Source organism: Carassius gibelio, chromosome A23 (genome assembly GCF_023724105.1).
Source record: "Carassius gibelio isolate Cgi1373 ecotype wild population from Czech Republic chromosome A23, carGib1.2-hapl.c, whole genome shotgun sequence".
Lineage (NCBI taxonomy): Eukaryota > Metazoa > Chordata > Actinopteri > Cypriniformes > Cyprinidae > Carassius > Carassius gibelio.
In genome coordinates this window covers 15,060,389-15,637,104 of record NC_068393.1, presented here as the reverse complement: position 1 = coordinate 15,637,104, position 576,716 = coordinate 15,060,389, and the positions used below count along the sequence as shown (strand labels likewise).

The window sequence follows — 576,716 nt, the reverse complement described above, 5'->3', positions numbered from 1 at the left end:
TGTCAAAAAACACGGAAATAATAATAAACAAAAGCCATCTCATTCTAAAGTACTGTATGTTCAAAACTATTTTAATAGTCTAACATCACAAATAGTTTAATAAAATAAAATCTTACCATTATATTTTCCTCAATGATTTCTAGGTCATCACAAACCGACTCAATGAAAAATACCTGGACATAAAACATTTTTATGAAAGGAAATAGTTTTATAAATTATTAAATGACAGCAATTTAAGTGATTTCAAAATGATTTTTTTTTCAATGCATCACAAAATACTAAATTGCTGTTGTTACCCTGTAGCCAAGCACATTGACACAATCAGTTCGATATCTCAATCAAACTCTGAATCTTGGAGCACAACAATCTCTTCTAGTACTTACAATATGTTTGATAAAATAACTTGGAAAGTTATAGTCTTAAAAAAAAACATCCCATCAATCATCACATCGATACATAAAGCAGTCTGTTGAATAAGCAAAAACCTGCACCTGCCTTATAGCCCCTCTCCTTGGCAAAACTGATAATGACTCCTCTTCTCTCCCTTGTAGTATTGGTGGCATCAAATACCTGTGAAGTGTATTTGTCAGAGACTGATTTGCCTCAATGATTGGTTGACTCCTCAATAAGAATGCTGGGAGTCCCAGACTAAACTGGTAAATTCTCAGTTGTATTGGATGTAAAGTCAGGTTCAGATTCATATAGTATCTTGACTATTTTAATTCATAGCTTGGACAAACAAGAAGAATTGTTATTCATTACATTCTTGACTCACTGCAACTTGTCCCTGCTCCTTAGTGAAGTAATTGGCAATGTCCTTAAGAGCATTTGTGGCACAGGCTCTGAACACATAATACACATATGCACTGAACAAATTACACAATACATAGATATGCACACGAGACAGGTTTCATAATCAAATAACAGTTTATTTAGAAGGTATATACAATCATTCTTAATGTATTGTACCTGCGGATTTTCATGGCCTCTTCATTGTCAGGACGAAAAAATTCATAGTTCTTATAAGTCTGCACAACTTCCCTTCGATACTGACCCAAATTAAAGACTTTACATGAATAAAAACAAAACGCACACACAAAAAATTTGTTAGCAGATATTTCTACATATATTTCCACACTAAATGTATAGAGTTTTATTTAAAATTAAATAATGCTGAAAAAATGTATAGGTTTGTTTTATACATACACACATGCACATACAGTATTTATGCATATATACCACAAACATAAACAAATCCAAATACTTGCTGATCATTAATTTCACATACACTCACCTTGAGTTGGGACTCCAATCCAATTTAGATATCGGGTTAACTTTTTGGAGATGTAGGTTTTTCCCCTGGCTGGCAGACCAACCATCACAATCATTGTGGGACAGTTTGTAAACTGGGGTCGTGAGGCTGTGGACCAGTAGAAAACATTGACATTAAAGTTTGAACAATGTTTAATCACTTGAAGATGTTGGAGTAGGAGATTATATATTCATTCACAAAATAATGCCTATGCAAAATTAATCTGATAGTCTGTTACATTTGAGAGAATTGAGGAAAAACTAAGCGGTACAAGGCGGTGGCTGCCGGATTAACTTCTAAGAACATACAGGACTTCTTCACTGAAAACAGCACATCTTCATCATCAGTTTATAAATTCTATACTGATTTGTAATGAGACAGCAGGGTTACTCAAATGGCTTGGATTCCACAGAGTATGAAAACTACTGAAAGACCATCCCACAGTAACCAAGGAATCACATGAGTCTTGAAGCCAGCTCAAGTACTTAATATTCTTGATCATCCCGTTGCCACAACAGAAGAAACAATACTCTCAAAAACACAAATTGGTGCAACTTCAAGAGGCAATGAAATGTAGACAAAAGAAGCAGGCAGGTCTGAAGTTCACAACACCCATGTTGATCGTCTACAAGAGATTAACCCTCATAGTGCCCAAGAATTTTAGAGGAGAGGGAATAAGCAAATATAGATAGGAAATGCAGGTGAATTAAGTTAGACCCTCACTTACAGCCTCTCCTCTGGCCTAGAGAACTGCCCATCCCTGGCACCCATATCTTGAGCAGTGGTGTCTGTGTGAGCTCCTTCTGCTCCGTGGACATGTCTTTAGGACCTGCACAGCTGATTGTGTGTTTAGGAACTGAGAACACATGGCTGGGATCCCATCAACCCTGTTCCTGCTCAGGTCACCTGACTGAGGCGGGAAGAGTTGGGAGGAGAGACAGGGTTGGTGGAGAGACAGAATCCTGGCTGCCAATGGGTAATTTACTTAGTTAACCCTTTGGAGGATTTGAGCTTCATTGTGGCTTCATGACAAAAAATATAAAATTTCTTAAACAAAAAGAAACATTTAAAACATTATGTACAAATATTTTACTTCATGTATATATTTTAGACCAGCAGCGTCCTAATTTGAATGTATGCACTGTGTTTAGTTGCAAATTTGTAAAATACAATGAAATTATATATTTTTTTTTTAATTGGCCTATATATTTTATAGCCTATATAATTATACGTATTTACTATATAACTATATAAAATAGTTAAGTCCAATTGACTCTTAAGACTAAGAACAACAGACGCATATACATGCAGACATGCAAAATGCATATACAATAAACAATAAACAGAATGTTGATGCTAAAAGTTATTATTTATGCACTGAAATTTTTTGTTTAGGAATAATTTTCACAAATAAGCTAATTAAAATTAAACAGCAAAATAACTTTGAATTAAACATGAAATTTTGAATTAGAAAAACTGAAACCGTATTTTCTTGTAAATAAAACATTGTCCTATGCATGCCAGGCACTAGTTGGCGATGTCACTATGTAAAGGAACACTGTAGTCTACAAATGTATAAACATAAGCTGCGTCCAAAAGCCTAGTCAGCTGCCTCGCTTTGTAGGCAGCTTTTTTTGTACTAAGGCACCTCATGAAAGTGATTTCGGACAGGCTTCTGAGGCAGCGTAATGGTTTAATTATATCTACAACAAAATAGAACGAGTTTTGGTGATAACTAAACAAATATTTAATTACTATAATATTGATTTCTCGCTAGAAATAAGTGCAAAAGCTGTCAGAAATATACATTTCAGAGGCCATCTTTATTGTTTAGCTCAACAATCACGGAATGGAACGCACAGGATTGTGGGATATCAAAGGCAGCGAAGTATATCTAGGGTTGGAGACCCTATACAGTAAATAAACTGTCAGATTATCTTCAGATTAAAAGGGGAAAGAACCAATATAGCTGTTCATGACCCATTTATCATCCCACAGCTGTGAAGTAGAGCACAATGAGGCCAGGTACAGAAGCAGCTTGATCAGGACTGTAAATAAGATTAGCAAGTCTGCAGACAGACTTACGTACTGTCTGATTCTGCATGTGCCTGATTTCAGATTGCTCCCTGATCCAGGTGTCCTTTGATATCACGGCCTTAATAATGTAACATATCCTCTGTAGAAGGCCTGTGCTGTACAGTTGCTAGAGGGGAATAGTGCACATGATTTAAGATAGAGTGCTGTGATGTGGTGATACCATAATTCGGTAAGCGTGCACAATATATGTTGCAGGGCTGCCAGCTGCAAGCATTCAGCTTGAGACACTCAACTGACACCATTCTAACACCACATGTCCATTTTCTCATACATTGGAAAGTACCTTTGAGCGACAGCCAGAGCACCCACAGTTTAATCTGATATTTTGCCAACCTCTCCAGTGTGTAGAAGTGTTTGCACTCTGGAGAGCATCAAAGTGTCTATTTACAACATGTTTTTGTATACAGCGTTGAGCAAAGTAGCCAATCACAGACACATTTGTTGATTTCTTGAAAACTTCTGATTGGTTATTGTCTTCAAGATAGTTGGAATTTAGTCAAAGCTCACACGCCTTTTTCTGCACGCTTGCAAATCCTCTTATTAATATTAGAATTTTTATATCAAAATGCTTTTGCAATTATTTAGATAAATAATTCTCTCACTGTGCATTGCAATAATAACATACAAAAAAAATTTAGTTAAATAGTTCTATTTTCTGATGTATCATCTGCAGTTTATGCTACTTTAATTACTGTACTGTATTATTGTGAATTATTGTGCTAAGAGTTATGAAAATGTACACCTTATTTGTGAAATTAGTACCAAAGTGAATAAAAAAATAAGAATTCCAAGTTTAACTCAAAATCAAACCAAGCGAAATTGACCGTGGATCATTCAAAACTCTCCATGGGAAATTGCCCTTTGTAAAAACAACTGCTCTGACAAGATATCTATCTATACAGCAGTGTGTGTGACCACATTCATCCACGCAGACAAGCACAGACGAAGCACAACCAAAACTTTGCTCTTTCGCGAGACGCATGCACTTTCATTTCTAAGCGCTAGCGGGTTAGTTAAACTTAATGTCACCAAAAAAAGACTCACAAAAATGTCTCACTCAAAAAAAAACATTATTCCATGATACAGATTAAAGATTGTGAAACATCTGCAAACTAATAATTCTTTAACCTTTCTCAGAATTTATTTTTTAAGCATCTCAGTTCCCAAGTTCCCAGTTCTCAAGTTCACACAGTCAAAGATATATTGTAAAGTAACCACTCTGTAGAGGTGAACACCATTTATATCTTAACGTTGAACAATATATCTGTTGTTGTGTCATTCAAATGTTTATTTTTTTTATGAAGTGTACTTTGAAGTTTTCAAGTGTTTATATTTATTTGTAGAACAATTAAGGGTCTTCATGTTCTGGTTTGTGTGTTTCCTGTTAACAATAGTTCACAGTAATCAGGAAGCTGTCGTACAAGCAAGCAGGTGTAGTGTGCACTCACTGCTGTTCCCCTTTGAGTGTGATGTCCGACACCTTCGCCCTGAGACTTCCTGGATGTCACACACAACGCCCATGACCACATGTGTTGCGTGTGCTCCTTATTAGCTCAAATAAACAAGTTACTCATTTTTTTTTACTGGTTCTAGCTCTACGTAGCAAACTGTTCAACCAAATGTCACTAATACACCGGCCAAAATACAAATTATCAACATAAAAAAGCTTTGCCTTATTCTGACAGCTTATGCGGTGTGTAAACTTTATCAGTTCTATCTAGCCTATCTGTTGCCTGTTTCACACTCATCCATCAGTTGTTGTCACCAGGGTTTGAAATTAACACCTGCAAACCCGCAAAATTAGGGTAAAAATCAGCTGTGGCCGGAAACGCTGTCAAATAACTAGTCAATGTGGCGTGTTACTTCTCGTAAATTATGTTCACTCATTAATTTCTTGGGGAAGTTCATGTTAAGTGAATTGACATACAGCCAAGTATGGTGACCCAAACTCAGAATTTGTGCTCTGCATTTAAGCCATCCAAAGTGCACACACACAGCAGTGAACACACACACACACACTGTGAACACACACCCGGAGAAGTGGTTAGCCATTTATGCTGCGGCGCCCGGGGAGCAGTTGGAGGATCGGTGCCTTGCTCAAGCAAGGACACCTTAGTCATGGTATTGCCAGTCTGACACTCAAACCCACAACGCTAGGGTTAGGAGTCAAAGTAAGCCAAATCAGCCAAGAATTAGCGCAAATACTGAACTTGTGAGACATTGTGACATTATCGAGTAACGTTAGGCCTATATTACAAAACCCAAACCAAACACCTACAGAGTGCATGCATCTTTCACTGTAAGATTCAGTCTATTATGCATTATAAGAATGCTCACTTAATTCAAGATAAATTATATATTTAAGTTATATCGTTTCATAAAGTAAATCAATATCACACGAAGAGTGCCATTTTTTCTTTAAATCAGCATGGTTACAAATGTAATATTGATTTTATACAACAATAAACAATAAGTGTATATCAAGAGACTTTTCTTAGACACCATATTAGCTGTTTTTGCCAAAAAATAATAATAATTCCAAACACAGTCACAATGCTGCTTGCATCTCTAAGGAACATGATGATGTTTAGTTCCTGAATTAATTAAACGAGTTAATTTATCTTGAGGCCACGAGTTAACTTATCTTGAGGCCACGAGTTAACTATAATCTTGAGGCCACGAGTTAACTAATCTTGAGGCCACGAGTTAACTAATCTTTAGGCCACGAGTTAACTAATCTTGAGGCCACGAGTTAACTAATCTTGAGGCCACGAGTTAACTAATCTTGAGGCCACGAGTTAACTAATCTTGAGGCCACGAGTTAACTAATCTTGAGGCCACGAGTTAACTAATCTTTAGGCCACGAGTTAACTAATCTTGAGGCCACGAGTTAACTAATCTTGAGGCCACGAGTTAACTAATCTTGAGGCCACGAGTTAACTAATCTTGAGGCCACGAGTTAACTAATCTTGAGGCCACTAGTTAACTAATCTTGAGGCCACGATATAACTAATCTTGAGGCCACGAGTTAGTTGTATATTTTTTTTTTGACAAAATGGGACCAGAGGGGCTCCGTACCTGACTGCTCAAAAACAGTGTTAATTTAATTAAGGACGTTATTACTGATGAACATGTTCATCAGGTGAAGGCTTTTTTTGTGTCAACGATGACAAAGCAGGGCTGCTAACTCTCACATTTTTTGCGTGAGACAAACATGCATTGATTATCACGCCGAAGACAAACATGCAGATCAACCGTTTTTGTTATGAATTGTATCCCATTTTCCGTTATTATGTATAGCCTAATACAATTAGTGTAGTACCGAAGGTTAAATGGAGAAAAGGGTTTTAAATTCAATGCAAAGAGGCGTATTAATTAATGCAAGAAAATACTGAATTTAACCCAAGAAAAGTAAGTACAGTAGGCCTATTCATGTGAATTGATAGTGAATCAAGACATCGAAATTGATTAATGGTCATCAGCATCGTATCAAATTCTTTCTATTTTTTACCCTCTTGTAGAAACACTATTGTGACAAAACATATATTTAATGTAGTCTCTCATTCACCACTATAGAAGTTTACCCAACTATGACAACTTCCGCTAGAAAATATGAAAGGGTATGTAACTATGTAAAATATGTACCTACTTTCAAGATAAATTAGTTTTTTAATGAAATAAAATGCATACATGAGTATATAGTAAAGTATATATTTTTTTATTTAATTTTACATATAGTAAAAAGAACATGTTCTGAAACACACAAAAAGTAAATTAAATTCACAAGTAAAGTAAATTAAATTATATTATTATGAAATAAATAAATATATATATATATTAGTTTTTTTGATGATTTTTGATGATTTAAAATGATTTTTGAATGGTCACTTTGTTAAATCCAGCATAGACAGCCTCAAGCAGCTGGTTTATTTCCGGGTTTAACATGTTGTTGTTTTTTGGCTAATATAAGTTATGAATGGCCAGTAACTTAAAATGTATGAGCCAAATTGGCTGGTGAGTGAAAAAGTTAGTTTCAATCTCTGGTTGTCACACTTTGAACTCACCGGCACTGTCACAACGCGTTCGTCTGTGGAACTCCTTCGCAAATGTGTCCATCTTTAGGGAAAACTCGCAGATAACCGTAAATATCAATCCCTAACTTGTGCGGTGTGATGTATTTCAGATGCTCATTTTAATGTAGCTAACTAAACAGGAGAAGCTTGTGCGTTCTCTTCCCTATCATCCCCCACCCTGATGACACATAGACATATGATCTGTGCCGCCTGGCCCTGTCCTTTAATGTCTGCCAGACCAAGAGTTGACATTCTCAGCAAGCACAGGCTACTCACAACAGCAGCAAAGGTTATGTTTCTGACCTTTAACCTTTATGTTTTCCACAGACCATTTACCACTTTATATAACCACAGGCATTTAGGTTTCATGCATTATCAACCACTAGTTTATGTCAATTTCATGTTTAAGTTTGTCAATATAAGATATTGTTAGGTTTGATCATGTGGAGTTATTTTAATAAGAAAGATAAGTTCTACAGCATGACAATAGTATCTGCTAGAATATTTTTATTGATGCACCATTTCAACCCTCTGAAGCAAGAGGTAATGACATTCATGAACATCACTGAGGACTGTTATAATTGTTTCTCCATAAGTAAACAACAACAGTGACAGCAATGAGCATTTCCTCAGTATTTATTGCTTTGACAATAAACTTGATCTTAGATTATCAATGATCCATGTTTTTTTTTTAAAAAAGAATATAAACAAAAAATGTACAAAACATAACCTATATTTACAATCTGTGTTAAAATAATTGGCATAATAAAGAACTTCTTTTTTTCAGAGTGCAGTTTTTTTATGTTGGACGTGGGGACAACACAATACCAAAATTGACAATCATACAAAGGTACATTTTCTTTAAAATTGTGTATAATATGTACATTTTGTTGGCGAGAACCAATATTTTTAGATTTAATATATATTTACCTTGCATGGTTTTGTTCATGTGTTTGGATGCAAGTCTATCTATCAATCAATCTATCTAACTTGTCAGAGTTGAGGAAATTTCAGATCTTTCAGTTTTGCTTTTACTTTACCACATGGCAGTCATATTTGCTGTGTGTCATATCTTAATGTGGATATTATAACACTGTTCATCTGCACTGGCCTATGTAATAAAAACTCAAAATAGGTCCCTTTGTGTTTGTTTCAGTAGCAACATGCTGCTTAGAAACCTAGAGCATTACTGTGATTGATGAATGTACATGACAAAAATCACTTTTGAAGTTCTTCTGAATTTAGGCTATACATAAAGAAATGTGTGCAAACATAAAAGCAAAAATGCATTTTCAATCATTCAATGTGTAAAAAAAGCATTGCAAGACACCACATTAAATGACCTTTCTTTTAAAGCGGAACCAAAATTAAAACAAAATCAGTTCTGTTTCTCAGAATAAAGTGCAAGCACATCCTGTGACAAAAGCAAGGCCCCAAATAACCACATTACATTATGATGATCTAGATAAGAATCGTTTCATTCAGTGTACATAATCTCGATGAACAGATATGTTTTCGGGTTGATAAGTGGGCAAAACATAACAAAGAAACTCCATTCATCTCTATTTCTTGACCATGCTGTCGGGAGTTTTCTTCCGTAAGTCAGAGTCATCCTCAAAAGAGACGGCAGCAGACTGACGGCCTCGTCCGCACTTTATAAAGCACTTCATCAGCAAATCATCACTGTTAAAGAAGTAAACCAGTGGGTTGATCGCACTATTCATGCATGCCAATCCATTACCAACTTGGTTTGCGATGTACATAGAGTTATACCATTTCTGACACGCGCCGTCCAGTTTGGAGATACGAGTTACCAGGTTTAGATTCCTAAAAATGTGGTAAGGGATGAAACAAACAGAGAAGAGCAGGGTCAGGATGACAACCAGTCTGATACACCTCAGCTTCAAGATGACATCGATGTCTTTCTTTGTCATCAGAATAAACGCCACATGCCCATAACAGCATAACATTATTAACAACGGGATCCCAAATCCAAGAACCGTCTTTCCGATGCTGTACTTCAGGTATTCCCTGATGTATATGTCCGAAGTTGTGTCATAACATGATGTTTTGTTTTTGAAGAAGGTTTTGTCAAAGAACATATCCGGGAGAGACTGAAGGAAAACTAAAAACCAAACCAGCGTAACAATCAGCATGGAGAGTCTCGCTGTAATTCTGCCTTTAACCCTCAATGTGTGCACGATGCCGAGATACCTGTAAACACTGATGCATGTGAGGAAACCAATGCTGCCGTACAGGTTGATGCAGAAACACAATCTTAAAATCTTGCAAAAAACATTTCCATATTTCCAGTGGCTTTTGGAAGCGTAGTAAACCACCAAAAAGGGCAGGGTTAAAATATATAAAATGTCCGCCAGGCAAAGGTTGAGCACAAAGATATTTACATTACCAATTTTCCTCCAGTTATTATACATAGATTTCAGCCCCAAACAGTTGCCAATTGCTCCTAGAATGAAAACAGTCACGTAGACCGAGGGCAAAAACTTTTGAGTAAAACCAAAATCGACTGATTTGCAGGTTGAATTGTACGCCATCGTTCATTAAAAACGATCATCAGACTTTCTTGCTAGAGGATGGAGATGCTTGACATTCTCGCACATGAATATGTTACAGGAAGTGTGAGCACGTTAAGATGTCTTGACTGAGAAAGGCACATGTGCGTAAAAAAAAAACGTTGAACTCTGCACTTTGAGTTTGAACTAATTTGTAAAAAAAAAAAAAAAAGCTTTTATAAATTATATATACATAATAATAATTATAATTATTATAATAATTTATTATTATAATTATAATAACTAATATAATTAGGCATAATAACTAAATGTGGAATCCCCTTGTTTTGTGTGAACCTTTGGTATTTCTAACTAACTCAATCCTAATGACCTGGGTGGTCTCTTAGGTTTATATTCAGTGAATATGTCTGCTTTGTATTTAATTATAAAGTTATTATATAATTAGGCTATATATCGTAATTAGCCTATATATGGTTATTTAGTTATACCCGGGATCGATGTAATAAAACAATCTCTCACTTATTATCATTCCACTGAATATCCTCTTTATTTCTGTTGTATTTTCCATTCTTGTACATACAGTAATACCTTACAAAATGGAACAAATTCTACCGAGAGCAAACTAGAGCATCTTTCTTGCTTGCCTTTCCTCGTAAAAACAAGAGAGGGCAGCGTTACACTTCTGAATCACTGTTAGGCAGGTTCATTTATACACAGCAGCACATTTCATACATAATGGTAATTCAAAGTGCGCTACATAAAAGAAAAGAAAACAATAAGAACAGAAATCACAACAATGAAACAAGGAATTGAAATACTTCGAAAATGATTTAAGAGTTTTAAAATTAGTTTAAAACAGTGAAGAACAGATAATGAATTTAAACATAAATTATAGTGCAATTAGTTCGGTCAATGCACAGTGCTCATTCAATAAATGCACAACTAAACAGATGAGTTTTAAACCTGGATTTAAATTGTTTTGGCACATCTAATCTCTTCTGGAAGCTGATTCCAACTGCGGAAGGCATATTAACTAAATGTGGAATCCCCTTGTTTTGTGTGAACCCTTGGTATTTCTAACTAACTCAATCCTAATGACCTGAGTGGTCTCTTAGTTTTATATTCAGTGAATATGTCTGTTATGTATTTAGGTCCTAGGCCATTGAGTGATTTATAAATGAGTAAAAGTACTTTAAAATCAATCCTAAATGTAACTGGGAGCCAGCGTAAGGACCTGAGGACTGGTGTGATGTGCTCAGATTTTCTGGCATTCTGGATGAGCTGCAGCTGTCTAGTGGTCTTTTTGGGAAGGCCTGTGAGGAGACTATTACAATAGTCCACCCTGCTGGTGATAAAGGCATGAACAAGTTTCTCCAAGTCTTGACTGGAAACAAAACATCTTATTCTTGCAATGTTTTTTATATGATAGTTTGCTGATTTAGTTTCTGCTTTGACATGACTTACTGAAACTAAACTGTAGAGTGAGAGACTCGTGGTGGGAATTCAGTATAGAGCTACTAGACCCCAATAAAAGGAGACAGGCACACAGCACAAAACATTTATTACTGAGAATTTATGATGAGATTAAAAAAAAAATAGTTTTCTTAAGGTCTGAAAACGCTGTTAACTTTTGACTGCAAGGTTGTGAGGTGGCAATTGACAGTGCAATGAAACTTAAAATTCGCTAAATGAACACAAATATTAAAGGTTCTAGTATTAATGAAAGGAACATACAGACATAAACAAGTATTTACATATATATACAGTCAATCCTTTTGCAAGAAATTAGTAAACACTAAAGTATGGCTAGTGTCAGTCTTCAAATAAAAGCCTGCAGTAAATACAAGTGAAGAGGCCACAATTAACTAAGTAGGGATAACTGCAGGCGGAAGCAGTGGGTGTGGCCAAAGATGAAAGGTAAGGTGTGGATAAAAGGTTTTCTAATTGTTTAGAGTTATTGGTGGTTAGAGGGATTAGTTGCTGATGTAGAATTCAACTTTCAGCATGCCACCTTTTGCCACTCACATTGCTTCGACCTGCGGCTACCCCTGTCTCCATTTAACTGTAAACAAAAAAATTGTCTAAATTTCGCGTGGCATCTAAACATTGCTTCTTCTATGTGCAATGTTATTTCAGTTAAATTTCAAATCTAAGACTAAAGTTTCTTTGCTTAAATCCTGTTTCTTGACCAGGAGAAAACATTTTATCTCATTTACATAATTTTATTTTTTTTCTAAAACAACTGTCATTTCAGGCACATCTTAAGCTCATAACCTATTTGAATTCCACCACACGTCATGAAAAAAAAAAACAGTCACATCTCAAATGGCTTATGTGCTCTTCAGTGCTTTAAGTCGAACAGGGTTTTTGTCAGTCAGTAAAATGAAACTTCAAATCTTGAGTTGGGTCCGTGTAACTAACACGCAAAAAGACATGTAAAACACAGAGCGTCCAATATGAATCTACTAGACCCAAAGTCAGCCTATAAGAGAGTGAGTGTCTATCCCAAGAAGGGAGACCCTCTATATGCCCCTCCAGATGAATAGGGGCAGTTGTAATGGCAGATGCAGGAGCTGATGGTCATGACAGCATGATTAAGCAGTCTTCCTCCAGGGCAGCGGAAAGTGACCAGTGCTGTGCCAGTGTGGTAAGGAGTGCAACAACGGTTGTCTTTACATGTGCCACAATAACGGGGCCTGTAGAACTGTGTACTATAGCAGCTCTGGTGGAAAAGCCGCACCGGGGTCGCTGACCTGTAGGTGGGTTGACATTTCCTCCTGGGCCACTGAAACATAGAAGTTAGTTAGAGAATGTTTTGACTGGTCAAAACCGAAGCATCCTATGGTAGATAGGAGACATACCTGTGGGTTTCTTTGGAGAACAGGCTGACAGGGTCGGATCATACACAAGCGCATCTGCATCTCCAGGCGACAGGCCAGGTTTTGATTGGAAACCCGTGTAGATATTCCAGGCCCGCAGGTGTGTGAGCAAGCACTCCACTCTGAGCTCTGGTCTATGCAGTTTGAACCAGGTCTGGTTTGGTATGCAGAGTCTGCAGGCAATTTCTGGTCACTCCCTGAAGCTGCCATCCCAAAAACAAATCCCTTGTTATGCTATATTAATACCAAATATTGGGTTCTGTTCTGTTTTTGAGTGAACATTGCCGAAATTATCCACAAATAATTATTTGTATAATTTTTTCATTCAAAAACTGAAGTGAGGAAGCTAAGATCAATGAGCCATTTGACCAATCAGTTCCAAAAATAAATATAAAACCTATGCTAATTGAAAGAAAACATGTAAAAAAAAAAAAAAAAAAAATGATTCCAATATTTGGTGATAATATAGCATAATGACAGATTTACAAGGACAAGATTTTTTAAAAGGACAAGGGTTAAAATAACACACAGAACTGTCGTGAAATGTGTATTTAGAAAGAAAAGTACATAGTATCAATTCTGATTTCATGTTGAACTTAAATATTAATTCTTATCTCAGTAAACCTTATCGAGTTGTATTATTTTGTAACCAGCTCTTACCATCTGACAGTAATTGTTATGAGAATCCCAAATAAGCAATACCAAATACTTCTATCCCTACGAGATGATAATCAGCCATTTATTGGCAGTGTTTTGTGCACATGGATCTGTTAACGTCCTCACTGTAAACACATTCTGAACAAAATGTACCATTCCAGCTGATTTAACTTGGGTGGCATTGCCTTTGAACACCTTCCATGCTCTGTTTGGCTTTTTTGGAGTTTAATTGTTAAACTACACAGACATGAGTCTTGTTATGAATCATGGAAAGTTGGCTTCGGGTAGAAGCTAGAATTTGTGCTTTTGGGTTCCATCTTGGCAAGACATTTTCAATTAAATGGTCAAAATCCCACAGACGGGAATGTAATTCAGAGTTCTCAGAGATTCGAATAAGAAACATGTAAAAAGATTTATGCAAAATCCCAAAGAAGAGAGACGGTTTTCATTTCAGCTCATGGAGTAAGCCAACTATTACATCAACAACAGCCTTTGTGTATGTTTTATGTCTTGATTTGTTTGCTGGACACATAAACAGTTAATAAAGTACCTATATGAGCGTCCTGAAGCACTGTGTTGTCCATATTTTCACACACCCACACTTTACAGCATTTTCCTGGTTGTTGAACCCTTCGAGGATGAGGGCAGTCTGGGGTGGGCAAGAGAACATCTTCACTGCACCGGGGCACACAGGTCACCCCTCCACCTGAACAACGACACTGAAGAGCACAGGAGGGCTGAAATACCTGGCCTTCCTGGTAAGAGACTCCATTATGTTCACAGCCCAGCTCCTCCTGACCTAAAAACAAAGGTTCAAAAGATTACACTGATGACACGATATGCAATACAGAAAGTCTAAATGTCCTGGAGTTCTCATAAAGGTTTATTGTGAAAGGTTTAGCACAGAAGCTGTAAGTTCTGCTTCCTAAACAGGCCTTACTGGCTTTGTATTTCATGTTCCCTCTCTGTAAAAAAATATATTCACTTAAACTTTGTTTAGAGTTGAACTCATTCATTTTATTATTTTAAATGAATGTCAGGTTAAAATTTTAGATTGTCATTGCTTTTACCCTGTCATAATTCTATCGCTTTTTTTTTGTTTAGGTTTTATTGAAGTTTTTCCCCATTAAATTTTTAAATTACAATTATTAATGATGGCATAATAAATCAAATTCTCTAAATAACTGCTCAAATGCTTAATCAAAACACAAATACAATTGTACTCATAAACTATAAAAAATATATAATTATTATTTTACATTATATTATTATATTTAGAATTTAGAAAACTTTTTTTTTACATTTGAGATTCAGTACAACCCTGGCATAATTAAAACTATTATTTAATACTCAAATGATGAAATACTCAAAGGACATCTCAAAAGATAAATCAAATGCTCAGACCAACATTACAAATGATGAATAATATGTGCCATCCCAAAATTATGATAGTAACTGACCTTGTCATGTTAGTCAAGAGCTATGAGTGGAGCTTATGGTTGTAACCATAATGTTAATGCAGTGTATTAGGTGGTGGAAACTCACTGACACACTCTCCTGGGTCTCCAGGGAAGCTGGCGCTATAGTCACATTGCAAGCCGCGCTGAATGTCACATGGAAACAGCTCACTGCAGGCCTCACCCTGCTGCCGCGCACACACCTGACAGCACTGGCACCCATCGAGAATGAGAGGAACGCCTTCCTGGCAGTCTGGTAGAGAGCTTTGGCACTGACATGGGCTGCCACACTGCTGACAGCACACCTAAGACAGGATACAGGAAGACTTGTTATGTAATGAATGCAACAGAGCATCAGTGTATGGGTAAAATCTACACAATCTGTACATGTGCTCAATAATACCATGTGTCCAATGCTTGAATGCAGTTTCAATAATCAAGCATTACTGTAATATACACTGTATTTCTTTCAAGTTTCCATTAATGCTTTATTTTTCATGAATGCCTCTAATAATATCACTGCTGGTTTTTAAAACATGCAGCTTTGTTAAAAAAAAAATCATAGCATAAGGAGAAGCAAAAGGGAAAGAAAAAAAATCCCTCATGCGAATCACTGACGGTAAATATTCCCAGGCTTTGAACACAAAAAACATGCTTTCAATTATAAGCTAGTGTTAGAGCCAATAAGCTTAAGATGAAAATCATCCATTTGTACAGAACAATGACACTTTAATTAAGCTTTAATTTCCCATTTCATTCAGTTTGTACTGGAAAACCCTGTTTATTAATGAACTCTCTGAGGCGAAATGTCCCTCAATAAGTCCCTGATAAAGAAACATTAAAGTAAGCTCTTCCTCTTGACTCTGAGCATAACAGTTTACAAAACCGTAACCAGATCTAATCTCACATCTGTTGCACAAAAAAAAAAGCTGAACACACACATCAGAAATATTTTCACTGCCAAAATGCATACATGCAACTAGATTCTCACCTGTGAGCCTAGGTAAAACAGCAGTGCCCATGCCATCAGACTGTTTCGGTCTCTCTGTAGCTTGTCCATCATTTTCTGCTATAGGTTCCAGCACAATGAGATTTTCTACTTGTGTTACTGTTTTCTCACTGCCTGGCTCTGTGCACATGCTCTTTTATAAAGTCCTTGCTCTGATGTCATAGCCTGACTGCAGGGTAAACAGTGGCTGGACCTGGATCAGAAATGTTTCAAATTCCACATCTCCATTGCCCATTTCCACAACCAGGAATTATTTTCTCCCTCTGCTCGTCTGCTCTGGTGTGCAGAGGTGAAACATTGACTTTTGGAAGAGAAGACAGCATATTGTGGTTTGCTCTTGACCACATCCAAGTTTTCTGTTTTCATCGAAAGTCTAATAGCTGTTGTTTATTAAATGGCTACATTATATATATTTAAATAAAAAAACAGACTGATAAGCATGGTTGGGAATAAAACATTGCACGTTAATTCAGGAAAACAGTTTATATTGCATAACTTACATATTAGACACAATTGCCACTAACTTTGTGTATTTTTATCCACCAATAATTCCACATGAAGTAAAAATAGAATTTAATAAAATAGAAAACTGAAAGCTTGCCTTGACTGTTTCCTTGTACCTTCATCTTTGTGTGATTATCACAACCAGTTGTATAACACTATTTTTTTGAATACATTTTTTTTTTCTTGCCTATTATCTAGTAATATACAGTAGCCCTAAGGGCAAGTTTTTTTTTTTCATTGACTCAGATGTGAATCATTAACCTACATTATTTTACTGTTATTGGATTAATGAAAAAAAAAATCAGTGTACAAAGTGTCATTGAAAATCTCCATTACTAATAGACACTGACATTAAACATTAAAAGCCTCAGTGATCAGAATTTTTTGAAAGCTTGCTCAGTCACCAAGTTCGAGGACTGGAACTAATTGTTCTTTGAATTGTAATAGCATTTAAAATAGAGAATGTGCTTCCATTTAAACTGCGGGTGGCTCTGAAAAAGAGTTTTTAGCTTTTCAAAAAGGCGTTATAAATTTTTTTCATGTCAAGTGCTCAGACAAAACAATCCTAATGAAATGCAGGATGACCCACTGGGAATGACGGTTTAAATATAGACCTAGACGGGAAATTCACTTTTACAAATACCACAGCTCTTGATAATTCAGCTGGAACACATGTGGCCTGCCAGATACAGCAAAAGTCAAGTGGATATTAGTTCTGTCTAAAAATTCTGTCCAGCCACTCTTATATTTATTTTGACATCCTTACCAAAAATCACAAATGATTGGAATGTACAATATCACCGTAAAGGGTACAGGGCACACATCTCTTCATGCAAAACACAGTATAGTATTCAGAATGAAAAATATTGTCTTATTCTTGAATGATTTTGATTCAGTTTAACAGTGGAGGATGGAGTAATCTAAATATTATTATCCTATAAATGGTATTAAATAAACATTCAAAGTCCAGTGGAAACATGTTATAGGGTGTCAGGAATGTGTAAATTTGTTCTGGAAGGATGATCCACAAAAATATTGTTTAAATATTTAGAGATTAACTGAGCAAGAAAAGCAGATGTGGGACAAAGACTCCCTCTTTCATGTCTAAAATACAGCCAGTTGTGGTTAAAAACTAGTCCAATAATGCCTCATGGAAAAGTTTTCTCTTAAAATGAAGTACACACATTGAACTTACTTGAGTTACCAGGAATACAGGATATTGGAAAGGCAGCCTCATATTTATACACTAAGCTGTGGGCAGTGCTTTCATTTAACACCTGCTGTGGCACAGCAGAGTAAAACCCTAAATACTAAATGACAGTGCAGTGGAATTCTAGAATCAATGTACAACAGCCCTAAAAGGTAACTTCTTTCAGTGTGGTGTAATTGGTTTCATTTAAGAAATATTCTGTGGAATTCATTATGCTTTTGGTATTGGAAATAGGTTGTCTTTTAGTTAACTCCTTTATTCACATCGATTCCCGTGCAATGCATGTGATATTCAGTGCACATGTGATTTTGTCTCTGTTAGCTCCTTAGTTACTGCACACGCTGCAATAAAAAAATACTTGATGAATCAACATGCTTGACCAGACAGACCAAACATAATTCCCACATTCATTCTAACAATATTTCATGTTAAAAAGTCTTTGGTTTGCCTTTGAGGTTTGAAGACTTTGGCCCCAACTGCAATGTGTCATAGTTAAGCAGTTTGAGTCATAGATAATAATTTGAAAACCGAAAACCTTTTTTCCTTTGTATCCCATGACGATATTAGATTTCCTTTCATATGAATCTTAAATCTAACCTGACACTGAGACCAAAACATTTAAAAACATCTGAATAATAGGGATAATGTACAGCCAGCCAGACAATGCTAAAAATCATAGAGGCAGAGCTGATATTTACAGGGCTTTTCACAAAATAAATAAATATATGAAATATTTATATTAGAGGAAATTAATGTATAATTTTATTTGTATAGTGTATTAACACTACCACTAAAATCACTGATTGGTAGGATTGAATAATCAGAACAAATGATTTTTGAGAGCTGTCTAACAAATTATTAATTTGTCAGGACAGACTGACTTATCATTTTTATATTCTCTAGATTGATGTTATCAGTGCTTTGTTTGTTCACCATCAAAATTGTAGCATGCAAAGTAAAAAATGAAAGTTTCCAGGTTGCTTTTTTTCTTAACTGTTATTTGAACCGACCTCTTACACATTAATTGCAGCTGCAGCCCAGATGTGCAGCGATGTAGATGAATCAGCCTCTAAAAAGAAGAACCTGAATCTGACTAACTGTTTTTGAGGGGAGGAAATGATACTGTACCTAAGTTCCAAGAATTCTAACTAGATGTGAAACTGCACAAGTCGAAACAGGAAAGCCTATGATTTCTGATAAGCAAGGGTCAAGTAATGATGTTTGAGAGAAAGCAAATCTGACAGTCACAGGAAAGATTGCAGACAACACACACAACCACATGCAGTAACAGCTTTATGGGAAGAGCCCAGTAACCATCTGGAAGGGAATATTAAAAATAATTCAACTGAATCTGTGAAATCTTTTAATGTAAACTTCAGAAGTCATATTGAAATTTACAGCATGAGAGGTTAGGTATTCTGCAGAACAGTGATGTGCACTGAAATTACATTCTGAGTGCTGGTGAGACCTCCCTCCCTCAAATCATGTTCGGCACTCAAAAAATAAATAAAAAAGTGTTCTTTTAAACACTGATGACAGAAAGGTTGTTTGGAGATCCCAAAATATTTTTTCTAAGGCATCTAAAAAAAAAAAGAAAATCTATTGGAACCTTTATTTTTAATATAGTATCTTTCACAAAACACAAAACATCCCATTCCTTAAATATATAAGTCAATTTCACACTGCATTCAGCTGTCAGTGAACACATTTAACCAATTACATTACACAAATACTGATCAATGCATATGTGATAATGATTTTCATCTTACTATCACAGCTTGTGTAAATGAACAAGTAATTATTTGGAAATTTTGGAGTTACCTCATCAAAATTTGAATGATATAATATTATGAAACAATACCAGATCAGGATCACACCATTGGCCAGGTTACTGGAAGCTGAATTAAAAAAAAAAAAAAAAAGTCCATGCCTTTAAATGAGCAAGAACAAATAAATACAGGACAAAGGATAGATTCACTGCGGTTACTTCTTCCTAACATGTGGTCAGCAGAGTCAATATTTTTTACGGATATTCTGCTCTTTAGCTAGGACAAGATCTCCACAACCTCTAACATTCTAACAGAATCTATCAGTGTCTTGATCAAACAACATGTGTAAACCATATTTGGTCAGCATATCTGTCATATCTGATAACAGTTTAGAGTGGTAATGGTTAGCTTAAAAAGACGTCACAGATGCTTGAACAATAAACAGTTGTGCTTTATTCTGTTACACAGGGGTGTCATGTAAGGAGCCACAAATTACAGGAAAGAGACGCAAATAAATGGTAAATGGAAAAAAGGCATGTTTTTACATCTGCTCAAAAGCTTTACATCTCTATTCATGTCTTAATAGCATAAAAGGGGTTTATAGACAGTGTGGTGCTACCACACTCCTAAGCCGTGTTCCAGCAGACTTATGTATGACACATTTAATGGGATGTTTTTGCTGAAACAGAATAAGGTCCATGTGGCTTCACGGCAGGGTTAGAGTTGTAGGATTAGGCCAAGTTAAATAAGAGTTGTTGTTTAGGAACTGCTCTAACAGCAGTGGTTTAGAAAGAACTTTGTTAATGTGTAATGTTTTAGGCATGCTGTAAAAGTTATGTTGCCTACTATTTGCAATATTTGTCTCTTATTCAGCAAGTCATTTTGTACATGGTTTATGATGTGCTCTATTTAAGAACAAACACAAAACAAGAAAATTCTGTGCATTCAAATATTCAACAAAGATAAACACACAAACAGTCTTAATTTGATGAGAGAGGTGCATATGCAATTGCTATTTGCTAAAAAATAATATACCAGACGTGTAAAAAAAAATAATAATAATTAATATAATAATAATTTTAATTATATAAAAAAAGATATATATATATATATATATATATATATATATATATATATACCACCACAACCAATTATTTCCTAATCACATAATGCATATTTCGGCATACAGGTGTGGCCCCCTCCGGTCGCTGTGATTTTGCACAGACATGCTCCTGGATCAACATCTTTTGTTGATCCTGGATCAACAGTATTGTTCAAAAATATAGACTTAACCCAATCCCTGTCCCAAAACCTAACCCTACACATTATTTATTTCTAAAATCAGTGTGAAATGATGTTAAATAACAAGGTTGTAGAAGCACCTAACCCCCATCATAAGTCTAAACAGATATTTTCTGAAATGTTTCCCTCAATTCTGATTGGTTGATTGGAATGTGGTTCCGTCAAGGATCATGTTCCTCCACCTCCACCAAACACAGAAATGAATACACTTGTGACGTTCTGATGACATCTAGTGGTCAACTACTGTAAGCTACGCAGTTTACATATCTAGAATTTCCAAGTATGGAAATAAATAATCTTTAACAACAAATCACAGTCATAGAAAACAGTTCGTAAATAAAACCACGGTTCTGAATCCAAAATATCCTAAATGTTTGTCTGTTTTGAAGTAGGCTTATTAAACTGTGTTGATCCATATTTTCAAGAAACTAGTTTAAAAACATTTGTATGTCAATTATGTCATCAAGTGGGGCATTGTCGTTTGGCATGATTTAAAAGTATTATTTTGAAGGATTGATGTTATTTAATTTACTAGTTCAGTTTGTTGCAGCTAGGCATGATTCATTTAATATTCCATTCACGTAGCCTATATTGTTGGCAAAACTGCCACTTTTTGTTTCCACCTTCTTCAAAATAGCGTTTACGTTTAGCAGAAGGAGGAAACTCATTTAGGTTTAAAACAGCTTTTGAGTGAGTAGGCTTAACTGCCGAAATACATAATAAATGATTGTTTATGTGGCCAAGGGTGTTGTACAGTGATCCACAACCGTTGGGTGAAGCGGTCATAGATGTGCTGTGTCGTGAATAAAACACCGCTGCTGTCCAATCAGAATCAAGGAATGGAACTGTTTAATAACTGAAAATAAAACATTGTTTTATTTTATTTGTATATTACCTGTATTTGTAATGTGTATATTTGTTCTCATAAAAAAAAAAAAAAAAGATTAAATAACAAAGATTTTTATCTTCACTCACTTTGGCTTAAATATCAACATAACAAGATTCGTGATAAAATCATGATATATCATAGTCTATACTTCTAAAAAATAAAATAAAATAAAAGATTTGTGACATTTTTGCCATAGCCTATCACCCCTAGCAGAGGGTGAACAAACCCACGCTGAACACAAAAGATGATATTTTGAAGAATCTGGATAACCAAACAGTTGCTGGTCCACATTGACTTTGACAGCAAAAAAAAAATACTAAAGTGACTGTGGACCAGCACTTGTTTGATTTTTCACCTTCTTCAAAATAGTGTTTACGTTTAGCAGAAGAAAGAAACTCATTCAGGTTTAAAATAACTTTTGAGTGAGTACATGGAGGTATACAAAATAAAACATTAACCTATTTAATTTTGGGGCGAATTATTCCTTTAATGTTAATCAAACCAAACACAAAGGGAAAATTCACCCAATACTCCCAGTAGAGGTAATATACAATTGCTTTAAAGGGATACTTCATCACAAAATATAAATTTTGTCATTAATCACTTACTCCCATGTTGTTCCAAACCTACAAAGCTTTGTTCATCTTCGGAAGACAATTTAAGATATTTTGGATGAAAACTGGGAGGCTTAAGACATAGACTGCCAAGTAAGTTACACTGTCAAGTACAGAAAAATATGAAATACTTTGTCAGAATAGTCCATCTGCCATCACTAGTTCAACCGTTATGTTATGAAGCGACGAGAATACTTTTTGTACTTGAATAAAACTAAAATAACAAATTTATTCTACAATTCCTTTGTCAACAGTCTTCTCTTTCCATATCACTCAGACTGCCTACGTTCTTTTGAATCAGCCGCACCACAAGGATGCACTGTTTTCTTTCAAATCAAAGCATAAATACATGTTTCATAACATTACAGTTGAACTAGTGATGGCAGATGGACTACTCTGATGATGCTTTTCATACTTTTCTTGACCTTGTCAGTGTAACTTACTTATGGGACAGTCTCTAGCCTCCCGGTTTTCATCCAAAATATCTTAAATTGTGTTCCGAAGATGAACAAAGCTTGTACAGGTTTGGAACGACATGGGGGTAAGAGATTAATGACAAAAATGTTTGCATTAGATAATATAAAATTCCATATATTATCTAATGCACATTCCTTATTATCATTGTCAGATATAAAACCATTTGCTCTTACCTCTGGGACCTGGATATGTGACGAAAAGATTTGGACTCCACACCGACACCCACACCTGCTCAGCTAGGTCGAGCCTCTTGAAGTTTAGTAGGGCTATTCAGTTCCAGAAATATATGTTACTAATAAATAAATTACTCAGAGACTCTTTTAATAAAAGTTTAATGCATCACCACTTGTAATGGCCTCGCTTTATTAATAGACAATAACTCATAAACAATAAAAAATATGAAAGTAACAGCGAGTAGCCCTAGGTCTTCACCACGGCCTTGAACATCACACTCTTGAGTCTTTCATAGCTTTTGCATATCATTTTTATTAACCCCCCTGCATCACTCCTTATTTGGTAATTACATGTATTCATACACACACATTATACATGACCTTTATCATAGTCCATACAGAGTGTCAGGGGTAGTTAGGAGTTTGACTCTTAACCCTAAGGTTGTGGGTTTGAGTCTCGGGCCGACAATACCATGACTGAGGTGCACTTGAGCAAGGCACCGAACCCCCAACAGCTCCCCGGGCACTCAGCATAAATGGCCGCCCACTACTCCGGGTGTGTGTTCATGGTGTGTGTGTGTTCATTGCTCTGTGTGTGCACTTTGGATGGGTTAAATGCAGAGAACAAATTCTGAGTATGGGTCACCACTTGGCTGTATATCACGTCACTTTCAAGCATATCTGCAAGTATGCCCTGTGTTAACCACAAAGGTCACACCTGCATGCTAGTAAAAATAGCACAACTAGGGTAGAGGTTCCATTTTGCAAGTTTGTTGCAAGATGCATCCCCTACCTTTTCTACCTGCTGAATAGGCAGAGCACACAGCAACTCAAACCACAGAGGTTAACACCTATAAACATGGGGTACATCAAAAACATTTTGACTGGAGCTTTCATTTTTGACAATTCTAGGTTACCCGTTAACCCTTGCAGCCCCAGATTAATCCTGTTAATAGTCAGCCATCTATTTTATCAGCTTCATTATTCTTTTATTCAAAGATTCCTGCTTCCGCATCAATTTTATTACAGTTCTCAATTTTAAATTCATATTGTGCTAGTATTCCAGGTTTCTTCTTTGTTCGGCGACGCTTCTCCACTTTCCTTGCTTTTTGGTTTGTCGGCTTTCTTTCACTTGCAGCCCTTGAATGACGTTTGAATGATATATATTTTTAATTGCTTCATAGTTCCCTATAGAAATTGTCCCAGCCGGGCAATGACCTGAAAATCGCATAAGCTATTTGCATTATTAACGGAGAATTCAACAATTTCTTCATAAAATACCTTTATTTCTTAACAGAAATATTAGTCTGGAATGTTTGAAGCCATAACTATCTGGCACAGTAACAGTGTTACAAATTAAAAAAAGACTACATGCAGATGATTTATCTGAAATGGTTATTTAATGACAGATTATAGCATTATACACTTTAGATTACAGAACAATGTTTGTGGTGTTCTTGCATTGCTTTGACCAACAGATGTCGCTAGCGTGCCGTCACTCTTGTGTTGCGCATGTGTCATTGAGATTTTTTTTTTTTTTTTTTTTTTTTTTGTGGATATTCATTATTTCGAGAAGGTTTCTCATTATTATGAGAACGTTTCTCATCGAAAAGGTTTCTCATTACGAGAAACTAAGTCATTAGTAGAAATTATTACAAGATTATTAAAATTATTACGTTAGGCTATTACAAGAAATGTTCTCACTATTATGAGAAACTGTCAATATTACGAGAAAATGTCTAATTATAACGAGAAAGTTTCTCAATATAACGAGATAATAAGTCAATATTGTGAGAAAGTTTCTCATTATTATGAGAAAGTTTATCAATTTAATGAGATACTAAGTCATAATTATCAGAAAGTTTCTAATTATTATGACTTACAGAATCATATTTTTCTGAATTGTGGCGGGAACGGGCTTCCATAGCTTTGAGACAGATTCACGCCGTTGTCGTTATGCACTTGTGTTTGTGCTGGAAAAAGCAACCAAGGAAAAATACATAAATTAATTAATTTGAGCACTTGCAGTGAAGGATTCGAGAATTTGTAACTATTGTGTTTGTGGAAGAGGGGAAAAAATACTAGTTTGCAACTTTTGTCTGTAAATTCAAATGTACTGGTACACGTGTGGGGCTATTCTCTACAATTACAAATTCCACTGTCACAGACGCTCAGTTGTTTTGCACCAAAAATATCTACTGGTTCAGTGTGACTTTGATAGCAGGGAAGTGATAGACGATAGATAGTGATAGTTTTATAGATATGGAAGTCCCTGTGGACCAGCCTGTTTGGTTAATTAATTACAAATAATTCATGATGGATATTTAGGCCAAAGTGGGTGAAGATAAAAATATGTTTCAGAAAATACCCACTTTGGCCTAAATATCCGTCATACTTTTTCATATTTTGTTACATGGAAAGGCTTGGTCTTTATAATAGAGAAGTTTGAGTGTATTGCACAAATATCTTGCAAAATAGAAAAATCAACATGACAAAGATTCGTGATAAAATCATGATATTTACAACAACAACAAAAAAAAAACTTTTTGCCACCCACCCCTCATCATTTTTTTATCACCCACCCCTAGCCGGCGGTCTGTGCACGCCTCTGCACACACACACACACAAATAACAGGGTATCTGAACATTAATTTTTTCACGGATTTTTTGGTCCTGATGAAGTATTTGCTTAGGCCAAAGTGGGTGAAGATATAAAATATGTTTAATAAAATAATGATACCCACTTTGGCCTAAATATCCGTCATACTTTTTCATATTTTGTTACCTGGAAAGGCTTGGTCTTTATAATAGAGAAGTTTGAGTGTATTGCACAAATATCTTGAAAAATAGAAAAATCAACATGACAAAGATTCGTGATAAAATCATGATATTAAAAAAAAAAAAAAAAAAAAAAAAAACCTTTTTGCCATATCACCCACCCCTAGCACACACACACACACACACACACACACACACACACACAAATAACAGGGTATCTCAACATTATTTTTTTAACGGATTTTTTGGTCCTGATGAAGTAGCCTATTTAACTTTGTTTTCAAACAGGATGCATGCATGAGTTTTAAAACCTTTTAAAAAGTAACTCCCGGTAGTTGTTATTTAAGAAACAGAAACTGCAAGTCGTGAAACTAACCAGACTCTTGTTAAATCACAAACTGACATAAACGAACCGTAGGCCGAAAATCTTGTAGTTAACAGAAAGTAAACCTTTTTAAAAGTAAACTTTTGCCTAAATCTATGTACAAAGCGCGACGCGACGCAAAAATCTCGCGTCTCATCTTGTAACCTAGTGTAGATGTGATACTACTGTTTCTAAAAAGCTTCTAATAGGATTCCGGTTTAATCTCTTCGCATGGAGTAGATCAGCTTGTCAGTTCAGTTTGTTAGGTTAATGTTGTCACTGTTTTCAGTTTATTGGACGCTGATGTTGAGGCGGAGTTCGTCGGTGATACAGTATCTGTTCATAATAAGGCGTGTTCTTTGTCCAAGCCTGGGCTGGAGTGTATAATAGTAACGCGCATATCAAGAAGCTGAACTTCACTGCTTGAGCTGACAGGTTCCGGAGAGCGCGTGTTCAACTTGTATCACGACAGAGATACACTTTCAAGTCAGGAAAATGGCAGAAAAGAGTGGAAAACCAGAATTTGATCAACCTAAGGTTAGTAGTGTTGTTGTTGTTCTTCTTCTTCTTAACATACAGGAATACATTACGGTGAAATGCTTTTTTTAATAAACTGATAATACAGTATACTCAGTCAGCACATATTAAATTACATGATTAATGTAGATATATAGGCTTAAGATCCAAGACCTTAATTCTGATGCTTAATAAGGAGGAAGAGACTTAAAAAAAATTAAGTAGAAGAATCACAATCATTATCATAATATAGCTGAAATATAAAAAATAAGATATAAGATATTTATTATAAAGACATTTTGTAACTGATGCATCAGTATTCTAACAGTGATTCAAATGGTACATGTTGATTTATGTTACTTGTTAACTTATGGCACATAATGCGCTGACCCCATACAGTGATGAAGGAGAGAACACTCCGGGATAATATTAATACTTCTTGGTCTTGCAGGGAGATACAGGGCATTGCATCTGCCCTTTGGAGTTATTATACTGACTCAGCGAGCAGAAGTCAGCCAGAAGAACTGATACTAGAAAAATGATTGATAAGCAAATAATTTGTGGAAGTGTCTATAACCAATATAAGAGTCGACACTGTCTGTCCTGTACTCCTCTTGTTTTACACTTACCATGTGCAGGTGGAGGACTGACACCAGCATCACTGAAACTAGCATTCAGCTTATTCTTACTTATGCAATGCCCTTCTCAAATTTCTTTCAAAATTGAATAATAATTACAGTGTGAATCTACACCATTGTTAGCAGCAGCATAGTGTGAGAGGCTTCCCTGACGGTGCATCATTCTCTTTGGGTTCCTCATTGTAAACACACATTCAAAAGGGCTTACTCTGCTGTTTAATTTGTGTTTAAGAAGGCAAATTAGTGGTGTATTTGTAATAGACCTAATAAAGAGCTACAATCATTGTAGGCAGTAAACAATTTACCATTCCTTGACTAAATCACACCCTTCATAAAATTTGCTATATCAGAAATTCAATAGATTAAGTGATACTTAACAGACAGTAACTTCCATATTTTATCAGCTGCCCAGGACTTTGTTTCACATCTCACGATAACATGATATTCACAGTGAAACCATACAGAAAGGTCACATATCTTGTTGTTTGATCGCCGACTGACAATCCGTTAAAACAAGTTTTAGGATACACCTTCAGATGTAATGCTAGAACAACAGTGGATCACATTCATTACACAAAACACACCTCAACAGCAAGGCAGTATTTTCATAACAAACTTTATAGCTTTTTTGATTCCATAATGTAAGCAGTTACAATCAAGTCAAAATAATTAATATTTAATTGACATTTATATTCACCCGCATGCTCTTACCCAATGACATTAATATTAAACCAACTACAGTAGTTGTTCGTAATTCACATACTGTACGAACCTATTCAGGTATGAAGAGGATGGCAGCATAGGCTAGTACAGACAAGACAGTTTTGCCACTTGATATATATATATGCGCACAACGACATGCATGATGGCAGGAAAAACAACGCTTGTAGCAGCATACATGCATAATTTTCAGAACTTTATATTCAGTGAGTTGTTTAATTTAGTAATTGAATAGACTGCAAGAAGACCCATGCAGAGAGTGCTTGAGGACATTAGTGTCGTCGGGCCTCATGCTCTGCTAACCTGATCCGAGTAACTGAGCCAAAGACCAATGAATTGAAAGCACTAGAGGTGACATCATCTTTGTTTACTTCTGCCAAAGACAGTGTCTTGCCACTTGAAAATGGATTCTTCATTAATGTTGATATAAAATAGTTTACAAGCATTAGATATTTTTATTTTAAACGTTACTAGACCCCAAAGCATTACTTTAGTCTTTTAATGAGATGAGAGAGTGCTTCACATTTGGTTTTACTGCAAAAGAATGTAAAAAGAATAGTTTTATTTGTCCCGTATCAATGCCGGTTTGCTTTGAGTGCTTTGTGATTATGTAGATTTACCAGGCGCCTCAAGTAAAGCCTTTACAAAGCAAGCACATTTCCGTCATTGAACTGTGCTGAAGGGACTGATATCATTTGATATAAAAGACCGCGTGCACACCACATTTTCCTCTGGGGGTGGGGGAAGGGACTTAATACTCTGCAGTGTCCTTTCTCGTGTCTGGCTCGTCCCTGGCGATCACACTGCATAATCAGTGTTGACTTCTTTCAGTATCTGGTTTCTATCTTACTCATGAGGGTCAGTTCTGTTTGAAAGTGTCTTTATCTTCTGTGTTAACTGTATGTGAGCGCTGAGAGGAAATACGATCCACTGAACAACCATTAACTTAGGTTTTATCAAAGATGTACAGCTGTTAGTACACGTGCACAGTGATCCTGTAACGCCTTTTTTTTCCTAAGAATTTCCTGTGAACTCACCAAAATTGGTCTCCGGTTTCATCTCCATTACAGTTGATGAAGCACTCTTCGGTTAACAAACATTTTCAGCAAGATTGAAGTGAAGAGCTAATGATGATGACATAGTTTTCATATATTTGTATATGAAATGACATAGTTGATGACATAGTTTTCATATATTTGTATGCTCACACGTTATCTTGTGATATTGTATGGTGGAAACAAGTCATTTTAGTACTTACAATTTTGTGAAGTCAATGGGCTTTTTAAATAGATTTTTGGTTTGGTTAAGTTTAATGATTGATACAAACTCAATATATTTTTACATTTTATTCTACAACTTAAACTACATCAGCCATACCTACTTGTGATTTTTTTTTAACATTTTACTTGAAAAATGCAATTCCTAACAAGTGGCTAAACAGGACTAATAAGGTTGATGGAGACCTCAAATATCTTCACGCCAAACAAGAAATCTTATCTACTCACTAGTACACAGTGTTTATAATCATGCTCTTGCTATCTATTCTAAGTCAAAGTTTCATGTCAGAAATATGCAAGGGCATAAAAAGAAGTTCATATAAACAAACCAAAATAAATCACAACTTTGTCACCATATAAAGGCAATAAAATATTTATGAATCAAGATAAGTTGGCAGCGTTTCTATGCATTCTTCTAACTTTATTGGTAGAAGAGTACATTACTCACGGTGGTATGATGGCGAGCAAATGTACAACTCTTGTACCTGAATAAAACAATGTGGAAAAGAAGGCACAAGCCAAATTCTTTTGTCACTGATTAAACATACTATTAGAGCAGTTGACGCCACATGGAGGGTTTTTAGATTCTCCAACAGACAAGGTTTCTCTTTGTGGTTTGTCTCTGTCCTCCCAGCTGCTGGTGAAGTTGGGTCACAGTTTAATCTGGTCATCTGTCAGGACATCTCTCAGTACATCTCAGTAGACTGAGGCCATTAAATTCACTTCTCTCACAGCCCTCCCTGGCATTCCTAGCCTGTCCACTGAACTTGTTTCACCCAGTCGTGCATTCTGCATTCTAGATGCGCTCCACAAGGAGCATTTACATGGGAAGGAGACTCTATCTGAATACAACAGGCTGAAAGCTAAGCTCAGAGTTTTGATGGATGTGGTTCTGCTCTGTGCCATCAACAAGTATCTCTTTCAGCATTTGTCACGTGGCTAAATGGTCTGCAAATGTGTGCGTTGACATACAGATTCACTTTATTGCTGCTCTTTTATCTTTGCAGATTGAGCTACACGTGCATCTTGATGGTGCTATTCGAATAAAGACGATAATAGAAGTAGCAAAGTAAGTGACATATATTCCAGTTACATACCATGAGAAATATATACTTTCTATATTTTCTGTGGAAAAGATTATTATTTTAATAATTATATACTTAGTAATTATTTATATTAACATTTATAATATTGAGTAAAGGTATTGTTTGTATTTTTAATTTAATTTTTATAGCACTTGTGTGGTCTATTTCAAACGTTCTGAGGCCAAAGGAACAATCCAAAATCTAAAACGATTTTAAATCCTAAGCTCATCTTCACTGCAGCTTTAAAATCAAATATAATATACCGTAACTATTATAAATGATATCACTATAACTACTTAAAATGATTTGATAGATTTATACAATTATTTATTTTTTTAATCTTGATAGCCAATGCTCAGTAATAATGTTGTGATCTGCTTTAGGCTGTTTTTGGCTGAGAATTAAATATGTTGGAATGCTTAGGCTATTCCAAGTTATCAGATATGCATCAAATTTTTTTTTTATAATAAATCAACAGCACCATATGTTCTTAGGTAAATAGATAAGATCTAATTCTGTCAGGTTTCCATAATAACTTTCAAAGCTCTAACCACTGACCTCTGTGTAACTGTGTCTCAGGAGGCGGGGAATCACTCTACGTGCAAGCAGCGAGGATGAAATGAGAGAGATGTGCATAATGCATGGGCCGGGCACACTCACAGAATTCCTTGGCAAGTTCGATCACTACATGCATGCCATTGCGTAAGTAGTTGTGCTGAGAAAAGATCTGCTGGCTCTAAATAAATTGTGTTGCTGATTTGCTTGAAGATTGCATGGAAGCTTTGTCATTGAAACTGCATGAAGAAAACAAAATATGTTTTTCTAATGGTTTTATGACATATAACAATTTTTTGGTTTTATTACAATTTTCCATGAAGATTTTACACCAACAATAGTTACATTTTAGTTCCTCAGGACTGTTCTTCCCTAACAGACAAAAAATGCTTCTGAACAGCAAAGAAATTGTGCACGATCATCACAAAGCTGCTGATTTTCAGATTGGGGAGGTTTTGCAACAGTGTTGCAAATTTGTACAATCTCATTTTTACCTTTTCATGAAATCTGCCATTGACCATTGGGTTCATCTTGTGTATTGTTTTTCTAAAAATCATATGTTTTTGTAGGAATGGTATGGTATGAATTCATACTAAGTTGTCACCTCCTAACACTGTAACCTTTTTCCAGGAGAGGAGTTTTAAAAGTTACACTACAAAAAAAAAAAAAAAGTTTCAAAAGTTTCAATGGAACAGTACCCTTTCAAATATTTTATACTAAAATGTACCATTTAGGTACTAATACATACAATTTAGGAAATAATATGTACCTTTAAGGTGCTATTATGCACCTCTTAGGGTTAAATAAGATACTAAGTTTACCTTTTAAAAGATACTGCCCAGTGACAGCTTTTTTTAACTGTTATAAACTTTTTCTGAAAGTTTATGATTTCATTGTATATTAAACCCTTTAGATCTGGGGAAATTTGATTTCTAATGAATCAAATAATCAAATCAAATGAATTTCCTTTAGCCTCACTGTATCGCTAGTGGTGGATACACCGTCAAAGGCACAGCTGCCTTTCTCACGTCCTGCATCAGACATCTTTACATGCAGCTCATGTCACACTTTCACTACGTGTCACTATAGTAACGGACATATAAACCTCAGCAGAGGCTTTTTCTTTTGTCTTGCACTTAGTCCTCTGAACAAGAGTCAGAGAATGTGGCAGTTTCTGCATGTTTCCACTCAGATTCACGAACATGAGAGGTAGATGCTTTGACATGTAGACATGAAAAGCAGTGCAACCGGTAGTTTTGTGGGCCGGCAGCTGACATGCTTCATTGAAAATGAACCTCTAGTCCTCAGAGGCTTTAAAAGGGCCTTGTTTACAGCATGCGCCTCCCCCAAAACAACATGGGAACTTGCTGGCTGTTTTTGGCACCCACTGGGCACCCATTGTCCAGTGCTGTAGACAGGCTCAATGCATGTCATGTGGTATAACCTGAAAACATGCTTTGTTACTGCAATCAAACAGCCTTTTTATTTAGCACTTTCAAGTATAATATGATTCAGAGATTGAATTAAAAAAATACAATAACTGTTCAAGTGAGCTGTTTAAAATAAGCATCATAAGTGTAACTGAGTTGTAAAAATGATTATAGCCTTCGGTATCTTGCTCCAGTTGTGGGCGTTCTTGGAAAAGCGTATGCTTATGCAATAAAGATGGATTTTATGAATGTGTTAGTGAAAGTAACATCTAGTTCATTCAGTTAATTCAATCATTCACATAAGATATCTCTGAAGATGTGCTATCTATAAATGAAGAAGTCATAAATGCTATAATTTTTTGACATCATAAAACTGTAGCATTTATACTTCAGATGAAGTTGTAATTTGAGATATATAAATATATATATATATAAATATATATATAATTTATGTATGTGTAAAAACATACATAAAAGCACTTCTGTTTGCAGATTTCTTGCATATTTTCCTACATAACACATTAAAATACTATCTTCTAATTAGTAACACATGAGTAAATTAATTTCTTTTTTAGGAACAGAAATGCTTTAATGTAATTTGTTTTTACACACACACATACAAATGTGTATATACATTAAATTAGTTGTCTGATAATTTATTTTTTAAAAAGCAACTTATAGTGACAAAATTCTAAGGCAGCGATTCAGATGAAGCAACAACATGCAATACAACATTTCTTAGAAAATTACAAGCTATAATATATATATATATATATATAGCCATGGCCAAAAGTTTTGGCAGTGCCATAAATTTTGTGTTCTGCAAAGTTTGCAGCTTAAGCCGTTGTGGTGTTCAATCACATCATTTCTGGATTATTGTGTAGAGTAATCAGATGCAATTGCTAAAAACTTCATTGGCCAATAAATTAACTTTTCTTGTGAAAGTGTGAATGATGACTAGTCAGGTAACATCACTATCATACTATTTAGCAGAAACTATTTAGACTCTGTAGAAGAAACAGAGTCTGTATATTAGATGCATGCAGGTCTTAAAGGGACAGTAGGCTACATGCTATCGACTGTAATTAAAGGGATAGTTTACCCTAAAATTTTATTTCTGTCATTGTTTATTCACTCACATTGTCCCAAACCTATATCTTTCTTGTACTGAACACTAAAGAAGATATTTTGGGGGGGGATTACTATGGAAGTCACTGTGGACCAGCATCTGTCTGGTGTTCCACCTTCTTCAAAATAGCATTTACATTTAGCAGAAGAAGGAAACTCATTCAGGTTTAAAACAACTTTTGAGTGAGTACATGAAGATATGAAAAATAAAACACTAATCTATTTAAATTTTTGGCTAAATTATTCCTTTAATGTTAATTTAAAAAAATTACTCAATACGCTTGACTGAAAACTTTAATACAGTTGCTTTAATAGGAATCATTGTATATAGTGTTTTATTTTTATATTTGTTCATTCAGTTTGTTGAATGCTCATACTAAATACACAGATTTTGTGTATTTGTAATGTGTATCTTTGTTCTCATTTTTTAATAACTGATAAAATAATGACATTTTTATCTTCACCAACTGTGGCCTAAATATCCATCATACTTTTTCATATTTTGACCGTAAAAGGCTTTGTCTTTATAATAGGGAAGTTTGACTGTATTGCTCAAACAGCTTGCAAAATAGAAAAGCCAACATGACAAAGATTTGTGATAAAATCATGATATTTAAAAACAAACAAAACAAAAAAAGTGACATTTTTGCAATCCACCCAATGTTCCCTCTAAGCTGCACGCAACCTCGTAGAAAAAAATCATGTGCCGTGCACACAAATAATTGAGTTGGGAAAGCCATTTGTGAAAGCGAATGAATTGCAATGCTTGGGTAAACCGCTATAGAGTTGATAACTGGTGAATGCGGTTTACAGGTTTTATAGAAAGAGAATGATGTGCACGGCAGTACATGATTGCAATTTCTAATATTGGTTTCCCTTTTTTAATATACTCTAAAATATAATTTATTCCTGTGAAGCAAAGCTGAGTTTTCAACATTATTCCTCCAGTCTTCAGTGTCATATAAAATTTTATTAGATTTTCTTTTTAAGAAAGAATTACTGACCACAAAATTTTGAATAGTAGTGCATATTGTAACACAAAATGTATATTTTAAATAAACACTGTTCTTTTTAACATTTTAGTTATCAAAGAATCATGAAAAAATATCACGTCCCAAAAAATATCGCAGAACAGCAGAAATAGCAGAACAGTCTCCAGCACTGATAATAATTCAGCATATTAGAATGATTTCTGAAGATCATGTGACACTGAAGACTGGAGAAATGATGATAAAAGTTCAGCTTTGCTTCACAGGAATACATTATATTTTAAAGTATATTAAAATAGAAAACTTTTATTTTAAATTGCAATAATATTTCACAATATTATTTTGTGAAATAATATTCTTTATTTTTATCAAATAGATATAGCCTTTATAAGCATAAGAAACTGCTTTAATAAACATTATTGATCCCAAACTTTTGAATGGCAGTGCATTATACTGTAATAAAAAAATAAATAGAAAGCTCTTAGGCAACCTAAAATATACATCATTTTGTCAAAGGTCAAATTAAATACAAGCATATTAAAGTTACACATTTAATACAAATAGCACATTAAAGTTAAAAGTTGTACTGGTCTGGTACAGCATGAAGAATGTTTTTGCTCAGGTGGACGAAATGTCTGCTCTATAGAAAAAAGTTTTGCTTAGCAAGAAAAATTTAGGGAAAATTAGAGGGAACATTGCACCCGTCCATGGCCAAGAGTGAACAAACCCATACAATCTATTAAGCAGCCAACTTCAAAACACAAAATGTTGTGTCACTGCCAAAACTTTGGCCATGACTGTACTATATACAGTATTACACACACACAAACATGTTTCTTGAAGGTAGCGAGGGATGATGACTCTGTAGGCCTTGAAGCTAGCGAGGGGCTGGGGTTATCATGGTATCTTATCGGTTTCATTTTCCATCTGCAGAGGGGACAGAGAGGCCATCAAGAGAATAGCTTATGAGTTTGTAGAGACAAAGGCCAAAGAGGGAGTGATCTATGTTGAAGCCAGATACAGCCCTCATCTGCTGGCCAACAAGGGAGTGGATCCTCTACCTTGGAACCAAGAACCGTATGTGTACCATATTTGCTCTAATCCAAAGCTGTTTAATGCCATGTATTGTTTATTGTTCTTATATGTTACATAATGCTGGTTTACATTTTCTCTTGCACAATAACCCTGTTCTTGTTTTTGTTCTTGCCTGTCCTCCCCTCTTCCTCCCAGAGGAGACATCACTCCTGATGATGTGGTGGACCTGGTGAACAAGGGGTTCAGAGAGGGAGAGAAGGCCTTCAAAATCAAAGTCAGGTCCATTCTGTGCTGCATGCGTCACATGCCAAGTAATGCACTCTCACCTCCTCCCCACCCAGCGTTCTGTGTGTTTGAGAGACGTTTTCTAACTGTCATCCTTCATTAATCACAGCACTGCCCGAAACCGCCTGCGGATTGGCTCAGATTTTTTTCCCCCTCAAGATGGACTGTTTCGAAATGCTCTAGTGAATTAGAAAGCCTTGGTGATTCATGCGCACTGTGTTTTGTAAATAGATACACAATTCATGTAACACTTGAAACTGAAGAGATTTGTCTTCTACACTGCTGTTTAAAAATTTGGGGTTGTAAGATTTGTTGTTTTTGAAAGAAGTAGCTTTTTTACATTAAGGATGCATTTATTTAGTCAAAATATTAATATATTTTGAAATATTACAATTAAAAATAACCATTTTACATTTTGAATGAATTTTAATTTGTAAATTATTTCTATGACAGCTGAATTCTCAAGAAATTTCTCTCTCTCTCTATACATATAGATGCATTTATTAAGATGCATTTATGTGCACACTATAAATCTATAATATTCTATGGAATTAATGCATCATCCAAACCATGTAATTATCAGCTTATATGCAGCATTTATGAGGAAATGATAACACAACCAAATCATGGACTGTTATAATCTGATGCTTATTACTGCTGTAGATTGGTCTATGGACGTGGTCGAGCTGTGCAAGAAGTATGGTAAAGATGGAGTTGTGGCAATAGACCTAGCAGGAGATGAATCCATGGAGTGTAAGGCATACTCAGGACACAGGAACGCATTTGAGGTAAGAAACCACACATCCTCCATAAGAGCTGCAAGAAACCTGATAAACGTCTCCGGCTGCATTTTTCTCAGCAGATCATCTAGTGAGAGATTAAACTCATCTTTATGAGGTCTGTTACGAAACTGCCTGCACAGGATTCTCAGAATTTGACAGAACATAAATGATAACCATATGTCTTATCCACATACCATTTTGTCAAGGTCTTCTTTTTCCTTGAGTTCCCTTTCTAGCTAAAACGAATCACTTTGCACACAATTTGAAGTGCTTTACATGAACAAGTCTAACATCACAGTAAAACTTTGATTAGTTGATGCATTTATAACTTTTAAGAGATTTACATTTATATTGTTGGCTTGTAAACTCTTATATAAATCATCATTTAGATAACACAGAGACATCTGTTTAGACCATTCACATGCTAAAAGCCACAGCTGAGATGTTCAGGAAACGAAACAAGTTCCCTATCATCCGTTGATCTAAGCTTCAGCTTACAAACACTGTTTGACAGTTATAAATTTTGTTTAATTAGGCAAGAATAACAGAGTGCATGTTACAGATGCTGTGTTTGGAGACTGCTTGGTGCTTTTATCCCATCTGCAGACAAACGGTTATTGCTGGTATTGTTCTGTGAATTCACGGTTTTGTTTTTGATAGGAAGCTGTCAGAAGTGAGGTGCACAGAACTGTGCATGCAGGAGAAGTGGGCCCTGCCAGTGTGGTGAGGGAGGTATGAGTTTCCTCTTTTGCTCAGCATTTATTATAATCTATTCAGCAGCAATGCAGTAACCACTCAAAATGTGCTTCTCACAAAAACAGAACGATTCCCCATCTGCTATCTGCTATTGTACAGATGGAAAATTGTGTAAACAGTGCTGAGGCTGTTCTTAACTATCAGCTTTACAGTTATTCTGTGAGGAACTTCTGTCTGAGTAGTACATTTCCTTCCCAAGTACTAAATCAAAAAAGACAGATATTTCAGAAAAAAACACTACCACTCAGCTCCTTTTTCTAAATATCACTACACAAGAAAACACCTTCGGATCTGAAACTATGTGCCAACTCTTCCCATAATGTGTTTACACCCTGCAGGCTGTTGAAGTCCTGAAAGCAGAGCGCATTGGACATGGATACCACACGCTTGAAGACCAAGCGCTGTATAAACAACTGCTCCAACAAAACATGCATTTTGAGGTAAGACTAGATGGTAGCTTCCTGACAGTTACAGAAATCACTTTGACATATACACCAACATACATTCATATCATTAGTCTGATAAAAATGCTGTTATTATGCATAAGTTGACAATGCTTCATGTTTATCTTCATGTTGCACCAGACTCTTTGATCATTCTTGATCAAAGTGCTCACATACAGTACCAACCCAATATTATGGGCAATAAAAAAAATGTGCATCTGCAAACAATGATAAAGCTTTTATCAGAACTAATTTCAGTTATCGGAGTCATTTTTAATGGATTTTAACCAACTTTTGTCCCAAGATGTTATTTAGTCAATGAAAGAAGATTAAAAAATATTTAAAATAGTAAGTAAAATACTGTTTATATATATATATATATATATATATATATATATATATATATATATATATATATATCCACACACACGTTTGTTTTTGTGAAAAGTGGGGACATCCCATAGGCGTAAAGGTTTTTATACTGTGCAAACTGTATATTCTATGGCCCTACACCAACCCTACACCTAACCCTAACCCTCACAAGAAACTCTGTGCATTTTTACTTTCTGAAAAAGAACCTAATTCTGTATGGTTTATAAGCGTTTTGAAAAATGGGGACATGGGTTATGTCCTCATAAGTCACCCTCTCCTTGTAATTCCTGTGTCATACCCATGTCATTATAGACCCCTTAAAAGTTTATAAACATTGCAATGTCTCTGGGTGGGCGGGGCTTAGCTGGAGGCAAAAAGAGGCTTGGACGCAATGTTGACAAGCGTAAACTAGCACGTTTTAGGAGGGATTTATTCAACATTGATGCAGAAGAAGGTTCGGAACTGTCCGAATATGTACAGTCACTGACTCTGCGGGACCGTGACAGCAATTTTGTAAATTAACTCTCGTGGATGGAAGCAGGCTACCTGACCCGTGTGCCATAAGGCCATATCAATTACTTTTGGGTGGTTTGGGGAATTTTGTCAAGGCTTATTTTCTAATGTAACCTATCGCTGGGCTAACTATGATTAGCAATGTGTATTATTTTAAGAGACCATTCAAAGGATGGCACACACATCTATCGCTGTATGTTTGTTTAACATACAAACTAGCTAGTACGCTTAAGGTTGGCGACTTTTCACCTATAAAACAGAAACTTGCTGATTTACTAGATAAAACCAACACACCAGTTCATATGCATAGATTATTTTACCTGATATGAAGTGTGCACTGCAAACACGAGCATTATTTATGTTCATCTCCGTCCAGTCTGTATGCCGTATTGCATTCAACCAAAGCTATACAAAGTTGTCCTGATATGTCACTAAAACAAGAGCACACACACACACACTTAGAGACATTATCTTAAAAAAAAAAAAAATTAATTAATTAACTGATAACCAGAGCTTATTACATACATTGTGAGTTCTTACTTTACTGATATCTTTCTTATGTAACGGCTCGTTAGTTCATTAAGAGTGTGCTCCATGACCTGAGTGCAGGTGAGTGCAGTACCGCTGCTCCCTATACACAGAGTACGCAGTCTGCGTAGGGTACCAACTCCCGGGGGAGGGGGACCACTCGCACCTCATGTTTGCTGCTTAATGTTCATAATTGATGGATGGAGATCTATGTCCTGTTAAAAAACGTCAGCAATCCGGCACAGAGAAAAGAAAACAAAAGAAACAAACAAACAAACATAGGCATAAAGTTAGCTTGACATTGGACATTTGATATTCGCAAATTTAGGGTCTCTAAAGTTACATGCGATACACATTTCTAACGTCTAAAGCATTTGAGGAGAATGACTTACAGTCATAAAAACAACTGTAATTGTTCATCTAGGTGTCAACTATAATGCACACCTTTTACATTTTTGATATTTATTAAAATAAACTGTAGATCATATGTAAATGATGCTACTTTTCCACAATTTATTGGGCTCAAACGCAAATTTGCCAAAGGCCAGGCGATTGCTGCTGTTACACTTATAGGACGATCAAATTCTTGTTTAGGCTATTATACAAAAATGTAATTCAAATATCATCTTTTTGTTATCGATGACACATCCTTTATAATTTCTTCAACAAAAAAAAAACATGTGGCTATCACAACCCTTACAAAAAATAAAACATGGTTTTATCATAGTAAAACTACTTAATTTTCTTTTGGATGATTCTGAATGCTTGAGACTACAAAAAAAATTAGAGTCATAATGAAGTTATAGCCATAGGTAAATGTCGAGAGCTACAATTGAGAAAGGGGGCACAACAATACAATCCTGCTTAGGACACCCATTTGGCCAGCAGTGGCCCTGTGTGTGTGTCAGAATGAGAATGAAATTTTTTTAAGCCAGAAACGAGACTGAGAAACTGGGTTTTATAAAATGTAATATTACACTGCCCTCTAGGGGACATTATTTAAATATCTCTTTATAAATGGAGTCGCCGGACACTCTCAGTGTAATAATATTTAGATTTTTGTTACCAGAATATTTCTCAGGTGTTTAAAGATGGTTATTAATCTACATTTGTCCCTATGATCCTGATGTTGTGTGTGTTTCTCTAGATTTGTCCCGTCTCTAGCAGACTGACAGGAGCCTGTGACCCAGACTTCACCAAACATCCTCTCATCACGTGAGAATAGGTTTATTTGCTCTAATGTTTACTTTTTTTAATGCACGTTCCTGGTCATATTGTGAACTATTTGTTGGTACATGTTATCCCACCTTTTCAGTAACAATAGTTAGGCTATTAGATAATGTTAACACATCTCCAAATAGTTATTTTAGCACTGCTTTAGCAAACTCTCATTCTGACTCAATTTCTGTTGCATTTCACCATCTAATGCATTAGGTATGGTTTTGTACCTAGCATGTTTCACTCAGAAATATGGTGTGTTACAGAATTAAACTGGACGATTCATGCTGGGCTTTTCACACTGCACTTAACCCCGGGTTATCATTGGTCTAAACCTCAGTTTTATCCGCCTAAGAAATGTTTCACATTTGTTCATTAGGTTAGCACCACTTTGCACATGTTGTTATGAAAGCCTACTGCAGAGCATGGGTAGTGCCTCGTTTGAGGTGCCAGACTTAGCATCATATTTGTGTGCTTTGGACGGTCAACTAAACGCCATGGTAGTTTAAGGGGAAAAAGTCAAATGTTGACAGAAAACACATGAATTAGAGTGAATTGGATTCTTACCTTGATATTCTGAAAAGTCCATTCATGAAAAAACAAAACAATATATATGAGAACGCGCATGCAGCATTTGTCCAATCAGTGACACTGGCAAAACAATGCGATTATGTAAAAAGAACAGGTTTTGGCAATGTACAGTTTGAAACGTGAGTTCATGTATACCCAGGATTAATGGTTAACTTTGGTAGCAGTGTTGTTTCTGGCCATTTTGGCAGTATAGGTGGCCAAAGTCATATAAACTAGGATTCAGTTTACCCGGGGTTTAAAATGAGCCAGAGTTAACTAGTTCAAGTTTGAAATGTCTTGTTCTGTATTTCAGATTCAAGAAGGATAAAGCGAACTACTCCTTAAACACAGATGACCCCACCATCTTTGACTCCACCTTGAACTCGGACTATCAGGTGGTGCAGCAGTATATGGACTTCACTGAAGAGGAATTCAAGAGACTGGTAAGACACAATTTGCCAAAACAGGCTCTCGAATGGACTCTGATATAACCAAATCATTGCAAAAAAGTGACTGAGTATTTTCCTGTCCGCTTCTGTTTTTGCAGAATATAAATGCAGCTAAGTCCTGCTTTCTTCCCGCAAAGGAGAAAGAGGAGCTTCTTGAACAACTCTATAAGGCTTATGGCATGCAGGAAAGCACAGGCTTTTGAAGCCAGCACAACAAGAGTGCAGCGGGCACAGCCTTTCAGGACATTTGCCTTTCCATTGTGGATCCTGATTCCATGAAACTGGAGAACTCGTAAACTCAGCAAAATATTATTTACACAAAAATAATAAAGCTCATACGTCAACATCTTCAAAAAAAAAAGATTCAGCTTTAGAAGTTAACATGCCATTTATGTTACAAATGTAATTTATTGTCATTTCATTAACCGCCGTTACAGCATACTGGTTTTGACCAAACGATGTTGCCTTTCATCTACATCATTTTTATTACAAATATTGTAATAATCATATAACATTAAATATTGGTCTTATTTCATATTTACTCAAGCCACTATACGTTATGCTATTCTCAGTATATGCACAGAATATGACCATAATGTCAAGTCTTCGTATGAAGGATGTTAAGCTGTGTAACGTGAATGGTGCTATGAGAAAGAAATTAAATAGTACCTCAGCTGTATTCTACAATTTTACAATGGCAATAATGTATAAATCCAAAACATTAAACCAGAATATGATCTTATGTATGGTTTTTATCTAATGTATATTTTATATGCAATATACAAACCTATTGATATTAAAGTTATTAGATGTTTTATGATGAAATGTTGTGCAAAAACCCTTTTAATTTTCTTTCCTTTGTTCTAACACCAGAGGGCACTTACCAAAAGACTATTCAAGTAACTCAGGTATGGAGTTTATCAGCCTAGTGAAAAATAATTGTCAGATTTTACGTTTTGTGTATAATGTGAACTGCAGAGGAAAACATACGGACTATAAATATGGGAAGGAAGGGTCTGAGAGCTTTGTCACTGTATAAACGATCAATACAAATAAATTTGCATCTGAATGGTTGTGTGGTTCCTTATGGTTGGCTATTTATCCCTTGTATCATAATTTTCCTAAATTTGAGAAATGGAAAGACAATGCAAATAGACTTTTCATTTAAATACATCAACACCCAACTTAAAAATAAATACACAAATAAGACACTGAAAGCAATCATGTCATTCCGGTTTATTTCGAGGTACTTCTATTTATAGGTCACGATATAAATGCAGTGTTTCAACGAGTGTTTCTGAGAATCTGACAAAACACACAAAACAGTGCCAGAGGCAGAAAACAGTAACTCAGATACTACACAAACATTGTTAATTATGTTACATTTGTGTAATAGTATATAATGAAGTTTCTGACCTCAGGTAATATCTGGGAATTCTGTTGTATAATCAGACATCCTTCAACTGTAGTGGTCATTGTTTAAAAAAAAAGAATAATAATAATTGTTTAACTGAGCCATCGTTCTCATAAGCTGTAACAAAAAGGCTATATTTGGTAATTTATAGTTTACAGTAGCTCTGAGTATTTGTTTAACCAGTAACTCAACAGGATTGAACTGCTTAGTTTAAGTTTAGGTTGGAAAAATATCAAAATGCCTGTGCTTCTGTTCGACCTCTGTTACAAAAAACTATCTTTTCCCTCACTCAGTGCTGTGAATGAATACAGTCCTCGACAGATTCGTCCCATTTAGTGGTGTTTGCAAAGGCAGTGTCTTCTCCATCTGTCTTTTAGGCACTCGACAGCATGCAATGGGTGGACGTCCACCTTAATGGCAGTCTATGAAAGAGACTCTTCACTGCTGCCTGGTGAGCAAAGATGAGGAGAATTTTAATGAGAAAAGGAGAGAACTCCCCAGCTTTCCTCTCTCCTCCAGGTCATTCTTGATCTTTATGACGGTCCCTCTGTCCCCTGTTTATCCTGGCTCCCAGATGCCTCTGCTTCAGGGGCTGGAGATCCGGAAGCATCTCCCTCTAGAAGACACAGATATGGCAAACCTTTTTGCCACATTAAATGCGCACATGCCCCGGTATATTCTCCAGCTAAACATTCTTAACCGAGTCCTCATGGTCATGGGAAAGTCTCAGGTTATTTCAGAGCTAAAACAGTGCCAAGAATGTGAACTAAGGAAACTGGGTCAAATAGAGACAGATGCTGCTCTTATTTCAGCAGGAAAAAGTTGAAAAGTTCCCATACGAATAGGAAACGGTCAAGGAAGCAGTTATTGGTGAGAGTGCAGATAATAAATCTTTGCCAGCACCGACAGACTCCATTCAACCGCATCAAACCTCTTTGTGTTCAAAGTGGACACTGTGACCTTACAGAGCAGTGTCCTGGATAAAGTAAGGGTCAGTGAAAGTCTTTGGTTCACATCCTACACTTGTAATGTGTTCATGTATCACCGTCTTACTGTATGCACAAATCAAGTCATTACAGTGGCCAAACTGATGCAGTGTTGCATAATAAATATGACCTGATAGACCACTGATGATCTGCAGAATTAATCATGTGAATTACTGCTGTCAGAATACAAATAAAGTACTAAATGAAATACCAGTGCATGCATGTTTGCAGTTTTAGATAAGGTTATATTTCATTGCATTTTTATAGATTAAACTTGTATGTTTTTTCTTGTTCACATGATGTCTTTTGAGTGTTAAAAGGTATAGATGATCTAAAAGATAAAATAAAGACCATTTGCAACTCCTTATGCAAATAAATGCAAGACAGATGATGCCATTTCTGTTTGTTAAATACATAGTTCTGAAGAGTGAATATTCTAACAAAAAGTTTCTCAACTTCTATCGTATATTTATTTGAAGTATAACATTAGTGCAAAACCCCAAATTAATAGTCTACCAAAGTCTAAAATTATTCACAAAATGTTTTAAAGGGGGGGTGAAATGCTATTTCATGCATACTGAGTTTTTTACACTGTTAAAGAGTTGGATTCCCATGCTAAACATGGACAAAGTTTCAAAAATTAACCTTCCGGTTTGTCACAAGTTTCAGAAAGTTTTTTTCGAGAATGGCTCTGTGTGACATTAGATGGAGCGGAATTTCCTTATATGGGTCCTGAGGGCACGTCTGCCGGAAGAGCGCGCGCTCCCGTAGAGCAGAACACTGAGAGGCTGAGCACGGACAATCACTGATCAGAGCGAGAGCGTCGCGAAATGTCACAAAAGGAGTGTGTTTTTGGTTGCCAGGGCAAGACAACCCTGCACAGATTACCAAAGAAAAAACAGCATTAAGGGACCAGAGGATGGAGTTTATTTTTACAGAGCATCAACGGAGCTGTGCAAGTGTTTGTGTTTGTTCCCTACATTTCGAAGATGCTTGTTTTACAAACAAAGCCCAGTTTGACGACGGATTTGCGTATCGTTTATTTCTTAAGGATGATGCAATCCCAACGAAAAAGGGTCACGATCGTGTGTTGGAACCACAGGCGGTGAGTAAAACTGCTTAAAATATCTCCGCCTCCTTGTTAGTGCGTCCGCCTCCCATCGGAGACCCGGGTTCGAGCCCCGCTCGGAGCGAGTCGTTGCTGCTGCTGCTCTCATTCAGTTTCAGCCTCGGGATCTGATTCTGGATCATAAATAAACGGCTGAATCTGACTGTAAGCCATGGTTTGTTTTGGATGATGGTTTTTCCCTCACGGTAATGTCACAGCTTCCACATGCTCTCAACGCAAAAGCCTGCTCGCGCTCGTGATTCTTTAGCTCCGCCCACACGTCACGCCTCCAGCCGGTCATGTTTTTCTGGGAAAAATCGGTACAAACTATCTTTCTCTTATGAATATAATAAAACTAAAAACTTTTTGGAGTTATGAAGGATGCAGTACTGCTCTATAGGTACTCAAGATTAACAGGATATTGAGTGAAAACGAGCATTTCACCCCCCCTTTAAGGAGTTTTTGAAGGTGGAGGAAAAGAGAGGAGGAGGGACAAGGAGGAGGAGGAGGAGAAGATGGGGGAAAAAATAAAGGGGAAGTTGGAGAATGAGATGACAGAGGAGGAAGAGAAGCAGAAGAAGAGCATGTTGGAGAAATATCAATATAAGTGCTGGCTTGCAAGCAGAAGTGGAAAGCGGTGTGTGATGTACCTGCAGCTTTCAGGTCCATCTGAGCCAGGTCTTTGGTTAGTTCACTGGTGCCCTTCACTACTGCCTCTCCTTGAATGTCTGGCACTGCGTTCCTGCGACCTGTACGATCACAGTTTATGAACTCTGTATATGACGTCTCAACGTCCATCATCTGCTCACAAACTGCCCTCTCATTCCACCTGAAACAAACAAAAGAAGAGAGCATTTACTCTGTTAAGAAAGAAACCAAGCCAACAGTTTGACTAAAATCTCTTTAGAAAAACGCCATATAATGAGCTCCAAAAAAAAAAAAATCCTTACACACAGAAAACACACTGTGAATCTCTGTTCAAGTAATGCCCATGACAGAACACGCCGTCTGATGAATTGGAGTAATCATTACTTCAGGGGCTCTATTTCAACGCTAAAGTTAATAGATTCAGCTGCTGAACTCATTTCATGGCCTAATTATATAAGAGGGCCTCACGCATTCATCCAACTCTGGATGCATTCGCCGTTCTTTTCATGCTTGTTTACACTCAGGGTTTCTTATGAGTATCAGTGCAAGCTTGCAAATGGAGTCGTTTTGGCATGGAAACAAGAGATAAAACCCAAAGCGATCGATTAGACACTTTTTGGAGCTCATCAAACTGCTTTCAGGAAGGAGAGTCATGGGTAGACATTATACTGAGAGAGGAATCCTCCCAGAGAATTGGTCCAAAACACATTAGCTGCTCAACTCAAGAAGTGTCTCCTTAATCAACAAGATAACCCCACGGACTTTAACCAATGCTGGTGATAACGTCTCAAGTAACACGCTCGTATTGCTTCTTACACCATAATACCCTGAATACTTTTCAAATAACTACTTAAAAATATTACTATAAAGATAACTCTTTACTATTTGAATATATTTTAAAATGTAATTTATTCCTGGGTCTTCAGTGCCACATGATCCTTTAGAAATGTTTTTGCTTTGGTGGTCAAGAAACATTTCTTATTATTACCAGTGTTGAAAACGGAGTTGTGCTGCATGGTGTTTTTGTAGAAAATGTGAACAGAAAGTTATTACCGTATTTTCCGGACTATAAGTCGCACTTTTTTACATAGTTTGGCTGGTCCTGCGACTTATAGTCAGGTGCGACTTATTTATCAAAATTAATTTGACATGAACCAAGAGAAATGAACTAAGAGATTTATTTTATTTAGAACCAAGAACCAAGAGAAAACATTACCGTCTACAGCCACCAGAGGGCCCACTATGCTGCTCTATGCTCCTGTAGCCTACACTGAGCAGCATAGAGCGCCCTCTTGCGGCTGTACACTGTAATGTCTTGGTGCTTTGGTTCTAAATAAATGCGACTTATAGTCCAGTGCGACTTATATGTTTTTTTCCCTCATCATGACGTATTTTTGGACTGATGCGACTTATACTCAGGTGTGACTTATAGTCCGAAAAATACGGTATATATGTTATATACCGTATTTTCCACAATATAAGGCGCACTTAAAAGCCTTTAATTTTCTCAAAAAACAACCTATAAGTGCGCCTTATAATCCGGAGCCCCTTATATATGGATCAAGGCGTCTTTATCTGACTGTTTTGTTGACATTCCCTTTTTTCCATCTAGTGGACGCATAACGCAATCCCAATTAAACGTTTGCCTGCAGAATCTTCTATTCTATGCGCCTTATAATCCGGTGCACCCGATATATGAAAACAGTTCTAAAATAGGCCATTTATTGAAGGTGCGATTTATAATCCATTGCGCCTTATAGTGCGGAAAATACGGTATATAATAAAAATTATACTGACACTAAACTTTTGAACAGTACAGATTATATAAAAATAATTATATATTAAAAATAAAGAAGTATAAATGTCTAAAGCAGAGACTAGTGGAAAAAAAGTAATGCAATGTTGCAATACTTTAAAACAGATTTCTTAAGTAACAGGGCTCAGTTTTATTTTTTTAGTGCATACTACCCAGTCTTTCCTAAAATATTACCAATTCATTCTATCACTGAAATGTCTTTTATTTCCACCTGATATCACCAATGCAATAATTTCATGATGGATAAAATCAAGTTCCATCTCTCATTTTCATCTTAATGCTAAAATGTGATGCATGTAGAGATGCATCACATTCAGTGGTGGACGAAGTACACAAATCAAGTACTTGAGTAAAAGTACAGATACATATGGTAAAATATTACTCCAGTAAAAGTAAAAGTACTCCTTTTTCAATTTTACTCAAGTGAAAGTACAAAAGTACTCGAGTTTTTATGTACTTAAGTAAAAAAGTACTGCAAGATAGATGTTTGCAATTTTATATAGGCTACTTAATTTAATTTTATATTAGCACATATTCTTTTTATAATCCTACTGCTCAAAATACCTTGGATTTTTTCAAAATAACCACTATATGGAGTCAAGATATATTTTTGTTGTTGATATGGACTACGCTGATGAGAGTAATGTTCACTGTGAAGCTTACACTGTGATGTACCTGAGAGAAAACAGAGATGACCATCTGATCTTTACCAGTAAGAACAAAGTATTTTAAAGTTAGTTGTTTTACAGAATATCAAAGTTACAGTACAGACCAAAAGTTTGGACACACCTTCTCATACAAAGAGTTTTCTTTATTTTCATGACTATGAAAATTGTAGAGTCTCACTCAAGGCATCAAGTGCTATTTGACCTAGAAGGAGAGTGATGGGGGGCTGCGCCAGATGACCTGGCCTCCACAGTCACCGGACCTGAACCCAATCGGGATGGTTTAGGGTGAGCTGGACCGCAGACTGAAGGCAAAAGAACCAACAAGTGCTAAACATCTCTCGGGGAACTCCTTCAAGACTGTTGAAGACCATTTCAGGTGACTACCTCTTGAAGCTCATCAAGAGAAGGCCAAGAGTGTGCAAAGCAGTAATCAAAGCAAAAGGTGGCTTTTTTGAAGAACCTGCAATATGACATATTTTCAGTTGTTTCACACTTTTTTGAAATGTATATAATTCCATATATAATTCCACATGTGTTAATTCATAGTTTTGATGCCTTCAGTGTGAATCTACAATTTTCATAGTCATGAAAATAAAGAAAACTCTTTAAATGAGAAGGTGTGTCCAAACTTTTGGTCTGTACTGTATATATGACATGATAATAAGGCCTGAAGTTAGGAAGAACATTTTACGAAAAAAAAAAAAAAAAATGTAAATCAAGATAATGATTTTTTCCTTCTCAAATCTTGTCTGTGGTTTAAAAACACCCCTGGCCAAACGGGGTGCATCTCTTCCCACTGATAATTACTGTAGTTAGCATGTTCTGAACATCACATCCTTTCTTTTCTAACCAGATGTAAACTATATTATATATATATAGGTGGCTGAATAAAAATATTTGGACATTATTTATAAAAATTACATCAATTTAGCACCAACAAGCTTGTTAGCTAGACAGTTAGCATCAGCTAACAATATTTACTTATTTTCAGTACGATGAACATTCATGTCTGTCTACTCGTCTAGTTAATCCAAACAATATACATATGTATAACGTTACTGTCGATAAACAATATAAAAACAGACGTAACATAGGACATTTTAATAAAACTGTTAACATTACGGCAGCGGGGAATTTGAACGTGCACGAGTTATTGTACTTAATCTGTGTTATTTTATGGGTTTTTTGTTGTTGTTGTTTTTTAACTAGAATTGATGTGTCTGCATCGTCTGCACTCGAGCATTTGAGTGGGCTTAAATAGATCACTCTTTACAACGGATTTAGTTTCCAAACAACTGACAGTTTTGACCTAAATATGATTTTCAGTTACAATAATTAATCCAAAATTTCGACATTAATAACTTACTTTTAGCAACGTCAGACGCACGCGCGCTCACAAGATCTCCCGGTTCTTACTTCTGGAGACTCGCACTAAACGGTTCATTTGAATCAGTGAGTGGTCGACTCCAGAACAGCTGCAATCGGATCATTCTAATTCGTAAACGAATCGTTTGGTGTGATTCGCGATCCGATTTAAAAGTTTATTTTGAAAAGATTCAGTTCGTTCATGATGAATCAGACACCGCTTCTGCGTGTCGGAGCACGTGATATTATAGGGAGTAACGATATGTTTTATGAAATGTAGTGAAGTAAAAAGTAGGATTTTATGCTTTGGAATGTAGTGAAGTAAAAGTAAAAGTTGCTCAAAATAAAACTACTCCAGTAAAGTACAGATACTTGAAAAATGTACTTAAGTACAGTAACGAAGTAAAGCTACTCCGTTACTGTCCACCACTGATCACATTGGGTTATAAATACAAGTGTTGACTTTATGCGAGCTGTGAATCTTAAATGCCACTCTGAATATGTTCAGCTGGACCATCTGAAGAGAAGAAGAAGGGATATTCCAGAGGGATGTGAGAGGTCAAGGAAACGAAGGCAAACACAAATAAATGTGATGCTATGTGTTGGAAGCAGAGGGGGAGGTAGTGAGGGAGAAAATTACAGGGTATAAATCATAGTGCTGGTCTTCACTGCTCATCCCTCCTTTCTGCATCTCTCCTTCCACTCGTATCACCTTTCTTCATCCCTTTATTTATCTTTCCTCCTTACAACCCTCCTCTTATTTTTCTCCTCCTTTTTATAGTTCTCTCTTCTTTTCTATTATTTTCAAACGCTCCAGTAGTGCGGAACAAATCAAGGGTGTAAGAACAATCTGGAAAGTGAGAGGGACATTAGACTTGGAAAAAGCACTCATTATCTCCCAAAATGTGGACTGAGATTTCTGCAAACAATCTCCAGGAGCAATAGATGCCAATGTTAGAATGTGTTCAGGTTGATTTTGGACACAACACTCTTGTGAATCAAGTGGTCAAAGTTTGGCTGATTAAATAAGCCCATGGCGTGCTAGATTGTGTAGTTACTTGTGTGTCTTTTTTAATCAAATAAACACTGTCATTGAGAGCAAAACTTATTAAATTTTAATTTAAAAAGTAAATGATTGCACAGAAAAAGAGGCAGTTTTAATAGCAAAAATAAATTGATAAAACTGAAATGCTAGCAAATCTTTGTTTTTCTTTGTGCTGTTTATCACATACAGAGAAATGTAATTTATTTTTGTAGTTAAAACCACCTTAAGACGGTTATACATAAATTTAATTTGTTTTGCTTTCAAACACAGTATGTACTACTCCATAGTACATGATGTAACTACATTATCTGGTTCCAAAAAAGTATTCCTCTGTATTTCTCCACTGAAATTCATTCAAAAGTAACCATGTATTCTGATGTAGGACTGCACAACATATTGAAATAAAATCAATAATGCGATATTGCTTAGTGTGAAATCTCAAATCATGCACTCTTTTCTGCTACCCATCATTCAGTTAAGTTTAAAGCTGCACTTAATTTCATATTTGAAGGAAACCGGTCAAAATAAGGGCCTGATGGTTTACTGTTTGAAAATAGGAAATTATTATTATTATTATTATTATTTCTGCAAAATTACAATGTAATTTTTTTATACAGAATGATGCAAAGAAAGAAAGGAAAAAGGAATGCATCATGCACGAATGACTAGAGATATTTCAAGTCATCTAGTGAAAATTCCTGTATTTTTTCATATTATATGTAGCTGAAAAACAACATATCACAATGTCAGCTGATTCAGATATGCAGCCCTATTCTGATGCATTTAGAAATTTAGTGTAAACCCCAAGGCACTCAGCAACATTCAAGGAAGCTCCACATGGCACTGGTTTACAGTACATTATTTAGCATCATGCTGAAGTGGATCTGCAGTACTTGCCTCAGCTGTTAACTATCATCTCACAGCCTTGCACATTCAACACTGGCCACTGTGTTTTATCAGGCTGTATTTATTACACATTACGTCTGCCGGCAGCAGCATGTCAGTTACCCGATATGCCCAACCTCATCGTCAGCCAGGACCTTGAGAAGTGTGAGCCAATTTCACTTACATGCGAACTTTGCTGACTTGTTCTCCAAATATCAACCTGTTTCCGCAGAATCTAATGACTAGTACTCCAGCAAACATCAGGCTCAGGTCCCAGAAGCTGATGAAGATTTGGAAAAGTGGCCTGTGGAGAGCTCATCTTCCCAGAGTTGACACAAAGTGTCATACAAGACTTTTCAGAGACTCTTCCGCCAAAAAAAAACTCAAGCTGCACTCTATTGAAAAGTGCATATACTGTCTTGCGTTCACAAAAAATTTAAAAGCTTAACATCCCAAGCTGAATTCTGACAACGCCGTGTTTAACTGCTGTGCTACGGATGTTTTTTCAACATTTCAATAAATTGTGCAATAACAAGAAATTTTTTTAGCACCAAATCAGCATATTAGACCATGTGACATGGATTATGTGACACTGAAGACTGGAGTAAAGGCTGCTGAAAATTATGCTTTGCTTCACAGGAACAAATTTCATTTTACAATATTTAAAGATGGAAACCAGTTTCTTTATAGTAATGTTCTGCAATTTTGCTGTATTTCATTGCTTAGTGGCACGCTGTGGGATTTTTTACTTATCAAAACTGTGCTGTTGCTAAAATAAATTTGAAAAAACAAACAAAACAAAAAAACAAGTTTCTATATTTAGTGAGTTTATCTTAGGCAACAGGGGGCTGTTGCTTTGCTTGGCTCAAATGTACAGTGTTCAGTTACTTTCCATTTACTCTCCCAAACTTCATTACAATAAAGTTACACTATGAATCACTAAAGGTTATATGACATAGGAGGAAAGAGGAGTCAACAGCAGCTGTAGGCAGTGTCAAAAGACAAACGACACAGGTGTGCGCACAACATCATCAAAACATCTCACATACCAGAGGGAAAACAGCCTAGCTCCCCTTAGCCTGCAGTCCTCATGGGATCAAGAGAGAGAGCCTTACAAAAACACCAACATGAGGACTGACGTATTCATCATTTGCATCTGTTCTGCTTCGCCAGCAGACCTAAACAAATGACAAACTCAGGTTTAACCTTCATTTACATTAAAAAACAAAACAGCAAACCTGCTTCCACTCTCACTAGATGTTTGGATATGTCCAGTGTCTAAACAGTCGCACAGCCCACTGGGTACATGTCCATATATGGACAAATCTTGAGATATTAGGCCCCGTCATGAGAATGAAGGCCAGCCGACTAGATCTTCACTCAAAATGAGAGTCAGTCACTGATCTATTGACAATTAAGGGATAATTCCCTCAAAAATGAAAATTCTGTCATTATTAACTCAACCACACGTGCAAAATTCATGTTAATGTTTATGAATTTATGATGAATATCTTGGTCTCCTTTTTCCATATAATAAAGATGAATGAGCACTGGAGGATGTCAAACTCTGAAATAACAAGAAGCACCACTAAAATATATATTTTTTTATTTTATTTTATTTTTTTATTTTTTTATTTTTTTAATGAGAAGTATCATCAATATTTTTTACATTCTTGACAACTACACTTGCTCTTTGTCACATTAATGGGAATTCATGAGGGAAATAAAAATGAATTGTATTATCTGTAAATTATCTGTATTAAGCGACTTCTTGTTTTGTCAATGCACAATTACTCCAGTACATGGAAGGTGAAGGTTTGCCCAGTCTAATTATCATCAAATAATTTGCAAAAGTGCCAAACCACACCTGAAAGAGTCAAATATGGTCCCTTTACCAGCAATTCTGTAAAGGTGCTTCAGAAATGATCTTACTTCCTTCAGTTTATGAAGCCTGCAACAGACCGCCTTGTTCCTAGAAAACACCATATATGATCCTTAGGTAAAATTATCGGTCTTAAATATCAACGTTACGGCTGTGATGGACAGATATTCTAGACCACAAATGGCACAATTCACCAACCTCAGGACATGAAGACACTTCCATGAAAAGGAAAGTGCTCAGACAGAGAGACAGCGGTGCAGCTCAGGAATGCACACTCAAAAGGAAATAAAATGGCTCTGAGGTTAATATCATTACAGCACACCTCAAGCTAATACATTCTACAGACAAATATGCTCATCTCCAATATGCCTGTGGCTTCCAAGAAACAAACCAACACGAATACATATTGAGTTAGTCTCCAGAACTCCAGTCCATCAAACCTGGTCACAGGGCTGCCTAAGGCCAAGCAATTACATGCACGGTTTAAATACTGATTGCTCATAACTGCTTGACTATCCCCATCAGTCCCTGGATTGAAAGTGCATGTGGCCACTCTAAGCAAATAACTTTTCAGTCAATAAAGAGCTTCTTCTGTATGGACCGGATAAGAAGCCCTTATTCCTCTGACCTCAGCACCAGGAGATGAACCGTAAAAGCAAGAGACTCAAAGTTCACTCTAGACACTTGATCTTCATCCAGATCAGCTGTGGACTGAAAGGCCATCAATGGATCTCATTTTCATCTATCGCATCAAACTAATCTCATTAAACCTGCTGTAACATGAGCACGGTCAATAACGGTTTTAGAGAGGATGAAAATGTTTCTTTGTTCTCTTTGTCAATGTGATGCTCTAATCATATAATGGCATGGTGCAGTTGTGGGAGCTTATTATTGTGGCCATGAATGCAGTGTGAATCAGTACACCTGCAAAGCAAACAGGTTTCATTTATAGTCCTCCATCCTTGAGGCTGTGGAACGATGAATGGGGGATCTTCTCAACAGAGTGTAATGAGAGTGCTTACTGATATTATGAACAAATGCCCGACGGCCCAGCGATGGATATAAGTCTACTGCTACAATTCTACTGGACCCTCAGTGCCTCGGAGCATAATGAAAACATATGATCTGGTTGCAATATGCCCAAACTTACAGTGAGTGGCCTTAATGAAGTAATTTAATTTACTAAAGGAATAAAGCTGCATAAAAAACAGCAGAATCTGCCAATAGGCCCATCATAAGCACAAATGAATGTCATTATTTGTTTAGCTTACTAATTTAAGTTACATTTTAAACCTTGAAGTTGAAACCATCAAAAGGTTTTCGATGTGAGCTCAGACTATTTGACCCTACAGTGTACATAAACTAACAAAAACACACATTTAGATTATGGATCAGCAAATAAGATAATAAATGTATGAACCAAAACAAACAAACAAAAATATCTATAAATCTATAAATGTCAATGTGATCTCCATTGTTGAAATTAGCACTTTTGTCAGGCAAATAAATAAATGAACATTAATAAACTAAAAAATAAAGTAATAAACTACTAAATGTACCAACAAGCAAATGAACAAAGTAACAGATTAAAAATTTTATAAAAAAAAAAAAAAAAAAAAAAAAAATAGAAAAAAGAACATGAAAGATTTTAAATGAAAAAACAAATAAATAAAAGAAAACAAACAATTTAATAAACCAATGACCTTAGAAATGAATAAACAAATAAACTAATAATGAATGAATGAATAGAGCTACGAAGTAAACAAAAACAAACAATCTCACATGAATAAAGTACTGAATAAACAAATGAACAAAGGAAAGCACAAATAAATGATCAAACAAGTTGTTTAAAAAAAATTTGAATAAGTTAAATTCACAAATGAAAGTACAAAAAAATAACAAACAACAGAAGAAATCAATAATGAAACAAACAAACAAAAGCTTTTCCTTGACACCCTGTTGAATAAAATGCCAACATAGGACCACCACGACAACCAGACTGAAATATTGCTGCTAGCATTTGTTTATTTATTATGTGTAAAAAATGCCCAAGGAACACCCAAATGGGACAAGCTTATGCATAGAAATGACACACACAACCTGCTTTTCATACTTCCAGTCAACAGACATACACACTCTGCTGACTGCAGGAATTTCAGGCCTTTTAAAAGGGAATTTAAGATGAAGGAGTCTGCTGACACTACATTTAAAGCTCCAGTTTTGGGCAAGAGAACACAATTTATATAATGGCTCCTAAGAAATGAAGTTTCAAGCTTGAAAAATGCTCCATATTTTGTCTTTATCAGGAATACACTTCTGGACACAGTGAAGCTGCATCTAATCAAGTTGATCAGACTCCAGCTTGTCTAAAGAAGAAAGCACATTTAGCTGCTCTTTAGATAAGTGCTCCAGCTCCAGCCATACCCTATTTGCTCAGATGAGCCACAGCTTGTTCACATGACATAAGTGACTGGTCGTTCATGAAGGGGAAAAAAACACCCAAATGACCATCAAGCAGGCATTGTTTTTTTTGGCACTGGTTAAAAAAAAAAGATATCTCACAATTCAAAGTGCGTTTGCTGTCGTCCTACATATCCTTCCTCCTTTTGAAGAGCCGTGCTTTGTGTATCCACATCTACTTTTCTCAAGCAACATCAAAAGAGCCACTGCCTGAATTTCCACACTGGTGATATTATTCAGGACCAAAAATCTACCAACCAAGCATATAGTGATATCATGATTTAAATGCCAACTTTACGGTCCCCAAGCACTTCAGCTGCACTTTTCACAGCCTCTTATCAACATATCTCAAGGCCCACATTCAGCATCTTCTGGAAAAGGTTATAAGCCCACCGCAAGGGAACTTTGCTGATACATTACACATCCACAGCACCTGAAATATGAAAAAGGATCTTTGATCACATTCCAAATAAAATTACTTTCAAATCGTCTAACAACACTAAACCAAAATAATGGTAGGCTAATCATGAACAAACAATCAAGAACAAAAAGACGATTTGAGCTTAAAATTACATAATTAATGACAAAAAAATATTTCAATGAGTTATGTTAATGAGCTTTTTGCAGTTGTCGTTTCATTTCAACAGTTCTTATGATGTGACAAAAAAATTTTTTTTAAGGACAATTATAGATTCTCCTAATAATGAGAGATTATGAATATTACATGCACCATAATTGTAATACACAGGATATAGTTTATAATGGTTTAGCATGTCACACACCAGAACAAGTTATTCTGACTCATTCATAATTTGAATCACACATGCAAGAATAAATACAAATACATAAACATTTTACTTATTTTATGCTTTTTAAATGTTGAAAATATCTCTGTGAAAGCATCCCACCACATTATCATTACAAATCTGAATAATAGTATAAGATAAACTCACTTTTCCCAACTCTCAAACATTCAAAATGTCTTTTTTAATTCCTGTTGGGGCCTTTATTAGCAACATTTTCAAGGATCCACAAGAGATCATTCATTTACTCATTGACTCAAAAACTGATGACAAAATATATATATTTGGGCAATATATAATTTCTTCCATTTTTAAATAGACCCAATGAGAAAATGCCCATATATAAATCTAAAACGTCTAGTAAAATCTAAATGTGAAGAAAAACTGGGCTTCTACTCATATAATTCAAATATTATAAGAGATATATGGATCCCTTTTTTAAATCTGTTGACATAGATCAGATGTCCAAAATCCTAGAAGCACCTTTTTAATCTGTCAGGCCTGCAGTCATACTACTTGTGGACGAGTGACTCACTCTGTCATTCAGGACCGGCGCCACTCCATCCACGAGGATTTTACGGAGGATCAACATGAGAATTGCTAAGCTAATGCAGTCCGTTTGCGGTCAGGCGAAAGAGGAAGTTTTTCTCATGTCATTGAGATCCTTACAGCTCCCTGGGTGCTGAGCTGCTACTTTACAATCGAAGGATTTTCAAAGCCACTAAGAAGCAATTAACTGAAGATTTGGTGAATCGAGATTAAAGCCATTTTCTCGCACTGATGTCGGAAGGCTTTTATTGCACAGGGCAGGTAATTTGGTGTTATTTCATGAAACAAAGTGTTAGCATTTAAAAAGGCTCGGGGAGATGAAGGTGTGCGACCGCCGCCTCTTTACTAATGCAGGAGTTGATGAGCTTCATTTCCCAGCCCTTTTGATATCAGAGCAAATATTAAATAATAATGAGGACACTGCAGTGAGACCGAGTCAAATGTTAGGGCAGTTCGAGCCCGCTGAACTTCAGAGCTTACACATGAAGACACATATCCATCTTTAATAATTCCACAACACCAACATCCAACACGGACTCAACATTATTTGCCTGGCACCAGGTGGAAGCCTCATCGTACTTGCCTCATTATTTGAAAGAAACACCAAACTCGGCAGCTTAGAATTCATAATGATAAAGAGCAAAGAGCTTGTGTTTGCCTTCCTTTCCACTTCAAATACAATTAATATCTATAATAAGCAGAAATGCCAACTTGAACTCATCTGAAAACGCAGAAGGTTAAAAAGAAGAGATCTTTTTTCCCTAATGAAACAAAAAAAAAAAAGAGTTTTACTTTGAAATGTTCTCAAAGAGGAAGCAAAACTCCTGTGTCACTGCAAGATGGCTTTTTTTTCTACAGTTATGATGACATGTAAGCCCACAAGATGCAGTTTGCAATCACCCTTCACATTCAATCATTCGGCCAGAAAACGAGTGTTTGCTGAGAGAGTTCAAATATCCGTCTGAGCCAAGAGTATCAGATGTCTGAATCAATCCATTGTTTATTTGGAGGCATAATTACCACTTATTGTTTTTATGTGGCGCTTTCCCCAATTAAATTCACAGCATGGAGGCGAAAGAGATGGAGTGTGCTAAAAGAGTTTAGGATTTCCCCATGCATCACACATCATACTATGACAACAGTGACTGAAGGGAGGGATCTCTGCTGAGACTTGAACAGGTGGTGTCGTTCAGATGAGGACAGCGGGAGGTTATTTGACTGAGAATGTTAGAAAAGGATAAAAAATTAAAAGCTCTCCCCAAAAATATTTCATTATTTACTCATTCTCATGTCAATTAAATCTCTTTCTTCTGTGAAAAATAAATTAAGGAAAACTGAAGTATAGTTCAAGCTCCAAAAAAATATCATAAAAGTGACTCAGGTGTTATATTTAAATTTTTCTGAAAGCATTGTGAATTAAATAATGTATATTTAGTCATATACCAATTACACTAGGTTTAAGCTCAGAGTATTTTTTATTTTTTTTTTACATGATTTATTACCTTTATTTAACCAGGAAAAAGACTCTGAGATTAAACATCTCTGTTACAGAAGCATCCTGGCCAAGATAGGCAGTTGAGTTTGCATATAAAAATAAACAAGAGTTACCTGTAAATTATATGTTTTTGTGTCAGTTTTAGAATTGTATGTTAATAACCAACTAAAAACAATTACACACACCATTAATTCTCTCTCATACTAAAGTTTTAAAATAATTACAAGACACCAAGTTTTGTAACCGAGTAGATTCCAATCTGAATAGTTTAAAGAAGTTTTACCAAGCTCAGTTCTGACAAGGGGCACAAACATTATAATCTGATTGAGAACCTAATGAGTAATTGCCAGATTAAATCTTCTGAATTAAACAGCAGAGATAAAATGGCAAATAACTCAATATGGCTTTATATATCAGCATATATATAGCATTTCATTATATAGCATTTCAGCATGCATTTTGTTTTTTCAAGATTCAAAACAAGCTTCATTGTTTTTATGAATTTCCTGACCAATTGCGATGTCACAAATTGGAATATTCATGCATATTCAAACTTTAAATGTATTTAAATGAGTAAAATGTTATTGCTGTAGCAGAGTTTCAGTGTCTTAATATCAGTCTGCTTGTTTCAAGCAGTGCTACAGCACGCCTGGAATATAGTGCAGTGGTCCCAAAAAATTTAATGATCAGAGGTTTACACCATTTTATGCATATGCAAACTCTTTGCCTTCAGTCAAAAGGTCACATGCCTCCAGAAAAATAAATCGCACTGCTAGGAAAAAGAATGGTTTGCACAAAAATTACACAATTTGCTCACCATCATCTGCTCCCTTCTGTTACATACTTTACAAACAATGGCATGCAGACAATGTAAATGATAAACCTAATCCGCAAAAGTAAAGAAACAAACAAATCATTTTTCTAGCAAGACCAAAGTTGTGAGAAAGTGGATCAGGAAAGTTAAGAGTTCACACAAAAATCTATGTTCTGCCACTATTTACTTACCAACATGTTAACAACCAACATATTCATTTCCAATAAAATAATGAGAGCAATAAAGACATAAACTGTTCAATGAATTTACACAGTCCCTTTCAATATACTGAACACTATAAATGCAACATAAACATGCTCTATGATCTCTGAACATTATTTCGCTCTCGAAGTCTTGAAATATAATATAGCTTTGCTTGAGGAACAGTCTAAAATAAAAGTCACTGAAAATCTTTTCTTCTGTAGCTCTCAAAATAAAAAAGTGTTTGACGTCATAAAATCTTACGTCAAGCATCTTCAAATTTCAATGAAATGTTACTTTAATGAAAGTATCTGTGAAAATATTTTAAAACACTCATAATATATGACAGAAAGTTCATTTTTGAACTATCTGAACTATCCCTCTAAATGGAAGAATATTGTCTCTATGACAAGACCTTGTTACACACATCCAGTTTGCTCTTGCATTAAACCACACATGGCCTTAACAGGAAGCAGGTGGAGCATCTGTCCTTGTCGTTTATGTCCTTATGAGAGAGAGAGAGGATGCACAAAACCAGAAACACTGTACCAGTGAGCATCTGGTGTGCAGGCAGACTAAAACAGAATACAGACATATTTATGATGCTTAAAGTGAAAGTTCTCCCAAAAAAAAAAAAAACCTTCTTCTAAATATCTTCTATTGTTTTTCACACAGGATAGAAGGTCCTATGCTTTTGGACTGACATGAGGGTGAGTAAATGACAACCTTTTTGAGTGAACTCTCTCTCTAAAATCCATCTACAGAACTCTACAGTTTTTGAACGAGAACTTGACACATAACTTAATAGCTCCTGAATTTCACTGACACAAGCGTTCATTGAATGCTCAACCTCATGGTTTGTGGGAGGTGTTTTCCTCAGTGACAGCTTGAATAACATATGGAGCCAGAAAATACCCTTTAAACAAAGTACAGCTGTATGGCAAAACTGTATGTAGGCCCAACAAAATAATAGGAGACTTAAGCAAGATAGAATTAACATCTTTGTGGTAATAACACCTTTAATCTATATTAATCTATGACAGTTTTATTAATCTATAACAGTTTTCTGATTTAGTCACATGTAGGCGAGATCTTCCACCCAGTTCCCACAGCCACCAAACCCAGACAGCAATTAAAATAGAAATGTCCTGGACAAGCAAATGAAGCTGAACAGCTGTTAAGTCTTAAAGACCACCTGTCACTGTACGTTTCCTCTTTTTGCTGCACCATGCTTAACCCTTTTCTCGCTTGCATTAATCAATACTTCAAGCTAACAACCATTATCCAAACTTACAGTCACAGTTTCAATTACTTACCAAACGCACTTCAAACGCTAATGACATGGTGCTACAAAGCTCTCCGAGGACCTGAATAAAGACAGTTTTATTTTAGTCCACACAAGAAACAAAAAAGCGGCGTCCTCTGATCCTAGCGTTTATGAGAGATCCTCCTCTCATTCGCTCTCTTTCTCCTTCCCGTCTCTCTAGCTCTCTCTCTCCACAGCAAACAGATCCCACACAGCTGCAGCACGCCTCTCTCCCACAGATCAGGGAGGATGTGGGCGTAAAGAGAGAAAAACAAACCTAACATATCCTGAGAGAAGCTTTCAAATCTTGAATGACAGCCTGAATGAATCTGACCAATGGCTTTAGCCGTAACCCACATAAGGGCATGAAAGCCACACTGACCATGTTAACATGGACGTGAAAATTCAGAATAATATCAGATTGTTGTCATTATGTCAATGATGCAAGTGCCATATAAACAGCAAATATTGTTAATCAGCAAATATTCCAGTCAGAACCACCATGTAAGTATTTGAATAAAGTGGAATGTAACTTGACTAAATAAATAAATAAGCTTATAATAATAATAATAATAATGATAATAATAATAATAATAATAATAATAACAACAACTACTATTATTATTTATTATTATTATTTATTATTTTTATTATTATTATAACAACAAGTATTATTTTTGTTATTATTTTTGCAAGCATATGAATAAAAGACTGATTATTTTATTCAAACATTAAAATAAATGAATAAATATACAGGTAAAACAAATTTGGTAAGAGTCTCATCACCATCATTTTGCAATTCAATACGCTCTTCTGTGCTGTTGTCAAGGACATGAATGAGAATGAATGAGTTTAAATTTTCATCTTATTTGTACTAATTCTAATTATATATATATATATATATATATATATATATATATATATATATATATATATATATATATATATATATATATATATAAGCGCTTTTCGTTGTTTCCTGTAGAAATATATTCAGTATATTCTGAATAAATTAAATTACATGCATGCTCTTTTCTCATTATTGACTGTGCAGAATTATATATATATATATATATATATATATATATATATATATATATATATATATATATATATATATATTAGGGCTGCACGATTCTGGATAAATTGAGAATCACGATTTTTTTATCTCATATAGAGATCACGATTCTCCTACGATTCTTTATTATTATTATTACTATTAACATTATCATTATCACAAGTATATAAATTAATTATTTTATTTTGCAAGGATTCTTTAAATTGATCAAGTGTGACAAAGACATTTATAACAAAATATTTCTATTACACACAATTATTGTTCTTCTGAACTTTCTATCAAAGAAACCTGAAAAAAATCTACTCATCTGTTTTCAACATAATAATAATAATAATAATAATAATTTTTTTTTGAATGGCAAAACAGCATATTAGAATGATTTCTGAAGATCATGTGACACTGAAGACTGGAGTAATGATGCTGAAAATACAGCTGCACACCACAGAAATAAATTACATTTTAAAATACATTCAAGTGAAAGCAGTTATTTTAAATGGTAAATATTTCAAAACTTTACCGTTTTTGCTGTACTTTGGATCAGATAAATATAGTTTGGTGAGCAGAAGAGACTTTAAAAAAACATTACACATCTTATGGTTCAAAAACTTTTGACTGGTAGTGTATATATAATATATTTAAAACCCCAGTTTTTTTAATATTAGAATGATGAAAAAGTTGTTTAGATCACTGATTCAACGACTCACTCATAAACCTACTACACTTGTTTCATTTCTGGATGAATCAGCGTTTTTGAACGATTCTCTTGAATGAAAAATTAATTCATTGACAAATAAATTAAGACACTTGTCGCCACCTATTGGTGAAACAATGCAATCGACACAAAAGTTATTTAAAGCGCAGTACTTTCAAAAGGGGATTTGTTATATTTTGATCGCTGCCATATAGACATCAATGTTTATCAGGCACGTGCACAGGTAGGGCTCAACCTGTGCAGAGCACATGCCCTTTTTGCCCTTACACCCCGAAGTGCCCTTTTTGTTTGGTGGGTTTTTTTTTTTTTTTTTTTTTAATCAATGCTACTGGGCTTGTGTAAATCTTATTCGATCCTCAAGCTGTCAGTAAGCTGATAACTCCGCCCCCTCTATATTCATTAAATCAACTGAAGTTCCACAGCAGCCGCACAGTAGACAACAGCTGAGCTGAACAAAGTTTTGCGAAGGGTAAATAAATATCTTGTTGTTTTAATAAGTACTACTAAACACTATGTCTATAAAGGCTCATATTTTATTTATTTGATGTCTGACTGACTCACTGACTGAGACATGTGGGACGTCGCCTGAGAGACAGGGCTAGCATTTGCCATCTAGTCATAGCCAACACTTAAATAGCCTGTGCATACAGTTGCATTTCATATTTTATAAAATGCTATTTTGGCCAAATGCATTTTACCACAGGAAAACTGAGCGCTCCGTCTATATAGCTACAAAAACTAGTTTGTAACCTGTAACGTTAGATAAAAATGTAATGTGATGCCGGCAGGGGCTGGCGCCGTCGCCGTTTTAATGACGGACAAAAAAATAAAAATCACATTTGCTGGCCAAAAACAATATATTGATAAGTAATACAACAACATATAATTTGTTTTTACCATCGGAAAATCATAACAGGTGCGCACCCGCGCTGTTTCGTACTGGAACTTACACAAAGCGACGAGTGATCCTCGTCACCTACATAACTATATTTCTAAGAAATTTCTTCTATGATTTATGATTGCTGATACGCTTAATTTATTAACACTTAGGCTAATCACGTGATGGTATACTCTCCGCTCGTCCTCACATGTATAAAATGTTGTAAAACATGGTTTTACTACAGTAATGTAGTAGTAACTAAAAAAAAATTACAGAAGATCACTGTGAAATCGTTATATTTTATCATGCAGAATGTAATTCGTGATTCATTCCAAGGGTTCATTTATTTGATCCATAATACAGCAAAATCAGTAATATTGTGTAATATTTTTACAATTTTAAATAACTGTTTTCTATTTGAATATATTTTAAAATGTGATTTTATTTTTGTGATCAAAGCTGAATTTTCAACATCTTTACTCCAGTTCAGTACTCTTCAGTGTCACGTGATCCTTCAGAAATGCTTTTCACTGCAACTGTAGTTTTCACACTATTTTTATTTATTTTTTTATTGCTGGCTTATTTTAGGGAAAGTGTAGTGAATAAGAGACCTTCAAGAAGAGACCAACATCCCTGGTCCACCACATTGTCAAATTTTTGCCAGGTACATGGCTCACAGAAGGTTGATGTTGTAATTAGGGTTAAAGAAGCCCTTAAAACCCTGTTTATCTATATTATCTAATTATCTAATATTATTATTATGGTTGTTATTAATCGTGAATAAATCTAAAGCTTTTGAGACTATTATTTTGTGTTATTGAATTTGTCATGAAGATGTGACCATTTCTTCCTTTTATGCAGGCTTACTTAATAATTTTGATATAAAAAAGGGAGGGGGGTGCCCTTTTTCAGTTTCAGCACATGCCCCTCAAAAGGTCTGTGCACGGCCCTGATGTTTATATTTAAACTATAAACTTTATCCCAGTATTTCTGTGATAATATAAATGACTGTAAGACAGATATAATACTGTGTAGTTGAAAAGACTGTTTGTGAAGATGTTTCTTAACCAAACATGGTAAGAGCTCTCTCTGTGTCAGCGGCAGTGCGCGCACGGATTTGAATGATCCGGTAAGACTTTGTCAAAGGTTTAACAGACTCGGGGAATCGTTGTCTTTTAGAAATGAGATCGAGAGGGTGTCTGAATCGAGATCGCGATCTTTTAACGATTAATCGTGCAGCTCTAATATATATATATATACACACACACACACACACACACACACACACACACACACTTTTACTAATAAAGAGCTACTTCCAAAAATGAAACAACTTTAATAGTATATAAATAATACTAAAATAAGACTGAGAAGGACCTCAAGTGAAAAATTATTTAGTGTGGAAAATATACCAAAAGGTTGGTATATTCCTGTGGATAGGCCTATAGATTTTTTTAAAAAGACAAAAGAAAAAAAAAATTCTTAATATGAGAAAATGTCAAACCCTGATTAACTCAGCAACTGCTGTGTAAATTCCTGCAAGATGTACTGTGTGGTACATATGCAATTATATTGATACTATAAAGCTATAAATATCATGTGCAATAATAATAATAATCTGAACAGCTCCCAGCAGGCTATAGTGGAGTGAAGAATTGCTTCCCTGCTATATCATTACAATATCAACAGCTATGTTGATGAGGCCCTCAAGACACTATAGCACTGAAACTCTGTCAAAGCATTTGTGCACACAAATTTATTTTGGGACAACAAATATGATTTTGTGAAGCTTACAGGTCAAAAGCTCCCAGCTTACCACTCAGTGAGAGACCCCACAAATAGCCTCTCCTTTGAGCAGAATGCCTTATAAATTTACATTCATGCATTAATGAAATATGAGACTGTTAAGTAGCCTATTCACTGCACCAACTAGCAAAACCTTTATAAAAATAGAGAGGAAAACAAATCGAAACAAAAACAACCACCAAAGCCCTCAATGGATACTGTGGTTTGATAATGGTTCAAGCACTGATGCAAAACTCTGGATGTGTCATGCAAATGAACTTTTCACTTAGAGCAAAGTGCCTGAGAGCACTTACCAAAGCAATTGCTGCCAGCAGAGGATAAAGCTTCTGCTACATCTCGAATATAAATGATAATAGTCACAGTACATCATTGAGTACCACTACCTGCCATTTCATCAACTTACTCTAGCAGAAGAAGCCAAGTGCATGATGACTTGCGGGAATAATATCTTTTGACTCAGAGGTCCAAAACAGTAGCTGATAGAGAAGTTGTTGGGCCATAGATAGAAAGTAGGGCAAAAGAGCTCCTGAGAGCAAAAGACACCAGCTGTGCAGAACAAACTGACAGTTTAAGTCACACATCATAAAAGTTCATTACAACACCAATCAATCTAATATCAATTGTAACATCAAATATTAACATCCACTCTACAGAATTAGCTTCGGACGCATAGTCTAGATTTACACAGCTCACGTGACTATGAAAAATTAAAAAGCCGATGACAATGAACTGATTGTTCGAGATCATTTCGCTTCTTCGGATTGTTCATTGTTGATGTGCAACTCATCAAAACACTTCAGTGAATCAAGTCCATCATGTCTTTGAGCTCAAGGGTCCCATGAATGTAGTGACCTAAACAACTGACTCCTCACAAGTAAAAGAACTAAAAACAGACCATGTTGTATATTAAATACGCATATCGGAGCAAACAGGTCTCCCGCACGCACACACTAAAAGTGACTACATTTGATGTCTACATGTCTTTGGCATCTTCAGGAGTGTTTTTTACAAACATTTAAGTTATAGTTCGGAGCAAAAAAACATTTCCAAAACCTTTTTTTTTTTTTTGATATATTTTTTATATCCCCTCTCTATTTTTTTTACCCTTCCATTAAGAAATGGACCAAAATTTGCAAACTTCAAAATGTACAAATAGACATTAGAAATTCATATGAATCTAGCAGTTTAATCAAAGTGTTAGATGAATAGATTTAATTTAGACTTTTATTCAGGTATAAACACTGATCAGCACATACACATCAAACAGCCATTGGAAGCTCAAAAGTGTTAGATGAGAACATTTTGGTTGAATGGTCTTTCAGTGGATAGATAAAATTGATGAGAGAACAGTAAATATATAAGTATGAATAGCAAATAAGAGACTACAGGTGCTGGTCATATAATTAGAATATCATCGAAATGTCTATTTCATTAATTCCATTCAAAAAGTTTAACTTTTATATTATATTCATTCATTACACACAGACTGATATATTTCAGATGTTTTTTTTATTTAAAATTTAATGATTATAACTGACAATTAAGGAAAATCCCAAATTCAGTATCTCAGAAAATTAGAAACAATACAAAGAAAGGATTTTTAGAAGTCTTGGCCAACTGAAAAGTATGAACATGAAAAGTATTAGCATGGTCCTTAAACCAGGTACTGGTAGCTTTGGCACTGTGTGCAGGGGCCAAGTCCTGTCGGAAAATGAAATCTGCATCATTGTGTAGTGGTTCTTGAAGCATTGACTCCAGCTGCAGTCCACTCTTTGTGAATCTACCCCACCTTTATGAATGGGTTTTGTTTCACAATCCTCTCCAGGGTGCAGTTAACCCTATTGCTTGTACACTTTTTTCTACCACATCTCTTCCTTCCCTTCGCCTCTCTATTAATGTGCTTGGACCTTTTGTTTCTTGCCGCCCTTTGTGCAAGGTGTCAAAAGTTGTCTTTTGGACTCTCAAGTCAGCAGTCTTCCCCATGACTGTGTAGCCTACAGAACTAGAGTGAGAGACCATTTAAAGCCTTTGCAGGTGTTTTGAGTTAATTAACTGATTAGAGTGTGGCACTAGGTGTCTTCAATATTGAACCTTTTCACAATATTCTAATTTTCTGACATACTGAATTTGGGATTTTCCTTAGTTGTCAGTTACTGTATAAACATCAAAATTAAAAGAAATAAACATTTGAAATATATCAGTCTGTGTATAATGAATAAATATACAAGTTTCATTTTTTAATGGAATTAGTTAAATAAATAAACTTTTCTAATTATATGACCAGCACCTGTATATGAAGATCATAAAGTGTCTGTTAAAAATATAAATCCTGTCATTGTTCACGGATCTTCACGTTGTCAGGCAGAAGGACAATTACAGTCACCATTCACATGCACTATATAAAAAAGGAGTCATTAAACGGTCGACTGAGTTTGTCCATTCCTTACATTTCACCAAACATCTCCTTTCGTGATCCACAGAATAAAGTCAAACAGGGCTGGAACAAAAAGAGGATAGCTTAATTTTAATTAGAGGGCGAACTGTCCCTTTTAACGTTGGGAAATCAACTAAACAGTCGCCAAGTTAGGATAAACAAGCCAGACCATTTTATAAAACCAATTCCAACTACATATTTAGATTGGGGAATTTAAACTTATTTTGAATATTTTGCAGACATACAATAGCATGAATAAAACAAAACAAACCCTTACATCATTACTACTCCTCAAAGTCTAATACAAAGAAACGTCACGAATCATCGTGTAAAAATGTAACCACAATCTCTATGCATATTTTCAGCATGAAAAGTAACGCGACAATGTGTTTCGTTACATTTGTATATAATACTATATATACCATATCGGCTGTGATCAACCATGATCACTGTGACAAGCACTAACCTTAATCCGCTTCACTTTCTTCCACTTGTTACAATGCCATACGCCGTTCACTCTTTGTCGGGATTCCCCTTCATTTCCAAAAGCTTTTCCCGCATTCCACACACAGACTCAATGGATTTTAATTGATCTGTTGAAAGATTCCTGGTAAATCCCAAACGCTCCCCTGACTGTGTATTGAACACAACGAAAATGAGCCAAGAGGGATAAGGCATTGAACAGCTGTTTCCAAAATGGAGTGATCCCACAGCCAATCACACTCCGCCTGTTCTCTCACCAATAACAGCACTTCGCTTTGTTCACGCGGAGCTCCTCGCCTGATAAACCCGAACGCTGAACAGTAACTTTAAACAAATGACATCTTGAAATGTTTGTTTTAAGGGAGATTTATGGAAAGGAAAGCAAGTTTCCAGGCTGGAGTATGTAGGTGAGTGCTGAATACCCTTCCAAAATTACCATGGCAACCACAGTTTTCGCCAAAATTCCAACCTAGAGTGATTGTTTCTGTTATGAAACTGTGGTAAACTTGGCCACCATTGTCAGCAAAAATAAGCAAATCAAGCATGACGATTTCTGAAAGCTTTATGTTTTGAAGAAGATATTATTTGTATTGGCTGTAAGTAGGGATTTTATGTTTTCGTGGATGGTGCTTGTGAACACACTATGAACTGATTCCTTTTTCCAGATGTAGGAGGACAGGAAGGAAGTGTGCTTGTGGAGTTTCTGTCAGATGGTGTATGTCTCCATCTTCTGGTGAACTTCATACCACACAGCGCTTCTTCAGCCAACCACAAACAACAGAATCTTTCCACTTAAAAAAAAAATTATAATCTTTATCGATTTGTTCTCAAACAGAAATAATAAAGTAGGCTATTTAAATAATAAGATATGGCTACAATACTGACATATGGTCTGACATTAACATAAGACTTGAAAATTAAGGAATAAATGTACTCAGTAAGACAAAAATTAAATTACATCCCTTGCTTAATGAAGCATTATGCTTAAGATAAGAAACCAGTTATGTATACAAGATGTATAGGTTAACGTCCATCTCATGTATTTTGGCAAATGACAATATACAAACACAAATCGTGAACTTTATGTTGTCCACTTAACTTTAAAAGTAGTATGTAGTCCAGACATAAATTATACTGAGCTAACTCACCTCAGCGTAATATGCTGAAAATGTACCACTACTTGATGTCAAACAATTTCTAAAGCTTATCATGTAACTAACAATGACAAAGGTATTGTGTGTACAAAAATGTAACACACTTGCGAAAAGTCAAAGACATAAATAAGGAAAACAAAATATGTTAGAGATGTTCTGTAGACAAATCAGAAAGAAACATGGTCATTATTTTATACAGGATAAAATAAGCCTCTTCAATAAACAAATATCCAGCATCTAAATGGCTGTCTGTACTTCATATTTTAAACAGTCAGACTCATCCGGTGATCTGTGAATACATACTGTAGGTAGTCATAGATGTAGATGTCTTAAGGAGTCTTCTCTATGTGCGCCTGCTTGCTCTCCCTCAAACAGCATGGAATCTGGCAGAATGACGCCCTCCAGAGGATCAGGCTGACAGAACTCCACCACAAACTCTTCCTCAGCCTCCAGCGGCGTTCTGGACCAGGCAGACATGTCAAGTCTTCCAGCCACTCCTCCATACTCTTGCGGCAGTACAGATTGAGGAATGACTCGATGGAGAGAAGCCAAAACTGAGCCATGCAGGACATACTGTTGGGAGGAGACAGACTTGTATCAAATATTATTGTGTTAGAAATGTCTATGCGTAAATACCAGGATAAGTAGCTAGTTATTTGCCCTCTCTGCCATTTTCTCTTTCAGAAATGGCTTGATTATTGCAAAAATACCCTTGAAGATACGCGGCTCATTTATAATGTTTACAGCCTTTATTCTGATTTGGAAGCCTTCCTGAAACACAAAAGCAACGGTCAGTCAGTACTAAAAATCAACGACTTCATCGTAACGAATCACTGGGCTACTTTTGCATGGTCTTACCTGAAAAATACAGACAACTTTCTTTGCCAAAAGCGGTCCTGGATTAGAGGCTTGAGAGAGGCCAACTCTTGTATAATCCACCAGGAAAACAATTCCATTCACTTGGGTTTCCTCAAGCTGAATAAGCTTCTCTAATGTCAAACAGATAGCCCGAATGTTGACCACAAATGGGTAATCATTAGGCCATTTACCTTAGAAAACAAAAGACATAATTTTTTTATTTTCTTTATTGTTAACAGTATCACTGGGATAATATAGATATCAAAGCAGCAAGAAAGAGAAACTGTGATCATCTTTTCGTCTCAAACGAAAACCCAGATCTAGGACGTGCTTCACTGTGGAGGGCTTCAGGCCTTGAAACACCTCTGGCCAGGCTTTCCGGCTGGCATGATAATTGCTAGTGTGAATATCAATGTTTTGTTGGAAAAATGTAGATATTGCCAATACCATGTTCATATTTTATTTTATACAATGACAATGTCCAACTTCCTGGTGACTATTAAATGAAACTAATGATGATATTATTTTATACAGCATTTCCTACATACAGCAAGATCTTTTATGAAGAACAACTGTAAAAGGACTCCTGGTGGTACTTTGGTGTTCATGAAATACTTTAATTAAATTATGAAGCCAGGCATGGTACTTTAAAATGCTGAATGATTTTTAAACGTGTAAAAGTTGATGCCCTTTATGTAAAACTGAACAGAAATCAAAAGAAATAAACAACCTGCCATCAGTTCCTTGTGCAGTGAAAACAAGCCGTTCTACCATTGGTTACTCTTTGTTATGTGATGTATGACGCTAGATGTTTAATCAGCCTGTTTCCCTCAAAGCTGAAGTGTGTAATTTTTTCTAAAGAAAAATAAATATGCAGGTGCATTTATAAATAAGAAAACTGTAGTCTGATTTACCGTAAAATGTATACACTTTGGCCCTATGATCATACCAAAACATTGACAGATCAACATTGGCTCAACCAATGGCATAGGTTTGGGGGCGGGATTATGCGGTTTTTCGGCCAATTGCAGCAGACACCATGAGTGTTTGGGGGAACCTATTTACAAACGCATTACAGGACAGGTAAGAAGTTATTTTTACATTAATTGAAAGAGGCATTGGTTTTGGTTATAAAAATCGACTTTTACTTTCCAAAGGCTGTTAACAGGCTACACTTTGTTACTTTCTGTCCCATGACCATAGGTATTCGAAACCGTTATGAAATATAAATATATATTAAAGTAACGTTATATCTTGAATGCGACTTGACACCATGTTTATTGAATTGGAGATGTGATTAACAAATCATTCAAAAACTGGCAATACTGGTTAGGCCTATATAATTCCCTGACAGATTTCTTAAGAGAAACTATCAGTTAGGCGCCTGCTTTATGAATTGTTTTATTGCCTGTTATCAGTGTTGAGAAGCACACACCTCCAGCACTAAAAAATCCTTGACCATTCTTTGCCACGTACACTCACTTTTATCATCTTGTTTTGATGCAGGTTTTACGGCTGGTGATGATTACGAGAAAAGTAGCCTGATCCAATACATGCCTGAAACTTGTCCAAATTCAAAACAAAAAAAAACATTTAAGACTGGTTTAAGTTGGATTTAGGAGAGTATATAACAACTGTATCTCCCAAATAAAAAGGCTTATTGAACCTACTGAAATTATGGTGGATTCTGTCTAAAAATGCACAAATGATAACTATAGATATATGAATGGAAATAAACAACGGAACACTTTTATGTAAAAATATAGCCTTGACATTTAATATCAGTTCATATTGCAAGTTTGAAATAACCCTTCTCCTAGAATAACCCTTCTCCTAGGCAGTGAATGACCAATATGTAAAACTACATACGAGTGTGACATTCTCTTACTGTATGCATACATACACATCACTATCTAGTTACAAGGGGTTGAACAGGAAACACTTTTTTTATTATTATCCTAAAATCATGAATTAGAATAGACTAAATCCATTCATGAAAAAAAGGAAATCGTTATATTTACAATTTAAGTATGGCACATACAGAAAAATATGAAATTCACATATTCTTAGCATACATAAAATAATTACCAGCATTTTGGTAAATAACAATATTTCAAAGGCACAAAATGTTATGTATTCTATCAGGATATCATAAAAGTACTATAAGAGCCAGTGGCAAGCTGTTAAAATACTGTACACTAAAACAAACATCTGATCATAGTCAGGCCTGTTGTCAGGCCACTCAGATGGCTTCTTGTTTAGTGATGGTTGGTTGATGGATGGAGCTTAGTTGCTTGGGCACTGTGGCTATAACACCCTGAGCCATTTTGTAATGATCAGAACCTGAGGCCGTCGGGGGAGATGGGATTGGAGTTTCCGGAGTGGCTGTTTGTAAAAAGAGCAAGAAGATACATTAGTTCAAGGGTCCACATAGGGGTATTATGGAACCTTAAATAAACATAATTTGCATAGCAAAAACATGCGAAAGAAACCATTGGTTGACATGAAGTAAGCACGCTTATGAAATTTCTGAAGGCATTAGGGTAGAAAAGCATTACAGTAGCCTGCTTTGACAAAATAAGCCTGATTAGTTTCTACGATTCTGGCAGGGATTACTCCAACACGTCTGTTTGTCCCTGACTACCTGGCTTTCTCATTTGAAGGACCTATATTTTCTGTTCAGTTCTCCATTATAACAAATTTTCAATCACGCAGTTCAAGAAGATAGTTTTACTTACACATCTGGCCATTGTGAATTGGAGTGGCCATGCTTGTGGTGACTATGACATTGTTACTGAGGTGCTCCTGGACCAGATGTGGGTGTAGAGAATGATGGGCATGAGGAGCTTCATTAGCTGAACCTGACAGAAAAAGAGTCATTAAATCTGTGATTTGGAAGATGGAACTTGTTTTTCCGTCTATATGATCTATGTAGGGTTTTTAAGAAAGTGGAGTGCCTTTTTTTTTATCTCAGTCTTCAAGATTATGACAAGCTGTTCCTAGATTTTTTATCATGCATCTCAAGTATTGAACCTTTTGACAGCCATCCAAAGTTAAGGGTTATTTACATACAGTGCTGTCTAATAACCATGACTTTGCACTTGTCTACAAAGTTTCACTTCATTAACAGAAATCAGTTACCTCCTAGAAGCATCTCTTGTAGCAGGTTGTCTATCTTCGCCATTCCGAACAATTTAACAAACTGGATTTGCTCGATCATTTGCCAGGTGATGCTCTGCAGCGTCGGCAACAGAAGAAGTAGCTCGCCGAACCGCCCCCGCGAGTCGAATTGCCGGTCATTGATGTAGTCCTCTAAACTAACTTGAATTTGGTATCGCATACGTTTGATCTTGCTTGGGTCGCTTAAACCTTTGGCATCTATGTGAGAAAGACCATCACATTAGATCTGTTTGAAAACTCACTTGACATTCTGCGCTGTTTTGTCTCAGTTTTAGCGCAATTTATCTACCTGGATCGAAAAATACAATGGCCTTCAAGCAGGCATATTCATTGTCATCGATCTGGAGATCCTGGAAGGGAAGCACTAACTCGTCAAGGATCCTTATAGACACGCGGCTCACCTCCAATTCGGGACAGTTTCGTGGAATTATGTGATCATTACCTGCAAGAAACATGGAAAATTGTGAAGTAAAACATTAGTAAAAGAGCTTGAGTCCAGATGACTGTCATATCCACATTTCCAATGTGCTTTTAAACTCACCTAATTGTAAAATGTCCTTATACAGCATTGAACGTTTGGCAGCTCCTAGTAGCAGATGTTCTCCAGCATGAGCTCGCAGTAAAGCAACCTGAGACAGATAAACATGCATAGGTTTGGTTAGAGTTATTTTAATAATCATATTAGCTGATTTTTTTTTCACCATAAAATCAGGTCTGTGTTCATGCTTGTATGTGCATGTGTGTATTCACGTGCATGTGTGTGTGAGAAGATGCAGTTTGAGGCGCTCTCATGCACAGCTAAATCACTGATCAGTTATCATGCCTCGGTGCTCAGCATGTTAATGATTCTGAATGTCTCAAGAAGAGATTTCAAACCAGCTCATCATATTCTAACCTGAACCATCTAAATACATTAACCACCCAAACTGAAGATCTCTGAACTTTTTTTCCAACTGAGACAAAAATCTGGGCCAACTGATGCAAATATCTATGAAATGTACATAGAGGGAGTTTTTTCAGCTAAATAAGAGGTGCTTATCTTACCTGATCATCCAGGGGAAGGTCACAGAATGCTGGGATGTATTTAGCCCATTCAACCAGCACCAGGAGCTGCTGTTTCATAGACTCGCACACATCGGTTATAGTGGCTATCTTCTTCGTTCTGATGTCACCATTCAAGATAGAACTGGGTGATGAGATCTGCATAGTAGGATATGGGAGAATTGTATTATTTTATTAAATTATTTATTATGTGTAGTGTACACCTCCTAAATATGGTTATACATGCATAAACACACACATATGTATAGTAATGATTTAAATGTATAATCATGTTATAAATATAAATCATGCATTATATTTTAAAGGTAAATTTTGTAATTTCTGTGCCACTAGCTAAACCTAGTAAAATTGGAGAAGTGTTGACTGTTTCCGAACAGGTTTCCAAAACTGCCACTGCTCAGATAGTCATGCACAAACCAATTCCAATGGTTAAATGCACAAAATGTAAGAACAGTGTTATATATTTTGCAGACTTGTGTACTTATAATATCCCAAATGTTTCGAAGAATGTTTAAATCCAGAGAAATAAGCAATTTTAACAAGTGACATGGACTGTGTCCACAGTGTCATTGTGTCGCCTGCCAATGATGTCATAACCCCTCAATTTCCGGTTTTGTTTTGTAGAAAACATATGGTAACACCAAAGACGCTTTAAAATGTTTTAACAGTTCTGATGACGACTGCACAGAGTAGCATTATAACAGAACTTTCAAACGTATCTAGTATAATAAACAACAAACTACGCTACCCGATCGTTGTTTATTTTGAATATGCGCCCTCTATTGGTGAAAAATTACATATTGTGCCTTTAAGCGTGTGTTGCAGTGTGGTTCTAATTGGGTTGCTCAAACAAATAGGGCAGTGTGTTGCTAGCTGTGCCAAAGTGTTCAGAGGAACCAATCTAAGTCTGAGAATCAATTATGTTTTATTGTCTCTACATATTGAACTGGGGTAAGAGGACATATTTTAGAGATATTTTTTGAGACCATGTCACAATTCACCTTGTGGTTTGAACCTATATTTGAATCACACTGTTTACCTGTCTAGAAAGGACATCAGCTTGAATGAGTGCGTTTATGGAGGGTAAACTGCTGTCTTCATAGCTGGATCTTCTGGTGCTAATCCTGTCTCTCTCATTCTGCACAGCTGAGAATGAGAGGAACACCTTTAATTAGCAAATTAACATTACATTTATTACAAATACACATAGAAGATTCATTTTGACCAATACAGACAAAAACAGCTCTGAGTAATCCACTGAAACATACTCTTTCATTATCAGTAGCAGTGAATGTCATCCAGTTCTGACAACCAATTGAGATAGCAGAGATGAGGTATATTAGCTGACTTTGTGAGAGGGGGGGAGTCCTCAAGGTTGTGCTTTTTTATCAGTGCGGAGTTATGATGGCTCTAAACTGTTTGTTCAGCATAAACCAGACATAGACCTCAGTGCATTGTTGAGTGAACATTAACAAAATGTCTCTTGCTAACTCTCTCCCTGCTGTTGCAACATCTCCCATTTGCGCCACCTCATCCCCTAATCTCCCAAACAGGGCAGGGAGTTTTAGTGTCTATTTTTTTTACTTCTTTAATATTATTATATGAATGAAATCTCACAGCATGAGCAAGTACCTTCCTTCTTCATCCCAGCTCGAAAACATTTCTTTAGTCTGCAGTACCGGCACTGATTTCTCTTGTCTTTGTCCACTATGCACTGTCTGTTAAATCTGTATGGAAGCATAAAGAAGTCAGAGATTTACTTTGACGGTCGATGGAAACATGCTCTTTTATGCAGAATTATTGCATTAGGTCTACATTGTTAGGCAAGGAGGTGTTTTTTTCTGACCTGCAGGAATACATGTGGTTTTTGCGTACGCTGCGTCTGAAGAACCCCTTGCATCCATCACAGCTGGAGGCTCCATAGTGCTTTCCTGTGGCCCGGTCCCCACAGATGGCACATAGGGTGCCGGCCCCTAAATGGTTGACAGCATTCATGTTGGCACTCTCAGCTGACGAGGAGTCTGAAATCATAAGGGATCTTGAATGTATTGTCACAAGTGTTTTATTTTATTTATTCATTTTTTTAACTATTCTTTTTTTAAGCAAAAAAAAAAAAGCATAAGAAATAAGAGCTGCTTAAAATCAATAAATTAAGTATACTGTATGTGATGCTGTGAAGTACTACTTCTTTTTATGAATGATACTTAAATATCTGGGTTGCAGATCGAACCAGTTAGATTCCTGATTCCAGACCAGTAGGGGAAATGTCATGGGGTGAAAAATACTCAAAAAAAGACATATTTACAGCGAAATCAATTGGCAATGAATCATCATCATGAACATGTGCTGGAAGGGCTGTTTGCTAAGTAATCAAGAAATGATTAGTATTAAACCTGTACAAAAGATACAACAATATCATCTTAGATTATATGAACTCTAATTAGTGCTCTTGATGCCCTTCTTAACAATTTTCACACAATTATTTTTTTTTACAGTAACATATATGATTAATATGAGTCAGTTTGATTTGATTTTATGTTGACAATTTCACAAAAGATGTGAGAGTTGTTAAATGTTCATTATTCGTAAGAGCTAATCAAAGATAATTACATTAAAAGCCAAGCAATGATCAAAGGCAACAGTTTTTAAATGGCTCATCGGTGTGAGCGATTATGTGGTGATCATCTAAATGGAAAATAATACAACTGTTGTGCTTATATGTGGTTTAAACATTTTATAATTTAAAATATTGGTTGTAATACTTCATAGTTACAAAAATTATAATAATTTAAATATAATATATATTATTCTCAATCTAACTAAAATGTAAAAACACTTACTGCTTTACCTAAATATAACTTTACCCTACATATTAGATTACTTTGTCAGGTTGATACTGGTTGGATATCAATTTGTTGCACAAAACCTAGACATGGGAGACTTAGCTGCGAAACATTTACATGACACCCTCTTTGCTCAGTAATCATTCATCCTGGTGTCAAACTTCTCTTGAAATACTATCCAAACAAGTCATTTTATCCCAAGCCACCTGTATGAGAACAAGCAAGAGGAAACGAATGAACATCTTCTTCTTGTCGAGTACCATGTCTGCAGGACAAAGCCTGCTGTGCTTCTTATCTTCTCCTAAAAAAATATTTTGTATTGGTTTTTACAATCATTATTGGGTGTTCTGTGCAAAAGGTTACGAACTTGCCAATTGGCACTTAACTATAAGCCTATCAACCCTGTTAAACATCTGCCTCCCACGCTTGACCATATACACCAGCCTATATAAGTCACCAAAGGACTCAAAGTTCACTGCAGGTCTGAGCAGATGACTCACCTGTGCTCATCGCAAGCACTTGCATGTTCTCAAACTCCAGGGTGGTGTAGGCTGGGTCCAAGGCCTCGCTATAGTCTGCCATCTCCATGTCTACTAGTGGTCTGGACAAACGCATTCTCAGCTACCTGATGCTGGGGTGAAAGACTTGTCCTCTCCACAACGTTTGGACACCCCTTCATAGGCCAAGCCCCTCCTCTTGGAGGGGTAGACACCTTTGAGTGACAGGGGCCATGTCCTTAAGCGCAAAGATGAGGCTTGCTGTGATTGACAGTCTGGGCCTCCTCCCAGAGCACGGCCCCATTCTGAAGTGGGATGGCTCTCATGTTAATGATTAAAGTGCTAAATCAGAGTTGTTGTTTTTTTTTTCAGAGACTAAGACAAACAGGGTTTTACTGTCTTATTTTTTGTCTCAATGCCCTAAATTTATTACTTAAAAATATATCCAGTCTCAACACCATGCTTCCTATCTCAGTTCCCAAACAATGGCTTAACGGGTCATCATGAAAGATGACTGTCTGGGTCACTGTCTTGACACATATGAGACAGTATGGAAAATGACTCATATTTGACTCTAATATATAAGATAGAAAGTAAGTGGTCCACATTTCAACATGCAAAGTACGCGTTTGCTAAATCTCTGTTAATTCTAGCACAATAAGCAACAGCAATAACTCACACAGAGTAAAATTTGTGGCCTTTATGTAAAAGAGCTCATTGTTCTGTTGAACATTCTGCATGTGCACGCAATGCACAACTAGGTTACAGCTGTACAGAAGAGATTGTTTACTTCTCATCAAAACTAACATTTGGAAGGCAGTAAAATATCTGAATTCATAATTAACAAGGGCAGCTGTGTTTGCCAGAAGTTTACTGTAAAAAAAAAAAAAAAAAAAAATATGACATATAATATAATATGTCTACAAAAATGAGTAGTTAGTAAATTGTTTGGTTAACAGTCAGTAAATACTTTTTTTTAACATTACTTTGTTACATTACATATTATTTTATTCCTTCTCCATTAAAATGTCTAACATTTGTACAGTTTGGTGACCTTTTATTGTCTACACACACTGGCATTCAAGACTTGGAATTCAAACTACATTCTTAAGAATAGAGTTTCTTTATTGGCATCTATGGTTCCATTAGGAACTTTAACATTCATGGTTCCTTTCCTTTGCACAAAAGATTATTTTCTTTTTCACACTCAGAAAAAAATTGTTCTCTGAAGAAGTATTTACCAAAACGGTTCTTCTGTGGCATCATTGTGAAACCCCCTTTTGCAAACTTAAATGTTTGAGAGTGTGATTCTGCAAAGATAGTTTCTAAATGACCTTGAGAAAAGGAAAAAACTGAGGTGATCATCTGTGTACATAATGCTGAATTTGTACAACAATCTATGTTTTCCTAACTCTTTTTGTAGAGGATAAAACTATTTGTTACTCAAACAGGAAAATTTGATGTTACAGTTAAGCAAATACCAACTTTAGGTACCTACGAATCAGGGCCAGGGCAAACAGACAAAATATATTTGAAGAGTAGAAAGCAACAGAACAAACCATGGGTCATCGTTCCTTAGTTCAGACCTGCCATGAGCCTGTAATATCTCAATCTCATGTCTACCTGAACTTCTGTAGCTATACTGTCAGAGTGAACAACCTAATTATCATTTTGTGTGCTGTGCATTACAAAGCATACATAAATACACTGCAAAAAAACCTAAATCTTAATCTGTATTTAGTATGTTTTTGTACATTTAAAAAAAAAATGACTAGAAAACAATTGTGTTGTTTTCATAGAGTAGAAATTTGAGAAACAAGAAATTATTGCCGGTGAGATATTAAACACTGTTTAATATCTGTATGGTACATCCCACCTGACCATCTCTGTGGACTAAAAGTGCTGAGCTGGTTTTAAACCGGCTGGAAAAAACCTAAACTTACAAGAAAGCTGGTTTTGAATACATTAGACACTTGCATATTTATAGAGTTATTAAAAAATAAAAAGGCAAGAGTGAATTATGTTCACAAGAAGAAATGTTAGCAACATGTTAGCTCTAACAGGATGATGTTTAACTGGTAGATCTCAAAATAAATCTACAAGATGTTGCAGACTTTGTAGCCTATAGATCAGGAGCGCTTATTAGTCTTCCTTATGTCTGTGTGAGATGACTTCACTTCTCTATCAGTTAACCTGAGTAATGACAATCAGTGTACAGGAATGACTCACAATGAACAAATCTTATCGGAGTCACCAATAAATTCCTTATTGCAGCACACATCTCCATGTTTCTGTTAACTAAGTAATGACCTCTATAAAGTGTAATCTGTAAAGTTATGGCCCTTTCTCACATACACCTCAGCGATCAGAGCAGGCAGCCGTAGATAACTACATTAGATCATTGCCTCACATGACCAAAAGCCTCTTGTTGAACAGACCTATTTAACAGATATGCATCTGTAAAATGTGATGATGTGGAATAAGAAGACAGTTAGTTTATCGATTTATTCATCAAGTGGTATTTGTATGCCACTCATGTACTTCTATTAACATGGCAGGCCATGGGTGTAAATTAATTATTTGATTTGAAATCAGTATATTTAGAATTTTGAGTATAATATGTATGATTGATTTTAAGCTTTATAGTGTAGTAGAGTTTAATGTAAGTTAAATGACCGCATATTAATTGACAGACTGAACTGAATATGTCCTTTTGTAAAAGTTACTTGAACGTTCCCTCTTGTGTAATTACATTTCATTTCTATTTCATTATTAATTATAATTTTTTATAGTATTAATCTTCATGTTGATTTAATAAAATCTGTTATGCACCAACAGATATGCGCAGTGAATCATCCAACACTGTCCTTACTGTTGTTTTTAATCGATAACATTCAACTCACCTGTAATACTTTTGCATACAGTATGTAATGTTTTTACACACTCCTACCACTCATTTCTCCTCCCCTTAAGCACCTGCTTCTAACTGTATCAGTGATGGCACAGAGACTGAACCCTTAGACCAGGCTAATACAACAAACTCAAAGCAACTCTCTCACTATCTGAAAATAACCTGCATCAAACTGTCTAAATTTTCCACCGTTATCTGATCAGCGTTTACACGCACACTGCAGCGTGGTGCAATCGTACTTTGAGTCTCATCACAGAAGACAACATGACACATGAGCACATGTCCTGCTCTGATCGTCTTCTCTGAGTGATATGAGGCAGCAATGTCATGTCCTATAATCAGTCACCCATACCGCCTGCCTGGGGCTAAAAGTCAGAGGGTTGATGTAACTCCTCTGCCTATTTTCCCCTTTGAAACTTCAAACTCCAGTTTGTGAACAAAGTCCTGTCTATCTCCACAATAAGGATCTCCGACCACTGACCAAACTCCATTTGTAACCACTGCCTATTTGTACTTTCTCTCCAATGACTCTTTTTCATTTCACCTGTCTGACCAAATGGGAATAACAAGTAGCACTCCAAAGGTGGATGTGAAATACACATGTTGTGGGAACCGGTGGCCTACATGGAGTAACACGCTCTTGGAGTACTCGGGGATATGTGCTTTACATGGGAATATGAGTGTTTTGCTTTCTTTTGATTTTGAATATTTAATAAGAATGGGAGAAGATAGCAGGAATATGCTTACTAAAGCAAATTCAAGGCCAGCAGAAAAGCCTCTGTGGACTGACTGGAATAGATGGCACAGATATGTGAGTATGGTGACATAGTGAACACACAAGGGATTGTCAACAGATTGGTTGCAACCTGCAGACCACGCAGCTCATGCCCTTTGGGGGAAAAATATTTACTTTTGCTTAATAGAAATGACATTTTTTGCATATATTGGGCATTTATTTGTAGTTTAAAACTATTGTATTTTTAATATTGCCTCATATATGACTGCTGAAATGTATCTGTCCATGTTGAAGTGTGAAGGGGCTGGATAATGCCCCTCCCCTCTGTCTAAGTTTTTTTTGTGTGTGTGTGTGTGTGTGTGGTCTCATAAGGCTGTGGTGCTTTTAAAAGGCCAATCGAGTGTAAATCAATGGTCAGATGCTACATATTTCAAGCAGTTAGGGCATTTTCATTCTGTTTTGTCTTTGATAGTTTATATTCAACTTTAATTCAAACATTTTAGTCAGCTGATGATAATAACAAAACTCATCCTGAATAAATCAGAAAGTATTTAAGTATTTGCCAATCAAACTCTTTCAGCACCAGGAAGCTGAGAAACATGCCATGTGATCTGTTGCTTTGACAAAAAATGTAAAAAAAAAATGTTTTTAATACATATCTCAGGTGCAAAAGAAAAATCTGTGATATCTGCCAAGATGCAATTTATGATGTTGTTAGTGGTTTTATGATGGATACTTAAGTTAAAACCTAAAGCCTTATGAGCAGTGAACAGATTTTCAGAACAACTAGGATTTCACTTTCTTGTAACCTCATTTAAATTGCATTTTAAATTGAAGATTTCTATTAATATTTACTTCGTTATTAATAAAATCTTTTTTTAAATTTTAATTTCCAATTTCAATTTAAGTTTTAGACTTGTCTTTTTAGCAGTGTGTTCTATTTTAAAAGAGATACTATAGAACTCAAAGCAAAGCCATTTTCTTAAGGGGCACCAGAGACAAAACCATCCTCCTCCGTAACGATTAACAGAGACAGTTATCTATGAAGTTCCCATAGTCCTCACCCATCACGGTATTTGTAGTCTAGGTAATCATAAACCCCTAGGGCCTAATATTGCACAGCCTCCATAAAGTGGTTTAAAACACAAAATCATTGGGTAATAATATGTTTGACAAAAAAGAGTCACATTTAGCCAACCTTTGCTGTAACTTTCTGCTTATCTCTGTCTATGTCATGCTTTTCATCAGAAACATGATAGAGTCACTGATAGGATTTTGTCCTGATGGTTTGCCTGCTTGTTTATAAAATGGACACAGCTTTATGGGATTACATACTATATGACAAATTGCGCTACTGAAATGATCAAGCTTCTTTGTTACTTTAATCACGTTGCAAAAGCTCAAGTAGCTGCGTGCACATCACGCAAGTAAACAATTGCATCAGTAAACATTTAGAGCAATGCTCTTTGTAAATCAATCACATCTTCTGATAAGACAGTTTCAATGATTAACTGTTTTTCTGCCTGATGACCCAATCATATTTGCAGGCTGAGTGATGCTGCGTGCATGGACAGTTATCACTCACTTGTTATCATAAATCAATTACATTTTCATCACAGTGTACAGATCACAAGAACATTTTACCCAAACAAGTTTAACTTTACCCCAGTTTATCAAAGCTAAAGAGTCATATGGCTAATTCATTTTTAATAATAAGTTAACGTTCTGGGCTTGTTGTACTTTTACTCATTTGTGCTGTTTGGAGTCATTTTCCTGCCGTCTTAATATATATTGATTGTAATGTTTTAGTGGTGTAATCATTATTTAACCACTTTAATGATACTATGGAAATTCAGTACAAGAAATCTATGGAAGCCTTTTTTTCCATGTTGTATAATAATCTTTGATGATGCTATTATTTCTGTGTTGATATATCACATTTAGACAGTTGGATCATTTATTTTCATATTAGTATACTGTATATAAAAAAAGTTTTATTTTTTTACATACATTCAGAGTCAGATATTATGGACATATAGAGTAAGTTCCAAATGAATGAATATTTGAAAATCTTGGTTTGTATGTAAATAAAGAACAATTAAGAATTTAGCAAAATGTAAAACAAATGATGATGTAAAAATGATGTAAAAAATTTTGTTCACTAATCAAATAAAGAATTCTTTATATTCATATTTTCAGTTTTCATTTTAATTTGAATGTTTTAGTAATTTTGTTGTATTTTGTCAATTTTAATTAGTTTTTGTTTTTTAAATCTATAGCTATAGAGAGAGAGAGAGAGAGAGAGAGAGAGAGAGAGAGAGAGAGAGAGAAAGAGAGAGAAAGAGAGAGAAAGATGTCCCAATATTGTTAGTGTGCACAGTTACCGTCAAGTATACTATTACTATTCTTCAGCTCCTCTTTGTGGACAAAGCTTGCAGTTACATCAGCAAGGTTCCCACAGCCTTGGGCCTTATTGTGCAGAACCACACAGGCTTCATCAATTGTCGATTGAAATCCCCCCAAAATATCAGGTCAGCAGTGATTTAAATAAGCAGTCTGTTTTAATATACAACCATAACAGCAATTGTGACATAAAGAACTAAACTGAAACCTTTTTTTTTTTTTGTACTCTCTGACCATAAACCTCTAGATCTGAACGAGTCAAATATTCTGCACATGACCACTTTGAGGACATCTGAACAACTTTTAACTTTAAATTGTTTTATAATGATCCAGTATGTCATCTTCATTGTTCTAATAGGTGTAATATCTGCCCAAATTATGCCTGTATTATTTGTAAACTCCTTTGCACTATATGTTTTATCTTGTCAAATAGAAGTCACGCATATTTTTGGTGAATGTGCACTCTAATTAGGATGTAAGCTAATTTTCATAATCTACTTCACAAACCTTCAGCCACAACTGTAATAAAAGAGGCAGTGAATCTGCGGTCCCTGTACCTGGTGTGCTGCTGAAGTGGCCCGTGCCATGTCCTTCATACATCCTGCACTGGTCTGTGGTCCTGAGAGCTAGCAGGGACCCCCGCTCCTCAACCTCCTCCACACAATGACCTATCCATTCAGTCCTCAGTGTCTCTGTGAGTGTGTGAGGGAGCCAGTGTTCTCACACACGCTGACCGGCAGCTTGACCTAATCCCTTAATGCCTGTCACAATGTGATTTGATTGGGGCTTGAGCGCATGGCCTAATAGTGTCAAGTGTAGAACTAATAATTCATATCTGGCACTTCTATTTCCCGAGGCCCCTGGATTCTCCCTCAAATGGATAGGAAACATTAGGCTGTCATTTTGATGAGTGTGACACCAGTGTTTAATCAGTGAAGATGCTTCTCAATTGAATAGCTTTCTGTTGCTGAGGAAAGAATTGTACTGAGACATCATTCAAGAGACATCACTTAAAGCGTTAATTCAGCCAAAAATGAAAATTAAGCCATACATTATTCACCCTTAAGTCATCCTGGGTTTATGCCTAAAAGACTTTCTTCCTTCAGACGAATTTAGTTGTAGTTATTAAAAAAAATGTCTTTGATCTTTCAAGCCGTTTGATGCTACTCGGCAGGTGTTGCCCTCCATCGGTCCATGAGAAGTTTCATTTAAAGAGCATCTAATGAAAAGAAGTGTATCACATGGCTCCGGGGGGTTGACAAAGGCCTTCTGTAGCAAATCGAAGTGTTTTTGTGAGAAAAATATCCATATTCAAAACATAATAATCATTTTAATTTAGCTTGCACTCACAGTTGTAAAACGGAAGCATATCCGGGGGTATGACATCCGGGGGTATGGTCAGCTTTCCGGAGCCGTGTGAAACACTTTTTTTCAGTGGATGCGCTTTATATTAAACGTATCATGGACCGATGGAGTGCAACACCCGCTAATTGCAATGGCTCCTATAACAAGCTCGAGAAATTAAAGCGGCAGACGCACATGCGCTTAGAATAAACAGATGATATTGTTCGCTGGAGTGGAAGCTAATATCGTTATCTTTATAGTTATCGTTCTTGGTGTGAACGGGGCTTTACAGTAACAGTATGAACTGTTGGAGAGTGATAGTATCCAAATAGCTTTTTAGCAGACTTGTTTGGGTGCCAGTCTTGTAGATACCATTCAAAGGTACAGGCTTGGTAAGGTTTTTAGAATGTTTTTGAAAGAAGTCACCTTTAAGGCTCAACATTTCTTTGTATTCCAGAATACATTTCAGGCAGTAAAATTATAAAATATTATTTCAATTCAGTTCAATTTCAGTTCTTTATATTAATATATGTTTTTTTTTTCAGTATTTATTCCAATCTTCAGTCTCTCATGATCCTTCAGGAATTATTCTGATATGCTGATTTACTGCTCCAGACAATTTTATACAGTCTCTGATATTCTGATTGTTATCAGTGTTGAAAACAGTATTAAGAATCTTGACCCCCATTCACTACCTTTATAAAGTTTGGGAGAGCCAGGACATTTTTTACTATAACTCTGATTGTATTCATCTGAAAGGAGAATGTCATATACACCAATAGGATGGCTTGAGGGTGTGAAAATGATGAGGTAATTAAACATTTTTGGGCGAACTGTTTCTTTAAATGTGGATTCAGATGCTTAATTCCAGCTTTGAAAGCCTCTAGAAACTCTGCTGCGTGCTGATCAGAGATGAGTTCTGTGATCAAGAGAAAGAAATGATTCTGGAGTGACAAACATATCCAGACGTGGCAGAGAGTCTTTGTGGGTTTTCTACTTTTAGCAATATTCCAAACACTTTGTGCCGTTGTGGCTTGTTGACTCTGGTGGCTGCTTGTTCTGGCCTTGAACAGTCTGAGCTGACAGCTGCACTGCTGCAGCCGCGGGACCTCCACCATAAAGTCACTCAACATTTCATGGCAAACAGAGTTCCTCGCTCAAAAGGTGTTCAGCAGCACTTCTTGTGTTTAATTTTAGATGGCAATCCTGCAAAATGTGTTGGTTTACTATTCGTGCAAGTTGTAAAAGGCAAACAAACACAAACAAAAACAAAAACAAACAAACTCATCTACATTTTTTATGGCCTGGGGAAATTTTCAACAAATTTTCATTTTTTGGTGATTTTTTTATTTAATATATGAATACACTATTGTTAATTGCTTATACTAGTTCATAATGCTTGCACTCTTACACATATATATCAGTTTTACTATTAAAAATGTATTTGTATATATGTAGAAATTAGCATTTTTTTTCATGTTTAGTTCATGTTAAGTATTGTGTTAGTTTATGTTAAATATAGACTAATATGTTTAAACCTCCTTCTACATGATGTTGCGTCAGCAGCATTTCACACTAGGATTTACAGCACTGCTTTGTGCATTCTTTGTGTTCACAAAAAAACACATTACAACCGCTCTGAAATTATCTGGACCACAAAGCTGCTTATTCGTAGTTGCCAGGAAAATGCAAAAATAATGTAAACATTTCCTTATATGCTAGAGCCCTACTAAGACAAATGTGTGGCCATTAATAAAACCACTGCAACTACTGCAATTGTTGACATATACAGTATGATTGTAAGATACTAAGAGATGTTCACTTAAAGACATAGATCTTTAGATTACATAGAATGCAAAAATAATTTTTATAAGGTGTTTGAACACTGAAAGTTGTGTGAACACAGTGTGTGAAAACAACCAGCCATAAATGGTAAAAATCCACTCTCTTATTGTTTTATATTTCCAAACAATCATAAACAGTCTCACCACACAAGCAGTTCCAGACTATGATGACACAGTCGCCCATTTGTGACATTCTCTGCCCTATTAGCATATAGACAGCCCTGAGTGAGAAGCAGCAGTCCACCATTACTGTTCTCTTGCTGTCGTGCTGGAGATACAATACTGGACTACTGCCTCACAAACGAGGGTCAGTTCAGAGCTGGAGTTGTGCAAAGATTGCTTCTGAAATAAGGATTGATACCAACGCTTCGTGCGCAAACGTCCAGACTCCAGACGAAGTAAGCAACACGCATCATATTTTGTTTTCCAAAAGAGCCTCTTGGCTCTCTGCAAGGCTAATGTTGCTAAAGCTACCATTGTGTCTGCCTGTTTTCAATAATGCTGCCTTCACGTGCTACAAGAATGATCGTGAATAGGAATGTGGTAGTTAAAAATTGCGTTTGGGATATAGACTGTATAAAAACATGGACGTAGTGTCTGTGACGTCACCCATAGGTTTCCAAAGAGCATTTTTGAAGCCAAAAGTAGGCAGAGCCGGCCGTCGCCATCTTGGCAGCGCATCACCGAGCGTAATCGAAAATGGTCAGAAAGGCAGGAGATGGTTGCTGAAACCATGCCAACCTAGCTCAACGGTGGTGAGAAGAGCAGCAATCCACCTGTCACTCAAGTGGCCACGCCCTTAATTATGCAGAACTTTAAGGCTTTAAGGCTAGAGTTAGGGTTAGGGTTAGGGTTAATCCACATGGGGAGTCTATGGGATTGACTTCCTTTTGCAGCAAGTTTTTAGCGGCCAGTCGATGAATTACAGTTTAAGTCACTTTTGTATGGGCTTCACGAGAGAGAGTGGGAGCTTGCCGCTTGGTTTGGAAGCAATGTGTGAGATTAGTAACACAGGCACATTAGCTCCTGAAGCTCTGCACTCTTCGGAGAAGGGAGAAGGGTTGCCAGGTTATTGCAACAAAACCCTCCCGCAGAAGCAACCCGCTTTGTTCATCAAAACATTACATTATTAAGTGTGACAGTAAAGATATTTATAATATTCCAAGCTTTTAAATGGCAGTGTTTATTATTTAAATCTTCTACTCATTAGATTTAAATAACTATATCTAAATAACTTTTTATTCAAAAAAGTCAAAGATAAACTGACATTGTTTTGCTATATAATGTGTATAATGATGTGTATGGTTTTGCTGTGTGCCTATTTTTTTTTAAGCTGCACTTTAAACTAAATCTTTAATTTGGTCTGAAGTTTAAAGCCTTTTATTTTTTCGAGGTCTTTTATAATGCTCACTTTGTTCCAGCATTCTGTCCAGAGTACTTTGAGTCATTCCGTCCCAGCAAGAAAAGAGGAACTTCAGCCATTCTATCCACACTATTCATCTTCTCCTGCAAATAGGCCCTATTTACCAGTCAGTGTGGATATGCCACACCTCCCAAATTACAGTCGTGCACCACAAGCTCCCATGAATGGCGGTTATAGCTACCATTCTGGATGAAATGTCAAGAAACATGCCCATTTAACAACACCTTCCACCACAATCACCAACGCACCCATCATGTTTTTCTTGAAGGCAACCGAAAGAGACTGAGCACTTACCAAACGGTGGATCCATATGGGTGCTGGCCTGAGCATTCACGTTGACCATGCTGTCTTTTCTGCTCCCCACTTGTGTTTTACTGTTTTTTTTCTCTCTATTAAGAGTGAAAGATGATGAAGCATTAACCCATACAAGTTTTGCACAGTCCTCTGTGTTTTTGGTGAAGGTGTTGTTGGCGCAAGGTAAGGCCGGTACTCCTGTTATCTTATTGATTTTCCTAATCTGGGCAAATGTGGGTGGAGAGGTTAAACAGTAACCAGGCTTGTATAGAGGCCAATCCATATGACAGCTGTAGCTATGACAACAGGATGACAGAAACTCAAATAGACAAGTTTGTTATAATTTTTCTCAGTTTCTCAAAGTCTGCATCTTTTTAAACTCATGCCATATTCAGGATTGAATCATTAGGGTAGGAAGATTTCTGTTCAGTCAGGCATGAGGACACTGAAGGTTGTGAGAAATGAAAAGAAGTGGAGGGTTTACACAGACTCATTTAGCTATTCTGATTTGTTTGATTCCCATTACTTTGATAAGAAATAATCAGAATGTACTGTTTGACAACATGCTTCATATCAGCTTTCATTTCCGCTACTAATTATTTGTCTTTAAACAGACTGAAGGGGGTTGTAACTGTTTCATCTTTACCTTGGCGTAGAAGCTTAGTTTCTTAACCATTAGACCAGTGCCATCCAATTTCAATCTTAAACAGCTTGAGTATAGACATACATATGGGGCCAGATACTATGTTCGTTTCACCAGCTTTTCCCATGAATATAGAGTGATTCTTTCTGACAGAAGTGTAGCATCACACAAGTCTACTGTTGCTTTCACTTTTAGATAGCTTTGTGGGAAAGTCAGTGTTCTGAAACTTTAGATTTTCCCTATGTTTGTCACAACTAAGCTCTAAGTTCTCCATTATGTATGTGTCCATTTGCCTTATAATATTTATATACAATAGACTACTGTCAGTTAAAAAAAATAAAATAAAAAAAAAACATTGAAATTTCAAATAACTGTTTTCCTTTTTAATATATTAAAAATGTTCAGTAGCCATTACGCTAGTCTTCATTGTAACATGATTCTTCATTTGTCCTTCAAATCATTCTTATATGCTGATTTGGCAAAACATTTAGTAAAAGTAAAATATTATGATCAATGTACTTAAACTTTAAACCATTAAAAAAGTAGTATTTGTTCTTATTCAGTTGAATGATTTCAGTTACTGCCAAAGGATTCCCAGGCACATTAGATTAGAGCAGTGGTCCGCTCTTCATTTATGGCTTTAAAAACCTTTTAGCTGTGGTTTACAGCAGATGTGTCTCTTTTAGAAGGATTGAACACATTAATGAGGTGATAAAATATGGTTTCATATTGCTTCTCAATACTGATCCTTGACCAGCTGCTCACAAACACTTTTTTAAAATGAATTGCCTCTAATATATTTTTGAAAAATATTTATAATTTTTTTGCTTGGTGTATTTATTTATTTATAACTTTTTTGGCTATGTGCCTGCTGGAAAGGTGTTCGCTGTCAGAACAGTCTGTCTGTGTTATAAGAGAAAATGTAAATAAAAGGTCAGTTTTTATGAGGACAAATGTGCTTCCAGTTCAGTCATGTCTCCTGTGTGCATGGGCGTGCAGTGGGGGGAAGAGTGGACCTGACTACCCAGGGCCCCGTCTAGGGAGAGGGCCCTTTGAAATCCCATCAATTATTATTATTTTTTTTGTAATTTTTTTTTTTTTTTTTTTTTGTAGCCTAATTCGAATTAATTGGGCCCTTCATTTGATGTCCTTATTCATTTCAAAATATATTTATAACAACTGAGAGAATGAACTCAGTGCCAGACACTCTGGACCCCCCCCCCTCCCCCACCATTGGCATGTGTAGGGGGGCCCACTGACATTGAGAGTATACAGTGTGACAGACATTTCATAAAGATAGTAACTTAGATACCACCGAAAATACAACTTTTCCTAATCTAAAGAAAATGCATTACCTGTACAAAAGAACAAAATAATAATGAAATTGCTTTATCCCCAGTGTGAATTGTCACTGCGATACAACTTAGTACAAACAAATTATAGGTAAAACAGTGCAAACAGTCCTATAGCATTGAAAAACAACAAATTATAAACATTAAAAAGCTTAATAAAGTAATTTAAAACTTACAAAATTGACACCTATGGGTTGGTAACATGCTTTTCAATTTAACATTTACACTTTTGATTAATTGGACATTTTACAGCACTGAAATGGTGTTCAGTTTTTTAAAATGACCATGAAAAAATCTGCATTGTGAAATTTGTTTTAGTGGTTTCTATTATGTAAATGTATTTATTTATTTTATTTCTTGTTATTTATAATCATACTTTCTTTTACTTTCTTTTTTAGCCTCTGAAACTTGCATTTCTTCTGGATTTTGATCTGGAGTCACACTGGTTTGTATTGCATGATCCTCCGTAACTTGAGGGACACGCAGAGCATGGTTTTCCTGTCTTATATGGAGCCTCTCCAACCCAGTTCCCCCTAACAGAAGAAGAAATATGCACAAGTTTGATTATTTTCCCTTTCGTTAGCTTTTCAAATAAAATTGCTTCATAAAAAAATTGCTTCATTTTTTAAAGTGATTGTATTGATACAGTAAGAAATAATTCTTACTTGATAGAATAGTTGCAAACCAGTAAGGTGGCCTGTTTCCGCATACTTCCAAAAACATACATGTTTGAACATCTTCTGATAGCACACCCGATCTAATTGCTGGTTGCCCACACCATCTGAATCAAAATGTAATTAAAAAAAATAATATATATATATATTTCTCAATGTGCTCAAAAAGTAATTATTAATTAATTATTAATCTAAAAAATTATAATAAAAAGTACTTTGTTATTATAAATGATCTATATACTCAGGGGCGTGTCTAGGGGGAGGCTGGGGGAGGCAGTGCCTTCCCCAAGAAACAGACTGTCCCTCTGATGATATTTAAAAGTTGATTGTTTTGTGCATATTTTTCCAACAGTAGCAGATGAGTCAGACTCAACAAAAATCCAGTGTGGCGCTGTTTGACAGTGCGCGCGCGCTTCAGGCTTACGGGCTCAGAAAAAGTGCATCATGTGAGAATAGAACGCCAATGAAATGTTTACCTGGCAGAGCCTTAGAGCAGTGGCGTGTCCACAAGGGTGGCACAAATGAGCTTTGCCACTCCAGTTGCCACCCCAAAACAGCGTATGGGATCGAAGTGCATTGAGAGCGGAACATCGTGATTTTGACTGAAACAGGGTCTGCCCCCTGTCCTCAATTTCTGCCGAGGGTAGTATATTAATATATTTGGTTGTGGACGATAAAAATGTCTCCACGATCTGCTTTTGAAGAAATATTGTTGCATTGTGCCGCAGCGCACATTCTATCAGCTGCAGTTCTGGCGCCACGGAATTATTATAATACATTAAACATAAGTGTTAACTCAGCGGTAGAGTTACTCAAACAGGATAGGCTACTGCACTTATTCACATTTTTTTTTTTTTTTTTTTTTTTTTTTTTTTTTGCATCTGCTTTAAATCCTTACTGCTTATTTAAAAGTTTCATTCGTGTGCTTTTCTGACGTTCGGTTCTTCTAAGCACAATCATAGTGCGGCACGAAAACGAAAAAGCCCTTCAAACTGTGCCTGATTTCTTAGTTATGTTCTGTGCTAATACTGTCGAAACACAAGGTTTATGTATAGACTAAGTTGGATATGTCTAAAATGAAAGTAAACAACTGAAAGAGGGTGCATGTCTGTATGCATGCAGGTCTTAAAGGGACAGTAGGCAGTACATTCTGCCGTGTGAATTAAAGGGATAGTTCACCCTAAAATTTAATTTCTGTCATTGTTTATACAATCACATGTTGTCCAAAACCTATATTAACTTCTTTCTTGTGCTGAACACAAAAGAAGATATTTTGTAGAATCTGTGTAACCAAACGGTTTCTGGTTCACATTGACTTTGATAGTAGTAAAACATACTCTGGAAGTCACTGTGAACCAGCAACTCTTTGGTTTTCTTCAAAATAATGCTTATGTTTAGCAGAAGAAAGAAACTCATTCAGGTTTTTTTTCTTCACTATTAAAATTTTTGGGTGAATTATTCCTTTAATGTTAATAAAACACCAAACCCACAGAGAAAAATCACTCAATACTCTTGACTGAAAAAAAAAATAATAATAATACAGTTGCCTTAATAGGAATCAGTGTATATATTATTTTATTTTTATATTTGTTCATTAATTTTTTTTTAATGCTCCTGCTAAATACATCTCTTGTACCTGAAAATAAAACACTTTATTTGTATAATATCTGTATTTTTAATGTGTATCTTTGTTCTCATTTTTTAATAACAAAGATAAAATAATTACAAAGATTTTTATCTTCACCCATGCACTTTGGCCTAAATATCCGCCATACTTTTTCATATTTTGTTACCTTAAAATGCTTTATAATAGGGAAATTAGTTTGGCTGTGATGTTCAAACAGCTTGCAAAATAGAAAAACCAACATGACAAAGAATCAGGATAAAATCATGATTTCTAAAAAACAAACAAAAAAAAACACAGACTTATTAGATTTTTATTATATCACCCACCCCCTGAGGGAGAACAAACCCATACAGACTCCACACCCCTGTAAAATAATAATAACATTTGCCTATGTCAAGCACCACTAATAATAAATAAAATTAAATAAACAAATAAAATAAAAATAAAACCATATTTAAAAATAGTTATGTTGCCTCTGCTAATGAGATCATAAATTAAATTCTTATAGTTTCACAAAAATATATTTTATTTCAACTCTCTAAGTCTCCTTACCCCCCTGTAGCCTAATATGTTCCCTTTTATCTAGGCCTACATGTTTACATTTATTCATTTAGCAGACACTTTTATCCAAAGCCACTTACAACCAGAGAATACCATTTAAATACTGTTCTCATACTGTTCAAATGAGCATTTGCATTTTTTTTTTTTTACCTGGGGCCGCATTCACAAAGAAACTTAGAGGCTAACTGGCGAATGTATGGTAGCACCTACGTCTGGAACAGCTTAGAAGAAAGAAATTAATTTACCTCTTGTCTATACAAACGTGACTTCAGATTCATTTTAAAAAAGCCTACTCGTGTAGCAAGTCTTCTCACAAGCAAACACCTGTCACTCATCATCAGGCAATCACCGTGATCTGTTCTATATATGAATCTGTGAATAATAATAATAATATCATCATCATATTATTATTAATGTTGACCGGGTTTAACTAACTTTTATGTGACAGCCCTATAGTCTAATAGGGGCCCTGTACCTATCTGTGGGTTCCTGGCTTAGAAAAAGATATGCACTAAAACAGATTGTGTGTAGTAGGCTATAGATTATTTTGCGCCGATTTTTTCAGTTGTTTATGTTGCCCCCCCAAAAAAGCCAAATGCACCCCCAAACATGACATCCTGGTAACCCCTCTGTATATACTGGAGACCCACCTGAGTGTAGTGAGTGCAGACAAAGCCACTGCATCTGCTGGGGTAGGAGAAATGGTGCCTTTCATCATTCCAGGATCTTACCAGGTCAGTGATTGATCTGTATCTGCAAAATGAAATATTTAGAAAATCATAGTCAGAATATGTAGACTGTGATTTGATCCAGAACTGACATGGTTTTCAGATATTAATTCATGCTGATATCATGACTGCTCCCATATATAGTATGTTGTTGTAAGGGTCTGTACCTTCCAGAGATGATGGACAGGTTCTGTCCAATGTGTCGCAAATCATGAGACGGCCCATGATCCCATATACACTGAGCGGCCCAGGACTCTGCAGATTTAGCCAGTCTCTCATCCCACACCTCACAAAGGAGAGTGAGGATAGGTGAACAAATTATAACAAAATAAAATAAAATAAATAGTTCACCCAAAAGACCCATGCAATGACAGTGCCTAGGAAATGAAGATGTCAGGCAACAAACAGGAAGACTTGAAAATAGGAAGATTTTCTGTAATATATTCAGATATACTGTGGAGCAATATATCATGGATTTTGTGAGGAAAATCAATTTAAAATATCAATGGGGGGTGGGGGGTAATGTGACACAAGTCAGTAAAATATATAACGCGGTTCTGGTGTTTTTTGGATATTTAAATAAAAAAAAAACCTACATATTGTGCTTTTAACTTAAGCCCTTGCGAACTGAATCGTGAGCAACGATTCTTTTGAATCAGATATTTCAACGGAATAGTTGATTCAATTCATGAAACTGATCTGAATGATTCGTTCACAAATCAGCCTCGGGTTCAACTGATTCGCTTGCCCTGAACAAGTTAACTTGAGGTGAAGATTTTTAAATATAGGCCTATTATATAAATGTGACATCACATAATGTAAAAAGAAACATTTTTTATCACTATATTTGACATCTTTAAAACATTAGTAGCCTAATGCAACAAACAAACAAAATTAGTAGACTAAAGCTAATAAAAATGTCCTACCATATATTCCATGTTTGCTGCGGGTGGGAAGACCTGTGAACGCACGCGGTTGTGATAGTCCAAAATTGCCGTCATATCTTCGCTTGAGATGAAGCGTTTGCGCCGCTCTTGAGGCGCGCTGCTGTGGCTGCTGTTCCTCAGTACGGCCACCAGGGAAACCTCGCTCAGATGAAGCACCTCTGCAGCGCTGCTCGTCGTCTCTGCTGCTGTCATACACGGCAGTATCCACAGGGTGGCAGCAAAGAGCAGCTGAGCGCAGGCCAAACTCATGTTTCTGCCTTCTGTCTGGTTGGCTACAGGTGATTTATTTGTGGAAAGAGGATTCAGAGTCAACAATCTCTCACTGTACTAGCCAGTAAAATAAGCTCAGGAACGGTACAGTCCCTACTCAAGTGCAAGTACAGTTTAATCCTGAAATTCCTGTAGACCATTTTAATCCATAATAACAGAATAACATCAGCATATTGATATAATAAGCAGATAACTTGCTGTGTTACCCACACTTTTATGGTTACCCAAAAATTAGTATAAAATAAGGTGAAAATAGTGATAAAATCGAAAATGTAAATTTTTTTGTGAAGTGTCTCTTTAAATATATATTTTTCTTTATCAAAATTTATAGAAATAGTCAAATCAGTCAGATATATATATATATATTTACACATAATTACAAGTCACAGCTATAGTTAAAATTCAATTTACTCTATCGATTATATATAATTGTCCTCATTTGTAAGTCACTTTGGATAAAAGCGTCTGCTAAATGACTAAATGTAAATGTAAAATATACACACACACACATATATATATACTTAACAAAGTGATGTGGTTGACTGAGTAATTCATAGTGTTACATTGCAAAAACTCATGGTTTTAAACAAAATGATCAACTTTACACCAAAATGCCCTCACTAGTCTTTAGACACATGTAAACTTTGGAAAATGCATCAGTGCATCAATAACAAGTTTCTATTATATCCATTTAAAAATCAATGTGAACACATAATGGTTATAGAAGAGTAAATTGTGGCATATACTTATAAATGTAGTCCTGCAGTCTGAAGAGAGCGGGGGTCTTCAGCTGGAGTGGTCTTCACAGCACATACCTTCAGCAGTGGTTCCAGCACTTTAGCACAGTCTGAAGAAGAGCAGCTGAAAAGATCTCCACTTAAACTCTGGCCTTTGCAAACAACGTCTCTGACATGTGTGGCAGCGAACTTTAACTGGGCCAACTCTCTAAACCCATTTGACGTAAAAGAAAAGCTCTTGTCTCTTTTTCTCCCCCCACAGCGATGTTCCTGAGGTTCAGGAAACAATTTAATGGAATGTTTTGTTTTTTCAGCACACAGTATGGAAGCTACAAGCAGTCAGGCTCTCTAATGGGATTTAAGGTTGATGACGTTTCAACAGTTATAGCTCTTCCTTTCCATTGCCTGTGATTTTTCAAATGTTGTTTAACAGCTTTTTGGGCAACTTCCACCTCTGATTTCATCATTTATCTTCATCATACTTGTAGTAACTAAAATAGCATTTAGTGCATGCAAAGTAATATGAAAAAAAAATTGTCTATGCTTGTTTATAGTGGCTACATTGGGTTCTTGTTCCTTTAAATCTAAATCTGTTTCTGTACTATGCTTATACTGGACATTTTATAATCTTTTTGTGAGCATTAGTTGGAGCTGCACTTAGCCATTCTGGCAAAATATTTCAATAAACACAGGCAAGGATTTTATAAAAGGAAGGGAGTTCTGTGAATTAAAAGCCAGATTTTTAAATCATAGCCCAGTCAGCACATTGCCCCAGCTGTCTAGGATTCCAGGAAGGACACGCCATGTGTAATATCTCCAGTCTCTGGGCAGTGCCAATATACACTGCACAACTTTAACTGCAGGCTGCAGCAACTACTGGACAGGTCATCAAGAGCATCGAGTTACAGAGTCCGACTTATTAATGATTCGGGCAATAACTTGGAAAATAGCAGACTTGGCATAAAATAGATGTCACTGCAAGATTAATACCAGGACTTTTTTTCAGCCAAAGACCAAGTATTGTTAAAAAGTAAAAGAACAGAAATTCTAAATGGCAATGCTTCAGAATTCTTTGTTTTATTTTTTATTATTATAAGCAAAATATAGTAAAAATCTAATTCAGCATTATTTAGAAAAGTAATAAAAGCTTAATCTTAGCTTTTAAACTTTTCATTCAGTAGCACTTGTATAGAAAGGCTTGGAATCCTCAAAGGTTAACAGTCATCCACAAACTGTCATGGTCGGCGGGGTCAAAGTTCATCTCCAGGCCTGTTGGAAGACTTTCTGGTCAAGAAAGCCAAGACTTGTTCTCTATACAAACGTATCATGTCACATCTTAACATACATAATGTTGCGACCTTTATGGCTTTGTCTTTGTAGACAAAATACATAAGCTTAGTCATACCACTGATGAGACATATGTAAACGTTCTTCCCCTGGTCAAATGTTTGACAGTTTTATGTGCTAATATGATGAATACAGAATGCTACAGTGAGTCCTTGTGGAGTGTAGTGTTTAAAAATAGCTACAGGCATGTCTCTGTCAATTCTATCACATACTTAATAGTGCTGTTCTCACACATCAAAGGAGGTGATGAATGTTGAGCAGAAAACTCAAATGATTCATTCAATATGTAAGCAGTCCTAAGAAAACGTTATAGGTGTAACCAGTTATAGCTTATGTTAAGCTTAATTCATGCAAATAATGGTTACCTTGACTACATCTCATTCATGCTTCCTGCACAATGCTGAAGGGCCCTTGTGCATTGTGGAATTGAACAAGAGAGAAAAGGTGACTTAAAAAGGTGCACAGCTGCGCCATTATCTCCTCCACAGCAATGGAAAGGGCAGTCGGGTCTTTCTGTGTATGAATCACGTCATTTAGCATAAATCCAGGACTTCTCATTCCCTGCTGCTGCTCCATTTCTCATGTCAGCAGTCCAAACTTTGTTTTGGCAGCCCCGAAAACAAATTTACTAAGTGATGTAAGCTGTTCAGGGTGATGGATGGTTTTGAAGAGAATATAGACAATGGGTCTGTTCTGACCATCGGTTACTGGAATTAAAGGAATCACACCACACGTTTTCTCATTACACACTGATTAACCACTAACATATTTACAGCAGAGGAACTAACTACTCATACGCAGATACAAGCTTATATTGCCAGACATATTAAAGCGATGCATTTTCTCAGTATTCACTTGGAATCAAATCCAGGACCCTAGACTTGCCGGCATCATTTGCTGCTGATTTTGCATTTAATTTAAAGAATTAATATATTGACAATTTAAAACCTGTGAACAAACAACACTGATAAAAGGAAAATATCACTAAATTAACATCAAATAATTTTGTCCACAAATCATTAAAGGCACAGTTCGCCCTAAAGACTTTACCGTATATTGAACAGTTACATCTGTCTCATATGTGGGGATCTGAAAAGTTCCATTTAATGAAGCACTTATGATATCAAGCTATAATATTTCAGATTTACTGTCAGGAATGGTCTGAGGACGAGCAGACGAAGCCATTACTCACTGCGTCCCCATTCTGTGAGACAAGGTAAAATGGGTCAAGCATGGGTGGAACATCTCTAGACAATCAGGCCACAAACTATCCGACTTCCTCTAATTTGACATCATCTTGTGCAGACGTGTACCAAAGTGTGGTATCTAAAGAGAATACTGACCACTTCTGCCCATTCAGCTCACAGATCCCTAGTTCATCAAAATCATATTACATTTATTCTCTTGTTGATTCTTGTCTGAATCCGGGAGTGTCCAAACTTGATACAATGATTAAAATAAATGCACCTGTACTGTTTCCTGTTCTAACTGCTTAAGCGATTTCCAAATGATTTTTAAATCCATGGAAAGTATTTAAACATTAAGCAGAGTGAGTGGATGCAGAATGGAGAGGCAACATAGCCAAATGACACACACTCTCAATAGAATAAATACACTCTTGCGAATATAGAGTGCAACAAGAGCAAGCCTATGGAACTTTCTAAGTTTTTTTTTTTTTAATTAATACTAATCATATTGTTTCTTAAAAAATCAACACGATTTTTTAATTAATAATTGCACACTGAACATTGAACATCTGTTCTCTCAAGTGTATAGGCTATCTGTAGGATTTTGTGCTTTGAAAACAGTGGTTTTCAGCAAATGTGTTCTAAAATCGATCAAATTGGAATGAGATTCTGGTTCTTAGGTTAATTAAAAAAAAATCACTATCGTTTCTACTATCGTTTCGTGACTATATTATAGTGCCACCTATTGGACAGTGAAAGCGACCTGTTTTAAAGCAAAACTGTTCTTTAGGGGAATCTCTATTACTTACCAATTCTACATTATACTATGTTTTTTCATGTAATATATTTGTATGTTTTTTTTTAAATAACTACATTTGTAAGAACTTTTAAATTCTTATTTAACCAACCAGCATCTTTTTTGCCGCCTTTTTTCTTGTTCTGATGTTATAATCTCTCACATAACAATTAAAGATTTTACTTTAGTGATAATGTTTGATGAGCCGACTGAGCATCAACTCTCCCGATTCCAGGTTGCGAAATTACGATTCCTACTGGAGCGAAGGTTTTGCTTATGCATATTCAGACGGTGCCAACGTGATATAGTAACCTTCCTATGGCGAACGTCCTATTCTTGAATATTAATTAGCTAATGGCGACGTTGGATAGTAGTTCTCCAGTGGCGAAGGCTTGCTCATGAATATTAATCGACAACCCGTCACCGTAGATTCGTAGCGGCATGACGGTTTCTGTTTCTGCAGTCAAACACAACACACACAGAACGACATGGCAGCAGTAAGCAGCTTAGTAAACAGTTTGACTTGTCTTTGGAGTCAACCATGTACCCGTGCTTATTTACCGCATTTGTTATTTTGTGTTTCGTTTATAGGATCGGTTTTGAAAACGACGGGCCTTGTTCCGGAGAGCTACTTCAGTAACAGCAGAAATATTTTAAATCTGTAAGTACATTCAAGTCTATAGTAGCAACCTTACCATGATAAAACTCATTAAAACACTGTAAAACGAAATTAATTTATTGGAAATTTGTTCGTGTTTAGAAAACAATTATTATATGCAATATAAAATTAATAGACTTTAAGCAGCAGTTTTAAAAAGCAACTGTCAACTTACTATGACGTTGATTTTTGGCTCCAAAGTCATTTAATCATTTTCTTTAAATTTTTCTACTTTCAGATATTTTGTGAAAGTTTCGTGGGCATGGACCATTGCATTACTTCTGCCTTTCATCCGTTACTCCAACATTTACAACAGAACCCACACATTTGTGTTGAGGCGGCTGACTTCATTACTGGTGGCCACATTCATTTGGTACACCTGCACTGAGACTTTTTCCTACATTGAAGACATTACCGGTTCATGCTATGAATCAGACACCATGCAAGTCATCCACAGTGACATTATTGCCACAAAGGCGGCGTGCAAGGAGGCCGGATTCATCTGGGATGGTTTTGACATATCAGGACACTCCTTCATCTTGGCTTACTCTAGCCTTGTGATCGTTGAGGAAATGGTGCCCATGTTAAACATACCGCAAAGTGACAGAAACATTCCTCTTGATTGCCTTTATATAGCACTCAATGCTATTGTGGCCATCTGGATATGGATGTTCGGATGCACTTCTGTGTATTTTCATGATATTATTGACAAGACTATAGGGACGTTGTGTGGGATATTGGGATGGTACGTGACTTATGGTGTTTGGTACCCGATGTCCTTTTCTCCATGTCTCCCTCCACAGCAGAAACAACATGCTTAGTGTGGGAACGAAATGCTACGAGTTCACTACAAGAAGCTTGACATATCAATACTGTTTATGTTTAGTGAGATCCATGAGAGGTTAGCCTTCCAGGTGAGGCATTAGGCAGCTGGTGATCCTAAAATGTCGATCTGTAATCTGAGAGGTCACATCTGAACCCTATTGTTGCATTCAAATGTTTTGTGGCTTCACACAGAGCTGAAATATTAAAACTTGACAAAAAATGTATTTTTTTGGCAGTCTGCTGCTTCCGGTAATCAACCTGTAACCATCAGCTGAGCTGCCTTTTAACAGCTAATATATAAAGTTTTAATATTTGGAATATTTATAATTGGGCTATTTATTTATTCTTAACAAAAAATCGATACATTGGAGGTCAGAGAATTATAGTGCAATGTATTTGTGTAAGTTTTATATTTGCAGTGTGTTTTTAATGGGGCTGTTTTATGTGTTCTTTCTAAAGGCCAACCATTCATATGTGCCATTGTTAGATTAGTTGTTTGCAGTTGTTGTCAATCCTCATGCCACTGTCTGATCAGTTTATCACAGGAAATGGACACCACCTGTGCTTAGAAACTTAGAAAATAATCTAAAACGTACTGTTTGTAATATTATAAAACTATCTGTGGATTGGATTGATGTTTGAATGAACATTTGGCTGGTTATAAGTATTTCTAACAGGTGCGAGGAGCAATGCAAATTAGATGTAAATTAATTCTAAAATACAAATGATGGGGCATGCAGGTTATTGAGGGCACATCCATTAGTCATTTCATGTGTGTCAGTTAAACATGATTTTAAACAATTATCACTGCAATTATGCTTGTTGTCATACATCAGTATTCCAAAGAAAGCAAGCCGCAACAAGTTATTATGTTGAGTTATTGTACTGTATCCGTTTTATCTGTGATGACAGAGTTCTTGTTAGTATAACACATCACTGAGGTGTGTATTTATTTATTTCATTATGGTGTTTAATAGAATAAATAGCTTTGAATTGAAGACGTCTAGTAGATGTTTTGATTTAGTTGTCTCAATGTTAGACTCCGTAAACTAAATTAAAATTAATAGTTCCCCCAAAAATGAAAATGTACTCACTCGCAGGTCATCCAATGTAGATGAGTTTGTTTCTTGATTTCTCAACAAATTTGAAGAAATTTAGCATTACATCTCTTGCTCACCAACTGAATCTCTGCGGTGAATGGGTGCCGTCAGAATGAGAGTCCAAACAGCTGATAAAAGTATCACAATAGTCCATAAGTAATCCACACAAGTGTGTGTTTGTTATAGTCCACTGCTTGGTATAAACAAAACCATGCATTAGACAATTTCAGCTTCACCATTGCTTCCAAACCGAGTCCTCTATACATAATACTGCTTTGTCAGTAAAAATGTCATCTCGTCTGAATAAGGACAGAAATATTCACAGATCAAGCACGTTTAAGTGAGAACAGTCCAAATCATTTGTAAAACATTTATTCATATATGGATTTTAATGTAAGGCGATGGAGGAGGCAATATTATGGATTATGGGTTTGTATTTTAGCCATCAGTGATGCCTTAATGATGGATTTGTTTTCATTTCATACAATGTTAATTGATGGACTGGAGTCATGTGAATTATTGTGATGTTTTTATCAGATGTGTGACTCTCATTCTGACCCATTCACTGCAGAGGATTCATTGGTGAGCTATACTTCTCCAAAATCTGTTCAGATGAAGAAACTATTTTCAGCTAACTTTAATTTTTAGGTCACCTATTCTTTTATATATATCATCATATATACTCTACTGTCTTTCATTGCTCTTTCGATTCTCCCTGTTTTGGTGCTGTGGAAAAATTCTGGATCTCTCTGGACAAATGTTGCAGAAGTGATACGCAGTAAAATGTGTGTCATGGGGAAATGCTGCTCCCCTTTTGTGCCAGCTTGATTGGTACAGTCCAAGCCTCGGTCAATGGTGTTTAAAAACCTCGATGTTGCTAGAATGTGCCTTTTAGAGTGAGGGAGGGGGTTTGTGCTCACAGAGCTGTGGTTCATTACAGCAGTACAGCATCATCACCATCTGTGTGCAGCATCCAAGCCAGGTGCGAAGAGTACAGACTAAAGCTCTGAGATAGACACAACGACTTTTTTAAGTAAGCTAAATTAGATTCAAAGCTGAGACCATGACTCAGGGAAAGGTAAGCATTTTTATTCTTTACTGTTATGAGATTTTATCATTTGTCTTTAATTGCTGGTTATTAATCAAATGCAATGAGGTTATTTTGTCTGTGAATTCAGTGGACTGAATGGCTGTAATTTCTTTTATGTGCTAGTCTGTTTGACTCAGCACTGTTCTGGTTTCATCTGTCCCCCGTGATGATTAATAATGATCCCGTGACCCTAAAATAAGCTTTGTCATGTCTTGGATTTGAGCCTTATGTTTTTGGACTGAATCTAATATGGAAAAAATTCTGTAGATTTACATTATACTCTGCACTATTTATAGATAATCGGATATACAGAAATTACTACAAAATTATACCATATCCTTAGTAGCAAATAAATTCAGCACAATATATACAAATTGAACATTTTATCTTATTTAAACATTCTTAGAAGTTCATTCATTGGCTTTTAAGACAAAAATATTATATGACATAATTTAACATAACAATGTGCAAAGCACCATTAAAAAGTGGTTATAGTGTGGAAGACTTTTTTGCCCATCCCGGAAGCTCTACACTGTTTACAAGCAGAGGAAAAGGGACACGGTATGCAAGACTCATTCTATTTAAGTCTTGTTTTTTTTTTTTTATGGTGCTTTTTTAAATAAAATAAAAAGCATTACGATGCTCTCATTAACACTTGTAGGATAGATATTTTGAGATTAAAAAATACATTTTTATTTTATTTTTTATTGCACAAAAAGGACTTATGTTGCTTCTTAAAACTGATGTTAAGCCACTGGATTCACATACTTTAATGATTTCTTTATACCTTTCTGAACCTTGAAAGTGGTAGTTGCATAGACTGTCAATAGGGGGAAAGAAAGCACTCAGATTTCATTCAAATGATCTTCATTAGTGTTCCAAAACGGAACGAATGTCTTGCAGGTTTGGAACAAGAGTTCTGATTTAATTTTTTGGTTGATCTAACCCTTTAAGGTACAGTAAGTTACTAACCTCTAATTCATGCTAAATAATCTTAGTGTTAAATTTCAATTGGCATGTTAACAATGTTTGTTCAGAGCTTCTAGAATTAAATAGATCTGGGAATTCAGAAGGAAAACGTCTTTTAAGGTGGCTTATAATATAATTTATCAGCAGCAAACTCTCCTACAGAGAACCAGTCATTGAAAATTAATGGTCAGATCTGTTACCCGCTCTCTCTCTCTCATTCTCAGTTACGTATAATACACATGTTGGATGGCATTATGTACAACAATTCACTGATCCATGCACAGTGTAGAAGTATATAATAAAAAAAATTGTTCTGACATGTAATAAATTACATTAAATAACTGGTTCTGTAACAATACAGGTTCCTTTTAAGAATCATTCTATAATGAATGAGTGCACATATATACAGAATAACAAATAAAGTCTAATATGTTTACAGGTTTCAGTAGCAAGCAAGTCAAACAATGACTCAGATCCTCAGCCGATGGCTCCAGTTCCTCCAAGTTATGAGGAAGCAACTGCTGGTATATACCTTATTTTCCTTGGTGCATTTACTTTTTAAACTAATCTGTACTTTAAATGTATTGTTAATTTAGATAGTCCACCTAAAAATACTAATTCTGTAAAAATAAAAATTCTGTAGGGGGAGTAAATGATTTTTCATTGTTGGTGGACTGTCCCTTAAACTCAATGAATGCAAATGTATTTTGGTCACTATTCACTAATAAAGAACACTGAAAACATTGAGAAACAACATGTTTCATATTTCCTTCTGGTATTGAAAGGTGGAAGCCCTTGTTATAGTGGAGCTTATACTGGAGATGGTGAGATGCTCACAGAATTCAGCTGGGATGACCAAAACATCAGGAGGATATTCATCCGCAAGGTACTGTTGCCTTCTGTTGCGCTTCTAAACTGCTGTAGAAAATATAGAGTGAACTAATGTAATATTATTCATTTGTAGGTGTACAGCATCCTTATGATACAGCTATCTGTCACAATTGCCTTTGTGGCTCTTTTTGTTTTCTGGTGAGTGTGTGTGCTGAACAAACTTTCATAATGCATTTTTCCTTTTTTTAAGCTTGTTTAACAATGTTTTGTTTAACTTGTAGTGAACCCGTGAAATATTACATACAGACCAACCCTGGCTGGTATTGGGCATCATAGTGAGTACATTTCATGACTTTGGGTTGACACTGTAAATGCAAATCTTAAAATTCAGACAGCATATAATACATTAATTCAGTAGTAGTGCATGTTTTTTCCTTTATGCGTTGCTATGCCGTAAATGTATAATGGCTAATTTATCTTTTTCTCCTAACAGTGGGGTGTTTTTTGTCACATATCTGACTCTATCCTGCTGCCGTGGACCCCGGTGAGTGCATTTGCAGAGACACAGATGTACCGTATATAATTTCTTTTAGCAATTAGCTTTAACTAAATTGACACATTGTATAATATGCATTCATCTTTTATTCTTACAGGAGGCAGTTCCCATGGAATCTGATTCTGCTCATTATCTTTGTGAGTATTAAAGCAACCTAAATTACAAGTCTTTGGTCATTAAACTAACTATTATTTGACAAATACTAATATTGATCAAGAACAAGCCTAAAAGAAAGTCTTCCTCTATTTAAACATGAAATCTCTTTTCTTCTTTTCCAGACTCTGTCTCTTTCTTACATGACAGGAATGTTGTCCAGGTACAGTCTCATATATGTGTATCGTCTTTTTTTTTAAATACATGTTAAATATGTTCTGTATAATTCATGATTTGATATTCATATTTTCACTTGGTCATACTTGCACAGTATATTGTTTAATGTCACAAAACGATTTAAAGTTAAATAATTTTGTATGTAGCAAGATGTCAGGCTTTTATAGACCCATTTCTTATTTAAATATTCCACCTCTGGTTTCATCTCTCTAGCTACTACAATACTAAATCTGTCATCATCTGCCTGGGTATTACTGCCTTGGTGTGTCTTGCTATTACTATTTTTAGCTTCCAAACCAAGGTTAGTATTATTATAAGCAACACATATTTTCATTTGTCTTGAATGCAATAATTTTCAACTCTGGAGTGTGTTTATTCAGATCATATACTTGTGATTTTTCAGATTGATATTACTTCATACCAAGGTGTGCTGCTAGTCTTCTGCACAGTATTGTTTATCTGTGGACTTGTCCTGGCATTCACTCTGCCCTTTGGATATGTAAGTACCAATGTCAGCAGTTGACTGGTAGATTTATCATTTCTTGGCAGATTTTAAGATTCACAGAAATTAGAATGTTCTTTCATCAATTATTTCTCTCTTCTCTTTACAGGTTCCATGGTTGCACGCTGTGTACGCTGTACTGGGAGCAATACTGTTTTGCATGGTAAATAATTATAAGTATTTTTAGATCAGATTTTAATTCGGATTAATCATGTAAAGCCTAACATATGAAATAATATTCGTTGTGTGTTTGTAATTATTAGCATCTCTCTTTTGTCTTATAGTTCCTGGCATTTGACACACAGATGCTGATGGGGAAGAAGCAATATACCATTAGTCCTGAGGAATACATCTTTGCCACTCTAAGCTTATACCTGGACATTGTTTATATCTTCTCTTTCATTCTCCAGTTGTTTGGAACCCCAAACCGGGAGTGAATATGCTGTTAACCTGAAGCTCTAACGGCTCTCCTGAGTGTTTTTTGTTTCTCTGATCTGAGCGATCCTGTCTTTCCAGCATGATTTGGATCTTCAGGGCACATTGTTGTGTTTGAGCCCCTCACCTCAGGTTTTATGATGTGCCATGCATTTATCCTGTAGCATTTAGGAGGTCTTGCATATTCATTGCATATGTACACTGGTAAAACTTTAACAACATTCAGCCAGTTTTACAAATGGTGTTACAGAAAACAAAACAGAACATATTAAATGCACTGGTGCTGTGAAACCTATATGATGTCATTAGCAGTGAAAGTGCATGAACTAGAGCAAAAACAGCATCAAACTGAGGTGAACCTGTTTAGTAGGATTTATCCATCAGTGTCCACCACATTCATCTTTGTGTCTGACCCTGCAAAAGATTCATATGTGATATCACAGCATGAGGACATTTTAACAAATCATTCTGAAAAAATAGATATTGTGGTTTTAGGTTTGCACATAAAGTATGAATCAATGCAACATTTACCTTTCTGAGTTCATTTGTACAAATTCTATTGAAATAATCAGTGTTTCAATTTGAATTTACCATAATATTTCATATTCTAGGAATGTTCTATTTGGTGATTTTCACTGCCATTGTAAAGTCATTGACTTGATTGAGATATGCTTTTTGAGCATTAATTATATTGCGAAGACCTTTATGGGTTATTAAATATTTTACAAAAAAATTCATTCCATAGAGTTTTAATGTATTATCATTAGCACAGATCTATTTTTGAAGACAGTCAGTTGTGAATGATTTTGGATGTGTACATAGCTTTACAGTGTTCACTAAAAGAGTGCAGCTGGATTTAAACAGTATGCAGTGCTACATATTAGGTATTTTCCCCTGTTTGTAGCCTTTACAGTAGAGATTGTGTAATATAATTTATTAAAATGTATTGAATATGAAATTATTAAATGTCAATGTATGTTCCAGTTGCAAATTAAAAGGATGCATTTCCTCAGTCAGAGTTAATAATTGTCACTGTTCTTGACTTTCTCTGAAAACACAAATATAATTACCTATATCTTTTTGTGCAGGAATGTTATCATAGTAATGTTATAGATTATCAACACAATTATCTATATTTTTAATAAAACAAGCTTACACCTCGGGAGGGGTCTTAAAATTTAATTCTACATCAAAGAGGAAAACAGGATTAATAGACCAGTTTTGTGTCAATTATTTTTGTTTGTTTAAAACTCTTTCTTAGATCCTTTAATACATTTGTAGACATGTAATTAAAAAAGACAGAAAGACTCGGTTGAATTAATGATTCAATGACTCGCTTATAAAACACAAACCTTCATTAAAGGGTTAGTTCATCCAAAAATGAAAATTATGTCATTAATAATTCACCCTTATGCTGTTCCAAACATGTAAGACCTCCTTTTATCTTCGGAACACAGTTTAAGATATTTTAGATTTAGTCCGAGAGCTCTCAGTCCCTCCATTGAAACTGTGTGTACGGTATACTGTCCATGTCCAGAAAGGTAAGAAAAACATCATCAAAGTAGTCCATGTGACATCAGAGGGTCCGTTGGAATTTTTTGAAGCATCGAAAATATATTTTGGTCCAAAAATAGCAAAAACTTTTGGTGATTGATTCTGAACTGATTCTGTGCTAGTGTAATCAGCGCGGGTAAACCGAAGGCTTGAATCAAGAGCAATCATCGCAAATGACGCCATTAAGTCGATCGCAAAAGAACTAGTGAACGGTTTTCTTCAACCGGTTTATTGAATCGAACTGTCCGAAAGAACTACTGGTGATCCGAAAACCTATGCAACCGGTTCTTCTCTCGTGAACGAGTCAGTCTATTGTTCGTTATCTGGCTCGGCTCGGTGTTCATCTTCACAGCAGTTCAGTCAGTGTACTGTTTTGAGTGCATGCATTACTCCGAGATATTGGTTTGTTTGAACTCAGAGGGAGTGTCAGCCACATTAAAAAAGTGAACAGCTTAAGTCATTTGTGGATTAATGCGTATTAGAGATGCGAATCGTTTAAAATGATTCAGTTTGATTTGGTGAACTGAATGATTCGTTCGCGAACCGGATATCCAGCTGCTTTGATTTGAACTCTCTCTCACACAACAGACACGGAAGAGAAGACAATGCTGAATAAACTCATCGTTTTTGCCATTTTTGGACCAAAATTTATTTTCGATGCTTCAAAAAATTCCAACGGACCCTCTGATGTCACATAGACTACTTTGATGATGTTTTTCTTACCTTTCTAGACATGGACAGTATACCGTACACACAGTTTCAATGGAGGGACTGAGAGCTCTCGGACTAAATCTAAAATATCTTAAACTGTGTTTCGAAGATAAAAGGAGGTCCTACATGTTTGGAACAGCATAAGGGTGAGTTATTAATGACATAATTTCCATTTTTGGATGAACTAACCCATTAATCGCCACCTACTGGTATAACGATATTACCTGCTTAAAGAGCCAAATGAACTAAACGATTCAAAATATTCAAGTCACTAAAATTAATAAATCCCATATATAATTAAGACATATCTTTCTTTTTCCCAAAGATACATTTAGCACAAGTTGAAAAGCATAGCGCGGATGATCCCACCATTCCACTTTGAAAAAACTGCGCACCGATGACGCACTTGATGATGCTCATCCAATGGGAAAGCGCGGTTTTAACATGTGGGCATCGGCCATATTCTGCTTTTAAATAAGGAAGAAGCGGGAGGCGTTAATTTAACTTCGTGTACTCAATATCTTATTCACAGAATACCTCAAGGGTTCTGAGAAATTCAAGTCAGTTAGGAAAAAATATTCACAACAGATACTAACACACACGGGTAACTATATGGACCTCGCTTAACCTGAAGAGGTAAATATTGTTGGGCTGGTCTCTCACATGTTAGCAGCTGGTTAGCTGGCTGAGCTAAAGATCAGCGGTGAGGATTTATCTGAACTAGTTTAGTCGTGTTTAAGTGAAGGATTCAGTTACTTTTATCGAACTAAGCTGGTTAGCAGTGGCATGCAGATGAAGGGCAGAGGGAGCCCGCGTTTGGGACTGCGCTGACAGCCCTAACGATTTATCCTGCTACAATCGAGGCTTTCAGTCCTTCATCATGTTTAATAAGTTTTACGAATGGATCGGAACCGGAATCGCCAGTCTGCGAAATGGAGCATCAGCTGCTGCGGATCACACCGGTCCCGTGAGAGTGGATCAGGACGGGACATCACGGAGAAAGAGACCACTAGACTGGTAAGAGGATTGTTTATATGTGCAAAGAACTACGAGCGGATCGCTTACAAGTGTAAAAGTGCAAGGACTGTTATTGTATTTATTATTTGGTCTTATAATAAAAGTTTAGGTCTTTAAACTGTTTTTTGAGTCAAAATATTTGATTTTGACATTCGGTCATTGTTTTGATGGGATGAAGTTAGAAGCACGTGCCTGTCCGGAGTTTCTGAAAAACTATTCATTTTCTTATTTATTTTTCGTCTATTTCGTTGTTTAATCTAATATGTGTTTTTTTAATTAAAGATGATATTATGCTGTTCCATTCTCTTTTTTTTATGAATGTATGTTTATATATAAGTATTATAATTATAAACCATTCGATACAAATTTTCTTTAATATTTGTTACATATTATTTTCCTAAATATTTGTTACCTGTTCTTTTCTTAAATATTTGTTTTGTGTTCTTAAATATTTGTTACATGCGCATAACTTTCTCAATTTTGTGTTTTCATACAGTTTGGAAGATGGAGATGCAGTTGATCAGGAGGAGAAAGTGGTGAAGAAATTCAGAATGGGTAAATAAACAGTAATCTGAATACATGATAAAACTGATTTATGCCAGTTACAAGAACATTTTGTTGTTTGTTGTTCTTTAGGAGATATTATGGATACAGTGAAGAATGCAGCTGAGGGAGTGAAGACACATGGCTCGAGTGTTGCTTTTTGGATGAAGAACAGTGTCAGACCTAATCCAAGGAACATGTTGCCGACATCTGCGGGTCCCCCTCAAACAGGAATACCATCAGAACCCGCAGCCAATTCCGCTGCATCAGCATCTTTATGGGCGGAAAACAAGGTACTTTTTTGCTTCTCAAGATCTTAGTGGGTTTACTTGATTTCTTTGAGATCAGGTGTCACAGAAGAGCAAAGCTTTCATGCAATCTAATTCATTTTATGTATGCTATATATTTTGGCATGTTTACTTCTGTTTTGCTTTTTCTTAAAGTTTGGGGATCGGTCACATGATATACTTGAGGACACATTTGTAGCTCCATCTAGTTCAGTTCAATGGAGGACTGTCACAAAAACTGGTAATGGTAAATTGGTCATGTTTTCTGTGTGTCGTTATTTTATTTTCTATCTGCAAGTTACATATATTGTCTTTTTTCTGTTGTGACAGATTCCTTACAGACTGAACAGTCTGTCACCATATCAAAAGCAAGCAGAAGACAAGTTTGTATGGACCATCCACCCCAAGAGACACACAAAGCTAACGGACACTCTGTTAATTTACCCTCTGCCTCCTTGTCAAAACCATCCCCCTCTCCCCGCTTGGGCAGATCCCTGTACCACCGACCACACAGGTTGAATTAAACATAGAATAAATGTGTTAGATCATGACATTCATGTTAGAAAGAATCATAATTAAATAATTGAATTTGTTTTTTTGTTAAATGTTTTGTCGTTCGATATTATTGCTTCGGTTTGAAAGAGTGTAATTAAATGCAAAGATATGAAATTGAAAGGACTTTTTTTCTGTGTTGTAGTATTTCATCATCTCCCGAGACCAGTTCAGGACAAGCCAATTATACCAGCCTATATGAGAAGACCTTTCCCATCCGAGTGGTCCAGAGTCCTTCACACGGCAGCTCTAACCGTCTCTTCCAGAGGAGAGCCCGCTGTACAGCACAGGAGGTCCGACACTTGTTGTACTGGTTTGTTTAATAAACCAAATATTTCATGACAACATAAATGGTAAAATTATACGAAGGACTACACAATGAGAGAGAAACTGAATTATCAAATAACAAGGGCTGTGATTTATATAGTGTGCAGCCTGTTTCAGATTGAAGAACGGTTTTCATTTACATGTTCAGCTCAAGATATTTTTATTTAGTAGTAGTAATAATAATGTTTATTATTATTATCGTTGTGTAGCCAAATTGATATTTAATTGCAATTTGGGCCAAATTCTGTAGCTAAACAAACAAGTACAGCAAATCAGGAGATTGTTGTTATTTTATTTAATCAGAAAAAATGTGATTATATTTTTCCCCAGACAGTGTAGCTCTAATTAGACTTTGCTCTTGCTGTTTTTTTATAGTCCGTGCGTGTGGAAGAAAAGGAGGTTTATAGGCAGCTTCTAGCCATGGTGTCTGGTGGCCAGTCGACCTTCCTTCACGATGAAAGTTCTCACTCCAGCATTCGCTTGCATCGAGATTTGTGAGTATCTGTGTCACGGTACTTCAAAACCTGTATTCTTCATGTCTGTGACTAAACCTGAGCTCTTTAAAGGGATAGTTTATCCGAAATTGAACATTCTATCATTCTGTTGCTCAACTTGCTCAATCATTCCAAACATGGTTACTTTTTATTAGGGATGTAACAATGCACCTCGAGCCTGTTGAAAATCGATACAAACATATAACTATTCAAATTGGAAAATTATAAATTCAGTATCTCAAAACATTTGAATATTTCCTAAAATTTACAAAACGGAAATGTTCAAGATCTCCAAAGCAGGTTTAATTATGCGCTCAATACTTGGTTGGGGCTCCTTTTGCACAAATTACTGCTTCAATACAGTGTGGCATGGAGGCGATCAGTCTGTGGCACTGCTGAGGTCTTATTGAAGCCCAGGTTGTTTTGAAATAGGCCTTCAGCTCCTCTGTATTGTTTGTCAGATGTTACTTATCTTCCTCTTCACAATGCCCCATAGATTCTCTGTGAGGTTCAGGTCAGTAGAGTTGTTTGGCAAATCAAGCACAGTAATATCATGGTCAGCAAACCACTTGAAAGTGGTTTTGACACTGTGGGCAGGTGCTAAAGTCCTGCTGGAAAAGGAAATAAAGCTTGTCAGCAGATGGAAGCATAATGTGCTCCTAAATCTCCTGGTAAATTGACCTTGGACTAAATAAAACACAATGGAGCAACACCAGCAGACTTCGCGCTCCCCAAATCATCTCTGACTTCGAAAACTTCACACTGGACTTCAAGCAGCTTGGATTCTGTGCCTCTCCAGTCTTCCTCCAGATTCCAGACCTTGATTTTCAAATGAAATGATAAATTTACTTTCATCTGAAAAGAGGACTTTGGACCACTGAGCAAAAGTCCAGTTCTTTTTCTCCTTACCCCAGGTGAAATGCTTCTGACATTATTTTTCTGGTTCAGGAGTGGCTTGATTCTAGGAATGTGACCACTGCAGCCCTTTACCTGAAGACGTCTGAGTGTGTTGACTCTTGATGCGCTGACTCCGGCTTCAGTCTACTCCTTGTTAAGCTCTCCCAAGTTTTTTAATCTTCTCAAGGTTGTGGTCATCCCACCTTTTCCTACCACACTTTTCCTTCCTGTCAACTTTCTATGAATATATTTTGATACATCACTCTGTGAACAGCCAGCTCTTTCAGCAATGACCTTTCTTAAGGAGGGTGTTGATGATTGTCTTCTGGACATTTGTCAAGTCAGCAGTCACATAATTGTGAGTACATGTTCTAAACTAGCCGAAGAGGTACCCAGTATTTATACCCAAAATTAATCAAACTAATCAAGCTCAAAATGGAATATTCAAATTTTGAGATACTGAAGTTTTAATTTTCTGAGATTTAAGCGTAACAATGAGAATTAAAACAAAAAAACTCTTGAAATATTTCAGTTTGTGTGCAATGAATCTAATAGAAGAAAGTTCGTTATTTTTTTTAAATTAAATTACAAAAAATAAAGACCTAGATATTCACATTTTTTGAGATGCACTGGATATGAAGACAAAACTAAGTATCAAGACTACAACTGTATTGTGATTCACTTAACATCTCAACCAATTTGAATCGTTACATATTTGCATAGATTTTCAATCCGGCTCGCGGTGCATCGTCACATACCTATTTGTGCTGTTTATTTATTCGATTTGGGATTTGTTTTTAAACTTCAGTTTAGTTTTAGTTTTGTTATTTGTCATTTATATCTTCTCATCTCAATTTTTTTGTAAGAAAATCATATTGTGAAATCAGTATCGTGAATCACATCCTGATTTGAGTAAATCGTAGGGGTGTGCCGATTTCAGAATTGGTGATGACGGTTATGACGTGAGTCAAATGTGACGGTTCATAACACGGGGGGGGGGGGGGCGGATAGCGTGTTTCATTTTGTTTCATATTGTCTCGCCACCATGCTAGTAGATCTGCCGTAGAGTCAATTGGTTGATCTTGGAGATAGCAGGTTAACTCCGTTTCAGCGCGCGCTCTGATCGGTAAAGGGGCAGAGATTTCAGACCTCCGTTTATTAAGGAGATCTGTCACAAAACTCATCATCCGCGCCAAAGTTTTTTGAGCAAATTTCAAAGCCGCACCCGCCCGCCATCCGCTGATTGTTTTGCGGTCTATGCTTTGCTGATGCGAGCCGCAAAAAAAAAAAAAAAAAAAAGCCATTGTCTGTTCTGGAAAGGATGCAGCAAAAATATTTAATGCTAGAGTATGAGGCATAGGCATACGCTGAGTTTCATTTACAATGAGATGCGCTCTAGTTCACAGTGCAGTGCAAGTGAACGCGGCGCGCTGGTGCTTCCATGTCACGGTTATCATTGTCTGCTATATTTGCTTTTTATTTATTAAAATACATGCAATTGGTTGATGAAACATCTATTAAAATTAAGATAAAATTTGTTCAAAACGAAATTCGTTTTTAAGAAAGGTTTTCTACAAAGCAAAATTTAATGAAGTGGTAAATATCATGTCTGACGATTTACAAAACTTCATTAAGTGGTAAAAACCATGTCTCCCGATATATTGCGCATCTGATGATCCTATCTAAAAAATGAAAATAATTTTTGATAAAAAATGTTTGTAAAAAATATTTTAGTGACACGGTTTTGGCGGTTATAAAGTTCTAATGACGGTGTTCAACTATAACCGCCGGTCTCACGGTTATATACTAACCGTCACACCCCTAGTAAATCGTAACGTCCCTACTTTATGTTATTTAATTTAAGCTTTGTTCACATAAAAATGTTAATCAGCACATATGCATAGAGTTTATCAAATATAGTAAACACAGAAACTCAGCTGTGCTTACTTGATATGCAAAAACAAATCTCATTGGTTCTTCCGAAGCACAAACATGCTTGCAACACATCAGTACAAACCTCATTTGTTGTTGCTATTCAAGCCTACAGGTTTGATCTTTTGTTTATCATATTAATCACTCGATTCATATGGATTGTTAACGGTGTCTTCAAGAACTTTCTGAAGTTTTTGGTGGGCTTCAAATGATTGGGCATGTATTCTTCAGAGACTATTCCTTTAGGATGATTTTTGATGGTTTCTCTTACTTACAGCGAAACATTTGGTCTCATTTCAGCTCCAGCTTCCTGTCGTCCAGTCGAAGTCCTCTTCATTGTGCCTCTCCAACAGGCTCTGGTGCTGGAGTGTCATCCTATGGGTTATCCAGTCCGCCTCCCAGCCCCCGGCCTGGGTCCAGCCAGACTTCCAGTGCCCTTCCCAGTCCTGGTGCGTCCTCTAGCATTCCAGAGCCTCAGCTGTGGACCCATGACCTTGAGCCCAGCACTAAAGGATCAGCTGTTCCCTCACCAGCAGCCCTTCAGGATACCTCCTCTCAGGACACGCAGTCCTCAGGTAAGTCCTGTTTTTTCTTTCTTTTTAATGTTTGTAATGTAATCCTGGCTTAAAGACTGACTTTATGCCCTGTGTCACTTTCTTAAGCTCATGATGGAGATTCGGTCATTTTTGTGATGGAGCAGCAGGGGAAGAAGCATGAAAGCTCAAGGTAGCATAACATTTTTAGTCTATCTTTTCACCCATTTCTTTTTTTTTTCTTTACGTAACACTTTCTTACCTTTTCTAGTGTGCCATGCTTCCAGGCTGAACTGTGGATCAAAGAACTGTGAGTACTTGTTATGTCTTGTCTGACGTGTACAAGGATCGGTGCATTTAGCTCATGGAAGTGAATAGCTTGTGATATCGGCCATATTTGTTGTGTATTTTCAGGACTAGCCTCTATGACTCTCGAGCTCGGGAGCGACGGAGGTTGATTGAAGAACAGGAGGCTCTGGCCTCTCAGCTTCTGCGCCAGGTGAGTAAGTTTCCCCTCTTTTTATGCTACACTTGCATTTTATGTGACTAAAGCACTCATGCTCTCATTTGTATCATAAGCGCCTCTCAGGAGAGGGTCGAGCCACCCCAGCAAGTGTTGAGCTAAAGGTTCGAGTCCCTCTAGAGAGGGAGGTTCCTGTTGCAGCTGTTATCCCAACGCCTCAGCCTATCAAAGAGGAGCCAGAGTTCCCAGAGTTAACAGAAGTAAATGCTTCTATTAGTGAAAAGATTGCATTTGTCTTTCTGCAATACCTGAAAATCCAAATGTTATCCAGCATGGTTTATCACAAACCTATTTTTATTGTTAGTTTCTTATAGCATTGACTTGGTCTTGTGCAAAGTCAAGTTATTATTATTGAAATTTTTCATTATACTTCATAACATTTAATTTGTTTGAACAGTTGTTTGATCCCTGCAGTAGTTGACTTTATTAACTGAATGTATCATTATAGTTCTGTGCTGTAATGTCAATGTGGTCAGACTTAAGATGCATTTCAGTAGAATTCCAAACTTTTTATAACTTAAAATATTCACTTTAAGTACCCCCTGAAATGTTCTTTCTATTTACTTATTTTAAATAATTTAACAGTACATTTGAACAATTTATGTTCGCAGTTCTTGTTGGTTATTGGTCACATTTGCGTTCTTTTATTAGTATGCGTTTTATTTTGTACTTGAATGGTGTGTTTCCTGCTTGTGGTTCTCACAGGACATGGAGAAGGAGGTGAGCAGAGCTCTGAGAGGCAGTAATCTGGATGAGGTTCTCAGCGAGGGCTTCCGCCTCACCATCACCAGAAAAGACCTCCAGACGCTCAACCACCTTAACTGGCTCAACGATGAGGTCAGAACTTTATATCGTCATTCAGGTTTCTGTACAAGACTGTCAGTAAATGGATTCTGTTAAGAGTCCCTTCTTAATCATTTTGTCTTGAGGTGTTGCCATAATTATCATTTTGTCAGTGATTTGAGTGTCTGACTGATATATTTCCTCCATTGCAGGTTATTAATTTCTACATGAACCTGCTGGTGGAGCGCAGTAAACGGCCCAACCTGCCCTCGGCTTACACTTTCAACACCTTCTTCTTTCCCAAGCTGCGGAGCTCCGGTTACTCTGCGGTCCGCCGCTGGACCAAGAAAGTGGACATCTTTTCTGTAGACATCATTCTGGTGCCTGTCCACCTGGGGGTGCACTGGTGCCTGTCTGTAAGTAGCTAACCAGCAGCAAGGTCACATTGAGGACATGTGCATGTGGACTGATGCTTGCTTTTTTGACATTCACAAGTAATTCAGAATAGTATTATACTCTCATACTGGTAAAAAAAAAAAAAAAAAGTAAAGTCTGAATGCACTGTAAGTCGCTTTGGATAAAAGAATCTGCTAAATACATAAATATAAATGTAGCATTATGATGCATTTCAATCAGTTTAATAATTGAAGAATACAAATAGGTTTGCTGTAAAGTCAGGATTGGCACATCTCACCCCTTTTTTCCCTTTTGAAAGGTGGTGGATTTTCGTAAGAAGAGCATCACTTACTTTGATTCAATGGGAGGAAACAACGACGAGGCCTGCAGGATTTTATTGTGAGTGCTGCTTGAGGATTAGATGATGAAACGGGTCTGCAAGAAGTGCCTTTTCAAAATGAGTCCCGTGATAACCCGTTAAGAAATGGACAGAATAAATAATGTATGACTAGACAGTTGTCAAATGTGTCTTAATTGTGTCTCTGTACAACAGAAAATATCTGAAACAAGAAAGTGAAGAAAAGAAGGGGCAGAACTTTGATACCTCAGAATGGACTCTAAAAAGTAAAAGACGCAATGTGAGTTTACCTACGTAAGCATAATTTAGGGCTTAAAGGGTTAGTTCACCCAAAAATTCAAATTCATCCATGTTCAACTCCGCTTCGAAGCATCCTAGGTGTATGTGGCTTTCTTCTTTCAGAATAATATAATTGGAGTTGAATAAAAAAATTGTCCTTGCTCTTCCACGCCTTTCAGTGGGGGTAAGCGGGTGTTTGTTGTCAACAGTTCAGAAGACGTGAAATAAAGTGCGCGCATCTGTAAAAAACGTCCCTAACACAGCTCTGGGGGATGAATAAAGGCCCCCTGCAGCGAATCCGTGCATTTTTGTAAGATAAATATCCAGATTTCAACCGTAATAAACCCTTTTTTTTTTCTAACATCTGCTGACTGGTATGCGGAAGATGTATGTGTCGCACGTGCGCCTATGGGAAATGTAGGATCAACGGAAACAAAGTGTCCTTACTTTAGCAAAAGAAAAAGTCTCCTCTTGGCTTATTTTGAAATATTCTGAAGTTTTTCTTTGCAAATCCTCATTTTGTGCTTCTAATTCATGAGGAGTATTTTGTTTTGGTCTTTCTCTCCACGCTCGTCACTAACCACGCAGCTCAGGAATCTGCCTGCACGTCTTCGGTTCCAAACAGTCACCAAAAGTGAGAAAAAATTTATTACGGTTGAAATCTGAATATTTATCTTCTAAAAACAAATGGATTCACTACAGGTGGCCTTTATTCACCACCTGGAGCTGTGTGAGGGATGTTTTATTGCAGATAAGTGCTATTTATTTCACGTCTACTGAACTGTTGACAACACACATCCACTTACCCCCATTGAAAGACTTGGAAGAGCAAGGACAATTTTTTATATAACTCCGATTGGATTACCGTATTTTTCGGCTATAAATCGCTCCTGAGTAGAAGTCTCATCAGTCCAAAAATACGTCATGATGAGGAAAAAAACATAGGTCGCACTGGACTATGAGTCACATTTATTTAGAACCAAGAACAAAGAGAAAACATTGTTTTCAGAACAGAATGTTTTCTCTTGATTAATTTCTCTTGGTTCATGTCAAATTAATTTTGATAAGTCACACCCGACTATAAGTTGCAGGACCAGCCAAACTATGAAAAAAAGTGTGACTTATAGTCTGGAAAATACGGTATTCTGAAAGAAGAAAGTCACATACACCTAGGATGCTTCGATGGTGAGTAGAAGATGGACGAATTTTCATTCTCTGATGAATTAACCCTTTAAATTGACAAAAAAGCTTGAGACTCATCTCAAAGATTTTGTCTTCTGAATCCTTAGGAGATTCCTCAGCAAATGAATGGAAGTGATTGTGGAATGTTCACGTGCAAATATGCTGAATACATCACCAAAGACCGGCCAATCACCTTCACACAGGTGAGCGTCAGTTGGATAGAGTTTGAAATAAATTATTGGCTGGTCACACTTGTATATGAATTTTTCATTTTTTCCTTTTGTCATTTTTCAAACAGAAACACATGCCTTATTTCAGAAGACGAATGGTATGGGAGATCCTGAACCAGAAACTTTTGTGATTGGATGATTCTTTTGTATAGAACATATTTTGATATGTCATATGGATACAAGGGCTCCTGTGCACTTCAGGAGCTCTGAGACAAATATGGGCTGCCCATAATCACCGGTCATTTCTTTGCTGTCTAACTGAAACTCGGGAAGTCCTTATGGACATAGTCTCAGCTTTTAAGAGTAGGGGCAATGGATTTACGTCCCTTGATAGTTCCCTATAACTTGACATGCTTTTGCTTTGCCAGCGAATGTTGTTTGACTGACAATGGAAGGACGTTATTGTCAATCTTTTCTTGTACTGCCATTCTTTTGCAATAGCTGTCAATAAATGGCCTGTCTTAAGATTACTTCAAATAATAATTTGTGTTAATTGACATGGAGTGTGCTTGATCTCAAATCATCTGAAGTCCTAATTGTTACAGCTAAATAGAATTAGGGAGTTTTACACCGATGTTTTTACTCTAGGACTAGTAAAATATCTGGAATTGACAATCACAGACTCAGTGGTTTTCTACTGAAAACAGCAGTTTACTTAATATTTGTGACATTTGATACCAGTATGTTTTATACAGATGCTGTCAAGGTAATTAACCGTGAAATTTATTTTATTTTAAATAAGTAATTAAGACTCGGTTAGAGTCATCTTTTTGGAGGGTTTTGTGGTTCTTTTTTCCCCTAGAGGTGATAAAGCTCTTGTGCTGCAATGCTTTTGACTTCAGTATGTTTTGGGATGGAGTTCTGCCATCACAGGGATGTTTATTTTTATCAGTATTTGGTGGCTTTTTGATAACTTGGGAGTCTTCTGATCATTTTGGTCAACTCAGACAGACTGCACTTACATTTATTTGCTTTTTCAAAGCCCAACAGTGTCATACAACTCCTCTGTTCTTCTTTTTATGTAAGAGAAAACTATTTTTGGCAATTGTTTCTAGATTTTTTTTTTTCTGCAGGATATTGACAATTCTTGTATATACAGTGACTATACAGTAAAGCTGAAGACATATTTAATACTCATTTTGTAACTTTTATTATCTGTTTTTGTATGTGGAAGAGATCTTATTGGAAGTAAATTCCTGAGGTTATATGTATCAGAGGATAAATGAGATTTCAAATGAATTCTTGTTCGAGTCTCGTCTCTCAAGCTCATGTTTCACTGTTTTAGAAATGAAATTGTAAAGACTATTCCATGACAAAAATATCATTTGTGTATATTTTAATTGTTTTATTTGCATTTGAAATTAGTTCTGGTAAAATTGTAAACAATACCGTATAGACTGATTCAAATATACATTGGGTATATATGAATTTTTTTTCTCCTGATAAGGCTGTAAATAATACAATGCAGAGTTATTCAAAACGATAACTATTTAGTTTTAACTTTTCATTTCACAAATACACTACGGTGTTTGCGCATAGATTGTTTGCACTGTACGTTTTTGATTGCTTAAGTGGAACTGCGTGAATCGTTCGTGATCTTGAATCGGACTACACTGGTCGTGAAACACGTGATGACAACTCACGAGGACGACGACGTTTCAGGTCATTATTTCGAGGTAAATGATAAGTTTATTGCGTCACATACGAACTCATTAACAACTGAGGTAAAAAGGATTTATTTTGCCGTGACGCTGAAGATTCCTCCGCTGTTGAATGTACGTTGCAGGTACTGAAAAGCCAATTTTTTTTTATTTTTTTTACTCTGTAGCCTCCATTACTAAATATTATACTTAAAACAGCGGTGCTGTTTCATTTTAACAATCGTAAGAAATACAACTTTTCACTGAGTAAATTTGGGAGAAGCTAAGTTGGCTTCTTTAGAAACTCAAAAGATTATAAAATATGAAATGATGTTGGGTATATATTTCTTGAAAATCTTAACTCAAACGTGTGAATGTGAAATGTAAATATTGTATGCCCACTAAGTCATATTTTTAATGAGACCGCTTAATCCGTTTAACCTAATATATTTTGAATTAAGAAGTACTCGATGGCGCCGCGCATGGCTGCTTCAGTGCTTGGCTTTCCAGTGTTTGTACTGTTTTTGTTCGTTTTTCCTGTTTTTTGTTTAACAAACACTATCAGTTTCACCAGGGATGAACTGTTGAACATTCGGCAGAACACACCACAAGATCTTTTACCGGATTTAAATTATTCAGACGTTTTAGTGAACGTTGTTATCGGAGGAGCGGCGGCGCTGATCAAGCGCTTCAGGACGCGCAGACGGGGGAAGCGAGCGGGAGCGCTCGTCAGACTCAGGAAGCACGGATTTCGAACGCCGTTGCCTAGCATCCATCTGGCAAATCTCCGCTCTCTACCTAACAAAACAGACGAACTCCTTCTGCTCTCTCGGACAAATAAGGATTTCTCTCACTCTGCTGCTCTGTGTTTCACGGAAACCTGGCTGAATGACGCCATACCGGACAGCGCGCTCCATCTGCCGGGCTTTCAGCTGTTCAGAGCGGATCGCGAATCAGAATCTACTGGGAAATCGCGTGGCGGCGGCACATGCTTTTACATCAATGAACGGTGGTGTAGAGATGTAACTGTGTTAAAGAAGATGTGCTGTCCTGATCTAGAAATGCAGTTTGTCAACTGCAAGCCGTTCTATTCGCCGCGGGAGTTTCACTCGTTCATTCTGGTTAGTGTTTACATCCATCCGCAAGCGCACGTGAGCTCAGCTTTACAGAAACTCGCTGATCAGATCACAGAGACAGAACAACAACACCCGGACTCTGTTTTAATCATTCTTGGGGACTTTAATAAAGCCAATCTCTCCCGTTAACTGCCAAAATACAGACAGCATGTTACATGTCCCACCAGAGACAGTAATATATTGGATCACTGTTACACCACAATAAAGGATGCATATCACTCTGTTCCACGAGCAGCTTTGGGAAATTCTGATCACTGTCTGATTCATCTTATACCATCCTACAAGCAGAAACTTAAATCTGCTAAACCTGTAGTAAGGACTGTGAAGAGATGGACCAGCGAAACAGAGCAGGATTTACAATCTTGTTTTGACCTCACTGATTGGAGTGTTTTTGAAGCTGCTACCACCGATCTGGACGAACTCACAGAGACTGTAACATCCTATATTAGTTTCTGTGAGGATGTTTGCATTCCTACCAGGACTTATTTAACTTTCAACAACGATAAGCCATGGTTTACAGTAAAACTCAGACATCTTCGTCAGGCTAAAGAGGATGCCTATAGAAATGGGGACAGGGTCTTGTACAATCAGGCCAGGAACACACTGAACAAAGAGATCAGAGCGGCTAAAAAGACCTACGCTAAAAAGTTGGAAGACCAGTTTTCTTCCAACGACTCAACTTCAGTTTGGAGAGGACTGAGGGCCATCACAAACTACAAGACACCATCCCCTTGCACTGAGGCTAATCAACGGCTTGCTAACGACCTGAACGAGTTTTATTGCAGATTTGAAACCCCCAACACCCATTCTGACTATCTCCCTGCACAACCATTAACACCTCCTGCAATCCCCCGTTCCACACCTACTGCTCTTCAAATCTGTGAAGATGATGTGCGCCAGGTCTTCAAGAAGAACAAAAGAAGAAAAGCACCAGGCCCAGATGGCGTTACACCAGCCTGTCTGAAAATCTGTGCTGACCAGCTGGCCCCCATCTTTTCACAGATCTTCAACAGATCCCTGGAGTTGTGTGAAGTACCTTCCTGCTTCAAACGCTCCACCATCATCCCCATCCCAAAGAAACCCAAGATAACAGGACTTAACGACTACAGGCCTGTGGCTCTAACATCTGTCGTCATGAAGTCGTTTGAAAAACTGGTTCTAGGTTATCTGAAGGACATCACTGGACCCTTACTGGACCCCCTGCAGTTTGCTTACCGAGCAAACAGGTCCGTGGATGATGCAATCAACATAGGATTGCACTTCATCCTGCAACATCTGGACAAAACAGGGACTTATGTGAGGATCCTGTTTGTGGACTTTAGTTCGGCTTTCAACACCATCATCCCAACAACCCTCCAGACCAAACTGACCCAGCTCTCTGTTCCTAGCTCTATCTGTCGGTGGATCACCAGCTTTCTGACAGATAGGCAACAGTTAGTGAGACTGGGGAAATTCACATCAAACAGCTGCTCCACCAACACTGGCGCCCCTCAGGGATGTGTTCTCTCCCCTCTGCTCTTCTCCCTTTACACCAACGACTGCACCTCTAAAGACCCCTCTGTCAAGCTCCTGAAGTTTGCAGATGACACTACAGTCATCGGCCTCATCCAGGACGGTGATGAGTCTGCTTACAGACAAGAGGTTGAGCAGCTGGCTGTCTGGTGCAGTCTTAACAACCTGGAGCTGAACACGCTCAAAACAGTGGAGATGATCGTGGACTTCAGGAGAAACCCCCCTGCACTTTCCCCACTCACCATCATGAACAGCACTGTGACTGCAGTGGAGTCATTCAGATTCCTGGGAACCACCATCTCTCAGGACCTGAAGTGGGACAATCACATTGACTCCATTGTAAAAAAGGCCCAACAAAGGTTGTACTTCCTTCGCCAGCTGAGGAAGTTTAACTTGCCACAGGAGCTGCTGAAACAGTTCTACTCAGCCGTCATTGAGTCTGTACTGTGTACTTCAATAACTGTCTGGTTTGGTTCAGCAACAAAATCAGACATCAGAAGACTACAGAGAACTGTTCGGACTGCTGAAAGGATTATTGGTGCTCCCCTGACCACCCTTCAAGAACTGTATACATCCAGAGTGAGGAAAAGGGCTCATAAAATCACTCTGGATCCCTCACATCCAAGTCACCCCATTTTTGAACTTTTGCCATCTGGCCGGCGTCTCAGAGCCGCAAATACCAGAACAGCAAGGCACAAAAACAGTTTCTTCCCCCAGGCAATCTACCTCATGAACAGTTAAATGTTCCCCACTTATGCTTATGCAAACAAAAGTGCAACATCCTTATATTTATTTGTTACCCCTCCATCCTAGTACATCCCTACATCTTTTTCAATCCTATCCCATTATCATTTATAGCACAATTGTTTATACACTTATTTATTTGGCTACATTTTTTTTTTTTGTCTGTGTGTTGGTGTCTCTGTGTACTGGAAGCTTATGCCACTAAAACAAATTCCTTGTATGTGCAAACATACTTGGCAATAAAGCTCTTTCTGATTTCTGATTATAGTAATATATCTGATTTTGTACATAACTGAATGGATTGTGCTGTTCAGTGGATTGAAAGGGGTCATATTATGCTTTTTTTAAAGCTGCTTCAACACTTATTGCAACCACACCTTCTCTCTTTGTGTGAACATTTGGGTGTGCAAATTTCCCACATAGTGTTGTAGACACGTGGGGGCGTGTTTGAATGAGCCGTTTTAGGGGCAGAGTCTGAACTTTGATAAAAGAATATCTCTTTGGATTTGAGACATTAGTCTTTGCAACTTTACAGATCTTCTTCCTGCATCAAGAGCTTGTAAAATTCCAAAGAGAAAGAAAAAATTGAAATCACATCATATGACCCTTTTAAATGTATAATTCAGCATCTTGGATTTATATTTATGCACAGAGCACAACACAAATAATCACTATTCCAGACTCAGAATCTGTAACTAAGGAAGGAAGGAAAGAAACTGAAGGAGTGTTCCACCAATAACGGAAGAACTCGCTTGGTTTTCATTATATTGCCATTTTTATATCTCAGGGGACACATCCCAAAAAACACTCCTCACTATTAAAGTTCACCAAAGCAAGAAAAATTAATTTACAGGCCTACATTACAACATTGGAGGTGCAATCCTTACAATGCATAAAATAAAAGACATAACCCATATGCATGAAGAGGCAAGACAGGACTATTGTCATGAAAACAAAGCCATAAAAAAGTTTTATCATCCAAATAGCTTCTGTTTGAAATTTCCTTTAAAAAAATTATCTTCAAATACAAAAATAAATTTCAACATTTAAACGTAACCTAACTTACAAGATAAAGCAGCATTTTGGAAGGGAAAAAGTACCTTTTTTTTCTTTTTGAGGGTATATGAGGTCTCTGTTTCAGAATTCAGTCTCATCTTGCTAGACACAATCTTGCTTGAAACAATGAGTGCATTTACAACGCTCTTCGATACAGCACATTTTTCTGTAGATCTATCAAAATGAGTTAGCTGCTGGTTTCAGCAGGTTCATCAGGATTTCCTTAAATCAATATTCAAGAAAAATGCTGCAAGAACTTTTCAAAAACAGTTTTTTTATGTACAAAATTCCTCCTTTTGCAGCAGACAGTTCAAAAGCAGTCAACAAAATCTTGGAAGAATTTTACAAAAACATTAAATCAAATTAAAATGGTGTTGTAACGTGGTTGTTTCATTCTGGCTTTGCAGAACATTTTAGAAAATAAAGTTGCAGAAAAATATTTCTCAAAGTGTGTTGGGAGTGTGTGTGTGCATGTATGTGAGTCTTTGTGTTAAAAAGCTTACTCCGCTTTCTGTGAACTTTTATGACATAGCAGTCATAGCTTTCTCCATCCAAGTCTTCCACTTACTTTCATTATCGGTTGGTCCTCTCCAAGAAAAAAAAAGTTGCAAAAATGTCTGCTTTCTTTCATTGGAAAGAGACACGCTTCTCTGTTCCTTTTTGCAATGTCCATTTGTTTTTATGTCAAGAGAAGAGGTTCAGTATCCAAAGTCCTCCGTCACTCATATGAATGTACTAAAATAAGAGAAGGAGAGATATTAGAGTCAGACAGGAAGCTTATAAAAACATAAACAACTTGAGTTACTAATGACAAAATGAGATGCTAATACAACATCATGACAAAATTTTCTTGTGGATAAACATGTTTTCACTCTCTCTTTCCATTACAGACCACAACATTTCCAAAGGAACAAGAAGTAGCCCACCTCCTCTTCACTTGCCATGCTGGTAGGAGTACGTTGTGTGGTCTGTGGGTGTCTCTATTGCAACCTGCTGCTGTTGGACACTATTTTCCTGTAGTGGCATGAGGTCAACATTACTGACAATACATCACAGTGAATCAGGCTTTGAAACACTTGGAATAATACAGCATGCAGAGATGTCATACCTCGGCTATAATGCTTGAAGGAGGCACTTGGGCGTATTGTGGTATGTAGGTCCCTTGCATAGCTGCGTTTGCAGGCATGTACTGAGGACATTGACAAATGTGTGATATACACAGATAGTACACATTAGAGGAATATTTTAAGCGGATGAACTTCTTGTCCATCGTGGTTATGTAGAATTCTTATAATTTCGTACATTGCCGTGATGCAACATTTCTAGAGCTACATGGTATTGGAGAGAAAAAATGTCAATGGGATATTTTGTTTTTCTGTGATGTATTGCACTATTAAAAAAAAAAAAAATTATATATATATATATATATATATATATATATATATATTTTTTTTTTTTTTTTTTTTAATTTTTTTTTTTAATAGTATATATATATTGATTGGAATTATTCATTCAAGATTAGCATTATAAAAAAGGCTATAAAATACAAATACTTTAAAAGCTGAAAAATTCCTTTTTTAATTTGGGACTTTGAGAATTGTTTGAGTATGAATCATCCCTTTAGGGCTGAGCAATTTGGGGAAAACTTGTTATAAAATGTTATAAATTTAATATAGTCAATTTAGTGAGAGAGAAGAAAAGATCTATTCTGTCTTCGTTGGAATTTAATAGTCCCCATTACCACTGTCTTTGACCCATGCAATTTGACCATAAAATATGATTTTTTTTAATGTGATTATTTTTTACATTTTGTAAAACTATATTGCAATAATACTACTGTACTATACAATAAATTGAATATTTAATAAAAGTATTACAAATATTTTAATAGTACGCTGTAAAATTACAATACTATAATTTTTGTGAATTTCTTCATTTTCAAATCTTAATCTGTCAAACTTTCAAAGACAAGTAGAAAATAAGAATATAAACAAATTTACTGCCAATCATAAAAAATTAGACCAATATATATACGTTTTTTTTTTTTTTTCTCAAGACATTTGTAATAAATTCTCTGTGGGCATCTGTGGGGGACGTACCGTGCCTGTGCTGCCCAGGGTTAGATGGCTGAGCTGCTGTGTGAGAGGCCCTATTATGGCAGTGGGCTGAAGGGTCATGGTGTGGTCCATTGTGGGTGTGAGGACTGTACCCTGCGTCCAAAAGAGAAAGAAAGTTATACAGGCAGAGGTGCTTTAGGAAATAGAGCAGCACTTTAACTGCAACTTACTGTGGGCTGCATGAGGTATGACTGGTGATGTATCCAGGAGGGATTGTGTACCTGATATTAAAAGGAGACACATTTTAATCTCAGATTTGGGTCATTATTCTTTATAATTCAGACCTATAACAATTTAGACCTAATAAGCTAGGGAGTATGTAAAGTCTTTTCTGTAAACAACAACTTAGATTCCAAATATATAATGACTGTAGAGCTTCAAAAGACTAGAGCATGATAAATCATGAGTCGTGAAGAGTAATATGGCTTTTGCTAAACAAATGGCTCCTCCAAACCTGGTAGGTGGATACAGGTGAGTGCATGTAGGGAGAGATGGGAGTCTGAGCAATAATTCTGTTAGGAGCAATGCTGTAGGAAGGAGAGTAAAACCTGCAGGGGGCGACAAACACATCTTTTTTTTAAGAGCATTTCTTTTAAAGAACATTTTTAAAGAGCTGTTGCCATGGAGTGTCAATAATTAAAAGCACAAATTACAACATTTATTGAGTAATAATTTCTGAACCCACCCATTTTGTAATGCCGGAGTAGGGTCATATGTTAGCGTCATCCCACCCTGTGTGTGTGTGAGAATGAGAGAGAGAGAGAGAGAGAGAGAGAGAGAGTTGAATTCAGACTTGGACCAGAGAATAATTAAAATCTATGTGAAAAAAGAAGAGAAAAGCAGCTCTCTTACAGTCTCGCCCTCTCTTGGCCACTGCCGCCCATTCTGGAGATATTTCCCCTGATTCTGACGTTTCTTCTGTCCCCCATCCGCAAATTTACACAGCAAGGGTTCTGTAGGCACTTAATGAAAACATAGCTCTCATTCGTTACCTGTCATAACCATCTTGTCAGCACAAAACTCAATCCAAAAACGTAGTACCTGCTACTCCAGGAGGAGTCTTGATGTATTTGCCATTGAAATGTTGAATGATGGCCTCACACTTTTCAGTCGATTCCATCCTAACATAGAGTAATTGCAAATGCATTATTAATGGAATATTAATGATGATAATGTCATGTGATACGTATGAGAGCTGGTCAGGCGCACCTGGCGAAACCAACTCCACGACTGGTGCCGTTTGCATCACGTAAGATGCGTGTGGAGATGACCTGGCTGAAGGGTTTGAGCATGCTTTCTAACTCCTGCTCGTCCATAGACAGAGGCAGATTAGAGATGTACAGATTGGTGGGGTCCTGCTCTTGTTGCTGTAGAGGTGATCAAGAAGAGAGAAAGAAATGTGGGAAAGATTGAACAGGAAATCATCTCTAAGAAATATTGTAAACTACAACTATTAACAGTAATTTTCGGTAATTGAAATAAAAGCGGAAATTAAAATCAAAATATTTACTTAATAAAAAACTTGAAAATGAAAAGTGTTGCCAAAAAAAAGTGTTAAAAAAGTGTTATATATATATATATGCCAAGGCAACACTTTTCATTTTCATTGCATCAAGTTTTTTAATCTATGACATAGATTAAAAAAATATTTTAAATATGTATAATAAATACTGTAATTCTAATAATACTAAAAAACATGGACATGACTAGGTTAAAATAATATTTTGGGTTATTTTATACACAAAGCCATCTTATTGCAATGTCTAAGATGTAAGATGAAAAACTTTTACCTTTTGCTGCATTTATATAATGCAGTGTCATTTCTGCTAAAGACCCCAGTAAGCATGATTAGTCAAAATGGTCCAAAAAGTTTTGTTTTAGGTGGAGAGACTGGTTATGTGTTACAAACATAATTCCTGTAGGTTGATATCCTCAATGCCCTGCTGTTTACCTGAAGGACTGATCAGCCTTATATGTTCAATAAGTTTAGTATGATGGGTTGGTGAGGTTAGGGCCTTGTCAGGCATAAAGCAAAGCATCATCAAACTCTGAGCACTTTATGAAGAGTTATGTCACCTCCTTTCCATGTCCCTTCCTGGGTTTTGTTAAAATCGGCATAATGCCACTAGGGGTGACCCCGAACATGACAAACAACAATGCAGAATATTAATAACTATGACTGGGACTGTCAAATGAGAACACCATTATAATAAAATGCTGTGAATTTTTAGAGTTTAGCTGCCATGTTTCTGCATGTTGATGCGTAAAAAATGTTCGTGCATCCGGGCCCTTTTTGCAGATAACCTATAAATCGTAATTACTGTATGACTATCGAATGCCTGACTTGACTCAATGTATTTTGCACTGACCCCAAAATTATGATTCAATTATCAGCAATCCTTATCTTTAGTCGGGGACACCACTAAATGGCACATGTGACAAATACTACATGCAGATATTAAGTTGGAAATTACCTTAATATTCTTGTAACGATACATTCCACCTTAAAAATATACTGGAAATCAAAAGGAAGATAGTGAAGGAGTTTACAGGTAGGACAAACTGCTGAGCCAGCAGCCATGTGCATGGATGCACTTGTTTGAGATCGGAGAGATAATAGCAGTTCTGCTTCTGCCAAATGCTGCATGAGTTCAACTATGAAATATGGATCTTGTTAAAAGTTGTTTCTTTTCCAAAAAAAAAAAAAAAAAATTTGTTATGATTATGATTGTTTTATTATGATTTTAAAATACAATTTTTCTATTTCAATATATTTTAAAATGTAATTTATTCCTGTGATTATTCCTGTCTACAGTGTCGGAAATCATTCTAACATGCTGATTTCGTTATTATTATTATCAATATTAAAAACTGTGTGATACAGTTTTTCCAGATTCTTCAATGAATATGAACGATTTCATGCATCTAATGATTTCTGAAGGATCATGTGACACTGAAGACTGGAGTAATGATGCTGAAAATTCAGCTTTGTTACCACAGGAATAAATTACATTTCAAAATATATTAAAATAAAAAAAAATAGTTACTTCATAATGATATTTCACAATATTACTGATTTTACATAATGTTTTATTAAATAAATGCAGCCTTGATGAGCATGAGAGACTTCTTTCAAAACATTAAAAACTGTTTTTATCTCCATATTTTATTATAGCCATATTTATCTCTTACCTTTGCATAATTATGCATTATGAGTTTTAGATATCAACAGGTTTTTTAGTAAAAAGTGTCAAAACGACTGTTTTCAAGGCCAGTACTGAGTCAGCTCATTACCATATAAACACCTAATTAGCTTCATTTGAAGCTGCAGGCATGACAGCAAATATGCATAAAGTACAAACTGACACCATTCTAACCTCAAATTAACACATACACAAAACATGTGCTTGCATGTCTTCTACAGATTACCCACTTCCTGCGTGAGCTGGAGCTTTTATCTTAGGATCTCAAAACCCCTTAATCATATTATGCGACTCAAAATAATTTTGTTCATTATCACTGAAGCAAGAGTTGTGTGTTATTGTCTAAACAAATCAGAAACACAGTAAAGATAGCTGCAAGATAGCAAACCTCCAATTCACCCGCTGCTGATTTGCATATTCATTGCTTTGGTGTGCAGATGAGATTAAAATGTGAACTGTAAATGTATTACCAGTTCATCTCACCACCATGAATAATTAATGTATAATTGCAGTGACCTGCGATGAAGGTGATTTTTGTACTGATCTAATCCTGCTGTGAGACGAGTGCAATGTTCCACAGAGTGAATGGGAGGAGAAAAATCCACTGCCATTGTCTCAACAGACTCTTAAATAGGTCAGGTCACTGAAAGACTCTAAAACGGCTGTAATTAAGACGGGTGCTTGGTGATGTTCTTGTGTGAAGAGGTTGCCCTTTCACACTGATCTACAGATTTAAATAGGTGATCCTTTCAAGAATATGTTTAGGTCACATTTTACACCAAAATTAAAATAGAAATAACTATATTTGGTAAGGAGACTAAACTCTGTTTTTTGTTGCATAGTGTATCGTGATAATTTTTTTGCACAATTAAGCACACCCTCCCTCATTTCTTATTACAATAAAAAATATCAATGTTATTACTGTAATGGAAAGAAATTAATATATAAAGTAACATGCTAATTCTGTAGTCCCTTTAATTTATGATGTTTTAAATAAAAAACTTGAAAAAAGCTACTGACCATTTTTAAAAATGTAATATATATATATATATATATATATATGTTCTTAATTTTTTTATGGTAATTATATATATATATATATATATATATATATATATATATATATATATATATATATATATATATATATATATATATATATACACATACAGTATTTTTTTAAATGATACTTATTTACACAGTATAATGGCGATTATGAATGTATTTTGTGACATTAACTGCATTTCAGTAATGATAATTGTTCAATCGAATACATTTGTTGTCATTGAAATATAAACATATATAAAATATAAATAAATAAAATGTGTACTCAAAATAATTATTAATAAAAAATAAAATGTTGTCTTTATACAGAGTTCTGGCATGAAACTCTGATGGAGAAGTCCGATAGGTCTGACATAATCTGACGTATTGACATCATTATCACATGACACAGCTGATTAGTTCTCTCCTAAATTGGTAGCCAATGAGCGCGCTGCTCAACATTCAAGTATATGGCTAGAGCTTGCCGTAGCAGTGCAGTTTGCTTCATAAACCCTTCAACTTCCCCAGCTCCACCTGTATAGATCTGCTATGAGGTGATTTATGTATGCTATGGTGTTATTTAATGCATGTTATATTTGCAGCAGCAATATTCGTACATGCTCACAGCAGCATGTTGTGGATATATTGGGGGTAGAAAGTCTCAGTACTCGCTCTGCAGCAGCAGCAGCAGCGTAGCAGATCTATTGTCTGCCAAAACCAGATACATTAACATTATCATGTACATTACAATGCCAATCCCTCTGAGAGTTGTCAAGACAGAAATGTATTTATTTTGCTGCGAAATATGATCTGGACATTTTTTTCTTGAGATTCAGATGTTCTACAATAACTAAATAATAAGATTCCTTAAAAAGATGTGAAATCAGTGAGAAGGCTGTGTGAGTGGTTGGCCAGGGTAGGAGCACAGCTGGCCTGCAGGGCCACGGTCCTGTACAGAGGGTGTGCAGCACTACCAGCCAAGCTGCTCAGACAGTGACTCAGCCATGGGTGAGAGGAAGAACACACAACCTCTTTGTAGAGCTGGAGCACCACGCAGGAGCAGAAACGGGACAAATACTCCTCAAGCACTTACTCTGAACTGCTCTCAGTGGCAGACCTGCATGAGCCTAATGGGGACACCAGCTCCATTTTCATGGCTTAACACCCACAGACAGGCCCAGTGTGTTAAAGTGTGGAATCATGCCGTCCTACACTAAAGTGAATTATCTTTCAAATGATACAAAAGGTTTGAATTTCAAATAAATGTTCTTCTTTTGAACTTTGAAATAATAAAACAATCCGGAAACATGGTTTCCACAACAAATATGTGACCCTGGACCACAAAACCAGTCTTTTTTCAAAATTGAGATTGAGACATCATATGAAAGCTGAATTAATGATCTTTCAATTGATGCATGGTTTATTAGGATCAGACAATATTTTGCCGATATACAACTATTTGAAAATCTGGAATCTGAGGGTACCAAAAAAAAATCTGAATCCTGAGAAAATCACCTTGTCAAAATGAATTCTTAGCCATGTATATTACTAACCAAAATTAAGTTTTGATATATTTATGCTAGAAAATTTACAAAATATCTTCAACATGATCTTTACTTAATATCTTTATGATTTTTGGCATTAAAAAATAAAAATCTATTTTGTGGTCCAGGGTCACATATTCAAAGTGCCATAAAAGGTTTACAGCAATAAGAGCAGTTAGGAAACAGGGTGTTTAGTTCCACTGTCTCTTACCTTTGCCATCTGAGCCTGAACTCCACTGGCCTTTAGCGCCGTCATCGCTTTCTGTGCAGAGGCCGAGCTGTCGAAATCCACAAAGCCATAGCCTGAACACACACACACACACACACACAAACACAGGATCAGTGATCACTGCTTAGAGTTTAGTTGTTAAGCCAATAGCGTTCCCTATCACTCCTCTGCACCTTAGCTCACATTGGTTATCTCTCTGCCCCACATGAGAAAAGAGCTATTAGACAGAGTTAACTATACACTCTCTCTTTCTCTCTCTCTCTCTCTCTCTCTCTCTCTCTTACACACACACACACACACACATACACTAACGTAATACTATTGGTCCACTTGACAGATGTAGGGTTACCAGTCTCATACCTGTTACATCAGCACACAATTGCTATAGAGATCAAATCGATGAAGTATATTTAAAGAGTGATCTTGAGTTAAAAGGAACAGTTCTTTCAAAATGTCTTTCAAAACATGTATGACTTTCTTTCATACGTGGAACGCGAAGACAGGTGTTTAGAAAAAAAGTCCAAGATGTTCTTCTAAATACAAAAATGGCCATTGCAGTAATGTGAATTTTAATAGGAAAATCATTTTATTATGTTTTAAAATAAAGATTAATATTTAATATTAACGTAAAACAATATGAAATAAAATAGGATAATTTAATTCATACTTATAGAATTAATATTTAATATAAAAAATAAAGTACTGTTTTATTGAAATGTTCAAACTCAAATGTTTTGTTTATGAATAATTAATTTTCATTAAAACAGTATTACTATCTCCAACAAAGTAATAATAAAATAATAATTTTGAAATGGTTTTAAAAAGGAGATGTTTAGAAGAATATCCAAGCTGCTCTTTTCCCTTCAATAAATGTGAATGGTGACCACAGCTTTCAAGGAAGATTTTCTGTAAGTGTTGATTAAATTTCAGTAATCTTGTCACACAAAAATATATTTTTCAGAGGCCGTTTACAGGTTTTTGTTTTTTTTGAGAGTTTGACGGCTCTCATGTCAAGTAACAGAACATCTCATTATGCAAAGTTTTTCTTTTTGTGAACAAAAATCATGCAGGATTGTAACAACATGAGAGAGTTCTTTCATTTTTGGGTGAACTATTCCTTTAAAGATGAAATTATACAGTACATCTTACCTTTACATTTGTTGGTGGTCTTGTCCAGAATGGCCTTCGTAGACACTATTTTTCCATAGCTGTGCAATACAAAACAAGAACAAAAAGAAACATTTGGTTTAGGTGAATGGATAAACACCTTAAACAGCCTTTTAACAGCTTAATAATAATAATAATAATAAATTCATCCAAAATCATAAGACTTGCTGATGTGTATCTGATATTTTATAAGGTCAAATGCAGTTAGGAAGAGCCAAATAAATATAAGCCGGTAACAAAAAAACCATAAATGCAGGGTACCGGTGCCACTCAATTCACAACGTGCTGCTTAAAATGAGCCCCCATATACAGAAATAATTTGCATTAAATCTTCATGAGGGTGCCAGAGTGGTGGAGAAGCCCTGATCAAATGGTAATGCTCTTTGAATAATGGATTCCATGCCATGTTCATGCTGCTTTGCATATCGTGGGAAAAGGCATTTGCGCAGTATGATACAGGTAAATAGCTGTAGGTTTGTGTACACGTCTGTGGATTACTAGAGGCTTGTGGGTGTTTGAGGGATGGGGAGGGGAATGGGGGGAGGTGTTCTCTCTCCAGGCATGTGCTTGTGTGTAACCTGAGAGTTCTCCTTGTCTGCCCTGCACAGCTCTGGCTAAGATCCACAACAATCAACCTGCAATGCCCTCCACTGCACTCATCTGGGTCCTACTGCCTGCGCTGAACCTCACGCTGATGTTCATGACTGAACTAAATGTATATAATGTACTTGTCATATAAAGGAAAGAATTATGGGAAAGTGGCAGGAGTAGTTTCAGTTTTTTATTTATTATTTGAATGAAAGGGTCGTTCATGTTGGACATAGAATGAACAAAACACAGGTGTTTTGACAACCTTTTAAAAGGTTTGATTTTTGAAAGACTTCTTTAATCATTAAATTTCTGTCTAGCATATGTTTTACATATATATATACACACACATATATACAGCACACATGGCACATGATATATTAATACATAATACCATGAGCCAACAATCTGTCAAATTATGAACATGACACAGATGGAATAAACAATTTGATTAGTGATGCACCAAAGTTTAGGCAACCAGAAATATTCAGCCAAAACAGCAAACAAATAACAATCACTGTTTTCAGCTGAAATCATTGACATTTTTTAATAGTTTTGAATTTCACAAGACATCTTCTATCATTAAATCGAATGTCAAGCAAATGTTTTCATGTATTTATTGTTTTAAAAAGCATAAATGGATGTAAATGCCAACCTAATGCACTGCCAAACTAGTTTATTGTACAAATGTTAAAATAAAATTATTGAAAACACGCATGGAATTTAAACATAATACCATGGACATCTTAGGCCCAACAATTTGTAAAACGATCAACATGACAATTTGATTATTAGTGATGAAATCATTTTAAACTAAAATATTCGGCCATTTTGCTTTTGGAGGGCTAAAAGAGTTGACTACAATAGTAGAACTTGTCTGATTTTCACTGTGTCAGCGGCAGTTTTGTGCACACAAGCAAGCCAAAAGCCTATTTACAGTATTTTGCCATCCAAAATATGCATGACTGTACGGTTAATTGCATTTTATTATTTGCATTTAGTTTTGTTTTTTTCCCTGATGTCATTATCAGTACAGCCCAGGGATGAAGGGACAGTTAGTCATGTGTGAGATCCAACCAAAAGTCATGGCCAAGCAAGCACTATGAGATGGCATTTAGCATTGTTTTAGCATTGGTAGGGCAGTTAGCACTAAAATTAGAGTCAAGGAACGGCTTTACTTCTATAATGCTTCAGTGACTCTGATTCATTCAGCAACAAAACACAATGAACCATTCAAAACAATGATTCATTCAGGAACCAAACAAGTGACTATTTTCATAAGGGAGTCAACAAATCATTCACTCAACTGATTTGGTCAGAAACACTTAATCATTAAGGAATGACACTAATGTGTGTCAGAGCCACATTTATTTTGCTTTGGTTCCATTTGGAACTATTTTCACTGGCAGGTTAAAAACAGACAAAGTAACTGGCAATACTGTTTAAAATGTAAGTTACTCAGTTTTCATTTCTTGTATATTGAAGAAATATCAAATATCAATATCTGCACAGCTGATATTCAGAACAACAGCACTCTTGCTCATGATAATGCTTAAATATATCAGAAATATAAATGTAGCTATCGTTTTATCACTGTTCTTTCCTGTGATATCAACAGCATTCACTTTGTAAAACAAGCTGTAGTGTTCTGAAACCATTCAGTTTTTTATCTGCTCTCTCACTTTCTATAAAAGTAACAGGAATTACTTGACAAAACATCCTTTCCTCTAACAGTTTCTTTGCTAAGAAACACCTGATATATTTGACTAGCTCTTATCTCTCTTTCTCACACTCCCCCCAAATCTCTCTTTCTCTCTCACAGCTCCTCCCCACCCCCATTAGCAACAACTTTTCGTCTCCTCTCCCTCCCAGCTGTTGCCCTTGTTTGTCTTTCCCTTTCCCCCTGGGCTCAGAGTTTCCTGTAGGGCTGGGCAGCCTCATCTCAGCCGTTTTTTCCAGAGAAGGCCTCGGTCTCCAGTGATATACTTCTCAAATCTGTTCACCATCTTAAATATATGAGTAGTTTTTCCTAAAATGGAATATATACTTCTAGAAGGCATAAGAAAAATACATCATATTTTTATTGGCCAAACAACTTACATCAAACTGGTAATTAAAAATGTTATGTTGTTCACTTTTGCTTTGGAAATGTAATATAAAAATAAAAAAGAAAGAAAGATGGAATTGTCTCATGATAAGCTAAGCTAATACATTTAGATTTGCAATTAGTGTTATTTATATAATATTATAGAATGTATTCGTATTTTGAATTAGCTTTTATTTTTATATTTCCATTTTAATTTTAATTTAAGCTTTAGATATTAAGCACTTTTCTTTATTAATCTACGTGGGAGAAACTGAAGACAAAATCTCTCGTCAAACACTTTCATCAACCCTAGCATACTTTTATCAACCCTTAAAGGAAGTGAAGTGCGGACAGGGAAAGAGTCAAAGAGGGGGAACCATCATGCCTAGCTGTTGGAAACACTGCAGTTGGTTAACAAAAAGGAGTTGAATTTATGTCATTACATTCCACCAAAACGTCTTTTAACATGAAAGCACAGATCTTATGATGACAAAGTGATATGAGATTTATTTCAAAAGATGAATTCCCTATGTACCTACATAGGGCTGCAACAAATGATTCTTTTGGTAATTGATTAATGTATTATTTGAACAATTGATCGATTTATCATCAATTATTTTGCGGATTAATCAGTAGACATTTTTGCAATTCTTAAAATATTGAGCTATACATATACTTACAAATAAATTGAGGTAATCACTTCAGCTTTCGAAAATCATTATTTAATTAAAGTTATATAATTAATTTATACAAACAAATATTCTGGCCCACAAAATGAGATGAAAATGAGAAACTCTTATTCACCATTTAATTAGCTATATGAGAAAGTAGCTAAATGTCATTGTTGTCACAGTCATGGACTTTCTGTTCCTTTTGTTATCCCTATTTGGCCCTGCTCAAGAGGATATCTCCAGAGCCCACCACAGCCGCAGAGCCCGAGCCGGCCATAATAAAGAAGACAATCATTGTCCCAGAGCTAGGACTCGAGAGCGCGACTGACCAGGTGTGTGAGCCGGCGGAGATCACTGGTGGAGATCGAAGGCGTGGAGGAAAAGCCCTCCCACACTCCTGCGACTGAGGGTGAGCTGCAATTGGTTTCTGGAAATTATATGAAGGAATTAATAGACATTTTTCAAATGGACCTTATAGGCTGGTTTGGGGAGGTAATTCCTAATTCTCCTGTCTCTCCACTGGTTCCACCCAGCCCTGAAACTCCTGTATCTCCGCTGGTTCTGTCCAGCCCTGATCCTCCTGTGTTCCCTCCCAGCCTCCCTCTCCCGAGATAAATAGTAAGGAGATTTATTTATGAATTATTTACAAATATATAGTGTTTTCTGAGTGTCGCAAGGATGAATTTGCTGATCCTGCTTCTCCCATCTCCTCATTAGACGCGCTTTAAGAGAGAAGTGCATCTTTATTGATTATAATTACAATGAAAGAGTTTTTGTTTTTGATCTGTTTTATTTAGTTAAGTAGTCATTTAAAGTGTTCTATAGATATATTTATCATGTCTGTGTGGCATGTATTCTTTGAGTTTCAGTTCATTTTTGTGAAGGCGAGACGGCAGAAAGTGCATCATGTATGTTTTCTTTAGTTTATAAAAGCACAACATTTTATTGATATTGTCAGTGCACACAAATAAAAGTACATCCTTTACAGTTCCTAATGATGTATTACTCTTACCTTTATGAGCAAAAATGATGGCGCATCCAGTCCCCTGAGAAATATGCAAGTAATCGTGCTGACGCCTTTATGTCCTGCAAAGCGCGCTCTTGCATTCTCTGCACAAACTATTGGATATAGCGCACATTTATCTAGTTTTAACATTTAAACATTATTATATGCTTGAACTGTTTTATATAGATAGATTTTATTTAAGGCAAGTTGTAATGATTTGAAAAGGCTAAATTAATCAAACATAGGCTCACTGTCTGCCGCTGACCGCTTGGTCGTTACTGTAAAAAAACAAAACGTATTATTATTATTGGGAAACACTGCAATAGGTCATATGAGATCAAACTACTACTCGACAACAAAAATATTTGTTGACAATTTTTTTATTGTCAACATTGTCAATAATGACAACTAATCGTTTCACCCCTATACCTACAAAAACACATGGAATGAGAACCAGTACCAAGATGAAGAATGAGCACCCCTCAGGCGTTGCACCAAAAAGTTAGAAAGTATCAAAAACATTTCATGAATAGAAATGTGTGATTTACACAAAGTCTACTAGATCAAGATGCTGAATTGGATTATTTAAAACCACTTCATGTTGAAATGATTGCGAAAGATCTGCCAGCAGTGCATTTCTAACCTCCTCATAAAGGGTCAAATCAGGACGCTCAGAGTCTGAGATTTTCTCTCCCACACACACCTTCTGTTTTTAAATGCATTTTCTGCTCTTTTTATACATCTGAGTTCCTCACCAACTACTGATTCTGAACCTGACCTTACTTGCCTCCACCACTAATCCTAAATTAAAGCTGCAGTAGGTAACTTTTGTAAAAATATATTTTTTTACATATTTATTAAACCTGTCATTATGTCCTGACAGTAGAATATGAGACAGATAATCTGTGAAAAAAATCAAGCTCCTTTGGCTCCTCCCAGTTGTCCTATTGCCATTTGCAGAAATACATCGCTCCCGTTAAGAAACAACCAATCAGAGATGCGGTCCATAACTTTGTTTGTGTTCAAAATGTAGAAAAATGTATATAATAAGCGAGTACACCATGAATCCATTTTCCAAACCGTGTTTTTAGCTTGTCCTGAATCACTAGGTTGCACCTATAATAAGTGTTTATATTCTGACTATTTTAGATTGCTTCGGGGGTACCGCGACGGAGTAACCCAGTACCTTTGTGATTCTTCATAGACATAAACAGAGAGAAGTAGTTCCGGCTACGATGTTCTTCCGCAAGACGCAAGCAGTTCTGTTTATTAACCGCTAGAGCGTCAAAAAGTTACCAACTGCAGCTTTAACTTCCATATGAAACAGGGATTGTTAAAGGACACTTACGGTTGACAGAGTTTAATTAGGTCTTGGTCAGTGGTTCCTGGATGGAGACCACGGATGTACAAGTTGGTTTTGCTCAGCTGGTCCCCACCACTGTTGCTTCCATTACTGCTGGTGGTGGTGTTGGGACTGGGCAGTGCCATCTGCTGGGTGGAGGATGCATACGCCTGCTGTGAAAACAGATAAGACAAGAGACAATAAAACGCTATTAGATTAAAATTCCAAAATGCTTTCCTTTAAAATTTGCCATTATTTTTGCATTAGAGGGTATTGTGCTGACCATTAATAAAAATACTGAAATATTGAAATGATGCTATAATAACAGGCATATTTCCAAACATAATTAACCTTAAAATTCTGTAATTATTACTAAATTACTAAAAATTATGTAATTGTGTAATCCCATATGCTGTTTTTTTCCATGGAACACAAATGGAAATTTCCATGCAACAACAGTTCACAGTGACAAAAAAGTATTATTGATGCCATGCAAAAGCTTTGTGTGAAAAACTGAAAGTAATTTATCATTCTCTGTTAATTTCCCTTCAGTGAACTCAGAAGTCATGTTGACTGGATCACTGAATCAGTGAGTTGAACTGTAGAATCAGATCAGTCTGATTCACAAACTGGTTCAATCAGTTCATTAAAAGTAACCGTCTGTGTCCAAAATCACATACTTTCTTAGTAGGTACTTTTTTTGAATAAATAATGTTTACTTTGTAACATTTTTACTCATGTTTTCATTATCATGTGACCTACCAGCATTAGTTGTGTCGATTCTCTGCCATTAACTCTTTCTTGTCCTGTAGCATCATGGGACAGTAAAGTGTCCATCTGATGCACACTTTGCTGGAAGTAGCAGGTCATCTGGATACTTTTTTTTAAAAATCTGGATTTACTTCAAACACTTGACTGATTTTATCAAATTGACTATTTCCATCTATGTCATGTTGATAATTTTACATATTGTTGGGCCTGATGTTCATGGTATTATGTTTAAATTTCTTGTGTGTTTTTAAGAATTTTATTGTAACATTTGTATGATAAACTATTTTGTCAGTGCATTGGGTGGGCATTTACATGTGCTGTTTAAAACAGTATCGTAAAAACATGTTTACGATTTCAGATCAAACATTTACTACACAGAGCTGTAATTCACTGAGAAGCTACGCAAACAGCTTTCATAATCGCTAGTACGGCTAGTAAATGCTGCTCCGTCTGTAAGCACATGATGAAGATTTAATACTGATTACAGAACCGGCTTTATGACAAGATGCACATGACAATCGCAATCAATTAATCATGCAGCCCTACTGGTTTATGAATATTGTGAATTTGGACATACTATCCTTTTCACATACTGGTTAAAAACAACATAAGTGTGTGTAAATAATAAGAGAATTCTCAGTTTTGGTTGAACTGTCCCTTTAAAAATGTTTAAAAATTGGTTTACAAAAACAAGATGCCTCTGTGTTGTTGTTGTTGTGTCCAAAGCCTGGAGCTTTCCCTCTTCTGAGAGGTTCTGTTAGTTTTCTAATTAACTCCTCATCAGTCAGAAGGGCAGGCAAGGATGAAGTATTTCATTAGTCAAGCCTGTGAAATCAAATCTCAGGCAGGGAACAATGGGCCAGTTTAATACATGCCACAAGTTCACTGGTTTGGCTGAGATTGTTGGAAAAAGGGAAGAGGGACAAAACCAGAAGTGCCTGCCCAAATGCTATGCCATATATAGGACTTTTGTCTTTTGCTCTCCTCTTGATCTGGTTGAACTTAGATATAGAAGCCTGATTAATTGAGATCTGAGCTTGTTAGCATTGAGCGCTAATCCCTGTCATGTGCTGGGTGCAGTCAGAAAGCACTGTCTCATTAGGACTGCTCTACTCGACTAACTCTGCCTCTGCATGGGAAAACAGATGACTGAACCACTGCCCCCCACTAAGCCCATCTGCCCTGCAATGCTGTTCAAGGTTGAGCAGAGCCGCACACCTACCAACACCAGTCTTCACCATACAAACACTACATGCTAAAAATAACAACTGAACCCCCGAATGACATCAATACAAATTGTTCAAATCAAGCCATACTGTTTTTTCTTATCTATAAAAAATCAGGTTACTTTAAAAGCATATGTGCATTTTAAATCTTTATATAATTTAGCTTTTTAGCATTTTTGAGAAATCATGTTTATAATGTATAATAAGCAGCACAACTGTTTTTAAAATCAATAATGAGAATCATATGATATTAAAAACTGGAGCAATGACTGCTTAAAATTCAGCTGTCATCACAGGAATAAATTACCTTACAAAATATATTTAAATAGAAAAGTTATTTTAAATGGTAATAATATTTCACAATATTTTTGATCAAATAAATGCAGCCTTGGGGAGCACAAGATACTTTCTTTCAAAAACATTAATAAACCCTTATCAACCCCAAACATTTGAAAAGGTAGTGTATTAATATTATTATTAACATTTTAGCAAGGTTTTGTCATGTTTAGCTCAGTTCTGCAGAAAACTGTGTTCCCAAACTATGCTGTTATAAAGTATTTTTTATAGTGGTAAATAAAACAAAGATTTTTTAATTATTCTTTTTTTACAAGAAAATAACAAATGTTCAGTCTTTCTACTTAAAAAATTCATTATTAATCAAATGTGTTACTTGCCACTTCTTTTTAATTATTGGTCAAATTTACTAGCAGTTTCAGAGTGGAAATTGTTTAAACTGCATTTTTTTCCCGTGTACAAAATATGTGTGTGATTCGGTAATTTAAAGCTTGCATTCTCGGGAGAAAAAGTTAGCTATGCATTTTAGTTCTCTTTAACTAAGATTCCATGCCTTGTATTGTTCTCATGACTTCTCATGACCCATATGGACTCTACACAAATAGATCCCATTCAAGTACATCTGTTAAACCTACAACTTTAATTCTTGTTCATGCAAAGCATGTGATATATTAGGTGAAGACATTCCTCAGAGTCCTCAACCGTGCTGACAGTGATTCACGCATCGCGACCATCCTCACATGCTCCATCTGCTGCAACTGCTCTGTTTACTTAAGATTGCACTCAATGTATCTGAATGCAGAACAAATCCTTGTCAACAACTAATCAATACCAGCAAACCTGCCCTTGAACATCTCAGTTGCACTGTAATGAAACCCGAGAGTCTTCCCTTATTTCCATTTGAGTACAGCGCTGACGTGGAACCGTCAATAAGGCCTTCATTTCCATAGATATGCGCAGTGTGGTAATGAGAGTATGGCGGGGTTTGCATGTTTCTTGATTACTCCATTGCAGTGTCACTAGGGCAGACTCTTGGGAAGGCTTGCAGAAATGGAGGTCACAGGAGGTAGTAAGCAGTTCTGAAGGGTTAGCAGGGGATGTGGCTCTAAAGGGCTGGTACCAGGTGTGACTGTGGATGGAAATAAATGGTCTGTCTGCCGCTCCAACCTAGGTTACAGTATTGTGATGCGTGCTTTGGATTTTGCCGGGGAATATGGACATTTAATGACCTACCAACACACATCGAGGCATAATGCAGTCTTCCATTCCAAGTGAAAAGAACTTGCATGCATTATATATACGGTTACTGTTGGAAAAGAGGTATATGTACAATGGCAATCCAATGATTGTACTTTTAATAATTTTGACAAGTAATGAATTAAGACAGAGGAAAAGTTATGTTTATTATTTTTTTTTTATTTCTTAAAATACATAATATATATAATAAAATACAACATTGTATATAGATGTCTTGGTCCGAATGCAATCATTTTGTGATTCTTTATTTTTCAAGTCAAATTACAATGCAGTTTGTGAAATTATATTAGAATCTGGATTTTGAAGGTTTTAATTTTTTAATAATATTTAACAATACATTTATATTGTATGAATATTATTTTTAAAACAGTATTTAATGTTATTTTTTGTATAAAAAGCATTGTTTATATTTTGTTATGTCAAATGATTGCAACTTGATTTAAGAATTTTGATGTAATGAATAAGATAAAAAGAAAAAAAAAATCAATTTCTAAAAAGACATAATATACAATATCATACATGAATATCTAGGTCACAATGCAATAAATTGTGAATTTTTTTTATGTGTAGTTAGTCAAATTACTCTGTAGTTTGAGAAATAGATTAGATTTATGTTTTTATTTAAGATTTAAGTCAGATTTAAGAGTCATATTATCTTGAATAGAAATACTCAAAACTGTGTTGGCCTAAAAATATAATAATGCAAATATTTGTTTAAAAAATAATGTGACAGTGTAATATTATTAAGTAAATTATACTTCATTTATTCAAATTTTTGTCTCTCACTCTTATTTCTCCAGAGAAATTGATAGTGCTAAATCACATATATGGTGATTCTTGTGAAATGTGTTATTTTCACCCCAACATAGTTCATTGGATTAAGGAGGAGGAGGGGCTGGAACAGCAGGGAAAAAAAATGCATCAGTCGTTCATTTCTCCACCTTTTTCAAGTTACACTCACAAATCAGCATTTCATATTGTCAGGCATTTTCTCAGCCTCTCTGTCTATATATATTTTGGCTAATCAAAAAAAAGTCAAACTATCACTTAGTAGAAATTAAAAAAACTAAAAACCTTTAGCCACAGCCCCTAACCCAGGGTCCATGCACAATGTTTGAGATGGGAATTCCAGGAATTCCAAGTCATTTATCTCAGAGTAATCTGCATCCCTGCCAAGAGTGCTGGAAGGAAGGGAACGACTCTCCTTCTAGGCTGCTTGGTTTTCAAAACTGTGTCTTTCAGCAGTGATCCACCCCGTGAAGGAGAATTTCAAATTAAGTGCGTATGTGAAGTTGTGAACACACATTTTTGCATCACAACTCAAACTCACAACACAAGTCTTTTTGCATCCACAGCAGGCTCTCATTGTCCCTCACTATACTGTGCTGTTCAAGACACATCTCAAAGCTCTCAACTACATTCAAAACTGAGTGATTCGCATAAAAAGGGTGTTTCATTACCTAAAAGGTCACAGAATATTTGGTAGACTGTAATGAGCATCAAATATTCATACTGTGTAAAGTGATTTGCAACATTTTGTCGCCCCACAGAGTGACATTCTCCAGTGGATTTCATTCCGCCAGAGCTGACAACAGTTGGGTGAGTCAGTGCAGCAGTGCTTAGCAGACCTGCAGGGCTTAGGAAGCGTATCTAACTTTGGGGCACTTGAGGAGGAAATTATGGCACTTTTCCACGTACGGCACGGTTCAACTGAACTCGGCTCGGTTTGCGTTTCCACAGCAGTTTAGCACCACTTTAGACTGGGCGGGATTATTCACAGTCATTATTGTTGCGGTGCCTCTACTGCAGCAACTCGCGAAAAACTTTTATTTTAAAAAAAAAAAAGCTATTTTGGGGTTTTTAAAAAGGGGCAGTCATTTAAAAAGGTTGAGAATTTTCTGCGGGGCTTATTTACATCAAGAAGAAGAAAAATATTATCATATATGTTTTTGCATTAAAGCATGTGAAGTTGCATTGAATTATTGTCTTGAATTTAACTCTTGTATTATGTTGAAAATCAGGGTCAGGGTAACTGATAATGAGCAACACCTGCCTTATCTCAAGTCCCACGGAAGAGTTACGGAAGGAGTGATGACAGGTTATGTTGTTGTTTTGCTATGTTTTATAAGGCAGTGGTCCATAAGGGGCTGGTTCTTTTACTTTCGTTTTGTGTTTGTTCATTTGTTTATTAAAGTTCTATGTTTAAATGTTAGCCGGTTTCCGCCTCCTTTTTCCCAATCTGCGAAAGTTGTTACAATAGTATTGCAACTATTTTTAAAAAACATTTTGTCATTTTAAACCGAAGAAGTGTGTGCTTTCCTGAAGCTCAAACAGCATGTGGCACTTTCCAGCAAACTGAGCATTGCATACATTGATAATAATGTACACTTTGGATAAAAGTGTCTGACAAATGCACAAATGTAAATATAAATAGCCTAAGAAGCAGAGAAACTGACGTGACAAAATTCAAAACTATTTTTTTATTTCAGTTCTGTGTAGCTGCCTTTAAAGATTAAATATATAGTGTCAAAGTGACATGCAAACATAATAATCATAATAGAAATGATGTACATACACACTCTACAACGCATTGTATGGTCGACACTTTGCTGACACGTTCATGACCCTAAATGAGGAAAAGTCCCAAAATGTCAAAAATAAAATCCATTTGGTTAAGCAGTATTTCGAAACAATTAAAAAAATCATAACGAGTTAGGGGTGCGCGATAAATATCGTCCGATAATTAATGCGCATCTCATCTCGTTTATTTGCGCAGCTTCTCAGTTAATAACAGCTCTGTGTAGTAACAGCCGCTCTATGTGAAATCACACAGCTGATGGAATTTACCGCTGATTAGAGAACCGGCTTTACTGATGAGATGCACATTAATTATCGGACGATATTTATCGCGCACCCCTATAACGAGTCAAAATGATCTGCAATATAAGCATTAGAATGAGAGTGCTTTTGGTTGGTTTCTCATTCCTTTCTTGGTATAAACAGACCTTTAACCTCACAACTAGTAGGTTAATCTTCCTGTTGGCCCACACTTAATGATAGCTGCAGTATCTCTGAAGAAATACTGTTTGGTGATTTTACCCATACCTGACATTCTCCCTCTGCATTTTTACATAGCTACAACAACTAAACATTGATATAGAGGGCTTCCTCAGATTCAGAATACACTATGGCCAGGACTCATCCAACATATTCCAAAGTGGAACCTGAAATTGTTGTCCAAACTGTACTTGTCATTCTCCTTTTGGGCTTCTATTGGCAGCAACAACAGCCATCCTTACTCAACAGATAAGACCACCTCTAGGCTTTTGGCTACTAGCCCCAACTCAAATCCGCTGAATGCCGTTCCATCCAGCCCATTCCAGCAGGTGAATTGCAACCTGACATCACCAGTTTTTTTTTTTTTTATTAAAAACAAATGCCCTAAATTCAATTCTGCCCAAAACTACTTTCAAAAGCACCGTCTACCATCTTCACCGGCATCCCTGGGGTGATACATGGCATAATATGTCCATTCCATGGCAATATACAACCTTTCAGTGACAAACATGTCCTCTTTATGGCCGAGGGACATGATGCCCACCTGCCCAACACAGCTTACTTCCTTTCACGCTATTACCTACACTTCCTCCCCCAGCACTCACCCCGCTGTGCGAGCTATTGAGAAAAGATACACCATGGGCTCGGACACCTGCCTGCTCAGCGGCCGAGCGTGTGGCAGCTCTGCTATCAGACATTTAAATGCTCCTAGAGCAACACCTTTAAGTAAAGTGTAGGTTTTGTAAAAATCCCTTACACGGTTAGCTCTGATAACAAAAGGACAATGAGGTCAGTGAATGTGGTTAAACATGTAACTAACTGTGAATCTCAATGATGTGGTCTTCTCTTATTTCTTCATAAACTGTAAAGTAAGATGAAATCAGCGACCCAGTCTGACAACTGTTTGCATCTATGCGTTGTTTTTGGATTATTTCCTGAGCATGGGCGTTTAGCTGAAATAACATTTAGAGAGCCAAGCTGGATCAGATCATAGGGTGTATGCTTATGAATCTGTTAATGAGTAGACGGACCATCATACCCAATGTCAGAGTCAGAAACTCCTCCCCCTTTACCTATTCTATAAGTTATCAGGTATGGACGCGTTAGTCTTTCTTTGATTTGCACTGGCCTATTTATTTATGATGATGACCTTGAATATTGCAGATGATAAAGATGGAGTGTTATAAAACGCACTTGATACACACCATGTTACAAATATATGGTTGACAAATTGAAGTGCATATATAAATGAACTAGCTTGCACAGAATCACTGCACAGTATTAATGTCATATCAGGTAGAGACTGATAAAACAATAGTAGTACACAATAACGCCATTGTATCACTTCTGGGTTCAACAGGAAACAGCAGTGCTTTAATAGTGCTTTTTATAAAAATGTTTTAATTGCATGTTACTCTTAGAAGATTAATTTGTATCACAAAAAAATTAAATACAAATCGTTTCTGAATGTAGGCTAAGTTATAATATCGGTAGTAGGCCTAATATATTTAGTAGTACCATATCTGTCATATAAAAAATTAAACATGATAATATTAGTGTATCTATACTGAATAATTCACTGCATGTAACCAACATAATTTAGCCTATGTCGGATTTAAAGCGTTCGTTATTATAAATGAACTGCGCCATTAGCATGTTATAAAAGCACATTTTATATAATTGTGACCTTTGTCTCTCCGAAAATAAAAGCCTATAATTCAAGTCACCCTATGTCGTATTAACTGAATTTCTGTCTCTGCAAAGTCAATCCGAAACCGAAATGCTTCCCCTCATAGTAGTGGGATTTATAGGGGTGGGGCGACTGGCTCAACGTAAAACTTGGTTAAACTCATTTTCTTTTTTTTCCCCAATCAAGCAATTTTCCTCAAGAATCGCAAATAGGCTAATAGTCCTCTACGCTGGTTTACTGCAACGAATACACGAGCATCGAGTGCCTATAAATAAGTATCTCTCCGTGAACATATCCGACCGCAAGTTCCGTGCTGTCTGTTACTTCTCCGCCAGCAGAATCTAGATTAATATACCCACTTTTTAATACACGCTGACTTTAGTATCACACTCCACAGCGCTGGATTAACCGGCACGATCGCGCGATGATGCACTTCAGTATTTTCACGGTCCCACTTTCAAGGACACTGCAGCTCATACAGCAATTACACAGACAACAGAGATAAGCGACATAAATGAGCGTCTTCCGCCTGCCCGATCAGATGACGCCACCGCATATGAAGAGGGCTTTACCTTTTTACTGGTTCTGCTGGGATAGCCGTTGTATGGGTTGATTCCTGTCCTTGGCGGCACAGAGAGCAGCATTTTTACAGCAGCAGCAGCAGCAGCACCAGCACCAGCGCTGTGTCCGGAGCGCCTAGTACAGCCAAAACAGTCAGCTGACGTCACCGGGGACATTCAGCCTGGAGTCTGTGGAAGAGATTGAGTCGCTTACACACACACACACACACACTGCTGTTCATTAGCACACAGGAAGAAAACAGCAATGGTGTATTATATTCTGCTCTAAGTGGTACTGAAATCTATACCCTCTTATAAGAATGAAAGAGTTTTGATTTTATGTTAACTTTTTTTTTCTTTTTTTAACCAAGGATCGTATTTGAGGAAATCAACCCAAAGACCAATTCCTGAACTTTCTGGAAATCTAAGCCGAATTTTCCCAGCTGTGCAAACACTGGTTATATATGCACCTCTGGGAAGCTGGACATTTACAAATTCAGATGTATTCTGTATTGTGATGCTCGGTGAAAGCACTAGCAAATGTAAGTGACTGCTCCACCACAACTAGGGTGTAGTAAACTACACAAATGAATAATATTGTGATTTAAAAGTATTCTTTTCTATCAGAATTATTTTATAATGTAATTATTTCTGTGATGGCAAAGCTGAATTTTCAGCAGCCATTACTCCAGTCGCATGATCCTTGATATTATTCATATATGCTGATTTAGTGCTCATTATTCCAGACTTTTGAATGTTATGCGCAAATTATGTATATTATCAAATATGCAGCCACTGAAATGACTCCAATAATCCCCAAACAATATCAACATATTTTGAGTATATTCTTACAACAACACCTGCCATTTAGTTACTTTTCTTATTACAGTGTAGGCAAGGAACACCATGTTGCCAGCAAAGCCCAAAAGTCACTTGGGATCATGAATCAGCCCACAGCAGAACCCAGTCATACACCACTAAGTCATCTCCTCCAGCATCACAGCAACAGCTGAGTAGCCGCCAGTGTTTATCTGAAGTCAGATGAGTGGCTAATGTAGGAGGATAGTTGTTTAAAACTCTGTTTTCTTTGTTTGGACACTGCAGACGAAATCTCTTTGCTTCCAGTGCTCTGTCTACAGGTCTCTGGCATTTTGCTTGTTTATGTTTAGATAAGAGCTACATGCTACATTCATATGGTGTTGGTACAGTGTTTAATATGTAAAGACATATTTACACTTTCTGTATATTTTAATGATTAAAACCTTGATGGGTGTTCTCAAAGAGTCAAAACAGGATTGGAAATGTATATCCATATTTGAAAATGGTTTATGATTTGCCACAAATTTAGTTCAGTTTAGTCTTGCAGTTCCTTTGATTTATGACATTTCAGCAATATCAGGGAATTTGGTTTTAAACAGAATAATAAGAGTTTCCAAGCCAGTTAGCTGTCCTGGACAAATGAAGGTCACTGAGCTATTGATTTGCAAATGTACACAAGATAAACAGTTTGGCCTTCCACAGTGCAAAATCGAACACTATAGATTCTTACAAACACCCTTTACAATTATATATATATATATATAATTTTTTTTTTTTTTTTTTTTTTTTTTTCAGGATTCTTTGTTGTTTAAAAGAGTAGCATTATGAAAGAAAATAAATAAATGTTTTGTATATCTGTTGTTATAAATGTGTTTGAAGATCAATTGAATGCATCCCTCCTGAAAAAAAATATATTGGCTGAAAAATATATAAATAAAACTTGTAATGACTCCCAAATTTTGCATGGTATGTATAATAATATTTTTATATAATTTTAATAATATATTTAAAAAAAAAATTATTGTATATAAATAACAATAACAATAATAAAACATTATATTCATTAACATTTTATCTAATTCCTCAGTTTGTCTCTTTCCATTAAATATTTTTTCTGGGCAACTGTATTAGCCAAAGTAGTACAAAACACGTCTGTACATATATAAATATTATATGCATTTAAATAAAATTGACAATGGCATAATAAATGATGGCAGCACTCACATGCTTTTTTTACATGCCAAAAGCAAATAAGTTTGAAATCTTAATCAGACACTGAAAGAGGGAGAATGAAGTCTCGATGGGGGCTGGGAATATCTTTGGTGTGTGCGCATACCTTGAATTCCTCAGGTGTTGTCAGCATGGCCCTTGCCATAATTATCATCCTGTGGAAGCCTGACTCACTTCCCTACCTGCTATTTAGAATGTCTTCCTTTGAAGGAAATACCTTTTTTGGACTGAAAGATCATTTATTGTTACCTCTAGGATGCCCACGTTCAACTTTTGTTGTGAACTTTCAACATTTCCATAATTTTTTTTGCAAATTTAACACAAATGGGACACTGCAACGATATCTTTCCACTGTCGCCATTGGAAAATGCAATCACAATCTGAGTTCGGCGACATCTGCAGTGCAGGGCTGGGAGATTCACAGGCCTGATTTATGCAACTATCCATCTTCGCTCAAGGCTGAGGTCCAGAGGAGTAATGTTGGCCTAGCAGACATCCCACAGTCCAAGATGTGTGATGTCATTCACCCAATGTTCACACGCATACACAAACACAAACGCACACTAGAGAAAAGGTCTCAATTGCTGCCAATTATTCATAGCACTCTCACACATTATGTTGATGCTCAAAGGTAACAGAAGCGTATCCCAATGCAGCAATGCAATATGAGCTATAACTGAGCCATCATGTATTTTCCAGCTAGAAACTCATTTCATAAACATACATAAAGCAAACTAGATGCATGTATGCAAAATAGCTTGAGAACCAAACCATCAGGGAGGGATTCAATTCAATGAATCTTTACATGGACCATTTAGAATTCCATCTCCCGTACTCCTGACTGTCTGTAGCAGGTTGGTAGAGTCTGGGAACACCGTTCATTCCTCTCCCTCCCCCCATTGTAACCAGCTCAGTCTCCAGCGCTGTGGATGGTAAAGGCAGGGGATTGTGTGCAGATGTGCTTGGAGAGTAGCCAGGCGCTTTGCCCTGAGAGAACATGTGGTCTGGGACTGTTTACGCTGGCACTGTCTCAAATCAACCCCCACACAACATGCTAGGCCTCACAGGACATCACACACACACACACACACACACACACACACACACACACACACACACACACACACACACACACACACACATCTCTTTCCCTTGCTGCTGCTCAGGAGCCGTTCTGCTAACTGAGCGACATCAGTCTTCATGTCAATTGTTAAACGTGAGGTGCATTCATTCACAGAAATAAAGCAAATATATTTTAAGTGATGATTTAATTTTTCTTAAACTTGGCATGAAGTGAAAATTAACCTTATTTTCTAAATTTATGTTATAGATCAATAGTCAAACGTTTTTATCAATATATCATAACTGGATGTTCTCTGTGGTGAAATATGCAGGATTTCTCCAATCAAATTCAGTCCACTTAAACCCTGCCCATTTTTAAACTGAAAATCGATCATATCAAAATCCAATCAACAACTGATGGATAATACCAAGTCCCTGCCCAACATTTTTTATTTTTCAGTGATCTTTTACACTAAGATGTATGTCACAATACGGAAATATATGTTGCCACTTTGGTTTCAGTGTGACTTTAAAGCAAAAATTATAATTCTGGCATCACGGACTCAAAAAACCCTTTGATTTACTTTATTCTGTGAAACGCAAAAGAAGTTGTTTAGCAGAATGTTCATGCTGCTCTTTTCCCTTCTATAAAAGGGGATGGTGTTGGACCACAGTTGGTCACGTACCAAAATGAAAAAAAATTCACAATAAAATTTGTACATTTATTCATGGTTGCCTTTTCGATTGCTGAATTTCTTAAATCTCATTCACATACGCATATTACATATTTTCAAATATGTCACATTAGAATGTAACTTTCCAGATTTGACGTCAGTGATTACATATTTTATAGGTTCAATGACTTGATAACAATACAGTTTGACACATTTTAATATGCGCATATTCAAATTGCACCAAGGTTTCAGAGATGCGTAATTAAAACACTTACATTTCTGTTCCAAATTGAGTTTGGAAAACATCAGGGTTCAGCATTATTTTTGTGTGAACTATCCTCTTAATGAAACTCTTGGATGAGACCAGATGTTTTGATGTAGGATGGCATAATAACCGTCAGATTCATAAGGCTCAAGACAACTTAATCTAATGGCTCACTTGAAACGGAAAAAAAAAGAGACTGCTTTACCCAAATTGGTGGCCAAATATTGCGCTGGGTGCATTTCAGAGACAGTTGAATGCACAGATTGTCACAGATGCCTAGGGCAGAGGAGGTCATTAAGCATGCATGGTTGTCATGCTGTGTCAGACGATGAGCTTGTTGGATTTATACCCCAATGTACAATGAGCTTTATCACCACCTCCAAGCCTTTCTCCCAGTGAAGCATTGGGGAATGAGGGCAGATACATGCTCAGGCACATGGGCGGCCAGACATCCCTGCAACGCTACTCCCAGATGCTCCACACTGTCGGAATTCTGTTCTTTTCTACAACATCTGCCGGCTGCACATTCTCCCAAAAGACATGACAGCAATGTATGTCCCCACATCACAGACTGGGTTTCTTGTCTTGACCTCTCTATGGATTACAAATGTCATTCAGATGAAGATTCTTCTTTTTTTTCAGTAGGATTTTTTAAAAGGGTTTCGCTTCTCCAGTGTTAAAAGACTCCAAAGTTATTTAACCAAGATTAAAAATGTTAGTTTAAAGTACACTGTGCACTAAATAAAACAAGGAAATTATTTGAAAAAAATGAAAAAAAAACATGGCAAATTTAGCAGTGATTACGCACATTCATTAAGCACTGAGTCATATGTGTTCCATGACATCATTTGATCTATTAGATCATTTAAATAGGTCCTCATTGAAGAGAAGTCTAGGCGGTATTCCATGAATCATTGCGCTTATATTACGCTTGGGTGGAGCTGTAAAATCTTCAAAAACTGTGTGGTATCTTGTTCACTATAACAGTGGGATTTATTAGACAGGCTGGAGGAGCAAACTCTGAACAAAAGCACTGAAATTAGAAAATGTGCACTAGCTGGAGAGAAGAGAGTAAACGGGCTGGTAGTGCCACCCAGAGGACAGCACAATTTTTATGCATTGGTATTTTATGTATTAAAGGGGTCATATGATGCTTTTTTTAAGGATCATTATTTTGTGTATATGTTGACATGCTTTAATGTTCAAAAATCACATTATTTTTCAAATACTGTACTTTATTGTAGGTCCTCTATGCCCCGTCTCTCTCAAACACATCGTTTTCTACAAAAACCCTCCTCCAGACAAGGGCAGTCTGCTCTGATTGGCCAACTGACCCAGAGCATTGTGATTGGCCGAACACCACAAAGCACTCGTAGGAAATATAATGCCCCTTTTCATAATCGCGAGATTCTTCTTTCAAAATAAATGTAAATACAGTTAATAATGTCCTTAGCTTTACCATCAGTTCAATCCCAAAATGGGAACAGAGTCACATGAAAGACACAAGCCACAGACGATTAATACAGCTGACTCCACTGTGTGACCCTGTCTCTCTCTCACTCTCTCTCTCTCTCTCTCTCTCTCTCTCTCTCTCTCTCTCTCTCTCTCTCTCTCTCACACACACACACACACACACATGCGACACGCAAAACTCTGCATTTGAACAGTCAGTAGCAGATACTTAAACTAATAACAAAACATACTTTCAGTAGCTAATTCAGAAGCTCTCCAAGGTTCAAGAAACGGTTATCTATAAAATTTGTTGCTGTTCTGTTGTATGTAATCTTAAAGATTCCTAAATACATCTACTTTCAGAAGGCCAAATAAAATGCTTTTGCTTTGGCCTAGATACACACAGCATCTGCCTGACTTGACTGCTTCAGCACTAACTGCGGTTACTGAAACCACGCTGCCTTTCTTTGCGTGACATTTGGGCGGCATTACACAAATTTTCCACATAGTGACATAGACATGTGGGGGCAGGTTTAAACAAGCCATTTTAGGGGGGCGTGAAAGAGTCTTAACTTTGATAAAAAAATGTCTCTTTGGATCTGAGACTTTTGTCTTTGCAACTTTACAGATCTTCTTCATGCACCAAGAGCTTGTAACACTCAAAAGAGAAAGAAAAAATTTGAAATTGCATCATATGACCCCTTTAACTTTTACTGGACTGTTGAGAGCAGAGCTATTGAAGAAATATTTATACATTTGTATTATATATTATAGTATTTACAAATATTTTTAATTAGTTTTTATTTAAAAAAAATGTTTTTCATTTGTTTTTCATTGTTTTAATTACGTTTTAAATTTTGTGTACTTGTCATATTCTATTACTGTTTTATTTGACTATTTTATACTTTTGTATATTAAATTTTTCAGCTTTATTTCGATGAATGAAAACTATTTTGAATAGTTTCAGTTTTAGTTAACAATAACAACATTTGATTTAAAGAGTATCGGAAAAGTTATCTTTGAAAGGAACAATTTTAAAGGACAAAATTTGTAATTTAAAAAAAAAGAAAAATGTCAAAAATGACTAAATGTGAATGTGTTGTGGCATTAGAAAATATCTCAGTTTGACTTAAACCTTACTTGACTGATTCAAGAGCTTGCTATTTGTGTTTCCACTCTGTCCATATCAGGTAAGACACTTTTATCATAACCATAGGTTTAGATGTTGTATTTTCCATTGATTAGATGTTCTGTCACAAGCATCTACCATGAAGAAATGATCTCTTTTTAATCACTCTCTTCATGGTTGGTGAATGCATAAAAGAGTGCAAAATATATAAGAAAATGGTACATTCAGAGATGTATTATCTGAGCTGTCTGTCTGGACTTGTTTGGAACAAAAGTAAATGTCACTTTCATGCTGTTATTGAGAAGGATTATCCAAGCTTCAGGTAATTCCACGCTGTCCAGAGATATGTTTAGCTGCGCCTTGGACTGTGACATCCAATAAACTTCCTCCAGAAAAAAAAAAAAACATGTGGATTTAAGGCAGAAAAATGCACAAAAAGAAAATCCCCACTTACCATCATGATTAGTGTTGTTTGAACTCATTTTACAAATGCTAATTTTCTTAGAATGAGAATTTTTCACCTATTGAGTCTTTAACAACCAGGCAAATGAGAACTAACTCCATTCGTGCAATAACCATTATTTACCTCTAGATGGAACCATGTCACCAGGGTTTAAGACAACGGACAATAGAAAACAAATCTTAAAATGAACAAAAGGAGAAATAGAGAGGGAAGAACAAATAGCTAACCCTAATAATAATAACTACACCACTACTCTCTGTATCAACTAATCCATTTCAGATTAGTGTGATTTGATAATTGATCAATAACTTTAGTTTTGAAAAAAATAAAAAAAACAGTGCATTGAAATGTATAGGGAATCCTTACCACCTAAACTTACTTCAAAGGTGTCCATGACTAACAACATCAATAATAATAATAATAATAATAATTTGTTTTAGAATTGTTTATTATTAGATTTTTGCAGTATTATTGTTTGTTTTTTTTTCATCCATATTATCATACTGACGCTGAAGAAATAAAAACTACAGTAATAAGACTGTATGTATCACAAGACCAGAATTGTAAAAGTTCATAATTTATTTCAAACAATTATCTTGCCAAAAGCTTTACATAAATATAGAGCCAAAATGGCTGCGCGTCGGGGTCAGTTTCCACCGAATGAGGAGCGAAACAAATGGTCAGCCGTAAACTGAGTCGCGCATGCGCAGGAGCCCAGTGACGCGTAGGGCTTACAGTTTTTTGTACTCCAGTCCAGGTTGGTGACGTCATGCAGCAGTCCAGTAGAGGCTCCACTTTCTCCCCCTCACTCAAATTGCAACCACCAGCATCAGAAGCGGTGGGGCTCTGAAAGAGGAGCCTTTTTTTATTTTAATTGTTTTGCAGCGAGGACCGCCACCAGACGATCTTGCATTTTTACTATACTGATTTTGCAAAAGGAATAATTTGATCACAGAGAAGACCGCTTTGATTTTTTTAAGGATTCTTTTTAGATAAGACACCACATACCTCTGTTTGCATGCTGTTATTCAGTAAGCAACATACATGACCGTGCCATTGTACACCACCTCCCCTTTTTTAGGCTGGAAAAGCCTTTTTATGTCTAGATTTTAATGACACATTGTCTGCTGTGCATTATTGTCTGCTCAGCTACGTTTGCTAGCGTGTCGGAGGGCACAAAAAACAACGGCGGACAATTGTGAGGCTCGGATGAGGTGTTTGAATCCAGCCTTACGTGAACAATTGTGATATTTCCATAGGCAATGCCATTTTGCAATGCAAATATGTTGACCGTTGGATCGCTTTACCTGGGTTTAGTTCTTGCAATACAGATAGCAGATCCCATCAGAGCCATTGAAGGTGAGTAACCACGATTAAACGTGTTATTTTGTCTATGCATGCATTTAGGAGACAGTCTGTAAAGTTTTCCAGACATGGCCTGGTGATAGTGACCAAGCTACGTGTGGGCTGCTGCTTTCGACACCCAATATGGGCTGCAGTGTGATCAGGTTTTCAGGATTGATTTGGAATAAATAAATACGCCGAGGAGGGTATTTGCGCAGTTTTGCTATCACCTGTGCCGTGATTGCTACATCTGTCATTGTTATCCTCATCCAGACTCGCGCTAGTGAAACATTCGCATTATCAGCATTTGTACACAGATCCACAAATCGCCCGTTTTTTTTTTTACGCGTTTGTGCCTTATGGGGACAGATTGGAGATGTGGGAATTGAGTTATTTCGTAAAAGCTCCACAGGCCTGTGCATTCGCCGGAGTCGTGTAGAAATTCAAATGTCTGTCAAATGTTATTCTCCTGCTTGCATGGATTGTTACAGCTCGCCACAGGTCTATTTGCATGCAGTGGACACGCTCCATATTCCCGCATTCTTAGCGGTTTATTCAAGTGCACGGATAGGCACATCCTCTGCTAGTGTTTCTTCGTGCTCGCCCACAAAAGAGTCCTGTCGGTTCTTTAGCATTTGTTTTGCGTGACGTAAACGTCGTTATCTGAGATATTCAGGGCAACTGCTCTTATTTACTCCAAAAACTGTTGCATGTTTATCAATACTTAGGCCAAGTTTGCTCAGTTAGTTTGGATAGAAGTCATTTGAGTGTGCACACTTGATGCTCGTCGACTAGTTTTACTTCAAGTGTCAGATTTTTACATTGTAAATCAAGTGGAGCATTTGTTTTTATAAAAAAATGTTAAAAAAAAAAAATATATATATATATTTATGTATATATATTTATGTATGTGTGTATATGTATGTATGTATATGTTTTATGCATTTTAAGTATGGTTGTCATTGTATGACATTATGCAGTTTTAAGGTATAAGACATGCTGAATCTTTTAAAACACTAAAGAGCTTGACCTAGTTATTCCTTGTATATAGTACTTGTTTTGAAGTTATGCTAAAAATAACAATTCAATTAAATGAAAGGAAAATGGTGCTTACTGAGCATACCGGATGCCTTTTGAATAAATACTCCAGAAAGTTTTCTGTGATATCTGTATAAATTATTCAACAGTCCTTTTTAGTATGGCTCAGAAAACTGTCCTGCAAATGGCTCACATTTTGAATTATGCAGATCCAAATGTAATGCTCATGCCCAAGAAATAAATGCATAATGAAGGCGTGATCAAGAGAAGTTCAAAGATTGTGATTAACTTTTGTTATTTAGTCATTCAGTAGTCTGTGCATTGCACATTGACTGTAAAGCATATGTTGTTGTGTTGTTTAAAAGGTAAAGTTTAGCCAAAAATGAAATTTCTGGTATCCATTTATTCACCCTCTTGTCATTTAGGGATGACTATCCCTTTAAATCCTTCAAATGATCAGTAATCATCAGTTCTTTCAGGAAACTGTTAGGTTATGTAATTTATATGACTGTTGATGCAGTACTGAAATATGAGTAGTGTAGCAAGTTATGTGATTGAGTCATTGGCTACTTGTTGCCACCTCAGACGGTCTGTCAGATGATTTTGACTGGCACAGCTGAGTCACTTCTCTTGAGCTCTGATAATAGGTTTAGTTGAGACCACAAAAAAAAAAGAATCCAAGTAAACCTCAGCAGACCTCAGATGAACCTTTATCTTGTCTAGACAGGATTCGGGGCCTGGTGGATGTGGGTTATTTGTTATTCTGGGAAGTTAAGATAACGGTCATAAACAAATATTCTATATTTGAACAAACCTCATCTAAATATACAAAAATATATATATATATTTATTCCTGGCATGATATGAGAATGAGAATGGTTTTGTGATATGCAGATGATCTATGGGTTTGTGTCTTCTGTGGAAAAGAGGAGGAAATGGTCTGGTGGATGGAGGCAGGGTTTAAGTTCCTGTGCTGTATTGTCTTGCTCCACCTAAACCCTCTCTGGAACCCTATCTGGATGTAGGAGAATCGTTAGCCTAGACATTATATGGGGAGGAATAGGAAAGCAGACCATTAGTGATCGGCCTTGGCTTAAAGGAGTGGGAGTATGTGTCTGCAGAGGCATTGCCTCACATTTTGGTATTTGATGCTAGGCACTGATTTAATGTAGATGTTAGCATTTGGCTTGATGGAATGCAGAGTGACCCTTGCAGTGGTTCAGGCGGAGGTGGTGAGTGGGCCCAAGCTGGAATCCCACTGCTGTCAGTGACTACAGCAGGAGCTTGTGGCTTTGTGTTGGATCACTGTTGGAGCAGGAGAACTGATGTCGTTTTGTTTATCGGAGTAGACCAGTTTTACTAATACCATGTCTGTTAATACATTTTTTCAGTTTCATTTTTGTGGTGTCCACAATTTTTAATTGTTGAATAATTTTTGAAATTTTTTAGGAATAGATATTTGTATTAGGGCTGCCTGATTAATTGTGATCAGTAAAGCCGGTTCTCCGTAGCCGTAGTTCTCTGACAAGCTATGCAAAATCACGTTCGTAATTGCAGACGATATAATCGTAGGATTACGAAATCGACAAAATCGTTCACGATAATGACAGCTTTATTTTTTCAGTTTGCGTAGCTTCTCAGTGATCTACGGCTCTGTGTGGTAAATGCTGCTCCATCTGGTAGCACCATATAAACCATATAGCCATAGTCGTGTGTTTATTAGTCACGTTGAATCAATTAAAGCAGGTAAATCTTCTGTTTAATCAGCTGCATGATTTGCATTTCCTAGATTTCTTCTTCTGCGCGTATTTGGATTTTAGCGTTCAGCATTAGAGCACCCTCTGGCCTTTGGATGGAGATTTACTACTCATCACAGAACCTTGCCTTTCTGAAATATATGCATGACAATCGCATCTTCTGCCTAATCGCGATTTATTGCCTTTATTATTTAATGTTGATTAATTGTGCAGTCCTACTTTGTATATTATTATTCTATACTAGTATTTTATTATTTACTAACAGTTTGAATCGGTTATTTTGGGATTTCCTTTCATTTCATTTTGGTATGCCTATGAAGTCTAATTAGTAAGTAATCAAATTTGACTTTATTTTTTATATTTAGCTTATATTTAGTTATTTCAATTTTACTTCAACTTTTTTCCATTTAATATTTATTTGTAATCTTTTTTTTTTTTTTTTTTTTTGTTGTTAACAATAACCACTGATTTTAGGACTGCCAAAGTTATTGTGCAAACTGGTATAATTTAAAAACGTATTAAAACATGTTACATTTCTCAGCACAGTCTAGTGTTATTGGTATATAGTGGCATTTTTGCGTTTAATAAAGACTGTACGAAAAACCAAGGTCTTTTCGGAGTCATGTTAATGTATTTTCAGTTTTTAATTGTAGTTATAATTTTTTATTTAACTTTGTATTTTTATCAAATTTTCTCTAATAATATTAGCACTGATAATTACCAGTCTTTTTTAACCTTTGCTTTGATTAGTGCTTCATCTTATGTAGGCTACACATCAGTCTTTGTGGCTCAGATATTTTAGAGGTTTCTACAATCCTCTTATAGCCTGAAATAAGTCCACGAATCCTCCTACATTCATACATTAATACATCTACTCATACATTCAGTGTTCATTCAACCAGTCGTTTCTCCCACACCATCTTTGCTCTATCTGATGAATGAATAGAGCTACATTATAAACCTCTTGGTAACATTCTCATTCAGACTGGGATTTATTTTGTTGTTGTTATTAGTTGAAGAGCAATGCAAAGGCAAAAGTCTGTTACGTAACCTTTATTCGATGTAAAACGCTGCACAGCAGATATTCAAATGTGGAAAATACTCAAAGGAATGATGCATCTTTCACACACTGTCAGTGCTGTTTGATGTGCTGATTGTGACATCTCAGAATGATGAATGATTTGCTCATGAATATTAAGTAGGTTATGCGCAAGTATGTAACATTATCTTTTAATGTTTCTATAAATAGTGTTGAAGGTATGAAGATATGGAGTATTTGCTAATTTCCAAGTCAATACTGATATGTGAACGTCAGCCTCATTATTAGAAAAAAATAAACAATGATAAAATATAAAAAACGTGAAGTTTATTTTTAACAATTTTTAAAGTACATTTTCACTTAGTTTAACATGTTGTACTAAAATAACTAAAACTGACATAAATAAAAATGAAAACATGGACATATATATATAAAAAAAACTTTTATTATAGTAAAATAAAAAAGTTGTAATTATAGTTGCTCAATGATACTAAAATACCACTGCTTTTAATGGAAGTCTATGGGGCACAGCAGATTTTAAAAAGTTTAGTCAGGACTAAGTGTGAATTAATTGCTTCACAAAACTTCCAAGCTTAATTTACATCATTTTTTGAAATAATAAATTAATATGAGTGCTTATAAAAAAAAAAAAAAAAACTTTCATACTTCTGCTTTTAGACTTTCAATAGCATAGTAACAGCCAACTTGTGTCTTAAACGTGACTCTCTGGGTTTGGCCGTAGATTGGCTTGTAAAGAACCCGGAACGTTCTGTTTTAAGATTATTCACGCTTTTGATGGAAAATCTGTTTATTTTTGTCGCCGCACAAGAATTGTCTCTTGAAATAAGAAAAGCACAATGTAATCGCATTAGATTGCTCAGCTGGAGCTGGAGGAGGCTCTAATCTCCCTTTTTCAACCTCACCTCTCCCTGGGATACACGCTAGACTCCTCTGCGACTGAGGGATTTGCGTAACTGACCAGATATGGCATGGATCCTCCTTGTGTGAGAGGCTGAGAGCTGTGGATGAAAGGATATTGTTGATGGTAGTGAGTTTAATGTGCTGTAATTGCTGTTTTTAGTATGCAACATTGGTGTTTACCCTATTTAACTGCTACACCCAGGAAGACATTGCTGCATGTAGCAAACTGAAGTGGATGGGTGCTGTTGACGTGCCAGTGACAGGAAACATAAGTGAGCGGTTTATCAAGTGCTATTATTCTGTCAACTACTAGGACGTAGGACGCAGACATGAGTGTAATGTTGGCCGTTTCTTTAGAGTCTGATGATCTGATGTTTTTGAAGGTTGTAATCGATTGCCGCCTTCCTTCCTCACATTAGGCACAAACATGTCTGCTCAAATGTTGAGGACAGTTGTCATGATCCCACACTAATGTGCTAGACCTCTTTCATATATTTCTGTCTTTTTATGTGTTTTCGGTTCTGTTTTCACTGTTTTATATAAGTGTAACCGTGTAGTTTGTAATTTTAATTTTTGTGATGGCAAATCATTCTAATCTGCTGATTTAGTGCTCAAGTAACATTTGTTTTTATTATCAGCATTGGAAACAATTCTGGTGCTTAATATTTTTTGTGGAAACCATGATGCATTTTTTTTTACAGGATTCTTTGATAAAGAGAGTGTAACTAAAGAACAGTATTTGAAATATAAACTTTTTTTAAACATTATGCTTTTTTACTGCCACTTTCGGTCAATTTAATGTTAATCTTGATAAATATTTTTCTTTAAAAAAAAAAATCTCAAACTTTTGAACAGTAGTGTTTTACTCTCAATACCTAGTGTACTGTCAGCGAGTAGGACTCTTTTGTTGCAGGGTAAAACAAAACAAAACCAAAAATGATATTTCTGTCATCATTTATTCACCCTTAAGATTTTGCAAATTCTTTTTCCCCATGAAATATGAGTTATTGTCCAGAATGTTTTGGCTGCACTTTCTCACACAGTGAACAGGGTCTATATTCAAGATGACAAATGACATCATAAACCATTAAAAGTGACAGGTATGATGTGCGTGCTATATTTTCCAAGTGTGAAGCCAATTTAAATATTATTTCCTTTTCTGGAGCTCATCAGTTCTTTTGCCCGTTCACTTTTATACACAAACACAAACACACACACACACACACACACACAAGCTTCCATTATGTTTAGCTGATAAAATAAAAGCACATTGATTTGGAAGGTACATGAGTTCAGTAAATAATGACAGAACTTTTATTTTTGTGTGACCTGTCCCTCCACTTATTGGTATATTCCAGATGAGCTTGGTCCATTAAAGCTTTTGTCTAGTGTTTTAACACTCGTCATCGTCTCTCACATCTGCCTGTCAGAGTCTGCTCATGTGTGAAAGCAATTCAGATCCAAATCATCTTTTGTGCTGTGACTAAAGACTGTCTGCATCACAACCCAGAGCCGTTAAAATGCTCAGCTCTAAAGTTACAGGTACTTAGCCTGGAGGTGAATGGACGTTTACTAGAATTGACGATCATGAAAATGACCTGGGGCCTTCTTTGTACTCAAGACTGACTTGTAATCAGCCGTTGTGTTGTTTATATAAAAGGACTGGTATTAAGAAAGAAACAGGTGTTGTGTGGACATCATAACCGCCCTTCATTAGTTTCAAAAGTAGTTTACGCCTGGGAACATGTCTTGGCAGCTCCTCGGACGGTCTTGGTAAATCCTGTCTATTGCTCTGTTTGTCACAAATAAAGTGTCATTAACTCTTTAGCTAAAATTAAAGTAAAATTAACCAAACAAATAAATACATCACACTGCCTGTAGCTCACAAGTGAATTATATCCGTTAGTCTTGGGTAGCTACATTTTCTGTACTGCAAGATAGACATCAGGGTGGGTTATGATAAGGGAACGTCAAATCTGAGATTATTTCTCAAGTCAAATGACCATCCGACAAGTGGTTACATGGCTGACAAAGCTTGCGCTATTTTCTTATCACTGATATGTAACTGATATATGTTTGTCTCGTCTAGACCTCTTACACAATCTGGTATCTGAAAGCCATCTTTAAGCTCTTGGTATGTGCTCACGTATTTTATAAAAAAACTGGCCATTTAAGGCCTTTTATGTTCTCATTAGAGAATATAACTCATTGGGATTGGATATAGTGGCCTAGGTAACTGAAGGATGATACATGTCCTCTTTAAGAGACAGGAATGGAATTCATGTGCAGTAAATCCTAGGTTAACTTTGCAAACATGGGTTCAAATTTACCTTTGTGTGTTTGTTCAAATGAAGGAGTTATAAATAGGATTCACCTTTTTTTTCAGGTTATCATCATAAAACACACCCAAACTAACTAGTTTATTCTTATTGAGTTAATTGGCTTTCTTGAGTTCAGTTCATGGTGCCCTGGTATTCACTGAACAGTTCTATTGGACTGTATTGTCCTGTTGTTTGTGTCTTCATGCTTGAGTGTGTATTAAGTACAATCAGTGTGTTTTCAAAGTCACTTTTTCTAAGTTTGAAATGAGGTGGATGTCCAAGCTCGGTGTGATGTTTCTCAGATGGGTCGCTGGACTGTATTTGACACTGTGTCCCAACACAGAAATAGAGCTGTGTGAGCAGAGAATGTAACCTGATTGGTCTCACTTTACCACGTTAACCCATATCCCTTCCTATGGGTCCCGCACTGTTGTGCTGAATAGGCAGCCAAATGCAGTGATAAGAACTGCTTTGTTGCAGAACTTTTTCCCCCTGACAGTGATTTAATTGGATGTTGCTTAGTTGATGCAGTTTTGGTTGTAGTATAGGCAACCTCAATGCTGGTTGTCCTAATATTATTGGTGGAGTTTTGAAAACCTGATTGCGTATAGGCAGTAAAAAAAATAAAAAGTTACTTTTAACAATGTCTTTTTTTTTTTTTTTGGAAAGATTAACAATGATTGTCAAATACAGGAATCAAATTAGTATTTTTAATAATTTTTTTCCATGTTTAAAAATACTTGTAAGGTTGCCTTTATTTGATAAAAAATATTATTTGCAAAATATTTTTACAATTTGAAATGTTTTCTATTTTGAACTGCTGTTTTATTCCTTTCATGGCATAGCTACATTCTTCAGTGTCACATGATCCTTCAGAAATCATTCTAATGCTGATTTGCTGTATTTTAAAACTATTAAAAACTGTTGTTCTACTTATTATTGTTTTAGAAACTGTAATACATTTTTTTCTGTATTCTTTGAATATGGAGTAGGGTTGTGCGATATTTTAGATACAAATGACATTTTACAATTCTCGATTTCAATTTCATCCCAAAACCTGCTAGCCTGACAATTATAAAGTTCAATCAAGTGAACAGTCAGTAAACAAATTACAAGCAATAACACCATAGAACATATAGAACAAAGAGACAAATGAAATGATTTAGGATTTATGTTTGTAGATGCTCACATACAGAAATTTAATAGTCATGTATAAAATAACATTTCCATATTCTTTACTGTGTTACCTTGATTTTTCATAGCCATTTGAAATAAGTGGTAACCACTGCATTTTAATCATTAATTGATAAAAAAAGATCATTTCAAAATTTTCTAAAAAAAAAGAAGATTTAAATTAGACTGTATAATTTCAAAATTTGATTTGCAAGATTTTAGCTTCGTGAAATTATGCCACATAAAAGACCTGCATGATACAGAAACAGCAGAAGGGCTGAATGAGTCGCAGATTCACTCTCTGACAGCAGGTGGTGTTTATGGAACAGCAGTGTTTACTTTGTTACTGCTGTACACAAAGCAGCACTGCATATAAGCACTACTTTAAATGCATTAAACCAAGCCAAGATAATAATAATAATAAAAAAACCTTTCCAGTCAGCTACACAACATGATAAACTTTTTGTGACAACGTGGCAGCGGCCTGATTGGGCCAGTGACAAATCCATCAACTGTCACGAGAGCAGTCCTTTTTGTCGAGACCTGAATCAGTAAATGACTTTAAATATGAAATATAACTTAAACATGCTTTACGCTACCAGTCACCGTCAGTGAAAATGCACCCTGATTGTTGCTTTCAGATGTCAGTTTACTCCTTTGAAAAGTTTCTGAGCTTGATTTTATATTGAAATTGGACTTCAGTGGTGTAATGTGGAGGAGGCCGGTGGACATTCCTAAAGATGTATCTACAACTTGTAATTACAAACAGGACCTTCAGGAATTTTCCTGAGAATGCATAACATTGAGTTATGTAGCAACGTTTCTGAAACTCAAGTCTTTTACAAGCCCATATCCTCACAGAGGACGAGGCTGCAGATGAAATCAATTAAAAGGTGCTGGAATGTGTGGCCGAGGCCTGGAGTTGATTTGGAGGGGCGGTGCGCTGTGAGGGGGAAGTGGAGACTGAGGGGCTGAAAGTGGGTCATGCTTCTCACAGCTGGCCTCACTGCCGCCATCACATAGAAAGGTAACAGCAGCTGGCTTGGATTGGGAACCCCAGATGAGACGAGCCCAGGAGGTCTTTTTCCCTTTTCCTGTCTGCATCCACTGTTTTTTCCCTCCCTTTTATCACTCGCCACCCACAACTCAATCTCGTCTTCCTCTCATTTCAGCTTAAATCAACTTTAAAGTGAATTTTTTATTTGGAATGTGCAAAATGTTTCACAACCAGCTGGTTGATGGGTTTCCTGAAAATTATATGACTAATTGTCTTAGAGGGATAGTTTACCCAAAAATGAGCGTAATTTGCTCACTCTCATCACTTTTGTTAGGTTCCTATTGTTCTTTAAAAAATATTCTCTGTTGTTCCACTGTAAAAAATAAGTCAGAATTGTCAAGTTTGGGTGGATCAGCCCTTTCAGTAAAGTCTGAATATTTAGACTGATAGTGGGTTTGTGCTACCTATAATGGATGTATTTTTTTGTGCCGTTTAAATAATATTAATTCTTTCTTTGAAAATTAGCTGAACTAAGAACAGTTACATTTAATTTATTTACATCATTAATTTTTTTAATTTTTTTTAATGTTTTATAACTTAACATGGTTTCTCAACAATGTAGTGCTTGTGACGGGTCAGTGGGGTTTTTAAAAGATAAATCAAATATTTTATTTATAAAATAAAATAAAATATATTATATAAATATAAAATATACATATATTATAATTTAAGACAATAAAAAAATAAAAGAAATGAGAAAAATCTAGATAAATTATTAACTGTAATGTAACTAGTTTTTGTTGGTCCAATTTTACCCTAACTTTTGATAAAGTTTTTAATATCTATTTTTCTTTCTTTCTTTCTTTCTTTTTTTTTACTTTTGTAATCACCAAGTGATCTGTTTTCAGAAGATTACTCAAATTGAGATTAATTTAGGCAATTAACATATCTTTTTTTTATATATAAACAGCTATTTTGGATGGTTATACTTTTAGACTTAGTTTTAGTTATAAATCATGGCAGAAATCCAATGTAATTGCCTCTGGTGCCCACTGTTTTGGATTTTGTCCAATGGCACAAAAAAATAAAAATAACTTGAGGTTTCAGACAAAACACGATAAGATAAGAAAATAAAGATAAAGGGTTAGTCATTCCGTGTTTTTTCATTCCCTGATGATCCAGAGGTTGTAGATAATATTTTCCAAAATGATAATGCTTTCCAACAGACAAGTCTCACATTCCAGATATTCAATAGTCAAATGATAAATGCAGCAATTAAATGCATTTGCACATTTTGGTGTAAATGCCCCAAAATGACCATTACCAAAATGTAAAAAGGCAACAAAAGTCCAAGTGAAGACAACAGAGATAAACAATGAGATGATTCTTGGCTTGAAGATCCCTGAAGTAGGGTGTGCCGCAGTTTCTTTCTTGAGTGCTGTAGCTGTAGCATGTTCACAATAGTTTGAAATTGTGATTACAGCCCCAAAGCAGCAATACATGTGGACATGGGGTACATGTTGCTATTTGATAAAACATGGTGGTTCCTTTTCCACTTTCATTCAGTGTTTTTCCCCACTATGCTGTCTGTGAAGCAGATACGTTCTTAGTAGTTGTGGAACATAACAGTCATCCTGGAGGGTACAGGGAAAAATTGAAGGACGGTGATGTATGGATGATTGGTTTTTAGCCCGGTTTCTTTTTGAATTTCACCTCATTAGAAACTGGCCCCATTCTGGAGCGCCAAACTCATTTCAGATTTGCCCTAGAAAATTAACATCAGAGGACAAACTTGTAAATTGGTCAAACTGCCTCGGCCAGAATTCAGATAAAATATTAATGTATTTTAATCTTTAAAGGTGCCTGGATGTAAAACAGTCCTGTTTTTTTTTTTTAAGCCCAAGAAAAAAGCGCAAATGAATGAGACGGAAGTGTTTTCCGCCTTGGTCCTCTGGCCGGCTCCCAGCCCTTGTGTGGAAACAGCATTTTTTTATAACGGGATTGTGGTATTTCAAATGACTGCAGCGTGATTTTGGGTTGCTTAGCTTGAGGAGTCCTGGCCGATGCACCTTTTTGGGATGCTCCTGATGTTTGCAGTTGGGTGCAGGCCCAGAAGGACAAATAAAGGCCTTCTTGATTCCTCACCATAGACTCGGATGCTTGGATGATTAACAGTCCCCCTTGATTTGCACATTCAAAAACTTGTGAGTAGTTTGGCTGTGTGTTTGAAAAAAAAACAGGTCTGAATTAACAATCAACATCTCTGTCTGAAATATTTGTGTGCTTTGAATGAAGGCAAGCTCTGTGGGAAAAGTTGCCTGTGTACTCGGTTCCCCCCAATGACCCCAAAACCTCCAATTAGAGTCACAGACTCTCCTCTTTGTGGTTGCTCGCTGCTGCTGTGTGATCTTGTGTTAAGTTTAGATGCTGCATGTGTTTACTGTCATGTTTTATGTACAGTCGGTGGCCTGAGTGCTGAGAATGCCCTAGTCTGGTTGAAAGTTTAGAACTCAGGAATGCAGAGTGTTCAACATGTTGTCTTCTAACACTCTTCTCTTAATGAATACTGTTGATTGTTCAGGGCTCCAGACTGCGACCAAATGGTTGCATTTTGCAAAAAAAATTTCTGCCGGTGCAACTAATTTTTGTGAGCGGTCGCACTGGCATAACCACCACGTTGACCAACTCATAGGTTCTTCCATTTCTGTTGCATTTCTGAGCCAAAGTTGATTTTGCGATACTGTTACTGCACAGATGCAGCAGTGCTGCGAGATCCAGTTGTCTTCTCTTCTGTGTCTGTTGTGAGCACGTTCACGATGCTGCTGACGTATGATGCTGTTGGCGTGTTTTCTGATGCACCCAATAAAAAAGATAACACGTCAGCAGCGTCACTGCAGTGTTGTGATCGCGCTCACAACAGACCCGGAAGAGAAGACAATGCTGAATAAAGTCATAATTTTTGTAATTTTTAGATCAAAATGTATTTTCGATGCTTCAACAAATTCTAACTGACCCTCTGTTGCACATGGACTACTTTGATGATGTTTTTATTACCTTTCTGTTTTTTTTGGCCATAATTGTTGGTGATTGGTGATTTTATGTATAATCTACAGGATCTACATGTCTTCTTCACCAACTGTTCTCCATATTTTCGAAGCTCTCTCTCCTGAATGTCTATTTGGGGCTTGTAAAGTTTTATATGCACTTTCCACTTTGTATCCATCATCTTCCTAATACTGCTGACCGGATATCTGATAGCTTAACTGGTGCACTGGAACAAAGCCTAGTTCTGCAAGTTTGTTTGGGAAGAGATGAAAAATCCTGGATGTCGACATGCATTGTGTTTATTGGATCCTGGGAGCGGTCCTGAAGGAGAACTCACAGCAAGGCCTTAAGTGCTTGTTTTGAGTGTGGTATAGCTAGTCTCATTGGAGATCTGTTTTTATTGGCCAGATTATAAGGGGTTATTCACAGAGGACGCTTTCTTGTGTCCATTTGTACATTTTTTTAATTTTATGTGAGGATTAGCTAGACTGATGTTAAATGTTTCCTTTAGCCATACTTTGTACTCCCTATAGCTAGGGCTGTCATGATTATGAAATTTTGACTTCAACGCTAGATTTAGCAACTTTCAGAAGCTTTTAGCAGCTTTTTTCCTTAGAATATATATGTGATCCTGGAATTTTTTTTAAAATTGAGATTTATACATCATCTGAAAGCTGATGTGTCTGTTCTGTGCAGTGAGCGGCAGAGAAGCATCTCTTTCAGCTGGCTGTACCGCAGTCCAAACCAAGGACTGGTTGCTTACTGACTGTTTGGAATTATAAATATGAGCATATTTTGTCTTTTAATATTATGCACTTTTTGTTTGTTGTTGTTTAATATATAAAAAGTAATATAGCCGAAACCATCGCATAGTTGCCTCATCATAGAGAAAAACTACATTTGAATACAAATATATAAGTTGTGAAATTAAACTAGCTGACTGTATAATTAAGCAGCAAAAACAATATCTTGAAAAAAATCTTTGTTGCACATTATATAATGTAAACATGTTGTTTGTTAACTATTTGTATTCTTACTAAATACATATATGAAAATAAGATAGAAATCTTGAGGAAAAAGAAAGTCTTCTAATAATCTTTCTGTGTGCAAAACTTTGATAATGTGTAACGCTTCAAACATAGTGTCACAACGCTCTTATGCACATCCAGGGTGCAGAATGGTGCACTTGAAGCAACAAGGAGTCCCAGTGCTTATGCGCATCTCGAGTGCAGAATGATGTGCTTGAAGCAACATAAGTCATTGCACACAGATGAGAAATTAAAGCGCAATGAACTGAATTTTAATTTTTGGGTGAACTAACCCTTTAATTCTCGTGACAGGCCTACATAGAGCTGTACTTGAATGCTAGAAAGTGTCTTCTGTGAATGCCCATCCAAGATGGCCGACAAGTCAAAAGAAATATGATGTATAGTTTTTTTATGTAGTACTGAAAATAATTGGTAAAAAATGTTCATTTCAATTGAAATTAGGCAATTGGCCCCACTTTATATTGAGTGGCCTTAACTACTATGCACTTACATCAAAAAATAAGTACACTGTACTTATTGTGTTCATATTGTATTGCAAAACACTTTTGCTGCTATTGAGTTGGAATATGGGTAAGGTTAGGGACAGGTTTGGTGTTATTGGGTAGGTTTAAGATGTAAGGGATGGGTCAGCAATCTACAAAAAATGTCCAAATTAGTTCCTTCCATTTGAATTAGGAAGCTGCTTTAGAGGGCAACTCAGTATGTTTTGGAACAAATCTTAAGACAACAATACTCCGATATCGACATTTCTCTAGAGCCTTCATAATATAACCCACTTTGTCTCTATTATGCTCCGTCATGTCTATGGGGATATCATCTTCCATCAAACGACAGTACTTGGAGAAAGTTTGGGAAGTGATGGTGTGAGAATGGAGGCAGTGGCCCAGCTTCCTCAACACTTTCAATAATGTACAGAAACATGACTATGCACATCTCCCTTCTTTCTTGTGATTGCAGTCACATCCTCTCCCCCTTGCAGTTTTTCTCTGGTTCCCTTTCCCAAAACACCTCTCCTCCTGCCAAGTGTGCAGAGAGGTAAGTGTTAGAGAGGGAAAGTCCTGCGGAGAATCACAATCAGTCCTCTTCTGTACTTAACTTCTACTTGAGAGAAAGCGTACAACCACTACAGTCTTTGTACTGTTTTGGCAAAACAATGACTGATTAAAATTATTAAGATCAAAAAGTATGCCTTTAAGCCATGATATCCCACTGTATGGTCACCTGTGTTGTGTTTGGTCTTTTTGTTTTGTTGATTTAACCCTCTGGAGTCTAAGGGTATTTTTGGGGCCTGGAGAAGTTTTGTCAAGTCCTGATATTTGTGCTTTTTTCAGTTTCTTATAAATATCTAAATGGGTAATGTCTAATATCACTGTAATCAGCACAAACTGGGCTATAATAATAGTCACACAACTTTTTGAATATCCCATATTTTAATATGATTTTATTTTTGACCATTTTGTTTCCTCTTATGTCTTTGTGTGGAGTTTTTCATGGGTTAAAATGTTTAAGTAATAAACACATACTCACATATTTAGTATTAGGCATGCTCTTATTGACCATTTAACCGTTAACCAAAAGTAAAGATTTAGACTGATTAATACTGAATAATAAAGTTGCAGTTGTCATATATATATATTTGTTTGTATTTTTATTTAATACTATTTTATAATTTTAATACGAGTAGCAGTTGTCAATCAGAAAAATGAACCGAGTGAGCATCCCTATTCAGTATGCGTCAATATTTTGCTAAATATAAATGAAAATGTTTGGAAGAGATACAGTAATTTTTATTTAAATGCGTCAAATCTAGACAGTTTATAGATTTTTATTATGTTTTAGGTGAATAATATATAAATAAATAAATAAATATATATATATATATTTTTTTTTTTTATCTCAACAATCTTATCAGACTGACTTAGCAAAGATACTCCCCTGATTGCCGGGCTCCCCGGAGTTTGAATGAACTGACGCATAATTCGCCCTACCGCCGGTAATGAGAAGCCCTCTATCCAAAACATCTCTCAGGTTATAAAGGGCAAAAGAAAACCACTTTTTGTGGGTAGCACTTGAGAAATAAACAAACATAACAGCACCTATGCTGAAATAAGTGGGTTAATATTACAGCAGAATGAGTTGTCTTGGAATATAAAGCACAGTTGTGAACTTAGCATGACCCAGATGTGTTTCTGAGTTGAAACCAGAATCTTTGGAATGAGGAATGGTAGTTTCAGCAAAGTCTGTGGCCACATCCACAAAGTTTTTCTTCTAAAAGTTTTGTCTTGTCAAAGTTGCCGGTCACTGAGGTATTTGCTTATTTCATAAGTGGTACATCTAGATGTCCCCTTTAACAAAAATGTGATATATTATTGCTGAAGCATTTAGTGGTTGACCAATAAGGGTCGTTCAGTGGCTGATATCTAGACAGGATGCTGGATGATGACTGATTTTGCTAGTTTTCTTTATAGTACAATATAAAGCACAAAAGTCTGAGACTACTTGTAAACATGTTTATATTTTGCAACTTTCCTTATGTTTAAGATCATATTTGGGGTATTGCTTATTTATTTTGTCAAAGCATTTCTTAGTTTTTGAAAAAATCTAGGTTTAAAGTGGATTGTGAACTATTTCTAAAATTAAATCATTTTACGTAGTTTTACTCAAAATCTTTCGGCAAGTGGAAAGTAAAAGCATCAGACTGACCAAATGTTGTTAAATTAATTGATCTGAGGGATGCATTTCACACTTACAGTTTATTTCTCTTTTCCAGCTCCAAAGACATGCAGTCCGAAGCAGTTTGTGTGTAAAGATCAGGTGACCTGCATCTCCAAAGGCTGGCGCTGTGATGGAGAGAAAGACTGTCCCGACGGCTCTGATGAAGCCACAGATATCTGTGAGTAAACCATTTTTATCCATCTCATCAGATACCTATGAAATGAAATGTTAAAATGTTTTGACTGTATAAATTGAAGCCAGATAAAGTGTAAGGAATGTATTTGTGCATGTGTACAAGTTAAAAATAGCTTAAAAATGTATCTCATGACTGTGACTGTGACTGTGTGATCTGTTGCATTGAGTGGAGTAGCACATGGGGGTTAAAGACTCTGTGTCTCTTCTGAGCGATGGCACTAATTAAACTGCTCTGTTTAGTCTGGCTGACTGCACACAGTCCTGTCCAGGCAAGTGATCTGTGTGTGTGAGCTGACCTCAAACTCAAAAAAACAGGAGCTGGGTCTTTTTATTTAACACTGACCGGCTCCTAAATGTTTCCGTACATGCAGACGACCTAATGAACCCAGTTGTACCATACCTCACTTTACATCTGTCACACAATCCAGACACCCTCACAGCTGGTGGCCATGATGGTTCTACCATAAGCATTTGGGAAGTCCTTTACTGTCCAGCAGGAGAACAGACAGAGCTTGTAAAGTGTTTACATATGACCTTCTGAGTTGTAATTGCAGAGCCTTTTCATCCTTTCAAACTGCAAACATCCTTTCTTTGCTGAGTATGCTAGTCTGTGTTTACATCTAATGGTTTTTCTTCATTTACCCTTTCTATATTACACTCATTTATTGTAATTGTAAGCTACTCTTTCTTGATGCTTTTTATTTAGCTTTGATGTTTGGCTTTTCATGTCCCTCCGCGCTCCTTACAAAAAGTACTTTGGCTGACACACTGTTATATGTTATGGTAATACTGTTTTAAATTTGTTTAAATGTATGCTTTAAAAATAGGGTAGTAATAACAGGTTTCATCCATAGTTTGTCTGTTTACACATCTGCATCTATTACTATGATGTCCAAAAATCCATGGTAATACCATGGTACTTTTTTTTTTGTAAGCACCATTCAGTAAAATGAATAACAGAATACCAGCTCCCCTTGCAAAAAATAATAAAAAAAATTACTGTGGTAATACCATGGTACATTCAATCGTACAATCTGGTTTTAATACCATGGTGCTTGAGGACACAGTGTTCTGTGTTGTCAAATGATTAACATATTCATATACCATGGTTCCTTTTGGTAAGTTTCATCAAGCCTCTGCCAAAATAATTATGTGAAATGTCCAGCTGTAGTTTATGGACTATGAAGAAAAATTTCACATGGGACTCCTTAAAATAACTGGCCTGTCATTTGGACATCTTACATAGCTCCTGGGCATTTGAGAACAAGGTGCTCAAAGCATGTAAACATCAAAGAGTTTTCTGCCCACAAATAAACTTTCTGCTTCCATCCCACCATCTGTCGCTCAAAGAGCACCACTAATATCATCTCAATGCCACTAATGCAGTTTGGCTGAACACACAAAGGGGCTTTTCATTAGATGGAAACTCTGACCTTCTGAATTCATCATTATCTGTTTCTACCAATTACACACATTACACACTTAATCCTCTTTCTTAAAGCCATTTTCAACACTTTAACTTCAAGAGAAAGGCCAGTGCCGGCTGTCAGCATTTCAAACGAGAATGCCAGTAAATCGCACAGTGAGTATCACGTCTAATCCTGGTCTTAACTGTTGATTTGTTTTTAGAGGCTTTGTGAAGTCACTAGGCGGGGTCTGCCGGATGTAACGCCATTGAAGAGATATAATGAGATGGGTTGCAGAAACCTGTTTATCAATTCTTCTGGTTTTGAAACGCAAACACACTCATTCAGACCTAAGTCTGGTGGCTGTTGCTCAGGGTTCAGTTGAGACTTGTCTTGTTGTGCTACGAAGGTGTGCTGTGTGTTTGAAGGTCGTTCTCTAGTTCAGGTTCATTTCTAATTAACAGACTGAGTTTCCAAAAGTGCCATGCTGCCAGAGCAAATAAATCTTGCACTCCTTTCTGCTCCTTCACTCTTTTGTTTCCTTTCTCTTTGGGTGTAAATCAGAGATTTCAACGAACCTGGAGCCCAGCGTAGGGCTTGTTTATATCTTTAAGTAGGTCAGTATTTTATTGGAAAAGCACTGAAATAAGATACAAGAGCACTAAGGAACTCCGTTTCACTTGTTCTCTCTCTCTTTCAATAAAGAGAGAAGATTGAGAAGGGTTTGGGGACGTCATCAATCACAATTTCTAATGCACCTGTTGTAAAAGTTTATTGTTGCATGCATCTCTAAATGTGAAGGTAACGCTTGTTTATGGAACTGATGCATTAGAGATGAATATTGAGGTTGGTCATTTTGTCTGCTCAATTACTAGACACTGTTAAAATGTGTTTTTTATATATATTAATAATATATGTAGTATTAGTAATAGTTATTATTTATCACAATTTTAATTACAGTTAATTTTACCAACATGCTTGTTATTATTGCTAATAGTATCTGAGTATAGACTAACGGTCAAAAGTTTGGAATAATTTCAGTCTTTAAAAATGTATTTTGCTCTAAAGTAAAAAGGTAATATTGTGAAATATTATTAATTTTCTATTTTAATATATTTTTAAAAAAGAAATGTATACCTATAATGGCAAAGCTGAATTTTCAGTAGTCATTACTCCAGTCTTCATAGTCATGGGATCCTTCTGAAATAATTATATGCTGATTTGGTGCTCAGTAATTATCAGTTGTTAATAATGGTGCTTTATTATTACTAGCATTGTTGAAGACAATTTTTTTCTGCTAAATATACAAAAATATTTCTGTTTTCAGCACTGATGATAAAATATATATATATATATATATATATATATATATATATATATATATATATATATATATATATATATATATATATATATTTGTTTTAAGCACCAAATCAGCATATTAGAATGATTTATGTAGTGTCGTGTAACATTTTTGTGACCATATTTTAAAATATATTCAAGTATAAACTAGGTATTTTAAATTGTATTATTTTTAAATGCCCAAAAGTTGGTGGTTCCACAATTAGTTCTGGTACTATGAAAAGGTTCCGGCGGTGCAAAAAGCCTTTATGTGTTTAGTTGTTTTATGTTATTTTATTAGTGTGAAATTAAACATTTTTATAAACTGGTCTTGTTTGATAATTGGCATTTCTATATGTGGCTGCTGGTGCCCGTCCTTAGTATGTGGAAGCACTGAGCCAGCATTAGAAGTATATCAAAGTGAGTCGTGCAGCGTTTTCATTTAGACTCGTGTCTTAATTGCATGACTGTTCCCAGGTGTCTTACCTAAGCTGCAGTTACCCTAGGTAAAGACACTCTCACAGTCTGGCTATGTCTGGTCATCACGTTGCACGTCCGTGGAGCTCAGCAGACTCATCTTTCCCAGGCGTTCTCAAATACGCAAAATTAGATATCAAATTCTCTTTGTGACTTTTTGTTCTTTTCTCCTCTCTCATTTGTGGCTTCTTTGCCTTTAATTTTAAATTTCAACTGTGTTCCAAACCCTTGTGAGTCATCTTCCCAGACAGCGTGCATTAATCCATTGAAATGTTATCTGCAGCGAAAGAGAATTCATTTGTTCTAAATGTTTCTGAGGCTGTCAGAGAAGCGCATACATACGAAGACAATGCTCATAGAGCTCAAGACTCTTGAACAGAGATTGTTTTTGCCGGTTAAATACAAATAAATTAAATACATGTGGTTCAATACATGTCAAATTCCCGTCTTCACAAGTATCGTTGTAATCACAGTAATTTAGGTATAAAGTGAAAGCAAACAGCGGAGATAGAAAACAGATCTGTAACAGATATATGATATGTAAAAATTGATAGCCTGAATGCACTGTAAGTCGCTTTGGATAAAAGCGTTTGATAAATGCATAAATTAAAAAAAATGTTTTTACATTTTTTAACAGTATATTTGATCCAGGCCCGGGACTTCAAAGAACTAGCGGCCATGAAAGCCGATGGTGGTGTCACCTCGCATCGGCTGCATCGGACCGAAAAGCTGCACTCGAACACACTGCACAGACTACAGCCAATGGCAAACTAACACGTGCATGCTGCGCATGCATGAGAGCAACGAGCAGTTCATATCAGCAGCTATCAATAGTATATATTCATTATTCAAAAGGAGAAAACTAAACAAAGATACACGAGGTAAACGCAGATGTACGAAACGTAAACAAAGTAGTGCTTGCATGCAAAATTTCGAAAGTAACTTTGATAACGTCAGTAATTTTAAGCATCTCATGTTGTTATGAAAACATTCGCGTATAAGAATGATTGGGAAAGATCACGTAACATTTAAACAGCCTTCTGTCTGTACCGCCTTCATCACTTTCGCTTTAATTCTCAGACACTGACTAATGCGCTAAACTGAACATACTTCTCACTCTCGGTGACCCAACATGTTGAATTGGATCAAGCTGCCGCCGATGAGAGTCGACGAATGGAACACCCCAAACAAACTAGCCACCACTGGCTTGGTGTGTCCCTGCCTTAAAGTGACAGCAGTCTAATATTTTTGCTGTCTGTCATGTTAATCAAACAACAAAAGAGAGAAAATCTTTCACAGCTATTGACTAGATCACTTTTGTTACTTTAGTAAGAATAGACATATATTTAATTTACACAGTGAAGAATATGCATGTTTTTTATACATTTTATTACTATACAATGTATATAGCATTTCTTCTTTATTTGTTCTACTGTGTCTTTTTGTCTTATTGCTTGTAATTAGTATCTTTTTCTTATTTAGTCTCCGTTTACTAGGGATGTAACAATTAACCGCGAGATTACCAATTTTATGACAAGTGGGGTGGGACTGAGAGCCATGGGAGCCAAGCCTCGCTTCCATGATCACACCCCACTCATCACAATTATAATTATATACAACTTTCTTCCATTAACAGTACATTCATTCAGACCTTAATAGATAAGTGCTAGTTAGCAACAGTACACTGGCATGTAATACTGTAGTTACCAAAAAGACTCATGTAATTAGTCAAACAACATGCAGTATCTATAGTCATTAAGTTTTAATGTTCATCCTTAACCTAACCACAGGCTCTACTCTTCACCACAGTGGTAATACTACAGAACCAACGTAACAGAAAGCTATGTTAATCCTAACATAACACAACATTTAAGTACTAACTCAAGTCTCGCTATGTTAATCTTGTGTAAAAACACACAAAATAACACTTAATCTTTACATTTATTTTCCTTATATCTGATGCAAAGCATGCTGGGAACTAGAAAACACAATCATTTTAAGTTCAGCTTATTACAAAAACATTTTGAGACAACATTACAGAACTTATTTCAGTTAAGCCCAATTAACTTTCATTATTATTTGAGTGAAATTAACTAATTTCATTTAATTTCACCAAGTTGTGGTTGGTTTTACAGTGTGTAAATGTTACTTTTACTGTCAATTATAAGAAGAATTGTTCTTATAGTTCTTTTTGACAAAATCTGTACATTTAATAGTGAAGTAGTCCTAGTATAACACTATTACGGTTTTTGACCGTATAGATTAAGAGAACTTACTGTAAACCAAATAACAGATTTTTACTATAGCATTTTTACAGTGTATGGTTATTTTTGAACAACATGCATCACAAAATGTTGTAGGATTGTTACTCGGGCACTAAATAGGTTACACATTACAAGATCTTTTAGCTAATCATTTTGCAATCCGCGGGAGGATACGGTTTTCATTAGAAATGTCTGTTTTTTATTTATGTAATTCCATCTACAATAAGAATGCTGTTTTTTTTGTGTGTGTGTGTGTGTGTGTGTACAATATCACAGAATGCTTTTATGGCCAGCATGACTGTGGTCAGAGCAGAAAACAGGACCAGATGTACACAAAAATGCTTTAGATGAAAATCTTTCATCTGCGTGGGGCAGGTTTAGTCCATGGAAGAAATGTTCGTGTGTGTGTGTGTGTGTGTTTGTGTTTTTCTTTTTTTTAATTATTATGAAGGAGACGCCAACTGAACCATTTATTGGTTGTATAATGGTATTGGTTGTATAATGTATTGATAAATCAGCAGTCTTGTTCCAGAAAGCTCTGGGGAAATGAGAACGCTCAGCGTGGGGCCACATGCATTTGAGTATGTAAATGCTGTCTTTTTACATTCAGATGCTGTTTTAGACTCTTTGATTGAATGGGTGAGGAGGAGTGATTATTCTGTGTAATTTGCACTTGTGTAAGGCTGTTACCACCCACAGCCGCCTCTGAGGAGACTGATATCTGTCCGTGTCATTTACAACGATTGATAGGATTGAGAGAAGGTCATCAAGACATGTGACCTGCAGAGAAAAGCGAAAGATGGATAACTAGTTTTGTCCCTCACGAGATTTGTCGGTAGACTGATTGAGTCAAGGCTTTTGATTCAGCTAAAGATTAGTTTGTTTATTTCTGCATATTGAAGTGCTATATAAAATGCTAAGCTTTGTTATAATGTTACTACGAACCATGCAATCTAATAATTATTAAATCAAATATGATGGCATGTCACATTTCCAAATTCTTTTATTCTTACCATTCTTAAGAAATTCTTGCCAGAAAGGAATACAGTGAAGTGTATGTGGACATTTTGTTAATAAATATTTTATGTTTGTATGCTCTTGAACTTCTGGAAAACAAAGAGGACATTGTAAAGCACAATAAAAACATTATTATAGCTTCTTTATTGCCAAACTTGAACATTTATCTTGCCTATGAATCATAAAATCGTAACATTTTATATTGTTTTATCATTTATGTTATCTTTAAGATTATCTTACTATGCCCACAGGTCTGGTGTCTTAACCAAGGTCTATTTGCATAAATGTGTTTCAGTTCCAATAAATATATATTGATTTTATCCGTAAATATTTATTCATTTATTCTTCTTACAGTGGAGTCACATGAGCGAAATTGCAGCAAAATTTCTGTAGCAAAAGGTACATTGTCTCTTCTTAATAGAAAATGAAAAATGACACAATATTTGGAAATACCTTTTAATGTTTTATAAAAATCCATAAATATACATTTTTGTGTATGTCGCTGTTTGATAGAACACACAAAAAACAGATTACAACAAAGGAGACGAAACCTGTTAAATAAACCACTACCCAACCAGAACCTCTCCCAATCCCACACCCACCCCATCGTACCCCAGGACCCCGATAACCACAAAACCCCAAAACTGTATTTCCAATAAAGAATGAATCCAGTGCTTAGCAGAAAGGTCATGAGGGTGTAGAGATTTAAGTTTTTACTCCGCCTGAAATTCATGAATGAAGAAGGAACAGTGTAACAGTAGATTGTGTAGGAATGAACTATTTGAGGTTGGTTGAGGAATGATCTTGGTAGCTTATGGGTATAATGAGTATTCTGGACAGCAGAAACTGCGATCAGCGGTTCATTTCATCACCTGACCCGATTCATTTGTTATTGGGAATAGAGAACAGAAGGTTAAGGACACTGGGTTAATGTCATGTCGCCGCTGACCCTGGATCAACTGGTCACAGACTGCTTAAAATTAAGTGTCAAAAAAAGGAGCTCCACTGTGGCAATGAAGATAACAGGAGATCAAAGATAATTTGTTAAAATACCATTTTGTTCTGCCATTGAGCTTTTTGGTGAGCATGCAGAACAAGAATCGTCAGTCATTGGATGAATAAATAATTCCGATCATTTATTGCTCAGTAAGGTTGTTTTGTAATGCAGTTAGTCCTTAGACCATAATTTATGTATTTTAAAAGAATAGGCCTACATAAACACATTTATTGGATCTTGTAGCGTGTATTTTACATAATGTGAGAAATGCTTGTAATATGCGCAGGGGCAAAGAAGCGTTGGACGTTACAACTTGGGCCAATGTAGGCAGACATTATTATGTGCTTGTTCATCAGAGCTGAAAGTAGCATGAATGAGACTGAGAGACAGAAACAGACCTTTCAAGTGGGGAGAGGCAACGGTGCATCTTACACACACAATTAACAAAAGCACAACAGGGAAGCCAAATGGGTGGTCATTATGTAACTAGGGTAAAGGATAGGATAAGCGGAGTTTAGACGCATACATACAGACTCCTCACATAGTGTTTAGACTCCCTGTGGCTCCGCTCAAGTGCTTAAGTTCATCTTGACAGCATGAACCCAGGTTCACTCAAAGCCATCTTCCCCATCCACGAGAATTGTTTGTTCTTAAAATATAAGCCCGTTACCATATTTTTATAATTATTTATGGATATTATTTAGCCTACTTATTAACTTTAGTTAATTTAGAAATATTACTATTTATTATTTATTTAAATATTTATTTAATTATTTGTTAGTTAATTTACTTTTTAAGATATAGTACCTTTTAAAACACTAGTATAAATGTATATTTATTTATTTTTCATTTTAATGTGTATATTGTAACATCTTTTCCTCCTTTTTAAATACAGCATTATGATTTTTTTTATCATTTACATTATTTTCTGTTAATTAGTAAAACCTTTGTAAGTCCTTTCTCATTGCTTTAATTCATCTGGAACTAATACTTTCTTTCCTTTTTTTTTTTTACATGAACATTATTGTGATAAAGCACTATAATGTAGCTAATTGTGTTGTTAATATAAGCATAAGTGAATTTTTTAACAAAGGAACATATTAATAACACACAAAATGAATAATGTCGCAATGAAAAAATAATTATCCTAGTGCTGACTGTTTGACCCAAAATTTATATCAAGTTTTTTTTCAAAATTATGCCGGTTTTCCGGTTTATAATCAGGTGTAGAATGCATTTTCTGCTGGTTGATATTCCAAGACGTGCTTGCGGCTAAGGTGCTGGAGCAAATTGCTCATGTTGCGGCCTTGAATGTTAGCCCGACAGCACTTGCATAAAATGGATGCTTGGTCGACGTCTGATTTTTGGAAACCATTCAGTCTGCAGCACGGACTCATTCTTCACACAGGACATTTAGTCCACCAACACAACATTTGTTCATTGTTTTGATTTGTGAATTTTAAACCTGGCCAGAAACCTATGTGTTGCATGTGAAACACAGAAGGCTTTAATTAGTATACATTTATTGTGAAATGACTGCATTTCTGTGTCAATCCACGTTAATTTTTCCCGCGAACAATGGGCTATCACTTTAATTCAGTGCCTGCAGCACAGCAAAAATAGACTCGGTACGTAAACAATCAGTGAACTGCTACAGACGCACCGCTCCTGGAACACACTGACGGACCACAACCTCGTTAATCCGTTAATACGCACTGCAGACAGACTATGTGTGAAACAGGCGTTATAACGTAACACCAGAGCACTGCTGTGTGTACCCTCACCACGCCTCGCAGTCGCTGCTTAGAAGTGCAACATTGTAAAGGGTCTGTCTGAAACAGTGTCGTGCAGCATAACGTTGGTTCCGAACGTTGAGTAATTAAATATGACGGTATATTAAAAATTAATATCGTCATGAAAATATACACTGGTTTTCGGTATGAACCGGTATACCGCCCAGCACTAAATTATACTAAATATCCTGTTCCTTTTCTTGAAGCAAAATATTTGGTTTGGTTTGAAAAACTACTTGGACCTGTTCATGAGATGGTTAGATTAGTTGTTTAAAGTGTTTGTTTTCTTTAATCATAGCTTTATATTTGTTTATCTGTGGATGGGCACTCTGTTTCCCCTTCTCCTCTCACTTTTCCCCCGTCTCTCTCTGTTGTGTTTAGTGCATGTGCTTCGGGGTGTCGGTGACAGTGCAGGAAGGAAGCAGTCACTGCCCGTATAAGACAGCTGCTGTTAGCAAAGGCCAACGACTTCCTAGTTCACTCAAAGATCACAGAGATCTGCCCCCTATTCACTTACTTGCATTCATTATGTCTGTCTGCTCCCTTGTGTGTTTTCCTCATCCTCAAAACTGCTTTTTGCATGCCAGCATCACCCCTTAATGTTCTCTTTTCCATTTCATTCCACTTTTTGGGGACATTTTAAAAGATGTTAGGAGTTTGTTGTATTTAAGAAGAATTGGGATTAGTTGGTGAGTTTTTTTCAGATGGCCTCTTGTTCTCCACACTAGTCACAGAATCGTTTTGGTTAGTATTTCAGATGGGTAGCAATGGCTGAAGAGACGTTTGAACTCGAAGATCTGGATTTAGGCTTTGCTTGAATTGTAACCCTGCCAGCAAACCCTGAGAGGGAAGGTTCTCGAAGCTTCAATAGAAAACACAGAGGTGAAGAGAGGGTCATAAAAAGAGCCTGTGGATTTTATTAGGTGTTTCAAAGAAGTCTCTTATGCTCACTAAGGCTGCATTTATTTAGCCAAACATACAGTAACTTTTCTAGAAATCATTCTAATATGCTGATTTGGTGATTATTATAATATTTAAATGGAAACCACGATAAAAAAAAATTCATAATAGAAAATTCAGGAAAATTTTTAAATAGGTTTTTTTGTAGCAATGTAAACTTGTGCATCTGAGCGGCACGGTATGACCCACTGGATACTTGTGTAACAGTATACTTTGGCTTCCATTCACTTCACATAATTAATTCCATTCACATAGCTAACTAAGTAAAACAGACTGTTTAACCATGAGGAAGAATTAGAGGAACAACCAGATACAATGACTTTGACTTTCCTGCAGTAAATATACATTTAATAAATAGAATTTGAAATGAATTTCTTTCAGTTTCCCAGGTTGCTGACCTCTGGTCTATGTAAAACTCCTTAGGATCTCTGTTACTGGTTTCCTTCCCATCATATCAGATGATAGATGGATGCTGTCATGTGATATGAATCAGAACCATTATAAATATGAAGCTGGAGAAAGAGTAAAAGAGGAAGTTACACAATGTTCCTTCCTGAATTTAGTGGAACAGCTGAAATTAAACGGCCCAGTTTGGAAAGATGGGGGCTGTTTGGATCAGGTATGTGTTGGTGTTGCTGGAAGGCTTCATTACAGTAATGTATTCATTGTGATCTTTGGAGTTACATAAGTACATAATCATTTTGTAATTATGGATAGATATTCCTTAAAGGGGTCATATAATGCTATATGCACTTTTACAAGTTGTTTGAACTGAAATGTGTGTTGGCATTGTGTGTACACAACCACCCTATAATGATAAAAATCCACCAAGTTTTTTATTATTATAATTTTTTTGTAATCTCGTTAAATGTTTTCCCCTTTCTCAAATCGAGCCATCTGACCGTGTGACGTCACACGGTCAGAGGCCCCTCCCACGATTGGTTGATTGATGGCAGCGTTTCAGCACAGACTGGACTTGTGTCTTACCTCAGACTGAGTGAGCCGTGATGTTACGTTTGTTTAATTATATTTTTATTAAGTATTTATTTATTTGTGAAAAATACTTTGTCATCTAAAGTAGAAGTATGTTTATTTTATACATTTATTTTTTAATCCATTATTAAATGATTTCCAATTTCTTAAAAAAACATTATATACATATACAAAAATATGTATATCGGTTATCGGCTGTCAAAAAAAAAAAAAAAAAATTTGGTCGACCACTAAATATTACATTACATGAGTTTATGGTTTGCAAGTGCTGTTTACTGTTGTCTTTGATAGTTAAATAAAAATATTTTCATTCAGCTTTTATGCCATTGCTTGAGAATAGATTTTGAAATAAAATGGAAGTCAATTTATAGGTGTGTTCCAAAAACTGGTGAGCTGCCCACATAGGCATTTGCCTTCTATGGCAGTATTCTAGCAGAGATAGAACCTTGGAATTGATTTTGAACATTCAACATATAAATAAACTGCTTCCTACATTGGCAGCTCACTAGATTTTGGAACCGAGCTATAATGTTGCCCTTGGTATAAAATTCAAGCTCTGTTGGGGCCTCCCACAGAAACATTTTCCAGTCTGTTTTTGCCAAGCTTTAATGAACCAAATAAGCACGTTGGCCTCTTAATTTCAGTCCCAGAAGATACTCACACATGTGCTATTAAGTGAGCAGAAAAACCTAATGGACCTTCAGAAGCAGCCATGTGGGGCAATGTGAGTGGCTAAAAAACTGTTTCACTTTTGTATAGGAGGTGAATTCCCCCTTTTCTTGTGTTTTTCTAAAATGGGTCAGCAGATGTTATGAGTAGAGGTGGAGGGAAAGAAAGAAATAAAGAAAGAGAAAGAAAAATATCCAAGACAAACAATTTGCTTTGCCATGTGGGCTGCATGGAGAGAAAACGACTCCGGCGAATAGCGATGCTCTGAATGGTTTAGGTTGACTTTTTTTATTTATTTTTTCTAAACCGAGAGAGCATGTTATAGTCTTAAAAATAAGATTTTTAAACAGAAGACAGTTTTTTTTGTTGTTCTAGTTTTCAATTCTAACTTTTGATGCTGTGTGTTTTTTCTCCATTCTGGAGACACGGGGTTTGTAGTGTCTTAGTTTACTTTTTGTTTGACCTGATGTTGACTTGCTCTCCTAACTTCTGGAATAAGTTACTGAGACAAGATATGTGCAAGCAGACTAAGACATGTATATTCTTTTAATTTAATAGTCAATGGACATTCAGAATGGTGTTAATATAATGAAATAAAACTATTGAAATGATTGTTTTTATTGAAATAAAGCTGTAAAGCTAAATAAAATATAATATTAAACCTAAAAAAGTTGAAGTCACAGAAGAATATAACAAAATGACTAAAACTAAAGTCCAAACTGAAAATATAAAAATAAAAGCTTATTCTAAACAAAAGCTAGTATAAAAAATAATTTCTAAATAATACTAACATAGCTAATACTAATACTAAATGAATAATATTATAATAGTATTATAATACATAATTAATACTAAGATAATTTGAAACCATTTGCACCAATCGGAAATATAATTTTATAGCTGGTGAAAACTGTAATAAGGTTGCTATAGACATTTAAACCAAATGGTTTAAAACTCAAATGCACATGCTTTCACACTCTAACACATTATCTATTATAGAGTCTATTGTCACTGTATTGTGGAAAATAATCATGCATTGCATCCCTCAGGTGTTAACTTTGAGGTGTTTAACATTCTTAAAAGAAATCGACATGGCTAGCAGTTGAATGGAGCTGCATCTCTTTGTATAGTTGCAATGTGTTAACTTGTGGTTGTTTGCTGTGATCTTGCAGGCCATCACACCCAGGTGTCACAGTGCCCTCCCAACGAGTTTGAGTGTCGAGGAACAGATGTGTGCATTCACCTGAGCAAGCTGTGCGATGGCGTCCCAGACTGCACGGATGGGCGTGACGAGGGACCACATTGTCGAGGTAACATGTCCAAAACACAGTCTGATCATGAACCAAATACATCTTTATTAATTTTCAAGGCACTTTCAACTTAATCAGTGCCATATCTGACACCAATATATCATATATTTGGCACAGATGAGATTTTGTCAAAATCTTTGTGACTTGAGTGGCTTAACGCTGAAATACACTAGATGACTACGAACAAAACACTAGGAATCATGCACTTGGTGACTTTGTATATGCTACAGAGGAAAAACTAAGCTTCATATATTAATTGTCCTGCTTCATACATTAATCATCCTACTGGATACGATCATAGTCCAATAATAACCCATCATACACTATGCAAATTTCGGTCAACTACAACTGTTGAAAATCTTCAGACTAGCTCTGAATTTGGGAAACTAGTGTTGACTTCCTCAGACTATACATCTGGGCAGAAGTTACGTAGTGTATTCCAGCCTTTAAGTCATTCTGGAAGAATTATTCACAATATGGTAAATATTATATAATAATATATAATTATATTATTATTTAAAATTACATGTAATTATATAATCTATTGTCTTCCATTATTTTCCAGTGTGAAATAGTATTTTCTATTTTAATAAATTTCTAAATATAATTTATTCCGGTGAAATCCAGTTTTCAGTGCTACATCATTCTAATGATTCAAATATGAAGCTTTCCTGCTCAAGAAACATTTTTTATTATTATCTATGTAAAATATTTGAACCTGAATTTTTTTTAACTGTAGTGTATATGCACCGTATATATAGTGTTCAAATATAAATTCGAGAAACTGTTGTGCTAAAATTATTGTAGGATCAATAATTGTCATTGCAAGTAAAATCTTTTCCAGCTGAAGATATCCATATTGTGAACTCATAATTATTGGCAGTCATGTCAAGATCTGTGTGTGAAAGCCCTGTGTCCCCAAAGGCTTGGCTCCTGAGCCTAGTTATCATCCTCACATGAGTTATCAGGAACTAATCTTGTTTGTGTCCAAAGTCCTGAGATATGCAGTCTCATCCGGCTGACCTATATCTTTAGTATTGAACCGGCCACTTAGCATGTAATTGAAAGAAATCAGAATGACAGATAATCTAATTTTAAAAGGAAGGTTTAGATTGTGGGGTCAAATAAATCCCTGTAATGTAAGTCCCAGGTCTATCCACCGCCATAATTTCATACTGCTGGAATGTAAGCATGGCAGACTTGGTTTTAAAGGCTGAATAATAAATAATGTACCTTCCTGACCTGGCCTCTGTCCAGCGCTTTGAGCCTAGACACACACACACACTTCACTTTTCCTCCAGCTCAAATGCCGACCCTTTGAACCCAGAGGTAAACACTCACCCAGTCTTCCACATGAACCCATTGCACTCAGATGCACATAATGCACACAAATATATGCTCACATGTCTTTCCTGTTGGATGTTTGCTTCCCTGGAACGGACATGGAGATTGTGCAAGAAACTCAGCTCAAGTCTTTTCAAAACACACATCGTCATACTATATTTCTATGTTATTATCACAGATTTGTTGACAAGTTGGACAGAAGGGAGAGAGTCAGGTGTTTATTTCTGTTGGTGATGCATCTGGCTGCTATGCTGCTAATAATGTAGTGGGTCTGCATCAAAAAATCAGTGGGAACTGCTGACCTCTGATATCAGCCGTGCTCGTGCTAGTCTGGTTCGTCTTATCCTGGGCTTTGTAAATTTAACCCCTCACTGAGCTGGGCATGGGTTTGATCGTCTCTTCCCTTCTGGCAGATTTAATTGGCTCCCCGCAGTCTTGATTTAATCATTTTGTACTTAAGCCTCTCAGAGATGTTTCAAGGTCTGTTCAGTTTCTCCTGCTCTGAAGGCACAGGTCAGAAACTGTCAGCCCTCTCCAAAAGGGAACTTGAGATTTATAGATTTCAAACTTTAAGCAATGCTGAAAAAGTTTTACAAAAATGTCTCTGGTCAGCTCATTACACATTTCCTAAATTTTTGTTGACTCCTCAGACTGGATTATTTCACAACAGAGTGAAGGAACATTTTTATTGCAGTGTGTTTCCCAACTTCTTAACTCATTTTACTGGCAGAGATGTTAAAGATAATACAGGAAATCTGGTGACGTTTTATAGCTTTTCAAGGAAGGTAGAGCCTTGAGTAGTGTTTAATTACTTTGATAGCTTTTGTAGGAATCTGTGTGTATTTGCATGCTTACAAATGTAGAATTACATTTACATTTAATAGTTGAAGTAACTAACTACACTACTACCAATGTTTCACTAAATATAGAGTAGCTTTTTTTAAGCAGTTAGCTATTTTAATTAGCAATAAAAGTCTTCCAAATTAGTTATGTTGTTTGATTAGTTTCAGCAAAGCTGGTCATTTTGTCATTTAAAATGGGGTTTGTACTTGAATTTACATTATTAGCATCATTAATCATCCGCCCTTTTATGAAAGTTAGTTACTATTGTCAGCATTATTTAGTTTCTTGATCAACAATCTTTAGTATTATTGTCCCCTTATTTTGTTGCAGTTGTACTTAGCTTTATAGGTTTCATTATTAGCATTATTTACATTTATTGCTCCTTAAGTTAGTTTAATATACACTACTGTTCAAACGTTTGGGTCAGATTGAAAAAAAAAAATTATACTTTTATTCGGCAAGAAAGCATTGCATTCATCAAAAGTAACATTTATGATGTTGCAAAACATGCTGTTCTTTTGAACTCTTTATAAAAAAAAAAATCCTGATAAAAAATCACAGTTTCCATAAAAAATATTAAGCAACACAACTATTTTTCACCACTGATGATAAGAAATGTTTCTTGATCTGCAAATTAGCATAATAATGATTTCTTAAGGATCATGTAGCACTGAAGACTTGAGTAATGATGCTGAAAACTCTTTAAAATATATTTAAGTAGTAAGAAAGCTGTGATCATATTTAACAATATTACTGTTTTATTGTATTTTTGATCAAATACATGCAGCTTTGTTGAGCTTAAGTAACTCAACTATAATAAAAAAAACCTTACTAAACCCAAACATTAGAATAATAATGTACTTAACAAATTTTTGTTAGTAGCTTGTAGCTGGCTATTTTAAATGCTTAGCTTGATTTGACTTTTACCTACTTAAGCTACTCATAATTCAGTAATGAATCAGCGTGAAATTAAAATGACTATTTATTTTCTTAATGCAAGTTCCTTTGTGTGCACGATAAATCAGTTCATGTTTTGTTTGTTCTCATAATCTTTCACCCAAATGTAACGGCTTACTCTTCCTCTAAAATTCCGTCTTAATAAATCATCACCTCCAATCTGACTACTATTGACTATTGTGCAGTCCTATTTTTCATAATTGAATATCCTGTTTCTTTTAGAAATATGGCATATTACAGATTACATGGTTTGGGAATGCAGTTTTGTTGACTTTATCTGCTAATGTTGCCATGGTTCCTGTGTTTATCTTGTGTTATGCCTCTGTTAGCCTCGTATTAGCCGCCCGTTATACTGTTTGCTCATATTTAGCTGACCTATTCACATAAAAGGCTCTGCGCGCACACACAGCCAAATACGCAGCACTTACAAAGAACGATTAGCCCTTTAAAAAAGAACTTTGCACTGCTATTGGCAAACTCAACTGTGCCTTTCAGCTTTGGCAACAGCATATCATTCTGGGCAGTGGCTTATCCATTTGTTTCTATTCCGCTATTGGGCTTCACAATGTTTTCACTGCACTGATGGATGAGTTTGGCTCAGATCTCAGCGTATTATTGTGACAGCACAGGGAGGGAGATCAGGAGTATTGATTGGACCGGGTACTGCTCAGATAAATAGAATAATGAATGTCTTTTTTTTTTCTTTTTTTTTGCCATTTGAGTTCATCTTGAGGACACTCTCACATCAAACACAACGAGAGTTTTTGTCTAGTTTGAAGTCAGTGAACTTCGAACTTGGTTTGTTTGTGTGTGCGTTTCCCAAAACTGATTTTTTGCTGAAAGGTTTGCTTTCAGGTTTTTTGCAGCAGGGTGGCATGATAGTAATTTTTGCCACTAGGACTAAATGCAATCCAAAATGCTTTTTTGGACCACATGCAGTTTTGCTATAAATTTAAATACAATTTAACTATAATTCAAAAGTTTGGGATCAGTAAGATTATTTTAATTAATGCTTTTATTCAGCAAGGATGCATTAAATTGATTCAATGTGACAGGAAAGACATTTTCTAACGTTACAGATCATTTCTATTTCAAATGAATGCTGTTGTACTTTTTTCAACATTCAATTCATCAAAGAATCCTGAAACAATTGTCAAACTGATTATAATTATCAGGTTAAGTAATTAACTGAAAAAGAGCAGGATTTATCGGAGTATAAATTAGGTTGACAACATAAATCTTAATATTTATGTGTTTAGTATTATGTGTATTTAGCTAACAGTTCACCACGCAGAAGACTGTAAGATAGTACACAATGAGTGGGAGGAAAACAAGCGAGTTATCATTCAGATTAATCACTTTTAACCAGTACGTTTAAACAATGTGGTCGCAATTAGCTGACTCACTGAAATGAATGATTTTGACTTCCCAAAGCTGTTTGAGAGTTTAGGAAAGTGTTTTTTCAGTTCCTCAGTTTACTGTTGATAGGCTATGTGAGTAAATGTGACAAATGTAGTGTTTTGTAATGCTTCAACGCTATAAACTAGCTTTTACTGGAATAGCTGTGCTTGCTGCTGGCACGCTACTGAAAAAAAGTTCATTTAGTAGCAACTCTGCGATAATAATTAGTTATCCAAAATTCACCAACTAGAATATTATTGGAAATCACAAGTGCCTAAATATGAAGCATGACATTTTCAGCCATTTCCTGTTATCCTTATGAAGCATGCAGAATGTGTGTCCTGATTCACTATGTGTGCTTGAGAACAAGAAAGCTGGATGATACATGATATGTTCCTGAGGTTCTCCTGCTCCAGATATAAAGATCAGAGCTGATCCCAGATCTGCTGTTAATAGTAATGTTGTAACAGGTTGAGCGGATCTCATGTGGTGCGGTTGAACACTGATTTTAGGTCTGGCTGCCAGTGTTTTTGTAGCTGTCGTCTTTGAGAGATTCTGTGGTGTGGTATTAAGCCCTCCAGCCTTCTCGGTCTCACTCGTTATTTCTCTCGCTCTCTGGTTGTTTTTTTTTCTTCCCAGCACTTCACTGTTAATTATAATGGCATGTTGGCTGCAATCTTACAGTTACTTGAAATGATCCTCGAAAAAATCATTTTCGTTACCTCAATAAACCACAAACATGTGGGTTGCATACCAATCTAAATACCCGCAAGGCAAGGCATGGCTGTGGGAATTAGAAACTGCACTTGCTCATCGGAGGTAAATTCATTCTTAAAGGAATATTCCCAGGGTTCAAGTGGGTATGGAAAACATGGAGCTGTCAGTGATTTTAAAATAGTGCTTTGGAAAAATCAGCAAATTTGTTTACATTGCTATTTTGTGCAATATCTTTCAAAAGATAATTTTCCAGTGATATGTTACAATGATGGGAATTCATTGGATTTAATTGGTCAAAAGCAGTTCTCAAGCTTTTTGACGTCAAAGCCTCACATTGTCTCCCCAAGACTTTTTACAGTTCTGGTTCTTTTTTTTTTGGCATATTGTAATGGTTTTCTTTATTATAAATAATTGTATGTCACCTTGTAGCTCCTTGGAAGTTATATCCCCTAGAGGACGACGGCCCCCTGGTTTAGAAACACTGGTCTAAAGTTGTGTTCATGTTCAAATTAATGTCTTCTGACCACATTTGAGGTATACCTCCAAACGGTTTCACCTTGTACCTCAATTTGTAAAATTAAATTAAAAAAATAAAACCCAGTGTTGATAGAAATTGACTTTCAATAGATACCAATGGCTGAATCATTGTACATTGGTCTATAAATTTCTTTTTTAAGTCCTTAACTGTTAGCACATTTGTTTTTACAAACAGGGCTGTTGATCTTGTATTTAACCAGTAACATTCCTTAAATGAAATGACACGACTAGGTCCATGTCAAATCAGTGTCTGCAGAAAGTTCTGCAGATGTTATTGTCACACTTTGCATGTTCAGAATAATTTTTTTTTTTATATATTCCATAACACTCTCAGCTACTCAGAAAAGTGTAGTACACACATTTTACCATACTTAAAGGAATAGTTTACACAAAAATAAAACATTCTGTGATCAATTACTCGCCTTCAAGTTGTTCCATCCCTGTACACATTTGTTCGTCTGTTCAATTTATTTATTTTTTTTGAAGAATATGGGTAACTAGTAAATTACTATGGAATTCAGTAGGGACCAGAAACCGTTTGCTTACTATCATTCTTCAAAATATATCTACTTTTGTATTTAGCTGAAAAAAGAAATTCATACAGGTTTTGAAACAATTTGAGGCTAATTACAATAAAACATATTTGGGTAAACAATCCCTTTAACTTCATTCTGCACAACTATCCCTCAAAATCAGTGTAGAAGATACAGAAAAGTCTGCAGTTTATGACCAACAGTGTTTTTTGGGTAGGCAACGTTACGCCCCGAATGCCTTCTGCTCTGTTTGGAGTAGTTTGTGGCTGTGAGGTCAGTGAATGAGCTGTGGTTGGATGGTATGGGGGAATTGATTCGATACAGACCATAGTGTTTTGCCTGCACATCTTCCTCTACACATTCCACAAAAGCCCCATTGTACCCCTCAGTGCCACAGGCTTTTGTGTGAGGAGGACTCTCATTGTCCCTGTGCGTAAATTTGGGTGGTTGAGTCTCTGTAGGAGAAAGAAAGGAGAGAGGAGGAGACCGTTGCAGTGCATCGTGGGCCGATTGGACTTATCATAACTGACCGAATGCCTTATGGTGGCATTGTCTCATGTAGTTTTGGCGTTTATGATCCTGTGGCACTGAATACTGGAGTAATTCATTTCTTTCTATTTTCTTGTTTTGTAAAATGGTTTTTATTTTGAAGTTTAAAACTTTTTTTTTAGACCTGCTGTAATTTGAGCAGTTGGATCATGGTGCTCTGTCAGCGTATGATCAGATCAAATGAGACAGATGTACCTGGAATAAAAATCCTGTGGGTTTATAAAGGAGTTCCTTATGTAAATATTACCATTGTGATCTTTGTACTTCCCTGAACCGTTCCCACATTAACATATCAGACGAAATCACTGTTTTGATGGATGTGGTTTTCCCAGACCTGTGTGTATCCGGTGGGCACGTGGAGACTTGTTTTTTGTCTGAGCAAAGCTGCAGTCGGAGTTCACACAGAGGCTGGTGGAAAGAGATGCCGTGTTTGGCAGCACAGCAATACCCACAGTATAAAACCAAGTGCACTCATCTGTGTCCAGTAAAACCTTTTAATCATACACCCTGTGTGTCAGTGAAGCCCCCGTTGCATTTTTATATTTTGCCAAGATGTCCTAAAGGCATCTCGAAGAGTATCAAAGGCTTTTCACTATTTCACAAAATATCACAAGGATCAAGTACCAAGTACCAAGTATCATGTTTTGCACGTACAGACACTCTTAACGGACTAATCAATTGTATTGTATTGTATTATCTTTTTGCCTGTTTGTCCTGTCCTGCTTGCAAGTTTCTATAATCTCTTCTGAATAATATTTATTTTGGATGTGGATGTTTCTCTGCTGACTGACTGTCTATTCTCTCTGTTTCCTATGCTGTAGAGTATGCTCATAACTGCACCATCATGGGCTGCCAGTACAACTGTTCAGTGACAATGTCAGGTCCAAAGTGCTACTGCAGGAGCGGCTATGAGGTGGGAGAAGATGGAAAGCAATGCAAAGGTGAGCTCTGAATGACTTTATGATTTTAATGAAGTGATGAGTGTAGAAGTACATTAAAATGTTGACCTTGTGGCATTCTCTGTGTCAGACTTTAATGAGTGTGCAGTGTACGGGACTTGCAGTCAGACGTGCACAAACACAGATGGCTCCTACACCTGCAGCTGTGTGGAGGGCTACTTGCCTCAACCGGACAACCGTTCCTGCAAGGCCAAGAACGGTAGGAAGCGAACATGGTTTCTGATGATCCTTTGATCTTTTTGTCTTGCTGGCTGTGGTCAAATCCTTTTTGTTTTGGAAGGACAAGGCCTCAATGGGTTTTTTTCATCTATGTTTAAGATCCTGTAGATCGGCATCCATACCTCCTCATAGCCAACTCGCAAAACATCCAAGCCACCTCTCTGAGCGGAGCCAATCCCATCTCCATCAACACCAAGCAGACCACCGCTATGGACTTTATTTACGCCCAGGAGACCGTGTGCTGGATCCACATGGGTGACTCACCTGCTGCCACCCAACTCAAGTGTGCCAAATTCCCCAACGCCAAGAGCTTCACGGAGGAGAAGACCATCAACATCTCGCTCAGCCTGCACCGTCAGTACCATGTTCTTAATTGTGTGTTTTACATGAATGTCAGGTGTTTGTTTAAGCAAAATAATCCAAAAAAGCATGAACTTAAAGTTATTTGTTAAGGCCTTCATTGTTTACAGCAGGGATGGGCAAATGGTGTCCGGTGGGTCTTTTAGTGCAGCCCAATGGATCAAAAGATATACAAAAGATGCTAAATAAAAAGAAAAAAGGCAACTACAAAATGTAACACTTTAACATTAGCAAAATTAAAAAATTTACAATGAAAATCTTCCAGTCAATATAAAAAGAAATCGATATTTTTTTGTATTTTCTGTCCTCTTAGGACTCTGTACAATTGATTGTTGTAAATTTATAGACAATGTTATTGAGATGTTTACATAATGCTTGTCAATTGACAACAAAGTTTCCCAACTGAATTGGCATAATTGAATTTTAAATATGATAAAATCTCTAAAAACAAATTACATTAAGTATACTTTGCTTTCCTTCAGTAAAAAGAAAATTGAGTGAGACAGTGTAAAAGCCTGGCCCCTTGGTATAAAGAAGAAGGAGTGCTGGCCCTCGACAATATCAAAGTTGCCCCATCCCTGGTTTACAAGAAATAGTCTGAGCTTCCTTTTTTGGGTTGTATCTGTGGTTACAGATTTTTGCTGCCAAAGGAAAAGTTTATCCATAAACAGAAGTAACCAAAGTCTTAATTTCAGACCCATATGACTTGCACTACCATTCAAAAGTTTGGGGTGCATGTGAGAATATATATATATATATGAAAGGAACACTCTTACTCAACAAGGCTGCATTTATTTGATCAAAAATAAAATAAATCATTATTAAAATTATTATTACTGTTTTCTATTTAAATATATCTTAAAATGGAATTTATTCCTGTGATGGAAAAGCTGAATTTTCAGTAGCCATTACTCTTTAGTGTCTTTAGTGTCTCACGTTTTTTTTTAGCGTTATCCAGTGCTTCTTAATTTCTTTGTGGGTTCTTTAATGAATGGAAAGTTCTAAAGAACAGCGTTCATTTGAAATATACATCTGTCATAACGATAGTCTTTACTGTCACTTTCAATTTAACGCATGCTAATCAAAAGTGGTAGTATCACAAAAGCAGCTCATTTGACTTTTGTGTTGTATACCAAGTGTTTGTGTGAGGAACAGACCAAAATGGTGAACCAGTCCCAGTCTGATTAATGAATGAATCATTCAAACTGGTTTTGTCACCTGAATTAAGCAATTCTTTGACAAGATCTGACTCAAAAGAACAATTTGTTTATGAATTGAGCATCATTATTTCTCTCATGAACTGTGGGGTGGATGTCAAGATTTGATGAGCAGAATAGAGTCTACTTTTAGGCTACTTTTATGGTGTTATTTTGTTAATATCCCCACTTCTCATTCACTAACCCAAAGAGTGCCCACATAATTTTTTTTATGTAACTCTTCCATTGCTTTGACGAAAGGCGTTCACATTGTTTTGTACAATTGATGCGTTTTTGACCCCGGTTTCCCATCTGCAGTGACAGTGAAAGGACTGGAAAGGATATTTATGTCAGTATTTATCACTTTTGACTCAGCTCAGTCTATGATTAGACTTAATGTTTGACTGGAAAACATATAATTAATGTCTGATGACATGCTCTTTGCGTTGATATACCGACAGTGACATGGTTGTTCTAGATTGTATAACACAATAACCATGTTTTAGGATACATAGTTTACTGCCCAAACCATTGCAGCAATTGCTATGACACCTTTCAACCATTACATCAACTGTTGCATCACCTAGACATTCCTGGCCTGTAGGGAGTTTCTGTATTATTAGTTCTGTCTTATTTGCCACCTGGTCTGGTTTTGTTCCTACTGGACTGTAGATATGTTTGCTGGGATCAGTATGTATAGAAAGCATCTCAGACTAAATATTGGCTGCTCTCTGATGAAACACAGAGGGATAATGGATACAGAGAGACAGAGGTCTGAGATGCAACCCTTCCTTCTCTATGTATCTATTTGTGTGTGTGTGTGTGTGTGTGTGTGTGTGTGTGTGTGTGTGTGTGTGTGTGTGTGTGTGTGTGTGTGATGTTGGGGTGCCAGGGAAAGCCAGTCGCCAGCACACCAAGGAAGCAGTTTCACAGGAAGGGTGAGCAGGGTGGGACGGCGAGTTACCGCACAGTAGTTTATTGTTGCTAGAAATAATCCAGCCCTGTTTTCTCTTTAGGACTGATGATTTAGTTCCCAGTGTCCCAGTGTTTCAAACTTCACATGCAGAGCACTGTTAGCATGATTCAAGTTTCTGCCTATCTTGAGGATTCCAGATTTCTCACTTTATGAGGTTTCATGATGATGATGATAATAGTCATGATCTTAATATTTTAAAAACTGATGATAATCATAGTTATGATGATGATGATGATGATAGTTATTATTATTATTAGTAGTATCATTATAGCAACTTGACATAAATGTAAATAAACGTGTAAGGATAGAAATGTAAATGTTAATAAAAACAACTGATAAATATTTAAAATATTATGTAAATTAAATATTGTTGTTAATATTAATAATAAATTAATAATCATCAGTCAGCCTGCCAATTTGACTATTATTGTTGTCATTATATGCTGAATAATGATTATGTATTTGTATTTGTATATAATAACAAATACATATTTACGTATAATATTATTATTATTATTATTATTATTGTTTTAGTAATTTAACACAGGTAAATGTTAATTACATTTAAAAGTATACAACCTATTTAAATGTACAAAAAAAGTTTAGATAAAAAATATTATTCTTTATTTAATAACAATAAAAATCAAAGTTTTATAAATTTGTCTGATGATTTATTATTATTAACAGTGATTGAACCTCATTATTATTTCTCTTCCTATGTAGACAGTATGGAAGATCACAAGGTTGTAGAACAGAGCTTCAGTGTCTCAGAATAGTTTTCCAGGAAGTCTGGACCCTGGCCATCACCGTCCCTGTGGTTTCAGACTCCGCTACATGCAAGACAGACAAGAGGAAAAACTGTGTCACAAACTGTGTCTGTAAAAGTGTTGAGTTTGCCTTGCAGAACTGTGGTATAGGTACTGGGTACAGCTGGAGTGTCAGAGTTACTCAGAAACCATGTCCTCTCTTGGTATAGTTGGGAAATTTCGGGACTGTGTTATGATTAGAGAACTGATCAGGTCCGTTCGCGTAATCTAGCTGCTAGCAGTTCACTGAAGGGGGAACATCAGCAGAACATAACTAAAATGTATTTTTCTCACACAAATCAGTTGTGTGGCTTTAGAAAAACGATGCTAAACAGTGGTCATTTGCATACAGAATCTTAAAAGTATGGATAGGGCTGGGCGATAAAATCAAAAAAATAATTATCATAATATAATTTTGTTAAAACAATAACAAAAGTTCAATATTATGTTTATACACCAAAAGTGCAATGAATTATTAAAACTAGTTTAAAGTCAGATAAAACAGCGCTGACAAACAGCAGAAACACTGTGAGCAACGATACAGTCAAAGCTTTTCAATCTACAAATCTACCATCATTTACCATAGTTTTACTGTATTACACTAACTGCACCATGGTATTGTGGCAGAAATGTGGAATATTAATTTAAATTGTTATTATATTATTAATGTAGACATCAAGGTACTACTACTGTCAACTCAAGTTTCTGACAAATGTTTTATTTTTTATTTTTATATTATTATTAATATTGCAGCCTGCACTGCAAACTGTGCTGAACATAAGCATCGTCAAAGTCAGGCAACACAAACCTGTTTCATGATTTGAAACAATATCACTCATAAGAGCATGTAAGAATTGAGGGAAAATGACTGGAAAAGTCTGAAGAACTCAAAAACATGAAGTGTTTTTCAATCTCTGACCATAAAGAGAAGTTTGAAACCACAGTTAACAGTCTGGTTTCTACATCTTTCTACAGCAAGAAATAAAGATTTTATCAGGATAATTATCGATATTGTCTGAAAAGTTGTCCAATACGGCCCCAGACATTAACTCTTTTGACATTGATCTTGGATGTTCTCAAAGACAGCCGATCTCTTCTGTTCTGCTTCACTGTAGGTGTAATGCTCTGAGCACCTATGCCATCAATTAAGTTGCTTCCCAGGCCTTTTACAAAAGCAGCCACAAAACTTGCTCAAAGAGGTTATAAATCAGAGCTTGCTCATTCAATTACACAGTGTCCAGAGGCCCTACGCCACCAGTGCTGAGATAATTATATGTTATCAAAGTTCTGTTCTCCCTCTAACTGGACCTATAAATCAACAGCCCCCTGTTCTTTGGTGTGTATAGGACAACTGTTATTACAGCCGCATCATTAATGACTCTGGGTGGCCATTCTGCTGGAAAGGCTGGAGGAATGGAAGGACAGTAGATGGATGAGTCTTTTTAATGAGTGTATATGCTGCAGATATTCTGTGATGCAGAAGGTTTAGTAATTTCCCGAGTGATTTATAACTGTAGCATACTGGGCAGATGAGCACTCCAGATGTGCCCCGTGACCGCTCTCCCCCGTAAAAAGCCCGAAAACAGAGTAGGATGCATTGCACACACAAACTCATAATCAGTGTGTGAGGAGGGGGTGGTGGGTGAGTGGGCGTCCACACTGTGGCTGATGAACCTGGGTAGAGCATATCTGCTTGAGGGTGTCACGACACTTCATTGGCTTGGCTCAGGACGTCCTTGCCGCTGGTTGGGTAATAGCTGTCCTGCCATTTTAAGAATGGCCCACATCTAGTCCAGATGGATTTGAGCTCTAGAGTCTGCTGGTGTCTTCATGAAGTGTGACTGATGCATCTTCCCGACCATACATATTCTGGAGTTTTCGCTTGCTTTCACTGAGACTTAGTATTCCCCCGAATTACCATTTCAAACTCTTTTCCCAGAATGGAGGATATCTGTATGGCCAAGTCCAGCCTCCCCGTGCAGGGAAAAGGTGCAGTAATGGAGAACGAGCGTCTGTGTCAGGTTTTTTAGATTGTGTGGAGACGGTTGAGACACTTTAGCATGGAGTCTCACCTAGCGTGTTTGTAGAGTTTCTGCAATCAGGTTTTTTGCTTTGCTGTCTTTTTAATTGCGTTGATGCATAAAAGTGGGAACAACACTCTCTGAGTGAATAATAGTCTTGTGACAGTGAGTCAGAGAGTTGGGCTGATCTGCACGCACACTCACACACACGCATACATATGCAGAGACATGCATAAAACCCATTGGGCCTTATTCATAAAACACAAGCAGAACGAGTTTCTGCAAACATCATTCATAGCAGTTCTTATGTAACGGCTGCATTTAATTCAATCTGACATTTTATGTCAGAATGGATTAATGATTGATTAGAGACATTTCTTCTGCTTGAGTTTCGTGTGGGCACATTATGTTTTTTTTTATAAAACACAGCTTGTACTGTCAGATCATTGTCAGATCAAGCTTTGTATAATTTAGGGCTTTTATTTGGTCGATCCATATTTACACTGCCATCCAAAAGTTTTTACATTTTTTAAAGAAATTAACACTCTTATTTTAAGGATGCATTTAATTTATCAAAAGTGACAGTAAATACATATGGTAAATATTTTTTTTTCTGTATCATAGTATCCACAAAAGTAGCACAATTGTTTTCAACATTGGTAATATTAAGAAATGTTTCTTGAGCGTCAAATCAGCATATTGAAATCATTTTTGAAGGATCATGTGACACTGAAGATTGGGATGACACATTATTCACAAAATGTTTGCATTATTCCAACTTTTAAAATAAATTTGCAACTTGGATGGAAACATATCTAACAATTAGTCATAATTGTCTGTCTTCACTGAAAGTGGAAAAAATTGTTTGTTAAAAACTGAATTTAGCATTAACTGATTGTTAATGCTGAATTATGAATAGCACAATTTCAAAGCACAGTAATGACCGCAGTGGGGTTTGGTCTTGGTTAATTGGTTCTCCTCGGATAGTTGTCTGATAATGGGACTATGTTAAGTACACCAATCCTCCAAGTTTTGCATTCCAACACGGTGCAGGATCTTTCTGCTGAGTCAGACAGAAGCTGCAGTTATGACTGACTAAAAATAAAGCAAACACTGAAAACATCTCTTCTTCTCTCCCCCCATATTCCTCCTGACTCTCTTCCTGTCTTGCTTCTCTTTCACAAATTTAGATGTGGAGCAGATGGCTATTGACTGGCTGACAGGAAACTTCTACTTTGTGGATGATGTGGACGACCGCATTTTTGTGTGCAGTAAAGATGGCTTGACTTGTGTCATCCTGCTGGACCTGGAGCTCTATAACCCTAAAGGAATCGCACTGGACCCAGTCATGGGGTGAGACCCCCGAGTCCATTATTCCTTAATCCTTAATCCTTGTCTGGACCAGCAAAGTCCAGCATCACTCATGCCACTTGGTTTTCTCTGCAGATAAAAAAAAAGCAATAGAAAATAAACAGAAAAAGAAAAAAAAGCATATTTTACCTTTTTTATAAAAGTACTTTCTTGACAATTAAGTGCATTTATCCATCATATTAAATACTATAATATGGATTTTTTTAATTAATTTTGTTGCAAATAAAGCATAAAAAATAAATATTATTTAATTGTAAAGTAATTATATGTCTGGGTAGTATTTGTTGTACATCCCTTAAATTATTAATTTCTTTATGATTCAATTGAAATATTATTAAATACTGAATCTGGAATGAATAAATAAATATAATCATCTACAATAAAGAAAGCAATAGGGGTGTAAATAACAATTATTTTGGTAATCAAGTAATCAGTCGATAATTCTGACAATTAATCGAGTAATCAGATACATTTTTTTGTGGTAATGAAAATAGACCTAAGGGAATAGACTTAGGTCTATTATACCAACAATAATTGGTTTAAATATAATATCAGAATCAAATATGGTTTTATTGAACAAAACAATTAAAAATACAATTTAATAAAACAATATACTTATAAATCTGATCAGAATGGTGCACATTGTTCCCAGATGAATGTTTTAAATGACCAAGACTCACAGCATATGCAAAGATTAATTTTGAGACGGTCCACGCATGTTAATGAGTACTGTTTGTGTGGAGCAGCGTTTACTGTGAATGGAGCCGATCTGAGATGCACTTATATAAATAAAGTGCATATTAAACCTGCAGCGCTTATATTTATTTAATTGAATCGCAGCTTTTGTGTACTCACAATAACACCTTTTTGATTTTTAATAACATGCTTTTATGATTTTAAATGGTTTTAATATTTCGTACAGCCTTAGAAAAAAAGTCTAATAATGCTTTTTAATGGGTTCTCATCCATGGAATGCGTCAGTTTTGCTGGTTAATCGACACAAGCAAAATGCAATCAATTTTTATAATTGAGTACTCCAATTTAATTGCGGAATCATGACAGCCCTAATATTTTGAACATCTCCTTTTCTTCTTTTCCAGGAAAGTGTTCTTCACAGACTATGGCCAAATCCCAAAGGTTGAACGCTGTGATATGGATGGCCAGAACCGCACCAAACTGGTAGACACAAAAATCGTCTTTCCCCATGGCATCACTCTGGACCTGGTCAGCAAGTTGGTGTACTGGGCTGACGCTTACTTAGATTACATTGAAGTGGTGGACTACGAAGGCAAGAACCGGCACACCATCATTCAGGGATTACTGGTATGTGTGAAGTCACATGCGCTTAGAGATTTGTTTGTTTGGAGCCATGAACTTGATCTAAGGATGTCACTTGCATTGATGTCATCACTCATGAGTTTCTAGAAATGAGAACATCACATGATCAGCAGAATGGAAAGATCAGCATTAGCTCATTTATAACCTGCGACAGCAGTGCAAACTGAGCATTGTGCAACAGTGTCATACTTTTTTTTTTGTTTTTAAACCCTTTTTTTTTATGTCCATTAGTTTACATTCATCGTATTGCAAAAAATCTACTTGAAAATCTAATAGTCCTAATATAAATTTATATGTGATGTTTCAGGACTTTTGCATAGGAATGCACATTATATAACAGTAGCATCAGTTAAGTTAATCTTCAAAATTAATTACAATGACACTCAAAATTATCTCAAAATGAATCTACATTTTCACTGTACATTTAAATTGTTGTGATGCCTAAATTCATTTGCAGCATTTAAAATAATTGATTTTTATTAATTTATTTACAGAAAATAGTATAAGTCATTGGTTCTCAACCAGCCATCTTTCAAAGGGAACTTAAAATGACTTAAAAGTCACATCTGTATTTTCAGTTATCTCTGGGACCATGCCAGAGTCCAGAATCTCTTAAACATTTTATTGTGCTATTTTATTAAAGGAGACAGACTTTGAAAACTGGGATATATTAGGAAGCTTCATTTGTTTTTTTTTTTGTTTTTTTTTTTGTTTTTGTTTTTTTAGAACTGTAAAAGTCATGTTACTTAATACCAAGGGCATTTTTATAGTTAGTGTGTATATAAATATATATATGCTCTATTTTTTATGCTTTTTTGTTTGTTTTGGCAGATTGAACATCTCTATGGTCTAACAGTGTTTGAAAACTATCTGTATGCCACCAACTCTGACAACGCCAACATGCAGCCCAAAACCAGTGTGATCAGAGTCAACCGATTCAACAGCTCTGACTTCCAGGTGGTCACACGCGTGGACAAGGGCGGCGCACTTCACGTTTACCACCAGAGACGTCAGCCTGCAGGTATGACGGGGATATTAGATACAATTTGTAAAATATTTCTAAATGTAAAGTTCAGCAAGTGCTCAAGCATTTTCAGACAGAACGCTTTTTTTTGCAGTGAGAGGTGCCTTTTTTAAATAGTTTTCTATTGGCAGTAAGCTCACGCTATAATCTTTAATTAGACTGACAAGTGCACTTCTCTTTTCTAAACAAAAAAAAAGTTTGAAAACGCACCACACATTTTAAAACCTGAAAAACATGTTCTGTCTGATCGGGGCCTAAGGCAGCATAAATCAATCTCTTTTGGGACGGGTACATTTACATCCTACCTGTCTGACTCAGTACTATTCATTGTGGTTCCCCACTGGCCCCTTATATTAAAATTAGTCTTTTGTGTTCGTCCTCTCAGTCCGTAGTCATGCATGTGCTCCTGATCAGTTTGGGAAGCCAGGCGGCTGCTCCGATATCTGCCTACTGGGCAACAGTCACAAGAGCCGAACCTGCCGCTGCCGTTCAGGTTTCAGCCTGGGCAGTGACGGAAAGTCCTGCAAGAGTGAGTGAAATCTCAATTCAATTCTCAATTCAGTTTCAAACAGTCATACATAACAGCATTCCCCATTATAGGGCTTTTTTGGATATAATCAATTCTGTTTTTCTTCTCAGAACCAGAGCATGAGCTCTTCCTGCTGTACGGGAAAGGCCGGCCTGGTGTTATTCGTGGTATGGACATGCATGCCAAAGTGTATGATGAGCACATCATCCCCATTGAGAACCTGAATAACCCAAGAGCACTGGACTTCCACGCTGAGACCGAGTTCATCTATTTTGCTGATGCCACCAGCTACATCATCGGCCGCCAGAAGATTGATGGCACTGAGAGAGACATCATAGTGAAGGATGGTGAGTGCAGAATGATACTGGGATGGTTTTTGTTGGAGTGACATTGAAGGTGGATGAATTACATGGACAACTCCTCCATATCTCACTCTCTTCTCCATCCCATTCATTTTGTCTCTCAATTCCACAGGTATTCACACAGTAGAAGGAATCGCTGTGGACTGGATGGGGCAAAACCTGTATTGGACTGATGATGGACCCAAAAAGACGATCAGTGTGGCCAAACTGGAGAAAGCCTCTCAGACCCGCAAAACTCTTCTTGAGGGCAAAATGACCCATCCTAGAGCCATAGTAGTAGACCCTTCTCATGGGTAAATCAATTAATTCCACAAAAAAAAAATATATAGATAGATAGATAGATAGATAGATAGATAGATATTAGCATTTTTATGCATTTTATTTAGTCACAATACACACATAATTCTGATTGGTTTTTAGAGACCATGTTACCCTACCAACCAGATTACATGTTCCCTACATACAGATAAACCATTTAGAGTTGCACTAGAGTTGTTTAAATCTACACTGTAGTGTATAAATCCATGCTGTTTACAGAATGATGTACTGGAGTGACTGGGAGGAGGAGCCTAAAGAGACCAATCGTGGCAGTATAAAGAAGGCCTGGATGGACGGTTCAAATGCCGGTATCCTGCTTACTTCTAAAACTGTGCTCTGGCCCAATGGCCTCAGTCTGGACACCCAGCAGGGCATCTTGTACTGGGTGGATGCATACTACGACCGCATCGAAATGGTGCTTCTCAACACCACAGAACGCAGGGTGAGGAAACACATATATATATATATATTGCTCCGAAAAAATGTGATTGGATGCAACTGAAATAAAACAAAATATGACTTTCCGACTTGAATTTGTATTAAAAAAAACACTTTTCTGTTCATCCAGACAGTATATGAAGCACATGAGCTGAGCCATCCCTTTGGCCTGTGCCACTATAAGAACTTTCTGTTCTGGAATGAGTACCGCAGTGGAGCAATCTACAAACTGGACCAGAACACCAAAAAGGCCACGTTGCTACGCAGTGAACGACCCCCAATCTATGAGATCCGCACCTATGATGCACAACAACAGCAAAGTACTGAACACCCTGAGCATTTCTTTTAGAAAATGTGTCATTAATGAGTCATATGTAAAGCGCATGCTGACAGATCAAACAAGGACTTAATTGTGTTGTTTTGTATGTTAACATGTCTGAACAGCCACATTATTTATACGGTGTTAGCGGGAACAAACTAATGAGATCAGAGTTTCAGTGGTTTTACTGTGTGTTTTATTGGGATCTGCTAAGGGTGTTTTTGTTGTGTGTAGTCACAGGCTCCAACGTGTGCCGTGCCAACAATGGTGGCTGTAGCAGTCTGTGTCTGCTGACGCCCACTGGACGCTCCTGCGCCTGTGCCGACGATCAGATACTAGATACTGACAACAAGACCTGTACAGGTGCCTATTTTGTGCCTTTGTGGCCTGAAGTATAAATGTTCCCGTGAATAACCTCAAAGAATTTTGAAAGGTATAATACATTTTGAAATAATAATTGTTCTTTTTTTTTTCTCAACAGCAAACCCTTCCTACGTGCCTCCTCCTCAGTGCCAGCCTGGAGAATTTGCCTGTAAGAATAATCGCTGTATTCAAGACCGCTGGAAGTGTGACGGGGACAATGACTGTCTGGACAACAGCGATGAGGCCCCCGAGTTGTGCCGTCAGTGCCCTTTTGTCTCATATTTTCAGATATACAAATAACAAAACCACTCCTCATTATCACATGATCCTTAAGAAATCATTCTAATGCACTGATTTGGTGATCACAAACATCTCTTATTATTATCAATGTTGAAAACATGTCTTGACCCTTAATATTTTTTTTTCTTTGGAAACCAGGATATATTTTTTAAGATTCTTTGACCAGTTCAAAAGAACAGCATTTATTTAAAATGGAAATCTTATGTAACATTACAAATGGCTTTATAATTCTTTTTATCGGATTCTTTCACTCACAGAATAAGATAATCAGGTCTTAATCGTGGCATTAGTAACTGTTAATATTTGTGATTCATACATCCATACCACTAGGTGTCAGTATAAATCAGGCTGTTATATCAGCCATGAAAAGAAACATTATGGAGTGCACATTTAAATGAGCCTATTTGTCCTGTTTCAGACCAGCACACCTGTCCTGCTGACCGCTTTAAGTGCCAGAATAACCGCTGTATCCCCCTGCGCTGGCTTTGTGATGGAGACAATGACTGTGGGAATGATGAAGATGAATCTAACAGCACTTGCTTGGGTATTGTAAACTAATTGTTAATAGGACTATTAAGCATTTTTTTCTGATAATTGTCAAAGTACTTTGTGGTGTACACCAGCCTTTATGTGCTTTGTTAATTGATCAGGATTTATTTTCTCTCCCAGCCCGCACGTGTCCTTCTAATCAGTACCCATGTGCCAGTGGCCGTTGTATTCCTATCTCCTGGACATGTGACTTAGATGATGATTGTGGAGATCGCTCAGATGAACCACCATCTTGTGGTAACTTAATTTGAGTCTCTTTTCCTTTTGTCATCATGCCATGCTGACACTTCAAGAATGTTAACTGTTTTTCCTATCTCATCCTCTCTCTTGTCTCTCTCTCTCTCTCTCGCCAGCATATCCCACCTGTTTCCCACTCACTCAATTCACCTGTGCCAATGGACGCTGCATCAATGTCAACTGGCGTTGTGATAATGGTGGAGTTTCTAATGCTGTCTATAAAAGTGTGTTTGTTGCATCCTGACTTAGAATGTCTAATAACTGCAAGTCCTCATTATCTGTCCTCAGATAATGACTGCGGGGATAACAGTGATGAAGCCGGCTGCAGTCACTCGTGCTCCAGTGTGCAGTTTAAATGCAACAGCGGCCGCTGTATACCAGAGTACTGGACCTGTGATGGAGACAACGACTGTGGAGATTACAGTGATGAGACTCATGCAAACTGTACCAATCAGGGTGAGTTGGGAAAAGTATAATTTTTAATAATAATAAAAAAAAAAAAGTTCTCGTTCCAAAAAGTTTTCTTACTTTTTTTGTAAGTTTACCACAGATATATTTTCACTCGCGAACACTCTCTGATGCAGTGCTTCAGAGTTCCTCTCTCCGTCAAGAAATCTTTACTATTTTTCATTTCATCTCAGTGAATGCGCAGCGCACCTATGTTTGCTGTACAGTAAACTCTAGTGTGAAGGCGCACGACTCTCCGCCGCTTTCTCTCACACGTGCAAAGTGAGAGAGAGAGAGAGAGTGTCTTACGTAACGCGTGTTAATTGACGCACCACATGTAAACGATATTCTTTGTTGTTGTTTTCTTTGTTGAGTTCCCTTGGATTTGTTTTTTCAGTTTTTAAGAACTGCCGGGTTTTCCTGTAGTTGGCGAAACTAATGCGCAAACGTCAATCTCATTGGCTGGTGCTCACCGCTATTTTGATTTCGGCAAATCAATTCAACGAATGCACAAAACCTGATTAATATTCATGGATCCAGCAGCTCATTAGTCTTTAGTGCATTTTTACTGTTCTTATTAGTAGAATTCATATTATTATTATTATTATCATCATCATCGTCGTTTTTTTTTTTTTTTTTATACAGAAACAAAGCATCACCACCAGTCCTAAATTCAGTTAAAATGTCTATGCATTCATACATGGTTACCAAGTTTTAATTATAATTACTAAAGTTCTATCATTAAATAATACTTGATTATTGTAAATACTATGGCTTTCTGTTTTCGTGAGGGGGTTTGGCGGCATGTCATCTTTGTTTCCAGACTGAACATTAAAGAACACCACACACACGTCTCCTGGAAATCCTGTATAATAAAAAAAATCTGATGACTTCTTCGAAACTCTTGAAGTGTTTCCACTTTTGTGTCCCGTTTGCGTCAAACGTTTAACAAACGGTCTGTGGGCGCGACGTCTGAGGCTGAGACTAGTCACAAACCAACATCTAATCCCAAACCAATTACTCTACTGAATTCTTACTATTTATGTATTTGTTGGTTGGTTTGTTCGTTGTTTGTTTATGATTATTTATTATTATATTGTTATCTATTCATTTATTTTATATATTTATTTTGTTATTTTTATTTTAAAGTAATTTAAATGTTATATATTGTGTAAAAATTACATTACATTTCTGAAATTAAAAAATATATATTTTAAATACAACAAATTGCTAAGTGAATTAGTAACAATATGAACAAAGATAAAACAAAAAAAATAATTTCAACACTAATTAACAATAAATGTGAATTTCATTATTTTTGTTATTTTATATTTGTTAGTGTATTTTCATTGTTCAAATGTATTTTTCTTGTTTAATAATTTTTTGAAAATAACTAAATTGTCAGATTGCAGTTTTTTGATGTCAAAATTGACAACACCAGAACCCTTCATATATTTAGTTTGACCTCCTGAGGTTGATGATCAGTATTTTCTCAAGATGCAGCGATATATATATATTTTTAATAAGGTTAGGTTCTTTTTTTTTTTTTTACACTGTTTGTATTATGTAAATGATCAGTTTATTATCTGAAGCTATATTAATGGTGTGGGCCTTCTGAAGTGTATCTAGATTTTGAGCAAAACCACAATGACTAATGCAACTGAGGCCCTTATTAACTGGAGTAAATCATGATTTCACAAACTGGGCTGTCATCCTTTTTTTTGTGGTCTGTGGTGAAACACTTAAACCACAAAGTCTTGAAGTCCCTGTGCAGAGCAGTGTTAATGACTGCTCTGGGACCTGCTGTCTAGAGGGGTTACACATGCACTGAAGTGCCAGGACGCTTGATGCATGAGCCGCTGGAGTATGCACACCTGCAATTTGTACATATGTATCTCCTCATCTGTCCATCTCCACATGTCCAATTCATGTGGCTTTATAACTGTTAATTGTTCAGTGGTTGGCTTGGCCCTGCGTGGGACAGGAATAGTGGGTTAGATTCTGTTTTCGGGGTCTCTTCTCTTCTCTTCTCTTCTCTTCTCTTCTCTTTTTTCCCTTCTCTAATGGCATGCTGGTGCTTAATAGACTCACAGAATCAATGCAGCAGAACCAAGCCAGAGGCCTAATTAGAGTGCTGGGTCTTCTGAGAGTTTGTGCCTGTGTAAAGATGTTGAACTGAGTGAGGTCATGCTAACACGAGTTGTGAAGTTTGGAGTTGGGATATTAAAAGTCAATTTAAAAGTAAAACATGTAATGGTACCAGTTTTTCAAGTTATAATAAAGTTGTAAGTTAATATTTATATAAAAAAAAAAATAGAGGACTGCAGCATTTTAATTTCCTATTAGAATTTATTATTTTTCTGCATTTATTATATAATTACTCTATTTAACTATTTGAGTATATTTGATTACTTTTATATATGTCTTATTTTTACATTTTGGAATTAGAAATATTTGAAAGGTACAAGCCATTTGATCTAAATATTAACATTAAAATGTGTTGAGCAGTATATAGATTTTTGCTACATTATTTACAAAAAAAAATATTTTCTGCCTTTACTACATAAATTGTTTATTAATGCTATGTAACTGTTAACTTTTTTATACTTTATTTTTGAATTCGTAAAGGAAGCAAACAAAAAAAAGGGGATTTTTTAAGTTGTCAAAATTAATGTTAAGATTTTTTACATATAGAAGGGTGTTAAGTAGCATATACTATACACATTTGCTAAAATATTAGATATTGACAGAGAAATGTAATATTCCAGTCAGATTTCAATATTGATATCTACTACTTAGTCTTAGTGTGTGTGTGTGTGTGTGTGTGTACGGGTGAGAGAGAGAAAGAGAGAAACAGTGGATTCTTGCAGCTCGAGCAGTATGATGTCATTGGGGTCAGTTCACCCCAGCAGTTCCCTGTTCTAGGACACACTTCTCTGTTTACGGACGAGATCTGGTTTTCCACATTCCCCTTTTTAGACTCTGCCAGATTCTATCCTTTACCATGAGGGAAAGCCTTTATGACTGATGCCTAATGATGGCCCTCACGGTGGCAGCCCTGGACCGCTGTTCATGAGAAAGTTTGATTTGGATCAGCTCATTGTAGTTGTGCCTCACACTGGTCACAGTCTCCATCCCCTGGGAACTGATTTTTGACGTCAGGAAGCCAAGCTCTCATTACAATTAAATAATAAGATATGTGTCTGTGCCTTTGTGTGACTGTTCACACAGCTGCATTTTAATTGGGTGTCCCATTTCTGTCTTTGTCTGCAGCCACACGGCCTCCCGGCGGTTGCCACATAGATGAGTTCCAGTGCCGAATGGATGGCTTGTGTATTCCGATGCGATGGCGCTGTGACGGAGACACAGACTGCATGGACTTGAGTGACGAGAAGAATTGCGAGGGTGTCACGCATATGTGCAACCCTGCCGTCAAATTTACCTGCAAAGACTCGGGTTAGTGCACGCTTTGGCTATCCTGAATGTTCTCACTCGTGTTTCAGGCAGCCACGAAAAAACAATGTCATGATAAATCTAAATATCACTACCTAAAGGCCCAAATTCAAAAGTTTTGTCACTTTTAGTATATGTTAGCTTTAATTGAATTGCAGCATTTTTCAATTGTGGGTCAAATTCTTTTTTTGTTTCTTTTTTTGTGTGTTTTAGGTCGCTGTATCAGTAAGGCCTGGGTGTGTGACCGGGACAGTGATTGTGAGGATAACTCCGATGAAGAAAACTGCGAGGCTCTGGAGTGCAAGCTCTCTCACCGTGTTTGTGCCAGCAACGACTCCATCTGCCTGCCTCCTGAGAAACTGTGTGACGGCAAGGACGACTGCCCCGATGGCTCGGACGAGAAGCTTTGCAGTAATGCAAACACACACAAAAACAAATACACTCAAGTTAAAGGAATATTTCATGCAAATGTTGTCATGTTTCAGCCACAGTCATATCACTCTGTACCCTAAGACCCCCTGGGAAAACTAGCTGGGAGAGGTGTTAGTTAGGGGTGTGTGGGTCCTAATGTCCCATTGTAGTGATGGTGACACTATACTGTAAAAAGCTCCGTCCTTCAGATGCGACGTTAAAAAGAGGTCCTGACTCTCTGTGGTCACTAAAAATTCCATGGCAATTCTCGTAAAGAGTAGGGGTCCTGGCCAAATTCCCTCCGCTGGCCCTTGTCAATAATCGGCTCCTTATAATTCCCATCCACTGAGTTGACTCTATCTAGATTGACCTAAAGATAGATCTAGTAAAGATTTTTTTTTATCTATATTTTTTGTGTTCCATGGATGAATTCCTTAAGCGCGATTGAATAATGACAGAATTTTCATTATTGTGTGAACTATTCCTTTAAATCTTTCACGGTTGCACAGAGCATGCCAACTCAACTTGTGTTTCCCATGAGCATGACAGAAATTTCAGGCTTGAATTCTTATAAAATAAGCACATTCTCTCCAACACATTCTCTTTTTTATATATATATAGACTTGCAGCAAGTAACTCACAAACACACTTTTCAATCCCACCTGCTTCTTTCTTGTCTGTTTTGGTTCTAGATCTTTGCACGATGGATAACGGAGGCTGCAGCCACAACTGTTCCATCGCTCCTGGTGAGGGCATCCTGTGCTCCTGCCCAGCTGGCATGGAGCTGGGTACCGACAACAAGACCTGCCAGATTCAGAGCTTCTGCGCCAAGCATCTCAAGTGCAGCCAGCGCTGCGTGCAGGAGAAGGCCACTGTTAAGTGCGAGTGCTATGAAGGCTGGGCTCTCGGGCCAGACGGCGAGAGCTGCAAGAGCACTGGTGAGTGTACTTAATGAAATGTACGCTACACTGTTGTATATAAAAACAGTGGCACTATGAAATAAATTGGCCCATATTATATTCATTATATTATATAATTTATTATCTAGTGTCTTTATAAGCCGATATAAAGGATTAGCAGTGGGATGTCCTAATGTGCCATGTCCATGTTCTTTAGATCCATTCAAGCCCTTCATCATTTTCTCCAACCGGCACGAGATCCGTCGGATCGACTTGTACAAGGGCGAGTTCAGCGTGCTGGTGCCTGGCCTGCGGAACACCATTGCCCTGGATTTCCACCTCAACCAGAGTTCCCTCTACTGGACTGATGTGGTGGAAGACAAGATCTATCGGGGAAAGCTGTCGGAAAACGGAGGTAAATTAATGTCTTAGTCCTATGATAAGTTGTGAAGAATTAACTATTTATTCTTATACATATAAATACAGTTTACACTTGCACGCTGTTGATTACAAGACAAAACATTATAAGAGGCCTGTCATGCTATCGACAGAGCTTAAACTCCATTTAACCTAGAATTATATTTAAATTAATTTATACGAAACACTTCTTTAGTATGACTCATATACTTTCCTTATACACACACACACACACACACACATATATATATTTATTTGTGTGTGTGTGTATTTGGGTTAGGGTTATAATCACAAACATTATTTTTAGTTGATAACTTTATTAGATAATTTCATAATGGCTTTGGGAGCTTCAATCACATTCTTTTGTTTTAAAGGCTTGTTTAAAGTTCTGAGTTGCCTTTTTTTGTCTAAATGTGTTTTCCCACATTGTTCTGTCCTTTTCAGCATACCAAGTTAGTCCATAATTGTTACACTATTTTCGGTTCACGAAACCACAGCATGCATCTAAGTGAGTCTGTGTGTGAACGTAGCACAGGAATTTGCAGGGCTCTGTCTTTACCCATTTGACTCATTCCTAGTTTGCGTGACTGCAGCCAGAGTAAAAGCAAAGTGTCGGAAGCACCATGTTGCTTTGAAACATGTGCACACACACCTCCCTCCTTTTATGGACAGCTCTTTCCAGAGATGCGATATACTTTCCAACTTTTGAATCCTTGCTGTTGTCTTTGATGGAGTTAAAATATGACTGATGTTGCTGCCAAGACTGAAACAAAGTACAGTTTCTCAACCCTATTGGAGAGACTGCGCTGTGAGAGCCATTCTGGACCTGTAATTACTGCACTGTATGAGAGTCTCCCTCACAGATCAGAGAGCAGCGTGCCTTGATTGGGAATGATTATTTTCTCTTCCCCATGGCTGTAGCTCAGAGTGAGGGAATATTTATTGCAGCATTGACTTAAATGGCTTTCAGGTTGGAAGCCATCAAATGATTTTTTGGCCAATATATACAGTCTTAAACCATTGGTAAAAAAAAAAATGCTTCCACTTGCTTTTTTTATTTTAATACAAATGTTTCATTATAAAATGTATTATATGTATCACAATTTGATGAAAAGATGAACTGAGAAGTTTCATATTGTCTCAGAATTTGGTTGGTCATTCTTTTGCAGAACTTGAGCTGCATGAACTCCACAAGTTTTTGTGAAAAGAGATGATCATGTTCTCCCGTTTGATTTGAAACATTGATCATTTTGAGATTCAAAGGAAGCAAGAACATCTTTCCGTCTGCACAAAAAGTCACATGATCAGTGTCACAAGTTTTCTTATTCATTTAATGACCTAAAAATAGTGCAGAGTCTTAAAAAATTCTTAAGGGATGCACAGTATATCAGCACTGTATTGATTGCTGGCCAATATTAGAGTTTTTTATTTTTATTTATTTATTGGTATTGGTTGATCTTAGATATGTAATTGTGCCTTTTTATTTCTGTTTATTTTTACATTTAAATTACCTTTAAATCATCTTAAGGTCACTTAGAGTTAATCTTTAAAAACACATATTATTTAATAATTAATTACAAAATACATACATAAATAACACTGTTAAATATAATCTTCAGCAAATCTCAAAATAAATGCCAATAGTGATGAACTTACATTATAGAATAGTGTTGAAAATGATTCATTAAATCATTTTTAGTAGTGTTTTTTATTTTTAATAGAAAGAAAAGGATAGCTGTTATTACATGTTATTGAAATGTTTATGAATTATCAGTTTTGGCCAGAATTATAGTATTGGATCCATAATTTATGGTGCATTTTTTTCAGCCTCCTAAAGCTTTTATTTCTAGGTTTAACTTGGATTCCTATTTCTATTTCAGCTCTCACCAGTTTTGAGGTGGTGATTCAGTATGGTTTGGCCACTCCGGAGGGTCTAGCTGTGGACTGGATCGCAGGAAACATCTACTGGGTGGAAAGTAACCTGGATCAGATTGAGGTGGCCAAGCTGGATGGTACCATGCGTACAACGCTACTGGCTGGAGAGGTGGAGCATCCCCGCGCCATTGCGCTTGACCCAAGAGATGGGTAAAACATGTTATACTTGGACAGTCCTGTTATTTTTCAGTGATATTAACTTAAGTTGTTTCAAGCATTGTCTCTTCCCCCCGCCCCCCAGTATTCTGTTCTGGACAGACTGGGACGCCAGCTCCCCCAGGATAGAGGCTGCATCTATGAGTGGGGAGGGCCGTCGCACCATCCACAAAGAGACTGGGAATGGTGGCTGGCCCAACGGTCTCACTGTGGACTACCTAGAGCGCCGTATCCTGTGGATTGATGCCAGGTATTGGCACTAAAAGTGACGTAAAATGCAAAAGTGTCCACACAGTATGTAACCTTGATCTTCTAAAAATACAAATATGTCTTTAGATCCGATGCCATCTACTCTGCGGCTTACGACGGTTCCGGCCTGATCGAGGTGCTTCGGGGGCATGAACACCTGTCGCATCCCTTTGCCGTCACCATGTATGGAGGAGAGGTCTACTGGACGGACTGGCGGACCAACACTCTGGCTAAAGCCAATAAATGGACGGGACACAATGTGACGGTGGTCCAGAGAACGAACACTCAGCCATTTGATCTTCAAGTGTTTCATCCTTCTAGACAACCTCAGGGTGAGAACCAGCATATGTCAGGAACATTTTATTACTTGTGTATGTTTCGTATTGCATTTGTAAGCTGAGGGAACCAGTGTTGTTGTTGTTAACTAAGCCTGTTAAAAATCAATGAAAAAGTAGATGAAAAACTTTGGTGAACATTTTCTTCCTGCTTTGCAGCTCCCAACCCGTGTGCAGCGAATGACGGGAAGGGGCCGTGCTCTCACCTGTGCCTCATCAACTACAACCAGACCTTCTCCTGTGCCTGTCCACACCTCATGAAACTCAAGCCAGACAATCACACCTGCTACGGTAGGCTCCTCCTCCCTCAGCCCTCAGATCCAATCAAATGTCAACCTTTAGCAAGTTCCGAATGGAATACCGTTTTACTAATTACAGAATACTGCACATCATATAAAATTTCTCAAGACCATGGCATAGCAAACGACATACTCTATTATTGTGCAACAAGAACAATATAAGGAACAATATAAATTGCAACATAAATGTTGTCCTAAAAAACAGTTACATTATTGCACAATATACTGTCACATGACCTCAGTATATTTTATTTATCAAATGGATTAACAATGGCTATTTGATTACAAATTTCTGCTGATATCATTTTAATCCACCATAGTGGAAATGGGAGGTCAAGCGCATTGCATTGTGAGAGACAGTATTCCATGCAGTAATCTCTTTTGTTCTGCATGTTTTATGGTTTGTATTAAATCACCCAGGTGTTCCACATACAAGCGTACTGCAGAAATAGTCAATTATTTGCAACATAGCCTAAATCTGGAGTTGCAGTTTAAGTGAGTAGTAAGCAGAATCGCAAAGCCACAGACCTCCATGAATGTGGTCAACAATAAGAAAATCCACAAAAAATATTTTGTAATAGTTTACTATTATTTAATTGCAGCAATGCTTATCTAACACAATTCAGTACAAATAGTATATGAATTACAGCACAGCATGAGGCTTTTTGTTTTAGATTCCTTTTGCATTGGCGGTAGATCCTCAGTGTTAGATTTTTTTAGGTCGGGCTGAATGTTAGTAGTCTTGTGTGGGCTGTAAATCTCATTTAACCGCCAAGAAAACAACAGTGCACCCTGCTGCCCTGATGCATGATCAGTGTTTAGTATTCTGACATGGAGACTGTAGGCTTTTCTACTACTTTTTGTTCTTTTTGCAGATTACATGCATTTAAATTATTTTTTATATATATGGATATATATATCTAGTGACATTGTCTGTTTTTCTTGTCCAGAGTACCGTCAGTTCCTGCTGTACGCTCGTCAGATTGAAATTAGAGGGGTGGACATTGATAATCCCTATTACAACTACATCATCTCTTTCACTGTGCCTGACATTGACAATGTTACAGTGGTGGATTATGATGCTCTGGAGCACCGCATCTACTGGTCTGATGTTCGCACTCAGACGATCAAAAGAGCCTTCATCAATGGGACCGGTGTGGAGACTGTGGTATCAGCTGGTGAGATAATAGTTTGAGCTTCAAGCGTATGGACTCTAGTATACACGGGCCCCAAAATGTAAATGAAAACTTAAAAATTGAACTTCATTGCTTTAGATAGCAACTGACAGACTGCTTCAATCTTTTCTTTTTCCATTGTTTCTCAATTACTTTTAGCCATTAGATTTTTAGTGGAGTAATAAAGTCAGTTTCCAGTTAACTATGGTCATGGTACATAGTGCTTGATTATCAGAAAAATAAAAATAAAAAAATGTTTGGCTTAATTTTAAAAAAAGTGTCTTTTATCTTTTAAAACCCAATTAAAAATAGAACTACTGAACTTTTTGTGACGTATAATACTACTATCAAAAAAATGTGGGGTTAATAAATATATATATATATATATATATATATATATATATATATATATATATATATATATATAGATATATATATATATAGATATATATAGATAGATATATAGATATATATATATATAGATATATATAAAACATTTAAAAATATTTTTTATTCAGCAGGGATGCATTACATTTATCAAAGGTGATGGTAAATAAATGTATAGCTTTAGCCAATATTTTTTTTTCTTTGCTAGACCTCCCTAATGCTCAGGGTCTAGCTGTAGACTGGGTGTCCAGAAACCTCTTCTGGACCAGCTATGATACGAATAAGAAGCAGATCAATGTTGCACGGCTAGACGGGTCTTTCAAGAACGCTGTAATCCATGGACTGGACAAGCCTCACTGTTTGGTGCTGCATCCTATCCTGGGGTTAGTACAAGTACTCACACATGAACTGTTGCTAGTTTAGTCTTGGCATTAGTGCCATTCTGTCATTTTTAGTCTCTTTAGCCTCTTTGCTCTCAGCTTGTTTGATAGGCCACATTTGGAGAACAGATGCCGTGCCAGTATGTTTCTGGCACAGATTGTAAAGGGTGTAGATGAGCAATCTAAATGTTACTCATTAGTGTGAGCTATAGATTGGACAATATGGCCAGTGTGAACCAGATGTTTTTGTTGTAGTGCCAGTGTGCTAGTTTCTAGACATGCCAGTTTCTAGTAAAAAAAAAATAACAAGCTAGTGCATGCAGACAGTACAAGTCATTCAGCTGATTTTTAATTTGTTCAGTATGTTTTTCTCACTCTACAATGTTTTTGATAAATAAGTGTTTATTTCTACTCTCAATGGCATGATTTCCAGGCATTCAATTGACTGAGATATGAAGAAACTTTCCTGGCTGGAAAGTGTATATATTTGGTTGATATCTAATTTGTCACATTTTATTTGCAAATTGCGTACAGAAAGCTCTACTGGCTTGATGGGGACAACATCAGTATGGCCAACATGGACGGCACCAACCACACATTATTGTTCACCAATCAGAAAGGCCCAGTGGGTAAGTGACTTGTCTTGTTAACTTTTGTTTGTCTAAAGCTACAAGAAGGCCTTTTGGAGATTTGTTTTATACGTTGACTTCTTCCCATGGCAGGCCTGTCCATAGACTATTACACAGAGCAGTTGTACTGGATCAGTTCAGGGAACAGCACCATTAATCGCTGTAAGCTGGATGGTTCTGGACTGGAGATCATTGAGGGTGTGAAAGGAAAGCTCACCAAAGCTACAGCCCTCGCCATCATGGGTGAGAGAGCAAAATCAGCCTGCTTCCAATGCAACACAAACTAAAACTTTGTAATGCAACTCACTGAACTGAAGTTTTTGTGAAGTGTTTCTGTTAAATATGAACAGTGTGAGTCAACAGCTCTTAACTGTGATGATGTGAACAATGTTCATAGAGTTCTATGCATTGATAACCCCATTTGAAATAACTAACTGACATTTTATGTTTTATTTGTAGGAGACAAGTTGTGGTGGGCCGATCAGGGCACAGATCAGATTGGTACATGTGACAAGAGCAATGGAGGCAACTGGAAGGTTCTCCGAAATAACACGTCACCCATGATGCATATGAAGATCTACAATGAGACTGTGCATCAGCTAGGTGTGGTTTCATATTTATATCGATTGTGTAACCCTAAAATGCTTCTTTGTTTTATATAAATATAGTCTCTTTTACTTTTTCTGTCTTTTTTTCCTTCTTCCTATTTTATTTATTTGTGTGTATAACTATGCTTGCCTGCTGTTTTCTTTTTTCTTAATCTGAATTAATGTATGGTTTTATGTTATGTAGATATGTGTATACAGTATATTATTTATACTTTATTACTATATTTTGTTATTGTTACTTTCGGTATGACCTAAAATGAACCAAATAAAAGCAAAACGGAAAAAAAAGTTACTCTTTAAAAAATAAAAAGCATTAATTTGATAAATTTCATGTTTAAAGGTTTAAGTGTTCCTGTAGCTCAATTGGTAGAGCATTGTGATATCAAGTGTTGGGGGTTCGATTCCCCGGGAACACATGATAGGTAAAAATTGAAGTCGCTTTGGATAAAACTATCTGCAAAAATTAATAAAAAATTCATTTTTAATTTAATTTTTTAAATTTAATTAATAATAACTATTATTATTATTATTATTGGTGTGGTTGTTTTGTTCGTGTTAATTAATTTGCTAAATATCCAGTTAAATCTTAAAATAGATCACATAATCCAAAAAGGGATTTCTGGATTGTCAGATGGCATGACAGAATAAATATTGATAACACCCAGTTTAATACATTTTAATTCATACTTGAAATTAAATTACATAATGTAATTTATTGATTATTTAACCCTAAATAGCTTATAAAACTTTGACCCTGTGAATGCACTTAGAGGTACAAATTAGGAATTCTTCTTTTTACTTTTTTTTACTTTAGTTTTTTAAAGGACAATTAATTAAACTACTTTTTACAACAACTATTATTATTATTATTTAATTTACTAAATATTCAAAAAAATATCAAATTAAATGTGAAAAAAGTACATGTAATCATAGGGGAATTCCTGGGCTGTCAGATAACAAGACAGATTATATATAAATATTATAATAGGTCTCAATACATTAAGATAAATGCTTAAAATGAATACAAACTATTAATCAAAGATGATACCATTTGGATGTGTTTGATATCTACTCTAGGTACCAACCTCTGCAGTAAGAACAATGGCGACTGCTCTCAGCTTTGCTTGCCAACTTCACCAACTACAAGAGCCTGCATGTGTACGGCTGGATATAGTCTGAAGACTGGCCAACAGTCCTGTGAAGGCAAGATCTCGTGTAAACCTCGCTATTGTACACCATTTGCTTTCACATGACCAAATTTTAACACTGTGTTTATTGCACTTTTCTTTGAAGGCATGGGCTCATTTTTGCTCTACTCTGTGCATGAGGGCATCCGTGGCATTCCTCTGGACCCATCAGATAAATCTGATGCCCTGGTACCTGTGTCAGGCACCTCTCTTGCTGTGGGCATTGACTTCCATGCTGGTAAGTTTGCAGATATCTTTGTGTAAAAAGATTTAGTCTGAAAATTGCTCTGAATGCAACTAACTTGGTGTTTTGTGTTTTTCCTGTAGAGAATGACACCATCTACTGGGTTGACATGGGCCTTAGCACTATTAGCCGAGCCAAGAGAGACCAGACCTGGAGGGAGGACATAGTGACCAATGGCATTGGACGTGTGGAAGGCATTACTGTGGACTGGATTGCAGGTGTGCAAATGTGCAAAAACAATCAAAAACACATTGTATATTAGTGCATCTAACAAAGTGTGTTATATTTTATAAATAGGCAACATCTATTGGACTGATCAAGGCTTTGATGTGATTGAGGTGGCCAGACTCAACGGCTCCTTCCGCTATGTGGTCATCTCTCACGGTCTGGACAAACCACGTGCCATTGCTGTACATCCGGAGAAAGGGTGAGGAACTGCGTCTGTATGTTTAGTGAAGATGAGAATGTGTGTCTATGAACATGAGGAGATTGTGTATTAGTGCTTTCTCTTGTTAAAAAATGATATTCGACTCAAGTATTTTGTGTGCTCAGGTATCTGTTCTGGACAGAGTGGGGTCAGTATCCACGTATTGAAAGATCTCGTCTGGACGGTTCTGAGAGAGCAGTTCTTGTCAATGTCAGCATCAGCTGGCCAAATGGCATCTCCATCGATTACCAGGTTTGTACATAAACACATTGTGCGTCTTTTGCAGAACGACTTTATTGTTGGTTCCGGTACCAGATAATATTGCTAAGAAACTTTTTGAAGATGATGATGATGATGATGATTGTTATTATACACCTCTGTTCAGAAGATTGGGTCAGTAAAAGTAAAAAAAAAATTGTAAGAAATTATTTTATTTATTTTCAGAAAATAAATACATTTATAATTGAACTAAATATTTTTTTTAATGTATTTTTTTTTTTTTTTTAGAAACCTCATACTTTTGGATGGTAGTGTTAATTTAATTGTTATTTTAATAAAAAAGAAAAATGTATCTTAGCAGACAGTGAAACCACATGATTATGGTAAGTGCTGAATCCCTAATGTTGTGTAATGTGTAGGAGGGCCTGCTATATTGGTGCGATGCCCGTACAGACAAAATTGAACGCATAAATCTGGAGACTGGAGAAAACCGTGAGCTGGTGCTGTCTAGTAACAACATGGACATGTTTGCTGTTTCTGTATTTGATGACTACATCTACTGGAGTGACAGGTGTGAAATCATTACCTCTTTACTATTAACTATAATTACCTTTAATACCTGGCCTGTTCTCAAAGACTTTATATTGCAGTGGACTTTACAGGTAATAAGCTTTTTATCTTCTCCTATTTCCAATAGGACACATGCCAATGGCTCCATCAAGAGAGGAAACAAAGACAATGCCACAGATATGGTGCATCTGAGAACTGGCATTGGTGTACAGCTTAAAGACATTAAAGTCTTCAACCGTGCAAGACAGCAAGGTGTGTATCTTTTTCTAAAGAACTTACTATTACTATATGTACCCAGTATGTAAAAAGCTGGATTGTGAACGGTGTTCATTTTAATATCTTAATATCGTTTGCAGGTACCAACATCTGTAAAGTGAACAATGGTGGTTGTGAACAGCTGTGTCTGTACAGTGGTAATGGCAATCGTACCTGTGCCTGCGCACATGGTATGCTGGCAGAGGACGGCCAAAGCTGCAGGGATTATGACGGCTACCTCCTCTACTCGGAGCGCACGATACTAAAGAGCATTCACCTCTCGGATGAAACAAACCTCAATGCCCCCATTAAACCTTTCGAAGACCCAGATCACATGAAGAACGTTATCGCCCTTACCTTTGACTACAGGGGTGGCGGTGGAAAGGGAGCCAACCGGATCTTCTACAGCGACATTCACTTTGGTAACATACAGCAGATCAGCGATGACGGCTCTGACCGCAAGACAATAGTAGAGAGTAAGTGACCGACCTTCTTTTTATTGCTCTGTAGTGTGCAAACCAACTGGATAAAGCTAACAGCAAAACTAACAGTGAACAATAATAATGATACTTTCTTTCATTGATCAAAAGTGTCAGTAAAGACAATAAAATACATATTTTTCTGAAAAATGCTGTTTTTTTATGGCCGAAAAGGGGAAGATGAAAATGTAGTCAGCTCCTACAATAGCTTGAAGTAGTAAGAACACAAATGAAGTGCCACAAAGGCCAGTGGTGCATTGAAAGCATTGAAAAATAATTGACCCTGTATTTAAAGTTTGTGGCTGTTGTTGTTGACAGTTTCTTTCTGATATGCCATATAATGAATCAGTTCAAAAGTAAACATGTATGCATTCAGCAGTGGTTTCAATTTTATAAAAAATCTAGCATGGACATTTTAGGTCCACTAAAGTACATTGCTTAACAATATACAGTTTCACATAAGCATAGAGCATAGGATTGGCTACAACTGAGGAGCCTGCTAGCAGCCGGCCGATGATGGCGAAGTTGAGATGATGTGCGTTTATATTGTTATTATTGGTACCGATTAGCAAAAACATGAGGACGAAGGATGGCTCATACATTTTGTGGATGGCGACTATTACTCAGTGTGACTTTGCCTATTGAGACCCTTTCGATGGCGCTGACTGAAGCGCATTGCTCCACATTGCTTCTTCCCCCATCGTTGTGTCTAAGACTCTTCCAGCAGTCCTCTCTTTGTGGAAGAACTAGTCACCGGGGTTAAAGAGATTCGGCGAGGGAGGGGTCTTGTATGCACAGGCACCCATCCATGAAATGACCGGATGACACTAAGCCACTAAACACACGCATGCACCAGCGACAACAGCTATCTCTCAGCACGCTGAGGCCAACATACACTCATGTCATGGGATTAAACCCTTCACTGGGACAGGTTTTAAAAGAGATGTTTTAGACTCGCCCTGAATGGAATTACCTTATAAAAGTTCTATGATATTAATTCTGTTTGAAGTTGCCATCCTTTCATTTTTAACTATAGTATACTTTTGGAAGCAGTAGAGCTACAGGAACAGTTTATTCAAAGTAAATATAGTGTGTCTGTGCACAGAATTATAATTAAGAAAATTAGATGCAATAGAGTAGCTCTTGGATCAGAAATGAGCAGTCAAAGCAGGATTCTCTATGTGCTTCCCTAGTGTAATACCATTCTACATTTCTTCCTTTCTTTTGAACAGATGTAGGGTCAATTGAAGGTTTGGCTTATCACCGGGGTTGGGACACACTTTACTGGACCAGCTACACCACCTCCACCATCACTCGGCACACTGTGGACCAGAGTCGCACTGCAGCTTTCGAAAGAGATACTGTGGTCACTATGTCTGGGGACGACCACCCCAGAGCCTTTGTTCTGGATGAATGCCAAGAGTATGAACGTTATATATCAAATTTGCCATGATGCAATGCTGTTTTAATCATTCTGCGTTACCTACAGTCCCAAGAGTTTGAATCAATATGTAGTATGAATTACTACCCTACCAAATACCAAAAACATTTTCTTTTTAATGCCAAATTTATAAAGAAATTATTTATAATTGTATTTAAAAACACTTATCACAAACCTTAATTTTAGCCTTGACTGCCAAAGTGATGTTCACATAGTAAATGATAAGAATTGATTTGTAATTTTATGCAATGATTTGAATTTTTTTGCAATCATTTTATGTTTTTATGTATGCAATAATGTATAATTATTGAATACTTTGATAATATATTTATTTAATAATATTACTTTTCCCTGTTACCTACTAAAAATAAATACAAATAAATCCATTTTGTGTGCTCTTTGCTTCAGCTTGATGTTCTGGACTAACTGGAATGAACAGGCTCCTAGTATCATGCGAGCGTCTCTTTCTGGAGCAAACGTCCTGGTGATCATTGGCAGTAATATCCGCACCCCGAATGGCCTGGCCATCGACCACCGTGCAGAGAAGATCTATTTCTCCGACGCCACGTTTGACAAGATTGAGCGCTGCGAGTATGATGGCAGCCGACGCTTTGTGAGTATTTGTGTCTTACTTTTTATGTTTGTTCATTTGAAAGTTGGAGTTATTTACTTTTTTTCCTGGTAGATCGTGACTCTTAACGGCACAAAGTTCATGATCTTGATTCTTAGAAGGACACACACTACTAACATTGTACGCCTTGAAATTGTTTGCAAATGTGAATGAATGTAAATTGTACCTGTTCTCAGGTGGTCATGAAGAACGAGCCAGTGCATCCTTTCGGTTTGGCTGTGTACGGTGACTATATCTTCTGGACAGACTGGGTGCGCAGAGCAGTGCTCAGAGCTAATAAATACGGCACAGATATTAAAGTCCTACGTGCCGACATTCCTCAACAGCCAATGGGCATCATTGCTGTGGCCAAAGACACCAATAGCTGTAAGTTTTGTACTGAAGACTGACTTATATGTGTGTTATATGAAATTAGTTCTGTTTTAAATCTTTTTTGAGCATGGCGATATCAGAAATATATCTTGATCCACGGTATATGTCTTATTTTTGAAATATACCTTATTTATAGTTATTATAGACAACTAAATCTAAATCCAGAAGAATTGCATTACTTAAATGTTAACTAAAATAAAATATAAAACTTAAATCTATTTTATTTCAGCTAATTGACAACAATATACATTTTCATTTATTTATCCTGATGTACTAAAATAACTACAACTAAAACAAAAAAAAGACAAAAATACCAAAACTTTAAATGAAATTTAAATGACCACAGAAAATACAAACATTTTATGTGATTTAAAATATCAACAAAACTATAATAGTATACTAAAATAACCCAGCCCCGAAATGGCTTAAAAGAGTGAATAATTATAAAATTTCTATTTAGGTATTTATATATTTATTCAGCCTCATAGCACACTTTATTGCAACCAAGTCAGTAAAATATTATAAAATTACAGTTTACCATAATAAGGACAATCTTCATAAAAATGCCCTGATATAACAATGCATAATAAAGAATAGTATAATTTGCTTAAAAATATCTTTAAGTCATTTTTAAGAATGTGTGTGTCTGCAGGTGAGTTTTCTCCATGTCTCACAAATAACGGAGGCTGTCAGGACCTGTGTCTGCTCACGTCAGAAGGACGAGTCAACTGCAGCTGCCGCGGAGAACGCAAACTCCTGGGAGACAACACCTGTGTCGGTGAGAGAGCTAACGTCTAAAAGCCTGTTCTGAATATGTTTCCTCTAAAAAGTGCAGCTTAATATTAAAGCATATCTCTCTGTCTCCCAGCGGAGAACACAACCTGTAACAGCGTGGATGAGTTTGAGTGTGGAAACGGCGACTGTATCGATTACAGTCTGACTTGTGACAGTCTCGGCCACTGCAAGGACAAGTCTGATGAGAAGCATTCCTACTGCGGTAAGCATGACACTGCATCTCTAGTCATTGCTTTGTAGTTTTCAGAAGCATTTCCTAATCTGTACCCTGTTTAGTATCTGCTTGATATTTGAAGTGTTACATTTGAACTCTCTCTCTCTTTTTTTTGCTTGCAGCGAACCGTATGTGTAAGAAGGGTTACCGGCGCTGCATTAACGGACGCTGTATCAAACACAGCTCCTGGTGTGACGGCACTGATGACTGTGGAGACGGTTCAGATGAGCTGCCGTGCAACAGTAAGTAGGGTGGGATTGTCTGTAAGGAATGGAGATATTAAGAGAGAGAAGAAATACAAACCTGAATTTATAGATTTTTTTGCACGGTTGAAAAAAAAAGAAGAAGCCGTAATAGTTCTTCACTGTCACCTTCTCTGTTTACTTCAGTGACTCTGTGCAGCGCTGCTGAGTTCCAGTGCAAAGACGGTTCCTGCATCAGTAACTCGAGTCGCTGTAATCAGGTGGTGGACTGTGAGGACGCCAGTGATGAGATCAACTGCAGTAAGCACTCATCTAAAAATATCTGGTCTGGGAACCAAACCAAAAGTTTTAGGTTCAAACCCCATTATATTCAAAGCTGTCTCTCAGATCTAGCTTGTCATGAGCTCTCTTTTATTTAAGGATGACAGTGATGATCTGGGGTTTTAATATTAAATAAAAAAAAAGACCAAAACAAGACCAGAGAAATTGCTCTCTGCGCTTTCATCATAGTCAGTGTCTGAAACAAACTTTTTTTTATTTAGTGAAAATATTTGCTCGCTGCAACTGGCATTATTCTGGCATTTTTAGAACGTAATAACAATGATAATAATAAAAAGAAAAACTTTTTTAAAAAAGAAAAAGCTTTTTATTATATTATTCTAATATATATATATATATATATATTATATATATATATATATATATATATATATATATATATATATTCTTATATATTTATTTTAAATATATAACTTTTTTCTGCTATGCTAATATATTTTTACTACATAGTGTGATATTATTTATATATGTTGGTGTTTTGGGGTTGAAACGCTGAAAAATTGGTGAGAACCAGTGGGACTATGTTTGCATACGTACATAAACCAACGATTAAAACCAAAAAAGCACTCTACTGAGCCATCTCTCGAGTAGCCAAAATGAGCCATGCCTTCACAAGTTAGCATTTAAAAGGCAGGTTCCTTTTGAGTTTCATTCTAAAGCAGAATCTATGCTAAGTGTAACTTTGGGGACACATGATCACATATTCTCTCGAGCAGATACCATCTTTAGGAACATTCTCTTTCAGGCCCCACTGACTGCTCCAGCTATTATCTGCTTGGAGTGAAAGGTGTGACCTTCGCGAGGTGTGAGTTCACTACTCTCTGTTACGCCCCCTCCTGGCGCTGTGATGGCTCCAATGACTGCGGAGACTTCTCGGATGAAAGAAATTGTCCAGGTCAGACTCTTCACACTTCAGTATGCACTAACACATCCCCTTGTTTTCCCAGGAAAATAAAATGTGTGACTTTACATAATGAAATTGACCTTTCACTTTCTTTCCCACAGAGAAAATGAAGCATAATTGTCCGGTGAACTTCTTTGCGTGTCCGAGCGGCCGCTGTATTCCCATGAGCTGGACCTGTGACAAAGAGAACGACTGTGAGAATGGAGAGGATGAGTCTCACTGTGGTCAGTCAATGTCTCCTGTTTAACTTACATTTTTCTGTTCTCGCTTTTAGTTTGATTTTATGCAATATCCGTTTTAATTTTGTCTTAATACTTAATTTTTGGTGTACTTTTTGTTTTGAAGATGCAAAATCTGATCTTTTTATACACATATTTGCCCCCTGGAATTTTCATGGCTATTTTGCCTTCATGAAAAATAATAATAATGCTTAAATTGTTATTAACATCCCTGGAATAATTTGTTTAAGGGACATTTTTGTCTTAATGTGAATATTTCTATAATAGTTATGTATGTATGTATAATAGTTATATGTATGTATATATATGTATGTGTGTATGTATGTGTGTGTGTGTGTGTATATATATATATATATATATATATATATATATATATATATATATATATTAGGGGTGTAACGATACGCGTATTCGTATTGAACCGTTCGGTACGACGCTTTCGGTTCGGTACGCGGTACGCATTATGTATACCGAACGGTTCGTTGGAGTAATTAATTATATTTGAAAAAAAAAAAAAAGAGAGAGAGAGAAATATAATGATATGCGTTCAACAAGGTAGCCCAATAACCCAAACAACGTAACAGGCAACGCCCCTGACACTCCCGAAGAAGAAAAAAACACCATCTTATATGTTTATGTTAGGCTACTCAGCAGGCGCTCGCTCACTCAGTACGCGCTGAAGGCTCGTTGCAAAATAGCCAATGCGTTTAACAGACTAGAAATGAGAAGATCCTCCAATAACCAACAGGTCTGGTGTTTGGGTGCACTTTGGATTCCCTTTAAGCTATAATGGTGATGGCAAGAGAGTGGTGGATAAAAAAACAACGGTATGTCGCATCTGCAACATGACAGGGTACACCAGCGGGAATAAAAAAAAAAAAAAACACCAGCGGGAATATCTGGGATATATGCGTCAGTACTATCTGGGAAAAGACGAAAAAAAGGAGAAACATGCACGCAGCAAACTATCCCTGCAGCATTTAGAAACTATAGCTTACAGGGAATCCAACCCAAACACCAGACCTGTTGGTTATTTTAGGAACTTATATTTCTGGTCTGTTAAAGGCATTCGACATTTTGCAACGAGCCTTCAGCGCGTGCTGAGTGAGCGAGCGCCTTAGGGGCCGTTCACATATCGTGCCTAAAAACGCATGGAAAACGCTAAGCGCGTCTTTCTCCTCCTTTCCAAAGCGCTTGGGCAGAAGCGCTCATGAGGCGTCTGTCTTTGCTAAGCAACAATGACGTGCTCTCTCCATGAGACGCGGAAATTTCAGCGAAGGATAAATGGATTTGCAGCTCTAAAAATCGCTTGCAGTAGCTCTGCTACTAAATTTATTTCAAAATTGCAATCCATATACAACTATGATCAGCTGATCCTTCATCTTGGCTGAGCTCTCAATGTTGTTACGGGAAAGGATGAAGCTGATTGGTTAGTTCTTGTCACATGACCCGCGGTGCGCTTGCGGCATTCTGAAAAGTTGAGATGTTTTTACATTTTGCTGTATCTAAAACGTATCGAACCGAACCGAACCGAACCGTGACATCAGTGTATCGTATCGAACCGAACCGTGAATTTTGTGAACCGTTACACCCCTAATATATATATATATATATATATATATATATATATATATATATATATATATATATATATATATATATATATATATAACTATTATACATACATACATAACTATTACATAACTTATAGAAATATTCACATTAAGACAAAAATGTCCCTTAAACAAATTATTCTTATAATGTGTATATATATATATATGTGTATATATGTGTATATATATATATATATATATATATATATATATATATGTGTGTGTATATATATATATATATATATATATAATACATTATATAGATTTTTTTTATATTTTTTATTATTATATACCTTAATATAGTCATGGAAAATATCCATGTTTATTATAAAAAATTAAATACTGTAGTTAAAAACTGAAATAGAAAAGTTGTAAAAAATTAACTACTACAACAGATAAGAATACAATATAATTAATTATATCACTACCTCTAAAAAACAGAGGTATTTTACGGATCTGGGGCATTTTTGAAAAGTCTGGTTAATGTCTCACTCTGACCACAGCTACACCTGATAATTAAGTTTAGCATATTTAGATTCACTGACAATGAGTTTGTTTACTGTTGTTTTCTCAGACAAGGTCTGTGCATCAAATCAGTTCGAGTGTGGGAACCATCGCTGTATCTCCAAGTCCTGGGTGTGTGACGGTTCTGATGACTGTGGAGATGGTACTGATGAGGACAGCAAATGCAGTGAGTCACACTACGACTTACATCAACAAACAGAGCTCGTGTTTATCTCCACATCAAGTGAACCCATTTTAATGCGCTCTGGGTCATACTTTTACCTTTGTTCATGTTTTTTGAGGATGTCATGCAATCTGTCCTTGTTGGCATCTGTTTAATTTGGCGAGTTACCAACAGAAGAATTTGTGCCACTGTTGATTTTGTTTGGACACCACATTTGACATCAACAAATGTTTTTTTGCCTCTTTTGAGACTCTTCTGATCTCACTATGCATGATTATATGGTTGTTTGCATTTTATTATTTGCATTAAGCATTATTTTTATCGTCATATCTGTACCTTTATGGAAAAATACTGTGGAACTCAGTGGCTACCATCAACTATTTGTTTGCCGACATTTAATTTCTGTCTTATATATTAACATAATGAATCTAAATGTCAATCTAATTGAGTTTGGAGGATGGAACGTACAAATAACCCTGAGTTTATGTATCTCTTTCAGAGACAAAGACGTGCAGTCCAGAGGCTTTCCAGTGTCCTGGCTCTCACATGTGTATTTCTCAGCGCTGGAAATGTGACGGAGATAAGGACTGTCCTGATGGAGCAGACGAGGGCATTAAGGCTGGCTGTGGTGAGTTGCAAGAGGAATTGATTATTTTGTGCTATGAAACTCTACCTATATTGTTGGGAGGAGCTATTGCAAATCTGATGTTTTTTTGTTTCTGCCTAATTTCTTGATATTTATTTAATCACTCTCTTTATTTCTATTTCTCTCTTTATTCATTCTCTCAAGTGTTCAATAAGACCTGCGATGACTCTGAGTTTCAATGTCAGAATTATCAGTGTATTCCCAAAAACTTCATGTGTGATCACGACATTGACTGCCGCGATGGCTCTGATGAATCGCCAGAGTGTGGTAAAGTGTCCATTTTAGTGCATTTTATATTGTTTTTTTTTATTATTATTATTAGTCACCCGGACCAACGCAGTGAATCATATAGTGAGTCAGATGTTGTGTTCCCTTTCATAATGTAGAATACCCCACGTGTGGGCCGAATGATTTCCGCTGTGCTAATGGCCAGTGCCTGAAGCAGAAGAACTGGGAGTGTGATGGAGAGTTTGACTGTAGAGACCAATCAGATGAAGCTCCCAAAAACCCACTTTGCACAGACTCAGGTGAGTATAGTAACCTTGAAGGACATGGTGAAAAAAAAAAGGGTCTTCTAAAGGCTGTTACCACATTATTATTATTTTTCTAGTTGTAACCAAAAAAAAAGGTAATATAGAGTGATTAAAAAATGTGTGCATATATATATATATATATATATATATATATAAAATACAATAAAGATACATACTTTTAGTCTTTTTAATATTTGTTGCCACTTTTTTTTAACTCTTGGGGGTTCTGGAAGTGTGCCAGGTGTGAAATGTCGTGTGTTAAAGGAGCTTCACTGATTCAATAGAGCAACAACTTCCTGTGTCAGTGTTAGATCTGAATCGGCGATTGGGTTGGAGTGACTTTATGAATATTTGGTTATTGATGGGCTCTTACAGCTATGATTGGACTTTTTAAAATCTATTACACTAAGTTGAAGTTCCTTCATGTTCCATGGAAATGCAAACATTATGCTTCATAAATATGGTATTTTTGTATTTATAAATAATGTCCATTACAGTCAGATTTGTCACTGATATTCTTTGGACCTAGAACAAAAATGTTAAAGTTGTTGTTGTTTTGTTTTTATCCATAGAGAGGCGCTGTAATGACACTGCCTTCCTGTGCACCAATGGCAAGTGTGTGAACGAGACATTGTTGTGTGACGGTAAGAATGACTGTGGAGACGGCTCTGATGAGAATACCTGCTTCATCAATGAATGCCTCAACAGTAAGCTGAGCGGCTGCTCACAGCTCTGTGAAGATCTCAAGATCGGCTTCAAGGTATGTATATATTTCCTTATTTACACGTCATACTTTCACATGTTAATTAGTTGAACATATAACAGTGAATATATGACATGCCCCTTGCCCGCCCCCTGCAGTGCCGGTGTCATCCAGGTTTCCGTCTGAAGCAAGATGGAAAGACGTGTGTGGATGTGGACGAGTGCACCACCACGTACCCCTGCGCTCAGCGTTGCATCAACACGCATGGTAGCTTCCACTGCCTCTGCGTCGATGGCTTTGTGCCACGTCCCGACGACCCCACCAGCTGCAAATCCACATCTGGTGAGCCCTCTCCCCTTGTTCTGTTATGTTCTAGGTTTATTACCCATGGGAGTGTGTTTCTTTCTCGAAGTAAGACTAAGAAGTATACAATACTGAATGTAATAAAAAACTGCCATTGCTAGTTAAAGTTGTTTAGTCATTTCTGTTGCTTACATTTCAGATGAGGAACCTTTCCTCATTTTTGCTAACCGCTACTATCTGCGAAAACTCTACTTGGATGGATCGAACTACACTTTGATTAAGCAGGTGAGATGTCATAAGAAGTCAAAAGGCCAAATTTGTCATTTATAGGCTATTGCAATTTACTAATGTTGCTAATTGTCTAATTGTTATTATTTTGTGTGTGTTATCAGGGGCTCAATAACGCAGTGGCTCTGGACTATCATTACGCGGAACAGATGATCTACTGGACTGACGTGACTACACAAGGCAGCATGATCCGCCGCATGAACATCAACGGCAGTAACGTGCAGGTCTGTGTAGTTTCTTTAATATAATTCCACCGCTGACAGAATTCATTACCTATGTCTTCTTGTTCTGATTGGCTGTTGGGTAGGTGCTGCACAGAACCTCTCTGAGTAACCCTGATGGACTGGCTGTGGACTGGGTCGGGGGGAACCTGTACTGGTGTGATAAGGGCAGAGACACAATTGAGGTGTCCAAGCTGAATGGAGCTTACAGAAGTGTGCTGGTCAACAGCGGCTTGCGAGAGCCCAGAGCCGTGGCTCTGGATGTGAGGAATGGGTGAGAGTCTAAACTCGGTTCCCTAACAGTTCCTGAGCCAGTCTGATTATCCCAATAAACTGCTAGATTATTTTCTAGGGCTGTGAGTCTATTAAAATTGTGATCGAATTACATGATATCCTCAGTAACTAATCAAATGAATTGAAATGAATTGCATATCAGCATTTTCAAAAAAAAAAAAAAAAAAAGACAATTGATGAGTGAATAATTGAAATTGCATTGCAAAAAAATTTTTTTTAACAACAAATATATATAATCTAAGTTAAATAATTTAAAGAAAATATATCATTAATTGTAAATAAAGTAATGTTCTAAATGTAAATAAAATATTTATATAAAAAAAATATAAAATAGCCTAGTGTTTTCTCTTAATGGATCTATGTAAATATGTTGTTGTTATTGTTTAAATAATTAATGAACACATTATGAGCTTGCTTGACTTTGGATTATTTCCAGGTATCTTTATTGGTCAGACTGGGGTGATGTGCCACATATTGGCCGCATCGGCATGGATGGCACAAATCGCCAAATCATCATTCAAGATAAGATCACATGGCCTAACGGCTTGACACTAGATTTTATTAATGACCGCATTTACTGGGCAGACGCTCGTGAAGACTACATTGCTTTTGCCAGCCTGGATGGATCCAACAGACACATTGGTGAGTGCAAACACACACACACACACACACACACTGTTTATGAGGACATTTTTCTTCAGGCAATTAGTTTAGACAAAGAAGTGACCCAGCCTTCATTTCGCCAATAAATGACATCATAGGTGTCCATTTACATATTACAGTCAATCTGATGTTTTGAGACTGGCATGTGCTATAGACAGGCAGTGAGGAGGAGGTTTATTTCCATATGAATTCCTCATATTCAGAAAGCTTACACAAGAACATCCTAGCTCCTCTTCCAGATTGAAATATGATCTTATAAAAATAATGTAGTTTGATCCACATTAACGTCTACCACCATCAAGCAAGCAGACATGTTTTTTGGCCAATTGTAATTGTCAAAAATGCCAAGTTGAAAGATCTTGTTTTTTGAAACAATTACTCTTTTGAAAAAGTTATTTAATGGTGTTGTATTTCTTACATATATATATATATATATATATATATATATATATATATATATATATATATATATATATATATATATATATATATATATATTATTTTTTTTTTTTTTTTTTTTTTTTTTTTTTATTATTATTATTATTATTAAAGATATTTAGACTTTACAATCAAATAAAAAATGTATCTAAACAAAAAGTAGTGTTGGCAATTAACTGATTTTTTATTATATTTTAAGTACTTTAGTAGTGAAATGAATACTTTCTTTTGTACAATCAGTAATTAAAATCAAAATCCGTTATTAAAATATTGGTCAATATGTTTGGTTTGTATAGCTAGTTCTTTTCTGCTATACAATCAAGGCCATGCTGATGGGATAATGATATTAACCAATGATACTATAACTTTTTATGATCCATTCAAATCTGAAGGATAAAATCAAGTTTCACCCTTATTTTAATTTTCTGTTTGTTGCTTTATTAAATGTGAGTCTTGTTCTCTCTTCCCCATAGTGCTGACTCATGACATCCCTCACATCTTTGCCATGACTCTGTTTGAGGAGTACATCTATTGGACCGACTGGGAGACCAAGTCCATTAACAGAGCTCACAAAACCCTGGGCACCAACAAGACCATGTTGATTAGCACCCTGCACAGACCCATGGACATACACATCTATCATCCCTCCAGACAGCCTGAGGGTGAGAAGATACACACGTGCTGTTCATGGAAATGTTCCTGCAGTGTTTGATGTGGTTTCTGAGCTTTCTCCTCTCTGATGCTCTTGTGACTGCAGTGTCAGGTCACCCGTGTCAGGAGGAGAATGGTGGCTGCAGTAACCTGTGTTTGCTCTCACCTGGAGGAGGCTACAAGTGTGCCTGTCCCACCAACTTCTATCTGGCTGCTGATGGAAAACAGTGCCTGTCCAACTGTACTGCCAGCCAGGTGTGTGTGTGTGTGTGTGTGTGTGTGTGTGTGTGTGTGTGTGTGTGTGTGTCCAAAATTCAAAATGCCTCTGCACATTTTACTTGCAATATTCATTATTCTCAATGATGGTGCTTATTAGAGTCTCATTAAAAAGGTACTGAAAGTGCTAACACATTATATACTAAAGTATTATAGGATTTATCCTAAGTATTTTCAACATAATGTCAATGTTTATTGGTCTTTCATTAATTTATGATGATTAAATAAAAAAGAATGTTGTAGTATTTCTAAACTCCTTCGTATTAACTAAATAGATGAATTAAGCAACATTAGCAGTCCTATTAAATAATTTAAAAATAATAACTTTCTTTTTATTTAAAGCCGTGTTGTTAGGATTAACAAAAAAATATACAAAATATTTCTGTTGAAAAGTGAAAAATAAACATTAAATGAAAAACCATTTTTTCACATTTACATTTGAAGTACTAATATTACTAATATTATTTATTTCTATTCATATATATTTATAATATTATAATATAAATCTTTTAAAAAAAGTTTATTTTATTTAATTGTTTTGGCATTTTGGTAATGAGAAGTTCAGTTGTATTGAAATGAAAATGTCACCATGCAAAAAAATCTTAATTGTCATCATGTTTTTTTTTCTTTTCTTGAAATATGACCTGGACATGTTTTTGTCAGAAATGACACTCGGCTGATTGTCTGTGCTTCTCTGCTTCTCTTTTGTTTCTCTCTGACTGTAGTTTGTCTGCAAGAATGATAAGTGCATTCCCTTCTGGTGGAAGTGTGATACTGAGGATGACTGTGGAGATCGCTCAGATGAACCTGCCGATTGCCGTAAGTATCAGGGCTTTAACTGTGAGTGACACCATGGACATCCTCAAACATATATAAAATTCTCATGCTCTCTGTTCTTGGGTTTTAGCTGGGTTTAAATGCAGGCCAGGCCAGTTCCAGTGTGACACAGGTATCTGCACCAACCCGGCTTATATCTGTGATGGCGATAACGACTGCCAGGACAACTCCGATGAAGCCAACTGTGGTATGATGTCCAGTCAATTGTGTAGTACTGAAATAATCATCTTTAGGACATTTGTTTAGTTATCACTCATTTTTGTCCTTGTTCAGACATCCATGTTTGCCTGCCCAGTCAGTTTAAGTGCTCACATCCTAGTCGCTGTATTCCTGGAATCTTGCGTTGTAATGGTCAGAACAACTGTGACCAGGGAGAAGATGAGAAGGACTGTCGTAAGTCCTCCTATTCGTTGAAAAATGGAATGTTTTGATGTCCATGCATGAGGCTGTTTTCTTATGAGCTGATTGGCTGGATGTCTTTGTGATGTCTTGCAGCTGAGGTGACCTGTGCTCCCAACCAGTTCCAGTGTACCATCACCAAACGCTGCATACCGCGAGTCTGGGTGTGTGATCGAGACTTCGACTGCGTGGATGAATCTGACGAACCGGCCAACTGCAGTAAGAAAATAAAAACCAACAACACATGACTTCTAAAGCCACTTTATTCATTTGATGGCGACTTCATATTACAACTGTACTTTTTTTTTTTTTTTTTTATCGAAAATGCTATCATAGGATTGTATTCAGAATTTTCTCAAAATTATATATTTAATATAGTGTTTTTCTTAAGTTCACTTTCTTTATGTCTCTTAATGAATTATCCTGTTTGTCTTTCATTTATATGTATCTGCTTATAATATGTCTGTTAAGTTTATTAACCTGTTTTTAACAGATTTTATCATTATTGCCATAAAAATAGCCATGGATGATAACATTGCATAAAATAATCAAATAACTGAAATGAATGATTGACTGACTGACAGACCTAATTAAAGCGGTTTGTGTTTTCTACAGCTCAGATGAAATGCGGTGTGGACGAGTTCCGCTGTAAGGACTCAGGCCGCTGTATCCCGTCCCGTTGGACATGTGATGGAGAGGACGATTGTGGAGACGGCTCAGATGAGCCCAAAGAGGAATGCGGTACGACAGCCTTAAGGCTGGTTCACACGGCAGGATAATTGGGCCGATTTTAGCCCCGATTCACCCCTTCCGACAATCTTAGGATGCTCCGATTATCGTAAAATAATCTGATCAAATATTCCTGCCGTGTGTGGTGTGTTAAGACTGCTCTCCTCTGCTCGGAAGAATGTCGGGACCGCTCCGATCTCAAATCGGGGATATCCAACATGTTGGATTTATTTGGCCCGATTTCGTCTCGTGTGTGGTGTCCCCCGAGGACAAACAATCACGCAGCCTGTGGACTGTGGCGTGTAGCCAATCAGAAAGTGAGGTGACGAGGCAGCGATAGTACCGGGAAACAAAATCAAAACAGCCGGCGTATATAATATAACAAATACAAATAAAGTCGATGAGCATAACTACATCCACAACTGCAGTCCACCAGAGTACATGGAAACGAATATATGAACGTTTATTTCAACGGTTATTAATCTGTGTAGTACGTAACAACATTTCTATGAGAGAAAACAACAACTTTCCTCCATATCATGATGTAGCAAGTATAGTCCATGCTCGCGTTGTCTCCACCTCTTTGACCATCGCCTTTTCTTGTTTTTCTTATGTTTTTTGTTTCGTTAAAAAACAAAGCACAAACTATGGCCACTGCATCCTCTTCGTCCGCCATGATTGTTTACTCTGAAGTCACGTTTGATCTCGAGGGATTTTGCGAGATTTCCCGTCTGACCTGGGAATGCTCGGGAGTCAAATCGGTTCGTGTGTGATGAGTTGATATTGCCGTGTGGCTGCACACCACACACGGAACGACCAAAACTGTTAAACCCGTGATTTTTTATCGCTGTGTGTGGGGTCTCTCATATTTGGAAAATTGGCCGACAATTTTAAAATCGTCCCTTGTGAACCAGGCCTTACTTTTCTGAATTTAAAAATGTTGATTTCTCATGAAAGTTATTTTTTTTTTATTCCTTATGAATGTTTTTATTTCGATATAAGTGATTGTTTTTTTGATTTATCTTGAGGTAGATGAGAGAACATGTGAGCCGTACCAATTCCGCTGTAAGAACAACCGCTGCGTGCCGGGCCGCTGGCAGTGTGACTATGACAATGACTGTGGCGATAACTCCGATGAGGAGAAGTGCGGTATGTATCTTTACCGACTTCCCCTTTGCACACCTTGGACTGCATGAATGCTCACAGCCAGTTATAGGACTGAGTCTAGTGGTTTATCATTACTTGTGACCATCACATATGTCTGTGGGAGGCATTGTGGGTATTTTGTCCTATGTCATGGCTCACTCACGTTGCATCTCACTTCATGTGTCTCTGTTCTTCATTTCACACTGATCCATTGGCTTGACTCAGAGGTAGGTCTCTGCTCCCTCCAGACCACCTATTCCTGGCTCCCTTCCCTTCCTTTCTCCTCTCTTCTCATAACCCCATGATTCCATTTGTGTTTGTGACAGAAGTAACAATTAGAGCTTCTGCCCCCTAGTGGAGAAATGGTAGAGTTCATTTTCCTCCTCCAGTGAAACTTCTAGCAGTGAACATTTCTGTTTATAAGCTCAGATCTTGAATCTTGAATAAAGTTGGATTTGGGTTTGTATTGCCTTTACTGTGGTTTTGTTGTCTTAAAAATGAAAGTGTTTACAATGATTCTGAACTAATCTCAGCCTGAAATGAACACGCACACACCATTTTTGGTTTGACCTAGCTGTATTTACTCAGTGCAGCTTATAACATCCAAGTGAAAGATTTAACATGGAGCATGGGGGTGGTGATATCCTGTTGTGAGGGTGTTTCTCTACAGTAGGGACTGCATCACTTCTGTCAGGATTTAAGGAAAAAAGGAGACCATCAAAAAGCATCAAATTCCTGCCTTACCAGAAAGTTGTCAACTTTAAGAAGGTTTACTTTCCTACATGACAATGATCCAAAGCACACAGCAAAACTGTGTACACAGTGGTTGAAGGAGAAAAAGAGGAACCCCATTGACAATCTGTGGAATGGCTTCCACAAACAGTCATCATCAAATTAAACTCAACTTGTGCAGAGTTACTAGTTCTGCAGAGAAGAGTGTGCAAATATTGAAAAATAAAGTCTAATTGTCAAAAGTTAGTAGAGATAACATATATGTTACAAGTTGCACTGAGTAAATACATCTGGATAAAACAAAACCGGTGTTCTTCATTTTAGGCTTCAAACCCAACAAAATGTTATTTATATATAATTTACCAGCTGTAAATTGCTCTTTTTAGACTCTTTTTAGACTCTATAAAAAAAATTATATATATATATATATATATATATATATATATATATATATATATATATATATATATATATATATATATATATATATATATATATATAATTGTTATTATAAAATTATATATTATAAACAAACAAACAATTGTTTTTTTTTTTTTTTTGCAATCACAAATGAATGGAAAATTCATAATATCATGGAGATTGATCATCATCATTATGTGGCATCCCTGAACGTGTTTGTATATTTTCTCACTCTCTAAGCTGACCTCTTGATCTTGTCTTGAAACGTGTCTTTTTCCTTCCTCCTGGTTTCCTTGTTGTTGTTGTAGTTATTGTGCTCTGTGGTTTTTCTTCGGTATTAACATTTATTTCTCTCTACCTACCAGTGCCACGTCAGTGCTCTGAAAGTGAGTTTGCCTGCACTAATGGCCGTTGTATTGCTGGGAGGTGGAAGTGTGATGGAGATCATGACTGTTCAGATGGATCTGATGAGGTACTGTGGTTCACTGGCCATCTTCACCATCTCATATAAAATGGGTATAGCCAGTCTAATAACTGCAATAACCAAGGGACCATTTAATTAAAGCTTAAATGCAATGTTCCTTGATTCAACCAAAATTAAGTGATTAAGTGATTCTTCCTGAAATATATAGAAAAAAATCTGGATCCTGTTGCAAAACAGAAAAAACGAAAGTAAAAAGCCTATTCTAAGACAGGGCTACTTATTAAAAAAAACACCAATGCATATCAGCCCAAGCAGGCCTTTCAAAGGATTTTTTTTTTTTTTTTGCAACAGGATCCACCTATTATTTTAAAATTACCCATTTCAAGACACTTCAATTAATTTTGTTTCTCATGATTTTAAAAACCGATAAAAAAGAATGTGCTAACAAATATAAATATAGTTTGTGTTTCTTTAACTGATTGATTTTTGTGGTTACTGCATCCAGTAGGTCCATTTATGACACGCAGCACTTTATTTTAATATAATATAATATATGAAATAATTGTAATAATTATATTAAATAATATATTGTTGTGTCTCTTAGCATGGCTGTGAGCTGAAGTGTGAGGAGGATCAATTCCAGTGTAAAAACGGCCACTGTATCCCGCTTCGCTGGCACTGTGATGCTGATGCTGACTGCATTGATGGCAGTGATGAAGAGAGTTGTGACAGTTCTGGTGACTATGCATATCTGCTTCTTTCTATATAGATATAAATAAATGTGTCAGGTGTCCTTTTTAAAATACAATCTCATGTATCTCTTTCTCTCAGTGGCGCGGCACTGCCCCCATGATGAGTTCCAGTGTAATAACACTCTGTGTAAGCCACTGTCCTGGAAGTGTGATGGGGAGGATGACTGTGGAGATAACTCTGATGAAAACCCTGAGGAATGCAGTAAGAACTCACACACACAACTGAATTGTAATAAAAATGATCAGCGACCCTGACAAATATTTACAATATATTTGCAGTTTTTTTGGGTTGGCGATAAATAGAAAGCTAACATGAATACATGGTAAGCTCAGACTGTAAACACTTTCCTTTCTGTAATTCAGGAAACTTCCAGTGCCCACCCACTAGAAATTTCCGTTGTTGGAATAATCGCGTGTGTCTCTGGAGTGGGAAGCGCTGTGATGGTGTGGACAACTGCGGAGACAATTCAGATGAAACCAACTGTGGTGAGTCTTCTGCTCTGGCAAGTCTCAGTGATTTTGTATCAGCCTCAGTGAGTGTTTTCATGACCTTTGCGACATGGTTCATGTTTACGTAGGAAACCACACATCCACATGCGATAAAGACCAGTTCAAGTGCAGCAATGGCAAATGCATCACTGCCAACCTGAGGTGCAACTTCTTTAATGACTGCGAAGATTACGGGTCAGATGAGATTGGCTGCAAGACAGGTGAGGTGCTGCCACCTTATGGTTCAGCGTCGTGCAGGAACCCCACGATCACTATATAAAGGAGTTGTAGTTACAAAATTGGTTCAAGACAATGTCATGTGAAGTATTTAGCGAAATCCTAAAATGTAATTGATAGTAAAAAATAACAAAACGTAAAATTATTTGTATTCCAGTATTTTAGTCAACACTTTTCACCGTCAATATTAAATAGCTTGTCATAATGCCAGTGTCAATGTTTGTGGATAAAATCTGCTTTTAATTTATAGTTTGATATTTAGAAAGGCTTCTTAAATCCTGATTGAATTGACTTTGTGTCCGTCTGTGTGTTTGTAGACACCATGCTGAACGACTGTAAGAGTAACAAATCTATGTGTGGAGATGGCGATGAGGCTCACTGCATTTCCAACGGCACAGACACGTTCTGTTCCTGCAAACAGGGTTTCCAGAGCGTTGGACACAACACCTGTGAAGGTACATGGTCTGCCATCTTAAAAAGATGCCATTTATGTCACTGGAGGTTATCACCAACTGCAACATGCAGGTCAACATTTGTTAAATTGTTGTGTTGGTGTTTTAGATAAGAATGAGTGCAAGCAGTTCGGCGTATGCTCTCACATATGTAACAACACCAAGGGCTCCTACAAGTGCAGCTGCCACAAATACTTCACCAGGATTAACAACACATGCAAGGCTGACAGTATGTGCTGATTTTATTCTTTAAAAGCCTCACTTAAGAGTTGTCCGACAGAATCACTTATAAAAAAAAATGTTGTCCACCTGCAGGTCAGAACATTAGTAAACAGGTCCTCTACATTGCGGATGATAACGAGATCCGCAGTCTAAATCTCGATATGCGCAAGTGGGTTTATGAGCAGACATTCCAGGGCGACGCTAACGTGCGCATTGATGCCATGGACTTACACGTCAAAACCAACCGCATTTTCTGGACCAATTGGCACACGTCTGGCATTTCCTGTTTCCAGCTCCCCTCTCCATCCTCACCATCAGGTCCTATGTCCAACTCTCACCGCAACACGAGGCAAAGCGAGGGCAGCATCACCAACCTCGATGTAAGTCAATGCATTCAGTGTTCAATATTCAACTTTATGTTTGCGAAACCTTTTCAGAATTTTTTCCCCGTCTCCTCTTCAGATTCCAGGTTTGAAGATGCCACGTGGAATCGCGGTAGACTGGGTGGCTGGTAACCTCTACTGGACCGATTCGGGACGTGATGTGATCGAGGTTGCTCAGATATCAGGCCAGCACAGGAAGACGCTGATTTCTGGCATGATTGATGAGCCTTATGCCATCGTAGTGGATCCTCAGAGAGGGTAAGAAGCATCATGCTTCTATACTGTTTGTTTTTATTAATGCTGTTGCTTCAAATAGATTATTTCATTGATATTCATTTCTTTTTGCTTCATAATTCAGAACCATGTACTGGACTGACTGGGGGAATCATCCAAAGATCGAGACGGCAGCCATGGATGGGACTCTCAGACAAACCCTGGTCCATGAGAACATCCAGTGGCCTACAGGTCTTACCAGCGCAAAGCTGATTTTAACCATCTGTATCCAAGAAATAAGTTCAATGTATTAAAATTAAATCCATGTCTACTCTAAAACAGGTCTTGCAGTGGACTACTTCAATGAGCGTCTGTACTGGGCAGATGTCAAGCTCTCTATGATCGGCAGTGTGCGTCTAGATGGCTCTGACCCTGTTGTGGCTGTATCCAACATCAAAAACAGTTCAGTAACACTGTTATGCTCTGGTGTTAAAGCTCAAGCATGACTGTATCAGCTAAAATGTATATAAAAAAAATATACACTTCCATTCAAGGAGTTAATCAGCTTCTCCCTCTTTCTTACAGATCTCCTCCACCCTTTCAGCATTGACATCTTTGAGGATTACATTTATGGAGTTACCTACACCAATAACTTTGTCTTCCGGGTTAATAAGTTTGGCAAAGGTCAGGCAGAGAATCTGACCACTGGCATCAACCACGCCACTGACATAGTCCTGTATCACCGCTACAAACAGCCTGAGAGTGAGTGTCTGTTAAAGTGTGTGTGTGTGGTTTGGACACATTTTTTAGGATCTGATTGCAAATGTGAGTCTTTTACCGCAAGTTAATAAGTGTATTTTTTTTTTTGCAGTGACTAACCCATGTGATAGGAAGAAGTGTGAATGGTTGTGTTTACTCAGTCCCAGTGGGCCTGTGTGCACATGCCCTAACAACCACATCCCCTACAACGGTACCTGTACAGAGGTGCCGCCAGCAACCCAGTCCCCATTAAGTAAGACCCTCCAGTCTACTACTGCTTTTACACTACTTCCTACTACTTCATTTTATACCACAGCCAGAGCAATGCCGAAGCCACTTGTTAAAGTGAAATATAGAATACACATTTTATTGATCACACCAGTTATTCAGAAATCATTGTAAAAATCATTGTAAATATTGTGTATAAATTGTTTTTGAGCTTGACTGAATGCATGCATGAAAAAAAGAATTCTGATACTTCACAAGAATATATAAATTTCTCAGGCATTTCTTAAAACTTAAACTTAAATGTTCATCCAGGTGATCATCTATAACATTTTTTTCTTTTAGCTCCTACATGTAATGTTCAATGCCAGAATGGCGGCAGCTGTTTCGTCAATGCATGGAACCAGCAAAAATGTCGCTGTCCCACCAGTTACAGTGGAGAACGCTGTGAAATCAACCAGTGCAGAGACTACTGTCAGAACGGAGGAACCTGTTCCCCATCACGCACAGGTACACATACTCCGACACATTGTGCCATCGTGGCCAGGGCTCTGCACATTTATCTCTATAGAAAGAAAGAAAGAAAGAAAGTCGTCACATTTGCCAAGTATGGTAACCCATACTCTGAATTGGTGCTCTGCATTTAACCCATCCAAGTGCACACACACAGTGAGAAGTGAACACATTGTGAACACACACCCAGAGCAGTGGGCAGCTATATCCAGCACCCGGCGAGCAATAGGGGGTTCAGTGCCTTGCTCAAGGGCACTTCAGTCATGGGTATTGAGAGTGGAAGGTACATCAGCAACACTTTCTGTTTCCTCTCTTCAGGTGCTCCTACCTGCCGCTGTCAGACTGGTTTCACTGGCCCCAAATGTAACCTGCACGTTTGCAACAACTACTGCCAGAATGGGGGCAACTGCACTGTCAGCCAGGGCAACCAGCCAACCTGCCGTTGTCCAAAGGGCTTTCTGGGTGACCAGTGCCAGTACAGTGAGTTTAATTACTTGTCACCCTAAACAGAGGATTCAGTCATTTATAAAATCTCAATTGTCCTAAAGTTGTTTTTTAGTAGCTTTTTGCATACAAACAAAAGTCTTAATAATAACTGAAGCATACATTACCTAAAATCAATCTGTGCAGGTCAGTGTGAGGACTTCTGTAAGAATGGAGGTACTTGTATGGAGATGATAAATGGCACTAAGCAGTGTCAGTGTTCTGACTTGTTCTTTGGTCCTCAATGTGAGCTGAGCAAGTGTGAATACTGTGGCAAGGGCAAGTGTGAAGTGCTACGCGGCGGAATAATATGCACGTACGTACCAGCCTATTCGACTAACTGATCTTTCAGTCTTCCAGCAATGAGATGTATAAATATGGATTTGAATCAGCTGTGTACTGTTTATTTTGGTGCTATGATAATTTATGTTCTTCTGTGTAGATGCGCTGATAAAATCCAGCGGCCCACCTGTTACACCTGTGATGACTTCTGCATTGAGGGCCAGTGCTTTGTAGACCCTCATTCTAAGCTGCCACAGTGCAGGTAAAGTGGACAGAGCTGTATAAAATAAATTGCTTTTACGTTCTTGCAAATGTTTTGTTGGTACAATTTCAAAAGAAAAAACACCAATAGATAAAACAAAATAAAATTAGACTGCAAACAGAATAAAGAAAATGGAAAACAAAGCTAGGCCTAGTACTGAACCGTGTGGTACCCCAGATAAAAGATGATCTACATGAATGTCCTGAGTTCTGTACTTGAGATAGCTTACAAACCTGTCTGTAGCATGATCTTAAAAACATATTTACAAGATTCTCTATTAGAATTGCCACGACAATAGAATAGCCACGTTTGAACTAAACACTGTAAAGATTACCAGTGATGTAAAGTGTGTATGTGTGTGTGTGTTATGTAGGTGTCACACGGGCTGGTCAGGTTTCCGCTGTAAGCTCTATATCGCCCCTGTTAAAAACTCAGACTCTGGAAGTAAGTGCCAGCATTTCTTTAGATCTCTCTCAGATTCAGATTCAGTTTGAGAAGTTAAGGTGTGTCTGCTGCTATGAAGAAATCTGGGCAATAAAAATGCATGTTTCTTCTTTGTGTAGATACTTCATCTGTGGTCATCCCAGTGATATTACTGCTCTTACTTGCACTGTTAGTAGTTGGTGCCATCTTGTGGTACAAGAAGAGAATGCGCGGGTAAGTACATACAGTATATCAATTTCAGCATGGACAGAGGAACTCTTAGACACTCTAGGACTATAGCCAAACTTATTTTGTTTATTGATCAAAATTCTGTTATCTCCCTAATTTTTATTTAGAGCAGGGGTCTTTTACTTTTTCACTTCAAGGGCTTTAGTTTTGGTAATTTATTTAATAAAATGATTATATATTATACTATAATTTTTTATTTGGCTGATACAAATATTTTACATGTAATTATTCTTGTATATAATTGTTTTTTATTATTTTATAATAGTAATTTTATATTGATGACATGTATTGAATACAACATTTTCCCTACAATTTTAGTCTATGCTCATACAATAATTAGCAGACCCCTTTCAGTACCCTGTTGAAGACCTAGAGAATGAATTCCTCTACATTCCTCTTTAATACTAAACTCAATTTCCAGCTTTCTCACTTTCTCCCTCTCTGTGGTTAAACTGCATCTTTCCGTCTCTCAGGTCTGTGAGGCAGGGCAAGCCCAGCTCCAGATGTTCGCGGTAACTCTGACTCTATAACAGCAGGGTCCCATCCTAGTCCATCCTCTCCTCTCTTCCTCCCCCATCATCATACTCTACATCTCTTTGTCCCTGCTTCTCCTGCCTGATCCTGTGCTGTTACTGTGGTATTCCTGTGGTTTTTACCAGTTTCAACACAGGGATCTATTGACGACAGCTAAAATAGATCAACTGTTTGGTGCTAGACCTCACGCAGCACTGGGCTGCATCTTGTCTCTCTCACTCCTCCTTTTGACATGCTGTAGACGTGTGTCCGTTTATATATGTCTATGAGAGCAGTGTCACTGTGCTTGAAGTGTTTGGCTCCTCATTGACTGTAGTGGACCATGTCTTTTGGAAATCCAGCTTTCTCTAAGACCTTGCAGAGTTGCTCACTCTGGCTGGCAGTCGCCACCTGAAAGCATATGGATGGTTCCTCAAAGTGTCATGGCTTCTTGCACATGTGTTTATATGGCAGGATGGACCCTGGTGGATGTAGCTGTGTCTCTATGTTTGTGAGTTGCTTGGAGATAGGCTACTTTGTGTGTTTGTGTGAGTGTAACTCCCTGTGCCTCGGCTCGACCTGCAAAGGTGTGTTGCGAAGAAGCTAGGACAAAGATGTAGCTTCTAACTGCTGTTTGTGTCCACAGAGCCAAGGGATTCCAACACCAGAGAATGACCAACGGAGCCATGAACGTTGAGATTGGGAACCCATCGTACAAGATTTACGAAGGAGAGCCTGATGATGATGCAGGGGAGCTGCTGGACTCTGACTTCACTTTGGATCCAGATAAGGTTACACCTTAATGTTATTCTCCAACCCCCTGGTAGGGGTCTTAAAGGGTTACTCCACCCCAAAATGAAAAATGTTATCATTAAGCACCCCCATGTCATTTACCCCCATGTCGTTCCAAACCCCTTAAAAGCTTGGGCCAGTGCTAACTATAAGCAGTTGACCTCTGCAATATAAAGGCCCTCCATAACTGTACCACAATATAGATAATGGCATGTGTTTAATGTTGACATTGGGCACTCCCCACCAGCTACAACATTCTGATTGTTTGCATTTTGTTTTTAAGCCCATAAATAATAATTGACTCATTCTAATACATTTATATTGTAATGTACTCATATTAATATATAAAAAAAATCATCTTAACAATGACGGTAGGTTATCATTGCACAAATGATACTCCACTGTTTCTACTTTTTTTAACAAAAAGAAAAGAGTTCTAAACTAATGCAGTGTCTTGTGTATCTTATGCACACACACACGCACTCAGTCACTCACACAGATCATGCTTTGCATGCAATCAGACATTCAGGAACAGGCTTTTAAGCACTGCCCCGCATATTTTTATAAACTATAAATAGCTTAATCGCTCAAGAGCTACATTATCTTTCTCAACATGGAGGTGTTAAAATTAAAGCCACAGCTTCAATGTTAAAGGGTTAATTCTCAAGTTTTCATTTTGGGGTGGAGTGTCCCTTTAAGTACGAGATTTGTCATTTCCATTTTTAGAATATTATTTATTATAATTGTATATTTTAAATTGTATATTTTGTTATTAGTTTATTCAGAAATGTTCTTTGTTCTTTTAATGTTCTAAATATATTAAATGTTTTATCTAAAACATTTTAATATAATTTTAATATAATATACATTTAATAATTGTCTAATATCATTCAAATCAAAATCACAACATTATAAAATAATTATTTTACATTTTAAATATTTTATATTTAAATTTTATTTTTTATGTAATTATATAAAATGTTTGTTTGTTTAGTTATTCTTGATTGATTTATGTATCAGTTGAGAGATATATATATATATATATATATATATTATATATAGAGAGAGAGAGATCAAATAGATTTTGAGAGGGAGAGATTATTAATATTTGATCAGTTTTGCAGTCTAAAAGTTTGTCTTGAATATTCATTTTTCATACTGTATATTATAATTTTAGTATTACATAAATTCACTTAGTTTTTAGTTGATTGTTATTTTTTATATATGTAGTTAAAATAGTATAGAATTTTAATATAGAGCCTTAATCCATAAATGGCCCATTAAAATAATTGTCATCTTATCTGCATCTGTGTCTCTCTTGCAGCCCACAAACTTCACCAACCCTGTGTATGCCACCCTGTACATGGGCGCCCACAACAGCCGTAACTCTCTGGCCAGCACCGACGAGAAGAAAGAGCTGCTGTCTGCAGCAGATGACGATATGGGAGACCCGCTGGCGTAGAGTCACGGCCGGACCCCCACCCTCACGCAGACCGCTATGCCTTTACACATCAGAGGAAAAGCAACAAGAGCAGGAACACTTGTACAAAATGTAAAAAAAAAAAGAAAAGAAAAAAAAGCAAAGGATAAAAATGAAGGACACTTTTATGTGATCGCAGTATTATATTTTATTCTTTGAGAAATCCTTCTGGTCAACAAAAGAAAGCATTTTCTATATAAATTTTTTTCTTTCCTTTTCCCTTCCCTTTTTTCATTTTTTCAGATGTTTGTATATCTAATTTCTCACCTTTCCCCTCCATTTATCCACTACCTCTGTGCTCCTCAAGATGCCAACAATATGGGAAACAATATGGGAAATCTTTGTTTTTTTTGTTTTTTTGGCTTGGTTTTAAGTTTATTTTTGTATGAATAGCATAGAGATCAATGTTTCTTTTAGGAAAAGCAAAATTTACCAAGTGTTGCTAATGAAATATATGGGAGCGGGGCACGGCCAACTGAATGATGCTGATGCTGACTCGGCCCATGTGTGATTTCAGACGGTTAAGATCAAATATATGTGCACGAGTGTTGCGAGACGTGGACGAGTCAGCTTCGCTTTTACTTCTATACTGTTATCTCAGAGAACAACGCTTTTGATGATTGTCATACTCCTTGCACAGATTGATTTTTTTTATAGATCTTTACATATAATTAACAAAGTGTCTTGACAAATATACCCAGGAATACAAGCAGACACCCGTACGAATAGCAGTATATAACTTGTCTTTGTTTTAGCTTTCGGTTTTTTAATGGATGAAAAGATGCAATGTGTGGCACTATGTAGATTGAATGAACGAGTGAGTGAATCCAATCAGATGGCGACTGTAAGGACATTCCAGAACTCTTTCAAGGGTATCAGTGGCCTTGGTGTGTATGCAAGCGGTACGTCCAAAGGATGCGGGCCTCATCTGATGCCATGTCTTCCAGTATGCCGGAAACAGCCTGGAGAAACATGCAGATGAGTGTCGTCTGCTCTCGGGCGGTGTGGCTTCAACAGAACTGTTCCATACCACTTCAGTGGGAGCTGTATGTCACTTTTAGTTCACTAGTTCTGTGTCTTATGGACTTTGTGCTCAAGTGTAATTGCATTCCTATGAGGTTTGTGTGGATCCAGTAATAACTCACTGCCTTGCTGCTACTTTTCCCATCATTCTCATCTGCCTGACCTGTAGAGACTCGGCCAGCCCTGCTTGCGGCCGAGCATCCACTGCTTCTAATGGAGGTAACCCGTGCGCCATAGGCTAATGCATGGATCCAACAGCGCTAAAAGACTAGCGTCAGCTCAACAGATACATGTTAACAGTATTCATCCGAGTATCTGGACTTAACGTAAAGTGTCTGCTCTGTTTACTATCAAATGTAATTTAGCGCGGCCCTCGGTGGCCTTTTACTGTCACAGATGATTAGTGTCACGACCCTGCAACTGTTTCTGTAGTTCTGTTGGTTCAATTTTTTTTTTTTTTTTTTTGTATACAAAATAATTAAACTGCTTTTTATAGTGGAAATGCATGGTGGCTCAGCCCTTCTTTTGGAGCGACAGTCTTTGTTTCTTTTGTTTCCAGCTGGAGAACTTCACGAACCATAGACTATAACACATATATTAAAAATAAAAGTGGACAGAACAAAAATAGAAGTGGTTTCTGGATTGGTGCTCTGCTGGAGCTTGGTAATGGGTACAAGTGGTCAGTTTAGAAACGGTTTTCCCAGCAAAAGGCCGGTCAAATGTCAGATTCTCTAGGAATGAAGGACAAGAATTGTTGCGCAATAGATTTTGTAAGGTTCATGTATACAGAATGATAACTAATGGATCTAAAACAATTGTTGTCCTTGTACTAGATATGATCAAGGTGAATATAAATAAAATGGCACGCATTATTTATCACTAGCATCAATTTAAAAGATGATATCCAGAACTCATCACAAAACCAAATACCCCAAAGTCCCACTCCACCTGTATTCACTCTCCAGTACACCGTGGGGAAAAGAAAAATGGATTGATGAAATCGTCATAAAGGCAAAGTCATTGAGTCTCAAATATTTTTATTTGCAAATTCCGACAGAATATCCAGTTAACTTCTGCATTCACTGGTCCATTTCAACCAAATAACTTTTTCAATATGGTACATTCATCTTGTTCTTTGTGTTTTCTCCCAAATGGCTTGATTTAGTTTATATCCGACAAAATATATATAAAAAGATCAGACTAAGGACTAACTCCCAAGAACATACAAAAACTGTTAGTGTTTAATTTACATCGACACTTCTCTTGAGCTCGAATCTTATGGTAATATGTCCCTTTTTTATTTTTATTGATAAAACGGACACTTCAGTTCAAGTCGCTGGTTGGATAATCGGCTCTTATTCAATGATAGTGCAAAGAGAATAATTATTAGATTAGGGCCATATTATATATAATCATAATCATATTATAAAACGTAATTGTTGGTTTAAGCCAAATGAATTAATTCTCACAAACCATGTCGACTGTCCTTCATTTCACTAACTTGGGCAACTGGTTTAGAGTGAACAAGTACAAACTGCACACCCAAAAGATTGATATCTTTACAATCCTGGAGTGCTTCCCATCGGATATTCTTTTAAAATGCATTTATATACAACATAAATCTGTGGGGTAAAGAATAAACCGGAGCATTATTCTCTGAGAAGTTTCACTGCATGGCATAAACATATGTACTCTTTGTTTTGATACAATGTTTTTTAGACATTTAGAAAGCTGGGTCATGAAGGCACCATCAAAACAAGGCACATGGTCAGTCAAATAGAGCACTTGTTCTGGCTCTTTTGTTAAAGTTGCAATGCATTTTTGGATATATGAATATATTTACATATCACATAATGATTAAGTAACACAAGTATAAACTGAGATACATCAATATTGGCTATAAGACATAATACTGACTCAAAAGAAAGGCACTTCTTCAAACCATAGTACTAGCCTGGTTTAAAATACTGGAGACAGACTAGCCCGTTCCAGGTAGTTGAATAGGATTAACAAATAAATTGAGTTCATAGTTAATAAAGAGATGTACAAAACAGGCTCTGGCCTGAAAGTCAGTGACCTCAGAAAGTAATGCTTACATTGCACAGTAAAAGGAAATCCACGTTAATGGGCGTGAGATCCCGTTGGATGTCTCTTCAGGGTCAGCAGGCTAGTGTTACTGCTGTCTGTGTGTCAACCACAACAAGCATTTTTCCTGTGCCAACGCAAGCTTTTACAGACACTCCTCAGATTTGCGTGCGCGAGCGTTCATGAGGCAGCCCTTAATGTCTGTGCTTTTACGGCTTTATCGAAAGAGCCTCCAGTGCAGAAAAAGGATTTCCATAAATAAATATCAACTTCCCCACCCCCTTAAAACCAAAGACTGGTTTGGTCCGCACTTCCCTCAGTCACTGTGAATTGCAGGATGATACCATTTCAGAAGAAAGTGGGGGGAGAGTAGCAGAGGGTGAGTGAGTTAGGGGTCTTTAGGGTCTCTTCCACCCATTCCGGATCACAGCGTCAGCTCGCAGGAAGGGCTGGCTTCGGAGATCTGCGAGTGAGGAAGGGAGAGAGTTAGAGTTAGATCAGAGAACACTCAGGGTTTCAGGGGTCAATCTCAGCACTTGAGCTGGATGCTACTGTTGCTGTTGTATTTAAAAAGGTTAAAGGAATGCAGAAACTTTGGCTACACATGTTCTTCAAATTAACTTATTTTAAGTGAAAAATAAATAAATAAATAAAAAGTGAGTGTGAGTAAATGAGGTCTTAAAAGATATTATAACATTTCCATATATAATGAAACACTATACCACTATATACAGTAACCATTACATGTAGATCTTGCTGAACAGAACACAGATTCGCATGCATGTGATAGACATACACATGGTAGACAAACAGCACAGTGCAAAGATACAGCGGACAAACACAGCTTTACATGCAACAGTGATGACAAGAAAATAGAGATTTCATTCCTGGATCCTTTCCAAAAGACATAAGAAAATAGGCTACTGAAGAAAAGCTAACAGAATTGATGCTAGTAAAATAATATGTTTTTGTACTATCCAATCATTAGTTTGTACTAAAATTTTATAAGGTTATATAAAACTATAAAAATACTGTAGTTGATATAAATACAAATACGGAAGCCCATTTGAGAAAAAAAGTCAGAATTCAGAGATTCAGCTGCAACTTAAGCTCGGAATTGTGAGAGAAAAAAATCACAATTACCTTTTTTATTTTGTATTCTTAGTAAAAAAAATAAAAATGCGAGATGCAAACTATATAACTAATGTGGTAAAATGATATAGCTACTTAGATTTTTTGACACGATACATTTCATAAAATATATATTTAACAATGCAAAAAAAAAAAAGCAATATTCAGTACAAGACTTCATTTGGCAACATAAGCTTCAGCATTGTAGCAATCTTCAAAATGTAGCACTGCTAAAGCAACTGAGCTGACGGTAAAAAGGCAGACAGGAGCAAAGCGTCAGGAAGCTCCATGATGCCTTTCTTACCCTTCAATTATTCTGTGCTCAAATTTACTCAGATTAATCTCCTTTTCTGCTGGAAAGGTATAACAAAGAGTTATTGGAGAGAACATGAGAGTTAGCAGGTGACAAACCAAGTGAAACATAATAAGGACTGTTACACAGACCAAATCTCTCTGGACAATATGACAAATAGAAAGACCCATTCCAAAAATTATTTTAACAACATGATTGTATATTTATATTAAACCAAATAAGCATTTATGTAAACATCAGTCAGGCAAAATATATTATACTTTATACAGATACTTTAATACTTTTCAGTCCATTTGTCATAATTCTCTTGAGAAAGATTTGGCCGGTCCCTGTTTCAGATCTGTGAACGGCCACAGCTCGTGTTTCCCACTATTCCATTGTGCTAAGGTTAGTAGAGGATGCTGGGTAACCAGTGAGTCAGAATGGGTCATGCGAGTGGTTGTATGCATGCACTTTGCAAGTGGTAAGAGAACGGGACAACCTTCGGCATTAGGGGCATTTTTTTGGGAGGGGGGTTTGGGGGGCTAGCAGATGGACTCGTCGAAGAGGTTGGTATCGCAGAAGAAGCGAGAGCCCCGTTTGGCCGTGCGGGCTGTGAAGGGTACACTCTTCAGCACTGAGGGAGGGAGGGAGGTCAGAGACAGAACGTTATATCTGAGGTTAAGAAGGAGCATGTGTTCCTAAAACAGAAACCACTTGTTTTGACCCTTGGAACTTCCTGGATTTTTTTTTCAAGAGGTTTTCAATCCTATTAAACAGATATAGATATCAAATCTTCTTTACCGGGTACACTATCATTCTAATATTAGGGATCATTTCGTTTTGTTTTAGGAAATTAATACTTCTATTCAGAAAGAATGCATAAAACTGATCATAGGTGAGAGTTCAGATATTTCAACTTTTACTAAAAATTTAGATTTCTAACAAATGCTGTTCTTCTGAATTGTTCAATTCACAAAAATATTAAGCAGCACATACAATGCATATTAGAAAGATTTCTTAAGGATCATGTGACACTGCATTAATGGCTGCTAAAAAATCCATCACAGGAACACATTTCATTTCCAAATATATTAAAACAGAAAACATATTTTGTATTGCAATAATATTTCACAACATCACTGGTTTTACTTTATTTTTATGCAAATCAATGCAACCTTTATGAGACTTGTATCTTACAGATCTTACAGATCCCAAACTTGAACTTGAACACTAGTGTATATCTCAGATGGAGGAATTTGTTTTTTATGAAAAAAAACTGCTCTGTTAATTAACTAATGATAAACCTGAGCACAAGATACATGGGTAAACTTTTAGATTGAACCATTAAAATATAAGTTAAACAAAAACATGTTCAAGTAAAATCCAGGTTTTGCTGAATCTCTTAAAAAACATTAATAGAGATTAAATACTGATTAAATTACTTTGTGGGTAAATTAATAATCGTATTAACTCTGAATATCCCTGAGTGTTTTAACGGATATGCACTTGTGAAGTGTGGTGATTGGGCCGTAAGGGTCGCTGTTTAACATAACAGACAGTACACTGCTGATGTGGTGAGCTGTGGACCACCACAGTGATTGTGGCCCCCTGGCCTACAGTTTATTGCAGTCCTGCCTGGCCCACCTGTGATAATGTCTTCGATGGTGCCATCTTTGCCCTCATATACAGGCCGGTGGTCCTTGGCCTGTCTGCGCCGGAGCTCTGCGATCATTTCCTGCTGCTGCTGGCGCTTCTTTTGAGCCTGGACCTGCAGTGAGAAAACAAGATACATGTTTTCATGAGCATAATTGTATTAAAAAACACTCTGCATCTGAACTTTTAGTTTGATATTTAAAGGAAACAAGTTCTATTTCAGGTATTTTTCTCAGCTCTTAGATTTCACCTTTGGGTCATGCTGTTTGGCCTCCTGTGCCAGTAGTTTTTCTCTCATGGCCTCCTCTTGCTTCTTCCTCTGTTCGTTTTCCTCCACGGCCTCCTGCAAAAAAACAACAACACAGTTCCGACAGTGAGGCGAGTGTGATCCAGGTCCTGACACTGCACAAAATCCAGGCTACGACCTCACATCTAAACAATCCCAGCAACCTCTGAGAAGGGATATGAATTTGGACGCACAAAGATCTTGGAGCTTTTTTGGTTCCTCATGTAGACTCATAAATTCACCAGCAGAACAATGCGAGGAAGAGGTGTGTGTATGAGTGTGTGTCCGGGTTAAAGGCTGTGAAGGCAAAGCCCAGTCTAAACACAGCAGCTGCCCTTAAATCTCAGCCCAGCTGCCCCTTCCTGTTATTCACCCTCTGCTAACGTCTGCTACTCCACCCCTGCACTCTGACGCTGATGCTCCAACAGGAAAGACATTAAAACAAGGATGGCCAAAGGATATAAACACATAGTAACTGTGTAGCCATTCAGGGTTTGAACCTACAAACTATAGATTAGCAGACCAGATCTTTCACAGCGGCATGTTTACTAAACACGGCAGAGAGCAGATCATGTGGACGGCTCCTTCCTGTGCTCAATTACCTGAAAGTAGGCCAGGTTCACCTTTCCCCTTGAGGCTTAGAAACAAAAGTCTTTACCTGATCTGATGCGCATACAGAGCCACAAATGTTTTCTTCTTGTCATAATATGAAGATTCATGATTCTTTAGTGCAGTGCCTAGAGCCATTGAGTGAATCATTTAATATATTGCAGTACCTTGTAGGCTCTGATGAACCGTACAAACACTGGGAAGAACACCGAAGGCGGCGTGGTCTTAGGACTCTCCCCAAAGTAAAGCACCACATTGTTGAAGGCCTCCTGTAAACGGATTCAATTTGAGATTCAGGTAATCTTGTTTTGTATTCGGAAAGCGTTTTGAAAAAGAGAGAAAGGACACCTCGGCAGTCTTGGCGTCTTTCTGTAGTTTGTCCAGCTGTGTATCGCTGGTCTGGAGGAAGCCCTTGAGTACAGCGTGGTCGTGCTGACTGCACTCTCTCCTGACCAGATCCATGCCCTTACCCAGCTCCTTAACATCCAACAACACGTTCTCCAGGGAGACTGTAACAGAAGAATTCAAAGAAAGCAATTTGAGTGAAATCCAAAGAAATGTATATCATTTCAGTAAGTGTAGCTTTAATTTGTGATATTGGCATTCTTGTATTTCTAATTTTAAATTACAGTTCAACATCCCATGGAGGACACAGACCTGCCGCAGCCTTATCCACAAAGTGCAGTTCATTGTAGTAGGTAGTCAATTCGGGATACTTCTCTTTGACGACCAGAGCAATGTAGTGAAGCAGCGTCATCTTCCGGTCAGTAGACTTAGTATCTAGCAGCTGTGAGAGAACAACATCAGTATGGGTGAGAACAGCACTGTTATTCAACTACAACATCACTGAAGCCATTTCTACACCCAAGCTCACCAGATCCAGACTCTGAAGTTTGAAACCATACACCGAGCCCCTTTTACTACTGTTCATGTAGTTGCCCACGGCCAGAATGATCTATGTGGAGACAAAATGGATAGTTAAGCATAACTGGAGACAAATTTCAGATGATTTTGAAAATGTATAATATGCGAAGCAAGTTGACATTTACTTCAAGAATCTTCTTTAGCTTTGGAGAAGACTTCACTGACGCGGATGCGGCGATGATGGCGTTGAGTTGCTGTAGATTTAAATGAACAGATGTCAAATCGTGATTTGATCAGGGTGACTGTTATATTGCCAAGGACATGTTCCTAGATCCACGTTTTTTTGTTCCAGGAATAAAAATCCCATCAAACAAACAAACCCTATAATTAACCCCAAGCCTAACAACCCCTAAAATCTGAGGGAAATTACAGATTGATAAATCTGTGGCTCAATTGATCCCCAAAATGTGGACAGAAATGTTGTTCCAGGAACGACGAGGATGTTGGTCTTACAATTTTCACAAATATCTTTGCAACAATAAAAAAAAATCAATGTGGATGGTCATTCTTCACCAAAAATCTTTTTTTAAAACCCACAAAATTTCCCAACTTCCAATTTGTTGAACATTATAGTTGCTCACCGGGGTCAGCATGTTGACGTTATCATTGAAGTTGCCCACAAACGTGATGATGCTCATTCTCTGAGTAAGCCGCTCAATCTTGCTGAACAGGAGCATGAAGCGGTCTTCCTCAGCGAGTTGGTCCAGAGGTCTCCTCTCGCGCTCGTACTGACGCAGCAGTTTACTCTCAGCCTCCGTGGGCAGAAACCGCATCAGGCATTCCACAAAGTCCACTGGCAGGGCTTTCAGATCAAACCTGCAACATGGAAATTGCGTCATATTAATAATCTCAGAGGAGAGTTTTGAGAGCATTAAGACACTTGTATATGTGCATACGTTTGAATGGCTTTGCAAATCTCCTCTGAGGTCTTGTTGGCCTTGCGCAGAGTGATGGCCAAGTTCTTTGAGCGATTGGCATCTAGCAGCTGCACTTTGTTAACAGGCTTGTGGGGAACCTTGCTCTTTGAGCTCAACAGATCCACCACAGGACCCTGGGCTTTCGTCTTGAACAACTCCTCAAACTTCTCCAGATCCAACTCCTACACGACCAATCAAGAGCACATGGCATGGGTGGAGAGTTTCATATTTAAACTTCACACTCAAAATAATGTGAGAATCTGAGTCATACTCAATTTCACCTCAAGCACACGCTCATCATCAATCTCGTTGAAGACGGTGCCGTTGATCTGGTTGGGTTTCAGTGCAGTCCAGTTGAAGACAGGAAGGCGGAACTTGGTTTTTATGGGTTTCTTGATGCGTATGGCTACAACAGAAGAATAAACATTACATTTACTAACATAATTGCATGTGACAAGATCCTGAGTGATTTGTCACTGTGATAATCTTGTTTGCAACATATAAGTGCTAAGATAGTACTATTTCCTATTATTTTTAATTTTGTATTACCTGATAAGCCGACACTAAGGATGACTGATGGTGATGTTCCAGGCAGTGGTGGAGGAGGAGGTGGAGGAGGAATAGGAACACACTCAACTATAGATAAAAGAGATGTAATACATTAGTATGCATACATTTTCAGCTTTACTATTAAATCTGTTCCCAAACTGTCACAAGGGTTTAATAGATATTTAGTTAGTCCCAGTCCAGCTGCTTCCTCAGCAGAAACTGCTCCTTAGCTAAAGGAAACACCCTTAGCTTTTCCTTTTCCTGCTAAGCTCTGTAACTCAAAGAGTACTAAATGTGCACAGCTGAGCCTTGTTTTCTAATTATAATGCACTACAATGACTCTAAAAGAGTCTCCATAATCTTGAGCTTCAAGGGAACCCTTACATATCTGTTTTCCATTGGCAGTAGGTTTACACCGGTGCCAGATCTAAATGTTTCCTTGTCTGCCGTTGAAATCAAATGAGTTCTGAGAACCTCAGATCTCCCGGTCAAGCAATGACTCCAGCTACAGTAACTGATAACACACACCGCACAAGATACACAAATGATTTCCCAGGCTATTCTCAGACTCAGTACCTTCTGAAGGGAGTGGCGGGGCAGGTGGAGGTGGTGGCGGCGGTGGAGGTGGAGCAACAGCTTCAATAGGAGCAGGTGAAGTGACACCCAGACCTCCACTCCCACTCATGCTTGCAGTAAGTAAGCCCAGGTCTCCCAGAGATGCTCCAGCCAATGCTCCACCAACAAGTCCTCCTCCACCCAGAGCCTCAATAGCAATATCCCCATCAGGCTGCTTGCGTAAACGGATGGTGCCCTGCTGCTCCAGCTCCAGCAATTGCTTCTTGATGTTGTTGTGCCTCTGGAAGGCGGCATCCTTCTCCTGAATCATTCGCCGCAGTGTGTGCACCTGTGAGCTGGTGGACTCATACGTCTCCTGCATAACCATGAGAATGACCAGTCAAGGATATTAGGGTACAAGGGTACTCCAACACATTTATTGTACTTTTCTCTCAGTCTAGCATCTAACAAGGCCACACAACACATGTAAATTCCCTGAAAATACTTTGGTTGATAGATGGTGCAGTGGTTGTCAGTCCTGTTAATGCACAGTTTGGTTATGAATGACAACTGCTTTCTACAAACAAAGTAACTCACAGCCAAATTTCTAAAGAAATTCAGATACTGTATGTGATCCTCTATTTTGATATATCCTGTGGACTCTCCTCACATTTCTGTGGGTCTCAGAAGCATTAGTTATCAATATAGCATTAGTCACCCAAACAGCAAAAGAAACAATCCTCAACAGTGTTTCTAAGATTTTTTTTTAAATTGAAAATATCAACACTTTGCTAGATTCACAGTATTAATGCCATCACAGTCTATGAAAAAAAGTCCATTGTATTGATGATAGGCCTAATTATTTAATGGTAATTTCTATGAAGGTACCATAGTAGATATAAAAAAACAAGGCATATTTGTCCAAAAAATTTATTATTGGTTATTGGACATTTAGACATCTAGTTAACCAGACTATGCAAGACTATGCAATTTTTTTTAAAGGACTCGCAGTCATCATTCGTCTTTCATATTACTTATCACAGGAGGTATTAGTATGTCAAGCTCACGAGTGAAAGTGATATAAATGATTGAAATTGAGGCTTACCTTTATGGCTGTCAGTTCCTTGTCTTTGTGTAACAGCTGTTTCTCCAGGTCTGCTACCTTCATCATGGTCTCATTTTCAACATCTTGAAGCTTCTCGTTCACCTAGAACAAAAACAAAGAGAGCGCGATAGAAAACATGACGGCGTGAGAGGTAATGAAAAGAAAATGAGTGAAGATGGAGAGGCAGTTCAGAGCCTAAATCCTGTAAACATCTCTTCCATACCCCTTTAATCTGCATTCTGTCTCTCTCACTCTCTTATGGATCAATGATAGTAATACCAGCAGTAAGACTAAACAGATGAGGCAACATCACTTTCACTTTTGATACAGTGAAGATTACCAACAAGGTGGAATATTTGGGGAATTCTGTGCTCCTCCCCCAGCAAGAGCAGAATTTTTGTGTGATTCTCTGGTCATTTCTAGTAAGAAAGGCCCACTACTGAGTCGAGATCAGAGGAACAATCCGAGGTTTGTTTTTACACTGACTGCATACTCAGATTTACAAGCCTTATCTGTTGAATTATACACTTAAAAGCCCAATCCGTATGCAAATCAGATTATAAATAATCTAAATCTGAGTGTGGTGATACAAGCAAACATTTATAACATAAAACTCTTTAAAAATTGGTCCAAAATGACATCATAATATACACGTTACTGTTTAAAGGTTTGGTTTCAGTAAAGAAAATCAAGACTTTTTTTTCAAAAGTATCAAAAGTAACAGTAAAGACAATTATAATTTAACAGTAAAGACGTTTACAAAGATTTACATTTTAAATAAATGCTATTCTTTTGAACTTCTACAAAAATTATTAATCGCTATTGAAAATTCAGCTTTGCCACCACACAAATAAATCACATTTTAAAATATATTATAGTCTTAGTGAAAAAAAAGATACTTCTATCAAAAAATAAAAGAAATTTTACTCATCCGAAATTATGAATGTAAATGTAAACATTTATGGAAGTTATTACAAATGTAAAAAAAATATATATAAAAAAAAAATATATATATATATATATATATATATATATATATATATATATGATAGTGGTGCTTAGAAATTAATTTTTTTAATATTCAATATTAAATATAATAATAAATACAATTCAATTTGTTTTATTTATTATAACATTTAACATTTTAAAGCTTTTCACTTTTTAGCTGATGTATGCTGAGTGTATGAGGTATAATAATAACATAGCAATAATGAAAGAAAATCATATCTAGTAGTTCTTACATGTGACAAATGTTCTTCCAGCTCCTCCACTTTCTCCAGGGCCACATTCTTTGTTTCAGCGTCCTCCAACAGACCTCCAACATCGAACACATTATCCAGGTAAGCCTGGATCTGCACCGACAACTTATCACTCTCCGTGTGCTTGGATTTCTGGAAGGAAACACAGGGGATTCCTTAATGTTCTATCGTGTGGTGTGACTGAAATATTCAGTAGTATTAAAAATAAATAATGACATCTACACAACAAACTTGCCTATTTACTTAACTTGGCTATTTAAACACTGAATGATTTTAGATTAGTTGGAACATTGAATTACCTCCAGGAAGTCATCAAGCCCCAGCTTAGTGAACTCATATTGCAGATGTACACGGAAGTTCATGTCCTCCACCGAATGGACCACAATGTTGATGAACTGCATACAAGCCACCTGAGACACAAACCACACAGTCAAGCACATATACATTGGTCTCATACAAAATACTGGAGTTTCTCTCATGTACCTACCATGAAGTCAATGTTCCCATCTTCACTACGGAAATACTCCATCAGCTTCTCAAAGCGGTGCTTCTCCTTACATACCTGCACATATTTTGAATCCAGTATGAAGTATGTAGCTCATATATCCTCACAAATAACTATCCCAAAACTTTGAGAAAAACAAACATAACATAGAACAAATTACTAAGTCTTCTAGTTCTAGAAACAGCAGAGTATGAAGTTATGGGGTTTAGTGAAGCTGAGACTGATGGAGAATTCAGATCACAGTCCATTCAGGAGAAATTCAGACTTTATTGCAGACTTTATGGAAAAAGAAGGAGATCGAAATAACAAAAAGAAATACGTTAGACCCTCACATTTCACTATGGAAGAATAAGAAACTTATCTCAAATACTTCAGTCAGCTTCTTGTTCATAATGCTTTGCTGATTTACATGTGGAACATTTCATTCATTAGTCTAAATTCAAAGTTAGGTCAACCACAGACACTTTGAAGACTAGTTCTGCCAGTCTTTCTCGCAGAATTATTGTGAATGCTGTGTTTATTAGCTCTCCTAGTTTCTCAGGATAGAGTTGGACAGTTACAGGATAATTGGCTATTTAAATCACTAGGCAAACAAAACTGAGAGGTTGAGTGAACGGTTGAGTCTGCAGGCAATTCAATCCACCCCCCCCAAAAAACCCTGATCCTTATCAGAAACGAGTGGCTTAAGATGTGGTGTTTTCCCACAAATGCATGTGGGAAGGGAGAAAATGCCCAGCTAATTGGCTTTACATGTGCATGAACTAGAACAAAAACAACCTTTTTTTAGCATAATATAGCATCCATGGTGTAATACGCATGCAGGTGTAAAAGTCCCAGGATCTACTGTACCTCTTTGAAGTTATCAAACGCTGAGAGGATGATTTCATGGCCTCCTCGCACCAAACACACAGCAGCCAGCAGCTCCAGGACCAGCGCCTTTGTTCTATAGGCAGAACAAAAGCTTCTGTGAGCATTCAACTGCACAAGAGTGGCAGAGCAGGACTCAAACAATAAGACGGGTAACATTACAAACTTGACAGATCATTACCCACCCACACCTGCTTAGATCTATCCTTCAGGGAGAACAGCAGCTTTGTGTCTATTGTTATACAATTTTCAAAATCAGAAATGTGATAGCACACTTGCATCTTGAGCCTCTCACTGGGTCAAGTCCGATGCTAACTCGCAGTAAGTGTAGGTGGGGTCATTTTTTGTTGGTGCTGTTTTGGAATGACACACTACAAGAAAGGCCTTTACAGCACAGTTAAAAGCTGTGCATGAATGATACATTGATGTATGATTCATTGAGGTCAAGGAATGATGTTTTTTAATATGTAAGAAGGCTGGGGGGTTTTCCATGTTTGAAAGAATTCATTTACCTAATAAAATCCCCTACTTCACAGCGCCACCAAAACTAAAGGTCACTGGAGGTACTGCATTAATCAGGCTCATCAGGTAGCTACCTACTAAGGGACTATTCACACAAAACAAGTTCTGTCATAATGTACTTCCCCTCACGTCATTCTAAATCTTTATTTCTTCTGTGGAACACAAAAGAAGATATTTTGAAGAATGTTGGTAACCAAACAGTTTTGGGACTTGCATATTAAGAACAAAAAATTCTATGAAAGTCAGTGGGATCACAAATGGGTTGGTTCTTTGTTATGTGAAAAACAAAAGAAGGTATTTTGGACAATGTTGGCACATATATCACTGACTTCCGTAGTATATTTTGGTCCGAAAATACTAAAAAAAAGAGATGCACACAGATTTGGAAAGTCATAGGGGTGAGTAAATGACAGAATTTTCATTTTTGGGTGGATCTTTAACACTGTTATACAGAACCTTAATTCTTACCTTGGGTTCTTATTGTTCAAACTTAGGGCGATCTCGTTGACTGCATGCGCGTGAGACATGACGAGGTTGAAGCCATACTAGAGGTGTGAAAGAAGAAAGTAATGTGGTATTAAAGTATATAAAAACATATTTAGCACAATGCAATGGTTATTCAATTGAGATTTTGTGCTGCCGTTCATTAACTGTACAGACACCGATGTAAAAAACATTCTGGAGAATAACAGGTTGCTTGTCATGCTCAATAAAAACTTCATAATACTACTGACAGAGCAGATTTGCTGTGCAATCAAGTCAGATGTCCCTGAGGTTTTTGTGACCTATCAGGTCTGTGCATCCTGTACCTGATAGTTCATGATTGCTCGGAGGCACATGATGCACACATGCACATCATCCTTTTGACTGACTAGTCTGGAGTTCTTGATGGTCTTGCTGTTGGCAGCTGAGCCATAACTGTAATAGAAGGAGAAAGTTAGTAGTTCACAAGAGCTGTGCTTGATTTGATATAACATAAACGATCACTCATATGCACCCTATGAAGAGGTACTTTCATCTGCGTGTGTTATCTTCTCTCAGGAAGTGTGGCTATGGCTCAGTGGGCTAAATACTGCACACATCTGACTCCTAGTTTTGCTGCAATGCAATGTTCCTGTCATTGCATAAAGACATGCATTATAATTTGAGAAGTGAGACAGGAAGTGAACTGTTAACTATAAAACAATAATATTCACTTTCCAAATAAAGGGTGCAATTACTTTGAATAAACCAATGAGACACTAAATGTCTTTAGTGATAAAACCATTCGATTTATTAGATAAACTATTATTTTATATAAAATTAGCTAGTTTAAAACCCATTAAATGTTTGTATTAAAATGCTGATATTGGCCTGTGACAAGGTTAAACCGAATGTCTTCATTTTGACATAATCTGATGATTTAATGAGCAAAAATGACAGATTTATTTGGCATGCAACTATTTTATTGTAAGAAATACTGATCAAACAAATATATATTTATTCAATTTATGTGAAATAATCATATAAACAAAAATTACTATAAACCAATATTTGGAAAGAAAAAGGTTTGCATGTGTGCAAAACATAATTAAATGCAACAGTATTTGTTGAAACATATTTTAATATTCACATGTTAACGTTCTTCTAAAAACAAATTTATGGAGAATCAAGAAAATCTAAGATTACTAAAAAGCATGAACTACCAATCAGACTCAAGTTAATAATTTAGAAGCCTTAGAAATGTGTATATTAAATATAATACAGTTTGCTTTATAGGGTTAATATTTTAGACATTGAAGCTCTTTTGCCCCCTATTCTTCCAGTTCTTCACATTAAACAATAATAATTATATATTTACACACACACACACACACATATATACAGTCTCAAACAGTGCATTAAATATTTCTAATTAATGAGTTGTGACTGGCCAGCAGCCTGAACCAAACCAATGCAAGTTGTCATCACATAAGCAAACATCATTTTAAAGCGAGGCAGAGCATAGCAAGCACAAGCAGGCCAATACATACCGGAGGACGGATTGTCGAGCAGAGCGCACCAGTGTATTACAACCGTTCTGGTGCAGATCCTCAATGGACCTGCTCCAGGACTTAGCCTTGTCCAGCGAAAAGTCCTCACCATTCTCCAGCCCTTCAAAATTCAACCTGAGCCGCATAGACAGGGAACCCCACATCAGGAGGACGGGGGTAAGGATAGGCAAGGTTAGCAACAGAGTTCAGTAACAGGGGGTCCAGGATTATGCAGAAAGCAGCACAGTCTAGCATGGCATAACAAAGCGCAAAACAGAATGCAGCACGCCTACAACGAGACATTCAGCACGTTCATAATCATTAAATAACACTGAATTCATCACAGCCTTTGTCTCCAGCAGAAGCCTGGCTACTTGATCTTTTAAATGTCCTACAGATGGTGCTTGGATTGGTGTGTTGTGAAGATGCCCGTGGTGGGTTGTTTTTAGGGTGTGTCACTCACATGACGGCACACTGGGCGAAGGAGAGATACTCCACCAAGATGTCCAGGCCTCTGTTCTCATCATTGAGGAACTCACGAACCCACCTGCCACATTAAAGAGGGAGATCAAAGCATCCTATTAACATCCTTCTGAAAACAAACACACTCACACTGCCGTTTAAATATTTGAAAGAAACCTTGTTTTTAAAGAAATTAAAACTTTTATTCAGCGAGGATGCATTAAATTGATCAAACTTGACAGCAAATATATTTATAATGTTACAAAAGATTTCTATATAACTGGAGTGATGGCTGCTGAAAATTCAAATTCATGTTAACACAGGAATACATGACATTCTAAAAAGTATTAAAACAAACAACTCTTTTAAACTGAAATATCACAATATCACTGCTGAGTTGACTAGCTTGGCAAGACTGAGATGGAAAGTCCAGAATGGAGACTGGTTTTAGATTTCCTTCATTTAGCTCCAGATTTCTGAAGAGGAAAGTCAAAGCAAAAGGAATTCCCTTTAGAGCAAAAAGCAAAAGAACGTGGAGCTCATAGCTCAAGAGAGGAGGTTCAATCTCTGACAGTGGGAGTGTTTAGACTGCCTTCCCTGTTTTTCTATACATGCACTCTTTTTTTTCTGCATCTCTCATTTTCAGTCTCATTTTCAGCCGTAATGATTGGTTGAAATCTGTCTCTATTGTTAAATGGTTATAGATGCATAAGAAAAAAAAATACCAGACTCCCAAATGAGCACAAGAAAAACAGACAAAATGTGGAACTGAGCAAGAAACAGACTTTCCGACTGAAAAGGTGGTGGGGGCTCACTCCATCATCAGCTTCCTGTCTACCACCTCCCCCTTCCTGCTCCCCTTTAGACTCTCTTCCTGTCCGGCCAGATGCTATTTCAGATTGTCTTGGCAAAGCAAGGAGTAGCACATCGGAAAGAGGCCAGGGATCGGACACATGCAATAAACAGTCCTCTGTTCCATTTCATCCAGCGCCCCAAAAAAGTGAAAAAAGACTGCCTATTCTTTTTCTTTTTTTTTGTCTTAATGAGAAACACATTACAATCCCCTGGATGCTCTTAATAATGCAGGAGAGAGGAGTGTATTGGTTATTTAAGGCTCACACAGAATACAAAGGAAGTAATTAATAATCATATTTTACCAGTGTTTTCTAAGATTTCGCTCCTGTGAATGTGTGTGTGTGTGTGTGTGTGTGGGTGTGTGTCAGTGTTCAGGAAGCTACTTTGAACCTGTAGTTTGCCAAACTACTCATAATTTATAGTAATCTGAACTGAATATAGCTTTCTAATCTTTTAAAGTAATAGTTAGCTTAACTACACACAACTAACAATAAGCGACTTGAGAAAAAGCAACTTAAAGGAACAAAATCTTAAATCGAAAGAAACTAAATCCTTACATATTTAAACATAAGATGATATAATTCATAATTTAAATGTATGATTTAAACTTGTTATAAAATGTTTATTGTTAATAACAAAATGCTATTATAAAAATAAATGTACATATTATTAATTATAATATTATTTAATAAATTATATAAATTTTAATTGTATTATTTTCATGTAAAGCCATATTTTTGGCACAAAAACAATTAGCTCCAAATTTATAAACTTATCTGAAACTAAAAAGATTTCGCACATAACAAGATATGACAAAATAACGTGTTTGTGTGTAAATGGTTTTACAATTTCACTTATTCACTTCATATTGTTTTTTGTATTCAATAATAGTGTGTGCCCTTAAAAACAGGATATAAACATTGAAAAGATGTTCCCAGTTGTCAGTGTTTCACTTTGTTACACAAATGTGTCAATGTTTTGTCTGGGTTCATCAATGTGACTTATAAACCTTTGTGTGTGCGCGTGTGTATACGTGTCCTTTCACACACTACATTGTTGGATGCTGCAAGCTTCCTGGCTCTCCAGCATACACAACTCAACTTCCTGAGTTGCTTGGAGCTGCTAAGGGGGTGGTGTGTGAGGTAGGAGATGAATAAAAACCATCTGGATACAGCCGAGGTCTACAGACAGCATTGTAAAGCACAGGGAAGCTGGCAGAACAGCCCAACAACAGGGATTTGTGCACAAGCAAAAACTACATCTAGCTTTCTACAACAGGAAGAACAAAGAAAGAGTGATTCTTTAGAGGGGAAAGCTGAACAATACCACAGCTTCCCGTCCATACCACAAGCAAGGCTATTGTTCCCTGCACTGCTTACAGGAGCCTCATAACCTCACTGCATTAGTTACTGGAGGAACATGGGATGTTACTCTGGGCGATTGTTGGGAGGGGTATTTGTAGAGATCAGCACACGACGAAGAGATGTTAAAGTAGGATTATAGGAGAGAAGATAGGAATTAGTCACCCTATGTGATTGGTTCTCAGCGATATCTCCAGCTCTCGCAGGACTTTGGTGGATTCCTGAACCCTCCTGCGGAATTTCTGCACACACAGACAAACGGATGATTATCGGCACGTTTGGAGAAATACCCACATTTCAATAAACACTAACTTGTGCTGCATAAAACAACATTTCTGGATAAACTTTTGGTGCACAAAAGAGGTCAACACTAATGACCTAAACAGGAATATTTATATTTTTGCATATACAATGCCATTCAAAAGTTTGTGGTTTAAATGCATACTTGCTGAATAAAAATGTAATTTTACTGACTGCAAATATATTTTTAAAAAAAAATTCTCAGTGGTATGATTATAGTGCTACTCTGGGATTTTTGTACAAAAGTATAAGGATACATACATATAACACAATTTGTAATTAAACAAGCTATTTTTTTGGTGAAGTTGATACAATTTTTGGTGATTTCTAATAATACAACCCCTTTATCAACTGTAAGTCACATTCACATGCAACCAGGTGAGAAACAGACATTGGTTATGCATCTGGTGAATGATGCTGACCTTGCGTGTGACTTTTGGGTCTAAATATCCACGTAGTTTCTGGATGTATGTATGTGGAGGATTCTTCACTTGGAAACGCTCCTGACACAGAGAAGAGGGGGAGACAGTTATACACAGGCAAAATCATCAAACATCTCCAACAAAAGATCAATGCTCTGTTTTAACTAACACATACACATATTCTGAATCATTTTATGTTGTTTTGTTTAAAAAAAAATATTAAGTCTTAAAACAATTTTTAGCTGTAACTCCATTTTTCAGTAGCACAAATTTGTCAAAATGCATAACTAGTCATTTATAAATAGTTTTATGAAATGCCCAGAATGTAGCACAAAGTCATCATTTACTGCACTGATGCATTTTTTAAGCAAGTGTTTTTAATAAGACATGCCAGTTTTTTTTTTTAAAGCGACAGCTCCTTTAAAAACTGAAATTCTGTCATCATTTACTCACCCTCATATTATTCCTAATCTATATGAAAGTATGAACTCAGGAGAAGAAATTCTGAAGACTGGATAGGCCGATATTTTCATTGCAATGAAAGTGAATGGTTACTGAGGATAAAATAACTATAAAATTATCATAAAAATGGTCTAAACAACTACTGCTTCAGACCCCATTCATTCTACAACTACATGGAACTACATTCTACACAGCTACATGGAAAGGAACGACAGGTACAATCCTCAATTTTGTGTTCCACAAAAGATTATGGGTTTAGAACAACATGAGGGTGACCAAACAATGACTATAAGTCACACTTTTTTTTCATAATTTGGGTGGTCCTGCGACTTATAGTCAGGTGCGACTTATTTATAAAAATTAATTTGACATGAACCAAGAGAAATGAACTAAGAGAAAACATTACCGTCTACAGTCACTAGAGGGCGCTCTATGTTGCTCATTGAACAGAGTCTATCACTGAAAACATAAAGGGCCCTCTCGTGGCTGTAAACGGTAATGTTTTCTCTTGGTTCTTGGGTCTAAATAAATGTGACTTATAGTCCAGTGCGAATTATATATGTTTTTTTCCTCATCATGACGTATTTTTGGACTGGTGCGACTTATACTCAGGTGCGACGTATAGTCCGAAAAATACGGTCAATAAAATTGGGGTGAAATGCTGGTATGATCCTGTGTCTGGGCCTTTTCTTTTGTGTGCTAAATCATTCAAATCTGATCAAACTGTGTGTAACTGGCAAGCTAAAACTTTCTCTTAACTTGTTAATAATAACTGTAAAAATATATCATTTTTTAAATGTCATGTCAATAACCCCATTCGTGAAGGCGTGTTCTTCTGGACTGCCCTACAGAGGCAAGGGTGTGATTTCACAGTGGGAGATTGTGGAGGCTGTACCTGGTCACAGATGAGGTCCCACTTCTTCTCATTATCGTACTGCCGGAGGAGACGTGCTTTATCTGGAGGCAGGTTCATAGAGTTCTGAAAAACAAGAGAGCGCTTTCGCATCAGAACACACAGGATGCATGTATCCATGGTAACATCTCTGTACTCATTTTCTTTGGGTCACAGCGGTTTCTTGTCTGACATGAGAAACCCTGCAGCCTGTGACCTCACGTCCTGTGTTGACTTCTCATATCCTGTTTGAAATCATATTTCTCTTCAGACACCACGAAAATCTTTTTACTAAAGTCTCCATTCCAAACTATATTTTTACAATTTCTGAAGGAAGCTGCTTTTGCAAAACTCACTGCCACAATTGTGGGTGATTGCCAGAGTGTTGCTATGTGGCTGCTAATGTATTCTGAGTGGTTTGCAATGTGTATATGTTTACTTGAGTGTTGCTAAAAAACAAACTGCATTAGCTGAAGTATGACTTCAGTGCCAAAGTTTACAGAAATTCACAATTATGTAATTCGGACACTTCCACATAAGCCGCATGAACATGAGCATAATTTACAGCAGAGCAACAGCTCAAAGCAAGTTAGTTGCAAGTCAGCATGTTCATATAACAGCTTCCATAAGTAATAATGCTCTTGATTAAATGGCACAGACATCTAAATGCAACTCTGTCAGGAACCTAGAAACTTTTGAGTTTTCAACGTTTCTGGAAAAAGTGTTTTATGCTCACAGAAGCAAGATTTATTTGACAAAAAATACACTAAATACAGTAAAATGTGAAATACAATTACAATTTCAAATATTTTTGTTATAACTAAATATATGTGTGTGTGTGTGTGTGTGTGTGTGTGTGTGTGTGTGTGTGTGTGTGTGTGTGTGTGTGTGTGTGTGTGTGTGATTTATTCCTGTGATAGCAAAGCAATATTTTCATGAGCCATTACTCCAATCTTCAGTGTCACATGATCAGCTGTACTGCTTAATATCTTTGTGTTCTTTAATGAATAGAAAGCTATATATATATATATAATATATATATATATATATATATATATATATATATATATATATATATATATATATTATAACATTATATTAAAAAAATCTTACTGACTCCAAACTTTTAAATTGAAGTGTAAATGTGAGATATATATTGTCATGATTCCCGTATCAACTGGTGTGATGATAATAATAATGCTATTGTTAAAATGATAAATAAACCATTGTTCGTTCTGCCACTTCTTATAATAGACAGGGCACTGAACTGTAACAAGACTACTCTGTGATATCAGGTCACGTTTGCACTACAAACAGATCAGTGTGTGGATTGTCTTCTAAATGTCTTAAATAGTGGAACACACACTGAGCCAGGCGTGGGGTGTGAGGTGACAACTGTCTTCCACAACACTGCATCTCCCTTTATTAACCTGAGACTCTGTGCTCTGATTTCAGATAGTGATCAGCAGATCACCACAGCATGTCACAGACCTCTCAGTGGGTTTTCCTTTGAAGATGGAAGAGACCCATATCAGCCCGAGCATCACTTATGTCATTGCACTCTGTGAAAAAAGTGATTCATCCACCCCAAAAGCAACAGCTTCACATTATACTGCCAAGGCAACATAACATCTCAGTGAAATGACATGACCATGACATTATAAACGAAACCAGTGGTATTAACTCCATGATTTGTGGAAAGTGAATATTGTATGTGCTGAAAGACTGCGTTTCAATTTATTTCCACTGTAAAGTGATTAAGCCTTTCCACAAGCCCAAATGAATCATATTCAGTGAGATGTCTGGGAAAGGCTGGTGAATGCAGTATGTATCATAGCAGTTTTTTATTCAGTGAAAGATTCATCAGATTAATTAAACTGATAACCTGTGTGCTTTATAAAAAGAATCAGGTCATAAGTGAATTCTGTTTTCTAAACTTTAAATCAACTGAACCAATTCCTTTGCAAAACAATTCTGCTTCAAAACACTTAAAAGTCCAGATGGCAAGGACACCTACTGTTTAAAGCTGCGTAAAAGCAATGAGAGAATACTGAAATGTGTAAAATTACATGTTCTACAAAACAATTCGATGCATTTTCATTAAATTGTAATTTAAGCATAAATTGTTTTTCATACTTTCATGAAAATGACATGGCAAAACATACTTTGCTTAAATCATGTGTCTTGCATACTCCAAACATAGATTTGACACAAGATTTTGAAGTTCCAGGAAGCATTGTTTTAAAAGTACCCATCAATAGTAAGTATTTTTTTTAATCTCATAGACGGAAGTCTAAACCGAATTAAAGTTTAGAATAGAATTTAGAATAATAAAAGTCCACAGCTGTCCATTTCTGATGGAGCTTTAGATTTACAGAGGTAAAAGAGGTAAATAAAGAGGTATAGTAAAGTTTGAAGTTCATAAATCCGGTGTGTGTTTCTCAGACAGTCTGTCTTTCAGCATTTAATTCAACAGCAGACAGACTGTCTGAGAAACACACACCGGATTTATGAACTCCAAACTTTACTATACTGACCATGTAGTAAATTTGTTTTGTTTGAAACCACATTCAGCTGGAAGACATCCCAATTATGATGACTAAGGGCTGCAATGTCTGAAAAGTTAACAACTTTTAAGCAGAAATGACAGAGGCCCTAGAGAATGTTATTTGGCTCCGCCTGTGAAGATCTCAAACATTGACCATTTCCTCCTACGATTCCCCTTCCAATGCCCCCCTCTCCCCCCGCGCCCCAAATTGTGACCGACATTGTGCATTCCAGATGTCCACAGTTTCAGAAGGAATGTGCCCCGTTTATAACAGTAATTAATTTGGCTGTAAATTATCCTACTTTATCTTTTCTATCACCCGATTTTCTCTCCATTCCCTACTCTTCAACTCAGGATATAGATTTTGGGTTGATCAACAGTTGAGATTCTCTCTCTTTCTCTCTCTATACTCTAATCTACAACTCAAATGTCAAGGATGGAGTGGGTTCCTCCTACACTAGTTAGCATGCAGCATTTAAGAAATCATGTAAACGGAAAGCTCTTTGTGATGAGTTCACTGCTTCCGAACATTTCACACAACAAACCTCATCGATTGTTTTTGAGGAAGAAAGGAGCGTAATGTCTACAAAATACCATCATCATCTATGCTGTGTCAATATGAAAGCATCCAGTCTCTGAGCAAATATCAGCTATATTGCATTTTTATGTCAACGGCAAAAGAGCGTGTAGATCAAATCTGAAAGAAATATAATAATAGATTTTCTTCTGAGAAACATGTAAATTAAAGAAGACATGTAAGCAAAGTCTTATATTTGCCAATGCACCAATGTCTAAAATTAATGTTATATTTTAGTATGAATCAAAACATTTCTTATCAATTTTCAACGACATGCACTACGCTATTCACATTAATTTCAGAGCTCTATTTTACCATATGTCAACGATTACCTAATTTGTTTACTTTTATTTTTCATGAGCAATTTCAGGGAAAAACATCTGACACAAAGTTGATATTTAAAGAGCTCTGGTCTCCTAATCTATGGAAGAGCAACCTGTGAGCAATGCAACAGCCTTCTGGGAAGCTTCAAATTGGGAATCAGAGGTTAGATCTGGCCATATGTCTGCAGCCAGGACTGCCTAGTGACCATTTGTTGGTCTGATATATAATTAGGGCACTTAGAGCACAGTGAGGTTCCAGTCCTCCATGCACATGATGATCCAGGATTTGGAGCCACATCACCGATAACAGCGGCTGCAAAGAACCCAGATGAGGCTTTATCTGATCTACAGTAGCTCTCTGAGATTTAGGCTTCTCTGTTTTCTGTTTCAGAAATGAGAGTCCTTGAAAATACGTTTAAGATTCACTTTTCTGTTTCAACTGTGCAGTATTTACCCTAGGGTTTTTTCTTAGGGCCCAAGAGCTTCCTGCACAGATATTATTAGCTAAACTTCTGGAGTAACACCACCACTATCAAATGAAACTTGAGTACAAAGAGTACCAAAAAAAAAAAAAACGGTTAGAGCACAAACCCATCTTTGAATCAATGCTGGATCCGCTAATGCTAAAGCTCACTGAAGTAAGATCAAAGAAAACACTAGGAAGATTTTTTAAATTTATGAAGAAAAACTAGCCTGTCCACTCCAGGTCACACAAAAAACAGCAGTCTGAAATAACAAAAAACTGAATGCACTCCTAACCACTGAGATGGCACACTGTCCAAAGGGATCAAAGCACTTTGTCTATTCCTGGAAAGGTAGAACGTCTCATTTTGGCATAAAAATTCCCACACATTCAGTATGAAATGTCTGCAAACATTGTACAATATAAAAGGTGGTCATGTCCAAAAATATGAATGCAAAACAACAAAAACAAAACAAAATGAAGCAAAATACCTTCCTGGCTACTCTGCTATAGCAAAAGGTTTAGCTGACTGCTGATTCCTAATTTAATTTAGCAAATCTCATTAGACCTTTCCAGTCTTGTTTTACTGGCATAATGACTTTAAAAAGAGGCCCACATCTTACATCTGAGACGAAAATACCTTCATTTTTCAGTGTCTGAAAATGAAACATAAAATCAACTCCCTAAAGCTCTTTACTTCCAAAATAAGAGAGACGCTACCCACCACTGGGACAAAAAGAGCTTCTGTTTGATCCCAGTATAGTTTGTGAAAGGGTGACTGTGCAGACACAACAAAGAACCATTCCATTTTTCTGGCATGTTTAGCTGTTTGGCAAAGGATTACGTTGAACAATAGACTGTGGCTTTCAGTGACTACAACTACCCCAAAATGTTGTAACTGAGGAACACTTACAATTTTATACAAGAGTAAAAAATGACATAAGTGCAGTGTATTTTAGTTTCTGGGAACATGTATTTTTACATGAAAGACAAGTATGGAAAAACACAAAAAGACAAAATGAATTTTTGAAATGAAAGAGGAAGAGAAGTGTGGGAAAGGAAAGGCACATGACAAGATGAACCATGTGAATTACTGACAATGAAATTGGGGAAAGACTGTGCTACAAACTACAGGGGGTGCTGGGAAAATTACCTATAGAAATTGGGACGTCTGGCTGAAAAGGGAGTGGGGCAGGCAAAAGGGAATAGAAAGATGTGCCTTCAGAGAACAGTAGCTTGATCTGTTGTCGGGTATCAGACTACAGAGAATGAAGAGATGTGAAGAGCTGAAGAGACAGAGAAGAGAAGGGGAGAACAAACCTCAGCCAGACAGCCCCCCGCACGAAACATCACACATGATGGAGTGCACAGGTCAGACAGGAAGACAACATACAGTCAAAGAAAACGACCCCAATATGTGCTTTCTCGCGCAGAGAAGCGGTGTCCTGTTTATGACTTCTAACGCAGCCAGAAATACCAATATAGACTTTATAAAGTCAACATGAAACATCATTTGCACCATTTTTCTCTTCTGTAATATGATGGAAATGTGTAATTTTTCTGTGTGAAACAAGATTGAATGATTACTCATTTATTAATAGTCATAATGTATTATTATTATTATTATTAAATATAGTTTACAATTTTTAAATAAAATAATAAAAAAATATAACTATTACATTAATTATAACAATTTTGAATAATGTACTATATTCATTTATTTTTATTTAAATGCTTAATTGTATTATTTTATTGAACGTAAATCATTATTATTATTATAAATGATGCTATTATATAATAAATTATAATACAATACATTATATAAGTAGTAGTAGTAGTAGGAGTAGCCCTTTATTGTCACTAGTCACAAGTACCAGCAAAATTAGCCATCAACCTGTCCATTGATACATACATACAATATGACAAGGGGGTAGACAGGAAGACAGGGAACTGAGGAAGAAATACAGCATAACATGAGGAAAGTGAGGGAAAAAAAACAACAACACCCAGACTATGCTCCTATTGGGTGAGAACAGGAAAAATACCTCAGCAACAAAGCACATAATCTATACAAACACACGAGTTTGCAACTAGGGACGGAAATTGGGGGGTCGCGGTTAATCCAGCTCAGGCAAGCATACATATATTTACAACATCCAAGCAAAATATTTTTACAAAAGTTTATGAAGACAAACATAATTTTTCTTTATAATAGCATGCACTTATAAATCATTAACAACAAGACCAGGGACATGTATTAATAAAGAAAATAGGGTAAATTTCGATTTCATGTTGAAAGCAGCACAAAAACGCTCTTCTTCCCTATTCTGAAGTGGTCAAATATTGGTCTTCACCAGGGGAACAGCTATGGCATGTTTGAAAGAGGGCCACACACTTTTACAGCCTTATTTGGCTGGTTCTCTGTCCGCTCCGAGAGGGCAGTGGGAGTTCATGTGAGCCGAAATTCTTAGCTGCATTTATACACACAAACAATGCAAATATGTTTTTCGCCCATGTACAGCTCCAAGCGCCTGCTCCCATGCCTGAGACTAGACTCTGGGAGACATCCAACATAAACTCCTCCGAAAGCCCACTTAAATCTGCAAGCTTAATATAATTTAAACCATAAAGCCAATAAGAGTGATTTACAAACTGATCTAAACTGTTAAGTCAACAGGTAGAGTCTCCTCCCTGAATCCGTTTGATGAGTTTCAATGGCAGTCTACTGTAGTACAGGAAAAATGAAGGGGAAGTCTGGGATCTCATATCCTTTTAATGAATCTAGCATATGTCAGCAGAGCAGAGCGCCAGACACATACCGTCTCCCCATCTGACCGTCTCCCTCTTTCAGCTACTGAGCTCTTCCTAATCGGTCCCCAGGAGCCGAGCGTCAACGTAAGACCTGAGGAATGCACACGGACCCTGCCAGGTATAGTGGACTGTAAGTTTGAATGGGAAACAATAACTCTTGCTGTACGTCACTCTGGCCTGCTAAAGCTATTTTTCCTCTCATTCTTCCAAATATTTTGGCACTGAAAAGTGTGTCAGTATTAAAGTACAGTCAATATTAAAACAGTAAAACATTACCACTTTTCCAAAAAATGTTCCTTACTAAAAAAAAGCCCAGCTTCATTGCATTAAACGCAAGCAATCTGAATATTACTACATGAAGCCTGGTCGAGACAACAGAATACTTGTTTTCTCCCTTTTTGTGCTATATTAATGTGCAGCTTTAACTGATGCGCACAAAAACACACAGACAGAGTGAAAGATCTGTAAAGTTGTAAGGAACAAAGTGAACAATAAATAAATTATTCTCTCCCAAAAGAAAAAAAAAATCATCTCTGAACAGCCGAAACAAGTCGCCAGTAAGTCCCACTTCCCTGATGGCTACACATCACGGGTGACACATCTGCATAATGCCCGTCTATGTTCTACATTGGCCTGCCCTCAAACACTGTAGTTTGTTCCTGTGGTTAAACTCATATCGAGAAGACGCTGTGTCCAACGCTGTGAAAGTAGATTCATCTTATTTTCACTTCTGAAAGACGAGGCTGTAAAGAATCAGTGGTTAAAATTCACAGCAGTACAACCCCGATCATTTTCCTGACAATTGCTTCTTTAATCTCATGATTCATAATATGCTTGCTCATGAAAGATGGATCAGTACCTGGTTTATTTGGACCAGCTGGCTCCACTGAATCACAATCTATTTGTATTATAAACAATAGATGTTAATATTTTCTATCAAGCGCTGAAACTATGGAACTATGGCAATGGGCATATCATTTCCAAAACGTAGACCAACCACAACCACAACAGGCCGGGCCATCTGACCAATCAGAGCAGAGTACGCTAATGGGAAGGAGGGGTTTAGAGAGACTTAATCTTAGAACTGCTTCAAACGATTAACTGGGAAATGAGGTGATATTAAATGCATATTTTGAGAAAACTGAAGTGTTTTTTGATGTTGCAAAAATGTAAACGTATTGTAGGAGACTCCCAAAACAATATTAGGAATGTTAAAAATCACATAATAAGAGCATGCTAAGAAACAATCCTTAAATAATCCTATAACTTTATAACCTTCTATAATATTGAACAGGTCATTACAGAACCAAATTTATTATTTTTATTAAAATATATTCATTTTAAAATATAATTTAATAATATATGTTTATTATAATAATACATGGATTAATTTCTTTTTACATCTATATTTATGTCAAAGGACATACATGGACCACCTGCTTAAAAAACCCAGGCCCTATGACAAACCTGGAAGAATGACAGAATCTAACTGAAAGAATTACTATTACCAATGACATCACTATCACATGTAAATGTGAAATATTAGTATCATAGTATAGTTAATGGGTGAATTCCCGTGTTTAACAAAACCACATCAACTCAAACTCTTGAAGCTACTGTTCCTCTTATTCTTCGAACCAGTGTACAATACAAGAAAAAAGGGTTTCACGTGTCCAGGGGGATTTCCAACTTTAATTTATTTGTATTTTTTTAAGTAACAGTTTACTCTAACCAAAAGATTGCTGGTGGGAACGAAAGTTGAGATCTACAGGAGGTCAGGGCTTTTTTAAGGCTAGTCTTCTGCCAAAGAACAAGAAAAAATGGAGTGTGAGAAAATGTTGTCCTCCATTCATCGCGCTGACACCTAATCTCCCAAACCTTACCAGTAACCTGAACCAGGCAATCACAACAAAGCAAATCCACAAAACACAAACGTCTCATCCAGCACAACACAGAAAGAGACTGAGGTGGATGTACTAGTGACCTGCCCCCCATCCCCCACCAGATGTTTACATAAGAAACACAAACAATCCCCATTCCAAACCATCCAGGATTTAGGCTAAATATAATATGTAAAACATTTTTAATAAATTATATATAATAAACTATAATAAATAAATACATTTTAAATCAATGAAATATATCATTAATTTAAAATAAAATAAAAATAATAAGCTAATAATAATAATTTGAAAAATGTTTATATGAATACACGCATTAAAATAACAATAAATCATTATCATAATTTAAAAAAATAGCTACTTATAAAAAATGTTTTAAATAAAAATTATTATAATAAAAATTATAACTATTAATTATAATTACGTACATGAAAATGATGATATCTAATGACCATATAACCAAATTTCACTGCAGATTCTGTTTAAAAGGCCAAAGACATACGACTGTAATCAGAAGTGAAAAGAGAATGAACTTGCTCACTGAAAGTAAAACTAATAATTCAACTTCAGCTCTTCAGAAATTAGAACATTAAAAATGCTTTGCATATGAAACTTCCCACTCAAATTAACACAAAGGGTTAACTGGTAAACATGAACACTTTAAAGTCCTATAACATCATGCTGATGGGGCCATTAACACCTCAATGATCTACAGCTGTGGTGTGCCTCTGGCATAATAGTGCACTATGCTCTTCTCCACCAAGAGAATCCCTGGGGCTCTGAGCAGCTCAACATGATGTCCTCCACAAATCATTAACCTACACATTTCCTTTTAGAAAAGTTCAGAAGCTTACAAGGACAGCCTGACCATTCTTACATAAAACCACAAAAATGTTTTGGTTTAAGCATTCTGTGTGAAAGTGAGTTCTCGAACCTTAATTTAAGAAATACTGTATACAATACTTAGAATTGTTTGTTGTCAAAAGGTGTGATTTCAGGAACTACTGAAGATCATGATGAGGCTTCCAGATGTGAAGTTGCAGACTTCCTTTCTACGAAGCCCCGCACATGACATGCAAGGAAAAATAAATAAATCGTGTGCACAATTTACTACTTCGTTCCCTCGATGTACTAAAATGCGCAGGCGATTACTATTAAGTTCCCTTGATTTGCTAAATTTCTTCTTTCTTCTTTCAGACAAATCCAATTGAAGTTATATTAAAAAGTCCTCTCTCTTCCAAGCTTTATAACGGCAGTGACTGGGTGTTATTTTTCAATAGTCCAAAAGAAGTCCAATAAAGTGCATCCATCCTTTATAAAGGATGTGTCCCATATGGCTCTGGGGGGTGAATAAAGGCCTCCTGAAGCGAATCATTGCTTTTTTGTAAGAATATTATCCATATTTAAAACTTTATGAACAGTAATCTCTTAGTTTCCATTATCTAATGTACATGCATTCACAATAGAATGCCGCTCAGGTGGATGATTAGTGGAAGCTAGAGATTACTGGATATTTTTCTTACAAAAATGCATCGATTTGCTTCAGGAGGTCCTTATTAACCCCCCGAAGCCATGTGGGACACTTTTTAAGATGGATGGATGCACTTTATTGAACTATAAAGCTCGGAAGACCCAGGATTTTTTTTTTATATAACTCTGATTGTATTTGTCTTAATGAAGAAAGTGATACACCTAGGATGACTTTAGGGTGGGTAAACCATGGGGTAGTTTTAATTTTTGGGTGAACTATCCCTTTGAATGCTCTTAAATGGTGTCATGATCGAACACATCTCAGGTATTAAATATGAGCAGGATTAATTCTAACCATGAGAATCAGATCCAGAGTCAGAACTGAGCTTGTGTGGTGCTATAAATATAAACATTCTGCAAAAATAATTTATAGTGAATCAGAGGTTCTGGCTGACACTTAAATAGAGGATGTCCTGTTTGTGTCTTCAGTCGACCACACAGGAGATGGAAAGGAACAGGGTCATAATGGATATACAGAGAACAACAGGAATGGGAGCACAGGAGACAGCTTCATTTTGACATCCAAACATATACAACTGCACACACTCTTGAACACATATCAGGGCTGCACGGTTATAACGAAAATCACAATGTCAATTATTTCCTTGAAACTGTAAATGCGATTATTAATTACGATTATCACAATTTGTAATGAATGATGTTTGTACCATTGTTTGAAGCGATTTCCCGGCATATTTTTTTATGAAAATAAACAAGCTGAAAACACACACACACAAATCTAATTGCAGAACTTAGTTTCACCTATATGTGTCACATTATTTAACATGCAGCAGTAGGGGGTCTATCCAGGAAAATGCCATAGAGGTTCCAAATGTTGCCAGCATGGAATAGTGGAACTTGGTTTGAAGAATCCTGAAGAAAGTTAAACACAATGTCTAGCTAAGGAGGCCAGCAGGACCACCGCCTGTGTCATGATGGTGTGGTGAGTAAATCCACCCTGAGATAATAATAATGGTGAATTCTAGCACAGAGTCACCACCCACTCAGTCCTGCCAACCTTAAAATACATGGAACAACAGGAGTACACTTTTTCTGAACGTGAGCCTGAGAAAATGAGCAAAAAAAGAAGTTTGTGTGCAGAAGTGGCATTTCTCTGCAAGTAAGAACTGTTGCAGCAGTTCCTCAAGCTCTATAGTAAAAAAAATGTGCACAAAGGTTTTAGGGGGAGAGGCCCTCGCTCTAAAACAACACACACGCACAGAGCCTCCATTGTGCTGGAGAGGAAACCACTGCTCAGAATGGACCCTCAGCACAGCTGCAAGAGAGCAGCCTGACCCCCACACCACACACACACATACACACACACATACACCAACAGCCAAGTAAATCTAAAATTACATATATTGTTCAACATATTGCAAATAACATATTGCATGGCAGCCACACAAAAAAATACTGAAATATTTAAATTGATGCTTTTGACAATCCTACAAATCATTGGAACAAGTATAGTTGAGAAGCAACACTGCATGAGAAATTAAATTTTTTAGAGAATATACATTGATTTAACAGCATTTTCCTTACCCCACTGATAAATAGTTCTTTTGTTTTTATTGTAAGCATAAACTTCGTGAAATTCTGTTAGATTCATGCTTAAAACAAGAAAGAAAATAATATATGAAAAAATATGTATATTTTTCACTATATACCATTTTTCTTGTTTTCTCCTCTTTTATTGTTTTTCTAAATTTGGTTTAGCAAGGTTTATGCTTACAACAAGAAAAATAAAGTAAAGTGTATTTTTGTCTTACTGCACTGGCAGACTGTGTTTTTTCTTGTTACCACTTAAAAAAGTGTTAACGCTGATATTTACCTTTTTGTGAAATTTAACCTCTGCAATTCTGTAATGAATTGAACAAATACCCATTTAACAACTATAAAGAATGAGTTACACCCGATCTAATAAATTCACCTTAAATTCACATCACAACACAAAAACCTGTCTGACCTGAATGCACACGAGTCTGCATGCATGTGAGTCTGTGTTTTTGTGTAGGACAAGGATGCCTACAGAGAGGAGCCTCAGACATCCCATCTCAAACACTGTGATGGGGGCCATTGGAGAGACAGATGTACACTCCCACAGCATGAATCTGAGGCTCAGCAAACAAACAATGGCCGATTCCACCCCACCTGCAGGCTTTTTAGAAGCGCTTGGGCCTGAAAGCTGGCTGACCAAACACACAGAGCAGATCAACGAAGCACGGGCCCAACTAATGAAAATGATTTAGGTTTAATGTCCCATAAACAGGGGCCACAGCTTGACTCCATTAGTTCCACCTGAGTGACATCTATCAAATACTGTGACATGACAGACAGCACAGTGTCAGGGGTCACACTGACAAGAATCGGGGCTGGAAGGGTCACAGTGTTGCCTCTTCCTGTGTGGCAAAGCTCACACTTAAACACTCACACACAACATAAAGCTCTTTGAATCGCAAAAAGTAGTTTACTATGAAAGCCAAGACCAAAATCTCTTTTAGTGTCTACTTCAAAGGAGATAAACAAGAAAACAAGCCCAGCAGACTTCGAAACAAGCCCACAGTACGACATTCTGCTAAAAGTGTTGGTAAAGTCATTACAACGGAGCATAGTGGCAGACCGCCAGTTCAAAGGGAATTTTCCCTCTCTAAAGTTCTCCCGTGGCTTTAACCAAGAGCAGACCGCAGGAATCCGCCGTGGTGCAGTCGAGCGGGAGCACTTTGAAAGAGGATATCACACACACATCTACTCCTGCTCCATCGCTGCACCTCTGGAAATGTTTTTTTTTTTTTAAATTACACCTCCTGTCTCTTTAACAAAATAGAGGCCCATATGGAGAAGTTTAGCTAGGAAGCCAGACCCCAACTTCAGTTTCAGACACAGAGTGAGGCGTGAGAGTGTTCCATTACCATAAAATATTCCATATGGATGTAGGGTTCCACCTACATTGTTTAAAGCTGCACTACAGAAGTTAAAATGGACAAAAACCCATTATACAGGAGCATGCCTACAATAACAATTCATTTTTTTGAGCTGCCAGGTCAGATTTGTTGGGAAATTACAGGTTTATGCTGTTCCCCTTGTACCTTTTTTCCCCCTTTTACTGACATGTGTGATGTAGAAAAAAACTTGTGAAATAAATACATTTTTCATTTACAGTTCCAAAGTTCCACAGTGCACGTTTAAAGTTTATATGAATCACAAGAAGTTATGTTATTTTTAACTAAAACTATAAAAAAAAAAAAAATCGGATTGAAAAATAACATTTAATGAGGAAAAAAATATAAATCGAGATTACAGATCACAGATTGCAAATTGATTGGATCTGGAAAAGCCAGAATGTCAGCCAAAAAGATTTGGAGTCTAAATTTTGATGAAGATTATGTACACAAACATTTTATTTGCAAAAAACATGTGTCGATGAATCATGCACAATAAGCCCAGGTGCCCATTCTTAGTATGAGGCTAACTCAGTTAGCTGGATTTGATTGTTGACGGTTTGGCAAAATATTGGATTATTTGGTTCTTCGACGCTCTTCCCGGAGTTGCTGTCATAGCAACAGGTCCATAAACTTAAACCTGCTCTGGAGCAGTCTTATTTCATGTAAACAGGATTAGATTGCATCTTTTTAAGTGCAATTTAAACATTTACATTTTATATCTGTCCCAGCCACTGCTATTCTATTACATGTGTACCCTACTAATCCGGGGACAATCATTTAAAATAATAATAATTGAAAAATTCATTTGAAAATAATAATGCATTATTGTGTAATCTGTAATACAATAGACACAGCCAGTTTTATTCATTGAAAGATTTATTTGTGATAAAATAATGACTTTATTGCTGATTGTGTTTCGAGTATCGATACATCTGCCCTTTCCAGGGAACACGGGAACGTGCAGTAATCTTAGACAACTTAATCCAGATATTTTAATCGGTAACACTTTAGAATAAGGTTCCATTAGTTAATGTTAGTTAATGTATTAATTAACATGAACAAACAATGAATAATACATTTATTACTGTATTTATTCATCTTCGTTAATGTTAGTTAATGAAAATACAGTTATTCATTGTTAGTTCATGGTAATTCACAGTGCATTAAATAATGTTAACAAGCACAACTTTTGATTTAAATAATGCATTAGTAAATGTTGAAATTAACATGAGATAACTAAGACTTATAAATGCTGTAGAAGGATTGTTCTTGCTTAGTTCATGTTAACGAAAGTAGTTAACTAACATTAACTAATGGAACCTTATTCTAAAGTGTTACCTTTTAATCAAATCCAAAAATTCGTCTGAAGAACCAAATTAGCCAGAGATCAGTTATCACCGTTAGAAGATCTGGCATCTGTCAAATCATCTCAGATGTATTAATCGAGGTAAGAAGAACGGGCCCCAGGAACGGATTAGGAAAGTAAACAGAGTTCATGTTGACTTTAACACACCCACTTCATAAGCTTCCAAAAAATTTTTTTTTCAACTTTTTTAAAGGGGTAGTTGATCCAAAAAAATTACATTCTGTCATCATTTACTTACCCTGAAGTGTGTACAAGACAGAATTTTAATTTTCAGGATTCAAGTGAACTATCCTTTATTAAGTCTTCCTGAAGTCACATATATAGATATTCAGTCATGATGATGCTACTTTGAATAAAAAAATATATAACCTTCAGTCTGAAGGCCGCATGACCAAAACAAACCAATGCAATAGTCAGTTGAGATTATCAAGAAAGCCAGTAGCCAAACTCTCCACGGACCAGTGGAAAGTCGGTGGAGACAATGCAATGGCATTTCACAAACGAGGGAAAAATGTCAAGCGGCTGTTTCCAGCCGTAGAAAGCTTAGATGACGCAAAGTCTGAATCAGCCAGACAAGGGAAAAAGAGCAAAATGCTGCATAAAGCACATGTGCTCTTTTGGGCTTGCACCGTGAGTTTTATTGGAGGGCCACATGAAGTTGTCTGATGTAACCCAGGGGTCTCATCCCCTGATCCATCACCATGCACAGCCCGCCCTCCTGTGTGCTAAGCTTCTGTTAAAGTCATCAATGCATGGTTTTTACTGCACTGCCACAGCCTACATCTATGACATCATGATGCGCTACCCGTCTGAGAGCGTGTGTGCATCTGAGGGAGGGGAAATGGTACGAGCAGACACAACCTCACACCATACACAGTAAAACACAGGAAATCAGAGGCGGAAATGAAGGAAGTTGAGTCACGTCACTGATTGTATAATGTATGCTGTCAGGAACGTTATAAATGTAAAAGGGAGGCTGTCAGAATATCAGTTTTCCTATTCATTATATATATATGTTTTTGTTCAGGCTGCACTCACTGATACATCTTTTACAGAAGATACACTTTCAACCTGTGTGACTCTAATCAGTAACATGGCATGAAGTCGAAGGCCTCTTTTCCTGAGTGGAGAGCTCTCTACCAGACACACACTTTGATGTTCCTTTATCTGTCAAGCAGGACAGACAGAGGCCAGCACTTGCTGTCATTCGATAACAGCAGTGAATCACAAATGTTCCTCAAAATGTTATGCTTTCCCACAAAGTAAAAGCAGGCAGAGGAAATCTGTCCGAAAGCAGGCAGAAGACTGCCTTAAAGGCTCAAAAACTGACCTCGGATCCACCCTGGGATGGTCAGTCTTTCCATCATCAGTCCAGTATGGAAAGGATGATGTCATTTTGTGGCTAAACTAGAACTCTTTGATCAATAAATCAAAAATTCTAAATAAATTCTGTAAGAGAATGTAGGCAACAACTGACTAGCAACCACATACTGCCCTCATTAGAAAACGGTTTTAATTTGTGCATTATATATATATAAAAAAACTCATAGCATATCCTAACTAAGTCTGTTTGTACATTAATAAAGAATAAAATTAATTTAGTATCTACTAATCTGTTTTTAACTCGCAAACGCAAATCAACAGTTGGTTAACAAAGTCTAAAAAAACTACAAAGACAGATGTTTCCAAATGTTACGATGTTATGATTCAGTTACTGTATTACATAAACACGCCTGATTGCCTCATAATGTCAGATTCACAATGACAGATGAGTGTGTATTAAGTGTGTGTTCAACACAAATGTCTGCTCAGAGGCAACAGTAGGCGCGAGAGAGAGAGAGCGAGAGAGAGCGAGAGAGAGAGAGAGAGAGAGAGAGAGGCGGATCATTCGTAGGAGTTTTGGGGGAATTCAGAAAATGCTGTGCTCTATGAGGAGATGAATTATATTAAACCCCTCACAAAATCACACTCTTTGACTGTATGTCAATTTACTAAACAAAACGTTTGGGATGTAAAGTGAAGTCTGTGCTTGTTTCACCCTCGTGCGAAATGTCACATCATTTATCAGCGCTCGTGAAGCTTCAGAGACAAAAGGACCGAGGAAAAGCGTGCGAGTAACAAAATGGGGGTGAAACATTTGAGAAAGCCATAAAGTTTCTGACATACGGAGCATATCAAAGAAATGTCAACACGTCCCTTTCGCTCATCTGTGCCATGTGTTTATCTGTTGATCACTGTGAAGTCTGAGATGCTAAACAATACCGTTAGGAACAATGGAGAAAACAGTTATTTTAAATGAAGTTAATTGTGAAGGAAACATGTTATGATTTCATGTAAGTACAGGCTGTACATCAGTAAAAATAAACTTGATATAAAGTCAGTATTTTAAACGCGCAGGTTTTAAAATACTTCAAAAGTAAAAATACACGATATATTGTATGTTTAGATATAAAACTAGCTCATATACTCACCAAAACAATGGCAAATCTTTCTTCCAGCTCTGTTGGCTCAGGCATGGGAACTTTCATTGGCATTAAATGATGCTTCATCTCAGATTGCCCGTCCACACTCTCAATATTCCCCATATTTTACTTTTATAATGTCGTCCAGACGCGGTGTCTAATTCACCTTTATAAATCCAATATACATCCAATACGTGCGATCACATTCCACTTTTGTTTGGTTTTCGTAAAAAAAAAAGAAAAATTAAAAATGATGTAGTGATCCGATTCAGAACCGATTCCAATTCCTAATTTAAAGAAGATATATCTAATGTGTTTAAAATCATCTAATTGAATAAAAAAAGTATCACTCTTAAGTCCTCTTGAAAAGTACTGTATGGCAGATGTCTGGACAATCCATGTCAAGCAGCCAGTCCTCGTATTTCTTCTTTTTCTGTTGTCTCGCTTCTCTTGGTAATGCTGTAGATTTTTGTTTATGTTGTATTTTGGGTAATCCCGATTAGTGCTCATCTGTTAACTCACTGCACCCACAATGAAAACTATCGACATGCTACTGATCCCACCCTCTAATAAACCCTATGAATAAACCTCCTACACATCAGTCGCGATAAGTTCCCAATAACTCTCTGTCGCCACCTTCAGGCGAAAACTGGAATTATCAATAGAATAAAATCCCAGCAGCCCCCGCTGTTGCATTTTAATTTTTTTTTATCCATGACTGTTTATGTTTAGCTGAGCTTACTACTATTTTCTTTCGAGACAGTGGATATCACAACTGATTTTTTTTCTGAACATAATTGGCTTATTCATTGTGAATAAAGAAACGGAATTATTTAAATATAAATGTACCGAATGCTGGTTGAAACGCACCATCTAAAAATATAAATCAAATCACTGTTTAAAGTGCAAATGGCATATTTATTAAAACTGCAATACAGGCTGTGGTCAATAGGGTGCAGAAGCACTACATTTCAATGTCAAAAACATATCTCTTTTCCTCCTTTCATCTTTCTCAGCAGGAACTTATTCTGTACTTCAAGACACAACTCAAGCATTTTTTTTTTTTTTTTTTTTACATTTTTGAGCGTCTGTCTTTTAGAGACTCATTGCCTTTTGGTTCAAAAATACATATATAAAATATATATTTCAAATCTTTGGGAAAGTACACATTTTGCACATTGATTGAAACTTTTTTGATATGTGTAAAATGTCATAAACATGAGGGTAAAAAAAATGTGAAACAAAGATATGAAGAAATGTTCACATAATTATTAACACATCTTAGATTTCAAATAGGAAATGCAAAAAAAGATTCCTTTTATCTTGGCTTCTTCACAGACTTCTTTTTTTTCTTCTAAAAACAAAAAAATTACAGCCACAACAACAGAATACTAATATTTAGCAATTTGGTTATTTTGGAAAGGAACATTGAAAAGCTGAACAGAAGCTCCAACTTGCATTCATAAAAAAATCATAAAAAGCAGAAGCTTCAAATTAAATACTTAAAAAGGTTAACATTTCTCCAACATGATGTCATATTGACTCTAGGAGGCGCCCTCATAGCCTTCTTGTGCTAACATTATTTGTTTAATAAGGAAATCAAGCAGGCTCTATTTTGGGGCGAAAGCTAGCTGCACAGCAATTCCATGATCAATCTTGTTCCTGACACACTGCTCTAGGACCCCTGCTAGTGTCAGGATAAGTACCATCCCTGAAACCACCCTCCACTCTAAAGCACTGCAAATAGGACAACATGGGAAGGCCAGTCAGTTGGTCTCTTGTGACAAGTCATACCTGAAATAATACAAATAAGAACAGACGTAAGCAAACACTCTGTAATCTCCGAGTACTCTACAGTGAACAGCAGTGAAGCACATACCACTGTAATACTCCCGTCTTGAGATCCAGCTGACTCAAGTCTATCTGAAGCTGCAACAGAATGGCAATGCGAATTTAGTCATTTCTGTGTAAAAATGTCTCTGGTGTTGTTATCTGACTGATGACATGATGAATACCTTGCCAAGAAGCTCTTTTTCACGACTCATGAAGGAAACGCTGTTCTTGACAGACATTTCGAGATGTTTCTGCTTAGCTTCTTCAAGTGACATGTTAAAATCAAATCTGTAGGAGCAAGTGAAAGATTCTGAACATTAGTCTCTCTGTGTCATCAGTGATTTGATGAAGGTTCCTACTAACCTCTCATTGAACTCAGGTTTGAGACTTTTCTTCTTAACACTGGTCTTTCTTTTGGTGCTCCGGTTCTTGTCCGGAAGTAGAATAAATGAGATATAAGTATCTGGAGGATCCTTAGAGTAGGACGGCAAGTTCCTGTGCAAGAATACAGAATTATGACGAAAATATATGTTTATGTATTTAATTATATATTTTGAATATTTTATATATACATACAGTAAATGTTAATGTTTTATCTATACATATATTTAACATATATGTATTTATATTTAACAAGATATATTAGTCATTTTTATGATTCAAGCTATTATATTATATTATATTATATTATATTATATTATATTATATTATATTATATTATATTATATTATATTATATTATATTATATTATATTATATTATATTATATTATATTATATTATATTATATTATATTATATTATATTATGCAGAAACTGACATGTTCAGTAATTGGTAGGTTACCAAAATAAAGTAAGTTGTTTTTTTACTGGTCACATTTATGTAGCATTAAGGTGTAAATATTTGATCGGTTTTCATTTCAAGTGAGGGAACTTGTACCTGCAGGCATGGACGGTAATAACCAATCGGTTCTCCTCAGATAAATAGGCAACAGAGAGTTTCACCTGGGCCTTCATGGTTGAACTGGCATCCTCGCCTCTGTATTTACATCCATCCACACAAATAAACCAACATGTATGTCAATGTCACTTACTGTTTGATTCTAAAAATACTGTTGCAAATAAAATACAGCTCCTCTTGAGCTCACCCTTGGACGGACACATTTCTGAGTCGCAGCTCAGGATTGGCTGCAGCAGCTGCGTCTCCAGCGGGGATGACAGGACTTGAATCCTCTGCATTTTGAGCCAACTTGCTGTCTAGGAGCTTTTAAACAGACAGGACGTTTTTATTTTATTTGAACTTGATTTATTTTTTCTTTTATGCTTGCCAAGGCTGTCTTTATAAGATTCACTTCATCGTGGCTGAATGTAAATGTGTCCTGCTGCTCAGCACATGTTGAATATGTGTGTGTCTTCTAACCTTGAGTTCAGCTCTCAGCAGAATCTGACTTTCAGGCATGGCTCCATCCAGACTGAACCAGCGGTCCAGCACCAGATCCTTCTGATCCAGCAGCTCCCTCACAGGAAGCCCAAGAGAGCCCAGAGCCTGACCCCAGCTGTGAGAGAGCTACAAACACACACCAGATTCACATAAAACACACTCCAGACCAGACAACTTTATGGAAAGACGGTCTCTCTGACATACATTCACACCTTAAAATAAATAATTACTGTAAAAAAGTTTCTCACTTTGACTATAAGTGTGTCTTCTGATGGATTACGAATCAGGAAATGAAAAGCTTCATGCCACTGTGGAGAAGTCGAGGGATTGACCACCTTGTGAGAGAAACATGATTCTTTTGTGAGTCTTCGATATTTGAATAACATCAGCATAAAAGCACCAGGATGTGAGGGGCTTACTTTGGTCCGGCGGGATACGTTTTTCAGAGACACTTCTGCTCCTGCTTCCGGCTCTTTCCCGCTCTTTTTTAACTACAAACAACAGTACGTTTTCAATACTGGGTGAATCTAATATCTTCAGTTCATTGAAGCAAAGTCAATGCTAACTACTAGCCACTGCTAATTAAGTAGTGAATAATTGAAATATTTGAATGAAAATAAAAAGAAACTCACAGGCAGACCATGTGCTCTCTCAACATACACAAAAAGCAGCGCAGCAGAGGGAACTATTTTATTGAGGTAAGACTGCCGATAGTTGTAATGTAGGATCTGAATGCAAATTCATAAAAAAAGTTGCTATGTTAATATTTATTGAATTCACATGAACAATAAAAGTATATATTATAAAAGCACATTACCTGTTCAAGTCTAGTGGGATCTGAAATTTTAGGCAACCATTCCAACACAAGATGAAGTCGTCCAGACTTCACATCATTCAGAGTATACCACTGCACCAGGACACAGGCAGATATAGAAAATATAAAAAATCTTAATGAATGTTATATTTAGAAACAAACATGCACTGAGAGCCTCACCTGATCAGTAAACTGAGCACTGATGAGATCTTCAAGACTCACTTTAACCCTGCAACCAGATAATAAATCACTGCAGGAACCATACTGACAATCATCCACAGACATGAGAAACTGATACTTTAGATGCACAAACTTTATAACACACAGCCTTACCTGACACTTTGAAACAAACTAGAGATCACTAGCATACACATATATACAGTCTAATTGGCTTTTATCTCATTCACTGCCCTTAAGGCCATCCGTCTTCACAGTGTAACTCACTATGTCATCAACATTAAAATACATATTAGGCCAGAGCAAAATAGAAATACAACTATGTATCTTTAAAAGAAACATTGTGACAATCATTAAATGAAGGGATACATTTTATGTGCTATGAGATCAATAACATCACACAGGCACTATTACATTTGATAGGTGCTTTTTTTTAACCATTTAAATAATAAAGTCTCATAACCTTGCCTCTGTCACACAAATTATGTGAGAAACTGTTAGGATTTTTTGTAAAGAATCTTGCTCAGTTTAAGGTCCTGTTAGTGTTATTAGCTAGCGGCAACAGTTCCTCTTTTGAACTTTTTATTCATTATTATACAATCAAAACAATCATCTTTAAAAAATTATCATGGTTTCCACAAAATATTAAGCAGCACCACTTTTTGCAACATTGATGATAAGAAGAAATGTTTCTTGAGCACCAAATCAGCATTAGAATGATTTCTGAATGATTCTGTGGCACTAAAGACTGGATTAATGGCTGCTGAAAATTCAGTATGCTGGAGTACATTACATTTTACTTATTTTAAATCATAAAAAAGGACAATATTATTGTTTATAATGAAGTTTTAATCAAACAAACACAGCCTTGGAGAGAAATGAGAGACCTCTTTTAAAAACATTTTTTAAAGTAGTTAGGTTGCCCCTTCACCTGCCAAGGAAGTCATCCTGATCGATGTCTTTATCATAAAGGTCAAACTCCACCTCCTGACCTTGCAGCTGGGTCAAGATCACCTATATTCAAGCCAGGTATACATTAAAATCAAATTGGGACACTTATTTTCCAGAAAGGAATGTTTGAACATGTTTGCAGCAAAGAAGCAATGACTATCAAAGCAAAAACCAGCAAGACGAGATGAAATCCTTCTGTTTTAAGAAAGAAGCCACATCCCTCCACATCTCACATGAGATCAATTAGCATGCATACCTCATACAGTTCATTCCAGACGGGGTTGAGGTTCTCTTCGATGACCTTACTCTTGAAGGCCAGTCCCCCCACTTGGATCTTCACATACGGGTCACTCTTTCCCTCCCCCATGTCCTCAGCGACAAGACTCTGGGCTTCTACCAGGTGAATCCGCAGGACACCCTATATTGAACATGTGATAATTACAGATATTGCTTACTTCAGTTTTTTCAAAGGGTATCAAGATCCACTGAACAAGCTCACCTCAGATGCAAAATTGCCATCTGGGCTAGTGTGCTCGGGAAGTTTCGGAGTGGGGGTCAACCCTGGAGACACTTCTGATTCATTATCTCCTTCCCCGGGTACTGGAGACACAGGTTTTGTAAGGATGGCTTCTTCATTCAGCCACAACACCTGAAACAAACATCTCCTAAATTAAGTGTCCTCAAAGTTTTTTAATAACCAAAATCATTCAATCTTACCCTCAGCATAGCTGTGATGTAGATACGGCTGGCCGGTCCGGACTTTTCCAGTTGAAACCACTGATCCATGCTGAGCTCAGCACTGGAGAGCAGACGGGACAGAGGGATAGACAAAGTGCCCAGACTCAAAGCCTTGTCATCATCCTTCACCTGGGACAAATGGAAGCAATCACAATGAAGAAAGGCTGTTTACATGTATATATAATTAAATTAACACTTTGAAAGGATATTATTCCATTTACATAATTAAGAGTAAATTAGGTTTAAATTAATAACACTAGATTTAATATTATACAATCATATTGATTATACCTGGATGTCGATATCTTGTTTGCGTGGGTCCTGTATAAAAAATGTAAAGGCTTCCTCCCATACTGGATTATTATTCCCATACACCATCTGGATTATTAATTATGAGAATATATGAGACCGAGTGACTGCAAAAGGCATGAATATACCATACGCTTTACACATGATGTATAACAAGAAGAGTGACGTCATACCTTGCTCTCTTTGGTGGTTTCCTGTACAGAAATCTGCACCATGGGGCTGGGATCCTTATTGCCTTTCTTGAACTGAACAGAAAGACATCCAACAGAATAACATCAACATTTAAAACACTTTCAACAAAACAAGAAATAGTGAAAGAAGGGCAACAGAACTGCAGAATACAAACTTACAGGTAGATCTTGTGCCCGGTCCAGATAAACAGTCAAAATGGCAGCAGAAGGAGGATGTGCTGTTTTACCGCACACCGTTATGTTTTTATTCCTCTCCAGAACCTACATTTAATAAAAGGGGAAAGTCTGGAAGTGAAGGGAGAAAATTAACAAATATAACATTTTTTATAGTCTGTCAGGTGAGATCTTACTTCATCAAGGCGCTCTGCAGAGGGCAGCAGAGACAGCCATTCCAGCTTGAGATGAACCTGACCTGATGCCACATCCCTTAAAGTGTACCACTGAAACCAGAGCGAAAAGCTTTAAATTACTATTTTAAACAAAACAGACTGCATTGGTGAGAAACAGAAAGAGTGGTGAAATAAATATGATTGCCACTGATCCCAAAGACATAATACAGAACAATAATTGTAAGGTTTCTTGGTGTAAGAAATCAATTAAAGAAATTATCAAATTAACTAAAAATAAATATATATGTAAAAAAAAAAGATGTACCTCATCCAAAAGGACTTCTGTCTTTACTATACCTAAATCCAGCTTCATTCTAAAAAAGGTGACACAGAGACAGAGGAAGACAAAAAAAAAAAAACGTATATAATATTATAGAAATAAAGATATTAATGTTCATATTTTTATAATTCTTATGTTATTGATTTCTGTGAGTGTTTTACCAAATCCTGGTCCTTATAATGATACTGCTTTTGCTTTTAATGTTCATGCTGGTTTTAAATCGAGATAAGGATGGTTTTATTCATATTAATGTGAGAAGCCTAAGGAGGTTGTATTGTTCATAAGGCCGATAGACCCAAAAATGGGAGGGGGTAACAGTTTATGTTAAGGATATTTTTGAAGTTAAGGTGTTACTTTATGAGTCATTGGTTAAACAAAATAAAGTATTAGCTTTAAACTGTATTGTCTCTAATACCTTACAATTTACTGTGGTTGGTTGCTACAGACCTCCATCAGCTAATGATGATGCTATTTCCTCTTTGAATTACAAGGAGCTTGTTCTTCTGGGTGATTTGTGATACTCTTAATTTTTCAGTTAGTTGAGACAGCTGCTAGACCTAACTTGAAAGATTACAAAAAGTCAACATTAATTGTTCTAATTTTACCTACGTTACACACAAGTATTCTCTGGCTTCCGAGATGCTAATGATGTTAGTGATCATTGAGTCATTACCACAGTCTGCAATACCTAAGCAGAAAATGCTATTCAGGATTGGGATATGATTTTCCTTATCCCTGACATTGAGTCTGCCTAGAAATATTTTGATGAAGGTTTTACAACTATCATAAATAGGAATGCACCATTTAAAAAAATTAAGTTAAAGGCAAGGATAATCCATGGTTTTCTGAAGCACTAGCTGTTCTTATTCATGAGTGCGATGCTGCTTAATTTTTTTTAGATATACCTTATTTTTCGGACAATACGTCGCACCTAAGTATAAGTCGCATCAGTCCAAAAATACGTCATGACGAGGAAAAAAACATATATAAGTCAAATTCATTTAGAACCAAGAACCAAGAGAAAACATTACCGTCTAGAGCGGCGAGGGGGCTCTAGAGGGAAAAGGAGCACTGAGCAGTATAGAGCGCCCTCTCGCGGATGTGAACGGTAATAATTCCCACCTGACTATAAGTCGCAGGACCAGCCAAACTATTAAAAAATATTTATGTTTATACGGTAAACATAATTATTCATTATAAGTTATTAATTAAATAATACCTTCCAAGAAAGTCATCCTGGTTAGGATCTTTATCAAACACCTCCAGCTCCAGCTCCTGACCAGGTACTTCATGAACAATCACCTAACAATCATGCACACACACACACACACACACACACACACATATACAGAGTCACACACAAATGCACACATGCACAGATATAAAATATGTAACAAACGTCAAGTGATTGCTGATTTAACAGCAATGATGTTTCAAAACATCTTTAAGATCTGGAATACATAATCTTGCAGTGAACAGATATTTCTCTGAGCTTGTGCTTTTGCTCAATGCTCATCTGATCTCAGCACATGATAGTCACATACAACACTACCACATTCTGTGTTTTTCTTGCTGTTACAATCAGTTAAAAGAGTCACAACTCAGTAAACATCAACAAAGTGTTAGCTTAAAAAACCACAGCTTCCCTTTCTTCAGAAATGTGACACTTATTTCAGCAACCACACTGATCACGTTACCCATACACATCTTTTTCTGACCTCGTACATCTCCCTCCACTGAGGATTAAGGTTGTTTTCGACATGTTGGGAGGTGAAGGTCTGTGTGCCCACCCGTAGCACTGCATATGGGTCAGACGTCCCAGATATCAAACCTTTCATTTGGAAATCCTTGGGAACAAGATTTTCTGCTTCCAGCAAGTGGATACGCACTATACCCTGTGGGAAAACACAAACAAGTGTAAGCAGAGGTCAAGAGGTGTGCCTTAAAGGAATAGGTAACCACAAAAAAAAATTGCAGAACATTTACTCAGCCTCAGGCCATCCAAGATGTAGATGAGTTTGTTTTCTCAAAATTTAGCATAATATCTCTAGCTCACCAATGGCTCTTCTGAAGTGAATGGGTGCCATCAGAATAAGAGTCTAAAAAGCTGATAAAAACATCACAGTAATCCACAAGTAATCCAAATGACTCCAGTCCATCAATGAATGTCTTGTGAAGCAAAATGCTGCATGTTTGTAAGAAACAAATCCATCATTAAGACAATTTCACAACTGTCACGTCTGGCCAAAATACATTAATAATATGATAATCTGTGCATATTTCTCAAATGAGATTATTATTTCACTTTAACAGTTTGAAGTTAAAATCATCTTAATGATAAAGCTTTTTGTTTCACAATGGACTGGAGTCATGTTGATTACTTGTGAATTATTGTGATGTTTTTAATAGCTGTTTGGACTTTCATTCTGACGGCACCCATTCAGTGCAGAAGATCCATTGGTGAGCAAGTGATGCAAGATTTCTCCAAATCTTTTCCCACGAAGAAAAAATCTCCATTTACAAAATCGACATTTTAGATGGCCTGAAGATGAGTCAAATTTCAGCAAATTGTCATTTTTGAATGAACTATTCTTTTAATTAGCATATGTAATTATGTAAATGACATCAGGCCCTTGCACTTTGAAGCAGCTACACTGTACAAGCATGCATGATGAACTATGGAGAATTAAAGTACATTTGATGGATCTTGAATAGTTAAAATAAAAAGGTTAACATATTTAAACACTCTATTAAAGCACAGAGAAGTGTTACCCGTGGGAGAGGGGAACGAAGCTGTGCTACGTGCAGATTGGCCACCAAAGGAATAGTGAGACGATTAGGGAGAACCATGAAAGAGGCGATTGCATCCAATATCATAGTGTCCGACATGGCACTGAAAATAAAAGCAAGAGGTTTGTACAGAGAAAACAGGACACAAGAGCCACAAACAAAATACATTTAAACTATTTAAAGCATGGCTTTCTGAGTGATTATTATGAGTAAAGCTATGACAAATATGAATGGCTGCATGTTTCCCTGCTTTATTTGAATAGAGGGAAGCTCAGAAGTCTTTAAAGAATCAGAACAGTGATCTACTGATTATAAATGAAGCACATGAGAAGAGAGAGTTATTGTACAGGTGCATCTCAATAAATTAGAATGTCAAATTGGGAAACTTATGTTTTAAAGGTCCCATGACATGAACATTTCACTTTATGAGGTTTTTTTTACAGTAATATGAGTTCCCCTAACCTGTCTATGGTCCCCCAGTGGCAAAAAATTTTGATAGATGTAAACCAAGCCATGGGTGTCCTGCTCTGCCTTTGAGAAAACGAGAGATCAGACGGCCCGATCTGGAATCTTCCCCATATGTCGTCATAAGGGGAAAGGTTACCTCCCCTTTCTCTGCTTAGAATCAAGCCAGTGACTAAATGATCAACTTCACATTGTTTCTCTTAGAGGAACAGCATGAAACAAATCTGTTATTTAAATTGTGATTAAATTACAGAGAGCGATCAAAGAATGCTCCCTTTATAATGTTCGGAGAGGTCAACAATCACACATCGCGAGTATATCTGCACACTTGCCCAAACTGCCGTTATAATGAATGACGCTGTTATGCTGCACAACGAAACTTTTACTGTATTCAAGTTGATATTGTGTTTGCTGTTAGTTGTGGCGAAAGCATTTTATGAGAGAAAATGCGTTGTGATGATGAGATCACTGCATTCACGCGATAAACAGACTCTGTCTACTCAATGCTCAGTAATCAACACTATAATCAACACTTCCGTGATTCGTTAATCTCGACAGCTGTAATAGTAAAAAAATGTAGTAAAGGTGATTTGAGAGGGGTTCCACATGTAATTTACGAATGAAAAGATGTCAGCCAATCACAACCGCTGTCGTTTACTCTGAGTCTCACAGCAGACACGCCCTTCAAACAGAGCATTAAAGCCAGAAGACTAAAATCAGGATATAAAAATGCCTTTTATTTCTAAATTTTAAATGTATAAATCATACTAACAATATAAGTACACCTCAGGAAACATTAAAAAAAGCTTAAAAAAAAAAAAAAAAGAAAATAATCCACATCATGGGACCTTTAAAGTCTGCGTGAACCGGAAGTTGCAAACGAATTTTCTCCAGTGTTGTGACGTATTTCCGAGAGAAACGGAATGAGGAAGAATAGTGGGCGTGGCTTTATTTTCCAACTAGTACCTGATTGGTGATAGCACTTCTCAAGAGTTATCCCTCCTTCCTCGAAATGTAAAAATTTGATTAAAGATTACGAAAACAAAAGCTTTTGTGTGAGGATTGACTTGCATGGATGAATTGTTCACCACAAAACAATCAATTTAGGCAAACAAATAAATATGGTCAATTTTGATTTCAGTTGGACTTTAAATAAATTCAGTGCACACAGACTGAAGTAGTTTAAATCTTTGGTTCTTTTAATTGTGATGATTTTGTCTCACATTTAAGAAAACCCCACCAATTCAATAAAAAAATTAAAATACTTCATAAAACCAATAAAAAAATGACTTCTGGAAAGTGTTCATTTACTGTACATGTACTCAATACTTGGTAGGGGCTCCTTTTGCTTTAATTACTGCCTCAATTTGGAGTGGCATGGATGAGATCAGTTTGTGGCACTTCTGAGGTTGTATGGAAGCCCAGGTTTATTTGACAGTGGCCTTCAGTTCATCTGCATTTTTTGGTCTCTTGTTTCTTATTTTCCTCTTGACAATACCCCATAGAGGTTCAAGTTTGGAGAGTTTGCTGGTCAGTCAAGCACAACACCATGGTCATTTAACCAATTTTTTGTGCTTTTGCACTGTGGGCAGATGCCAAATCCTGCTGGAAAATCAAATCAGCATCTTCAAAAAGCTGGTCAGCAAAAGAAAGCATGCAATGCTCCAAGATTTCTTGGTAAACGGGTGCAGTGACTTTGGTTTTCAAAAAACACAATGGACCAACACCAGCAGATGACATTGCACCCTGAATCATCACAGACTGTGGAAACTTAACACTGGATTTCAAGCAACTTGAATGGCTATGAGCTTCTCCACCCTTCCTCCAGACTCTAGGACCTTGGTTTCCAAATGAAATACAAAACTTGCTTTCATCTGAAAAGAGGACTTTGGACCACTGGGCAACAGTCCAGTTCCTCTTCTCCTTAGCCCAAGTAAGACGCCTCTGCTGTGGTTCAGCAAATTCCTTGACACTTCTGTGTGTGGGGGCTCTTGATACCTTGACCCCATCCTCAGTCCATTCCTTGTGAAATTCACTTAAATACTTGAATAAATTTTTCCTGACAATCTTCATTAAGGTTACGGATCTCTCGGTTGGTTGTGCACACTTTTCAGCTTCTCTGGCAATAAATGTTTTTGGCAATAAAACCCTCCTTGTGGAGGGTGTCAATGATTGTCAGATCAGCAGTCTTCCTCATGAGTTTCACAATTTGAGTTGAATTACTGAAATTAATGAACTTTTCCATGAGATGCACCTGTATAAACAAATCCAGTGGAGTTGTGGTATATCTAGGGATGGGAACCGAGAACCAGTTCTTCTTCAGAACCAGTGCCCAGCGAATCAATTCCTTGGAACAGTTTGCCTGCTTAACAATTCCGCTTATCGGTTCCACTCATTGTGAATGTTTCAAGAGGTCACACGCCCTGCATTGTTTTGGTTAAAAACGCAGCAAACATGGCAAGAGAAGCGATCTATAGTTTGAATATTATTCACATGAAAAGATGACAATATGGTCACTTGCAACTGTTGTAAAAGTTCCATTTCGTCGAAGGGGGGAACTACCTCCAATATGCAGAAACATTTGGCCACACAGCATGAAATTCATTTGCAGGACTGTCGTGTGTTTGATACACTACTACTTAGCGACACAACAAGTGAGTCAAGCAGCAGCAGAGCTAACGGAACGCCATCTGTTATTAATGCCAAAGCTAACTTGTCTCCAGGCAACTTGTGAGCACCATTTCATTGTGTAAACTTTTACTATACGGAAAATCTCCATTTATATTGTCCATCAAATTTAGACGATGATAATAATGGACAGAGTCTTGCTGGCTTGGAGGCTGCAGTAAGTATCTCTCGTGCACCTCTAGCTACTCCTTTAGGAAAGAATAAAATAACAGAGGCGAGGATAAACGAATGTCACTGAGCAGTGACTAAGTTTGTGGTAAAGGTTTTGCACCCGTTTGCCACAGTAGAGGCCTCTGCATTTCGGTTGGTTAATTTTCTGTATTTGCTGTATATTGTCCAGCATCATGTATTTTCAAATGAAAATAACAAATGCATGACCAAAATTTGCATGTTTTTATGTCATTATAGTTCAGTTTTACAAATTTGTACTTATTCCCTCACCAAATGAGAATTGATAAGAGAATCGATAAGGAATCGGATCGATAAGCAGTATCGATAATGGAATCTGAATCTTTAAATTCTTATCAGTTCCCATCTCTAGGTATATCTGAATCATAAAACCAAAATAGAACAATGATACAAAACTAATGCACTCACTTCAAACAAGGTATGTCTAGTAAATTGGTCAAGCCTGTCCAGTTGATGTCAAGTTTCTATGGTGGAGGGAAGTAGAAACAAAGATTGTATAAAAGAGTGAGATAACATGATGTGTTACAGTAATTAAGATGGAAAATGGCGTACTAACAGGTCTGCGAATGAAGAACATGGTGATGGCTCCAATGAGAGGAACATCTCCAATTAGAGGTTCCAAGATCACCCTCAATCTTCCATGGAACTATAGAGGGAGGGATACTGATTTCAGTCAATGAGTCTTTTGTCCATTATATTTAATGTGTCATGTTGTCCTCCTCCTTACCTGAATGCCTTTCACTCCAGCTTTACAGAAGTACCTTTTCACTTCAACGTTAATCTCCAGATCTCCATCATAACTGCAACACAGCCCAAAGGTTTTGAAAATATGGCTGCTAGGGATTCTCAACTTTTTTTTTTGTCTTAAATGTCTTGCAATCCCCAAGTAACAGAATTAAGACATAAGGTGTGTCCCAATTTGAGTACTTATGCACTCTTTTATTCTTTTTTATAGTATTATCAGTGTGAGTATTGTGTACTCTTTTAATACTTGGATGATGCACTTTAAAAAAAAAAAAAACTTTTAGATCACACAGACAACAAATTATATTTAAATATATATATATATAAATAAAACTCTAATATAATTTAATATAAATTATGTTTTTAGAAATATAATTAAAAATACTATAGAAAATATGTTATAAAAAAGATACAAACACAACTGCAAGGATGTTTGCCAGAAAGAGATCAATAACTACCTGATATAAAGATCCAGTATCACTTGACGCTTATCAAACTCAGTGTAGGCCTTCACCCCAACTACCCTCAAAGCCTATTAAAAAATAAAATAAAGTATAAAGGTTTCTTCAAACTTCTTATTCAGTGGCCTGCATTTTCAAGAAATAGCTCTGATAAGCAGAAATTGAGAATCACATTTAAATATGAGAAACACAAGCAAATAACGCAGTCTTTTATCAAAAAATTGATTTGTATACCCTGTTGCCCAAGTCAACTTTGGTGAAGCTGAGCGTTTGCAGATAAGTGCTGGTGGCTCGGATCAAAGGGGCAACAGTCTCCACCATCAGCTTCTCTAGACATTGTCCAATAAATGGCCAGGCATGCTGCAATATCTATGAGCCGGGACGGATATAAACAATAAGAAATGGTAGAAACGAAATCAAGTCAATGAAGAGATTATTGCTTCATAGCATATATTATATTTAATTTGTTAAAAAGAACTCTTTGAGATCCACAAACATTAGAGCGTTATGTTTTGAAATGAAAGCATTCAAAATGAGTCCAATTTGTCAGTCAAACCTCAGACGGAAACCACAAGGACTGGGTAGGAAAGCCCTAAGAAGCACTTTTTTCTTCTGCTATACTCAATAACCTCATAGAAATATCTTAATAAAATCCTTTTTAGATTGAGCAGTAATACAAATACTGATTGATTTTCTGTACATTGGTGCAACCACTTAAATCCGTGCTTTTTAGTTTCACACCAAAAACATGATTAAGTACAGTTACAAAACCAGCATCATAACAAATTTGCTTACAATGTGTTTGCAAATGTCATCAGTTCAAGTAACGTGTACTGAGCTTTGAAAACACATCCCACAATCCACCCTTCCTGTTCTCACTGTCTAAACTCAAAAGCACTCAAAAGACAAACCTTTGAAGCCTGAATGTTAACAACAAGTCTAGAGTGCAAGAAAACTCAAGAACAGTCTGTTAAATGTCTGGCCTGGTACTCTGAGAAGCTCTTATATGTGAATAGACTAATAAAATCTCCAAGTCAGTTAGATATTTGTGCTCTAAAGCTAGAAATGATGAAAGAATCCGGAAGATCATGTGGCCATGAGTCTGAAGATTTTCTTCCTGATAAGCTCTCAATGTTTGTGTGGCTTTTTGCCAAACTAGCCACAAAAGTCTGCAAAAGTTTTGTAATTTATTTTTCGGTTTTTAACAAGGTTTCTCAAAGTAGTCTGTGGGTCCTTTATCCCAAAAAAAGGTCTGCTACTCCAGTGGCAACAGAAACACCACTAATTTATTAAACATTATGCAAAGACTGGAGCACTCGCAATAACATTCAACAATATATATCAGGGAGTGAATTTGAAAACATAAAAGCTGTGCACTCAGGAACACGAAACAGAAACAATGAGAACGGTGGCTTTGGTCACGAGTGCCTTTATGTATTTGAATAAAAAGTTTAATACCTGGTTCATCCACTCAACCTTTTCCACGTCAGGAAAGTTCACCTGTGGAAAAACAAGAGTACACTTTGATGTCCGATGTCAACATACATAACACATCGGTTTTTCATGCAGTTTGAAAGGAGACCTCTTATTTTGTACGCCAAGTAAATACTGTGAATGTCATAAGTTGTTGTTAGCAAGACAGCAGCGTTTTCCAGGGAAGAGATCCGCTGTGCAGCTGCAGGAATATACAGGTCTGACAATTCTTGAAAATACCATCATTCTTGCACAAGAATACTTGTAAATGTTTAAGAAATCACATATGTATATGTATATAACGTATAAAAACTTGTAAACTTTGATTGGCGGAGGTGGCTGAAAGAAGCTCTCTTTTTGATGATGTTGCAATACAGGGGCATGATCATGCATTCTGACCAAAGATAATGTTGCAATATAATTATAAATATAGCAACAAAACTATGAGTTCCCTTTTAGCAAAAAAGAAGAAAAAAAGAAACCTTTTCTATGTAAAATCAATGATAATTACAGGAGTGAATCACACATATCCCACTAGTTACAACTGCTGAACTACATATTAATAAACAGGTACTCAACTATTGCGACGAAAACTGATATGGTATCAGCAACTATCTGAATATAACCAACTAACCAAGTATTGAAAGTCAGTTACTAGTAAAACTGAAATACTACATAGAATTGAATAGTTTGATATCTGAACTAAAAGAAGTCCCCATAAAATTCAATAGAACATAGATTGGGATTAGTGTCTAGCAGCAGGTATGGGTACCAAGTTAATCAAATGATTACATTTAAGTAAACTTAAATCTTCTTGAAATGCATACTGTTCAGTAATCAGGAGTAAAAAATTGTTAACTGAACCACAGACCCCAGAAATTACTATGGTAAATGCAATTTGATACCAGTGACAAATTGAATATTTTTTATTGGCAATTTAATATTTTTTATTGGCATAGTAGTGACTACTAGTTATTAATGCACATTAGTCAGCAGTCAGAAGTGAATTGATTATCTGGACTACAGATCTCCATAACATGCAATGGTAAATGCAACTGGTAACAAGTTACATATTAAATATTTACTTGTTAATGGAATGGTGACTAGTATACGTGGTACAACGTAATTCATATTCTTTAGTTTGTGTAATGCACTATATATTTTCACTAGACTTCTTACTCTTAGACAAAAATGACAAAAGCGAAAATCGCTAATAAATCCTGAATGACTCTTTCAAGATTTCAGTTGTTGAATGTCTGTGGTGGTGCTGAACTGCTGAAAAATCTGAATGATGCTATACATTTATGGTATAAAGTCCCTTACCCATGCCGGTAATTCCCGTCTACTGCCAAATACCCGTGTAGCGGTGACAACCTGCTCATTCTCCACAAAATACATCGCGCTTTGCAGTCGAGCTTGTTTTTCATCGCGACTGTGTTTCCATCCAATATAAACCACGAGACCAAGCAGAACTACACTGATACTGAATCCGAAATATCCAGCCAGGTAGACCGGCAGTAAGGCGCCGAGGTACTTTCCAAAAGACCAGAGAACTGTCACGGCGTGTTTTCCAGCGGAGCTCCGCGGCGGAGGAGAGTCCTCAGCCTCCGGAGAGACAGCCGCGCTCAGATCCGCATCATCAAATGACATTGGCTCTTTCTGCATCAGATCCTTTCTTCTGTGAGCGATTTCAACCTAGACACTACAAATCCACTCTATACCGCTCAAAACGAACAGGTGCTCTACACGTATGATTAAATAAAAACACACAAATGACTCATTATTCGTTCACTCTACCAAACACAGCAACGACGTCCGCTCCTTTGCAGCGGAAAGTTGTAGATTTTGTTTGTAAGATGGGCGTGTAGGGGCGTGTTTTGAACGCTTCAGTCCTGCTAACGTAGATTCTTCTTAATCCCAAACCGATAACCTTAGTGTCTGGTTGGGATCATTCATATCGTTATGGTCTTTTAGAAGAACGCATCCATCATTCAGCAATCACTTAAGAAACCGTTGTTATGCTGTGACCAACATAAAAGGCTGAAGGCATGAAAACGGATTTGATTTATTTTTTTTAAATGCTGTACATAAAAAAAATAATATTATATTTATATAAAAAAGCTTCCAGCATACATTTAATGGTTGTTTACATACCGCAGGGCTCTCAAGTGTCACGCATTGAGCGTGACAGTCACTCATTTCGGTCTTTTGTCACGCACTCCCGCCACACATTGTATTTCTCACGCAGAAAAACTATTTATAATATATTTAATATGCCGCAGCGCCCAAAAGTTATCTGGTCGCGCCGCTCTCACTATGGAAACCGGCAGTGTCACTCTTGTCTGTCTTCAAAACTTGATAGCCCTGATACCGTCTTGTGCCAACGAGTGCGGTGTACTTACACGCAAAAAACTAATGGTGCAGAAAAAGCATTTTGTTTAATGAGGGGTAAGCTATTGCAAATAAACATTTGTCCATTAACTCTGACTAAATTACGGAAAAACCTGCACTGCTGCCAGACCACTGAAGGCAACCTGCTCATCTGAGGTTAAGTTGCTGCTCAGATTCAGGGCCAGTTGCATAAACATACACACTGCCTTTAGAACCAGCTTGACCAACTAGCAATTAGCCAAAAGATAAGTCTCACTTTTCTGATTAAATTTGAGCTGATATAGAAGAAAACTTAGATGGCTCTTTTCCAAGACTAGTCTAGGCAGTTTATGCAACCAATAAAGTTTAGAATCAATTCAGTATTTTCACCATTTTTTCCAGATCTTGTATGCAAGTAAAAAAAAAAAACTGATTTTAAAGTGTTAATAGCTGCTGTCCATGGTTACTAGTTTCTGCAAGTTTGGAACTTGACTACACTTCTATATTTACTGGGCGTTTTCTCAAATCATGCACACACTGAAGACATGGCAGGTAAGTATGATTCTTGCCAAGCCTCGTTTTATGGCATATTATAAAATGTCCCTATGTAGAAGTAACAAGACTTAAAAGCTAAATGTTAAGACTAAAATAATATGCTCTAAAATCCAAACACCACATTCTTTCCAAGATTAACTTTGAATGGGAAAGAGCAGCATGCACAAATATACAATAGTAGCAATGGCAATAAAAGCCCTCTAGCCCTGGGCAGCTGTGGCCTTATGGTTAAGAGTTGGACTTGTAACCCAAAGGTCACAGGTTTGAGTCTTGTTGCTGGCAGGAGTGGTGCAGGTCACTACAGATATTGTGCAGGTCAACATGATTGCTCCTGAAAATACCTTGCTTTGATATTACTCGTTGATAATAAATAGAACCCAGTTACACAATACAAAAGAACAAGTCAGGCAAAAGTATTTAAACCAAAAAGATTTATTAAAGACATTAAACTTGCTGAGCTGACAGGTCTAAGGAATGTCCAAAATAGTTCACATGGTCCTCAAGACCAGGATGCTTCTGCAGAACCAGGTGATGGAAAACCAAATCCTCATTCAGAAGCAGACCTCAGATGGTGGATGTGTGGAGCTTCAGTTGGGCTTCCAGCGGACTCTTGTAGAGAAACTTGAAGTGGAAGAGCACTCTCAGCTTCAGCAAACAGGGTCCAGTTTACTTTGACCTCTGCCTCATCTTTCTCCTTTTACGCTTCAGCCTTAAAAAATAAAATAAAAATAAATTAAAAAAAAATCACATGGATTCAGTCACTTCACGTCAATTGCAATACAAAATAATGAAATATGTAACTCCTAGGTTTACAAACGTACCTGCGCATACGCTTCTTTCGCCACTGCAGAAGTAAACCATTAATAAAGGGGAATTAGTTACGGTTTAAACATAGCAATTCAAAACTACACATGTGCATTAGCTGCTAGCGCCACTGCACAACATGGTCCTTCAGACGAAATAGTTTTAAGAAACCAATAGGCAATAAACATTTTACATTGTATATTACAAAAGGGTTAGTGTATTTAAGTCAAACATGATAATGGTTTAACTCGCAGCAACTGCAAGCGTGGTTACAATATTCCCTGCGACAAAGTGCGTTAGCGAGCTAGCACAGTAGGCCTCGAGTAACGTTACATAACACTACCAAATAAGAAAATAAAAATATAGAGCCTTAGGTATTTTACTTGACATAGTTAAATAGTAAAAGTAAACTTAAAATATTCAGCCAAATCCCAACAAACTACTAAGTTAGTATAATAAATACTGCATTAGCCACCAACATGCTATCAAGACTAGCCAGACAGCGATAATCTATTTATCAAGTATAGATTAAAAAAGTACTTACCTTCGCTCTCATGATGAGAAGATGGTTCTGTAAATAAACAAATACAGTTAGAGATGTAGATGGATGGTGCGTGAATGTCTTAGATTACTATGGATTGTATGAGAGGTTAACACAACGTCAGCAAGAGCTAGTTCCTCACCTCGACAAGCGATAGCAACGACTCCAAGAGAACGTCATACGGGAGACGGCCTGTTTTATACGCCTCGCCTGCGTCATTTTCCAGCGCCTATAAAAAGAAACGTGCGCTACATCTGTCGATAATTATTATTTTTTTTATTTTTTTTGGAAAATGCATCAACGTTGTACTCCATGTTCAATTCATGTTGTAAGTTTGACTGAATATGATTACAATATGCCTTGTTATATGTTTGATATATGAATCTTTAATTAAAAAAAAAAAAAAAAAAAAAAAAACCTCTGTCGATAATTTTTTATTTTCATTAAATTTATACAGCAGTGAAAATTTCTTAGTGTTCACAGTGTACTTGGCTTTTTTTGCACATAAATTGTGACGCACAAGCAGTGTTATAAGAGAATGTCTGAAATAAAAAGTACAATTAAATTAAAATATAATTGTAAATTATTTTGTAATATAAGCCTATTAGTAATATATACTATTATTAGTCATATATCAGGTTATAATTAATCAATCTTCAATGTTAATTAACAGATATAAGTATCTGTTCGTTTTATATCTAGAAATGAGCAAGCCATGAGGGCTGACTGGCTAGTAAAATGATGAGCAACAATATTACTGACTTTTGGAAGGAGGTGAGGTCCCTCAATAACTGTAAATCTTCCCTTCCTTGTACTGTTGAAGGAGTCTCCGGAGAAGATAATGTTGTTGAAATATGGAGACAGGACTATAGCTCCCTCTTTAATTGTTTAAAACATGATCCACATGTGGAGGACTCTGCTATCAGTAATGAATCAATAAGTATTCTGACACATGAGGTATTTGGTGCCATATGGAAATTACCTAACAATAAAGCATGTGGTATGGATTCAATAACTGCAGAGCATCTGAAAAATGCCAGTCTTAGGCTTGCTTCCCTTTTAGCAATCAACTTTACTGGTTTGTTGATCCATGGCATACTTCCATATTCAATGTTATCTATTCTGCATTTCCCAGTTATTAAGGACAAAGCTGGAAAAGTTGGCTGCGTGGATAATTAGCATTGGCCAGTATTTTATCCAAGGTAATGGAAAGAATCCTCCTTGATAGAGTGAGTGGGTATATCTCTTCCCTGGATAATCAGTTTGGATTTAAGCCAAACCATGCCACAGACATGTGTATTTATGCTCTTAAGGAAATAGTGCAATTGTATACGTCTAAAAATTCCACTATCCTCTTGTGTTTTATTGATGCCTCCAAAGCATGTGATCGAGTGAATCACAAACAGCTTTTTATTAAGCTAAAGCAAAAGGGAGTCCCTGGGTATATTGTGAGGGTTCTTGTCTATTGGTATGCCCACCAGCAGACGCATATCAAATGGGGGGGGGGGGGGGGGTAGCATATCTGCCCCCTTTAGAGTGTCCAATGGTGTTAGGAAGGGAGGAATCTTGTCCCCTTTCTTATTTAATTTATATATGGATGAACTGCCAAGGAGACTTAATGGTTGCAACACTGGCTGTATGATTGGTGGCATGCTGGTGAATCATCTTATGTATGCAGATGACCTTGTTATTTTTAGTCCGAGTAGTGCTGGGCAGCAGGAGCTTCTTAATATATGCTCTGATTATAGGGTGGAATTTGATATAAAATAAAATTCCAGCAAAAGTTCTGTTTTAATATGCAGAACGAAACTTAAATAAATTGCTTAAATTTCCTGTGTTCACGCTAGCCAATAATTTTCTTGAGGTCTGCAAAAAGATTAAATACCTTGGTCATTGTATTGCAGATGATATGAATGATGATGATGACATATGCAGACAGTGTTATAAGTTATATGCACAGGCAAACACCATAGCACGTAAGTTTAGTTACTGTTCTACTCGAGTTAAAGTGGCTCTGTTCAAAGCTTATTGTACACCACTCTATACAGCCCAGGTCTTCTTACAAAAAATCTAGCATGCAGAAGTTACAGGTTGCCTACAATGATGCAATGAGAATTTTACTCAAGGTTCCCAGAGGAGGGAGTGCTAGTCAGTTGTTTGTATCTGTAGAAGTAACCAAACTGAAAGCACTTTTAAGAAATTTGATGTTTAAATTTATGCAACGTCTGGATGAGTCTACTAACAGTATCATGATGTCACTCTCAAATCCCTTAGTGAGTTGCTACAGGTACACATCCAGACTGAGAGTGCATTGGCTGAAATGTCAGTATGTATTTTAATTATTGTATTTGCTTTTTTCTTACTGTTTGTTTGTTTTTATCTGTCCTATCTTGTGTGGCTTTTGGACATGAATCTGGCAAATAAACTGAATTGAAAATTGAATTGTGTGTAAACTCAGTAAATGTATATTTCACATGAATTTGGTGAACAGAAATGGAATCCCTGAATCTTGTAACTCCAGCTGCTCCTCATCCTCATGAACTGCTCCGTTCACATCTGCAGTCCTCGTGCCTCCCTGCAGCAGGTGAGCAGGAACCCTGGCCATCTGTCGTGTGTTTTTCAGTCAGTAGAAAGGTTTCTTTAATTTACCAAGTTTGTATAACTGTGACCATTAATTGCTTGCTGCCTGTAAACTGGAAGCGTCTTAAGAACTGTTCCACAGGTGCAAATGCATATAACTGTTTATTGAACAGGTATGAAAAATATTGTTTAAACCCTTTCCAGTAAAGATATTTTAAGCTTATTTGTATTTAACAAAAATTTCTGTAAAATACACGTTACTTTTTTTTTTTGCTGAGTTTACAAAAACTGTGAACCTTCAACACATTCTGTTGAGGCCTTTCCATGTTGATTCACAATGGGCCCAATAAGTATTTGCACACTTGGGTCACTCTTAAAAAGGTGTGAATGTTTCACAAGCACACCATTTAAACAAAACATTTGTCAAAAATAAATTAGGCTTACAGCTAAAAAAAAAAATTCAACTCTCATGCCATCAAGCATTGTAGACAATGTTCATAGTTAATAGGAACTAAACTTGTGGATACTCTACGAGGACACCTGTGTGAACTAGACAGGAGATGACTCTGTCAATCAAGTTTAATTGTTTTGGGACCAGTTGGTTAACAGTTAAATATATTCTCTAAATAATTCTCAGTTAAACCACTAAAAGGTACATCATTGGTTTGCAGATGCCATTGGGTTTGACATTTCGTCTAGTGGAATTCACGTAATTTTTACTTTTTGAAGCCACTGTATATCAAGGCTGCTTTATTTTGATGAATTCATAAATCACTATTGTCTAGATGGTAAAGTTATCCACATGGCAGGTTTGAGATGAACTGATAAACTGAAATAAACCAAGCTCTGATCCATATATTGGCTAATTAAATTTATTAAATGTATGTTTATAAAATGGCAGGATAATTTGGTCAGTCAGTTTAGTCAAACACTGGTTTCAGAAGTCAGACCAATAAACTGAGAGGAAGATCAACATAGAAACAGGCTATGGAAAATCATCTTTATTATTCGGGAAATACTAGAAAATGAATGCTGAATGTCATTAAACAGAAATCAAAGCTTACCAAATTGTTGAACAGTGCATCCATTGCAGTTGTTTTGCTATATTTAAGTCGTAGTGAGGCAGTTACCACTCCAAAAATTCATTACAGGTCATCAATACAAATTATGATAATTTCCCAACTGACAAAAAGTCAACCTTTAACAGACATCAAACAGGGATCTCATCTGCATGGACACGAATGGCACTTTGTAGCAATCCTGCCTAAAGAGTGCCACCGTTAAACTTTTATTGTTCATGATGGCTTGTACAATGACAGAGAGGGTCAAAAGAAACCCAGCACTCGCCTCCTGTAAACACGGTTGGATAGTATCTACCTGCTCATCCGTCCACTCTGCTTTCGTTCAAAGACAACCAAACATAAGTAAACTGCACAAACCCTGCAGCAGTCTTATATAACTAATGAGGAGGTATTTAGAAAGACAGAAGGCTCTCAGTGGGGCAGGTCATAATTAGCTTTAACGGTTCTGTTCTTTGGGCTGTGCAGAGGCTCTGTCAGTCAGCTTGGTTGGCAGTGGGAGTCTATGCAGCAGCTTCGCTCTCAGCCTCCACTGGCTGTCCTGTGGCACTCTCCACATTTTTGGATGCCTGGGAAAAGAGAAAAATGATGAAAATATGGTTTCATATTTACAACAAAGTGCCGTTAGAAATTGGGAAAGCAAATGCAGACACAGCAAACCTTCTTTTTCTTCTTCTTCTGTGCCTTGCGGCTGGCTGAGCTTTGCAACAGTGCCTGCAAAAAATAAAATACGTTGTCAATAAATCTTAACTGCAAAAATCAACTGAAGAATTTCATTATATAGTGCAGGATTTTTAATTTTTTTGGCAATGACCCATAAAGGTTTGTCCCATGCCTATTTACTTAAAAAAAAAAAATGTAAATAAAGACATTAATGAATAATGAATTATAGTGGATTATAAATTACATTAGGGCTGAGTGTTGACACAAATTTCACTATTCAATTTTGATTAACAAGCGATTATTTTAGATGTATATCTTGTACAACATGGCAATTTCTTTTAAAGAAAAAAAAAAATCTCAACTAATGCTGTAAAATATATATGAGATTCAGAATGTACATTACTATAAATATTGAAGGTTAAAATGAACTGATTTGTATACAAACACTTAAATTACACTCAATTAAGTTTTCATAATAATAAAGTTACAATTACGTAATTATATATTCTACTTCAAATCATTTTTTGAAATATAAACATTTAAATAGTGGCTGTCATAACTTGACAGACGTATTCAAATAAATTAAATATACTGAAGAAGAGTAAAATTATAATGAACATGTTATATGGTTCATAAATATATATATAGCAAAATGCTCCTCTCTAGAGTAAATAAATAAAAAAATGTTTAAGTAAATGTGATGTCATGTGACACTGTTTACAATCTGTTAAACATTTGTTAATGTTATTTAATGAAAATAGTTATTCATTGTTCATATTAGTTCAGTGCATTAACTAATGTTAACAAGCACAACTTCTGATTTTAATAATACAAGCGTAAATGTGGAAATTAAGATCAATAAATGCTGTAGAAGTATTGTTCATGCTAGTTCATGTGAACTAATAGTTAATTACTGTTAACTAATGAGCCCTATTGTAAAGTGTTACCAAATAAAAATCCTAATATACCCTCCACACCAGTTCATTATCTTACCTTGAGCTCTGGGTCTTGTACTTCATGCTCAGACTTGTAAAGCTCTGGATCAAAGGTTCCACTGGTGATACGCAGAGGGCCGTTTGCCATGAGAAGCACAGTGAATTTAAACTGCGCTACATATTCACCTTGAAAGAGAAGAAGATGAGGAGACACAAGATTTACCAAAGTGACTCAAGACTTTGCTGATGGCACCAAACTTCTAAAATAAGAACAGTCTTTGACCTGGTCATGCGGCAAATGTGCAGGATGCGCTTCTCTGAGCACTGGCGTGACAGGAAATTCATTTTCATTTTCATTTTTATTTAGTGATTCGTTGCAGAGGTTTTAACCTTATCTTCATGCTTCATGAAGGTTTTACATATAAAAATACAACGTTAGGACTGTGGTACTTTGCCTCACCTTCCTTCTCATGCAGGACACTGAAGGGCTGAAGCAGCTCGTGTTTGGCACACTCTACCACTCCTAGTCGAGCTTTACTCTCATCCTCAAATGCCCTGACAGCAGACACCAGAGCACACAAAGACAGAAAGACAAGGAGAGAGACACAAATGGTGGTGAGCGACAGAGGTGAATAGTTTGTTTTGTGCCATGCCCTTTTATTCAAGATAATAGTAACTGATTGAATTAAAGGGTAACAAAACAGCTCCAGGGCTTTTGCAAAAACTAGAGATTGGACTTCCCTTTTTTCCTTAGTCAAGCAGCATAGATTTAAAAAACTTTTCTACTGCACAGACCAGCAAGTTTTATTAAAAGCTTATCTTGCCAGCAGTGATTTCCCCCTTTTAATAATGAATTTCTTCATTCTTCACTTTTTAAGTGATGGCCCTTCCTTGAAGGTACGTTAAACTAACTTTTAACTAGTGATAAAAAAAATGTTAAACCTCTACTTGAACCTAAAAAGAGTTACCTCAGAGTAAATGGCATGGCATCAAATCGCCGCTCGACCTCACTAAAGAACACCCTGGAGGTCTTCATCTTCAGTCCATACTGCTTGCTGGGGTCTCGCTTGTAAACAGTGGTCCTCTGCCCGGAGTCTCTAGCCTGCATGGAAAAAGAGATCAAGGTGTTCAGCTATCCGTCACATATTAACGGCAGACATTGAGAGCACAGTGATGTTGAGATGAGTCTTCACCTTTCCCTCTCCAGTGCTAATGAGCACATCCACAGCGTACACCTCATGCACTTCAAATTCTGCCTTCTCATGGTCCTTCCTTAGAGCAGACAAAGACAGAGAGCATTTAGCATAGAGAAACAGTCAATCGTTTTCAAAAACAATCTAGAGCTTCGTTTTCCTGACCTCTGCTGGTCGGTGGGGTTCTGAATGATGGTCTTCTCTCCATCAATGACATGCTGCTTTAACTGATGAGACAGCATGCCTGTGTAGAGAGACAGAAGGAGCTTTAAAAACCGTGTTATGATGCTCCAGCAGTGAGTGAGTTCAGCTTTTGGTCAGCTCACCCTCTACAGCCATGCATTTGAAAGATTGGGCAATCTTGCTCCAGGCCTCCGTGACCTGAGTGTTCTGAGAAAAACAGAAAGACAGGCCGTTGATCCACTATCACTTTCTAAATGTGTTGTATACAGAATCATATTTAAACTAGTATTGTTAAATAATATTATTATTAAAAAAATATCAGTACTTGAAATAGAAGTATTAGACTAAAAACAACCCAGAAATCTTGATTTGGCAAACTGTCAGTTGGATAAGTTTAAGTACTAAAATGACTAAAACTGAAGTAAAAATAAATGTATCAATTATAATTAAATCTAATTTATTATTAAGTACCATCATCTTCTGAAGATACTGTCCCTTACATGTAGACCAAGGTTATAAGTTGGCCTCCACAAAGGGAATTACCGAATTTTTTGGACTATAAATCGCAGAGAAAACACTACCATCTACAGCCGCGAGAGGGTGCTCTATGTCTTCAGTGTAGACTACAGGAGCACTGAGCAGCATAGAGCGCCCTCTCACGGCTGTAGATGGTAGTGTTTTCTATTGGTTTTTTTCTCTTGGTTCATGTCAAATTAATTTTGATAAATAAGTCGCAGAACCAGCCAAACTATGAAAAAAAGTGTGACTTATAGTCTGAAAAATACGATATCCGTTTTAATAACAGAGAACTTATGACTTTAAAGGGGTGATTTGACATCGCAAAATAACATTATTTGGTGTATTTGGTGTAATGCAATGTTTACACGGTTTAAGGTAAGAAAAAACACATTATATTATATGAACTATTCTGGAACAGTGTTGTGAATAAACTTAACCACTGATTTCTAGTTACATCCTCTTTTGGAAGACCAAAGTTTGGCTCTGGCAATGAAACACACAGCATCTCCATGATATGGCAGCAGCAATACTACAGCAAGAATAAGACGTTCCGCCTTTCTTTGCATGAACATTGGTGCGGTGTTATGCAAATCTTCCCACACAGTGACATAGACTTGTGGGGGCGTGTTTGAACAAGCTGTTTTAGAAAGGCATGGCTGAGTGTTCACTTTTATTAAGAATATCTCTTTGGGTTTGAGACTAGAGTTGTTCCGATTCCGATACTAGTATCGGAAATATCTCCGATACCACAACAAATTCTGGCATCGGCATCGGCGAGTACATGAACCCATATACCGATCCGATACCATTTTCTTAAAAAAGACCTAGTTATGACCGCAAGCTTTGCCTAACCGCTGCACGGTTCTTCTTCGCTGCTCAAAATGCATTGAAAACACAGGAAGTTGTGCTGTGTTGCCACAAGCAACCCCTGTTTAGAGCAGCGAAGAAGAAATGAAAACGCGTTAGCAGCCCTGATCTATATATGACTGGATCACTCATCACATTCTAAACTGCCAAAAGACAGTGAAGCCGCTTCTATATTATAGATCAGTGGTTAGCAGTATGTCTCTGTAGTACCGGTAGTTACAGACTCTCGAGTATATTCAGTACCGGCAACTGCGTTCAGTCGCTTCCGTGTAAGTCAAAACGCAGGGCTCCAGACAGTAGCCGAATATATACTAGTGTCTGTGAATATTAAACTGCAAAATACTATTTAAATATTACTCCCGCAAAATCTACATCTCTGTGGGTGACTGGCACAGATGCGCGAGAGCTCGCTGTTTTGTAGTCTCTGCTGTGTGTCATGAGGACACGAACGCATAAACCGTCACTTCATGAGAATTTACCGTTTCATTTGAGAATACTGTCATATCATAAACACAGACACTCAAAGATCTTCATGGCAGCCCATTAAAATAAATGTTTGGTTTACATGAGTAAATTGACAATATATAAAGCTACTGTTGTAGCCTACAGTAATAATAATACGTCTCTATAATAATAATAATTATGCCTAGATGGTTGCTTGTTTTTTATTTGTTTTGTTGTAAAGAGATTATCTGATTAATAGATCTTTTTTTATATTCCTAGACTTATTTGTTGCAGTTTTTTTATACAGTTATATTGTAAAACTGAAATACCTTTTTTAGTTTGCGGTGTTAGATTTTTGGCTGCATTTGAAGTTCTTTTTTGCATATGAAAATAAATAATACTGTCAAATTCATGTTAGATAATAAAAATACTGTAATAAATACAGTAGTTCACCATGTATTTGTTCATGTTTTATTGAGGGATCTGTCTGAAGCACACCATAAAAAGAATTCTAGCAATTTACACAGGGCTAGTAGTATATACAGCTGTATATACAGATACACACCCAGGTATCGGATCAGTACTCGGTATCGGCCGATACCCTGAGCCCAGGTATCGGAATCGGTATCGGGAAGAGAAAAAGGGTATCGGAACATCTCTATTTGAGACTTTAATGTTTGTGACTTTATGGATCTTCTGTTTGCACAAACAGCTTTTAACACTACACCACAATGACAAAAGAAAACATGAGATCACATCAAAGTAAGATTAAATCATTAATCAGTGTTATCCATGGGGAGGCGTTTATTAGCTTTTAACTAACCTGATTCCCAGGCTTAACCAGCCGAAGAGCGGCTTCTGCACACAAGTGGGCAGCTTTGATCACATCCGCTTTCCGTCCTGTCACAGGAGCATCCTAGAAGAACAGCAAAGTTAAGTGCACTTCCAAAAGAATGAAAAATTAGCTTTGAGCCATTCACTTAGAAGAGAGCCATACCTTGCTCGCACCAACCACAATGCTGTGAGCAATATTGGAGATGAAGCCATCCACATGCACTCCAAGGTCACTGAGGAAAAAATGAAACAAAATGCAATACTGAGGAAACGGGATGATAAAAAGATGAAAAATATACTAATATATACTTATATATGTATGCATGTATATATATATATATATATATATATATATATATATATATATATATATATATATATTAAACAGTAATAATACTCACATTTTAACCAAGTCACCATCTTTAAGCGTGTAGTCTGGATCGCTCTTCAGCGGTGAGAAGTGGCATACACAGTTGTTCACAGACACACAGGTGGGAAAGGCAATCCCTGTCACACAAAAATGAAACGTATATCTACTTTTTAAATATACAGTACTTTGACATAAGTTTGGAAACTTCAGGATTTTAAAATGTTCTTAATGAAGTCTCTTATGTTCACCAAGGCTGCATTTATTTGATCAAAAGTACAGTAAAAAGAGTAATATTGTGAAATAACCTATTTTTACCATTTGAAATAACTATTTATAAGAAATTACTGTAGAAATGTAGTTTTGTTTTCACAGAAATAAGTGATATTTAAAAATATAAATATATTACAATAGAACACTGTTCTATAAATTGTTAATACGATTTCACAAAATTACTGTTTTTGCAGTATTTTTGAGCAAATAAATGCCTTGGTGAGTATAAGAAATTAAAATATTTAGAAATCATATTGTTTCCAAACTTGTCATACTTTATATAAAATCATTTATTTTTAAATATAAAATAAATTGTACGAATAAAATGATAAAATATAATTTTTTCACATAATTACATAGACAATACAACAACTAACATCTTAAAAATTTTAAATAATAATTAAAAAAAAAACATTTAAAATCACTGATTACTGTCCCCTCGAAATCACAGATTCAAGAGTGTAATGAATATTATATATCTATTTTCATAAGCATTATTCTTACCTTTCTTTATCTCTTTCTCCTTCTTGAAGACCTTGCCTGTTTCGGCAGCGATGAAAGCATCTCCTTTCTCGCACAGGCTGAGGACAGACACACCAGGCTTGGCTGCTTCGATGACCACCTTCAAAGCCTCTGAAAGAGAAAGACATTTCACATTAAACAATAAGTTTCCTACCCAAAGGATTTTGAAGCTCTCCCTAAAGCACTATGTGACATGACCTGATATGAAGAAGATCAGTACACATTAGATCAGTAAGCACTTCTAGTAAAGGAAGTAATCGGAAAGTAATACTGGAAGAATGAGACTTTCACATTACTTGAACGTATTACCTATTATACACATACATATATACATAGACTGTGAAAAGAGACGTTAGGGTCAGTCACCACTCACTCTCATTGTAAGGAACAAGATGCAATGAAAGTGAATGGTGACTCAGGCTGTCAGACATTTACATCAGCCTGTCAAACATTTCCTTCTGTGGTTCATAGTCATACAGGTTTAGAGTGACATTAGAGTGAGTAAATAATGACAGCATTGAACTTTTTTGGTGAACAATGACTTGACGACAAAGTCGCAACAACTACAGCTAACTGGCTAACCTGCTAGCCGAAAGTGTATAAATGTAAATAACGCACATATGATTACAAAACATCGGCTGCTGATGCTTGTCCATATGGTTACAAGTTAAGTCAAGTCCAAAAACTAGAAATGACTGGCATCGAGGTCTATCTCACTAGACCTCGCAGACACATGGCCGAGCGCGGAGCTGTAACGTTATTACCGCTCGGTCAAATTCAGCCCTTAATCACGCACAAAGCTCCAGAATCATCTTACGGTTTGCTATGTCGGCCCCCATCTTGTACTTGGTGACCACCAAGTCATCAGCAATGGTTTGCTCTTGCTGGTCGTCGTCTCCTGACATGCTTTGTCAGTGGTGGGGTTCTAGAGCAGCTCGTAACTTTTTCCCTCGCTTCGCTCGTGGGATGATGGAGCACAGCACGCTTCAGATCACAGCCTGCGCGAACAGCAGCCGCGGGGACGCGCAAGATGGCCGATCACTACACCGCACTTCAAAATAAAAGTCACACACCTGCGCCTAGACTGACAGAGTCAGAGTGACCTTTGCGGGAAATCGTGGAAGTGTTGATAACTCGTCTCGTCTTATACAACTTAAAACTTCAACGTCTTGTATTTTTGTCGCTTGAATAAGACATTACAACTTTTGTTTAATTTTTGGTATGACGGTCTTGTAAGGTTAATTGAGATGTCTTTTATTTCTAGCTTTTTAACCATTTCAATACTTAATGCATGTGTGAGTATGTAAGTGTGAGGAATAGTGGCCTGTGTTAAGATGCTGTATTTCGCTGTCAAAAACTGAAATACAAACCTTCATCAGATGTTGGGTTGTCTTGATCGTAAGGATAGCGTATGAGTTTCAATAAAATTATGACAGTGTTTTGGATATTGGACAAATGTGTCATTTGTTGTCATTTTAACCAGCGTGTTGAGGTTATTGTGCTTCATGGTTAAAGTAAATCATGATTGGTTCTAATTCAATTAACCAATGTTGCCGTTAATACTCATGAAACTGAAGATGACAACATGTGAAGATTGAGTTGTGTTATGAGTGACAGGCTATTTTATAATTAATAAAACCTGGTAAGCACATAAAATGTAAAACATTAAAAACAAAACATTTTTTTTTTCAGTTAAACCACATTCTAAATTAGGTTTTAAGACATTATTTTCTAACTATTTACCTGTAAATGGATAAAATATGAAACAACCTGTCTCATAGACTTAATCTGTTCAATGTTTATATTTCTGACTTGCAAAGCATTCATTTGTCTCGTTTGCACACCTTTGTGCCTTTAATGTCTGATTACAACCTTCATTAACATTCTAGGAGCCTTATTAGTACATTTTATTCTCAAAATGTAGTTTCCACAACTGTCATTTACACCACCAAATTCTTTCAAACACATTATTATTTGTAATAAGCCATTAAAATGCTTCTGTTGTCGTAAAAATATACACACACACACACACACACACACACACATATATATCATTAATTATATCTAATTACATGTAAGTGTAATTTTCAAATTTTTTATCAAAATATTTTTTTTATTTAATGTCCTACTCTAGTTTGACAAAATGCTGGTGGCAGCTAAGTAGCTAAATATTTTCCCATACTAATAACAATTATGTATGGGAGACAATAAACTTGAAAGATTACTTTTACTGATAGAGAAAAATCTATTAAACATTTTTTTTGGGGAGGGGGTCCAAAAAGGCTTGTTCCTCATTGAGTACACAAAGATAATCGTCTTAAAAATCAAACATAAATCTATACGAAACCACAGGTGTTGAACAAACAATTGGAGGTAGGCCAATCTTCAACAATACAAGTGATTTTATACTATAATAAAATATAATTTTTGGTGACACTTTAACATAAATGTATATGTTCATATACTAAACACATGTTAGATATAAGTCCTTAGAAACTTGCTGAGTTTGTCAGTTCATTCTGTTTGCACCGCTGATCAATCAGACTGTTTCTGATAGTCAGTTGAAGTCAATAATCATGTGCAAACGGCATCCTGCTTGTGGAACAGTCTGCTGTGCCAGTAGTCTGGGTTGTCAAATGAAGTGTTTTGCACCTCCACTCCAGCGCACACTTTTATGTAGGATCGGAGACCAGTCGTTTGTGGCTCCTCTCCCACAACGGGGCTTCCCTTTACCGGAAAGTTCTGATAATCAGCCTGATCTCTGTCCTCAGAGTCAGTTATCCCAGATGCCTCCATGTCCACATATTCACTGCGCCGTGTAGTAAGATCAGAATCCTCATTCTCTTTAGGCCTATGTCTTGCGCTTACATTTTGGTAAATCTCTTCTCGGCCGTCACTCTCCACCTCATCTGGACTGCTCGCGGGACTGTTTCGCTGATGTATGTCTTTACGTATATCCATGTATTCATACTCAACCATCAGGTCTTGTGGTGGCTCTTCCTCTGCAGGGATGCTCTCTGACTGGGTCTCATCAGTACATATTACTGTTCCTTCACAAGCAGCAGCAGCAGCCGCAGCAGCAGACTCCACGCTGTCTACTTCAGACGGACTAGCGCCCTTATCTGACTGTTCGGTTTGTGTTGAGTCAGTGTCTCTCTTCTGTGGTAAAACGCTGCATGTGTGAGGAGAAGCAGGGGTGGATGGGCTGCTCAGTGCAGTGCTGTCTGTGGGTGAAGTAGAAAGCTGAAGGGGCCGTTTGTTCATTAGCTCATACTCTTGTATTTCTGTTTTCGGTGGCGGGAGAGCACTCTTGGAGTTTCTGGATGTCCTTCCATAAGGAACAGTGCTTCTGGAAGCTAAATGAGAAAATATGTCTCATAAAAATGGCATGCAGCTGAGTCTCAGTAATGTCTAAACATAAACATGCAATATTGGTTTACCTTTCTCTGTGGGCAACACATATCCATAATGGTCCTCGTCTACACCTTCCAGACCTGAGGAAAACGGATCTGAGGCCACAGACACGCCGTTGGACATGTAGGCGCTGTCCTTATGACTGCGACCTCTGTGCAGACTACCTGTTTGAGAACTAAGTTCAATGTCCACCATGGTCCCCCTGCCCTCTGAGCACTCTGACTCTGTCCTCATTGAGCCCATCTTCCTCCTCTGGGCTCTCATCTGTGTGGCAACAATACAAACAGATTACTTCACATTCTGTCTTCTAACGTGACCTTATGATGTGGATTTTAAACAAGGGTCCATACAAAAAAAAAAAAAAAAAAAAAAAAAAAAAAAATATATATATATATATATATATATATATATATATATATTTAGATCTGTCACAGTTAACTGTCAGAAAAGGTACAATATTACACTTTAATACCAATGTTTCACAAAATTTAAATCATATTACTTGATATTTTCCCATAGTAACATAATATAAGTAATAAAAAAGCAAATTATTTAATGTTACTTGCCCTTACACAGTATAAATGAGTCTTTAAGCATTAAAATATATAGCTGATTTTAGATTTTATGAAAGGGGTTTCTGGCAAGAGGATTATATATGGGGGTCCTTAGCACCAGAAAGTTTGAAAACCCCTGATTTAATGCATGTTCATACTGTGATACAATAAAAAGGTTAATTTGAGCTGAAAGCCTGAAGTTATATATACTGTAGCTGTAGTCAAGTCAACATGATAAAATGATAGGAAAGACCTGACCTGTCTAGGGTCGTCCCCTGGGGTCATGGGGAGATAGCCTATCAGTGTTGTGTGTTCTGTGGTGCCCTGAAAAGAGAGAGAAAAATCACTTCAATTAAAAGTTGCTAGTCATCAAAGAATTCTGAAAAAAAAAATAAAAAATCAGTATGTAAGAACAATTTCTGAAGGATCGTCTGAGATGGAAACCTGGAATAATTCAGTTTTGTATCACAGGAATACATTACATTTAATAGAAAATAAAGTGAAATAGAAAATATATTTTAAATTGTAATAATATTTCACTATATTATTGTTTTACTGTGTTTTTTTATGGCATCAAATCAATTCAGCCTTGATGAGCATAAGATACTTTTTTTTAAAAACATAAAAAAAGAAATCTGACTGAACCTAAAGCTAGTGTAAACGGTAGGGGAAACATGAAAGAAATGTTTGTTGAAGTGTCTTGCAGACAGCTCACCCTGTAGGAGGTCATTCGGAGGCGTGAATGACTTCTAGTTGGTGACAGCTGGAGGGGAGGAGTAGCAAACCCATCCTGCAATACCTCATCATCATCATCCTCCTCCTCCAAGTTTACCTCTAAATTACCTCTAACATATCGTTGGTGGCTTTCATCTGCACCAGAGCAATTCTGAAGAGGCTACATTATGACACAGAAATCAACGTTAAAAGCAATCACAAACCTGCTTTCTAGTGAACATTTTCAAATAAAATCTTTATTGCTTACTTTCACCACAAGGTATCGAGGTGGATCCCTGGCCATTCTCGTAAATTCACTGGCGAGCTCTTTAAATGTAGGCCTTACATTCTCATCAATCATCCAGCCTGAGGATAGAGGGGTTAAAAATAAGGACGCACGATATCAGGGTCGGATCGAGAACACTTGGAAGCCCCCCACCCCCAATAAAAAGCAGTTAAAACAAATATGATTCCTAACCCTTTTATTTTACATAGTTTTACTTATACAGCTCAAAACGTAGCACACATTACTATTTTTAAAGTTTTCAAAAAAGGTCTGCTCATCAAGTCTGGATTTATTTAATCAAAACCAAATTGTAAAACATTATTACAATTTAAATTTACAATTTACATCCCTAGTTAAAAATGTGCTCATAAAGATTTATAAAATGAAATGTTTTCCAAAAGTGTCAAGCATTTGCCTTACACTTGACCATGACCATGTAGACGTCTATGGTGCAGATTTGTGGTTGAGCCAGTCGCTCTCCTTTCTCCAACAGACCTGGCACATCATGAGGATGCATGGATGCATATGGCTCGGCTCCATATGACATCATTTCCCATACAGTCACCCCTAAAACAAATAAGAAGAACTTCAAACAACTAAACAAAATCAAACACTTGATATTCAGCAGCACTGAGACTCACCGTAGCTCCACACGTCACTCTGATGAGTGTATCTTCTGAAGAGGATACTCTCTAATGCCATCCATTTGATTGGCATCTGAAAAAGAGACCATCTTTAAACATCAGCAACTTCAACAGATGATGCTTTTTTTTATTACACATATTTCTCATAGAAATAGCAAATGATCATTAATTTTATATTAATTACTATACACTATTGTTGAAAGGCTTTTTAATACTTTCTGCAAGAATGCATTAAATTGACAGAAACGACTTTTACAGTGTTACAAAAATATTTTATTTTCAAATAAATGCTGTTCCTTTGAAAACAGCTTTTTAAAACATATATTTAAATTAAAAAAGTAAAAAAAAAAATGATATAAATTATAACAATGTTACAGTATTACTATTTTACTGTTTTTAAATACATAAATGCAGCCTTGGTGAGCCTAAGGGACTTCTTTCAAAAAGACACACTAAGAAAATCATACCAACTCCAAACAGTAGTGTATATATCTTATTTCAGACGTTAAATCTGTAAATTACCTTGTGTTCACTGTACACATATTTCTTATCATCTGGATACAGCAGGTCTACCACCCCAAAGTCTGAGATCTGTACTATGTATTCACTCTTGAGCAGCACATTGCGTGCAGCGAGGTTCCTATGGGCTATGCAGTGCTCCTCAAGATAATACATTCCCTAAAGATACATATAGATACAGATGTTGTGTATAAACATTATGCACCAATACGTTTTGTGTTACATACTATTTCTCATCTCAGTCAGCTCACCTTTGCGATCTGCACACACCAGTTGAGCAGACGCTGAGGATCCAGACTGTCTTTGTGTTGGCGGAGGTGTTGCAGCAGGGATCCGTGAGGACTGAGCTGGGTGACCAGTTGCATACTCGTCCCCAGACAGATCCCAAGGTGACGCACTATATACGGGTGATCCAGGCTTCCCATCGCAAGCATGTGCTGCAGACAGGTGAAAAATCACTATGAAGGTGTGAAGCAACGCATGTATGAGTGTACATTATTGCAAGCTAGTGTCTCACATCAGTAATCTCTGTGAAGGTCTGCCGGCCACTGCGGTCTTGGATGGTCTTTATAGCCACAGGGATTTTTACAGAGTCTCCTTCAGGAATCCAAAAGCCCTGAAGATAAAATCACTTCAGCTTAAATCACAGTTCAGAGAACAGGTCACTCAGTTCTAGATTGAATTGTGCAAAGGCAAAGAATGTGTGAGTCATTGCAACCTTATTCACAGTGCCAAAGACTCCATGGCCCAGAAGTTTGCACTTTCGCAGCTCTTGTGGTTTTAGGATGCGAGCATGCACTTTTGTCCCCTTCTCTCCTGGATCCAGCGGCTCCATGCTCTGTGCGGAGACAGGAGGAAATTTGCATCATATAATATAGATAACCAAGGACGTACAGTGGCCATCATCAGTTTTTGGAAACTATGGCAGTTAAAAATATCTGAATATCACAAATACATTCTGGAGGAAATATTTGCTCAGTTACTCAGTATTAATACAATAAAATATTAATGCTGTATCACTAGACAAGTATTGCTACTGTATATGTACACATGTTTGGAGCTTTTAAGATTTGTTTTTGAAATTTTCAAAAATAAATCTCTTATCCTCACCAAGGCTGCATTTATTTGATTAAAAATACAATACAAACAGTTATATTGTGAAATATGTTTACAACTTTAAAGAAATGTTTTCTTTTTGAATATATTTTTTAAATAAAATGTATTTCTTTTTGATGGCAAAAGTGTCACATGATCTTTTCAGAAATCATTCTGATATGCTGATTTGTTGTACAAGAAACATTTCTTTTCATGCTCAATGCTGAAAACAGTTTGATAATATTTTTATGAAAACCTTTCCTTTTTCAATTCCTTTTTACTCATTTTATTCCTGTTTACTATTACTTTACAGACCCTTTTTCAATCAATTTAATATGTTCTTCTTAATAAAAGTAAGGTTATATTTACAACAAATTCTAATTTTCAACACTAATTAATGTATTAACTAATAAGCTCTAACAATGAACAATGCATTTTTATAGCATTTATTAAGCTTTGTTAATGAAAATGTATAAACGTTCATCTTAGTTCAGAGGAAGTTAACTAATGTAACAGATACAAATTTTGATGAACATTTACTAAGATTAATAAATGCTGTAGAACTATTAATAATCTTTAATTTGTGTTTACCAATGTGGTTAACTAAAGTTAACAAATGAAACCTTATTGTAAAATGTTATAAAAGCATGAATTAATTTTTAAAGGTCTTACCTATTATATAGATTGTAAAGATAAATCACTGTATTTTAAAAATGCATGGAACCTTATTTTTACTTTCATATAGGTTAAGTTAAAAGCACTGTACTTAAGTGGATAAATTGGCTCACCTCCCCACTCTCCAGGTACCTTCTTAGTGCTCTTTTGCGGCGGATGGCCAGGCCTCTGTGATACAGCATACCAAGCACAAACAGTGCCAGGAGCACAATGATAGCAGCTAACACAGCAACCGCTATACCTGCGATCTGGGAACTATTTGGAAGGTGTTTGGTTAAGGAAAGCATAATTAATATTTATATCTTACAACGTTCGTACTTTCTAATTGTAATCCGAAGAGGGCGCTACTAACCTGTTCACAAGTCTGTCGACCTCTATACAGTTTGTGAGTGCAGGGCCTGTGCATCTAGTGATGGGACAAAATCACCACAAACGAATTTTGGATTTTGTCCACAGCATTCTCAGGTAACCATTAGAATGATCAGTTGGAACTGACATCTGTTTAGACACATTAGTTTAGTTTTAGCGGGACTTACCCTCTTGTGCAGTTGAGGTGACAGGGCTTACAGTGACCTTCTGCATTTGGATATTTAAATATGGTCTGACCCTTTTCCCCGTTCACTCCATTAGGACAAGTAGAAACGCAGTGAGGGCCATCCATCAGGTTTGAACATGCTGCACACTGATCAGCACCCTGATGCACAAAAAAAGAAAGAAGACAAACTTATAAGTTATTTATTACTAGAACAAATATTCTGGTCACTAAGCACCCGCACTAAGACAAACAGTTTGCATAAATTTCTTTTATTAAGTCACTGTTAAAAGTGATGTATTGCACGTTGAACTATTCTGAAGCAAAGAGCAAGCAAAGCCTGTCTGGCAGGTTACTGGAATCAAGAGAACATGCAGACATTACACAGAGAGTGAGTGGGTTGGATTTTTTTACCGTAAAATAGATTTGTTCACATCATTATCATAACACCCTCTAGCACTCTCATACACAGTAAGAAAGATGTGAGAGGTTGATTAGAAATGTGTCAAATAGGCACTGGTAAAAACTAAATCGGAGCTATTTTCCTCCAAGCAGGGTAAAATCTAATTAAAAGAGGATGCGCAGACTGTTATTTTATAGACTACAAAAGCTAAGATATGGCTTGCGCATAGGAACAGAAACTTTTATCTGACCTTTCAAGTTTTTAAAAGAGTTGCTTCATGCCTAAAACGGATTTACAGACAGATACATAACTACTATCTATAAAGAAATTAAAATTATGAGAGAGGGAGAAAGCAATGGGGCCCCAAATGACTTGAGAATCACACAAAAATAATCAGTCAAAATTAAATTCAATTAAATTCAATTTAAAAGATGAGAAAAATATTTTCTGAAATAATGTATTTATATTATAAATATTTATTTATAATTTTTTATTGAAATAAAAATATATTCTTTCAGTTTTATTTAAATGAATGAAAATAACAATGACGATGACAATAAAATGGGCCCTGTGGACAAAATGAAAGAGCGAAGTAAAAGTGTTGCATACTTTTCCTTGGCATGTTTGTTTCCCATTTTTGGGTAAACACTCAGGGTGACAAGCAAGGCACTCTCCGTTCGGTGCTGCAAACTCCCGTGGCTCTCTGTGGACACACAGAGTCCTTCAGACACTGACCCAACTTTCAATCAACTTTTAGTAAATCTACAAAACACACTGACAGACCCAGAGTAGAGGTTGCAGTGGGATACACAGGTGCCATGCCGACTGTGGTTCCTGCACGACAAACACTGCTCAGGTCCCGGGCCCCAACATCCTGCTGCCGAGCACAGTGGGTCACACACATGGCCCTCTTCCTCTGTTTACATGAACACCCACATGCAAAGCAAAAGATTGTTTGTGTACAAGTTAACGATGGACGACAAAATAATAGCATACATATGTGAAACAAGTAGTATGCATTCTCCTGTTAGGGGGAAACTTAACTTACCACACTTGACCTGGGGTTTGTTGTCCTTGATGTCATTTTCGCGGTTACCGGTGACGATCTGGCTCCAGTCGACGGTGTGATGGTAACACAGGTTTTTATTTTGAGAGATGTACACACTGCCATCGCTGATCTCATGCAAGGAACGCAAACCCAGAGACATGAGGGAGGGAATCTTCATCACCAACAAAGAGAAGGGCCTAATGGAGAGGATGAAATGAATGAGAAATTGGAGCAAAAAACAGAGAATGATTGAAGAAGGGGACAGATCCACAGTGATTTCCCTTAAGAACTTAAATATAAGCACCCATGCCAGATCATATAAGTAGATGAACCGCCTATGACCCTGAATATTTGCTCCAACATGCCCCACTTATCCTTAATGGAAACTTTTTATAATCCATCAGGAATATTGTTGTCATTACTTGGAACCCACAGCAGGAAAAAGACTATATTTGTGCATGTGATTGAGAGAGAGAGAGAGAGAGAGAGAGAGAGCTGTACAGAAATACAGGTTTTCAGACAGTTAGTTTTGCAGGTTGCAGGGAGTACATACCTCTTGGGGCTGCGGGACAGACATAAGCATATGTGGAGAATGAGGGGAGTGACATATTTCCACAGGGAACACAAAAACAAAAACAATGGTGAGATGCACAAATGTTAAACACTGAGGGATTAAAAACACTGGAGAGACAAACACATTAAAGATTAAATGAACATGGGATGTGACTGGGATATGACACACAAAATAATGACTGATGAGCTGCACATGCACACACACACACACACACACACACACACACACACAGGGTCCAAAATTAATGTGACAACTGATGAATGAAAAATTCTATACCATTTAGTCTAAACAAATAGATATACACTAAAATACTAAAAACTAAAATCAATCTTAAGTAAAATCTTGAGTAAATTGTGGTATCAATATTAGAATTTACATTATGAAAAATGTATAATTATTTTTTAATTACGAAATAATTAAGACTGATTTACGTTTTGATTTTGAGAAAGTGTTACTTTATGTGAGCATTAGATGGTTGTAAAATTAGTGTAAACAATTAGTAAATATTGTCCGATATATACATTCTTGTTTAAAAGTTTGTGATCAGAATTTTTTTTTTAAAGAAATTAATAGTTTTAGTCATCAAGGATGTATTAAATTGATCAAGTGACAGTAAAGACACATAATGTTTCTAAATTTATAAGATTTCTATTTCAAATAAATTAAAATTTTTTGAACTTTTAATCAAAAATATCTTGAAACACATGAATTTTTCCAGAAAAAAAATAAATATAAATAATAATAAAAAATGTTTCTTGAGCACCAAATAAGCATTTTACAATGATTTCTGTAGGATCATGTGACACTGAAGACTGGAGTAATGATGGTGAAGATACAGCTTTTTTATTTAAAAATTTTTTTTTAAATAAAAGCATAATATAAATATATTTCACAGTATATCAAATATGCAGTCTTGGTGAGCATAAGACATTTCTTTCAAATAAAGTAAAAAAATCTGAACCCCGAAAGTTGCATGCATCTATTTTGAACAATAGAAGTAAAAAAAGAACATCTTTTTTGGAATAACAATACTGCAGCATTTACATTTTCATGGCCAGTTAGAAATATTCATAATAATTCACCCATGTGAATTTTCATGTGTGGCAGAAATGTAATATAGGTCGCTGCGAAAAGATATAAAGCACATGCTCCTACACACTATCAGTCTTACTTGTGTAGAGATCTTCCCTGAATGGTAGTGAGACTGGAGAAAACAGACAGATCGCTGAGTTCATCGGGCCAAGACTGAATGTTCAAAATTCCTATGAATCACACACACACACACACCACTAAGTTACAACGTGACGCAGAATGACGTAACAAAAACTACAGCAACAAGAACATCAACAGAGAGCAATCATTAAGCCTAAAATAATAAGCATACCAGTAATTTCTCTGACAGTGTTAAACACTTGGAGTTTTTCAGGCTCCAGAGGTGGTATGTTATGATAGACGTCTCTGCAGAATAAGAACAATGTGGATATTAGCATCAACAATTTCAGTAATGGACTCCATGTGGCCGCTCATCAATCAGCTCTGTATATTCATCAGTTAATAATATGTGAAATGCTGTTAAAGAGAGTGAAAAATCCTAAGCCAGATACATTTCAGTGACATTACAAGGTCTGGAATCTGGCACTGGCTGTTTATAACACAGTGTTGTTCAAGTCTGAGAGAGCTTATTAAAGAGTGTTTATATGCGTGTCTTACCCTTTGATACCTATGATCAGAAAATGTAGACTTCCTTGGATTTTGGTACAGTTGATAAAGCTGTCTATGTTACTGGAGTCCACTGTCTGTCTATGACTTGCTCCCGTTCCCTCACATACTACACAGAGAAAGAGAAAAAGCTGAGGGACCACATGACACCAAACTAATTGTCTCTTGTTCAATACACATACACTGCATTCAGCTGCTGCGGTCTAGAAAATGAAATAATGTTTAGATGGACACTTTACCTTTGGGGCACAGGCCAATGCAAAGTTCACACTGCTTCATGCCATTCTTCTTTTTTTCTTTTTTACCAGGAGGGCAACTGCTCACACATGCACTGCCATCCACAATAAAGTGTCCTGAACAACAATACAAAGACAAAGGCATCCATTCTTCAAATCGCACTCTTCATTATGCATCTTAAGAGCTATGAGATTCTCTTTTTTCATTAATGTGCTTTCTAAACTACCATTTTTTCAGCATCATATACAAATTCTCAAAGAAGAGCCACCTGCCATGAAAATGTATTTTGCATCATTTCTATTCAAATATCTTAAGAAATACGCACATCTACACAACATTTCTATAAATACACTTTTTTTTAATTATAACAATATGTTTTTTTTTTGACATTTTGAAAAGGAAGGTTGGGTGACGGGGCTTTGCAGGCTAGTCGCTGTGACTTTCTGAATATGCTTTTAATAGAAAGGTAAAGTCAATTTTCTTTAGTATACTTCTGGTATCTCTTGATCTTGCTCAAGACTAGCAATCATCCATTGTGGTTTAAAACCATGTATTATGCTGCGATTCCTAAAAATGGCACCAGCAATCTTTCCTGTGTTTTATTTACTCCAACGCCAACGCAGGTGGTGTTTGGCAAGTGTTAATTCCAGACTCTCCAGCCACAAATTTAATCTAAAAGTACAACACAGTGAGGGGAGTGGTGAAGCACCATTCAAATCTGCCATTCGTTTAAACTTATGTCATGTTGACTATGTTGTTCATGGTCTTCCATGCAGTTCTGATGCACTGTCAATGAGCCATATCATCTAAATCTATTTCTCAATGCTCCCAGAGTTCGTTTACAGTTCATTTACAATCATTAACTAAATGATACGTCATTTCTTTAAATTACAATCCTTTATCTGCCAAGCCTGAAACTGCTTATTTATTTTCTGGCTCGTGCTTTAGTAAATCTCTCCTCTGTGGTAAACTGAGTATAATGGGTCGTAACTTACCGGGACATTTGGGTACACAGATGGAACCGTACTGATACATGGCTTCAGAGTTGGGCTCCAGCTGAAAGGTATGTCGGTTATACACCAGAGGCCAAGGGCAGTGAGGGACGCAGGCATCTGAGTGATTGACATGTCGACAGGCCTGTTGGGAGAATATCAGAATCAAAAGCCTTGTTATGATGATTTGTTTTGTTTTCATTGTATTCGTCTCTCACAATAGATGTGGCAGATCTTGAGCAATAAGGGTATAATGGCAATAGTGCTAGCACTCACAAAGCAGTCTGTGTCTCTTGGTCCAATGCAGCCTCCAGCACACTCTGTGTGGCAGCACTCATTAGGGTTGGTCCCGAAACAGTGGCCATGACACTGTGGCGCACACACTGTTTTTGTTACTGAAATACACACAGACACAGTGCCTTAGTATAGTTTTGTATAACAGTAGGACATTTATTGAATAATACAAACTGCAAAGTATCACACAAAATACACTATAATTCACAAATTTGGGATTTTTGAAAAAGAAATTAGACAATTGTGAAAGAAACTGAAAGCTGAATCTCAGTTACTCACATTTCTGGCACTGATCTCTTCGTGGACCCCAGCAGAACTCTCCGCACGAGGAATCACAGGATCCTATGAAAAACAGAGAGGTGATTGATCTAAATAACTGACATTACAGGGATAGTTCTCCCAGAAAATGAACATTTTGTCATCACTACCAGACCCTCATTTGTTTCTGACCCCGTACTGTCTAATTTTATCTCATTTTGTGCTTTTGTTTCAAAACATTGACATCATTAGCAAGTAATACCAGTGGTTCTTTAACATATATTCAAGTGACTATTCCTCACAATTTTTTTTAAAACTTTTTTTACCTTTATGATTCTTTTATGACACTCACCTATCTCACGCTCTCAATCAATAACCACCTAATCAAGGTGTGAATGTACAAACCTCTTCTTCCATTGTTCTGGATCTGGATGTGAGCATTACTGTCTCTGACAATGTCCCGCCAGTTGATCCATGGAGAATAACTGAGATTCCTGTTTTGGATAATCTGTACTCCTCCTGCCAAGATCTCTGTGTATACAACGAAGAACGTCTGATTAATTTAAGGCAGAACATGTGATGTATAGAAGAAGGTGGCACATATACACACAGTGGCTCGGCGCTCTCCAAGTAGAAGCAGTTCGTCACTGGTTGCCTTGATTTTGCCAAGTAAGACATGTTCCTGGATCAACATCTTGTGATGATCCTGGATCAATATTATTGTCCAAAAATGTAAACTTAACCCAATCCCTATCCCTACCCCTAAATCTAACCCTACCCATATCGGTAGGATATGATAGCCGTTATCTATTAACTGTACTATATTGAGTGTAAAGAGTTATTTTAAGTTTCAGTTCACTGTCAAGAGAGAATTAAAGAGTGGTTGTCCTAGTTTTGGTAAATGTCTCAATAGATCTGCAAATAAGTGAGATACTGCTCAGCTAACACAGAAGACATATAGTGTCCTTCAGTGCACCTTTTCTAATATCTCAAATGAGTCTGAACAAGTCATCTGATAGTTTGAAGATCGATAGTTTGAGTTTGAATGATGTGACCTACAAACCACACAGACACACTTCAAGCTCAAGCTCTTTTGAGAGGGTGTCTGCATGGCATTTTTTATAAATGTGCCAGATTCCTAAACACTCCTACACATTTCCTCAAGTCACTGATGTCAAGTCACACTGTCACATCCTTTTGTTTTGAGAAGGTAGCTTTATTCTCATGGGTCATAAATGCTTCACAGAAAGAAATGATTTGAGGAAGCATTTATGATCCTAGTGATAAAATCTCTTCCACACTGTAAAAATGATTACTTGATTACATTTAAAGAAAATACAACTTCAGACTTTGTGCTCAAAAAAAAAAAAAACATGTTTAATGTATTACCTGTTGTTATTATTTGCAATATTTACTAGCAATTTTTAAATGAACATTTTTCAATCCATCAGCATTTTTTTTCCAGTGCATTTAAATTTGAGTTTTTGTTCTATCACTATTCACAACCAATGAGTAGCAGGGCATTATGTTTCTGTTTCTGCAGTGGCACATTCCATGGAAGTGTCATTTTTCTGGACTCAATGTGACACCTGTCACTTTTACTCTTTGATTCTTTTAAAACACATTTCATCTCACCTGTGAGGTTGTTGAGGCCCAGATTTTCCAGGCCACTGTGACTATCAAAATTATGGAAGACCGAAAGGGCCCATTCCTTATCATACAGGCTGCTACCACGAATCACTCTGAGCTGGTCCAGCTGCAACCTGCTGAAATGGTTCATAGCAATGAGGATGTAGCCTGTGACCTCTCGGATACTCTGGAAGAGAAGCATAACATAAGAATTTTACCTTATGGCCAAATCAACCAATATACTTTATCTGTATAAAAAAAGATCTTACTCCGAGAAAGGAGAAGTCGAGGTCACTCTCCATGTGTGTGATCTCAAGATTGCCCATGACGATCTCACATCCAGTGTAGCGCTCCTTCAGGTTGTTGTAGTGTTGTTCAGGGGTGCCTGTGGAGCTCAGAGTATTCTTGGTGCCCATGCAAACTGTTGGGGAAAAAAAGAATAGACCTAATTATGCTGTTAATGAGTTTACGTGTCATTTGTTAGACCATATAGTTGGAATGTTCCACCGATATTCTGTAAGCGGAATGCACAATGCAATAGTAAAGAAGCCTGTGTGCATGTCTTTATGTCATGATTGAATTAATTCAATGTGAGAACGGAATGTTTCAATATAAAAATGCATTTAGCAACCACCAATAGCCCACATTTATGCCAACTTGTCAAGTTTCGGCCAGAAAAGTTTCGATGGCATTTTATTTTCATATAGCCTTTGTATAATGCCTGTAATAATACAGTGTTTACCTTATGTAAGGCTATAATTCTGATTCTCCACAAGCGCCACCTTTTGCCTGGCAAAGAGTGAATTTGCATATTCACTTATTCATATTTTAAGCAGAACAGTGCTGTAAAAGTAAACAAGCAAAATTCTAATTAGATATAATTAATTATCAATAAAGCAAAAAAAAAAAAAAAAAAAATTATATATATATATATATATATATATATATATATATATATATATATATATATATATTTATCTAGGGGTGGGGGGGCTACGTAATGCTGTAGGCCAGGGGGCACTAATTATCTTAAACCCCTGATTACTCTACATGCATTTTCCATTTACAAACCAAAAGCTGAATCAAATTATGCTGTCGATAGACATATTAAGTAGTAAATTGCCCAGAATCCTTCTTTGTGATAACCCATATAAGTTACATGGGCTGATAATCTTTTGTAAATCACTGATCAGCAGTTGAATTGTCTGTTCGATCATCTGTAAATAGCACAAATATATTAGACTGTTCTTGCAAGATGCAGAAGAAGCACAGATATAGTGTTTTTGAAGTGGCCAGTTCCAAACAAGACGTCCACTCATAGCGCACACAAAGACTTCCTGCAGTGGCCACAACACAAGGTCATTAACATAATGAGGGCGAGGTCAGAGGTTGCCAAGAAGCTACAGGTCAGCATGTAGTACAAGACAACTGAAAGTCCCCAAACAGACTTAAAAAGAGAAGACCAAAATAGTGGGAAACAGCTTCAGACAGAGATGGAATCCAGGGTTATTGGCCCGAGGTGACACAGAGACATGACAACTTCACCCCACCAATAAAATACATAAGGGTCTCCGTGACCCTTAAGCTTAACTCTTGAGAGGACTGCAGTGCATCTGCAGAGAGGCATTACAGAGGATTGTTCATCATATATATATACTTTTAATACTGTGGCATTTGAGGCTACCCAGCAAGAGATTTGAACAGTTTTAAGATTCTGGTCTTGTAAGACATGACCATTTTCATAGAATTAGATTTAGAAGGATTATTAAACATTTTCAATTATAGTTATCATTAAAATTATCGCTTTTGGTGTGAACAGGCATTACCAGTTTTATGTTATAAGAATGTTTTCCTAACAGTCTCATAACTTTAAATGAAGACAACATTATTTTAGAAAATTTTTGGAGGTTTAAAACCTCCAAAAAAAAGTAAAAAAAAAGTTTTTTTAAGTTTTAATAATAAAAAAATGTATACAAATATTCTGAAAAACAAATACAATTGTTGTTAAAGCATCTGAATTCACAACTTCTGCTGTAAAAGTCTTACGTGAGTTTCATTTACAGTTGAGCAAGTTTTACTCTAAAAAGACAAAACAATCTAACCTGAGAAAATGGCATCACATCTTTTTTAAATTTAATTTAGATTGATTTTTTTATTGAGTTTTTACAGTGTGTTTTCTCAGAATCTGAGTCAAACCTGTCCATCACAACATAGATAAAGAGACCCAATTTCTTAACTCAGTTCTGACAAAATCTGGCATATTGCCTTTGTAGAGATGAATTTTGCATATCAGCCCTTGGAGGTGGGATGAGCCAGCCACAAATATGTCAATGGGGCATGAGTTTGACTTGGAAAATTCCTTTAAAAACACAAAAAGACATGAAAAGGACATTGTAAAACAAACACAGCAAGTTCTGGCTGGTCTTCCTGCGTGTGTTCCCACTTAATAAACCCATTCATCATAGCGTTGCTATAAAATATTAATTGTGTGCAAAGAACACTCAGGAAGAACAAAAAAATCTTTAAATGTTGGGAGCTGGAAACTGCCCGAGAGCCAAGGGAACCTAGTGTGCATTGTGGGTGTATTTTGAGAGGGGTATAATGGTATATTCCCGAGACTGGCAGAATGTAATGCTTAGCTGCATGTCTGGGGCCTAAGGCTGAATCTGGCTATGAGATCTAGAGAGGCATTATTAATGAACAAAGCACAGTTTTGTCACTTAGCTATAAATGTGTGGCTCTGTTAATGTGTAGCTGTTATTGACAGTGGTTCAGTGTGTGTGTGTGTGTGTGTGTGTGTGTGCGTGCAGGGCTGAGATCATACAACCAGACAATAGGATGAGTGTGAGTGTAGTTCTCTATCAAGAGGAGGGGAAGTCCGGAGAGGGGGACATAAGGACATAAACTAAGGGTGGCCGCTGTCCTCTACACTGCTCCATTCTATACGTTATTGCATCCCAAAATGTGTACAACCACACCACTGAGTGACTTTACAGCTACAGCAGTCAAATGCACTCTCCTGCCTGTCACAGGAATGAGGCTGGAGGGGACGAGTTATAGCACCATGTGTTCTGGGAATGCATAAAAATGTGCAGCTTACAGGAAGTGCCGTCACATGGGTCTCTGTTACACATCTGCACTATTCTGCATGCAAATTCTGCATGTTTGTCTTAGATAAAAGAGTAAATTCACAATAGGCACACTTTGTAAACATCTTAAATGGTGTTATATCTATAAATGTGACCTTTTATTACTAGTTTCTGCAATACAAGTGGTATATTGGCTCAAGTGGTTTCATCAGTCGAGTTTGAATGTATGCACAATTTATTGGGACTATAAGGTGACTTTTGATAGGTAGCAGTTGATATTGGATATTTACTGACCAATATTAGACATTTAATTTTATATTCTCTTTTTTGCACATTCTTAAAATATAGATGCTATTTTTAAAGTGCTATTTTAAATCCACATAATGCACTCCAAAAATCTGCATACTATACAGTTCTTGCATTTCTGGGTCAGATACATGTTTATTTTTTAACAAAACAGCATCAAAACAAAACTAATATCACTCTGGAAAGTTTTCAAACAAAACATTCATTTTACTTGCAACATTAAAAAAAAGATAAATTTTTCATGCTGCAATGGTTCATCAATAGGCATGTATATTCATGTTTACCAACAAAATTCTAAATTAATTTACAAAAGAGTGTGCAAGATATTGGAAAGGCTAAAAAGATGTACACATGATCTCACAGATGTAAAAAAAGAAAAAAAAGAAAGAAAACCCTCAAGATGTAAAAAGAAAGAAAAAAAAGTGCATAACATCATGATGTGTAAAGCCTAAGTTTATATATTCAGGTTTAAACTCTTTTCTTCTCTCCCTCTCTCTCTCTCTCTCTCTCTCTCTCTCTCTCTCTCTCTCAATATAAAAAGGGAAATGTGCCTTTTGGTAGCCTTGGCCAATTTACAAAGTTTGGTTCCTGAACTGCTTTTTTTTTTATTTTTTTTTTATCTCTTCCAGGTAAAAAAAAAAAAAAAAGATCTTACTGTACAACAGCAGAAATTTTACTTGTAGAGAGCACTTTTTCATATAGAGCGGTTTTTAAGACTTTCCACTTTCTTTTTTTATCATTACATTATCCATATTTCATACTGTACATTATAATATTGTAATGCATAAATTATATTAAACATCACAACATGGATCAAATTATTTTTAAGACAAATTAGTAGAGGTTTTTAATACTTACCTGCCACAACACTGAATTCTTATTCTACTGGCCAGAGCATCCCTACTGGCCAGTGCATCCCTATTATCTATCCAATATGATTAAATTAAATCTGAGAAATACACTAATACAAAAGGCTATGCAGACATGCACATGTAAAGGTGTGAACACCCACATGACTTGTAAATATTTGTTGATATGTCAGGTATTGTCAAGATAGCATATGCATATTCATACACACACACAGTTATGAAATCCTGTTCATTCACAGAAGTAATCTTAAATCAACAGCACCACAGATATAGAGACTGATAGAACAAGAAAAAAGAAGAAGAACGGTGAATGGAAGAATCCATGAGGAAAAGCAAAGATAGATTACTAGACAATGATCAGTAAGTAGAAATGAAAGTAATACTATAGTGTCAAACCGAAATAAGAGCCGACACGAGACAAAAAAAGACAACTTCCAGAACACACATCCACACCTATTCACGTCAGCTTCTGCAAGTACGGACTGCTCCGAATCAGAGGCCATTACATTTGGCGGTTAGTGGGAAGTATGAATAGTTTCTGTCATTCCTTTTACTGGAAATCTGTTCAACGAAGTGATGCATTTCACTTTACAAAATAAAAAGGCTTCGTCTATATAAATATCTGCAGGATCTTAATATTTGATACTGCACGATCAAGAGAGATTTTTTAGGTCAGTGCAGATGCCAACCATTTAAAATCTTCCCAGTATTCCTCCCACCGGAAGGAAAAGGGGATTACATTATTTACTTAATCCAGTCCTTCCCATCAAACCTCTTGCACAATTAAAATAGGCTGGACTTTGAAGCCATGGTTGTAAAGGAGTTATTAAAAAGCGGTTTATGATATGGCAGTGTAGTCACACCTTATTCTGTTCAGCTCAGTGACGTCATGTGATTGGCGGCAAAAATAAGAGATTGGGGTTGACCATCATAGGAATCAGTTCTTAAAGCTAATGTTCTGTGCAAAGAGTCACTGAGGGGAAATATAGCCTTTGGTCAGAAGCTGTTTAAATAGAAGCAGGTTTAATTATTTCAAGAGAGTCAATATATCAAGTCAACATGACTCACAGCCGTGCAACAGTTTATAGTTGAGGGTAATTTAAAAGAACAAGCATTTCCTATTATTATTACTCAGTACACACCTACTGTAAAGGCACATTATGCTAGACATGTCTACATTATTAATGTTCAACCTCATCCCATTCATACATGCATTCTCAAATCATTCATAAACTCTTGCTAATTTTCATATACAATTAAGCTCTGATCACTCTTAAAATAAAAGTTTATGGAAACTTTACTTTGCACAAAGGTACTTTAAAATGGAAAAAGATTATTTATTATTAAATATGTAGGGAAAAAATGTTTACTGAAAGGTTATTCAGGGAACCCAAAATGGTTCATCTAAACAAACACCTTTTAGGATAATTGATTTTAAAAACATAGGGTCATGGTCAAAGGCGATGTCTAGAAAGTCCAAGTGAGTTAGACTTTCTAAAGTTAAACCCACTTGGACATTAGAATGTGGGTTAGGGTTAACTTCATGCAAAACATATAGGACTATATTGCACTTTTATTATTTGAGCATTAATGTCTACACAGTGCTTTTAAAAATGCATTTGCCACACCACATGACTATTTAAATGAGCAGCAAAAAGGTGATTTAAAACGTGTGACCAATCATACCTGCTTTCCTTTTGCAGATAAATAGTGTAAACACAAAAAAAGTCTATGCTATTGGTCAACTACCGAGGTAGAGATTAGATACTAACTAGTTTTTAGATGTAACAATTCATTCAGTTTAAACAAGTGGAAAGGAGCTAAACCCAGGGGGTAATAAGGGGTAATATTATATAGTAATTTGCAAGAGTTTCATAAAGGCATTTAACGAGTATACATATAATTAAAACGATATTAAAACACTTGTATACCTTCTTGTGTTTGTGGAGTTACTGGCTGAGGTAGACAGAGAAACACGAGCGCGCTGAGCGCGAGCACCTGCTGTCTCATCTCGTCTCGTCTCGTGAGTGAAGGATCGTGTCGACCTCAGACATACCGCGGAAACCCAGACATCAAGCACTCCTCTCTCAAGGAAGATGGACAGCCTGGGGATGATGTTCCGGTGGAATATTGGTGAAATCTGTTTGTTTTTTTTTTTTTGTTTTTTTTGCTAAGATAAAATATCCACGAAATTCTTCTGTAACTTTTCCTCGGCTGCTCTCCCTGTTCCCTGTCAATCTGCGGTGTATGATCAAAAAGTTCCGCTTTGCAGTAGCACCTTTCCCATTGGATTTTCCCACTTAGTCAACGGACAATAAACTACTTAGCCAAAACGAGATTAGGAGTGAGAAGGAGAGCTGAAGGTATGACGCAGGCTCACCACTCCCTGAGTGTACTCTTATGATGTTCACATTTGGACTGGCCTGATAGAGCGCTGCTATTTACCAATCACTGCATGAACACTTCTCCACCCTTCAGAAACTAGAACAGCAGCTGTGACTCACAAACCGATGTTCACAAACACATGCTTTGTGAAGTGATGAGCTGCGGTTAGAGCACCTTTCTGACTACTTGACAGAGAGAGCAAAAAAAACAAAAAACTTTAGGCTTTGTCAAAATCATACATTTTGCAGGCAGTTAAAATTACTGTTTATGAATTGAAATTAAATATTGACCGGTTTTGATAATGACTAGCTTAGCAAATATTACAGTGAGGATGTAAATAAATAGCCTACTGAAGACTAATAAAAAAATTGCACCCCCCCCCATAGACTAGGTTTACCCAGGGATCGAAATTACAAAAAGCATCCCCCAGTGAAACCATTATGTATTATGTACAATTTTTCGTGTAAATTAAATGCAAACATTTTCTACTTATGATAGCTAATTTACGAGCTAAATAAAGGCGATTGGCCAATCATAACTTGGTATTGTAACAAGCTGCAATAAGTAGAAGCAAGTTTCCAAAATTTTCGTGCAAAATGGTTCAAGCGCAACTTTTGAACTTCTTTAAAAAAATAAAAGACAACAAATGGTACGATTTTTCCATGAATAGAATTTAAAGACGTTTCCCTGACATAATGTCATTGTGCTGAATTTGTGACTTTGAAGGACTGAGAGACGATAGGAGGGAAGACGAGTATGTCAACAAAAAAGTATGACAAGAAAACAAACAAAAACACATCTTAAAAGTCCAGACGCATTCACTGCGCGATGAAATCCAATGTAATGCATTCAGAATGCCCTTATATTTCAAGCAATGAAAAAAAAACATGTATTTATGAGTTTTTATGCTTTATATTAATTCCACAAGCAATGTACTTTTTTGATTATCAGCATATAAATTTGTTAATAATTGTATACAACAGTTTTTACTACGGGGCCGTTGAATGCTTGAATCTGATTGGCTGACGAACGTTCTGAGGCGTGCAATTATTTTCTGGGAAACGCACGGCGAACGTAGTTTTCACAAAAAGGTGTTGTCAGTGCTGCCCTGACGATTTAATCAGTTAGACTATACAGGCCACACATGACATTTCTCACTAGCGAAGAGACGGCGCTGTTTACAGACGCAAAGAGGTAAGTTAAGTTCACACAAGCTCTCTCTCTTTCTATCTCTGTCTAATAACTTAAGTAATAACTGCATTAGAATGCTATCAACAGCTCAAGCCTCCAGTACCATCTTTAAAATTACGTTTTGGAACTAAAGTTAGCCCAGTAGATGTGAAGAAATACTCACAATAGCGATTTAAGTACAAAAACCGGACGAATAGCTTTAAATATATAATCTGATCGATGTCTTGAGGTGTGGAAACCGTAGTATAAGCGGAATAATTGACGCCCGTCGTCAATTATTCCTTACGTATAGCAATGCGGTGTTTCATTCTGTGAATTAATCTGTTTTCGAATGAATAATGTCGGCCAGTGATTCAACGGTCCATATGGAATCGTTTCACTCGTTGAACGTCTTTTGAACGAATCGTTTGATTTGAATGATTCAATAAATAATTTATCAAAACAGGGATTTGCTGCCACCTACTGGCGGTTTTATTGTCATCTTTATTTATCCATGACAGACCTAAACCAGCCAAGGAGCCAGCACTAAAACCATAGCATAGAGACTGTATAAAAACAGACTAAAACACATTCATTACCTCTGTCCATGACAGCCTCCCCCACTTTTAAAATAATTTTATATATTATCATATTATATATTATATTATTATAATATATAACATGACCACTCTGATTGGTCAGTTTAGTTTTTTTTCTTCTCATCGGTCGTTATTCATGTCGTGATGAAAACTTGCTGTAGCTACTGCGTGTGATAGAAATTACGATACCGTGGTAGGCTATTTGCATTAGTTTATAAGACTATAATATGGTTCAATTAATTTGCTCTGATTTTACCGTTTTTTTTTTAAATAAAAATTGAAATTTTAAATTCACATTAGGCTATTAGAATTCTACAAATTTAGCTTTTTCAGAAATTAATTTATTTATAAATTATGGTAAATTTACCTTTCAACATGTGAAAAAAATAAATAAGACACTAATATATTCTAGTGGACAGAAACGTTCCCCTCCCTTATTTAAGGAATTATTTGCATACCCACTAAATAGCTTCCTTCAGGGCATTTAGTTATGCTAATTATAGAGGGTTGATCGAGTGGTAAAACAGGTATCACACAAAAACTTCAGTCATGCTCTTGTCAGAGTCTCGCAGAGTTTCATGAGAGGGTCGTCATCCGCAGAGGGTCTTGCATGGGTTTCTTGTTCAGTGAAGAGCATTATTGTCCTCATGCTATGTCCACTGCTTAATCCCCCATTGATGCTTACAGACCGAGCTATCACAATAGGCACATTGTCAAGGGGTTTGGTGACTTCTGAACCCGCAGCAGAACATGCCTGATCTCAACAGAATGTCCACTGTACAGTAGTAAACACTCACATCTGAGAGAAGAGCAAATGCTCAAGATCACGCTTCATTATACATGCATTTACAGTTATGATGGCAGCAACTGGCTGATTCTACTTTTCTTAGTGCTTATTTTCAGCTTTCTAGAATTCTGGCTGACATGTTTCTTATTTAAAATTCAGCGGGACATGTACTTTTTGTCTTTGCATTGGTGGCCTAAATTATCTTTGTCGAACTGTTCTTGTCATGTTGTGATTGTATACAGTTAAGAACACATACTCGCTGTTCTCCTATCAGGACACTTTTGAGACCTCTACCGGTATAACGGAATATTACAGTCACTGTATGTTGCGAGCAAATAAACTACCGTTCAGAAATTTGAGATCGGTAGGATTTTTAAAGAAATTAATACTTTTATTTAGCAAAGACCCATTATCTAAAATAAAAAGTGACAGTAAATATATTTCTCCAAGATAAAATAAATGCTATTTTTTAATGTTCAATGCATCAAATAGTAATATGAATAATTAATTAATATCAAGCAGCACAACGGTTTGCAACATGGATATCGATAAATGTATCTCGTTAGCAGCAAATTAGCATATTAGACTGATTTGTGAAGGATCTTGAGTAATGACTGCTGGGAAAAACAGCTTTACAATCACAGGGTTACATTATATTTTTAAATAAAATGGAATCAGTTATTTTAAGAATATTTTACAATATAACTGTTAAAAAAAATTTAACTTACAAAATATGTGCTTTTGAATGTAACAAAAAAAAACATATCACCTTGATGTTTAACATGTGATGTTTATTTTTGATTAGTTACAAAACATAAATAGAATCAACAGTTGAATTAGTTATAATTTACAATAGCTAAATCACCAGCAATAAGTTTAGTCCTCTATAGATTATTTTCACTTAAATAACCTTTTAATTATTGGTGGTCAGTAAAGTAATTCTGGGTTCCCCCTGGTTTTACTGTACAGCTTTACCCACACATCACCTCCACTGTAGAAATGATTTGGCTTCTAATATTCCAAATGACTTGCACTGAATTAAATCCCCTCTAAAAAAAAAATAATAAAAAAAATAAAATGTATATCATGTTGTAATCTTTAAACAAACATTTGGGGTAAAGTTGGAAGCCGGGGGAACTCGAGGAACTGTTTTAGGACCTGTGTATCACAGCTTTCTCAACACTGATCAGTACACAATTTTAATTATTTTTTAAAACCCCTTTCAAAATACAAAAATAATGCTTTCTTTTTAGATTACATGTTGGTAACACTTCAGCAGAGGGTTATCTTTACATTTCCCATTTGTACGGATCAAATAGATAATGTTTTGAGTTTTCTTACACACAACAGCCTTTATACTCACCACTGCTGTACTGTTGGTTTACTGCGAAGAGGTGGGTCTTGTCTCTAGGAAAATGACATGAAATACTGGAAACTGAATGATCACAACCCTCTGTTGGCAGCGGTCATGTTGACCTCTTTTTGTAACATCCACAAGTTCAAGCATTAGCACGATTCAAAAAGCTTCACAACACAAACCGGACCCTCATTCCCTGTGCGCTTTACACAATACATTCCACCCTATTTCTCTCACCTACTTGTTGAAAAAAGCAGGTTGCCTCATTCGTACCAACCCTCCGTTACTTTTTCCAACAAAACATTAAAGAACACAGTCAGTCAGTGGAGGATGCAGTCTGACAACCACTTAATAAATCTTTAGTGGTCCGGCTGTACAACAGAGTTGCGTAGCTGCTGATTTAAAGGCTGGCCTCTGATATCTTGGTCTAGCTGAATCACATAAAAGCTTTATGGTCAGGAAAAATACACTGTAGAAAGGCAACCAATTTCTGGATGTTTTCTCAATCATTAATTTGCTCGGCAGTTATGTATATGTATATATACAATTTTCCACCAGAGTAGTATCTGATGTCAGATCCGATGAGGAATACATCTTTTTGCCAGCGTTTTGCATTCACTAAACGCAAACTCACAGTTTACAGATCACAGTTCGGTGTGCACGGAAGCACGTTCATACGGGACTGTGCAAAAATACACAAGAACAAGAACAAGCTGCATTTACTTCACTTGAGCTGTCCAAACAGCCGCCTAGTCTTGCACTCTTCACCATGGGAATAATGTTAATAGTGTAAACCTTGAATGTCTGCTAAAACAGAGAGGAAAATACTGCAATCACATTAGCTAGTTTCATTTGAAACCAAATTAATATATATATATTTTTTTCAGAATCAATTGCAGGATCTTGAAAGGAATTAGTCAATGGCTATTTGTTATTCTAGAAAAAAATCTCGGCTAAATCTAAAACGCTAAGTTTTTTTTTATCATCATAAAATATAATACATGAGGAGCATGCCTTATCCGTGCACAACGATTGTTTTCGTAGCTACGATGATGGTTGCAAGGTTACCATGCTCTGCGTTGGAACATGCGATCGATCCCGCCGCCGGCTGAATCTGTTGTGCTCTATAAAGATGGTGCGTCGCTGCTGACGTCTGGTTGTTGTTGTCTTTTCTGTGCGTATATATATAAAAAAATATTTCGTTTAAGCTATACAGATCCATGTCACAACAACACAGAAAAGATGGATTTAAATATCAGTTACTAATTGCACTTTTTAAAATCCACTGATAAATAAAAACAAAGAGGATCACCTCATGTCAAAAATGTCTCTATATAGGGGAAGTTTAGGACCCAACTAAGTCAGATAGAAAACTTGATGGTGCAGAAAAACACAGAGGATATGTTTTGAAAAAATGCAACACAAACGCACGCTCACACAAACACACACTACAGTATTTATACACCCCCATACCCACACACACCAACACGCAACTGCTTGATACTAGTGTCCTTCCTGTACAAGATGTACAGCGGTGTCCATCTTCTCACTGCTGTCCTAAAGGAAGGGTGGATGTGGAGTGTTTGGGGTGATGTTTGGCACTGGGAGGCAGAACGGAGGTGGAGCAGGAGGAAGAGGAGCATGACGAGGAGGAGCTAGAGCAGAAGACGGCATCTTGATTGGCGGTGGGGGCAGAGGGGGCTGTGATGCTGGTGGTGGGGGGCAGCGGAGGCCCCGCTGCAGTCATGAGGGAAGGTGCACTGGGCACCGGGGGCTGGGATCCTGACAGGATTGGGACCTGTTGCGGGTGCAGGGGAGATGGGCTGTACCGCAGGGGCTGGAGGTGCAGGGCAGGTTGCAGATGCATGTTCTGCTGTGATAGAGGAGCGATGGGAAATTGCGTTGGAGGCGGCTGAGTTTGTTCACCGATGGTACTATACGGGGAAGGAGCCATCGTAGACATGCTGACTGATACTGGAGCAGTCAAAGGGGCTCCGGAAAACCAACCCGATGAAGCTGTTGTCTGCAAGATAGAAACATTATTTACATTTGAGTTTTATTATTACAAATAACGATTAATACAGATGATTCCAAAAGATTGAGATTGTGTGTGTATATATATATATATATATATATATATATATATATATTGTAGTTAACTAATACTAACTATAAATCTATAAATATAATAACGGTAACTAAATATATTAACTGAAATGACACAAACAAATCTTTAAACTTATTTGACTTAAAACTTCAAGAGCATATCAAATGTAGGGCAGGACTTGATTTTGTCTGGATCATAGAACATTTTGTCACTTGCTATGATCGTTTCATGAGAGTGACACGGTTGCTGGAGAGAATTGAAGCTCTTCAGGCCAATGGACAACCTCATTGCCCAGCCCTTGCATCCATATGTGTTTCATTAGGTTTTGTTTTGGAAACGTTTGATTGAAAATTACAAGTACACTGGCAATGGTACATTTTCTCAAATCACTGAGAGCGTTATATGCATATTAAACATTCAGCACAGCATTCATCTCATTTACAGAACCAGCTTTCAGCCATCACCTTTCAGATCACTGTCAGACTTTAAATTGCCTGTAGTGGGAAATGTTCTGTTATTATTTAGAATCCACAGGTTTAGTTGTCATGTTTTATGTGAAATTAAAGATTTTTCAGTGGTTTGTTGTTGATTCTTCATGGTGTGCTACTCACTCCTGGGTGTCTTTTATAAAAAGGCTAAACAAGCATGATGTTATGCACACAATATCTTTTTACAGTTATGTACTTTCATACTGTTATAAATGGGGAGAGAGGATCACCCTGTGAATCTAAGCACAGTTTACATTATTGCTGCATGATTTCTAGCAAGCACTTTTCACTAGTGGTCTTAAGGTGCAGTTATGATTACCATTGTTCAGTACATTTTCATGGGCAAAATTCAGTAATTTCAATAGAAATGCATGCAATCTGATTTCGCAACGAGTTCAATTTTGGTACCACAAATTCTTTGATGCCTGGTTTGAAAGAAACTTCTGTGTGAGCCATGCTTTATAAATCACCACACTATTAACAATAGACAATGGACTTTTTTAGCCTGCATAATTTCGCACAGCTTTTGAACAGCACTGTATATAACAGAAAAATATTTGAACCCATATGGGCTAGTCTACATATGCACGTTTGAGACATTTGTTTCATGTATGCTTTACCTCAGTGGTCTGGCCCCATCCGCCAAACTCCTGCACTTGTTGGATCTGTTTGATTTGATTCAGTGAAGGCTTGGGCTGGACTGGGCAAACTGCTTCTTTTGACCACTCATCAACAAGCTTATGCAGCTCATCTGTGAATGTGCTCTTTCTATTGGCAGAACCCTGGGCTGAAGGACTCTGGTCTGAAAACAAAAATGAGACAACTGTTAAATAAAAATGCCATTCCTCAGATTAATTCTCAGTGATTAGGGAATTGTTAAACATTTTTTTTAAACATTTTTGAAAGAAGTCTCGTATGCTTTCCAAGGCTGCATTTATTTGATGACAATACACCAAGATCCAATTTAAAATAACTTTTTTTTTCTTTTTTAATATTTTTTTTAAATGGAATTTATTCATGTGATGGCAAAGCTGAATTTTTAGCAGCAATTACAGTCTTTAGTGCCACATGGTCCTTCAGAAATCATTCTGACATGCTGATTTGGTGCTGAAGAAACAGTTGTGTTACGTAATATATTTGTGGAAACCAGGATTCCTTAATAAATAGAAAATTTTAAAGAAAAGCATTTATTTTAAATAAAATAACTAACTTTTGGTCAATTAAATGCATTCTTGCTGAATAAGTCTTTATTTCTTTTTTTTTTTTTAAAGGGGGGGTGAAATGCTATTTCATGCATACTGAGTTTTTTACACTGTTAAAGAGTTGGATTCCCATGCTAAACATGGACAAAGTTTCAAAAATTAAGTTGTACATTTGAAGGAGTATTTTTGTTCCCAAAATACTCCTTCCGGTTTGTCACAAGTTTCGGAAAGTTTTTTTCGAGTATGGCTCTGTGTGACGTTAGATGGAGCGGAATTTCCTTATATGGGCACTTCTGCCGGAAGAGTCCGCGCTCCCGTATAGCAGAACACTGAGAGGCTGAGCACGGACAATCACTGATCAGAGCGAGAGCGTCGCGAAATGTCACAAAAGAGGTGTGTTTTTGGTTGCCAGGGCAAGACAATCCTGCACAGATTACCAAAAGAGAAACAGCATTAAGGGACCAGTGGATGGAGTTTATTTTTAAAGAGCATCAGCGGAGTTGTGCAAGTGTTTTTGTTTGTTCCCTGCATTTCGAAGATGCTTGTTTTACAAACAACGGCCAGTTTGACGACGGATTTGCGTATCGTTTATTTCTTAAGGATGATGCAATCCCAAGGAAAAAGGGTCACGATCGTGTGTTGGAACCACATGCGGTGAGTAAAACTGCTTCAAATATCTCTGCCTCCTTGTTAGTGCGTCCCCTCTCATGCCAGACACCTGGGTTCGAGCCCCGCTCGGAGCGAGTCGTTGCTGCTGCTGCTCTCGTTCAGTTTCAGCCTCTGGATCTGATTCTGGATCATAAATAAATGGCTGAATCTGACTGTAAGCCATGGTTTGTTTTGGATGATGTTTTTTCTTCACGGTAATGTCACAGCTTCCACATGCTCTCAACACAAAAGCATACTCGCGCTCGTGATTCTTTAGCTCTGCCCACACGTCACGCCTCCAGCCGGTCGTGTTTTTCTGGGAAAAATCGGTACAGACTATCTTTCTCTTATGAATATAATAAAACTAAAGACTTTTTGGATTTATGAAGGATGCAGTACTACTCTATAGGTACTCAAGATTAACAGGACATTGAGTGAAAACCAGCATTTCACCCCCCCCTTTAAGCTAATTAATACTTTTATTCAGCAAGTATGCATTCACTGATCTTTAACTTTTGAACAGTAGTGTTTTATTATTTTGATTATGTTCTAAAGCTTTAGTACCTCTATTAGCGGTCAGTGATGGGGTTTTGCTTATTCATAACTCTCTCTCTCTAATATAGCAGTACTATTACCTTGGTGTGTGACTCCGTTGTTATCCATGTGAGAGTGGGGTCGGGGCCGAAGCCTGGCTTTGGCGGGTCGGGGTCTACGCGGGGAGATGGCAAGGGGTGCGGTGGGCAGAGGAGAGGTCCGGGGCAGCGTCATGGACAGAGGCAGTCTGTGGTCTTTAAGAGAGCGGAGCTGCTTGTACAAATCCTGCAGCTCTCTGTTCTGCTGTGCCTGCAGGGACACCACCTCTTTGATGTGTCTACAAATATAAAAGAGAGGAAGCATCAGTATGAGAAGAGAGGAAAAGACAAACAGCACTACAGAATAGAATAACTTCTCTCACTTCTCTCTCAGCTTGTGCAGTTCTCTCCTCAAATCTTCATCCTCCACCTCGCTCTCATCGTCACTGCTGCCCTGAGGCAAGTGTGCATGACTTCTGGGTGCTGTAGTTCTCTTGTCCTCTTTCTCGCCATCTTTTCCTTTAGATTTTCTCCTCTCACGCTCAAGGTCAGGTGAAACGGGGGAGCTGTCCGTCAAATGCTCCTCACTCTGTTTGGCCTGGGAGACTGAGAAACGCCCAACTTTTCTTTGTGTGATCCCTTCGCTTGGTGCAACTTCCTGTGTTGGAAGAGGCTCTGCAGACTGGGACACTGGAATCACCTATGAGAAAAGAGAATGGGAACAGCTGATACTTCACTTCAAGTTTAAATTATATGTGTCAACTGTAATCACAGCACATTACATTTCCAATTAAGAAGAGTAATTAAAACAATCATGGCGAAAGCAAAATATAATTGCTTTTATATACACTGCTTTTACAAAACGTTTAAAATTCATATCTTTTTTCAATTTCCTTCATCACAAAATCCTAAAAAATGTATGTTTAAAATTGATAGTTTATAAATATAACCAATAATTCCAGTATTTCCAACACCGATAATTAGAAATGTTTCTTGTACACCAAATCAGCATCTAGATTCTGCATCTAGGCAATCTAGATTTGTAATTATTAATGTGGTTGCTACAAATACGTTTATGCATATTTTGTATATTGATGAAACTATCCAGAAAACACTACTCATTTAGCTGGTGTAAAGGAGACAGATGTGTGTGACTTCACTATTTCCCATCATTCTTTTTGTCTGCATAACAATATACATAAATTCGACACTTAATGTACATGATTTGATTTTAATTATCACAAGAACTAAAAATCCACATTTGTCAGTTGGTGAAAAAAAATAAAACAAATGTCATCTAATTTCCCCACCAACAAAAATCACACATACAGAGAATATGGCTTTGTCTCTATATTTAAAGTTCTTCATTTCTGACAAGCTACTGGAAAGGAGAATACTTAGTGAATAATGGCAGTACCTGGAAACGGCCTCTGCGTGAGCAGGGTTGGTCATTTGTACATGCCTCCCTCTCCTCCTTCATCCCCTGGCTCAAGTTGCCATCTTATCAGAAAGAATAAAGAGAGAGAGAGATGCAAAGGCGAGGGAAGACAACGACAACAGTAAAATGAAAAGAGAACATAAAGAAAATAGTGTATTTGATATTTAAAAAGAAAACAAATAAGCACACAAAAAAGACAAGACAAACACACAAGAGATACCACAGACACAGAAAGGTGGCATTAATAACTCAAGTACACAAGAGGTCTTTGACTAACTAGCATCCATGCATGTTCACATGGTAAGATTAGAGTCAGCATGGCAAATTACTGGCAGTCAGTGGACATGAATGTGAATATGGTTATCATCTCAAACGTCATGCTGAGTGGATGAAGAGTGTGATGGGGAACGGGTGTGGGGAAGGGTGGCAGGGAGCAGTTTTAACAAACAGTAAAACACAGTTCACGCTGCAGTACAACTTCTAAAACATTAGAGAATAATAAACACAAGTAATATGCCCCCATCCATCCACACTCACACGATTGCATTCATCTGTCAGCTTCTAATATCACTGTCTGGAGTGCAACAGTGATACCAGTCAGCATGTGTGAATTATCTACATCTACTGTGTGTTCAGAGTGTGTATACAAAAACATTCCAGGGTCTATTTCTAGTTGATGATGGTCTTAATGTGCTTTTCATGATACACAAAACACATATACACTGATACACATGCGGGAAATGTACAGTCTGTCAGACTTAAACTGCTGAAAACTATTGCTCTGTTGTTTTGGATTGATGCTACAGTTTATTACATTTAGGGTATGTTAGGAATGGCATACTGCCGTATTACTCATACCAAATATATATATATATATATATATATATATATATATATATATATATATATATATATTGCACTGTATGCAAATGTTTATTATTCATGGAACGTCCAGATAAATTAGTACAAGTAATTGATACAGTATTCCTTTTAGTGTGCTCTGTTTGTATGCAGCACATTTTGGTGACTACTTAAATATCTATGTATATATACTGTGCACAGAATGCAAATGTCCAGTTTTTATGGAATTAAATAAAATCAATAACTATTTTATTACCCTTTAACACATTCATGTTTTTCTCACGCATGATTAGACTGCCATTTTTTACTACAAATTTAGAGAATTTAATTTTGAGGTGCCACTGAAAAGTTGAGGGTCTATAAGATTTACAAGGCAGCATTTATTTTACAAAAACAATACAGTAAAATCATGAAATATTATTACAATGTATCTAATTTAATTTATTTTGAAATGTGATATATTCCTCTGATGATAAAGCAGAATTTAAGTCATTTAAGTCATTACTCCAGTCTTCAGTGTCACACAATCCTTCAGAAAAATATAATTATTTCAAAAAAACTATCTACTAGTTTTCTACTATGCTGATTTAATGTTCAAGAAACATTTATTTTTATTGTTAATAAAATATTACAATTAGATATAAAATAATAATTATTTAAAATTTATCAGGGCATACTTTGAATCATTTCACATGCTACTTTTTCAAGGACAGCAGTATGCTAGTACTCTATTCCAAACATACCCATGGACATGCAAAAAATCTACCCAGGTTGGAAAGAACAGGATATTATCTAAAGCAGTGGTTCTCACTTCCACTCCTCGCATACCACCGCTCTGCACATTTTGCATGCATCTCTTATCACTTCAGACGTTTGTTCTGTGAGTGCACTGCAAAGTGGACATTGCAGGATATTCTACCCCATTCTGATCGCAATTCAAAGGAACTGTATATGTTCCATTCAAGAGGCATTAAAGTGCGCTTTAAATATTATTTATTTATAGAGGTACTTTATGTCACAGTTCTCTAGTAAGTTTTTTCTGTGTCTGTGTTAAATAAAAGATGTATGCAATATATGCCGAGCGGTGGTATGTAAGTACTGGAATTGAGAACCACTGATCTAAAGCTCTGGGAGAAATAAAAAATCTTCATCTGAAAAATAAACACTAAAATGACTTACTTGCTAAAGCTTTGGTGTTAATGGTGCATAAAATGTCAATTCTAAAATGTCATGTGGCCAGATTAATTTCTTTATATTAAAAACAGCTGTTATTTTTGCATTAGAACGGTCAGAAACCTATTAATAATATGTATTGTGGTATCTAGTTTCATGCCTCTTCATTTACTAAACAAATAATAAAATGAACAGGTGCAAACTTCACACTCTGGCCCATGTCGCTTGTAAACAAGTGTGCTATTTTGCGATTGCAGGTGCTCTGGGTGAGTGAAGCAGGGTGCAGGAAGGTGAGGGGCGCAGGCACTGCAATACTGCACTGCATACGGTGGGACTGGAGACTCAGATCCAGGTGCGAGGCACAAGGGTCATCCCTCTTCATCTAGATTCTCTCCCCTTTCTACACTCCTCTGTTCTTACCCCTGGGTAACCCATGCAGACAAAACGAAAAGGAGGCTACAACACAAATGTTAATGTACAGCAGAGCAATTCACTTAAAACAAAAATAATGGCAAGAAAAATGTATGGCTAGGTGATGTAATGATTTCAGTACAGACTAAACACAGCAACAACCATGTCTCCACGGAAGAACCATTAGGATTAATAATTAATTATTAATTCTAACAGTATTTTTACCAATTAAGAAATCCCTATCTAGCAAGGTAAGAGTCAGCTACATTCATTTGGCTACATTATATTTAACCTAAGCATTTGTTTTAGGTCAGTGCCCACCCACACCCCTCACTCGCTCTCTCTTGCGCGCTTCCTGCGAACACTACCTTGCTGGACTCTGGGCTTCTTGAACAAGCTGGCGGAGTGGCGCAGTTTGCATGCCCAGCTTTTGAATTTGCGAGTCCAGGATTTCTTGCTAACAGGATTTCTGATACTAGGACATGTCAGGTTTAGGCCAAAATATCCACCTCCTTCATAGTGCTGCTGCTGCTGTTGTCCAGGCCACAGGGGGACCGGCGGCTGAGAAGAGGAAGGCAACAGAACATCTCCAGGAGTGGAGCTTTCAGTGAGGGAAGGGGGAGCCTGGACACCACACGTGAACAAGAGGAGGGAAACAAATTTAAGAAGTGCGGAGAAATGCCTGAAACTAATCTTTTTGAAACATTTATACCGTTTTCAAGAAAAAGTTATACTGAATGACTGTAAACAAGTCATGTGAGATATATATTAAGTTATATTAAGTTAATTTTTTAGAATCTTGAATAAAATAATATTAAGTTTTAGGGGAGTCACTCCAAAAATCACATTTTACATCCTGAACTAACCCAGTCTTTGTCTTGTCATAAAAAAAAAATGTATAGGAAAAAGTAATAACATTTGTTATCTACAAACTTTATTATTTTAATGAACTGTTTTTCCCCCCTTACATTTTCTACTTTATCCTCCTGCACAAAAAGGAAAACTAAATGAATTTTATTGTAGAGATAAAAAAAACAATTATTATAGAAGAGGTGTAATTTAATTGGTTTTTAAATAAAATAGCATCATGTCATTTATCTGTTAGTGAGATAAACACACCCTACTTACACTTATGAATGATTCACTGGGTACTTTTGGGGATGCAGGCTCCTGTGGAGGGGAAACGAGAGAGCAAGGAGGGGATGTAGCGAAGAAGGATGAGGCAGGCTGATGTTGCACAGCAGACGGGATCGTCTCCTCCTCACCTGCTCTCTCCCGCTCTACATCCGGAGAGGTAGAGGAAGAGCGAGGGGTGGTGGAGGACGTGGTGGAAGAGGTGGAGTGAGGGGAGGTGTCTGAAGAAGTTGCAGGAGGAGCGGAGAATGTGTTGGGGGGCTCTGAAAACTCGTCCACTCCGGTAGAGGCCACAGCAGATCCCGAGGTGGAGCTGGGGGCAGGAGCAGAGCCGCTGGTGGAGCCACTTCCCAGGGCTGCCCCACTACCACTGTGTTCCTGATACAGAAGAGTCCTCAGCTTCTCATCCAATGTCTTGATCCGGTTGTCCACAAACTCAATTTTGGGTGGGCCTTCACTGTCTGACTCCGCTACCGAGGAGGGCTGGGCTGGAGAGGGTGTGAAAGTGTGGGAGAGGGCAGGCGGAGCCGTATCAGACAGCGGCAGGGGTGGGAGAGACGTGTCCGAAGAGGGATGGGGTGGGGCGGAGTGGCTGATGGTGTCTTCACCTGTGGACAGCTCAGACTCCGACTGCTGGATAGACGCTTGCGTCTGTACAGCCGGAGGCACTGCTGTTTGTGTCATAGGCACCATATCATGCGGTACCTGCTGAAATAACATCTGCGTTTGCTCAGCGGGAAGCTGCTGCGGGATCACTGGTTGAAATGGAAATGTTGAGGGATCCTGGGTCTGGAGGCCATGCTGTAGATGCATGGTCAGTATCGCTGTGGTTTCTTGAGACATATTCTGTTCTACCTTGTGCTGTTGGATCTGCTCAGCAGTGGCTGTTTGAAGGCTGTGTTGCTGTAAGAAAGCAGTGTGTTGCATTGCCGGCTGTTGAGTTTCAATTGGTACTTGTTGGTGAGGAACCTGCTGAACTTGGGCAGCTGAAAGACCTCCCTGCGAAGGTGCCGTCTCCATTGGCATTGGCTGTGATAGTGTTTTTGACTCACTAGGCTGGAGTATTGGTGGCTGTGGAGCGACTTGGGACACTGGCTGTTTCTGAGCTTGTTCAGTGGTGGCCATTGCTGACTGTAGTGCCTGGGTTTGTTGAAGTACATCTGGTGCCTGCAAGGGTGCAATCTGGGTTTGTGGTACAAGTTGCGGTGAAGGATCAGCGTGGCTCATTAGCGATGCTGAATGAGTCCCATAAATAGATAAGGTAGAGGGGGGCTGTTCACCCTCACCTTTAACTGCAGTTTTTCCTTGGTCCACGCTGGAGCCAATGAGGGTCGCGACTGCAGGGAAAGGAGCAGCAGAGGTGCTGGAGGCCATGACAGGTATTGGGCCTGCAGTCAGGGTAGCAGAGGAGAGTTGCTCTGCTGTTGGCAAGGTAGCGGGTGTTAAGTCTTTTTGGGCAGCAATAACCAAAGCTGACATGGATGCAGGAGCTGACACAGTAGAGATTGGAGGAGAGGATGCAGACAGTGAAGAACTTGGGGAAGTTGCAATCCCAGGAAAAGACTCTGAGCGCTGAGGGTTCTCATGATCTGATAATACATTAGACAGAGAGTAGAATATTCAATAGTTGTCAAGATAATCATTATTCATATTAATTATCGTCACTATATCTCTATTTTAATAGAAAGCTAAAAGAATGAATGTTCTCAATCCATTTCTAGTTTGGATTACATACTGTAGGTGATTTCAATTTCAAATTTCACTCCAGGCCGAAAGTAATGTGCGTCTCTACCTTTCTCTGTTTCTGTGGACTTGGGGACTCGGGTCTCTCCCACTGGAGGGGGAGTAGAAGCTCCCTGGTTGGAGTGTGAGTCACGATGGCGAATAGTTTGGTTAATGAAGAATCGCCAGCGACCCACTGGAGAAGACTGAGGGGCTGAATCCACTTTGGCAAATGGGAGAATAGCACAGAATTATTTATTTTACTACTACCTGTAATAACAGTGTAAAAATCAACAGGTCTTGGGTGCTAAACATTTTATCTTGATCAAGATGAAAAGATATAGAAGTTACAAAGTTAATGCAAAGTTAACCTTTCCCAACTTTAACCCTTTACATTTTTCTTCTGCTTTATTAGTGAGAAGATCAGATTGTTAAACTCACTTGTTGCACTGGATGGGGTGCTCACATGGAGTTGCTCTAAGGACCCAGTCTGAGACAAATACAAAATTAGATTATAAATAAACTAAACATACACTTGTTTTTAAGTAATTAATACTTTTATTCAGCAAAGATTCATTAAATTGACCTTACAAAATTCCATTTTAAACTTTCTATTCATCAAAATACATTAAAAAACAATACTTTATCTTTCATAAAGAAAAAAAAAAAACAGAAAAAAATGACAATTTCCAACAGAGTTGTGTATGAAAGACCTGTGAGTGAGTGCTCAGTATTCCTTGAGCTTTCTTCACTATAGTTCTCAGCTCCTCAACAAATTTCTCTTTCTCCGGCTCAAGAACAAAATCCTCCTCCACCTACACAAAACACATTGTTAAGAAATTAACTAGCGTAGACAAAAATTATTTTAATTTTCTCAAAAAACAAATGAATCATTCTAGCTGCTGAGCACATTTCACCATATAATCTGCAATGTCCTCTGGTGCATCTCCTTCAATGTCAAACTTGAATGTGACCATCTTGTTGCTGTGAGTCTCCAGCTGACACTCTACCATGTTGTCCCCTGTGCCTGAGACCTACAACACAGAGTAGATGTTTATAATAGGATTCAATTTATTGGAATAAAAAGTGAAGTGCAGAAAATATTATGAATATTGTCATTTACATACCTGCAACATGCTCAGTTGAAAGTGAGTTTTTTCAGCTTTTTGACAGGATGATCTCCTCTGAGATTTTACCTTATCTAGTTTTCCACTGGCCCACATTGATTGGGCCTCATCTCCATTGGCAGGAGCAGAGCTAGATTTATAAAAGATGTCAAACCAATCTTGTTAAATGTATTACAAAAATTCAAATAAGAAAAAAAAGTCAAATAAGAATACACGCAACTGCTTACCCTGATGAAGAACCCCTATTGGCCAACTGATTTAGGCTCTCCTGTTAAGCCAGAGGAAAGACAAACAAACAAATACACAAGAACGACCACATACCAACAGAAAAACAAAAAGAAAAACAAAAGAGAAAATTTCAAATATGTAATAAGTTATACAAATAAAAAAAATACATTAAAAAATACATAAGAATAATGGCAGAGAATGTGGAAACCAAAAAAAAATAAAAAAATAAACACTATTAAGATTAAATTGTAAGTCTGATTTTTGCAAATTGAACTTTGGTTTTGCAGGTGTTAAGAAGTGTTAAAGTTGTGGGTCTTGCATCTCAGGTTAATAGAGTTAAAAGAGATCAATGTTTGTATGCCTACTACACTTATTAACATGTTCTGCAGAATCCTCACATGCATTTAAATGGGTCTCTTTTATATAATGCCATATTCACTAGTGAAAAATGTTCACTGCTATCGTGCAACACTGTATATCTGAAACTGATTTTAATTTGCTTTTGTACCTGAGCAATGCCTAGCAATGCAGTGTCGCTTTCTGCCAGTGAGGTGGTGGGCAACACAGATCCATTACAGTCATTGGACTGTGAAGCACTGACAGCAGGAGGGGAAGCAGGGATCATGTCAGCAGGCCTTGTCTGAGTTAGCTGTGCCTCCACTGTGACAGGAATTTCTGAAACTGGGCTAGCTGGTTGTTGGGCTTGGAGTGTGGCAGAGGACTGTAGGGAAGCATGAGATGGACTTGGGGGGATCTGTGATGGAATAAAGGTAGGAGGCTGGTCGAAACTCCCAGTAGCCTCTATGTGGGACTGCGTGTGCGTTTGAGCAGGAATGGTTGGTTTCTGCTGGTTCTGTGGTGAAGGTGGTGGACCCGAGACTACCTGACTGTACAGAGGTACTGTTCTAGCCTTTGTCTGAGGTACCTGACTGAGTGCAATGTGAATCGGGAGCATATGTTGGATTACAGGTTGTGGCTGACTAGGTTGTTGGTGGAGATCTTGTGGTAGGACAGCATTCAGTGGCAGAGGATGATGCACAGGTTGGGCCTGATGTTGATGGTGGAGGGGTTGCTGTTGCTGCACATGGTGGGCTTGAGGCAGCTGCGGCTCATACTGTTGTGTAGCCTGAGGTTGCACTGGAGGCATGGGCTGCATTGAGGCCACACTGACTGGTTGTTGCTGAGCTTGGATAACTGGGGGAGCCTGGGCCTGCATTTGAGATTGGTTTGTCTGTTGTAAATAGCATTGTGTTGATAAGGTGGCCATTGGGTTGATGGTAGGTGCAAGTGACACAGGAGACAGTACTGCTTGCTGATATTGTTGTTTCACAGATTGTGTGAGGTCTAGCTGAACAGACTGGATGGTTTGAGAAGCAACAGGTGCTTGAACATATTGTGTTGGTAGAAGTGTAGAAGCAGCCGGCACTGTAGCATGCACAAGAGGTGCAGGATTAGTTGACCCTACTACAGCTTGGCACTGGAGAGAAGCTGCAGCTTGAGGTGGAACAAACTGAGATTGGGATGCAAGAGTTTGCCCTTGTGAGACCAATTGTGTTGGAGTTGGGACAAAAGAATGAATGGGTTGTGGTGTAGGAACCTGTGTTGGAGATGTGATTTGTTGGGTTGGTTGTGGAACTTGCAGCTGGCCTGCAATATGGCCTCCCATTGACTGTGGTGCAGGATGACTTTGAGCCTTCAAGGGTATCTGACCATAAATCGCAGGCTCCCCTTGATTTTGGATCTGAACTTGTGCTGAAGGTTGAGCTGAGATCTGTGGTGGTACCTGTTGCTGGATGAGTACTGGGGCTGTTAATTGACTAGGTATTTGAGCGCTAACCATTTTTGGTACTTCTTGAACAGGGGTTGGAACATGTAACTCTACCAGAGATGGTCTGTGCAATGCCTGTGGGACAACAGCTTGTTGCTGCTGAATAAAGACATGTTGCTGTTCAGTTTGTTGTTGAGCAAGATGGGGCTGAGGTTGTGGGGGCATCATTTGTTGAGAGTGCTGCATTTGGCTAATCTGCCGGACCGTCTCCGTAGGCTGTGCTTTCCCTAGGGTTGCTTGCTGTTGCCCGATGTGATCTGCCAGAGTACCATGTTGGTCAAAATGTTGTTGCTGCAATAAAACTTGTTGCAGTTGTTTTTCGGCTTGTTGTCGCTGTAATTCGATCTGGTGTTGTTGCATCAGAAGATGTTGATGCATCTGTGACTCTCTTTGTTGTAGCAATGTCTGTTGTTGCTGCTCTGTCTGCGGTTGCAATTGTTGATCTGTCGGCTTCTGTAGTTGCGGCTGTTGCTGGTGTAATATGGTTTGTTGCTGTTCGATTTGTTGCTGCTGTTGCAGCTGTAGCAGTACTTTTTGCTCTAACTGTTGCTGCTGCTGAATGAGTGCTTGTTGCTGCTGATGTTGTAAAAGAGCTTGCTGTTGCTCCAACTGTTGTTGTTGATGCTGTTTAAACAAAGCCTGCTGTTGCTGTTCTAATTGTTGCTGATGTAAAATAGCTTGTTGCTGCTTGAACTGGAGTTGCTGCTGTTGTTGTAGCAAAGCTTGCTGTTCCAATTGTTGTTGCTGCAGAAGAGCCTGTTGCTGTTCATGCTGCTGCTGTTGCAATAATGCTTGCTGTTGCTCCAGTTGCTGCTGTTGAAACAAAGCCTGTTGCTGTTGTATTTGCTGTTCCACCTGTTGCTGTAAAATGGCCTTTTGCTGCTGTTCAATTTGCTTTTGTTGCTGTAAAGCTTGCTGCTGTTGCTCGATCTGTTGCTGTACTGCCAAGTTTTGTTGTTGCTGCAGAAGAATTTGTTTCTGTTCAACTTGTTGCTGCTGCGGTGACTGAATATAAACTTGCTGTTGTTTCTCCATTTGATTTTGCAAAACAGCCTTCTGTTGCTGCTCCATTTGTTGCCTGATCAGAAGTTGCTGTTGCTGTTGCTCCATCAATTGTAATGGCTGCTGGATTGTTTGAAGTACAGGCGGCTGTTGTACAAAGGTCTTTACCATGTTCTGCTCTTGCGATTCAGCCATTTGTTGCAAATAAACTTGCTGTGCCTGTTGTTGCTGAGTCTGATGTTGATATTGTTCCACTGGGGGTTGTTGTACTGATGCCCGATGCTGCTGAACTTGCTGCTGTATCACAACTTGCTGTTGGGGTTTGCTTGCAGGTTGCTGTATGTACACCTGCTGTTGTAGATCACTTTGTTGTGGGTTGGTCATTGTTTGCTGTTTCTGCTGTGGCAATGGGATATATGGCTGCTGAGATGCACTGGAATGTGTTGGCTGTTCCTGCAGAACCACCTGGGGTTGTTCTACATGCTGTGGCTGTTGTAACAAAACCGCCATTTGTTGAACATGATCTGTTTGCTGTGGCAACAATACTGTCTGGTGCTGAATCTTCAGTTGCACCGTTCCGGGCAATTCTGACATCACCTGCTGTTGCGTCTGAACTGTAGTTTGCTGGGGCAAAAAATCAGTGGGTTGCACAGGAGCAATAATAGTTTGGGTCTGCATAGGTGGTATTATGTTGCCTGCTGATGCTATAGGTTCTCCAGCTGGGATGGAGGATGTGTGGACAGTCATGGGTGCCTGGGATGATGCTGGGGGGATGTATGACTGTGACTGTACAACAGAACTATGGGGGGTGGAGACGTCAGTGGGTCTGGATTGTAACATTTGCGAGGATGTAACATCTGTTGAGTATGGTGGAAGGGGCTGGTGGGATATTATTTGGGAAGGTTGGATAGGCCAGAGCATGGTGTGGAGAAGTAAGTAGTGGTGGGAGAGACAAAAAGAGAGAGCAAGAGTAAGCATTAGTGCAGATCATTAATCATCCAAAGGAAACAAGATATTATGGAAAGCAAAAGATATGAAACAAGATTCAGCATGTGGAGTCATTAGGTTATTTCTACACTGTGTTGAGCCTACGATCAATGCTGCTGTTTTTTGATTAAGAGGTAGCTGTATTCCAAAAATGAAGGCCATTAAATATGGTGTTCGTGTCAGCCCAGTCCACCACTAAAGCTGTACCCTAAAGGCCTATTCACATGGAATACAATTTTATATATAACATTTTTTTTTTTGAATGTCCACTGCAGTTTTGATTAGCTATGCCAACTTTTCTGAGAGTTTGAAAACCCCAAATTGTACTTTATGCAGTCAATTATTTGTTTTGATTTGTTGTTTTACTCCTAATGTGAATAGGCCTTAATTCAGAAATGTCTGAATGTTTCAAGAAATTTACGTCCATTCTGTAAACACTGTAGCTTTCCCTTAAATACTGGAACTCCTCTGTATACTTATTGTATTTTTTGACAAATGTCTTACTACCTAAAACCATAGATTTTTATGACAACAACCGGTACTACAATATAATTATAATTCAAGGATTGAATACAGCATTTAAATAAAATTTTGCTTTGTTTTACAACAATTACCAGCTCATATGGTTCAGCTTATAAATGAACTAAATTTTGCAGTAAAATTCAACAAAAACTGTTCTCTGGACCTAACATTACAATATAGGTCAATGAACATCATGTAACTCAGCACTTGACCTAAATCAAAGTCACAGACTGCACAGAGAGATTCCTGAGTGGAAATTCAATTCAGTATTTCAGTAATAGAGTGCCTTGTCTACATATGTTTACTGACAATAAATGGCATATAAAGTTACTGCAACTGACAAAAGTCCCAAAATATGAGGGATGAAATACTCTAGCAGTCCCTCAACATATTCCACTTAAATAAGATTTGGCACTGAGTGTATCAAGTCTCCCTGGATTGATTTGTTTTAGATATCAATTGTCATGTCCAGTGCAAGAGTGGACCAAGAGAAGAGGAAAAACACAAAGTATAGCTCGACACAAGGGAGACATTCACCTGGGAATATTGTTGAGGCACACTTAATGGGATCTGTGATGCCATAGTGACTGGCTGAATGAAAGTCTGTGCCACTGGAATATTAGGAGCCCCACCACCACTTTGGCCCATGGATATCCCAGATACCCCTCCATTTTGGCCAACAGGCACATTTGGAACCCCTCCGCTCTGACCAATAGGGAGCAGCTGGGGGTGAGACATAACCCCTGCTCCTTTCACTCCCTAAATAAAGAAACACTTCTTATCCGACCAAAGTGTACATTCACACAAAATTTTTTTGGACTGAACATCAAAGGTTTCAAATGAGCAAGAAAGGTGGTGTCTCAGCAGCTGGGGGTGTATAGATAAAAAGTTTATGAACAAAGTATGAAACCGTTTTCTGAAATAAAAGTACTTACAGATGTGCCAGTGGGGTAGCTGGTTTGAGCATGAGCACATTGGTTCCCTGTCTCGGGTACAGAAAAAGCTTGGCTTTGGCCACTGACAACAGGAAGACTCTCACCCTCTGAATATGGAAAAGCAGAATGCCAAATCAAAATTACATAGAATATTTGCTAAAAGTGCCTGTTAGATCCTATTCATAAATTGTGATTCATACTGAATTGTGCACCTGTGAGGCCCAATGCAGTGCCTTGTTGTTGGACATGTTGGTCCACTTCCGGAAGCTCCTCTGCTTCGCCCTGACCCCCAGCAGCTGCAGCAGCTCCTGTGACTTGTGAGGAGTTGGTGCCAGAAGGCTGGACATAAGAAAAGGAGGAGGTTAAGACCGAGGAGTCACGGCGCTCATCCAGACTTTGCTGTTGTTGTTGTTGCTGCTGCTGCTGGAGGAGCTGCTGTTGCCGCCTTTCACGGGACTTCTTAATTAGAGTCACCCTGTCTCTGATGGACTTGCCCACCACCTTAGCATCACTTTCATGGAAAAAACCAGACTTCACCTATAAAGAGGCAATAGAATTGCAGCATGAGTAAAAAGGATAAAAGATCAATAGAAGGGAGAACAGAAATTATGTTTAAAAGGGATAGTTCACCCAAAAATGAAAAATCTGTCATTATTTACTCGCCCTCATGTTATTCCAAACCTGTATGACTTGATAAAGAATTTTTAATAGAGAAAAATTGTTTTATAAACAGGTTAGTGCTTAGTTGGGGTCACTTCATCTACAGCGATATCATTGACTTTGCAAATAAATGCTATTTAAACTGAACCGAGATGACATCACTGAATTCAATGAATTCTATAATTTTGCATTATTGACACACTGTTTTCCCAATGAATGTTGTTCAGTTGCTTTGACGCAATGTATTTTGTTTAAAGCGCTATATAAATAAAAGTGACTTGACTTGCTACAGTAATGACATTTTTGGGTGAACTTTTCCTTTAAAAAAAGAATTTATAGATTTATACGTTTCTTACCATCTCTAGTGCGACCTCTTCAGCACTATCATTCTCCAAGTCGTAGCTGAACTCGATGGCCTCGTTGTCTTTGTGCTTGCCTTTGAGTTTCTTTGGGTCTTCTACCCAGATGCGCAGGGCAAGGCAGTCTATGCAGCCTGTATCTTCTTCAGCAAGCTCCACACGCACACCGGTGTCCTCCGCAAAGAAGGCATGATTAAGAAGGTCTTTCACAGAGAGCCTGAGGGTGAAAAGAAAGAATTTAGATGACTTTGCATTCTCTCTTCACTTACAGAAGAACTCCCACTGTTTATGTGCTTACCGCTCTAATTGGTTTTGGCGAATACAGCACTCAATGATTTCTTTTACCTCAGGGTCATTTACTTTGTCAAAACTGGCAGGCTTGATACCCTGCGCAGAGAGAAAATAGTGTGAATCCCCGCCATGATTCACAAAACACCTGGATGTCATGTCCATACTGATTTAAAGTTATAATAAAAGATAAAAAGGGTGAATTCATTAAATTCACAAAATTCTTTAAACTAATTGACAGGTACATTTATTTGCATATGCCTAAACATCTTTGCTAAACAATTTGAATGGGTCATTTCCCAAAAGTACAGGCTGGTTTTGAGTGTCAAATTGTGGACTACTGCAATATGCAATACTTTACTTAGCGTGTACAGCACTGTAGCATCACTGTAATCTGGGGATCTGAACTGGCTCTTTAAAATGCTAAACGCACACTGGATTACACCAAGTGTCAGAATAAATGCTCAACATAATTTAGTGAATTCACCCAATAATAATCTACAAATTGATATTCATAAAAAACTCACACTAGTGACTTTGCGGTAGATCTGTGCAGCATTTTGGCATTCTGAATATGGGTACTCTGAGGTAGCCATTTCTAGCATGCACATGCCAAAGGCATAGACATCCACTGACTCGTCATAGTGCTCCTCGTACATCTCTGGGGCCATGAACTCTGGTGTACCTGAGAAATCAATGCAACATCCATTTGACATCCTGTCTCTTTTGACACCTGTCTGCTATTTTTGCTATCTTTATCATCTTTTGCTATTGTAAAAACTAAAGTCTGTTAAACTCATTTCTTCTTTTCTCCTTGACACAAGCCAATCAATGTGCAAGTAGTTAATTAAAACTTAATTATCGCAATAACCTTGAAGTCTGAAGCCTATAAATGTACACCAACAATATGTGTTTTTTAACATATCACAAGGGCAACATGTTCAAACAATTTATCTCAGATTGCAAATCACACGTATATGACATGTGAAGCATTTTAAAAAAAACCTAAACCAACTGTATCCCTTATTCTGGCTTGATCTCAAAACTTCTGAGATTCTAATGAAGGATTTCAGCCAATGCAAGCAGAAATCATCATCCATGCAGCACCCTAGTGCTCTCACAGATCATGCTAATCATGAGACACTTTGCAGAATCCTCTACATTATTAAGAATTGCAATAATTATATAATTTCCAATTATGCTGCTGCTACAAGCTTTCAGGTTTACCTTATTAAAGAGAACAGTATTATAGATAGATGTTCTGCTTCCCTTTTATGTTTGAACTAATTTGAAATCTGCCATGCTAACTTTCCTCTCAGCAAATATATATATATATATATATATATATATATATATATATATATATATATATATATATATATATATATATATATATATATATATTTTATTTATTTTTTTAAATCAATAGGTATTGATGTTTTTGTGTGCGCACACATTGCTGTCAATAATGTGGAACAGTGAACAGTGTCTTTTAGTGTTCTCCAGTGTGGCAATACAAATTAAGATAGCCAAAAACGACTGAGGAAGCAAGAACAGACCTTTTCTTGGATTCTTGGCAGACACCATTCAGGACAAGCATTTAACCAGAAGGCTATAAAGAGTTTTGAGGTCAATCACATATTCAAGAACATCTTTTAATACACACATGAAACTGAATGAAAGTTACAGACCTATCACACTTTTGGCAAACGATGTCCGCATGAGGGTGGCAAGGCCTAGGTCACCAATCTTTACTGAACCGGTCGGGCCTGTGATGAAGATATTGTCACACTTGAGATCACGGTGCACAATGGGTGGCGTGCGGGTGTGTAGGAACTGTAGACCCTTTAGGATTTGCCTGCACCAGCTGCGTAGAACCTTGGGCTTCATCACTTTAAAGCGCTTAAGGTACCTAAAGCAGAGAAAAGCAGGAAGAGGTTTTCACCCTTACCTCATGATGATAAAATGTACAAATTTTAACAGCAACAGCCTGAATGGGCCAAAAACTAAGAGAGTAACATTTTGCATCATACAGCAGCAAAAAAATATTTTAAGTCGCCCACATATTAAGACAGATTTACAGATTTGATCAAAAACTGATATGGCTATGGCTAATGCAACACATTAATCACTTACAGCTATTATACTAATCTATTGCAATTTTTCAAACAAATATTGCTACAAATTTATATAGGTGTATTATTTATTTAAAATGTAAAAAAAAAAAACTATGAAAACCATTAAATAAAGTCTAAAACGTAAAGATACACACGTTTTGAGCGTTCCTGAGGTCATGAGCTCAGTCACCAGGACAATGCACTTCTTGCCTCTAAGAACAGACTCCCAGGAGTCATAGAAACGCACAATATTGGGATGCTGTAGACCTTTCAGCATTTCAGCCTCCTCTTTAAAACGCTGCTGCTCCGCTTTGGTCAGCTTTCGATCCTGACAAAAACAAACACAAAACATTAAATACTGAAGTGTGAATATATATATATATATCCCCTAAAGCTTTAAAATGTCCTTAACTCTGACATGTCTACATTATTAATTCACAAAAAAAGCTTAAGATCTGGAGAAAAAAACACTGACTGGGATGGAGAGCTAATATCAAATATGCAGACATTTAGAAGTATAATAATAATACTTTTAAGCAAAGTTGTCATAGGAAATAGAACAGATCTTGCTTCAACATCCTCTCTATGAAAGATAGAAAAATTATTTTCACATCCAAAAGCTCTCGACTGCTCTATTAATCATGTTAATGACCAAGTCATAAATATTACTAACTAGTCTGTGATTTTATATAAATGTGATTTAAATTCATAGCAAAGTACTCATAAATTATGTCGCATTGCCTCATTAATTGTGAATGTCAGCATACCATGACACCGCAGCACACTTCCAGCCACTTGCTGCTGAGAGAAAATGAGTTCCCCTTTAAAAAATGTGCTGCGAGAGAGGAATGTTCAAAGCTTTGTATTCATTCAGTTTTACTGCAAAAATGTTACCCTTCCAAACTCACTAGATTATGTCGTTCATCAGCGAATCTGCCATCTTTGGTGGTTTCAATACAACACAGTTGCAGGTGGGGTGGAGGGAGAGATATTTGGAGGTGTACAGCAATGGCTGATCACAGCAAAACGCTTGGTTCAACATGGGCCCAAGCATTCAGAGCAGACGAGGAGACAGTGCACTAGCGATCAAAGGCCACCAGGTGGCGCTGGCAAAAAGGAGATGCGTGACATGGAGGCAACACCCAGCATTAGCCTAAAAATCACATTTCAGCCACAGCAGCCACTATGACCAGATTGCCCCAGTGTGGCGGATGTTGATTAAATCCCATCTCTGGCACACAGTGGGGAAAAAGCACACACACTCAATCACTCCACTGGCAAATACCACACACACACTTGTCCTGCCATGCGACACTGATTATTAACTATGCTCACCCCGAACAACCCCGCAGTACTAATAAAACAATATGAATGCATCAAGGCTTCTAATATAGTGCATTTGTTTTTAAAGGAAGAGTTTGGCTAAAATGTATGTGTCATCATTTACTAACCCTCTTATCATTTTAAAACTGCATAAATCTATAGAGCACAAAAGAAGATACTTTGAAGAATGTTTCTTCTGTTCAGGTCCATAAAATGAAATTCAATGGGGTTTAACCCAACACTAGAGCCCTCTGACTTCCATTGTATGGACAAATAAACACCAAGATGATTTTTATTTTAAATATAATAATTCGTGTTTATACAGGTTATAAATTCCATGAGGGGGAAATAAATCATGACAATTTTCATATTTGGATGAACTATCCCTTTAAGACAAGCCACTGTTTGTTTCTTTTCTTCACTGAACAGATGTCCCAAAAATGGCCTGTAATCTTTAATCTGTGGGATGACAGAACATCTCTCTGAATTCCAATTAAAAAAATAATATATATATAAATATACACACACACACACACACACACACACACACACAGATTTAAAAATAATCGGTCTAACTGTAATACTCTACATTAGGTTCTCATGGGTCATTCGGTAGATGTAGCTGAATATAAAAGTATTGATATTCCTTGACCCTTAGGCTTTGAGAGTTTGTCTGCATGACCAAATAATCAAAGATATCTGGCTCGAAATCCAAAACATGAGTTATGTAAGCAGTGTAAAATAACAGACAAATAAAAGTATGAACTTTCACACTTCTGCAAACTCACCGCATGAGATTTATAGACATAATTTAACTTTAATTTCTGTAAACACTGGCCTGCTGTCTATGCATCAACAAACAGGGCTAATTTCTGGAGGCTGTTTTGTGGCGTAAAATCGGATTTGCCATGTAATGAGGTTTCTCTCTTGTTAAACTTCCATCTGTAAATCATGTCATGCTCTCCCTGCTCCCCCTTCAGCTAACTGGGTGTTGCTTTGAGGAAGTATTCTGTGGAAGCTGAGGCCTCTTGTTTTCTTTTCCTCCTTTCTTTGCCAGTGACGTGTAGACCCATGATCAATCTGCCCACAAAACTGCATAATCCAAACACCAGTCATTCACAAAATTCTTCACATGCATTACCATTCAGATTCCTTGTTTGAAAGAAATTAATACTTTTACCCAGCATAGATGTCAAAAGTGACAGTCAAAAGATTTATGATGTTACAAAAAATTCTAATTCAAATAAATTACGTTTTTTTTTTTTACTTTATTTTTATAAAGTAATTTTGAAAAAAAAAAAACATGTTTACGCAAAAATATTAAGCAGCACAAGTGATTTCAACATTGAAAATAATAAGAAATGTTTCTTTAACATGAAATCATCATATTAGAATGATTTACAGCTAAAGATCATGTGACACTGAAGACTGGAGTAATGGCTGCACACAATGCGGTTATTTTAAATTATAATAATATTTCACATTTGCTACTGTTTTATTGATCAAATAAATGCAGGTTTGGTGAGCATAAGAGACTGCTTTCAAAAATATTTAAAAAAATCTTACCGACCACTAACATTTTAACGGTAGTGTACATCAGCCTCTGAATTTTATTATTATTATTAAAGATTTTAGCTACCAATAAAATTGCAAAAATGCATTACTCTCAGCTTCACTTTAGACTTAAAAAGAAAACATATTCAATCAATTCAATTTAAATTCAACAAATCATAATTTGATTCCAATACTATCATAAATCAGCTCAACTCTGTAAAGGCTCCACATAAACTGCTAAAGTATGTCTGCTTTGATCAGCCAATAAAAACAGAATAAGAGTAAATCTGCAGAGGATTTTCTGTGCAGATTCTGTGTGTGCTTGTTTGTACAGTGCATACTTCTCATGTTATAAATACCACAGTACAGTACAGTGCATACTTTTCAAGCTATAAATGCCCCTGCAGACATACCTTCTATGCCATTTTGAAGTGCTGCACACAGCAAGGCACTTATCTGTAATGTTTTGCCCTTTATAAGCATTTTCAATAACCAGAATTATTAATAATTTATATACATTTCGACGAATTTGAGGATCAATCTGGAATCATTTAGGACAGCACCCCGATGCATCAGTGAATGGATTTTACCCCCGCCTCTTGCATGTACACAGAGTTTGTGAAGACCTAGTCAAGGTTGTAATCAAATATATTAAATAAGGGGGACTAAATGTTTGGAGTTTAATAATGTCTCACTGAAAAAAGCAGATTGATCAACAACTACTCATAAAACATAAAAGCAATCAACATAAAGCTCATCACTAAAAGCATCACCCCATGTCTCCTGATTTATGGTGCAATAAAAAAAAGTTGCGCTCTGTATTTTGTGGCTGAAATCTAAAATGAGTGCATCTGTGCATGTGTGTGCTAGTGTTTGTCTGAGCATCCGCGTGCAGCCCTGCTGCTGAACTCTGAATGCTGAGTTAGTGTCTAAGACTGTCTTGTAAGGGCGCCTCTGTCTGTCTGAGTTTCATCAGTCCTTTGGCCTCTTCATGACAGTGTCTTGTCCTGGCTTTTAAAGCATTATGTTCAGCAACCTGGGTCAGCAATTGAGAAGAGATTTAAGAAAGTGATTGATTAGTCATGTAATGTAAAACCAAATGGACATTCTTTGTTTACAAACTACTGTCCTTCTAAAATGTCCCTTTTTATGGAATAACAATTTTAGGAATTGAACCCAAACCTTCCAGACTGCAAAATCACTGACCACTGCACTATAGCAAACTATTAAATGAGATGTCAAAAGTCACCAGGATGTAAACATGTTCAGTTCATAATCTGCACTAAATCTTGGTAATGAGTTTGGGTCGCTAAAAGCTGTTCAGTATCTATGGCTTATTAGTCACAAACGACGGCACACATTGAAATGAGAAAAACCGGTCGAGCAACCACTTTAAACATTATTCAAGTTGAGTTTCCATATTAAAGTTGCGCCTGCTCAGTTTGGTAGTGTGTTTGTTCAGTTGTCAGGTGAGGCTGCAGTAGCTCAGAGCGTAAGGAGTGTAAAGCTCAAGACACCCTGACCTTTTCCACAAAAAGAAACACTTCAGGACCTGTCACCTGTTCAGCCAGAAAATGTCCCATAAAAACACTACACGTGAATGCTTGCTGAGCTCCCGCGTGTGCTGATGAAACATAAGAATGCATTAGTACACACTACGTACATCATGGCTTTTAAATTGAATTGAGCTGCGCCTTCCACATTCACTAAACGAAACAAATTCTCTGATCCCTATGGATGTGTAAAGCAATCATGACCAACATCTTTTTATTATTGCGCTAGTCGATATGCCTTTTGGGTTTAACTGCAATGAACAGGCAAGGGAGGGTGGACGATTAGCTCATATTACTAACACATTCTCTGTAATACAGCGGCATGGCAAAAGCAACATAATCCAATGCACTGCAATGAAGACAAACGCCTGTCTTCATGTAGATGTGTGTGCTAGTGAAAACACATGACAAGAAACATTTAGATGTAGTTTGACTGAGAAATGCTGTAATAACTAATAAATGCACTAATATGATCAACTAACAGAACAGAACAGAAAAGTATTACTTGTAAAGAGGCAAATATTTCAGAACTAGCTGAACAGACTGAGGCTTGATGATGAGTAACAATTGTTGATTGACTCATTTTAATCTTTAAATGATTAAAAGCTGCAGATAGGGAGTCATTAAGCGTTTGTATTAAATAACAGGGAGCTTATAAAAGGATGATCATATTATTTGTCTGAAAGAGATAAAGTGAGTGATAGTCGGATGGTCATGTGACCTTAACTTGATTTGCTCCATGCAAACTACAGCTTTTATTACATTACAGATATGACTTCATCTCATGGGACTGTAAATTATTTAACATATTTTCAAAATTATTATTCATTATTGAGTGCACCTTTAAAAACTCACTGGTCAAACCCTAGCCTGAACACCCACTGTACAGAACGTGATCGTGCTGAACATTAAGGATACTGACCTTTTGCACAGACAGGATTGGTCTGTGTTTAACAGGGGGCTCAGAGCTCTGAATGTATCAGAATGAGAATCTTTACACGGAGCCATTGCCTCAGTCTCTCTTTTACTCACAGCCACATTATGTAACTGAATGTCTAACACCAAATTTGACCACAACTGGGTGAAAAGTTCTGCAGCTCTCACAGTAAATTATTCTGAGTTAAATGTGTTTAGTCTGGGAGAGAGAGACATTGCAGCTCAGTACTGCTTAAAAGCTTTCTCTTCTGCATCTTCATTATGGACCTTTCTGCTAACCTTCTGGCTAAAATGATTCACATGCTGCTATAAATGATATAATTAAAGTCACTTAATCATTTTAAAAGTCTTGGATTTAATGGATTTTGAGAGCACCGCTTCCAGAACACATGACCCTTTATAACATCCCTTTATAACATCTGCAGTAAAACTACAGAAGACCACAATCCCATCAAAGTCAGTTTATATATATTTGAATATTCTTTCTTTTTTTTCCATCTACTGTTTCACTCATTGTATGAATAGCGTTTCAGCTAGTCTATTTATAAAAAGACAAGCATGCATCCAAAGAAAACAAGTTTTCTCTTTACTCCTTGTAAAATTACTAAATCAAACACATTTTGTATGGTCTGGAGTGTGTTTTGTTGTGGCAGGAACTGAACTGGGGCAGACTGGTCTGGTTTGGGCTGTTGTGTTTCTGCGTGAGTTGTGCTGTCTGTGCAGGCTTTTTGTTCAGGTCTGACAGGCACCCACTGTAATTAACTCCCTGGATCACCCTGTATACTCAATCACACGGACAGAGAGAACACCCCTCCAACACTGTACGCATACCCCCCCCCACCGCCACCACACACACGCATAACAAAGGCACACAACAATATAGTTCATGTGCCAGTATAGAGCGTTATAATAATAAATCTGAGTTGCGTTTGCACTTACACAGTGAAATAAATTAAGAAAGACAAAGACATAAATTAAATAACATGTTTAGGAAATATTCACCAAGAGCTTCATATGAAACAGAACAGAGGGAGAAACTGAAACGTGAACATCTATTCCCCACTCTTTCAAGTGTAAGTCCCCATCTCAACAGTCCCTTCCCTTCCAGTGTATGTGGACCCACTGTCTTGGACAAATGTGCCCACTAGATTACACACTGAAATCACACCACTGGGACTATCAAATGGTCCCCATAATGACAATGGCTCAATAAATATAATAATGTCTTAATGAAAATGTAAATTGGCAAAAGGCATAGAAAACATCATTATTTGCATACATCAAGGAAAAGTCCCTTGAGATGCAACCTTATTAAATATCAAACTTTAAGTTAGACAAAAAATGGAGAAATTAAAAACAGGCAGTTTAAATGTTACAAGTTAATTTAGGCATAACGACATTGTTAGATTACTTGTATGTTATTAAATTAGTAGAATTTTGAAAGTCTTATTTTTAAAATAGATGTTATTAATCTTATACTGTGAGTGATTCAACAATGCATGTTTTTTTTTTATTGTAATTTAATAATAATAAAAATCTGTCTAGTGACTTGACAACTTCTTTAACCAATCAGTCAGTAATAAACCTGCTCCTATTTTTTTTTACAATGATCCCAAAATATTGTGCATCCCCACTCTGATGATGTATGTGTTTGGGATGAGGTTAAATAGGGCTTTTCAATGCAGCAGAGGAGACCTTGATGAGACAGTAATCAAATAAACATCAGATAAGTTGCATATATAAGTGACAATCCACACTTTCTCCTTCACTGATGATATAGGCTTACAATTTTTAGCTCATGCTTCTAATACTTTTAAAGGTAAGGTGTCATTTAAGGACATGCTGGCCAGACAGAAACATCTTCAGCCTGGAGACTGTGGAAGGATATTGGTCTAGCCAGCTCTGCATGGCTTATTTAGTTGCAAATAAATAGCCAAATTCACATTACAGGGTTATGCACTTGACCTCTTTTATCTGGATCCAGGCCATATAGAGAACAAAATTGTCACCGAAATGACAGAACAACATGCCTTTTAACCATCACTGCTGCTTTCACTGGCACCCAGTACAAATCTGTCTGGACTCAGTGAGGTCATGCAGAATAGCACCGTTCCGAAATAACCTACGCTGTCCTTTATTATTAATTAACGTGTATCGAGAGATGTTCTTCTAAACTAGTAAAATTCATGTTAGAATAAGGACAGCAATTCAGACCTCACCTCGGCTGACATGAACAGGATATTTAAAATAAGGCCCAGCCCCTGCTCAAACATTACATTATGAGTTTTGTTACTGTTCTGTGCCCATCATCCGCTATTTCCACCACTTAATCAAGCCACTCCTCTTTAAAACATGCCATTTTATTTCACGTCATTGCATTTGCTCTCATGTTGAACTATTTCATGTGTAACCATTAAAGTATTTGGTGCACATTTTTTCTCTTTCTATGGAACCTGTAAACCACACGGGTTCTACAGCGACACATACCAACACCTATAGCGGTTTGCCCAAGCACTGCAATTACTTTGAATTAAATTTTTGCATCTGTCCTGTGTGTGGCATATTATTTCTTCCTTGCAGACACGTGATGAGGGAACATTTCTTATGACTGTCTCAGTCATTGCTCAGCAGCATTGTTTTTATAGTTCTTCTAAACGTTACGCACCGTAATCATGAGTGGGAAAGAAAAGGATGTTTTGATGGCATTCTTGAGTTGAAAAATCTATAAAAATGTCGAAACCAATTCCGACAGAGTCATGTTGTGTGATCCAACACATATAATTCTGATTATTACGTAGGCTATTAAGGATTGTTTCGTGAGAATTAATAGTATGAATGAATACCCAGGAAGTAATTTTGCTCATTACAGGAGAGATAACTGCAAATCATCTGTTTTGTACGGTTAACTGTAATTAAAGTGGATTTGTGTGATTTTGCCTGCAGCGAGGAACTGGTTTTATGAAAGACAAAGATGCATGGTTTTTTTTTTCACTCCAGGATTGCTAAGAGTCGGATTTCTCTCAGTGGAGAGTGAGAAATGGAAAACCCAAAGCAATAACAGAAAGCTCCGAGCAGTGAGAGGTAATCCTGCTGTTGTACTGAATATCTGCAAGCCTCCCTGATATTCAGAATAACAACACTGTTTCTCATGTGATATTGCTCGAATTTACTTTTCATCTTAAGAGTCATCTGTAATTATAATTGAAGCTTAGAAAAATGTGTGAAATTCTACTCAAATGAAAGTTCAACGGAATAACAGAGCCTCGTGTTCTTATGATTCCTTGTAAGTGCATTAGATCAGCTTGTTGTGTGTGTGTGTGTGTGTGTGTGGTTAGCATTAGCCACTCAGCTTCTCTCTGGGATTGATGCCATGTTAATCTTCTATTTGGCTCATGTATCACCCAGTCCCTCTTACACTGCTTCAGCACTTTTAATTTTCTTGTACACATTTCTTACCTGATTTTTTTTGACAATGCGGCTGTCACTATTATGCAATTGTTTGGCTTATGATTAATTGTCATACAAATAATTCTGATTATGCCACTTAGAAATATGATATAATGTATGATATCCTATGAGCAAATATTTGTAAATAAATATTGCACAGGGTAGAATGACTAATTTATTAAATTGTACAATTTATTAAATTGCTAATTTATTTTAAGAATATATGTTATGTAGTTTTTTTTAATAACGAAAGCAAAAGAATTTCCATATTAACAAAACAAAAATAGGTTTTAAATTGACAGTTATAGCATTAAACAGCAATAAATAAGTAAATGTGAATGACACACTTGTAGCTGGTATAATTCTTCCTTGCACAAATTTAAATCAGCATAAAACACGTCATAGGCAAACTGGTTCCTCACAGTACCCTGCAGTATACAAAAATGCTTGGAATTATGTTAATGAGGAACTAAAGTGAACACCAAGCACTTAGCATTTGAACAAAGTACATAAGAAATGAACTGCACAATGGACTCAAAGAGAAACACACTGACACTGTAAACATGAAAACAATGTACTACTGGAAAAACGCGACATTTAACTTTGGATGGCAATGAGCACCTGAAAAAAAAAAAAAAAAAAAAAATCACAAAATATTTGTACTCATTGCAACCAAGAAATACAGCATCATCATCTCACATACAGTCTCTTAACAAACATTCATCATCTGGCATAGAGTTTCTTAGCAAACCACAGCGTCTCATTCTGTTCCAGACTGTCTCTTATCCAAGGTTTTTAGGAAAGGCCAATAACCACATTGTGTCAAATGGCTCACATCACGACTCTAGCTTGGGAGAAGGAAGGCTTAGTTCTGTATCACGTTTCTCTCCAAGCAGCGGCATGGACTTATGGGGTCCCGAAGGCTTGTGAGAAGCTGTCCTAAACCATGGATTTGTCTGCTCTAACTCAGTCAAGAGATCACACGGTTCTTACCCTAAGGATTAAAGTGAATATTACAATCACTGTATCTGTGCGTAGGCCATTGTCTTTCATGTTAACTTCATTACAAGGATCCAGCTGGCCCACCTGCTGACATAAGGAGAACAACGTTGAGGAAGCTTGGGTGTGGGGCTGCACATTAATTAATCAAAGTCCACCCAAAGTATGTTTTTCTGCATGCATGTTTTTCACTTTCTACAGGTTATCTTAAAGGTTTTTCAGTTTTTTTTTATTTGATTTTAGTATAACAATATAATACCATGCATATTTTTATTTATTTAAAGAAGAAACCAATCCAATGTGCAGTTGATATATGAGGTTTAATACCATAGAAAAGCAATAACAGTTTTTCAGTTAGTGTTTTCAGCTTGTTAATAATCACAATTAACAATTATGATTTTTGTCATAATCATTCAGCCCTAGCTGGGTGGTTCAAAATAATGAACTGTGTTTATATGCACATGCTGTCAGCACTGTTTTAGCATTATATGAGATAAGCAAACACATGCTGAAATACTGTAAACTAAAGTGGTGTAACTGTTTAGTGATTTGGCCCCTGCGTGTGTGTGGGATTAGCTCCAAACACATGACTCCCAACCTTTCAACACAAAGCAACAAAACAAACCACACATGATAAAGAGAGAAAACTGAGAACAAATATCAGATTGCTCATTCAGTCAGTGTTTTGCCTTCTGTCCAGGGGCGTAGATTACGCGGGGTACTTTTAATATCATGGAAATTCGTCCCCCGCACTTTTTCAGTCAAATGTGTTTGCATAGATGTTTTCAAGAGCTGGTGTAAATAAATATAGATTTAAACTCAAAGAGACAGGATAGTCTGCGCATGACCTGATATTTTATTCGGACCCAGAAGCGCTAAAAACTCCTGCAGTCTGTGTTTCATTAATCCTCGAAGCCGGAGCGCGCTCTCGCGCAGAAAAGTCATATCAGGAAACTCCTAATATGGGCAACAGCGTCCAGCTATAGCTATATGAAAACAGTTGTTTTGACAGAAGAACAGAAACTTTTGGAAACACGAAGACATTAATATACGATGGGGACAATATATGTTTTTTCAAGTAATCTCCAGCAGGTGATAAATACAGTATATCAACAAAACAGTGGTAACTGACATAGATTTATTACAGTATAGAGACTATTCTGCCTTATTATGTGATAAATAAGTATTTGTAGTATATTTTAAAAAGTTGTTATTATTTGTTATTGTCAAGCAGTTATAGATTTCTAAGCAAAAAGCTAGAAATTAGAGAACAATTAAAGTTGCAAAGTACAGCAAAACTGAATTAAACTGAAGTAAACTGAAATATTTTTACTATACTATTTAAAATAACTGTTTTCTATTTGAATATATTTCAAAATGTTATTTATTTAGATTTTAAAGCTTGCTAAATAAAAGTATTCATATCTATAATTTCTTTTCCAAAAAATCTATATTTTTGAATGATATACTATATAATGTTGCAAAGGCTTTTTATTTCACATAAATGCTGATCTTTGGATCCTTCTATTCATCAAAGAATGCTGAAAAAAATGTACTCATGTTTTAAATATTGATAATCAATAGCTGAAGACTGGAGTAATGATGCTGAACATTCACCTTAGATCACAGGAATAAATTACATTTAAAAATATTTTCAAATAGAAAATAGTTATTTTAAATAGTAAAAACTTTTACTGTACTTTGGATCAAATAAATGCAGGCTTGGTGAACAGAAGAGACTTCTTTAAAAACATTAAAAATCTTACTGTTCAAAAACTGTTGACTGGTAGGCTATAGATTACAGAAATGTTCTGTAATGTTTTATATTATATTGTAATGTGTGTATATATATATATATATATATATATATATATATATATATATATATATATATATATATATATATATATATAATTTCTGTCCCCCTCACTTCTGAAAAGATGGCTACACCCCTGCTTCTGTCATTGTTCCTCTTTTACTGTCAGAGTACCACAGATCTGTATTCCACTGCATTACCTTTTGCTTGTTGTTTGTTTAGAGTGTTAATAACATCTTTTCAATATCTTTCTTCCATTTTTAAATCCAGCAGGATTAAATCTAATTCACCTCTATTAGCCCAGCACTGTTTGTGCACATATTAGTAGAATCACCATAAAAGTACACTGGCGTGTTGTCATTCTCGGTTTTTGTTCTGCCTCCAGCCTGCTACTGGCAACAAATGTGCTATTATGAAGAACGAATCACAGTCTATCCATGATGAACAAAAAGACAATGATGTAGGTCAATATAACTGGCCTGAAAACAACAATAACCACAGAGTATTGCTGGACAGCTGGATTTAATCATGTTTTTTAGGATTATAAATTGTATGGTTGGTCTGAACTATGGCCAATTTAGCTGTATAAAATGATCAGTGCAGGGGTTTTCAAAATGGGACCTGGTGACCCCCAAAAGGCCACTTATTTATTAAAAATAAAACAAAAATTACTGTTTTGTAATGAAAATATGTAGAAAAGTACTTCTTTTGGCACACTGAAGAGGTCCTGAGCATGAATTAGTAATAATAGCCTACATCCATTGAGAAATTTGAATAAGGTGGAACCATATAAATGATTATTCTCTGAATAATCTCTCTTGATCAGACTCATGATTTACATGCTACTTCAATCTTTTAATCAATAATATGATTCTCTAAGCCTCTTACATAACTGGCATTAATCTCCTTAAATGGACCTCACTTGTTAATTATTGTACTGATTGCCACTTTAGCAGTGAAATGCAACAGGCTTTCCTCTCAGCTGGCTGCTTTGCATGAGCTGAAAGACTTTGCTTCATGAGAGGATTTAAAAGGACACGTTGCACCAAAATATTTTTGATGGCATATCGGCTAAGCTATTGTATTTTATACAGTCTTGTTGTGATATGTGGTCAATGCAGTGCCACAGCCGACATCAACATACTGCATGTTTACAACAGTCGGGTTCCTGTCGCAAAACCAATTATTTAGTGACAACTTTTCCTGGAAAATACAATGCACAGTGGGAAACAATAGGTTCAGCATAGTGGCAAAGGCAAAAAGATTCCATTTCACAACAAGAGAGCCTCTTTGAGTCTTGTTGTTTGTCCAGTTCACTGCGCCGTGAGTAGGCTTGACCCTCCTCTCCCACGGATAGTCTCTGTGTAATCTATAAAGCTATTGAGCTGACTTTGAAACTCTTTTTTTCTACTGTTCTCACTGCACTCAACTGTAACAGCCTGAAGAGAAACACAAGAGGCTAAGATTTCACCAACAAGCTCGGAAAACTCCTGAGTAACAGCATCTTAATTCAGACCTGCAGAGCTAAAGCACTTAGACAGAAAAACATGATACAACTCGAATTCCTGTGCAGGAAAGGCGACCAACACTAATCTCCACTATTGGCCCACCTTATAGCAATGAAATGTCAAAACCTTTACTACTCAAGTGCATTAGTTGTATTTATACCGTAATCGTAGCTAATTTGTGGGTAAAGAATAGGGCTGGGTGATATATCTAAGAATATGATCATGCGCATCTAGTCAGTAAATTTGGTTCTGTGATTACCGCTAAATTGACATCACCTGTTTATAATTGGAGCTGCATTTAATATACAGAGCCGTAGATCACTGACAAGCTACACAATATCGCGTTCATATTCGTATTCATCAAAGGCGATTATAAACGCGATATTGCGTAGCTTGTCAGTGATCTACAGCTCTGTCTATTAAATGCCGCTCCATTTGAAAACAGGTGACGGCGATTTACTGACTAGATGTGCATGATCATATCTTTAGATAGATTGCCAAGCCCTAGAAAAGAAGTCTCACCTGCAATTCACACCAGGCAACTTCCACCCAGGTTTCTGTGTCCAGGCCTTTGTAAACAGTTTTGAATGCTCCCCTGCCAAGCTCGATGTCAAATTTTAAAAAGCGGCCACTGGGTGAAGTGGCGACGGCCTTCATCTCGGCCTCTTCTTCCTGTTCTCTATCTCTCTCCTTCCCCTTCAGAGCGTGCGTCGTAAGGCCGGTCTTATCAGGATGCTGCGTGCCAAGAGTGCCATCCTCACTCAAGGCAGCCGAGGCACTGGCGGGTAACTGCTGGGCTCCGCTGGTAAAAACTGAGTCGGAGGCACAAAACTCGAGGTGAGGGGCACTATGAGGGGCGCTGATGGTTTCTTCCACCTCATCGTCCTGTTCGCATATCTCCACGCTCTTCCGGAAAAAACGCTTGTTCTCCCGTTTCCGACATGGTTCGTGGGCAGCTGGGGAAGAGGGCATGAAGAAGGTCAGAGGTTTGGCCGGCACCTCTGTTTCTTTACCATCCTCCACTCCACCACCTCCTCCTCCTGCGCCCCAAGCTCTCCTTTCCTGGGTCTGTGAGGAGGGGAAGTCAGATGGAGTGCTGTGAATCCTTTCTCTCTCATGGGCAGCCCTGTTCCCCTGGTCACTCTCCTCCTCCCTCTTTCCATCAGGTTTCTCTCCGGAGGATTCCTCTGTGGCAGTGGGCTCTCCCGGGTCCGTCGCCATGGCGATTGTCCTTTCCCACTCCTTCGCCTCCTCCTCCTCCTGCACTCTGGCTCTGTGTCAGTCCCCGTCTCTCTCACTCTGTGATCAACCTCTCACCCTCTTATGAAGTTCCTCAGCCGTCCTTCCAGTGTTGCCAGCTGTCAGCAACAAGAATTACTCTCTCTTCTGTGGCTCTTATCTTCCAAGTTCCCTCGAGTTCACAGGAGTATCAGAGGGAGCTTGTTTTGTTAATATAACTGTGTAGGTTAATTCAGTTTTTGCTGTGTACTTTCCTTATCTCCATTTCCTACCTCGAGTGTCTTTTGGCTGATGACAGGTAAATGGCCTTCAGTGAAAGGGGGCGGGGGGGGGGGGGGGGGGGGTCAGGTGTATCCTATAGGAGAAAAGCACAGGGTATCATTAATGAGTATCAGGTTTAAATAAGAGTATTCATTTATAATAAAAAAATAGGGTCAAATTTATCATTATAAAACATATACATTATGAAGTAACTTGAATTAATTTTTTATACTAAATGAAAAATATAATAATGTTATAAATATCATTACAATTGAGTACAGCAGTTTTCTGTTATTAATCTATATTTTAAAATAGCAAAGCTAAATTTTCATTAGGGATGCACCGGTTGACCGGCCATAAATCGGAGCCAGGCGTTTTTTGCTTAAAATACGTGATCGGCAATCAGACGGTTTTTGGTCTTTTTTTCGGCCAATTTTTCTGGAAGTGCACCCGCGTGCACAGACTACATTGTAATCATTCACTATCATGTCATTTGTGTGGAAGTATTTCGAAATCTGTGCGCAGGACACGGACAGCCGTTTAGCACTGGAAGTGCAGAGCTACATGTCTGAGGCACAGATAGCAGGAATCAAACAGTCGACTGTGCAAAATAAGAGTCCCTTTCCTGCTCACTGAAGTTGCGCAAGCGTACTGTACCTGTCTGCGGCCTGCACAAGCTGAGACAGTGAAGGGTTGTTCAGCTCAACTTCTCACGTGTTGGATGAGAAACGAAATGGACTAAACTGTGACAAAACTGAATTTTTTTTTTTGTAAAGTAGAATTGCATACATATTTGAAAAGCTAGAAGTAAACGTCAATTCTGTATAGGATGATTATTTTTATTTTGCCTTAAATTTACATCAACTTAATTTGATTTAAAAATCTATTTAAAAATTATATGTGGTTTCAACCCAATTCAAAAACAAAAGCTAAATGCTGATGTCTGAACCATCTATGTTTGTATTGAATGTAGCCTACTTACTGTGCAGTTACTGCTGTTAATTTCAGATGGTTATAGTTATTGTTTTAAATAGCCCAAAGCCAGTTTGGGCTATTAAATACAAAATAAACATCTTGTTTATGCACACTTTCCTTCATTCTTGTTAGTTGCTTAAAGAAAGAAAAAAAAAAAAAAAAAAAAAATTATTCTGTATTGGAGTCAGCCAGTTTGCTTGTAAAAAAAATCTTTATCGGCCATGAAAAATAATGTTCGGCGCATCCCTAATTTTCAGCAGCCATTACTTCAGTGTATGGTGTCATATGATCGATATATATCATTGCTCTTTTTGTTGTTTTTTTGATTGCTTCCACTGTCTTCATCTGTAAGTCGCTTTGGATAAAAGCGTCTGCTAAATGAATAAATGTAAATGTAATGATCTTTCATAAAGCATTCCAATATGCAGATTTGGTGCTCAATAAACGTTTCTTATTATTAGTGCTGATTATCAGTTCTGCTTTTCTTTCTTTCCTCGCTATTTTTATGGACACAACAATATGATCAGGATTGTGGATCATTGAAAGTGGGTAGGACTTTCAGCTACTGTTGAAGTCTATAGCACTGGACCTGCATTTTTCTCCTGAGGAGAGAAAAAATCTGTGCCTGTTCACAAACTGTCACTAAAAACTTGTCAAATGTGCATATTGCCGAGAACACTTAGAATAACTTGTGAGAATTAATAAATCCATTAAGGGGATTAGTAAGCCCATCTACAGTATATTCTAAACAAGCCAAGCACCTTCAAACACAGGGGAGAGTAACTGATTAATCCAGTAATTAAGCCATCCAGAAGCAGGACGGGTACCTAGTGCATTGCAAATCAAAAAATTGCCAATAAATATTAGCCATTAAACAACTTAAGGAACAGCAGATTGTGATTGATTAATAATGAATGATGGCATTAAGGCCCTTTAGAGTTAAATAATTCAAAGGTAGAGTAGTTACAGGAATGAACATGTGTGACCACAATAGATAATCAATAAGGGATCATATGAAGTAAAAACAGATTATTAATTGTAGCCAGCAGTATTGCCCCCAGATGGGGGAGCATTACAGCTTCTCATGTTTTCAGTGAATCTCCATTGTTTTTCTAGTTGTGTTCTCCGGGTCTATTCAGATACCTCAACACCTGACACGGCCTCTCACAAGATTCAATGCTCCCTTTGACCCATAAAACCTACTTGTCCCTCCTATCACAAACACAATCGCTCTCTTTTTCTCTCTAATGACATCATTATCTTCAGCTCTCCTCTTGTCATGCCCATCGGTCTTCTGGCAGGCCACATCCATCAGGTTAGTTTGCTAACAACAAGCTAATAATAACATGACTGAATCAGAGGTGGAAAAAGATGCTCCTCTGAATCTCACCGATATTAAAACCGAGAAAACAGGTTAGCCATTCTTTCCTGTTGTAACTGAAGTAAAGTGAAATAGCATTATGTTTCTGTTGTGCAGTAGTTCAAGTAGTTCAATTTTGTTTTTGCAAGAAACATCACTGATAGGTCTCTTTATGTTTTGCTTTTTTTATTTACTTATAGATTTCCTGAGGAAAATATCTTGAAATGCAAGTTTAGCTGGCAGCTCTGGTTCATCTAAAAACCATCTGCAGATAAAACTAAAATGCAAATTGAAAGATTAGATCTCACACCCCACACACAAAAATGCAAACATAAAATGAGGGGCAAAAGCAGGCTACATTCACATTAGACTAGTTGTACTAGCTGACATAAACCACTCCTCCTAAACTTCACAATCCCTCCATTCTTTCAAAGATAATGACATGAATAGCATGCTGGGTAACAAATGAAAGGCTTTAGATTTCATTTCTCACATGCAATGGTTCTGAGGATTCACTTGATTGACAAGAAAGGGAGTCGCAGTAGTCTAGAATTGGGCTACTACATTGCAATAAAATGTAAATTAATGAGAGAGCTGACTGTTGAGATATAAAAGGGCATGAAGCAACGACATCAACAACCCATGAGAGGAGGAAGTGCTGTTTTAAACAAGTTTGTTTGCCTGTGCCCTCAGGGCTAGGAGTTCCCGTGAAAACCATATAGACTGAATACAGAACGTCAGGCACATCACTCACACACTCGCTCACATTCCCAAACTCACTTCTGACACACAGGATTTAGATCATTCCCACATCAGCAGAATATGGTTGTCAGTCTTGTTTAAGAGAGTTTAATATGGTTAAGCACATTAGCACAGTCGGAACACATTTGTATTTATTAAGAGGTTTGACTTTCAAATTGTGCCGTGTGACAGACAAGAGCGAAATTCTACAATGACTTCACCTTAAGAGTCAACTGACAAGTCAATTGTTTCTAATTTATATATATATAAAAAATGGGAACACTGGTATGGACTGTCAAGCATTTTATAGGGTCAAATGTGTCAATATGTATTAAGTTGCACTATCCAATATTTTAAAAGTTGAGCACAAACCATATGGCAGTAATGCCACTCGAAGGATAAACAGAATTATTTAGTTTGAAAAAAACTCTATTCTTCAGTGTCACACGATCCTTCAGAAAATATGTTGAATTGCTTTGTCGGTTGAATATTTTGTGGAAACCATGACACACTTTTGCAGTTTTGATAAATATAATCTTTAGAATAACAGTATTCATGTAAATAAACCATTTGCAACATTATAAATCTTTATTGTCACTTTTGATCAATTTAATACATCAGTGATCAATAAGAGAGATTTTTCTTGGAAATATACATGACCCCAAACTTTAAAATTAGTATATAATCAGTATATTTCAGTAAAAAGAGTGTAAAGAATTTCATGATTTCTCATGATTCTGCACTTCATTCACACAAACCCAAAGCACAACCAGAGCTGCTGCTGTCACTAGGAGCTGAGGCGGGTCACAGCTGCATATTTTAGCATGACTTTTATGCAGCATTTCACATATACAAACAAATTTGGAAGCAGAGATGCATCAGAGTAGCCTTAACTTGCCTATGTAATCTAGCATACAATGCTTTGGGAAAACCTGAATATGACAAGCCCAGTCACCTCTGACGATGTTTAGTTTGCTACATCAGCTCTGTTATTCTACATTCTCATCTGTCAGTGGAGCATGTGGGATTAATCATGCCATACGGTGTTCAACCTAACCCAGATGTATCGCTAATTTGAATATCAGTGTCTGTGGTTTAATCCTCTTTGAAATGTGTAAAGACTTTCTCTAGGTGGGTTTTTAAAGGCTTTTAAAGTGCATCAACTGCAGCTCACAGTAGACAGGATGTTCTTAAAAGCATCTGATATCACTTTCCTATGCCATACCCAGCTCTTCTTCAACAACGGCACAGCTAATCAGTGCACTGTGTTGTTAAAGCAATTTCTCTGTCTCACACACTCACTATGTTGTCCGCTCCCACAGAGCTCTGAAACACCAAACACAACAGGCGCTACACAAAAATCGAGTCCTCTCTGCCTCTCCCAGTTTTTTCATTGCTCTCTTCACCGGCATACACACATTAATCCCCTGGAACTGAGCAGGCTCTGCTGATTTACCGAGGCAGACAAAGAGGGAGCCAGGGAATCTGTGTGTGTATGTGTGTGTTTAGCGAGGGGACAGACAGAAGGGTTTGGGGGTTGAGCTATGATGAATCTAGATGAAAAAGGGTGGATAAAATGGAGGGGGGGGGGCTGTTCAGGAAAGGACTGTGGGTAGGGAGAGAGGACATCAAGGTTTTAGACAGCCAGTCAAGGGGGAGACAGATAAGGAGAGGGGTTTGTGTTGAAATGGGTGGGAAAAATGTGTGTGAATGAGAACAAGAGAGGAAGATATAGGAGGAGGGGGTTGCGCGCGCACACACACACACAATAGACAATAGACAAAATTCCACCACAACAAAACCAAATGAAGTTTGGCCATGTGGGAGGGAAAGACGTGTGGAGCAGAGTATGATGAGATCATCCAAAGTAATAAATAAAACAAGAAAAGATAATAAATAAAAGTGTCAGACGTTGTTTGTTTCAATTGTAAATTGTGCAAAGTAAATAGAGAGCTTTTTAGTTAATGGTCAGACACCAAAATCCAACTTCAATCTTAAAGCAGTTGTTCTCAACCAGGGAGCTGGGGCCCACTAGGGGGCCTCAGTGAACTTCCTTGGGAACTTCCTTCCTTGAATAAAGGCTGTGACATCTGAGACCTGAAAAATGATGGCTGATTGGAAAATGAAGGCTATGACATCCCAGACCTACAACCAACAACTAATCCTCCCGAAATCTGACTGTGTTGTTGCCTGGGCTAAAAATTTGTATAAACACAGCTAAAAGCCAACTACTACAGTACGTGTGTTCGGCAGTTTCGCGAGATAAATTAAATGTCTATCTATTTCAGCAGATGGCAGTAGTCTACATTAACCATTCAAAAAGAGAAAACAAAACTCGGAGTGTGGATATACAAACCATAAACAAAACAGTGCTAGCTTGCAATTTTGAATATGAATCATGTTGATCACTTTCTTCGGACCAGAGAGCCGTGTCGGTATGAAAATATACTCCTACTGGAATCCTCAGGTAAGACAACAAAACTATGAAAGCATGTGTGTGTCTTCATGAAACGAATGCATAGAAAATCAAAGTGATGTGTTTTACCAACAGGCTGAAACAGATTAAACATAATGAATTGGCCAAAACAGGGTTCCAACTATGGTGTGGAACACACTGCAAAAAACTCTGACTGACGCTCAATGACAGCACAATGTTAGGAGATGTCTTGATGTGTCACGCCATTTAGACTTACAATTAGTTCTATTTAATTACATTAACAATGTTAACTTATTGCTAAAAAGTATTTGTCCAACCTTAAACTGCCATCATATTTAGTTTTTATTTGTTTTTATTAAAAGTACCAGAGGTAAATATCAAATTAGGGGGAGACTTGAAGTCAAAAAGGTTGATAACCACAGTCTTAAAGAGACAGTGTACCCAAAAATGAAAATTCATTTTCACACTTTCATGTCTTCAAGTTGACCACAATATAATAAAATAAATAAAATAAATGCCTAGCTTATTATTTTTATTTTTTTAATCTATACAAAAAAAAAAGGAGTCAAAGAGCTCCATTATTTTAACCCCCCTGACTTGCATTGTATGGACAAACACAGTTGAAACATTCTTCAAAACACTTTCTTTTGTGTTTTTCAGAAGAAAGATATTCATGAAGGTCATGGGTGAGTAAATTATCTGACTTTTCTTTAGCACACTGTTTTTGTTTTAAAGCATCAGGAAGTGCAAATAGCAACAAAGTCATTTTTTTGACTCAGTTTGCAACAGAGTTAAGTGACAGTTCATCCTGAGATGAAAAGGTCAGTTCACAGCACAAGAAAGGTGTCTCTACGATCATCCGTTCTATGTCATTTCATTCTGATTCTAAAGGCAAAAAAATAATAATCAAATGTATAATTTGAGATTGTGAGTCTTTGCACTTGCTTTAGGCACTGATGTAAGTAGACTGGATAATTTGCTGTCACAATTGATTTCTTTTTAACCAATCAAATCTATATGCATTCCTCAACCACAGTCTACTGAATAGAAATTTCTAGGAAAGGGGGGTGTGTTATGATTCACAATAACAACGGCTGTAAATTCAAAGTCTTTCTAAACCTAACTCAACACACAAAGCACTCTTTTTTAAAGTAAAAATAAGCTCTGACCAAGAACATCATCAAGACTGTAAGAGTTACTAAATGAAATCTGGGTGCTTGCAATATTTCAAGGTGTTGATTACAGCGAAGTGACAGCTGGAGTCGAAGGTATAAAGTTTGACCTCCTCATCCCAATTAGTAACAGCCAAGAAAAACATACACACTTCGGTGTAATCTAGGTCAAGCATGTGAAAGTGAGTGTCACTATGGTCACAGAGGGTAGGGTACACAGTGAACCAGAAAAGAGACTAGATACTGCCTATTACTACTTTCTCTTCGTTCAGTTTTTGATATATTCTAGGTGGGACCAGGCTAATTAAAGCTTGCCATGATGAACAATGGATTATACATAATAAGTGGCTTACTATTGTGCTTTTGAGGTTTATGTCAAAAGTAAACTTCTCTTGATTTATCCTTTCATACAATATGGGTCAGATTATCACTGAAGCTAAGGGATTTTAAACTACACTTGTACATTAATCACTGCTCACTCCCCATCAGCATAGATCGCACAGATACACAAAGTTGCATACACTAATGTTCACGAGTTTGGGGTCAAAAAACTTATCCAAGGGACATGTTCAATTTATAAAAAGCGACAAAGATATTTCTAATGTTACAGAAGTTTTCTACTTGCAAATGTTGTTCTTTTGAAGTTTTAGTCAAAGAATCCTGAAAAAGTAAGAAGAAGGTTTCTTGAGCAGCAAATCAACATAACAGGATGGTTTCTGAAGGATCATGTGACACTGAAGACTGGAATAGGCCTGATGGCTGCTAAAAATTCAGCTTCGCTATCCCAGGAATAAATAACATTTTAAAATGCATTAAAAGAGAGAGCGAGAAAAAAAAACGGGATAACACCTCTTTCAATATAAACATTCAAAAATGCTTAGGTGGCATAACGGTGATGTCATGTCAAAAGAAATCCATAAAACAGAGTATCGCTTTAGACCCTGATGACTGACTTTCAAAGTCATTTATGTTTTTTTTATTTATTTTTTATCACATAATAACATACTTTGACTTTAAAAAAAAATGCAGGGCAAATCAGGTTGGTTCAAATTTAGTAAAATGTAATAAAACTAGGTAAACCCACTAGATAGTTGATTAAATTCATGATTTGTATAAAAAACTATTTAGATATATTTTTTAAATATTCTGAAAATAATAATGGTCACATTTATTCTAGGTCCACGTACCATGTTTTGACCAATTAATTTTTTGATTAAACCACTCGACATTTTTTTGTCGAGTGTCCACAAATCAAAACATTTGTAGAAACTGACATTAACCATTTTTCAAAGAACCTGCCACCTTAAACTAAAATTTTCCGATTCATCATCTCAGACATCCTTGTTAGACTAGTCACTGACCCAGGTTACATCTCCGACAACATACGAGTTAAACAAAGCACCAAAGAAAGAAAGGTAAAGGCAACTACTACAAGCACCATCTACTAGCCACTTCACCGACCAAAAGTGTCCAATGCCTTGAGTTAAAAAACATATAGCAACAGAAGACACGGCAGCCACAAAAATACACAAACGTGTGCTAATGAGGCTGCAACTCTCAAACTGAAGCACCACCAGTCGATAAATTGATAATATGCATAAGAAAATCCGTCAACTGCAGCTTATGACAAAATACAGACAGATAAGAGAGCAAACGCCCGTCTGAGCTGCATATTCAGTCTTCATTTACATTGATTCGGTTAGCAAGACGGATGAAGAATATAAAAGACCATATCAATAGCAGAAACCTGCTCGGGATCAGAAGTAAAAAGAAGACTAAGCAAAGATCATATATTGGTTGTAATTTTGCTTGTCTCGTCCATTGCCAACATCTATTTCAGCACCACCGTGTTGTGTTAGCATCTAAGCTATGTTTGCCTGGGATTCCTGTATGTCTGAAAGACATATACAGCAACCTAAAGGTGTGTTTTATTTAACAATTTATATCTATAAAGACAGGTCCTCTGAATATCAAGAGCTAATGATTATTTAGCAGAACAGTCAAAGGGTCCTCACCGGTGTGCGGCATCCTCTGTCGTTACTGAAACAGAAACAGCTTGTCGAAAGGTCTCGCTTGCTCCAATTTATGTCAAAGACTCAACAGTTCGTCAGCATCTCGTTGGATAAACGCGTAATTTGTCGTGTAAGGTTGCCGGTGTTTAACGTTACTCCTTTTCTTAGACGAGCGTTTGGTTTTCTTGTTTGAGCGGCGTCGTAAAATCCTGCAAATCCGCCTGGACACATCATCTGTTAAAAAACATTGCTCTTCCTTTGCGCGAGATTGTCAGCACACCTTTCCGCCGGTGAATGTAACGTCAGCGTAGTCACATATGTGTATTTGACATAATTTACAGAGCAACGTCCGTCGCTGCGGCGCTCAGTCGAGCACAAATCGTTTCTCCTTTTTCGGTTAAAGAAAGAGACGCGTGCTCCAACTATGCGCGCCACCGCCTTCTGTCTGACGACGCGAGGTCGCGCATTGCCCAGTAAATATCTAATTAAACAATGAGATTTAAGCATTCCAATATGATTGATTTACATTTTAATAGGGTTGTTAGTTATTAGGATAAATAATGTGTTTCGGTTTTTCTATTCATAGCCCGATCCTACAATATCACTTGGCAATTCATGTAGCCTTAATTATGAAAATACGTATTTAATGTAATATGCGGGATTATGTATAGACATTATGTAGACTAACTAAAGCATCAAATGTTTTCTTTTTATTTGTGTTCGTATTCTAACTAATTAGCCAGCTACTCAGCGCAATATTTCAATATGACAATAAAGCAGGATTATGGTACAATGAATACATTACTGTCTGAGATGTACTCATGTTAAACAAGGATATCTCCACCTGTTTTGTTGCTACTTAAGGATATCTCCAAATATTAGAAGTTATTTTCGATACCAACTATTTGTTTCACTATTTCATGGGGATTTTTTTGACAGAAATATAGATATATCTAAATAAAACTAACAAAAGTACTTGTGAGTCTTGAATAGGTACAAAGTCTGACGTGTTAATATGTGATTCACAGATCCCCATACAATTATGACATACTTTGCAATTTACAACCAATAACAATTGAATAGACTATTGAGAAAGTGTCTTGTAAATGATAATGTAAATAATACTGACTAATTTAATAGATACTAAGCCTACTGTAGTTATCAACAAAAAAGTACAACATAAAAAATAGTTAGTTTTAAGAAATCATATTGTTTATAAAACTTAAATTAAATTCATCGTATACAAACTGCCATTATAGGTTGCATTTCAAATGCTTCTTTCTCTGCTGCCCTCTAGTGTATAAGAACAGTAATGCCGCTGTCCATGGTGCTTGTTTTGGTGATTTTAATTCGCTGACAACACACGTGATCACGAGCTTCTGTAAATAGCGTTACTGTGTGCACGTGACCAAGTCAATTCCTTTGGAACAAACTACATCATTCGCCAAAACCACACTGCGTTTCGGTGGCTGCAAAAATAGCACATTTCCCATGGCCAACACATATGCTGGTCAAAAACAAAGGGATACACATCTGTGAGAATTTACTATGAGACGAGATAAACGTAATCCTCCCAGAAAAGGCTGTCCTAAATAAAACTACAAGAATAACCTCGATGTTTGGTTGATTTCTATCAAGGGTTGTCTATACGTTGCATTTCATCAGTTCATCATTTTACAAAGAACAAAAACTACACCTTGAACAAGAGTGATGCAACCTAATTGAGATCGTGTGTCATGACACTGATTTTATTACAAGCATGGATTAGAAATACGTGACAATTCTTAATGGACTCTCTCCGGACATTCTTTAATGTGTATTTAATATTCTGTCTTTGAAAGTAAACAGATATAAATGGCATCCTTCAGAGCAACCATTAGGCACAGATTTTATACAGTATGAACTTAACACTTTATATAGAACCTTTCTAAACATACCATTTAAATATTGTAGAAAAAAAGAATTATTTTTCTCTATAAAAAAAGTCCTTCTTTTGTCAATCACAACAATTCTAATTCCACCAGACCACATGACCTAAACTTATAATTTAATTTCAGTTTTCTTCTTCATCTTGAAGCAGATGGCTCTGGAAGGAAAATCGGTTTCGAACCATCCAATGAGTAAACTTTTTAGGCAGCTGAATTGTAATCATACATAGTGCACCATGATCCTTGTGTCTGAAGTGTTTCTACAGTTCATAGCCCCCATGAGGCCTCAAGTTTCTAAAGGAGCACGCAGAGGAATGCAGCCATCCATCTCCAGAGACTCAGGCCAGCCTTCATATTTATTACTACTTTTACTGTTCTTCATTCGCTGAAAGAAAGAGAAAAGAATCTTGAGCTGAAACATTTAGCAAAACGTTTTAATCCAAAGCGACTTGCTAATGAGTAATATTAAAAAGCATTTATTATACAAGAGCAAAATCACATCAGTACGCAGTGCCAAGTTTAAAGTTGTTTTCTTTTTTTTTTTTTTACCAAATTAATTTGATTGGGGTTTAAATGCATCATTTTGGCGTATTTCATGAAGGTCATGTAGGTGAAATACCTGTTCAAATGGGCTCTTATTGTCTATTCCTTTGGCTCCAACAAACACCCAGCTATCCCTGAAGCTCAGTTCCTTTGCTGCTGTGCTCCCCAGCTCCATAAACAGCCGTCGAGCCTCATCATTTAACCTGGGAATGGGTTTAACGATAACTAAATACAAGAAACAATGGAGAAAAAGAGCCCCTAATATTGCTCTAGATTTAGAAGCAATTATTAGATCACAGAACATTAATCTGGGTTTAAAAGTAGAGTGCAGAAATAAATATATTCTTACTTGGTGGCTGGGTCATCAAAAGAAACAACAAATACTAGCGTTCCTTCATGGAGAGGCCGAAGAAACTTCAGCAGCTCTGAAATGTCTGTGACAGAGAGGGAACACTAGTTTTAAGATCTGATGGTCCACTTTCATGAGAAAACAGCGGCCTAACCAAAGTGATACATCACCCCAAAGGTCATCTCACCTCCTGCCCACATATCAAATGCTTTTATTTCCAAAACATCTCCATTAACCCCTGAGAAACGGAAATGGAGTTGACATCATTAATGCATATTCATCACATGCAAAAATATATCAGTACAAACAAATGAGAGATTTACCATTTACTAAGGCAATATTGAGCCCTCTGCCAACATTGTTTTTAGCACTGCTGACAACACTGTCAAACCAAACAAACAGTCAATAAGCATCTCAAAACTATTTTTTTTATTAGAAAGACACTTAATTCTATGGTGGAAGTTAAGGGAGGATGAGTAAATGGAATATGTACAAAAGACAGGCATGGAAAGAGAATTCATTGCCTACTTGCATCAAGCTGCCCAGTAAGATTAGGAGTCTGGTAGTGATGGCCATGAGAAAAACAAAGACCATATGATGAATACCAGCAGAGACAGAACAAGAAATAGGGAGGGATATTGCATGCAAAGCTTAGTGTGCAGTGGTGATCATGCAAGCTCATTAAAGAGACTAGAGCAACAGCAAAATGGTCAGGGCGACTTGCATTTTATCCTCCAGACAGATTTTGGGGCCGATGACATTGGCAGCACCGGAGATCAGCCGGAACGCGAGATGTTTGGGGGGACACGATGCTGACAGGCCACACTTGTACTTGCGTGGTCGTGGTTCTGCAAAACAGCAGGTCATTTCATTGAATGAATAGATTGCTTGAATGTTTCTTGTGGAAAAATGCATGTTTCTAATGCAAAGTCATTTTACCTGGAGTGGGCTCTTCTTGTCCACCTATGAATGATAAAACATTGTGAATGACCATCAAGCCATTGAGAATGATATTAGATTGTATTTTATAACCTAGTGGTCATCCAATTATAATCACCATTGTCAATAATCTGCATTTTTTTTTCTATTTGACTGAATGTAATATATATTTTATTGTAGCAATTATTATGTGTGTGTCATTTACTATCATTAAACTCTGCATACACACTATCGGTCAAAAGATTGAAATAATTATGATTTTTAAAAATGATTTTTATTTTTAAAGTGCAAGGCTGAATTTATCTGATCAAAAATACAATAACAACAGTAATTTTGTAAAATATTATTACAATCTCTCTAGCATACCTTATTTATGGTTTGAAATGGGAGAGGTGTCACAGTGAGGGGGGATTTATGGACTTGTCTATTTCTATTGGAAAGAGTGCATAGTTTGTGGGATTGAAGAAACGATTAATTTATTTATTGATTGTTTTAGGTTGAAGGGACTTTGTAAATTTAACACCATGCTTTACAAAGCTTGGAGAAACATTCGGACAAGTGGTCCGAAATACAATTTTTTTCAGGAAAGGAGGAAATAATATTTAATGAATTTTGTGTTGGGGTCAGCTTGGATGTCTGTATATGGAAAACTAAAAAAATAAAATAATGTCGGATATGGGTCCAATAAATGCTGAGATGGTAATAAAAGGGACGACAACTGCTAGAATTAAGTATAAATATTATAAATTGGTCAATGATATTGTAATGTTTTCTGAAATTTGGTCAGTGGGAGGAGTTCTTTGTAAAACTGGAGAAAATGACATGATTTTGAATGTATTAGAAATGTTTTTAGGTGGTGTAATTGTCTGTTTTTGGAAAAAATATTGTATATTAAGAGGAAAAAAAATTGTTTAATAAAGATATTATTAAGCTCCTCTCCCTCTCTATGTATAAACAACAACTGAAATACTAAAACTTTAACTAGAATTAAAATTAAAATGGAAAATATAAAGAATCTGAATGATACTACAACAGCAGTCGACCACCAATACATCCATGTAACATTCTTACCACTAAATAGCATCCGCATAAAGGAGTTCCCATCCCTTCCTAGCATAGAATTCGCTAGAAGCCAGGTAAAGCCCAGCAGAAGAACCAAAACAATAGCACGCAGTGCCACTGGAGAAAACAGAGGAAGGAAATACCATCTGAATGCCAATGTAAAAAGAAACGTCATTAATACCTGAGAAGCATGGAAATGCACAGACCTGTAAACCTCATGCCAGAGAGATGTCAAAATCTGGTCAGCAAATTAGATTCTGTTTGAAATAAATGAGAACATTAAGTTCGTAAAGCAACAACATTTATGATCAAATTAATCATGAACAGAGCATAAGTTTCTAAATGAAACCCAGGAGGGACATTCCAAAAAAACTAGGTTGAGTAGCAAATGTAGCTCAACCAAAGTTTTAAACATACTTTTAAGCAAGCTTGATGCCTATTTCTGTTTACGATTTTATTTTACATAACTGGCAGGACTTAGCCTCTATGACTTTAGAGCTGTTAAGTCAGCTGGGAAGCAAACCTCCCTGGAACTGACACCTAGACAGCAGCTTCATACTAAGTTACAGTCTGCTTATTTTAAACAAGCAAACTTTTTGGAAATCAGGTCACAGTCATGGAATCGGAACACACGTTACACACATGTATTTTAAAATAGAAATAGGTCTAACCTGAAACCTGCAGTGAGCCTGTGCAGCAAGGTTTGTCAAACAGATTATCTCGTGGTCTGACTCTATCACCATTCATCTAATTGCGTTCAACGCAGCAAGTTCATTTTAAATAGTGTAATAGTTAATAAGTGTCGGCTAAATTAGTCGGCAACAAATACAACGAACATAAAACGCTGTAATAAAGAAATATCTTTGTTCGGCGTCCTCCAGAAGCGTGCATCTGTTTCCAATCCCAGTGACACCCTTCCGCTCTGGACTAGGTGCATATTATGAGCAAGTGATTCTTGTGCTCACCCAGTATGCAAATGTCATCTCTTATGCTCCAAATGTTTATTTTGTTTATATGCAAATTACACATGATTCGGACAACATGATATTATTTATATAAACAGAGATTAGTATGCAAATAAAATAGATGCGTACATTACTATAAATTTAGGTTTAAGACATTATAGCAGAACGACATGTTTAAATGTACAATAACAAATATGTATGAGTGTAAACCTGCCAGTGGTTAAGTAATTAATTTAACATTGAAAGCGATTTTAAAGACTTATTAAAAAAGAAAGTAACTTCAGACCGGAACCTTTCTCCACCGGTCGGTGTTTAGACCGGAATAGAACGCACACGCAGTCACGCATACTACTGTCATGATGGCCACTCTAACTAAAGCTGTAAAACCAATCTTGGGAAGGCAGTTGGGAAATACAGCAAAGGCAAGGCATTTTATTTACATAGTATGTTCAGAGACACCTTGTTAACACAAAAAATAAAACGAGATTGCTTAACAACGCGGAAAATTAGCGTGACATTTCAGCAAGACAAGGTCAGAGCTTGCTAAACAGCAGTTTAGTATCATTGCGCATTATACTTGTAGTTTAGCTTAGTCAATGCACTTACATATTTATGAATTTATACTTAAAATTTCAGTGCGGCCTTTAATCAATGCAAATGTGACTGTCATGATGTTACAGGATGATTTCAGTGCTCGCCAGTGTTTCAAAACGTAGTGAGGTGCCAACGTAGACAACATTTTTGGCATTCTAGGCATCGGAGGTTGCTGTCTGAGTAGGCAGCGCACTAGATTTTGAAACAGCTCTGACGTGTGATGCTTAATGGCTCTGTTTTTGTAGGTCTTTGGCGCAGCAGTGAACAGTCAAAGAGGAAAACCTACATACACAGTGGGTTGCTGCAGCTAATAATACCTTTGTCGGTATACTTGTATCTATCTATCTATCTATCTATCTATCTATCTATTATATTGTAGTATCGATTAGAAGAAGCAAAAAAACTGTCTTACATGAGCTTAACCAATAAAAGGAATTAATTGCGGTTCCTAATTTTCTATCACTAATTGTGATTTTATTTGTATTTTTTTAACTCTTCACCTTTGGCCCTCTTCTGTCTTGAAGGGACAAATCATAGTAAGTATGGAGTAACATAAAAGCATGTTGTCAAATACCTCAGTTATTTCCATGATTATCACGCACATGTAAGATATCCACTGAATATTTATTCATGATGCTTATCTGCAGCCTCCTCCCGCCAAGTATGGAGGCCGGCATACTGTAGCATTGATTCCTGGAGATGGGATTGGACCCGAACTGCTTAACCATGTGCGAGAGCTCTTCAGGTTGGTCAAAGCAATACTTTGCACAAATACAAATAGTGGTTTATGCTAATCCATTGCCACATTAAGATTTTCCTGTTGAATCGTAGGTTCAGCTGTGTTCCTGTGGACTTTGAGGTGGTGCACGTAAATTCTTCTTCTACCAGTGAGGATGACATCAACAATGCCATTATGGCCGTTCGCCGCAATGGAGTTGCTCTTAAGGGTCTGTACATCTAGCTATAGTTAATGGAATGCTATTTTTAGTGAGATTCTAGATAACAAAAGTTTTCATTTTGTTCCAGGTAACATTGAGACCCAACACACAATGCCCCCTAACCACAAGTCACGAAACAATCTTCTACGGTAAGCCTGAAAGACAAATGATTACACAATTATTCTGTTTATACCAGCCCCATTATGCTGCTTTGAAGTGATGAAAATTGTTGGGCCCCTCAGTTTGAGTTCGATTGAGTGTCTCAGATTTGGCCTCCTGCCCTTGACTGTGTGTCTAAGCCAGTTCACCATCATTGGCTTTCAGCAGTCAGCACAGCTTTCTCTCTCTCTCTCTCTCTCTCTCAGCACGAGTCTGGATTTGTTTGCCAATATGATGCACTGCCAGTCACTTCCTGGAGTCCAGACGCGCCACAAAAACATCGACATCATCATCATCAGAGAAAACACAGAGGGCGAGTACAGCAGTCTGGAGCATGAGGTCCGCATTTTTTCGCACCTACTCAACAGACTCTCACACAGCTCTGCCTGTTTTCACGCATGACATGTTTTCTTTGAATTAATTAATTGAATTAATCAATGAAGATATTAAAATATATTATTCTATTACTCATAAGTACAAAAGCAAAATACATGAGTTCAAAGGTTTGGGGTCTGTAAGATTTTTTTTTTTTAATGTTTTTGAAAAGTCTCAGTAAAAGACTTTTAGTAAAAGTGCAAATTATTAATATATTATAAAATAAGCTTAATTTTTTCTTCTGAAGGCAAAGCTGAATTTACAGCAGCCATAACTCCAGTCTTTTCAGCATCACATGATCCTTCAGAAATCATTCTAATTTGCTGATTTGCCCCTTTAAGAAACTTTTCTTCTTATCATCAATGTGCGGAAACGAAAGTTATGCTGCTTACATTTTATTGAATAGAAAATTCAAAAGAGCAGGTTTAATTTAAAATATTAGTATTTTATAATATAAATAAATGCCTCTGCTGTCATTTTTGATCATTGAAAAATTACTGACCTCAAGCTATTGAATGGTAGTGTATAATAAAACCTGTTCGTCAAAACCTGTTCGTCATATATATATATATACACACACACACACACACACACACACACACACATAAATATTCATTATTTGTTCATATGGTTCAGTGCATGATGCTTTCTGTGTCCCCCACTCATGTGTAAAATCTTGTTTTTTTCCTATCCATTTTTTCCTTTTTTTTTCGTCTATACCCTGAAATGATAATAAATACTCATTATTTCCTGTGTGTTTCAGAGTGTACCAGGAGTTGTAGAGTGTCTAAAAATCATCACACGGAACAACTCCCTCCGCATCGCTGACTATGCCTTCAAACTGGCCCGAGAGAAAGGTCGCCGCAGGGTCACAGCTGTCCACAAGGCTAACATCATGTCAGTTAGTGCACTGCTTGTCATCTGTACCATGTAGAATGTCACTGGTCACGTAATGTGTTTTCACTCTGTTCTCCTAACAGGAAGCTGGGAGATGGGCTGTTCTTGCAGTGCTGTAAGGAGGTGGCCTCTGGATACCCAGACATCGAGTTTGATAGTATGATTGTAGACAACACCACCATGCAGGTGAAGTACTCCTGCATAAATAATCAAACAAATCATGCCAGTGACAGTTTTGATGTGATATGAGAATGCAAAAAAGCTTATTACTATATTTACTGTGGTTATGTTCTTTCAGCTTGTTTCCAAGCCCCAGCAGTTTGATGTTATGTTGATGCCTAATCTCTATGGAAATGTGGTCAGCAATGTGTGTGCGGGGCTGGTGGGTGGACCCGGTCTTGTTCCTGGTGCCAACTACGGGCGAGACTACGCTGTGTTTGAAACGGTTGGTCTGAAGGAAAAGACCGAGGCGATTAGCACAATCCTAACTAGCACAAGTTAAAAAAACAAAAAAACACAGTAATTCTTAAATTTTTAGATGTATTATTGTTTTATTAGCCTTGGCCTGGGTAGTGTTTGTTTAACATTACAGTTACAGAGCAGCAGGAATATTAGTCTGCTGTCACTTTAAGAGCGGTATGGATCCAATTTATTGATAGGCACGTGTTTTCTTACTCAACTGTTTGCGTTCACTTCAGTCATAAGACAGGGATATTTATATAATTGTGTGTATTTGAAGCGCAATAAGTGGTGAAAGAGATCTGAATTCGCAATTGCAAATACTGTCTGATGAGAGGCGATTTTCAGTGTGTCATAAAATGCTAAAAGACTTTGAAACATTAAAAAAAGTTTATTTGGCTAAGCTAATTAATATTCATAAGCCAGAGTTTACTTAAAAAGATAGATGTTTTGTTGTTCTACATGCAATTATACATGGACCCATTTTAAAGAATGATGTTTCTGTTTAAATACGGTTTCTCTATTGAAATTAAACTGTTCCTGTGAAACTGAAATGTTAATTTTGAGTGACAATTGAATGACAGGGCACCAGGAATACAGGAAAGAGCATTGCCAACAGGAACATTGCCAACCCCACTGCCATGCTGCTTGCCAGCTGCCTCATGTTAGATCATCTCAAGTAAGTGGTAAATGAGGAGCTCCTGTTATTTTATGTGTCAACTCTTGTGATGGTAATTTTGCTGATTTTTGCTTTCCCGGTCCTTTGCAACTCTTACAATCTAACTTTAACCGACAGAATTTCCCTGTTGTAAAAAAAAAAGCCAAAAATGTACTAACAGAATTTTCTATCCATATTACTGTAGTTCTATGTTTAATATATGCTTTTTCTTTTTCAGACTTCATGACTATGCCAACATGATCCGAGGTGCGATTCTCACCACCATGAATGAGACCAGGGTCAGTCATACTCACACGCTCTAATTTATAAACCCAGTCCACATTTTAGGGTTGGTCTAGCACATCTTGTAAAGCAGGGTTTAGATCACAACTGGCTTTGGCGAATAAGAGTTTTGTCAGGTGTGAATACCTGCCCAAGGCACCAGTTAGACTCAGGCATTCTTAGCACTATTTAAATTTGTGCATAAAAGAACTCTTTGTAGTAATGAGTAATTTTTAGTGCTGCATTAACGCAGGCAATTAATTTTGTATATTTGTTTTGAGATAGAGTTGGCCTCCCCACTCACAACTGCTGCTTCTGTCTTATTTTCTTGACAAGAAATGCATTTATTTAGACGTAGAATGTCTTTACGACCATATCAAACAGACGCGCTCTTTAGCTTCACCGCAAGTCAAACGAGTGCAGAACAATGGTGAACTGCGGTCAGATGAGATGTTGTCAGGCGTATGTCAGTAAAAAAAATGTTTCCTGTCCTGTCAGCTGTTATGCTTTGCTCGCAGCACGTGCTCTTCAACTGCATGCACAAATGCAGCAGTGCACAATGTAACCTTTATCAATTTATATCAAAGAGTGAAAGATGTCATATGTCATAGTCATGTCGTCAGTTAAATCATTGGGTTACCAAAAAGTATATTGAAAAACTTTAATGTTAGGTGGGATTAATCTGCAATTAATTAGTTTAATGTTGTTGTTGTTGTTGTTTTTTACCAATTGACCGCACTTATCATAATACACTTACATAATTACATTAGTGTTCAAATGATTGGGGTCAGTAAGATTTTTTTTACACATCTTTGAAAGAAGTCTCTTATGCTCACCAGGGCTGAATGTATTTGATCAATAATACATTAAAAACTGTAATATTGTGAAATATTATTATTTTGTACTAATAATATGTAAATGAATAACAAAAAATAGTTTTCCATATTAATATATTTGAAAGTTGTACTTTATTCCTGTGATGGCAAAGCTTAATTTTCAGCAGCAATCAAATTTTTTAAAGATACTTTAATTAATCGAAATTTCAAAAGAACAGCATTTGAAATGGAAACACTATAAACATTATAAATGTGACTTTAATCAATTCAGTGCACTTTTTATCTAATAAAAGTTTTTAAAAATTTACTTGAATCTTTTCAACTTTAAAGTATATTTGCTTGAAATTAATTGCATGGCATTACATTACCGTAGTAATGTCTATTTAGGTGACCCCCCCCATTTTTTTTTATTGTACTGTACAATGTAAAAATATTGTATACAATCTTTTTAAGAATATTGCTCATATTTCTACATTTTAGTTCTTAGTTCCAGAGTAGTAATTTCTGTAATGTTTCCTGTTGCAGTTGCACACAGCTGACATTGGGGGTCAGGGCACTACCTCAGAAGTGGTTCAGTCTATCATGAGGATCATCCAGAGCGGCGGCCCCCGCACCACTGAGATCTAAACAGAGTCAGTGTCACTCCACCACTCTGGTACTGAGCACTTCTTGCACGTTATCTCTTCTGCCATTCAGTCCAGGAGCAACAAGCCCAAGCTATTGTAAATGCCATTTCCTGTTTGCTAGGGCTGTTAATGTTTTCTCTTTTTCTTGTAGTATGCAGTTCTTGGCTTCCACTAATATCTTTTCCCCTTCATTTTACTTTCAGACACATCAGCTTCTTAAGGACATCTGCGCTTCATTAGATGCCTCAGTAATGTTGCTTTCACTTTAGACGAGAGATTTATTCCTGAATCATGCAGCTTTTTATGGGGATCAGCAGTGGAGATGGTATCACATGAAATACAACATGCGTCAGCTTTGTGATTGTGCTGCTTCTTGGGCCTAGTGGTCTTTTCATGGGAACTGCAGTGTTTTCAGATTTATCGTATTGTATCTAAAAGATTATATTAATGTTATGCTAATACAGTATTTATGATGAGGGCCTGGCATTGGATTTGTGTTTCTGGTGCTCAGTTGCATTCCACGTTTTATCCATTCTTGCCATGTTATCCTCAAGGACAACATATTCATTTTGGGTTTATACCTTTTGGGTTTGCTTTATTGACTCCAGCTGTCCATTTACATAATTATACTTGTAGGAACTACAGCATTTTACTCGTTCATCTGCCTTAAACATTTGGGTGTTTATATTATTTTATTATATTATATTATTGGATTTCATACTATGGATATCCATGAGATATATTTTATTTTAGGCTTTTGTGCTGTGTTATTATTTACTTAATGTTGGTCTCATGATGCATCAGTTGGTTTGGATCTTTATGTTCCTGTATTGTCTTGTGATATGCAGTGCTTAACAGCATGTGATAAGTCCGGATCTGTCACTGTCATCTTTTGAGTTAAACATGCACATTTTCCATCATGTCTTGTAAAGCAGTGGTTCTCAAACTTTTAGGCTCCAAGGCTTCCTTTGTCAGTTTCTACCTGATAAAATATATCAAAGCTTGGCATAACTATGTACAGGCAATATAAATGTAGTTTTTGTTTTGTTTTGAATTTACATGGCTTTTCCAGGTCTAGAAACCACACTTTCAAAATTAAATTAAAGCTTAAATTTAAACCATTTTAAGTCATCGAAGTCATTTCCTGGTTGAGAACCACTGCTCTAAGGGATTCAAATCTAGACTGTTGCACAAATCCTCAATGGCTCACCTCTAATCCAGAGACATAATGAATAAAATGTTTGTCCTCTTTAATATGTTTTGCTTATTTTTTCATCTTAAGCTGGTACAATCACTGGCAGCTTAAAATTGAACACAGCCTGAGAAATTAGACATCATATTGGAAGTGTCTATAATAGGCCATAATGCACTTTTATACATTTTAGTTTCTCACATCTCAAACGACGAATTGAAATCTTGGAGTCTTCTTTTGCCGAGCTAAATATTTGCATAGGTGTCTTAGATAAGGGATGTATTCAAAATGTGTAGTGTTGGGGCTCTCGGGAGCAGGACGTTTGGCAGTACACTTAATACAATATTCGCAAACAGGGTCCAAGTAAGCACTGGTGACAAGAAAACCTCAACACTCCAGTTGAAGGATTATTCCTTTTTCAGGGCCATTGCCAAATGTCCTGTTTGACTCTGAACTAAGAAAAAAAATATTTGGAGAATACGGTTTTCCTGCAGAAATCGTTACTTTTACAGGACAACATGCTGCCTAAAGGATTGATGTATGATGTGCGAGTCTGGGCACTAGAGGGCAACAAATAATAGATAAATACACTACATCTGTGTGGCAGCAGCATTGATAGGAACCAATAAAGTCTGTTCAGATTGATTCTCAGTCATAAAACCGCATGCGCTCTTTTCCAAATAATCTGACAAGCTCACTGACATCACATTTTTCGATTGTTTACAGCTGGAGCTTTCTGTGTGGAAAAAAATAGCTTGCTGTTCTGAGAGGGAAACCCAAGGGACAGACTCAAATCTTATGAAATAATATTAGGAATCCTAAATGGAAATATAATTTCCAATAAGGCGAGTCAGAAGAAATGGCAATTTCCATTGCTGTGCAACAGCCTAGCAATCACTAACAAAATACAGCAGCTGGGGAAAATATGGAATGTTATTTGTTGTAGATTATGCAAGTATATGAACTACATGTCAATGACTGTATGATGTGGTTAAATATCCTTAGCCTTGTGCATCATGTGTTTCTAATGAGAGACAATAATGGGAGTGAGATGGCTTGTAAAAAGTCCATGTTGAGTTATTTCATCATGTATACCTATTTATTTATTTGTTGGGAATAGTCTAGTAATAAGCAGGATGTTGCACACGTCGGTCAGTATATAACAAAATAAATTCTGTTTGACTCATTCCTCCAAAGACAATTTTGATTTTACGTACATTTTTGCATTGTTCACCTTGAACAGTTTGTTTGAATATGTGCGACAATGTTCCAATGACGCTGAGGTCAATACTGAATTTTTATTCTAATATGTGGAAGTTTTTTCATCATGGTCATGTTCTCACTACTTGAGAATTTTTTGGGATCGCATAACAGATGCCACGTATCTTGTTTGAGAATTTCCTGATATAACTTGGAAGTCATTGATCTCTTCATGACTGTAAGCAGTCCAGGTCTTGACGCAGTAAATCTTATTGGATATTGCACCGTAGATGGAGATTCATGAACAAAGATGTTATGAGCAAGAAATGTCTGCAGACCTGTATCTTTCCCTCTAGGGTTCAGTTTCATAAAATCTTGCAGGGATAATTGCAGGACGCCAACTGCATCTGTACAGAGGATGTTTCAGCACATCTTTTTCTGTGATCTTTTATAATTAGAATATAAGGAACAGAATTTTTTTCATATGGCAGGGCTGATAAATCAACCACCTATTGCATGAGTGTTTATATACATGCTATTAGAATTCAGAAGACATCACATATCAGTTCCCATCCAGACTTTTTCACTTATGTTTTGTATTCAAATGTTATATTCTGGTCAAGCTAGTATAGTCATTGAATGTCAAGTGAAATGCATGTTATAGGTCTGAGTTTCAGTACTTTTAAACAACTTCTGTTCAGGGCACCTTTTGTTTCCAAAATGCATCCCGAATGCGATTAGGAAACAGGACACTTATTCTATTATGACATGCCAACAATCCAACCTTGATAATGGACAAAAAAAATATTTAATTTGAAGTACGGGTGTCAAACTTTCACTCATTTAACAATCAAAGTATCAAGCCCAGTCCCAGAACACATTTATTTGTACTTAATTATTTAAGCAATTATGAAATAGAGGTGGCTTAAAGGAAGACTTCACCCAAAAATAAAAATTTGCTGAAAATATATACTTATCCTTAGGCCATCCAAGGTGTAAATAAGGTTGTTTCTTCATCGGAACAGACTCAGAGAAATGCAGCATTGCATCACTTAAGTCCATCAATTAACGTCTTGTTTAGTGAAAAGCTGCAAGTTTATAAGGAACAAATTCCTCTTGAAGATGTTTTAAAACTTTCATTTCTGGCCATAATACCAGTCCATAACCCATAATAATGCTTATTCCTCCAGTGAAAAAGTCCATGTTGTTCTCTCCCATAAAAATCCAACAAATATTAGTTTAAAGCTGTTTTTAGATATTGAAAGCAATATTATGGATAGAGGACTCTCATTCTGACGGCACCCATTTACTGCAGTGGATCCATTTGTGAGCCACTGATATAATGCTAAATTTCCCTAAATATGTTCTGATGAAGAAACAAACTGTTGGATAGTCTGAGGCTGAGTTAATTTGCATTTTTAGGTGAACTGCTCCTTTAACTTTAGCTAATTTTACCCTACTATATATGATTATCAGTTTTCAGGACAATTTATTTACTTCTTAAATTCTTTCTTTATGTATATATTTACGTTGATTTCAGATAATCGACACAAAAGACGTGATACAGTATGTTGAAAAATAGGAAATTCTCTTTAAAGTTACAGCAGAAGCCTCTGTTCTTGGTTGAACCGTATAGTCGATGAGAGAATGACTCAGTCACCTTTCCTTCTTGAAGGGCTATCTGTGATTTAACATAAGCCTTAGCTCTTGTCGCATCATTCATAGTTTACTTTTAAAGACATCTTACAACTAATTTCCTCTGAGCGCTGGAATCATACCATCAATTATGTAAATGTGTGACGTCCCCCACCCCCTTAAGTTTATATCCAGCAGGTTTTTAGGGAGCACAACACATTAAAAGGGGGAATCCATCACATGAGCCGTCAAAGAGCAGCTGTATTCACTGCTGTTCTTTTAACTACAGCCTCCCCAGTTTCTGTTTCCCTGTCATGACTGCCAAACACTTGTCTAGACTGTGACTAAGGACATTTAGAGAAATGAACGGATTTAAGGCTGGGGATAATGCATGCGGACAAAGAGAAGGAGAAAGAGTAAGGACATATATATATATATCTCCTCTCTTCACATCTCTGATGTTAGTCTACTCCCTGCTCACCTTGGAACATTTCTAAAGAGCTTTTGATAAAACAGATTGTTCTGCCAATCCACTAGAAAAGCATGACAGTGGTGGCTTTATTCAGGGTATGACGTTTTTTTCTAACAATGTAACAATTAGTGGGGAATTGTTTGTAAAGCAGTTAATAAAACAGACCAACGAGCCCCTCCCCAGCTAACAAAAACATGTTCAAATATTTTTTTTTTCTAATATTCCAATAAAGCTATAAATTTTTTTATTTCTGAATGTTCTCTTAAAGGTCCAAACATCTATTGTTTAAATGTTTTTAAATATTTTTTTTCCTGGTTGTGTGAATGGTAATGGAACTTTCCATTTTATTGTTTTCTCAGAAATATTCTCAGAATATCCTGAAACAAGTAATAACATTTAAAAAAAATAAAAAAAACCTTCCATGAATGTGTAACAATGGATTGAATGAAAGCGAGATTAGGCAGATTCACATGCAAGCAGGGTTTATTAACTAAAATATAACCCCCTCCCCCTTTTTTAAAGTCATTATTATTATTATTATTATTATTTTGAAGTAGCTATTGCTCTCATAATGATATAGTTCAGGTCATGTGTAGGAAATTTGTGGTAGTTTAGCACCATCAGCTTGGGTTTTCTTCAATAGTTGATAAATCTGTTCCACATAGACTGAAAGGTTTATTTGGCAAAGTTTAAGTTACAGTTTTATAGTCACACTAATTTACCAAGTTCACAACTGTGAAGATTTTATTATTATTATTATTTATTTATTTATTCAATATTTTAATAAAGGGTTTGAATTGGAAAAGGAGTTCGGAGTTCTGAAAGTTTAAGTATGTTAACACAGTAGCCTGCATTCAATTATTTTACTTCAAAAGTCAACTTTATTTATACAGCTTTAGTTTTTTTCCATGATATGACACATTCTGCTAGTGTGTGTGTAAGTTTTCAGGATAAAAAGGCAATTGTTCTAAGATCCAAATGAATATTGGCCCTGTTTAACATTCCTCAGAATCAGTAGAGAAGTGCTCCGAACAACACGCAAGAGAAATCTAAACAGAACAGACAAGCAAAGCATTGTGTAAGCATTTGGATAAAAGTAATATGTTTTTTATTTAAATATTATGAGCATTGTGAAATGCAGATGCTAAAGTCTATTCCTATTAGATTTGTACTGTATATGATAGCTGTCTCCCATTATGATGGAGAACTGTTGATATTTACAATATTTAGCAGACAGGCTTCAACCGCTAAAAGTGGTAAAAATTATTTAAAGATACTGCAAATTATAATCATATTATATTTATTTAGCACCATATATCTATATATCAAAAAGATATGATATCGAGCAGCAATTCAGCATATTAGAATGGTTACTGAAGGATCATGTGACACTGAAGACTGGACAGTAATGGCCATCACAGGAATAAATTCAATTTGATATTTTACATTTTTTACAGTTCTTTTAAATTGTAATAATATATTGAAATAATATTTTTTACAAAATTCAAATAAAATTATATCTCACAATTGCTGTTTTATAGTATACTTTTCAAATAAATGCAGCATTGGTGTGCATAAAAGACTTTTTCATTATTTCAAAATTGATTTCGACTGGTAGTGTCAGTACATATATTTCTTATTATTCTGTTGGCTCATCTTCATTGTGTTATTGGTGTGTTGTGCATTTGAACTGCTGTAGTCAAGCACATATTCTAACATAGATTCTCACACTTCATCGCCATCGCCGACACTCAACTAGTTGCAATGGCTATAATCAGCTGTTTATGCCAGGCACTTTTACTTTTCATAAAGGTATCTTTACTTCGACTCCAGTATGATTGGGTTCTTTATACACCACAAGCTACTACCATTTAGGTTTTCGTTCTCAAATGAATAATGGCACTAGACCAATACATGAGTATTGCTTTTCCATGTTCCTGAGGCTACTAAAAGTGCTGCTGTTTTTAGTCAGCTCATTTTCTCCTGTCAGCTTAAAACTTTAGTTTATACAAAAACATCCTCAGCAAGCTTATCCAAGACGTACTGACAATTTGCATTACTGCTTGAGCCCAATGTTTTGATTTTGGCCAGTGTTTATTGGAAATGTCTTCATGTCCTTAGGTGTGGAATGGCACATGCCATGGGGGACAAGAGGTAGCTCTTTGGTAAGGACTGCATGTACTCCTAAATTTAATAGGCTTTTATTGGCTATAATCCACAGTATGTGGTCTTGAAGATGTGGTCTTAATGTTTATATCCTTTAAGCATTATATCTGTTGGATTCCTTTTGTGTTAATAAGAAAGCACCTATAAAAGAGTGAATTATTTTTTTCTTTATCAACAGATTTAGAAAAACGTAGCATTCACTTGCTCATTATTGGATCCTCTGCAGTGAATGGGGGCCATCAAAACGAGAGTCTGAACAGCTGATAAAAATGTTTCCTATCTACAAGTAATCCACATGACACCAGTCTATCAATTAATGTCTAGTAAAGTAAGAAACAAATCCATCATTAAGATGATTTGAAGGAATACTCCACCCGAAAATTAAAGTTTTATCATTAATCACTTACCCCCATGTTGTTCCAAACCCATAAAAGCTTTGTTTAACTTTGGAACACAATTTAAGATATTTTGGATGACAATTGGGAGGCTTGTGACTGTCCCATAGACTGCAAAGTAAAATACACTCTCAAGGTCCAGAAAAGTCTGAAAAGCATCGTCAGAATAGTCCATCTGCCATCAGTGGTTCAACCGTAACCGTAAGTGATGAGAATACTTTCTGTATGCAAATAAAACTAATATAATGACTTTATTCAACAATTTATCTCCTCTGTAACTTTCCACATCACTATAGTGCCTTTTTGGAGAATATGAGTTGTACTCATGTGCAATGTGGCTGAGAAGAGCTGCTTGAATTCAGCTCATGTTCTCCAAAATGTGGAGGGATACTGTTTCATTCTATTCTATTATATAAATAGAATGGACGGTTAACGCCAATATAGTTGCGTACACTTAACTTTATTAAACACAACAAACCGGTCAGCACTATCAGCTGCAAGACAACATAACATGACTGGTGTCACTCACTCTACAGTCCGTGCTGCTACAATAAACATCCCAACATCCTTTCTCTTTTTTTTTTTTTCTAGTTATCTTACAACTTGAAAGACAATCTGTTTTGAACAACTTCAAGGAATGCAATTTAGAACATATATACATTCTTATAACTTTTGTATTATGAAAATTACACAACATAAAATTTCTAATGTCTTAACATTGTCTTTGCATTATCCTACTGAAATTGCAATGTTTTTTTTTTTTTTTTTCTTCTACATATTCCCTTACATTAATAAAAGTCTTATACCAAAATAAAGTGCTATCTTTATCCTCTTTTCTCAGTTTTTTTTTTTTTTTTCCTCTTCTCTCTCACATATTAATACAAGCTGTAACTGTAAGCAAACACATACTAAATCCCCTGGATATAGAGATAAGCGTTAGTAGATTACTGTACATAATCTTTAAGGTAGTAAGGTCTAATCACTTTTCTTCCAGACTTTGTAATAGTCACCCCTGGACTGTCTGTGCTAAGTTTTGAGCCTGTCACACAGTCCCTGTTCACCTCTGCGGGTTGACAAGTCTTTGTTTTTTCTACTTCTGTGGCTTTGTCCTTTCTGAGGTGTCGGCGATTTCTCCTCAAAATGTTTCCTGAGTCGAGCTGGACGTCATAAGACCTGCAGTCCACAGATTTCATTACTGTCGCTTTTCTCCATGTTTTGTTATGCTCCTCAGGTTGCACACGGACTCTGTCTCCTTGTTTAAGCGGATCAAGATCTTTTGCATGTCTGTTATAACATGCAGCCTGACGGTTCCTGTTTTCAATCAGTCCTTGTCGGGTGTGTATTATCTTTGGTTGTAGCAGGTTGTCATGCATAGGCATTAGAGTTCTGGTTCTCCTACTGAACAATCGCTGTGCTGGGCTTGCTTTGATCCCTTGCGATGGTGTGTTTCTGTGATCAAGCATGGCGATGTATGGATCCTTTCCATCAGCTTTTGCTTTTTTCAACAGCCGTTTTGCAGTCTTTACAGCTGATTCTGCCATCCCATTGCTTTGTGGGTAGGCCGGGGAAGATGTCTTGTGTTTAAACTCCCACTGTCTACTGAACCTTTTAAAATCTTCTGACACGTATTGTGGGCCGTTATCCGAGATAACCATGTCTGGGATACCGTGTCTTGCGAAGTGGGATTTCAGCTTACGGATAATAGTGGTGGATCTTGTGTCAGGTAAGTAGTCCAGTTCCCAAAAGTTAGAGAGGTAATCAACAGTGATCAGGTAGTTTCTATTGTCTAAAGTGAATATATCTGTTCCTACCTTAGACCATGGGTTACTTGGTAGTTCGTGAGACCACAGAGTCTCCTTCTGCTGTTTTACATCCATAGATCTGCAGATGTCACATTTTTCTATGAATGTCTTTATCTGATCATTCATCCCGAGCCAATAAACACATTCCCTTGCCCTTCTTAGGCATCCCTCAATGCCCAGATGTGAGGAGTGAATGCGCTTGACAATATCACTTCTGAGTGCATCGGGGATTACTACTCTCTCCCCTCTAAAGACAATTCCACTCTGTGAACTGAGTTCCTCTTGAAAAGAGTAGTAATGTGCAATGTCACTGGGCAAGTCCTTTTTGTTCAATGGCCAACCTTCTTGGATGTATCTGATCAGAGTCTGTAGCTTTCTGTCCTTACTTGTTTCCTCTCTGACGGCCTGGAGTCTTTCTTCTGCTATGTTGACATGCTGGACCATGTTTATACTTTCAATCTCCACTTCTACTGAACTCTCTGATGCATGTTCAGGTAAGTATGAGCGGCTCAGTGTGTCAGCTAGCAACATGTCCTTCCCTGGGATGTACTTAACTTCAATGTCATAACGCTGTAGTCGCAGTAACATCCTTTGCAGGCGTTTTGGGGTGTTCAACAAGGGTTTTCTTACTATGTTTTCCAGTGGCTTATGGTCTGAGTGTACAGTTACTTTGCGCCCATACGTATACTGATGGAATTTTTCCATACCAAAAACGATGGCCAGACATTCTTTTTCTATCTGGGCATACCCTCTCTCTGTCTGAGTCAATGCCCGGCTTCCATAAGCAACTGGTGCCCCCTCTTGAAGTAGAGCAGCCCCTAACCCAGTCTCTGACGCATCGCACTGAAGTGTCAGTGGCTCATCTGGGTTGTAATATTTGAGAATTGGAGCTTTGGTGATAACATCTTTGAGCCGTGCAAATGCTTCCTCATGAGCATCTGACCATTCCCAAATACTGTCCTTATGTGTTAGCTGCCTCAGTATCTCACAGCCATCTGACAGGTGATCACAGAATTTTGAGAGATAGTTTACCATGCCCAGGAGCCTCTGGACACCCTTGACATCTACTGGACGTGGCATGTCTCTGACCGCTCGTGCCTTTTCAGGATCCACTCTGAGCCCGTCTGCAGTAAGCAAATGTCCAATGTATGGAACCTCACTCTTTCGCAGTTGAAACTTCTCTGCATTCAGTTTAATATTCTTTTCTCTGCATCTGTTCAACAGTCGTCTCAGTTTGTTGTCATGGTCTTGGTTTGCTTGTTCTAATGTCTCACCCTCTCCTGTGATGAGAATGTCATCAGCTATGACATAAATACCTCGCAATCCTTCCAGAGCTTGGTTGAGTTTTCTTTGAAACACCTCTGGTGCTGGGCTGATTCCCATTGGCATCCTCAGCCATCTGTATCTGCCGTAAGGTGTTGCAAATGTTGTCATGTAGCTTGATTCATCATTCAGGGTCACATGCCAAAATCCATTTTTGACATCACATACTGTGAAGACTTTTGCCCTTGACAAATCTGGCAGTATTTCGTCTATTGTCGGCAGTGGAAAGTGGCATCTTTTCAGAGCTCTGTTAAGTGGTCTTGGATCTATGCATATTCTAAGTTTTCCAGATGGCTTTTTAACAATAACAAGACTGCTGATCCACTCTGTGCTACAGTCAACTGGTGTGATGATACCTCTTTGTTGAAGATCACTCAGCTCTGCTTTAAGTGGCGCCATCATTGCCACAGGAACCCTCCTCTTTGGTAGTTTCACAGGTGTTACTGTAGGATCTGCTTCTATCTTATACACACCCTCCAGACATCCATCTCCCTGGAACACATCAGCATATTCATTTCTGATATCATGCATGTTCCACATTTCCTGTTTCCCAGTCTCTTTAGTGACAATGCTATCCACAGCCATGATGTTTTCATATTGCACTTTTACCAGATTCATGGCTTGTACTGCTCTGCTGCCCAGTAGTGGCACTGCAGACCCCTCATCTACAACCATAAATTCTAATCGGTACAATTTCTTGTTTCTGGGATTTCTCAGTTTAACTTTGCATTTCCCTATTGGTTGTAATGTGCTTTTATTGTACATCACCAGCACTTGCTCAGTTTTTTCTATTGGTGTGGCTGGATTTAACAGGTTGACAGGTATAATGTTACAGCTAGCTCCACAATCTAACTGAAACTTTATCTGTTCTTGTCCCAGGAGCATGGCAGCAAAGAGTTTTGAGGGCGGTCTCTGTTTCTCCTTCGTCACAGTGTTTACTGTCTCTGCTGTTACGCACAAGATGTCTTCATAACTGTCCTCATCTGACTCAGTAATTGTATGCACTGTTTTTTCTTTCTGCATTTTTGTTCTGCACATTGTGGCAAAATGATTATCTTTTTCACACTTTTTGCACTTTTTTCCATATGCAGGACATTTCAGTTTGTTTCTTTCATGCGTTTTCCCGCAAAATTTGCAGTTCACGGTGCTCGTGTGTTTCTCTTTTCTCACAGCATGTTTTACAGCATGTACTTCCTCTGTCACTCGTCCTTCAATCGTTCTGTTGTTTTCCCGCGACAGCTGGGTTGCCCTGCAGATTTGCACACATTTTTCCAAAGTCAAATCTTGCTCCCTTAACAGTCTCTCTCTCAAAACAGAGCTGGAAATGCCGCACACAATCCTATCGCGGATCAGAGAGTCTTTGATCTGACCGAAATTGCACGTGCTAGCGAGCATTCTTAAGTCTGTTACATATTTGTCGATATTCTCATCAGAGCCCTGATTTCTGACAAAAAAACGGTACCTTTCAACTGTCTCGTTCACTTTTGGATTGCAGTGGTCATCTAGTGCATTTATTAATCTGCTTACTGTGCGATCTGGTGACGAGGTGGGTATCAGGGTCTCACACAACTCTCTTCCAGTGTCCCCGATGATATAACTGAAAACTTTCAGTTTCACGGCTTCGTCAGCGTCCGCGAGGGTAAGATCCATATACAGCGTGAACTCTTCTTTCCACAATCTCCATGATTTTGCTAGATTAGATGAGTCCAGGCAAAGTGCCTGTGGCGGTCTAAGTCCCAACGCGTTCTCCATCCGCGCTGCTCGTGAACTCCCCGCTCGTTCTTCCATACTCAGCCTGTGACTTTCGTTGTGTCTAATCTCTGTGCTTTTACTTTTCTCACAGCACCGCTGCCACCATGTTTCATTCTATTCTATTATATAAATAGAATGGACGGTTAACGCCAATATAGTTGCGTACACTTAACTTTATTAAACACAACAAACCGGTCAGCACTATCAGCTGCAAGACAACATAACATGACTGGTGTCACTCACTCTACAGTCCGTGCTGCTACAATAAACATCCCAACAGATACAAAGGAGACAAATTCTTTTGTAAGTGTCCTTTGAATAGACAAAAAGTATTCTCATCATCACTTCATAAGGTTAGGGTTGAACCACTGATGGCAGATGGACTATTCTGATGATGCTTTTCATACTTTTCTGGACCTTGACAGTGTAATTTACCTGGTAGTCTATAGGACAGTCACAACCCTCCCGGTTTTCATCCAAAGTATCTTAAACTGTGTTCTGAAGATGAACAAAGCTTTTAGGGGTTTGGAATGACATGAGGGTAAGTAATAAATGACACAATGTTAATTTTTTCAAGTGGAATATCCCTTTAAGTCCCCTATTCATAATATTGCTTTCTCCAGTGAAAACGTCATCTATTGTGAATAAGCAGAGACATAACATATGCTAATTCAAAAAGGTTCTAAACAAATATGTTGTTGTATTTTGAAGTGGGAGGACAACAGAGGATTTTTTTAATGAAGAGAGAGTGTTATTACTAAGTGATATACTTAATTTTGATGATACTATACAGGTATTCAAGGGCAGGCTCTAAGATGGTTTAGATCCTACCTGTCCGAAATGGGGAGTCATCTCATTTATCACCAGTAAAATATGGAGTGCCACAAGGATCCGTCCTAGGTCCCCTTCTATTTTGAATATACATGTTGCCCCTTGCTAATATTATTAGAAAATACGGGATTAGTTTCCACTGTTATGCTGATGATACTCAGCTATATATTTAAACGAGACCAGATGAAACTTCTAAATTATCTAAGCTAACAGAGTGTGTGAAAAATGTAAAAGATTGGATGAACAATAATTTTCTCCTATTAAATTCGGATAATAATTATTGGACCAAAAAACAGCCAACAGAAGAATCTTGTAAATTACAATTTGCAACTCGACATATGTACTGTTACTTCCTCTACAGTCAGAAATCTGGGAGTTATATAAGACCGCAACTTGTCTTTTGAAAACCATATTTCCCATTTTACAAAAACTGCATTCTTCCATCTTAGAAACATTGCCAAGCTACGAAACATGTTACCTGTTTCTGATGCAGAAAAGCTAGTTCATGCATTCATGACCTCTAGACTGGACTATTGTAATGCACTTCTAGGTGGTTGTCCTGCATCTTCAATAAACAAGCTACAGGTAGTCCAAAATGCAGCAGCTAGAGTCCTTACCAGGTCAAGAAAATATGATCATATTACCCCAATTTTACAGTCTCTGCACTGGCTACCTTTTAAGTTCTGTATCAGTTACAAATTATTATTACTTACCTATAAGGCCCTAAATGGTTTAGCGCCTGCATACCTAACTAGCCTTCTACCACGTTACAATCCATCACGCTCCCTAAGGTCACAAAATGCTGGACTTTTGGTAGTTCCTAGGATAGCAAAGTCCACTAAAGGAGGTAGAGCTTTCTCACATTTGGCTCCCAAACTCTGGAATAGCCTTCCTGATAATGTTCGGGGTTCAGACACACTCTCTCTGTTTAAATCTAGATTAAAAACGCATCTCTTTCGCAAAGCATTCAAATAATGTATCTCTTAAAATGTGACTGCAGTTGCATCTGATCAAATAAATAGGATTTACACCAGCTCCAATCTGGATCCAGAACACCTGAGAAGAGATGATGCTGACCCCTCAGAGGACCTCAGATGCTGCTAACCCTGAATCAACAACAGAACTAACAAATATTGCTAAGTGTGACTGCATCATATAATAATTGCTGTTAATAATGCTAATCGTCTGGTTGACTATGTCTTGTATTAATTTTTCTGAAAAATCGTGTCATACTGTATGTGCACAAACTGACAGTCACCATTGATAAGCTACTACTAAATATTGTAGAAACATAATTTTCTGTAAAGTTGCTTTGTAATGATTTGTATCGTAAAAAGCGCTATACAAATAAACTTGAATTGATGATGAAACACGCTCATTTTGGATGACCTGAGGGTGAGTAAATGTTCAGCAATATTTTTTGGTTGAAGAACATATCTTTGTTTCAACATGAAAAAGTTTATGGGATTTTGGCAGGAAGTCCTATGATGATATAAGGCAGGGAAGAATAATTTAGGATAATCGGGTCTCCATCCTATTTCAATTTAAAAAGAATATGATAGGGAAAGCTCCTTAATCTTTGTAGCATAATGAAGCCCTGGCACAAAAGCAGCAAAGCTTTGTGAGGTCTCTCTCACCTTACTCTCCATTACTGAAGTACATTTAGTACACTCTGAAGTCAGTATCATTAAACACTGATGACCTGTCATCCATCTCCAAGTGGTTTAAATCCAAAAATAGCAACATTTGATATTCCGTTCTTGAAAAAATACAATAAGGCAACAGCCTTGTAGTTTGCTAAAACCAATTATGTAAAATGATCCTCTGCGTGACTGTGATCTTGTGTATTGTAACTCGAATGTAAAGAAGCAGCAGTAGTGTGTCAAAGTCTCTTTGTTTTTTGTTTTTTTCCTGGGCCCATGTAAATTCATGTTTCATTGTATATCTTTGTATGTTTATATTAGCATGCTATACATGAATTATAGTTAATTTACTGTAGTTTATGCCTTTTTAAACTTTTGTTTTTTGTTTTACTTCAGTACAATGATAAGAATACTTGGGCATCTTATGTCACCGCCAGCTGTTGTTCAGCTATTATTATTAATAGTCACCTTCTCTTCGGACCATTAGTCATCACATCCTCTGTAAACACTGCAGGTGTAATTAAGACCACAGGCACGTAGGAGCAGCTTTAATCTACCCAAGCTGAGTGCTTGCTAAAAACATGCTCACTAACAGATCATTTCACGTTTTCAAGTCATGTCAAGTTCATTTAGTTTCCCAAAGTGCTGTCTCTTTTGGAAAATAGGTGATTTACAAACTATTAGATGTCATATTTTTCATATTTGTTTGATTTCCTTTTTGTACTGTTATTATTTTCATCTAAATTGTTTTGTGAAAGCATAGCCTTTCTTGCGAAACGGCCTTGTAAAAAACACTGAAAATGATTTTTCTAAATTGTAAATAAAACAAAGCTTATAGGAGTGTTATACAAGTAAATACCATTATTTACCAGTCTTTCAAAATTTTACATTTAATGTGTTACTTGGTATTTCTTTTAAATTACTAATGAAATGTACTAGCAGTTTAGGAGTGAAAAGTAAATCCCACACCAATCTGTTCAGGGCAGATGTCAGTTTTCTCTTTATATTACGTGAGCCATTCATAAAATATAAGAACATTTCATAAAATGGATAATTTTTCATTTTATGAGAGGGTGAAGTAAGACAAGTGTTTCCTTATAAAAGCTGAACTCATTAGGTCTGCAATACATCATTCACATATTGTTGTATGTAAACGTTAAACACAATTTGCTTTGAGACATTCTGTACTCAAAGCTGTCACTGGGGTATTACCTTTTCAAAAGGCACACCTTTGTACCTAAAGAGTCCATATTGGTACCTTAAAAGTACAAATTAGCACCTAAAGTGTACATAGTAGTACCTAAAAGGTACAAAAGTGTGCATTTTGAAAAGGTACTGCCCCAGTGACAGCTTTTGTAACCTTTTTGTAACATTTCGAGAACACTTCCATTTAATCAAATGCGTGTTGCCTTTGCAATGTAAAAATGACAACAATTGGCCTAATTAGTCAGTGTCTGTGGTTTATTAGTTTTTAGAACCTCACCCAGACTTTAAACACACTTTTAACACACATTCTTACATCACATGAAATCAGCTCTATCAGACAGACCTTTCCCGAAGCTGAAAGACAAATTTAATGTTTTATATAATGCAAAGCATCTCTCTTTTTTATGAGCACTTTGTCTTTCAGTACTTGTTTCCATTATATTGTTCAGCTAATGTTTATGGTTTTCTAATGTTTACACTTTTATCCTCTGAAGGCTGTGAGAGTGATTCCAGGAGCTGTGCTCAGAGAGTTTTTCCATCATTGGACTAGAAATACCCAAGTCTGTTTGGTCAGTCGCTATATTTTTGTCAGATATTTTTGAATAATGACCACTAAACTGTATACTGACTATTGTCCCTGGCAACACTGTGCAAATTTTAGGTCACAGAACTCCATGCCTTAATCAAATACTTTTAACTCAAACCAACATTTCATGTCCATTTATTCATTTGTTTTTTTTTTAAAAAGCGGTGTAGCAGTGTATATTCAGACATCATTATCGCTAAATATACCCCAACAGGATCTTGGATAAACCATGAAGGTGTTTATTTTGTGATAATGACCAGATAAAACCGTACATTATTCACTTATAAAAAAAAAAAAAAAAGAATAAATCTCTTGCTCATTTGCCTCTTTATTTAAAAAAGCATGGTCCAATGGATGGGCAAAATTCTGAATTTAATAAAAGGCATTTAGCAATAACAAATAATTATTCCATAAAATTGTACAAATTATATCTGTTGTTTATTGCTTGATATGTTGAATATATGTTCACATGTTGAATACATTTTTCACCACTATTAATTTTTCCATCTAAAGAGTTTAGATCTCGCAATTCCTTTTTTCTTAGAATTGCAAGAATTATTTTTTTTAAGTCTGAATTGTGAGAAAAGGTTTAAATTACCTTTTTAATTGTTTTATTCCATGGCATAAACAGGCGTCAATTCTACAAACAAAATGTTTATAATTTTTATAATTTTATAATGTGTATTCGTTAAGTTATGTGAGCTATAATTTCAAAGAAAAGAGACCACTATAGTTTGTTGGACCATTAGTTGTACTCTCTCCCTCTCCACGTGTTTCTCTCTCTTTCATCTTCTCTCACACCATCCATTGTCCTTGTGTCACACTTGCCAATCAATTTGAGTTTACTTTAGTCAAAATTAAACACTATTATCAAGATGAATTGGGAATAGTCCTATTTCCTGCATTTGTCCATCAGTAGTACATTTGACCACATCCCTCATTATACAACCAGGAACAAATATAGCTCCAGACTTTGGTCTGTAATCTGAATGCTTATAATAGGACAGCTGACATGAATTACCTTTGGTATGTTTACACCTGAGACTGTGTGACATGTTATACTTCTCATAAAAGTCTAAATATCATGCATTTAGGAGCTCATATTGAGAGACTAACATACAATATTTGTACATTTAAAAATAATGTGTTATGCATGAAGGCAAAGGGGAATTAAATTAGTGACAATATTCATATAATATTAACTTTGTTAATTTGATATTATATCATAATTTCCATAATATTTTTTTTTTATTGTTCAGTATTGTTGTGGGATTTAGAATATGCCTGTGTATTGTTGAAATTAGAAACACATTTAAGGTTTCACTGACATTCTCATTCAGCCTTATGATTAATAGTAAAACAGTGCACCATTTACCTCACCCCCCCACCCCCGTACCTCCTTCAGCATCTACCTTCCTCTACAACAGAGCTCCCTTTCACTCCTTTTTCCACCTTCCACTCACTTATAAATAAAGTCATCATCATCATGATCGCTGCCATAAATTACCGACTGACGTCAACAAACCCTCGGACATCCTAAAAAGTGTAAATAAAAACACACAAATGAAATGGGCTTGTTAAAATCATTAGCCCGAGTCCGTGAGAAGCATATAAAACGAAGACAGTTACTCAGCACTGCAGCGATTTCATTTCCACAGCTTCTGGTCTGTTTGCCTCGGCTGGTTTGTGACTTAACATTACACCCTGTTTGAGATGCATCCTTTTTATTCCAGAGCTTTTCTTTGTGCTTTTCTGTTTCTTTGTGCATGAGTGGTGCAGTACAGGATCTGCAGTTATCTGTCAATTTATGTTTTCCTAGATATTCATCTGTCATCCTTTTCTACCCCTCCCAGGCTTACGTCGCTTTTTTTGGTCTGTCTTTTAATGGAGGCTGGGCAAAAATGAGAAAGCTTTAGTTCAAAGCCAGGTTTTAAAGCAGATTAAGCTGCATTGCCGTCCTTGATCTGTGTCCTTTTATGCCTTTTGCCTCCCACCGAGTTAATGAGTGCAATCAGGACGGCAGGAGAACACATGAACACATACTGTATACCTGCACACGTGAATTCAGACACACCTACTAACACATATATCCATATCTATGCCTGGATAAACTCAGGACTCTAGGTTATTAGGCTGTGACTTATGACAAGCAAATAATAAGTATGTTGTTGTGTGATATAATATGGTTTCCTGCAGTAGTGGACAAGCAGTATAGCTACAGTTATTAGTCTCATTCACAAGATTTTGAATGCTTAAAGGTATATATTTTTCATATACTAACTTTGTCTGTCCTTCCAAATCTGTATGACCTTTTTCTGCTTTGAAAAATGTCTGTTTTTTTTTTCAGATGTCCTTGTTAACATGCAGATACTAAGTAAATATAATTATAATTTTAATTATAATTAATTAATTTGTTTTTTAATCATAAAATGTTCGAATGGCTATAATGTTGTGTTTATGTACACTATATATATATATACATATATATATATATATATATATATATATATATATATATATATATATATATATATTTTTTTTTTTTTTTTTTTTTTTTTTTTTTGTGAAGACAGAGCTTTTGTGAGAAAACAGCAATTTGGTGTGCAACAGGTGAGACTGGGGGTATCTTTGGTGACAATAAATCCATAAATAAATTAATCCAAAACAAATATTTGTGAGAACTACAGTTTATTTAACATATTTATAATGCAACTTGCAACATGGGTGGACATGCACCATTTCTAAGGTTAGTAGCTCAGACTCAGAGCAGTCAGTAACTGCATGTCTTTTGTCTAAACTTGTTGATTCGGTGCTACTTTCATCTCACCAGAAAGCCCAGGAGAAATGACTTCAATGAACTAGTATTTCATGTCTTTTCACAAGTCCTCACATTGATTTTACTGCTTGTCAGTTCAGTGTTGTCTCCTTGCATTGCCCTTGTAAAGCCTCCAGAGCCTCCACACAAAAGCCTCACATACTTTACCTCTCTCGCTTCTCTGGGAGAGATCTGAAAATCATTGGATTATGGAGCAGGAGCTTCCAAAGAGATCTGAATTCAGGTGTCACCTGAAGTCATCACAGTCAACAGAGCATATAACCACAAAAACATCTGTTATCAACCCGGATATGATGTAGGTATTGATGTATTAATTATCAAACTGTTTTCTAGAAAGTAAACATTCTCAGATTGTATATTCCGGCAAAGTTTTACACATAACACAAAACATAACATCCAGTAATGTTAATATAATGTTTGTTCAGGGTAATCAAGTTTTTAATAAGATTCTCAAAATAGTAGCACAGAAACATTTTTTATAATACATATAAATAATATTTAAATATTTACTATCCGAGAACATTTATAAATAACATTTTCATAACTTAATGAGAATGTTAGCAAAACATTTTTATGATCCGGGGAAGCTGCTCTTTCTGGCAGAAACATGTTTAAATCACACGCCTGATCTTGGGTTTTTCAGCACTTTTATTATGAAGAAGCCTGCCGATAATACACTGCCAGACAAATGCTCTGTTAGAGGAAAAACAGCTGTCTCTTTAGTTTCGGGCCACAGAAGAAGGTCTGCATCTATAGAAAGCCTTCTGAGGTCAGTGAGATGTGGAACTGCTCTAATCTGGCCCTCGTTCCTGTCCAACGGGGCCCTGGAAATGTTCCCTTCAATAAATCTGCTGATCATGGGAAATGATTGCAGCCTGCTCTATGTCTGCTTGATTTGTGCTGCAAATGCATTCTGCCTCCGAGATATCTGTCCAAATCCACAACAATCGGAGAGGCTCAAGAGACACAATGTTTTTGAGTGCAGTGTGTTCAGGGGTACTGTATAGTAGTCTGAGTTCCTGACCACTTTGGTAATATTTCTCTTGTTCTTCATTAGCAATCATGCACATACCTGGTTAAATAAAAAATACTACTGCTACTATATGCAGTACTTAAAATATCCTATTAATTCTATATTTTCCTTTTTTTTAGAATGTAACAAGACTGACATTTTATCAGTAATTTATCAGTTTGTTTCAATGTCTGTACATCATATATATTTCCATATTTTCTGTTACAGTTTAGAAATGTACACTTTAAACCAAAACTTATATTATTCGTAAATTACAGTGTCAAGCACAACTAGTGCTGTTTTTAATGCCCTATTACACCAATAATAATAATAATAATAAATAAAATAAAAAATATTTTAACATTTTAAATGTTATGCATAAATGTATCAGGAGCCCTTACTTTAATAGTAAGTGGACCTACTTGAGAATGATGGAAATTATCTAAAAATCACAAACTATTTCATCAAAATTGACATGTCATGCTTGCAACAAAATAACTTATAAAAATCATAAGTCTCACCAGTGCCTGTGAAAGAGGATATTCAGCATAAAAGCTGATATTACCAAATTAAATTATATAAATAAATATAACCTTTATAATTTATTTATATAAAATAATTCAACCTTCAGTGGAATACAAATCAGAATATAATTTGCAAATAGCTGAAGTCACAGACCTTTCAGAATTTATACGTAAGTAAACACAATATGTATTGTATAAGTCAGCTGGCAAGAAGTGCAATCACACCCAGGGCAGGTTAATGGAAATATGGAAGCAAACATTAGCATAAATCACACGGTCTGAACAGTGTCACTTTGACCCAAACTGTGACAAAGAGTTTCGGCTTCCATCTATCTGTTCTCTGTGTCACAGTGAAGATGGATGTATAAGAACACCTCGCGTTACTGGCTCCTCCCCTCATCTAACAACACATGAGACCTGAGAAAAAGAGAGAAGAGAGGGAGCGAGGGAAGAGAGAGGGCTAGTGAATGTAAGAGATATGTTGTTTATACTGAGCCCAGCTCAAATTCAACGCCATCAGTGCACCGGTGCTCATGTAATGTGGGGAATTAAGGGACATTTCTTGGAATAAATGGCATGCTTCTATCCAGTGGATGCATGAAGAAAAGGAGCTCTGAATTCTGTGAAAATGAACTTAGGTGAAAGCTGCAAAACTCCAGCTTTACAAGTTCACACGGGATGGTGAAATATCTCAACGCTCTTCATAAGCACAGCGGCTCTTCTGTCAACGAACCATCACAAAGAACAACTGCAGCTCTGAAGAACTGAACGAGGCTCCTCACAAAACACATGGATTATTGCTGCTGATTCAAGAGAAGAGAGTAAGTTTTTAATTTAAAAAAAATACAATTCATCTAAACAACAAAAAATGTATTTTCTTTTTGAGTTTGTTTTGCCAATAAAAATACATCCTTAAGACATTTATGCAAACAATTATTTGAAAAGCAAAACTCTGGCTTGTTTTCAGATCATATTCTGTAATTTATCTGGAATATATTCACCCCATTATCACCCCCCCCCCCCCCCCCCATTCTAAGCATACATCTAACAAAATCGAGTTTTACAGTTTAATTAATAGTTAATTAACAAAAACTAAAGAAATCTTGTTGAAAGGATGAGCTATCAAAAAACTGTCAAATATTAAAGTGTAATTTTAAAAGTGCCAAGAGACCATTTTCAGTGTTATGCAATATGCAAGCTCTGTACATTCCATTAGAATGGACTCATAGTATATAAATGCCATATTGACAGGTCTATAGTTTTCCTATGCTCGGCAGTTATTTGATTTATTTTTCTTCTGAACTCAAGGGCACCTAGAAAGGTCACATTGAATTCTATTGAATTGTTAATAACTTGTGTTATAATAAAGAAAAGGTTTCCTTCTATTTGATTCATGCATTTTAGTGTAATAGAATAAAGTAGAAGCTACTATAAAAGTGATAAGCACGCACTGACAGAGCTGAGCTGAGCATGGAAGTTTTACTGAATAATTGTCATCCGTTAATTAAATAATTGTAAAAAATATGGGTTTTTGCCATGAAATTTGACATATTACTATATGACATGTTATAATATATATATACATTTAAGTAATTTAAAACATTTTAATTTTTTGAGTTCAAGTGGTGAAAATACTTTCCATATCATATAAATCATATAAACCTAAAATCTTGATCTTGAAAGTCCACTGACATGTAAACAACCAAATGTGGAAACAAAGCACTATTAATGTGTTGAAATTTGACATATTACTATATGACATGTTATAATATATATATACATTTAAGTAATTTAAAACATTTTAATTTTTTGAGTTCAAGTGGTGAAAATACTTTCCATATCATATAAATCATATAAACCTAAAATCTTGATCTTGAAAGTCCACTGACATGTAAACAACCAAATGTGGAAACAAAGCACTATTAATGTGTTTACATTTAATGGAAGTTTGATGAGTATTGCTCATGCAGACTTGTTATGTGGTCACGGTGTGAGAATAATGCTTCTTTATCATCTAACTAATCCCTCAGAACATGGAGAATGTTACATTGCATAAACATTGCATTGTTATTTCTAGCAAAGTTTTGACTTCTGGAAAAAGTAAGAGTCTCTGAGGCCATGAGGATGGATTCCATTTGATGCCGTCAGTAAAGGCCTGAAGGGAACCCAGGGCTGGCCGGTAGCACAGCAGCATTTAAACATTGTATGTGTAGATAATGGCCATATCATGATCTAAAATTCAGCCTTTTGTGTAGCTCTTGTGTAAGTGTAGGTGAGATTTAGTATTAAAGAATGAAAGATGAAACAGTGCAATAAAGATGACAAATGTCATTTACTATTTTTATTTTATCATGGCATATTTATCTAGTTCTTATGGTTTCTCTCAGCTTTCTGAAAACTTTAATCCTACATGAGATTCCTTAAGATGGTTTAAGTCTGTGAATTTGAAAGTAAATATTCATATTGGGTGTGAGAAGCTGTTGCAATCCAAAAGGGAAGTTTTGGACACATGCTGATGCAATATTTAAGTGTGTGATTGATTGAATTAATAAGGTGGTGAATACTATTATATGATACAGCGCAGGAATCCATGACCTGGAAAATTAATTTGTAATTGCATAAGCCATTGGAGGATGAAACGAATGAAAAGTATTTTGGAAAGAAATTTAATTTTTAATGATGCACTCGATTGCTATTCAACCTGACCAGTTCTAGATGCTCACCATCTCGAGCAATTATTATGACCTAGGCATATCTGAAATTCTGCCGTATCGCAAATCTATTTCAAACCCTCTTTAAATTACTTTGCATTTAAATGTATTTATTGTCAAATATCTTTATATTGTCAGTATAGAAGGTAAAAACAAGAGATAAAAATAAAAGAGATATTAATTGTAAGATAATTTATGAATCATACAAACCTTAGACACACTTGCACGTGTGTAAATTGATATATTATTGGAAATATTTTAATTAAAGTGCATATGCGTAACTGTCTTTTTTTATAAATATGGTCAAATATTATATCACATTAAAAGGATGCAAAACACATTGTTATAAATGATCTACTATTACAATGACCATAATTCATAGTACAAATTAATTAATTTTTTTTTTTAATAAAAACTCCACGCAAAATAAAACTGCTCAAATAATAATTAGTTTGACCTCCACACTTTCTTTCAAAAAACCTTTCCATTTGCATAAACCAGACCCTGACGCATTTAATAAAACACAATTTGCTGAACAATTATTTCATGGCCAATCATCCTGAAGCAACCTGAGGTGATCTGTCCTTTGCAGTCTATCCATGTTTAAAACACTTTCAAATATTATGCATAAAAAGCAGCTTGCAAGAGCGAACTGCTTTTTCTGTATCATCAGCTATATTTAGTCTAGGTCAACATTTCTGCTGCACCATATTAGTGGATTCCTCCGAGGGAAAGGGATTCAAGGAAAGTAGAAAATGACAAAGCAAGGGTAAACTAAACAGCTCATGCATTAGCTGCTTCAGAGAATGACCTCAAACACTGCTGTGACAGGGACACTCGCTTTTATTTATGGACCTGGAAAGCCAAAGCGTAAGACATCTAAAAAAAAAAAAAAAAAAACTAATTCTGTAAAAAAGCAAGAGTTTCAGAATGATACTATTTATATTTGCTAAAAAAGGATTAAGTGTTTCAGGTATTATTTATGAGGTGCTGTTAATGATTTTTCTAAATGAGATGTTCTAATTTCAGTCAGACCACTATTCAGATTCAAAAATTTATTTCAGATCACTGATTATGTATATGTATATGTCTATCTGAAATTGATTTTCTGCCAGAAAATTTGAAAGGTGGATGACATAAAAAAGAGAAACTGTAGGCAGAAAAGCAGTATATTGTGCACCTCTGTTTTGAGATTACTGGACTATGATATATGATTCATTTCATCAGAGTATAATGGAATGAATGAACAAGAATTAGATCCAGATTAGATTAGTATCCAGGTTCAACCAGTCTAGCATCAAGGAAGATGGCATCAGTTTCACAAAACAACATAAAACCTGCAATAAGTCAATTTCTATTTAACACCGCCTTTCTTACTGTCATATATGGATAATCTTTACATTGGTATGTAAGGTCTTTCCTAATTATTTCTCTTTTGTGTGTTCTCGTCTCATGCCCTGTACCCCACCTCCTCTCCGTTTATTTAACCCAGTGTCCCATGCTACCATTCTTTCTCAAACTGTCAGTCTCGTTCTTGCAACTTATATTTTCATTTGTTCTATTTATTTGCATAGTTAAGAAAATAAACCAGATTTTATTGGGATCAAGGAGCAGTTGATAACAGACAGAGAGAGGAAGCGGTAGATATGGGATAAGAGAATGGGCGATGGAAAAATAGAGGGAGGAGGAAGGAGGAAGAGGACTCAGTCATGGATGAGAGAGATACTAGTGGAAGCGAACGTGATGGACCAAGCTAAGTAGGATAGTAGGAGTCAAATCAAGACAGGGAAAATTTAGAAAAGAAAACAAAAAAGACAAGACCAGACAGACTTGTTTTGGGGTGAAAAACAGCACCCTTGGGGAATTTAACAAGCCAAAGATTGTAAGAGGAAACAGATTGGTATTCTTGCTTTGTGTGTCTGTGAAATTACTAAACTAACTGAGTGGCAAAAGTTCAAATCATGAAACAAGATTAAAGATGAGAGTTTCAATGCCATGTGTGATGGCCATGTTACATTAAAATATTTAGAAGTTCATTATAATTAAGATTTTTTACGTTCTTTGAAAGACATCACAATGGTTACATTTCTTTGATCAAAAATACAGTAAAAACTGTAATATCGCATATTCTCATCTTTTCTTACAGTTTTGAGATAATCATGCTTTTTTTTTCTTGCAGATGGAGACTGTCTCAGGGGAGGCAGGTTGGGAAGGATCTCTCCATGCAACCGTTGCATTGTCTAACTTCTCCTCCTCCTCATTCTCTGAGCATACTGGACTCAACAGCACTTTCAAAGGAGGATCACACTTCTGGTTGGTGTCTCAAAACAGCTCAATAAACCCCACTCAGATGCCTGGTCCAGTCAGGGTGCGGGACATGTCTCTGGCTAAAGCTGAGATTGGCGTTCTGGGCCTGGTTCTCGCTCTCACAACACTAGGGAACAGTTTTGTTCTGTGGGTTCTGTTGAGGCGGCGCAAATACAATGCACCCATGCACCTGTTTATGGTCAATCTGTGTGTTGCAGACCTTGTGGTGGCGTTTTTTCAGGTGAGCTGAACTTTGTATAATGCTTAGTGTAGCATTTTGTCTTTTAAGTGACTTGTCAACAGCAGTTCACTAATGTTTTTCAGGTGCTTCCGCAGCTAGTATGGGATATCACAGAGAGATTTCAAGGTCCTGATGTGCTGTGCCGCTCAGTGAAATATCTGCAGATTGTGGGAATGTTTGCATCCTCTTACATGATTGTTGCTATGACAGTGGACCGCCATAATGCCATCTGCTGCCCCCTGCAGGCTTACAAAGGAGGGGCAGTTTCACACTGGAATACACCCATCATGGTAGCCTGGGGTCTAGCCCTTGTTCTCAGTGTGCCACAGGTACTAGTCGTAAATATAATGTAAGGTTTAGGCCTACTACACTTAAAAAGTTTGGTAGTATCAGTCAGTAAATATGCATTCTTAAAGGTATAGATCACATGAAAATGAGAATTTGCTGAAACTGCACTTACCCTCAGGCCATCCAAAATGCTGATGAGTTTGTTAACAAACCAATCAGGTTTGGAGAAATTTCATATATTACATTACTTTATCACCAATGGATCCTCTGTTGTGAATGGGTGCCGTCAGAATGTGAGTCCGAACAGCTGATAAAAACACAAGCAGCCTAATCATTAAGACTCCAGACCATTGATTAAGATTGTTTTATTGTGATTAAATCCATCATTAAAGGAGTTTTTCACTTCCAGAATGTACATGTTGTCATTTACTCACCCTCTAATTGTTTCAAACCTGTATGGCTGATGATACACGGGGCAACTTTTTGAGCAAATTTGCTGGGCAACTGTTTTTTTGGGCAATGTTGCTTGGGCACTTTCCCATTGAGAATGGGTAACAAATTTTTTATCTGGATACTTTAGATCAGTGTCTCACCTGATTGCCAATTGACACAAACTTTGGCCAAAGTTGCCCGGCAACATTGCTTAAAACGTTGCCCAGTGTATCATCAGCCTATGAGTTTCTTTCTTCTGTTAAACGCAAAAGAAGATATTTTGAAAAATGTTGATATCCGATTAAGAACAGTTCATTGGCACCACTAAATTCCATAGTATTTTTATTTTCCTACTATGGAAGTCAATGGTGCCCATCAATTGAATGAAATTTTCATTCTAGAGGTAAACTACTCCTTTACGATATTTTAACTTCAAACTGTGGTTTCTGGCCATTATAACATTGCTTCCTTGCCTCTGTTTCACAAGACATTAACTGATGCACTGGAGTTGTGTGGATTACTGTGTTTTTATCAGCTGTTTGGACTCTCATTCTGACGGCACCCATTCACTGTAGAGGATCCAATGGTGAACAAGAGATATAATACTAAATTTCTCCAAATCTTTTCTGATGAACAAACAAACTAATCTAAAACTTCAATAATCTGAGTGTAAATACTTTTTTTGTTTTGTTTTTCAACAGTTTTCCCATTATTTTTAACCTTCAGGTCATTACTAAAACCAATATGCTGCTGTTTATTCCATTCTGAAATGTGCTTCCAATGCTGTCTTCCCTACAGGTGTTTATTTTCTCCAGGTCAGAGGTCTCTCCAGGGGTGTTTGAGTGCTGGGGGAATTTTGCTGAGCCTTGGGGGCTGAAAGCGTATGTGACCTGGATGACTGTAGCGGTGTTTCTTATCCCTACCTTTATAATCACCGTTTGTCAGGTACTCCTGATGTCTGTGATGTCCATTTCTGTCTGTAAACCCAGTTTACTCATTCACCTTATAAAAAAATACATAAATATTAACACATTAGTTAAGAATTATTACTAGTGGTTGCAGTTTAAAAGTTAATAACGTATGATTTACTACAGTGTTTTTTTTTTAGATCAACATACACTAAGAAAATAAGCTCTGTGACCAACAGAAGTTTATTATTCTTACACATTTTGTTCATCAAGATAATCTTCACAAATAAACAGAACTTTTATGAATTTTAAAGCCTATTCAATCACCGGATGTAACAGTTAGGATATATGAACTATGGTCGCATGACTTCAACATCCTCAACATTAAGCTTCTGTCAGCTCTTTCAATTTTTATTTAAATTCAATAAGTTGAAAAGTTTGAGTTGAGTATAATAAACATATTATACTAGAGCATAATAAACATGTGGTCTAGTGAGTAGATCCTGTTTGGTGTGATGTTGAATGTCCCAGAAAACCTCTGTTGTCCCATTTATCCGATTGTTAGCAAAAGCCTTTTTCAAAACACCTAAAAGCTTTTAAAAATCACAAGTGGGATACTGCTAAAGCCTTTCATGTCAGAAACATAAAGATATCTTGAGCTTGTGTTAACCACCAAACTTATTTTAGGCATTTAAGCAATTAAAAAAATAAATAAATAAAACTGACTTCATGACGATGGAAACAGCAGCACAAAAATATTTCCAGGCTGTTTATGAGAACTCGTTTCCAGGTTTAAGGACTCATTCCTGCAGCACTCCACTGAAATGTCTCAGCTGTGATCTGCATGGAAAAAGGACTTTTGTAATCTTGAGATAAAGCATGATCTTCTGGGGTGACAACAATTTGAGAGAAAGCGGATCCCCCAACATGTATCGCAATGCGTGTTTGGTGAGATTCTGCTCTCTGACATGGCCAAAGGTTTTTGGTCAGAGAAAATCTATTTCAGGAGAGGAATTCTCAAATGTGCAGATCTTACCCTTCACCAGCTGATACAGTTCCCAGGAGGTCATTCTTATTTAAGAAAGAGTGCACATTGCATAAACCAAACCTAAAACTGCTTCTCAGTGTGGACAATGTGTTTTTGGAAACAAAACATCTTTTGAAAACATTTAGCAAGAATCTTCTCAAGGCTGGTCTTGACCATTAAACTCCTGCAAAGTAAGCTTCCAGGCTAACGTCTTTCTGGCATGGAAAAAAATTCCCAGAAAAATCCACAAAGACTGCAGAAATGAACAAACTCTCACATTATGAACTTACATGTGTTAAGTTGTTTTTGCTGCTGACCTGCAGATGTCTTTTGACATCTTGTGAATGTTTGTACAAATGGTGTGTTTCACTTGCTGTTAACATTTCATACTTGTCACTGGTGATTCAGTTCAACTATACAAAGCTTTTAATTTACTTCAGTTAAACGTCCCATACGGGTTTGGTTTATAAACAAGATTTCCATTAAGAGAGGCTTTCTCCATAATTCACTTAATAAATGCATGGAAGAGATTGGAAAGCAGTGATTCTCAACACTGTACATTATGAATATCTTCTTTATGTAACATACCGGATCCAATTCATCAGCTCTTTGGCAGATGCTCAATGTTCTAAATTTGGACAGAATTCAGAACTGAGAACCGCCATTGTTCGTCTATAAAGTAAAGCTGTATCTTTCAAGTTTCAAGTAAGAATCCGTTTTTTGAACAAATTATTAAAGTGAATGAATCTCATTGGTTTCCATGTGCTGGCTTGTTCGTCAAAAGTCTTTTGCTTATGAGCCAATAGCTATCGAGTGCGGGTTGTGAAGGAAAATTTCATTTGCTGGAGCTACTGCAACCAGATTTCATAATTGGTTAGGATTTTATAACTCATTTAGTCCGAGTGTGGCTTAAGGCAGCATGTCCAGAGTTGACCTAAATTAAAGATAAATAGTCAATGGTCTTAAACAAAGCATTAAAAACTGCTAGATCTGATTACTTTTCTTCTCTTTTAGAAGAAAACAAACATAACCCCAGGTATTTATTCAATACAGTGGCTAAATTAACGAAAAATAAAGCCTCAACAAGTGTTGACATTTCCCAACACCACAACAGTAATGACTTTATGAACTACTTTACTTCTAAAATCGATACTATTAGAGATAAAATTGCAACCATGCAGCCGTCAGCTACAGTATCACATCAGACAGTGCACTATAGACCCCCTGAGGAACAGTTTCACTCATTCTCTACTATAGGAGAGGAAGAATTGTATAAACTTTAAATCATCTAAACCAACAACATGTATGTTAGACCCTATACCATCTAAGCTCCTAAAAGAGGTGCTTCCAGAAGTCATATGTCCTCTTTTGACTATTATTAATTCCTCATTGTCATTAGGATATGTCCCCAAAACCTTCAAACTGGCTGTTATTAAGCCTCTCATCAAAAAACCACAACTTGACCCCAGAGAACTTGTTAATTATAGACCAATCTCGAATCTCCCTTTTCTGTCCAAGATACTAGAAAAGGCGGTATCCTCACAATTATATTCCTTCTTAGAGAAAAATGGTATATGTGAGGATTTCCAGTCAGGATTTAGACCGTATCATAGTACTGAGACTGCTCTCCTTAGAGTTACAAATGATCTGCTCTTATCATCTGATCGTGGGTGTATCTCTCTATTAGTTTTATTGTATCTTAGTGCTGCGTTTGACACAACTGACCACAACATTCTTTTGCATAGACTTGAACACTTTGTTGGCATCCGTGGAAGTGCATTAGCAAGGTTTAAATCGTACTTATATGACCGCCATCAGTTCGTAGCAGTGAATGAAGATGTATCATATCGATCACAAGTGCAGTATGGAGTACCTCAAGGCTCAGTACTAGGGCCGCTACTCTTCACGCTTTATATGTTACCCTTGGGAGATATCATCAGGAAACATGGAGTTAGCTTTCACTGTTATGCTGATGATACTCAGCTCTATATTTCCTCGCAGCCCGGTGAAACACACCAATTTGAAAAACTAATGGAATGCATAGTCGATATAAAAAATTGGATGACGAGTAATTTCTTACTGCTAAGTAGTCACTTCATCTACAGCGATATCGTTGACTTGATTGCAAATAAATGCACAGACACTATTTAAACTGAACAGAGATGACATCACTGAATTCAGTGATGAACTGCCTTTAACTATCATTTTGCATTATTGAGACACTGTTTTCCAAATGAATGTTGTTCAGTGCTTTGACGCAATGTATTTTGTTTAAAGCAAAATACAATAAAGGTAATTGATTGATTGATTGAAATACCTTGCATGAATGATTCCTGAATCTCTCATAACAAACACATTTATTTATTTATTTAACCTTTATTTATCCAGGTAAACTGTTAGAGAACCACTTCTCATTTACACACATGACCTGGCCAAGAAGCTACAGGAATAAATAGGAACATACTGTATAACTGTACTTAGTCAAACACATGAAACATAGAACAAGCAATTGAATTAAAAAAGATAGACAACAAAGAAAAACAGTAATGTGCTTAAGTATAACAAGTACACAAACAATATGCACAAAAATTCTGTGAAAGAATGAGTAAACCAATCTAAGTGAATCATTTCAGTGAACCAATTCAAACGATTCGAGTCACTGACAAAATCCCCACCACTAATTTGTTAATTATAAGTTAGCATATTATACAGCAACACCTACTTGTGATCTTTAGTAATAACCCAGGACTGAATGAAGCAGTTACATTGTATGGAATGGGTTAACATATTAAACTTCTTTAATTCATAATGTGTCATGTGCTCAGTATGACGGCCCTGTTTATTTATTTATTTGGGTCTCTAGGTACGAATATTCAAAGAGATCCATGACAACATCTACCTGAAATCAGAATGTGTGGTTTCTGCTGACATGAAAAAGAACCTGGTCATTTTTCACTTTCCTATCTTCAAAAAACGGGCTGGTACAGTCCGAGAGAGAGCTAGATGCTCACGCAAGATGAGAGACGCAAGAGAACTCCATAAAAAGAACACCATCAGTGACTCGTCCCATTCACACACCTGCAACTCACCAGAGCCGGATTATTGTGACCAATCTGGTCAGGATGGCAGTCCCAAAGACCTGGCCTCACAGACTCACTGTTCATCCCCTGATGTGCTGCCTCGCATTCAGACCCACCCTAACGCTTTCTGGAGCAACCCTGCTGCTGTCCAGACACCACATGGGAACTCTGTTCCTCACAGGAACACTGACAACACCACCACTGAGGACTCCAGTGTTTCCTCAAACCCCTCTTTCCCGCCTTACCCCCTCCATCCACCTCTTAGAGGCGTATCGAAAGCTATGTCTAAAACAGTGAGGATGACTCTGGTGATTGTGCTTGTCTACACCTTGTGCTGGTCACCCTTCTTCATTGTACAGCTGTGGGCTGCCTGGGACCCCAATCCCCCTGACCAAGGTGAGAAACTAAAGCAGTCCTCACAAGAAAGATAACATAGCCATTTTTGGAGGTAAATGCATGAGGTACACTTCATTTGGCTGTTCCATAAGGGTATTATTAATTCCTTTACAAGAGGACTGACTCAGTGGATTGTGGAAGTGCTTTGGAATGGCTGCAAATTATCAGGAAAATGTGTAGCCTGTCAATGCAATGAGTCAAGTCAGAGTTTACTATAAGAAATGTCCTGCAAATGCCCTCCATTTCTCTCCTTGCTCTATCTCTTTCCTCGTTCTATTCTCCTAAAGCCCATTTCTTCACACCAATAACTAACCTATTCCCCTGCTGCTCTTCAATCGCCAACAAGATGTTGACATCTCTCACCACAGGCCACTGAGAGCTGCTAATACACACATCTGTGCTTTTACTCCAGCTGCTTTTGATTTGGTTCAACTGTTTACTTGCAGCCAAATTTGCAACATATCGCCACTGATTGAACAGTTAAATGTCATATAAACTGTTTAGTGTAAGAGATTTTCTTACTGCGTTTCCAACAAATGGAAACTTAAACTAGAATTAATTTTAATTGCCTTCCCATTATTTCCTATTCCAGTTTAAAACTCTATACCAAGTTTGGGTACAAGATGGGGCTGGTAAGATTTTTTTCGAATAGGTTAGAATGGGTCGAAAGAAGTCTCTTATACGGTACTGTAAAATACAGTAAAAACAGTGATATTGTAACATTTTATTTGAAATCGAAATATCTGTTTTCTATTGAGGCAATGCAACTACAAATAATGCTAAAATATAACTATAAATATCCTTAAGATTATAATACAGCACTTTGTAAAGGCTATTGCTGGTTTAATCAATAATTCAGAGAAAAGTGCAAGTATAAATGCTATATATATATATATATATAAGATGAACAGCCAACTAAAAAAAAAAAAACATTGTTATATGTTTTTGTGCTAATGTTTTGATAAAGTTATTAAAGACTTTAACTTATAACTTGGAACATTCTATGAACATTAATAGAAATTATTTTTTAAAAGAACCTTAGAAGAACATTAGCCAAAGTTATAAGGACGTTCCCAGCTAGCTTTGCAAGTTTTTCAAAAGTATAAACAAGGTAGTTGAGTTTTTAAACTTCTTTTAGATCAGCACATTTCAAGGAGTTGCTGTCTGTAATGTGGTTACAATTAAATAAGGATAAAAACTTGACCTGTACACTAATTGACTTGAAACTGATTTGACTTTCTCATTCTCAGGAGTGGCTTTCACCATCCTGATGCTGTTAGCCAATCTTAACTCCTGTACAAACCCGTGGATCTACACAGCCTTCTCCAGCAGCGTGTCCCGTGAACTTCTCGCTCTGCTGCGCTGTCGGCCAAAGCTGCCCCGCAGGAGCTCAATGCATGACCACTCCAGTGACATAAACACCTCCACTACCAAGGACAACCAGTCCTGACCCCTACAGAATAAACTCAAATTGAGTGTCAGCAGAGATGGCAATTTATGTGGGTGTCTCTGTCCTACACATGCGGAAGACATGTTGCCACATCTTCTATTCAGACTCAGAGTATCTGCCAATGCCACTTTAACCAAGTGAACTGTGAAGAGTGGCTTGTTAATGACCAAACAGGACCAATGCATGGCATGAAGATGAATTCATAAGAATCTTATTCAAAAATAGACCTCTGAGTATGAGACTGATCTTTGCCATCTCGTGAAACAGGATAAAGAAAAGCTTACTTGCTGACTGTCATAATAAACTTGAACTCTAAGAAAAATTTTAATAATTTATTAAACACTATATTTCATCGAAGTATTGTCCACTATTGTGTGTGAGCTGGAGATAAACGTCTTAAGTGCAGAGGAAGAAGAGATCAAGGCCTTAACCCCACAGCCAGCTGCTTCATCCCATTTATCTTTCTGCCATAAATCTGAGCTTACTGCATTCCTTATTGGACAAATATCTGAAATATGGCTTTCATAGTCATTCAGTACAAAAGGTACAGGTATAAAACGTTACATATGGTGAAGAATTGTATATTTAATGAGGCATATCGAATAAGAAAATAATAATGGTTTTATTCAGTGGTTTCAACACCAGAAGTGTGCAACGCAGCAACACTTTCATTTCCTCAATAACAGTCAGTTTATTTATAGAGCACTTAAAAGCTTATTTAAAGTTATGTGAGAATATACAGAAGTCATGAATGTGAGAAGAATGTGTATAGTGACATCAGGTCATACAGTGCCTTGAATTTAACTGTATATACAGATCCTGTCATCTGATACTCTGTGAAAATAATTTTCTTAATCAGTATTTTTGCTTAAAATAAGAACAAATAGTTTTCCAGTTGGCCAGAAGCATAAACCACTACAAAGTCATATATGCAAAAGATTGCTTATCAATTAAACATATCTTCTTTTAAGGATGGCTAAATATTTTTTTTGCTTTAAAACAAAACCAAAGTACTGGTTAAGAAAATATTTTTGTAGCAGTAGCTGGTTTGGCACTTCATATAAAAGCAACATTCACATATATATACTACATATAAAGGCTTAGAATACATGAAAACAAACAAGATGTACTGTAAATAAGTAAAATAAATCAATAAATCAATAAAAAAACTGTTGATACAAATGTTTATCTAAATATATTTATTTTTAATTTTAAAAGAGAAAATGTCTTTGTCAAATCCTTGTGATATAGTCCATAAACAAAAAAATAAATACTTTAATTCAAGGTTGAAAGTGGGGTTTCTTTAAGAGCAACTGAGCATTAATACAGCCTGAAATCAATTTTTTTTTTGTTATCTGTAGACCTATATCATTTGACTCTAAAAATGTGAGCTGATCTTCATATAAATTGTACTGATAGTCAAAGACGGAAAATGTTTACACAATTACTTCACATCTATACATTTTTGTTGAGTTGCAACTCACTGTTGTTAGTCTTCACAGGAGTTGAAATGAGCAAAAGAAGCAGTCATATAGCACATACATCAGAAGGTCACTAATAACCCCAGGCTTAACAAAATAACCACTTGTCAAAGACCACCTGGATGATCCAAAGAGCTATTTGAAGAATGCACAGCAGACAGATAAGATGATCGTTAAATTTATGACATAAATTAGGATTGAAAGTTTGATGAAGACAAAGCACATCGCTGCAGACAAATTATCTCATTCCAGCTAAGATTTATGGTGATGAGGTTATCATCTGGCATCTGGACTGTATGAACAAATGATCTAAAATTCTTCACAAACTGATATGTACGAAAGATTCTTCAGAGTACTTCAATATTAAAGGAAAAGTTCACCCAAAAATGAAACTTTGTTGAAAATGTACTCACCAGTGCAGAAAGTTCAAACAGCTGATAAAATCCACAAATTATCACATGACTCCAATCCATCAATTAACATTTTGTGAAGCAAAATCCTGTGTAATGAACAAATCCAGCATTAAGGCTTTGAATTTTAAACCGTTGCTTCTAGAGAAAATACAAGTCCATAATCCATAATAATTCTCCATTTGTCCTCTCACAACAAAATCCACCAACATATTTGTTTAGAACTGTTTTGAACGGTTTTCACTTATTGTAAACAGTGCATATTTCTCTCCTGATTCAGTGAAGAAAGACTAATATTATGGATAGCAGATAGAATACTTTAACTTGAAGCAATGGTTTGAAGTAAAAAAAAAAAATGTAAAAAAAATTCACAATGTTTTTGTTTATTACAAACATAAAGATTTTTCACTTCACAAAAGTTTATACGACTTTTGATTTTTGAAATTTTGAGCAATGTTTGGCTGAACTATTCCTTTAATAATACTATAACTGTCACAGTTATGTTCGGTTTGAGGTTGATTTCCATCTTTGCTTTCTCCCTGCCTGTCCCTTTCGTTATTTGTTTCCTTGGTTACTGCTTTGATTAGACATTCCATTCAGTTGTGCCCTTATTAGTGACCTTTGTTTGTTCCAAGTATTTAAGGCCTTGTGTTTCAGTTTTTTTTTTTTTTTTTTTGTTTCTGGCCGGTTTTGTTTTTGCTACCCTGCATTTGTATCACTAAAGACATTTTGGAACCTTTATCTTCTTTGGGCTTTTGTACACCGCTTACCATGACAGTAATATTCTTTTGAGTCCATTTTGTTTCAAGGGCAAGTTATATGTGTTAATTATCGTAAAATCCCTAACATAGAAATAATCTGATTCTTTTCAGCTGATCTGAAATGATTTCTCTTTTTTTTTGGCCAGCTGTTCATCGCCAGTTGTTGCATAATGACAAAAAATTGTTCACAAAAACATACAACTGTTCATAACACCGACAGACAATTCATACTTAAACAAAATGTTTACTTCATAGAGGGATAGTAATTGGAACATTCTGTTCTCACTTGCAAAACCCAAACCATGCCCTTAAAAGGGTTTCCATCCCTTCGACATCACCATATGTACGTCTCTTTGGATCCCAGATTATACACCGAATCCTTTTAAGCCAGTTTCCTTAGAGAACAGGAAAACCAATGAAGACCAGTACTGAACTAATGTGAACTGCTGGGCAAGTGAGCTTTATTAAACACTGTTTATGTGGCAAAAGAAAATACACATGCATTTTGAAGTGCAAACCTGAAATGGTCATGTGGGATAAATTTGGATCTCTGAAACATTCCTATGAATGAAACCATAATTTCTTCTCATCCCATAGGGTTTGTAAGACAGCTACGCAGGGCTTATTAATGGCTGCGGTTCAGGAGGACCAAAGAAATCCCGCCAGTGTTGGATAGCGCTCTGTGTCCGAGGTCATGCACCAATTCATTGCCATTTCTGGCAGTTTTAGAGATATAAATAAGGAGTATATCTGTTGAGAGGTCCGTGAAGAAGTAATTAGGGTCAGATTTAAAATGAAACTTACAAAGAAAATAAATCTGATTTATTTTTCTAGAAGAATACATCACTCAATAAACAACGTGAAGTGACAACAAAGAATAGTCCAGGAAAGATTGGAATTCCACTCTGTAATTTTTGTGTCGGAGTGATGGATTCCCATATTTTCAATCCGCGTGTGAAGTGTTGTTCACAACATTTTCTTTCTTTCTTTCCATTTTGGAGCAAAAGCATCTGTGGAATCTCATGCATAAATAATTATCGTTCTGACAGCAGAATCTTTCAAATCTGAGTTTGGATTTTAGCACCTATTTACAGTTTTCATTCTAACATAAGGTAGTATATTATTCTAGTTCTGTTCTGTGTAACTGTTTTAAGCTGTATCCCTGAAAAAACAGCTGGGAAAACCGCAGTGTGTTAAACAGGAAATAGCGGTGTGAACTTCATGTAATGCAAAACCTGAATGAAGACTATTGTCACATTCACTGATGGTTGTACACAACATGATTACAAACAGCTGGTCTACATTAGAACTTGTATATAAATGTTGAGAGAGGGCTGAAAGGATAATAAACAAAGTAAGGACGTTTAAATCTGCTGCTGCTAAAATTGCACACCTGATCAGATGCATGAAGATACAATCTAGAATCAGTAGAATCAGCTGCTCAGAATAAGATTAGTTTGTACCCCGTTTCATCACCAAAATATTTATGTAGGATCCCTTTGCAAGAATGTTTTCCAGAATTTCTGCAAGAATCCCTTGTTTATTTTACAGTATTGCATAAGCTTTGAGCATTACTCTCTAATAAGGATGAAATTACTTGCACCTTGAGTTCCAGGATTTCTTAGACCACCCTGGCAGCCGGCCATGTTACTGGCACGCTGCTGAAAACTGAACGGACATTTAATAGCCTGTCTCTTGCAGATTTAATTGCAAATAACTATGAGTGTTGTAGTATAAAATAAAATAATAATAATAATAAATATATATATATATATATATATATATATATATATATATATATATATATATATATATATATTAATGGCCTATAAGATTTGTAAAAATGTAAAGCTGTCAGGTGAATACTACAGTGTTTGGAAAGTACTGTAGTCAATTATACTGACAGTTATATGGGGGGGGGGGTTCAGGTTTGTGTTATTAATATTTGGAAAAATGATACTAAAGTTATTAATGTTACTAAGTCTTGTTGAAGAAAAGGAAACTGATGACGATGAAAAGTCACTTTGCTCATATTTGAAGAGTCTTGCTGCCCTCAGGTGTTCATTAGTCAGAACTACAATTGGCTTTTAGTTTTTTTTTTTTTTTTTTTTTTTTACAGGAGAACAAAATTAACTTTTTCAAAATAAACTGTTATACTAATTTGCAATTGACTAAAATGTCAAATATTTACACTAGTTTAACAAACCGAATGAACAACATACAATTGCAATAATAAAACGATTCAGTGATTCAATAGCTTGTTGCCGCAAGCAATTGCAGAACACTTTGTCAGGACTGAGATTGTGAACACCAGATAAAATCAATATCAAAGGGAAACTGACAAAAATAGGAAATCTATAGATTCCTATTAGACAAAATATTACACAGGAAATGGGACGACAGTATCCACCCAATAGCTCTAATGGCAAAAAATAAAATAAAAAGCTCTAATGGCTCTTAAAGGGTACATAACATACACAGTTTCACCTAATCTCGTGTTAATCTTGAGTACGTGACTTCTCATTCTCAATAGAGCAGTACTGAATCCTTCATATTTCCAAAAAGTCTTTAGTTTCATCATTTTTATAAAAGAAAAATACAGCTTTCCCGATTCTTTTCGGGAAAGCCCAGCTGCTGGAGGCGTGTCATGACGGAGCTATAATATTGTTTCGTGTTGTTTCCATTAACATACATTCACTTATGTGCTGATTTCCAACAAAAGACAGAAATCTGATGCAATTGTACTTACATGAGTGGCGTGTTTTATCACAGGGACGGCTCTATGTTTTAATAGCAAACGATGTGCAAATCCAGCATAGACTTGGGCCTTGTTTATAAAACGTTCATCATTCAAATGACCAGAACACACAAACGCACTTGATGACACTCCGATAACAAACTGCATGTAATGTTCATGTAATGCTTGGTTCTTGGGGAAGCTGAACATTGTAAACTTTACCTCACATCCAAAAATGCACTTATTTGGAGGCATTCTCAAACAAATCCTATGCAGCTGCCAACGATTTTGAAGCGCGTTGATGTGCGCGGTCTCGCTCTCCTCTAGTCCAAACGTGTGTGCGCGGGCGCGCTTTTCAGGGAGAAATTCTAATATAAGGACTTCCGTTCTCGTCTACGTCATTAGATCAACGATCGAAAAAAAACTTATACCAACCCGGAAGTAAGATTTTCGGCACATAAATTCTCAGTCATTCTTCTAAATTATTTTTTAAAACTTTGGCCATGTTTAGCATGAGAATCCATCTCTTTAACACTGTGAACAACTCTGAATACACGATAACACCATTGTACCCCCACCTTTTAAGGTCGGTTGTATGAGACCTACCATGTAGACACGCTGTAAACGAATGAATTCTGTCCTTAGTGGAACTTCGAATTTCATTTTTGTTTCTTCTTTCAGTTTTGGATCTCTCGGGTTTCCTAATCCACATGGCTGTTGAGCATTTGGCCACTCATACATATATATATATATATATATATGAATGTGTGTATAAATAGAATATCATCAAAAGTTGATTTAATTCCATTAAAAAAGAGAAACTTGTTTATTATATTCATTCATTACACACAGACTGATATATTTCAAATGTTTATTTCTTTTAATTTTAATGATTATAACTGACAACTAAGGAAAATCCAAAATTCAGTATCTCAGAAAATTTGAATATTGTGAAAAGGTTCAATATCGAAGACACCTAGTGCCACACACTAATCAGTTAATTAACTCAAAAACACCTGCAAAGGCCTTTAAATGGTTTCTCATGGGGAAGACTGCTGACTTGACAGTTGTCCAAAAGACGACCATTGACACCTTGCACAAGGAGGGCAAGACCAAAAGGTCATTGCAAAAGAGGCTGGCTGTTCACAGAGCTCTGTGTCCAAGCACATTAATTGCGAGGCGAAGGGAATGAAAAGATGTGGTAGAAAAAAAAAAGTGTACAAGCAATAGGGATAACCGCACCCTGTAGAGGATTGTGAAACAAAACCAATTCAAAAATGTGGGGAAGATTCACAAAGAGTGGACTGCAGCTGGAGTCAGTGCTTCAAAAACCACTACACACAGACAGCGTCAGAAGCGTCTTGCCTGGCCTAAAGAGAAAGTGTGAAAAGTGTGGTCCAAAGTTATGTTCTCTGATGAAAGTAAATTTAGCATTTCCTTTGGAAATCAGGGTCCCAGCGTCTGGAGGAAGACAGGAGAAGCACACAATCCACGTTCCTTGTGTAAAGTTTCCATAGTCAGTGATGGTTTGCGGTGCCATGTTATCTGCTGGTGTTGGTCCACTGTGTTTTCTGAGGTCCAAGGTCAATGCAGCCGTATACCAGGAAGTTTTAGAGCACTTCATGCTTCCTACTGCTCACCAACTTTATGGAGATTCAATTTCATTTTCCAACATGACTTGGCACTTGCACACAGTGCCAAAGCTACCAGTACCTGGTTTAAGGACCATGGTATCCCTGTTCTTAATTGGCCAGCAAACTTGCCTGACCTTAACCCCATAGAAAATCTATGGGGTATTGTGAAGAGGAAGATGCGATATGCCAGACCCAACAATGCAGAAGAGGTGAGGCCACTATCAGAGCAACCTGGGCTCTCATAACACCTGAGCAGTGCCACAGACTGATTAACTCCATGTCACGCCGCATTGCTGCAGTAATTTAGACAAAAGGAGCCCCAACTAAGTACTGAGTGCTGTACATGTTCATACTTTTCATGTTGGCCAATATTTCCAAAAATCCTTTCTTTGTATTGGTCTTAAGTAATATTCTAATTTTCTGAGATACTGAATTTGGGATTTTCCTAAGTTGCCAGTTATAATCAAAATTAAAAGAAAGAAACATTTGTAATGAATGAATATAATATACAAGTTTCACTTTTTGAATAGAATTAGTGAAATCAACTTTTTGATGATATTCTAATTATATAACCAGCACCTGTGTATATATACTGTATATATAAATTTTAAAACATTAATTTAGTTCACCTAAAATACACTTCCATAAATCTATGATAATAATTTATATTTTAGACAACTGCATACATAGCACATTTGTATCTGCTTGTACCAAGTTTTAAATCAATACACAAAGAAAAGTAGCTCTGTCTGTAGCAGCTTAAAGTTCATCACAAGGAATGAGAAAACTTGATCATGGATCGTTCATATGTTTTATACACTTCTGGACACTTTTTTACTGTTTTACTGTTTAAAGAAATTGTCATGATATCACAAGAACGTGTTAGTTATATTTTAGGGTGTAAGTGTCGTGCTGTGTGGAATTCAAAATTTCTTACAAAGTTCTCACATTATAAATAAAAAAAATATATTAATAATAATAATAATAAAATAAAAGATTGTTAAGAGTCTAGTCTTACTGTAGGTCTGATATCGTCTCATTTCACAGGGTAAAGTACACCAGAGTACAGTTGCTTGTTACAACAAAGTGCATCAATAAGAAAATAAAAAAAATGACAAATTAAATGTCCATACTACGGTCACATTCACATATTGAATTGAAAGGACCTCTTAAACCTATTTAAACTGTACAAAAAATACGATAAACAGAGATTGAGCTCTCACTCAGACTGATGCTTCACCTAAATTTTATTGTGTTACACAATTTTCCCCTGGTCCTCTCTCTCTTTTTTTCAGTCTGTATTGTCAGCTGATCTAAATAAACCTTTTCCTTTCCCTCCTGGTCCTTTGTTTGAAGGTGCTTGCACAGAGACGGTGATCTCTGAGAATGTAGATGTGTTTTGTTCTGGGGAAGATTGGCGAATGACGAGCTCTTTAAACACTGAGTGCATCATGTTATGCACTTCCTGCAAGATAGTATGGACAAAAATACACTTTAATAGAGGGAGGATGGAAAACTCATTAGGATTATAAATGAGATTGAAATGCCCTGACCTTATCCACTTCTGTTGAGAATTCCTCTCCGCTTCCTCCATCGGCAGCGGTTCGTCTCATTTGAGGGCTGTGTAAGTTATAAATTGACAGATTTAGTCATGATTCTGTAGATAATAATCTGTGATTTTAAAATCTATGTAAAAAGCAAACAATCTAATTACATACTCTAATGTTTTCCGCAGAGCGCCAGGAGAATTTCCGGACACTGCATTTTGTCCTGTGGGTATTTGTAATGAAAACTTTCTAGAAGTGACAGGACTCGGCCCGACTCCGGCTTTATCACTAGTGACCTTGAGCCTAGAAAATGATTACAGAAAGAATTATTGTTCAGTTTAGCTAGTTATTAATGATTAATGAATTGCATCATTGGTCATCATTATGGAGTAAGAATTACATTTCATTATTTGATCATCATGTACTAAGAATTAATAAAGTTCTCTTAGATTACATGTTTGTTCCTTTCTTGTATTTATATGGAAAGAGTTCAAGTCACATGATAAACAGAACAACATACAACAATTGGGTTCCAGAAGTAAAAATTCACATTAATTTTCTCCACATTTCTGTAACATTTAAAGACAGACCTACTGTGAGCTATGTGGTTGCTATAGAGTATTCTTTTGCGTAAGGCATTATTTAAAAAAACTAAAACAAATATTATTTTTATTTATTTTTTTATCAATTGCATTCAACAGCTCTGATTCCGCAGAACAATTTCCACCAATTTCCTTGCCAAATCAATAAATCAAACTCCCTACACTCTCCAAAAACTTAAAGGGGTCATATGATGCTTTTTTTTAAAGATCATTATTTCGTGTATTTGGTGTAACAGATATGTTGATATGCTTTAAATAAAAATAAAACATAATTTTTCAAATACTGTACATTATTGTAAGTCCTCTATGCCCTGCCTCTCTTAAATGCATCATTAGCCGTGTTTCCACTATCGAGCTAAGACCGGGCGTGCTAGTGCGAGCCAGGGCCAGTCGCGTTTCCACTGTGACTTCCGGGGCTTGACCGTGCCTCGCCGGGGCTTCTTCGGGGCCAACGGCCAGGTTTTTTTGGCCCGACGAAAACCTTAGGCCAAAGCGGGCCAGCTGGGGCTAGAGGAGGGATTAAGAACAAAGGCGGAGTTTCTCCATGTCTAGAGAGCGTCAGCGCAGATCATTTCAGAAAGATAACAGCTTTAACACCAGCATTAAAGACGTTTTAAAATAAGTTGAGCTCAAAACTCACTCTTAGTTAGCAGCAAGTGTTTGAAATAACTTGATTCGATGTGGATTATAATCACTTAACAAGGCAGAAATATTTATAAGCGATGTAAAAGACTATGCACGCTAAACATTAACGTTACCATAGTAAACATGGTAAATATGACCGCTTGGATAAATCAGACGTCAGCTTCTTATTCTCTATCACAATTGTGTATTTATTAAGTAACATTTTAACTGTCGTCTCATTTCGTGAGTTTAGCTCCACGTTGCATAATGACTTTTGTTCGGGAGCTTTTATAAAAATAGAGAGTCTGCACTACGGATCATTTCAGAAAGATAACAGCTATAACACCAGCATTAAACACTTTTTTAAATAAGTTGAGCTCAAAACTCTCTTTCAGTCAGCAGTGAGTGTTTGAAATAACTTGATCCAATGTGGATTATAGAATCTCCATACAAGGCTGAAATATTTATAAGCGATGAAAAAGATATGCACGCTAAACATGTTACCATAGTAAACATGGTAAAATATGACCGCTTGAATAAATCAGACATCAGCTCCTTATTCTCTATCACAATCGTGTATTTATTTAGTAACTTATATTATCTGTCACAAGCCTGTTCTCGAGAGTTTTTCTCACGTTGCCTATCATAAAAGAATATAGCCTAATAATGTTTTTTGTTCGGGAGCTTTTATAAAAATAGAGATATTATCATTCATTCTAGATGTGACGGCTACTGTGGCTAATGAAACAAAAACAGACTCGACTGAATAAGCAGCCTTTTTTCATGAGCGCAATTCATTTGCACAATTTTATTTCTTGTTGTAGCAGTATGAAACTAGACATAAAAGTCTTAAAGACTAAGGAGATGGTTGTTCATTTTAGCAGGAAAGCACTTGCACTTAATCTAGTGATTATTAACGGCACACAAGTGGATGTTGTTGAACAATATAAAGTATTTAGAAACAATTTTTGATAATATGTTGAAGTTAGCTAAAAATACTGACGCTATAATTAAAAAGATCACAGAGACCCATTCTTAGATCTTTTTAGAAATCATTTGTTGAAAGCATTTTATCTTTCTCTTTCATTTGTTGCTTTTCTTGCAAGGTATTGTAAATGTGCTCAAAAATAACAGGTGTTCCTTCACGTAGTCTTGCATCTTGTTATGAACAGCAAGGGGTGAAGATGTTGCGTAAAATAATGGGAGATAGCACACACCCTTTGTATTCTTATTTTGAGTGGATGCCCCTTGGGAGGCGTTTAAGAACTTTTAGGCTTTCCACAATCCATTATAAATCTACTTTTGTGCCTGATGCAATTCGTTTATGTAATAAATATAATTAATTGGTTTATATATATGTAATATATTTTGAATATTTGTTAAGTGTTGTCTCTACATCTGAAACTGACAGTCAAATTAATTGCCCCATGGGGATAAATAAAGCTCTGAATGAAACTATGGTAAATGGATGGCACTTTGGCACTCTATGTAATAATAACAGCGCTTTTTTAAAGAATGAACAACCATGTGGTTTTACAAGTACATAAAACTCAAAATGGTTATGTAGTTCATGTCTCTACATTCAGCGGTTCGCATTAAACAGCCTGTGGGGGTTTTACCGTGTACTTTGCTCTGCTTTCTGCTCTTCTTCTGTCTGCTGTTTGCCACAACTGGATCTCAGAGTTTCCTTCCCTTTCTGATCTTGGCCTCCATCCACGCTGAACAACACAGAGGAAGAGGACTGAGAAGTGTTATGCCACTCCAGACTGTGGCTGGTAGTAACAGATTGTGGCATTGACTCAATAGTGATAAGTCTGTTGTTCCCATGAGTCACAGCTCAATCTTCTAAATGGCTTTCATTTGCATAACACCAAATACAATCATGAAAAGACAGTGACATAAATGAGTATACGTAAATGCATTGATTATGGACAATCAAGCAAATAAACAAGTGAAATCATTAAGCGGTTTCTTCAGTTGACTCTTTGCACAGCTCCGCCCCCTTGGTTACTGTTGTTCATATCGAGAAGCTTTACATAATGTCCCATATGAATTTTAGTTAAATGTGCTCCTATATTTATTGTATATGTAAGTATATTATGTGTGTATTATTTGCTTTGAGTAATGTGGCTATCCAAAGAGATGAAAACCTACCTAGGCACACTGATATATTTACTTGGGATGAGACCCTTTGTTCCATTCAGCTCCCCTCTCCACCAATCAGAGGAGGCTTTGCTTTGTAGGACGAGACGGTCTCCATGTTTAAAGGACAGCTCAGCAGAAGAACGGCCTGTGTAGTTGAACAAGGCCACTCCTTGCAGCTCTGCACATCAAAACAGATCAAAAGGAGTTGGTTAAATTCTGCTAGTCCAAATGCTGATAAGTAAACCATGTTAACCATACCGTCTTTTGCTTCTTTTATTTGAGATTGCTCTGATTCTCCATCTCCTTCGGCCTCACTATAGAGATGAGAAATATCACACATTGTTTCAAAGCAGCTTTACCAAAAATCATAACGTTTAGACTTTGTTAGCACATGTCCTTAGCACATACTATATGTGTGTGAGTGCATGTATGCACAGTGCACTTCAAGGCTGGAGCTTAATTCTTACCAGTCGTCTTCTTCCAAAGTCATGCACTTTTCATACACTGGCCCAGGTAATTCATTCTGGCTAGGGAAGATGCTCTCATGTTGGATAATGATGGTCTTGACCAGTGAGTTGATGCGCTGAAGCTCTGCTGCATCGCCGTTGTTCGGTCCCCTCACCAGACTGGGACCAAAACACACTGCCAGGTTATAGGGCTGCATCATGTTCTCATCACTGTACTGGGAGACACTTTACACACACGTACAGACATTCAGATGTTGGGGGTTTGTGATTGAAAAAGAGCAAAAACCAAACACACCGTGTAATACTCACTGGTGAAGGAATGCGAAAAGATATCTCATGACAATGAGGAGTGAGGCAGGATATGAGGAGATGATGCACTTCAGCTGCGTTAATTTCTTTGTCTCGTCATCTATTTCTGTAATGGAGGTAAAGTTAAAGACTCCATATGATTAGTTAATTGTGGTTACGTCTAGAAGTCGACAAAAATAAACTTTTAGCAGATATGCATGTAAAACGTTCAGCCTTTTTTTTTAACCAAAATATTGACTTTTGTCCAATAAGATGCTCTCCAAAATCTAGAATCTACTACCATTAGCTTGTAGCAAATAATAATAGCAAAATCAGTAAGTATATATATATTTATTTATTTATTTATTTGGGACAATATAAACATTTAGAAAGATATAAGTACCAGTAGTAGTACTTATAATAAAAAACAAGTATAAAATATAACATTATATATATATATATATATATATGGGCTGTCAAATGATTAAATATTTTAATCAAATTAATCAGAATTTTCAGTGGATTAATCATGATTAATCACTATTTGCCACTACACCTGAATCCTAACCATTTTTTTTTCTGAAATGCATACCAAAAGATAAATAACTGGACACAGATACATAATTTTCATTGTTTCATCATGTGGTTCCTCTTTTTCTGAATTTCAAAAGTTTAACATTTACTTAGATCAAATTTACCTGAGCACTATATCAAACCATGCCATTTAACTACAGATAGTGTAAGAGTTTTAGGTGAACCAGTGGTTAAATATAGCCACATATCTATGAAATCATGGATAGAGAAACTCAAAAAGAATGAACTCAGAAACAAAAACATGCGCCACAATCACATAAGCAGCACTCTGGGCACTCTTGTTTTTGGGAGGTGTTCATTTGCTCTGCCACAATACTTTAGGATCGATATTTTCACGTTCTGAAGGCTTCAAGTGCCAGTAAAACCAAGTAAAAATGCATATGCTTTCCCAAACAGCTGTAATTTTCGCTGCATTGCATGTAGGCGTTCTGCGCATGCGCAGTGTCAAACACAGGACGCTATAACACAATGATCCTCAAATCTGGCTCTAACCCTAATCAAACACGCATGAGTTTGCTAATCAGTGTCTTTAGGATCATTAGTAAATCACAGGCAGGTGTGTTTAATTGGAGTCTGCGCTAAACTCTGCAGGAAACTCGCGAGCCAGATTTGAGGATCACTGCTATAACAGGAAGAAGAAGCTCCAGCGTATCAACTACCAAAGTCATCTCTGTTTATCGAGCTTGGCATGAATGTATTTGAGAGTAACTGGGGTAAAACCTTAAGCTTCTTCGGTGTTTTCGTCGCGGCGCTCGCCGCTGTTTTTTTACTATCTTGAGAATTCAGAGACTTTCCAAACCTGAATAATTTGTCACACTGCGCATGCGTGAAATGCGTTAAAAAATTTGACGTAATTAACGACAAACAACTAATTAACGCCGTTAACGCGCTATTTTTGACAGCCCTAATATATATATATATATACGTACGTACGTACGTACGTACATACATATATATATATATATATATATATATATATATATATATATATTTGTGAAAATATAATATTTTTTCAGTACGGAAAACAAAGAATGATTTATAAATTTCTTTATGTAACATATTACATACGCTAAAATAAAAATTCTTATGCTCACCAAGGCTGCATGCATTCTAAATGCACAATAAGACAATAATATTGTGAAATATTATTACAATTTAAAATAAATGCTTTCTATTTCAATATATTTTAAAGTGTAATTATTTTAAAAGCTGAATTTTCATTATCAATGTTAAAAAGAGTTGTGCTACTTAATATTTTGGTGTTTTTTTCTTTGATATATAGAAAGTAAAAAAAAAAAAACCTGGTATTGTTTGAAATAGATATCTTGTAATATTACAAATGTCTTTACTGTCACTTTTGATCAATTTAATGCATCCTTACTGAATAAAATCTTACTAATGGTAGTGTACACAAAGTAATTTGCTGAACTAAAAATCAGCCCTGCAATACGTCATGCCCACACTTCCTGTTTAAACAGAAAATCTCACCACAGGAAAGAAAGCATACACACGATCAACACACAAGCAGATAATGGTGTTGTAAAGTGCTCTTACGCCCACACTCCATCAGCTGCTCATAACTGTCCTCAGGAAAGAGTGGTTTCATTAGACCTCTAAAATAAAGTTTCAGCACTCCAGCCACAGAGTCCATGTCACAGCCCTCATCAGCAAGAGGGTCATCGCCTATGAATAAATACAAAAATCACAGCCTATTACTAATGCTCAGAGAAAGTGAGGAACATATCATTGCCCACTGCACATACCTTTCTCAAACGCATCCTTCAGCTGATTCACCACCATCTGAGATCCCGACACTCTGAACAATCCCTCATGATGTAGACCTAACCAGAGAAAACCAGTGATTAAGATAGAAAGAATGGTAGAAAGAGGCATTAACTACTGACTTAGATTTACCATTGAGGTTGATGAAGCGAATGCAGCTCTCCACCACGGCAGGAATGAGCTGTCCTGAGGCCTAATGGGGAGAAAACACAGAGTGAGTCAGATGCCTTGTACTGTTCTAAGTCAATCCAGAACACTTCCTGAATCAGAGATATTTACTTGGATGTATGATAGAAGATCCCCATTGAAAAGCTTCTGGCTGATCTGGGAACCAGGGTTACTCTTTTTATGACGCACAGATCTTTTGGAGCGTGTTCTAAATAAACAGTTTAATTGTGACAAAATGTTTAATTATAGTCATCACCAAAAATTAAAAAAAGGCATCTTCTGCTCTTGCTACCCCAATAAAAATGAAGGAATTTACCCAAATATTTTTACAGAACAAAATGTATCTATTTTAAGCTTCAGCTTCCTTACCTGCAATGGTTACGGTCAACACTTTCAGCTGATAAGAAAAAGAGCCAGAAGAACAAAGTTGAAGAAATAATTGCATTTGTTTGTGTGGTCTTTGCTTTACAACAATGTCTGTAAAAATAGGAGACATTATTCCACCTTTCTGAATGGCAACCTTTAGCAGGTCATGTTTGGCCTCCAGTTTTGATATTAAAGAGCTGTTACAAAGATGCTCCCTGACTTTCTGTAATATAAAGTCACACGAAATAGACAATCTCAGACAAAAACAGCAATAGAAATATAATACTACTACTAACAACATACATAAAAATTATAGAAACATAATAGATTACCATGAAGTACAAACTCTCAGTGTCTGGAAGGCTGGCTCTGCGCCTCTGCAGATATGTCTTGCTGACTGATACATCACCCTCTGGTGAGGATGGGCTGCTGGGAAAGTCTGGGGTGGATCCAAATGTGTCCTCTACAATACCATCCAGCATGGAAGACTGAGCTGACTGAAGTAATTTGCCAGACTGCAACACATTTGATGAGTATTAAACCCAATTGCTAAGGAGTACACAAAAATACAGTATTAAATTATACAAATAGCCCTAAGTACATCTATCCTATTTTTAGTAGAGGGCCACATAATACGTGATGGTTTTGTGTACCTCCTCAACCTCCATGGTGACTGAAGATAGCCTGGACTGCAGCTGATGGAAGCGAGTCACCAGCTCGCCCAACATTTCACAGTTTGCTGACACCTCCACTTCCTGGATGAAGATATATACATAAGCAAGCACACATTTCTCCACTTATATAGATATATTTTATCAGGCAGTACCTGGTCGCCTTCACAGGGTTGATACTGAAAGCGGAGGGGCATGCAAAAGGCTGAGATGTTAGCCTGCATGAGAGTGTCTCTGTCCTGGTTCTGGTTTAGTTCTGAAACCGTTGTGTCCAGCTGCTGCAACCCAGTGCTCAAGTTCTGCTGGGCCCACTGGCGACTGGCCATGTAAAAACGAAACACCTTGGATATGGACTGGTGGTAACCCAGATCACAGCACTAAGAGGGCACGCAATGAGGGGTTGAGTTAAACCTGCTCAGTACTGAAACGTGATTGTATAGCTTGTGTAATGAACTCACATCTATGAGGGTGGAGAGATCCTGCAGATAGTATTTGCTCATGCATGCATTCGCTGCGGCCAAGTTGAGCAGGTAGTCGTTGCGTGCTTTTGTGCACTTTAGCCGAATCTCCTGAACTTTATTTTGCCTCTGTGCACAGATAAAGAGATGAAATGTAGCCTCAGATGTAACTAGAACAATCACTTGTCCACACACATTTAGTGAGTCAATTCAGGTCTCACAATGTGACCACAATAACCAACTGCTGTGATCTAGTCTGCCTACCCTGTGCAGCTAACACTTGCCCCACACCATTCTGCACAGTGGAGGATGCAGCACATGTTCATGAAAGCAAAACATTCTCTTGTTCCCTTGATTCTGTCACCAGTCAGAGTTTTTGTGGCATAATGTAGATTAACATAAATTGCCACATTCCTAATTTTCTAGGAATGTGCCAACTAAATAATAAATGTCTACAAAGTCGTCTACATGTATGTATGCATGCATGCATGTATATATATATATATATATATATATATATATATATATATATATATATATATATATATATATATATATATACACACATATATACATACACACACACACTTGTATGCATAATATGTGGGGAAATATAGTGAAAATTCTCTCTCTCTCTTTTTGGTAATCAACATTATGCCACAAGTGCTGTTGATTAAGCTTAACTTGTACTGATTCATAGATGCATCTTAATTATAACCATTACAAACACAACAGTTTCATATGTTGGTATTAAAAAGGGAGTTATACTTTCTCTATTTGTCTTTCCATCTTTTTAGAAGCACTTTGCTTTTGCTTTTCCTCCAGTCTGACTGCATCCTTTAGTTTGCCTTCGGCAGACAGGAACTCAGTGTAGTACTGGTAATATGTCTTCAAGGTCTGGTTTTCAACATACACAGGAATAAGATTTGCAGTGACATTTTACAATCCATTAAATGTAAATTCAAGCAAAAATTGTGTCTGAAAAAAGAACGTGGCTTAATGAGAGGACTGATGCGATAAACTCACTGTATGTAGTTCTGTGGTGACCTTCTGAAGCCCATCCTGTAGCTGGGTGCAAATTTCTCTGCTCTGAAAATATAAATAACGTAAAAACAGAAAGATAAATGATAATTTTAGCAACTGTGTATTACAATGTCAGGCGAGTGGTAGGTGGCTATGCGAAAGGTGTCTGTGCATTGTCTGCAAAGTATCAGCCCAGAGCAAGCCACATGTATATACGTGGGCATGTTTGCTCCAAGACATTAAATATGTGGGTGTTTATTTTTGCAAATGTGGTAGGATGTAAAATTTGTCTGTGATGGTAGGTGTGTACCCGCTTGGCCAGGCGTTGGGCATGTTCAGCACAGTGTGAAAGCTGTTGAGGCAGAGTGTTACTGTAGCTGTCACTCAAGAAACTGTGATCTTTGCTCTCCTGCCGTGTTTGTGTCAACAACACCTGCCAGCAGTTAACCACTGACTGATGGCTGGGCTCCTTCCTGAGGGGCACAGGAACAGAGAACCGAGTTATCAAGTTCCTGGTAAGATACACAGCCATACAGGCATATACGTTTTGCCTAAAATAAAACCTATACAGTACCTTTTTAAAATTTGGTGTCCGTACCTTTTTTTTAAATATATATATAAATTAATACTTTTACTGAGAAAAGATGCATTTAATGAATTAAAAGTGACAGCAAAGTCTTTTATAATACAGTTTTCTAATTCAAATAAATGCTGGAGTAATGGCTTGAAGTAATCACTGGAATACATTACATTTTAATATATATTAAAATAGAAAACAGTTACTTTAAATTGTAATAATAATTCACAATATTTCTAATTTGACTGAATTTTAAAACTAATACATGCAGGGTTGGTGAACATACAAGACTCCTTTCAGCATTTAGAGTCACTTTACGATAATTTGTTAACACTGGCTAATGCATTAACTAACATTAACAATGAGCAATACAGTTGTTACAGTAATTATAAATCTTTGTTAATGTTTGTTAATTAAAATGCAACTGTTAGTTCATGTTAGCTCAGTTACATTAAATAATATTAACAGATACAACTTTTGATTTCAGTGATTTACTAAATGTTGAAATTAACATTAAGATGAACAAATTCTTCAGAAGTATGTTAACTAATGTAAACTAACACGAACACATTGAACCTTATTGTAAAGTGTTCCCAAATATTCCAACCAACCCCAACCTTTTGATCAGTAGTATGGAATTATATATATAATACTTTTTGTGTAATTCTTTCTTGAAAAAAAGTGTTTGGGAAATCTTTCTTTAAAATAAATTACATTGTTTTTTTTTAGGGTGGCACAAGTGCCCAATTTTTGTCACTATTTGGGGCCATTGAACATAAATGCATTTATAGGTTAAGAACAGTTTAATGGTGATTTTTTTTCTTTGCATATCCTCACTTCCTGGTTCTGGAGGAGAACTTGTCACACAGTTTGTCCAGTGAACGGGCGTACTCCCCCTCGATCTCGCCTCGTCTGCGCAAATAATCAAACAGATCTTGCAACACCTGAGTCTTCTGCTCCAGCTGACCGTCAAATACCCTCAACTGATCGGCCAGCTGCAAACGCACCTCTAGTGGAGAGAAAAAGAGACAGCCCAATTATATTTCTATATATGTTATGTTTCATTTGACAGGTGTTCAATAACAATTATCTGGAACATGTTGGCTTCACAAAGTTTAACAAGACGGATGGCGATGGAATAACAAAAGCTAACAATGACAAATACTTCTACAACATTAAGATTAATAAATGCTAATTTCAATATTCAACAACATTTACAAGTTGTATCTGTTAATATTATTTAATGTACCAGAGCTAACATGAACTAAGTATGAACATTTTTTATTTTTATTAACTAACTTAATATCAAAGATGAGTAAATTGGTTATCTATGATTTCGGAAGCACATACAAAACCTGCAGCAGAAACGGATCAGCAAATTTCATAGCATTGGAAAGCAATCATTTTGGCTTTCCATTGCTCAGAAATCTTTAAGGGTATTAAATATTAGGACATCAATACCTTTAAACTGTGTATCATAGTCTGTCGTGCTCACTCTGTCCCTCCACAGTTTGACATGGGAAGACATCGTAGCTCCAGCTAGGTGAATGAACAGAAGCTTAATAAGAAGTTTAAAGAATATACTTGAAAACGATTTTCATTGGCACTTCATGCTTTTTAATTTGATATTTTGACGATCTATATGACTCACAGTAATGAGAAACATGTAAATTGACTTTCAGTGTGGACTAGTGCCAAGTTTAAAGCTATATTCAAATTTCTTTGGCTTTAAGATCCGAGTACTGAGGCAATCAAGCAACAAGTCTATAAACACTTTCTGCAGTTGACATCATAAAAAATGTCTTGCATAATATACGCAGATTCAAAAAGAAAAAATTAGAATTAATAAGCATAGCCTATATACTCTTCAAAGCAACTTCAGCACTCATTCATCGGTTCATTGCAGGAGTGTCCTCATTCGACATTTGACCGTGGTCATCCGTCATGACCTACAGTACGGTGGATGTACAGTGTACTGTTCAATTTTAGTGAACAAATTGCACATCTTTTGTCAAAAAGGGGAAGGTAGAAGACTTCCTGTGTCAAGAGCAAATCAGACAGCAGCAGCACATTCTCACCGTGAATCATGACAACAGGCCACCCCCTCAGACTCTCTCCTTCTGTCATTCTTCACAGAAACTTCCCCATTCACATCCCATAAAAGTAACCAAATGTTCACTGACATATCGTCAACAAATGTTAACAGGCATATTCAGAAAATGAAACATGCATGTTTCCGAATAAAAACAAAAACAAATTTTAATAAACTTTCTTGGCATAGCTTGCTAGCTGGCTTAGGTTAATAATAATAATAATAATAATAACAATAATAATAATAATAATAATAATAATAAATTAATGAATAAAATATATTATAAAAATATATAATTTTTATAATATATATATATATTGCTAAAATAACTTTATATATATATATATATATATATATATATATATATATATATATAGAGAGAGAGAGAGAGAGAGAGAGAGAGAGAGTAAGTTATTTTAGCAATATGTGTGAAAAAAAGTTTAATATGCATTTTTAATTATATTATATGTATTAACCAAAAGTAATGTATGGAAAAAAAAGACAAATTAGCACGTGCAAACGGACAACTACATAAGTAGAAAATATTTCACACATTAAAACGACAAAATTACGCTATTATTGCATTTGTAAGTAAAACCACAACACTTACCTTAGTAATTCCTGCAGATGTTCACATTGGCATTCTCAATATATCATCATAAACAACTTCCAAACTCCTTTATTATCGCACGTCCAAACCAAAAGCCCTAAGAAACTGTCTTTGCCTCGCACATACATACACTGTGAGATGCAGAGAAAGACGAGGCTGCTGTCCTCCTTCCTCACTCGGTCACTGTGTAGTGTGCACTGATGCGGAGTAAAACCTCACATTACTGGCCCCTCCTCCCTCACTGTGCCTTCTCACTTTCACAAACACTATATTTTCCATTTGGATGCAAGCAACCTGACAGACTTTATTTAGGGCTACACACCTCAGTAATGGCTATTGGTCTAACCGTTCAAACGTCTTAGAGGACTATTGTCATTCTGAAAGTAAGTTTCAGCTTCCTCTGAAGATCTTCCCACGCAGGCCGACAATAATAAGGTCGCTAAGACAAACATAAGCAGTGGAAAACGCTTTCATTTTGATGCATCTAAAATGCTTTGACCGTATAATGATGACATTACGACCTTTCTGTTTTCCTACTACAGCAGATTATATGGATCATCAGACTGCATCACATGCCATTTTAGTTAATTTACGCAGATACTTTGTTCCTGTTACTTTAATACATCCCCAAGGACTGATAATAACCGTCGAAATTCACTATATTATTAATCACTATTAAGTGAGACCTCGCTTCCCCTTCACATTCTCACAAACAGTTCTATTGCTGATACGTTTTCTTGGTGTTAGGGTGTTAGGTCGTATTCATTTCCTTCCTCTCCTGAGTTTCTTATCTGTTTCCCATGATAAATCGAAATACGTCTATTTGCCACTCTATTAGTCTCATTATTGGAACTATAATTTTCATTATATATTTTATTTGTATTTTATTCACTAGAAGAGACACACGGTATGCAACTGGATATTTCTTAAGAACACATTGTGACAGCTAACCACAGTCAAATACCACAACTGGGCCACAAGTAGGCTACATTAAAAGTCTATTGTCCTCCTACTGCTGTGCACAGTATAACGCTAAAAAAAAAATGTATCAAATTGCACTTGTAAAATTATCAAGTTATCAGTGGTTTATATGTGTGAATTTTACCTTCTGCTTACAAATTTGTAAAGAGTAGAGGTGTGACGCAAACTGGCCCATCATGGCCTCCTAACAATCAAGCCCCATATCTGCTGATTGGGTTCATCACTTTCTCAATATCTTGTCTGGGGCAAAGTTCAAGCTCAAACCGGTGCGCAACGTTTTGCTACGGTTTCCGGTTTGACTGACATGTTTCCTGGAAACGGTGTGCAAAGGGGTTTGTGATACATTTTCTCTTGTTTTGGTGGGTGTATCAAAAAATGTCAGCCCAATCATCAGCAACGTGTCGATAACGCACGCGGTGTTAAAGAGACAGCTCGCACAATGTAATTAACATCAACATAAATTCACAGCAGCAAGTATTTTGTTTGTACGGTTATTTACATTAAAGGCAAAATAAATGAAATAATAAGAGCACAAATATAGATCTGAAACTAATTTAAGTCTGTCTAGATATAATTTAGTAATTGCAATGTATTCTGGTCCATACCCTTTTCTTTGAAGGTGTGCTAAATGATGATTAATGTAACATAAAAATACTATACATATTTATTTATATATTTTGCTATTGTATTGTGGAGCATGCTTTCATAAACTTTTCTATACTTCTCTGATTATTTAATGTAAATATTACAATATTATCAACAGCAGTGATCAGCAGTAATGATAAGCCTAATACTCACCATAAGTAGCCTAATAAGGTCATATAAATCATAACTTGGTAGTCTCGGAGGTAAGAATTTTAAATTCAATTCAGTTCAAGTTTATTTGTGTAGCGCTTTTTATGATACAAATCATTGCAAAGCAACTTTACAGAAAATTTAGTTTCTACAATATTTAGTAGTAGCTTATCAGTGATGACTGTCAGTCTGTGTGCATATGACAGAAAATTATGGAAAAATCAAACAGACAATGAACACTATGAACAGCAATTATTATATTATGCAATCAAACTGATAGCAAAATTAGGTACATCTGTAGGCTATGTTGTTTCAGGGTTGGCATCATCTGAGGTCCTCTGTGAACACAGCCCTGTTCTTGTCGACTTGTGAATCGTCATCAGTCGTCGTTTAAATTCAGAATTCACATCTAGCCAATTACAGTTCAAATCCCTGGAGGTATTCTTGCTTCGCCCTTTTTCTCAGTGGTGCATCCAGAGGTGACTTGTGCGAACTTGAGCAAAGAATACTTGAGGAAGCCAGGAATTCCAGAATGCATTTCACACCAATCAGAGAACGTTAATGGAGGAAGGGAAAACCCGCATCGTTTTCTAAATATTACTGTTATTGTATCATGAAATTCATTTCTAAGAAAATTTCAGACAAGAATGTCAAATCTGTTGTTTATTTATATGCAAGCAGCCTCATCTCGGCTAATATTAGTCCTTTTGACACCTGCCGCTGGCTCTGATGTCTGTGTAGTGGTTAACGTGAGGTAAAATTTGTCTTAATGTTTTAACAGGGAATCTTTGGTCTCATGAATCAATTATTTCTTCCATGTATGAAGAAAATTGTTTTGGCTGAGCACAAAGTTATTTATATTTTTATATACATAATTTATAAATCGTAATACAGAGCTGACTTTCCTATTACATACGTCTCTTATACTAATACTTTTATAATGGCTTTTATTGTTCATTAAAACTGACATTTAACAAAACAAAAGGCAGTTGGAGTTGTGATGGTCGTATTTAATTTCATTATAAATACAGTGAAGATAAAAGTTGGCGTTCTGTCAGGTGGTTCCTGCACACTGGTGGTGGATGAGGAGATCCCCCCTCACAATGTAAAAGTGCCTTGAGTCCCTAGAAAAGTGCTTTATAAATGTAATGAATTATTATTATTATTTAAAATTCTAAAAATAGAATTATGTTAAAAACAAAAACTCAAGTTAGTTAATGCTGTGATCACATGGTTCAGTTTAAGACATAAAAAATTACAAATGTCTTAATCACATTATATTAAGTACATGGTAGTGTGCCTACTGCAGCAAAACAAACAAACAAACAAACAAAAAATCTTCAAGTGATCATGACTGCGAAGACTGAAAATAGAGAAGTTTTCGGAGGACGCTGAAAAATCCGGGCATCTGTTTATATAAGCCTTTGGCAGATATTTGGGAGACCGCATCATTTACCTAGAGAAAATAGATATATATATATATATATACACACATATACACTTCATTTTAATACACAAACATTTAAATATATACATTTTATAAATATAATTATCTCTGCTTGAAAGTCATTTTACATACACATTACATAGGCATGAATTATATGAATAGTGTCTGTTTTTGCTTAACTAACTAATCTGTCAAACTAGTCTAACTTGAAATATGCGTAGCTTAATTTTTTTTGTTTGTTTGGCACAAACCTAAGACTGAATTTACACTGCAGGGCTTAATGCACAAATTCGATCTTTTGACCAAACACAATTTTTTGTCCCACCTATTTACATCCAATTAAGTCACGACTCGTGTCTGATACTAACTGTACATTTACTGTATATGAATCCCTTCCTAAACAAGAATGATTCTAATGCTGATCTCATACAGCAACACAGTTGAAGCTTGGCTTTTAAACAGCTGTATATAAAAATTAATTATATAATTGACATGGTTCTTTGACTTTACTGTACACTTGCTGTGATTATCTCACTTATACCTTGATCACTTACCAGCCCAGCAGTTGTTTGTTTACAGCATTGATGTTTACAGCGCACAATTTAACTGATAGGATAAAAAGTTATTTTATCTACAGGTCGTTAGATCTAGAATTCTGCTGTTTAATAAAATAATACTTGTTAGAGATTATGTGTTTAAATGCCACCTCTCTATAGTAAAGCTGGGAGTTTAATTACTTAAGAACAGCAAAAATATCATCTTGCTGAAAAATATGAATGTAGCTTTTAGTAGTGTATATATTTTATTTATAAAATTAAGGGGACAGCAGCTCAAAACAAGTTTGTTTCGGTGTGCATAATCTATCCTGTATCTATAAAGTTCGCATCCCAATAAAAGAAGCTGAGTTTCTGCGTGCATACAGCACATATAGGCAACTCCTGCTTTGTAATGTGACATTAAGAAAGTTTAGTGTATATTATCATGTTTAGATGTAGGTCAGATGTCCAGGTATAGGATATGTATCAGACCATATTTAGAAGCAGCTCAGAACGGATGCAAAAAAAAAAAAAAAAAAAATCACATCTCCCATGGATTTTTATGCTTAGATGTGTACAAAATCCAATCTGTCACATGTGAGTAAATAAATCAGATTTTTAGTTTCCTTTAAATGCAACACAAAAGCATGAGTTTATTTTATGTCTGGCACCAGTGAAAATATAGTACTTCAACAAAAATGTGTATGTGATGCATTTTGAAGAGCAGACTATAGTTTTTGCTTGGTGTCAGATCTTTTAAAAAAATTATCTATAAAGCTAGCAGAATATATAAGATAGCAGAATATCAACTGCTTGATATGGTACGTACTGTACCATCATACTGCTCTACCCTAATTGGTAGCATTATTATGGAATTTGGTTTGATTTGGTTTCTTTTTTTCCATTTTTGACATTGTATTTATTATATCTATCAGTTGTTTTAAGAAGCTTTACAAGACAGAAATGTACCATCGTCAGCATGGTCACCAGATCTTCCGTGGCAGCATTCTCCTCAAGCACACGATCAAGATTCTCCACATAAAAGGATCCGGCCTGTGTGTCCCTCCAGGAGACATAGCCTGCAGGTGCAGTAGCATTTATCATCTTATTTGTGTTTAGCAATCAATAGGTTTGTTTCTGTAATGACCAAAATCACGGACCTGGAAAGGTAGAGTAGGACACCAGGATGTCGCTGAGTGTGGGCAAAGTGGCCCGAGCATCCAATTCATCAGGCGTGCGGGAGGATATGGGAATAGAAGAGTGCTCCTTTTCATCCGGAGGAACCTCAAACCCTGTATCCTTCTTACCTACAGATGAGAAGAAAAAGTGAGGCAAACTAATAAATATTACATTTAAAAATCTCAAAAATTTTGGATTATTTTTAGGTGTGGCCAGTTCAGCTTGAACAAGTCGTGAAAGTGCGTGGGAAAACCATTTCTATATCTTTTCACATATTTATATATTCATCGCTTTCAGCAGCGTGAATGGCATGGATTTTGAACACGAAGATTCCCGGTAAATGTGACCACCACCTTTTGGCTACGAGACTTGTGAAAGATTTCTGAGATGCCCACCTCCTCCACAGGCCTGGATGAAGAACAGCTTGGGCTTGCCCTGCAGAGAAGGACAGTTCTGGCCGCTGAGGTAGTTTGTGATTAACTGAACTGGGACAGATGGTCCATCAACACCATGCACTGCTCCAGGAAAATGAGTGTGGTTTGCCTAAGAATTAGAGAAGTGTAAAGCACCAAAGCAGATTGAGAAAATTGCTCTAATGCTTTTTTTGTAATTCTTTGCAGGTTGTACTTCTTTGTTGAAAACGAATAGTCTTCAAAAATCTGAAGAGCAAATATAACATATCCTCTTTTTTGAAGAAAAAAATATGTGACTGGTTTTACCTCAGTACCATGTGAAAGTATGATCACCACACTGCAGTCATACGCAGAATGATCCCTCTTTGCTAAGAATGACATCTCTTGTTTTATGTTCTACATTGTAGGGGAGAAATGTTCTTAATCATTTTTAAAAATGTATGAAAGACAGACAGAATTTTATCTTAACTTTGTTTACAGTGAGAAGAAGAGGAAGTATTGTGCTTACTTTGTATTTCAAGTTCCTTTTTACAATAACCTCAAAGTTGAGAGCCTTAAATATTTTCTCCATCTTGTCGCAGTCAATGTTGGACCCATTTCGATCTTTCAGATCAGAGGCTGGGTCAAACTTGAAATTGTTTATAATCAGGCAGATCCCACATGGACTGGCATCCATCTTATAGCACTGCACAAAATATAGTGAGTGGTTAGGTACAATTCCGCAATTAAGATTCTTGGTTTGTTTGTTTTAAAAGAAGTCTCTTATGCTTACCAAGATGGCATGTATTTGATAAGAAAATACAGCAATTTATTATAATTTAAAATAAATACAAGGTTGTCATGAAACGTTAGATGGCACAGGCTGATAGGTCCTAACTCAATATAGTGACTTCATTATTCACATTGCGCAGCTAATTGGTTTTTGTTGCATATGCAGAAAATGAGCTTGCTGCTCAACAGTCAAATACTTGGCCAGTGTTTGCTGTAGCAATTTGCTGCACATTTCAGAAACCCTGCACCTTCCCCAGCTCCACCTGTCTAGATCTGCTACAGGGTAATGTCATAACTGTTATATGCCCAGCAACAGTAAGGCTTACATGTTCACAGCAGGATTTCTGTGGATGTATTGACAGTAGCAAGTCGGTACTTGCTCTGCGGCAGCAACAGCGTAGAAAATCTAGTATAATTAATCGAATTAATCGCACATCAGATTTGGAGAAATTACTCTGAAAAGATCATTTAAAGTCATTGTTGTGCAAAGCATCAAACAGAGATTACAAAAAGTAGGTTCAGCATGAAATATCTTGTTTGATAAAATGTATTACATATACTCTTTTGGACCATGTGAGTAAATGATGACAGAATTGTAATTTTTGGTTGGGTGAACTATAACTTTAATCATTTATTTTCTTAATTTTATTATTACTATGAAAATATTAAATGATTTCTTTAATGAAATTATACTCTAAATAATAAACTAAAACTGCCAGTAGGTGGTGGTAAATGTCATCATCGACTCATTTATTCATTCATTTGATTTGTTCAAATGGCTGATTAATTCAGGAGTGAAGTAAAGGGTTCTTTATGAATGGTTCCTTGAATCATTAGGCTTGTTCGAATTGAAGCGGGTTATCACCATCAGACCGATCAGTGTGTGACATCAAAGTACCACAAGAGATTAGAGAGCAGATGACTCCTTGTGCTTTTGAAGCCACTTCAAAGCCAACGCGACTATGGCCAATGGTTCAATGCGTTAAATGGTTCACCAAATTCGTTCAAAATGTGGATTAAGAAATGAAATGCTGCTGTGGGTTGCTCAGAGATGAACAGTTCTGATTTGTCTTTATAATTTGGTTGGCAAAATTGAGCAAAATAATACAATATTAACTTAATGAACAGTTGTGTAAGATGAGTATCACATTTGCACTTGGTGATATTACACTTAGCCTACAACTTGTGTCATATTTCTTAACTACGTGATGTAAATATGAGACAAATTTTCAAACGGACATTTTGCCCCATATCTTGAATTTTAGGGATATTTTCTAGGATCCATCACACAGTAAGTTGTTTCCTTGTCTCATATTAGTTATGAAATGCCAGATGATCCACATAGGTCTTGGGCAAGTGCGTTAAATGCATTAATAATTTTAACGCATAATTTTTTATCTCATTAAGACGTTAAATTACCAGCCCTAATATGCACATTCTTGCATACTTTTAATTAAAAAAAATTGTAGAAAGACAAGTCCAAATACACTTGTACTCAATTATCAGTGAATAAGAATAAATGACTTTTAAAACTTTCAAGATTGTTATGCGAGAGTGATCACGGTTACCTCTATACGGTCACGTCTGGACCTGGTTGGTCTCACCCCAGTTTCAGAAGCTGTGTATATGCATAAATCCAAATGTTATTCATGCTTTACAACCAAATTCCCATTTACTTTTTAATGGGTAGCATTTAACAGATGAAAACGAACATACTTTATTGGGAATCAAAACATGATAGTGACTCACATGTGCTGAGAGGCTTTGGCACAGGCAGGCTTTCTTGTCTCAGTGGTACTAACCGTGGAGGAGTAAAATCAAATCTGTCTGTTTTTTCTGAATATTTTGGATTCTGTGCATTGAATCATAAAATCTGATAAGATATCTTTATGTATCTTGTAATATACTTTAGGGGGAAAAATCACAGCAAAATGCCAGTTAAGAGGATCATGGGTAGGTGAAGATGGTTTATGTTCCATTGTTTTATAGGAACATCCCAAGTTAAATTTATCCAAAGAAATCTTGTTTTCAATGGAAGCAACACACTTACGGACTGGCAGAGGGATCACTGAAGGCTGTTCAGGGACGGAAGAGGGCAGATGAGCACCATCTCCACTCTGAAGGAGCTCTGCGAGGTCATGTTGGCCGGTTTCATGCAGGCACTGCAGGAACGCTGGGAAAGCCTGATTCCCTCTCGTCTCTAAGATTATCAACAGTTGCCTGGCTTGGTCACGTCTTGTTATCTCGCTCTGTTAGGAGAACAATGTTTGCATTTGCAGGTTTGCACTCACACATGAATGGTTATATCGCCTTACCTTCACAATAAACTAATTATGCACAGTATTATCAACTGTGAACATCCTGTATGAAGCATGATGGTTTGAGATGTTAAACAGGTTGTTAGAAACTGACATTCTGAGTTTCCATTCACTTTCAGTGCATCATGTTTCCATACATTTAATGTGAATGGCAACTGTGACTGTCATTCTTCATTTGTGTTCCACAGAATGAAAGAAAGTCATAATGGGTTAAAGGGGGTAAGTAAATAAATAACAAACTGTACTGTTCTTTTGTGACCTTTCACAATGACCGCATGTGAACTTTCACGATCCCGTTGCGATCCCAGTTTCCCATTTGTAAACAAAGACACCAGTTTTACCTGTATTTCATCGATCATGTCCTGGGTGAAGACCCCCTTTGACAAAAACCCATCGCAGATGTCTGCAGGATTTAATCTCGTGACTAGATCTTGCCTATACAGCTGAAGAATCTGTCTATGTTTGTGGTCCATTCTACACACTGTTAAAAGTGTTTATGACTATGAGACGTTTTCAACATGACGGAATTTTTGCTAATTCATTTGCGGAAGTTAAATAAAAAACGCGTAAAAACAAAACTTTAACTCAGCCGAATTTACTTTTAATCAGCATAAAATGTATCTCTGCTCGCTCGGAGCTTCGATTCTCTTCCTCGTTTACAGCTTTCTGGCGAGGACGTCACGCTCCAGGTGTCTACAAAAGTACAAGTGAAACTGAAAAGTTTTAAATTGGATGTGATTTCGGTTTAAACGAAATGCAAAATTTCATACGTAGATAACAAAACGGAAATTTTAACTGTGGAAGTGAAAGTATGAATACAGTGTCTATGAAAAAGAAAAAAAAACATTTAATATTAATTAGTGAGAAAGTTACATATACATAAAAAACCCTATTTTATACGTAACTTAAAACAATAATGTAGTGCTTTGTGTAATTGTTAAAGTAAAAATGTAATGGGAATAAAGTTATTATTAAACATTCTAATACTAAACAGCAAATGATTAATCAATATCTTATAATATTGTTTGCATAATTTCACGATTAACCATCAGATAATTTAAAAATCAAAGAATAAAGCAATGATTTCAAAAAGAAAATTAGAATTTTTAAAGATTTTTAAAAAATTTATAGATTTAGATTTTCTTTAAATTATTGTTTCTGTTTTATATCACCGTGTGTGGGTGTACAATGTTTTCACAATATTTTATATAATGCCAAGTATTACTTGAGTGATAATAGCAAAACTGTAGCGCCAACTGCTGGCAAATGCAGTGAATGTTGCGAAATGTCATTTTGGCTCTTCATATAATTAAAAATGTTACAAAAATACTCGGAAGTTCAAATCTAATGCAGACGTGAATAACACACATCCCCATAGATACAGCCACCTCAGGCATCTTTTGCTTTGGTTCTAACTAAGGGATCTCAGCAAACATTCCAAGAGGCAACAAGATGGCATTTCAAATAAGTTGCATTAAAACAACCTAAATGCTAAAAAAAAAATGGTCAATGAGAGACTAATCTTGACAAAAGTGAAACCCACTTTAATATTTTACAGCCTGCATTGTCTTGGTTTGGGAATGTGACTTGGTAAAAGAAAACAAAGACTCTTTCTGACACTTCCTTAATGACATAGACAATCTGTAACAGTACAGAAAATCAAGACGATAGTTTCCCATATGGATCTTAAACATGGAGCCATTAAACAAGAGATAAAGAAACAGCATATGAACTCATACACTCCATCTACCCAGTTTACAGTTCCAAAAGCCAAAATACTTGTGTAGATTTGTACATTCAATGGCAAATTTGACCTCAATATTTAGGGTATAAAACAAATACAAGGATAGAAATGTCATTCACAGAAAGCAGTGTTTATACAGAAGAGCTTAGTTATTTGACTTTATAAAACCAGGCCTTGTCAGTCCTTTGTAGATGTGAAGCTTTCCTGCCCCTTGGACTTCAAAACTGTAGTCTGTGGTGACGTAAGGTAAATCTCCTTCAATGCCATACTGGAGGAAAAAAAAAAAAGAGAAAGAGAGAGTTTAAGTACAATTTGATAACAACAAAGACCCATTAGGTTTGTTAACATTCAACACTTAACCATTTTGCCATCACACAAATTATTATCTCTCTTTTGGACCCTTATATTCAATGAGTAAATTGTAAAATGCACCCTTTGGTTATTTTATTTCATGGATTTCCATAATCTACACTACTGCTGAAAAGTTTGTAAATTCTTTAAAAAGTCCATAGAATATTTTTTTAAAGAAATTAATAAAGACTTTCACATTGTTACAAAAATATTCTCTTCAAATAAATGCTGACATTTTGAAATTAATTAAAAAACCCTGAACAAAATATTACAAATATAAAATATTATATCCATAAAGAATTAAGCAGTACATTTTGTAACTGTGATGTTTGAGCACCAAATCAGCATCTTAAAATGATTTCTGGACAATAATACTATTTTTGCTCAAATAAATGCAGCCTTGGTGACCCCATTAACCCCATACCTATGAAGGGTAGTGTATAGTGCTGATTCACGTACCTGCTTGGTGAGCAATATTTTAGGCAGAGTGATCTCTCCCAGCAGGAGACAGTTCACGTGTCTCAGGACAGAGGGGGACACTGGAGAAACCAGAAAGTACAAACCACGTGCCATGTCTACCCCTCTCAAAACACCTTAAAAACACAACAGCAGGTACATTATTTTTAAGGAAGATTACATAGTCTTGTTTTGATGTATAATGAATATTTGTAATGTCACTACATATGCTATGTCATTTGACCGATCAATTCAATCTCAGATTCATATATGTATATATACACACCTAAGCCCACACATTGACAGATAGGAGTTTGGGAGAGTACAACAGGACCTTCTCTGCCCACAACCTTTTCACTCAGACAGCATAATCCCACTACACTGGCATTGGCCACATAGAGGATGTTGGTGGGTGCCACCTCACAGTGTGTTACCCCTATAGCCACTGCTGAGAGTGGGACCTGCAATTATTGAGCACAAAAAGACTTTTATTTGAAAGAGTCATGCATTATCAAAATTAAAATTAAATTAAATAAATCCAAATAAAAAGAAACAAAAAGTAAAATACAAAATAAATAATGAATAAATAATATAACAGTCATACATAATCAGAATAAAAAGTAAAATACTAGAATCAAAAGAATGAATAAAAATGAAATAAAACTTCAAAATAAGAAAATAAATATAAAATGAAAAACTATTAAAAAATGAAATAAAATATGAATAATTTAATTTTTAAAATTAAATTAAATGAAGCAAAATGTTTTTTAAACATAAAGAATAAAACCTGGTAAGGTGTGAAGCAGTGGAGCGGGAGGACTGGGCCAGGTTCTGGGGACTGCAGCTTACTGAAGTAACTGAGCAGAGCCAGGTCTCGCAGCTCGTTACTGCGCTGATGTTGCCTATGAGGAATACAGGATGGGAATTTACTTTAGTTCAGATCATACATATCTGGATATTAATACTTTACAAATCAGTTACGTGTTCACCAAATCATTTGCCAACTGAAAATAGGAACAGTTAAAATCCAAAGTGGGGAAGCTGGCTGGCTTACATTACTCCAGATGTCCCAGCACCTTCAAATTCTGACTGGACACTGAGTAACACATGAGATCGAGTGGAGAGGTGACTGACTGGCTCCTCTGTCAGGGTGGGCGGCGTCAGTGGGTGCGTCTGCCAGCCGTGGGCAGTTCTGAGGAAGTCTGGGGTAAGATGTTGACACTGTGGTGCGTTTCCATAACTCAACTGCACTACATGCGTAACGGAAAACAGGCGAATGAGGTCGACCAGTATCTGAAAGCCATGGCCTGTGAAAGAGAGAAAGACAAGTGTTAGGATGTCAGTACCATAAACTCAAATGAAAACTATTATTTAGGGCTGTCGCGGTTAAGAAATTTCCCCTGCGGTTATCATGGGTGGCTCAATAGCGTGATATGCGGTTTTACCTTCGTTTTTTGTTTTTTACATACCTAATTTATCCAGATTTTGCTGCATACAAAGCTCTATCGTTGAGTTATGTAGCATATATTTTTGCTTTTTTAACTTACAAGTAAGTTTTAAAACATTTTTGTTTATTGTTAAATGCCAAACAGCAACAAGATTTTTTTTTTAAAGAAATTATAGAGTTCTAACATGTATTACACGTATTTGCGCGCGACTTTGGGCAGCAGCGGAAATCTAGACTGATTATCGTGCCACCACTGGCCCACCAGGACCGTGGATTCCCGCTGGAGTCGATGCACTCCTCATGCAGATAGCGTGTGAGGTCGCATTCATTTTTTTCAGTTTACATATTCAGGGATCATCTGATTTTTTGTAGATAGTATACTTTATTAGTATGATGTTTAGTGAGTTTGGTCTGTTAATATCACTGTATTAATACATTAAACCACCTTAAGCGTTTTTCACATTATGCGTTTTAGAATGTCCCAATGACCTCAAATTAGATGTATTGCTGCGTCACAGGAACCTTTTTGCAGCAAATTTTGCATATCGGCTCATCTATATTCGCTGGCTCGCCCTTTTCATTGGGTTGAAAGCCAAAATGTTCCCAAACTGGTGACGTGACATTAGGTTTGGGACGAGATCGAGCGTCTCCCATCGTTTCAGCCGAACTATTCAAAACAAACGAAGCACCATAAAGCTACAGTACAACGGCTCGCGAGAAAATTACAGTCATAATATTGTATCATTAATTTATTTTACATTGAATGCACAGTGACAAATTGAAAAAACAAGAAGGCCATAGCCTCATAAAAAAAAAAAAAGTAAAAAAATTGAACACTGCTGTTGCCGCGGTTGTTATCTTTCCTCTGCGGTTTGCTTGTCAATAGCGTGGTATTACAATATTGCGGTTATCACGGCAGCCCTACTATTATTATCTGTTAAAAAGAAAATGATAAATATTAAATATATTTAATAGTGCTACAAATATTAAAAGAAAAAAATACTTTAATTATTCCTCTGACCCATCTGACTCAGTAAATCATTTTATTAAACTGATTGATAGTCCTAATATTTGCATAAATAAATATTCAAGATCCATTAATAAGTCGATATACCGGTCAAATCAATATTCCTATTTTATGTGCAATATTTGTATTGCTGACCTCTGATCCAGCCCATAGTATTGATGATGACAGGACTTTCTCCATTGACATGGCGCCAGAGGGATTTGAGAGACTCCAGATACCGATCGATGTCAGCCTGACAATCTGCCTGACCATAGTACACCATGTGCTCTGGGTCACGCAGGTGTGTGAAAGGAGGCCCTGAGAAATAACACCACTATTACAAACATATAAATGAATATGCTAAATGTAAAATAGTTTAGATTTTTTGCAGCACAATGGTCTTTTGAATTAACAGAATCTTTTTAAATGTACCTTGTGTGGCTATATGGATATGGAGAATGATACTTACCCAGCAGCGGCTCTGTAACTGTGCTTAAGGAAAGGCACCCAGGAGGGGTGAACTCAGTTTGGCCTAGATCACACTCCAAATACTCTACGCCTGCAGTACTACACACAAAACAAGGTAGACAGCAAAAATACCACTTTAAAATGACAATATATGTCAATTCCTTATATAACTTTGCATGCAGGCTAGTCTACAAAAACACAACATTTACTCTCGATTTATCCTCTTATTACTGAACTGATGAAATTAACCAATTGAACTCACTGATTGAGCAGGCTGTTAATAAGGTGTCGATTGAAGGTGGATTTTCCAGAGGATTTCCCCCCACATACAAGAATTATGGGACAGCGGTCAAATTCCCCTATGGACAAAAACATTTTATATTAAAACATTTTTTGGACACTGAATGGCTTACGTGAAAAGTACATTACGTGACACGGTTTACAATTTAATGTAGTCTTTCTATGATGATTGATACATTTCAGTAAGTTTTACTTTTTCTTTTGACATTCCCTTATGATGTCCATTTATGTTTGTTTCGTGCTATAACTAGTATTAAACAGGAAGAAATGATCGGTTCGCATTGAACTGTGTGATCTATCACGCCACATTAAAGAGGGGCAAAACTGTATATATTTGTATTTCGAGATTAAACTGATAGAATTTGAAAGCTAAGACTTTGTTCCATATCAAAAGTAACAGAGCACAAAGCTCATTGTGATTAGTGGACGGCAGGTGCCCTTCATATAATATTTAGCGAACTGAAGTGATTAATTTACAAAATAAGCAGCACAGAATAAATGACTGATCTTGAAATCGATATTTTTAACCCAGACCTAATTTATTCATAATTTAATTCCAAACATTTTTTATTCTGTGGAACTTAAAGGAAGATATTTCAAAAAATGTTGGTAACTAAACAAACAAAACAAACAAAACAAAAAAACGAATTTTATTTTAGACTTTTTTTTTTGTGGCACGGATCCAATATACTGATACACATGTGTTTTCTTTCTAAACTGTTTACATTAAGACATATGTCTAACCAACTGTGTTTACAAGGATAATCACCAAGACATGCATTTTATGTAATTTTGTCTGTATTTGTTCGTCCTGGCGAAAACAAGCTCTTAAGTATTCGTGTAAACGGACATTGTGTGAATATGTGGAAAGTGTCAAAATAAAAGTGTCTATTTATACTACAAAATTACGATTTTTTACATCTTTGCATCAATACATCATATCGTTAAAGATTTGATGTGTCAATCCATATTGAGGGATCGTTATATTATTAATTATATAATTAAATTATACAGGTGTGGAATGACATGAGGGAGAGTAAATGATGAAGATTTTTTTTTTTTGGTGAACTATTCCTTTAAATATTCCTTCAAAATAAATAAGGAAAATAAAATGGTTAACATTTACCTGACCAGGCACTGAGCAATCTGCTTATAGCTTCTCTGTAGCTACGTGACATCACCAGACCCTGTGCACAAGGTCCACGCAGAGCTGTTACACCGACAGCTGACAGAACAGGATTATAGACGGCAGCCTGAGACTTCAGCTCCTTCTGCAAGACGTATAAACACAGACACAAATATATCTTTGTTGCTATGCCAGGATGCTCAAACAAACAATGTCAAAAGCGTCACAGAGTCACAGTGTTTACATTCTTCCTTCAAATGGCTTACTCATAGTTGCCACTGGATATTAAACTGAGAATGTATTTGAACATCACAAACCATATACACATCAGCTACTTTAAACATGAACATACAAAATCTGAAATGCCACCAACTTACCGAGTTGAGACCAAAGATCTCTGAGAGTTCTGAGAAGCTGGTGAGAACGCGGGTGAGCGGCGTGTTCAGAGGCTCCAGAAGCACCACACATGAGTCAGAGTCCAGCTCACTCATGAGCTTTTTACTCGGCTCTAAACATTAAAAAAATCAATCGCAACAGAACATTAAAGAAAAATAGACTTTAGTGTAGATAGAAATTAATTTAAGGCAAGACACTGCATTAAAAAACTGCACTGGCCAATTTTGACATTTCGGGCTATTTGGCTCTTTGTGTATCCAATGTGTAATGTGATTAATATTATTATTTTTTGGCAGTTAACAGTATTTTCTGATTCATGGAGTGATTGAAACCCGCCTCTGTAAAAAACAACAAAATCTGTTCTGAAACACCGTTCTGCAAATTTCATAAAATGTATCATTTTTAAATGTATATTTAAACAAGACGTTTCTGCAATCTTGCAATACCATTTTTTTTTGTAATTATGTAATGATCAACTAGAAAAGTATGGTGATATCTATTAATTGCCTCTTTACCTTATTTACCTGCCATATCTTTCCTTTATGTAAGATATGATCGTGAGAAAATTATATAAAAATAAAAAAGGTATTTAGAAGGGAGGACACTGCTTCTGATGATACCTGAGGAGAAATATTTGTGAACAACAGCTTTTGCTTCCAGCAGCCCCTCCTTCTTGTTCTTGCTGGATGGGGGGTTGTTTCCTAAGGCAGTGATGGTGAGAGGGCAGTGGGACGGTGGTGAGAACAGGGGGTAAGGCTGTTGGCCCTCCTCTATGGTGAAGCCCAGCACCTCTACATGACCATAGAGGCAAGTGAGCAGGCACTTCCCACGGAAACACAAGACCTGCACAGATATCAGACACAAAAGTCAGTATACTTATAGAAACTAGTGATGGAGGACCAATATAAGTAAGTGACACAAGTGCAATATATATATATAAAATCCTAGCATTTAAAAGTGTATAGCTGAGGTAAGCAGTCTACCTGGCCTTGTTTCATGACTAAAACAGCATTATTGTGGGTCTTGTCAAACTGGGCATGGAACTGAAGACCGTCCTCCTCCATCTGGTCTGTCTTAGGTGAGGTTGAACTCTCCATTCCATTCTGAAGAACACTATTGGCATATTCACTCCATTCTTGAGAGTCCACTAAACTGCTGCTGCCATTCAGCTCTGTGCCTCCATTTGTGTGGACATGAGCCTTAACCTTTCTCTGCTCGGCACAGCAGTTTTCAGGGATAGGCTTCGTATACAACTTCTTCAAACGTTTTAATGTGGGTTTCTCCCTTTTGGGTATTGGTTTCTCCAATTTTGCAGTCCCAGTACTTGTGTTTAGGAGAGTGGAGTCCAGACTGTGTGTCTTTTTGCGCCATTTATTCTTGCCGTGGCGCTTGGTGGCATGTCGCTGCTCGTGTTGGGACTGAGAAGAAACCTTGTGTACTTTCATTGTCATCCAATGAACTCCAACAAGACTGAAAACGTCATAAATCCAGGGCAGGGAGACACCTGTGAATGAAGACATGCAGTGATGACGGCATCAGAACATCTGGAGTAACAAATAGATTTTGTCTAGATCAGAAATGCATAAAAAACTAAAAGTGGATGGCTAGATAGACAGAATAACTAAAAGATTAAACAAAATATCACTAAGTTGGTTTGGTCAAGTTAACATAATAGTTTTTTCCTATCTGTTGGCTTTACTTTATGCAGTTAGTAAAGTATTGTTTCACACAGTATTATTACTAATCACTAGTAAGATCATATGTTGTTGTGAAATGATACAGAAAGCAAGTTTCAGGGCTGTCGTTAGTTCACGTAGTTAACGTAACGTACCTGTTTAAAGTGGGAAGCAGCTACAACTGGTAATACTAACAGATTCGAATCAAATCAGAAATTGATTTTGTGTGGTGCAGCTGTTGTTTCTCTGTGACTGGCTTTGAGCATCACTTCACGAGGCACGATGCTGTTTGTGCTTCCACTCCTCCACTGATCGAGACGAAGCTGCTAATTTCCCACTTTTCATCTGCTTTGAGACCGCACTGTCACTGTATAATGAATAGGTCTGAAAGTGTAAATATGAAGAAAACGTGTAACCCATGTCAAATATACAACTCTGTGGATAACGGAAGCAATTTTGTGCAGCGCCGTGCGCTCACGGTTAGCATGTGTGCCGTGTGATGGACAACAACAGATGTTACGGAGTTCAAAGGAGCTTTGATTCTATACTACAATCCTGAATAAATCCACTTCGGTATAAAATACTTCACCATAACGTTCAAACATGTTATAAAATTGAAGAATTTGTGTGCAGTTTGAATAAAATAGCTAAATTATTCAATTAGTTCATATTTGAAGAAATTCGTTCCCAGCGTAATGGGGTGAACGGCCAGCTACCGGCCGGAGAGGGCCAACATATTCAACGTCACTTCCTGTTTCTGTTTCAACATGGCTTCTTGTTCTTTCGCCTAAATTAAGCTTTTGACGCTGTGTTATTTATGATTTACTCAGTAGGTTACATAACGCATATATGTGTGCTTTCAGCATATGAAAAGAAAGATGAGAGCAATGATCTAATGTACGCTAAATGGTGAGTCGTGAACGGTTGATGGTTGTGCGGCGAGTAGTTTAGGGAGCGTCATTAAAAAGCGAGCATCGTGATTAACGTTAAGGTCGTTTTAATTGATCAAGCAGTCTTTGACCAAAGTCATCCGCATCATGTGGGGAAACTTTCTTGAGCATGCATGAAAACGTGCAGAATTATTCTGTGCACTGTTTTATAAAATGAACTGTGCCAAAATAAGCAAGAACTTGCAATACCCAACAGTGCTCGTAATACGATAATTTCAGTTTTTCGTGATTTTAGAAAATTACTCAAAGTTGTACGACCTCTACAAACATTATATCTTAATGAAACATTTATAAATAATGACGGTATCATAATAAAACCAGAACAGACACACTTTTTATTGTACTTTTACACAAATGTATTATATTTCTGAGCATAAATTCTTTTTATCATAAATATCTATGATTAAATTAAGTAAAAGTAGTTTCAAATGTATGTATTTAGTATTTGTTTGTAATTTAAATATTTAATTTAAATTAAAATGTTCATAATTATTCTGTGTACTTGTAATAAACTGAACTACGCCAAAATAAGCAAATTATTGCTATAAACATATATTCTTGTAGTACAATAATTGCAGTATTTCATGATTTTCTAAAATTCTTTAAAGTTGCATAAAACATTTATTAGTAAATTAATCAAAACAGAAAAAATACATGTTTTTGAATCAAAATAAGTGAGCTCTTGTAATTACAATAATGGAAGATTTTCATCATTTACTTTTTTTTTTTGTATTTCATAATAATTACAGTATAGTAATAAAACTAGGACACACTCTTATTGTATTTTAAATAAATGTATTATAACTATGAGATCGAGCATTTTTTTATTATTATAAATGCTCATGAATTAGTAAAAATCATTTGCATTTTAATTTAATGTTTATATTAATTATTTAAGTATTTCATTTCAATGCATACATTTATTAATCAATAAATGTATGTTATGTTGTCTTTATCTAGAATTTAATTTTGATAAAATCACAAATTGAATGAAACTGATGTCTCCTGCTTTTCTAGATGGCGATACCTGCTCAAGGCACCTCTCACGCTCAGCGGGTGCTATCCTTGCTCAACCATCAGAGGGGTCTTGGCCACTTCTGTGATGCCATACTGAGCACAGTCGGTGGGAAGGTGCATCTGGCCCATCGTAATGTTCTTGCCTGTTTCAGCCACTTGTTCCAAGACTCCAGTTCAGACACACCATGTGTACAGATCGACTTGCCAATAGAGTGCCCTGATGATGGACTAGAGCTACTTCTTAACTTTTTTTATACTGGTGAACTCCACTTAGATGATAGCAATTTAGAAAAGATTCAGAATGCAGCTAGCGGACTATCAGTGCCAGAGTCTCTCATACCTTGCCTGAGTTTGCCATGTGTAAAGACTTTGCAGTCACCTGTCTCGAGTGAAGATGATACAGCCAAACAACTATTGACTCTCATATCTGCAGACCCTCAGCCTGATCACACCCCGAAAGGAAAGACTAGTTCTTGGCCGAGGACGAAAAATAAACTCGATGCATTCCAGATAGGTTCAGTGGTCACAGCTAGTGATGATGACCCTCCTGCCTCGACGTCGACTACCACCACACGTTCTGGAAGGCTTGTAAAAGGGCCCAATCGACTAGTCGGGGAAAGTCACATGTCTTCTAACACGAGGCAGAGAGCAGGACGAAGAAAACCATCATCTCTAGAAGACAAAGAGCAGGAGACTGCTGCCACTGAGGACGGAGATCACCTCAAACATCAAGACACCAGTGAGACTGAGGTAATCCATTTTCAACCAGAAGTCATTTATTCAAATAAAATAATTTAAACTTGATCATCTCTGCACTGATCTGACAATGAAAATTGAATGCATTGATTATGAATCTGTTGTACATTTTCTATTAATTCTCCATTAGCAGGTGGATGGATCTGTTGACAATGAGGATGATGATGACAGTGATAGAGGTGGCAGTATGGACATTCTTATTGAGGGTACCGATGAAGAGTATGTGCCTCATGATTCACCTTGCTCGACGTCAAAGACTCCACGGGGAACATGCAAACGACACAAAAGAAGTACCAATAAAAAGAATGGGGAAGGAACATCTAAAGACAGCAAGAAAGGCTCTGTCCAATGTCCTACATGTCATAAAACATTCCTCAGCAAGTACTACCTGAAAGTACACAACAGGTATCTTCCTCTTTGTTAATTTTATATACCGTATTTTCCGGACTATTAGTCACACTTTTTTTCATAGTTTGGCTGGTCCTGCGACTTATAGTCAGGTGCGACTTATTTATCAAAATTAATTTGACATGAACCGAGAGAAATGAACCAAGAGAAATGAACCAATAGAAAACATTACAACATCTCCAGCCACGAGAGGGCACTCTATGCTGCTCAGTGCTCCTGTAGTCTATCACTGAAGACATAGAGCGCCCTCTTGCGGCTGGAGACGGTAATGTTTTCTCTTGGTTCTTGGTTCTAAATAAATGTGACTTATAGTCCAGTGCGACTTATATATGTTTTTCCTCATCATGACGTATTTTTGGTCTGATGCGACTTATACTCAGGTGCGACTTATAGTCCGAAAAATACGGGTGTATATAATTTAATAATGTATAATAATAATGATATAAGATAATAATAATAAGAAGAAGAATATAAGAATAATGTAATTTATTCCTGTGATGCAAAGCTGAATTTTCAGCAACCATTACTGCAGTCTTCATTCTAATATGCTGATTTGCTGTAATCACAAAAAACTTTTTTTTAGGATTCTCTGGTGAATAGAAAGTTCATAAGAACAGCATTTATTTGCAATAGAATGTTATGTTACATTATAAATGCATTCACTGTCACGTTTGATCAATATAATGTGTTTTTATTGAATAAAAGTATTAATTTCTTTTAAAAACAGTTGTTGACCCCAAATGTTGAACAGTAGTGTATATTTCTATGAAAAAAATATTGTAGACATATATAAGATTAATGTTATATATAGAGGCTGGTGTTTTTTTTTGTTTTGTTTGTGTGTAATTGCTATTGAATAATTTTTTTGTAAGTAATTAATATGACTGATCGTGCCTCAATGCAAAGTTCTGTCTTTCCTTCCATCTTGTTTTCTGCAAGGAGACATACAGGAGAGAAGCCCTTTGAATGTGCTAAATGTGGGAAGTGCTACTATAGGAAGGAAAACCTTCTAGAGCATGAAGCCAGGAATTGTCTTATCAGAGCAGAAATGGTGAGTTTGATAGCGGGAGACAATTAACAATATGAATACATACAATAAAACAACAATAATGTGTTATTTTTGGTGGTTTTATATTACAGCTTTTATATTACTAGTATTTACTTAATGCAACTTTCGGTTTGTGCCAGGTGTTTTCTTGTTTGAAATGCACCATGACCTTTAAAAAGCGACATGAGCTGCGTGTTCATATGGTCACACACACAGGAGAGATGCCCAATAAGGTACGTCTTCCATTGTGGAGGCCAGATATGACCTTTTGTCTACAGACATTGTGCCAATGTAATCTTACTTGTCATATTAGTGCACGTCATGCCCTGAGCAGTTCATGCAGAAGAAAGACCTCAGGATCCACATGATTAAAGTACATGGAGCTCCCAAACCACACGCAGTAAGTGACTCTAATGCTAATAAATTGTTTGCAATACAATAATGCCCTGCCATTCAAAACTAAACACAAAATCAGCTATCACTGATTTAATTTAATGTTTTGTGTTGTGGATTATTTGTCATGTGTCTCGTTTAGTGTACATTGTGTCCCAAGCGCTTCCTGTCCCGCACTGAGCTACGTCTGCACGAGTCAGCCAAACATCGTGGTGAGAAACTCTTTGTGTGTGAGGAGTGCGGTCATCGGGCGTCCAGCCGCAACGGCCTGCAAATGCACATCAAAGCCATTCACAGGTTAACATAGGACATCATTAAATATTTCCATAAAGAAACAAAGAACTGAAACGTGCTTTATTTATTGTTTAAACTGATTGCTAATTATATTTTGCCTGCTTTTGAAAGGCGAGGCTTTTAGCCAATGCTAGAATTATGCATGCATGTGGTGAAAAGACTGAGTGGAGTAGTGCTGAGCTGTATTTGTTGTGCTTCTTTCCAGAAACGAGCGTCCTTTTGTGTGTGAGTTCTGCAATCATGCTTTTACACAGAAAACCAATCTAAACATGCACCTTCGCACACATACTGGAGAGAAACCTTTCCAGTGCCACCTGTGTGGCAAGACATTTCGCACACAAGGTAATTTTACAGCAAAAGTTATTTAACTCTGGCCTTTTTGATTTCCAGTTTTTTTTTTAAATCTGAAACCATGCATTTTCTCTGTTAGTTTTGTATTGTTAACAAGATGTTTGCTGATTGTGTGAGCAGCGAGTCTGGACAAACACCACCGCACGCATACAGGAGAACGGCCATTTAGTTGTGAGTTTTGTGAGCAACGCTTTACTGAGAAAGGCCCTCTCTTACGGCACATAGCCAGCAAACACCAAGAAGGTCGACCACACTTTTGCCACATCTGCAACAAAACCTTTAAAGGTAAGATTTAAGTGTGTGTGTGTATTGCATTTTATTTATTTTATTTGACAACAAATATTATTTTCATTATAGATTTATATACTGTGTATATATATATATATATATATATATATATATATACATATATGTATGTATACACACAATTTATATAGAATTTATATTACATGAAATAACATTTATTATTAAAATTAGCTAAAATTAACATGTTTTATTATACATTATACGATATGTATGTGATTTGACAACACACACACACACGTGTGTATATATATATATATATATATTGTGACGAGTCAGCTGCCTCCTCCCTGATTATCACCGGCACCCCGTCCTAAATCGCCGCCCTTCACCAGGCTCCCGACTGGAGTGGGTGTGTGAGAGGAGGGGCGCTGGACGAGTCAGGGCTGGCGGCGTGTGATGGGGCACACCTGAAGGAAGTGGAGCCTCATTACCGCCGCTGTTTAAAAGCCCAACGCGCCTCTCCTCAGGAGACCGGTCTCTTCCCCGTGCATGCACGCTGGTGTCCTCGTGGGTCCAGGAAGGGAGCGTTGAGGGACTCCCGCGCCACCAAGACGTGAGCTGCCGGACCCGCGATCCGGAGGAGAACCGCACCCGTTTACACGGCCGACGGGCCAGGATGCCGGGCCGTCCATCCCCTACCAGTGCCGCGGCCAATGAGAGAGACGCGGCCGCTAGGAGAAGCCGCCGCCCCTCGCGCCCCGGACCTAGGAGGGGAGCGCGTGCGGCCGCCGGACTCCGCCCCTTGCCTGGACCCTTCCTCGGTGAACACTGCCCGACCCACACAAACCCCGCAGCACAACGAGGACACCAGATTCCCTGTTATTTTGGACACTTTCCCCCTTTGGCCACTTTTATTCCCTTTGTTTTATGATTTCTGTTAATAAAAGCCTCTCCGAGGCCTGACGCCACGCCCACTGTGTCTGTCTTGTGCTCCTCCCGTGACACTGGTGGAGAATGTGGGCAAGGCGGAGCCTAGACAGCGCAGTTGGGAAACGTCTGGTGACGTCACTCCCTCTCGCTTGCAAACGTTCGTGAGAACCCAGACTGGGACGGAGGAAAACTGGGGACAGCCTCCCAACCACACAAGGGGTAAGTGACTTTTCCATTGTCATTTTACCCTGTGGTTGGTTGAGGCTGTCACTAAAACCCGGTTTCTCTGTCCCTGTTCTGGTGCGCTGCGAGAGGGAGGACCGCCCGGAGAGGAAGCCCCGCCCACTCCGACCGTTTGGAGCCTGGTTGAGGATGGTAGCACTCCCGTGTGGGCGGCGCCCTGATGACGGGGATGTCGCTTGGGAGGGGGAATGTGACGAGTCAGCTGCCTCCTCCCTGATTATCACCGGCACCCCGTCCTAAATCGCCGCCCTTCACCAGGCTCCCGACTGGAGTGGGTGTGTGAGAGGAGGGGCGCTGGACGAGTCAGGGCTGGCGGCGTGTGATGGGGCACACCTGAAGGAAGTGGAGCCTCATTACCGCCGCTGTTTAAAAGCCCAACGCGCCTCTCCTCAGGAGACCGGTCTCTTCCCCGTGCATGCACACTGGTGTCCTCGTGGGTCCAGGAAGGGTGCGTTGAGGGACTCCCGCGCCACCAAGACGTGAGCTGCCGGACCCGCGATCCGGATGGGAACCGCACCCGTATACACGGCCGACGGGCCAGGATGCCGGGCCGTCCATCCCCTACCAGCGCCGCGGCCAACGAGAGAGACGCGGCCGCTAGGAGAAGCCGCCGCCCCTCGCGCCCCGGACCAAGGAGGGGAGCGCGTGCGGCCGCCGGACTCCGCCCCTTGCCTGGACCCTTCCTTGATGAACACTGCCCGACCTACACAAATCCCGCAGCACGACGAGGACACCAGATTCCCTGTTATTTTGGACACTTTCCCCCTTTGGCCACTTTTATTCCCTTTGTTTTATGATTTCTGTTAATAAAAGCCTCTCCGAGGCCTGACGCCACGCCCACTGTGTCTGTCTTGTGCTCCTCCCGTGACAATATATATATATATATATATATATATATATATATAGCAATAGTTTAAAGTGATCAATAATGAATAATAATTAAATATCCCATAATGCCCCATCAGCCATTGAGCAGCTTCGTGTTCATGTACGACGTCACAAAGGCATGAGAAAATTTGAGTGTTCTGAATGTGGTTACAAGTTCACCAGACAGGTATGAATCAGATGTATTTATGGATTAAGATATCAGAAAAATAATTTTTTTAAAAGCATCTCTATCTTGCCTTTGACAGGCACATTTGCGACGACACTTACAGATCCACAACCGCGTGGAGAACTACAACCCCAAACTGAGACGCTTACGTAACCTGGTAGTGAAGGATGAGAGTGCAGCTGCCTCATCGAGTCCTCCCGGCCAGACAGAGGCTCACGCAGGACCAGCAGACATGGATAACCAGCCAGAGGAGGTTGTTGTGAAACAGGTCGTCTCAGCCTCTGCTGGAGGAACAGGAGAGCAGGCCACGTGTTCAGTGACTGATGGAGCAGTGAGTGGTGAACAGACTGGAAGGACTGATGGGGGGGTGGAGCAGACTCTGTTCACTGTAACAGATGTGAACGAGCAGACCCTGCTGGTGACTGATGCGTACCCCATCCATCAGTCCAGTGTGGTGGTGGAACTGCCCAGCTATGGAGCTGATGGGAAAGTTTAAATGAAGGGGACTTATTGATTCCAGAGCAACGAAGCTACTTGACAAAGGTTTAAGAATTTGAGACATTCATTGTAAATGAAAAGCTTTCTTGCATGAAGAAATCATTTTCTTATTCATTTATCTTCAAAGAACTTGGAAATGACAGAAGACTTGGTTGTATCAAGCATGACGATGCAAGATCATCTTGACCTTTCCAGAACTACATTTTTGGGATCAGTAGGAGATTGGAGTCAGCAATTATTTTGAACCCAAGTCATTTGTAACCCAGCTTCTGCAAAAATGTTTAGCTGTTAACCAGCTTTTCAAGTCAGACTGTGTCTACAGCTTTTGTTTGATAATTTTCTTACTCTATTTGGATGGACAGATAAAAACTCAAAAGTTTTGTACTAAATAATTACCTGGCAATTACAAGATGTTTGACAAAATTGGATACAATAACATGTGACCAAATTTCTTGTAAGATAATGTCTAGATTTATTCAGCATCTGGATGGCAAAATGTAAAAGAAAGACTACTGTAAAACAGGCAAAACAGTCACTAGCTTAATGTATACTCTTGTTTTAATGGAATAATTCATTGAAATACAAATCTATTTTATTCACTTTTCCATGCACATCTTTTTCTATGGTTTTAATGAATTTAATTTCATAAAACATTATGTACAACTTAATTCAAATGCTAAATACACTAGATTCAAAAGAAAAAAATAATCAGATTTCCTACATCCCACTTTACATCTGTAATTTGATGTATTTCAGAGTGAAACAGGATACTTAATATACTGTACTGAACACTGATTTGGAATAATGTGCATAGATAAATATTACACCGTAAAACCATGGTCAGTTCTGATTATATGTTTACTATTCTTTATTGAGTTCAACTTTTATGTGCTATTGTGCTCGAGCTGAAGACTCTGTGAGGGGCTTTGCAGAACATTCGAATGTTAAAACTGTATGTCAGATAGTTTGTCTCTCACGTGATTGTGATCTTATTACATATACATGTGAAAAGAGCAAAAAGTAACAGTTATTGGTTGACCAAACAAACAAACATTACACAAATCATTGCCTTGTCTGTATTGTACAAATGATTTTAACTAAATATTCTAAGAAAAATAAAATCAACATCAAATACTGCTTAAGCGTATCGTAAATAATTAGTTTCACACTGGTAATGTCAAACACATACATCTATTCAAGAGTAACGCGATACTGAATTACTACTTCCAGTTATTAATAAAGCATTTTAATACAATTTGGCACAAAAATACAATACCTTCATCTATTCCTCATGTTTTTTCATGATTGCTGTTTCTCATAAACCGTTACATACCTTCCTCTAAAATAAACAATGACTAGATAATAATAAACTTAATGTAATATTAAAATATGAGAGTTGAAAGGCAAGTCGGATACAAATTCAGTAAAAATGTGATCACTGCATGCCCCACTGTTGTCTGAAATGTGATGTTATTCAAGCAAGATGAACAATAATCAATGGGTTATGCTGGGACTCAGTCACAGTGTTTATCTGTCAAACAAAATTATGGTGTTTTTGGAAAACCTTGGTTTCTCCCAAATCTCTGCGTATATAAAATACTTTTGGTTTTCCACATTGCAGAATTCTGTCTTACTGGAATGACTGTGGTCTCAAAACGATATTTTTTGAAAATAGACATTTTTACTTTACGGTTATGATATTTATATTGTATTGTATTATATTTTTTTTGGGGGGGGGGGGGGGGGTGTTGAATTAAATTTGCATTGTTGTGGATCACTTTTGGAGGTCCATGCTGAATTATAAAATACATTTAAAAAAATGAGCATAACCATAACCAAGGGTTGGATTGCTTGAAATTCACCAAACATGATAGGCACTATTTCATGAATCACTTCACTCAAGTCTCTGTTCAAGGTAAACACAGTCAGCATTAGAAATGCATGCAACAATTAAAGCTGTAGAAATACTGGGTAACTGGGAGAAATAATGCAAACATTGATTGTCCATTCACCAGCCCCTTTTGCTGCCCAGCTGAGGTGAATATTTGATAAAGTGCAAAACACCTAGTAGTGAAGTCACATTGAATGTCATTCAGTCTCACATTTAGTAAAGTTCTCAATGCACTTCATTGAGATCTTGGTTGTGGTTCTGATTGACGTTGTTGTGGTTGTGAAATGCCTGATTGCGGTGGTGTCTGTGGAGGTGGATGTCATTGGGCTCAGGTATGTCGATGGGTTCGAAGGTGCTTGGAACAAGAGGCATAAACTGTCGGAATATGCTGACACTTCCATGCCAGAAGGTGGGCTGGGAGAGCCGGCCAGCTGGGGACCAAGATCGAGTAGAGGGGTCGTAGACCTCCACCACATCAGATAGCTCAAAAGTGCTGTCATAGCCACCGGACACATAGAGTCGACCACCCAGAGCTGCTACACTGCCTCCAACATGAACCTGTGGGAGGTGAGACTTTTTAGTTACCTCTGTGAATGCCTAATGTGGGTCAATGATGTGATGAAGGAAATTATTTCTTAGAACATTTTTAAAAACTGTATTAACTTATAATTAAGTAATAATTAATTTGAAACGTTTTAAAGTCTTTTGTCTGCTAAATCCAGGTTATGTTGTGTTGCCAGAAAAATCATGGTTCAACCAACATGCAGAAATGTGCAGAAAATAAAAAAATAAACAGGAAATGACATCATAGAGAGGACTACTGCAGGAAAAAGGTCCTTTGTCAATAGTGATGCAGTGACTTGAAAACCTGATGCAAAATCTGTGTGGAAAAATGTTTTGCCCTCAAGAGAAATTCCAGATCACTCTTAAAATTACTCACTTTTGACCTGTGAAAATGTTATGAAAAACGGTAAATGAAATTGCATCTTTTAAAAAAATGAAACAAGGTCAAATGTACATACTTGTGTCATGGGACAAATCTTATCCCATTCGTTTTTCTGTGGATTGTAGACATCTACTTCTGCTGAATCATCCCTGAAACAAAACCACTGTCATGAGAAACATGGAAAAACAAAACACTTCCTTTATCGTTTATTTTTTTCTGCATCTCATTAGCTACTGGATATTTTACAACTGTGGGGAAAAAATAAATACCTCACCTTACAAAGTAAATCAACCCATTAAGAGTGACTGTTTTGGGGGCAAAGGACCATGGAGGCAGTTCTCCACAGTTGACTAGTGACCAGCGGTTGCTTACAACATCGTAACACTGAATTGCCATCGTGTCCTCTCCAGTTAAGGAGCCAATGGCATAGAGCCGTCCCCTGCATGCCGTAGTAGAACAGTTATCCATGGAATGTGGCATGGGCGGAAGTGCCTCCCAGCAGTCTAGAGTATGATCATAGCGCTCTGTGCTATCAGAGGCTACCACATACAGCTGACCCTTCAGGACGCAGGAGCTGTGGTACTCTCTGGCTTTCAGCATGGGGGAGACCTCCGTCCACTCATTCACACTGGAGTTGTATCGCCAAACGCAATCATAGAGACGTGATCCATCTGAGCCACCTGTTGTAAATGAAGCAGGTTGGACAGCTTAAACACTTCATCATTTATCAACCTTAATTTCCAAACTTCCACACATGTGCCACTGTTTAGGGTTACTGCTATAAATAGGGATAATTTGGGATTATTGACGATAGTTGAAAAAAGTAGTTTGATTCTGTTAACCTCTTGTGGAGCCTGATTACAGGTTTAATTACTTCTATAAATCAGTACTTTCTATTAAATCAAACATACAGCTTGAGCTTACAACTGCCATCAACATCGGAACTGGAACTGTTGAATTCCACAGTTCAGTGCTCAGTCACCTTTTTAAACACCACTTGCATAACAGCAAAGAACACTTAGAATAGGAGCAGCATTGGACTGCATGAGATGGCTTCTCGATTGAATCACTGTCTATTCCTGAAGGTCCGTTTCATACATGTCACCTGAAATCATGTTGGCCACTGCTGATCTAGCAGAACATTATGTCCCATCACCACACTTTAACATAGCCGAACATACAGGGGTTTATTTATACATTGGCCACCACGTTGTAAACAGTTTGGAAAGAAAGACACTCTGAGCCTGCCTGGGGATTTGTGCTTTCTTCTATTACATTAGCATGATGACACAAGTTGCAGTTGATCTTGAGTAAGGCTAATGATACATAGGAGCAACTTTGCTCAATGCTGCCATCAACGGACTACCAGGTGAGGACTACCAGGTGTTACCCATCCTCAATGATAAAGTGCCCTAGCAACATTATACAAAAAAAGCTGCCTGGCAAAATTGCTCAAAAGGTGTATCCCCATGTATCATCAGCCTATAAGTTTGTCCCAACAGGAAACTTCATCACTGTACTAACCTGTCACGTAAATGTCATTGCCCAGGGCGGCTATGCTGTAGCCACCTCCAAGGTGGTCTGGGAATTCTGCTAAATATCTCCACTGTCCGGTCTGTGGGTTGTAGCAATCCACAGTAACAAGCTCATCACAGTCTTGATCACATCCTCCCACCACCACCAGAATTTCGGCCAGGCCGGTGGATGGACGTGGGCGCATTCGATGGCTGGGTCGGTCATGTCGGTCATATTCGTAAGACTGAAAGCTGCGTGCCTCACTGACTAACCGTAAACAGGCTGGCGACAAGTAGACCAGTGGATCGCTCTCCACATGGGCCAGAAGGTAGAAACGGCGAACAAACGGCAGCCGTACTTGCTGCAACAACTCAGGCCAGTAATGCAATCGGTGATGCAAGTCAGCTTTAACCCAGCGCACGGCAATCTGGTATGTCGTTTCTTCCTTATCCACACACAGTCCGTCATCAGACACAAACTCAAGCAGCCGCTTCCACGACAACCGTTCAAAGTCCATGCTCTTTGCCAGCTGCACAATGTTCTTTAGCACAAAACGGCGAGCACTAGCCGCTAGCTCACGACAGGCATAAGCCTCTGCGAAGTCCTGGATTTCCAAGCAGTTGGAAACATCAAGTCTCTGCTCCAGGAATGCGCAGCATGCTTCCTTGACGGATGGGAACTGGAAGAGGTCCGCTGTCTTGAGCAGCAGGTCCACGTTGTCGTGCGTGACGGTCACGCGACCTGTGTAGCAAAAGTCCACCAGGAGGCCCAACAGTTCAGCCGATACTTCGTGTAGCACCACACGGTCCATTACACTCTCTCGTAGCGTACCGGCAAACATGGCACGGAAGTAGGTGCTGGCAGCTGCTAGAACAGTTCTATGGCAGTGGAACTCTTTGCCTTCAGCACACAACGTGACATCAAAGAACTTGCGCTCGGCGCGGAGCTCGTGGATGCCACGAAGTAAGTTGACAGCGTGGGCCGCGTCGAAGAAAGGCAGCATGGAGGGCTGGGTTTGTAAAACTGGTTTCTCCATAGCTTACTTTACTTTCTCTTGACGTACGTCTGGTCAGAACTCTGGATTCTCCTTTAAACAAAGAACAGGAGTATATTAGTAGTCTGTAGTAGTGAAAACAAGTTTTAAAAACAGAAAACCACAAATTGAAGTTTCAGCCTACCTGTGGATCTTCTCAAAGCTTTTAAATTTGTGTAAGGGATACGGAGCTTCTAGAATTGAATATCATGTGTTTATGATGAATGTTAGCAACCACTGGTCTCTTAAGAGAGTGTGATCATCGTGTCTGGCCTATAAATACACCAGCAGTGTCCATTTTCACAGGCTGGGTGAGGGGGGGTCTTCACACACCCTTTAGCTTCTCTTACTGAAGATTACAGAAACTTCTCCACTCTGAATCTTACATCAACAAATCTAACGAAGGTTTACAGGAATAGTTCAGTATTCATCATTTAATCAATCTCATGTCATTCCATTAGTATTATTCTTTTTTCAATGAAACACAAAAGAGTATGATCTAGCTGCTCTTTTCCATATGAAGAACATGAATTGTGAAAAGGACACAAAGGAACAATAAAACCATCACAGAAGTAGTCCATACAAGCTGTGTGCTATATTATAAGTTTTCTAAAGCAGTATGTGAGCTTTGAGTGAGAAACAAAGGTGTCATTCACTAACACTGTTCAATTTGTCTCATTGTTGTAGCTTTAAAATCTCATCTGCCTACACTAGAACCGATAACTACATTAACATCCACCAGGGTTTCCCATACATTCATTAATTCACGAGTTCACACTTACATATAATTAGCTGAAGTATTATAGTGCATATTTGGCGTGCTGTCCGGGGAAGGGACTCCGAGCTCGGGAATGGCCCGAACCTAGAGTACCCCCCTTATATGTAAAAGTGTAAAATGAACTCTAGTGGAGGAGATGGGGATGGAGGGGGGATGCTGACAAACCATCAATGGAGACAGGTAGGCTAATTCAGCTGTATTTATACCCTAAGGTTGATTATATTAAGTGGCTCCACCTGAGTTAATTAGGCTAAGTATCTGACGTGCTCCTCCCGAACCTTGTTATGAAACTGCATTTTGTGCACACAATATCAAAGCTGACCGCCACGGATTGATTCAGATTTTTTAAATATTTAATATGGGTACAATTGTATTTTATTGTGGATCTGTGCGCTGCTTGCTCCCTCCCTCTCACAAACTGACAACGGAGGCACGCGTGACTAGCCCCCTCCTCTTCGAACACGATCTTAATCAAAACATGAGCATGTGTTAGTTAGAGGACCGATCACCGGTGCTTAATGCTTATTCCCCCAGCGAAGATTCCAGAATCAATCCGGAGTTGAATGGTTAGTAATGAACACTGTTGCTCAACATAACTCTGAGAAGTTAGTCTATGTTAAGCGCTGTCGCGTTTCCATTACAGATTCGCACAAAACTTCTGTGTTTTTTTTTTCTTCTAAATATCGATAAACAAAACGAAATTACGGCGTTTCCATTAACCGATGTTATGCGACTAAAACGTCATTTTTTTCCTCTCGCGATCAGTCATTTCATAAATCATGGCAACGGATATCACAGAAACCAGGCTAGACATTATATTATTATTATCTCCAGGTTCAGGTTTGTGTGTGTGTGTGTCCACCTCCAGGTCCAGTTTTGTTTGTGTGTGAGCCTGTGTGTGTCTGAGTCTGTGTGTGGTGAGTCTTTTTGAATGTTTGAGTGTGTGAGCGAGAAGGGTATTCCTGCACAACCGGAGGCTGCAGTTTCAGGACCGCAGTTCTTGGACCGCAGCTTTAGGACCCTAGTTTTTTTGTGACAGCGCCACCTACTGTACTGGATCAACACTAATTAAAGATGGACGACATGGACAGCAATTAGACGGGGAGTACCGATATTTAATTAAGTTTTATTTTATAACGTTTAAATGGTGCAAAGTTTACATAGTGAGAACGTTACCTATGAATTAATAATTAATTCCCACCAAATTAAGAATTTGTGAGCTAGTTTTATTAATTACTACGACGTTAATTCGTGGCCATGATTTCATAAATCCTTGTTGAGTTTTAATTACGAAGTATTATAAGTGAATCTAGCCTGCACATTAATTAAACTTACCAGATGACAAGAGCATGGTTGATGTAAGGTTTGTAAGATTTACCTGCAGCTTAATGTATAAGTGTGAATACTAGCTTAATAGTCATCATTTTACCATATTTATGTATAAAATATCTTTCATAATTAAACTGCACTGACTGCCTTGTTGCAGTATGTGTTAGCCTGTTGTTTTGCCATTGTTTTGTAATGATGAATGAGGCGTTTGGCAATTTTAATAGCGTGTTACAATTTGGCCTAATCTGCAGGTCTACTCCACATACAGTCCATTGATATCATGTGTTCCTGTCATGTTCTGCATGGCCAATAGGAAGTGATTTTATGGATCTGGTTAGGCTCATTGTAGGACAGATGATTAAAAAAGGCACTAGGGATATTTTCATGATCTCAAAATATTCTAACTAGGCACTAGGCTCTCTTTTTCAAGATACATATACAGTAACAATCCAAAAAGGGAGTTTCTTATTTATCTCTCTCTGTCTCTCGCTCTCTCTTTCTCTAGAGTTGAAGCCTACAGCCATTCTATCCATGCAGCGACTGATGGAAAAGGGGTTCACTTTGGTGCTGTTGTCGCAAAAATGAGAGATATATATAGATATATATATATATATATACAGTACAGACCAAAAGTTTGGACACACCTTCTCATTCAAAGAGTTTTCTTTATTTTCATGACTATGAAAATTGTAGAGTCACACTGAAGGCATCAAAACTATGAATTAACACATGTGGAATTATATATGGAATTATATACATAACAAAAAAGTGTGAAACAACTGAAAATATGTCATATTGTAGGTTCTTCAAAGTAGCCACCTTTTGCTTTGATTACTGCTTTGCACACTCTTGGCATTCTCTTGATGAGCTTCAAGAGGTAGTCACCTGAAATGGTCTTCCAACAGTCTTGAAGGAGTTACCCGAGAGATGCTTAGCACTTGTTGGCCCTTTTACTATATATATATATATATATATATATATATATATGTACATATATGTATATAAATAAACATTCTTGAATCCTTCTTGTGTCTGGTCTTGCCTCTGAACAACTTTTAAAATATTGGCAGTAATTTAGTGACTCCATACGCTGATTCCAACTTTAACTTACCTGATAATGAGCTAATAATGAGGTTAATCAATATACTGTATAATTCAAGAGACTAAGACTTTTAAGGTTCTTCATTTTTTACAATTGTTTTAAAATTGATATACATCAATTTTACAAAATGTATATTTCATTTATAATTTGTTCAAATTCAGCCGATTTTAAATTTAAAATTGTGACTCAAAGCACACTTAGTAATTAACCTCTGCTGCATTTTGAATCAAAAATCACTTTTAAAAACAAATACCACTGAGATTAATATATTGACGCTATATACAAAGTAACGTGACTGCAAACTAAACCAACAGGGTACTAGAACTGCGGTCCTGAAACTGCAACCATCGCAATATCGTCCAGTACGGTAGGTGGCGCTGTCACGAAAAACTAGGGTCCTAGAACTGCGGCCCAGATCCGCGGTCCTGAATCTGTTACCTCCGGTTGTGCAGGAACATACTATTGGTGTGAGCCTGTGTTCGAGTGTGTCAGTAAGTTTGTGAGTTTGAATGTGTGTGTGTGTGTGTGTGTGTGTGTCCATCTTCAGGGCCAGGTTTGTGTGTGTGTGAGCAAAATTTGCAACAAGAAGTCTGTGGAGCAGTCATAGCATAGTTCACGAGTTCACACTTACATCTAATCTGAAGGCGAATAGTAGGCATATTTTGGCATGCTGTCCTGGGGGAGGGGTCCGGGCCCGAACCCAAATAACTCCCCCATCCCCAATTTGGGATAAATAGATTAGAAGTGAGGAGTTGGGGTGGAGGAGGGATGCCGAAAAAACTGTGGTGGGACAGGAGGTAGGAAGACTGGATATATTTAGGCTTGTGTGCTATTTAAGATGATTAGCTAAACGAGATGCACCTGTGCCAAATTGGATGATTATCTGATCGTGCTTCTCCCGAACTTTGTTAATAAAACCACATAAAGTGTAGCAATGGCATAGCAATGTAGCAATAGCAATGTCTTTAAAGGGATAGTTCCCCCAAAAATGAAAATTCTATCATCGTTTACTCACCCTCAAGTTTTCCAAACCTGTATGAGTTTCTTTGTTCTGCTGAACACAAAGGAAGATATTTGGAAGAATGTTTGTAACCAAACAGATCTCGGTCCCCGTTGACTAACATGTTATATATTCTTTCCTACTATGGAAGTCAATGGGGACCGAAATCTGTTGGATTCTGTCATTCTTCCAAATATCTCCAAATATAACCAAATTATCCCTTTAAGGCAGTCATCCTCAAATCTGGCTCGCGAGATCCACTTTCCTGCGAAGTTTAGCTCTAACCCTAATCAAACACGCATGAGTTTGCTAATCAGTGTCTTCAGGATCATTAGAAAATCACAGGCAGGTGTGTTTAATTAGAGTCGGAGCTAAACTGTGCAGGAAACTGGATCTCGCGAGCCAGATTTGAGGATCACTGCTTTAAGGTATCTGACACTAAGTGTACTTGTCACTAAAAATATGATATATATATATTATTTTTTTAACTTAATCCCCCCCCCCCCCCCCGGTCCCCGTTCCCCAAACACCACACCACTGCAAATACAATCTAATTCTGTGGGAAACACTGCATCCACATTGGCATACGATAATTTTCTGGGCCCGGTTCCCCGATAACGCTCACTCTCAGCACGCTAAGAAGACCTCGAAAGATATATCTTACCAAAGTTGTTTATGTTTCTAAGTGTGTTCCCCGAAGTGTCCCTTAGGAAGCTTATTAGCACGCTGCCTTTTACGTCCGGCGTTACAAGCGCGCTGTCCCCAGTGAAGGTGCTGAATTAGTTGGAATCGATTGCTCACACGAAGGTGCAATACAGCATTAAGAAAGACAGCACGTTCTATGCAAATGAAACATTCCTCAAATTATTACAGTAACATTTATTTTAACAGTTTAAGTTATCAGTAATATATAGACTATGAATTAAATTATCAAATGGTCACCAATCATCCACCCTCCTTATCCCATTGTGCCACTTGTGTCGCTTCTTCGACTTTTAAAAGTTACACTTTTATATTAATGGTAAGGTACTTTACAATCAGAATTGATTTGGCAAGCAGCTGCAGTTCCGTTTAATGCAGTATTTATTGCCATTGGTTAATGTTTTCAATAAAAAGCAACCTATCTACAATGAACAGAGAGAGAAAGTTAGATACAGAATATGCTGGGGAAGCAATGTAAAAAAGGCCTTCTCCCACGACCTCGATGAAGCTCTGTGTAGCAAAAAAAAAAAAAACCTTAGCGCTGCAAGCAGCTTGACTTCAGGGCTTAAAGCAAAATTATGCCGTGTTAGCCTGGCAAGCGCAGGTCTGAGAAAGTCCAGAGGCACCATAATTAACTGTCTTGGGAGGCGATTTTCTTTTTAACATGGCCATGTCAGGCAAAATGTCAAAAGGGCTTAAGTTTTGCCGAATAAAAAAATTGACATAGACTAAACGGTTCCGCGTCCGGCTCCGTCTTTGATTCAATTAAGGACACTTTGGATCGCTGCCATAGTTGGTCGCTTACTGGACACCACCATCCGTACCCATTTATAGATCTTAGCCATTTAGAGCCAAATTGTTTGCCAGATTTTAATTATCAAAAGTGATTGCCAATTTAAACGGTTTAATTACATTACAAAATAGCCTAGGCTAATTCCCACCATAGTAGTTCTGATACCACATAAAGTCAACTTCATAATAGGCCTGTATCCATTGCGAACATATTTTATTATGAGTCTTAAAATGTCCATAAGATAAAATCATTGTTGAGCCACAACATTGTCAACATATCATAGTTTGACTTGTACTGTGCTGCGCTGATTTCTAAAGATGCACAGTGGTGGTGACTAGCATCTTGAGCTCAAACAACGCTAAGAGAGAGCTTACGAATGGTCCAGACCAACCTTACGAAAGTGAGACTTACAGAAGATATACTTAGCATATGAACATGTCGGGAATCGTGCCATAAAGGTTAAGAGAGAGGTTAAGGAATAGGTTAAGAATTATTTAGCGAAAAGAGCGTTTCGGGGAACCGGGCACAGTCACTTTAAATGCTTAACCTCAACCTGTTTTTATTGTTCATCCCTTGGAGAAAAAAAAATAGAGGAACAATATCATTGGAATCATTTTCAGAACTATGTTGTTGTTATCATTATAATTGTGTTGTGGACTTTAAGAATTAAGGCCCGTTCACACCAAGAACCGTAACTATACAGATGATAGATTATGTTGTCTGTTTATTCCAAGCACACACTCGTCTACTGCTTTAAATAATCAAGCTGATGGCTGAAGGTCTGGAATTCATGGCAGCTTTCATTGGCCAAGGCCCAGAGATGGGCACTAGAGTTAGTGACTCGGACTCGTGTCTTCAGACTTGACTCGACTCGAGGAAAAGGACTGTTGAATATTTTAAAAGCATCTCGACTCTAAATCCTTGTATAACCTAACTGATATTGAAAAGGCAAGTCTATTTATCTATCTCTATAACTTGTTCAAACCATCTGTGGCAAGATGTTTCTGATCTACATTTAGCATTATTAATCTGTAGGCTAAGAACATTTCAAATGAATCTTGTAATTATAATTGGGTAATTGTTGTTAGGTGGCTAGGATAGAACTTAAACTTTGAAAATGCTGGTTATCTTTCTTTTCTGTCTTAAGATGAAAACGTTTTGATTATTGTAGACATTTTTAGTTAATATAGCTTTTAAGTAAAATATCACAATGGTATAGATTTCAGGATGAAAAGTCTGAAGTCAGAAACATTATTTTTTTCACATGGCCTCGCATGTATCTAAATGTAAAATAAAAAAAATAAATAGAAATAATATATATATATATATATATATATATATATATATATATATATATATATATATATATATATATATATATATATTGTCCAGACCTCTGCTTATAAGAAATCATAGAGCCTTGGAACTTTAATTGAATACCCATGACTTCAAAAATAAATAATTTATTTGTATGGTTTAACCTCACATCTAAACCTTTATTATTAAAATTACACCATCATACATTTTGTCTATAACCTATTAAACTTTTTTTGTAGGATTTTTTTTGCGAGCCATTAAATGACTTGAGACTCGACTCGTGACCAAAGACTTGAGACTTGAATCAGACTCAAGGTTAAAGACTTCAGAATTGACTCGGACTCCAGGTTAAAGACTTCAGACTTGAATCAGACTCCAGGTTAAAGACTTCAGAATTGACTCGGACTCCAGGTTAAAGACTTCAGACTTGAATCAGACTCCAGGTTAAAGACTTCAGCCTTGAATCAGACTCCAGGTTAAAGACTTCAGCCTTGAATCAGACTCCAGGTTAAAGACTTCAGACTTGAATCGGACTCCAGGTTAAAGACTTCAGAATTGACTCGGACTCCAGGTTAAAGACTTCAGACTTGAATCAGACTCCAGGTTAAAGACTTCAGCCTTGAATCAGACTCCAGGTTAAAGACTTCAGCCTTGAATCAGACTCCAGGTTAAAGACTTCAGACTTGAATCAGACTCCAGGTTAAAGACTTCAGCCTTGAATCAGACTCCAGGTTAAAGACTTCAGCCTTGAATCAGACTCCAGGTTAAAGACTTCAGACTTGAATCAGACTCCAGGTTAAAGACTTCAGACTTGAATCAGACTCCAGGTTAAAGACTTCAGCCTTGAATCAGACTCCAGGTTAAAGACTTCAGCCTTGAATCAGACTCCAGGTTAAAGACTTCAGCCTTGAATCAGACTCCAGGTTAAAGACTTCAGACTTGAATCAGACTCCAGGTTAAAGACTTCAGACTTGAATCAGACTCCAGGTTAAAGACTTCAGCCTTGAATCAGACTCCAGGTTAAAGACTTCAGACTTGACTCGGACTCCAACTTAAACACTCGTGAACATCTCTGCCAAGCCCTGCCCATGAGGCTGTTTGACCAACACGACAAACAACCAATCACAGTTTGTTTTGTTCAGCAGCATGTTTCGGGGCATGCAAATGTCACCAAAATAACAGACCGGTGTGTAAAACTCTCTGACGTATTTCTACTTTTGTGTCCCATATGCATCAGTCGTTCAGCCAACAGTCCAAGGGCGTGACGTCTGAGACTGAGACTATAGTCCTTGGTGTGAACAGGTCTTAAGAATGATTATTAAAACTTCAGTTAGAGTTAACATTATAATTATTGTCCTTAATGTCAATGGGTCTTAATGGCTCAAATTTAGGTCGTTTTATTGTTTAAAAAAAAAAAAAAAAAAAAAAAAAAAAAACTATTGTATATATTCAGAAGATACAGAACAGTTACATGATTTTTGAAATTGCCAGTATAAACTAACGTTCACTTGCACTGTGTGGAAAAGGGCAGATCAGACTTTCTGCTTAATATCTACTGTTGTGCTTTAGAGAAGGAAGTAATATAAATAATTTGAGCGTGAAAAAATAAGACAAATAATGTTCATTAAAAATAATGAACAAATCCTAAATTATACAATATTCTGATTAGGGCTGTCACTTTTAGTTCGAAAATCGATTGCACAATTGATCGGACCAACCAAAAAAAGTTTCGAAAACGAAAATAGGGAACTGATTTATTTTAACCAAATATGTACACTATTAATTTTAAAATAATTAAACAGTTTAAAAAATATAGATGTAACAAAACTCACAAACAAGAAGAAAAAGAAAATAAAAAAATCTGAAAATGCAGTATACTTTATAGGCGCAATTTTACGTGCCTAAAAGACCCAGTTACTTCAAAAGCGACCTCTTATGCTGCGTTCACACCAGGACCCCGAAAATGTTGATTGACTTGTTTTCCTGTCCAATAAATTTGTAATGGCCCTAGCCTTTTTTCACATTTCATGCCTGCCTAGTGCCGCCTAGCCTAAGTGTCGATTACGTAAAAAAAAAAACACATGGCCTGTTCTCAAGTGCATTTAAAGTTTAATTTTTTGAACAGTTGTTTGAAACGGATTAAATCATTATTTAAAATAATCTTGGAGATTTTTGAATTGCCTAAATCAAAAATGCAGCCGGGTTTAAGCCTGCAGTGATGTTTTTCTTTTGTTATGGCAGCCGTCCCCTCTGCATAAATATATTTTCGAGAATGTTGCACTCCTGTTGTGGTTTGTTATTCTGCACAAAACTACATGCCAATAAATAAGAAATATTGCTGACTTGTGCGTTTCCAGTGCTCTCTTTATGTTCGTCCGTTATTTGACGTTGAAAAAGTAAAAGCTTTTTTTAGATATGGAAAATCGGTTTTACAATCGATTCAATGAACACTTATGTCTTAAAAATCGAAAATGATTTTTTTCACAAATGTGACAGCCCTAATTCTCATAAGTTAGCAGTCTGTGTAAAAATACCCTATAATGTTTCTCCTGTATATTCTGTTTATATTCTCAACAAAAGTCACAAGTGAGGGTTTATTGTCAATGGCAGTGTGAGTTTAAAATAAAAATGGCATTTCCATCTACAGGGTAAGGTATCAAAACAGGCTGGCAAACACACATGCTTCCTTAAGGCATAACAACCAAAGCTTATACTGAAGATCCATGTGACATTATGCAGCTCAATTATGTTTTATGAAGGTTGGCTCATCAAAACAGATGAGAGAGGGAAAAAGAGGGAAAGAGAGGGAGGGGCCCCAGTGGATGAACAAACTGCAGAGAAATAGACCTGCTCTGAACAGCATAGCTCTACAGTTTTCAGTGTGAGACCTACATTATGCATTGTAGGGTTGAGGAATAACGCATTCATTTGTGCATGTACTGGGTTCCCAAGAGGCTGGGTATTTTTGGAATGCATTAGATGCCAATATTCTCCATAATGCAGTGTCGCAGTTCTGTGTCTGTTAAATAAATTAATTACTGAATATATATATATATATATATATATATATATATATTAGGGGTGTAATGGTTCACAAAATTCACGGTTCGGTTCGATACGATACACTGATGTCACGGTTCGGTTCGGTACGGTTCGGTACGTTTTAGATACAGCAAAAAGTAAAAACATCTCAATTTTTCTGATTGCCGCAAGCGCACCGTGGGTCATGTGACAAGAACTAACCAATCAGCTTCAACGTTGAAAGCTCATCCAAGATGAAGGAACAGCTGATCATAGTTGTATATGGATTGCAATTTTGAAATAAATTTAGTAGCAGAGCTAGCCTACTGCAAGCGATTTTTAGAGCTGCAAATCCATTTATCCTTTGCTGAAATTTCTGTGTCTTCATGGAGAGAGCAGCACGTCATTGTTGCTTAGCAAAGGCAGATGCCTCAGGGGCGCTTCTGCCCGAGCGTTTTGGAAAGAAGGAGAAAGACGCGCCTAGCGCGTTTTTAGGCGCAATATGTGAACGGCCCCTAAGGCGCTCGCTTACTCAGCACGCGCTGAAGGTTCGTTGCAAAATCGCTAATGCATTTAACAGACCAGAAATACAAGATCCTCCAATAACCAACAGGTCTGGTGTTGGGGTGCACTTTGGATTCCCTGTGATGACAGAATGAATGGTAAATAGTAAGTTTTTTTTAATTCCCGCTGGTGTACCCTATTGTCATGTAGCAGATGCGACCGTTGTTTTTTTTATCCACCACTCTCTTGCCATCACCATTATAGCTTACAGGGAATCCAAAGTGCACTCAAACACCAGACCTGTTGGTATTTTCTGGTCTGTTAAACGCACTGGCCACCGCGTACCGTGCATGAACTGCTCGGACACTCAGCGCGTACTGAGTGAGCGAGCGCCTGACTGAGTAGCCTAACATAAATTCTTCTTCGGGGGTGTCAGGGGCGTTGCCTGTTACGTCGTTTGGGTTATTGGGCTACCTTGTTGAACGCATATCATTATATTTCACTTTTTTTTTTTTTTTTTTCAAATATAATTAATTAGTTCAATGAACCATTCGGTACATAATGCGTACCGCGTACCGAACCGAAAGCCTCGTACCGAACGGTTCAATACGAATACGCTTATCTTTACACCCCTAATATATATATATATATATATATATATATATATATATATATATGAGTGTGTGTAAATGCAGCTGTATTCAACAAAGATAATTATAACATTGATCATTTATCTTATGCCTGTTGCGTTTTAGACAACTCGCATACCAGGGTGCTTACTAGTAATCGGTTTACCAGTTGGTCCGAGAATAGCATGGCTGACAGTGACCAGCACTAGATTTCTCCTGACTTACTGTCCTGCCATGTCAATACAGCGTCGTGATCTAGTTATGAGACATGACTATAAACAGGAAGCCCAACTCTGTGATGTAGTGTGAGCCGCCATATCAACAAAAAAAGCAATAAAAAATGCTGTATTTTTAAAACGCATAATAAAGTCATTATTTATTTATATTGTTAGACTGACTTTAAAATGTGTCTGTTACTGACCCTTACAACCAGTGAAATATAAATATAATATCTTCTTTGTACGACTCTAGAATAGAAAACACCTTTATGAACCCCTCAGGAACTCTCTTCCATCTGAACAGCCTTTGTACACCCTGTGTGTGTCTCTAACCCACCAGTGTCCTGCAGTCTAATGTTGCACCTGACTGAGTGATGCCCGTCATAACACAGCTGCCATGGCTCTGCATTCCATCAGAACAAAACCAAAGGAGCCGAGCAAGTTTAGGACTCAGGACAACCAGGATCAGGCTCTGTTCATTCTATATAGCAAGTCAGTCCTCAATAATTTCAAATCATCATGAACCATTACTTTTAATAAATGTATGCAAGTGCACACACACACACATACATACACATATACATATACACACATACACAAAGCCTAGCATTTAAAATTACCCATTTAATTTGAAGAAATTCTAATATATATATATATATATATATATATATATAAAATAAACACCCACTCACTTTCAACTGAAACTTCCAACCCCCGTATAAAGTTAAATGTTTACAAATATATTGATTACAGAAATATTAACAATGTCTAGACCTTGAATGTTGGTTTTAAAACCAGTTTTACCCTTTCATCAGACTTTTCTGCTATAGTTTAGAGCCAGGAGACCTTTTTCCAATTCCAGTCTATTTTAAGATTTGACCCGATGGTTGGTGTCACGCATTGCTCATATTCACCTACTGCCAACTACATCAAGGCTTCACGTAACAACGGAAATGTTTCTAATATATATTTTTATCCATTAAATCAAACACAAAGACTTGAGCGTGATGATCAATACAGAAACACGGGTAACAGAGTAACTGTCTGCTTTTTGTCTGCTTCGGTTGAGAAAAACAACACGAGAAGCGTCACATTTTCACCTTCATGCACAGGCTGTTCCTGGCGCTTTTCTACTTACCTAATCCAGCTGTTAGCGATTTCGGTTGCTATCCGCCTCGGATAATTTGAAAGATTGTTATAATTTGTCCTATATCCTATTCAGCGGATAACTCTGCTAATGTGTGTTTTCTCTCCGCTCATGTCAGCGCCATGACGCCGCATCATCAGAGATCCTCATTGGACACTTGAGCAGCAGTTACATGGTGACGTGATCTTAAGTTTGACTGTCCAAACTGTTGAACTGACGCCGCACACGGATGCATCTATTACTTCAGAATTACACTGAGAGCAATGAAGAAATTCTATATATATATAGTTTGTAGTATTTCAGTTGCATGTTGTTGGCATAAGATTTTTAGATTTAGCTTGAAATTCTATGTATGCTGCAGATTCCCATTCTATGTCACAACATGCCCCTCTATTAATTAAATAAACTGTACATATTTATTTATTTTTCTAGGAAATAATAGTGGAAATATTCTGTAGACAGGATTTCATAAGTAACACCACTCTGAAAATATTTACTGGAATATAAATAGTGAGATTTAGCCTTGGCCTTTCATTGCTAAATACACACACACAACTATGTTTCAAATCTGTAATCAGATTGAACAGTTTTGTATTTTAATGTTTGCTCTTAATTGTTTTGGCTTCAGAGGAAAGGGATTATTTCGCGCTCTGCTTGATTTGGATTTAAGATGTGAGGCCCCCTGGTGCTGTAAACTAATCTTTCTGCCAAGACTAAGTCTGTGCATGCAATCAGAGGTAATTATTTGAGTGAATGAATGGTTACATGGAAAAACAGCAATGTTGTCTTTTTAAAAAGTACATTTCAGATAAGATTTTAAACATGATAAATAAAGCTGTCGGATTCGGTTGTCGGTTCTAAATCTGGATTTAGTGTTTGTGCTTTAAGTGTGAAATGATGATTTTTGACATTTAAATTGAATTACAAGAGATCCAATAAATAAATCTAATCCTGAAGCAGTTTTGTGCCATAAATGCAAATGACTATACATTTAATCAAGTTGCTGTTAAATATGAACATTCTAAGAATATCCATGTTTTTTTTTCTCAATTTATTCGTTAGAATGCTTCACATTACATTTCTTCACAGTTATTTAAAAAACAAGCAGTCCAACATTCCCATGAACTGTGTGGCTATCATCAACTTTCATTGGCCCAGAAAATGCTGACATTCCCTTTTGAGAGAAATCGCTTTGACTCTGGCCTCATGCTGCTGCTCCTTATTGATTAGCCATGACACTGAGTGCATTTTAACAGGCTTACAATTGATGTGGTGAAGAAACTGCCACATAACTTTAATGTATTCATCCTTGAGAAGATATTTTGCCTTTAAGCAAGTCTTTCAATGCAGAAATGCAATGACTAGGGAGGAATGGGCTGAAATGCTTTTTGCTCAGCCTTGTTTAAGAACACATGTTTATTTCTGCGAGCTAAGACTGGGTTAGATAAATTTCTATCTATATCCATCTGAAAACACTGTACAGGAAATTTTTACACACTAGATGGAGCTATTTCACATATTGTATGTATTTGTTTTTTTAGTTAAGCTGTATTTAATTTGTTTGATCGTTAAAGTCATTATAGAAAACATTGCAGGCAATGCTAATAGTATTTTTTTATTATATAAAAACAAGCAATGATCAATTTACTGCAAACCTGGACCTGGATAGGCTAAATGTATTCAGCAAAATTCCATTGGCTATCATTGCATGCCAAGCATAACTGCTTGCATAAATCCAGTGTGCCATATATTCTCATTTCCCAAACTTCTTGGCAATGACAAGCATGGATTTACAGCTTTGCTTTAGATATACATTACCAGGTTTGCAAATTAATCATAAGAATTAATAAGAATGTCCACAACATTAGTAATTTTTATAGTTTGATGATTTAAATGTAAAGCTAGGTTTATGCACTGAAACTGATCAACAGTAAATCAGTGGACTATTTTGTTCTATTATCATTCTGCTGAGCAGAGCAGTGGGAAAAAAAACACCACTGTCAGACAGTCAGAGCATAAATTATTGATACAGCTGTTAAATCAGAGTGTGGCTGAAAATGCCAATAAACACTTCAGCCAGCAGGGAAAGCAGAGAGAAGGGAATTGGTTTAGTGTATCATTTTGCAAAGTTCTTGGCACTCAGAAACAATCATATGAAAAGTGTGTGTGTGTGTGTCAGTCCACGTCTGATGGTAAAACTCACTGAAGAGCCTGGTTGAAGGGGTTAATGCATTCCAACCTGAACTCGTAAATCTCCAGGGAAACGTTTATCATCAGGTGATGCTCAAGGGTGTTGCTTGGAATTCAAGAGGACTTCTGAGGACTGTCTCAGCTATTCTAAGAATAGCAATGTGTTTTTCTCATCTTTTTATATATAATATATATATATATATTATACATTATATCACAATATAATAATAATAATTACTTTTGACTGATGGTATATATATTCAGTACTTCAGCATGGTCCAAATGTTTATGTTCAAATGTGTTAATCATGAAGAAAAGGTACAGCTCAAAATTCAGCAATAAACACCAGAGTAATTATCATGCTGAGATCATGGAAAATCATACAACAGTACAGTTGTTGGTTGTTGTAGTTAATTTATTTCCCTGGTGCAAACTATTAGTGGTTAAAATTCAGATAATTTGCTAATTTGCTCCCGAAGTTTGTCTAAAGTTTAGCTATTACACCTCCATTTATCAGTGTTTTATTCTTTTATTTAACCATGATTAGTTATTCGGGCCTGGGGTTTATTGTCCTTCAGATAGCAAGAGTACCGTTGGCTTTTTTTAATTTGGAGACTGGTGACCCAATGGAAGCTGGACTGATTCCCATGTGGATGGCCTGGCTTGGGGACAGGAGTTAGCTGTTATTCTTCAACTAAAAGGCTGTGTGTCAGTTAAAAGAAGGTCCAGCTTCTTTCATCTTCGGCTGACAGCAAAAAATAAATTTACAGCTGCCCTTCACCTTGAAGCTGAATGTCAATGTGCTTGTTTAGGCTGCTGCTTTGGAAATGTTTTAACTCTGATTTAAAATGTTCTGTGCCCAAAATATCAGGTCAGAAGCAGGAATAGTTGTAGCAGTTTCTGGCTTTTACTAATTTAGTCAGTAATGGTGAAAGACTAATTGCAGGTTAGTATTACTGGAGGTTTGTATTCATCTAAGATACAATAAGTCATTTTTATCCAGAACTCTGTAAACTGACTCAAACAATCCTTATGCCTCATTACTTTCCTCGGGCTGCACTGATGGAAGCTGATTCTCTGTCTAATTGACCTGAAATGCTCTCTGAACCCACAAAGCATACAAAATGTTTTCAGACATGAAATATAAAAATTTAGGTGTGTATCATGCACATTCAAGTCTATCTTCAAAAACGTGAGTGACAGTTATCAGGTTAAAATACTACAATGGATTCTCGATGTGGGTATTGTTCATAACGCAAATTCAGTTATCCTGCTATTTTCTTCACCTTTAGAAACCTTATGCTGTTTCAACCCTCATGGTGATAATATGCATTTCTGAGACAGATAAAGAGGTTAAAGGAATAGTACACCCAAAAATGTAAACGATCATCATTTACTCACTCTGTTATTATTCCAAAACGATGACTTTCTTTTGTGGACTCATAAGAAGAATTTTTTAAAAATTTAAATGTTGTTTCTGACCCCACTCACTTTTTTTTGTATGTGTACAAAAACAGTACTTCCAAATATCTTTTTTTGTGTTCTTGTGTTTATGTTTTTCTTCTGAAAAAAAACAAAAAGAAAAAATTCTGAAGATGAGATGAATTTTCATTAAGTGTCAGCAGAGATGTAGCTGAAACCCTTTCTAGTCATTTGACACGGTAACTTATGGTTTGTGAACTTCTATATCTTGCAGGTGTCCCTCGTTTTGTTCAGTGATTAAATCGAGTCCATATATATATATATATTCATTAAACACATGTTCTATTTGATAAATCTCCATCAGCTGATGTGTAGGCTTCCTTCGGCTCTCTCTGTCAGCTTCTCTGTAGTCATGGCAGAATAAGATCATTTGCAAGGCTCCACTGACTCTAAATTTAATACTGTCACATGGAATTGATGTTGATAGTGCTGAAATTATGCAGCCAAGCGATGATATCACAGATCATTATTTAGTTTTGTGCATAAAACTATAAACTATAAATTCTACTACTTGTTATAAGTATGGTAGAACCATCACTTCTACCACAAAAGACTGCTTTGTAAGTAATCTTCCTGATGTATCCCAATTCCTTAGCATATTCAAAACCTCAGAACAACTAATATTATTCTGTTTCTGTCTTATTCTGAGGTCACAGTAGCCACCAGATCCAATCTGTATCCAGATCAGAGGGTCACTGCAGTCACCCGGATCCAGTACGTGTCCAGCCCAGATGGTGGATCAGCAACTAGAAATGACCTCTAAAGCCCTAAAAGACAGCAGAGACCAGGACAACTAGAGCCCCAGATACAGATCCCCTGTAAAGACCTTGTCTCAGAGGACCACCAGGACAAGACTACAGGAAACAGATGATTCTTCTGCACAATCTGACTGCAACCTTAAATTGAACTGCTGGTTTTGTCTGGTCAGAGGAGAACTGGCCCCCCAACTGAGCCTGGTTTCTCCCAAGGTTTTTTCTCCATTCTGTCACCGATGGAGTTTTGGTTCCTTGCCGCTGTCGCCTCTGGCTGGCTTAGTTGGGGATACTTCATTTACTTGATTGCAAATGATTGCACAGATACTATTTAAACTGAACTGAGCTAAATAATGACATCACTGAATTCAGTGTTGAACTGCCTTTTTGGATTATTGACACACTGTTTTCCTAATTAATGTTGTTCAGTTACTTTGACACAATCTTTTTTTTAGTGCTATATAAATAAAGGTGGCTTAACTTGACTTGACTCGGAGTTTGGTCTTTGCTTTTTTGACTGAATTCCCCTGATGTGTCCCAACATTTGTGAAATGGGATGGAAGTAATTTATCTTGTTTCAGTCACATTAGGGGGACTAGCACTTCCCTTCACTTGCACAAGAAATGTATTTATTGCACACACACCTTCATTTTGTCAAAAACGCATTAGTGTTTACTCTTGTTCTTTGGTCACATTTTTCAGAATCTGTGCTTTTATTTACACACTTGGGAAAGGGAACAACGGCCTCCACAGAGTGTCCAGACTCGACAGACATTCATCCATCCATTTACTCCTTTATCCGATGCAATCAATCATCTTGTTGGCAATCAAAGGAAAGGACAGCGCAGCATTACTCATTTCTGTAGTAAATGTCTCAAAACACTTACTAGACAACAGGTCCTATTCACATTTCACACATGACCTCTAAACAGAAAAATGTGCTATTAAATGTATGTAAAAGGCCAAGGTTGTTTTTATTAGATTTAAAAAAATTACAGTATATTGTAAATTATCATTACAATTTAATATAACTGAATATATTTAAACATTTCAATATATTCCTGTGATGGAAAGGTCACTGATGTTTTTCAGCAGCCAAGTTAGTCCAGTCTTTAATGTCACATGATTCTTCATAAATCTTTCTAATATGCTGATTTGCTGCTCAAGAAACATTTCTTAAGATTATCAATATTGAAAACAGTTGTGCTACGTAATATTTTTGTGGAAACTGATACATTTCTTAAGGATTCTTTCATGAATAGAAAGAACAGCCTTTATTTTAATCAAATTTGGTTGTACAAATACGTGTCTGCCGCTTGATCTGGTTCTGTCATGACAAAATAACAAGATGTTACACCCCAGGAGACTTCGAGAAGACTGAAGTACAGCTTTGCCTCACCCTCTGGAGGACCCTTCAATTAGCTGGCCCATCACAGGGCGACTACACAGCTGTGTCATTAAAATGCAGCCTCAGTGGGCAGAGAATGAAGTCAACTGATCGTTAACAGGAATAAAGTGGGGCTTCACATTGACTAAACCATTTTGATGAGGCTTCTGACTTTGGCAAAGTTGCAGATAAAGATTCAGTCTGAGTTCTTCAGACACACAGCTTGGGAAGGAGTCTGAAATGTTTGTTTCATTCACTTTTAAACTCTTCAAATCCGACCGCTGTGCCTTTATGAATCAGTATGTATTTCAGACCAAGTATGCTTTTCAAGAAGTTGCTAAACGGATGCGTTTTGTTTTGATTATTACAGTATGTTAATTATATGGTATCTCAATTATGGTATGTTGATTATATGGTAGTGGTAACACTGTCTTTCCTGTCAGCACAGTTCAAGACATTCAATTACAACTCAACTCCTATAGCAATCTCCTCATCTTTTCCCGTGTAATTCACTGTTATGATGAGGTTTCTCTCTCACACCCCCAAAACTTCACACTCCATTTGAACTCTGACTCTGCTTTCGGTCTTTATTATATTGCTGCTCTCCCTCAAATCACCTCTCTGCCTGCAGCTCTCTATATAACGGGGAAAGAAGAAAGGAACAGTCTGGCTCAAAGTCAGAGGTGTATGTCATCAAGTCTTCAAAGGTACTCAAAGTAAAAATCACACTGATGCATCTCAAATGATGCAGTTTGTTTGGTAGATTTCAAACACTTTTTAAATAAAATACCTGACTCTTCTAAGATGTGCTATGTCTAATTTCATAGCTATAATTCTATGTATGCAAAATACACACAATGAAATCATATAAAAAATTGTATTATTACATGTAATAACTATTTAAGTGCTTTGATTGTTTTACTCTGATTAGACTATTACATAGTCATGTTTTAACCATGTAGTAATTCATATTTGTATCATTTCTATAGATTAAGATGGACAAGGGTAGAATGCTAAATTATATATGATAAAAAAGGTAATAAGTGATGAATGCATGGCAAAAAAAATAAATATATTTAACAGAAAAATAACCATTACAAAGAAAGTTTTTATAAAAATCAACCTCATGGACACAAGAGTACACAGAGTTGAATACACACCCATAAAAATTATTCGTACAGGGGTTTAAATATGAACATGAGTTAAGTTTTTGATAGCTGTTAATGAATTTAATTGTTGCAGGTGGGTTGAGTTTTCTGCATGATCTTTCCTATGACTGTTTCTGCTTTTTCTTTGTACTGGCTGCTGGGAAACTGTTACCCTGTGACCTAGATTTACTTAACCTCCTAATTGTCATTTCGTTCACCTATGTTTGATTAATTAACTCATTAGTTATTTTGTTTGTTCCCCTACAAATACATTTAGTTTTCCCTTAGTCGTGTCCTTTCTTGTTTATGATATGTTGGTTTTCTTGCCTGTCTGAGACAGTGGTGAATGTTATATTTATCCACACAAAAAGAAATCTCCCATTCCTGCATCACAGCCAAACATCACATCATTCCACCTGGCTGATTTCAAACATTAAGCGACTGCTATTGGAAATTTGCACTCTCTTGTCTGCTTCGGTGCAGTCAGACTCAGACGACTCTCGCTGTTGACTCACTGGCTGACCGCACAGCACCTGTAATTTCCATGTCCATCCTAGGCTTTCAGTTACCAGGGTGAATTGGTGCCGTTATAGTCATTGGCCAAATTAGGCAGGAGACTTGGGAGAAAAGTTTTTGTGCAATAAAAGTTTTAAAACTTGTATTTGCCACATAATATGGACATGAAAACATCAGTCAGCAACAAAAGCCAGGTTAATAAGGTGAAAAAATAAGGTGTTTTAAAATAAATAAAGGGGGGGGGGGTTGCTTGACATTTGAGGAAATGTAATTTAAATGTCCAGTTGATATGACTTCAAATCTTCTATCATTGCAACCATCACATGTGGATTAAGTTACTTAGAAGATTTATATGTAAATTATTTCCTTTATTTTAATTTAGTTCTTTAGTTCAGTGCTTATTGATTTTCAGTTATTATTGGAAAACACTGGTGTGGCTATATGTCTGTCTCTGATAAATAAATAAAAAGGAATATATAAGCTGTATTAGTCACCTGAACAAACAGTGGCAGTGTAAAGTATAAACTACCAGATCTGAGATGACAATGACACACAGCCTTGACTTAATTCCACATCCTCAGCTCAGGAGATGCCACGGTTTGTTTGAGTCAGATAGGTGAAGGAGTTTTGACATGCTCTTACAATGTATCTCTCACATTGCCTAAGATGGAGCAACGATGAGACAGGGACATTTATAACAAAGTAAATTTGGAGGGAGAGAGAGGCTCCTAGTTGATTTTAAATTTGAATGTGAATTAAAACAATGAACAATGGTTTCTTTTTGGTCATATTACAGATTGTGATTGTATTGAATGAGGACTGATTGTAAATTGAGATAAAGATTGTAACAAACTCAACTTAATCTGTAAAATGAATTAAATGTACACTTCAAAACAATCAGCTGCTTGAAATTTGAGGCAGCAGGTGACCAGCATGTGTCCTCAATATCAGCTTCTGTCTTTGAGGGTAATATTCAGTGTCTGGTCTTCCTTAAAGTGCAGCACATCATTATTCCACCTGTCTCTGTGATCTCCTTTTGGATAAAATCAATGTTGGCCATGCTCCTCTCTTTCATTTGCTCTCATCAAAAAGGTTGATTGTGTACAACCTTTTTCATTTTGGACTGAAATTAAAGCACTGTGCTGGAGAAAGGAAATAACCAATTGCATCTGTTACTTACTGTGCAGCTTTGATTTTGAATATTTCATGCTATTTATCAATAAAATTATTACATCCAAATTTGAGTTTGACACATTACCTATGTAACTTCACCTGTGTCATCCAAACCAATGTTTTAAGTCGGTTGTAACCCAAAAAATCTTATAAATTTTTCATTAGCTTATCAACAAACGTTGTTGTAGCTGTTAAAAGCTGTGCATTCAATTAAACCTTTTTAATGGGGTAATTCTATTTGATTTTGGTACATATGTATAAGGTTACGTTCACACTGCAGGGCTTAATGCTCAATTCAGATTTTTTGAAAAAATAAGATTTTTTTTGCAAGGGCGTTCACATTTCCAATTAAATGCGACCTTTTGCGATCTCCTGTGTGAACGTGAAATGACCCAAAAGTGACCCGCATGCGCAGAAGAGTACTCAACAGTGAACGAAGTCACTCGTTGTTTGCGGAAGTAGCTAACATTAAACATGGATGTTTGTATTTGGCTCTGAGGCTTTTTATTTTTCGCTGGCATTGGAGCCTGGATCGTCTGTAACCACACTCGGCCATTCCGCTGGAAATGTTTTCGTAAACCGCCCGGTTCCGATACTAGCCTTCGGGTTTGGCCTGAATAGATGTGACCCAGGCCACTTGGGTATGTGGTCCTGAATCCGATACGTAGCCGATCTTTTGAAATGCGACCTCCGTCTGAACGGCCAGGCCACATGTATCCGACCCGTACGTAATTGATATGCTACAAACGTCATAATTCTGCGTTGAAGTAGGCGGTAACGTTCACACAGGAGATCACAAAAGGTAGCATTTAATTGGAAATGTGAACGGCCTTGCAAAAAAATCTAATTTTTTCAAAAAATCGGAATTGAGCATTAAGCCCTGCAGTGTGAACGTAGCCTAATATGGCTTGTTTATGCAGCTGTCATGTTTCATGTTCAGTCTATTCAGCCTCCATGTTGTGTTCATTCATGGGTCATTTTACCCAGAGAGGGGTTCCTTTTTCCTAAAAAATGTAGATAAAATGATTATTCACCCAAAAAACATTCTGTTATCATTTTCTCACCCACCACTCGTTCTAGGTATTTTGAAAGATACTAAAAGATATTTTGTTTACTGTTGTATGATAAATGAGTCTGTTAGTATGACAGATATTTTATTTGATGTAAAATATGGGTCTTGAAGCAAAATCAACTCTGAACCACTGATTAGCTTGTTCATAGCAACAGTAGCGTAAAACGATTTATATATATATATATATATATATATATATATATATATATATATATATTAGTGCTGTCAATCGATTAAAAAAAATTAACTAATTAATCGCACAATTTTTTAAAATTAATCGCGATTAATCGCGATTAATCGCAATTAAAAGACTGAAACTTTTTGGATATTTAAATGTAAAATGTAAATAATTGATGTAAACTCAAGACAAAGAAACTATTTAAATTCAAAATATGATTGTTTATTGGAATTTTTGTTTAACTTGTAACACAGATTTTCTCATGTAAACAACATACCTGCAATAAACCATCAATATCCTCCAAATTAACTGTTGGCTTGAAAGCCATATTTATTACAGAAATAAAAACACAGGCATGTAAGTACCATTTGAATTTCAAGACAATCAATGCCAATAAAAAACAAAAATGATTTCCATGTTGAATTCTAAGTGGACTGCAAAAAAATTCCAAAGTATAGTCATTGCCAGTGCTTTAAGTGGGCCGGTATGCACGGGTACTCAGTACAGCCACTTCCAAATATAGCTCTTGAGCGTACCGCCACCTCTCCGTGCGCCCAGAACGTGCTTGTAGCGTACCGGTACGCTCATTTGGACATCTGTTTTAATAGAGGTTTTAATTTTTTACCTGCACTGCCGATTTTCAGAGCGCCCTTCACAATGCAAGCTTCCTAATTCATCCCACCCAGAGCAGAAACTACATTACCCATTCACCCTTAAGTTATACAAGTGAATAGCGCATGTGTCGCTTTTCCCACTGTTAAGTGTGAACAACTCAACGTGGCCGGAGAAGGTGTGTGAAACTCGTTGTGAGTTATACTAAAGCAAAATCTTGAGTATTTATTGTCTGATAAACATTAAAAACTGTCTGCGGAGGTTGAGTCGTCCTGCAGCCCCCGCTGGCTGTTCATTGGCTGCAGCATCTTTTTTCTAAGTTCTAAAAAAATACCGTAGACGGCAAGGCACAAATTTAGATATTCATTTATCTAATTAATCTATAGCCTATGCACAAAGACAATATGATCTTTTTGTCCCCTTTTTGTTTTAAAGCTTGATGAAGAGAGAGAGAGCGCAAGTTGCTGCAGCTGAGGAGGACAGTGATGCACGCGCACAGGAGTGATTGACAGTTCGCGGCAATGTGTTCAAAAAATACTCCGCTACACAATTATTTCGTTATTTTTGTTTAAGCTTATTAACGTTAGCGTTACAGAAAGGTCTGATTTACGCACTGTTACAGTCATTGTTTTTTTTTTTTTTATTTAAACAATGACATTTGAGTTCATGATTTTAATGTTGCTGTTTCTTGTGGCAGACTAAATGAAGAGTAATGTTTCTTGTGGCAGACTGAAGAGTAATCCGGCAGAGTTTTATACTAAAACTTTCCGTCTAAAAGTCCTTCCTTGGTCTTATCCATATTTCTTTGCACGTTGAACACACATAGGCCACAACTGGAAATAAAAAAAAACTGCAACCGCGTTAATTGCGTTATTTTTTTTTAACGCGTTAAATATTTCAAATTAATCGAATGCGTTAACGCGCTAATTTTGACAGCACTAATATATATATATATATATATATATATATATATATATATATATATATATATTTAAATTGTGTTCTTAATATTGTACCTTCTTAAATCACATCCACATTAAATCATTCACTTAAGTGTTAAATCATTCTCTTAGATGCAAAGAAATATGTTCTATCCTCCAAGAGGTGTTTATTAAGAGAGATTAATTAGCATGCAGTTGGAGATGTTTGATTACAGGGTTCAAAATGTAGTCCAGATGAAGGCTCATGTTTTACGCAATCAAATGTTACTCATGTCCTTGTACAACAGTGATGAAGGTATAGTGTTGGAAATATGATGCTTCAGTAAACGTAGAATGTGATATGATTGCAGAAAATGAGTTAAACTGCTGCCCTCGTATCCTTTGCTTCCAACTGATGGTGAAAATGTAATTCCAGTAGGTTACTGCATGGTTCCCTGTAAGCTTTGTTTAAAATAGGATGCACTTCCTCTGGGGTTTGATTATATTTGCTCACGGTCAGGGTTATGTTTTATGGATGTCATATTTCCTAGTTTCTTCCTTGTATACATGAGGCCACAAATTGACTTTGCATCATATTCTTCCATTTGAACAAAATGCATTCTGTGTGTTTATAAATACAGCATTTCTATCTGTGCCATTAAACAGTACTTGATTAGCATGATTGGAATAAGCAACCTCGTATGCCATGTGACAGCTAGACAGAGAAGTTTTGCACCTGCAGGTACGGCCTTGTCACTTCAGAGATTCATCACTGCTCATGGACCAACTCCAAACTCCTGGAATTAACTTTAGTTATCTGAACTAAAAATCTATTTGGGGTAGTTTAAAATAAGACCTAATATGACATAATTTGGTGGGCAATTTTTTTATGTTAAAACAGATTATTTTCCAAGTAGTGTAAATATTTCCATTGTCTGTACAAAATCATCACTAGTATTTACTGTAAAAAATAATAAATAATAAATAAAATCAAAAATTAAAAATATGTTTTTTATAAATTTTAATTTTAATTCTTAAAATGTCACATTTAATTCATTGCTGTTTCTTTGTAATTCTTTGTTAAAAATAATAATAATAGTTCTTTGAAAGAATGCCATGGCATTTCATTATGAGTCATTTCAGGAAAAAAAAAATAAGTTTAATGCTATTGATATTTCAATTCGATTTAAAAATAATTTTTGTGTGTGTTTCAACATCATTTGTGTTTGAAATGAAATGACGGTGCTGAATCAATGCTGAGATTATGGTTTGTGTCAATATTTAGTTTTTTAAAGCAGACACTAGCAGCTTTACAATAAACCTACAAACAGCATCCTAAATGGTAAAGGAATATTTTTATTTGTAATCAAGTTATGGCCAATTCCTAGAAATCTGAAAGCTGAAAGAAACATTTGATCAACAATCCAATGTTGATTGTAATCAGATCCAGTCAGTTTTTGATTAGTCTTTGTTTATTAAGCTGGAATTGCTCTAATAAAAAAAAGGTGTAGTTCTCTTCTGTTTAGGTTATAGAAAAGAGAGATTGCCTCAATGGAGTGATTTGAGTTATTGAAGAAATTAGTGAACATGAAGGAGCATGAATAATTGAAGTGTCACCTCAGCCTTTCCTCTGTGGCAGAGTCTCTAATGCCTGTTGTCCCTCACTTTTCACAATCAGATCAGTGCAGCCAGAAGAAATAACAATCTAATGATGCAGAAAAAAAAAGCACTGCTCAACCCTGTGTGGTCAGTGGAAAAAATGCCATTGCCAAAAGCAGGTTTATGATGCTGATGGTGGTACTGGAGGTGTGATTCTGATCCAGTTACAAAATGTTATAGTATATATAATACACTTGTACGTGTTCAGTATAAAATCTAACAATATTAGTTTTTTAAGGTGACAATACAAATGCTCTGATTTCTTTTTTCAACAATCTTTTTGCCATTAAACACAATACATTATTTGTGATGTGATGGAAATGGCACTGTTGTGGAACAGCAACACACTTTCTGTGTTTAAATGTACACTATTGCATATCTTTGTAGACAAATTAAACAAGCTAGTGATGATATGAAAAGTGTGTTTTAAGAGACTATTTCTAAGTCTACAGGATCAAAAATGACAACCACAGGCTGTCAAAAGCATTTCATTTCTACTTGATTTTATGGGTTTTAACTCGATTGTCATCAGTAATTAATTTCAGTGTGTTTAAAAAAAGCGCAGTGAACTCATCACTGCTGGTCATCACTTTGTTTTTGTAAGACGGCAATTCAACTTTAGTCAGTTTTAGTGGGTTGCCATTTTCTCACAGTGCAATGGTGCAGTGGAGGCTTTGTTGGAGTTGCATTTTTAATTAAATTAGTCCATTAGATTGTTCATTATTTGTTTTGTATTTTGTACAATGATATGGTATATTTATACCTTTTTACAGTATCTGTTTTACTTTACAGATACAAAATAGCCCATAACACTGATTCGTCTTGGCAGTTCAGTTGCATGAAGTTAGTACGGCTGTTGACTGAGTGCTCTGAACATATTAAAATCTCTATATATCACATCGGCAGGGAATATGTAAACACAGTTAACTACAAACAGCCACATATAGTTACAGTCATCATAAAACAGAAATTAGAGTAATGAATCAACCACATAGTCGCTCTACAGAAGTGTCATTAAAGACACAAATGGTACATACACAAGCACACACACTATTCCCTCTGCTCACACATATGCACACAGGGCTCTGATCTCTGAGGACAGGCTTTGAGGAGGAGGAGGCAGCGCTGAGGGAAACATCGACCTGAGAAAAACAAGCCCAATGGTCATAATGAGAGGCTTTTCATTACAGGACGCAGGAATTGTTTGGGAGAGCAAAGAGGGGCTGAAGGAGGCAGATGCTCAGCGCTGTATAATCACAGCCTCCCTTCTGCACCACTGGACTCATTTGGTGCATTTCATTTGTGGATCTTGAGATTAAATGTGATGCAATAACGCCATCTCTGGAATACCTGGGGGCGTTAGTGAATCATTAAGCACTGCACACACATGTGTATGATACACCCACATGAATGCACAAATAAAAACTGACACACACACATTCTTGAGGAACAATCAGAATCAGCAGCAGGAGAAACTTGCGTTCATGTGGGTGCTTCAGCGGCGCTGTGGGTGAGAGGGGGTGTGTTCGGATCCCGCTGGAGGAGCCAGTAACACCGAGGATGCGTCAGGGAGCATGACTGCTGCCGGAAAGGGGCATGACATGATCTGTCAGAGGGCAGTGTCTCTCATAGTTGACCTCTGTACACAGGGCAGCCCACGGCTGGACCACAACACCTGTGAGGAGTTCCTCTTTCTCAAGTCCAATCAAGAGTACAACCACAAGGATACGGGTAATGACCAGTCTTTTCCTTTAGAGTTACGGTTCTGCTGCATGTAGAGCAGACTGTGTTTTTATTGATGGTGTTTTTCTGAATGAGAATCTAATTTTAATCAGAAGTACTCTTATTTTGGCTCAGAAACTGTGAAACAAAGCCAGTCTGGAATCAAGTTAAAAATGACCTACTCTCTGGATAGCATCACTCACGGCTTGACTGCGTTCCTGTGTGGGGGTTGTAGTGGGAACAATTATTTAAGTCCAGAACTGCCAGCACTGCCAGACAAAGCTTCCTATTAGATGATACTGTTAAGATAATGACTTTGGCAATAACTGTTTAAGTGTCCCCAAGAGATAAAAAAATAATTTGTATTTGACACAGTGCTTATGCATTGTGACAGAAAAATGACTGTGTGTTCATGCTTTTATCAGATGTTTAATCATAAAACGTTTGATCATGTGTGGAAGCCTTATCTGAAACCCTTTTTGTTTTTAGTAAAAGGCATAGATTCAACATTCGAGTTGGGGTCCCATTGATTTGTTATAGCAAAAATAAATGGCCTTTTTTGACAATTTAAATGCATTTACAAATTATTTTAATTTTTCAGTGACATAAGGGGGTTTGGATAGTTGTAATTAATGTGCACATCTATGACATCATTGAAGATGAAAGTGCAGTAACTTTTTAAAATGCATTGCAATAAAAGTAACCATGCTACATTTATTAGAAAACAATTGTTTGAAAAATTATATTATTAATCTTTTATTATTCATATTTTTTATTATTCATATTTTTCTTTATATATTTTTAAAATATTGCATTAAAACCAATCATTAATCAAATCAAACATTAAATTAGGTTGAATTGTTTTATTCATATACATTTAAAGCTAATGTATAATGGCTGTTTTCAATGTTTGTTATATTTATAAGCATTGAAAATGTGCACACAAGTAAAAATTTTGCATTCAGATCAATAATGCAATAATAATTGCATAAAAAATAAAAACATTTAAAAAATAAATAAGTTATAGTATATAAATAACATTTTGTATACATTTTTTAATTATTATCTAAAATGGTTGCTTTTAATCTTTTGTATATTGCATATTTAAATGTATTCTATAACGATTTTAGTTAAAAAGTACAAATTAATTGAGGAGAGATTTACACATAAGGGCTTTTTGAAGGTCTCTCATATATTATTTGTTCTGTTCAGTCAATTTGCTTGCAGCCAGACTGGAGGTATTTTTGGCTGGTTTTGTTTTTGCCATTCTGCCATGTCGATGTGTTGACAGACCCCTGCTTGGAAGAAATGTGTCAAGTGAATGTAGACAAAAATCTTGTCACTTTGTATTAACCTCACTAGGCAAATCGAAGGCCCTCCAGCCCACCATTGGCATCCATGGCTTAGCCACGGGGGCACTAAATGCCACGGCATGTTATTGGACCATCACTGTGAATCACTAGTGCCAGATAAAAGCTGAATAGAGGCTCTTTTCTTATATTGTTGGGCAGATTTAAAACCAAGTGTCGGGTTTCCTTCAGAGGGAAATGTCAAGCAGCTTGCTGTGTTTGGAAAGTGAGAGGAAACGTTTTCTTAGGAGCAATCTGCATGAAAAAAAATTGTGAGATAACTGCGCAAGAAGGTGATAATTTTACATGTCTCAATGATAAAATGTTTTGTTGTGCTTTGTTTATCATTTTGCAGTGTTTCTTCCTGTCTTTTTTGCTGTCTGCCAAATCATTGCGTTTCCGGTAAACAAACCAATTTTCGGTGTCTTCAAATGTCAGGAGCCTCGTCATAGACTGAGGCATTCAAACATGTGCGTCTGTGATTTCTAATCTCTGGCAAACTCTGGCGGATGCAAAATCGAAACATTCTGACAGAAATGAAAAAACAATAACATGTTTCTGTGTTTGCAAGCACACTTTATTAAATACTACACGGCTCCAGGTTAGTTTGAAAGTATTCCAGCGTGAAAACCTTCATGGGTTTGGGTACTGAAGCACAGATGCTGTTCAGGGATGGTAGGACACAGTGCGGCTGAGGATGATGAATGGAAAGCCCTGCACAATCCCATTAACAGTCAACAGATGTCTAAAGATGAGAAACGCACAGTGGAGAAAAAAACAACTCTCACCACCATGATTTTGAAGTGCTGTTAAACTGGAAGACAGACTGATGCCCTCACAGTTGTCCTTGTCCACATGCAACCCTATTGAAATGATGGATGCCGGATCACATGTAATGTGTCAGATTTCCACATCAGCTCTAATTAGATTGTATCTCATTCTCACAATCCCATCATGGCTTTATTAAGCCAGACTCCCTGCAGAGGACATGTGTAGCAGATGATTATTCGTTAGACTGCTGCATTCTTTGAATGAATGAGGGAAGTTTTGCATTGCAGGTGCAGAAAAAAGCACAAGTGCAAAATAAGCCACTTTGTTGTGCTTTTGAGTTTTGCTCTAAATGCGTTTTCAATAATTCATATGTGTCTCATCAAGTCTTTTATAGAAAAAACAGTCTTTTCCCCACAAATTGGCCAGTAGCCATTTTGGCTCCAGAAGATAATAGACTTTTGCTGCACTGGTGTTAACGGAGGCAAATAGATGCTACGACAAGTCCAACAGCACCGGCTAATTTACATGATTATTATGTGTCTTTCTGACAGCCGGGTAATTGTTGCTGTGGTATATGAGTTTGTATGAGTGTGCGTGTGTGCGTGTGTGTGTGTGCGTGTGTGTTTGTGCATGTGTGTGTGTGTGTGTGTGTGTTGTTGGGGCCCAAGCTTGAGGGGATTGAGGTTTGAAAATCTTTTTTTTTTTTTTTATGCTACGTGTACTGTGTTAACCTAACTGAGACTTGTTATAGCACTTATATATCATTGCTCTTTTTGTTGTTTTTGATTGCCTCCACTGTCCTCATCTGTAAGTCACTTTGGATGAAAGAGTCTGCTAAATGAATAAATGTAAATGTAAATGTAAATGAAAAGAGAGAGGTGTGCAAAACAAAAACAAAGGGCACTGACATTGTTTAAGATCAACCAATGCAAGTTTCTTTTAGCTGAAACAGCTCAGACTTACATTTTCGTCTGGGACAGGCTTCAGCCTTGTTTGTTAAACTGAGGGAAAATGTCAAGTTCACTTTGGCCACATTTTCAGATAATGCCATTTTATTAGGAAATACTGTATATCAACCAAATTTGTGCTTCTGTATTATATAATCTAATTAAGAAATGTCACACAAGCAAGAGTCCTTCACTGTTGTCACTCCTCCTTTTATCCTTCCGGAGCTCCTCCCTGGGACTCGAGACCTGGTGAGTGGCGCAGGTGTCACTCATTATCATTTGCTCCACTGGCCTCGCTCTGTTCCCACAGCTCTCTGCCCCGCCCCACTCATCACAATAATATTCATAAAACTTTATGTGAAAAAGTACAGATTAACAACTACTATGTTCTGGAGTGCACATCCGATGGATGCTTCACTATCCCGTGAGGCAACAGGAGAAGATTTGTAATTGGCAGTAGAGTGATGCAACCGATGCTGGTTGGTCACATGGCAGTGGCAACATGATGGATTTAGTACATTCAAATTTCATTCATACTACCCATATTCATACTATATACAAATTATTTTTTAAAGGTCTTGAAGTTAGTTTCAAACTTACTAGACATGCAATTTCGGACACAGCTAGTCAGTTGTTTTGTTCCCATATGAATCAGTGTTTTTGAACAAATGGGTTGGCTGAATGATTAATTGACTCATAATTACTATCAGTTATTTTGTTCCTGAATTAATCAGTATTTAAATAAATTGGTTCAGTGAATTATTCAATTGTTTTCCCATAAAGATGGTGGCTGCATCCAAAATCACACACTCTGTGAGTAGGTACTTCTTTTAAGTAATCCAAGCCACATACATCGTGTTGTCATTGTCATGTGAATTACCAGCATGAATTGCCTCTCTTCTCTGTGATTCACAAATCCTCCCCGTGGCCTCATGGGATAGTACTGTCCACTGTATGCACACTTACGAATCTCGAATATGAATATTCAGAAGCTGCCAGTCTAAGGCACACTTCATGTGCACTTGCTGTCTTGCAGACTTACAATGACCGTATGAGAGTGTCCATTAAGTCCACGAGACCGTAGGGTGTCCTACTTGTCATTTTAGCTAATATAATACACTCACTGCCACTTTATTAGGTAAACCTGTTCAATTGCTTGGTAACACAACAGCCAATCACATGGCAGCAACTCAATGCATTTAGGCATCTAGATGTGCTGAAGACGACTTGCTAAAGTTCAAACCGAGCATCAGAATGGTGAAGAAAGGGGATTGAAATGACTGAATGTAGAATGGTTGTTGGTGCCAGAGGGGCTGGTCCAAGTATTTCAAAAACTGCTGATCTACTGGGATTTTCAAGCGCAACTTTCTCTAGTGTTTACAATGAATGGTCCAATAAAGAGGAAATATCCAGTGAATGGAAGTGTGGCACAAAAATGCCTTGTTGATGTCAGAGGTCAGAGGAGAACGGACAGACTGGTTAGAGATGAATGCACAACACGTCGAACCCTGAAGCAGATGGACTACAGCAGCAGAAGACCACACTGGGTGCTGCTTCTGTCAGCTAAGAACAGGTAAGAACGGAGGCTACAATTCACACAGGCTCACCAAAATGGGACAATAGAAGATTTGAAAAAACGTTTCCTGGTCTGTCTCGATTTCTGCTTCGACATTCAGATGGTAGAGACAGAATTTGGCATAAAGAACATGAAAGCATGAATCCATCCTGCCTGGTCTCAACGGTTCAGGCTGGTGATGCTGGTGTATTGGTGTGGGGGATATTTTCTCTGCAAAGTTTGGGCCCATTATAGTACCAACTGAGAATCATTTAAACACCACAGCCTACCTGAGTATTGTTGCTGACCACGTACATTCCTTTATGACTACAGTGTACCCATCTTCTGATGGCTACTTCCAGCAGGGTAATGCGCCATGTCACAAAGCTCAAATCATCCCAGACTGGTTTCTTGAACATAACAATGAGTTCACTTTACTCAAATGGCCACCACAGTCACCAGATCTAAATCAAATAGAGCAGTTTTTGGATGTGGTGGAACGGGAGATTCACATCATGGATGTGCAGCAAAAAAATCTGCAGCAACTGCGTGATTCTGTCATGTCAATATGGACCACAATCTCTGAGGAATGTTTCCAACACCTTGTTGAATCTATGCCACGAAGAATTAAGGCAGGCCCAACCCGGTACTAGCAAGGTATACATAATAAAGTGACCAATAAGTGTATAATATATTGCTGATTATTTTAACATTATCTTGTAATAAGATCTTTTACGATCCCTTCCCCATTCTCTTTCAGAATGCTACTGAAGGTTTCCTCATACCCAGAGTGATGAGTGAAGAGAAACCCAAAAGAAATACATTGCACCATTTGTGTGTCCATGAACAAAAGCCTGATATTCTTGATCTTCCCATAACATAATCATAATAGAGTCAACCTACTGCAACTGCATGACCAAAGCTGCAGGATAATTTCTTGACAGATTAATGAAGATAGGGGAGAGGTTGCAGCACCCTCATTGCTAATTGGAAAAGAACACTTCATGCTTTACAGACCAAATTGCTAGCAAATTCCATTGCTTTTATAGCCTAACAAAGAATATACATTTTTGAAGAAAAAATGTGTCATTAGCAGTTAGACCCTGTTTGCATGTTATTGAGATCCGTCTATGGTGATCCGATTACTGCTCAAAATCTGTTATATGTATATTGGAATATCTCCATAAAGTGAACTTGGTCAGTGTTAAATTTCATGTGATCTTTAAACCATATACAGTGAAAGTTTCTGACACTAATTCATTATAAATTATTTTAGTTTTGTGTACTTAGTATTCACGTCGTATAGAGCCTATCAATCATTGCAAATACATTATATGGCGTGTAACATGTTCCTTGTCAGTGTAATGCAAATGAGGAAGCATGTTTGGCAACAAACTCTTCCTCTCGTTCTTTGGCATGCTGTGTTAACAGACAGCCTGGGTGTTACTGTGCAGCAAGAGCATCTGCTCCAACAATGACAAAGCTTTGCAGACATTATCTTCCCTGTTTCCTGCAAACTGCTCAGTTGAAGAAGCTGTGTTTTCTTTTAAAGTGTTCTCCTCTAAACCCTGCAGTTGTGCCCGTCGCAGCAGGGGCTGACATTATGGGCATAATGTGAACAAGCAGAACCATAATATCAGGGACGCAAAGAAAAACATCATATGTGAATTATCTTAGGGTTAGGGTTTTTATTCACTGCCTTTAATCATGTATGAAAACTTAAGACCTTTTGGTCACTTCTTGACATTCCAACATGCAAATCTAGAATTCACATAATAATTCATTGTCTCACAGATGGCTGTGTTTCACTGCAAAGTAATCCAGCGAGGCATGTAATTAGGGACAACCTAAAAGTGTATGTTTTTGTGTGATCTCAGTGACATGTTCCTCATTGGCTATCTGCTGCTTGAAAAACAAGCCTCTCGTTCAGCGACAGCACAATGTCTGGAGCCTACTTTACTCATCTGTTTACGCACTGAGACATTTCAGTTCATTAAACTTCAAAACTGTTATATTGTGGAGCCAAACAATAGACAGCGGTCCAAAAGAAAACCGTTATCTCTCTACACAAGCACTCTTGTAATAACATTGCAGATTGAATTGAGTTTGGAGTGCACTCCTCACCAAACCGCAGGCCCACCTCGTAAAAAAATTTGTGAGTTGCGGGTCCAGGTAGATGTAATGTAATTAGAAAATGTGTGATGTACATGGAAAAAATATGGAATGAATGCAATAACTATTAAAACTGGTGCTGGAGGGGGCGAGTAAAGGGTTGGGAAATGAGACCCATGCTGCATGTTAAACAGCTACGAGCAGTCAAAGATGGCTTGTGTTAAGGGAACATTTTGCTCCAGCCATCTGACGTGAATGTAATGTAATGTAATGTAAAATGAATAGTTTCTTTAAAATTAGATCTCTGTCCTGCCTGTCATGTGAGGAAAACTTGGGAAAATTGTTTTTCTTCCCATCATTGGCCAAGAGCGATATCTGTTTATTTATGGAAGCCCATTTCTGCCTCAGAGTAAAATAACTAAACTAAAAGTCTTTGTATTACAATTGTGAGCCTAATTTTTTAACAGTTGCTTCATTATATCTCACAGTTGTGACTTTATTTGTAGTAAATTTGTCTTGATATACCACACCCTTATTTTTTTAGTAATTGCATCTTTATGTCTCATAATTGCAACTTCATATCTACTGCATCTTCATATCTCTTGTATAGTTCTTGTAAATGCAATTTCACTGCAACTATTTATTGCTATTATTGCTTCTTAAATCATTTTGACTTTGTATCTCAACGTTGCAACTATTTTTTAGAATTGCAGCTTTGTATCTCACAAATATATTGTAGAAATATTTCTTAAATCTTATAATTGTACCTTTATATTACACTGACTTTTTCAAATTGTGACTACATTTTTTATTTTAAAACTTTGAAAAAGAAACTGTCTCGCATGTCTTGCCTAATACACCATAGTAAAATCTTTAGAGATTGCAAAGCAGACATTTTAACTGGCATGTCCTAGTTTTTTTCCTGAGAAGCTGTTGTAATTAGTGATAGGAAAATAGGATTGTGATTGCCTGAGACCAGCAACTCCGAAGACATTGAATGATAGGATTTCAATCCAGAGAAGCTAGTGTAGATTAGCTGAACAATATGGCATTCTGCTGACTATTGCACTCTCTCAAGAAATCAAGAGAACAAAAACACTGCAAAACACTTCGGAAACCTGCCGCACTGGCGAGTTAGTATCATGACTGTGGTGTCTTAAGTTGTCAATTATAGAGACACTGTAAGATTACTTCAATATCATTTGGAATCAGCAGGATTTAGGGATTTCATTCAGTAGCTAAGATTCAGTGGATTATGCATTGTCCTCTGTGTTTCAATGCCTCCCTATTCCTCTCTAAAAAGCACTCGTTCTCGCTTTCTTTGTAACAATCAAACTGCCTGGCTTTGTTTGATCAGGGAAATGGAGCTCTCTCAAATGATTGTGTGCTTTCACATTAGAGCTTTAATTTGGTTGTTTATTTGCTGTGAATTTAATTGAACTGCCAATGGCAGTCATTGGCTCATGAATATGCTCGCAGACAAACATGTCTGAAGCCCAATGACACAAATCCCCAGGGACACAATAGCTTTGATCAGCTCATGTAGGTTGTCACCTTTCCCCCACTTTTTTTTCCACAGTGCCCTTTTCAGATAATTTTCACAAGTCCATCCTTAACCTTTTCTCCTCCTTTTAAGTGCGAGTGCCAGCCTGGATGGCTTTGTTAAGGGATTGGTTGATTTCAATGGGCCTAAAAAGCACTCCCAAAACATCTGAAAAATGGGATTTTGATTTTGAGTTTACTTTTCCACATGCTGTATCTCTAAAGCATGAAGCTTCGATCCTCAGCCTCTTTTACTTTGAACCTCTCACTGAATCTCCCAGCAGTCTTCCAGGTGCTATCCTATCTGTGCCATGCTCGCTGCCAAAGATGACCTGAGGTGAAGATATATGGCTCATGAGTCATGAGAAAGATGAATGGCATGTCTGGTGATGCCTTACCCTGAAGCCATGACTTGTGAACGCAACTTCCTCACATTGTGGATACAGTCACTGTATTTCCCCTGGAGGCGCTTTAAAAGCAGAGCCTCTCATGCGGGAACTTTATTGTGTCAAAATAGAAAAATTCTGATGTGTTCTATATTGACACATTGACACATGATGTCATTTGTCTTGAAAAAACAAACTTCCAGGCATCTGGCATGTATAAATTAATTTTACTCAAGTTCGTGTTGTTCCAAAAAGAATTAGATTTTCTTTCTTCAGTGTAGTAAAAAAGGTTAAATATAGTGCTGCTACAATATGTTCTCCATGCAATGAGGCTTTCAAGCTACAAAAAGTCCCAAAGGCAATGAAAAAATGACCTGTTAGACATAACAATTTTCCATGTTCCACCGAAGAGAGTAAATCAAGCAGGTTTTGAGTGACACAAGAGTGAGAAAATAATGAGCATTTTCATGTTCGGCTGAACATCCTTTTAGATAAAACTGAGAACATGCCTTGTTTTCACAATAATATTTTTTAGGCTAAGAAGACACATAAAATAAATTGAGTAATTAAATTAAAATTCTGTCATCATTTGCTCATTTGATTTTATTATATTTCTTCAGTGGAACACATAGTCACTATTTTCCATTCAATAAAGCTTTTAAGCTGCAAAAAAAGTTACAAATCCTCCATAAAAGTGGCCTGTTTGACTTTCAAAATGTGTTTTTCTATGTTCCACTGAAAAAAGGAAATCAAGTGGGTTCTGAATGATGGGTGCGAAAATAATGAGAGTCATTTCCATGTGTGGCTGAACTCCTCTTTTAGATAAAACTGAAGACATCCCCTGATTTCACAATAACAATTATTTTAGGGTAAGCAGACACCTTTTTCCTCTCTAAATTTAGCTACAAATTAAGGAAAATCAATTTGGTAATTGTAAAAAAAAACTAAATGAAAAGGCAGTTTTACACCACAGTGCTGCTGGAATCACTTTAGGGGCTCTTGTGTATTGTTGCATACATTATGTGAATCAAAATAGCTCTCGTTCTTTAGGGCTGCTGTAATGGATCCAGTTTGAGGAACAAGCGATGCATCCCTGGTGCAGAAGATAGCAGCTGGAGGAAAGTGGTCCGGGGGTTTTACTGCTCTCCTCATTCATGCACTGTGCTCATCTGAATTCAGCTGATATGGGTGATGATAATCTAGACTGAGCGAGGCAGGAGAGAGCCACTATCTCTCCAGCTCGGGTGAAGATAGTGCTGCAGTGTGGTTCAAAACCTACCGTGGACGCGACAGCCTGAGGCTGGGGTGAAATACAACCACTGGAATATTAAAAGGTGGCGTGTCTGACACTTGTTCTCTGTCCATCCGTCTTTGCAGCTGTCACGGTTCTCTATAATCAGTCCAAACTGCATAATCATCCCTTTTCATCCATTGACACTTCCTAAACTCAATCGATCTCCTGCATTCGCTGAATATGTTTGATATTCATGAGGTTGCCTCATTATAATGCATGCACCAAACTTATGCACCACCGCTGCTTTGTTATTCTACTTAGATAACAGCTGTTTCTCTGGTGTTTTACATCTCTGATGTATAACTGCCCCCATGATAGAGAGGTCTGTGCCCTGTGTGTTGTGTATTGCGCCATGCGGTGCAACACCACTGGGATTATGGGAGTGTGGAGTGTTTGTAAGTGTGTGTAGAGCTCAGTGAGGGACCTGCCCCCAGCCTTTCGCCATATCTTGCTGACTGGCTTGCTCTGACTGCCATAGAAACGGGGTGCTTAAGTGTGGTGGAGGCTCATTCTGCCTGGGCGCTGCTGAGCGTAAGCATCACAGGGATCAAGGAGGAGAGAGAGGGAAAGTGTGAGAAGAAAGATACAAGTATTGGTAAGTACAGAAATGCTGGACCTTTTTAGAGTAGTTTGCATTTGTTTGAGCAGCTTGTGAATGGGGTTTGTGCATCAAGGGAGAAACAGGTTGCATGAGCATGCTGCGATGGAGGGAAACAAAGAGGCTTCCTATACACGTGTTGCTTTGATTTTAACAATTGTCTGAGTAGTTCCTCCTGGAAAATTCTGATTATGCTAGTTAAATCTACCTTAAAATGCTTTTTATATGGGTTTTACCTGGTCTAAGCTGGTTTTTAAGATATTAAACAGCAAAAAAAAGCTCAAGGTGGTCAGACTAAAGCATGGTGACTGGTCAGCCTGTTTAGACTAGCTAAAGACTAGCGTAGACACTTGAAATGGATTTTCCAGCATGTGTATCAATGTGCGCTTTTACTATGTGTGTGTGCACATGTAGCATCGTCCATCACATCAAAGAGGGCATGCAGTTGCTTGTGCGCTCTTTATCGCTTTTATTTCATCTCTCTGGTTGAACGTGAACACTTTGAAAGCAGACGATGACTGAGTGGCACTGTAGGTTCATGTTTTTTATCCCTTGCCCTTTCAAAAGCCTTTGTAAATATTAAATCAAAGGGGTTTTTGCCCCCACCACGTCCTCTGTGTGCGTGTTTGTTGTTGTTTTCTGTCTTTTATGAGTTCTTTCCATCTGCCACAGAGCACATACTGATCGTTTGGCAGGTGAATTGTGCTCAGTGGCGCATAACAGAGATCCTGTATCACTTTGTGTGTTTGTTTGTTTGTGTGAGTAATCATGGCTGCAGGATACATAAGCCCCCCCCCCCATCAGCGATACTACGTTACCTGCTGCACAGGGATCCTAGCTGTGCATTGGGTTCAAGAACAGTGCATGGGGTAGATGTCAGGTTCGGTAAAACTCAGTCTGATCAACTGGGGACAAGTCTCTGTGTTTCACTCTGCTGGAAACCCCTCGTAAATATGTCAGTCCATCTGTGAAGCACAGTGTCGGCACCGGCACACCCTCGTTCCACAGAGAGAGAGAGAGAGAGAAAGAAAGAGAGAGAGTCTTGCTCCGGCAATGCAGCAGTGCAGTCAGAGTGAGCAAACTTTGGCTCTATTACCTCCCAAATATACAGCACTATCATAAATCAATAGTGTTGCATTATGTATGGAGGAGAAAGTGTTTTAGGTGCTGATGGTGGAACAGTGCAGATCTATGCCTCACAGCTCTATTCAGTGTTTTGTAATGCCGTGCATGTCTGCAGTGTCACTTGTTTCATGTTGTCAATTTGAAGACCATATTATATCTGCAGTGTGTGCAGATGCTTAGTGAATACAGGGCACATCATGTGAAGATTGACACACTTCACTGACATGATGGGGTTTGATTAGCCTGACCACAGTTTTTTTTTTTTTTTTTTTACTTTCTATCCCTGTTCACTATCAGTTTTTCTCCTAAAGCATATTCAAAATAAGTCTGAAAGACTTTTCAGACAAAACATATGAGACCCAAAATAAACAAAGGAATTAATTCATATTTTATAAATAAATCATCTTTTTACATAGGAGAAATTAGTCCCTACTGGTAAAAGTGGTAAGTACACTTTTTTTGTTGTTTTGTAAGGGTTTGTAAGGGCACATATTTTGCTAAAATTATTTATAATATTGCAGATCAATTGTCAGTATCTGTATATTTTGTAGTGCTCTTACAGTGAAAATTCTGGTATCATTTACATAGCCTAACCACATGCCTTTCTGAACTTAAATTTGTTATTTAAATATACACACACACATACTGTCACAGTGTGGTGCGGGAGAGAAACACGTAACCGAGGAAGACTTGAATACTTCACAGAAGGGTGATCAACAGCAGGGTAACAGCAAATACACACACACCAGGATAACACAGACATATTCCATAGACAATACCAGACTTCCAAACACTGACTGCAACTTATATGGAAACGTAAATGAGAATAATTGATAAGACACACCTGAACACAGAGAAAATGAGGAATGAATACATAACAGAATGAGTCCAGACAATGAGTGACACACACACAACCCACACTTATATGTAAAATACCTATATATAATTTTTATTTTTGTGTCCATACAATGAAAGTCAGTGGGGTCCAGTGTTGATTTTGTCATTGTTTGGACAATAAAACAGTTGAATCAGACTTTAAATTAGCAAATTACAATTTCCTGATAATTTACTCACCCAGATGCCATCCAAGTTATCATTACGTTGCATAATACGTTATCACGTTGAAAAGGACACGCGTGAAGGCAGAAGTACCAACTTTTCAGAAGTACTGTTTTCCTTTAAGGAGTAAAATGGGCTATATTTCTTTCCTGCCTGCCATCTTTCACAGCTCAGGGTAGTTACCAGAAAAGAGCTTGTGATTGTTGTTGTGCCATTAGTGGTGTAATGATGTAATTTTTCCTGCAGCTCTAGAGAGTCACAAGACATTTATTGCTCAAAAACGATTGTGTCCAGAGATGAATGCAAATACCACTGAGATGACTTGGAATGCTAATAGATAGTTATAAACAGAATGACCATATTGTGCTGATTTATATTTTCATCTTCATTTGCTAAGTTGATATTTTGAATAGTTTGTATGCTGAAAAAACTCACTGACCATGCATACAGTGTCACAAATTCTTACTTGATGTACATAGTTTTGTTTATTGTTGCTGCCACGCATTGCATTTGACTTGTTGGCCTTAACAACATTACACATGAGCTCACAGTGTCTGGAGAGAGGTTACCCGGCGGTTCTGGCCCTGCAGGACGCTTTAGGGGTTCACAAATGTCACTGGCAGACAAAACTGTAAAGAATTCCCATGTAACAGCCAGATGTGTGAACCAAGTGAGACACTATTCTTTTTGCAACTTGTAAAGTCTGTACTGGCAGGTGGCAAATGTGAGTGGCGAGGTGTGAGATGTGTTCAGAATGTGTGTGTGATCCCCGGAGAACTGTTAAAGGAGCAGTCTTATGACTGTAAAACACAGTTGTGCTCTTCCCTGGGGGTGTTACTCTGATCACTCTGGATCAGTCTGGATGAGACAGAAGTCTACACTTTTTAGTGGAAAATTATTGAAAATAAGATGAGGCTGTGAGATGTTGGCTGTTTGACTTGAATGTCATTTTTATGATAGTCACACACACAGACAGAGAAAGAAAGCTCTGTGTATCCCTTTGTGTAGTTTGTAGTGTGTTCTGTCAATAATTTACCGATGCAGTATTGATTCCTCATGTTATTTTAATGGGAAATTCTCCCTCGAGCAACACTAAAGACACTTGTCAAACCCGAACACTTCAGCTTGAGCAGGTTCTGTAAAACTATCTCCCATGTGGAGAACATCCTGTGGCCAGTAAACATGTTTCTTCACAGATGAGGATCAGCAAATCGATCTTTAATGGGTCGAGGCAAATGAAGAATTTTGCACAGAACGTGCTAAGAACGGTTCTTGTGTTTAAAGGGATAGTTCACCCACAAAATTGTTGCACAACCATATGCTCAATGTTGTTGTTGTTTCACATGGATCTTTTTTAAAATCTTAATTAGGGTGACATTATCAAGTTGAGCAGGTTTACATTAAATACAACAAAAACATATTTACATGTTTACATAACCATGTCAAAAAGAGATACATTACCAGTATTTATTAAAGGGATAGTTCACCCAAAAATGAAAATTCTCTCATTAATTAATTGACCATTCCAAAACCTTAAGATCTTAGCAAATAATGGCAGAATTAGGGTGAACTAAATATTCTTTGAAACCTGGATGGAGTTTTCATGCATTAGCAGAACATGATTTCCCCCCCTGTTTTATTCTACAGTGAATATGTGCAAATTAGACTCCCCACGCACTTCTTGTCATTCCTAATGCAGTGTGACGTTTCACCCAACAGCCCCGTGACTCCCGCTGTCATGCCACCGTCAAGTCACGGATCAGTGAAGTGATGCATTGCTCTCTCTAGTGCTGATATGGTTTATTTAATGTCACAGGCCAAAGACCAGAAGGAACCATGAACCTGAACTATCAAGATCACTGATTAGTTAGCAATTTACATAAAGCATTAATGTTATTTACAAAGGTATTATATCTGCCTGACCTTCAAATGAGCCCTGATCCAGTGCAGGCCTGGGGTTGGTTGGTTGTGAGTAATGCACATGGACAGTTTTGACAAAAAAGGATGGGAAAAGCTCTGATATTACCTTCTACTGTCACTCTAGTTTCTTTATATTGTTGTTTAATTTATATTGATTTAAAACAACAAATTGAACTTTCAGGCATGGCACTTGTTGTTTCAAGCAGCACTAAAAATACATTTCATAATCAATGTTTTTCCTATTTTTATTTTCTCCTTCCTAAAGGCTAAAGACTTCTCTTTTGTGATGTTTCTGCTTACATAAAATATAGATTTTTGCCAAGAGACGCTTCTGACACATGATATTAATGGCTAATCACTGTAGCTTGGCTTTTCAATTTGGTTCAAGCTATTTTTTTGGATTCAATCAAATGCTAAACGAAAGCATCTATCCATGTTCCATATTTTTATAAAACAGCAACTTTCACAAGATCAGGCTGGCAGAAGCATGACTCACTTAAGCAATAACAGAGTGTCAGAGAGAAAATCTGACATAATAGGCTTTCTTTTTCATGGACAGACAGGGCTTACAATTTTAATGCCAGTTGTAGTAAAAAGAAGTGAAACCTTAAATGAGCGTAATCTAACTTTACAGCTAAGAAATGAAACCCTGGTGAATTCATTGTGATATGTGTTCAGATGAAAGCAGCCATAAACCAGCAGGAGATGCGTGGGCTAAACCCTACAAAACTTTATCACGTTTTCCATGTCACATAAATCTCCCCACGCTCCCAGTGTCCATCCGATGGCATCTGCCTCCATGATTTCTGGGAAGTGTTTTTGCTCTCCATGAAAGATCTATAAATTGGGTATATATATCACTCTTGATAGAACCAATTAAAGTCCAGGATATGTGTAATAGGAAGATATGTGTGATGGGGTCAGTAATTAAGGAGATTGTAAATGCTGTGGTGGGCAGCGGGGACAGACAGCAGCTCTTTTATTGCCAGCCCACACAGTTAATTGGCACACCTGAATCTGCTGGGCTAAAAATATGCATAACCAACTCAGTCAACTGTTAAATGTCACATACATGTGACAATACTGTTTTGTAAAAGAAAAAAGACAATAATTTTGTTGAGTCCATAAGGCATCTCAGTTTTCTTTGGCAGAAATGCAAAAGACTGATCAACAAGTCAGTATTACAACACATTCTATAGAAAAGTGACCACCAAAATATGGGGGCATCTTGAAATTACAAACTTACTGATTGTTTTTTTTTTTATTATTATATTAATTAAACAAAAAGTAGAAAATGTTTTTTTATGGAGGCTGATTCTTTCCCTGTCATTAAATAAGAAAAACATTGTGAAATTGTGAAAGCAATAGAAAGTATTCTATCGCATTTTCAAAAATGTATAATATGTAATTATATATTTATAATTATTTGTAATATAAATGTTAAATATTAAAATGGAAAAAATAAATAAATATTGTGCTAAAACTTACTTCCATGTTTTGAGTCTTTCAAGCATGTGATAGTGTCCAAATTCTGCCGAGGAGTCCTTCACTCTGAGGATTAGACTTCATGACTGACACTGTTGGTGGTAGCCAGATCAAAGTCATTACAGTGACAGTTCTCTTCTGAGTCTGCCCTGGATATGGTCGGTATAATGCAGAACATTACAAATCTCTATTGATGTTTTATTCCTTCTTTCCCCAGCTCGTCTGTTATTCCAATTAGTGTGTTTTCTGGGGTATAAAACAAGTGGGTGTATTATAATTGAAGCTCTAAAAATAAAGATGATTATTATTTTACATATCAACCAGAGTTTGAATTGGTAATCACAATTAATTTTATCTTCTGAAATGGTTGTTTTAAATGTAAATGTATGCAGAGACCTGAATAAATACTGGAGCCTCATCCTGTTAGCCACTGGAGTAAAAAGGCTGAGCCTGAAACAATATATTTTCCAAAGTGTGGGAATGATGTGCAAGTGCTGGTAGTAGAATATAGATTTTTAGTAATCTTAGTGTGATATAGCACAGCACATGTCCGTTTAAAAACTTTTTTTTTTCTGGTTCTCGAATCTGATTGGCTGAGAGCGTTTTCAGGCGTGAGATATTGTGGTGATAACAGAACTCTAGCCATTTCACCATTTGTATCACTTAGCATGCAATATTTCTCATATAGCGAGTCTCAGGGCGGACCACTATAATTTCATAAATAACACTGGTTTTATGTCACATAATATTTTAAGAGTTTTTTTAGGCGAGAATGTAATTGTTTAGTCTTAAAATGTGTTGTTTGTTAATAAAGATAAAGATAAAGTCTAGATGATTTTGGAATTGTGAGCTCTAGGACATCAGCAACCATTCTGCGCTCATGATCCCAATGAGAGCAGCCTCACTTTGTACTTTTGACTGAATTGCCTAGCAACATTTATAATGGCTGTTGTTGTTATTAAATATTATTATTTAATAAATTCTGCTCTTTATATAAAAATATTATTTAATAATAGCATTTAGTTTTGGGAAACGGTGTGTTCATGATGGTGACATTGTTCTGCCATTATGGCTCAAAAGACTGTTTTTACAAGTCAGCAGCAGAACTGAAACAGGATTTAATTTTTACTTTCTATAACAGCTTGTAAGACGCAGCCAACAAATGCACTGAGCAGTGCTGTCATCTGAAATCACCCATAACAGATGAAAGGATAGCATGACAAGGAAATATCACTTTCATCAGTGGACATAACTAATGTTTTATTGTGAATATTAGATTGAGCGTAAGAATGAATACTGTATCAGATGCAGGTAATCACACTCGCTGAATTTGACTCTACATAATAGGCCTACTCTGTTTTTAAAACAAGCTTTTAATGAAGCAACTTAAGGTTCCTTCATTACCAGTTCTAAAGTGACGTTTTCACATTAGTAATGGAGACTTAAGATCAGCTATTATTAAACTGGCAAACTGAGATTTGAATCCGTGGCAGAAGGAAGTAGTTCCTCACAAAAGAGGGTTTTTAAAGACATTCCGTGTTGTCTCTTTTTTTATTTACACACTTGTGCTGTCTAACTGTTTTATAGATGCAATATCACACTTGCAATATCACACTTGTAGCCATTGCTACTCCGGCAATATTGCTCATTTAATACAGCTGGTAGCAATACAAACACATAAATGAGACACAAAAGCCCTATTCGGATGGTAATTGTTTCTCAGGGCGACGTAAGTGATTTTCACCATTTACTGGGGGCAGTTGGTGATTTAATTTCTGTCCGAATCCAGAATGTCTCACCACCCCCTGTAAAAATCCGGGACGAATTACCCAATGTTTTTTGACAAACACCAAGGTCGTGTGGTAGTTTAATTGCCGTCCGAATTGCCCGTTCTGAATTAACGAGAAGAAATCGATTTAAAATTCTGTGTTTAACCCCTTTTGAACACTCCCAAACACCGTAAGGTAATATTGTTGCCTACTTTGGTGTAATTTGCACACATATTTCTGAAATGCTGCAAAGCATAAAAAAACAATACTTCATAAATTCTCCACCACAGCGACTAGGAGCAGAAAGAGAAGAAAAGAATGTAAACATTTGAAATCGGTCTTTATTATGGCAGCAACAGGTATGCAGTACAATTTTAAAATGTGTTTTATATATATATATATATATATATATATACATATATATATATATATATATATATATACATATATATATATATATATATATATATATATATATATATATATATATATATTGCGTATAATTACTATTTTCAAATTTTTTAACAGGAGATTTAATTATTCAAATAAAAATAGGATTATATATTATAAAATATAAAACTAAGTATTTTAAAATACATTTTACACAATAAGAATACATTTGTAAATAAAATAAATTTTATTTACAGAAGACATATGGCCACATGAGCAGCGCATTCCCGGGTTCGTAAGATCACAGAACTCGCTCCTCCACTGTGAATAAATCGCCATCCGAATCCATTAGTTTTATCACTGAGGTGATATGTAAATGTGTTTTTACAGACATCCGTATGAGAAACAATTACTGTCTGTATCGGGCTGGAACTTGGAGGTTCCTGTCCTGTAATAAGATCTCTTGTAAAGTAGCCTACACTACTGTTCAAAAGTTTTTTTTTTTTTTTTTACAATTTAAAATAACTTCTATTAATAATTAATAATTTCTATAACATATTTTTAATGTTTTTTCAGCAGCCATTACTCCAGTCTTCAGTGTCACTCGATCCTTCAGAAATCATTCTAATATACGGATTTCAGTGTTGAAAACACTTTTTTTAATGTATAGAAGTTATAGAAGTTCAATAGTCAACGTAATGTTAAAAAAAGGCAATTTACCTCACTCTAATGTTCACTTTTTGAAAACAATAATTACAACAAATGTTTAATTTGACCATTTTTTGCTTTGGTTATATGGTGTAATTTTCTTATATGAAGGCATATTTTACTATTTAAGATGCCAAACAATAGATAATAGGATATACTAGGATTTCTAATCACACAACTCAATTCTAAACATGCAGCATCTTTTGTACCGATGCAGAATACAGAATAACCACTGTTTTATCCGTTGTCTTGTCACATAAACACCTAGCTACTGTTGAACTGATCTGTACTGGCATGTTTTTGCTAATAGTGCAATGTGCATGTGAGGGTGCACAGCAGCTGAATGTGATTTGTAACACCTTTCACACTGAGGTCTGTGTGGTAGATTCAGATCGATAAACACTTCAGACAATCAAGCTGTGTCAAATAAAGGATGTGAGATGTGAGGAATTTAATAGCATGTGTGTGTGTGCATGCAATCTGTTGCTAAGCCTGTGAGATATTCGGGTGGGGGGTGAGCAGATTACTTAGCATTGTCATGGGACTGGCTATGACAGCGCTTAACATCATGCTTCACACATGAGTATTTGTTTCATTTAAAAAAAAAAAAAAGAATATTTCTCCAAATATTTTTCCAACTTCCAAACACTGTCACTGTCACATTGCCAAGTTTTCAGTGAATAAGTGAAAAATGCTTTCTTGTAATCTAAATTGTGATGGCTGGATTGACAAGCTTTGCTAACTAGGGATTCAGTGCATAAAAAAAAAAAAAAAAACATTGTGTGCTTTCCTCGCGGTCTGGAGGTTTTCAGAGACAGCATAATAATCAGAAAGTTCCTTTCTGGAAAGTCTGTTATCTTAGCGGCCAAAATGCCTCCGGTCAGCTTTTTTTGGCCACCCAAGACCAAATCCTACCTATTTGAATGGGGAAAACCAAAAACTTAAAACAACATATTTCAAATCAATGACCCATAAATGTTGTTGCTTATACTCAAATATCATTAAAAAAGCTTATATTTAAGGCTGATCCAGCCGATGCGCATATTCAGTTCTACAGTAGCATGTGTCTCAGGACATCCAAAATTGCATGGTCTCTGATTAGATACTATATTTGAATTTTATACTGTAAAACACTTAAAAAGTATGTTCTGAATAGTATGAGTATAAGTAGTGTAAATTAAATTCATACATACTATAAAGGCTTTTACAGCATGAACAAAAATGAAAGCACACTGTGTCCTGATTGGCTAATGATCCAATCTGCTCGATCGGATCACGGTGATCGCATGCATGTTAATGCACCCTAAAGTCTTGGGAAAGCATTGTACCGAACAAGCTGTAAGAATTATCACAGCCAAAATGTGTATCAAGATGTGATAATATGTCTATATTTACACAACAGGCACTGGAGCAAAATTGCAGTGATCATGGCTAGAGGCAGTGAGTCATATTTCAAAAGAGCACTTATTTCCATCAATAAACAGCTTTGTATAAATAGTAATTTTGAAGGAGAACATGCACACTCGCACAATACAAGACTCCAGTAGCCTGAAAGTGTTTGTTTTTACGTGGAGTGGTTCACCTCACGGTGGCTGACATGCTGAGGTCACATGACCTGATGTACTGATTTTATCTTGGTAAACCTGCTTTTATCCTTCATTTTCACTTGCTGAACAAATTAATCATGGGTGACCGTGAACAGCACATTTCAATGCCATTGCTTACAGACAACTTACTCTTATGTGATGCTGCATTCACGGCACTAGGTGTCATTATATATACAAGGCGACTAAATATGACTTTTTTTTTTACATTTCACATCATGAACACTTGTCATCTGTACCCTAAACAGAAACTTTAATGTATGTAGAGGCTAAAACCCTTCATTTTTTCCTTTTATTTTTGTCCTTTCTACATTTCTTCATAATTTAAAGTGCCTGAAGGAAAAAAATGGTCCTTGAAGATGTTTTATTCAGTGCTAAATTACAAAATCACTGCCTGTCTGTCTGGTGTATTTGATTCTGAGAATATATAGGATTTTCATTGTCTTTTGGTTATCATTATCCTTAAGAGACTGAGTCTGGAGATCTGAGGTTTCAGATGTTTTCATGATAGGCTTGCAGATCTCTTCATAGACCCTTGAGTTTATCTTAAAGTCTAATATGGGCAGGATATTTCTCAGATCGCTTTCACTTATATGGGGAAAAAACTCTCTTCTCCAAACCTTCTTGGAGTCTGTCAAGCTCTGGGACTTAGAAATAACAACTGTGTGTCATTGCTAAGAACATGGTCAAGATGCAGCAGACAGTGTTACAATGAATTTATGAATATGTGCCTGAAGCTGAAAGGCTGTTTACCTTTCAAAGTCTTAGAGTATGAGTTCTGCATTGCTCCCAGCAGTCCTTCAGTTTGAGAACCCTGGCTTTGTTTGCTGTGGCGCTCCGCCATTCTGAGATCCAGGGAATTAGGGGATTTGAGATTGCAGTGGAGAAGGAGCTATGAAATAGAAGAATCTAAAAACGGCCCGGATATGTCGATATTTTCCTCTGTGCAGAAGCAAGGAGAAAAGCTCCTCCTAAAAAGCTTCGGATGTCATGCAGCATCATGTGCTGTGATTTATACAAGCGACCAGCTGAAGAATGACCCTGAGGCTGCATCTTGATTTTTACACTTGTCCAATTCTCTTAACACCTGGGTAGCATTTGTCCTGCATTCTATTTTAGATGCTTGATCAGATTTCCATTAGTTTTATATAAAATGAGAATATTAAAATATTTAAAATGAATATTATATAGTTGTGGCGAGTGGGGCGGGGCCGAGAGGCGTGGGAACGAGGAGTGAGGCCAGGTGTAGTGATTGGAGATGAGCTACACCTGCGCCCCACCGCCAGTATCGAGTCCCACGTAGGAGATGGAAGGATATAAAACTGGAGCGACGACCGTGAAGGACGAGAGAGGACCAGGCCTGGGACATTATTTTATGTTTGCTTTTTATTTATGCGCACCAGTCGTCCGTGAGGGGCTGGTGCGCTGTTTTGTATTTATTTTTGATTATTAAAATGTTTTGATTGTCCGCCGGTTCCCGCCTCCTTCTTCCCGATGATTACAAAGGTCTTATCGTTACAATAGTAAATATTTATGAATTAGCAGTTCATATTGGCTCTGTAACATTTGTATTTAGAGTTTTTTTTTTAAATAAAAGTAGGTATTTTATCCTCTTTAAGAATGCATTTATTTGATCATATACTACAGTAAAAACTGTAATTTTGTGGAATATTGGCAAATTTGCCACCATTATTCCCATCTTCAATGTCACATGATCATTCAGAAGTCGTTCTAATATGCTGGTTTGTGACATTTTTTTTATTGCAATCAATGTTGAAAAACAGTTGTGATGCTTAATATTTTTGAGGAAACGGTGATGCATTTTTTCAGGATTGTTTGATTAACAGAGAGTTCAAACAAACAGCATTTATTTGAAATATAACATCATAAACGCCTTATTATTGTGATATGCATAGTTAATTAATCCTTGCTGATTGAAAGTGGTAATAAAAACATACTCCTTTTGAACAGTAGTGTATTGTATGTATGTATGCATATATATGGTATTATTACTTAAATCACAGAGCGCTCTATACTGAGCTGTCACATTGATTTATTCAAGCTGATGTAATTGATCTTGAAATATGTAGCAAGGCTTTGGTGGACTTCTGTGGTTATATTTACATAGATCCTCAGGCAATAGGCCCTATAGGAGACAGATTTATACTGTGCAGTGCATTTTTCCACCAATTCTGCCATCGAAATTAAATGTAAATGTGTTCACATGGGAACGGAGATCTTGTTCAAAGGCATGATATGACAACCCCTCACCCCTCTGAGCTCTCTCTAATGGTGGTCACTGATTGTGATGCCAGTTCCTATCAGTGTGACTCCCTTTGTCCTGAAAATATCAGCTGTCAGAGATGCGTGGGAGGAAGAGAGACTGTGTAATTGAGGGCCACTGAGTTGGGTTAACACACAGTATCCCTGTCTTCCTGATTGCTCTTTGTGTGTGGCTAAATTAGGACGTGTTAGCACAGTTTTCTATTTTGCTGCAGTTTTACCCTGTAATTAACAGAAGGACCATGATTTAATTGGCTCTATTTCAAAGTTCAGATGACCCTCTAATGTTGTTGTTTGTCGCCTGGCGTTTTATGTCCTCATACATTAATTCTTTATCTCATGCTGTCCTTTGAGCACACAACAAGGCTCTTTGTTTTTGCTCAAGATTGGATGATGAGAGCTGACAGGGCGCACGTCGCGTCTTATGGCTGGGTTTCTATGGAAACCAGGTTACATTGGAAGACATTTGAAGGGAAAACCCTTGGGCCCCAGTTTGTTCTCTGACTCAGTTTCAAAACAAATCTTAATTGAATTTGTGGGCCTCCTGATATTACTCATGTGCTCCAGACGCGGCTCTACCCCGGTGAACCGTGTGCCTGTGGAGGAGGGGGGAAATGAACAGCCCCCTCCTTTCATGTGCTATCTCATAGAACAGCATGTTCTCCTCTCTGCTTCTGCAGCACTGGGCTGGAAAGTTTCTCTGAACACCAAGAGAGGCGTATAAGGATGGGATACAGGTTCCACAAACATAAATGCTGGATTCACTGTGCATCAGAGATTCAAGGTTGTTTTTTATCAAGATGATAGATAATCAATAAAAGCTTGACAGCATATCTATATTAAAGGGGAAGTTGCAAATCCGATCAACTTACCTGTGCTTTAAATATATGTATGTATATATATATATATATATATATATATATATATATATATATGTGTGTGTGTGTATGTATATATATATTGACTCACTAGGTCTATTTATAGGAAGAGAGAAAGAGAGAGGTCTAGTGGATAAATGGAATTTTTTATCCTGTTCTTTTCAAAGATACGTAAGATTTTTTATTCCAAATCCAATGACTTTAATACACCTCTTCTATGATGAGGATATATATATATATAGATTATGTGATATTTATGAATTAATATTTCATGATTTTGGGAAAATAATAAAATTTTATAAAAATTGTGTGTGTGTTTGTGGTCAATTTCATGTGGTATGACTCCTCAAAACACATACTACTAAAATATAAAGGGTATATAAAAACCTTTTTGTAAATAATGATTACACATCATATAGTGAACATACAAGGAAATTCTTGATCTTAGTCTTGGCTTTGATGTTAGTCCAAGAAACAGGTGAGGCTTTTTTCCAAATCATCACTCAAAACTTTACAACTTCTGTCCTGGATAGCCGAGAAAAATATACTTTGACTGCATGATTACATTTATGGACCATTATATGCATGGCTCATTAGCTGATAATTATAGCCAGTGTTGTGGTGAATATCATGCTGGTTGGCAACCAGGTCTATGGAGAGTCACAGTTTTACAATGTTTGGATTCATTATCCATATCTCAGTGGATGGAAGAAAACCCCAGTGATTTACTGTCTTCTATACTGCTGCCTTCATGCTGATAAAAAAACCAATTCATCATTAATGTCCAGTTTGCATACCATAAATTCTCACACAGGGTAATATAGCCTCATTATTTCATTAATTTTGGACATGAAAAGGATTAAGCTGGCATTCAAATACATTTTATCTCAAATTTTATACACACTGTAAAAAATTTCTTGTTGTTTTTACAAAAACTTTTTGGCAGCTGTGGTTGCCAGAATAATTTTGTAAAAATACAGAAAACTGTAAACACATTTACGTCAAAAACTGTTAATTTTACAATATAAAGCTGTAATTTACAAACAAGAAAATGTGAATATAAACCAGTAAATTCAACAACACACAAAATTAAATCTGTTTTGTACCTTGAAAATACTGACAACCACCATAATAATAAAGATGGTACTGTATAAGAGAAAGCCACATGAAGTATCAAAGCTCATCACAAGTAGCTTCACCACAAGCAGAAGTATATATTAACATATAGAAGGTGCACATTTATGGAAACACAAAACACCATCATGGTAACACACGTGATACTTAAATAATGCAAAAAACTTTCATTAAGCAACAGAAGATGTAACATAAAGCTCAAATGTACATAACTGATAACAAGAACTATTTAAAAACATGATTATTTAAACAAAATACTTTCAAACGTGGAGTGTCACGCAGGGAATTCTGGGAATATCAGTTTACAGTTTTAGACTGTAAATTATACATTGATTTGTTCTTTTTTTACTTCTAAAAGCTGTATAATTAACAGAATTTTACTGTAAATTTACATTAAATGCTTTGTTAGATCTTTTACAGTTTTTCCCTGTATATAGTACGGGAACTTACTGTTAACCTATTATCAGTTTTTTTCCGTAGCGTTTTTACAAAATTTTACAGTTAAAATTACACTTATTTTTTACAGTGCATGATTAAATGTATTATTTATCCACGCCTGTCCAACACCTGTTTAGCATGTCCATCTGCACAAGCTACCCAAACTTATTAGAAATCAAAAGACAACAGAGGCAGACCAGTGGGAGCCACATTTCAGAGTCGGGATAATTTCAGATGACAAAACAGCCGCTATATGGCAGCGTTTGAATGTGGAAATCCTCTGAACACATAAATCCCTGGACCTAGAAATTTCATATCCACTCGGGATAAACCCTGAGCCCTTCAAATGGACACTTTAGAGAAAGCAGTTTACAGAAAAAACCTTGACAGCTTATTCACATGAAATGGGGGACTTCAGCAAAAATGCGGCTTGTAACATCAAAACTATTGGAAACTTTAGAGACGCTATATCAGCATGTACAGTATGATGCATGCATGCAAAAAAAAAAAAAAATCATTTTACCAGTATTTTCATCTTGTTTATTTTTTAGCAAATATCTAAACATCCTTAAAGCAAGATTAATTTACTTAGGAGGAAAACTGTTTATGCCTGGAAAAGAAGGAAAATACAGTTAGATAAAATGACCATTGGGGTTAGCCACTGTATCAAAGTTTCCACAAAAAGAATAAGCAATTTGATTAATTTCTCCAAATCTTCATTCTGACCTTAAGTCTTCTTTACTTTGTATTGTGTGCTTACAGTAGTCAGGTAATGACAAACGACTTGGCAAGGAATGAGGAACTGAATGAAGAACAAAAGTTCTAAAAGACTCTAAATTACATAAGGCTCCAGGGCCCTTTGAATTGTCAGTAGAGATTTATATTCCATTTGAACAAGGACACATTGTACACTCCTCAGGAAGCCCAGCCAAATCCTAGCATGCATTATTTCAAATAAATCAAACCGGTCAAAGCAGCGGGCGTTGGGATGAAAAAAAAAAAAAACGTAATCAGTATTTCGAACTGTGCAAACACATCTCAGATGAAAAAATAGAAATGAATTCAGCCGCCTCAATATTATCGCTATAAAACCTTTAGAAACTGTATTCCATAGAGCTCCCACACAGAACGACAGATCTCTCTTTTCTTTTAAATTAATGTTTACATGGTGCTTGTCAGCAGTCTTGGAGCTTCTCCGGTCCATTTGTTCTATTGCAAGCAAATTCTCTGTAATCATGAAGAAATGAGTTTGAGCTTGCTTTCCGCCTACATGCATAAGAGCCATTGATGTGTGGAAAGCTTCGCAGTGAGAGCATTTGATATTGCTGCGACATCTTCCGCTAGCATTGTTCCCTTGGAAATGGATTACAGGCCAGTATCTGTAATAACTTTAATTACATTCCATCATTTCTGCTGTGTGTGAATGTGAGTGTTTGGTTTGCACAGGATTACAGTAAACAAACCCATAGATAAGAATCATTGCTCATTTGACCGTTCTAATGCACTTCTCTTTCTGTCTGCCTCACTGTTTTGACCATCTGTTTCTCCATATTGTGCGGCCCATTGCTTCCGCCCGGCTGTAGACATCGCTGTTGGCTTCCCCATCGGTGTGATAATAGCGTGTGGCTTGGCGCTGCTGTTGCTCGCTGCATTCGTCTCCTGGAAGCTGTGCTGGGTCCCCTGGAGGAGCAAAGCCCTCTCGTCAAGTTCTGCAGCCCTTGCCCCTGACGACTGCCCCTCATTTCATTTACCATCTCTTCTGCCCAGTCCTCAGCCGTCTGAGGTCACTATGGCGACTGACAAGGAAAAGTATCCTATGGCGTCAATGGGCTTCCTGGAGGCAGCTGTTAAAATAAGTCACACCTCTCCCGACATCCCTGCCGAGGTGCAGCTCTCCATGCGGGAACACTTCTTGCGCCGGACGCAGCGCATGCAAAGACAGACCACAGAGCCAGCGTCATCCACCAGGTAACAGTGCCAAAAAACCATCCATGAACACACACATACACCACTGTTCAATAGTTTAGGGGTCAGTAAGAAATTTTGATGTGTTTCAATATAATATTCTAAAAAAAGTAATATTGTGAAATGTTATTGAAATTTATGTCTAGATGTTAATAGGGTCTTTTTGGATGAAGTAATATATATATATATATATATTTTTTTTTATTGTAATTTATTTAATATTTTTCATATAATTGTATTGCATTTTTATTCATATTATTTCATATTTTACATGAAAGTAAAAAAAAATTTTTTTTCAAAAAATGATATCAGATACATTTTAGATATACTTACTACAATTCAAGGCGCATTATTTATATAACACTTTAAACAATACAGTGAAGGAAGTTTCAAAGCAAGAAGATAAATATGAGATAAATCTCTACAGGAGGCAATAGTGTTTGTTAGTCAGCTCAAGTCAGTTTAATGTTGATTTAATTCATTTCAGTAACGGTGTTAAAATGTTTCAAAATGAATCATTTATGAAACAAACTGGATTGAGCTATAAAGCAGCTCTACAGAAGAAAATGTTGTCATTGTCTACAGTAGTACAACTCAGTTTAAGTTTTGTTCTCATCCAGTTTTGTCCGTACAGTCAAATAACCTGAGTAAAAATGTATAATGAATAAGTGTTATTACTGAATATATAGCGTTTTGGAATTCTGTGAAAGATTTAAATGAAACACGTTTTAAAAGGAAGCTTCTTACACAAGGTATGGGCCATTTAACCCCTTCAATGACTTTTGAGAACAAAATTACTGAATATTTTTAGCCTGTGTCTGCAGCCATTTACAGACCCGGTGCTGCATACACATTTACACATTTCATTAAAAATATGCAGCATTGTATATCCCTGAAAGAAATGAATACTATGAATCACACTGTCAGAGCATTCACAGTAGGACACAAAAGACATCATCAATCACAAATACTCAATAACAGAATCTCCCAGAGGAGATGAACACTGACACCAACAAGAGAAGTGTAAAAATATTTATATTTGAAAAGCATATTGCTGATGATGCATAAATATTTGGAGGAGAGTGAAGTCTTTCATCTGAGACCGCTTTGTCATTTTATGCCTTCAATAATGTATTTCAGAGTCACTTCAGGGTAATCCCTGGAACCAAGACAAGTTCTGCTCATGCATACTTGATTCATTTTGGGTAGTTCCAGGGCACTTAATTACAGCACTGGAGTTGTCCACTTGAAATTAAAAATTTGTCATGTACGATTTGCCCATTACATGTATTTTGCCCTTTCAGTATTTGGCTGCTCTTGGAGATTTTTTCACTGCTTTCTGTTATAAAGCACTGGCAAAGCAGTGGTTTCATTCATATTTATGAGTTAAATATAACAGCATTAATTTTAACACTCCTTTTGAGAACAAATGTTACATAATGAGTGAAATAAATGCTTTTTAAGGTTTGTCTTTTCAAGAATGAAAGGGCCAAACTAGTTCATTTGAAAGGGTAGCAACACAATGTTGGCAAGGTACCGTGTATTTTATGGGACAGGAGATGACAAACCTTATGATGGCAAAGTGCATCAAATGTGAAGGCACCTCCTTCATAAAATATGGGCAGCTCAGTATATTTTCATGTATGAAAATGTGTTGTTTGCTGTTTGTATGTTCAATAATTGCCTTTTATATTGCAATTGTTATCTGCATAGACAATTTATTTATTCATTTATATTAGGGATGCCACAATTCTCAATAAAATATTGGGCTGTTCTTTTTCCAGTTTTTCATTTCTGTGAGTTAACACATTAACCCCCCTCCCCCCCCCCCCCCCCCATATCGTGCATTTTAAAAAAAAACACGCCAAACATCTTTCGCTGTAATGAGAAGTGCTTCTAAACTATATTAGGGATACCACTGAAGAGAAACATTTTAAGTTCAAATTAATATTGAAAACGAGTGTTTTTTTTTTTCTGTGACCCCTATATTATGGAAAAAAATTGCATTGGGCAGCATTTTCGTTTCTAATCCAACTTTTTCTGAAAACTCATCAAATCCCTCATGCTACTCTCTCTCCTCTTTATCTCATTTTTGCAGGCATAGCTCCTTCAAACGTCACCTTCCCCGTCAAATGCAGGTCATGAGTCTGGACCTGGGAGATGACTATGATGTGGATGAGCAGCCAACCAGCATTGGCCGTATCAAGCCTGAACTCTACAAGCAATTGACCACAGAGAACGATGAATCCGGGAATAGTAAAGGCGGCAAAAACTGTGGCAAAATCAGCTTTTCCCTCCGCTATGACTATGAGAACGAGATGTTACTTGTCAAGATACTCAAAGCATTTGATCTCCCAGCCAAAGATCTTTGTGGCAGCTCTGACCCGTATGTCAAAATCTACCTGCTGCCAGATCGGAAGCAGAAGTTCCAGACACGAGTCCATCGTAAAACACTCAACCCCACATTTGACGAGTCCTTCCAGTTTCCGGTACCCTATGATGAGCTTCCCATCAGGAAGCTCCATCTCACTGTTTTCGACTTCGACAGGTTCTCACGGCACGATATGATCGGGGAAGTCATCCTGGACAATCTGTTTGAAGAGTCAGATCTCTCAAGGGAGACCTCCATCTGGAAAGACATTCAGTATGCTACCTCTGTAAGAGAACCCTGCTGCTCTCTTTTCTCTTGATACAACAAATTCTGCTGGTCTTTAAGTCTATTTAAGTCTATAGAGGTGTATAGCAAGTATGCTCAGATATGTATTGATCACACACTGATCAGGTTATGTACATTAATATACAATAGGATGCAAAAGTACAAGACCACATTTTTAATACAAATTGTTTATTATAAATTTAATTATAAGCATGGAAATGGAGTATAATGTTGAATTGTAAAATTTTAATTAAAATTTCACAACGTTTTAGTAATTGGTTTGAGAACATCTAACCAGTTGTACTGAGAAGTTCACAATATTAGTTTCACAAATTGGCTTATTTGTTTGGCGACCAGATAATTTCCAAATCTTTCTTGTTTATTTCTCAAATACTCCGATTTTTTTATCAAATACTCGGCATTAAAAATGCAAGAAAAAAAACAAAACAAGAAAGATTTGGAAATTATTTGGTAATCCAAAAAAAGTCCAAATAAATAAATATATATGAGCCAAAAATAAATAGGGGTCAGTGTTTATTTTTTAATTTTTGGAAAGACAATACTTTTAATATCAGCATTATTTTGATCAAAAATTACAGTACATTCTTACAAAAGATAATTTCTTTCAAATAAATGTTATTCGTATGAACTTTTTATTCATCTATGAATCCTGAGGGGAAAAAAATGCACAAAATATTAAGCAGCACGATTTTTCATGAATGATAATAATAAATGTTTCTTGAAAATTCCACTTTGCCATAACATAAATAAATTACTTTTTTAAGTATTTGACAATATTATATTTTTTATTGTATTTTTGATCAAATACATTCAGCCTTGGTGAGCATAATAAACTTTAAAACATTAAAACATTAAAAATCATACTGACCCTGACCTTTGAATAGTAAGATATTCAGTGTGGTCTTAGACTTTTGTAACCGACTGTATCACAAGATAATATAAACCTGGTGAACTAAGCCTGATAAATATTGGTCATCTGCAGCATTCGGCACAAATAGTTGAATTTTGGTTGGCGAGAGAAGGAAGGATCTTGAATACTCAGCAAGTGCTCTTGATATTGCACTGCTCAGACACTCTGTGCAAATTAAAAAATCCATTGACTCTAAATAACAATGCCATGAGATTCAGCTAAGGTACATGAATTAGCTTGTTGCATCACTGACATGGTGTTTTAAAATGCAGTCACAATATTCAACAGGTTCTCTGCTGTAAACCTGCTAATGCTAAGACAGCCAAATTAATGAGAATTCTACCTTACCCTCATTAACTTACAGATAAGTTAGTAACTGACACATGAAGTTGACTGGCACATGCTGATTGTGCATGTGTGGACAAAATAATTGCCTAATTTTCATAACGGCCACTAATGAGAGGTTCTGCCAATCACAGCACAATATCAAATGCTTAAGTTAACCTCCAAAATAGGTTTTGAGGTCATCTGAGGTTAGCTGATCACTCCATAATGGCAAGCTAAATGAACTTCAACTGCTCCTCGATGAGTCTTATTTCTCTCTGTTTTCTAGATTTACAGCTATTCTCAGAGGAGCAATTCAATAAACCTGTGGTTATTGGTTTCGTGGCAGGAGGCCGGCTGCCCCTTGAACAAAAGCACACACTCTATTACACTTGGCAAGAGATTTGAATCTGGAACTCAAAGCACCTCTTTGCAAAGCAATCAGAAGGGGTAGATCACTCTAAAATTAAAATACGATCATAGTTTATGCAATCTAAAGTCAGTTCACAAAAGTTGAACACAAAAGGAGATGTTAGACAAGATGTTAATGCAGCGTTGTTCTATAAAACACAAGTTCATACTGACAAAGGACTCTCAAGATCAAAAAAATGACAAAAAGAACCATAAAATTAACTCATATGCCATATTCAAGTCCTCTGAAGCAATACAAAAGCTTTGTGTTGTTATTCAATCATGCAATTTAGATATTCAAATTTGTATTGTTATACAAATACAACTTTCATATAGAATCCAAGTTAAATAATGACTATAGAGTCTCTCAAGTTAAAAAAAAAACGATAAAAAGCACATTCTTCTTCAATTGTTATTCAATTATGCAGTTTAAATGTGTACATTTATTCAAATTTGATGTCGAGATTGGATTCAAGACACAAGAACCAGTGAGATTTGAAATCACTGTCAAACATGGTGTGAAACATCTCTGAATTGCAATATTTTAATATATTTACAATTTCAGACCTATATCAAATGAGACGATTATATGTAAAAAAAAAAAAAAAAAAAAAGAAAAACTTCTAATTTGGCTCCAGAAGACTTGGGAAATTTTTCTACTTTTTAGTTACATTTTGATAATAGGGCACCAATGACTTTAAATTAAAAGAAAATGGCATTTAAATACTGCTATAATTTTGTTTTTGTATTTCAAAAGCACAGGTTTGAAATGATGACAGAATTTTAATTTTGGGGTGAACTGTCCCTTTAATTGATGCCAACAGACAGTGACCAGCGCTGACATTGCCAGGTGGACTTGGGACAGAATGGGACATTTACTAACTCATTTAGTCACATAATGAGCTCAAGGACCAAAATAGAGCAAAGCTTGATGAAATTTGATTCTTGCCAAAGAAATCTGACCTAAAACATTCACTATGGTCCCACATCATCACTCTTTTAGAAATTAGGCTTACGTTTGCCAGCTTAATTACTTGAGTTTATTTAACAAAATCACTTTTATCCTGTGTCATATTGTTCAGTAATGTCCAATAATTTATTTACTTCAAGTTTACTTGCTTTACAAATACTTTTCTGAGACATTTTTTTATGGTCAAGCTTGCATTTACCCATCCATCAATCCACTTTAAGCATCCCCATATGATACTGAAGCACAACCTGCAAATAATCACCTTAGAGGACTAGAGAGACATTAAGCCACGAGTAGGGGAGTCATGGGATATGTCCATCAGAGACAGGCTTACTGAGCTCATATAAAGTGATTCATATTTACACCAGTCTTAATACCGCTGAGAGGGGGATGCTAACACACTAAATCCAGCACCGTCAGATAGCATACTTCTCCTTTGCACTGCACACACTTAACTTTCAGACAAAGTGGGTGGTCTTGAAGTCTAAAAATGCCATAGTTCTCATGAATTGCGGTTACATTTTTGGGGATTAATTTGTTTCATCTTGATAGACCTAAAAGAAACCAGCTTGGATCAACTATGAGTAAAAAGCTGAAGTGTTTAGGAGGGTGTATCTTTCCAAACAGGACTCCCTTAGACCTCGATATTGAGTCACGGGCTTATTAAACCCAACCTTCACAGTCAAAATGCCAAACCACATCCTCAAATACCAATTAAGAACTTCTCGCAGAGATAGCTTTTAGCATAAATCTGACATCCTATTGATATAGAATCTTTCTCGGTTCAAGGATCATCATGATTTATTGACAAAAGCAAATAATTAATGGTACAATATCAGTACTGATGAAACCATTCCTCCACTTTAAGAGATTTATTTAAAAATGTAGATTTTATCACGAACTAAACACCGCTGAGTACGAGTAACCATATCATTGGTACATTTATATAGAAGCCCATTTCCACAACATAAAAAAGCATGCTTTGGTAAATCTTGATGTTGACTCGAAAACATTGCAATTATGAGATAAAAAGCTAAATTATTAGATAGGAATCATAGTTATAGCATAAAAAGTCATAATTATGACAGAAAGTAAAAGAAAGACTTTTTAATCTTAATTTCAACATGTCATAATTTGGATCTTTTATCATTTTCGCTTTTCATTTTTCTCATATTTTCAACTTTTTATGTCATATCTATGAAGCTTTATTTCATAACTACCACTTTCATCTCATACTCATAATTCTTTATGTGACAGAAATGGGTTCCCGTACTTAGATCTTGACCAGTGACGCTGGGGGAACAGTGTCTGCCTCTGGAACATTATTGCACAATTACTGTTTTTATCTCTATTAAAGTGACCTAAAGGTGACCTTTTTAACAAAATGTGACAATACATCATGCTACATTGATTTGTGTTTATCTATCTAACAGGAGAGCGTGGACCTTGGGGAGATTATGTTCTCGCTCTGCTATCTACCCACGGCAGGCAGATTAACACTCACTGTCATCAAGTGCAGGAACCTAAAGGCAATGGACATAACAGGATACTCAGGTAGCATTTCATCAGCTTTACTACCTTTGACCTTCATATTACAGACATGGGATTAGAAGTAATAAATAAAGAAAGTGTATTTATGTATTTCTTTATTTATTGTACATGGCAGATTTATTTCAAAGCAAATTTATTCATGTTTAAAATATATCACACATTAAAATGATAACATTATTGTTATTTAATGAAGCATTCTTCCCAAAATGATGTAAGTTATGTTAAATAAATATATATTAAAATATTCCCTTGTCAGGTTTAATGGTTTATATTTTTATTATGTTCATATTTTGATATGAAATATAAATCCTCAATGATTCAAACCCCTTGACACATCCTGAAATATAATAATTTATATTAGCTTTACCTCTGTTTTATGGTTTCTGGAAACCTTTTTTTTCTCATATATTGTTAATATATGCACATTCCAGCATGTTCTAATCATTGTTTCATGTTCCAAATTGGCTTCTGTTCAGTCTGTTCAGATAATCAGGAGCGTCACTAAGCAAATTAAACCTTAAAGTCTGAAGAAGAGCTCTGAATATGATGCAGTGAACAATTTTAAGCACCAATAACATGAATTACTCACACTTTCATGTTTTTTTTTCCTTATAATGACACAGTGTGTCTCACACCAGACATATTCACTTTTATCTGCTGAAGAGTAAACATTTTTCATTTGCAGTAAAATTGAATTCACATGAACTGGATAATATCTATTAAGAAGTGCCCCGAGCAAATTTGATGTCAGGACATCTGATTTGTTCTGCCCAAGCTGGAAGTAGTTTATGGCTTACTAATTTACAAGCATAATAGATCAGACAATTGTGCAGTGATGGAGAGGGATGGAAATGAGTATGCATTTCTGATGTCAGAATCAGCACTCGAGTCATTCCATTAAAGCCCCAAATCTCAACGGCTTTCCATTCCCACTGAATATTAAAATATCTCAATCATTCGTTTGCAGTCTTTTCATCTGACAGTCTCGTCAACTTCATTGTTATTGTTAGAGCTTTAATTGACAAGTGCATACAACAATAATCAAAAATAAAAGCTCAAACTGCAGATGTGAAATTAATAACAGCTACACTATGAGCTGAAGAGATAACAATGTTCTTTCTGAGCAGATCCTTATGTGAAAGTATCCCTCATTTGTGACGGAAGACGTCTGAAAAAGAAGAAGACCACAACAAAGAAAAACACCCTGAATCCCACTTATAATGAGGCCATTATCTTTGACATCCCTCCCGAGAGCATGGACCAAGTCAGCTTGCACATCTCGGTCATGGACTATGACCTGTACGTAACACAAACAGCTATTTTTCTCATTTTTATATTGAAATTTAAAGGGACAATTTAACCAAAAAAAGAAATAGAAAGCATCATTTACTTATTTATTGATCATTTACTGTAATTATATATTTTATGGCTTCAGAAGGCATGTATTCGACTTATAGGATACTTTTAAGATGATTTGCAAGCTGGAAACTTCAGTCCTTATTCTTTGTAATTGCATGGGATGGAAAACTTTTATTATTATTATTTATATTATAAGACATATAATATTATTATTAAATTATTGATATTAATTATTAATTTAACATATTTTATTATTTTTAAACAAATAAATAATTTTAAATTTATGCTTTAACCAGTTTGAAATAGCTTGAGAAAATGATGACAAAATTTACTTTCGCAATTCGGGCATCTTGGAGGGAGTTGCTTTATTCAACATGGATTGGCTTTTATTATATATATATGTATTTCTCTTTTGTTTTCATCTTTCTAAATATTTATACACACCTAACCTAAAAATGCTTTAACAATGCTATTCTTCAGTGTCATGCCTTAAGCTTTTGTAACTAAATTACAAATAGCCTGTGACCCTGGACCACAAAACCAGTCATAAGGGTCAATTTTTCAAAATTGAGATTAATACATCTGAAAGATGAAGAAATAAACTTTCCATTGATGTATAGTTTATTAGGATAGGACAATATTTAATAATAGAACTATTTGTAAATCTGGAATCTGAGGGTGCAAAAAAAATCTAAATATTAAGAAAATCGCCTTTAAAATTGTCCAAATAAAGTTCGTACCAATCAATAATCAAAAATTACGTTTTGATATATTTATGGCAGAAAATTTACAAAATATCTTCATGGAACATGTTCTTTACTTAATATCGTAGTGATTTTTGGCATTAAAGAAAAAAACTATAATTTTGATTAATACAATGTATTTTTGTCTAATGCTACAAATACAGGTGCATCTCAATAAATTAGAATGTCATGGAAAAGTTCATTTATTTCAGTAATTCAACTCAAATTGTGAAACTTGTGCATTAAATAAATTCAATGCAAAGTGTATATATATATATATATATATATATATATATATATATATATATATATATATATATATATATATATATATATATATATATATATACATATATATATATATATAAAATCTGGGGGAGCGCCAGTAGGGATTTCGCCTAGGGCGTCGAATTGGCTAGAAATGGCCCTGTGTGTTTCTTGGAGAACATCTGGAGAAGTTTAGCTTTACATCACATTACATCACCAATAGATACTCTGCAGTGAATGGGTGCCATCAGAATGAGAGTCCAAACAACTGATTAAAAACATCACAATAATTACAAGTAATCCATCCATCCATTCCATTCCAGTAAAGTGAAAAACTGTTTTAGAGAAACAAATCCATTATTAAACCGTTGCTTCTGGCCAAAATAGAGTTCATAAAGCATAATAATGCATCCTCCTCTGACTGAGCATTGTCATCTCACATCAAAATGCACCAATATATTTGTACAACATTTGCACTATAGAAAGCAATATTATGTATAAATGTCTTGATGGATTTATTACAAACATGTTTGTAGATTACTTGTATTACTTGCTGATTATTGTGTATCAGCTGTTTGATCTCTCATTCTGACGGCACCCATTCACTGCAAAGGATCCGCTGGTGAGCAAGTGATGTAATGCTTATGTAATGCTAAATTTCTCAGAAACAAACTGATTAAAATCTTGGATGACCTGAGGATGAGTAAAAAATTTTTTTATTTTTTTTTAGGTGAACGATTCCTTTGCATTAAAGGGATATACCAATGTATAAATAATTCCGTAACAAATGATTCATTCTTTCAGAGTGGGGCACAATGAGATAATTGGTGTGTGCCGTTTGGGCAGTGGTGCTGAAGGCTTAGGTAGAGACCACTGGAATGAGATGCTCGCATACCCCCGTAAGCCAATTGCACACTGGCACTCCCTGCTGGAACCTAAGAAATTAGAAAAAGAGGTAAGTAACCTCACTCCAGCACATGTATATACAAACGTGAGGGGGAGATATAATAACCCTCTGAATTTGTGATTATATAGAACTAAAAACTAAGTTTTTAATATGCAAATTGCATTTCCAGAATTAATTTCTGACCAGTCACCTATCCTTCTTTGTAAACATTCAAATCCCGCTAGTAACATCCCTGTACTCTGCTTCATGGATAAAACATGAGTAGAATATGTCAGTGTTGATTTTAATTCAAACACACTGAAATTCTGTCCCCTTTCTGGCCTGTGGTCAAGAGTTAATCATGAGGGTAAAAAAATTTTTTGGCCTTATGCAAATGGTTCAGGTTACACATTTTGGTCTCTTTTGTTTATTTTAATTATGTTTTAATTATGTAAGATGTTTATTAATATGCAGTTTGAATAATGACTTTGTTTTGAAAAAACTTACATAATTAATTAAAAATAATTTGAGGTCCTGTCTGGGCTTCTATGAATTGTGATTGGGCATGTGGCCACATGATCTTTTACCTGAATATTTAATTAAGTATGCCTGAGCTAAACAAAGGTTTATACAGACTGTAAATCATTGTTTTTGGCAATTAAAATGGTCTATAGTTGTGTTTTCAGTACAGGTTTTTGTTATCTACACTGTTTGGAGTAATTAATTTCTTTCTAACAGTGCTCACATTGTCAGTTTTTATACTGAATAAATTAGTGTCAGGGGTTGCCAAGTCTGCAGTTTGGAATTGGATGGTATTGGGTACATTTAAACTGTTGTCATAGGTTAGAGGTTTGACATATCACATTAATTGTATTTGACTGCCATGCTTGTATTGAAATTGAAATATTTTTGTATTCCAGCAGTGATAAAACTAGTGCTAGATGATGAGTTTTGTCTGAGACCAGCATTGGTAGGGACCTTAGAGCTCCTTCATGAAAACCGACTGTGTTTATGTTTGCAATTGCATAAACTGCATAACAATGACTGTAAAATATGTATTTAAGGTATGGGAAGTGACACATTTTGAGTTTTGATATAGGGTAATTGGGCTAGTTTGGTCTATTTTTAATTGGCCATTGTGCTAGTTTTGTTACATAGACCTGGCAACTCTGAATAGTAATTCTTAGTGGTCAACCGATATATCGCCAAAGGCCAATATATCGGACGATATTTGTAAATAACAAATAATAAATATAAAAAAAATACTAATTTTTTTTTAAATACTCTAAAAAATACTCAAAAAAAAAAAATATAAATTTTTCTGCTTGGTCGATGTGTTCGAGGGAGGACTTTTTTGTTTGTTATTTTGTTCTCTGTCAAATACGGATAGAAGTCTGTCTAATAATCAGATAGAATGGTTAAACAAATTAATAAATGTATACAGAAAGAATTATAATGATAACTTATATAATATTATTAGTAATAGAAAGGCAAACAGTATAAAACTTTCTCATTTGCTGTCAGCGTTAAGCAAATACGCATTTATATAATTTAAACAAATCTTTGAATGACTAATGAACATTTAATTTCACAAACCTTGCAAACTTAGTTTAATCCAGCTGTGAGATCTTTTGAATTGTGCATTTTTATCCAGCATGATCCCGTGTTCTCTGTGTGATGGTAGGTCCGTGTGAATTGAATGCTTTTAACTTTAAACTCGTGATTTCAAATTTGCCCACTGTCATATTCATGTAATTTTCACTGTGTGCTGGTATGTAAAATGAGGGTTACCTTGGCTTTATTTGAAAAATATGATTTCCCAGAAAACTGAGTGCTCTGTTGGTTACAGTGTCTACTTCCTTTTTAATTATATTTTTATAAAAATATTTTTTTTTTCGAAAAATACTTTGTCATCTAAAGCATAAGTATGATTACATTTTTACGTTGTCAAATGATTTCAAATTTCTTAAATATTAATAATTGTAAAATATATTATATCGGCTATCAGCCCCCCTGCTTTCCAAGATATCGGCATCAGCATCGGTTGACCACTATTCTTTGCTAATAAAAAAATAAATAAAATAAACAATATTCAACAAAGGCTAATTCTCTTCTTGCAAATTTATTACATAGTAAAATGCTAATGATTGCATGTAAAACATGAAAAAAAACTCGTGTTTGTTAAGTTGGTTAATTTGTAGCCTTGTGTGCAATATAGATGATAAGAAGTAGAACATAGATGTTATTGGATTTGCTTGCTTTGCTTTGTATAATTGAAAAAAATATGTATTATTTCAAAATATTATTAGTGTTTTGTTTATTTATTTTAGAAAATAATTAGCTTAAAAATAATGAGTAAGTTCTTTAGATGCATAAATTTCATGTAACCACAGTTTGAAATCCACTCTTCTCAGCAATTGTTGCTATCTATAAGACGCAGTTCTTCTATAACAATAAACTGCTCTATAATGCTCTCATTGATTTTCATGTCTTCTCTTACAGTGGAAAGCTAGAACGGCCAGTTTTGACAGTCAGGGGTCCTGTCCCTCCCCCAAACCTCCTGCCAGCCCTTGATCAGAGCCATATGTAAAACTTCAGGCTTGGCATCCTCCGTTTGTCACTCTGGTGAAAACGAGAGCCCTGCTATTTCCATTTTCTGCTATGGGTTGTTTTAGATGGTTCCCAAACACTGATCTAAGATCTTTACCCTGATGTTCCTCATGTTCCAGTCTGTACAATCCTCTGTCAAATCTTTGGGAGTGCTTTACAAACCTCTGTACCTAGAATATTCTACAAAGCCAGCGTTGTGTTCTTAGAATAGCTTGGTATCGTCAGCAGAGATGTTTCCTTCCAATATGAATTTTCCCCTAGCATCTAAATTCAGATGCAATGTTCTGCAAGCGGTCTACATGCAAACAGAGGTTTCTGCACAACACTGCAAGGCTCTTTGTAGATGGCTCTGTTCAGATCTTAAGATCAGCTATTGGAAGAACTAAGAATGGTCAGAAAGATAAAATATTGAGGGAAAGGACAAGTTTGAGTGAGAAAAGGGAAGAGAATGGATTTGTCATGTGCTGTATACTGAGAACAAACCATTTTCTCTGTCAAATCCTTATGTGAAACCTATGTGAAGGTACACGTTTTAAGAAGAATATTGAAATATTTATCAGTTTATAGATGTTATATAAATGTTATGTGTAAAAAGAGTCTAAATTTATCAGAGCACAACACATTTTTCCTATCCATTAATTTCTTGCCAAAACAAAATACGGTTTACATGTAAAGTTCCTGTTCACACACAAAAACACTTCACATGTAGCTTAATAAATTTATGTGATCGGCGAATACAAAAGTGGGCATTTAAGGAAAATGTGCTGAAATATTCATAGAGATCTGATTTGATTTATGTGGGTTTTATTCACTTTATGAAACAGCATTTAAAGAAGTACAGACTGCTTTCAATAGCCATTCAACTCCTCTTTGAATCCTCCTGCTGTTTCTAATGTTGACATCTCGTTCATCTTTTGGCATGTAATTTCATTGTGAGTTAAATTGGACTGTCCAATTTAAAGTTTTACGTATTTTGACATATTGTCTGAGAAAAAGTCTTGAGTAAACAATGTAGGCTCAAATGTATCAAATATATTCATATTCTGTATAGTATAAAAGAGCAGGGATAACTTTACAACTAATATTCATCTTCAGATTCATATTTTTATTTGCTTGTTTGATTTGACAAAAAAAATTGTGTGGAGAAAACAGGGATATTTGAATTGATGTGAATTTATATCTATATAACAACATTACATAACAATATTATTTCTCTTTGAATTTTGTATGTCATAAATGATTGAACAAAATTCAAAACTTTCATTGCCCGCAATATTTTATTTGTTTATCCATGTGGTTTCTATCTTTTTGTTTTACATGGTTATTCATTCATAACACAGTTTAACTTGGAATATCAATTGAACAGAGAACCCCTGCTAAATTATGATTACTGTAGTTAATATTTCTCCTGTCATTAAAAAATCTAAATAGTGCAGATTCTGGAAATGAATTACATAAATGCATTGATTCAGAACTTCCTTTAAAAGTCCTGGACATACAGTATGTCTCAAATAAAAAAAGACAGAGAAGTCAATGTATGTATAAATGCACAGGAGATGACCCTTGATAGGACAACCTACTATGCAGGAAGTTCATTGTCACAGATGGTGGGCACAGCTCAAGATACCAGAACAATGACTTTACAATGATCTTCATTTAGTTTTGCTGAAATATCTTAAAACATACATGGTACTTGGGCCCCTTTTTGCATAATGCCCTCCATCATCTCATTGGGTATCTGTTAAGCTTTAAATATTTCTATATAGTAAAATAGATTTAATATTTTAACAGAATCTTAAAAAACAAAAATCCAAGTTAACTTGTTAAAGAAATGGTTGTGACAAAATACAACTTTTTGGTCCTGTTTTTACAATATCACCAATGTTGTAATACTCAGATAAAAGTGTTTCTGTAGGTGAATGTAAAGGTAATAAGGTTTAGATCTGGTTCTTTACCTCACTAACTCTTGTGTGCTGGTGTTTTAACAACCTGTTTTTGCCCCCTTGTGAATCTGAAAATCTTTCTAATTTTGTATTGATCATTTGTACATGCAATATAACTTGTAATGTTTGAAAGAGTTCTTGTATTTCAAAAATGCCAAAATAAAATGTTGGTTCAGCCATTTCAAGGGTAGACTTGCTTCTTTTCAGTCTTGTCAACAGCAAATCACAAAAAGTGTGTTAGCATTGATTAGTCAATTATTGACTATTTTAATATGTGCAACAAAAGCAATCTGTGTATTTTTAAAGGTAAAGGATAAGTTCACCCCCCCAAAAATAAATATGTTTTATCATAATTTCCTCACCCTCAAGATGTTCCAAAACCTGTACGACTTGATTTCATTTATTTCTTAATTTTGCTAAATGCTGTTGAACATTTAATTACAACGGATGGGTGCAAGGACGTAAAACTACCATAATAAAAGTGGTTGTATTGTATAGTATTATAAAAGAGATTATATTTCAAGTCTTCTGTCTTCTGAATACACATAATAATTTTATGTGAGAAACAGGCCTACATTTAAGTTATTTCTAATTAATTCTGTACTGCCGAATAAGAGCAGGATTCAAATTAAAGCATAAAATTACAGGTAAAACTAACATACACACATATTTTATTAATTAGTTTCCTTCAGATTCATGTTTTATTAAAAGACATATTATAGGCATAGCTTGTGTGAGAGAAAGACCAATACGATCACACAGCAATTCGTACATTTTTCACGAGGTGACTTATTCGTACGACAACACTCGTACAAATTCATACGATTTTTGCCAAATCTTACGCATTTTACGAGTTTCACAATTCGTATGAATTTGTACTAATGACCTACACTTAACCCCGCCCCTAAACCTAACCATCACTGGGGTTTAGACAAATCGTATAAAATCGTATGAGAGAGGTAGTACAAATTCGTACTAATAAGCCACCTCGTAAAATACGTACGAATTGGTCGTGAGATAGCGTTGGAAAGAAAATTAAAGTTGTTTATAATAAGCAGACGATCTTTCCCTTCAGTGAGCAGTCAACTGCTGCAACTGAATCACTGAATCAGTGATTTGAACTTGAGACCAGGTTTAATCATAAACAAATCATTCAGACTGGTTTTGTGAACTGGATCGACCAATTCATTTAAAAGTTCTGACTCACAAGAAAAACACTAGTGGTGGTTTTGTGTTCCTTTTCAAACACAAAAAAAGCCTTAAAAGAAATGAATCCATACAAACTTGACAACTTGAAGGTGAGTAAATAATGGCAGGATTTTCATTTTCAGTAACTATCCCTTTAGGAAAATCACAAACGTTTTGTACCCAGGAGCACACAAGGCCTTTAAGTGCTAAAAAAGAGACACTATTCCTCAGGTGGTGGCATAATCGCCCATAACTTCTTCTTCAGCACTAGTTTATACAGAATCTGGTACCCATCATCCCAGGCATAGAGCTGCCGCTCCTCAGGATTGTATTTAAGGCTGGAATGGGCCCCGTAGCGCCTGGGGAAATAAATCAAAGGGGCCTCTCCGCTGCTAACCATGTCATTCACATCAAACACACACTGCACACGCGAACGGCTCGGTGGCTTGGTGTTGTAAACCACATAGACCGTGCCGCAGACAATAAAAGCAGCTTCAGCATTGTTTCTTGGACATGCTGTGTCCCACATCTGCTCTATATCCAGTGAATCTATATCCATCTTTGCAAGATTAATAGTGTCTCCAGCCGGATACAGTGCCCATAGCCCATCCTCATCCGCCACCAGGTCCACCAGTGTCTCTGGATTGAGCTGGTACACCGGGCTGCGATCGTCCATGGGAAGGACCGCGCTGTCTGCAACCAAACCATTCTTGAGGTCATACTTGATAACTTGGAGTTCTGAACTTTCACTGACGTAATAGAGAAAGCCATCGTAGACTGCATGACCGGTCCCGTTCCAAGCAGTGGGCACAGTGATCTGCTTGCCTTTAGATACGCCTGATGATGCTGAGAGCTCTCGCACAGAGTTGAACTCGTACAGCGTGTTATCGGACGTGCCGTTGAAGACATAGACTTTTGCTGACCTGGCATCTTTGGTCCAGACACCTTTTGGGCTTCCCAATCTCTTAAGGATCTTCATTGCTTTTAGACTGGATACAATGTTCAAGCACACTGATGATGAAATAAAAAAAAAAGATTAATGTCAACAGGAAGCGTCCTATGATTAATATGGCAAACTTTGAAAGCATTTATATAGACTTCTTAGTTTGGACAAACACTGAAGACCAAGTTTGTGAGTTTAAACCATTTTTCTACTTTATTAAAGAAATAAACACAGAAAAATGACATTGTAAGCCTCCAGCAGTGAAAGATCCACCCTTAAATGTCACGTCTGCTGTTATAAATGTGTAGGCCAGGGAGGATTGTGTGCGGCTTAACAAGGATAAATGTTAATAATACTCTTCGTTATAATACACAGGCCATTTGGGAACTATTTTTAAGACACATCATTTCAAAGAAATACAATTTATTGAAACGTTTTGGGCTCGAACAGATTCCTCTGTCATGATTTGTCACATCAATAAATTAAATTGAGTCATGCTGTTAAAATTGTTTTTTTAAATAATAAAGCTTATAACAATAATCCAATCAAGGATATGTTAATATGTTTTCCTTTTTTATTAATTCTTACCTTCTTTTGTTTGGTACAAAAAGGTATTGATAAGATATACACTACTGTTAAAATGTTTGGAGTCAGTAATACTACAGTATCTATTTATTTATTTAAATGAATATACCACATTTGTTCAGCAAAAATACAAATAAATCCTGTTTTTATACTTTTCATTCAACAATCATGGGAAAAAAGTATCATGCATGGGTAACTGTTTTCAACATAGATGATATAAAAAATGTTATTAAGCACCAAATCAGCATATTAGAATGAATTCTGAAGGATTGTGTAACACTGGAGTAATGCAGCTGCTATAAATGTAGTTTTGCCATTACAGGAATAAATAACTACATATTGTATTATTATTTTTAAGAATTTATCATTAATATTACAGTTATATACAATCTTACAGTTTTATTGTATTTTATGATCAAACACGGGCAGCCTTGGTAAGCAAAAGTTTTTTTTGTTTTTTTTTTAAACATTAAAAGATCTTACAACTTTTGAATGTTATTGTATGGCATCCTTTGTTGTCAAAGAAATAAAGAAATAAATTCAATGGATTGGAAAATTGCATTCAACTTTCAGTTTTAAACTGGATTCAGCCTTTGGGGAAAAAAGTTTTTTACGTTGGATACATACAGTGTTTTCTCTGGAAACACTGGAAAATCAGACTGGGAGAAGAAATAGCTGCAATGCAAGACAGAGAGTGTGAACAAAGAGCGTGTGCTTTGATTTAGGACATTTCTTTGTTTTTGAGGACTAGCATCCCAGTTAACCTCGCCCATACTGGGACTATTCTCACCCGAAGAGTCTTTGCTTTGATGGTTGAAACCCTGCTTTCTACTAATGATTGGCTTATGCTGGGGATTTATTGATTTAGAGGAAACATGTGTTGTGTTCTGTTAATTAGGAAACAAGGAACAAAGAATCAAGCCAATCAGTTCACTGGATTAGCCATTTGGCTCTTGTGGTTTAGATGTTACACAACTGAGTTGTGGCTTATTTTTTTATCCAGTATGTTGGAATCAAAGCAGAGTGTACAGAAGATGTGTTTCATTTGGCTCTTCATCTGTCTCCACTGAAGTACTGTGTTGTTAACACTATGGAGAGTCCAGTAAATGTCATATAGGAAAACTACAAACCTTTCTCCCAAACTGGTCTAATGTGTTATATGCTAAATTTGCCTACAATCCCTCAAATTAGTCTATGTCAAGGCTAAAGCTAAAAGTATAAGATCAAAAGTTGAGCTTCAGCTGTCAAAACTGAATTCCCCTGACTCACCAGACAACTCAAAGAACTCTTCCTTCTTCCCCTCTTTGACAACCACGTCTTGTTCCACCATTTTGTCTGCTGCTTTCACACAAGGCTTAGGGGGATTCTTGGTTTCTATGTAGTCCATCTCACGCTCCACGCGGTCTACCCTTGCTCCTGCACCCTCCATGTCTGAACGCAATTTATCATGTTCCTTGCCCAACTTTCCCAACAGATCTGCAGCCTGCTGCCGGAATTCCTTTAGGTCGGAGCTGTAGCGGTTGTTCTGTTCTTGCCACAAGGCAATGCGCTCCTGGAAGAATGACAAACAGATTAACGAGTCTCGCAATTGTTTAAGATGATCACAGAGTGAAACAAATTCTTTCCAATGACGAGTTTTCTGTGCATTATTAAAGGGCTGTTGGTAATAAAGGTGAAGAAGTCTTGAGTAATTCTGGACAGGATGTGTTGGGCCCTTTTGCCAAGTCAGGAAAACTGTAGAGTAAAAAAGCTCATTAGATATTTAAAACGTTTACTGCAATCATCATCTAAAGCCAGGAGAAAGAGAACCTTCATAATGTATTGTATTTTAAAGTATTGTATTTTCGAGTATTTTCGAAAAGGACTTGAAGGAACTCATTAAAGAACAATACAAAAAAATACAAAAATATCATATTCCACATATCATTTATCATTACGAATAAAGTTTGAAAGTACAGAATTTATTTGACATTTTGTATTTATATTTTATGACATAATAAATGTCTTTAATTAATTTAATGCATCCTATATATATATATATATATATATATATATATATATATATATATATATATATATATATAGAAAACGTACTGACCCCAAACTTTTAAACAGTAGTGTAAGATTTTATTTTTTTTCCGAAGTATTTAAATCAACAAGCTGTTTCCAGCAGCTGTCAAATAGGTTAAATGATGTGAGATACAAAACCCTCTTGTTGCAGGGGCTATAAACAAATATATTCTCATGCATTTCACAGAAATATATTTCTGTATTAAAAGGATGTGAATATGGTGCCTATTGCCATTAAATATGTAAAGCATATCACTGTGGCCACCCCAAGGCTCTTTTGCTCCAGGCTAGCTGCTCTAGCTGAATTTAATATTACATGATTTCTAATCCAAACAAAATTTGTTTTGCATATATTTTGCATTAATATTCATTTTTTTAAGTCATCTTGTACTTTAGGGCCAGAAAAACAAACAAACAAAAACTTTTTACTTTCTAGGAGCTTTTAAACCTGTTGTACTCAACCTTCCACTTGAGCATTTTTTTCTGTTTTATTAAAAACAGAAATAGTTTTTTAACCGTTGAATGGACTCCTGCTAATTCAGGTAATAAAGACAGACCTGTCTGCTTATAATATATGTAAATTGACTGAATAAATTCATTATTATAATGAAGTGTCTTCTTAATCGAGACTAATTAATTTGGTTAATGAAACAGTGTTAGAATTTTTCAGCTCAGCTTCACTGAGAACAAAACTGCTGAGCTAAACTATTTTGTCAATCGGGGGGTGTTTCTCTGCTCTGGGATACAACTTTACTCGGACAGTTTACAAAAAAAGACTGGTAAGTCTTAAGTAGATGAGTGACAACACTGGCTTGAATAAACTCTTTTTAATCTCCACTTTTTCATGGTTCTTTGATCTGCAAAGTCACTGCTGTTTTGGGATGATATGTCTGAGGGACTACTGCCACTGGAACAGATTTAGCATTTTCAAGAGTCTTTGAGTGGAATAGACATCGTGAATGCTCTTAACTGTCCTAATATCACTGTTTTATCTCAGAGTTTTGATGTATGTATGGAAAAGTGGATGTCTCTTTAAAATGGCTGAAAACTAGCAGAAGTGCAGAAACTGAAAAAGCCAGAAGCCAGACAAGCCAAATGTCTCTTACCTCCATAGCAAGCATCCTGTTTTCCAAGTAGTTCATCAGACCCTGATAGTGGTACTGGCCTCTTGAACGAGTCACAGCAGTCAAGAGAATGAAGAATATGGTGGCTTTCATGGTGGTTTTGGATAAGGGCCACTTTCAGGTACTCTACAAAACAAAAGAACTCTCCAGACTCTGTGAGGCTGATGTGCTGCAGCTGCTTATGGGCTGTCCTTGTCCTCTAGGGAGCATGTGAGTGCTCACAAGGAGAAGGACCTGAAACACAGACTTCCAGAGTTTCAAATTCGCTGGCTCTCTCACTTGACTGGAATGTTTTTACTGACACCGAGGGAGGAGCCATGTATCTCTGGCCTCTCTCTGTCCTCAAAGAGAACCGTGTACGTAGTGTGCTTGAAAGACGAAGTCAGTGAAAAACAGTAAAAAAAAAAAAAAAAAATAGTACTAATTATATAATGTAACATTTCCAATTTCTGCAGTTTTATATGAAATGTAAACTCTTAAAAATTAATTTTTCATAATAATGCAATAGAAGAACCATTTTGGGTTATTCTTTCCACTTAACATTTTGTGCAATGGAAATGTTCCATAGATGTTGAAGGTTAAAGGTTCAGAGTCTATAGATTGTTGGCTAGATATGCACAAAATTATGTCTTACTGGCAACTTTTTTTTAGCAAATTGGTATAATGTATAATAGTGGTTAAAATAGTTAAATATGACAAAAACCAATTTGTTCTAAGTTATGCAACAACCCCATATCTAAATTTAATAGTAAAACATCCATCGTGTTTGCTTGATCAGAAATATATCTTACATGGATGAGGAAATCCCATCATCCTGGTTATGCAACTGAAAGTTTGCACGGTCCATTTAAAGTGAAATGCAACTGAAGATTCCTTGAATGCCAAACTGAATTGTGAAGAGAGAAAATCATTCACGTATTACAGTTTTTGATTATTATGATTAAATCTCTCTTTAGGACCAACAAACTACATTTTCCTCCATTCTCAAAGGAAACGCTCTGAGAACTGAAAACTGTTGTTAAGAAAGAATGTGTGGTTTGACTGGGTCAGCACTTTGAATTTTTTAAATGCTTTGTATGTTAAATTTTTTCCTACATCATTCTCAGAGGTTTATTAACCTTTTTTCTTTGTGCCTGTCAATTTGCTCTCTAGGTTAAGAAAGACTGAAGAGACTGAATTTTTGTTTAGACCGACTGATGAGTTCTATCAAAAATTCACGCAGCCTGAGCTCAAAACTCTTGTCATTAAACTCTATATTATATGTTACTAAAGAAATCTAACATAAAGTGCAAGAACTTGAAAAAAGCAGATAGACAACAGAGAAACAAGTATGCAGTGATCAGATTTTTTTTATTATAATTTATAGTTCAACCTACTGCTCTAAGATTTTGTAAATGTTTTATTTTTATTTTTTATTATTATTTTTTTTATGTAATTTGATATAAGTTAAATATATGACCATACCACATAGCACTTATGCAACATGGCTACAAATATTCACTCAAATGCTGTGATTGAACCATTTTGTCTTTTTCTTTTCTGACACATTCATTTGCTTAATGACTAGGCCAGTTGAGCTGTCTGACTGGTTTTATGCCACTGACCCTATTTGCAGTTATGTAGTGTCATGAAGTGTTTGTAAGCTAAATAAAAATCACTATTAGCTAAAAGAACACACAAAACTAATTTGTTTCTACAAAGGTTCTTTCCTTCTTATCATTTATGTGCACTAGATGGCAGTATAAGCAAGCTGCAAAAATGAGTTCAAAGATTGCCTGTCTTTGCAATCAGTGGCTCCCATTCCATTCAATAAGATTTTATTCAATATGAAGCATCGTCAGTCCAATAAATGACTAGTGAAAGATGCATCAATTCTGCTTTTTTATGTCATTATATTATAAGCATTAAAACGGAGTTTGAATTTCTTAGTAATTGGTTTGTCTCTGTATTGTTTTAATGCAGCTTTCGAGTTGCATGAACTTTTATAAAAAAATTAATGATCATGTTCTCAGTCAGGAACATCTGTGAAAAGAGTCACATGACCAGTGTCACAAATGTACTTATTTGATTAGTGCAGAACTTAAAAATATTTTTATCATTTCAGATCATAACACATTTTTGTTTTGATTTTCAATAACTTTTTGACCCCACTGAATGTCAACTGTAAATATACAAAAACATAGTTGTGCTCTTGTGTTACTGATAGGGTCATTATGACAGAAGACAGTCTGACTGAGATTGCGGTGCCTGCAGAGCAGCAATTCTCTCGTAGAACACTTCTGGCTTCTTAAACACAGCCTAAATACATATGAAAAGAAAGATTTTTATTGGGTCGAAATAATGATTGAGTAGGTCAGAAAGCATGACCACCTAGTGCCAGGTCATATAAAAGAACAGACTGTGCAAAAGCACCATAAATCCCTCTGCCTCTTGTAAATAGCTTTAATACACCCGAGGCGCCAAATCACTTGACCTGTTTTAGCCTCAGCGTTTGGGAACTTTCTGCTTGACTGAATGTTCCGGACCCACCCCCCTCTCCACCCATTCTCTTGCTGTCAGTCCAGGTAATAGTCAAGGCATAATTAGCAGCACGCTCTTGACACTTATTTTGTCTGACTCTAACCATGGGCCCACTTGGGGGACTTAATCAGGTTTTGGGCCTTAAAAGCCTTATGTGATTCATTGAGTGGTCATTGGGGATGGATCTTCAGCGGCACTAAGACGGCTGTTATTTTATTATAACCGGCTATATTGGTGTGATTCATGGTTGGGAACAGATTATATGTGCTTTTAGTTAGGCCTGGTTCTGAGGGAAATAAAAATGTTTTGACTGATCACGCGATCTTCATTTGAACTAATTTTTAAGATTTGTTTGATCTTAAATTGCGTGTTTCCTCTTATGAGGAACAAATGACTCTTATGAGCTCGTTCTTTTTAGTGAATCAAAAACATTCATCGCGACCTAAGTATTCCGATTCATATCAAATGACTCTAATGAGCTGGGTTTTTTTGGTGAATCAAAAACGCACAGTGCTATTTCAAATTAGCCTTTTCTTACAATGCACGGTATATATATCTTTTTTACGATATGCTATCTAAGCAATGAAATTTACCCCAAATACTTAAAATAGAATCAAACTGGAATAACTTTGGTAGTTTATTAATCAAAATCAAACTGAATTGTGTAATATGTAACGATTCCCAGCTCTGCAGAGGTGGAAAACTAATTATTGTTGGTCAAAGAAACATAGTCTTAAAAAGTGTACCCTTATTAGAAGGTGCAAGTATTTGAAGAAGCATGTCCATGAATAATGCCGCCCCCATATAGGTCATAACGTAGGAACATTTATATAAACCAAACTTGAATTATGCAATGACATTTATATACTTAGAAAACTGTAGCATCTCTTTTACCAAATCCATTTTCGAAATGTCATCACGCCCCTAATTGGTACATTAAACTACGTGTTTTAGGTCAGCTTTACAGACATCAGACAGGCAGAGGACAGTTGGCACGGCTTTGGAAAAGTTCTAACAGAGCAGCATTCATTTCGGAGAGCACACACAGTACAGGCCTCTTGTCCAGCGGGTTGGCCATTGGAAATAAAGACACAGTATCTAGACATGTCCACAGAGAGCTAAATCCACAGGCAGTCGTCCCAGCACTGGAGCTCCCAGCTGCCTGGCGATCTGTACCCCCCACACGGTCTCGGCTGTCCCACAGGCTACGTCAGCGACCAGACTACGCCACCTCTCTCCTCACTGAGAACCAAAAACAAACTCTCTCATCAAAGACAAACCTGTTCCCTCGTACCTCACACATGTTCTCAGACAAGCAAGTGGGCTGAAGCAAGTTAAGCACAGCACCTCTTTATAGGCCCCGCTACAGCTGCGAGCCACTTGTGGGTTCATTTGGGCCGTTGGTTAATGGCGAGCCATCATGGGGTGTCCAGGCTCTCTGGCCAGGCTGAGACCTCAATGTCATATTGCCAGTGCTCCGCTTGTTCTCGCTCTGAAAGGCTTTGTGAGGAGCTGGGGGTGTGACTGTGTACTATTATATCACCAAGCACTAATTACACCAGACTCCGATCCACAACAGGGCTCGACAGTCAAACATGTTGTTTCACGCTCTACTCCAAACAGACCAGCTCTCAGCGCTAGAACTTTAATATGACTAATATATGTGGAATGCATCAGAGTTTGTTCAGTGTGTGCTACATAATACAATTAACAGTATCGCAAATGCAGTTGTTCTTCAGAAAAGAGATAACGATGGATCTGGTGCAACAAAAGTGGCACAAAAAATGAAGTCTTGTCAGGATTTAGAGATTACTAGTATTTGCAAAAGGAGGTATGATAAACTTTCCTACAGTGCAGTAAAGCACAGTTGATGGACATCTTATATAGAATTGCAACTCTAAAAAAGATTTGTGTTAGTCTGTGGTGACGAGTCTTTCTCTTGACAAACAAGCGAAAGAATCGGGAGGGAAACTAAGTATTTATCTTGGATTGCATTTTAAATGTTTCCTAATTCAGAATATGATCAAAGAGGTTGATGTGTTCAGGTAATTTGGCAGTATAACATTTTATAATGTTACAAGCTAGTCAATAGTTTGCTAAGCAAGCTAAGCCAATAGGTGGTGGTGAGTGACTTTATGAGTGAGTCAAAACACAGTTCATACAGTCTTTATGAGTGAGTTATTGAACCATTGATTCAATCGATTCGTAGCACGGACATCCTCTGCCGTGGTTTTGTTTCAATCTGTTTTTGGTGGAGCAAAAATAGACAAAGTAGCAAGTAGCAGTACCTAAAATTTAAGTTACCAATATTAACTTAATCTGTATTAAACTTCTGATTATTCAGAAGTACAGAAATCTTGCTTATATGATATTTATTAAATGCTTTGGAGTTGGCTGCCTTAAATTCGGAAGACTGGCCCATGAGAGTTAAAGAACAGGGCTAAAATAGATGCTTTTAGCTTAGCTTTCACATAACGAAAAATAGTATTATCCAAGTGCACCCCAACACTGCATGAGTGCTGAAGTCTTTTAAGAGAGTGTGGTGTGAAAGAATATTTGCTAAGCAAACACATAGTGATGTTGTTGAGCCTAACCACAGGATGGGGGGGGGGCAGGCGTGGAGGGGAGATAGAGAGGGAAAAGATGAGGCCATGAAAGTGAGGAAAAGATGCTGCCACACAGTCAGACTGTCTGGCTACAGCAGGATGCCCAGCACTCAGCATCACATGATTCCTGAGGTCAGAGGTTATCCCCGCTGATGAATATCAGGCCTAGGCAGTAGCACTCACTAAAGAAAAGGGGTTGTTTTCACTCCCAGAGCCTGGAAAGTTTATTTAAGGAAAAATATTCTGCCAGCATGAGATAGTAAACCTGTCCCACAGTGGGAAAATAATGTCCTCAAATCTCTTTTCTTTTTTTCTCCAAGTGGTATTATTATCAGATAGAGTATCTGCAGTTTTTTTTCTGTTAGAAGCATAAATGCAGTTGGGAAAATAAAGATAAAAAAAAAAAAAAAAAAAAAAAAAAAATTTGCTTAATAAAATAAAAATGTAAAGTTTTCAAAGTTGTAAATAAAATAAAAATTACTGGAGTACGTTTTACAAGAAAATAAAATTTATTTTTCTAATTAAAAATGTAATGTTTAATTCAATGTGTTACTCACAGTTTGTGAACTTTACTAGCAACTTTACTTTTGAGTCTTACGTCAAATTTTTGTGTGAATCGATGGCCTTTTCCTGCCAAAAAAAATAATCTGTATCCCTAAAATTAATACCTAAAAATTGAATTTATGTTTAAAGATTTGGCCGGCACTTTGTACAACAACTTGCTCCAGAAAAATAAACATACATGTAAAAAATACATTAAAGAACATGTGATAGCTACAGTATATTTTATATGCAGGTTGATGGTCCTTTTCCCCATATCCCTAATATTAATACATCAGAATTAATTCTGTGTTAATAAAGAATTATTATAAACACTTAAATCAAGGCCTTTCACTGGATTGTGAGGAAAACCCTCTGATTATTGCAACCATGTGGAGAGAACGACCGCATTATGAACTGCAAAGCTGGTACAAATGGTAAAAAGTGTGCAAAAAAATTATAATTTGACAGTTATGTGGTCAAATATTTTTTTATTTTCATCCCTTTATCTATCATGCAAGACAAAGCAACAGGCCTCCTCGCAGCAGGGGCAAAGAGGCGTCGACAGAGGGAAGCTGACTCTCCATCCAAATGACCCAGCAGACACCCCATCATCACCCAACAGAAGATCACTTTCTTAAAACAAGCATAAAATGAGGTATTGCAGTAATGGCTCTGATATTTTTGACATTTATGAGCTCTGTAACAAGGAGTGAATTGAGTGATGGCGCGGTGGCTGGCTGAGAGGCCGAAGGGAGTTTGTGTGTATGGGGTCTGCACAAAACCGTGTCAAACCGCACCACATACCATCACCAATGGGAGAATGAGAAATCCATTTGGATTGTTGACATTGAACTTTATGAACCAGACAAGGCAACATTTCAGATTTCAGATTTTCTCCTTCTGGCTGTCTCCATCTCACTCCTGTGTTACTCCTACTTCTGTCTGGAGTAAATTGGAAATCAACTGTTTCAAAGGAAGAGCTGAGTTAATGTGTATAGTTGATTGCCGTAAAAGTCAGTGTCATTTGAAAGCATAAAATATCTTTAAAAAATAGTGCTTCAGAAACTAATGATGATATCATGATGATAAAAGAGACAGGGAAATGTGATATGAAATAATAATATACAATATAAAATAACTTATGATACCTTTATTTTACACATACACAAATGGCATTTAACATGCCTTTGGGAACACTTTTTAAAATTGAAACAAACTATTCAAATTTTGAATTTGAATGATTCAATGACATAGTGAAAAACAATATGTTTCAGTGTAATAATGACAAATGATTCTTGAGCAGCAAAACAGCATAATGATTTCTGAAGGATCGTGTGACACTGAAAACTTTCAGTTTTGCCATCACAGGAATAGACTCCTTTTCAGATATAGATGGAGCTTAGGTGGAGGCAGAAAGATTCCCCTGACTGCTTCACTAACGCTAGCTAGCAGGTTTTGTTTGCTTGTTTTTTTTTTAACAATTACTGGAGAAAATTGGATTTTATCTTAACATGTAATGTCACTTACTCATGATTGTAATTTTAAAATGTTGACTTTAACAGAAGTAACCAGACTGGCCGACTCATTCACACTCACTCAATGGATGGATGATCTGACATGAGTGGCACCTAAAAGCCCCGTTCACACTACAGGTGACAAAGACTGCAGAGCTCATGTGCTAGTTGTCCTCTCAGCTGGAAAAAAAGTATTCTCTGTTTTATTCATTCATTCATTTTTGTTTGTATGTGCGGACCAGTAGTGACGCCCACTTGCAACCTCACCAGTGCATGAGAAAAAACACAGAACCGATGTGCTACTTGGCCATCGGGTGTCGAGCTTCGGCTTTAAGGCAACTTTAAACCCTCGCCACTGGTAAAATTTTTCATCACCAACTTTTTAGATTTCATTATAAAAAGGTTGGTTTCAGTCCTTGATACTGATTGGTCAACAGTCAACTGTTCCATGTCCTATGTATTTAAGCAAACATGATCTGTTTATTATTTATGTAACTAAGTAAGAGTGGAGGGAGTATTACTGTATTTATTAGTTTTCTGTTTCAGGTATGGTAGGCCTACTGCATGACCATCAGTTTCCACTGTAATTACTTCCAAACTCGCACTGTTCTGCAAAACTTTTTTAAACTAAAAGATGCAAAACAGACATTTTCTCATGATGAGAGATAAGCAGATATATGTGTGTGAGAAAATATCATATATAGTGTTAAAAATAAACAACTCAGCAGATGAGAACAGCTCCTTTTCTCTGTTTTTATTTTGAGATCCATAAGATGAGGCAGGTTACACCGAAACATTCACTTTACTGTTGCTGTCAGGAACTATTTTGTAGCAGAAGGAACGCATTTAAGGACTTTACATCAATTTCAATTTACTTCAAGTTCAATTTCATTAATTAGTTAATATTTTTATTGTGTGGTAACCATTTTATAAAAGCAGTAAGGTACTCGAGGTACTCGTGCTGTATTGTGAAGAAGTCACAGCTGAAGGGGTTGATTACTTTTAAAATATAACCAAGTAATAAACAGCTATTTTAAAGGGGGGGGGGGGGTGAAATGCTCGTTTTCACTCAATATCCTGTTAATCTTGAGTACCTATAGAGTAGTACAGCATCCTTAATAACTCCAAAAAGTATTTAGTTTTATTATATTCATAAGAGAAAGATAGTCTGTACCGATTTTTCCCGGAAAAACACGAGCGCCTGGAGACGTGACGTGTGGGCGGAGCTAAAGAATCACGAGCGCCAGCGTTTGGAAGCTGTGACAGCTGTGAAGGCTGAAACTGAATGAGAGCAGCAGCAACGACTCGCACCGAGCGGGGCTCGAACCCGGGTCTCCGATGGGAGGCGGACGCGCTCTTCCGGCAAACGTGCCCTCAGGACCCATATAAGGAAATTCCGCTCCATCTAATGTCACACAGAGCCATACTCGAAAAAAACTTTCCGAAACTTGTGACAAACCGGAAGGAGTATTTTTGGAACAGAAATACTCCTTCAAACATACAACTTAATTTTTGAAACTTTGTCCATGTTTAGCATGGGAATCCAACTCTTTAACAGTGTAAAAAACTCAGTATGCATGAAATAGCATTTCACCCCCCCTTTAATTGTAATAATATTTCACAATATTACTGTTTTTCCTGTATTTTTGCTCAAATAAATGTAGCCTCGGTAAGCATAAGAGAATTCTTTCAAAAACAATTTTGTCGACAAATTTGTACCCAGAAGTTAAGGAAACTTGACTAAAGTGTATAAAACATCTCTGAATCAGGTGAACCTAAACACATAAGATTACACCAACAAATCTAAACTGGATTGTTAGATTGACACAGCTGGTTAACAGTTACAGGTCTTATGTTGACAATGTGATCATTTTGGAGCAGAATGCTGTTTTTGTCGATTTTGTTTACTCCATCATCCAGACGAGTTCAACATTGCATTGTCCCATCAGTCTGTCGGGGGGAACCACAGCCCCTCCACTTGTCCTATCACTCAGAGCTGAGGTAATAGGGGCAGATTTACTCTGATTAGTGCTATTAGTTTTATCTCCGTCTCCTCATCACAGATGCTTGAGATGTTTTTCATCACGGCCCAGCACAGTGGCGCTCAGCAGAGAGAATGACTGACGGCTGCTCCTGGACACTGGAGGTCTGTGGGAAGTGACAGTCTGACTATTCCGCATTATCAATGTATCACTGGATGTTATAAGTAAAACATCTCTCACAGTTTATACTGTGGCCTAAATGGAGTTGTTAAACAACATAACTGCATTTATGAAACACTGTCGATGACTAAGGCTAGATGGGACAGCATGAGAAGGGCCACGTTTCAACACACACATTGCATCTGGATGTCTGACTCAAATCTGTATGTGCAATTGTCTCTAATTGTGACACTGATTCGGGGAGATCTGCATTCTTCAGGCTCTTACGGATTTCCAGTGTGGGTCTCCGATTCTGGGGAACCATAACACGATACCAATCTAAACCAATGGCTCCAGTTCGGGCCTCACACAGTCTCAGAGGGGCAACCTGTCCAACCCCAAAGTACCAAAATACCCTCTTCCCCCTTGGTTTTTGCGGACAGGAGGGCATTAACGTGAGCAGTGTGTCATTGACAGATGCATGTCAGAGTCGGGGCAATTATGAGGATGCTCTCAAAGACTCTGTGTCATCATGTCTCGCGGTCGCCATTCTGAAGTGAACATGCCCAGACGCTCTGCGTTTGTGGGGTAATTAACCTGATGATGTTGCTGTGTGATTCATAATGAGTCTTTCCTCAAGGTGTTACTTTGCAGTTTTAGAGTCAGAGGGATTATGAAAATGGAGATGAATGCCAGCTGAAATTGTGGTTGCATAACTATTATAACTATATAAATATAAGATGATTTGTATTTGCTCATGTAAAATCACACTGTGCTCTAAAACAAAGAATATGTTTTATAATTGAATAATAAGTTTAATAATATGCAAATAGCATGTTTTCATTTTTAATATGCACATATTGCTTTAAATAATCTTTTACAAAGTAAAGAATTTGGCAACATAATGATGTTGAATAATACTTCATCCAAAATTATTTGAAACATCCATAATTTCTCTATTTCTCTATTTTTTTTTACGGGATTAATCAAATGTCATTAAAGGGAATCTCTGGTAATAGCAAAGCAGCATTGGGTAAACTATCAAAATTAAAAATTAACACATTTTTATTATTACTATTAGAATTTATTATTATTATTATCATTATAAAAGTTATGGAAATATACTTCCAATGTCAGTTGAGAGTAAGAATTGGCTGTTCATATGGTCACATTTTGAGTTTCCCTTGAATTTACCTTTAAATCTATTTCTTTGTTATTTTAAGTCACATGTGTTATTAGTGTGACATTAATGTTTGCATGAGAGATTTTTATTTAAACAAAAAATATTTAATGATATAATGTTTAGCTTTTAGTCTCAGTAGTGTGTGTTAGAGATCCTGTTGATGGCATCTTGGGAAATTCATAATTCACGTAAATTAAAAATATGTTACTGGTGTTAGAATAAGAAGAATGAGACTGAGGAATAGACAGAGACAGGAGCGTCGTTCTCATTCCTGGCAGGGATTTCAGTGTCTTTCCGGAGCCTCCTTGTCTGAGCAATAGCTCCCGCTCACAATTTATAGGAAAATCAATCGTTGCTCACTGTCTGTGTACTTTGCTCATTCCAAAGCTTTACAGTGCTGCACATTGTAACGTAAGCTTGGAGAGACTTGTCAGGCTCATTTATAATCCACACCACTAATACAAGTAAATAAAAGAAAAGAAAAAAAGCTATTTTTTGCCATGTGGGGACTGAGAGACAGGCGGACAAATAATAATGCTAATAACGATAATAAACAAAAAGAGTGCTTTTAGACAAATTGCACAAGGTGCTCTTTAAACTATCCTATGATAAAAAGCCTTAGACACTTTTGGGCATTTTTCTTTGACGGCATCCAATCTTCCATCCCATAGACCGAAACAAGACAGGATCGAGCCACTGCCATAGCGACCGTTGTGTTTGGTAGCGACTGGTATCAGTGGGGCTGGGGCTGCGCAGAGCTGTTTAGAGTAACTCGGGTTGCCATGAAAAAATCTGAAGCATGCACAAAACATAATATACAGGGACTCAGCGTCGCCCAGGGAGAGAGTCTCTCTGTCTGCACTGCTCTCAACAGGTGGCCTTGTTTGGAAATGCTGACAAATAGGAAATTTGGAGCAATAGTAGAGAACTATGGCTCAATCCAAACGTCCACTGCGATGGTCTTGTATAATGTCCAGGTCTCTTGGAGAAACACTTTCTGTGTCTCACTTCTGGGTTTGGCCACATGGTCTCACATACATACATAGCGTCTTATAGAAAATGCTGGGGTTAGTTGTCACTTGGGATACAATATATCTTAACTATAAGGTATCAGGTCAGTTATAATGTTATAATTTCCTTAATTTACATTTTTGTGTGACCTAAACAATGGTTTGCATATTTCTTACTCTTTTTTTTTCTAATTTTTGCTGTTTCATAAGAGTTTTATGAAAAAGAAAATTTGAATAGTCTATATACAGTATATATTAAAGGGGTCATCGGATGCCCATTTTCCATAAGTTGATATGATTCTTTATGATCTTAATGAAAAGTCTGTAAAATAGTTTGTTTAAAATTTCTCGATGGTAGTTTAAAAAACACAAAGTCAGAAATTTGAAATTTTTTTTAAAGGCCTAGCTTTGAAAGCTTCTCAATAGATTTGAAAAAGCTGCTGTTGTTATCTTATGAAGGAACATTTTTGCTTTTTACAGTGCAACAATGAAGGCATAGATTTGTGGAGAGGAAGCCTGTTAAGCATCCAACAGTGCCTCATTTTATCTCTGGAGTCAATCCCTGCACGTCTGTGCTGTTATCTTCACCTGTCTCCTTATTGAGGATGAGGAATCTATTAATTAAAACCTATAGGCTATAGCCATATGCTGTGATTGTTTATACAGTGCTCAGCGAACAAGGAAACTTCACATTCACAATGGAACCATTCATAAACGTTCACTCTCCTCTCTGAAAAAAAAGAAAAAAAGTTGCTCTTAGCATTTGGGCAAGAGGTAATTGGGATCACTCAGCTTGTCTGATGCTGATAATGGGGCAATGGGAAATTCCTGTCAGAGAGTTTGTGGTGCAAGGTGGTTTCGCAACTGCCTTGGCAGGCTCTGAGCGCTCCTCGTTGGGATGGTGAATGAGTTGAAACTTGCTCACATAGCTGTCATTAAACACATTTAAAACAACAACATAACAACAAAAAAGACAAAGCTTTTGCAATGATAGTTCTCCTACTATTTGAGAATTTGAGAACCACCTGAATATTTCTATCGAATCTAATTTTAGGTATTGTGTTTGACACACAGTATAGATGTATTGTGTTTGACAGTGATGGTAATACTGCCTCCTTTGTCTTGCTTGGATTAATTTCATAGTCCTGACACTTTTTACAAGCAACAGTTTTGCATATTTGACAGGTTAAATGGAAATCATGAATAATTAAGATATTATTGAAGTGATATTTACCTTGTTTATTCAAACACTTTTTCAGATTTGGTCTCACAATCTCAACTAATCTGACAAGAATTTCAATCTCACAGTCTTCTTAATCTAAAGGAGATATTAATTTCACTGGCTTTTGAAAAAATAAAGTGGCTGAAATAACTGTAAGGCAGAAAAATGTAGATAAATAGTTTTCACATAATTATTTAAATGGTTTATGTTTATGTTTAGTTTAGTTTAGTTTAGTTAGTTGATTACAGTCTTACATGTATAATAAATATGTAAAAAAAATAGCAATGCCATTTTAGATTTTCATACAGTAGATTGACAGTCTGGTTAAAGCAATAAAATACATGCATAAAAAAGGCATTTCAAAAGTAGCAAAAAAAATAATATATATATTATATTATAAGTTTTTCAAAGAATTCTGTGATCTTTATTTAAGAAAAGAAAGAAGCTGATATTGTTTATGATTAATTTTCCACTGTTTCTTCTCAGTCGATTCTAACAGCTTATAAAAGAGTTAAAAAACAGTTGATTAGTTCTCTTAAAAAGTGCATGGCAACATTAGTGTCCTTAACCACATGTTTCTGTGCTCCAATTAATGTTATTTTAAGAAAATAGCCATGCATCCTTTCAGCCAAGAGTTTTTATGCCAGGCAAAGCATAGTTAGTTTTTAAAACCACATGTTCCAATAACCGCAGTATAAATCTACAACTAAATTGTGAAGGAGTTTAACTGTCTATGTTTTCAAACATTTGACTGAAAAAGTCATGTCTAGAAATCTTGTCTAGAACCTTACTCACACATATTAAATAGCATTGTTTAAGAATAAATAATAATAATAATAAAACAGTATAATGTCTTACATGGGCCTTTATTGATGTATATCATATTTACACATATTTTCGATCACCCAAACAACAAAATTACTTATTACAGAATTTTCCAAAAATCAACTTATCTGATTTTAGCTAATTATTTATCAGTATTTATCATAATGGCAGGGGAAGTCCTTGAAATGTATAGAATCATTCGTCATTTTATCCTCCACACACTGATTAATGAACATAAGCTTGCAAAATACAGTCTGTGTCTGTTTAATAACTGTATTGAAGTGAATGTGGGAAGGTTGAGATGTGCTGCGGTTACTGTTAGGGTCCATGCTGATAATGATAACAGCTGAAAGAGATTACCTGCACACACAACTAGTGTTCAGGTTTCAGTTATTATCCCTAAGTGCAAAGAAAAGTGATGCAAAATTGTCATAAGCATTGGGAGTCTGTTATGTGTAAATTTTTTACATAACGTGCTTAATTTAGTCAAGATGTTGCAATACTTTTACAGACCTGGACACAAGGGAAGTCGTGGCCTAATGGTTTGAGAGTCGGACTGGCAATCGAAAGGTTGTGAGTTCGAGTTTTGGGCCGGCAGGAATTGTGGGTGGGGGGAGTGCATGTACAGTTCTCTCTCCACCTTCAATACCACGACTTAGGTGCCCTTAAGCAAGGCACTGAACCCCAACTGCTCCCCGGGCGCTGCAGCATAAATGGCTGCCCACTGCTCCGGGTGTGTGTGTGTGTGTGTGTGTGTGCGTGTGTGTGTGTGTGTGTGTGTTCACAGTGCGTGTGCGTGTGTGTGTGTGTGTGTGTTCACAGTATGTGTGTGTGTGTGTGTTCACTGCTCTGTGTGTGTGTGCACTTCGGATGGGTTAAATGCAGAGCACAAATTCTGAGTATGGGTCACCATACTTGGCTGAATGTCACGTCACTTTCACAAAAATAGACTGAATCATAATCATTTATTTCCTGGATTTTCTTTTCTGTTGGCAAAGCATCATGGAAAATCTGTTGTTTATCAGTTACCAAGATACTTAAGCATGCTTCTTGAAGGTACAAACTCACACAAAATCTATTCATGTGTGCACAAAAGGAAATGTGCATTTGGGTTACATCTCAAAAAGACCATTAAGTCCATCAATGAACCCTTAGATTAATTGTTATGTTGTACACTCAGTTTTCACTGTAGTAAACAGAACAGTGTTCAGTGAAAAAAAAAAAAAAACATTTTAATCATCTTAATTGTGATAAGCTTAGTTATAAGATATACATGTTTTATAAATAAAAATAAAATATAATAAATATTTGATGAAAACCGTAAAATAAACATTTTTGCAACACTAAGGTCTTATTTCTTAACATTAGTTAATGCATTAACTAACATGAGAACTATACGTATCTGAACAGCACTTATTAGCTTTTGTTAGTTACTTAAAATGTCCATTTTCTTGTTAGTTCATAGCTCATTAATTGATGTAAACGTATAACTTTTTATCTTAAAATTGTATTAGTAAATGTTGAGATTGACATTAGCTACTGTAAGATTAATAAATGCTGTAGAGGTATTGTTCATTGTTAATTAATTGTTAACTAATGTAATTAACTAATATTAACAAATGAATCCTTATTAATAATACAATTTGAAAAGGCACCTTTTTTGTACCCTCTTTTCTGCAAGGGTTAGTAGACAAGAAAAACAAAAAGGCCTATTGACTAAAGATGAGGCTTGAAGGCACAGTGGCTTCTGCGAAACCACAGGTCTTGTAGAAAGAAAAAAAAAAGTGTTATGATTTTCCATGTGACGTTCTAAATGACAGTTGATGACAAGGTTAAATGCCACTTAAATGATTGGATTTCATAGATGGGTCTCTTGTGTGCCCAGGTGGCATACTGTATCACCATCAGTCTGTCAGATGTGCTCTTGTTTACCAAGGTATTTGTGGTATCCTGGATTATTTACAAT

At 36.8% G+C, this 576,716-nt stretch overlaps 28 protein-coding genes and 2 long non-coding RNA genes across 50 annotated transcripts in view; 10 read left to right on the top strand and 20 right to left on the bottom strand.

The window, feature by feature from the left end:
- Window positions 1-7,661, bottom strand: part of LOC127944223 (6-phosphofructo-2-kinase/fructose-2,6-bisphosphatase-like) — an 11,825-nt gene extending 4,164 nt beyond the window's left edge. The window contains exons 1-6 of one of the 6 annotated variants that reach the window (XM_052540082.1): window positions 7,474-7,661; window positions 1,295-1,420; window positions 970-1,066; window positions 776-842; window positions 496-570; window positions 117-173 (exon numbers count right to left, since the gene is read on the bottom strand). In XM_052540082.1, the coding sequence (XP_052396042.1) occupies window positions 117-173; window positions 496-570; window positions 776-842; window positions 970-1,066; window positions 1,295-1,420; window positions 7,474-7,525 (474 nt within the window). In that variant the 5' untranslated portion in view covers window positions 7,526-7,661. Of the gene's footprint in view, window positions 1-116; window positions 174-491; window positions 925-969; window positions 1,067-1,294; window positions 1,421-2,039; window positions 2,231-7,473 lie in introns of those variants that run through there. The other 5 variants (XM_052540081.1, XM_052540085.1, XM_052540086.1 and 2 more) reach the window with 5 other exon arrangements.
- A 1,241-nt stretch (window positions 7,662-8,902) lies between these two features.
- LOC127944230 (P2Y purinoceptor 1-like) lies at window positions 8,903-10,102 on the bottom strand. The gene has a single exon (XM_052540095.1). The coding sequence runs from the start codon at window positions 10,035-10,037 to the stop codon at window positions 9,045-9,047; it is 993 nt and encodes a 330-aa protein (XP_052396055.1). The 5' UTR covers window positions 10,038-10,102; the 3' UTR covers window positions 8,903-9,044.
- Window positions 10,103-11,560: 1,458 nt separating this feature from the next.
- LOC127944229 (CCN family member 2) lies at window positions 11,561-16,124 on the bottom strand. The gene is made up of 5 exons (XM_052540094.1): window positions 16,001-16,124; window positions 15,098-15,314; window positions 14,103-14,351; window positions 12,878-13,098; window positions 11,561-12,801 (listed from the first exon to the last, which is right to left on the bottom strand). Exons 1-5 carry the CDS (start codon window positions 16,070-16,072, stop codon window positions 12,517-12,519), a joined length of 1,044 nt encoding a protein of 347 aa, XP_052396054.1. The 5' UTR covers window positions 16,073-16,124; the 3' UTR covers window positions 11,561-12,516.
- A 10,344-nt stretch (window positions 16,125-26,468) lies between these two features.
- On the top strand, window positions 26,469-42,456 carry LOC127944228 (adenosine deaminase). The gene is made up of 11 exons (XM_052540093.1): window positions 26,469-26,635; window positions 30,257-30,318; window positions 30,914-31,036; window positions 35,370-35,513; window positions 35,667-35,782; window positions 36,420-36,544; window positions 37,199-37,270; window positions 37,633-37,734; window positions 40,298-40,365; window positions 41,252-41,381; window positions 41,486-42,456. The coding sequence occupies exons 1-11, from the start codon at window positions 26,594-26,596 to the stop codon at window positions 41,588-41,590; spliced, it is 1,089 nt and encodes a 362-aa protein (XP_052396053.1). The 5' UTR covers window positions 26,469-26,593; the 3' UTR covers window positions 41,591-42,456.
- A 152-nt stretch (window positions 42,457-42,608) lies between these two features.
- On the bottom strand, window positions 42,609-68,486 carry LOC127944235 (cAMP-dependent protein kinase inhibitor gamma-like). 2 transcript variants are annotated; one of them, XM_052540105.1, is made up of 3 exons: window positions 68,209-68,486; window positions 45,546-45,724; window positions 42,609-43,417 (listed from the first exon to the last, which is right to left on the bottom strand). In XM_052540105.1, exons 2-3 carry the CDS (start codon window positions 45,694-45,696, stop codon window positions 43,335-43,337), a joined length of 234 nt encoding a protein of 77 aa, XP_052396065.1. In that variant the 5' UTR covers window positions 45,697-45,724; window positions 68,209-68,486; the 3' UTR covers window positions 42,609-43,334. The 2 variants fall into 2 exon arrangements, with proteins under 2 accessions (XP_052396065.1, XP_052396066.1); XM_052540106.1 differs by lacking the exon at window positions 68,209-68,486 and adding an exon at window positions 60,843-61,046.
- A 3,499-nt stretch (window positions 68,487-71,985) lies between these two features.
- LOC127944225 (hepatocyte nuclear factor 4-alpha) lies at window positions 71,986-88,897 on the bottom strand. 3 transcript variants are annotated; one of them, XM_052540089.1, is made up of 10 exons: window positions 88,775-88,897; window positions 76,326-76,500; window positions 76,097-76,206; window positions 75,519-75,625; window positions 74,462-74,617; window positions 73,959-74,046; window positions 73,707-73,859; window positions 73,379-73,615; window positions 72,976-73,098; window positions 71,986-72,622 (listed from the first exon to the last, which is right to left on the bottom strand). In XM_052540089.1, the coding sequence occupies exons 1-10, from the start codon at window positions 88,821-88,823 to the stop codon at window positions 72,480-72,482; spliced, it is 1,341 nt and encodes a 446-aa protein (XP_052396049.1). In that variant the 5' UTR covers window positions 88,824-88,897; the 3' UTR covers window positions 71,986-72,479. The 3 variants fall into 3 exon arrangements, with proteins under 3 accessions (XP_052396049.1, XP_052396047.1, XP_052396048.1); XM_052540087.1 differs by lacking the exon at window positions 88,775-88,897 and adding an exon at window positions 77,823-78,044; XM_052540088.1 differs by lacking the exon at window positions 88,775-88,897 and adding an exon at window positions 77,823-78,042 and having other exon boundaries at window positions 76,112-76,206.
- A 1,847-nt stretch (window positions 88,898-90,744) lies between these two features.
- On the bottom strand, window positions 90,745-96,542 carry LOC127944234 (peptidase inhibitor 15-like). Its single transcript, XM_052540104.1, has 6 exons — window positions 96,323-96,542; window positions 95,286-95,578; window positions 94,527-94,645; window positions 94,282-94,384; window positions 91,435-91,550; window positions 90,745-91,302 (listed from the first exon to the last, which is right to left on the bottom strand). Exons 2-5 carry the CDS (start codon window positions 95,553-95,555, stop codon window positions 91,527-91,529), a joined length of 516 nt encoding a protein of 171 aa, XP_052396064.1. The 5' UTR covers window positions 95,556-95,578; window positions 96,323-96,542; the 3' UTR covers window positions 90,745-91,302; window positions 91,435-91,526.
- A 3,039-nt stretch (window positions 96,543-99,581) lies between these two features.
- Window positions 99,582-102,124, top strand: LOC127944233 (acyl-coenzyme A diphosphatase FITM2). Its single transcript, XM_052540103.1, has 2 exons — window positions 99,582-100,304; window positions 100,540-102,124. The coding sequence occupies exons 1-2, from the start codon at window positions 100,132-100,134 to the stop codon at window positions 101,120-101,122; spliced, it is 756 nt and encodes a 251-aa protein (XP_052396063.1). The 5' UTR covers window positions 99,582-100,131; the 3' UTR covers window positions 101,123-102,124.
- Window positions 102,125-102,680: 556 nt separating this feature from the next.
- Window positions 102,681-107,965, top strand: LOC127944231 (protein lifeguard 2-like). The gene is made up of 12 exons (XM_052540096.1): window positions 102,681-103,304; window positions 104,725-104,809; window positions 105,071-105,171; window positions 105,250-105,314; window positions 105,398-105,451; window positions 105,610-105,660; window positions 105,770-105,809; window positions 105,951-105,988; window positions 106,216-106,303; window positions 106,406-106,501; window positions 106,614-106,667; window positions 106,789-107,965. Exons 1-12 carry the CDS (start codon window positions 103,290-103,292, stop codon window positions 106,939-106,941), a joined length of 840 nt encoding a protein of 279 aa, XP_052396056.1. The 5' UTR covers window positions 102,681-103,289; the 3' UTR covers window positions 106,942-107,965.
- A 1,676-nt stretch (window positions 107,966-109,641) lies between these two features.
- LOC127944222 (sentrin-specific protease 1) lies at window positions 109,642-120,776 on the top strand. Its single transcript, XM_052540080.1, has 18 exons — window positions 109,642-110,221; window positions 110,718-110,776; window positions 110,858-111,057; window positions 111,208-111,292; window positions 111,382-111,565; window positions 111,749-111,896; window positions 112,306-112,424; window positions 115,554-115,828; window positions 115,916-115,979; window positions 116,058-116,096; window positions 116,201-116,285; window positions 116,366-116,509; window positions 117,015-117,146; window positions 117,305-117,508; window positions 117,808-117,887; window positions 118,042-118,126; window positions 119,415-119,510; window positions 119,606-120,776. Exons 1-18 carry the CDS (start codon window positions 110,085-110,087, stop codon window positions 119,666-119,668), a joined length of 2,199 nt encoding a protein of 732 aa, XP_052396040.1. The 5' UTR covers window positions 109,642-110,084; the 3' UTR covers window positions 119,669-120,776.
- A 4,549-nt stretch (window positions 120,777-125,325) lies between these two features.
- LOC127944227 (RNA-binding motif, single-stranded-interacting protein 2) lies at window positions 125,326-149,658 on the bottom strand. The gene is made up of 14 exons (XM_052540092.1): window positions 149,490-149,658; window positions 140,629-140,795; window positions 134,912-134,970; window positions 133,745-133,836; window positions 128,952-129,109; window positions 128,784-128,863; window positions 128,595-128,704; window positions 128,428-128,474; window positions 128,197-128,290; window positions 127,913-127,963; window positions 127,725-127,835; window positions 126,734-126,814; window positions 126,552-126,639; window positions 125,326-126,360 (listed from the first exon to the last, which is right to left on the bottom strand). Exons 1-13 carry the CDS (start codon window positions 149,652-149,654, stop codon window positions 126,559-126,561), a joined length of 1,296 nt encoding a protein of 431 aa, XP_052396052.1. The 5' UTR covers window positions 149,655-149,658; the 3' UTR covers window positions 125,326-126,360; window positions 126,552-126,558.
- A 7,719-nt stretch (window positions 149,659-157,377) lies between these two features.
- LOC127944211 (low-density lipoprotein receptor-related protein 1) lies at window positions 157,378-251,422 on the top strand. Of its 2 annotated transcripts, XM_052540058.1 has the most exons (90): window positions 157,378-157,930; window positions 174,026-174,148; window positions 187,255-187,392; window positions 195,095-195,214; window positions 195,303-195,431; window positions 195,551-195,805; window positions 202,001-202,163; window positions 203,282-203,504; window positions 204,351-204,540; window positions 204,929-205,072; window positions 205,183-205,419; window positions 205,547-205,727; window positions 205,972-206,194; window positions 206,321-206,510; window positions 206,744-206,872; window positions 206,991-207,131; window positions 207,591-207,716; window positions 207,842-207,958; window positions 208,075-208,155; window positions 208,247-208,414; window positions 211,679-211,861; window positions 212,072-212,269; window positions 212,962-213,207; window positions 213,386-213,583; window positions 215,466-215,670; window positions 215,762-215,926; window positions 216,013-216,257; window positions 216,420-216,551; window positions 217,510-217,737; window positions 218,330-218,504; window positions 219,036-219,130; window positions 219,224-219,373; window positions 219,590-219,733; window positions 220,816-220,941; window positions 221,032-221,163; window positions 221,253-221,387; window positions 221,467-221,596; window positions 221,722-221,848; window positions 222,235-222,386; window positions 222,513-222,637; window positions 222,742-223,116; window positions 224,352-224,541; window positions 224,969-225,173; window positions 225,368-225,557; window positions 226,216-226,341; window positions 226,432-226,560; window positions 226,695-226,814; window positions 226,962-227,075; window positions 227,860-228,009; window positions 228,120-228,242; window positions 230,445-230,561; window positions 231,058-231,186; window positions 231,349-231,471; window positions 231,591-231,731; window positions 232,310-232,497; window positions 232,599-232,782; window positions 232,943-233,028; window positions 233,136-233,255; window positions 233,339-233,526; window positions 233,983-234,188; window positions 235,121-235,309; window positions 235,405-235,553; window positions 236,300-236,393; window positions 236,482-236,598; window positions 236,685-236,804; window positions 236,907-237,029; window positions 237,426-237,551; window positions 238,572-238,688; window positions 240,203-240,309; window positions 240,866-240,998; window positions 241,093-241,215; window positions 241,377-241,499; window positions 241,592-241,723; window positions 242,057-242,194; window positions 242,301-242,420; window positions 242,507-242,793; window positions 242,876-243,054; window positions 243,155-243,261; window positions 243,352-243,471; window positions 243,595-243,771; window positions 243,881-244,021; window positions 244,339-244,503; window positions 244,825-244,986; window positions 245,137-245,305; window positions 245,432-245,533; window positions 245,907-245,977; window positions 246,097-246,190; window positions 246,679-246,717; window positions 247,365-247,509; window positions 248,835-251,422. In XM_052540058.1, the coding sequence occupies exons 1-90, from the start codon at window positions 157,834-157,836 to the stop codon at window positions 248,970-248,972; spliced, it is 13,677 nt and encodes a 4,558-aa protein (XP_052396018.1). In that variant the 5' UTR covers window positions 157,378-157,833; the 3' UTR covers window positions 248,973-251,422. The 2 variants fall into 2 exon arrangements, with proteins under 2 accessions (XP_052396018.1, XP_052396019.1); XM_052540059.1 differs by lacking the exon at window positions 246,679-246,717.
- On the bottom strand, window positions 251,034-287,545 carry LOC127944218 (formin-like protein 3). 4 transcript variants are annotated; one of them, XM_052540074.1, is made up of 27 exons: window positions 286,977-287,545; window positions 270,045-270,128; window positions 268,688-268,768; window positions 268,131-268,207; window positions 265,751-265,834; window positions 265,288-265,422; window positions 264,085-264,193; window positions 263,744-263,820; window positions 262,736-262,829; window positions 261,869-261,943; window positions 261,681-261,791; window positions 261,364-261,513; window positions 260,123-260,224; window positions 259,039-259,393; window positions 258,463-258,549; window positions 258,195-258,319; window positions 257,893-258,095; window positions 257,578-257,812; window positions 257,122-257,190; window positions 256,947-257,027; window positions 256,730-256,859; window positions 256,421-256,581; window positions 256,240-256,341; window positions 255,428-255,520; window positions 255,169-255,292; window positions 253,534-253,582; window positions 251,034-252,561 (listed from the first exon to the last, which is right to left on the bottom strand). In XM_052540074.1, exons 1-27 carry the CDS (start codon window positions 287,088-287,090, stop codon window positions 252,531-252,533), a joined length of 3,138 nt encoding a protein of 1,045 aa, XP_052396034.1. In that variant the 5' UTR covers window positions 287,091-287,545; the 3' UTR covers window positions 251,034-252,530. The 4 variants fall into 4 exon arrangements, with proteins under 4 accessions (XP_052396034.1, XP_052396033.1, XP_052396035.1 ...); XM_052540073.1 differs by lacking the exon at window positions 253,534-253,582 and adding an exon at window positions 254,024-254,158 and having other exon boundaries at window positions 286,977-287,544; XM_052540075.1 differs by having other exon boundaries at window positions 253,534-253,579; window positions 286,977-287,544.
- Window positions 287,546-287,864: 319 nt separating this feature from the next.
- LOC127944738 (extended synaptotagmin-1) lies at window positions 287,865-304,741 on the bottom strand. The gene is made up of 31 exons (XM_052540940.1): window positions 304,221-304,741; window positions 302,883-302,924; window positions 301,659-301,793; window positions 301,422-301,495; window positions 300,947-301,019; window positions 300,776-300,865; window positions 300,628-300,683; window positions 296,860-296,980; window positions 295,806-295,982; window positions 295,307-295,389; window positions 294,073-294,121; window positions 293,769-293,858; window positions 293,578-293,679; window positions 293,401-293,472; window positions 293,210-293,296; window positions 292,898-293,047; window positions 292,680-292,829; window positions 292,437-292,598; window positions 292,161-292,243; window positions 291,233-291,281; window positions 291,056-291,145; window positions 290,871-290,966; window positions 290,658-290,729; window positions 290,487-290,573; window positions 290,218-290,364; window positions 289,946-290,061; window positions 289,738-289,836; window positions 289,164-289,295; window positions 288,983-289,088; window positions 288,847-288,896; window positions 287,865-288,761 (listed from the first exon to the last, which is right to left on the bottom strand). Exons 1-31 carry the CDS (start codon window positions 304,560-304,562, stop codon window positions 288,734-288,736), a joined length of 3,210 nt encoding a protein of 1,069 aa, XP_052396900.1. The 5' UTR covers window positions 304,563-304,741; the 3' UTR covers window positions 287,865-288,733.
- Window positions 304,742-306,238: 1,497 nt separating this feature from the next.
- Window positions 306,239-307,397, bottom strand: LOC127945119 (uncharacterized). The gene is made up of 4 exons (XR_008150528.1): window positions 307,310-307,397; window positions 307,171-307,197; window positions 306,644-306,666; window positions 306,239-306,531 (listed from the first exon to the last, which is right to left on the bottom strand). It is a non-coding gene; the product is annotated as an uncharacterized LOC127945119 (long non-coding RNA).
- A 3,336-nt stretch (window positions 307,398-310,733) lies between these two features.
- On the bottom strand, window positions 310,734-318,740 carry LOC127944973 (proliferation-associated protein 2G4). 2 transcript variants are annotated; one of them, XM_052541422.1, is made up of 13 exons: window positions 318,444-318,740; window positions 317,609-317,737; window positions 316,866-316,971; window positions 316,628-316,697; window positions 316,454-316,546; window positions 313,944-314,007; window positions 313,783-313,861; window positions 313,618-313,696; window positions 313,393-313,526; window positions 312,885-312,979; window positions 312,483-312,610; window positions 311,487-311,540; window positions 310,734-311,395 (listed from the first exon to the last, which is right to left on the bottom strand). In XM_052541422.1, the coding sequence occupies exons 1-13, from the start codon at window positions 318,529-318,531 to the stop codon at window positions 311,330-311,332; spliced, it is 1,185 nt and encodes a 394-aa protein (XP_052397382.1). In that variant the 5' UTR covers window positions 318,532-318,740; the 3' UTR covers window positions 310,734-311,329. The 2 variants fall into 2 exon arrangements, with proteins under 2 accessions (XP_052397382.1, XP_052397383.1); XM_052541423.1 differs by having other exon boundaries at window positions 310,734-311,391; window positions 311,486-311,540; window positions 318,444-318,649.
- A 778-nt stretch (window positions 318,741-319,518) lies between these two features.
- LOC127944901 (receptor tyrosine-protein kinase erbB-3-like) lies at window positions 319,519-339,922 on the bottom strand. The gene is made up of 28 exons (XM_052541314.1): window positions 339,409-339,922; window positions 333,483-333,634; window positions 333,220-333,400; window positions 331,990-332,115; window positions 331,606-331,668; window positions 331,309-331,427; window positions 331,036-331,177; window positions 330,043-330,156; window positions 329,795-329,912; window positions 329,469-329,542; window positions 329,256-329,346; window positions 327,511-327,707; window positions 327,246-327,378; window positions 327,072-327,165; window positions 326,064-326,221; window positions 325,880-325,933; window positions 325,641-325,782; window positions 324,476-324,595; window positions 324,275-324,373; window positions 324,009-324,194; window positions 323,761-323,916; window positions 323,236-323,311; window positions 323,015-323,161; window positions 322,577-322,674; window positions 322,310-322,489; window positions 321,853-321,918; window positions 321,067-321,304; window positions 319,519-320,982 (listed from the first exon to the last, which is right to left on the bottom strand). The coding sequence occupies exons 1-28, from the start codon at window positions 339,485-339,487 to the stop codon at window positions 320,201-320,203; spliced, it is 4,185 nt and encodes a 1,394-aa protein (XP_052397274.1). The 5' UTR covers window positions 339,488-339,922; the 3' UTR covers window positions 319,519-320,200.
- Window positions 339,923-343,188: 3,266 nt separating this feature from the next.
- On the bottom strand, window positions 343,189-389,352 carry LOC127944879 (serine/threonine-protein kinase WNK3). 4 transcript variants are annotated; one of them, XM_052541268.1, is made up of 24 exons: window positions 388,921-389,352; window positions 379,243-380,314; window positions 365,740-365,912; window positions 365,159-365,379; window positions 363,995-364,152; window positions 363,478-363,566; window positions 363,177-363,396; window positions 362,373-362,697; window positions 362,161-362,267; window positions 361,763-361,984; window positions 357,395-360,595; window positions 356,886-356,926; window positions 356,659-356,788; window positions 356,449-356,565; window positions 356,245-356,346; window positions 355,973-356,021; window positions 355,602-355,754; window positions 353,804-355,398; window positions 353,044-353,299; window positions 350,210-350,292; window positions 349,176-349,492; window positions 348,856-349,091; window positions 346,991-347,172; window positions 343,189-345,798 (listed from the first exon to the last, which is right to left on the bottom strand). In XM_052541268.1, exons 2-24 carry the CDS (start codon window positions 379,939-379,941, stop codon window positions 345,322-345,324), a joined length of 9,153 nt encoding a protein of 3,050 aa, XP_052397228.1. In that variant the 5' UTR covers window positions 379,942-380,314; window positions 388,921-389,352; the 3' UTR covers window positions 343,189-345,321. The 4 variants fall into 4 exon arrangements, with proteins under 4 accessions (XP_052397228.1, XP_052397229.1, XP_052397230.1 ...); XM_052541269.1 differs by having other exon boundaries at window positions 353,185-353,299; XM_052541270.1 differs by lacking the exon at window positions 361,763-361,984.
- A 1,276-nt stretch (window positions 389,353-390,628) lies between these two features.
- Window positions 390,629-394,679, bottom strand: LOC127944807 (protein FAM3A). Its single transcript, XM_052541081.1, has 10 exons — window positions 394,410-394,679; window positions 393,945-393,995; window positions 393,748-393,855; window positions 392,677-392,700; window positions 392,462-392,585; window positions 392,061-392,119; window positions 391,925-391,975; window positions 391,738-391,822; window positions 391,465-391,591; window positions 390,629-391,230 (listed from the first exon to the last, which is right to left on the bottom strand). The coding sequence occupies exons 2-10, from the start codon at window positions 393,955-393,957 to the stop codon at window positions 391,132-391,134; spliced, it is 690 nt and encodes a 229-aa protein (XP_052397041.1). The 5' UTR covers window positions 393,958-393,995; window positions 394,410-394,679; the 3' UTR covers window positions 390,629-391,131.
- A 365-nt stretch (window positions 394,680-395,044) lies between these two features.
- Window positions 395,045-401,781, top strand: LOC127944808 (isocitrate dehydrogenase [NAD] subunit gamma, mitochondrial). The gene is made up of 14 exons (XM_052541082.1): window positions 395,045-395,125; window positions 395,543-395,590; window positions 395,822-395,833; window positions 395,945-396,042; window positions 396,129-396,244; window positions 396,324-396,384; window positions 396,601-396,733; window positions 397,533-397,666; window positions 397,750-397,852; window positions 397,965-398,111; window positions 398,710-398,804; window positions 399,022-399,082; window positions 400,427-400,556; window positions 400,731-401,781. Exons 1-13 carry the CDS (start codon window positions 395,060-395,062, stop codon window positions 400,526-400,528), a joined length of 1,176 nt encoding a protein of 391 aa, XP_052397042.1. The 5' UTR covers window positions 395,045-395,059; the 3' UTR covers window positions 400,529-400,556; window positions 400,731-401,781.
- A 6,750-nt stretch (window positions 401,782-408,531) lies between these two features.
- LOC127944329 (uncharacterized protein K02A2.6-like) lies at window positions 408,532-411,387 on the bottom strand. Its single transcript, XM_052540210.1, has one exon. It carries the CDS (start codon window positions 411,385-411,387, stop codon window positions 408,532-408,534), a length of 2,856 nt encoding a protein of 951 aa, XP_052396170.1.
- A 10,184-nt stretch (window positions 411,388-421,571) lies between these two features.
- Window positions 421,572-435,334, top strand: LOC127944357 (vasopressin V2 receptor-like). Its single transcript, XM_052540233.1, has 6 exons — window positions 421,572-421,923; window positions 425,993-426,361; window positions 426,445-426,690; window positions 427,880-428,026; window positions 431,880-432,492; window positions 433,743-435,334. The coding sequence occupies exons 2-6, from the start codon at window positions 425,993-425,995 to the stop codon at window positions 433,940-433,942; spliced, it is 1,575 nt and encodes a 524-aa protein (XP_052396193.1). The 5' UTR covers window positions 421,572-421,923; the 3' UTR covers window positions 433,943-435,334.
- Window positions 435,335-441,762: 6,428 nt separating this feature from the next.
- LOC127944668 (SLIT-ROBO Rho GTPase-activating protein 3) lies at window positions 441,763-456,163 on the bottom strand. 2 transcript variants are annotated; one of them, XM_052540781.1, is made up of 24 exons: window positions 456,085-456,163; window positions 453,739-453,816; window positions 453,115-453,286; window positions 452,011-452,173; window positions 451,704-451,766; window positions 451,446-451,574; window positions 450,678-450,806; window positions 450,375-450,596; window positions 450,202-450,303; window positions 449,881-450,063; window positions 449,687-449,771; window positions 449,552-449,579; window positions 449,294-449,390; window positions 449,147-449,207; window positions 448,996-449,073; window positions 448,787-448,915; window positions 446,660-446,765; window positions 446,351-446,575; window positions 446,142-446,197; window positions 445,893-446,061; window positions 445,358-445,456; window positions 442,684-442,815; window positions 442,519-442,585; window positions 441,763-442,430 (listed from the first exon to the last, which is right to left on the bottom strand). In XM_052540781.1, exons 2-24 carry the CDS (start codon window positions 453,803-453,805, stop codon window positions 442,257-442,259), a joined length of 2,736 nt encoding a protein of 911 aa, XP_052396741.1. In that variant the 5' UTR covers window positions 453,806-453,816; window positions 456,085-456,163; the 3' UTR covers window positions 441,763-442,256. The 2 variants fall into 2 exon arrangements, with proteins under 2 accessions (XP_052396741.1, XP_052396740.1); XM_052540780.1 differs by lacking the exon at window positions 456,085-456,163 and adding an exon at window positions 454,980-455,365.
- A 1,581-nt stretch (window positions 456,164-457,744) lies between these two features.
- Window positions 457,745-464,128, bottom strand: LOC127944670 (caspase-9-like). Of its 2 annotated transcripts, none has more exons than XM_052540783.1 (10): window positions 463,761-464,128; window positions 463,152-463,350; window positions 462,851-462,898; window positions 462,670-462,719; window positions 460,839-461,015; window positions 460,637-460,726; window positions 460,313-460,460; window positions 459,899-460,045; window positions 459,708-459,817; window positions 457,745-458,211 (listed from the first exon to the last, which is right to left on the bottom strand). In XM_052540783.1, the coding sequence occupies exons 1-10, from the start codon at window positions 463,890-463,892 to the stop codon at window positions 458,104-458,106; spliced, it is 1,209 nt and encodes a 402-aa protein (XP_052396743.1). In that variant the 5' UTR covers window positions 463,893-464,128; the 3' UTR covers window positions 457,745-458,103. The 2 variants fall into 2 exon arrangements, with proteins under 2 accessions (XP_052396743.1, XP_052396742.1); XM_052540782.1 differs by having other exon boundaries at window positions 462,851-462,956; window positions 463,153-463,350; window positions 463,761-464,126.
- Window positions 464,129-464,940: 812 nt separating this feature from the next.
- LOC127944482 (polynucleotide 5'-hydroxyl-kinase NOL9) lies at window positions 464,941-473,133 on the bottom strand. The gene is made up of 13 exons (XM_052540432.1): window positions 472,545-473,133; window positions 471,697-472,217; window positions 471,334-471,556; window positions 470,695-470,825; window positions 470,318-470,462; window positions 469,154-469,250; window positions 468,893-468,990; window positions 468,580-468,741; window positions 467,025-467,277; window positions 466,758-466,872; window positions 466,257-466,431; window positions 465,974-466,107; window positions 464,941-465,431 (listed from the first exon to the last, which is right to left on the bottom strand). Exons 2-13 carry the CDS (start codon window positions 472,162-472,164, stop codon window positions 465,309-465,311), a joined length of 2,124 nt encoding a protein of 707 aa, XP_052396392.1. The 5' UTR covers window positions 472,165-472,217; window positions 472,545-473,133; the 3' UTR covers window positions 464,941-465,308.
- A 5-nt stretch (window positions 473,134-473,138) lies between these two features.
- Window positions 473,139-481,714, top strand: LOC127944481 (telomere zinc finger-associated protein). The gene is made up of 11 exons (XM_052540431.1): window positions 473,139-473,298; window positions 474,357-475,106; window positions 475,243-475,517; window positions 476,460-476,571; window positions 476,709-476,801; window positions 476,882-476,968; window positions 477,104-477,258; window positions 477,461-477,597; window positions 477,727-477,891; window positions 479,991-480,079; window positions 480,159-481,714. Exons 1-11 carry the CDS (start codon window positions 473,296-473,298, stop codon window positions 480,573-480,575), a joined length of 2,283 nt encoding a protein of 760 aa, XP_052396391.1. The 5' UTR covers window positions 473,139-473,295; the 3' UTR covers window positions 480,576-481,714.
- A 603-nt stretch (window positions 481,715-482,317) lies between these two features.
- On the bottom strand, window positions 482,318-498,661 carry LOC127944483 (kelch-like protein 21). 2 transcript variants are annotated; one of them, XM_052540434.1, is made up of 6 exons: window positions 498,494-498,655; window positions 486,108-486,358; window positions 484,939-486,016; window positions 483,689-484,094; window positions 483,491-483,563; window positions 482,318-483,026 (listed from the first exon to the last, which is right to left on the bottom strand). In XM_052540434.1, exons 3-6 carry the CDS (start codon window positions 485,963-485,965, stop codon window positions 482,694-482,696), a joined length of 1,839 nt encoding a protein of 612 aa, XP_052396394.1. In that variant the 5' UTR covers window positions 485,966-486,016; window positions 486,108-486,358; window positions 498,494-498,655; the 3' UTR covers window positions 482,318-482,693. The 2 variants fall into 2 exon arrangements, with proteins under 2 accessions (XP_052396394.1, XP_052396393.1); XM_052540433.1 differs by lacking the exon at window positions 486,108-486,358 and having other exon boundaries at window positions 498,494-498,661.
- On the top strand, window positions 493,177-494,366 carry LOC127944484 (uncharacterized). 2 transcript variants are annotated; one of them, XR_008150366.1, is made up of 6 exons: window positions 493,177-493,362; window positions 493,395-493,426; window positions 493,491-493,586; window positions 493,747-493,810; window positions 493,907-493,970; window positions 494,003-494,366. It is a non-coding gene; the product is annotated as an uncharacterized LOC127944484 (long non-coding RNA). The 2 variants fall into 2 exon arrangements; XR_008150367.1 differs by lacking the exon at window positions 493,747-493,810.
- Window positions 498,662-513,085: 14,424 nt separating the features above from the next.
- LOC127945036 (synaptotagmin-6-like) lies at window positions 513,086-555,455 on the top strand. The gene is made up of 7 exons (XM_052541547.1): window positions 513,086-513,322; window positions 540,244-540,628; window positions 542,724-543,282; window positions 547,351-547,471; window positions 548,596-548,767; window positions 550,642-550,792; window positions 553,226-555,455. The coding sequence occupies exons 1-7, from the start codon at window positions 513,166-513,168 to the stop codon at window positions 553,295-553,297; spliced, it is 1,617 nt and encodes a 538-aa protein (XP_052397507.1). The 5' UTR covers window positions 513,086-513,165; the 3' UTR covers window positions 553,298-555,455.
- LOC127945037 (olfactomedin-like protein 3B) lies at window positions 554,121-561,449 on the bottom strand. Its single transcript, XM_052541548.1, has 3 exons — window positions 561,169-561,449; window positions 559,262-559,544; window positions 554,121-557,475 (listed from the first exon to the last, which is right to left on the bottom strand). Exons 1-3 carry the CDS (start codon window positions 561,277-561,279, stop codon window positions 556,685-556,687), a joined length of 1,185 nt encoding a protein of 394 aa, XP_052397508.1. The 5' UTR covers window positions 561,280-561,449; the 3' UTR covers window positions 554,121-556,684.
- Window positions 561,450-576,716: the final 15,267 nt, after the last annotated feature.

Coding starts and splice junctions, on each gene's coding strand:
- LOC127944808 (XM_052541082.1), top strand. CDS start 395,060: ATGATGGCCACTCTAACTAAAGCTGTAAAACCAATCTTGGGAAGGCAG. Junction 395,126..395,542: donor AGTTGGGAAATACAGCAAAG/GCAAGGCATTTT, acceptor CTGTTTTTGTAG/GTCTTTGGCGCAGCAGTGAA. Junction 396,734..397,532: donor ACAGCAGTCTGGAGCATGAG/GTCCGCATTTTT, acceptor TGTGTGTTTCAG/AGTGTACCAGGAGTTGTAGA.
- LOC127944229 (XM_052540094.1), bottom strand. CDS start 16,072: ATGATGGACAAGCTACAGAGAGACCGAAACAGTCTGATGGCATGGGCA. Junction 15,315..16,000: donor TGTTTTACCTAGGCTCACAG/GTGAGAATCTAG, acceptor ATCCTGTCTTAG/GTGTGCTGTCAGCAGTGTGG. Junction 14,352..15,097: donor AGACCCAGGAGAGTGTGTCA/GTGAGTTTCCAC, acceptor CTTTGTTTTTAG/GTCAGGAGGAGCTGGGCTGT.
- LOC127944807 (XM_052541081.1), bottom strand. Junction 392,120..392,461: donor ATCTGTCTGGAGGATAAAAT/GCAAGTCGCCCT, acceptor TTGGTTTGACAG/TGTTGTCAGCAGTGCTAAAA. Junction 391,592..391,737: donor TTTGATGACCCAGCCACCAA/GTAAGAATATAT, acceptor ACCCATTCCCAG/GTTAAATGATGAGGCTCGAC.
- LOC127944234 (XM_052540104.1), bottom strand. CDS start 95,555: ATGAGTTTGGCCTGCGCTCAGCTGCTCTTTGCTGCCACCCTGTGGATA. Junction 94,646..95,285: donor CAGCAAACATGGAATATATG/GTAGGACATTTT, acceptor CTCCTTTGTGAG/GTGTGGGATGAGAGACTGGC. Junction 91,551..94,281: donor TCTGCACTCACTACACTCAG/GTGGGTCTCCAG, acceptor ATTTTGATTCAG/ATGGTGTGGGCAACCAGCAA.
- LOC127945037 (XM_052541548.1), bottom strand. CDS start 561,279: ATGAAAGCCACCATATTCTTCATTCTCTTGACTGCTGTGACTCGTTCA. Junction 559,545..561,168: donor ACAGGATGCTTGCTATGGAG/GTAAGAGACATT, acceptor TCATTCTTCCAG/GAGCGCATTGCCTTGTGGCA. Junction 557,476..559,261: donor AGAGTTCTTTGAGTTGTCTG/GTGAGTCAGGGG, acceptor TTTCATCATCAG/TGTGCTTGAACATTGTATCC.
- LOC127944357 (XM_052540233.1), top strand. CDS start 425,993: ATGGAGACTGTCTCAGGGGAGGCAGGTTGGGAAGGATCTCTCCATGCA. Junction 426,362..426,444: donor TTGTGGTGGCGTTTTTTCAG/GTGAGCTGAACT, acceptor AATGTTTTTCAG/GTGCTTCCGCAGCTAGTATG. Junction 428,027..431,879: donor TTATAATCACCGTTTGTCAG/GTACTCCTGATG, acceptor TTGGGTCTCTAG/GTACGAATATTCAAAGAGAT.
- LOC127944879 (XM_052541268.1), bottom strand. CDS start 379,941: ATGGCGACGGACCCGGGAGAGCCCACTGCCACAGAGGAATCCTCCGGA. Junction 364,153..365,158: donor GTTTGCCAAAAGTGTGATAG/GTCTGTAACTTT, acceptor TTGATTTCTCAG/GTACACCAGAGTTCATGGCC. Junction 349,493..350,209: donor CACGCAGAGGCCGTTTCCAG/GTACTGCCATTA, acceptor CTTTTCTCATAG/GTGATTCCAGTGTCCCAGTC.
- LOC127944228 (XM_052540093.1), top strand. CDS start 26,594: ATGGCAGAAAAGAGTGGAAAACCAGAATTTGATCAACCTAAG. Junction 31,037..35,369: donor CACTACATGCATGCCATTGC/GTAAGTAGTTGT, acceptor TTCCATCTGCAG/AGGGGACAGAGAGGCCATCA. Junction 37,735..40,297: donor AACAAAACATGCATTTTGAG/GTAAGACTAGAT, acceptor GTGTTTCTCTAG/ATTTGTCCCGTCTCTAGCAG.
- LOC127944211 (XM_052540058.1), top strand. CDS start 157,834: ATGCCATTTTGCAATGCAAATATGTTGACCGTTGGATCGCTTTACCTG. Junction 203,505..204,350: donor CCATCATTCAGGGATTACTG/GTATGTGTGAAG, acceptor TTGTTTTGGCAG/ATTGAACATCTCTATGGTCT. Junction 232,783..232,942: donor CAGCTGCAAATCCACATCTG/GTGAGCCCTCTC, acceptor CTTACATTTCAG/ATGAGGAACCTTTCCTCATT.
- LOC127944227 (XM_052540092.1), bottom strand. CDS start 149,654: ATGTCCCCGGTGACGTCAGCTGACTGTTTTGGCTGTACTAGGCGCTCC. Junction 128,864..128,951: donor CGTGGAGTTGGTTTCGCCAG/GTGCGCCTGACC, acceptor ACTCTATGTTAG/GATGGAATCGACTGAAAAGT. Junction 127,964..128,196: donor CACCTGTATCCACCTACCAG/GTTTGGAGGAGC, acceptor TTTTAATATCAG/GTACACAATCCCTCCTGGAT.
- LOC127944233 (XM_052540103.1), top strand. CDS start 100,132: ATGGCAGCAGTAAGCAGCTTAGTAAACAGTTTGACTTGTCTTTGGAGT. Junction 100,305..100,539: donor AGCAGAAATATTTTAAATCT/GTAAGTACATTC, acceptor TTCTACTTTCAG/ATATTTTGTGAAAGTTTCGT.
- LOC127944329 (XM_052540210.1), bottom strand. CDS start 411,387: ATGGTTGTAGATGAGGGGTCTGCAGTGCCACTACTGGGCAGCAGAGCA.
- LOC127944973 (XM_052541422.1), bottom strand. CDS start 318,531: ATGTCAGGAGACGACGACCAGCAAGAGCAAACCATTGCTGATGACTTG. Junction 316,698..316,865: donor GATGGTGACTTGGTTAAAAT/GTGAGTATTATT, acceptor TTTTTTCCTCAG/TGACCTTGGAGTGCATGTGG. Junction 312,980..313,392: donor GCCATGCCATTTACTCTGAG/GTAACTCTTTTT, acceptor GTCTGCTGTCAG/GGCATTTGAGGATGAGAGTA.
- LOC127945036 (XM_052541547.1), top strand. CDS start 513,166: ATGACTGCTGCCGGAAAGGGGCATGACATGATCTGTCAGAGGGCAGTG. Junction 540,629..542,723: donor GAGCCAGCGTCATCCACCAG/GTAACAGTGCCA, acceptor TCATTTTTGCAG/GCATAGCTCCTTCAAACGTC. Junction 548,768..550,641: donor TCGGTCATGGACTATGACCT/GTACGTAACACA, acceptor TCATTCTTTCAG/AGTGGGGCACAATGAGATAA.
- LOC127944668 (XM_052540781.1), bottom strand. CDS start 453,805: ATGTCTTCCCATGTCAAACTGTGGAGGGACAGAGTGAGCACGACAGAC. Junction 449,391..449,551: donor GTTGACCGTAACCATTGCAG/GTAAGGAAGCTG, acceptor CTGTTTATTTAG/AACACGCTCCAAAAGATCTG. Junction 446,198..446,350: donor ACTTTGGAAGAAGACGACTG/GTAAGAATTAAG, acceptor TCATCTCTATAG/TGAGGCCGAAGGAGATGGAG.
- LOC127944482 (XM_052540432.1), bottom strand. CDS start 472,164: ATGACAATGAAAGTACACAAGGTTTCTTCTCAGTCCCAACACGAGCAG. Junction 467,278..468,579: donor TACTATGGGCTGGATCAGAG/GTCAGCAATACA, acceptor TCTCTTTCACAG/GCCATGGCTTTCAGATACTG. Junction 466,432..466,757: donor ACTGCTTCACACCTTACCAG/GTTTTATTCTTT, acceptor CAATAATTGCAG/GTCCCACTCTCAGCAGTGGC.
- LOC127944222 (XM_052540080.1), top strand. CDS start 110,085: ATGTTTAATAAGTTTTACGAATGGATCGGAACCGGAATCGCCAGTCTG. Junction 117,888..118,041: donor GAGGCCTGCAGGATTTTATT/GTGAGTGCTGCT, acceptor TCTGTACAACAG/AAAATATCTGAAACAAGAAA. Junction 118,127..119,414: donor TAAAAAGTAAAAGACGCAAT/GTGAGTTTACCT, acceptor CTGAATCCTTAG/GAGATTCCTCAGCAAATGAA.
- LOC127944230 (XM_052540095.1), bottom strand. CDS start 10,037: ATGGCGTACAATTCAACCTGCAAATCAGTCGATTTTGGTTTTACTCAA.
- LOC127944235 (XM_052540105.1), bottom strand. CDS start 45,696: ATGATGGACGTTGAGACGTCATATACAGAGTTCATAAACTGTGATCGT. Junction 43,418..45,545: donor GATGGACCTGAAAGCTGCAG/GTACATCACACA, acceptor TGTGTCTTCTAG/AGGGAGATGCTTCCGGATCT.
- LOC127944218 (XM_052540073.1), bottom strand. CDS start 287,090: ATGGGGAATATTGAGAGTGTGGACGGGCAATCTGAGATGAAGCATCAT. Junction 262,830..263,743: donor TTGAACAATAAGAACCCAAG/GTAAGAATTAAG, acceptor TTCTGCCTATAG/AACAAAGGCGCTGGTCCTGG. Junction 258,550..259,038: donor CCCGCCACTCCCTTCAGAAG/GTACTGAGTCTG, acceptor TTTTATCTATAG/TTGAGTGTGTTCCTATTCCT.
- LOC127944901 (XM_052541314.1), bottom strand. CDS start 339,487: ATGAGACAGCAGGTGCTCGCGCTCAGCGCGCTCGTGTTTCTCTGTCTA. Junction 333,635..339,408: donor AACTCCACAAACACAAGAAG/GTATACAAGTGT, acceptor TTTCCCCAACAG/TTTGCATGGGCACCAAGAAT. Junction 327,708..329,255: donor CAGGGAAGATCTCTACACAA/GTAAGACTGATA, acceptor CCTCTCCATTAG/GCCCTTCTCTTTGTTGGTGA.
- LOC127944483 (XM_052540433.1), bottom strand. CDS start 485,965: ATGGAGAAACCAGTTTTACAAACCCAGCCCTCCATGCTGCCTTTCTTC. Junction 484,095..484,938: donor CAATGACATTTACGTGACAG/GTTAGTACAGTG, acceptor CATTTACAACAG/GTGGCTCAGATGGATCACGT. Junction 483,564..483,688: donor GGGTTGATTTACTTTGTAAG/GTGAGGTATTTA, acceptor GTTTTGTTTCAG/GGATGATTCAGCAGAAGTAG.
- LOC127944670 (XM_052540782.1), bottom strand. CDS start 463,892: ATGGACCACAAACATAGACAGATTCTTCAGCTGTATAGGCAAGATCTA. Junction 461,016..462,669: donor CCAGACGTGACCGTATAGAG/GTAACCGTGATC, acceptor TATTTTGTGCAG/TGCTATAAGATGGATGCCAG. Junction 460,461..460,636: donor TACTTTCACATGGTACTGAG/GTAAAACCAGTC, acceptor TCTAATTCTTAG/GCAAACCACACTCATTTTCC.
- LOC127944225 (XM_052540087.1), bottom strand. CDS start 77,937: ATGCGTTTGTCCAGACCACTAGTAGACATGGAGATGGCAGACTATAGC. Junction 74,618..75,518: donor CTGATGTCCTTTCTAGACAG/GTAAACAGTGTG, acceptor CCTACTATGCAG/ATCTCATCACCCAGTTCTAT. Junction 73,099..73,378: donor ACAAGAGATGCTTCTAGGAG/GTAACTGATTTC, acceptor TTTTTCTGTCAG/GTTCAGCTAATGAAGCTCCT.
- LOC127944481 (XM_052540431.1), top strand. Junction 475,107..475,242: donor AAGACACCAGTGAGACTGAG/GTAATCCATTTT, acceptor ATTCTCCATTAG/CAGGTGGATGGATCTGTTGA. Junction 477,892..479,990: donor CTGCAACAAAACCTTTAAAG/GTAAGATTTAAG, acceptor ATGCCCCATCAG/CCATTGAGCAGCTTCGTGTT.
- LOC127944231 (XM_052540096.1), top strand. Junction 105,661..105,769: donor TCCTGCTGCCGTGGACCCCG/GTGAGTGCATTT, acceptor TTATTCTTACAG/GAGGCAGTTCCCATGGAATC. Junction 106,304..106,405: donor TTTTTAGCTTCCAAACCAAG/GTTAGTATTATT, acceptor GTGATTTTTCAG/ATTGATATTACTTCATACCA.
- LOC127944738 (XM_052540940.1), bottom strand. CDS start 304,562: ATGCAGAAAGAGCCAATGTCATTTGATGATGCGGATCTGAGCGCGGCT. Junction 300,866..300,946: donor CTGGAGTGAAAGGCATTCAG/GTAAGGAGGAGG, acceptor CTCCCTCTATAG/TTCCATGGAAGATTGAGGGT. Junction 293,680..293,768: donor CTGCAGAGCGCCTTGATGAA/GTAAGATCTCAC, acceptor TATTAAATGTAG/GTTCTGGAGAGGAATAAAAA.